General features: G+C 38.0%; 1 protein-coding gene, 1 long non-coding RNA gene, 1 other non-coding gene and 1 pseudogene across 3 annotated transcripts; all 4 read left to right on the top strand.

Moving 5' to 3' along the window:
• The first annotated feature begins 37,808 nt into the window (after positions 1-37,808).
• LOC113441413 (U6 spliceosomal RNA) lies at positions 37,809-37,914 on the top strand. The gene has a single exon (XR_003374846.1). It is a non-coding gene; the product is annotated as a U6 spliceosomal RNA (small nuclear RNA).
• A 54,580-nt stretch (positions 37,915-92,494) lies between these two features.
• Positions 92,495-361,146, top strand: LOC148125152 (uncharacterized; annotated as a pseudogene).
• Positions 361,147-430,634: 69,488 nt separating this feature from the next.
• SOX1 (SRY-box transcription factor 1) lies at positions 430,635-436,007 on the top strand. The gene is made up of 2 exons (XM_087938559.1): positions 430,635-434,511; positions 434,549-436,007. The coding sequence occupies exon 1, from the start codon at positions 431,557-431,559 to the stop codon at positions 432,742-432,744; it is 1,188 nt and encodes a 395-aa protein (XP_087794685.1). The 5' UTR covers positions 430,635-431,556; the 3' UTR covers positions 432,745-434,511; positions 434,549-436,007.
• Positions 436,008-467,204: 31,197 nt separating this feature from the next.
• Positions 467,205-481,005, top strand: LOC148125151 (uncharacterized). Its single transcript, XR_015744499.1, has 4 exons — positions 467,205-467,368; positions 468,359-468,552; positions 479,205-479,309; positions 479,865-481,005. It is a non-coding gene; the product is annotated as an uncharacterized LOC148125151 (long non-coding RNA).
• Positions 481,006-533,327: the final 52,322 nt, after the last annotated feature.

Raw genomic sequence — 533,327 nt, 5'->3', positions numbered from 1 at the left:
ATCCAATCTAAGTATAGTACATAAAATTATATATTGCAATGTCCTACCTGTCAATGAATACTTCAGCTTCAACCATAACAATACAAGAGCACACAATAGATACAAACTCAAGGTAAACCGCACTAAACTTGATTGCAGGAAATATGACTTCAGCAACAGAGTGGTCAATGTCTGGAATACTCTACCTGACTCTGGTTTCTTCCTCAAACCCCAAAACTTTAACCTTACACTGTCTACTATTGACCTCACCGCTTTCCTAAGAGGTCTGTAGGGGGTGTGCATAAGCGCACCAAGGTGCCTACCATCCCTGTCCTATTGTTTCTTTTTTTCTTATACGTATCCATTTCATGTATTCATAACTATGTTTATACTTACACCTGTTATCTTATAATCGCTTGACAAAATAAAATAAATAAAAATAAATAAGATCCTTTTTATCTGCTGTGCCACACTTAATAATCTTGAACTAAGAAAAGAATTTTATTTTGTCTACTTAGAACTACTCAATCGAAATCACCTCCCTCCCACTTTCTCAGGTTATGTGGCAGCGTGGAATATGGCTTCCAAAGCTGACACATGGGTTACTCCAAAAGAGAAGAGAATGATGGAAATGTACAAATAGTCCTCGACTTATGACCACAATTGGGACCAAAATTTCCATTGTTAAGCAAAGCAGCAGTTGTGAGTTGTGCCCAATTTTATGATCTTTTTTGCCACAGTTGTTAAATGGATCACTTCAGTTTTTGAATGAATCATGTGGTCATTAAGCGAATTTGACTTCTCCCATTGACCTTGTCAGAAAGCAAATGGTGATCACATGACTCTGGGACACTGCAACAGTCATAAATACATGTCAGTTGCTGAGTGCCCAAATTTTGATCATGTGACTGTGGGGATAGTTGTAAGTGCAAGGATTGGCTGTAACTCACTTTTTTCAGTGTCATTATCTTCAATAAATCTAAACAAACAGTTGCTAAATGAACACTTGTCAAGTCAAGGATTACCTGTATATAAATCTTCTTTTGCATGGTGAATCAAATAGTTATAAGGAAAGGTTATCATTCATATTTTGTTTTGATTTCATATCATCATCAGTAATCAAAACCCAACCTGTTTGACCAATAAAATACATGGTTTTAATTCTTAATTTCAAGTTTTTGATTAATCTAATTCAACTAAATCAATGTTGCCATCCTATCATTAGACAAACTTAAAATACACTGGTACACCACAGGGCTGCTTGTTGAGTCCCTTACTCTATAGTCTTTATGTGCATGACTGCATTTCCCACTCACGCTAGTAATACTATTGCTAAATTTGCAGATGATGCAACAGTGATGGGACTTGGGGCGGGGGGGGATGAGTCTGCCTACCAAGATGAGGTGAACCGGTTGCTTTCATAGTGTGGAGACAATAACTTGGTTCTCAACACCAATGAGACCAAGGAGCTTATAGTGGATTATACAAGGAACAGATCAGACATCCAGCCCTTGTTTATCAATGGAGACTGAGTGGAGCAAATTGCCAGTTTCAAGTTTCTGAGTGTTACCATAAAAGAGGACTGACCTGGGGTGCTCACATTGCAGCACTGGTCAAAAGGCCCCAGCAGAGATTATATTACCCGAGACTTCTCAGAAAACTACAACTGAATGAAAAACTGCTGGTGACCTTCTACTGCTGCACCATAGAGAGCATTTTAACTTACTAGACCTCTGTATGGTTTGCCAATTGCACAGTGGCAGATAGGACAGCACTCCAGAGGGTTAACGTCATCGCCCAGAAGATCATTGGTTGCCCTCTTTGAAAGAGCTTTATAGCTCCCGCTGCCTTAAGAAAGTTCAAAACATTCTCAAAGATTCATCTCATCCTGGGAACCCTTTTTTTGAACTATTACCATCTGCCAGAACAATAAAAACAAGGACAAATAGGCTGAAAAACAGCTTCTATCCCAGGGTAGTAGCTCTTTTGAATTCTGCTGCATAGTGCAGTGTTGGTGCGGTGTCGGGGGTTTCCGGTTCAATGTGTGGAGGGTGAAGGATGTGTGTTTGTGTTTATTTTCATGGTCATGATGTGCACTGAAGATGGTGTTTGGTTTTTTTGTATGAGGTGCAATGACAATAAAGTAAACTAATACCATTGTTCCTTCATAGTTGTTACCTTTTTGTACTGCATTGCCTTAGGTGTGTGATAGACCTGAATGCATCTTTGGGGTACTGTTAGATAGAATTGCCTTCTTCCTTTTCTACAATTAACTCAAGTCCTTTTTAAATGTGCTCTGGAATAGTTGCTCTCCTTTTCAGAGAATATATGTGTACAAATCAATTTCTTCCACAGAAGAAATTAGCTTCTAAGTTCATCTGGTAGGTAACTTGGATACTCCTTAAGAAATAATGAGAAATATATCCTTATTTAGATATATTTTATATACCTTTTATTATAGTTACCATTATCAAATCTTTTCCCAATTTGGGATTTTTCCATAGCAGGAGTTAGTGGGATGTGGAGAGGATACAGATAAGCTTAGTTTTAAGTGTAATGTTTAGACACATCTATAATAAAAGTCAGTTGGCAATTTTCTGCCTTGCATTTCTTTAAAAACTGAAAAAAGTTGGATCAAGCACTGTTTCAATGTGGTGACAAGTTTTAAATCTTAAGAAATAATTTCACAAATCAAAGATATTCACACCTGGCTTTATTAATATTTGTTAAAAAAAATTGCTTGGGAACCTACAAGGTAATTTCCAGAGATTCTTCTACAAGCCAAATTAGCCATTTGGCTCCTGGTAAGTTTACTGCTCCAAGGAGTTTTTTTTCTGTTACAACCTCTAGTCTTTAAAGCTAAAGTGACTTTTACTTAAACCAGTCCTTCTAAAGGACTGGAAAATTGGTTGTATGTAGGGCTTCCATCAGCTCCCAGTTGACAGTTGGAGATAGTTGAAGACAGTTGGAGACAGTTGGACCTTCTCCCTTCTACGGCCCCTCCCTCAGGAATTCAACTGACAGGAGGATCAAGGGCAGAGTTTCTCAACCTCAGCAAACTGTAGGCTGCATAGACTTCATCTCTCAGAATTTGCCAACCCATCTCTCTTACTGGTTATTATGCCTGACCTCTGCCACACCTGTTACCTCATCCCATACAGGGTCCTTTCTTCCTTGTTTCAGTTAGCCATCCTGTCTGCTTCTAATCCCTCTTCAACTTCAGAGCAAATGGCTCTCCTTGTCCTGTCTCTTAGGTTAGCAGCCAGTGTAGTCTGATAGGACTTCTTGTTTGTGACAGACAGTTGTTCACTCACTACAGTTTTAAGAAGAAAAAATGCCTCAGGTAAGAGGAAAAGAAAGTAGACATGATTTTTAAAAGACAGAACTTAACGTCTCTTTTACTAAATTTTTACGGTTTTCAAGATGACTGCGGCTGACCGCTCCTTTCAGTGTATGATGTGTATGATTCTGTGTGTGTTTTGGATCCTTTCCTTGATTGAAGCCTGTGGGGCAAGGAGTGTCATTGCCCAGAAGATCATTGGTTACCCTCTCCCCTCTTTGGAAGAGCTTTATAGCTCCCGCTGCCTTAAGAAGTTCAAAACATTCTCAAAGATCCATCTCATTCTGGGAACCCTTTTTTTTTAAATTATTACCATCTGGCAGATGGCACAGAATAATAAAAACAAGGACAAATAGGCTGAAAAACAGCTTCTATCCCAGGGCAGTCGCTCTTTTGAATTCTGCTGTATAGTGCAGTGTTGGTGTAGTGTCGGGGGTTTCTGGTTCAATGTGTGAAGGGTGAAGGATGTGTGTTTGATTTTCATGGTCATGATGTGCACTGAAGATGGTGTTTGATTTCATTGTACGAGGTGCAATGACAATAAAGTAATCTAAACTAAACTAATCTAAACTGAATAGAAACATAACAAAAGAGACAAAATAGGTTTAATTAATGCTTAAGAGAGAGTTTGATGCTTTTAGTTTGATATGTCGATTTGAGTCTGGTGTTATTGTAAATAATTTTTCACTCCATAACAACAAAAGTATCTGAGAATGATTCCTTAGGGAGCCCAAATAGTGTGGTGCTCCAAATGAATCCTTTTTTGTAACAAGAATTTATTGATTGACAGTCTTTTTGAAATTGTGGCAATATTTGATATGTAGTTTCACATGTTTTGCCACCAATTATGACATTATAGGTGCTGAAATTGTTCGTGAAAAGTTAAAAGCCAGTGCAGTGAGTCGCTAACATAGTGGATTAAGTAGCTCAGGTTCTATTCACAGATTAGCCGCAGAATCATACTGGATGATTTTGGTAAGTCCCCTTTCCCACAGGGCACCAGCGTTTTCTAGAAATGCAAATGATGAAATATGCATCATGACATTTTGATGCAAGTTTTGTGCCTGACTTCTAATATTGTATGCACACACATAAAAGACCAAGCTTGCAGTACAGTGCAAGTTTCTTCATTTTGATAAAACTTCCTGATGCTTCCAAGCATAGGGCTGGGATTGGGAAAACAGAGGGACAGAGCACAAACTCTGCTACCCTGCACTCTTGTACAAAAGGAAGAAAATATATATCAATAGCACTTAGACTTATATACCGCTTCACAGTACTTTCCAGTCTTTTCTAAGCAGTTTACAGAGTCAGCATATTGCCCCCAACGATCTGAGTCCTCATATACAGAGCTTCAGGAATCTGTATGGCATTGGTTGGCATCTAGGAGATCCATTTTGGAGAACAATAGCAATCAAATTTAAAATATTTCATTCTGCATATTTATCTGAAGGCAACCTGTTCTGAAAAGAATAGGAATTATCTCTGAATAGATAAATTCATGTATGTCTTCCTTTTCCTCCACATTGTTCTTAAAGATGAGGCAATTTGCAAAAAGAGTACAACTCATAGCTGTTAGAAACAGGCTGTTACAAATTCATAGTTAGCATTCTATGCTTTTAAATGTTGTAACTGGCTTTTATTTAAAAAGTATGAACATTCCTAAAGTAAATATAATTAAAATTTAAATATATCTTTTAGAGTAAAAAAGGCTTGGTTTCTTTCATTCTTTTACAAAAGTTGTGATAATGCAATGACTTTGAATTTGGAATGTAGGTTAGTTGTTTTAGCAATTTAGATTTCCTGTCACTAAGTACAAGCAGTTCAAGAATCAGCTTTAATTTTTTATAATATTATTACTACTACTACAACTGCTGTTCCCCATTACTCGTGAAAAAAGATGAAAAAATGTATTGAGTTCCACTTCTGGAAATTACATGAACACATGTGATTTGTGGTTTAATTTACAGTCCTGGATTTTCTGTTATTTTCCATTCAAGGACTAGCCATTTCTGATGATACTTTTTTTTTTTAAGGTCAGCTAAGCTTGGCTATTTCAGCAATACAGCAGTCTGAAACAAACCTCAAAATTATCCAGTAGGCATTGTTGGAAAAATTTCTTCCCAATGGTTTGTTCCTTACTTGTGTCAAACACCAGAGGCCATAATTTAGAGTTCAAATTATTTTTTTATTTAGCATACAAGGCAAGAGCATGCAAGGGGCAAAGCCTTCTTTTATAGTTAGATAGAAACAATGCCTAATTCTAAAATTTTCAAGTTTTACTTTCCAAATAAGCTATAACTTGATCTCTCTCTCTCTCTCTGTCCCCACCCCCATCTTATTTCTGTAGCTAGAAGTGTAACTTTTTCTCATTTCTGTCATGTGACTCTAGGTTTTCTAAAGGTGAGATAATAACTTCCCTTCTAAAATGGGGTTATTTTAGCTTCCTAACAACTATTTTTCCAATAGTACTTACAAAAAAAAGTAAGGGCTTTGGAATGGCCTTTATGGTCCCCGGTCCTGAACATTATTGAAATTCTGCAAAGAGACCTCTCACATTTCAAATTCTCAATGTTACCTAAAAATATTATTGATCTAGAAAGATTCTATGAGGAAAAGAAATCCAAAATTAATCAACTACAAGAAACATCTGGAATCTGTTACTTCTGCCAAAGGATGTGTTACCAAACATTTACTAAAAGCATGTGCAAAGTCCAAAGAATCTTCATAGTAACTGTTTCATTATTTTGAATCTGCATGCATTCAAACTTTCAGAAATATACGATTGTTTAATATGCAGAAAGATGTATAATCTGTAAGGTAGTGTTAGCTTATTTTCACTTAGACATTCATTGAAACGTACAATTTGACCTAAGGTGGGCCTGAACGTTAGAATAGAGCTGTAACTAGTTTAAGATCAAATCTGGGTCATTAGAAGGCAAGCAGTATATATTGTAAACATATGAAATATTTCCACTACAAAATTCTCTGCAACCAGATTTGGAAATTTCATTTCCTGAGGCATCCACTGCAGGATGAATAATAATCCAAGACAAAATTCAATTAGTATTTGTCTTCTTGTAAACATATCTTAAAGAGGTGCAGAGGGAACTCTTATTGGGTGAGGTAACTAAGTGCTCCCTTCCAGCTTTGTTTACTCTTTGAAAACCCCATGTACTTTAACAGATAATCAGAGTTGGAAGGGACCTTGTAGGTCATCTAGTCCAACCCCCTATACCATTTCTGACAAATGGCAGTCCAATTTCTTCTTGAAAGTCTCAAGGGATGATGCTCCAACAACTTCCGAGGGCAGTTTCTGTTCCATTGGTTGATAGTTCTCACTGTCAGAAAGTTTCTCCTTATTTCCAGGTTGAATCTCTCCTTGTTCAGTTTCCATCCATTATTCCATGTCTGGCCTACAGGCGCTTTAGAAAATAGCTTGACCCCTTCCTTCCTGTGGCAGCCCCTCAAATATTGGAAGACCACTATCATGTCTCCCCTGGTCCTTCTCTTCACTAGACTAGCCAAGCCCAGTTCCTGTAACCGTTCTTCATATGTTTAGTCTACAGTCCCCTAATCATCCTGGTTGCTCTTCTCTGCACTTTTTCTAGAGCCTCAACATCTTTTTTTGTAATGTGGTAGAACAAAACTGGATGCAGTACTCTAGGTGTGGTCTTACTAAGGTTTTATAGAGTGGTATTAGTACTGCCCTTGATCTTGATTGTATCTGTCTGTTAATGCAATTTAGGATTGCATTAGCTTTTTTGGCTGCTGATGCACACTTTAAAGAAGCAATGGGTGTCATCACATGATCATTCCAGAGAAACAAAGTTGCCTTTCAAGATATACTCTGGTGGATTTTCAGTGCATAATTTAAACAGCAGCAGCAGCAGCAGCAACAAAAACTAAGAGACTGTATGGTCCATCCAGGTTGCAATTTTTTGTTTCATTCTTTGCTTTATAACCTTTAAAAAAAAAAGCCAGACAAGAAAATTCTCCTGATAAAGGAGCAGTAGAATGGAACTGATTTTTGAGGATACACACATCTCTATTTTATTATTTTTGCGAGATGTATTCAGTGGTCCTAAAATCACTGGTCTCAAATTCTCATAACTTTACATTATTACAACACAGAGAATATGGAAACTCGGGACATAACAACATTATTTTACAGTTTAAAGATGTGCTAGTTAAATTCCAATTTAAAGTCACTATCCAGATTGCAAAATATTCAAGATAGAACTACTATTTTAATTGCTTAATGAAAAATAGTATGACAAAGTTAGCCTTTGCTAAGGAAAAGAAATGACATCAGTTTCAGATGTGGTAAGGTTCTTGTAATCATTTGTAGTTTATATTTATTTATTTACTTCCAGAAGAATATTGATAAAGCAAAACCTGAATAATGTCCCTGCTATGATTATGCTAGAAGACAAAGAATTCATTTAGGCACCCAGAGGCTAGTTTTTGACATGTGGAAGTCCAACAAAGTAGATTTTTCACATTGAAGGAAAATGTGTAATTCTTATTTTGTATCTTACATGAAAGCCATAATTTAGCAACATGATTCACTAATTTCTTATTAAATTTTTTAAAATACTGTGTATAGTGAAAATAGAAGCCGTCAATTTCTAAATGGAGCTTTAAAAGCTGGGGGGAAATTCAAGAAAAAATAATTTGCAACATAAGCATTTTGTATTTTGGATAAATATTAGCTCAATGAAAAACAAGTTTAAACCAAAACAATTAACTCACATTATGACAATTTGTTTTTATTTAACAGATGTAAACCCAAAATCCTATACAAACATTCTTAATGCAGAATGACAGTCAGAAGAAACTGTTAAATGCTGCACTGGGTTTCTTGTTAAAACCTTTATGTTTAGAAACAGATTAAATTAGTTAAAAGGATAAGCCTTGTATGTCAACTTTTAAAATCCAAATTTTACTGCTCAGTTTTTTAAAACATCAAGTCTCTCCTCCCACTCCTTGCTTGTTGCAGTGTAGAAACCTATCAGACCTTTAAGCACAGTAGCATGAACAGTCTTGTTATAATTCCTGGTTGAACTTTGTCATTGGATGCATGATTTTGGAGTGTGCCAGGGTAACATTCAGCCTCTACCTTCATTTTTATGATAATTCCTAGTAAATTGTGGTGCAATAAACTCTTCAAGCCTGTCTTTCTAGTGAAAGCCATGAATCAATCAGCTGCAGGCTCTTTTTGGGGGTCTTTTCAATGTATAGCGATCATTTAGATTTGACATGCATTGTGAGACCTTAGCTTGGCTCCTCTCTATAGTCTGTCATTAATTCCAGCCTTTGCTATTCTGAAGTACAGTGAAGGATGACTGAGAAATCATTGCCCCTCTTCAGCTCTGTTATTGCACAAAATAGCAGCGCAATAATTTTTTGTCAATGTTTTACTCTAAAAGCTTTCTACGTCAGTCTTGAAAGGGAAGCAATAAAGCCCATTCAGTGGCATGAATAAAAATCCTTTGAGGTTTAGGCATAGGGTTTCTTTTCTTCAGCTGGTAATCAAATTGGAGCTAAAATGAAATTGAGTTTTCTTATGAAAATAGCCTTTGTTGCTGGGAAGGCTGGTAATTCATAAACAATAACCTGCTCTTTTGTGTGGATAATAATATATTCATGTTCTTTCAATAGGGTAAAAGCCAGACCTAGTGCATTATGGTACTGTAAAAAAAAACATAGCAGAAGGAGCTTTGCTGGAATAATCTTCAAGACAAAATGTAGTGTTTGTGACTTGAACCTTTCAGCTTCTCTTGGAAATTATACTTTGCTCTTATATATAAGCTGAGTCTTGATTTCTTTTTTTCCTGCTTTTTAGTTGTTGATTTGTTGCTGCTGTACAATATTTGGTTAATTGTGGAATAGTATCAAGCTGTGCTCATCTGCTGCCGCAAAAGCTGCTGCCAGCTGCGGGGAAACAGAGCCTGCTGCTAGAGGATGTACATTATTCACAGAAGCAGCCTCTCATCCCTGATTATCACTGAAGAGTTTCTGATTCTTCATTACTGTATACCTACAGTACAGGCAATTGGACCACAAGATCACCCCAAGGTAGGCAGAATTCCTTCCTCCTCTTTATTTTATGTTGAGTCAAATAATCAGTGGGCATCAGAAACTGGGGAAAGTTCTATAGGTGAACTTGGAAAGAACCACATACTATTCACTAGAACTGGAGGAGATTTTTATGTTGATGGTCATGGTGTTGATTTTTAAAAGGTCATGTATGCTATAACATTATATTTATATCTGTGTGGGTGGATTTTCATACATATTTGCAATGTATTATGTAGTCTTGCCTTTGAAGAGTTGGTTTCAATGTGTTTCTATCAGGCAATTGGCAATAGTATATTCATTTTGATATATTTTGTATATAGCTTGTACTTTATGTTGTCCTAAAATGTGTTTAACCTGTTACTGTGATGACACACATTAATACATAATTTGGAAAAAAATAGGTAACACTGTCAAATACCACAAAGAAACCTTGTTGTCCAAAGTGAAAGCTGTTCTCTGCTTTAACATTGGGGGAAAAAGGAGATGAGAAGTTTTGATTGATTGAATATGGTTTTAATTGTCTCAGAGATTCTCATGTAAGAGAAATGTAAATCATTCAGTTGGAAATCTTAAGTTGATATGTTTATTAAAATGTACACAAGTTATTTTCAAGGCACTAATCCTTTCATCATTTGGATGGGCTATTACATCAAAGATTTAAATATAATTTAATTAACCTGTAGGCATTGGTGGAAAGCTGAATGAAATATTTCAATTGCTTGAAAACAAATCTAAAGCAACGGTTACCCAATAGGGATTATAAGCTTATAAAAAGACAAGAGATGATCAACTGATGTATTTCTTCTCTCCGCTCTAGTCACTAGCTTTTAAAATGAAGAGTTGTGCTATCCAAAGATTTGTAAGTTCACTTATGATGACATGGAAAAGAATGTGGATATTCACAATGATTTTTTAAAAAGTTTGCAAACTACACGTTAGTTTCAAATGCAGTTAAATACAATGTCTCTACAAAATATATTGTAGAATAGAGTTTGAAGTGTACTCAACAGTAGAACATTGGTTGTAAAGAATCAGAAATATCTATGTTCCACATTAAAAGTGCAATCCTATTTATCCGAAGTAATCTATTAAATTCAGTAATTACTTCTTAGTAGACCTTAGTATAAACTGTACAGTCATGTTGCTTAATTATTTATGGAATTCAGTGATGAAACTGTATGCTTTGCAAAATAACTTTTAGGCACTGTGGTAGTTGCCAGTCATGGTAATGTATGGCATTATCCAATTAGTATAAACCAGCATGGGAGTTTTGTGCATTTGTGATATTTAACATACTTCTCTTTTTAACTGTGGTGTGCATGAGATACTTTGTGAACATTTGTACTTGTTACTAATATAGATCAAAGTTTGGCAACTGGTGCCTTCCAGAGGTTATAGCCTATTATATCAATCAACCCCAGTTAGCATGGGAATTATAATCCAAATATGGAGAACAACAAATTAGCAATTCCTTGATCCCTCTTACTACTATTAATACAGAAAACACATGCTCTTTCACTTCATGTTGTATTCATTTGCCTTCTTGATATTAATGGAATGTTTTCTGAAATCTATTTGAAACCACTGAAACATTAGATGCACTACCCCCCACTTCCTATGTGCCTCCTATGTAGGCAATTTCACAAATTAGGCAGAATAAGTGGGTAGAGTTCTGATTAGATAATGTATTTTATGATGTTTCCATATAGCAAGATATTCCTTTCATATAGAAAGCTAGCACAAAAAGGAAGAAAATATAGCAGAGAAATCCAGTCCAGAATGCTACTATTTTCTATTTCTGCATTAAATAAAGAACATCTCTCAAATTGGAGGAGCATAATGTGACAGTGTAATTCAGAGATACAGCCTAATGGTGGTAATGTGGGTTATACCAGTTCACAGAGGAGCTCTATGCAGGGGAATCATCTTTTAGGGCTTCAGAACCAAAAAAGTTACATTGTGGACATGCCTTTAAAATATTTTATAAAGGCAAAATAAAAATATATGAAGCAATTAAAATAAATTATACCTGACATAGGGGGCAAGAGGTAAGCATAAAATATTTCTCTGAAAATCATTCCTCATATACATACAGATTGTATTTTTATAGGTATCATATAAATATTGTAATCCTAAAACAGTACAGTGTTTTACCAGCTTATATTGCCACTCATGTAAAATTAATATAAAACTAATTAACTTCAGTTTTATTCTGAATGATGCTGGACAGTTCAGTTTCAAATTATTTAGTTGTAATATTTTACAGCTGCTTAGTTCTTTCCAAATACTGCAACTATTCCTCAAAATTTAGTGAATTATGCTTTTGAATTGTAGTGAAATCTTTTAAAAAGAGATAAAGTTACTTAATGGCTTCAGCATGATACACATTTATTTAAACAAAAAGCTAAAATAAATATTTAGATTATATTGGAAAATGGAAAGAACTATAAGATTGATAAAATTAGTTGAAATCTTTCATTGGAGCAGCTTCTATTGGGATAAATTAATACAGAAATAATATAGAAATAGAAAAGGTATTTTTTAAATTAATCAATATGGCTTTGGGTAATAGTTTAGCTTGTTAAATGTTAAATGTAATATTTTAGTTTGGGATGAATGTATTAATTTGTTTGTATCTCATATTGTATAATATACCCATGATTATTATTTTGTAATCTGCTTTCCTCAGAAATATTGTAGAAGTAGCTAGAGAGAAGTAAAAAAAAGTCCAGATGTTGTACGACAATTATAATCCATTAAGATTTTAGTGATGGATATTTCAACAATCTTGAAACTAGTGGAGTTCTGAGATTAAGAAGTCTATCCAAATTCCTTTAATTTCAATAGGATGCTATTGGGTCATTTTTTCAGGAGGAAGGTCAGTAATTTCATGTTATTTGATTGAAATCTCAATTTTTTTTTTACTGCAAAAGCATTATTCTATTTGATAGGCTTTGTATTCTAAATCAAAAGAAGAAAACAAAATAATGTGTTTGATTTATATTTAAGTACATTACACAGCTTAATATTTATTGGTCTTTAATATTAAAACAGGACATATATTTTAAGGATTTTTGGAAAATTAGAATGCAGGAAAGGCTCTCATTCTTTTAAGATGATACAATGATACCTTTACAGCAATGCCTATACACTTACTGAAGGGTAAATTACTTGAACTAAATTAGACTTCTGAGCAGGTATATGTGAGGTATGTACGTGAAGTGTTGCAAAAATAAATAAATATATATATATAATCCTAGAAACTGAATTGTCTTCAGTGAGAGAGACTACTGTATCTATCCAAGTTATCCAGTCTCACCTAGCCCCTTCCCATTCCATCCTTTGAAAACTAGCCTCAAGCCTATATTATATCCATATGCAAAACATATGGCAAACTCTAAAACCTTGGTAGAAAACTATGAACAGTAGCTGAATAATATGTTTCGGCCACATGTTACACATGCTTATCTGATAATATCCCACTTAATTAAGTGGAATCAAGGTACATAAAACTTTGTTGTCTAAGAAAGGGAAAAGATTGGAAGCACCACTCCAATCCACATATGAAATAAATGCTTCCTAGGCTAGAAACTGAACTTTTCTACACTCTTCATGATTAGAAATACTTCTATCCTGCCAGAAGATTTTCCACAGGTTTGAATGCTGGGAAATAATGGAATCCGCTATCTTGCTTGGAAATAAAGTAGAGTCTTTTAAAGAACACTATGTTTGCAAATCTTATTTTCAAATTGCTTCCAGAAATTGCCTAGTAACCATCTTAAATCTATCAGAGAACTTTGAATGACAACTTTGTAAGTCTTTATTGGGTGATGTTTGTTCAACTTCGAACAAAAGAAAAAATAAATATATTAGCTTAAGAAGTTAAAAAAAATGAAACAAACAGCAAAAAGCTAAATAAGATTCTCATCTACAAAAGTTATAAATAGATTAAGGCAGAGGTGGGATGCTACAGGTTCTGCCTGGTTCTGCCAAGCCAGTAGCTCTGAAGATCAACTGAAACCAAACCAGTTCTCTCAGACGATCTGCTGTTGGGCCCACCTGCCCAGGGTCCCATATTAGCCTTCATTTCCTGCTTTTGAAGCCCAGCAGATTGCAGTGCGTCAGCTGTTGAAGACACAGGGAAACTGCAGGATTGCAGGAAGTGAGTAGGAAAGCCTCTGTGTGTGCGCAAAGCGCGTGTTTGGCATGTGTGCGCATGCAAAGTGTGTGCGCTTACACAAAGTGCACCCACCAAGCCAAGCCCACCGAACCAGTGGCAAACCACTTTGAAATCCACCACTGGATTAAGTATCTAAATAATATTGACTTGGAGTATTGACTATAACGTTTTGATATTAATTATAAAAAGTAGCTTCTTGTGGGAAATAGATTTATTGTGACTATCCTGGCTATTATAAGCCATAACAAAGATAAATATAGTTTTACTAGATATGCAAAATAACTGGCTGAAGTTTTAAAATGTAAAGGGAATACAAATGATGAACCAAGAGAATAACTTGAAAAATGTTTTCTTCTAGAGCCATGTTTAGAATTGAGTACTGTAAAGCTAACTCATTGCTCACTCCAGGAGTTCAATTCTGAGCAGTTCAAGGTTGACTCAACTCTCCATCCTTCCGAGGTCAGATAAATGAGGACCCAGATTGCTGTGGGCAATATGCTAACATTATAAACTGTTGAGAGGGCTGTAAAGCACTGTGAAGCAGTATATAAATCTAAGTGCTATTACTATTATATGATCCACAAAAAAGGTTTATTAAAGCCTTAAATCTATGTCATTGAATAAAGAAGAACTGAAGTAAAATCCCACAACAATAATTGATTAATCTTAATAAAGATTAAAGCAAAAAAGATTAAAGACTAGAGATTAAAAAATGAATATAAAGTTGTTTTATTTGATCAAGGTTAACATTTTTGCAAAATTTGGTAACCCTTTGATGGACTTTTTGCTTACAGTAAGATTGAAAAGTTGTTTTTATGGATTTGCTTATAGATAAGGGATGGGACAGAGGGTAAAGATATATCTGTTTGTGACCTTAAGGGGGTCAAGGGTTATTAATTTTTTATGCTTGTTGTGTGGTTAGAATAGCTATATAATAGCTGTATAGCTATATAATATACCAGTGGTGGCTTCTGGGGCTCCTGTGCCAAAAATTGTGTCACATGCCAATACTCAGAAGGCAATGCATGTACCCCCCACACACACCCTGTGCATGCACACACAATCCTGTTTTTGGCCTCCCAGAGGCTTGAGGAAACCTTCTGCAGGCTTTGCAGGCTAAAAAATGGACCCATTTCATCACTTCCAGTATTTCTGGAAATATAGGAAGTGACAAAATGGGCCTATTTTTTGGCCTGCAAAGGCTTTACTCAAGCCTCTGGGAGGCCGAAAAAGGCCTCAAACAGGCCAAAAATCAGCTGTGAGGCGTACGCATATGCAGTGAAGTAAGTCTGCCTGCAGCTCATGTGCCAGCACAAATGGCTCTGAATGCCACCTGTGGCACATGTGCCATAGGTTCACCATCACAGGTACATACTGTTCTTTTTATTTATTATAATCTTTTCTTTTTAATCTTTTTCTTTTTTCCTGCACTCCCCCCCTTCTGATTTTCTTCGTTTGTGTTAGTGTTTACTATTTTAATTAAAATTCTTGATAATTATATTAACAACAATGAAACCTCTTCAATAATCCATACAATTGTTTGTTTTTTTCCTGTTCAAATGTACATTATGTTGCTATCTGATACTTACTTGTGTTTCTTATCCTATGAATATATAAAATGCCAAATTGGTACTTTAAGTAGGACAGGAATGGGGAGAATGACTGTTCTGTAAAGTTTATGTTTCTTTAATTTGCCAATATGTAAATAAATGAAAAATATTTATTCAGTGAGTGGAGAAATATGTAGAGTAGGTCTCATGGCCAATGGTAAAAGATATTGGAAATTTTAGTTCAGCACTTCTGGAGGTTCTTATTGCTGTTCACTAGTAGTAGAAGTATGTTGTGCTAAAATGGACAACAGTTTCTCTCAAATGTTGTACTCTATATTGGTTGGAGAGATCCAAATGACTGCATTGCTAATGAAGGAGATAAAACTGTATTGATCTCTGGATAGGTTTGAACGAGGCCACAAAATTACAGTTATTTCATTTGGGAGAGGAAAATAAAATGAATATTTAGTGGTCAAATTAATAATAAGGTAATAAGTGTTTGCTTAGCAAGTCAGTTTTGAGAGGAATTAAGAATATTTGATTTAGGGTAGGTGAGTGGTAAGTACTAGTAGGAAAACTCATTGATGCTAGTGAATTACCTTGATTTTTAGAGCAAGTGTTAACCTTTGGTTTACAATCGATTATTGGCAAGTAACTTCTTTTTTTCTAATTGCATAACTAGCTAATCAAAAGGTTCTGTAAAAGTTAGGTTCATAGTTCTAAAAGTTGGGTCTACAAAGCGCAGGGAGACTGGGCTGCAAAATTTCCCTGATATATGCCTTGCTAGTCTTTCAGACTGAGAATTATTTATTTGGAAATTTATATGGTCGCCTACTCTCTAACAGTGACCCTAGAAGGCTCAGAAGCAGCAAAACTGATCAAATCTCTTACATTCAGCTAGCAAAGCTAAAGGACATTCTTCATACCCCATTCAGAGAGTGATTTTAGACTCTCCAATTGTTAGAATTATCTGCAGTTAAATGTTATCTATGTATCACACATATTGCTGACTTTATATGCTAATGAAAGCTTCAGGCTGCTTTTTTTCAAGTAACTGCTGCTGAAATTCATCTGGCTGAAATACACAGCTTATTAAATATAATTATTTAATATGACTTTGATTTAGTATTTACCATCTGCAGGGATACTTTAGCTGTCCTAGACAATGATGGTAAGGGCTATGGCCTATTGAGTTTTTTCCTTCAGTAGCACACTGAAAATGAATAATGAGCCCCTGTTTGACTAGCTCAAGTTCCTAAATCTTAGAAGGGCAGGGATGCAAAAAAAAAGAAGAAACCAACTAATTACAAGAGCTTAAAAAGAGTCCTAATCAGCTACACTGTGGGTTATAGATTTATAGCTTTCAAAAATAAGGCAGGTCTGTAGCTAATTTTTTTTAGCATGCTAAGCAGGAAAAAAAAAAAGAGACTTCTTCTCCAAAGTCAAAAAAGGTACCCATCTAGGCAGTGATGCTCTATAATCATTATAGTATCTTCAGTACTTACAGTTTTTCTACTTTAGCTAGAAATTCAGAAGGATTGATGGAAGCATCTCTGGACTTGACTGAAGAAAGCTACCTCCCTATTTAGGCCAGACTGGATGGAACTATGGTTGTGACATGTTGCATTTCTAGATATCCCTGGCAGGTAGACTTGCAGTAGCAGCAGCAGTTCTTTAAATCGTCAGTTTATAATGCAAGCCAAGTGGCAGCAATTGCTATCTTGAAAACTAGATTTTTAAGGACAAGAATTATTTGTAAATAATGTGTGTGTGCGTGTGTGTGCGTATGCTGTATGTATTGTATGCATGTATGTGACCCCTGTGGTGGCACAGTGGTTCTAATGCAGTGTTATAGGCTCTGCCAACACTCTGGAGTTCAATCCTGATAGGCTTAAGGTTGACTTGGCCTTTCATCCTTCTGAGGTTGGTAAAATGAGCACACAGTTTGTTGGCGGCAATACGCTGACATTTTATGACACCACTTTATGACCTTTTTGCCACAGTTGTTAAATGAATTACTGTAACTGTTAAGTGAATCATGCAGTCATTAAGCGAATCTGGATTCCCCTAACTGACTTTGTTGGAAATCAGCTGGGAAGATAATAAATGGTGGTCACCTGGGACAGTGCAATTGCCATAAAATATGCCATTTGCCAAAGACCCAAATTTTGATCATGTAACCATGGGGATGCGACAGTGGTCATAAATGTGAAAAACAGTCATAAATCACTTTTTTGAGTGCCATTGTAACTTCAAATGGTCACTGAACAAATGGTTGTAAGTCAAGGACTACTTATACTTCATTTACATGGAAAATCAGAACTGCAAACATAGACAATAGATTGTAGCAACTTCATTTCTGAATACAACAGTAGCATAATAATATTACAACCACAAAATATTTTAAGATGTTTTTTTTCAAAATAGTTATGACCAACTAATTTAAAAAATATCAAACATCAATCTTGACATGTTCTTAAGAAAAAGTATTAATCAGAATCAGTGGAGAAAGAAACCTGGGTGCTTCTAGATAAAGCTTTTAACATGTAACTACCTTGATCCATTAATGGAATCTTTCAAGAGATCCAGATGACATCATTTTATATCTGCAATTTTCCTATATCTTTCACTGCTGCTTCCATTGAGGAAATCTGATAAGGAAAAAAGAGCAGATTAGTTGCACTGATTACATGCATCAAGAGCACTCTATCTGGAAATACTTTGGAAAGGTTTTATTTAAAAAAAGGGTTGACCTGGTAGAGTGAAATAAGGCAATACAAGCAGTCCTTGACATATGACAATTGAGCCCAACACTTATTTTGTTAAGTGAGACATTTGTTAAGTGACCTTTTCCCCATTTTACAACCTTTTTTCCATAGTTGTTAAATGAATCAGTGCAGTTGTTAAGCTAATAATACAGTTGTAAGCAAATATCGCTTCCTCATTGACTTTGCTTGTCAGAATGGTGCAAAAAATGATCAGATGAATTTGGATACAGCCATGGCCTTAAAAACATTCAATGACCGAGCACCCACAACTTCTGCAGGGAAGCTGTTCTACTGGTTAATTGTTTTCACTGTCAGGAAATTTCTCCTTAGTTCTAGGTTGGCTCTCCCCTTGATTACTTTGCTTCTTGTCCTATCTTCAGTGCTTTGGAAAATAGGTTGACCCCCTTCCTCATGGCAGCACCTCAAATATTGGAACGCTGCTATTATGTCACCAATAGTCCTTTTTTTCAATAGACTAATCGTACCCAATTCCTGCAACCGTTCATGTTTTAGCCTCCAGCCTCCTAATCATCTTTGTTGCTCTTCTCTGCACTCTTTCTTCTCTCAATATCGTTTTATATTGTGATGACCAAAACTGAATGCAATATTCCAAGGGTGGTCTTACCAAGGCATTATAAAATGGTATTAAGACTTTACATGAACTTGATTCTATCTCTCTGTTAACGCAACCTAAGGACTGTATTTGTTTTTTTTTTGCAGCTGCAGCATACTGCTGGCTCATATTTAAGTGGTTGTCCACTAGGACTCCTAGATTCCTCTCACAGTTAATGGTATTGAGCCAGGTACCAGCTATACTATACTTGTGTATTAAGTTTTTCTTGCTTAAGTATAAAACTTTAAAGGCTGATAGGTCTGTAATTTCCTGGATCCATTTTCCCCTTTTTTTCCAGATACGAACCACATCAGCTATTTTGTTCTGATAGTTTCCCAGTACTGCAGGAACTTTGAAAGATATGGTTCAGTGGTTCTGAGATCATGTCTACCAGCTCCTGGGAGCTGGTTCTGGTGATTTGAACTTGTCTAGTGTGGACATGTGTTGTATTACCATTTTCTTGCCTATTTTCTTGCTTTCCTAATCTGTTTTATGGTTCTGCATTGGTATGTTGTGCTATTTTTTTCCTTTTGCATAAAAACAGATGTAAAGAATGAATTAAGCAGCTCCTTCTTTCTGCTGCCCATCACTTCCTTGCCATCTTCTCCCATTAATGGACCAATCGTTTCTTTGACTTTTTTCTTGCTTTTTACATGTGGAAACTTTTTTAATTATTATTTTTGACATTTCTTGCAAGTCTTAGTCCATTCTGAGCCTTAGCTTTCCTGACTTCATCTTTGCAAATTTGAGCTGTATGCTGGTATTCTGCCTTAGTAACAGGATAACAGAGTTGGAAGAGGCCTTGGAAGTCTTCTAGTCCAGTTATGGTGAACCTTTTTGTTGTGGTGTGTCAAAAGCATGTGCGTGCTGGCACCCACAATGCAATGTGCCCTGCCCCTGTGCAAGCATGCACAATACCCCCATCCCCCTTACCTGCACTGCGCATGCACGTGCCTCCCATCTGTTTTCTGGCCTGTTTGAGGCTGATTTCACACTCCCAAGGCTTGAAGAAAGCCTTGGCAGCCTTAGGAGGCCAAAAATCAGGCCTTCTAGAAATACCAAAAGTGCCTGTTTTCAGCCTCTGGAGGGCCTCTGGAGCTGGGAGGAGGTTATTTTCATCCTCCCAGAGGCTAAAGGGAAGCCTCTGCAGCCTTGGGAGGCCGAAAAACGGGCCTTCCAGAAATTCCCAGAAGTGTCCATTTTCAGCCTCTGGAGGGCCTCCCAGAGGCTCGAGGGAAGCCTCTGGAGCCTGGGAGGCTGAAAACAGGCCTGTTTCGGCACTTCCAGTATTTCCGGAAGTCCCATTTTTTGGCCTCCCAAGGCTGCAAGAGGCTTTCCTTGAGCCTCAGGAGGGCGAAAATGGCCTCAAACAGACTGAAAATCAGCTGGGAGTCACTTTACTTATAAAATTTATATCCCACTCAACTCAATAAACTCTACAGTGAATGATTGTTGTCTAATTTATATGCTTAGTATATTTCTGTACAGGATAGCTTAATGGAGGTGGTGTTGTGAGCCTTTCAAAAAGCCACGACTAATCTGAACACAAGGATTGGGTATATTAGCCTTAGCTTGCCAACTGTAATGACCACAAATTGATTATGACTTTCTCAGTTGACACGTTTGAAAGGAAGCAATTTTTCAAGATTCTTGGACATGTGCCTTCCAAGTTGTCAGAGATGAACAATTACATCTTAAATAAGGGTTAATGTCAGAGAGATTCTTGAAGCTTTCCAACTTTTTTATATGTGTATGATATAAATCTGGCAAGGAAAATATGTTGAATAAACAGTAATGTTTTCATTGTCTATGTGACCTTTTAAAATCTTATTGATAGAACTATATATTTTATTCATGAATCTTTTTGAAATAGAAAATATTTCATTAGGTTTATTACACATTTATGATGGAACAAGACTACAAAACTGTTACAACATGGACTAATAATTTATCCAAAATATTTTAAAGGTGATATAGGGACAGTACTGTCTCCCAGTCCTACAGTTCCCATTTAATTGTTTATCTTTCCTTTCAGGAACAGAAGTTACATGCTTAATTCTCCTTTTATTTTACCTGTACAAGAACTTTGGGAGATGATTTGCAAGATACTGACTTTCTCAAACATTATTATTAATTTACATGGCAGAAGATTTGGAGCTGTGGAATTGTCTAGCACCCACTCTTCTTAATACCTTCCTTATGCAGATTTTATACTTAGGGTTATTTCAGCCTATGGCACTGAGCTCTCCAAGCTCTGACGGTGTTTGTTTGTGCCAGAACCCAGATCTTTTTTGACATTCCTAACCCCCTGCTTAGGCAGGAAACTCTATACCACTTCAGATAAATGATTCTTAAACACTTCCAGTGTTGGAGCCTTTACAACCTCTGGAAGAAAGTTGTTCCACTGATTAATTGTTGTAACTGTCAGGAAATTTCTCCTTTGTGCTAAGCTGCTTCTCTCCTTGATTAGTTTCCACGCATTGCTTCTTGTTCTACTCTCAGGTGCTTTGAAGAATGATTTGACTCCGTCTATAGCATTGTGTACCCTCAAGTAAATCAGAGGTAAAATTCTATTACAGGAGAATACCACACCCAAATTTCATAAAGCACGCCATACTCAAAAAGATAGAAACTGAACTAGGTCAGATGCAAGCTGAAGATTTCCCCCCCCCCCAAAAAGTTGATTGGAGTCCATGAGCTAAATCTGTGTTTCCAATAGCTAAAAAACCCAGAAGTGTCAGGGTTTGTGATGATTTAAAGTTATTATTTATCCTTCATTATAGGCTGGACAATGCCTTGTGCCTAGAATTGAGGACATTTTTGCTAATTTTCGTTCAAACATTTTAGCAAAATAGACCACACGGACCTAAAAGTATTTATGGATGGAAATGGAACAAAATTCAAATACGTTTCTCATAAGTACATATAAAAGATTATATTATTTATACAAACTTGCTTTTGAAGTAGCATCTGCACTAGTGCTTTGGCAGAGAGCCATGGACCAAATGCCATACCATTGTTCAAGCATCCAGTGCTGTTTGGATGATATCACTATCATTAGCAAAATGATGCTGTGCCTTTGCAAGATATTAGTTATTGGTACAAAAGGGCTTCAATCATGATGCAATATGTATTCTTTGAAATTAATATTGCATATTGTGTTTACACCACTGATACAAGACTTTTGCAGAGAAAATTCATTCAGTTTTATACTCCATTCACAAAGAAGTGTCACAAGTATATCCTTTATGCATGTATTAATTAGTACAGCAGATATAGGAGTTGGGCTGTTGCTTTGTGGTAGATAGGGAAAGATGGTTTGGAGGCAGGGTGCTGGACATATTTGGTGACACCTGCGCTCATGTCAAAAGCCAGTGTTGAGTTCTAGCCCTCCCTGCACACAGCCATATTTTCTATTCAGTGAACCTCCAGACCCTTACTTTCTGCTGATGCTGTTAAATGCCAGGCCAGTCTGTAATAAGGTCTCCCTCATTGATGATCTTATCAACTTACTTTACAGAGGATCTGATGTAGATGAAATGAGAGAAGAAACACCAAGGGACAACAAGGAGTGAATCAGTGTCAGCATGTTAGAGCTGCTACTAAGGCCAATCTGGCGGTGGTAAGGGTAGTGAAATGTCATCATCTCTTTACTATTACTAGGCAAAGGCAAAAACTTTACTATTTACTATTGCAAAGGCAAAAACTGTTGCAATACATCATGTGACGCGATCGAGTTTGACACCCGTGATTTACAGGATTGCTGTGAGAAATATGCTAGGTATCTGTCAAAGTTACCTGGATTTGTTACAAGCTGGATTGGTAGGATGTTGTTTTGGCAGTCTCTACTGTGATTTCTGTTATTTTAGTTTCCAGTAGTTAAGTGCCAGCTTTCTTTAGACAAGAAATAACTTATCATTCCATACTGAAATATCTTCATAGATCTGATCTGGATATATTGTTTTTAATGTTGCAGCCATATTTTTACTATGGTAATTGAACTACAGGTACTCCTGCGTTTACAACCATAACTGAGCCCAGAATGTATGTTGCTAAGTGAGACATTTGTTAAGTGAGTTTTGGCCCTTTTTACGACCTTTCTTGCCATTGTTGTTTGTTAGGTGAATCTAGTTCCCCCATTGACATTGCTTGTCAGAAAAAGGGGATCACGTGACCCCACGACACTGCAACCATCATAAATATGAACCAATTGCCAAGCATCTGAATTTTGATCATGTGACCGTGGGGTTACTGCAACAGTTATTAAGTGTGTAAAATGGTTATAAGTCACTTTATTGCCTAACCCTTTGTCATTTAGAATGCATTTTAAAATATTTGCTGCAATATTAATAGGAGTAAATTATTTGTTTACCATGGCTTTGAGCATATAACACAATGGATTACTATTTCTCAGTCTAAATATCTTTACAGGATATTTTGTGGAAATGATCTATCAAACCTGTTTAAATAGTCCATCCTTATATAAAGGATAAGCTACAAGTACATACACATATTTTGTCAAAATTGCTTTTTGTATATTCAAGTTTGTACTACACCACAAAGGAGAACATCTGAGACATAATTAGGTAAGATCAAATCAAATCATCATCAAGTCTGATGATGTTAACATTTATCTGTGAAATAGTAGTCTGGGCAGTAAAAGCACAATTATTTGCAAGTGCCTGTAGGTTGTAGGAGATAATAGTACCTCCCTTCCTTTTCTTTCCTGGGCCCATCCTTCCCCTCCAGTCTGGTGTCCTATACACTATTGTGGAGTTTGAATTCCATTGATTCAGCAATTTGCATTGTCTTTTACAAATGTTGTATTTCTAAGGTGGTGTTTCTATTTCTGTTTGCCCGTTTAATGTAATGAGCATGGCTTCTGCATAGAATTGGATAGTTCTGTACTATTGCTGTCTCCCCTAAGTGCTGTAATAATACATGAATTATGAAAATTAACAAAACTGCAGAAGAAAATAAAAAGCTTTTGTTATTATTACTCTCATTGCTATTTTGGTTGCAATGAAATGCACAAAATTGCAGTGTTGTCTCAATGGACTGATTTTGTATCATAATGCAAAGCACATAATATGGTCTGAATAAACAATTATTTATTTCAAAAGACGGACTCCCTCTTGTGTATGAACATACGAATTGCTTAGAAAAAGGAAAAGTAATAATAGCAAGCTAGAGATTTGACACATCTGATTAAAAATATGTTTTGTTGTTGCTTCCACTATGAATGCTGAAGAAATGTTATGTCTGAGAAGTCAGTTTTATGTTCTAAGATTAAATCTATGAGAATCAGCTTCTTTGATTCCAGCATCTTACCACTACTCTGACCATTTTTGACGTCCTATACTTTCTAAATGTGTGCGATGAATTGTGCACAAAATATAGCTTGAAGTCAGTGCATCTATGAGCAATCTATCCTGTGTCACGATACGGTTTTACAGTCTAATTCCCCACCCACTCTCATCTCTCTCTCTTTCTCAACACCTCATTCAAACCTTGTTAAGTGATATTTTTTAAAATAGAATTTTATGAAGAATTTTAAATAAAAGATAAAGACTAACAAGAACTAATGTGAATAGCAATAGCAATAGCGCTTAGAGTTATATGCTTCACAGTGCTTTTCAGCCCTCTCTAAGTGGTTTACAGAGTCAGCATATTGCCCCCAACAATCTGGGTCTTCATTTTACTGACCTTGGAAGGATGGAAGGCTGAATCAACCTTGAGCTTAAACTGCCAAACTGCTGGCAATCAGCAATCAACAATCAGAAGAATTAACCTGCAATATTGCATTCTAATCATTGCACCACCAGGGGTACACAGCAACGTATTATTTTGTCTAAAAATATTTAAAAAACCCGTTCTTGTCATGTCTTGTATCTATAAACAAATCTTTAAAGTCTCATCATTCAAAATTAATCAGAAAAGATTCCATCAAGAGCTATCAGGAACAATAACAAGTGAAATTTAATCCCATCGAACAATGCCATCAAATTAATTTCCTATCTTCATTTCCTCCAAAAACTCCATTGTAAATTTAAGTTTTTTCTTCAATTTTAATAATACAGTTAGTCACATTCTCAAAAAATACAACAAAAAATCTTTCCCCCATATTTTATTTATGAACAAATCTTTAAAGCCTTGTCATTCAGACCTGGTCAAGAAAAATCCATAAAAAGTTTCTAGAAAAAAAAATCACGTACATTTTAACTTTGGTTGAATGTCAACTTTTATAAATATTTTTACTATCAAAAGTCATGAAGTTCATTCCTTTGAAATAGTGTCCAAAATCTGTGGGTTTTTTTTAAATTTCTCTCTATCATTTCTCAGGAACACTGTATAATACTTGGCTTTTTAACGTCCAAAATAAGAAAGTTGTTCAAGTCACTCTTCTGATTTATTATTTGTATTTCCCTTTTGCCTGTTGAAACCTCAACAAGTTTCATTTGTAAATCCTCCATAACATCCTTGTCAATATCCTGTCAGTTTTAAATCCATTTCCAAAATAGTTTGAATTGCAATTGTATCCTATTTTATCCTTTGAACCCATTTTTTATAGTTACAATCTAAAAAAAAGTTCTCAATTCATTGTTACCAAATATTCATGAATTCTTCCAGGGCTAAAAATATTTTGCAGTAATGAGTCTTCTCTTTTAATTAAATTTATTTAATTTATTGGTATACTGCATTTATTATTTTTACAAATAACTCAAAGTGGCAAACACATACTTCCAGCACACCTTCCTCCTATTCTCCCGAAAGCAACAACCCTCTAGATGAGTTGGACTGAGAAAGAGTGACTGGCCCAGTGGCCCAAGGTCATCCAGCTGGCCTTCATGGCTAAGACAGGACTTGAACTCATGGTCTCTTGCTTTCTAACCTGGTGCCTTAATCACTACACCAAACTGATGATAAAGAATTATAATGTTTAATTCTTTCTGATTGACTTGAGAAATCCGCCTTCAAAGTATCCTCTTATCGTATTTTTCTCTAATCCACAACATTTTCCCAGAGAAAGATTGCTTAGACTAAAATTCAAATCGTCATATATTTTAATAAGATTTTAAATAATTCACATGAAGTATTTTATCGTTATTTCATAAACTTCTTTATAGTCAATCTGGCTTTTTGGTCTGTTTGAAAACTTTTCAAAATTTTGCAGCTGATTTCCAAATAAAGTTTTTTTTTTAAGTTCTTAAATTTACATGAAACTTATTTTGCTGAGGATTGAAGGAAAACCAGAATAATAAAACTTGTCCTTCTGAAGGTTAATATCCAAAAACCAATTTACAAACCATATACAATGAAAGTGATTAAAAAAGGAAATAGCCTGTTACTGAACTGTTAGTTTGGTAGCAGCATAATCAACTTTCTAGGGGTAATGCAATGCCTAAGAAACTATGGCACTCCCATGCATACAACCCAAAGTATGGATCCAGCATTTAGTCGGCATCATCATAATAAAAACAACAACTGGAGAAACCACATGAAACTACACATCTTCAAAGGAATAAAATTATAAGAGAAGAAAACAACAATGTAGTACCCTTCATATCATACAAATCATTTATACATCTTCTCACAAAATGAATACCCACACAAAGTATCTTACCATTCAACCCACTACAAAAAACCAACACAAGCTATGAAAAGAATAATAGCCATACACCAAAAAATGTCAGAAACAATAGACTATTAAAACTACTTGTCATTACTGTAGCACAAATCAACTAAAGTCCTCCAAAACACCTTAAGTAAATAAAAAACCCAATAGCCCCAGAAGAAAAAAAAGCAGGTGTTATCTGCAACATACAAGATAAGGACAGTAGCAGTCACTATGTAAGACAAACAAGAATCAAGCAGACTGCATCCATGAACACAAAGTACAGCTGTGTGAAAAAGTCCTGCACGGTTTACAGTTTATGACATTTTTTAGATAGGCCGTTGATTTTATGATATTTTATGCTAGTTGCTATGCAAATATTGTTATATTTAAATAAATACTGGTGGCTTTTAAGTGAAAAGCATAAGCTTTTTGCAATTTGGTGCTGTTTGGATGGGGATTGTGAATTTTCTTGCATGCTTACAATGCATGCTTACAATGGCTATGAAAACAGATTAACCGATGCATCCCCAGTGTGGCATGCGTATTGCAATTGCTAAGGCCGATGCTAGTGTTTTGTTAACATTTTTATTGTTTGTGGCCCTGAAAAGGACCGTTCAGATAACCAAACATGGTTACTAATATGAAATTGGCCAGCCCTTATTGCTTATCACCAACATCTACACACCATCCATTAGAGACAGTCAGACACAAGCAAGCAGATCCACATGTATCAGATTCAAGCTAAATACTTTATTGTATTCTTCAATAATTTGGGATTCTCCCCAGGCTGCTTGCTTTCTCTTGGGAACAAACAGATAGGGTCCCATGTGCCTAGGGTGGAATCAGCCTTAGGTCTCTTGTGGTTGTGCAATGACCCAAGACTAATTCCCTACTTGATGCCTCTTCCTTGCCTGGCTGGTAGTTCTCCAATACAAACAAACAAACAAAAAAGCTAAAAGGTCACAACACCTGCCTGCCAGCAATCAAAACCCAGATAAGCAGAGATTAACACCAAGATTAACAATCATGCAGTACACAATACCCCAACCATGGAACTACAAACTCAGAATAACAGAGGTGGAAGAAATTTTGTAGGTCTTCTAGTCCAACATCCTGCTCAGACAGAAGGAATATATCCAGTGATGGAGCACCCGCAACTTCAGGAGGGTAATTGGTTCCACTGGGTAATTGTTCTCACTGTCAGGAATTTAGAATTTCTCGTAATTCTAGATTGGTTCTTTCCTTGATTAGTTCCCATTCATTGCTTCTTGTCAGCCTTCTGGTGCTTTTGAGTATAGGTTGACCCCCCCACTTCCTTGTGGCAGCCCCTCAAATACTGGATCATGTCACCCCTAGTCCTTCTTTTCCCTAGATAGGACATACCTACTTCCTGCAATTGTTCTTCAGCCCCCTAATCCTCTTTGTTTTCTGCACTGAGTAAAACTGGATGTAATATTCCAAATGTGGTCTTACCATGGCATTATAAAATGGTATTAATACTTGGTGTAATCTTGATTCTATCCCTCTGTTAATGCAGCCTAGGACTATGTTAGCTTTTTTGGTGGTTGAGTACACTGTTGGCTCAATATTTAGGTGGTTGTCCACTAGGAGTCATAGATTCCTCCCACAGTTATTGTTATGAGCCAGGTACCATGTATTCTGTACATGTGCATTTGGTTTTTCTTGTCTATATTTCATTTTGTTACATAGGCCCAGTATTCCTTCTGGATGTTGTCAAGGTGGAATACTGGGTCATATCTATATCCATGTATCTCTCTATCTCTGTCTCTATCTCTCTATCTCTATCCCTCTATCTCTATATCTTCCCTGTTTCCCGAAAATAAGACCTACTCAGAAAGTAAGTCCTAGCTTGATTTTACATGTGTGCCCAATATAAGCCCTACCCGCAAAATAAGCCCTACCTGCAAAATAAGCCCTAATTAAGATCTTGCTCATTCCAGGGTGCACAGGTGAAAAATTAAACTAGGGTGGGGAACTGAGTGTGGTGGAGCTGCCTTACTACTTGCTTTGGAAAGTTGCAGCCAGGCCTCACACCTCAGCCCATTTCTTCTGCAGCTGGCAAGCCTTTCCTGAAGGCCTCTGTAGCTGATAACAGAGCTTCAGATCAGTCCAGAGTTCTGTTATTGGCTACCAAGGCCTTCAGGAAAGCCTTGCTGGTCTTGTAAGTCAAAAAAGTTCCTGAAGGCCTCTGGCAGCAAAAAGGAGGCCAGGGGTGATGTGCACAAGTGAGGTGAGTCAGTGGACAACACCCCCCACCAAAAAATAAAACCTGGTGCCTTTTTTGATGGCAAAAAAATATAAAGCAGTCTCTTATTTTGGGGGAAACACAGTCTATCTCTAGCTCCATTTCCATCTCCCTATTTGGATCACTTTTGTTGATCACAGGCCAAGGCCTTGAGTCACTACACCTTTGGAAGCTGCCTCGATTCTTAACCAGAACTCTTTTTTCTTTCCAGCAATGGGGGGAAAGTATTTACTTGGCTGATGGAAAGACTTGAAAAAAACAATGCCTCAGCCATGAAAAAATCCGAGGTGAGCATAAGGGAGGCAAATGCATCATCTAATTTATCTAGCCAGGAAATCAAGAACACTTGGTACATTCAAGCAAAATCCATAGGAATAGAAAATCATATCTGTGTAAATCTATGTTCCTAAACCTTGATTATGATAATGTGCAATGAGAATTTTTAAGCTGTAGCCAGAGCAATTTCTTCACCTGGGAGTATAAAGGCTTTGCAGAAGTTGACGATCCCAGTTCAGCCCAGATCCCAGTTCAGTCAAACTTTGAAGCATTAGGAAAAAGTTGTCACTAGGAAGCATCCTGCTTGCTTCTGCCTGCTTCAAGTGTCCAAGTGTCAATAGAGCTGAAAGGGACCTTGGAGGTCTTCTAGTCCAGCCCCCTGCTCAAGCAGGAGAACCTATACCATCTCAGACTATCTAGTCTCTTCTTAAAAACCTTCAGTGATGGAGTGTCCACGGTTTCTGGAAGCAAGTTGTTCCATTGGTTAATTGTCCTCTATGTTAGGAAGTTTCTCCTTAATTACAGATTGCTTCTCTCTTTGATTAGTTTCCAACCACTATTTCTTGTCCTGCCTTCCGCTGCTTTGAAGAATAATTTGACCCCCTCTTCTTTGTGGCAGCCTCTCAAATACTGAAATATTGCTTTCATGTCACCCTAATTCTTCTTTTCTTTAGAGTAGTCAGACCCAAAACCTGCAGCCATTCTTCATATGATTTAGACTCCAGGCTTTTGATAACCTTAGTTGCTCTTCTCTGAACTTTTTCCAAAGTCTCAATATCTTTCAAGTAGTTGGTGATCAAAATTGGTTGCAGCACTTTCCATGCAGTGTGTCTTGACCAGTGGTGGGATTCCAATTATTTAACAACCAGTTCTCTGCCCTAATGATTCGGTCCAACAACCAGTTCACCAAACTGCTCAGAAAGTTAACAACCAGTTCTCCCGAAGTAGTGCGAACTGGCTGAATCCCACCACTGGTCTTGACCTTTGGCCATACTTATATACATGGCCAATCTAGATCACAAAGAGGGATAATTAATTGTTGCCAAAGTGTATATTGTAGGTTTTTTTGGTGGGGGGCCACTACTGGACCCCTACACCTGTCATGTTTGGATTTCCATGACCAGCACTCCCTCTTTCTAATCACACAGAAAGTTGAGCTCGTGGAACTTCTGTGCTTAGGAAACTCAAGAACCTGCATTGAATATGACTAGCATCATGTTAATGTGTGTAACCGATCAGTGGATTTCAGAACAGTTGAAATTTAGTTGTCGCATCTTTGCTATACACTCCTCAGTGCCCTTGGATCCCAGGTGTGTGGGGGCCATGATGGCTTTTTCTGCTCTTGGGGAGTCCCCGGCTTTATATATTTTCCATAGACTTCCCTGAATGGTGTCAGGAATAAGCCTCTCTTGCTGTTGGCCATTTAATCTGACATCTTCTCACATCTGCTAAGCAGAGAACTATGAATTCAGCATCTGAATAATCCGAGTCATTAAAAGACGGCACCAACAGGCATCCAGACCTTGATATCAGGAAAGATTTGAGGTTTCAGAGTTAGGGAGGGTATTGCAACTGAAAACCCAAATCTCACTCCTTGCAGTCTGGGAAAATGGAGAAAATTCTGCACTGTCCTGACCCTGGAAACTCATGGAGGTTCCCTGTCCCTTAAGCTTCCTTTGAGCTGCAAATTAGTCCTTGGAATCAGTTCTACTTTCAGGTTTCCTTGAGAAGGAAAGTCAGGCAAGGCTTTTTCTTTTTCTATTTAGAAAAAAATAATTCTATTTTATTTTTAAAGTAGATGTTAATTGTGTTGATTTTACAACTGGGTTTTGTGCATTGCCTTTTCAATCAGTGAAAGCCATGCTGAGGGTTTACAATTCAATTTTAACACCAAAACATTCTGATAGCTTGTTGGTACCACAGCCCTGCCCTCCAAGCGGCCAGGAGGCCAGGTAGGTGAGTGGCCAGGAGGTGAGGCAAGGGGCCAGTTGAGATGAAGCGAAGTTGGGCGTGACAAAGAGCGGCGAGGTGTGGTGGGACCAGGCGTGGTAAGAGGCCAGGCAAGGTGCCCCTCGATGTGAATGATATTGAGTCGGCCACACCCACCCAATCATATGATCACCCAGCCATGCCTACCCAGTCAGTCATTAGGGCAGAGAACTGGTTGTTAAGTTATTTGAGTCCTACCACTGTGTCCCTATCCCTATCCCTACCACCCCTCTGTCTCTCTTTATACACACACACACACACACACACACACACACACACACACGGTTCTGCTTTTAGTAAATTGGGCTATTTTTTTTCTTTTTATATGAAGACAGATGCAAATTAAGCAGCACTGCTTTCTCCTTGCTGTCCGTCACTTCCTTGCCATCATCTCCCATTATGGACCAATTGTTTCCTTGCCTTTTTCCTTGTTTCTTTACATGTTGAAACTTCCATGTTATTGCCAGAGAGATGAAATAAAAGCCATAAATTATCAGAAATCAGGTTCAACATAAAGCATGATTTCTTCCGATTTTATTTAGAAACTCAAATATAGACTATAGGTGGTCCTCATCTTATGACCACAATTGAGCCCAACATTTGTGTTGTTAAGTGAAAAATTTTTTAAGCAAGTTTTGCCCCATTTTACAATTCTCTTGTCACAATTGTTAAGTGAATCATTGCAGTTGATAAGTTAGTAACCCAGTTGTTAAATGAACCTGACTTCTCCATTGACTTTGCTTGTGAGGTCATAAAAAGTGATCACATGACCTTGGGACACAGCAATAGTCATAAGTATGGACCAGTTGCCAAGCACCTGAGTTTTGATACATGATCATGGGGATGCTGCAAAGACAATAATTGTGAAAAATGATCATAAGTCCCATTTTTCAGTGCCATTCTAACTTTGAACGGTTACTAAATGAACAGTTGTAAGTTGAGGACTACCTATATTTCCAAGAAACAACATTTTGTCACAGGATAATAAAATGAAAAGTGTTCTGGGAAGAAAATGTGGTCAGCTAATTTTAAACAAAGCATCCTATTCTTATTCTATTTAACTTATTCTAGCCTTCATTGTTATCATGTGATATCACATCTTGGATTTTTTTAAAAAAAATCATGATATGGTATCATATTTTTATTAAAGTCTTATCATACTAAAAGATAATACAATTGAAACTAGAAGGAAAAAGAATAGAAAAAGAAATATGAAGTACAGAAAAGAAAACAGAAAAGAGACATAGAAAAAAATTGACTCTTGATCTTCCTTGCAACAAATACAGGCAAATTAATAATTCCACCCTATTTATGAAATGATATACAGTGTACGTGGTTCACCCAGCCCCTCTTTGTCCTTTTCCAAATCCAAAAATTGTCATTTCTGTTCACATGTTGACAAAAAGTCCATGCGAGTTTCCAGAAAGTTATAAATTTATTACTTTAGCCCTGATCAAATAAATCAACTTTATGTTCCTTTCTTTTGTGTCTAACAATCTTAACCTTTAATAAATAAAGTTGCTGTTGTAAGGCTGAATCTTCATTCAGACTTACTTTCTCCCATCTTAATGTTATCCTCAATTTTTTAGAAACCCTGTTTCATAAATCCAAAACTAAATCCTTTCCCTGCTCTTTTTTCATTTCTTGAGTTGTCATTTGTATTTCCACTCTGTCATCTCTGATTTATAATCAGTTTGTGTCCCTATTTCCTCCTTTCTATTCATAAATTCTTCTGCATTATTGTTCTGACACATCTTTCAAAGCTTTCCTTCAAAAAAATCATTTGTAGGTACAGAGACTGTTGTTGTCAAATGTCAGGCACAAACAATCAGGCCCACATATGCATAGTATGCATAATAACTACTTTATTATGTCTGCCTATAATAGAGCAATCACCCCAGACTGGCAGCCTACTCCTGGGAACAATTAGATGAGCTTGCAAGGAACTTGGGATGGGTGGTCAACCTAACTCTTTTGCGATTGTGCAGTGATTCCAGGCTAAGTCTGCACTTAATCCTTCCTTCCTGCCAGGCTGCGTGTTCCCAAAACAACTTAATTATAGTTTCTTTCCTAATTCTTCAAAATTCCTTTGAAATGTCTCAAAAGAGTCATACCTTTGTCTATCATTTTGTAGACTTCCCATTTCTTTTCCCTGTCTGAAATTTTAGTGTCCTCTAGTGGCCATTTCTATATTGGCAAAGTATGTGGTTTCAACTTTCAACAAATAATCTTTTTCCTGATAGACAAAATCATTTGTGTTCCCATGGAAATGTTGTTTTACTTTCTCAATTTTTAATCTTAAGAAAACCTTGTAATATTCCAAATTCATCTGGTCCATGTAAAACTTCTCACATTAAATTATTATTTACCTTTTGCCATTTGTTTTATATTCTTTAAGTTCCTTAAGCTATCAATTAGCTTTTTAACTATAAAGTAAATCTAATGGTGATTAGAAAGTGAGGCAGTCACACCCAGTATCTTTAAAGTTACTGCCTGAGGTTGAAAGTTTGATGGTTCACTTTGTCTCCCATGCTCAGGCCTGTAGAATAACAGCTCTCTTGTAGTTTCCTTGTAGTTATCTTGGAGCAAAAGTAGGCAATTTCTCACTGTCCACTTGCCCAGAATGGTTCTGTTGGATCAAGTTTGCTACTGGTCTGTTAGTCACCACCACAGTGGTGTCTCTGCTCATTTGGGCATTATTCCTCATTGGAAGTTTTTCTCTTTCTTGGAATGTAGAACATGGAAGGATTGTAAAATAGAAAGGGACGACTAGAGCAAATATATTATAAAACCAGATCTTTGATGAATGAAAACAAACTCGGTACACAGATATTCTAGAATTGGAGTTATCATTTTATCTATGTAGATCTATCTCAGGAATATAAGTGTGTGTAAAATGCAGAAGATTTAACATACTATTTTAAAGTTTAGAACACAACTACCTGAAATTATTTGCTTGAACATGAGATATAAGATAACAAACATGAAATATTAATGATTAAAATTCCCAGGCAACACTGCCTTTACAGATTGTATTGCCTAGAAATTCTGGGTATTGAAGTGCTTTAGTGTTGAAAAGCTGGGATGTTTTATTTGGTTATTTTGTTATTATAGAAGTTTAACTAGTTTATTGCTTCTTTCTTTTTCTACTACCAGAGCTTTCCCAGGAGAGTGCACCGTGATGCTTTAGAAATCTTAGGGTATTTTCAGACACCCTTTTAAAAAGCCTATAATGACATTGGTTTTGTGAGTTAAGGTCATAAAGATATCTAATTAGTCTTGGGAGCTGGGCAATTCTCAGCCCAAACTACTCTATATATCACCTAGAACTCTCAGGAGAAAGGTAAGTTATCAGTAAAATGAACATAAAAAATAAAATGTCATGATGAGTGTGCAATTATAACCATAAGTCACTGCAAACATTAAACATACACTCTTGAGTATAATTAAAATTAAACTGAAAACGAAAAATGTTTAAACCTCCTCCACAATGAAGGTATAATATTAACCAGGGCATGATCTATGTAAGTCTGCCTCGTTGATTAGCTCTGATTCAGGATCTGAGACAGAAATCTGTTATTCTGCTACATTTGAAAATGTTAAACAAATCCCATCCAGTCTTATCCTAGCCGCCTTGGCCCCTTCTTGCTCTAAGAAACAGAGATATTAGCATATCACTTGATGTCAGGCTCTTGATAGCTAAGTCAATCAAAAGCAGGTGTCCAACTCAGTCTTTTAAAATAAGATTTGTTGAAAGAATAAGAGAAAGGTTAAAGACATATCAACAACTGATCATTTTCTTCAGAACCCAATTTTATTAGGACAACACTTACTCAGCCTTTCCTAATAACGTTTTCTGGGAGTAATCCCAAACAACTGAGGAAGATGTAAGTCACTGTTTATAAAACTAGTTCCTGATTGTTTTCTCAAACTCCTAACAAGCCATTAGTGTGGACTTGATCCACAGATTTATAATAAAACATTTGGTAGAATATTAGGTTACAGTTGTTTAAAAGCAGATTGGAAAAGTTGATCTGTGAATAGATTATGGAATATCACTAAGAATTTCTGTACAATAGTCCTGAACTTCTGTGATATTATCGTTTGTTTATATGCATTCTTCATATTATAAAAAACATGAGAGGGATTTGTAATAATGTAAACATTTCTAATGACATACTTTTGTGGACAGTTCACTTTATGTCATTCATAGTACTAATTACATAAATGTATTGTAGCTTTCAAGACTCTACTCCAAGACTCTGATTTTCCTGCATTAACAAATATAACAAATATGAATGCCTTTCTGGAAATCTTCAAAATGTGATAAATGTATAAGTAACTATGGAGCTAGCTTCAATTAATTCACATCAATCTCAACAACTATACAGTATTTAAACATTCTCCAGAGAGCTGTTCAGAGCATCCATTGTTTGGGGATGATTCTTCTGTCGCTCATTTGATAGGCTGGGCTTTAATTGAGAGGACGCTCCTCCTCCTCCATGGGACTCCTCCCTAGCGTCCCCAGTTTTTGCTCAGCCTTCTTGGATATAGGCAGCTTAATTTCCTTTCCCTTGGCCGGAATAGCAAAGGCTTCAAAAGGAGTCAACAAAAAGGTTTGCTTTTAAACTCTAAACAACTCCTTTAAGGCTTTTAGTTTCAATGAGTCAAGCAGCTCCCTATGATATATAACTCGAGCCAAGGGAGCTCACTGTAGCTTCAGATAATGATCTCTTGCCCCCAGGACGATAGGAAGTGATAACACCTCAGCTGCATGGCTAACAACTCACATCACGATCTTTTCAAGCCCAGCTGCTACGATCACCGCCGCCCACGCCCGACAGGAGAGGCTCCATTTTAAAAGGGTCCGAGGCTTTTTTCTCTCCCCTGGGAACACCATCTGGGGTGGGGGCATCAGAGCCCATCTCCTGCACCAAGCCTTTTTATTCAAGGGGAAACTCTGCAGTATTGACTCCCCACAAGGCGTGGAAGTGCTGCTGAGCCGATTTAACTCATTACACGCCTAAAGAGATAACGGCTGGTGCCCTTGCAGACTCACTAACCATGCGGTAGTGACCTGCATTTTATTTCTGGAACTGTGAGAGGCTTTTCTTTCCCCAAGCAGGGGTCTCCTTCCTGGAACCTGAGAGAAATCACCCTAATACATATGTGTGTGTATGTATGTATCGATAGATAAATAATAGATAGATAGATAGATAGATAGATAGATAGATAGATAGATAGATAGATAGATATTCAGATATAATTATTCTATTTTGGACCCTTATTCATTAAGGAGGAAACTGTTGGCTTATGCCCTCACAGAATTAAACAGCAGCACCACAGCGAGCACCAAGGCCTGTGTCCTCCTGTTCAGGAAGCCGTCGCAGGCCTACATCTTATTTCAACAATTCCTCCTTTCTAGGCCTAATTTGGCTAATTTGGAAATAATAATATTAATAACAAAATAATAATAACAATAATAATAGGAACAAGAATAAGAATTCAGTATTCTTACATAAGATTATACAAAACTGGGGAGCATTGTTTTACGGTTCCCTGGCTATTGCTGGTTCAGGCCCCTGGGTATGCCAACCGTCCAACATTTCAGCCTCCTTAACAGTAAAATTTAATAAGTGGTCACAATGGCAAGCGGCAGTAGCTCAAGATCCATGTCAAATTCTCAAAACAAATTGAAGCATTCTAAGTGTATCTCCTAAGCAGCAGAAAAAGACGCTAACAAGAGCCATAAGGTACTAGAAAAATACATGAAGAAGTTCATGTGGGAGGATGAAGAAAATTCTCAAACCTCATCTCCTCCAGGCCTACTTCGGCTCCAATCCCCCTCTGCAACCACCCCTGAATCTGTCTGTGTAATCCAGATGCAGCACAGCTGCACAAGATCAGGTAGCCCATCTAGATCAATACAAGGGACTCGAAATGCCTCTGTGGCCACATTGCTCCAACAGCAGCCAGATTCTGTCAAGATGATGACTTACCGGAAAAGATCCCCACAAAGTGGATGGAATTAGCAATACACCAATGTATCTCTGTGGAGGTGCAGCATACTGCTCTGAACAACAGAGTGCTCCTTCTGACTGGAATTCCCTATAACTCCGGTCACTAAGCAGAACAGAGCATCCTTACCCTCAGGTATCTCTCCACAGGAGATTCTGTAGTTTCAGATATACTCCTGCAAGGTATATAGAAGAAGCAAGGGCTATTGATCGGGTGGAGCCAGAGGACTCTGAGTTCTCCTGCTCAAATTCTAGTTAGATTCGCATCAGCTCACATTAAAAGGTGATGGTTGATGCTACATCTTGACGACTAAAACAACACCGGCATCATTTTGTTTATAAGAATTCCATGGCATTATCTGTTGAGAAGCCACTTCCCCTCACAAGGATCTCCATGAAGGTCCAGGGGACATTTATGCCGATTACAGACCTCTTTCTGAGGTTGACTATTGGGCTTTCTTTTTCAGTTGGCAGCCCTCACAGAATTCTAGCAGCACAGTAACAGCGAGCACCAAGGCCTGTGTCCGTCTGGGCAGGAAGCTGTTGAGCGCCAGTGACTGCAGGATCACCCAATTGCAATACAGGTCCTGAAAGGTGTTCTCTATTTGGCCTCACAATTTGATTCCATATTCAGTCATCTAATTATGTGTTTGGTAACAGCACAACAATTTATGTTAGTAGCTGTGCACAGATATAACAAAAATATTATCAATAATAACAATATTAATGATATCACTATTATTATGAATAATAACATAATAACAAATTGAATTTACCAAAAAACGGGGGGATGGGGAGAGCAAATATCAAGAGGATTCCCTGCCTCTGAACCAGTCAACAGACCATTAATATCTCATACACGTATAGATACATAGATATAGATATCTCACCTTGTGGGCTTTAGGTCAGAATCTTCAAGGGCAACCAAAAATACCCCCAGAGGACAATAAACCAACTCAAAGTAGGTAAAAACGTCCTAGAGAGACCTCTAAGGCAACAAAGGATGCCAAGAGACACCAAAATGCGTTAGATGAGCATATCTTAATTTTTTAAAAAAAAAAAATGCATGAGGGAGGTTGAACAGAAGTCTCAGTCCTCTTCCCCAGCCAGGCTGGTCCCAGTTCCAGAGTGCTCACTTCAGCAGCACATATACTAAAATTGGAATGATACAGAGAGGATTAGCATGGCCCCTGCGCAAGGATGACACGCAATTTGTGAAGTGTTCCATATTTCACCTTGCCTCCATCCCTGGATCTCTCAACGCCATCCAGGAGAGCCTCAGAGAGACCGGTTCAGCCCAGGCCTTCAGCAGCACTACTTGCCTGACAGACAGTTGTGGGACCACACCAGAATTCCTCCTCCCAGAGGATATCCCCGACAAATTGAAGGCCTGGAGGGACATGGCAATTTGAAGAGGCATCTCAGCCGGGGCACAGTAGAAGTTGAGGGCTAGGCAGCCTCCACAATCTGACCTCGATTCTCACTCATTTAGTTACTATGCAGAATAGACCTTCATTACCAGCAGGTACCTCCTTCAGGGGTGTATTATATAATCCAGTTACACATTCACATGATGCATAGGATGAGGGAGAACTAGAGACCAGATGGAACAGGTTGAAGAAGGGTCTACTCACAACAGTGACCAAAATCTGTCAGAGGCGGATCCCCTAAAAGGGGGGGGGGTGGCATGTCAAACATTGAAGGCATTAAGCCAGACCACCGACCTTCAGGTCTGTTTCACCCTCAGACTTTTTTCAAGTCTCTGTTGTTTAAAAAACAACAACAACTACTTCCTGCCTTGATATTCCATTTCCCCTTGGCCCAACAATCATTACTATAAGGGTGTGTGTCAGATGATTTAATCTTCTCCCAACCAATAATGTAAGAGGAAGTCATAACTGTCCTACAGAGGTTCTTGGACCTCGTCCAGAAACAAGGGGTCTCTTCAGTGGCGTATACCTCTCTTACAGGATATGATAGCAAATTTTTAATTTGGTTTTCTCATTCTGCTAAATTTCTCATCACCACGATAGTAGATAAAACAATAATGGCAATCATCCTCCTCCTCTGCAATTCCAACGGAAGCAGAAGAGGCTCTCAAGTCAAAGGATATACAGGGTCGAGTTGTCCCCATGTAGGGCATGTCGATCTGATGTGAGGGTCATAAGAGCGGAGTCGGCCTCATCCCCCCTTTTTTTTACTAGATCGTCTCTCATGTTGCTCCGCCATCTGAGGGAGATTATCTCAAATTCCAATATCAGGGCACACAAGGACACCGCAAAACTCTATTAAATTATCTGCTCAAGCCAGGGCATCTCAGGTTACTCCTCACCTACTGCTATGGCTCAGACATTTGCAAGCAGATATCACACAACTAATGGAAACTTGCTTCCTCCCCAATATAGGAAGATAATTTGGTTGGTGGTGCCCCGACTTATCTCTGATAGAGACTAGAAGCAGAAAATAAGTTCCTCTCTTTTCATAGACCCCAAAATAGTCCTTCCCAGCTTTTTAGAGGGTTCCTTCGTTCCCTCTACCAGGGACTTTTTCTCTCCAGACTCCAGGGACCGTCTGGACTCATGAATCACCAACAGTCAGATAGTTTCCAATCTGGAGATAGATACTGAAGGGGAGGGCAGAGCAAAAGAATCTCTTGAGGAACATGAAATAGAGGTCTCCGAGGCACAACATAGGCCTCACAACTGTGCCCCTATTGGTGGAAGGCTCAAGCCTTTCATGGGCAGATGGGATGCCTCTACCTCTGTTTCCTGGGTTAGAGGTATCAGAAGATTAGGCCTGGCTAAAGAATTTCCATCCTCTCCCTGGAACCTTTGCATTACTTGCCTTCTCTCTGGGGATCCTGTTAAAGGGAGCATGATGGAGACAGCTATTGTTCATTTATTGGAGATCCAGGCAACCAACCTGTGGCACCAGATCAGCAGGGGCAATTTTAGTTTTAAAATGACTTAATTGATCCATAGTTCATAGGAGGCTTAAGATGAGTATACTGAACTCCATACTTCTGAGTTTCAGAAGGGGCGATTTTCTACCCTCCATTGACTTAATAGAGGCCCATCCCCACATTCCAATGAGATCCTGACATAGCAAAACTCTTAGTTTTTGTTATAATACTCAACGTTTTGAATACATTGCACTGTCCTTTGGGTTGTCATCTGACCAAGTTTCTTACAAAGGTTCTGATGGCTCTGGCTGTTCATCTCAGGGGAACACCTGTTAGACGGCAGTGTTATTTATATGACATTTCATTATTATCTTGTTCACATAAACAGGCAAAGGGGAGGCCTTAGCATCGGTCATCACTAGGAGAGACTTGCAGTCCATCTCTCATCACCCATGCACAAGCCATTTTCTTGCACGGGGCGACAATCTTACAGCCTCCTGTAGTTCATTGATATCACACGTGGGACCTCAACAAGGGCCTTACTGCACTCAAGAAAACTCCCTTTGAGCCCATGTAGACCATGCGTCTCCATTCCTAATGTACAAGATGGTTTTCTTGGTTGCCATTACATCGGCCAGTTACATCTTGGATCTAGTAGTTTTGTCAGTTAGACAGGAGCTCTGTATTTTTCACACAGACAAAGTGGTCCTTAGTGCAGATCCATCTTTCACCCATAGATAATTTTGGGTTTCCACAGACCATAGGAACTGATACTCCCATACATTTGTCTGAAACTGACATAAAATCTGGCATGACAATGCCACAATCTAGATGTAAGGCAAGCTTTCTGCATATATTTCAACTGCACGATGTGTGTTAGGAAACAAAGGTTCTCTTTGTTTCTTTTCAACCACCCACCATTGGGTGCAAGACCCCTTCCTCAATGACCAGTAAGTGGCTGAGAGCACAATTCCCAAGGCCTATAAGACACAATCTCTTCCTGTACCCAGGGGCATCACTGCTCATTCGACCTGGAATGCTGTGATGTTGACAACATGGGCCACAAGCGCCAATAGCGAAAATTTACAAGGCAACAACATGGGCCTCACCATCGCCTTTTATTTAGAAACTATTAGAATGATGTCTTTGCCTCTATGGAGGCTGCCTTTGACAGGAGAGTGTTACAAAGGCTCCATAGGGACCAAGAAAAGGGGAATCCGAACCACACGGAAGCCCTCCCGTAGGACACGCCAAGCTTTGGTATGTCCCAAACAATGGATGCTCTGAACAGCTCATATGGAGAAGGGGCATTGGTACTTGCCTGACACGCCCTTTCTCTGTGAGCTGTGAAGAGTATCCATCCCCACCCTTATTCATCTGGTGGGATGCTATTCCGGCCAAGTATTAGAAAGAGTGAAGGAGAAGAAATATTTCATCAATTCGACTTTGCCAAAACTGGGGACGCTAGGGAGGAGTCCCGTGGAGGAGGAGGAGCGTCCTCTCAATTAAAGCCCAGCCTATCAAATGAGCGACCGAAGCATCATCCCAAACAATGGATGCTCTTCACAGCTCACAGAGAAAGGGCGTGTCAAGTAAGTACCAACGCCCCTTTTCTCAATTTGTTGCACAATTCTTTCTGAAACACAATATATGTTTTTTCAAGGTCTTCATGTTTTTTTTTCCTGAACATGTCCTTGAAAGCTTGCCTATTTAATTTCCTGACAATTCATTTGGTAATATTGTAAAGAATTTGAGTGAATGGTATCTAGAGGTGGAAATAAAACATTCACACTGGACATTAATCAGCTTTTAATATAAAAAATTCAAAAGGCTGCTTCACATATTAAGTATAAAGCTATTATTTTGTAGAACTTGGTGAAGGTCGCCGCCATCTAGTGATGAGATTTTGAAGATGTCAGGCTGCAATAGTGCAATCTATAAAAATCTCTTTTTTCTTATCTTTCCCAAGTGTGTTAATTAGACAAAGGAGAATTAAAATTGCATTTCACATTTCAAAACAGAAATGGCCATTGCCAGATACAGATTAAATGATTATTTTAAAGATCTATTTTCACAAAGCACAAACACGTTAAAATGAAATAGGAGTTTGTAACTGCAAATGCTTGAGGTATAGTACTTTAAACCATCTTTAAAGGTGGCTTTTAAATTTTTCATGCCTAAAATTTTTCATGACTAAAAAAAGAAAGTTGAGATTTCTTCCCTAAGTTTGCAGTATATAATCAGCACATAATGACGTTCCTATCCCATAGTTCTTACAATAGATGCTTCCTACCTTGCTGTCATAATGGTAAATGCATGTGCTATTTTTGCAGAAGTCCTAGAAACCAAAGAACCATTATGATATTTTCTTAAATCTTTGTCCATCTAATTCAGTCATTTCTGCTTTGACTAATACCTTTCAGGTTGTAATAATATACAATTTTAGTTGGAGATGCTAGGGATTGAAACTGACACCTTATAAGTAAGGTCCATGAAATAGAAAAACTAATATACAATCTCTTAGATATTTACAGCACTTATGTAGCAAAAAGGAACATGTAACAATCTTGAAGTGAAACAATTGTTTTGATATGTGTTTGTGTTCTTTCACCCCTCACAGATTGTGAGTTGTCTTTGCTCGGTTTCAGATCTGGTTTTGTAGCTCAGACAGACGACACATGAATGGTTGGATGCTCAATTGCCTAATTAAATGATTGAATGTTTGCACATGAATCCAGTCTGTTAACCAACAGTCAGCAGTCATTGGCATACCATACACTAAAACATGTGAGTGGGTCCTTGCTATTTAAAATAGAGGAATAGGGAAAAATGGCTTTAAAAAAATCTGTCACCATTTGGCAGGATTACATCTAAATGGGCTTAATCAAATAGTGGAATTATTATAAAATTTGTAAACCTTCCCAAGCCCCGCGAGATGAAGCAGGGAAAAATAGTTTCATGCAGGCCAAATTTTAAATATTCCTTGTTCATCCAATCACTGAATTTACAAATGAGCAGCTGACAAGTTTGCTGTCATTTAAAAATGATTAAATGCAAAATACATGGTTCATTGCAGATACGAGAGTTGCCCTATGATATCTTTGTAATGGGCAATCTGTTATATAAAAGGCTGTTGGAGAATTTCTGACAAAGGCTGCTTTAAAGATAAATGTGGAGTGAAGCTTGGCTCTTGCTGACTTAAATTCATAGATCCATGCTGGTTTTGTCACATTACATGGAAGTGGTTTGCTAATACAGTGTCTTCTTCTGAGATGGAATCTTGGACTTCCTGGATGGGTTCCCTTTATGTATTAGCCAAGGCTGATCCTGCTTAGCTTTGAAGATTATAAATAGTTTTAAAGATAATAAATCATTAAATGGGATGAGGAGGACTTGAAATTGTCCATTAATAACTGGCACTTGAATAGCAAATGGAAGAGGCTCACAAATAATTGGTCAGTGTTTATCATTATGGTGAGATGCTTCTGTTATATAAATGATTTATAAATTTTTATATAGATACATGTATTACTTGTAAATATTGTGCCCATTTAAAAAATATTTTTGTTAGTATGTTACATCATCATCCCAGCTGTCTGAAACCAATTCATGACCATCCTTCTTCCTTGCAGAATATTTACTTTCCATGATATGCTACACATCATTAACTTTGCTACACATGTTTATTAACCGAAACTTCTCCATTTATTCATTTATTTATTTGAAAATGTTAAGACTACCTGTCTGAATTAATAACTGAGGGGTTTACAAAACGTGAAATAAAAGTATGTCTATAAGACTAAGCCATAGAATCTGGCCTTAAAATAATTTGGCCATCAATATGTTCTGAAAGCATTAATTTACATTTAAGGAAAGGAGAAGAAAATATGGTGTAATGTAACCTTCCCAAACTTTATCTCAGTTTAAAGTAGTAGCTTTATACATGAGGTAAAGGATTTAGAGCAGGAGTGACAAACTGGTGGCCTATGGGCCATGCCCACTCAGGTGTCATCCACAGGCCACGCCCACCCCAGCTCTGCGAATGGGAAAAACATCGCAAAATGTCACGTGGTGGCAACGTGACACTACAAGTTTGATTTAGAGAGACAATGAATATGTCAAAAGTAAAGAAGTGACCTTGACAGACATGGCTCAACAGATACCTGCCTCAATAAAGTATGAGAAGGAGGTGGAGATACAACACAATTAGACTTGTAGAGTTTTTTATATTATAGTCCATCCCCATATAACATTGCTCTGGTCTTCCAGTACAGCAGATTTTTTTGCTTTCTACTGAATGCGGCTGACAGAAAAGTTCCCAAAGTCTGCGTTAACTGGAAGAAAATAGAATAAAGCTAGTGTGAATTGAGATGTTTGGTAGAACACAGAATCTTTACTGCAGGTATATGTTAAGTCAGGGGTGTCAAACTAGCGTCATCACGTGACGTGTCACAACTTTTTCCCCTTTGCTAAACTGGGTGTGGACATGGCTAGTGAGTGACTCATCTGGCCTGCAGGCAGTGAGTTTGATAGCCCTGTATTAAGTAATTTGAATTACCATTGCAAAGAGGAAAAAAATCTTGGATAATTGTGGACAGCTGAAAAGTAATGTTGACTCAGGGTACAGGTAAGGATCCTAGGAAAGAAATTAAACTTTCAATATAATAATTTCATTGCCATATCATAATAAATTATAATCCTATGGTGTTTTTGGTTTCTGTTTGATTTGTTTTAGAAGGAGAATGTAAACTATGGATAGCCATCTATTTTTATTTGCTGTATCTGTGGAAAGAATTATTGTGACTATAGGTATTTTAGGAAGAATGTGAGTGAGTATTAGAGTGAAAGATTATGTGTGAAAGATTATGTACAACATAAAGGAAATTCTGAGAATTTTTATAATACTTTCACAATACGATATGATACAATACTATAAGAATTGGAGAAGACAGCAAAATACAAAGACCTACAAATAGAAATAGAATGACTGGAAAGAAAGCCAAGGTAGCACCGATAATAATCGGTGCCTCAGGTGCAGTCCCAAAGCAGCACCACTTGAACATCATCAGCATAGACAAATTCACCACCAGTCAATTGCAAAAGGCAGATTTATTTGAAACAGCTTACATCCTGCGAAAAACATCCACATCTGCCTATCTCAGGGTCCTTGGGAAGTAAGTACTCAATAGTGGACAAAAGTGTCAAATCTAGTCTGAACATCTGGCTGACTCTGTGATGAATATAATATAATAATATGATATGATAATATGCCAGTTTGCCTCACTAGTTAAGGCATCAGGCTAGAGATCAGGAGACCATGATTTTTAATACTGCCTTAGGCATGAAAGCCACCTGGCTGTTTTTTGACCAGTTCCCCTCAGTCAACCCACCTTAGAAGGTGGTTGTTGTGGGGATAATAAGAGGAAGGGGGAGTATTAGGTATGTTTGCCTCCTTGAGTTATTTATAAACATTACTAGACAATCCATAACCCTTTTGGTTATCATTTTACAGATATTTCCTTACCAAATGCCTTAATGCTTTCAACAACATCACAGCTTCTAATTACTTTAAAAGTTCTTAAAAATTCAGGGAGTTATTCAGATATGTATCTGTCTCGAATGTAGCCTATGTTGAACTATATAGCACAATCAAACATCAGTGACTGACCCCAGGAAACATGTTATGACATTTGGTTTTATATCATACATGGTAACTTTTATGTCATAAAAAGGTTTTATAAAATTTGCCAAAATTCATTTCCAGGGAATTATGGATCACAGATTTTGGTCATATTCTATAAGTTAAGCCATTTGAAGTATCTTACTTCAAAAATTATTGCTTTGTGATGTGTTATTTCACCCTGCAGAGACACGAGTTTTATTAGTATATTAAGCAAACTATGCCCATTGGGTCATCCTTTTAGAGATATTTCCTTACCAACTTCCTCAATGCTGCCAACAATGACAGAACTTCTAATGTACTGCCTTCACTGGAAAACTTGGGATACATTCAGAGATTTATCTGCCTTGAAAATAAGCCATGTTGAACTGTATAGCAGTCATAGGAAATTTTATGAAATGTTTTATGACATTTTATTGATATTTTGTACCATAAACTGTTTAGTCCATGTTGAACTGTATAGTACAGTCTAACATCAGCACATGACATATTTTATGGCAATATAGCATTATAGAGTGGCACAGGATTTAATTTTATTCCACCTACAGTTTAACATTGGCTTTATCCCACTAGGAGAAATTGATCAGCACAGGATAAATACGATCATTAGCTGATGATAACAAATTGTATGTTGGGCAGAGACTGCTTACTTTAAATTTTGTTAAACACCCCCCACATAGTCACTTTTGTGAAATGAGTAGCTATATTAATTATTAACTAATCTCCACTCTATACTGGCAGTAGATGTAATAGGGATTCTTCCCTGGAGCTTGGAATCTGATAAAGTTTAGATGGGGAGAAACAGGTTTAGATTGAGTCCTCCAAAATATAGTTGATCTAGAAGCCAAGTCCAGACAAAGTTCATCTTTAACTCTGGATGATATAAAAATCATCTTCAAAGTAAAGAACAGACCTCCCAGGGGTTACGTAAAATCCAGTCTCAAAATTATGACGATTCTGCTGAAAACTAGAATTTGCTTCCAGTTTTCAGTAAAATTGGCCACAGCAAACCACTGATTTGCTTAATGATTGCAGCAGTTGCTTAATGACCACCTGAAAAAAGATAATAAAATTAAGTCAGTCATGTGGTTAATGACCATAACCAACATACTACTGTGATGGACAGGCTCCATTATGATTGTAAATTGAGGACTACCTATAATGCCACTCCAAGGAAAGCTGATCTACAAATCAAATGCTTTCTTGGACTCAACAATCTTGCTTTTACAGCAGGTGGAATCTGTGGCCCTTGCACAATTACATCTTGTACGTTAAATTTTCTGAGATCAGGGGAATTATTAATAATCACTCATGTCTTCTTGTCTAGATTATTGCAATGTGCTGTACATGGGGATGTTCTTGAAAAGAATAAGGATTTTGGTGCATCATATTACCATGTCTCTGAATATCTGTTTGTCCATTTTTTGTTTATTTTTGCAAAGAGAATGTGCTGTGCATTGCTATAATTTATGATGAAGCTTAGCTGAGGGTTCCAATGAAAGGGAATGGCTAGATTAAAAAAAAATGCTATCAATGCTGCTGTAACATATGCATCCACACTGTCTATTAGAGTTAGAGTTATTTGGATAGCTAGATATTCTTGAAAAGTAAAACAGTCTCATTACTATTGCAGATCAGGGGTGGGATTCAACTGGTGTTACTACCGTTTAGTGACTATGTTTTGCCCATGTGTAAAAAACCTTAAACTGTGCCGAACAGCTGAAAAGCACTGCGTGCAGGTGTGCAACGTTTGTAAGAGCCACTTTTTTTCCTGCTTTTTCAACCTCAGCTATGCAGCGCAAAGCAGCTGAGGTTGAAAAAGCAGGAAATAAAGGACAGGAAAGAGCCCAGGCGGGCTAAACTGCAGCAAACAGAGAACTGTTCGGTGTCTGCTGCTCTTCAGAGCTACCAGTTCTATAGAGCCAGGCAGAACTGGTAGCATCCCACCCCTGTTGCAGATGGATATTCATTTTGCTTCAAATTTTAATATGTAGTGTTGTGATAAAGGCTGAAGACTTGCTCGCAAATAGAGTTGCCAGCAATAGTTTTCCTAAATAGATGTTGCCAATAGAAAACTTTTGTCTTCTGGTTTAACAAATAACCATATTTGGCTATCTGATATCTGCACAGAAGCCATTCAGTCTCTGACTTGGCTTAATCTGGGATAGAATACCTCCAGGAAATACACCAGATGTGTAGGCTAGTTTGGGAAGTAACCAAAAAAATACAAACAAAATCCAAACCCAACTTGGAAAAACAACAACAGCAAACTATTTCCAAGAAAACTACAGGAAGTCTCAATTTATGACAACAATTGGGATAAGAATTTCTGTCATAAATCAAGTTGGATCTAAGTTTAAGACAATTTTTATGGCGGTTGTTAAGCAAACCACCAAGGTTGTTAAGAAAATCACATATTTTAAGATAGACAAAAGCACTTTTAATCGAAGAATCATCTTGATATCTAGGAATAATACCACAATTTCTTCTGTCTTGTATGAACCAAAACTCTCCATTATTGGGGCTTCCGGTGGCACTTCTTTTGAAGATGGACTGAAGACAGCGATCGTGTGTGGCTTCAATCTGTGCTTATCCTGTTGGAGGGTCCCATTGGGACCAGATCCATCTGACCCACCCCGAAGGGGTGGAGGAAGAGGGGGAGACCACTAGCCAGGTTGAGGGGAGCCACATCTCCCCTCCCTGTCTAGTTATACTCCCCTTGAAGATAGGAAATAGTGGCAGATATAATGGCTGCCCTGAAGACAGAAAGATTCTAGACTTAAGTGTGTGCTAGAGCGGTGAAATGGTGAGCGGTGTGTAACCAGGCAAAGGATTTTGGATTTTTCCTTTGATAACCCCGAGAAACAAACGGAAAGAACCCTTGTTTAAGAGTGTGGCAGTGGCGAATGGAAAATAAGAGGAATTTATAAGGTAAATAAAAAACTGAATTACAAAAGGACTATAATGGAATTAGAGACCAAATTTGGAATAAGATACAGGAATTGGCATTAATCAAGCATTGGACAGAATACTGGACTTGCCTGGAATTGACTATATTTGAAAGAGCTAATGGTTGAAAATTAGCGGAATTAATGCAATTGAAAAGAGAAAAAAGAACTTTGAAAAGTGGAAAGAGATGTAGAGCGCCATCTAATGGTTAAAGGCACTTTTCCCATCTGATTTTATGGAAAATTACTGCTCTTATAAATGTGTGAATGAGAAATGAAATAAAATAAAAGACTATATTGTAACAATAACCCCAGAAGTACTAAAAAAAAGATTGTAGCAAAGGGATAAGAAAAAATAATATCTTGGGACTATTTGGTGTTGATTGTGACAAGGAGACAGAAGGACTAACAAGAGGAATTGAGATAAACGGATATCTTTGGCAAGGACTAGAATAAAAGACTCTGATTTTTAATAAAAAGAATAACTCAACATTAAAAAAATGGAAGAAATAAGCAAAAAATTCAAGTTGGAACTGCAAACTGTGAGAGGAATGTTAAAAGAAAGAATGGAATTATTGAGCATATTGCAGAAAAATTAATGGCAATGCAGTTCACAGAAGAACAAAGAAAATTCAAGGAGGAGGAGTTAAAAGAAGAGGAAAGCAGCTTAGAAGAGAAAAGAACAAGGGACATTGCAAAAAGACATGAAAGGAATCAAAATCAAGACATTAATGACAGATGTAATAAATAAATGGGAAAACACACCCAAGACTAAACAAAAGAAGAAGAAGCAGTATAAGAAGAAACTTCAAAAGAGAGAACGGGAAAGGGAGGGGGAAAAATAAGGGATTGGCAGATGAAAATAAAAACAATACTAGAGGGAAAAAGAGGAGCCAAGAGGAAAGACTGAGAAAACTTAGAAAAGGGAAAGCTGGTTAGAATTATAAGTAACTATAAGGCAGAGAGATTTAGAAATAAGGGTTAATGATAATATAAAGGGGGGGATGCCACATGGAAATGTATTTTGGTATTTCTTTTAAAAGAAATATAGATTGGGGAGATTTTAATTTTAAAACTTATTGAGAATTTACCTTAAGATTATTATATAATTATACATGAGAAATATGATGATAGAGTAAAAGAAATTAAGATGGTTTTATTCTTTTTATATACATATAGATTAAAAATGTAATTGATTATTCAAATTATATTAGAAAAACAGAGAACATGGTAAACTAGAAAAAAATAATGCTATTATGACCGAAAAGGGTGGAATGAAAATTAAATAAAATTTTATAGATTAAATTTGGCTAAATGGAAACAAAAAGGAAACTTATTTTTTTCTTTTTTTCTTTTCTTTATTGTATATATTTTATATTACACATGAAATAGAAAATGTAATTGATTATATAAAGGATATGAGAAAATAGAGAATATGGTAAACTAGAAAGGATTACAGTGGAAAGTAAAGTATTTGTAATGAGAGTATTATGTTATGAAATGGTTATATGAATATATCTGGAATAAATATAAGATTTATTGTAGACTGTGGGATATACCATGTGGATCCTGAATATATTAGTTTTATTTCATTTTTACCCTTTTTTGTTTGTTTATTATATATTGGCTTTGAGAAAGTTAATGAAGATAATAATGAATAATGAAAAATAAAAAGGTAGTAAGCTGAAAATAGAAATAACAGGGGATAAAGACTGGAAAATATAGGTGAGGATGAAATGTTTTTGATATTGAATTAATGAATTGAAATATGAAATAAGAACTTATTTAAAGATCAGTGGAATAGATAATGGTTTGATATGAAATTGGATAAGAAAGTTGGAAATGTAATTATGACTGTGTATAAATGTTGTAACCTGGAATCATGTTGCTCACTTGAAGAGATGTGTAAAAAATAAAAAAACTTTTCATAACAAAACTATCCATTATTAATACTTTTTTCTTTGTATTTTTTCTTGCAGATGTTGAGTGAAAATCTCATTTCTTGAGTTTCTATAAAAGAAATATGTAGGCATGTGTCTTTCCAAGAAACTTCCTTGTTTTTCTTATTTTAGTATAGCAGACTATAAATTGTAGTCGTCTCTTCTAATTCTGACTGGATGATACTGATTCTTCTATGAAATTTTGTTCTTCTGTGGTAAAAATAAAAAAAGAATTATGCACCTGAAGTTTTCAGAGGCTTTGCACTTTCTAAATTTAATCTTGCTTCACAAATTCCTGATAATAGATCCAGTCATAAATTATGGTTCTCAATTTTATTCCCAGTAAATATGTCCTCTCTCTGTAGGACAGTAAATTAAATCAGCCTTCCCAATATACTGATACTGCATTTGCTAGAATTTGCAGCAAGCATGACATTTAAGAGGTCTTTTTGTATTAAGCTATATTGTACAAAGCTTGAGATGGTATCAAGCATTTTATTAACCTCATGACAGGATTTTGGCTTGTTTGAAATAACTTAGAAATATTTACATACCTACCAAAAAAACCAGGACTACTAAAAATATTGTTCTAATTTTTTCTAGGGTGAGAATTTTCTTACTGCCACCAGATGTCAGTAAAATCCATGTTTAAAATAAATGTGCAGCTGTGTGACATCCACAATAAATGCCACCAGGTAGAGAAATATCATGCCGATATACGCAAGAAACCTAGCAGAAGTGTAGGGAAGGTAGATGAAAAAGTGAGCATGGACAGAATAAAGAAAGGTACTAGCCACAGTACCTGCAATCTGGACTTGAAAAGTAGCTCTCCTTTGGATTAAAATTTCATGATATGCAACATTGAAATAGCTGCATCTTTCTGAAATATTTTTACTCAAAATATTGTCAAGTTTGTTTCTTTGAGCATGATAGTGGTGTATACAATAAAAATATAGGGAATAAACTTTTGTGTTTATTAAAATTTCATTTAAATTATGTGTGTGCTGAAGAATTCTTATATATAATTATATTGATATCATAGATGTAATATTGCTATAAGGCCACATGCAAACTGGAGGAGAAGGAAGTGGGGAGCAACTGCAGAGAGACAAAATGGCTTCCTGGGTTTGTTAGCAACAAAGTAACTAATTGAAGGAAGAAGACAGGATTAAATACAACAATCTATAAAATATACTGGATATTAAAATAATTTTGAATATCTTAGTCATTCCATATTATAAATATTTCTAAATATAATATAATGAAGAACATGCTCTTTTTTTATTTACCATTGGACTAACAATTGTTTTATGAAGCAGTATGGAATTTAATATGGTAAATCCATGCAAAATTCAAACTGTATTTTTTCAATCAGACTCCTAAATCTCAAACTAAAAATTAGTTTACTAAACACAAGTTTTTTACCTTGACTATTCTCTTTTCATTTTAGATAGGTCTTCTGTCATATATTTTATTCTCATTTATGTTAGAGTGTTAAAGGTTTTTTTAAAAAAATTTTGCATAGCTCACTTTTAAATGTTTACTATGGAAAGATATTCCAACCAGGAAATGGCTATCTTATGCAAATAAGTCTGGATGTTAAGAAGCAGCAGTTTTATTTAATATTAATATTAATTCATTGCCAAAGTGGGTGGAGAGAGGCTTTTTTGGGCTACTGTAGGGAGATGAGCATTTGCTATGATGTATTTGATGCCTTTATATTTGGGATTACTATGGTTAATACCATTTAGAAGGATTTTATTTTGAGGCATAATGAAGAAATCCTCAAGGGCGAAATGCCAATGCAAAAATTCTAAATACCCTGATTCAGAACCTGGTTGGACCTTGGATGGATATCCCAATTATCTATAGTACACAATTTCTGCTTTAAGCAGAATGGGATTGTTCGTGTCTGATGGATTTATTCCTACCAACCATAAATAATTTCTGTGAACAAAGTATTGACTGATTTATACATGTTCTTTAGAATTGATAACTGCAATATTTGTGTATTGGATTTTTACATCGGCAACTATTACAGTATTGTGGTGTTATACAATAGAATACGATGAAAGTGGTGCATGAGGCAAGAGACTATAACTTGAGAGTTGAACACATGCTTCTTATATATGAGACCTAGGTTTAATTTCCAGTGTGTTTATATAGAAAGGTATTGTGACTTTGGACATGCAATACATATAACAACTGTCTGGCTCAATATATGACAGAGTCCCATATAGCTTTAAATATTCATATCTCCTCAGATTGCCTCTAAAGTAGTATTTTCAGTAAAACTACTTCAGGTGCTCTGTTAGTATCAAAATGTGTAGAATTAAAGTGTAAAAAAACTAATGGTTGTATCAACTAAGCCAAAGACTATTGGAACAGTATTGTAATAAATGTTGTTATTTATTCAGCTTTGATGGCTCACAAAATAAAGAACAATGTAAAAACACATAACTAGGAAAACAATAAAATTAATCCAAAAAAGATTTACAAGATAGTTATGACAACACATCAATACATATACAAAATATAACAACATTACAACTAGGGAGGGCTCCATCTACTGTATCTCTAGCCCTGGAAGAAAACCCAGATTTTCAAGATCTTCCAGAATGCCAACACTTGACAATATTGCTACATGCCTTAGGTTACACGATGCCAGGTCCATTGATCCTGGTATGATCTGATGTTGAATTTGAAACTACGACCAATATTTTTCTTGATTTAAGAGCCCTTTAAGACATAAATATTTAGTTGTAGATAACACACAATAAGCAATATTTTCTTCTCTTCCTCTCTAAAAAATAAGGGATGTACTGGTCTCAAGGTTTGTTGTTCCTTTATTGTATTATGCTGCTATAACATGCTGTAAATTTCCTACTAAGGGCTACTATTTAAATGTACAAATAAAAAGGGGAAAAAATTAGATTACATCTGCTCTGAATCTTTTGAATATACAAGGCTGGTTTGTGAACAGAGACTAAACTATATAATTAGATAAATGACTTGTTCTTTAAGCATTAGAATTATGGCTTGTCTCCATATAATTCCTGCTAAAACAAAAGCCTGCACAGCAATGAGTGAATCTCAACTAGTTCTTACATTCAGCAGGTGGAAAGAAACATATGAATTGAATAAAGACAAATAATCTAAATGCATGCCTTTCCTATGGTACTATTTTTGTCTTCTTACACATGGGTACAAGGGATTTGGGGCTCACAAATACCACAGCAATGCAAAACTATTTAAACCCCCAAATGACTAAAATACAAGTACATAATATGGCCTAAATACTGTAATTAGGTCCTTATATCTTATAGAAATGTTTATGTACTTGTTAATTACATTTGATGGAATCATAAAGTTGCATCCCAAGAACACTTAATGGGAATAAATTTCATTGCTTGAGTGGGAACTGTCTAGTTCAGGGCTGTCAAACTCCTGGCCCACAGGCTGGATGCGTCATGTGCTGGCAACGTCCATGCCCATTTTAGCAAAGGGGAAAAAGTACATCACGATACATCACATGATGACATGAGCTTGACACCCTGGTCTAGTTGATATGCCTTCTTAATCTTACATTTCTATTCTTAGAAAATAAACTATAGTGACACTACAACGATTTGGAAAAACAAATCCCTATGTAAATATTATCAAGATTAAGACAAAGAGTACAATTTCCTCAGACTGCTGCCTCACAGGGGTTTATTCCTCTTCATGATGAATCCCTTAGCAAATATTCAAAGGAATGCCTCATTTCATTCAAGAGAAACTCTCCCTCAAAGCAGCTTCACAAAACATGTTTGTTTATTTTAATAGTTAAAACAGCTTTGGCAAGTATTGTTGGGGAAAAATGCTACAAAACTCTATCCCAGGTTTATCAAGCAACCATGAACCTGCCACTTATTTTCTCTGCAGTTGCTGCATGTAACAACAAGGGTAAGCCTTGAAGCAACCAGGCATACTTAACTGAAGTAAACTGCATTGTCCTGTTGGTTTGATGAGTAATATTGCCTCTTTAGTGCAAAACTCTTTATATACTGTAAATCTTAGTTATTCCACACAAGTCTGGTAGAGAAGCTTAGTGGTGTGGTGTCATTGAAAGACTTCACTCAATTATTTTCCTAACAAAAGTCTTTTGGAATGGCCAGGTTAAGATTTCTTTAGGCTACATGTCCTCAGCTCTCAATGTATTTACTACGGTTAGCCATGTCACTTGACTGTTTCCCAGTGGGAAATTCTTCCTCTATACTGGTCCTCCCAACACAATTGGGAATTTAATTCAGTTTTTAGCAATTTGGATAAAGATTCAAGCATAGCCACATTGGTGTGCACTTTTAAGTCTGGTCCTTTTTTGAATCCCCACATGATGGGGTATATAGTAGGGCAGTGGCCCCCAACCTTTTTTGTCCCATGGCCCGGTACTGGCATCACAAAATGATCCACGGACCAGTACCGGCATCAGCATGCATGACCAAGGCTAGGCGAGCCAAGTGACTGGCCAGCCAGCCATCCTCCGCTTCTCCCCACCACCTTCAACTCCTCTTTTTTACCTTTGTCGATGGGCTTTTCGGGCTTTTTCTTAATCTCCTCCTAACGTGAGACTCCACCGCCATCGGGACGGCTCTTCGTTCGAAGCCACCCCCCCTCGACAAAACTAAGGCGCAAGGATTCCTTCAGCACCCAAACACCGCTTTCCAACCAACAACTGACAATCTCACCCGGAAGCACTTTCTCAAGCGCCGTAGAAACAGATGGCGGTGCCCACTTCTTTGCAGCCTGGTAAACAATGATCCACGGACCGGTACCGGTCCGGGGCCTGGTGGTTGGGGACCACTGTAGTAGGGTGTAAAGCTAGAAATAGTAATTTCTTTGCCAGCCATTTTATTTCATTGTGCCAGCCTCCAAGACACAACTGAGTCTTTCCAGTGAAGGACAAATCTTTTCCAGAAAGCCTCTAGCCACCTAACTATGAGATTCCTTCTGGTGCAAAAATATTTCCAGTGATCAGAGGAAATAAAACTCATTTATCTGATATCCTGGCTAGAAGAAACAATTTGTCAATGTACCTCCAGAATCACATTCACCAGCATCAGTGTTGAGGGTGTCCTTCCTTGGAAGGCCAACTTTGGCAACCTTTCTGGAAGTGCAGAAAATCCAACAATGACAGAAAATCATAGACACAAAAATCAACTCAACTTTTATAGAGTGCAAATGACAGAGAGACAACAGAGAAAGCTACAAGAAAAAAAAACAAGAAAAGGCAGAAGAAAAATAGAAAAGAAAGAAAAATTAAAAAAAAACCACAATTCCAATCTTCTTTATAGCAGTCATAAATACAATTATACATTTACCTCTTTCTTTAAAACTGCATTGTGGCTCTCTTCTTTCTACAATCTATCCTATCATCAGAATTATAGATCAAAAGTTCATTTCCCCCCAATTTTTCCAATTTTATGCAACGAGTCCATCAGAGTTTCCTTGTTCGCAATAAACATAGGTATTTTCTGTAATCCAACAGATCAATTTGGCTATCACAGCAAATTTTATCTTCTTCCTCAATCATTCCTCCATTGTACATATTGCCAAATCTTTCCATCCTTATGTGTACATTAATCTTGCTCTAATTATCTCTCTATATAAAAATAAAGTTTCATGCCTTTTTTCAATGGTTTTACCTATCCAATATAAGACACAAACTTCTGGTTTCAGTTGTTTATTAATCTTTAAAATTTTCTGAATTAATGTATGTATATGAACCCAAAATCTTCTCATTTTTTTTTGCATGTCCGCCACATGTGAAAAATGACTCTTGTGTTTGTTCATATGTTCAACATAGCTTTGAAGTACCTTTGTATATTCTCGACAATTTTTCTGGCATTATATACAAAAAGTACATCATTTTACAAAAGTTCTCTTGACATTCTAACATAGTGTAAATTTCAGTCCTTCCAACTGCATATTTTCCCATTGTTCCATCTGTATCTTATAACCAAAAATTTTAGTCTTCTTAATCATACATCCTTTCATTTGTTCTTTTTCTGTTTCAAATTTCAACTAAAAATTTCACATTTTGGCAATTTTATCTTTATCATTTGTATATATTCCATTTCAAAGTCTGTTTTAGAATATTTAATATCACACATTGTATTGTCTACTTTGAATCTTTCTGATAACTGTAAATAGGAAAACCATTGACAATTATATCCCTCTGCCATTAGTTGATTTTATTTCATACTAGTCAACCCTGTCGCCTGGAAATATTTTCCAGATTTAGCAACTTTGTCAGTTACATTCTGGGCTCACTTCTTTGGGTTACCTACATTTACCAATGACATCCACCAGTGGACTATGCTGTGGTTGTCCTGTTGGACTACCAACATTTAGCAGCTGAACTTGTCTTCAACTTTAGGAACACCTCCTCCCAGGCATTCTGTATTTATTTCTTTTTCCCTTCTCATTCATCCACTGCATTTTCTCAAAATGAGCATTATGCTAAATACACTTCCAAGAGGTACTCCCCTTGTTTTTTTTGTAAGAACCAATTCCCCTTACAAGAGGGAGCCCCCTTGTGAATCTGTTACCATGGCAAACCACTGTGCTGTACAGTAGAAGCCATTTTAAGGCACCACCACCCCGCGGGGTGTTAGGGGTGTCTTACCCCCACAGTATTGTTTTCCAGAGGGTAAGTAATCTGTTTACTGCATTTGGTTGAAATTGCTTGAGGCGGTTGAGAGTTATGCTGAAACACACACACACACATTTATATATATATATTTTCCACCTGACAGAATTTTATCTCATAGTGCATTAACAATTTCTGTTTGCCTATTATTTCTCATCTGTAAATACTTTTTGTGTTTTGGGGAACAACCTGAATTTCATATTCTAAATATAGTATAGTATGTATCAGGGTTGTCAAACTCAATTTCATTGAGGGCTGCATCAAGGTTGTGGACCTCGGGGGGGGGGGGCAGGGGGTGTGTGGCAGGGTGGATGTGGCCAGCATGATGTCACTTGTTTCGGGGTGCTTGTGGTGGCTCGAGTGCTCTATAAGCAAAAACGGGCTCCTGAGTTCCATTCTTGTCTGTGATGGCCTCCTGCAATCCTCTTCCAGTGAAAATGGAGCTAGGAGGGCTATGCGTGGCTCTAGTGAGCTACATTTTTGCTGGTGAAAGCACCACAGGCCGATCCTTTGTTATTTCCAGGGCAACCTTGTGGGCCATGTCTGCCCCCCCCAGCCCATGAGTTTGACACCCCTGGTATATATCATAGTATATACAGTATTATAGTATGGCTAACTTTAAAAAAAATCTACATCAACTTTAACTTTATTATATCTCAAGTATTAATACAACTCAATACTTTTCCTTTCATGGATGAGTCTTGTAATGTTATTTCCATTGCTAGGTTTGATGCATTAGTGAGCCAATTAAGAAGGAAGACATTACCACAGTTTTATACTCTTTTTTCCTATGTTTTGGTCTAGAAGGGGAAAGTAGCAGGATACTTGTTAAGCTCCCTGATTTAAAAAGATTATGCAATTCCTGCTATTGCACATGGCAGCCAACTGGAGATGAAGTGTTGCCTACAATGAAGGAAATGTAGCAAATGAACCTGATAACTGTTTGCACCAGAACAAGTGGGAAAATAGTATTTTTGACATAAAGGACATTCCATGCAAATGCTGCTTTAGTGGTCAGGTTCAAGTAAGGCTAGATCAACTGTATGTGAGTGTAGATTGTGCTTTTTGAAAACAGAACAAGAAAGCAAGTATGTAACAAACAGCTCCTACCTTGCAAATTGCTCTAACAATGCCTGAACCAATTTTGACAATATAAAATGTGGCTCATCTAGTAGGATCTAATTTTACATGATATTTGTATGGAATTTACCACACTCCCTTGGTCTTCTTGCAGACTTCCAGAGTGTTATCCTTTGGCTGGTTAATAATATCTGTTCAATGGAATACTGGCGGAATTTTATAAGGAATTCCAAGATATATTAGGTGACCTGCTAGTGAAGCTTTACAATGAAGCCTTAAACCAAGCAAAATTACCCCAAACATGGATGGAAGCTTTGATAACTCTTATCCCATCAGATTAAAAATTACAGATCTATCTCACTCCTGAATGTTGATTATAAGATTTTAGCAGCAATAATGTCTGAAAGACTAAAAAGAATTCTAAATGATATTATTCATCCAGATCAGAATGGGTTTCTACCAAATAGACACATTAAAAAAAAATACAAGAATAATTATGGATGTGTTAGAGTATTATGAGACTAATTCTAACAAACAGACGGCATTAATGTTTTTGGACGCCCAAAAGGCATTCGATAATTTAAATTGGCAATTTCTCATTGAACAACTAATTAGGATGAAATTCAGCAAAAAAATTATAGGATTAATTAAAGCAATATATTCCACACAAAATGCAAAAGTAGTGATCAATGGAGAAACCACAAAAAAATAAAAAATTAATAAAGGAGTGAAACAGGGATGTCCTCTTGCCACATTACTATACATATTATCAGCGGAGCTATTGTTGACACAGATAAGGAAAAACCAAACCATTCAAGGATTGATTATAAAACAAGAAACATACAAAGTGCAAGCGTTCGCTGATGATATGGTCTTCATAATGGAAGACCCAAAAGAGTCAAATAAAAACCTAATGCAAGAGATAGAGGCATTCAGAAAAGTAGCGGGGCTTAAAATCAACAAAGAAAAGACCAAAATAATAACCAAAAATTGTACTAAAAAGCAAAATGAGGAATTGACAAAGGAATTAGGGATTCAGATAATGAAAAGAGTAAAATATTTGGGGATTTGGCTCACAGTGAAATGCTCCACAATAAAGATGGATAATTATGATAAACTGATAAATCAAATACAGAAATACCTAGATAGATGGGCAAATATACAGGTTTTGGGATGGGAAGGATAGCGACCATTAAAACAAATGTCTTACCAAAATTATTATATCTATTTCAAACTGTGCCAATCAAACTAGGGAAAAAAAATTCTTCGAAGACCTGAATAAAAGAATTGCAAAATTCATTTGACAAAAGAAAAAAGCCAGAATAAAATACAAATCAATGCAGGATAGTAGAAGTAAGAGAGGATTGGCCCTACTGGATTTTGAGTCATACTACCAAGCTGCAGTTAGTACCTGGATCAAAGATTGGGTTAATTTGGCAAATAAATACTGATGCTAGAAGACTTCGACCTACAGATTGGCTGGCACACGTTTCTCTGGGATGGAAAAAACAGATGTCATAACTATTTTCAAAGACACTGGGTTAGAAATGCTTTGTTACATGTATGGGAAAAAATCAAAACAAACCACTATGTGAAAATACCTCTCTGGCTATCCCCAATGGAGGCACTAATATAACCCAATGCTATGGACTTGAACAAAATAATAAAATATAAAGAACTGATAACGGATGAAGGTGAGCTAAAAACACAGATTAAATTAAAGCAACAAGGAATTGAAATAGGATGGTGGCCATACATCCAAAGCCAAACAAGATATAAAAAAGATAAGGAACAATTTGGGTTCTATAATACAGATCAGGAATTAGACAAAATATTACAAGGAGGTGAAAAAAAGATGATTACTAAAATGTACAATTACTTATTGGATTTTAAAATGGAAGAGTTAAAGAGAACATGAGAAAGAGAACATGATAACATGGGCTAAAAACTTTGGCCATAGTATTGATATAGGCCAATGGGAACGAATATGGCAAATTAATTATAAACTAATGTTATCAGTCTCCTATAAGGAAAACATATATAAAATGTTTTATTAGTGGCACCTTCCACCAGCGAGATTAGCTAGAATGTTCCAGAATCTGTCAGCCAAATGCTGGCAGTGCAATCACAGCCAGGGAATGTATTTTCACATTGGTGGACATGTCCCCAAACATGAAAGTATTTGCTTAAAATTTGAGCATGGCTAGAAGAACTAACAAAACAAAAGACTGACTTTAAACCAGAGATTTTTCTATTGGGAATGTTAGAACCAATATGGGACAAGAAGTATCAACATCTAATACTATACATTATAATAGCTGCAAGAATTGATTTTGTGAAAAATTGTAAATCGACCATGATACTCACAAACCTGGCAGTAATTAACAAAATTCATCAATGCGCAAAAATGATCAGATTAACTATGGTATTAAAAAATAAGGAAGAAAGTGATTTTTTTAAAATATTGAATATATGGTATAATTGGCTAAAAAAAATGGAACTAAAGATGTTTAGTGAAAACGACCAAAGAAACCCTAAAGAAGAATTGGATACATGACATGTGTGTATGTAAATGTGTATATATATAAAATACTGTAAATTTATAAATATGGTAATTCAATAATAACATAAATAAGTAAGGACTTAGGAAACAAGAGATAAATTTACTGGTAGTAAATGAATTGAATTTTCACTGAAGAATATGCATACTGTTATAACAATGCTGTAAAATGTGAGAACTTGTTTCTCTTTTTAATTTTTTTTGAAATCTTGAATAAACTTTATTAAAATTAAAAATAATAATAATATCTGTTCATGCTTCTTATTGCAGGTGGGGTAGTATTGACTGGCCTTGCTCTAGTCTCTGCAAAAACCACTTGTCTTTTTTATAAACATTTAAAGCTTTCATTCAATCTATGTTTTTTTGTTTTACTATAGTTGTAGTACTTATACATATTTCTGTTATTATGCAGCAGAAGAAATACAGGAGTTTTCAGAAATGCTGTGTGTTCATACCTCATTAGTATTACTTTAAAGACAAGGGAAGTATTCAAGAATAAATCAGGTCAATTGCTGAAGAAACTTTAGAAACATTAGCATTTTGGAGCAGCACTAAGTCTCCTTACTCATTCATCATTTAATTAAGCCTATTGTTTTCTATGGAAGTCAGGCCTGGGTAAGCAGGTTAGGCTGCAGCTCTGCACACAGTTGCAAGGTTCTTTAAAACTCACAGAAAACAAAGGAGTCTTTTCTTTGAATCAAAGTGAATGACCAAAGTGAATTGACCCAGTTCAGTGCTTTGATTTGAAATAGAGTGAATTGCTTTTTTGTATTGTAGAACTGCTTCAGATTGGGATATCTTTGATTATCTGAACTGAAGCAATGCTTAAAACCAAGCTATATGGTGATCTATATATTTCTTTGGGAAATTGTGAGAACATATGAATGGTTAGACTGGGAAAAGTTGTCAAATAGAACACATTAATGAATGCAACCTATATACATCTTCTTTTGGTCTATTGTTTCTCTTATGTGTGTTTGCATACACACTCTTGGCACATATACATGTATGGCATCTACTCATGAAGCATAGACTGCAGCAACCATCTGTGTAACAAGTGGCTGTTAATGTGCAATGTGCTACTCAGTCTTGGATGAATATTAGAAATTAGAATCCACAAATGGAAATTTAATATTAATTTATAAGGAAGAGGTATTACCTTATATAGCATAAACACAAGAGTTCTATGAGTGAGATGGGCAGGGTCAAAATTTGATAAATAAAACATAATGGATTTGTTTTCTAAAACTGCAGTGGAGCATGAACATAAAACTTTAAAGCAGATGTATCTTTTCCTTGTTTCATTGATCTAGGCAACCATGAACTTGCTTCAAAATTTCTAAGAAGTAGGAAAAGGTTTAGGACATTACACCCATCCTTCAGTTGCTGCTCTTGTTCAATTCAAGATGCTTAATGAATATAGATAAAGCAAATGGCCTACCATTTCAATACTAAGAATTGCCTCTTCTTCCCAGGTATATCTCAACCATGCATCCTAGGAGGGACTGTTTAGTATCCCTATTGTATATGTGATGAAAAGAGAAAGGAGAGCTGTAAGTTTGCCTTTTCAGTTGCAGCCTCCATATTGGAACACCCTTGAATCTGGAGGTCCTAACACAGCTTGTGTTCTTTTTTTAAAAGAATAGAATAGAATTCTTTATTACCCAAGTGTGGTTGGACACACAAGAAATTTGTCTTGGTGCAAATACTCTCAGTATACATAAAAGAAAAGATACATTCTTCAAGAGTCAAGAATCGTAAGGTACAACATTTAATGGTAGTCATAGGGTAGAATAATGAAAGCTACCTTAATAATAGTCATAGGGTACAATAAGCAATCAAATCATACTAGGAAACAGTCCATACAAATCGTGAGGATACAAGCGACAAAGTTACAGTCATACAGTCACAAGTGGGAGGAGATGGGAGATAAGGAATGATGAGAAGATTAACGGTAATAGTAGTGCAGACTTTGTAATAGTTGAAGAGTGTTAAGGGAATTATTTGTTTAGCAGAGTGATGGCTTTTGGGAAAAAACTGTCCTTGTGTCTAGTTGTTCTGGTATGCAATGCTCTATAGCATTGTTTTGAGAGTAGGAGTTGAAAGAGTTTATGTCCAGGATGTGAGGGGTCTGTAAATATTTTCACAGTCCTCTTTTTTGACTCGTGCAGTATACAAGTCCTTGACTGAAGGCAAGTTGGTAGTAATTGTTTTCCCCCAAAGCTTTGAAATCCACACCCCCCAAATAATCATTTGATACAGATAGTGCACATGGGTTGGTGCCTTTACAGGATTGGTGCTGTTAGAATGCACTCAAGTTTTATTTTTGTATAGTTTGTTACTGTATTTGTGGCTGTTATGTAAATAGTCCTGGAAATAGGTAGAATGTAAATTGTATAAATAAACATCAGTAATGTGAAGTCATGGTGTATGGGAATATTCAGAATGAGCCCTGCATGTTCCCAACATTTCCTTTCCTTGCTTAGTTCTATTTACATGTCTCAAGTAAACACTACGTAAACCGCTCTTGATGTAAAACTGGATAGGAAATAGTTTTTTAGGCTGTAGGAATATATTTCTTTAAAATATATTCACATATTGCAAATTTCGTATTAATCTGGCTTACAGTGCAAATTTACCATCATTGGACACATGATCAAAAAGATATCATTCATTTGCTTTTTAACAATGAGTCTGAGATGTCCAAACATTTATGTATTTAGCACTAGTATATCTGGACTGCTAGCTTATCTGGTAGAACAAAATATGTTAAGGGATATTTATGGGATCCATAAATGAAACGATGAAGTAGCCAGTGTTTTTAAAAATGCTTTCTTGGAGTAAATTATTATTACTAAATTTCTTTCTCTGGTGTAGTCTTTAATGTTGTTTGTCACACTGAGCTTAGCCTTTTGTCTCATCTGGGTCTCTTCCTTCTTTACTTGACACATGCTGCTAAATGTGACGGGCCTCTTGCTGTGCAGTGTATCTATTCGGGGTTTTATGAGTGGAAAAGGCTGTTTGCCTTGTGGACCCAAGCAGAGGTAATAGGATATTTTTTTTCCTGTCTTAGTTATTATCTCATTGGATTAGCACCTGTCTTTTTACTGTTCTACAGGCTCTTTACATGGTCAGCTGATAAGAGATAGATAAGCTTATTACTAACCAAGTTCTCTTTTAAAAAGGGTTCTACTTGGTTAGAGACCACACAGAAAGTCAGTAGAGCATTCTGCTTTGCTGAAGCAAGGGTCTTTTAATGCCGGAAACAAGGCTATCTTTTACAAGGTTTTACAGGAAAATTAAGGGTAGAGGTTGATGGAAGGAAAAATAATACAAGCTTGATAATGAATAAGAAGCTGTAATATTTCTATCTACAAAGAAGCAATATTATGATGGTGGGAAATTGCTGGGGATGGGTCATGGGTGCAAACTAAAGGTTATTAGTTCATGGACAATAGGCATAAGTGCTCATAAATTGCTCCTATAGAGCAGAGGTACTTGAAGGATTGTAACTTTTGCTAATAGTGATAGAGATTGACTGCTGTGGCCAGATGGATTGGAATATAATCATCTTCTCAGCTGAGAAATGATATTTTAAATGTGCATTGCAAAGGAAGATTTGTGAGCATTTTAAGATAAAAGACATTAACATTAATATATACTTAAGAGTGGATTAAATTAATTCACGTGGAGACAGGCGGATCTATAAGTGAATATTTATAGAGATAATAGATTCATATTTCCTTCATGTTGCAAAAAGAGGTGCTTGTCTTCATCAAGTTATATGTACATTTTTATTCCGCCTTCTGTCTCTCAAATCAAATCAAATATTTATTGCAGTCAAATACCAGTACAATTAAAAATACTCAAAGAGTGTGTAGTTAACAGTTCTAGAATAAAATAATGACAAATAGCAAATAAAAATTATATCAGAATCATAATTTAGCAGCCTATCAGTTGCATGTAAACAAGAGCAAGACCTAAGCTATAATGTAATATTAATCTTTAAATTGTGAAAGCCTATAGTTATTAAGTAGTAAAATACAATGGTGATAATATCAATAGATTTGGTGCATTAATTATATAAAATGGTTTTAATGAATTATTCATTAAGTTCCAGCAAATCTTTAGTGCTCCTGCGCAAAATCTAGCTAACAGCATTGTAACTACGATCCATTTGTCTTTAAGCAGCCACTGAAGACAAACAATATCAGAATGGCCAGGATACCTATTAATTATCGAGAAAATAAATTTTGTTCAAATGTCTCCATAAAAAGAGCAGCAAAGAACAGGTGTCCACCTGTCCCTTCAGAATCACAGGGACAGAGTCCTTCAGCCAATGGTATCCCTTTATATTTGCCATCCAGGACAACTGAGGGGAGCACATAACATCATGCAAGTGAAAAGGCTTTCTGATGATTCACTATCTCTAACTGGCTAATAGATATTCTGCTAGTATATTGAACAAAATCTGGAGCGAGAAGCAACAGAGCTTTCTCTAAGTCTGCTTGCCTCTCAATGTCCTCTCCCCTTTGTCTCAGGGTTTGTCCAGCTTAAGTATTGAGGATGGAAAGAAGCCCTATTTAGCAAGGCTGGACTCAATAGCCTTGATCCATGAAGAGGAGGATTTATCTTGGAGGATTAATGGTTCAAGGCCTTGAGAAAAGAAATTAAGTTTTAGCCAAAGATTTAAGCAAGCTATATTTTTATCAATCTTATCCCCAGGCATAGGGGTGCACCTGAAACACAACAAGGCATCTAATGAACAGACCAGACAGAATAACAGTGTTGTTCTGGAAGAGACCTTGGAGGTCTTCTTGCCCAATCCCCTGCTCAAGTAGGAGACCTATACCATTTTACATAAGAGGCTGTCCAATCTTTTCTTAAAAGCCTCCAGTGATAGAGCACCCACAATTTCTGAAGGCAAAAGGTTCCACTTGATTGTTCTTATTATCAGGAAATTTTCCCGGTTAGTGTCACTAAATTAGTCAACTTGTCAAAGAATGCAGTAAGATTTGTTTGTCATGATCTGTTTTTGACAAAACTGTGTTGGCTTCTAGTTATAACTTTGCTGGCTTTGAGGTATTCACAGATCTGTTGCTTGATTATCTTTTCCAGAATCTTCCCAGATATTGATGTCAAGCTGGTTCATAATTTCCTGGATCTGTTCCCCCCCTCCCCACTGTTTTAAGATGGGAACCACACCAGCTCTTTCCCAGTCTTCTGGTAGTTCCCTAGTACTCCAGGATCTTTGAAAGTTATAGTTCAATGGTTCTGGGATCACACTTTCATTGGAATTGTGATAGATTGGACTTTTATAATCTCACTTTTCAATGTTTCCTAGAGGTTGTTTTTCCTCTGAGGATTCTCATCCATGTAACCCTTCTCAAGCTCTCTTCAAGTTTATTGAAATAAGCTCTCTTAAAGTCCAAGTCTCTGGTTTGAGTTTGTTCTATTGCTTGAGCTGACATAATGGTGAATTCCAATAATGCAGGGTCACTCCCTCTTAAGGTTCATGGCACTTCAATGCCTTCCATCATATCATCTTTGTTAGTAAGAATTAAGTCCAGTATGGCTGACTCTCTTGTTTCTTCTCTACCTTTTGGGAAACAAAGTTGTCTGCTAGGTTTCTAAGGAATTTGTCTGATCTGCCAATAGGTGCAGAGTTTGTAGGGTAGTTAAAGTCCTCCATGACTATTGTGGTGTGCTTCCTGTGTACTTAATTAACTGACTAGTAAAAAGTTCATCTATTTCCTCTGTTGTGTTGAGTAGTCTGTAGGACAATTCATCACAGCCAATTCACCACATCCAACTCGCCACCCTCAACATGCCACAGTCAACTTGCCTGCTGCAAGTGAATTGTCCCATGGTGAGTTGGCCCATTCCAGCCTGTAGTATACACCTATGGCAATGTCATTCTTTTTTTCTTTTATAGTGATCCAAATACATTCAGGATGGTTTACATCATTGTTGTGCTGTAGCTCTGCAGAGATATAGTTATTTCTTATATATAGCTCCATCTCTTTTATTAGGTCTGTTTCTTTTAAACAATTTAAATCCCTCTAGCTGTATATTCAATTCGTTCATTTAAATGATATATAGACTGATATCTTTTCATCATTTATAGATTCAATATAATCCATATTATCCAAGACGCTTAGCACTATTATACTGTGTTATTATATTATTTGGTTTGTGTTTTTATTGATCTGGAGGCTTCTTGTATTACTTTCATATCTCACCGTAAATTGTTTGATTTTGGAATTGAACAAATAAAATAATTGAATATAATTCTGTATTAGAAATTTCAAATTGTAAAATGGTATACCCGGACAATACACTCAGAGGTGGTATTCAGCAGATTCTGACCAGTTCTGGAGAACCAGTAGCAGAAATTTTGAGTAGTTCAGAGAACTGGCAAATACCACCTCTGACTGGAGATTTTACAGTATCTTTCCCGACCAAGCCATGCCCACAGAACCAGTAGTAAAAAAAAATTTGAATCCCATTGAATACACTGTATTCAAAATGTTTATATATAAATTAAAAAAAACTTGACCCCCCCCAAAAAAGAAATTTCAAATTGTATCTAATCTAATTTTCTCCCACACAGGTACACACATAAACTGTGAATGCAAGTTTAAACATTTCTTACTTGAAAAGGTGGGTATTTTTCTTGTAGAATCTTAGACTTATGATAGATCATACTATCTTGCTTCCCCATCATAGATTCTTAGTGTAAATTCCAATAATCTTCCCTATCTATATCTTAGCTAGCTTGTTATTTTGACTGGGAATTCAGGGACCTGCAATCCCACAACAGACTACAATGTTGTTGCAATGTTGTAGTTCTAAGAGAAAACTTGTTTCAAGAGAAGAACAGTTCTAACATAATTCTCAGTAGTGTAAAAGGTACTTGAAGTGTTTGATAAAGTGGTGGGATTAAAAAAAATTTATTACTGGTTTTGTGGGCGTGGCTTGTTTGGTGGGCATGGCTTGGTGGTCATGTGACTGGATGGGCATGGTCAACTCAATGTCACTCACATCAAGGGGTGCCTCACTTGGCCCCCCCTCTCCTCTCCCAGCCATTCCTTGTCACACCCAGCCTCAACTTATCTATAGTTCTGTAAAAATGTTCATCTTTTTTTGACTTTATTATCTACATATTGTAGATGTACTTTCATGGAACACTGAAAGGAGGAAATGGCTCACATGCTTTGCCCAAGAGCATGATAGGCAACAGGCTTTTAAGGGGCTGCTAGAAAGAGGAGGGGGAAATGTATTTTCCAAAGCACCAGAAGGCAAACAAGAAGCAATGGATGGAAACTGAACAAAGAGAGAAGCAACCTAAAACTAAGGATAAACTTTCTGCACAGCCCCGCCTCCCCAGAAGAGCAGGAGCAGCAGCCACAACAGGGTGACAGACATGAGCAAAAACTGCTTCTCACCCTGTGCCTGCCCTTTTGGGGAGGCAGGTCAGCATGTGTGAACCACTGCTGCCCTCTCACCTCCAATGGAGGCAGGAGCAGCGGGCAGGGCAGCATTTGCTGGTTGGGGAGTCAACTATCTTGGCTGCCAGGGAAGGCTGAGCCATTGTTGTTGCTGGGCTCCCTGCCTTGTCACGAGATGCCTGCAGTGGCCCCTGTTTTTTTAGGTGCGGTTGGACTCCAGCTGCACTGAAAAAAGATGCGGTGGCTGTAGGCTTCTTGCAGCAAAAATTACTGACCTCCAGCTTTGCTCCGCTTCTCCAACGCACTGCTGACACATTGTAGGCACAAATTGTGCAGGATCATCCCATTGCCTGCTGCACCACTCTGTTCAGACTTGCTCGGGCAAGTCCCTCTGGTGTAGCAGGCTCAGTGGAGTGGACCTGCATGGGTTTTGCCACTTCTTTGCTGGCCAGAACCAAGCTGGGAGTGGTGGCTGGAGGATTCTCCTGCCAGCGAAAAGGTGGTAGCTGTAGGCTTCTTGGTGGAGGGATTGTGGCACAGAGAAACTCAGCCGGGAGTTGGAAGGCAGCTCCTGCACCCTGCCTGTCCCTTTCTGCTCCCCCTCTCTGCATCGAAGTACCTTAAAGGAACAGGCTGGGGTGGCTGCCTTCCAAGCAGCAGTGGAGCGAAGGAAAGGGGGGCAGAAAAGTTCACCCAAATCTTCTCTTCCCTCTTGGGCATACACAGAGAGTGTGTAATGCATCTCATGGTGCCAGATGGACTTGCCCACGCACTGTCTTCTCCCAGAAAGCTCCAGCCTCACATGTGTACATGTGAGGTCCTGGGCCAGGGCCTTTTGCTAGGAGAGGGTGCGTGGGCTACTGGCTTGGTTCCATCTGGCAAAGCAGCAGCAGCTGGGACTTGCTGCCCTATTCTTTGTGCTGGGGTGCATCTCATTGCCTGCTGCACCAGAGCGGAGATACTTGCCCAGGCAAGTCCCTCCAGTGCAACAGGCAATGAGGTGTGCGTGCACGGCTGGTGTGAAGAGCAGGGTGGCAATGGTGGCAAGACTGAAGCTCTTTTTTGGCACATTCAAAAAGCAGAGGCTGGTAGACTTCAGTGCAAGAAACCTGCAGCTGCTGCCTCTTTTTTTCATTGCAAGAAGCCTCCAGCCAGCTGGCTTGGTTCCCGGTGGCAAAGAAGCATCAACTGGGGAGGCTTCTTGCATGGACAAAAGAGGCAGCGGCTGCAGGCATCTTGCGACAAGGGGGGAAAGATGCAGGCTGGCAGGGAGTCCAGTGGCTCTCAGCCCTGGTTTGCCTTCCTTGGCAGCCAGCCGAGGGAGGAAGGTAAGGTCCTGGCCATAGACGATGAAAGAGGTGGTCGTAGGGGAGGAAGCGAGGAGATTAAGGGTTGGAGCCTCTGAAGGAAGGGAAACTGACCCAAGTGAATGAAGACTGAGTGGGTGGCATGCATTGCTAACCTTTGATGAGTTGAGCTGACTGAGCACTGGCAAGGCAACTGGTGAGGCAATTAGCTGGGCCATGTGGTGAAGGCAACATATCTAGGGTGGGGGCGGGCAGGGCGAGCACTGAGGAGCCAGGAAAGGTGAGTGAGCATTGAGCAGCCAGAAGGGGCAAGAGAGTGGTGACTGGGCGACCAGGTCAGGGGCGTGGCCAGCCAGAAGTTGCTATGGTTCGGCAACTCAGGCCAAATTGTTGCTACCGGTTCTCTTGAACCAGTTTGAACCGGCTGAATACCACCACTGGTTTGATATCTATATAGAAGAACCCTCAAAGATAACACTTGTTAGTGTTCTCTTGTTTTAACGTCAGATATCATTGAAATTCTGTGTTAGTAGGTAGATCAGTGCAATTATTAGTCAACCTGAATGCCATCTAGATGATCAATAAGAATTTGTAATCTAGTGGACTGAATAATTAGAGACTACGAGCATTATCTTACATACCACTCTGTGGTCCTCTCCTCTGGTGTCCTAGATTTGGCAGCAGAATGCAACAAAATATGGATTTGGTACCTATGCACTTTAGAAGGTACAACTTTTTTAACTTTTTGTTTTATTTATTTTATTTGTATCCCACCTTTATTATTTTTACAAAAACTTAAGACAGTGAATGTATCTACAATACATCTTCCTCCTCCTTTTCCCCACAACAACAATCCGGTGAGGTGAGTTGGGAGAGAGAGAGTGACTGGCCCAAAGTTACCCAGTTGACTTTCATGATTAAGACAGGATGAACTGAGGGCTCCTGATTTCTAGCCTTGTGCCTTAACCATTAGACCAAACTGGAACTTGCTCCAGAAAACACCATTCTGACATTATACTGGAACAGATGGTTGTTTTGTTATTTGCCAGTGGAAAAGAAGCATATTATATATTTAGATGGCAAGATAGAATATCTCTACTCATTTTCTGAACATAGGTTTGGATGACCCATGCATGGTGCTTACTGATGGTATAATGAGGCAATCCTGTAACAGCTCCATTACAAAATTAGAGGCTTGATTTCTTTAAGAGTATTTCCATTCAGTTGTCTGCAAAATCAAGACAATGAAATTTCCTCAGTATTTGAGGAAAACAACATAGGTACTGCATAAAATAGAAAGACTGAATAATAAAATGTACATCAGTGTCATTAGCAAGGTTACTTTTAGGATAGGAATAGTTTGCTATTTGCATTTTTTTATCTTGAGAAATACCAGATGACTGATTTTCTGCATTTGGGAGGATTTGGTGATTTTTTCATTTTTTAAACATTCTTTTTAAATTCTTTTCAAATTGAATATGTAACAATTTAATATTAGTGAGCTGAAAGAGTAATTAGTATCTGTCTTTAGTGTTATTAAAATGGTTTACAATACAGTTTCTATATGTGCATGTGCACACATGTGTCTCAACGCAAGAAAAAAATCTCAATGTTGATAACTATACAGGGATGATTACTTAGTCACTGGATTGTCATAACTCCATGTTTGTTTGTTTACTGTCATCAATGAAATAAGCTATATTGCAATTTGCAAAGCAGTCAAGTTTATGTTTGCATTTAGTAATACAGTTGCAAATTAAATGCAATACGTTTATTGCTCCTTTAGAGAATAAATGCACATAATTATATTAGCAAAGGAAAGAATCATAGGCTGCAAAGCATCTAGAGTATCACGCAATAATTTTATGATCAACTGGCAGATCTCTTATTGTAATATAGACCAGAATATCCTGACTGCAAAGCAACCTTCCTACTCGGAACTGCCTACATACTCAGATGCTACCTGAACAGCTGTTTGGTCCTTGGTTAGGACTTGAACTGTTAAAATTTTACCAGTCCCAGATTGTGAATTGAATTGAAGAAGAAGATGATGATAATGATTATTATTGTTTTTATTGTACAGTAATACACAAAGCTTTATTTAAAACATATTCAGGCTGCTAAAATAACAGATACAACTGAACAATTCTGGAATATTAAAATGGAAGATTTTCATAATGCAGTGATTCAGAATAATTTGTCATATTGTTTAATATGATTACAATATATAGTAGATATGGACCTTTGGTCACAGTTAGCCCTAGAGCTGATATTTTACAAGCAGCTAATCAAATATGACACTTGATGGTCTTACCATTCCATCCTCAGAGCCAACCATAGACAGTCCTAAAAGTATGGATTATGTAGATCCCTTCCAGTCAGGATACCAGCCCAGTTATGGGAAAGAAATGACACCAGCTTCTCTGATAACTAATCTGCAGGACCTAGAATGTATACCTCTCAATTTTAGTAGACTTCTCAATGATGTTTCATATATTAAGCAGTGTATCTTTTGCAAGGATTAAATGTTGGAATCTTCTTATTGCAATGTGACCCAAGTGACAATCCTTTCCCATGATAGCCTCTATGGTTTAGAGAAAACGTTTCCCGTGGAAATGTTTAGCTCTGTTTCTTCTTGCATTTCACAAACTTGTAAAATCTATTTTATTCTAATACTGTATATACATGGCTCCAGTTCACTATGTATATCCATCATAGTTATTTTTAAAAATTATATTGTACATATGCCATTCTGTGATGCTTTACAGATCCAATGAATTTTAAACCTTCTTGCAGCTCTCAGATCATAATACAAACATGTCATATATTTTTTCTAAGTTTAGGTCAGTAGTTTACAGCATATAAAAAGTTTATAAATAAAAAAAATGTACTAAAGTAAGAAAAGTTTTTGCAACCATCTATGGGAGGAAAGATGAATAAGTAAAATGGTAATTCTTGAGGATTACATAATTATGTATAATTTAATGAGCCAGTTTTATTTTCTTTCTTTCTTTTCATTTTAATATGTATTTCTTGTATTTAAACTGAGCTGCATATATTATACAATCTTTTTTGTTGTTTTTGTGTTTTGTTTTTGATGTGACTCCACAGACCATTTAATAGTACAAATTCCATCATTCTTTACCATTAACTGTTATGGCTAGCTAGAACTAATATGAATTCAAGTTTAACCAAGCCTGCAATACCCTTGCACAAATACCACAGTAAACATCCTTAATTTACAAAATAGCTAGATACGTGTAAAGCTGAATTGCGGAGCCTGCAGTTCAGTGATACAGTATATGTATTGTGTAGAAGTTCACAGATTCAATCCAGAATCTTCAGATTAGAAAAATACTTTATTTGAAACATGAATAGTTGCTTTTGGTGATCCAATATTGGATGGACTCATGCTTTCATTCAGTATGAAATAAAGTTCTGTGTTTCTCAATATTGTCTTGCAAGGAAACATTAAAACAGGTAATTGCTATTCACTTTGCAAAACCTCTCCCTCCCCTGGTTTGGGGAAAATAAATCTGAACGGTTGATTGTGCTTCGTTGTTTTTGGCTGTTTATTTAAAGAAAAGAACTTGAGTACTTTGGAAATAGTGGGAGTGATATTTTAAAATGCAAATCAGAATGGAGCAAGCTTTATAAAAAGGCCAATGAGTTAATTGAAAAGTGCTGCTTAGACTTTCATGTGCCAAGGTGGCATAAATCTAAACCAAAGGTGACAAGCATACAATGATTACATTTCTTCTCTATTGGTGTATCCTGCATCTGAACTATTTATTAACTGGAATGTGAATGGGCAATGAATGGCCAATTTATTTGTTACTCTGAGAGATGTATTACAACTGCCTTAAGCATTGATTTCTTTCTTTCTCCTATTCTTGGGTGGATATATATACACAGAGTAGCTATAATATGGTGCTTCCTTATCAGATCTTGGATATTTCCTGAGACTGTCTGCAACCATTAACCCAACATATTATCTGACTTTAGTGATTAGTACAGGGCATATCAAATTGTATTGATGGCCAGTCTTTGGTAAGAATAGTGAGCTAAATTATTGGAAGGTAGATCTTGCTGACTTTGTGATACAAATGATAATTTTATGCCCAGACTGGGAAATTACTAATTTGTCATTTCTTTCATGGGGTAGTCAATGATGTGATACTAATGAATGAGGCCCATAATTGCATCATATGGAATTGGAGTTTTCTGGGTATGTGTGGTTTGGGGGAAATTATCTACATTCCTTTTGTTCATGAAAACTACCTTTACAGAATGAGATAAAGAAACGGATTGCTGCATTGGCTATGCAGGGTCACTTGTACATGCGTCTCTATCTTAAAAACAAACAAACGAATGCCTGTATTTTGAGACAGGATTGAGGATTAGCAGATTAACAGAATTGAAAGGGATCTTGTAGGTCATCTAGTCCAACCCCCCGCCCAAGCAGGAGTCCCTACACCCTTTCTGACAGATGGCAGTCCAGTCTCTTCTTGAAAGCTTCCAGTGATGAAGTTCCTGTTACATAGGTGCCATTTAATCAAACTAAACTTCTGAATAAACTGACTTTGACTCATCCTAAGTAACATCTTGTAAATCTCAAAGTACATAGATGTCAAAACAAGTGACAGAATTCTGATCTTTAAAAAGCTGACTATGCTGAACTTTGGCAGGACCAGAAAGAAATCAGTGTTATAAATTAGTGCGGAAAAATAAAATATTAGTGTGAATAAAGCAGTTGGAATTCCATTTCTATGCTGTTGCTAAGAAAACTGTATGTAGTCAGAGTTGAGCTAAATACATATTTATCGTCATATTCTATCATTTGTAAGGGAGATTGTTGAGGTAATTCCCCGTTAGGAGAATGAGCACATACAGGGAGACGTAGTGAGAGTAGGGAAGAATAACACACACACAGCACACAGATACACTGTACAGTATTTGTAGGTTTTTACTTCCAATAAACGTTTAAGCACAGTCCAAGATAAGCAGTCCAAGTCATTCACAGGTAAAGCAGTCAGTTTTTCAGTTCAGGGATAATCCAAATATCTAAGTCCAATATCAAAAACAGTTCAGTAACAGACTTACATCAATGATCGGTAACAGTCATTAGGAGGAACAGCAACTCTCTCCAACAGAAGAAACAAAAAATCACTGAGACTCCTCTGAGACTAAACAACCCAGGTTTCTGGCTCCATCTTATGGCCGTTTGAGAAACCACACCCAATTACAGTTTTAGCATTCTCTTAAAGACATAGTATTAAAATGTCTATCCTAGTTTATATATTTCCAACCCAAATAACTTAAGTGACTTACATTCCTAACAGAGATTGATATACTACTACACATATATGGTATAATCTTTAACAGTGGCATCCTTGAGTTATTGCGTAAAATGGTGTTGTTTATTCAGCCATCTCAGGATTCTTTCGGCTTCCCTTTCTGCATATGAAATATAGAGTTAATGCATATTTTTAGGCAGGATTCACTTTTTTTTTCTTAAAAGTAGGTTCTAAGTTATAGAATTTATATAATATATGGGTATTATATATGTCTATATTTTATTTGGTGATGCATTCTTTTTGAGATGATTTTTGTTCTGATTCTCTCATTCCCTCTCCCTCTCCATCCCTCCCTCCCTCCTTCTCTCTGTCTCTGTCTCCAAATTACATAAAGCAGGGAAAGATAGCCATGTTGTTTTTTTAGCCACTGCATAGGTGAGATTCTAAGTTTCACATATAGTCATGCTGGTCACATGACCACAGAAATGTCTCTAAACAATGCTGGCTGCCTTGGCTAAGAAATGGGGATAAGCACAGAGGTGGTATTCAGCAGGTTCTGACCAGTTCTGGACAATTGGTAGCGGAAATTTTGAGTAGTTTGGAGAACTGACAAATACCATGCCTGAATAGAGATTTTACAGTATCTTTCCCCTGCCACGCTCACCAAGCCATGCCCACAGAAACAGTAGTAACAAAATTTGAATCCTACCACTGGATAAGCACCACCCCCTAGAATTGGAAATGACTGGACAGGGGAACTCTTTACCTTTATCTAATGGGAACAAAATATTTAGTGGAGTGAAAACAGTGATAAAGAAGAGAGATACCAAATATAACCTTTTCACTTGTTGTCCTGTGGGCTTCCTACATAAATCCCCAAAGCATTAGACCTTATCTTTTAGACAGTTTTATTTTTAAAAGGAATCTACAATCTTAAAAATGAACTAAAAATAATTAGAGTTGCATATATAGCCCCCAAAAATAAAAATAAAATTTGACCAATTGGCCTCATTTATTGTTGCTGCACAATAGGCAAATGATTAAAACATCAAATAAATTTTTCATAACACTGCAATCAGCCTTTCCACAAATAAACCAAGAAACAAAGAGCTCAACTAGCCAGCCTAAGAAATCAATTATTTGAGAATGTAAAATAAAAAGTAAGTACCTGCTTTTTATTTTAAAAGATTAGTTTAGAAGATAAAATACCGGTGAATAAAATTGGGACTGAAGTCTCATGGTCCCTTTGGAAATGTGCATGCTCTTTGACTTGATTGCTTTTAATACCTTAAAGGAGAACTGAACAGGGAAGGAAATATCCAGGTGAAATTTTCTTTTCACATCATCAGCTCTGTTTATTTGTTCATTAGCCTTTAGATAGTACCCCCATCCCCAGGGCAGAAGTGTATTGTTTAGATAGGTTCAATATTAGTCGTTAGAAATGTTACTGCAGGTTTTTGCTATGGGAGATAGTAGTAAGTGGATAGTAGTAGGTGATTGGGAGAAAGTATTAATAGAAGAAAAAAGATTATGATAAGACATTGGCTATCTGTGATTTTGAATGGAGATAAAGGTAATGAAAGAAAAAGGAACATTGAGTTGGAAAAAAGAGGAAGGGGGAAGACAGGAAGGCAGAAACAGATATCACTATTTAATCTTTTTAACCCCTATGGAACTCCACAAGAAAACAACCATAAGAATGACTTCCCCTTCCCATGACCACTGCTAACTGGAATCACTCACCAAAACCTGCAGGTAGTTCAGAAGGAGATCATAGTGAGAACATAAGGTATCTGTTTCTTCCTCTATGTTCCAACAAAGGTCATCCACTAGATCAACGAGTGCTATCCCAATCAGGGGTGATTTTCAAATTTTTTAACAACTGGTTCTGTGGGCGTGGCTAAGTTAGTGGGTGTAGCTTGGTGGTCATGTTATTGGCTGGGCATGGCCAACTCAATATCACTCACATCGAGGCATGCATCTCCTCGCCTGGCCTCTCCTGACTGTGGGGATGCTGCAACAGTCGTAAGTGTGGAAAATGGTCATGTCACTTTTTTTAGTGCCATTGTAACTTTAAATGGTCACTCCACACAAGCAAAGTACCAGCAAAGGAGGGAAAAATAACTCCAGAGAAGTTCCTGAGACAGGAAGTCTAGTCCTGCCAAGAATGTAATAAGGGTTAACGGAGAGGCAGTTTCTGTAAGCAACACCAGAATGTTTCCTTCCTGCCTTCCTTACAGGATTAGGCCAGTAATTTCTTCTAACAACCAGTTCTCCAAACTGCTTAGAATGTTAACAACCAGTTCCAGCAAATAGGTGCGAACTGGTACAATCCCACCCCTGATCCCAATGTAATGTCCAGGTCTGAAACCTGATTGAAAAGAATATAGATAATGGGTTTCATTTAGAGCACTTAAGCTTCTACCATAATTAGCATACTTAGAATGATTAAAGTGAAAATTGGACTTCAGAAAAAGTTATCATTTGTATTTTGTATTTTTGAAACACTACCTTATTTGAAGTGAACATCAGAAAGGATTCAGTGGACATAGTCGGTCATCAGCAATAATAGTCTTTCATAGGATTAAATTAATTCCATTTAGTCAGCTGTATTGTAGGGCATGAAAAAAATATCTTGTATTGAATACCTAGTCCAGAGGTGGTATTCAGCAGGTTCTGATAGGTTCTGGAGAACCGATAGTGGAAATTTTGAGTAGTTTGGAGAAACGGCAAATACCAGCTCTGACTGGAGATTTTACAGTATCCTTCCCTGCCACGTCTACCAAGCCACGCCCACAGAATTGGTCGTAAAAAAAATTGAATCCCACCATTGGGTACTGGCTATGATAAGTTTGAATTAATTAGAAAAAAAAATCAGTTGTATTTGATCTTGTTCAACAAAGAAGCAGCTTTGTGACTCAAGGGTTGTGTATTTGATTTATTTATTGGCCTAACAAAAATAAAACATTTGAGTCAAATTATCTGTTTTGTAGACATTAAAATATAAAACATCCATCCTAAATGAAGGTATGGTGACACAAATAATTAAATCCTTTCAATTGACCCCTTTTAATCAATTTTAGTCTGACCTTATATGCTGTTGGTCAGCCCTTTTCTTAAAACTACTGATTATTTGGGGAGATTAACTTGGCAATTACTCTAATGGTCTATTTATATGTTGTCCCTTTCTTGTTTTTACTGCTTTACTTTGAAAAAGAAATTGTGAATATGGTATGACATACTCCCATTATTAACAAGAAAAGACACCACAGTGATTTCTTTACCAGATTTTTTAAGATCTTCCAAATAATACAATCCTTATAGAAAAAAGTTGCTAAACAAAATAATTAAGAATGAACTTTTGAAGAAAATTACTTGTTAAAGCTGAACATTCCTCTCATTATTTTTCATATTCCTGAAATTGCATAAAAGTATTTTCTTTTTGCATCTCTCTGTTCCCAAAAGTGATACTTCAAAGTATTTATTAAATAACTTTATAAGGGGATTAATTATATTGTGTTGAACCATTTAATGCCGGCAAAGTGATATTTTTCTTTCACAGTTATTTCACGGAGACTATGCAGTTCTATATCTTTCACGTGTGCTTTATTTATTGAACCATGTTTAATTCAAGATCATCTGCTGCTTTTCATTGATGGGAATTTCGGCTAGTAGCATTTTAAATAAGTGGAAAATGCTCAGTTATCACCCAATGTGAACAGGATCAATAATGGGTTAGTAGTGGCTGATAATTGCAGTCGCTCTTATGTACAAGCGCTTGCATCTTCTTGAGTGACTCTTATCAATCCATTGTCCACCATCATCTGATAATTAGACCAAAAATATAGTGGAAAATTATCCCTTTTTGAATCAAGATTGTAAAAAACATTTGAAGTAACAATTTGAAAAAAATCTATTGTTCTACTTGGGCTAAAAAAAGCTTTGATAGCTGAGTAATAGTATAGGGGTCAATCTGTATACATACATATATATATATATATATATATATATATATATATATATATATATATATATATATATATATATATATATATATATATATATATATGGGGAGGGAGGGAGAGAGAGAGAGAAACATGCAAAATTTGAAAATGCCTCAGAAGTTTACAAATAAATGAAAAATATCAGGGATAACTATTTCTTTATGACTAGAAAAACAGTCTATGTTTGGCTTTCTTAACATGCTGTGTCAGGATAAGAATGAGAATTTTTCTCACCTAGATTGGTCCTTCAGTTTCATCATTAAGTTATACATTTCTCCTTGGCTCTCCTTGAACCCCATACCTTCCTCAGATATGACCAAGCAAGAGGTTTGATAGCTATTTTTTTTCAGTTTTTAATTTCAATTCCTCATGTGGTACAGGGGAATTGGACCCTAAATGATCCCTTCCAGCCCACTGATTCTGTGATTTACACTGCAGCATGACATTATCCTAGCATGAATTAATGGCCATTAAACTCAATGAAACTGATGTTCGAATATGATCATAGTATTTGTTAGATCTGGGAGGATGGTCCAAGAACGGAGGCAAGACTCAGATAACAACAACAGCTCTTTATTAGTGACTTCAGATCTGAGCGAGCTATCCCGGCCGCAACAGCCCCTTATATAGGGCTGGCTGTGGCTAGGCAGCCAATGAAGGCGATTTGAGTTTGCCGCTCTTGGCTGGGCCAATTGCGGCAGCCCGTTTACTAGCCAATCAGATCAGTCTGCGGTGACCAATCACAATCTGCTATTCGTGGGCCAATCAGAGTTGCAGGCTTTCGAGCCTGCTAGTCCGGAACACCCCTCCCCTCTCAGTTCCGTTTAAGGGGTGGAGTTATATAGTCTTGCAGGTAGGCAGGTCTTCGTACCTGTCTACCCGACTTACGTAATTCCAATTGTCCGTGTTCAAATTCAGGTTCAGATGGACTGCTTGCTGGATCTAGCTGGAACGGTGAACCGGTGCCATAGTTGGGGCTCTCCTCTGATGCCCTTGGGGTGATTGAGTCCTCAGCTTCGTTGCTACCGCTATGGCTCCCTGGGCTCGCTGAACCTGCTTGGTTGCTGCTTCTTGATGAAGTGTTCATCTGTCCAGGTTCAACTACAGCTGGTGAGTATTGCAAGCTATGGTGTGGTGATCTCGGGATTAGTTCTGAAGGAACAGGTGTTGGTTCTATTTCTGGGCTCACGGCTTCCCCTTCCCCCCTGGTGTCGAGGCTGAGGTTAGGGATGGAAGCTGTGGTCAGTCTGGAACGTAGCTGGTCAATGTGGCATTTCCAGGCTCTTCCATCAGCGGTCAGTAGACGGTAGGAGCGGGGGCCCGTGACTTGAGTTATTTGAGCAGGAATCCAGAGGGGATCCCCTGAAATTTTTTTTGCAAATACAAGGTCTCCTACCTTAAAGGCGCGATGCTTGCTGCTGGAACCCAGGGGCTTTTCTGGGGTGTAGGCAGGGTGTAACCGGTCTAGAGGTGATCTGAGTTTCCTGACCATCAGGAGTTCAGCTGGGCTCTTGTTAGTCGTGCTGTTAGGTGTGATGTGCTGGAGAAGAAGCATCCTAGTGACTTTATCGTGGATGTTACCTTGTTGCATTTTTTGTAGGGTTTTCTTTGTGAACTGAACCATTTGTTCAGCTCTACCATTCGCCACTGGATGAGCCGGCGATGTGAGTGCGTGTCGGATGCCCCGTTCAGCTAGGTATTGTTCGAAGGCTAAGGCAGTAAATTGGGGCCCATTGTCGGATACCAGGACATTGGGTAGGCCGTGTGTGGCAAAGAGTCTGTTTAATTTCTTGATGACTGCATCTGTAGTGGTTGTTTTCATTTTATTGACCTCGAGCCAGTTAGAGTATGCATCTACAGTTATTAGGAAAGTGCGTCCTTTAGTAGGTCCCACAAAGTCAATATGAATATGCGACCAGGGACCTCTGGGTGTTTCCCATTCTGCTGGTGGAGCTTTTGGCGGGGCTGAGTGGTTTTCCTGGCATCTGTTACAGGAGGCGACCCAGGTTTCAGTTTGTTTGTCCATACCTGGCCACCAAGCGTAGCTCCTTGCCAGAGCTTTCATACGCACGATGCCTGGGTGTCCATCGTGTAACATTTGAAGGACTTTTTTTTGTAGTTTAGTTGGTATGACGACTCGGTCTCCCCATAATACGTACCCTCTTTGTGAGAAAAGTTCTGTCTGTCTGTTTTGAATGGTTTAAAGGTTTCCTTGGGCTCGTTTTCTGGCCATCCCCTCTCCACCCAGCCAAGAACTCGTGCCAAACATGAGTCTTTTTTGGTTTCAAAGGCGATGTCCTGGGCCGTTAGTGGAGGTGAGGAAATTGTCTCGATTTGTAGTATTGGTAGCGTGGGAGCTGGGTCATCTTGCAGTTCGGGTAGTGGAGAGCGGCTCAAGGCATCAGCGTGAGGAATAGATTTTCCAGGGCGATGTCTTAGTTGATAGTCGTAAGCAGCTAGGAATTCCGACCACCACATCATTCTGGGGGATAGAATGTGTGGGGTAGGTTTGTCGCCCACCAGAATGCCAAGTAATGGCTTATGATCTGTGATAATGGAAAATGATCTCCCATATACATATTCATGAAACCTTTTGATCGCAGAAACAATTGCAAGGGCTTCCTTATCTAGGTGGCTATAGTTTCTTTCTGTCTTTGACAAAGTTATCAAAAAAAATGCAATTGGTGCTTCGGAACCATTTGGTAGGACGTGGCTCAGAATGGCCCCCACCCCAAAAGGTGAGGCATCACCCGTAACAGTCAATGGGAGTGTCTCGTTATATTGTATTAGCACTGCATCAGAAGTGAGAAGGTCCTTTACTTGCTGGAAAGCATGTTCCTCCCGTCGTCCCCAAATCCAGGAGGCCCTTTTATCGAGGAGTCTATGAAGGGGTTCAGCAACAGTCGCCTTCTGGGGTAGGAAAATGTTATAAAAGTTAATGAGTCCCAGGAAGGCTTGAAGGTCAGTTTTGTTTTTGGGTCTTGGGGCATTTTTGATGGCTGCCAATTTCTTTTCTGTAGGGTGGATTCCTTGTTTGTCAAGAAGGTAGCCAAGAAATTCTACCCTTTCTGTATATAACTGGCACTTTTCCTTTTTAACCTTGAGGCCAGCATCTTTGAACATTTGTAGGACTGTTCGGAGGCGTTTCTCTAATTGAGTTTTCGTTGGGGCTGCTATTAGTACGTCATCAAAATATGGCACGACCCCTTTTATGCCCTGCAATAGTCTCTCCATCAGGCTTTGAAAAATGCCTGGTGCTACGCTTACTCCAAACTGGAGCCTGTTACATTTGAATGCGCCACAATGTGTAATTATAGTTTGGGCTTCTGCAGTTTCGGTATCGACTGGCAGCTGTTGATACACTTGGGCCAGATCTAGTTTTGCGAATATTCTGCCACCCCCAAGTGAATGTAGGAGATGCTGAACGACTGGTACCGGATAGGCGCTCTGTTGCAGTGCGTAATTGAGGGCAGCCTTGTAGTCTCCACAGATTCTCAAGGACCCGTCAGGCTTTATGGGGGTGACAATTGGTGTCTCTCATCGGGCGTGGTCAATGGGCTCTAACACGCCTTGAGCAATTAATTTGTCCAGTTGCTCATCAATTTTCGGTTTGAGAGCAAAAGGAACTCGGCGTGGTTTTAGGCGAATGGGTGCAATGTCAGGGCGAAGATTAAACGAAATAAACGACCCTTTGTACTTGCCTAACTTTTCGCTGAAAACTTCTCAGAAATCGTGGACAAGGGCCGCTTCCCAGTCATTGTCCTCGGTATGATGGATACCAGCCATTCCGATTCCTAATGGCGCGAACCACTGAAGGCCCAATAGACTTGGCCGGTCTCTATCAACAATGGTGAGTGGTAGTATTGCAGTATGTCCTTTGAAAGAGACCTGGAAATGGCTGGTACCTGTGACTGGAATCCGGTTGCCTTGGTAATCTTTTAGTATAAGTCTCTGACTGCTGAGGTCTTGGCGTCGGATGTTGGGAATCAGCTGCTTGAGGGTTTTCCAGGATACCATGGATAGGGAAGACCCGGAGTCTACTTCCATGATGCACGGTTTATTTTCGATGGTGACTTCTACACGAATTTTCTTTGTATCAAGCGATGAAGCGTGGCCGATGGTGATGGTTTGATGGGCCTCTTCTCGTCTGGGCATACCATTAAACCGTTGGGATCTGTTGTACTGGTTCCATTGGTTGCTAGGGCAGTCCCTCTGTGTGATGGGGTTGCCATCGGTCCTTTTTGGACTGCTCCCTCTCCGTCTGGGGCTGGAACTTCTTTTGTTTCTGCTTACTTTAGCAATATGCCCACGTTTTTCGCAAAAACGACAAATGGCGTCTAGGAATCTGCACTTGGATCGTGGATGGTTCCCACCGCATCCGGCGCATTGGTAGTTCAATTTACGACCCCGCTGGTCCCGTTGCTCACGTTCTGACCGGAGTCTGTGGACTTCTTCCTCCTCGCTGTCTGAGGATGACTCGATATCTTCATGATGGGTGGCCGATGTGTACTTGTCTGAAGGTTTCCCAGCATCGTTGGAGGGTTGTCGGTTGGTCCCGCTGGTTCGGCGCATTTGTGCTGCTGATTTACGAGTGGCTTCAGCTGCAGTAGCGTCTGCTATGGAATCTGCAAGTGAGATGTCTCCTTTGGCCATGATCTTGCTTTGGACAGTTGGATCTCTAAGGCCAAGGACAATTCTGTCTCTCATGGCTTCTTCGAGATTAGCGAAGCCACATAAACTGCCCAGGTTTCTCAGGTCTGCCACGAAATCCCCGACGCTCTCACCTTCACGCTGGTCCCTCTGATAGAACTCGTGCCTGCGAATGAGAGTCGGTACTGCTGGGGCGTAATGGTTGCGAAGGATGGGAGCAAGGGTATCCCAGTCCATCGTTTTAACTTCAGCTGGTTTCGCTAGTGCTTTAGCCATTTTAAAAACGGCTGGTCCACAATGCGTAAGAAAAACAGCTCGTTTCTTGCTGGGCTTGGCATCCTTGAGGTTGTTGGACTCTAGGAACATTTGAAACCTGTCCATATATGAGTCCCAGTCCTCGCTAGCTGGATCGAATGGGGTGGGTGGTATAGTGCTGCTGGCCATGTCGCTGGTGTTGCGCTCTGTCAGCCACGTGCTCCTTCAGCTAGCTTGTGTTCAATAGACTTCGTTGCCTCCGCATCCCATCCTCGTCGCCAGTGTTAGATCTGGGAGGATGGTCCAAGAATGGAGGCAAGACTCAGATAACAACAACAGCTCTTTATTAGTGACTTCAGATCTGAGCGAGCTATCCCAGCCGCAGCAGCCCCTTATATAGGGCTGGCTGCAGCTAGGCAGCCAATGAAGGCGATTTGAGTTTGCCGCTCTTGGCTGGGCCAATCGTGGCAGCCCGTTTACTAGCCAATCAGATCAGTCTGCGGTGACAATCACGATCTGCTATTCGCGGGCCAATCAGAGTTGCAGGCTTTCGAGCCTGCTAGTCCGGAACAGTATTCACTTTCCACTTGCCACAAAAAAGTATATATTTTTTGTTTATATGAGATTTGGAAAATGTGAATAACATGAAACTTAGTTCAAAAGAAAATTGATACTCTTGGGTTATTTTTTAAAGTTATATTTATTTTAAATATTTTAACTTACTTTTTCAGGATCGTAGCTTTTCCTAGGAAGAATTGAAGTTAGTTTTTCAAATAATTCTACTACATCCAAACCACAAAAGATTATCATATAGGAATGTGGCTGGAATTAATGGAATTCTGGGAGATACTGTTCCAGAGGACATCACCAGTTTTTTTCCCCAGTTGCCACAACACTTGGCAGGAAATCCTTGATTGCTCAACTGTTCATGCAGATCTACTGAAGGCATGTAAATAATAAGAAAAACTTTTATTCTGACATGACATGTCAATTGCATATGAATCATAGCAAATCATAGTCTAGGGAACTCTTTTAGTCTGGTCTCCAGTGTTCTACTCTCCATGTGAACAGCAGCGGGGCCATATTGGCATTCTTCTTTGCACACTCAGGAAAGCTTTTACTCCCATTTAAAGAAACAAAAATAGAAGACCATTTCTGACATTGCCAGCCAACACGAGAATTGGGAACAACAGACTGATGTGTACTTTATTGAGGTGTAACATGTGATTATGGCTCTTTATTTATCCAGTTTTAATAATAGAAGCCTCTAGCCGGATAAAATTAAAGAAGAAGAAAACTTTCTATTTCACCTTTGACGTTATTTTTCAGGTCTTTAAACTACCTAGGACAGAAACAGAGCAGTTTTACGTGCAATAGCAGCTGATTAGCTGACAACTGAACCAATGGCAATTGGCCTTTCAGCTGCGTTTCAGGGTTAATTGTTTTTTCCTATGCAGTAATCTAATGAGATAGTCACTTTCTGGTCATATGCTGTTAAAGCATGTAATGCAAATTAGATCCAAAGTTCTAAACATGGTTTAATTCTTATAAAGATGTAAATGAAACTTTTAAAAATGGAAAATCCCATTGCACTGACATTAAGTGGGTTTAAAATTATTAATTATATTAGATGAGAATATTTAGTCTTTTGTTTGGATTGCTTAGGTAGCTTAGCTGGTTGTGCAGAATAATATAAACCTACTGTTTTTTGTACTCAAAATGATTCTGAATTTATGATAACACGGCCATAAGAGGTATACATATTCATTCAGCTGCTGTTTTGGGGACATTTTTAATAAAAGGAAGAAGTGTATTTTATTGTTTGCATATTTTATTTAAAATTCAAAACACAAGTTTTCATATCACTCTGAATTTGAAAGATGAAGAAGTAGTTTCATACCTGAAATTAAAAAATAGCTAGAGGAAGTGATTGGAGGTAATAAGCAAAGAATATTAAGTTTGCTAAAACTACATTTCCTTGATACTGAAATTTGGACCTGCTTGCTGAAATACAGTATTTTAAATATGTATCTTAAAACAATGAAAATATACTGCTTTTTATTAAAAAAAGTAAAATTTGTTTCTTTTTCCATATGTTAGCTATTACATTTAATATGCAGCTTTATCCACTGAATAATGAACAAATCAGTTTTATCTACAATCAGAAATAATTTATCCCTGCGGTACAGATCTCCACTACAGTTCCCTTGTTATTTATTTTACAGGAAAAAAAATGGTTAATTTCTGCTTTGCCATAACGAGTTTATGAAATATAAATAAATGTCCTTGCTTTGGTCCACAAGATAGGAAAAATCTGAGGGGGCCTTGATAAATTTCAGGAAAGCAGTTTTTACAACAATCTCACTTACCATGGAACTTGTACAGGTAGTCTTTGACTTACAACAGTTCATTTAGTGACTATCTGAAGTTACAATGGCACTGAAAAAAAATGACAGCTTGCCAGACAGGTATGAAAGATTAAGATCTTTTCTTACTCACTGGCAATATGTTCATGAACAACAGACTCACAGAGTTCCCAACTGACTGTCCCAGGGTGACTTTTTAAAATTAAGGGTGTTCAAAGGGCTTGGCAGCAAAATGGGCCATTCCATCAATAGAAACCAATGTCCTATTACTGGACAACTATGAAAACTTCTTTGGGAGACTAAGAGGCCATTTCATTGATCCCATTCAGAGGATCACAGCCAATCGGGAAACTTGTGAACTCAAATAGGGCAATAAAGGAGTGCAGTTATTCATCACAGATTTTAAATTGATGGTTGGAGACATTGGATGGAATGAGGTGGCCCTTACTGACCAATTTAGAGAAGGGCTGAGTGATGACTTTCAAGATAAGCTGGCATGTCAAGGAACCTCAGCCACGTTGAATGAACTATGTCAGCGCCGCATTGTAATTGACTCCCTACTGGAAGAATTTAAGCAGACTTGGGGTGTCAGAGGCAGAGGTGGCTATGGGTTGACACACATAGGTTTCTGTCCTCTTGCTGCCATGTCCCCAGATCCAGAAGAAGGGAAGCTGATGCAGATTGGAGCTGTCAGGAGATTAGTTGCTTCAGAAAAGAGGCAGAAGCAGCTCTTTGTCTTTCAACCCCTCCTCAATCACACTGATCTCTCCTGGCAGTTTGTGCACCAGACTGATGCTTCAGATGCCATTGTCAGAGCATATTACAAAAGTAGGAGTGACAGACCTACTACTGTGTTCCCTTTTCTCTTGCATGTTGTCACTTTTAACAAGAAGTTTCCAGCAATCATGGCAGTTTTTCAGGAATAAAGGCATTGCTTGGAAATTGTAGAATTTATTTTGCAAATTTGTGAAGACTACAAGTACTTGGAACTAATGTGAAGTACATAGTCTTTTAACCAGGCAAATCAGATGGAGTCAATTTTTCTTCAGTTTCTATATAACCTATGTACCTAGTTCTTGAAACCTGCTATAAGAGACACTTCCATGTAAACCAGTAGAGGTCATTATTCAGAAGCCTCCTCCATGTCTTGCAATTTTGCAGTCTCAGAGGTTTAGGTAGCACCTCTCGGATTATAAACCAGAAAGGTTGGGATGACAAGATGAAGATCTATTTGCAAGAATCAAGAAATAACAAGTATGGAGATGATGTGATTCTGCCATAATGGTCATTTTAGTGCCCCCTTTCCTTTATGGGAGGATATATTGCAGCTTTGCCATGCAATGAAACAGCTGTGTATGGGAGAGTTTTTAAAATGCTCTGTTTCAGAGCTCTCAGAGAATACTGGTGGTTGAAGATGACCATGGTCATAAAGGTATATGTTACATTTAGCCATGTTTACTACCATGCTAAATTATTTATGCAGAAACCAGCTGGACTCTTACCTTCAAGATAGATCAGCCTAGGATTCCAATGACATCGAGGTCAATGCTACTATTGTTGTAAAGTTATAGCAATAGAATCTTGGAAGTCTGAATGTGCTTCCCCCTCCATTTATCTTTGTGAAATCTAGGGAAAGTCTTGTCTGAAGTGTTTACTCAGATTACATTACTACCCCACATAATTCAGTCCTCTTTTATCTGATTGTAGTCTTAGTAGTGGCTCTTCTTCTTATCCCTCAAGAGTCAAGACCATTTCATCTGCCCTCCACATATGAACAGTTTTAAGACACCAAAGAAGAGAGTCCAAATGGCCCTGATAGTCTTCCATCTTGATAGGCCAGCAACTCTGAAAAAGACCCCTATAATTTTCTATGTAGTCTGCATTCCAGAAGTTGTTGTCCAGTTTTCTCTGTGCTGACTCAGTTTTCAGTGGTCTCAAGGAACCTGGATTTGAAACTCTGCACCTAAATTTAAAACCACTGCCATGTCGTAAACTTTCACCAACTTGTAAACTTTTGTCCCCTTGTTCACCTTTCCCACCAAAGTTATCATTGTAATGTCATTCTAAACAATCTCAGTAATCTCATGGAGAAAATGTTCACAAACATTTTGGGACTCAAATTCTATCTTGGTGTATTCAGGTAGGGATTTATCCAAATAGTATGCTGCAGTTATGCAGTCTGCCATTGGCACTTAGAGGTGCCCTTTGTTACTTTTGGACGTTTTATTGCAGTGTAAAAGTATGGATAATGAAGCCATGAATAGCGAGAATCTATACAATATAACAGGAAGTTACATTTCCAGAGGCTATGGTCATTCTTTTCATTCCATTGGCATTTTCTTTTCCTTCTTCCCATAGTGGTGGTTTCTATAATTAATCTATATTTTCTTTTCTTTCTCCTTGCTTGATAACAATGGAGTCTTAGCTTGGTCACAAGGCTTCAAGAACAGCTGACCATTTTCTTCTTCAGAGACACTTGCCTAACTGTTAATGATTGTGGTCATTGTATAAGAAGGTGGCCAATTACTGCAAGGTAGCTCTTTCACAATCTGGACGGAGGGGACTTTCAGTCATACAACTGCATGCTATAGCTATCTATGAATTGTTTCTACAGCTGCACCACACAATAGGAAAGGCAGGATAAGTGATATAAGGCAAATAGGGCAGTTCCCTCCATCATTAGTTGAATCAGTTTGTGGAAGCTGCAATGAGGAAGCCAAGTAGATCCTTGGGATCAGGTTGACCCAGCAAATGTACTGTGGTTGAGTCAGAAGAGTCAGAAGAAGAGAAATACAGGCAACCAAGCTCTAACATAGAGGTCTTCAAACTTGGCAACTTTAAGACTTGTGGTTTTCAACTCCCAGAATTCTGGGAGTTGAAGTTCACAAGTCTTAAAGTTACCAAGTTAGGAGACCTCTGCTCTAACATGTAGCAAATATACTTTCTACATGCTGAAACCCCATAATTTTATTCATTTGAAAAAAAAATAAACCCAGGGATATGCAATATATAGTATGTGTGCATGTATATGTGAGTGTGTGTATGTGTGTGTGTACACACACACAGAGTCACACACACACTGAGGTTTGCAGATGAAGGGCACTGCAGATAATGGGAATCCAGTAATGATGACCTCCTGTAACACACAACAGCACAAAACTGTTGTAAGCAAAGCAATTACTTTCATGTTTTCAACATTAAGCACCATTCTCTAAATTGCAGAGCTCGCTTACGTTTAGATATAATGTATCTACAGTAAAATATATTTCTTGGCTTCTGAAAGAAATGCAAAGATTTTAGATTTAAAAGGAAAAAAACTCACTGTTCTTGACTGTACATTTGTATGTGCTGTTTAAGGTCAGCAGTTGTTTAAAAAAACCCTCAAAAATTACACAAAGAACAGGACAAAAAATTACTTCAATATCTGACAAAAGGAAGGCCATCAGAGCCAAGAATAGCACTTTTTGCCTTTTTTATTTTAAGTACCTATATTTGACATGGGTACAATATTGATCCACACATTGGTGGCGTCGCTATCTTTCTGTTTGTAGTTTGCCCCCAATTGCATGTCAATTCGTCGAAATCAATTTGCTTTTGCTTTTTGCAACACAGAGATGGGTCAACTAACAAGCGACAGGGGTCCTATTCATGACAAAACAATTGTTGCATTGCAAGTATGGTTTTTGCAGGAATTTTAACTAGAAAATGAATCCTAAGAGCATATTTTTCTTGCATCATTTACAATCTCATATATAATTTATCAAAACTTGAGATACTCATGAAGGTCTTCATTTTGCTTTAAAATAGATAGGTTAGTCAACTCTTTGAGACAGGACAAGGTTGCTATTTTTTTAAAAAATCCTTTGAGAAAACTATACAAAATACTCATTGCCAACATAGTAAATGTTCTATTCAATCAATATGATCTATATTCAGAAATATATTTTCATGCATGAAATATTTCCATAATATATAATATCAATTGTAAGGGATTCGCGTAAAGAAAATACTGTTTCTTAATGTTTTTGCTGTTTGATGCCTGAAGGACATTAGGCAGTCATATGCCAGTTGTGATTTATCAGAATAGATCAAATATTTTAAACCAAGTTACTTACTTGACAAACTGCATGCATACTCATCAGGGTCTCCCACTTTAAAATCACATGCAAACAATTAGCATGATGACAATAAGTCTTGTCAGCAAAAACATGACAATAACAATATTATCAGCAGCTCCAAGTTCTAGATTGCATCACCAATAGGCCTGCATCAAGCCCTTCATCAAGAGCTTCTTGAAAGAAAATACATGGAAATGTATTATTATTACTCTTACAATAGCCTAGAGCAGGGCCAGAGGTGGTATTCAGCAGGTTCTAACTAGTTCTGGAGAACCTGTAGGGGAAATTTTGACTAGTTTGGAGAACCGGCAAATACCACCTCTGACTGGAGATTTTACAGTATCCTTCCCCTGCCATGCCCACCAAGCCACGCCCATAGAACTGGTAGTAAAAATTTTTGAATCCCACCACTGGGGAGGGGTGACAAACTGGATTTTTTCAAGGGCTGGATGTGCATTGTAGTTCTCCGCAGGCTTGCTGGGGAGAGGGAGACAGGACAGATGCCTCCTGCAGCATTCTGCCAGTCAAACAGGGTGTAGGGCCACTGCATGCAGGTCCTGCACCCCATTTTCAGCCTTGATGTCCACCTGCAGCACTCTGCCAGCCAAAATGGGGTGTGGTGGGCTGTACGCACCCCCCCACATCTCGTTTTGGCTGCCAGAGGCACCGCAGGCCATTCCTTTGCTATTTCCAGGCTGGCCCTGTGGGCCAGATTTAAAATACATACTCACCCTGTGAGCCAGATCCAGCCCGTGGGCTTTGAGTTTGACACCCCTGGCCTAAGGTAAAGTTCAGTTGTACTTGGTGCACTGCTGTTTTTGGCAATGCAGCCTGTCGCCATTGTCATCCCCACTCTCTTCCTATTGGGAGGGAAAAATTAAAACTTAAATTGGTCTCAATCCAGAAAAGAACGAAATAGCCATTGACACTTAAGACCAGGAGAAATAGTAATTTGAACCTTAAACACTGTTAAAAAGATATATAAGCAATCAAAGCCAGTTCTTCATTAACCACAATGAAGTTTATAGAATTTACAGTCTCACGAGTTTATTATAAAATCAGACAGTTTCTTTTTGTGTACTTCAACAGTACTATAGTATAGTTAGAACATTTCCAAATCTGCATGTTCCAGAAAGAGTATCCAGCTAATTGCGTTCAAACTACTTGAAATCTTGGAAGTTCATATGCTTCTCTAATCATCATTTATCTTGTGAACACACACTCATTTTTCTTTTGTCATGTCACAAGGACACTGCCATTTGTTTGCTCTGAGGTTTTGGCTGGGAAGGAATTCAGATTGTGTGAGGCAACAGTTTGTCCTGACTATAGTAGTTTTTACTCCATACAGAAATGTTCTCAAGGCAGTTATTAATGATACTTTTCATATGAGAATTAATTTGGAAACATTCTACTCCCTAAGATAGCTGATGAAGGGTGAGGGCTTTTCCCCACTTCTTCTCTTACTCACAACCTGCTGTTTCGGCTGCCAGAGCTGGTTCTTTGGTGGCCCTGCCCACTGGATTTTGATTTAGGAATGACTCAGCATGACTTTCAGATGGTTGTGGACCCACCTAGGAGAGGCACAAGTACAAGTAGCCAGAAAGTCAATGGTCTTTTTTACATCTCTTCCTACCAGCAGTACTGTGATGACCCAGGGCGTGGCACAAAGGCAACACAATCAGATAAGCAAGAAGAGTCCCTTTATTATCTCCAACTTTGCCCCCAATTTCCAGGTTACCTTTGGGCTGGAGAAAAGCTCTCCCAGGAGCAGCCTTTGACTGTAGAAAATTCAGTCCAAAACAAGGTACACACAAACTATAACTTAAAATCCAAACAGACATGCAACTCAGTCAACTGAACATTAAAAAATGTATCACAAATACCATTGACTGGCTCTGATGGTTGATACAGGTTGTTGCCAGCATCCTAGGTATCAACCAAGTATCTTCTTAAAATGTATGTTGTTCCGAGTAGCTCAGTCTTTTGCAACTCTGCTGGCGCTACAGCAGGAGGCTGCAACTCCTTGATGTATTTTGCAAAATTCTTGGTCATGGTACCAAGTGCTCCGATGATAATGGGTATCACTGTTATATGTTTCATCCATAATCGCGTAGTTTCAATGGCCAGGTTGACCATTTCATGATTTTTTTCAGTTCTTTTTCTTCAACTCTGGCATCTCTAATAATAATAATAATAATAATAATAATAATAATAATAATAATAATAACAACAACAACAACAACAACAACAACAACAACAATATAGTTATTATCTCTTTTATTCATTAAACATGAAACTTGGTCAACTGAACATTTAAAAATGTATCACAAATATCATTGAAGTCATCACACAGCCAGATGTTCAGACTGGGTTTGGCATTTTTGTCTACCTATCGAGTCCTTATCAAGGACCTGGGATAGGCAAATCTGAATGTTTGACAGTGTTACAGATATCATCGGAGGAAATACTATCAAGGCAATCAACATCTGGGCAATAGCAGTCTTTAGATACACAGCTGGAATAGGGAACTGGACTCAAACAGAATTAAAAGCAATGGATAGAAAGACCAGAAAAATAATGACAATGAATCATGCCCTTCATCATTGCAGAGACATTGACAGACTCTACCTACCAAGGCGAATAGGTGGGGATGGAATGTTGCAAGTACATCAGATAGTTGAAGAAGAAAAAAGAGCTTTGGAAGAATATCTGAGGAAAATGAAGAAGATGCACTAAAGTTAGTATGCCAGGAAGACTTGCTGACTACTGGGGAGACCAAACTGGCCTACAAAAACAGAATGGAGGTATGGGAAGACAAAGCACTACATGGCCAGTACATAAAAAAATAGCAGGGAAAGCAGATAATAATAAGACCTGGTAATGACTAAGAGCAGGAAAGTTGAAGAAAGAGATTGAGGGACTAATTCTGGCTGCATAAGACCTTAAGGACAAATGTATACAAAGCCAGACTTGAGAAGACAGCAACAGACAGTAAATGCCACCTCTGCAAAGAAGCTGAAGAAAAGTGGACAACCTGGTAAGCTGCTGCAAGAAGATTGCATGAACTGTCTACAAGCAGCAGCATGACAAAGTAGCAACAAAGGTACACTGGAAGATCTGCAAGAAATATCATTTGCCTGTAAGCAAGAACTGTTGGGACCATAACATAGAAAAAATTATAGACAATGAAGAAGTTAAATTGCTCTGGGACTTCAGAATTCAGACAGACAGGCACCTGCCACATAACACCCCAGAATTAATAGTTGTTGATAACAAAGACAAAAAAGTCTGGATAGTGCATGTAGCAGTGCCTGGAGACAGCAGAATAGAAGAGAAAGAGCTGGAGAAGACAGCAAAATACAAAGACCTACAAATAGAAATAGAACGAGTATGGCAATGACAAGCAAGGGTAGTACCAATAATAATAGGTGCCTTGGATACAGTCCCAAAACAACTGGAGCACCACTTGAACCCCATAGGCATTGACAAATTTGCCATCAGTCAATTGCAGAAGGCAGCTTTATTTAGAACTGCTTCCATCCTGTGATGATGATGATTTTATATAATATATTTATTATTGTTGTTTTTCCTGTTAACTATTTTGTTATTATAGTATTTAGATGGGCTAACAATTTGTAAACAGATTTGGTAGTTTAATAGCTTAAATTCTTTTGGCTAGTTTTGCATAGGGGGGGAAACTAACATTGTTATGTTAATCAGCATTCAGCTAGGGAGGATTCTATGTGTACATGTTAGTCATTTTTTTCCGAAGACACTTTCTTTTTAATGTTTTGTTTGCTGCATTTTTTTCTTTTTATATATATAGTTTGGTGCTTTGTATTTTAACCTTTGAATAAACTAAATATTATGTAGAAAAAAGCAATTAATTTGGGAACAAAATACTTGTGTGCATAGGGAAAGATTTCCTGTAACAGGACACATTGTTTGATTTTAGTCTCCTAAATAAGGAGTTAAAACTGCATTAGAGAAGAAGTCTCATCAAATTAATGAGGCTTAAATCTCAATACAAGAGGTTGCTAATAGAATTGCAGTCCAAAAGGGGAGAGTTACGAGTGGGACAGGCAGGCAGGCAAGTTCCAACTCTTTTTACATAATTTCTTTCCACAGTCTGTTGAGTTGAAGAAAAAAAAAATCTAACTTCCAAAATTTCAGCCACTTCATTTTGTTTCCACTCTACTAACCAACTGTCATTTTCTTTATATACCCCACAATTAGTCACCATTCTGTGGCTATTGATACATTGAATTAATATTGATTAGTTTGTTTTTTCTTCCCCTGTAGTGTGTATTATTTAGTTCAAATTTTTTTCTTTTTATATTTGGGCAGTCTAAGCTTGAGGATATTTTTTTCAGTTATGTAGATGGAAGAATGAGGGGTCCTTGGTGCTTTTTGAGCATGGTTCTTTTCTTGCAGAAGTTCCATTACCCAAACTAGGTAACATTATCATCAGTGGTAGTAAGGAGTGGGATTTGTTCTCAATTTATTTTTTAGTGGCTCACCCTCTCAGTGTTGGTGGGAGTGATGGCTGTTTGGTTGGGCTGTTTACTGTTAGCTTTTTGGCAGTTCATTGATTGGGGCATTGTTTACTTCTTGATTGTTGATCTGGTGTTAATCTTGGTGTTACTCTGCTCATCTGAGTGTTGATTTCTAAGTGTTTTGGTCTTTTTGTTCCCCTTTTGGCTTGTCTCTTTGGCATGGTTATAGATGTTGTTTATGTCTATGTGCCTATTGATGACTGACTTGTCAGAGTGCCAGGCTTCCAGGAATTCTCTAGTATTTTTGGAGTTGGCTTTTTATAGGTTGGTCACGGTTTCTCATTTGCAACTATGGTTAAGTCTGTCCCTGTGTTACGAAGTTAAAGAGCTTTCATCATGTCTTCTGATTGCTAATTGGTGTTCATAAATGGAGGAATTTTGCTTCAGGAGCAGCCTATTCAAACAGAATATTAGCTTCAGAAGGAATGATAGGTTTGCTTCTGTTCAAGCTACATATAATAGTACTTTGTTCTTATCACTGACCATCTAGACCAGGGTGTCAAACTTACAGTCCGTGGGCAGATGTGTCATGTGCTGGCCACGCCCACCCCAGTTTAGCGAAGGGGGGAAAAGTCACGATATATCGCGTGATGATGGCAACGTGATGTTGCTAGTTTGACACCTGTGATTTAGACCCATTGGATCCATTCACTGCCATGCTAAACATTACAAAAAGTCAGTAATGTCAAAACAGAGAAACATAAAACCAGTTTAAGGCACCAGGCTATAAACCATAAGACTGAGTTTTAGTTTCACCTTAGACAAGAATGTTGGATGACTTTGGGTCAGTTTCTCTCTCTGAACCCATGACATCAGGCTCTGGTGACAATTGGCTAATTCCTGTTCAACCAATGGATTAACATTTGATTGAGCCAAAAAGAAGAAAGAAAGAAGGAAAGAAGGAAAGAAAGAAAGCAGATCCTGCACATATGGAAAAACACTAGGAAGAACAAACAGAGAAACAGAGAAAGCACACAAAGGAAAACACTGCACCAGGGAAGAATTTGTGTGCATGGAAAAAAGTAGCAGAATGCATAAAGTGGGAATGAGAGGAGAAAGCCTATGAAGAACACAAGATTCCACAGTGTTGTTATCATCAGTACACTGAATAGTGGAAGTAGATGATATGGATGAAACTACATCGTTTTTATCCATTTGAAGTTTAATTATTATAAACTATAAAGTGGTGACCCTAATTTATTTGAACCAGATTTTTAAAAATTCATTTAATATTTTACAAATATATCTCTGAAGAAACAGTTCCATTAGAGCAGAGAATGCTGCTTCTACAAGGATGAAGGCAATGATTATGGATACATCCATTAAAGACAGAAACAATTTATTTTCTAGGACAATTGTATATTCAAATTTACGAACTTTTTCCATCTACAAGTAGTACTTGCTTGCTGATAGTAATTAGGACCGAAATTTCCATTGCTAAATAATGTGGTCATAAAGTGCAATATCACATGACTTGTGATTTATCATGAGATCACAACTTCTGACCTCCTCCCATCTCTTCTCCATTGATTTTGCTTACAGGAAGCTGGCAGGGAAGGTCAGAAACCCCAATCATGTGGCATGGGGATGTGGCAATGGTTGCAAATCTGACCAGTTCTGGATTATAATCATGTGACTCCAGGAGTTCTGCAATGGTTGTAACTTTAAGACTAGTCATGAGTACCACTCAGCACCATCTGTAGGAGAAGGAGTGGCTGGACCAGGATTCGACTCAAATGAGGAATCAGCCTAGAGCCTCTATATCAGGGGTGTCAAACTCACAATAACATGTTGTCACGTGACACATTGCAACTTTCAACCTCTTTTTCCCTGGGGGTTGGCGTTGTTAGTGCATGATGCATCTGGCCCATGGGCCACAAGTTTGTCATCCCTGCTCTATATAGATAGTCACAAAATGACTAAGTCCAATTCTTCTTGAATCCTATTGACTAATGTCAATATACTGCTAGCCATTAGTTGAGTACATTCAGTTGGTCCTGATTTTTTGCTTCTGACACATTGTAACTTCAAATGGTCACTAAATGAGTGTTCATTAAGTTTATTGCAAGGACTATATTTAAAAATATTTTTAAATATTTAAAAATTTAATAAAAATAAATAAAGAACTGCCTGTAGTAATACTATTGATTACAGACTTATTTAGTCTGTAATGAAAAGATAGGGAGATGAGGAAGACTCCAATTTCTGTGATAGTGCCATTTACGAACAGTATAGATAGTCTATATTGTGGATTTCTTTGCTTTATATTGCTAAATTTATCAGGAACTACTATTATACAAGCAAAAATATTCTTCATTCAAGTGGGTGATATGCAGGTGGAGGCCAAGTCCCAAGTCTCAAGTGTTATTTATTATTATGTTTTTAACCTCACCGTGATGTTCCCAATGTTTTTTGGTCTGCATAGGAGTGAATGTCTATTATTCACATATATGATACAAATAAAAGGCATGTTTTGGAGAAAAATATGCATTTTAGGTGGAAAGTAGATCTATCTGCAGTACTCTTTTGGTGACTTGAGAAAACAGTCCCTGGAAATACTTTGTTAAAAGCTTCATTTTGGCTTCTTGTTCATGTAAGTTATAATTTTGGGATTTCTCTAAAGAGAGGTAAATGATGATGCAATACCTGCATTAAAATATATATTGAAAAAAAAATTCAGTCTGGATTTGAATCTTGCATGCAATATCATGCTTTTGCTATTATTTTAAGACTCATCTTTAATAACTATATGGCAAGTGGGTATTCTTGAATTCGTGGAAACTGAAAAAGAGGTTCAGATTTCTTCATAAGGAGAGTGGGGTTTTTTAAGTGAATGATGGAACAAGCACAACGGACTGAATCAGTCCTTTCTTATTTTAGGTCTATACCCATAGATGCATTTTGGGAAGTCACTGTCTCTAAATCTCAGTCTCAGTCTATAGTATCGTCACAGAAATATTGTTTAACTTTTCCAAAGTGTTGTATAGGTTCCAGAAATAATGGATAGGAACGTTCTGACTGTTATATAAATCATAATAAAAATATTTAATGGATCAATTTTAGGAAGAATGTACTTCTGAATTTTCATTCTCCCATTGCTTTTAATGGTGCATTTTCTGTAAAAGTGGGAATATTATTATTGTCTCTTTTCATTACTTAAGTTTGATATATATATATATATATATTCCTAATTTGCCATCATGCTTGAGTAATCTGTGCATATCTGTATTAGTAAGACACGTATCTGTGTTCCTAAAATTTTCTGTAAGACGTTCCTTGCATTTCTACTTTGAACAAATAGGTGGCACTTTTGACTTATATGAGAACAAGTCCTTTGATAAGAAGGGATACACAATACCTGTAAAAACCTTGGCCATGTCTTTCTTTCTTTCTTTCTTTCTTTCTTTCTTTCTTTCTTTCTTTCTTTCTTTCTTTCTTTCTTTCTTTCTTTCTCTTTCTATGTAGGGAAAAATAAATGAAAGAGAGTAGCATATATCTCAGATACTCAAATAAAAATACGCTCATCTGCCCAGTAAAACAAGCAATTTTTAAACAAATCCCTTTTCCTGTAATTTGGAATACCAGCTGAGGTTTTTATTGCTGGATCCTCACAATATCCTAAAACAGGCTTCCAAGATCACATTTTAATACCTGTTCATTTCAAATGGAAGGAAGCAGTAACTACAGAGTTTCATTATATTCCTCCCCCCACTCTTGGCCGGGTTCACATGTGTCCACATGCAGATTTACACACAGAGGGAGAGAGAGAGAAAAAAATCAAGCTATTGTCTTGGAAGTGTTACTTATCATATTAATTAAAATCTGGTGACACGATAACACTAGCAGCTGTGTGGGAAAGCGAGGGAAATTAACAAACGTTTGATTTGTTGTGTTGCTAATGTGACACTTATTATACAGGTCACAGTAAAACAATACTTCAGCCAAAATATGCTAATGCTGGCAGAGAACTGTTGCAGTTGTAAAAACATTGCTGTTTATTATAATGAGGCAAAATAGAGCACTACCTTGGTGGGGGGGGGACAATTGGCAGTGGCTGTGATGGAGGAATTGTAAGAGAAGTATTTTGTAAGAGAAAAAAGTATATGTGAAGTACACTTTTTAATGGAATAATATGAAAAAAAGAAGTAAATATTTACTATATGAGCATGATGAAAAAAATAAAACAAAACATTTACTCCTCTTTTGAAGCACTAAAAAGATATTTTTTATCCGTGTATATGATACAAGTAAGCAAACATATCTGCTCAATATCAACGCATCCTAAATTGATGTCTTAATATGTTTAAAGCGTGTTTTAAGCTTGATATATTTAAATGTGTTTTTAACATTAAGTCACTACATTTATTAGAAGGGATTTTCCCCATTAAAATATTATGTATGTTATTACTATTTTATATTTGCAATTTCTACAGTTACTTTTTTATTTAGCATTGTTTTTAATTCACAAGTGAATATATCTTTTCATAGTCACTGGCATCTGTTTAGTCAAATGCATTGAAAGTAGTTTAAAAAAATGGTTTTTAGATTTAGTGATTTTCGAGTTCTATCCATGTGCACACTTTGGAAGTACTTTATTTTTAAAGTGTTTTTTTCTTTATGATACTAAGCTTAGCAGAATTATTCATATTATCACAATAAGGAGGTAAAGTAGAATTTTAAAGGGCTCCTTATATAAGACAAGTGTTTCCATATTCTCAAAGAAATAATTTGATTTTCAAAAACTTTTTTCCCAAAAAGCCTTAATTTTGTAGTTGTTTCCCCAATCCACAGTACTGTATTTCTTCTGTACATGAAATATAAGGTTCTTCTGCCTCCCTTTTCTCCCTGATACTTTGATACTTTACTGATATGGGGTGTATGAAGTCAACCATGGTTTGACAGTCTTTGACAGCAAATCATGTATCGTTTGTCTGACTGAACACTAGTCATTCAGAACTGAATTCTGAGTAAACTATCGAATAGATCAGAGGTTAGACTTCAGGGTATGAATTGGGAAGGAGATTTCACCTTGCCATGTGAAAGAACACTGAAATGACATATGAATCAAACAGTGGGGAGCAGCAAAGTTCAAGAGTGAAGTGATTCAGTTCCATGATATTTATGACCCAAGATTGGTCGGAAAGATTTTAGAACTCCATGTACTTAGCGCTCATAATGTTTCAGTTCCGTGGCATTTTTCTCTTTGGAACAAATCCATTCTTGTTCCAATGTGCTAATCATTGTACCTGTATAGTACATTTGTACTATATCTTTGATAGTAATGTAGATTAAGAGAAGTCCTAATTCTTTCACAAACACTTATCTCTTCACTCTTTTTTGAATCAAGTAAACTGTTGCACAGTAGAATCAATATACATTCTAAGGCAATCTTATTTTCAGTTTTATGCTGCTTATGTTATCTATTTTTTTAAATTAAAGTAATCAAATAACTCAAAAAATATAGGTAGACTGGATGACAACCTGAAAGTACTGTTTTCATTGGGTAATTGTACAATTTATATTAAAGTAAATAAGTTCCAAGACAGCATTTATCTATGAGTTCTCTAAGTTAGGTTTATGCAATTCAAGATTCACACAATTATTGAATATGTTTCATTCATATTTTTTTTTCATTTTTAAAAATTTCATGCTGAGCTGGAATTTTGAATTGCTGAGTTGTAGTATAACTGATTACACATAGATGATAATATATTAAAAACAAAGTCAGAAACATAATTTGTAAGTGAAATGGAAAAGGATAAGAATAATTTAAGTGTTATTGTATTTACGTATTTAAAACCCATATGGATAACATGCATATTGTGCTTCTGGAAAATAGGAGGAGGAAGGAGTATTGGTATGTTTGCTGCCTTGAATTATATATGAAAAAGGGCAAAATAAGAATAATATGTATCACATATACATATGTACATACAAATGCTCATACCATATATTATGTGTCATGTATCATATATTATTGGAATGAAATAGGAAAAGGTGTTCAGATCTGTACTTCTTTTAGAATTATGCAACTAGAAAAATTTAAAAGATATTTTTATTAATTTTATTTTATTTGTTAAATTTATCTACAGCCTATCTCTCCATGGAGCTATTCTAGCAGCTTACAATAATAAAAAAGAAGAAAATGAAGGAGTGTAAAAAGAATAGAAATAAAATAAGAATCATAAAATAAACAATGAAAAAATACATGATGAAAATACATCAAATACATCAGATATATTTCAAGTAGGGTAAAATTCACTGTTAAATTCCATGCCAGTTTTATTTCCCTGATCTGTTTTATAAGATAAATAAAGAAACTTGCTTACAATATAATGACTTTTTCTCCAAGTTATTTAAGTTACCATTTTATATCTTACCATGAACTTTCATTTTTCTTGCACAGCCTCCAATCTCTAGTGTTATTTTTAGATAAATTTGTGAACTTAAGCTTATGTATATCAGTGGGGAAATCTATGTGGAAGTATGTTCTTTAGCATTCATTGTATTCAGTTCCATGTAATTTCATACTAGATCAGTGTTTATTTAAATAAAACCTATCTGATTTAATGGATGGAATATCAAATTAAATTTGAATTGGGCCTTAATTTAAACTGATTACTTATTTTTTTACCTAAACTTCTTATGAAGCTATCACTTTAAAGCAGAATGAAACACCAGAGCTTTTTCAAGGAAAGACATACAATATTGTAATAGAAATGAGTTAAAGGAAGAACAACTGATGTTCATGTATTAGAGGGTCCCTCTGGAAATACAATATTTTATTAATATGAATATTTTCATGGTGATCAGTTTCACAATTTGTAATATTTATAAAGTTAAAATATTGAAGAATATTTATTGAGTAGTTGACATGTCAGTTAATGTTTGACATCCAGAAGTTTTGTTTATTACCAAAACATTCAATTACTGTACATAATTTATGCTTGGTAACTTTGCATCAATCTTCTTAGAGAACCACAGCGTATACATTTATGTTCCCTTTATTTGCATGATTTATGGAAGCAATCTTCAATATAAAGAACATCTTCGTTGATTCAATATGGTTGTGGGTGGGTGTTGGCAAGCAATACATACATATATATACACACACAGTGCAAACATACTCCCTTTTTTACATACATACATAGATATATACAATTACCCAGTTATACACACACACACACACACACCTCAATCAAGAATAAGCACATCTATTAAATATACTTTGCATACAGTTTATTCTAAATTAAAATTTACCATTATGTAGTAGGGTAGGAAGATTAATTCAAATAATGGGACTATTAATAATAATCAATTTATTAGGAAAAGGAAAACACCCCCCCCCCCATTCTCCAACAATTAGTCAGTGGAACAGTTTGCCATCAAAAGTTGTGGGTGCTTCACCTTTGGAGGTTTTTAAGAGATTAGAGCAGGGGTATCAAGGGAGGAATGAAGGAGAGGAGAGGAGAGGAGAGGAGAGGAGAGGAAAGGAAAGGAAAGGAAAGGAAAGGAAAGGAAAGGAAAGGAAAAGAGATTATAATGAGAGTGAATGAGGGTCTGAGGGATGTCCTGCCTTAGTACTTGGCCACCACAGGTACCCTCTACACGAGTGATTTTGAGCTGGCCAAACCCATCCCTACCACGCCCATCCCAGCCCCCCCCCGAGGTCAAACAACCCTGATGTGGCCCTCAATGAAATTGAGTTTGACACCCCTGGATTAGACAGTCACTTGTCTAAAATATATAGGGTCTCCTGCTTGAGCAGGGGGTTGGACTAGAAGACCTCAAAGGTCCCTTCCAGCTCTATTCTGATTGATTGGTACATGGTCTCCTGCTTCAGCAGGGGGTTGGACTAGATGACTTACTAGGTCCCTTCCAATTCTGTTATTCTAAGAAATTAGTGATTTGTGGGAATTATTTCCAATCTAGCGCTTATTAGAAATGATCAACAGCAGTTCCCAAGATCCCCAGTCATGGGACAATTGTCATCCAGGATCCATCTGGGAGGAATTGAGTTAGGGAAGACTGCTCTACAAAATAGGGAATTGTCTGTTTCTTTCTGAACCACACTATACTTGATTAAAAATATAAGGCCAATACATAGGCTACTTTTTTTTGTAAAAAAAAGTAGAGTCCATGTAGTCCAGGCAGAGGTGGTATTCAGCAGGTTCTGACCAGTTCTGGAGAACCAGTAGCGGAAATTTTGAGTAGTTCGGAGAACCGACAAGTACCACCTCTGACTGGCCCCATTCCCCATCTATTCTCTGCTTCCTGAGTCCCAGCTGATTGGCTGGGTCTTCTTTTGTTGCCCTGCACAGGAGAACGGAGCAGGAAAGCAGGTTAATGGGATGGGGAGGGAATGGGGATTTTTTTAAAAAATTTATTTATTTATTTATTTAATTTATATTGCTGCCTGTTCGCCCATGGTGACTCGAGGCGGCTTACACAATGTAAAAGCATATTTAAAACAAAAAATAAAAATAATAAAAACTAACAAAAAGAATCAAATACAATAGAACAAAATTTGGGAAAACAAAAAATCAAAAACCAAGTCCCAGCCCCCTGCCCCGACAACAGCAGATCGCACTAGCCAATTGATGGGCTTCATCCCACTCTGTGTTCCGCAGGCCCGCTGGCAAAACCAGGTCTTCAGTGCCTTTTGGAAGAGTATTAGTGAGGGGCCATTCTAATCTCTGGGGGAATGATGTTCCAGAGAGATGGAGCCACCACGGAGAAGGCCCTTCTCTATCCAACATTCCCTGCCTCCTCACCCTAATCATAATGGGTCGGATGGATGTGACTGGTAAGAGATGTTTCCTTAGATAAGCCAGACCCAAGCCATGAAGGACTTTAAAAGTGACAACCAGCAGCTTGATTTTGCAGTAAGCTTCCCTTGCCATGCCCACCAAGCCACACCCACCAAGCCATGCTATGCCATGCCCCCAAGCCATGCCACACCCACCAAACCAAACTCATAGAACTGGTAGTAAAAAAATTTGAATCCCACTACTGAGTCCAGGGCATGATCACATAAATAGCAGCATCGTGTTCACATGTGTAGGGATTTCAAGGGCTGCATGGGAATGCTGTATGTGCCAGGGCTTAACAAATGCTTAAGGCTGGGGGCTCAATTTAAATATTCAGTCAGGTGCATGGAATGTCAGACAAATAACTGAAAAAGAAAAAAGAAAAAGAAACAAGCAGTCTATTTGAGACTACCCGGATCTGCTCACCTACTAATATTTTCTGAGCTTTCTATCAAATGTAATGCATGCTTTGGATACTTAGGGTTAAGACCCTCACTTCATCTCTGTTAAATATTTCTTAAGCATATGGCTGTGTTCAAAGAGAAAAAATTTAAAAGAGACTAGCAGCAGCTGCTCAGTGATTTTTTATTTCAAGAATCTGCAGTAGGTTTTTAATTTCTGCTTAGTGCTGATATATTGAATGTTCTTAAATTATTGGGAGGAAATCCAATGTGTACATGATGAAAATATTCTGCTTTCTCCTTTCATAAGCCCATGATCGACTGACTGAAGAGTTTAGCTGCCTTATCTTTGAGCCTCTTAAGTCAGGATATGTGCACTTCAGCCAGCTGTATCCTGCATACAATAGGATGTAGGTGGCATCAGTCCAAATGTTGCCCCTGCATTTATAAGGCATGAGAAATTTTGCTAGGATTTTTTTGTTTCTTTCTTTTGCTAAGTGACACAAGAATGTTTGGAGATAATTATTTTAAAAACTTGTACATTAGATGTTTCTCATGTAGATTCATTCCACTGTACAAAAAGAATATCTTCTTATGAATGCGACCTGGAAATGTGGTAAAACTTACAGGAAAATCTTATAAAAAATAGAACTTCCTATATTTTGTATTGATTAAATTTGTCATTATTAACATATTAAATAATCAGCCATTGACTCTTTAGAGAAAATATATTTTCTTTAAATTATTATAATATAGTATTTTCTGTATTAAATGTTAGTATTCCAATAATGGAATAATACTTTTTTTTACAAAAATATCACCATTTCTCTGAACACGGCAGGTTGTGGTAAAAGGGAAAATAATAATAAGCAATTTGGATTTGGGGCATTGTTCTTTTTAAAATTCAATTTCCATATATTAATACTATTCAGGAAGTTCTAAGAAATATTTTATATGATTTGCCAAAAATAGTTGTAGCTTCAGGGATGTAATCTCCACTTTCTAAAAGTGGGAAATGGAATCATATTAGATATAAATGCAATGCAAAAAAAGTTAATGCAACATTGTGTGAGAAAAATTAAATGTACAATAGTCAAATATATTCAAACTTGCGGTTCCCACAGCAACTGTATCTGAAGCTTTCTTTGAACTAAGGTTCATGTATTTTAAGCGTTATGCCTGAAAAAGTACCATTCCTAATCCTCAATCAAAGAAAACAAAGTTTAGAAAGAAATAAAGACACTGATCTCTAAAATCAAGTAAAAATAATTTTCAGGTTTTTCATTTTGAACATGTTTCTTTAAGCAAATGACTGATTTTTATCAAATGTAATCAACATAGACTTGGACTCTCTAACACTATAATCTGCCAATTAATTGAAGGTTCCTTGGTGCAACATCTTCCTTGTAGTTAATTGGAGTGTATATGTTGTGTGTAAAAATATTTCCGGATATGTGAAATTCTTAGACTAACTTCTTGCTAGTGAAATAATACTTTAATTTAAACATTTAGTATTCTATATAATATTTATATTGTATATTAAGTTAACATACATATGTACATATATGTGTATATGTAGTGTGTGTGTGTTTGTCTGTATTTGTGTATAGCGTCAGTCGGTTAAAGAGAGAATAGGCACAATTTGGCCAAATCGAAAACCTGGTTAAGGGCCATACTTAAATGCATCCACGCTTGTACCACTCTAATCTATATTTTTAGCACAGGTTATTGTCAGTGAGTAGAGTTATGTCTGTATTAGATGGTTAGGAAGAGAGGGGAAGATTCTCTGCTTTCCTCTTCTAATCAACATATTTGCTATTAATCACCATTTTTTTCTTTCAGTTTGTCACGGGAAGAAATGTGAGGTTAATAAGGATTCTTTGCTCAGTCCACCTGATCACCTAGGCAGTAAGGAAAAGTGACTGAAACTTTGGCATCTTCTACAGATGATAAAAAGTCAATAAATAGTCATAGACTAAGATCAGATAAACCAATGGCTGGCAGGAGTTTACTTAAGGGCCACTGGTTAAAAAAAAAGCACAGAAATGGATTTTGAACATTTATTATGCAATCATTTTTCTGATGTTTTGTGTCATGATCAGAGTTAATTTAATCAAGGCTTTATGTCCAGTTCATACATCCCAGGATCAATTTATTCAGTATGTCAGCACTTCATATTTCAGAGAGTTAAACTCCCCATTAACACCTGCTCTGATCATGCTAATTTTTAACCCTGTTAGCAGGTGCTATTTTTATTGTTTAAAATATGCATATTAAAAGTAAAGATGACTTAATGACAGGTCTGCTTTGGCTACTCATTCAAGAGAAAATTTTAAAAATATGTCTAGGTCAACAGAATAAACGTTAGATTTAATGATCTTAAGAATTGTCCAAGTAGGGTACTACTATCTGTATGACAGTAATAATCTGTGTTCTTCTAATAGCTTTATTATTAAACATATCTCTATGCTGCTGCAATAAAAAAATGCTCAGAATGATTATTCTATTTGTCTCAAATATGTTTCCTTTTCTGAAAACAGCTGATGTTGCAAATCATATTTATATTATAGCATATTTTGTAAATGTTTTTATGTACAGTATATTGATATGCAAATGTTGAAAGAGTATTAAAACAAACCAAAATCAAGTATTTAGGATTTTTACACAGTATATTTTAACACATTTATTTATAACTTAGATTTTATGATTTGTAAAACTTATTCTTTTAATTCATTTTTAATATCCCACCTAATACTCAATCTTTTGATTTTAGAATATATTTGGATGGGATAGAAACATTTCTTTTAAAAGTAGTGGAGAGTGGGAGGAGAAGGAAGAACATTTTGAAAAACAAATCTGTAAATATGAAAACATGTTATTTACTTTCTGATCTAGACTTTTATGATGTTTAGAAGCTCTATGCAGCTCAGTTTCCTCTGAGACTCATTTTAAAGCAGTGATATATGTAATGAAAATGAATAAACAATTCATAAACTCGCTAAAATCTAAAATAAAATAAGTTACTGGGCATCACCTCTTTTATTTCCAGCTATAATAATAATATTAATATGGCTCTCCACTGAAAATTCATGAAGCATTTAAAACAAAAAACAAAAACAAATGCCAGATTTGTCTTTTCTTTTCTTTTTAAAATAAGTATATACCCAATTATTAGTGTATTTTAAACACGCACAACATTAATTCTGAAAAGTAAGGATTTCCTAGTCTGTGTAGATTATTCCTGGATTTTATCTTTCCAAAAATGGGGAAATGGTCCATAGCATCATGCAATACTCATAACCTGAAAATCTGTGTATCACTTTGTAAAACCTAAACTAATTAACTTCTTAGTATATTGTTCTTCAATGTGTTTGGTGTCCAAATAATATATTTGGTGTCCAGCTAAAACCAGAAGGATCGTCTATGCCTTTTAAAGGCTGTAGTTTATAAAACACTTCCAAAAGAAAAGCTACCTTGAAAAGGGTATAAAAAAACCAATTAGCTTTTGGTAATTAGATAGTTACAAAAAGATGTCAGATGAAATCTATTAAACAGAATTTTAGTGACACATACAGTTTTCTAAGAAAAAGAAAAAAGAAAAATCAAATGAGATATTCATGCCAACCCAAGACAAACCACAACATTATAGCAAATGATAGCATGCTTTTCAAATAACATATTTTAATGGAATAAAATGTAAACTTAATCTGTATAAATATAATTTTAGATATATTTTAGCCAGCTGGCTACCTTGAAAATATGCTATGGAACAGAGTGCTCTCAGGACTGCAGGGTGACCATGGGGGTTCAGCTGTGTGATCCTGAGAAAGGAAATGGCTGGTTTTACAATTTGGGGGCAGATCTGTGTTCCTGTACATACCATTTCAGTCAACTTCATCAACTTCTGCAACTATTCATCCATGGTAGGAATCGAAGTGTCTTTCCATTTTTGTGCATTCAATAGTCTTGCTGTTGTCAACATATATAGTAACAAAGTTCCATTTTTTTTCCCTCCAGGTCTTTTTCCATTATAAGCAAAAGGATATTGTTAGTAATGTTTATATGGAACACTATCAGACAAAAGCAGAATAAAAAAAAATTAGCAGCTCCATCCCAATTGCATTCTTATTTTTAATTCTGCTAGCCTATATATAGGATAAAGTGTAGAGATTTTGTGAAAGACTTCACTGTGTGTTTGTGGTGTTAGCAACATCTCTCACAAGAAAAAAAAAGTCTATTTCTGTTGGAGCCATTTTCTGATGAACATTTCCTAGATTGGTTAGAAAAGACACAATGACATGGGCTTTGCAAACAATGTCCTATCAAGAAAAGTAGAGGCAATTATAGGGAAAGTGCTAATTTATCCTTAACTTGTATACTTGGTCTATTTAATTTCTACTTTTCATATCATCTCCTATTTTGTGCAACAATACTGATTTTTTAAAAATATCTGTGCCATTAATTAAAAACAATGGTAAATTTTCTAATATTTATGCACCTTCAGTGGCAGGGATCAATGTTGTTAGTTTTTGTGTCTTTTCCTCTATTAAATACATACAATTTTGGTCATTATATACACCCTTTTGGAACTAAGAAAAGGGACCATTTGTCCAAAGGGAGCTTTTAAAAAAAGCTTTAAAATGTGTTGCAGTCTCTGAGGGAAGGCTTTTTCCCTTAGTGATTTGTATGGAAATGCTGGGTGAGACCTCCAAGATTACAATGCTTATTTTACATGGTCTTTAAATAGCAGTCTCAGAAGTGCCAAGCATTTTATTATCCATTAAGTTACTTAGCATCCACGGTGTTCTTTTGGTGAAAATTATTTTTCCTCCAGAAGTACCTAATATATAGGTATTCTACAAAAAAAAGAGAGTAAAGATAGAAGAATCTGCAGCACTAATAACCTCCCATAAATACCTGATAATTTGAGAGAAATTGTACATTATGTGCATGTGGTTTTTGGGAGGGATGGGTAGCCACACAATGCCAATGTGTTTAGGGCATTATATTCAACCAGGGCAAAAAACATGCAACTTGACTTTTAAAATATAGGATTGCAAATTTAGTGATTCCATGTCTGGCATTTGCAGTACCCTGAATCTCTCCTGGAAACAAAATGTAAAAGTTTTTTTTTTTAGATGATTCTCTTTGAATAATTTGAAAAACTCTGAAGAAAATTATACAATCTTTGTCGAAAACAGTGATATTTTTCCAGGTAAGTTGCAAATGTACATTTTTCACATATATTATCTCAATCATAATTAGAAATAAATTTGATGGCTTTCTTCCCAGTGAGTTCAGCTAGAGCAAGTTCTCAGTAGTTTGTGTCAGATGCAGTCGGTCCATTTCTTTTACCTGTATTAGCTGTATACACTGGTTCATGTGTTACTATAAAAGTGCCCGGAAGAAAAATCTCAAACAAGGATAAGAAAACCATAGATCCTTATAATAATCTTGTAGGGCTAGAGCCTTGTCTAAAGTTGTCATCCTGATTTGCTTCCAAAAGTTGATAGCACAATACTGGCTGTCTTTTTCAACATTAAATGCTTTGGGAAATGTAGGTTTCAATTAAACATCAGTTAAATCCTAAAACTAATACTTCCATTGGAATTAAAATGAGGAAGTTGTCTTGCCCCCATCCACTTCTTTGAAGATAACATTTCGCATAACATGCAAACTTCAGTGTTTAGTTACCAAAAATCTTTGCTTAGTCTATAAAACAGAGTAGTTCCTGATTGACTGGAGCTATCCCTGATGCTAATTCTTCTGCATTTCTGTTCTAGGTTAATTAGGGCAAGCTTTTGAATAGTCACCATACCAGTTAAACTTTTCCAGCAAAGGAGAATTGACAAGGAGAATAACTAATTTCTCACTGCATGTAAAAGATATTGCTGCTGAAGTTTATATTTTGTGCTGTAAATCTACTTCACTATCAGGGATTGTAAATGCACATTACTGTAATTTTAAAAACACCATATTAGAAAGGAAAGAGGTCTTCAAAATCAAACTGTATGTGTATATGCGTATAGATTATTTTCATTGGGGCTGAAGCTTTCTTCTTCGAAAAAGAATTCAGTGGGGCTAAGAATTCATTTAGAACTGTCAGCCAAAGTGTAAGAATGATAAACGGCTTTGGCCTTGATAATTTTTATTAAGCACTAAATGTCACATTTAACCTGCATTACTGAAAGCAATTACCCATGTATCAACAGTCAAGCAGCGCAGAGCTAGATGCCTGAAGCAGCCGTATTATGTTCCATCTGGGAATAAGGATTTTCAATTAGGAGGCAAATAGCTGGAGAGGGGATCAAGTCCTCCTGTGCCTCCCAAAGGAGGTCTATGAGAAGTAAAGTCTTCACATCCAAGTAATCGCTGGCAATGTCAACAGAGAATTCCAAACCATCTGCTGCCAGCACAGCATTTACTTTATCAAATCTCAATATTTACTGAATGATGATCAGCTCCTGGGACCAAGATGGCTCACTGCCAAGGTGTTCTGGGAAATTCATTTTAAGGTGTGTCTCAGTAGGCTAATTTATTTACAAGCACCTGTTTCATCCATGGGAGCTGTTAGTGTGCTAGATGACCTACAGCAGGAAATGGAGATAATCTGAGCTAAATTGATTTCAATTGATTTTCATTTGTTGATGACACAATTATATACTGAAAGCAGAAATTTCTAAGTTAAAAAGAAGCATGTTAACTGCATCAAAATGTACAAAAATAACTAGGTATTTATTTACTAATTAAATTTATATGTTGAATTGGAAGTTAATTTTGTAACTTTGTTTCCTTGGCTATAATAATTCTTACTGATTTTGGAAAAATGCATATAGAACGTTCAGTTCACCTGTTTGGCCTTGTATTTGAGGATGTGAATGGAAGTAGTTCTAAGCCATAGAAAGGCACCGAAATTAATGGTAGTGACTAACAAATTTCTCTACTGCTGTACAATGATTCTTGTTATATGTTTAGTATTTAGCATAGAAATGTATAATGGACACATTTGTTGGCTTGTAGTAATAGTTATTTGCAAAACTATTATATAAAAGAAATGCCATACTGTATGTGATTATTCTTCATTATGCTTTTCCTTCTACAGCATAAGTATAGTGATTCTTTATATTTTTTCAATGATGTTAATTACAGCTATTCTTTAACTGCCAGATTATAAAATTTGAAAGATAAGCTATTTTGAACTATAATATGAGAACAGAATTATTGGAAACGTTTGTAGTTCAAATCTATCAGTACCCCTTCAAAGAATCAACTTGTATAGCAAAGTGTTTGCAACATTAAAATTTAAATGAGCTTCTGAGAAGACTGCTGAAGGAGACTTTGCCTATGAGCATACTCCAAACTAGGATTATTTTTGTTGAGGTTATTATTTTTTTATTTATATTTTTTCCTGGTGCAATTTTAAGTATCTGTTGAAATACTGCAATGAAGTAGGGCCTGAAACAAAATATTGTCCAAGCTTAGGTGTTAGTGTAGTATCTGGGATTATCAGAGTTGACAACATACAGAAAATTAATTCTATGCTGCCATCTCCAGTGATCATTTGCAATTTTGCAGCCCAGATCCTACAAAAAGTAGTTTTCTCGTTATTCTACCCAACTTGGAACAGGACTCTGGCTAAAGTTTACAGGGAGAAGAAATCATTTCCTTTCATCACTTTTTTTTTTAGGTCCACACCTTCTTTAAACCTCTAATTTTGTATTTTTTTAAAGCACCAACAAGTTTCTATCAACAATGTCCAACATGAAACTAGTTACTTCATTATTTTAATTTTGTAAAGAGATCTATCAATTAACAATGCATGGGTTTGTGAAAATAAGGCTAAAAATAAATTTATTTGTAAATAAATTATTTGTAAAAAAATAGCGTAAATTACGGCAAATTAAAAGATATATTAAAAGATATGCAGTTTTCTATTTGTAGAAAACATTTTTTAAAAATAATACAAACACAATACATTTCCTCATGTAATAGTCACAAATACAGGAAACAGAAGTATCTGAATGGACAGATTGTTTCATTCATACCTACCTAACAGGGATAAACAGATTTTGTTATCTCACACTTATTCTAAGTCTGTAATATACCAGCCTATTTATTAATATGTTTTAGAAAATATTTATGTTACAAAACCCTAATGAATTCTTATCTACCAGCATGTGGCAAATGTAATAGCTACAGCTTCATTATATTTAAATGCTACGTAGTTAAATAAGCTGAGCTAAACACTGAGTCTTCTCATGTGTTTTAAAATTTCAGCTTCTTTCTATCTATCCCATTTATGACTAAATGGAATTATTTGCACATGAAACAAACCAAATAAATGTTTCAGTCATCCCATTTTTACAAGTCTGAAATCTGTTCATCCTTGCTATAAAAGCACCAAAATTGATTGAAGTTAAGAGCTAGACACAGGTCTTAAATCTGGTTTTTTTTATTGCTGCATTTGGACGGGAGCTCAAGACAAGAGGAACAAGGGAAAGGGAAAGTATATTATGTTCATTTCCACTTATTCTTCCACTTTACTAGGTGAAAGACTCTCTTCTGCAACTCAATAGCATGCTTTATCCTAATACCCACTCTGTACCAATACTATAAGAGGATATAGATGACTCTTCAAATTAGAGGTCTAGGGTCTAGATACCAGGAGGTTCAAGACAGACAGAAGGAAATATTTTAATGTGTCACAGAGTTGAAGCGTAATGTTTGATACTAGCATTTGTAGTAATGGTGGCTAAGTTGGATAGTTTTAAAAGGATTAGTAGGTTCATGGAGGGTTAGACTATTGATTACTAAAATTGTTTACTACCTCAAGAATCATAGGCAGCATACTTTATGTACTGTTTGCTGGGAAATGGCAGTGGATGGAAGATTTTGCCTTCCACACTTGTGCATTGTGAAAGACTGAATATTGATCTTAATGAGCTAGGATTTGAACTAGCAGGGCTCTTATTATTATTGTATAAGCCACATGATATGTAAATTCAGAAAACAGCCAACTCCTTTTTATCATTATTTCTCATATTTTTGATTTATATTGCATATATGTCAAGTTTAAAAGGTCTTTAAACTTTCTGTGTGCATCTAGTCATGTTAAAATGCATTGTTAGGGCTTTGTGAAGTTCCAGTTTAAAGATTTGATTCAAAGATGAATTGATTGAATCACTTGCACAGAATTTTTGAAATAAGTAGCCAGACTTAAAATAGCAAGAGGTTATGCTCAGGAGTAAAGCATTTGTGAAAGTAGACAAATTTTTAAATTAAGAATGGACATGAAGAATGGAAATGAGAAATAAGAGAGAGAAAAGCAATTGGAATGAAAAAATGTAACTGATATTTTTAACATTATCTTTCTGTTGCATTTAGAATGTTATCAAGATGCTATTGACCCACCATATAGCAAAACAGAATATAAAATTAAAAATTGCTCTCCTGCTTAATTTCATTTTATACTTTGGGTTCAGTTCAAGTATTGAATCAAACATGTATTCCTATTGATGATAGTTGCTGTGTTTATTTAATACAATTTTAGTTTTTGTAATATTTTAAGCTCTAATGTATTGTAGAATGGAGACATCATTATGACATCTACTTCTTTGTGAATTATGTGTCTTGGAGACTGTGATTTGAGATTTAATATAAATACTTTACAGAGCTAGTAACAGATTGAATAAGTGAAATCAGAAATGAAAACAAATATTAACCAAGTAGTTTTTAGAGCAAAAATCCCAAGCTCAAAAGAGTGTGTGCGATAAAAATAAATTATAGTATGCAGTTAAATTTAGAATATTGTACATCTGAAGAACCCATTGCAATTATACATTTCTTGTATATTTTCCACTCCCCAAAGCCACTATAATATTTGGAGGGAAGATTGTTGCCCCTAATGATGAAATGATAGAGATTTGTTTTCTAGCATGGATAAAAGCACCTTGGAGAAAAATATTGTTTTTTGGCTGAAAAATGACATAAGGGAAAGGATTATGGATAGGCTAGTCACACCCTTTTAGATGTTTTGAACTGCTACATCCATAGGCCTAAATTTGACTAATTACAAGTCTATTATTTTCAGTCTGGTAGTTCAAGAGCTGGATGATACCGAATTACCACTTCTGTTAACCTCTAGCTACAATAAAGTTTTCTCTGAGTCACAGAGAAGATGTTTTCCCACTCCTATCTTATTTAGCATAAGCTAAAATAGGAGAATGACAGTGTACCCAGTGTTCTTTAGAGGTAAAATTCAGTTTAATCTAGAGGTTAGAAAGCAGGAGACGGTGAGTTCTTCTTAACCATGAAAGCCAGCTGGATGGCTTTGGGTCAATCACTCTCTGTCAGTCCAGTTCAACTCACAGAGTTGTTGTTGTGGGCAAAATAGGGGGAGAAAAATGTGTTGGATATGTTTGCCACCTTGAGTGAATGAAGCATTAATTTAAATTCCCAGATTTAAGAATATTACTGAACGTATGCTGATAGAATCATTCTACAAATTGCAGTTCTTGTTGAAAAGCATATTTCACTGATTTTATTATAATTGTTATTCAATCAGTTTATTATCTTCGCTTAATATTTTTGGGGTTGGGGGGCAGGAGACAAATATTTTCCACTAATATTTTTGGCAGCAGTCCAAAGGCAGTCTTAAGGATTAATGAGAGTTGCTTTCAAATGGACTTTCATAGAATTCTGTTGCCAGTTAGTCGATTAGCCAATAAAACCTGGTTTGGGTGCACCTTAATGTTTTTAAAACAAAATTTAAACTATCTAAATTACTGTGGTGCTAACAGAGAGCAACATTAAATTCACTATCACAATTTCTCAGTATTCTTGGAAAATTGATTTGTAAATTGGAAGTTAGAGCTTTGCTGAAGGTAAAGAATTTCTATTCTGATTATAAATCCCCATGGCTTTCCACTCAGTATGCTTTTGACATACGATAGTAGTTTTTTTTTTAAACAGTAAGTTTCTCCTGCCAATTTAATATCTTTACTTTCTCCCTTTGTATAATTTGGATTTGAGAAATAATTTATATACTATTCATTTTGCATAAGCTCATGAGAAAGTGTATAGCTATTAGATATTTGCATGCATATTGAATTGATCCTAGGTATTTTAGTATCATAGATAAGAGGGGCGTGGTAAAAGATTAAGGACTCCATCTCTGGGCAGAAAGGCATGTGTGAATTCTCCATTGCCGTGGTGAGAAGAAGCGTTCAGGTAAGACAACGTTCTGTCTCTGATCTATTCAGTACTGTTTTTCTTGTATTCTAGTAGCTGGATCCAGAACTATTAAAATCAATGGAATATAAGTTAATTATGCTTTCCAAGGAATTATAATGTGGGCGGATCCAATTCACATTAACATGCTGGTTTGACATCTTTGGGCTTTCATATCTTGAAAGTACAAACAAGCATCTGAGAGAAAACTAAGGATCCAGCCAGTGTGGTGTGGTGGTTAAATCAGATCAAGATTGGGCAACTTGAATTCACATCAGTTGTCAGCTATGTTAACTCACTGAGCCGATCGTTTTCTATCCACTCAACTTATTTTACAAGATAGTTGCAATGACAATAGAGTTCTCTATTTAAACCATGTTGAGTTCCTAATCTAAAAAAAACATTAAATCCATCTATTTATACATATAGCCAAGGTTGTGTATGTCTCTATTTGGACATAAACACTAGGCATTTTGCATCTCTTTGGAAGTGGACGCATTAAGGAAGTAGAACAGAATGCAACAATTTTGTTGAACTTTATGATCTTCATTATATATTTATTTGGCACCATGATGGTCCCATTTTGAGCCCAGGAAAAAAGTGTAGCTTTTCCTAGCAGGTATCAGAAATGCAGTATAAACACCCAAGCACCTTTTCTCATTTGGATCCGAATAGTTTCACATTCCTAATCAGCAATAATATACATTTTATGAAGAGGGGAGGAGGGTAGATAAATACCATGATCTTCCAATCTAAAGAACTGGACAGCAGAATATCATCTGGTTGGTTCAGGATAAAGAATACAGTACACAGTTATGGGTACTTGGTCTTAAATTAATGCTGGGCTGGACTTCATGCCACATGATTCTTTTTGTAAGGTACAGCACTGCCTTTCCCTTATAGAAACAATGTAATCTAGAGCATAGCAGCAAACTCCAGAAAGAGTTTTGCCTCTCGTTTTAGATCCCTCTATGCCCATTCACTTTATCTTTTTTTTAAAAAAAAACAACCCAAGGATTGCATTTCTGCCAGTAGTAAAATAGCATTGTTGGTACTGTTCCTTGCTTCCCCTAGAATACAAACTGAGAACTACTATATGACTGCCTATATGGAAGAAGTGCCTTTTGTGTGCTGGTCTCTTTTGTTTAAACAAAAGAGGGGAATGAAATATGCTATAGAATACTCAAGCAGATGCTTGCCATTATATTAACACATGTATTATGGTGTATCATGTAATGGTATACTGTGGGGAATAGTAATGAATAGTTTGGCGCACAATAATGTGCATTGTTGATGTTTGTTAAAATAAAGATATTCAATTTATAATAAAAGGGATTAAAAGCTTAATTCATGACTATGTTAATATTTGTCTGCATGTACACAGATAAATGGTAATGTACCTTATCACATTAAGCACCTGCACGTACAAGTTGCTCTGCTGAGATCTCTCTGGGATTGTATATTTCACAGAGCTTAAACTTTCATTTTCCAAAATAATGATATCATTCATTTACAGATATAGATAGGATTTCCTTACCCTAATGCTATCCTGAAATGGGTATTGTTACTTTAACTACAAAAAAGGCTTCAATTACCACAGTGGTTTCCTTGTGCTTCCATCTGGTGATATTTGTGTATGGTATATATAAATTTATATACTTCTGCAACAAATCTGATTGCATGACAGATGAGAATTAAGACTTTTATGAAATTCATTTCTGATGCTAAAGAAAATGGATATTCTCACTGTGGAAGAAGTGAAGGTATGGGTGGCATGTGACACAGATCCCATCTTAATATCAACCTCCTAGTGTCTCAAATTCCCTACCAACCATTGCATAGGCTTAACAGAAAAAAACCCCTGCAATTCATGAAGAATATGCGTAATTAGGGAATGTGATTGATGTCTGAACTATTTCATTGTTTTGCTCTGCTGTGCAAGCATTTACAGAATGTTGGATGGCTGTGCAGACTCTATTTGGTATGTTCCAGAAGACACAATGCCAGCTGAAACACCCAGCATGTCCTTTTTATTACTAAATCAGATGGCAGCCAAGTTATTGTCAATAATTTTAATGGGGAGACCTTAAAAGCATGCTTGTAACTATGCACTGTAAATTTATAACAATTAATGCCCACAAGCTAGCATTAAAACTATTTTAGATGGTGCAAAATAACACATTGTTAAGTTTGTAGGAAAATACATTGGTTCCCTATATAAAAATGTCAATAATTATTATGACAGTGCAGTAGAGAGAAAATCCCTTATCTTTTAACCCAAATTTACTTTTGCTTGCTTTATACACATGTATGCAAAAACACATATGCACATAACTACAGAATATTCTGATATTTTAAAAGCATTTCATGTTAATTTATAGACTGCCTTTTTTGTATCAATAGTAAATCAGATTCTATTGTTATCAAAAATTTAATTTAAACTATATTAATTTAAAAGATTTTGATTTAAGATACTCTTCCCTCTCTGGCTCCCTGTGTTGAACTATCTTTCCTAGTTAATACATGCTGAAGTTTTTCTATTTTCCTGTCCAACTGTCATATCTCTTAAAATTAAATCCTGTTACCTTTGGCTGCAAGGGTTATGCTAGCAGCAAACACTGGAGAAAAATGAAAATCGGAACATTATAAAGAAGATGGGAAACAATCTTAGCAAGAAAAATCTTCCAAGCTGCAGGAATAAAATGTGTTGCTTTTGAATGGAAGAAACTTTAAAAGCTATGTTGGGCAAAACTTGTCCATGAAAAGAAAAGTGTACTCCAAGATAACCCTGGAACTGTACCACAAGATATGTATTAATAGGAATTTGCTTTATTGGGGTACCATGAATTTGTCAGCTACACATTCTACTGTTACGAATGCCCCCAATGTCCTTCTCATTCCACCTGGAAGATAAAATTATTATACTGCCTGCATATAGCAAGGCTAGACCTGCACAATCTGATAATGGATTAAAAGTGATGATTAAAAAATGAGAAAGTCTGAATTACTGAATTATTGTACAGACTGAAAAGTAAAATATCAGCACGAAAGACCAGTCCACCACATGTGAAAGTTGAATTAAACTGGTTTATTGATAAAAGCATGTGCATAAGAAACTTCTCAACTAATTGTCATTATCCTGGGATTGGCTTCAAAAATTGCAGCAATGGGTTCGCTGCCCGGTTGCTGGGTGGGTGTGGCCATAGTGGGCATGGCCTAGTCAGCCTCCTGCACCACCATGGCTGGGGGGTGGGGGCTGCTTTCAGCTTCTCCAGGCTCCGGAGGCTTTCTTTGGGTCTCTGGGACAGTGAAAATGGCTTCCTGGGTTCCAGAGGCTGGAAATAGGCCCATTTCAGGACTTTCGGAACTTCTGGGAGGCCATTTCCCCCCTCCCAGAGCCTCTGCATGCACCCTGCACATCTCGCATTCAAAACAGACCACATGGAGACTCCTGGGAGGGGCAGGGAGGTGGGGCAGGATGGGCGGGGCCAGCCAGGTGTGAGATTTGGTGGTTTGCCGAACCAGCCATAACATTAACAACAGATCCGCCTGAACCCAGGCAAACCCATAGTGGCCCACCTCTGTCAGTATCTGCTTAGAGTTAGAGAAGGAGCAATGGTGCGTTAGATTTAGTTCTCTTGTATCTACATAGGGATTCTAGATTGATCCCCTTTTTCATTCTACCCCAAGTTTCTGTCATCCCTTCTATTATATAAGGAGGCTTTAATGCACCTTTGTCTTGTCTCTGCTTTGGTGGATTCAACTCCAGAAACATAACCTTATAGATAAGGGTACACACAATCTCTGTAATGATATATGGGAATGCCCTTGGGAGACATGAGGAAGAGCTGCACACCAGACAACCAACATGCAAAAGATATTGCAGCCCAGAGAAGCCAAGGGGATGTGGGATACATTCAGAAGGGATCCTCATTAGTTTTATAGATATTAAAATAAAAGAGGACAGAAATGCTTTCAAACAAGATAGATTTATCATCCATAGTTGCATTTCTTCTCCGGACTACTTTGAAGGGCTAACACCTTCATCAGGCTAAGTCAGGTTACTCCTCCTTCCATTCGTTTTGGCTTCACATGGTCTTCCAAGAAATCCAATAACAAAGCCTCCGAAGAACTGCAAAACCTCTGCCCACCCATGAATAACCTAGCAGCTCTGACGCCACTGAATATGGAACAGATAAAATGGCCACATTCCCCCTCTTGCTTCAGAGTTGGTGATGAAACAAGATGATTCCCATAGACTGGGCATATTGTTGCAATCCTAGGACACTGGTTGGCTTCAACCCAAAAGTGCCAACGAGCTCTTCCTCACACTTCCATTGCAGCCTGAAATCTGGGGGCATATAAAGTCTTTCAAAAGGGCATTAGTAATTCTCAACTACCATTTGTAAATGTTTTTTAGTAAAACTAAAATGAAATGGAAAAGAGTCTTTTTACTCCACTTGTGAACAGACATCAGCAGGTCTTTGCTTCCATTCCACATTCTAATGAACTGTTTACACTTATAGTTCTTTCCCAGCTTCCCCCTGTTACACAGCAAACAACTTTTGAAATTTTTCCAAAGCTGACTGTATCAGAACATAGGATCCTATTGTAAAAATCCATAGGACATGGCCAATTTCCCTCAAAAGCCCATATGAATCACACCAAAGGCTTTCAGGTTCCTAGAATTTGTACAAATGACCAACAAAATAGTAAATAAGGGAGATATTCCCTATATCTAAGAATACTTGACTAGTCTGAAGTAAAATTTTATTGGTCTAAAAGTTACAATCCGCACATATTTGTAAGGCACCATGTTTTTTTAAAAAGCTAATACATGAGATTTCAGGTTTAAAGTTTCTTTTCTTTTTTGAAAAATATATATTTAGCTTTAGCACTTCCAAGCAATCTAGATGGCATATGGAGAAAATGTTTTATTCACTATTTAATATTATATGAAAGACATTCAGCATCACAGTCATTGTGGTATCACAATTAGCCCAAACTCTGAATACACTGAGGGGTATATTCTAACAGAATAACAGAATAAAAGAGTTGAAAGGAACCTTGGCAGTCTTCTAGTTTCCTGATCAAGCAGGAAATCATTTATCAACATCTTTAAATCTTCCAGTGTTGGAGCACCCACAACTTCTAGAGGCAAATTGTCTATGATGTATCGTTGTCCTTATTCGAAAGGTCTGAAATCATGTTGACTTAAATCCTATTCTAATGTAGGTTTACTTAATTATATGCCTCTTTCCCAACACATTTTTTTTTTTTAAAAGAACCTTCTCAGTGACAGGCTGCCTGTTTAATCCTCTTTCTATTGGCTTATAGTTTAAAAGCAAAGAAGGGCTTATTAATTGAATCTTCCTTTTAATGCCTCATTTACTTTTTTTAAAAAAATTCACCAGCTATATTTACAGCCAAAAGGCAGACTTTTATTGTCAAAGCTTATCTCTAGGGTGCAGTTTCATTGTTCTGTTCTGCACAAGCATGAAAAAAGATTTTGACCTTCCAAGATTTTTGTCAATTACTATCATTCTTTAGTGTGTGTGTGTGTGTGTGTGTGTGTGTATGATACACACACACACACACACACACACACACACATATGGTATTCAGCTTTGTTCGGGTATTTTCCCACGTCATTATAGTTGTGCTTTTAAACTATAATGAGGTGGGAAAATACCTGAACAAAGCTGAATACCATACATATAAATACCTGCGAAAACTTAAGAAAACACACACACACACACACACGTAGGTCTTGGCACGTTCGGGTCTTTTCCTGTGTAATATTGAGAGTATCTTGGTGACATTTCGATGAGGTCCCACTTGCCAACTTCAGGCTGGTGCTTTCGGCTTCGTGCGCTTTGCTCGCACATACCACAAGCCAGCCAAACACCTAGGCACAAACAGATTCCCCCGATACCCCCAGCTCAAACACACCCCAACCAGGCACCCAGATGAAACCTAGCTTCCTAATAAATGATAGCCGTCCATTTACATGGGGCCAAGCCTCACTAAAAGCCTCCAATACAGGAAACACAATGTTGCCAGCCAATCAAGACAAAAAAAGCTACAAAACAGACAGAAGATATTAGAAACACCAATCAAGCAACATAGCAAACTCCAAAACCAATAAACACAGACCAAGACTCCCAACCAATCAGGATGAAGAAAAAACCATTCTGGCACAGCATAGGCCAGCACCAAATTTAAAACAGAAACGGCTGTGAAAGTCTGACTCACAGATGAATACTATACAGAAGCCTGATGATGGCAGATGAGATTCTGCCGAAAAGTTGCTACAACTCTAAAAGCACAACTATAATGACATGGGAAAATACCCAAACTAAGCTGAATACCATACATATAAATACCCGCGTAACCTCAAGAAAATATATGTATGTATGTATGTATGTATGTATGTATGTATGTATGTATATAAAATGAGATTTTAAAGGCCAGCTTGTGAAAGAAAATTAGATGTATTTGAGCTAAACTAAATAAATATATATTTATGGACAGAGGGTGCACAATTTTATTATTTAGTAAACATTTTTTCAAGGCATTGCAAGCTGTCCATTTAAGCAATCACTATTTGCTATGAATGATCACTTTGAAATAATTTCAGTTTTTTTCATTCTCAATACCTCTGTTCAAAAAAGCATACTCAAACTACTCTAGTTTAATCCTCATACCAGCCAACTAAGAGATCAAAATCTTGATGTGAGGTTTTGTGTACAAACATTAAGGTTGGCCACTAATGATTTCAAACTCTAGACATTTTTCACTAGCAAAAGAAGAGATATAAGAAGCTACTAAAGGAGAAAAAGTGCTGGTTTAAACCTGAGACCTGGGCCAAAATCCACCAGGTGATGATAAACAAAAATCATTGTCTAATTTGGTACCTTCTGTCTTAATCTACAGGTAGTCCTTGACTTGCTACCAATCATCTACTGACCATTTGAAGTTATGACTACCCCAGAAAGTGCTTCATGGCCCACTTCCAGTTACTGTAAAACATCACACACACACCCGCATGGTCACATAATCACAATCTGGATACTTGGCAACCTGTTTATAACTGGTTGCCAAGAGCCTGCAATCATGTGATTGCCATTTGAAATCTTATCTGGCAGCCTCCCCTTTCTTGGGAAACTGGCAGGGAAGTTTGCAAGCTGCTGTCATCTGCCACAGGGCTGAAATTCCATACTGGCAGGCAGGTCTTTGAGAATGAAAGGTTTGCCTGCTGGAAAGGAATCTCAGATCACTGTGGAGCTGAGATTCTCACCCCTCCCTAGGTAGCCTTCTGAAAAATTGCCAGCTGAGTGGAGAGAAACACCTTTGGTGGGTTGCAAAAATGGAGGTCATATCCCGAAGACTCGAGCTCTGTTCTTGCAGCCCTCAAAGGAGTTCTCCATTCCTCTAGCAGGATAGAGAAATAAAGTTCAGATTCTGAAGTTCCAAGCTATGTTCCAGCAGCCTGCAGGAGCAGTTCCTTTCTGTGTAAAGTGGGGAGCAGGCAAGGTGGAGAGCCTGCAGAAGTCCCCTTTTATGCATGGAGGAGAGCTGAACTTGGCAGATGGGTCTTTCGCTCTGTCAATATCAGGCCTAGCCCAAGAATGATTTAAAGCCAGTTCTTTATTTTCATATATCATATACACAGAATCTTGCCACACTAAACCTATACTGTCATAACCCAATGAATAATCCTTGTGTCACAACCATAATGGAGCCTGCCCATCATGGTCATAACTCATGACAATCGCATAGCTTTTACTACATTTTTTTCTGGGGATTGTTAAGTGAATCTGTGGTTGTTAAGTGAATGGCACAGTTGTTGAAGGAACCAATGGTTCACTATATGTATGCAGTTCTACCCAAACTTGGAAGTTTACTATCATAAATGCCATAAAGAATGGTCATATGACTAGGGGAGACTGCAAATAGCCATACATATGGACTAGTTGCTGAGCACCTAGTAGGTGGGATGACCAGTGGATCTTTAAATCTGGGTCATAAATATCCCCCAGGTTGGTCTGTTGGAAGGTCAAATGGTTGCTAAGTAACTGGTCATAAGGACTACCTGTGCCCTGGGATATTCTGAGAGTCGCTAACCTAAATCTCTTCCTTTTCCCATGATCCAGCTCTGGACTTTATTGTTTCTTGTCTCACCCTTGTTGGAATGTGCTCCCTTCTTCCTGGGAACTTGCTATGTTATTGTAGTTCATTACATCATGTCCACCTTTGTAGACATATTCCGTCACAGTTTGCTAAATGACCCAGGTCACTTAATAACTACAACTAGGAGTGCCAGGATTTTGGTCACTGAGCAAAGCAAGACATGTGGGCATCTCCTTTATTCACTGCCTCACCCAGTGAAATTCCAGTCCCAATTATGACTGTAAGTTGTGGACTAGTTAGCAAAAATCCTGCTAATAATTTAATCTTTCTTGATGCTTGAGTGAGGCATTTTCAAGGTCTGTTACATCTGTTCATGGCAGAATCCCTTATATTGAGCTATTAGATTATACCATCCCACAATGGCCACAAGCATCTCCTTGACAACATTCAGAAGACATTTTTTCGGTATATTTATCTAAGATATTATAATGATTCAATGCAAACTAATTTATATGACTTATATTAGCCAAATCCAGAAATGTAATATTCACTGAGTTAGAAACATGAGGGCAGATTGTCTTCCCATCAAATCTTTATTAATGGCCTCATGTAGTAAGGATGTAGTTTTGATTATACAAAATTTAGGTCTCCATAAAAAAGTAAAAAATAATTTTAATATCTGTCTGTCTTTAAAAATCACTTGGAAGCATCAGATTGTCCAACCCATTTGCTGGTTGATTCTAATCACCATGAGTTCACTCAATGCTTCACTCTGTGCACAAGATTCTTGTTGACTTCTGGGTGAAATAATTTGAAATGATGGTTTTTATCTATAAAGTTCTATATGATCTGGTGCTGAGATACTATCAGGACTCTTTTCCAACTGGAATTAGTCTTCCTAACTGGTTTTTTCTGGAAAAAACTGCTTACAGTCACTTATTTCTCCAGAATCAGAAACTAGGATAGAGATCTGCAAACAAGCCTAAATAAGGTGTCACACCTTAATGTTTGTCGTTTGCTTCCTTACAGCCATATAATTATCATAGATTCCAATTTCAAAATTTTATAAGGCCTTCACTTTAACACAGTTGGATAACCAGGAGTCCTCCTTGGATGTTTTGAAAGTATTCCAGTGCATTTTCATTTATACAATTTGGTGATGGTTCAATAGAAACTCTAGGCCAAATGTTGTTATACACACCCTATATAAGGACTCTAGACCAGCAGCTCCCAATCTTTTGGGCATCTGGGACTGTGAACTGGGGGAGGCATGGTTTTGCATGCTGCCTGGATCCTGCACATGCATGGATAGGGCTTCATTTGTTTGTGTAGCCCGGTTCCTGGCAGGCCATAGCATAGACCAGTGGCGGTCCATGGCCTGGGGGTTGGGGGGACTCCTGCTCTAGACAGACCTTATATATCTTGTTTTAAAGAAAATTACAGGAAAGCAATTTCTACCTAATGTTACTACTTGCAGAAAAGGACTCAAAAATAGCTTTTCAAGTTATGCAGTTCTGTGCTATCATTTGTATGACAAGCCATACTATTATTTAGGATTGAAACTTATAATATTATTTTATTTGGATTTAGTTTAGTATCTACATCCTTAATTATTTTTAGATACTATTTTTATTGTTTTTCTGTAATATGCATACATAAATATTGAAGGATTTCATTTAATATTTTGTTTGTTATCTGGCCTCAGGGCTGTAATGTATAAATTTGGGTAAAGGAAGGGAGGGAGGGAGGAAATCTTTCATCTATAATTGTATTTTATTAATTTTACTCATGTTTTATGTAATTCTTTAAATAGGATTTCAAGGCATTAAATGTTTATCGACCTTTGTTGCCTTTGCCTTTTCTCCTAGTTTATTTGTAAATTACTAAATATGAACTTTTAAAATTCTACATATGGACATATTTACTTTTGTTCTTTCTTCAAAAATAGTCTAGGAGAAGAAAAGGAAATACGTTCACGTGTGAAAACACATGCAATGTGCCTATGATTTTAAATATATTCAGTTCTTCCTCTGAATATAAAAATTAGAAACACACACACACACACACACACACACACACAATGTGAAAAGGTAAACTACTGTGCATTTTCTTTTTTGGGAAGATCAGTTTCTTTTTTCATTTATATAGAATGACTTTTTCTTTAAACACTAAGACTTTTGTTATGTTAATCAGGCAGGGAACATTTCCAATTCAATTTTACCTGAGCGCTGGTCAGCTATAGCTTTCTTTGTTTGATGTCCCTTGGGCCCTCCCTTGTCTTTTAAACTGTAATTTAGTTGGAGCTGCTGTCAATTTACTCTGTCCATTACATTTGGAGTGATATTCCAGACATTGTATTCTATTCAGTCCTTGAGAAATTCCCTGACCCAATGAAATGTGCAGCTAAAAAAAACAAACCACATCTAGGGATCTATAAGTGCAAGCTGTGATAGAAGATAGATAGATAGATAGATAGATAGATAGATAGATAGATAGATAGATAGATAGATAGATAGATAGATAGATAGATAGAGACAGGAGAGACAGACAGACACAGACAGGTACACGTGTGTATACGCACACACATACACATACCCACACATATAGATTGTATACAGCTTGAACTTAGTCTATGTGTCTGTGTCTATGTGTGTACATGCACCTGTGTGTATGTGTCTGTTTTTGAAACACTTATATTTGCTCATATCCCAGATGTTTTTAAAAAAAACTAACAATGTATCCTTATATTCAGTAGAGGTTTTACTTAAGGTTATTTAATTGACATTTTTAATTAATTGAATAGATTCAATCTAGTTAAGCAAACAATGAAGTTTGTGATTTTATTGGGGATTTAAAAATTTTACTAGTCCGGTAACTATACACAACAATTCAGCTTTAGAAAAGTCCATCCTCTATAATTTTACCACAATTGCCATGAGTAGTAGACTTTGAAGAATAGCACAGTCTTCCCATGCTTGCCTAGGATTCAATGAATTCCTGAATCTCCACAGATGAGATATTGTTGCATTTGTAGGTCTCTTATGGCACATCTGTCAATATTTCAGTCAGAAATAGGTTGTGATCATTTTAATATACTTTTACATAGCACAATGCACATTTTTGGCTCTTTCCAGCATGTAGTCTTTCTCTCTCTCAAAGAATATAAGTAGTCATTGTTTAATGACTTGTTCCGAGTCATTAAGCTACTTGTTCCGAGACCAAGACACCAAAGAAGAATATTTTTCAACCATTCCTCATAGTTGTAATTGTTGCAGTGTCCCCACAATTATGATTCAGGTGCTTGGCACCTGGCTTGAAATTACAAGAGTTGCAGCATCCCACAGTCATGGGATTGCCATTTGCAACTCTCACTGCTGGCTTGTGACAAAGTCAATAAGGAAGCCAGTAGGAGGTTGCAAATGATTATGATGTGATTTTGCACCTAACAACTATATGAGATTCACCATATAACATCAGCTGGAATTTCTGCAATTGCCATTATAAGTTGGTATGCTAACATAACATCATGCTTTATTTATTTACTAAATTTATATGTCACCCATCTCTCCACTAAACAACTCTAGGTGCCTTACAACAAGATAAAATCAATATAAACATTAAAATGATACATATGCACTTTAAAGTTAACAAAGGTAGCTGAGGAATGAATCAATAAACAACAGGACAGAGGTGGAGTCTTCTTTTAATTCATTAACCCCACCCAGTATGGAACTTCCACATTGGCACCCCAGGCCAATTGGTGGAATTAGGTTTTAAGGCCTATCTTTATGGCCAAGAGGTTGGGGAATTTTTACCGCAAGGAGCAAAACACTCTTTTCCTGAACACTGCCAGGCCAGAATTCCTTGACTTGGGATGATTGACAGTCACCTGGGATGATTGTATCATTTAGCAATAGTTGCCAGGTCCAGTTATCGTTGTTTAGCCACAATGGCGCAGTGGTTAGAGTGCAGTACTGCAGGCTACTGCTGCTGCCTACCAGTTGCCTGCAATTTGGCAGTTCAAATCTCACCAGGCTCAAGGTTGACTCAGCCTTCCATGCTTCCGAGATGGGTAACATGAGGAACCAAAATGCTGACTCTGTAAACCGCTTAGAGAGGGCTGTAAAGCACTGTAAAGCTGTAGTTAAGTCTAAGTACTGTTGCTATTGCTATTCATATAGATCCAATCAAACAAAAATCAAAATAATTGTTCCGTTATATTTATTCTTTATCATTTATATCTGCATGAGGAAATGTTTTTAATTCAATGCAGGGAAAAAAATGTTTACAACAATGTTCCAATTTTAATGGAATCAAATATTAATAGGAGTGGTGATTATAGTAGATTATAGTTAGTATCTGAAAGCAGAAGGGAGATGTAGAATTGTCCTTTGTGCACAAAGTATTTATACAATAATGGTGAGATAAGAGTAGTACAGATGTCTTTGTAATAATGTACAGGTATTGGAAAAGTACATGTTCTGTTGTACAGAGTCACATAGGCACTGTTTCTCCCACTGGGGAATTTTCCTTTATTGGCCTTCTGTCTATCTGTCTATCTCTCTGGTGTTTAGATACTTCCAAACTAAAGTAGGGGAGGCAAAGTACCTCTTAGATTCACTGGCAATAAAGGCTGGGGATCTGGCTGTCCTTATATTGCCCAGTTTGGTTTGTTATCAGTAAGCTAGTTAATATAGTGTTCAAAAAAGATAGTTTAAGTGTTCTTCATATTTGTAGAATTTGCTGTTGCTTTCGTCCTAGGTTTGACAGATAGTGACTATTTCAAAGTCATCCAGCTAACTTTAAAGCAGGACTCATGGTATTGCTTGTGATAGTATTGTGAAATACCCAGGATTGTTACATAAGACTGGTGGTTATATAATTCTTTTAAATTAATAAATTGTAAAAATTGTTCCAAAATTACAAAAATCAAAATATTTGAACCTAAGAGCAGTCAGTCTCTCTAAAAAAAGCCCTTCAGTAAACAAGGAAATTTTCATTTAAATGACAAAATGGCATACCCGTAGATACTTTTATACAATTGTTTGCATAGTTATACTCTTGTTTCAGGCTGCACTCCATCATCACTTTAAAAATAAAGGATTTAATTCTGGTGATGCCACAAGTATTTTTCTTTAACATGATGACTCCAGAACAAATGCTAATATATTTGCCAATCTTTAGCAAAAATATGACTCGACATATAGACTTATCTGCTCACCTTATCCAGGATGCTATTATAACTGCTTTTAATAAGGAAATTAATTTTAGATAATCATTTGTCATCACTTTCAAACCACATATTTATAATGTAGGTTTAGAAGTAATGCATCCCTGATATTTATTTTCAGAAGTGAAGTGCAATGTGATACATTTTTGGAAAAAGAGAAACACAAAAGAAGCCCAAAAACTTTAACCTTAGACTGTCTACTATTGACCTCACCCCTTTCCTAAGAGGTCTGTAGGGGGCATGCATAAGCGCACCAACATGCCTACCGTCCTTGTCCTATTGTTTCTTTTTATTTCTCTTACATGTATCCATTTCATGTATTCATAACTATGTTTATACTTATACCTGTTATCTTACAATCACTTGATAAATAAATAAATAAATAAGTAAGTAAGTAAAAATAAACAACAGTCCTCTTTTCCAGCAATTTTGCTGGAAAACTAGTATAATTTATTTTGGGACTGCAAAGATAAAGCTGCAACTTTATCAAGGTGGTTTTACATTTCTATTATTTATTCCTTATTGATGTTTCAGTATAAATAAACCTTAAATGAGTTTTTCAATAATCAATTAGGGTCTCAGTAATAATAGCCACAGTTATAACAATAGCAGTAGCAATTCTGCCAAAGTTCTATTTCTTCATCTTTTATTTTATTGGGAGAATTAATTATAAAAACATCTGGAGAAAAATCCCTTTAAATGGTTGTTAAATGTTGACCATTGTCTCAATGGCACAAAAACACTCCCCTAATAATAAATTATAGAAACACTTTTATATACTTGGTCTAGCGCAGTGGTCCCCAAGCCTCAGTCTGTGGATCAGCACCAATCCATGGCATGCCAGATATGTGGGATGTAGGCAGCACATGAAACCATGTCCCCTCTGGTCTGTGGAAAAACCTCTTTCCACATAACTGCCCCCTACTGCTACGGTTAAGGCACCAGGCGAGAAACCAGGAGACTGTGAGCTAATTATGAAAGCCAGCTTGGTAATTTGGGGCCATTCACTTTTTTTCACCTCAACTCATCAACAGGGTTGCTGGTGTTTGGAAAATAGGAGAAGGAAGGGGTATTAGGGACATCCATTGTCTTGAAATATGTATAGAAATAGTAAAGGTGAAGTTAAAAAATTTAAAAAATACAACGAACTTGTAAGACAAAATTTTGCAGTGGGAATTAGAGAAAGATGGTAGGTGGAGAAAAGAGCTTTATGAATCAAGATGAAAAGAGGGAAACAGAAGGAAACAGAAAAGAATCAAGCTACAGAGAAATAAAAAAAATAATTTTATTAAAATTATACTGAGTTGGATAATTCTTTGCATATGCAGTCTTTGTATCACTTTGTGTCATTAAATTTAGTATCTTATAGGATTCGAATGAATGAATTGGAATCTCCAAATGTCAAATTGTATTATCAAGATAGCTATTTAACATAAATTACAGATTGAATCGTATTCCATTATGGCCTAACCATATTTATAGAAAGAACAGACTTTCCAGTTGCATCAGATCAATTTTTATAAAAGTCATAGAGACATAGACTAACATACACTTTTTCAAGGAAAGAATAATGTTAAACTCACCTAAACATCACAGTTAGAAAATACTGATTTAAGATGTGTTATTATTGATATGAGTGTTCCATGGTACTCTCTGGGGTTGCTTGTTTTCTTGAAGATGTTTCATTACTCAAACTAGGTAACATCATCAGGGCTAGTTATTTGTATTATTGGTATATTACACTAAATTTGATCTCAAAAATGGATAATTTTAGAGGTCGTATCTGTAATAATATAGAGTTAATTTTATTTTTTTCTAAAAATGATTGGGAATGTAACAATCAAGTTTGATCATTTTTTTATATTTAGTGGCAATGTTGTAAAGCTCAACAATTCTGGAAAATGATTTATATTAGAATGAAACATATTTTAAACCAATTTCTTTTTCAGTCTGCAAAATTATTAACTTTTACAAAAGTGTATATTTGTACAATATACTGTGCCAGCTTTGTATATGTGAATTCCTGCAACAATACCTTATGCTTCTTATTAGAACAATATTAGACCCCTATGAAAGTAGGTAAGTTGTGGGAGTGTGCTTTGATGTTTAAAATGAGTTTGTGTCATAAAAGTAAATCTGACACAGAATTTTATGGTGTTTGGAAATCATTTCTAGATTACTTTAAAATATGGATTTGTACTACTTCCCAAATTTAAATTTCTCTTTATCTAAAATCCTATTTTAGGTTTATTAGATTTCTGAACTCAAAGCACACTTCCAGGAGCATAGAAGTAATCTGATGTAGTTTATAATTTTACTTAATATAATCTTTATTTTATTATTTATAATAAATACTATACTATACTATATTATGCTATACTATACTATACTATACTGATATTTGACAACTAAACAATGTCTACGTAGGTTCTTACACTATTTATTGAAGCAAGTCCCTGAATTTAATAAATATTATAAAACTAAATAAATTAAGAGATGGAATTAAAAGAGAATCTTTGTAATATGAAAAATACGTTTCATTTTGCTCACTGATATTTATACCCCAAACTATCAATATGTTTTGGAGTTGTTTTTTTTAAACAATATTTTTTAAAAATTCAAATTACAGTTATGCTATCACAACATATTTTAAATTTGGCTATGAAAGCAATTTAAGTTTTTTCAGCGTGAGGGAAAGATATATTCAAGAAACAGGCTTTTCAGCCACTTCTGGACAAAATAATGATATTTATTATCATGATTAATGATCTAGGACTTCTGGTGGTAAGGCAAGGACGAACAGAGGTGCAGAAGCCCGTCCGTGGTTTCAGTTAATCTCTTTTTGTAGTTGGTGTGATCCTTTGAGGGTGCACGAGTCCTGGAGAGATTCGTGCCGGTGTGGGGGAGACTTGAGCTGCAGTGTGGGGAAGGCAGCCCCCCTGCAGTGAAGAGGAGCCCTCCAGAGCCCAACAAGCAAGAAACAGCCGCCTATCAATGGCGGCTCCAAAGTCTGGACTGCCACCAATGTAAAGAAGAGAGTGAGTGACAGTTTGTGGGATCATTGGTGAAAAGTGTGGCAGAGAAAATTAGCAGCGGAGAGGATGATTGGAATGCTATAGACTTTAATAGGGTGCTACAAGTGTCTGTCCGGAGCCCAAAAAGGAAGCGGCCAAAAAGCGGACGCAAGGCAAGTGAAAGTGAAGGGGCTTGGCAGACAGAAGAAAGATAGAGGACAATAACGAGTAAAAAGGGAAGCTTACGAGGTTGGGAGATATACCACACCGATATTAATAGAAGGGAATCTAGTAGCTGGAAGGTGACTGGAAGATGTGGGGGATTTGGACTATTTCATTCGATTTTTATGCTGAAAGACTTTATTAAATCAGAGATGGGAAGAAGATCAGAGCTGGCAGAATAGAGACAGTGTGGCGCCACAGGAGATACTTAGAAATCCTGAAGTTATTGTAACAATATAACTGATGTAAACCACTTAACTGCCCTTCAGGGAGTATACTGATTTAACTGAGATGGTGGTTCCATTTGAAGAAAATCAGGAAAATTGAACTTAGGAACGCTAAGACAAAAAGTAAAAGTGGAAGCTTCTGAACGTGTGGAGATACTGTGTAATTACAGTCACTACTCACCATTTCTTACCTCTCCACTTCCGGTGCGTTGGGAGTATAAGCTCTTAAAACTTAGAGACGGAAAGCTAAAAACTTACTTTAAAATTCCTTTTTCCCCTTCTTTACTCCCTTTTTCCTGTATACATCTGCTCATTTTTCATTATTCCCCTACCCTCCAGGGCTATGATGAACTATCTCTCCTTTTTCAATCTCTCTTTATAATGTTTATAAATATGTATACTGGGGAAAGGAAAATTGATTGTTGTAATTGGTTGTTAAAGAATTGAATTAACTGATTTAATTGATTTATTAATAATAGTGATAGTTATACTTTGATTAGATATATAGGAAAAATAGTAAGAACATTAAGTATTATTTAATTAATAAATATAAAGGATTTTATATATTAATATTACAATTCATTGTGCGATCACTCTAAATATTTAATTAATCCACTTAGGGACGAATGTAATACTGTTTGTGTTTAAGAATATTTAAAATAAGGTTAGATAATACATATATTTATTTATAATATTTAAATATAGTTGGATTTGGAAATAATATTTATATACTTTTTCTATTACGTGAAGTTATGTATAGAGGCTGAGCATTGAGGCCTTACAAAATTATATATGTGATTTAGAATTTGGATTTAAAATAATACAGTGATAATATTTTTATCCATAAGAACTTATACTCCAGTAATTGGTAAAGAGTACAGATATCCAGCAGATAGATAGATTAAGTAATTAGATACCAGTCAATCCTAATATAGAGATTCTATTACTGAATGTTAATTTGGGATAATATAATTAATATATTACAACAACAGAAACAAATCTTAAAAGAAATGACTTCCACAACAACTACAACTCTGAAAACTGGAAGAAAGGTCACCCTGACATTAACAACCACATCGGCAACAGCTTCACCCATGGCACAAAAAAACATTGAAGAAACATTATCAATGGATAAACAAGCTAACATCTCAAATGCCAATATCCAATCAATTCTGCTTACTTTACAGGAATTGATGATGAAGCTGCAAGAAACAATGATGAAAAACCATAATGAGACAATAGCAGATATAAATGAATTAAAAGAGGAGATGGGGAAATTAAAAGCAGAAATGAAAGCGGATATCTCCAAAGTAGAGGACAAAGTTGGATTACTGCAAGCCTTGGAGAAAAACGAAGCAACAATAAAAGAGAGAAACAGAACTAATTAAATGGAAGAAGAAAAGACACTACTATCAATTAATATAAATGGTTTAAACTCGACGATAAAACAGAAAAGGATAATAGCCAAATTAATCAAACAAAATGCTGATATAGTATGTCTACAAGAAACTCATATAAAGAAATCAGATGAAAAATACTTAGAATGTCCGAAATTAGGGAAGCTATTCACCACACCAGCAGACGCGGAGAAAAAGAAAGGGATTGCAGTATATGTTAAAGAGGATATGAAAGCAGATTTAATATGGTTGGATCATGAGGGAAGAACTCTGGTTTTGCAGATCTAGATTAATGCCATCCCAATTCTCTTAGTGGTAATCTACGCCCCGAATGGAGATCAAAAAGAGTTTTTAAAGCATCTTTATGGAAAAATAGTAGGATTGGAAAAAAGAAATATTTGTATTATAGGGAACTTTAATTCTATTGCTGATTATCAAAAAGACCACCGTAATGGGGGAAGGAACAAAGGGAAAAAAAGAGAGCTTCCCAAAATATGCATGGAAATGATGAAGGAGTTAAATTTGATTGATATATGGAGAAGATTACATCCTGAGAAAAAACAATTTACAATCTATTCAAATCCTCATCAAATATGGACACGAACTGATATAGCATGGATGAATGGGGAAATAGCAAATGAGATAAAAGGGATTGAAATCCTACCCAATGAATGGGCAGATCACAATCCAATTCAGATAATATGGAAGGGTAGGGAAAAACCCAAGAAAAGATGGATGTTAAATACTCAGTTAATAAGAGAAAAAGAATATACTAACAAACTTAAGGAGGAATTAAATTATTTTTTAAAGGAAAATGATAATGGAGCAACTACGAAACAAAACATTTGGGATACAATGAAGGCAGTAATAAGAGGTATAACAATCTCTTATAATGCCAAGAGGAATAAAGAAAAATATGCCCAGCAAAACAAATTACAACAAAAAATTAAGGAATTAGAAACTCAACTACAGAGTACCTCAAAAGATTCAAAGTTGCAAAATCAGATAACAATAACTAAACATAAATTGAATTTAATTGAACAAGAGAGAATGATTATAAATCTGAATACTAGACAAACTTATTTTGAGCATGCCAACAAGCCAGGGAGATGGCTATCATATAGACTTTAAAAAAGGAAAGAAAAAAGATTGATTTATCAGCTAATAGATGGGAAGGGGGATATACAACAAGGGATAGAACAGAAAAAAGAAATTGCCCATAAGTATTTTGAAGAGTTATATAAAAAGGAAGAAATTAACGAAGATAGGATAAGAAATGAAGGATAAAGCAATTGGGGAAGAAATGGAAGAATTATTAAACGAAGACATTACTTGGTTTGAATTGAAATCAGCAACAGAGAACCAGAAAAACAACAAATCCCCAGGACCAGATGGGATCCCAGGGGAGCTGTACAAGGCAATAGCAGAACAAATAGGACCTCTTATGGTGGAAGTTTTTAATGACATCTTATTCGCAGCCAGGATGCCGGATTCATGGAGGGGGGCATTGATTTCGCTGATCCGGAAGGAGGATTCAGATCCCTGATATATACAAAATTATAGGGCGATTTCTTTGCAAAATACTGATTACAAAATATTTACTTCTATTATAGCAAGTAGACTAAAAAGAATGTTAAATGAGCATATACATGAAGACCAAAATGGATTTCTCTTGACCAGACAAATCAAGAATAATTTAAGAATAGTATTAGATGTTTTAGAATTTTACGAAGCCCACCCTGAAAAACAAATTGCACTTATGCTCTTAGATGCAGAAAAGGCCTTTGATAATTTAAATTGGCAATTTTTAATCCAAAAAATTTATAATATGAATTTAGGCACCAAATTTGAAAATATTATAACAACCATTTATGATACACAACAGGCTAATATTATAATAAATGGGGAATATACCCGCCCACTAAAAATAGAAAAAGGAGTTAGACAGGGCTGCCTACTCTCACCCCTGCTCTTCATATTATCACGAGAAGCATTATTAACGTGAATTAGACAGAACCCAGACATAAAAGGATTAAAGGTTAAGAAAGAAGAATATAAGTTGCAAGTATTTGCGGATGATATGATTTTTTTCATTGAAGAACCAATAGAAAGAGGATAAAAATTGATGAATGAATTAGAACAATTTGGAGCAGTAGCAGGACTAAAAATTAATAGGAAGAAAATGAAATTAATGACCAAAAATTTAACAGAAAAACAGAAATTAGAACTAGAAGAAATTATGGGGCTACAAGTGATAAAGAAAGTTAAATATTTAGGAATATGGTTGACAGCACATTGTAAGACACTTAAGGAAAATAATTATGATAAATTAATGCAACAGGTAAAGAAGGATTTAGAAACATGGGGCAAGCTGCAATTTTCATTATTAGGCAGGATTGCTGCTATTAAACATGAATATTCTTCCAAAATTCCTCTATATATTTCAGATGATTCCAATTAAAGTACACAAAAAATTTTCTTAAGAACTTAATAAAATAACTGCAAAATTCATCTGGCAAGGGAAAAAAACCTAGAATAAACTTAAAGGCAATGCAGGATATGAAGAGCAGGGAAGGGATGGCACTTCCAAACTGGGAGTTGTATTATAGTGCAGCCTCTTTAGTATGGTTGAAGGAATGGGTGAATTTGACTAATAAGAGAATATTATTCTTAGAAGGCCATGACTTACAGAGGGGATGGCATGCTTTTTTATGGGATATTGGGAAAACTAGCCAGAAATATTTTCACAGACACCTAATCAGAGATTCATTATTGACTAATTGGAAGAAAATACGGAAAAAACACTACTTAAAGATACCAGTCTGGATCTCAACAATGGAGGCAATGATCCACCCAAATAATTTGGATATTACTAAAATGATTAAATATAAGGACTTATTGGCAAGGAAATCTGAAATCGTGGCAAGACCTTCAAGATCAGGGATTAAAAATTGATCGGTGGGCATATCTTCAAATTCAAAGTAGATACAAACAGGACAAGAAAGAATTTGGAATTAATAATAAACTCTAGCAATTAGATAAAATTTTATTAGGATCAGGCAAAAAAAATATAACAAAATTTTATAATTATTTATTAGAGGTAGAATTAAAGGAAGAAATTGTTAAAGGGAACATGATAGCCTGGAGTAGGGACATAGGATGTAGTATCACCTTAACAGAATGGGAAAAGGTCTGGGGTAGAAATAACAAAATCACAAAATTAGTAGCGTACAAAGAAAATGCCTATAAAATGTTTTACAGGTGGCACCTTCCTCCTTCAAGATCAGTGAAGATGCACCCAAATATGAGTCCGAACTGCTGGAAATGCAAAAGAAAAGAGGGAACTTTGTTCCATATGTGGTGGTCTTGTGCAGAAGCTCAAAAATATTGGCAGAAAATTAGAAATTGGCTGGAGGAAATGACAAGAGAACAAATCGAATTTAAACCACAGTCCTTTCTGTTAGGGATCTGTGATAAAGAACTACCAAAAAAAGTAAAATATATAATAATACATATTTTGACAGCGGCCAAATTGGCTTTTGCACAATGTTGGAAACAGCCTCATGTTCCATCAGAGGAGATGATTATTCAAAAAATTTCAAGTTGTGCAGAAATGGACAAATTAACCTTGGCATTAAAAGATAAAGACACTTCAATATATTACAACAGCTGGAACAGCTGGTATAAATGGATAGATCAAAGATAGGCTTCACACTAAAAGGCAAAAGAAGATATGATAGAATCATAGTAGTGATATACAGATATATGTAAGAATTAATTGTGTATATGGTATAAAATAAGGATAAAAAGGAGGTCTCACAAATTGTTGAAGATGAAAATGTTTGTAACTGTTTTCTATCTTTTTCTTTCTATTCTTTTTTCTCTCTCTCTTTCTTGTCTTCTTTTTCTCTCTTGCATTTATGTGTGTGTTGTTGGTCTATTTTAATGGTAAAATCAATAAAGTATATTTTTTAAAAAAATGATAATATATATCTAAATAATCACATTCAGAAATATCTGATCTAATTGGAAAGCAGGGGAGGGAAAAATGTCTTTGAGAATTATAGAAAACAACCTGAACCTGTTTATTAAAATTCATTCTCATCATTAATGGAATTATTTTTGCAAATTGTGTCCATACGAATACAGGTTTAGAATATATTGTGCCTATAAATGAGGACTGCATAGATTTATGATTTCTTGATACAGAATAGGTGTCATCAGGAAGTCAAAGAACCAAAGAAAAAAGGAGGCAATTTGTAAAATGTAGAATAATTAAAAGCAAATAATCCTTGTTTTTGTTTATAATTATTAAACTTTCTGCAGATGATAAACTAATTGAAGTAGACTATTTAGTTAGATATGTGAATTTAGGCCAACTTAAACTATGACAGTCAGCAAAATAAAGCATTAGTTATGAAAGCTGTATATATCTGTTATAATCTACTCTACTCAGTGCCATTTTGCCATTCAGCATATACTGTTCCTGCCTGTATCTTACTCTTTCCCACCATGCATTGGACTAAAGCCCTGCATTGCCTACAACTTGGATCCTGTATATAATGAGGTAGATGCTGATGGATTTCCCAGTGTCCACCACCTCAGCTTTCCATGGATAATACATTCCAGGTGGAGTCTTATCTTGTCTTGTCATGGCACTTCCTCTGCTTGGTCTTCCTTCCATGTCTTTTGCAGCTTCAGGCATTTTCTCAGCAGCCCATCTTTGGGTGCCATCTTACTGATGTACTAGTGGGTGTTCTGGGTTTCATCAAGGAGAGTGGCTTTGACACTCACCAGAACCACCCGCCCTCTTTATGACTGGTGTACAATCTCTCTGTGTTGGATTTGGTGTGGAAACTTCTGTATGTTATGAGGAACTTCCTGGTCTTGGCCAGCTCAATATATTGGCAGGGTATCAAATGACTGGCAGGTCATAGGCCTTGATGGTGAGGAGTTTGTTCTTGTCAATGAGTTGGGTCTTCAGACTTATTTTTTTTGGTATACTTAGAAGTTGTTGTCTTCTTTGCCTTCTGATTTTTCCATATCACTACGGGATAACAATATACTTGTAGCTGGTCTGTATGTCTGCATGTGACCTGCTGGTAGCTCCACCCCACCAATCTTAATCAGTGGTGGGATTCAATTTTTTTTACTACCAGTTCTATGGGCGTGGCTTGGTGGGCATGGCAGGGGAAGGATACTGTAAAATCTCCTGTCAAAGGTAGTATTTACCAGTTCTCTGAACTACTCAAAATTTCCACTACCGGTTCTCCAGAACTGGTGAGAACCTGCTGAATACCACCTCTGGTCTTAATGACCTTCTCTTTCTTGACTAACAGGATCTACACTTCTCCAGTCTGAATGACATTCTAATATCTTCACTGTAGATCCGTGTCAGGTGGATCAGCAAGTTGACGTCTCTTTTACACTGTGTGCACAATTATTAGGCATTTGTATTTTGGAGGATTAATTTTATTATTGAACAACTACAGTGCCCTTGGTCAATCCAAAATATTAATAAACCTCAAACCTGAATATTTAAGCAAGTAAAAGTGAGGTTATGACTTTGTTAGGAGAATATCTATGTGTGCACAATTATTGGGCAATCCCTCTGAAAGACTTTTCTACAATGTTTGAGTTTTCAGAGTCAGTTAAATTTCTTTTTTAGCCCATTTTGCCTGAGGAAATTTATGCACACCTTGATATAGGTGGTTGATCTCCTTAGGCCATGTCCTCCTTTATTACACAAATGCACATCACCTGATCTGCTTATATCCACTAACCATTTAAGTTTATACAGCTTGGAGGTGGAAAATATGCATACAAAGGATGATATGGCCAAAATACTCACTTGCCTAATAATTGTGCACACAGTGTAGTATACAGTTTGATGTCATCCATGTGAAGGAGTAGCTGATGATAGTTCCAGTCTTGAATGTGTATTCCTCTTCGGTCCTTGTGATTATCTAGCTAAGGGATTTCAAGCCTATGCAACATTGGGGATAGTGCATACACTAACCTTGCTTTATGCCACACTTGATCATTTGTGTGAGCCGTCTTAAACCCAGTCTTGTTTTTCACAGTCTCACTGAGTTCTTGAGGATAGTCCTGAGTTTTCTGTTTACTTTGCATAGTGCCAGACATTCACAGATCCATATATATGGCACTGATAATAGGTTCCTGTTCTGGGACATTTCTGTGGTCTGCTCTCAGACTCTGCAGTGATCTTGCACTGTTGTTATATTTCTTCTCTTTTTCCCATATATTCTTCCTGTATTGTTCAGTTTCTGCTGTTGGTGGCTCTGCAGTTGTCACTGCATTGCAGTTGAGAGTACACTGTGGTTGATTCATTGGGAACAGAACATTTATCTTGGCCTCTGCTTCTCTAGTATATCTCCTTAGCCTGGTAGCCAGTGCTATGAGCCCTTTTTAGCAGCATGTGAATTTGAGCCCTTATATCAGTGGTGGTATTTGACTGGTTTGGCCCAGTTCTGGCAAGCCGGTAGCAGCGATGAGCAGCGGAGACCGAACCAGTTCTCTACGCTACTCTGTGTTGGTCCCACCCACCCACCTGGGCTCCCATACCCACTTTTATCTGCTGAATTTGAAGCGCAGCTGCTTTGCATGGCACAGAATAGTGCCACACAGCAGCTGCTGAAGTGACCGGGATTGTGCAGGCTTGCAGGAGGAGAATTAGAATGCCTCTGCGCCTACGCAAACGCCTCTCACCTCTGCAAAATGCATGTTTGGCACGCGTGTGCATGCAAAGTGTGTGTATGGGTGGCGGCACCCACCCACCGCCTCTGAACGGTGGCAAAAAATTTTGATCCCACCATTGCCTTATATCTATATTTAATAGCCAAGCCTTATTCTTAATCTTCATATCTTTCTGTAATTCTACTGTAGCACCTGACTAACCTTTCTCTAGGTTTTGTTGATCATAGCCTCTATCCTCATTTTCTGGAGGTGATGGGGTATGTACTGCTGTTCTTGATTGTGTTCTTGATCTCCTAAGCATCAGAATTACAATAACTGTCAGGGGTGGGATTCTACCAGTTCTCACCTATTCGCTAGAACTGGTTGTTAACATTTTAAGCAGTTCAGAGAACCAGTTGTTAGAACTTACTGGCCTAATCCTGTAAGGAAGGCTGGAAGGAAACATTCTGGTGTTTAAACAAACTGCATCTCCGTTAACCCTTATTACATAAGACATAAGACATAAGAATTTTATTTGTCATTACACTCGCAAGCGGGTGCAACGAAATAAATGTAAATACCCTATTACTTGGCAGGACTAGACTTCCTGTCTCAGGAACATCTCTGGAGTTTTTCCTCTCCCTCCTTGCTGACTTGCTGTGTGTGTGAATGACCATAAAATTACAGTGGCACTTGACTTATGACCTCCTTTGTGATCCATTAATCACATACGACTTACGACTCTCACTTTGAACATTCTCTAGGTACTTTAGCTTGTGTGGAATGACCATTTAAAATTACAGTGGCACTGGAAAAAGTGACTTATGACCTTTTTCTCACTTACGACATCCGACTGTTGCAGCATCCACAACAGCCATGAGAGGCCAGGCGAGGAGATGCGTGCCTCGATGTGAATGATATTGAGTTGGCCACACCCAGCCAATACCATGACCACCAAGCCATGTCCACCCAGTCACATGACCACCAAGCCACACCCATTACCTAAGCCACGCCCACAGAATCAGTTGTTAAAAATTTTGAATCCCACCCCTGGTAATTGTACATATAGCAGTTTATTCATTTGAGTTATGTTGGTAGTAGGGATTGCCATTAGGGCTCTGATGGCATCTTCTAGCATACTATCTGATGGTACTTCTTCACTGAGCCTTAGTAACCAGTCGCAAAGGTTCACTCTAGCGAATTTATCCATGATGTTATGCCTCATATCACAGCTTTGCTCTGTAATGTAGGGGCTGGTAGTGATGTTCCAGCCCCAGGTGTTGGCTGCCATCCAGCCAATTCTTCTAGGACTTCTCGAATCTGGGATGTAATGTGCAGTTGGTCTGTCTCTAGTTGTGGGAATAGCTTCTTCATTATGTTGAAATGTTGGGTAACTAGCTGTTTTTCAGTTACATGGATGCATTAAAAGCCTTGCTGGCCCCAAACGAAGGGATCTGTGCATACATTGGTATTCACTCTAAAAAGCGTTTAAAGAAATAATCATGCCTACCAAGTTTGAACTAGAATTAAAGAAAAAAATAGGAAAAAAAGTGATTTTTTTTTGGAATATATAGTTGCATTATACTGGGAAATTCATTTCTTCATAATGCTATAATAGACAAATACCTTCTCCTTTTTTATTCTAATAAATATTGCAATGCAACTAGAGCTAACACTCAGTGTTTTTGTTGTTGTACTGTTGTTATATTTTCTGTTTAGAATGTGGAAATGAATTATAAAGTTTTGTAACTACTATTTCCAGTCTTCAAATCTTTCTCTAATTGTGCCCATTATGTGTGTGTGTGTGAGAGAGGGGGGGGGGAAGACGAGAGGGAGATGGGGCCATATGTATTCTGCTTAGAGACCTCATAAATAGCCTTTGATAAGTTAGCTTGCAGAATTTTAATAAAAGCCTTCCTTTGTCACAGTGCAAAACTAATTGTGTTGTGTGTTGGAGGTCAAATTTGCTGTAATAAAACATCCATCTTGGAGCTTTTTAGAGGAACCTGTTTAAAAAGGTTAAAGTGGGTAATTATCACCAACTACTTGGCAATAAGAGTTGCTTTTCAATGAACCATTTATTCATGATCTGCTGCTTCACACTGCGGGATTCTTCTTGACTAGGTTAGAAAACATAATTAATAAATGATAGGATTATTTATGGTTCATGGTGTTAGATTGGGAAATACAATGATATACAGAATGAGCTAAAATTGCTCTTGCAAGCAGCATCTCCATTTTTAATCCATGAGTTGGATTGTCACATTACTTGATATGGTATGATGAACTCTTGATGGTATTCATAAGAGATAATTTTGTTTCTCTTCCCTGTCTGATTTTCTATGTATAAATAGAAATGGACATGCTCCTTGGAAAACAGAGTTAATGACCTGGTTAACCTTTGTCTAAATTCTGCTAGGGCAGCATTTCCTGTATTTTGCATCTCATGTGACTATATTAGTTCATTATTACAGATAGAAATAAGATTATTTTTTTGGCAGATAAACAAATCAATGTTCAGTGATACTGTGGATACTTTATAAGCTTGTAGTTCTTTGGGACTTATGAAAAGAGCAAAATTGTGTAGTTCTTTTTTAATACATACTGTAACCACTACCACCAAGTATTTAAAAGAAGAAACATATTGCAACATTTTACTCCTTAAAAAGGTAGAAAACTAAAGAGTCTTGTAGCAGTAAAAATTCACATATTTACTAAGACCTATGGACTATATAAATCATCATAAATGTCTTCATTTTTAAAATGCCAATTCTTTGGAGCTTTAGCTTCAGTAGACTCAAATTGCTAATGCTGTAGAAATATAAAATGTTATCATTTGTCTTAATAACTATTATAAAATAAGTTGTTGAAAAATAGCCAACTCAAATTCTCTGCCTTTGGCTTTTGACTGTATTGTATTACTTCATTGCTTCCATTGTTTTTTGCATATCTTTTTGGGTTACAAGACAAGTATATGATAAATTGGAGACACGGTGTTGCATCACCTAGTTCCATCTCCTGATTCCACCATATAAAATTCATTTGTCTCCTGAGGTTTTCATCCTGGCTCAAAAAAAAAAAAAAAAAAAAAAAGGCCAGTGACTCCTGTTATATTGATTAGAATAGCTACCCTGAGTCAACATCTCAAAAGATCGTAGTACTATAGCATAGAATATATGCATTTTTAAACTCATGATTTATAACAGAAAATGTTCATGATCATCACATTTCAATGCCAGGAATTATATAGAACTGGCTGGTGGCTACTTGTCCCATGGAGCGAAAGGCCTGGGTCAAACAGTGCCTGGGGAATGGTCTGAGATGAAGAGGTGGGGGTGGAGGGCCATTGTGCCATTGATGGTGGACAATTGCAAGAGGAGGAGCATTGGAAGAGGAAAGGCAGTTGTGAATTGGCTGAGGTGGATGGCTGGGAGCGAAGTGGGAGTGATGAATAGTTAGTGCCTAAACTTCCCATTCCCATTCCTGGATACAATCCTCATAGTGAATCATACTTAGTCACCTCTAGTCTAGACTAATGCAGTGTTCTATATATGAGGCTATCCTTCATTATCCAATCAGAATTGCAATTGGTCCAGAATGTAGCAGTGAGAATACTTTTGAATACATCTTGGTGTGCCAATGTAACAACACTGACTTAGATTCTGAATTGACTCTCCATAAGTTTTCACGTGCAATTCAAGATACTGGTTATCTCCTATAAGGCCTTCCCTGGTACCAGTTTATCTATGGCAGTGGCCCCCAACCTTTTTTGTCCCATGGCCCGGTACCGGCATCACAAAATGATCCACGGACTGGTACCGGCATCAGCACGCATGACCAAGGCAAGGCGAGCTAAGCGACCGGCCAGCCAGCCGTCCCCCGCTTCTCTCCGCCACCTTCAACTCCTCCTTTGTACCTTTGTCGATGGGCTTTTTGGGCTCTTTCTTAATCTCCTCCTAACACGAGACTCCACCGCCATCGGGACGGCTCTTCGTTCGAAGCTGCCCCCCCTCGATGAAACTAAGGCACGAGGATTCCTTCAGCACCCAAACGCCGCTTTCCAACCGATGACCGACAAGCTCACCCGGAAGCACTTTCTCAAGCGCCGTCGAAACAAGATGGCAGCGCCCACTTCTTTGCAGCCCGGTAAAAAATGATCCACGGATCGGTACCGGTCCGGGGCCCGGTGGTTGGGGACCACTGATCTATGGGATATGGTGTATCCAATTATCTGTGATTCATGACACCTGGCAAGTATGCTTTGAGCCACCTCCATCTAGTGGGGCTTATCTTCTCTGTTGTACTTGCCCTCAAGATTGTCATTCCCACTAAATTTTGATGACTCTGAGCCTTCTGTCTTTCTCTAAGGCTCTAAAAAACTGGCTGTTCTATCAATCACCATTGGTTTTACTGCTTTAATTTCTGTAGCTTCTTTGTAAACCAGGATCAGCAAATAGTGAAAGGCTGCTCAGGAGCTTCATCTTTCCGTCACCAGTAGCTAATTAGACAACCAAATTCCCCAAATGCGGAATTCAGTTGTCTCCTTTTCTTCCTCCTCTTCTTCTCTCATAACAATTTGGTCAACCTCTGTTGGATTTTTGTATTTTTGTTGTGCTAATAGGCAGACTATTCATCCTCTATTGCAAGTCAAATGGCTCTGAGCACTTGGCAGAAGTGTTTAATTATCCCCAAATATTGTATGCCAACTAGATATAGTGTATAGTAGAAATCATATATATTGGAAGTATATGATTTCTACTGTACACTATAGTTAGTTGGCATAAAATATTGTCTTAATTAGTATTGGCATTAAAATCAGAGAGATGATGTATATGGTTTATCACAAATGACCAATATAATAGGTTTGAAAATATGTTTTTGAGACATTCTGTGGAAGTAACAACATCAATCAATCAATCAATCTAAAAACTACTTCATAGGCTGAACTAGCAATAACTAGTCTGACATGCCACAGATATTCTGGGACTAAAGTCCTCAGAATTCCCAAAACATGGTAACAAGGAGTTCTGTACTGTGAAACCTAACATACCCAAATTTGGATCCTTGTGGAATGTTTTTTTAAAAAATAATATACATTATAAAAAATGAAGTAAAAATAATAGCAGCTACAAATAATATCTTATATTGAAATATTTGTGAATGTTCCCTAAAAACAGTATTGTGGATTCTAATCAATGGTATGTGTTTAAATTTTAAATCTGAGGTGGTAATTTCAAACATAAGGACTACAACAAACAGTGTGCCTAGATTTGCCTACTTTTCTTAATCTGATTTTTTTCTTGAACTGAATTAAAGCTGCTTAAAAAATAGTTTATTTTGGGGAGACTATTTATTGGCCAATTCTTTAAAAAATGGTCATAATTGTGGTTTTAATCTTGAGCCATATCTTTTTACTATTCAGCCATAATTCTTGGTCCTTCCGTATCAGCAAATATACGTTATTTGGACTGTGATTTGAATTCCCTGGATTAGCATAAAAGCATTATAGTATGTTCAGCCATTTTGATATTGTTATTTGAGTTTTTTTTTAATTAAAAGTCTGCCTTGGAGTATGTCAAGTGCTCCTGTATTTTTGCCATTCTTCTTATCTCTATGGCAACGAAAATATTTCAGCATTTACATGGGCATCATATTCTTTGCTAATGTACTATCTGAACTGTTTGTATGCTGAGAAGCAGGAACAGCAGAGATTGGCTTCTGCTGTCTGGGATGCAAGAGTTGTCAAGACAACCAAGAGGCCTAGTGATGTCCTTACTAGTAGCATTAAATTGAAGCTTTAAATTAATTCTCCCTGATATGTTTTTGTAGCTTATATTGTTAATTGAAATAATAGGAATGACCTTCCCTGTACATTCAGAGCACCTGTCCTATTAAAATTGTATGTGCTATTTACTTAAGTACACTCATCTATCAGACAAATCTAGCGTGAAATAGGGGAAAATGGAAGACACTTATATTGTACTGCCATGTATTGACTTGTAGTAATAGATGAAGCAGCTTCTCCTATGTCAGACATGGAATAATTGATAAATTTTCTATTCTGAAACTTACATTTTCACTTTTATTTTTTTAGACCTAAACAATTCAGTGCAACATATTTTATTCTAAGTGAAGAAAATGATTGAGAAATATCAGGTTCATCGTATTTGTTAAATATGCTTAAAGAGTAAACATGCTACATATAGTACTGTGCATGCTTTCCTTTTGTGGGAATAAAACGAAACAGGAGCCCAGATCTCAAATAACTGTGAAAATCCAGACTTTCTTAATTAACATAAAATTTAATTCCATTTCTGTCCCTAAATATTTCAGCATGACTCTTCTAACATCTAATCATTACAGTTTGTCATTGAAAGCATATTTGTAAAGCCACTTACTTTGGAATAATTTCTGTAGAACTCCTTTTTGTCAGGTAAAATTGTAATAAATAGAAACAGCCAAGCCAAACAGAAAGACCTTTAAGTTCCATCATGAAACATAGAATAACAAGATTGGAAGGGCCCTTGGAGGTCTTTTAGTGCAACTTCCTGCTTGAGTAGGAGAACTTACAGTATTCTGAATAAACGGTTGTCCAATCTCTTCTTGAAAACCTGCAGTGACGGAGCACACACAATTTCTGGAGACAAGCCATGCTACTGATTAACTATTGTCACAATCAGGACATTTCTTCTTATTTCTAGATTGGATCTCTTTTTAATGATCTTCCACCTGTACTTCTTGTCCCACCATCAGGTGTTTTGGAGAGTTGGTTGACCCTCTCTTATGTCACTAGTGCATTATAAAGCCACATGATCTTGATACTACCCCTCTGTTGATGGAGTCTAGGACTGCATTGGCTTTGTTGTCAGTTGCAATACACTGCTGGCTCATATTTAAGTGGTTGTCCACTAGGATATCTAAATTCCTCTCACAGTTATTACTGTTGAGCCTGGTACAACTATTCTGTACCTGTGCATTTGTTTTTGTTTTTTGCCTAAGTGTAAAACTTTACTTTTCTTACCACTGAATTGGATTTTGTTGTATAGGACCCAGTGTTTAAGTTAGTCAAGAGCCTTCTGAAGCTTGAGTTTATTTCCAAAAGTTTTAGCTATTCTCCCTAGCTTTGTGTCATCTGCAAATTTAATGAGTTCCCTTTCTAAACTCTCATCTAGATCATTTATGAAAATGCTGAAGAATAAGTACTGGACCTAAGACAGAATCTTGAGGTACCTAATCCACTGCATGCTTCCCTCCATGTAAATATAGTTCCATTAAAGACTATACACTGAGTGAAGTCAGCCAATTGCAAATCCATCTGGTGGTGGTACTGTCTATCCTACATTATTCTATCTTACCAAGAAGTAAGCTGTGGTCTACTTTGTCAAATGCCTTACTGAAGTCTAAGAAAACTATGTTCACAACATTTCCTTGGTCCGCTAATTTAGTCACTTGTCAAAGAAGGCAACAAATTTTATCTGGCATGATCTGTTTTTAAGAAATCCATATTGGCTTCTAGTAACTGCCTTGCTCATTTCTAGGTGCTCACTAATTTGCAACTTGATTCTCTTTTCTGGGATTTTTTCAACTATTGATGTCAAGCTGATTGGTCTGTAGTTTCCTGGATCCACTTTTCCCTCCCTTTTGAAGACTGGAACCCCATCATCTCTTATCCTGTCTCCAGGAGTTCTGAAATATTTGGTTCATTGATTCTGAGATCACACCTGCCAGCTCCTTGAAATAAATAAATAGAAATAGTTCAGTCAAACTGAAAGACCTTTAAATTCCATCAGTTTTAAGAAAAGTGAGTATAAACTCACTTTGAACTACTGTTGAAAACTACTGGATTAAAAAAAACAAACGTTTGTTTTATTTTTTAAAGAAAGCTGTTTTTCTACATAATAAAATCATCTAGAAGTAATTATAGTGGAAAAACAACTAGCAAACAACTTTAAAATGAAATCCAAGACACTAGTGATCGCTGTTTAATGATTATTCAATGATAGTATAATTAAATACATCATCTCCTGCATGATTTCATCTTGGTAACTAAGCTATGGCACTTTTACTTACCTAAATTTTAGTTTTCATTCTAAATAAGAAAACAGCAGCAACTAGACACAATCCAACTAACATTCTATATTTTTGTAATACATTGGCCAAAATCATCTGGGATTGGAGTGGATTATGAATACCATTGAACAAAGAAATAAGACCAGTCTTGTAGAATCTTGGTATCTGCAGTTTTTCAGTGTTTTTAGATACTGTAGCATTTTCCTTTGGGCAAAAAAATATTATTTAATCCTACCTCTGGAAGCACAAATACACTAACGTAAGCAATATGTATAAAATTTTCATTTAAATGTATGTTTAATGTAATGGGATACATCCTGCTAACTATTCTACTCCTCGGCAATTTTACTTTATTCATGTTGGCAAACACAATATTGAAATAAGAGTATAGTAAAAATATTAAAAGGACAGTAATAGGGTGGATCATCCAAGTACATGATCTTTAATAACATAAAATTACTAATGGAGAGTAGAATTTTAGTTCATCCCTAAAACCAGCATTCAAATTTGCAATGAACTATATTACTGATGAAATATGTACTTCTATAAAATTATTTAGAAAAATATATTTTGTCAGATTATTCATGAACTGGTAGAGACATGGTACAAGGTCAGCCAATGAGAGCTGAATAAAAACTGAAACTGAAGGAGCCTGGGTGTGGCCCTGCAAGCTCAGAATGCTATGCTGAGAACTGTAACTAATCTGCTCTGAACTCTGAAGCTGCTGCTTGTGTTTTGCTTGTGTTACGTTGGAAGAATCTACTATTGGTATTGTACATTTTACTCATATATTATTATGTATATAAAGAAGTTAATGAATCCTGCTGAATCAGTCTGTGCTTTCTGAATTTGATTTCTGCAATAAACTCTAACATATTTCCTAATTATATTTGTGCTTGTTAACTAATCAGTTGCTTGATTTATAAGAAGCTTAGATTGGCTAAAATTTTAGAACCTTACACAGTGCAGTGTCCAGTAAAGTATAATAGAAGCTGGATCAATTTATTATATAGTTCAGCTTAGCTATGCAAAAAGTTCCTGATGTAGAGAGAGTCCTCTGCTCAGGCAATGGAATATTTGAAGATATTTGCACACATTGTGCTGAATGTATTGAAGTTGGGTGCTGGCCTAGGTTCTTTTTTAAAATAAAAGTAAGCATGTTATTCTTTCATGAGGCAGATGAAACCAGTTCAAGAACTTAGTTGCTTCAAAGTGCCACAATATGTGATATTAGTTATTTGTTTAGTGACGATTCAAAGTTACAATAGTACTGAAAAGTGACTTGTGACCATTTTTCACACTTCTGATGATTGCAACATCCTTGTAGTCACATGATCAAAATTCAGATGTTTGTCAACTGGCATGTATTTATGACGGTTGCAGTATCTTGGGGTCATGTGATCATCTTTTGTGACCATCTGATAAGCAAAGTCAATGGGGAAGCCAGATTCACTTAACAACCATGTTACTAACTTAACAATTGCACTGATTCATTTAACAATGGTGGCAAGAAAGGATGTAAAATGGGACAAAATTCACTTAACTGTCTTGCTTGGCAACATAAATTTTGGGTTCAACCGTGATCGTAAGTTGAAGATTACCTGTATTTTGATGTGAAAAGTTATCAGTGGGATTTTGGCGCACTGTTCATGCTGTGAAGCAAATTTAATTATGAGAATGGGAATTATTTGACTTTTAGAACCTTTTGCTCTCAGTGTTATGCTTAAAATCTCAAATGTAAAAAAAAGCACTAAATTGTCCCCACTCCTTATTGCACTACCATTACGTCTCTTACAATTGTGTGAAATATTGGAAAGTCACTTCTATGTTTGAACAAGAGGGTACAATTTCATGTAGACCAATTTTAGTAACACTGCACAGCCACATTGATGTAGTTGGGAAACCATGAGTTGTAATCCTGTCTTCGCTAGGAAACCATCAGTTGTAATATTGTCTTAGGGACAGAATCCAGTCACTCTCACTCATCCCTAGAAGTAAAGACAATGAGTAATTATTTCCAAAACTGTTATGAAGAAAACCTTATGGATATGTCCATGTAGTCACCTGAAATTTAAATTACTTGAAATCACACGAACACTCACACCAATGCACAATATGTTCAGTGTAATTGAATTTAAAGATTTGACAGGCCTGCATCATTCATTCTTTGTATTGCAATATGCAATATGCTGAAAGTTATGTTGTTCTGTTAACAAATTGCTTAGCACCATAGTTTGATTGCTTTTCTAGATTTGTCTTAGCTAGAGCTTTTTATCTGGATTGCAAAATTCCGTATGATCATTATGTGGCAGCAGAGAACTGCATAAACTTACCTCTTTACTGTCATCTAGTAACAAACTGGATTTTTGCAACCTGGATCTGGTGGTTCTGTCTAGAGATTAATTTGCTCAAATTGTACTTTGTACTTTAAAATCACAAACAGGCATCATAACATTGCTGGTACACAATAGCACCATTATTTGGAAAGTATTCTTTTGAAAATAAATTCAATAAATACTAGGGGCTAACTTCCAGATATCTGTCTATTGAACGTTTTACAAGTTCTTCAAGCACATGTGTATTAACAATGATGTATAATATATAACATTCTCATTTTTCTTTCCCAGTTCGCTATTTTTAAGGCATGAATATCTCCAGGCAGAGCTCCCCTGATAGAAAAGGACTCTGAAGGCTTTGTGCATCTTTAACTCAGTGGGATATTTCATTGACACTAAGGATCTCCTTCAATATTCTCTCTCTTTCTCGCTTGACATTTTTGCAAGAAGGGAGAAAGTGAAGGGAGGAAGGGGTATATAACGCTCCCACTGCTGAGCACTATGAATTAAGTCAGCTGGGGTAAGAGTGTGAAGTGGCAGGGATCCATTTTGATGAAGCTCATGCTGATCTATAGCCCCAAGTCTGACTGTTAGGTAACACCAAACACCTGTTTTGAATACCAGAAAAATAAAGTGCTCCATGAAACTGTTATGTGTGCTAACTGGTTGTGGGGTGGATTTTTTTGATGTCATGTGGTATTTAATATAAATTTGCATTTAAAAACATGCCAGAAAAAAGAAATTTCCTGCATGCATTTGTTCATTCCTTCCAGAAAGAGGGAGAGAAATCATACCGAGAGATTTAACGTTTCTTTATTTACCTTCTTATATTATTTTATCTTCAATATCCTATATATTATATAAAGTAGTACCACATTATGTATAGAAATATTCCTGTATATTATTTACCAAATGAAGTATAGAGATTTCTTTGAAAAATAAAGATTAGTACCAAGAAATCTATAATTTTTCAGGAATAAAATAAATACCTTGCATTTAAATATCAATTTTAGAGCATCAATTTTAGAGCATTTTATTCATGCAGTGTGGTCAAAATACAATGAAAATATACTGCCAGGCTAATATCACCTGTGTTAGTCGAGTCAGTTCAAAAATAACCTGGAGGAATTGAGTTATATTCCAGGTATGTTCTAGAGTCCCACCCAATTTGAGAGTTTTAAACTATAGCTTGGAACAACAAGAACATGTATATAGAACAGTATAGTGTTCAATTTTCTACTTGCCCAATGAATTGCATTTTTCCCAGGCTGAGATTTTTTAGACTATGAATAAAACAATTTCTGTCACTTTCATTTTTATGAGGCCTGCAGAGATCCTTCAAGGAGCTATTGTCTCATAATTGCTATATAGAGTGGAAGGATCATGTGAAATTGCTCTTATAACATAGAAACAGGTCCACGTTGTATTATTCTATAGTAGTTCTCTATCATGCTCTAACACAGTTTCATGGCATTATGATCTGGCAATAGAATTTCTTTGCAAAGAACTAAAAAATGGGGATATTGCTATTATATGCATGGACAGTAACATATCTGCAAGAAGAAAAATGAATATTAATAAATCAGACTGTGAAATAATATGTCAAAATGGTTTCCCAATATATTATGACTACATATCTAAACAATGGATCAAACTACAATCATTGTCTAAAATCATTGTTTAAAACATGCCTCCTAGTTTAATGAAACAATCAAGTGGACTAGAGCTATTAATTGCTTACAAATCAGTAAAGACAAATAAGGGAGAAAAATATACTATGTATAGTATCAGCAAACTTCTCATGGAACTATATTTACTTGACAGCCATGTGCATATTGAAAAGTTCCTTCTACTGAGGAAGGCATTTACATTAGTCACTCTGGGTGTCCAACAGTGACTGATATAAATATTTTATTAGGCAAACCTGCAGGTTTCTGAAGATTATATGTCTTATCAAGTTGACCCTTATAATTATGTTGTCTTCGGTAACTGTGGGATCTCTTTTAATTTTAAAGCTCTTTTGTAAATATTGAATCAGAGAGTATACAGTCATAAGGAAAATGGAACAGAGCATTAGAGCAGGTGTAAATAGGAAATCACCCAACTACTGGTGTGAAGATTCACAATTTGTTTGTTGTCATTGAGGATGCAAGGCAAACCCTCTAATTATAATGGCCGGGGGATATTTTGAGTTCCATTTTTGCTTGCTTTCTATCCAAGTATGCTTTCATTTCTTAGCTATGTTTCCTATTGACTTGGTTATATTTTTGGAGGAGAAAGATCTGATTAGAATAGCAGTAGGTGTTTATGATTGATGATCAGGGCAGAATATATACACAGGCTGCAAAATTTAGAATAATTGTGTTGAGTTTTTACTCTTTTATTTCCTTCCTCTCTTTCCCCTATGTACGTATACATATATTTATCCTTTATTTATTTGTTACATTTTTATGCTGGCCATCTCCCCTAGAAGGTGACTCTGGGCGGCTTACCAGTTATAAAATAAGTTAAAATGATTAAAATGTTAAAACAATACAGATTATGGATATGATTATAAAACTATACCAAAACCAGAACCAAAAGACAGACGGAACTGAGATGAGGTCTACTTACCCCATCAATTACCTCCAGCAGTGAGCACCCCTCTCAGAGTCCTAGGCCAACCAGCAAAGGCAAGTTTTGATACTTTCTGGAAGGCCAAAAAGATGGGAGCAGTTCTGTAGTGTGTTCCACAGAGATGGGGCCACAGCAGAAAAGGTCCTTCTTGAATTTGCCTGCTTCAATTACTTAGCAGATGAATCTCTATCTCTGGCACAAATGGAATAGGCTAGTTCTGTTGGGAAGAGATGGCTCCTCAGATCCCCTGGACCTATACCATATAGGGCTTTAAAGGTAACAATCAACACCTTGAATTGGATCCTGCAGAAAACTGGTAACCAATGCTACTTGTGCAGTAGCAGTGTTACATTTGAAGCTGTAGGAGCCTCTAGACAGCACACCACTGCATTCTATTTGCACCAGCTGCAGTTCCAGAATACTTTTCAAGGGTAGCCCCATGTAGAGTGTGTTGCAGTAATCCAGCTGAGAGTTAATGAGTGACCATGAACAGGGCCTCAGGATACAAATAATGGTGCAACTGGTGCACAACATAAATTTGTGCAAAGGCTCTCCTAGCCACAAGTGCCCTTTCTCTTTGAGCAGGATTAGTAAGTCCAGGGGAACCCCTAAATTGTACAGTGGATCTCTCTGGGATAATGCAATCCCATCCAGAGTTAACAATGATAAACAATCAGATCTTGAGATCCCTTGAACCTATAGTCATTCCATCTTGCCCGGGTTCAGTCTGTTGTCCCGCATCCAGACCCCTACAACCTCCAGATGCCGAGAAAGGGTGGCCACAGTATCACTTGGATCACCAGGGACAGAGATGTAAATATCAGTCTGATGATGTGTATCATCATCACACTGATATTTCATTCCATGGAGTCAAATGATCTCACCCAGTGATTTTATGTAGATGTTTAAAAAGAGCAGAGAAAGTACCAAGCCCTATGGCACCCCATTAATACCTATTGGGACTGCCCTTGAGAAAGGAGCTGACCCAGTGCAATACTTTGCTACCTAGCCCCAAACTCCATAGCCAGCCCAAAAGGATATATGGTTAATGGCATTGAGAGGTCAAGCCACTGAGAGGTCAGGGAGAGCAAGGATGGGTGCCCTACCCCATCCCACTTTCTCCAGAGATCATCCACAACCATGACCAATGCCATTTCGGTCTCATAACCTAGTCTGAAACCAGACCAAAAGGGGTTCAGCTAATCCATTTCATCCAGGACCATCTGGAGCTGCAAGGCAACCACTTTTTCCAAAAAATTTCTAAAAAGGGGAGGTGGGAAACTTGATAAAAATTGTCCAGACAGCTTGAGTCCAATGATGGTTTCTTGAAAAGGGAGTGCATTAGGGTCTCCTTAAATGGTGCTGGAAGCATCCCCTCCTGTAGTGATGCATTAATCACCACTTGGACCCAACTGCAGGTCACTGTCCTGAAAGGTTTCATCAACCAGGAGGGATATGGATCTAAGAAGCATGTAGTTGTCTTGACAACCCCAAGGATCAAGTCTACTTACTCAGGTCAAAGAGGATCAAATCATTCCCAAATAATCTGGCGAGTCCATTCTGAAGGCATCTTCAATAGATCAGCTTCATGCTTAGACTCAAATTGATAATGGATCCAAACAATTTTACTGTCAGGTGTTTAACAAATTTGTCTGCACAGCCCTTTAAATGATCATCTGATCCTCCTTTCCCAAGGTACACACTGTGTGATCTTGAATAGAGCCATTGAGTGACACTCTGTGAATGCAATAAGACAAGAAAAAGGAAGTTTCACCAATCTTACCACCATGAGGCTGCAGTTGTATCTGGTTTGATTCATTCTTAGTCTTCCTTCAGTGGTGCTCTAGCTATCTTTTGGCCCTTTTCAGCACTCTCAGCTCCTTCATAAACCATGGAGAGCTTTGGGACCAATGGACCAGGTGTGATCCTATCTAGGGCCTCAGTACTTTCTGATTCCAGATGATTGCCAATCCTCCACAGGACTATGCAGCAGAAATCCCTGAGATACCCCCCAGCTCCTTCTGAATTCTGAATGGGTCCAATAGTCACCATGGATGGACCATTCAAATAGGTTCTGCCTCTCTGAAGAGGGGAAGAGCATTGGAAAATCTCACAGCCATCAGGGTATGGTTTGGTTGTAACTGCAGTGGATAATAACAGATCCCTTGTCAGATCACGTTGCCACTGCTCCGACAGTAACATATATACAGGACATTCAGAAAGTTGTTGAAATTCATTTTTTATCATTAATCTACTCTCAGTGTCCCATAATGACAAAGTGAAAACAGAATTTTAGAAAAGTATGTGTGTATACACACACACACACCTATACTCACACACACACACAAAATTATAATGAGAAGAGTGTATAGCTAGATAGAGAGATATTCATTATTCTTGTTATAATGAAATAAGTATATTTTTATGCTTCTACTGAACAGCAGATAAATGTTTCAGAAAATTTTCACATTAATTTCATGAAAGCATTTCCATCAGAACCTTAACTCCATCCATCAAAAGTGCTTCTCCAGTCAATTAATTATGTCACTGGAGACCCTCCTATTAGTCATGAGCGGGAGCTCTCATATCTATGGCTGAGTAAAGTAGTCAGCTTTATTATGCTCATTGGCCAGCATTTTGTGCAATTATATAAGACATTATAAAGTACACATTAAAAAGCATAGATGTTTTCTTAAATTAATAGAAATAAATGAAACATGAAAATGAAAATGTTACCATCTTAATATTTAGATTTCTTAGTTCCTTATCTGTATTTATGGTGTATAAATACAGATAAGGAACTAAGAAATCTAAATATTAAGATGAATTAAAACTATAAATAAATATAAAGTGCTTATGTACTAAATACTAAGCTGCTAAGCAAATATATATGTACATAAATTTGAACGAATAGTTTTAAGTTGAGGGCTACACGTACAAGAGAGAACTAAAACAAAACCACTTAAAATATGTTTTTAAAAAAGAAGAAAAACATTAATTACTAGGATCCTAAAGGTAAAAGGGATATTTTCCTGGATTCAGCAATGGCAGCTCTAAGGAATTTTGCTGCTTTGCTAGAGATGTTAGGGTTTCTTGTCCAATAGTAAGAAGCAATGAAGTCATCCTCAGGCTATTATTAGTAAGTAGAATTATGTAAATAGGGCACACTTTTCTGTAGAAAGAACCTTAAAAAAATTCCCTTTAAGACAGGGGTCCCCAATCCCTGGTCTGCGGCCCAGTGCCAGGCCGTGGCCCATTCGTAACCAGGCTGCGCAAGTGGCAGGTGAGTACACGAGTGTGCAAAACTGCATTTGTGCAAGCAGCGCATGCATGTGTCAAACCATCCCTTCTCTTCCCCCACCCCCATCACCGGTCCACAGAGTTGGGAAGGTTGGAAACCACTGAGCTAGATCTGCAGGTTTCTCCAGGTCACAGGAGAATATTTCAGCACTTAGCTGTGAACACTGTCAGGTGTGTGTGTGTGTGTGTGTGTGTTGATTCTGAAGTACCTGACTGAATATTATTTATTACGTTTGCACACTAAGTTATTTCCAAGGATTCTTGGAGGTTTACAAGCAAAACACAGCTCCCATCCAACAAACAGTAGATTTACGACAGTGAAAACAAAAAACAAGAAAAAACACACCCAATCCTCAGAAAGGGCTACACCTATCGTAATCAAAGTCCCTGGGTGAAATACGATGTCTTCAAAGCTCTCTGCAACCAGGGAGGGACCACTCAGAACTCAGGGGGAACTTTATTGCAGTGGGCAATAAGGGGCTGCTACAGAGAAGGCACACTTTTGGTGTCCCAATAGGTGGCATTCTTTAATCAAATTAACTCAGAACATCAGTTCTGCACATTCAATTTGGCCAGGAAGTTGTTATGGTAGAGGACAGTCCCTGAAGTAACCAAGTAACCTGAGCCATATACAGTATATAGTAATTGCCAACTTCATGAATTGCACCTGGAAGCAACTATAATTAGATATTGAACTAAATTGTGTGTTGGTTTGAAATTGTTCTTTGTATCATACTTGTAGATTTCTAGAAATATATGCACTATGAATGGACTTGAAAATACTTTGCTTTTGACTAGATTTTAACCATGTTACTGTTTACTAAAAGTGCTATCTGCTGATTAGTATCTGTCTCTGTCTCTGCACTTGCTTTAGTATCTGAATGAGATATAGAGCATGAAGAGCAGATACATGAATGTGAGATCTATATTTACTTGCTACAGGAAACAGTGGTGTCAAATTATCTGAAAATAAAGGACAGAAGAGCAATTAAGAAAAAAAATGAACAGAAAAATATTAGATTTCTGCCTACCTACCTCCATATTTCCTTTTAATCTATCATTTTTTTCAGTTGAATAGGCTCTGTTCTCATCGCATCATGCCCATTACCTATAAAATTACAGGAAAATGTTAATTATCTAAAATGGTAAGATTAAAAAACAACTGTACTTGAACTGAAATCATTCTGGGCCAAGATATGAATATAAAAAATCAATCTGAAATGGCTAGCTTCAGGAGTTAATTGTCTTTTTTGTTTGTTTCTATCTGGTCAATAATATCCACTCTTAGATGAGATCTCATTATCAGTCAATAATGTCAGGTATTTAAAATGCTAGTAAGGATAGTATCAAAATTACTATCCTTGCTGAGAGTCAGGCATTAAAAGGAGTAGATATCCTAAATGTTCACAAACACTGGTTGGCATCCCAGAGTAAATGAGTTTGCTTATCTTGTAAAGGCAACTGAGCAGTCTTTACGCTGAGGTTGATATGATGATATCCTGATCTCATTATATGACAATAAGCAGGGTTCTGATTCCCTGAGGAGATCATGGAACTATTACAAGAATTCAGCTGGTTTAAAATTTATGAAAAATCAGTCTTGAAATAGCCATGAGCAAGTATAAATCATTATAAGTACCAATTTAAAGGAACAGTTTATTTTATCATTAGAGTTCAGATCCTTCTTTAATTGCTCCTTCATAGATATTCCATGGAATTTATTTTTGCTGCCTAAATAATACTGTGCAAACCAACCAACCAACCAAACAAACCATGGAGCATATCAGCATAAGAGAGTAATATTATTTTCTAGCCATTGCATAGTTATATAAAACTTAAAAGTAATATTGATAACTATAGTGATGGCTGAAAGGTGGGTAGAGTGGGTAGAAATTTGAGCTTTCAACCTAAATATATTAATCAAAAAGGCTAGATAACATGGGTAACAGTACCTAATGTAGGGGAGGTTTATTTTGAGCTTGAAGTTTTGATTATGACCTTGTGGGAAAATAGTATTTTTCATGACCAGTGAATATATGTTGGAAGGGGATTGCAGGGTTCCCTGAGAGTACAATCTGTCTCTATGTATTTAATTTAAAGAGACATATTTTCTCATAGCAAAGTCTCTCTCAGTAAGAACCATGTCATTTGCATTATGATGCAACTGATGCAAATTGAATATGTATCATGATGTATATTAGGGGGGATCAAACTGGCGGCCTGTGGGTGTATGCGTCATGCATAGGCCATGCCCACCCCAGCTCAACGAATGGGAAAAATGTCATGAAATATCACATAACAACAATGTGACATGACAAATTTGACACCCATGATGTATATCATTTTACATATGATGCTATTGTAGTTTCCTTTGGATTATGCCTGTTATCAGAGGTGGTATTCAGCAGGTTCTGACCAGTTCTGGAGAATCGGTAGTGGAAATTTTGAGTAGTTAGGAGAACCGGCAAATGCCACCTCTGATGGCCCCACTCCCATCTATTCTCTGCCTCCTGAGTCCCAGCTGATTGGCTGCGTCTTCTTTTGTTGCCCTGCACATGAGAACAGAGCTGGAAAGCAGGGTAGTACGGTGGGGAGGGAATGGGGATTTTCCAGTATCCTTCCTCTGCTCCCACCAAGCCATGCCACGCCCTCCAAGCCATGCCAAGCCCACCAAGCCATGCCCACAGAACCGGTAGTAAACAATTTTGAATCCCATCACTGCCTGGTATTCTTTATCTTTCTAGCTTTCAAGGTGGAAGTTCTCATGGTTTTTTGTGTCAAGATCAGGGTTCAGAGATGGAGAGTCCAGAGCAATGCAAGATGTTTCTGCTCTTATTAGTTCTTATTAGTTCTAGAGTCTTATTTTACTGGATCACACTCTCTACTCCCTCTTGCTGTCCTTTTCCTCGAGGATTTTAACACACAATTTGGCAGTTAAACCTTGGCCCCCAACCAAAGTTATATTCTGTTAATTTAAAAATGGGTTATTTTGAGTTTGTTTCCATCTTTGTACATCTTTGTAATCCATGTGACTGGGATAGCAAATTATCAGTCTGGTCGATTTGGATCCTTTTTGGTGAAGCTCAAATTTTATATATTGTTACTCCAGGTTCATCAAGTGTATTTGTATATCAGACACAAAGGCCACTTGATGAACCATACATGATGACTTTGTAACACGCAGGGCCAGAGATCACTCTCTTTTTTTAAATAAAGAAATGTTGCAATGTAAGTGTACCACAAGTATGACCAGATTATGACCATTCATTCAGTGACCATTCAAAATTATGCTGGCACTGAATTAATTTTACTTTCAGTCCCAGCTATTCTTGCAGTTCCATATTTCCAACTGTCACAGCAGATCATGGTCTTGTAATTGCAATTTCCAATATTCTTTGCTGGCTTCTCACAAGCAATGGGGAAGTCAGTGGGGAATCCAGCAGGAAGTTGGAAGTACCAGATACAGGTAATCAGAGTTGGAAGGTACCTTGTAGGTCATCTAGTCCAACCCCCTGCCCAAGCAGGAGACCCTACACCATTTCTGAGAGATGGCAGTCCAATCTCTTCTTGAAAGTCTCAAGTGATGGCACTCCCACAACTTCCGAGGGCAAGCTGTTCCATTGGTTGATGGTTCTCACTGTCAGAAAGTTTCTCCTTGTTTCCAGGTTAAATCTCTCCTTGTACAGTTTCCATCCATTATTCCTTGTCTGGCCTACAGGAGCTTTAGAAAGTCATGTGAGCAGTCATGTGAGGTCTTCATTTAATGATCCAAGTGGCCCTCACTTAATAACAATAATTGGGACTGCAATCGCTAAGTAACACATTCATGCAATATATTACACATTAAACCACACCCCTTAGCAACAGCAAATATGGTCCCAATTGTTATTGTAAGCCGAGTAAATGAATTATGTAAATAAATATGTAAATTTATTTTGGGTCATAGCACAAGTATCCTTTGACTTTCCATTAAGGTAGTTTGAAATGTAGTGAAATCATTTATTGATTGTGCTTTGGATCTCAATGTTTTGTAGTTAATATTTTGGCTGTTGTTATAAAGATTAGTATGTATATATTTTATGATAAGAAGAAGCTGAAATCATCTAACAACATAATAATGTTGGCATTCTGAAAACGATTCTACCAGTTATATTTGGGGGGAGATGCTGTGAATTATGTGATAGAAAATCCTTGCCATTTAATTCTAACACAAGTACAAATCCAAGATTCATTCAAAAGAGGGGTTTACTATTAAACAATGTCAACTTTGTGATGTACTTGATCTTATTTCAGTAGCTATACAACATAGAAGCTCATTGTTAAATTGTCCCTACATTAAGAATGCCTATGGATTTGTTTGGTTTGGTTTATATTTCAAAGAAAACTGACATGATTAGCAGCTCCTAGTTATTGCACAATGGCAACAATTAATGAACCTCTCCCCATCCCAATACCTCTTAAAGTCATCCACAGGCATGACTAATGCTGTATCAGAATTATAACCTAATCTGAAACTTGTCTGAAAAGAGTCCATATCTGCTTCTTCTAGGGCCCTTTGTATGCATTTCACTTCCTTAACAAGCTCCCCCCAAAGGGGAAATTTATCTAGTATTGTTGGGTCCAAGGATAGCACAATACGAACATTATCCAGTATTATTGCATCCAAGCATACTGCTCCGTCAAAGAAGCATTCATCACCACTTCACCCAATTGCATGACACTTCCTGGCAGGACTTGAGGGCAGATTGCAGGATTCGTAGCTCCAATGGCTATATCTAATTCATCAGACCTAACTCACTGAAAATCTTCCCAGATAACCAGACACTACCATTCCTCAGTCACTTCCATAAGACTTGCTTTGCTAGAGCCAAATTCCAGATGAACCTGAGCAACTTTACAGATACCTAGAATAGTTTACACATCAATCCAACAAGGGGTCCCAAGCTGCCTCTTACTAGGAAAGGATCTGGCAATTGGCTAGCTAAATACAGATAGGATATGAACAGAGAATTAGGGTCATTTTGATGCTCTTATCATCACCAGGTAATTCTTAATGAAGGCTCCTATCTGGTGTCAGTCTGATTTATTTAATGTCTTCCTCCAGTGGCATGCCAGACATCTCTTATGATGTTTCAACTCTAGTCTTCAATTTCAATATCTCTAAAAACCAGAGATTCTCAGTCACAGTGAGTCCTCATAGGCACTATCTGATCCATGGCTGCTGTAACCCCCTCATTCAAGGCTGTGTCTTAAAGCCTCAGTCAGACCATGCACCAGAAGTTTTGGGGATGCCCAGGTTCCCTCTGGAACCCCCATTAACTCCATCAATCATCTGGGACATACTGATTGACTAGTCCTCCCTTTAGTGAATGCCATTTGCAGACAGAAGCTAGGAGGGTGAGAAAGACTGTTGTCAACAACCCAAAACATCAGATGATGTCACAATTGCCCTGAGACAAACACCAGAATGTGACTCCTTTTGTAAGTTTGATCTCCAATAAATTGGATCAGGTCTATGATTGCTATGGTGACCGTGAACTCTTGAGCTACCTCTGATTGGAACAGCACTGCTGAAAGCCTCTAAAAATTCCCAAATAACAAGAGTGACACATTCACCCCTGCCCCTTGCTGCAGTCATGGTAGTGCTACAGTCAAAATCTGGTAATACATATTTCCAAGAGAGGAGCATCCTCCTCTGTGCGTGATCAGGTTTAGATAATGCAATATACATCAGCTCTCTCATCCAAGATTACAGCATGGATGAGGATAGGCTGATTGTCAACTTGCATTAAGTAGTGACAAAAAGGGACTGGAGTCATTGAAACTCTGAAGACTTGGTCTCAGGGCCAAGCTTGAATTACTGCAATGTGGTATATCAATATTAAACACTAACGTTGCCTTTCTTGTTTCCCTCCATATCTCCTCATACTCATCACCATCTTGAAGTCTCACCCAAAATATGCTAAAAGGAAGTATATAAATATGCATTTCAGTATGAATTTTGTTACAGTTTTGAAGCTCATATATAATTATGACAAGAGGACAAACAGATTTGAGGGAGAAAACTGAACTATGGAACTGTACCATAGTTTATCAGTACTTTTTTCTTCACAGTTCAGTTTATGTTTTCTCTTCATTCTCTCTCTTGCTGTGGTTTTAAAAACCATTTAATACAGTGTCTCTGTAAACATTTGCAAAGAATAATTTAAGAGACACCTTAATCTATCAATAGAAATAAAGATCAAAAAATATTCTGTAGAGATTGTACTATAATCTATGCAGTTTCTACAGGAACCTGCCTGTGTTGAATAAATGTATCCCAACTAGAAAAACACTCCATCTGTCAAGGCAAGAAAGATTTCATTGTTTGAAAATGACTAATGATTAGTTTATAGTTCTTATAATATAAGAACATAACAATGAATCTGAGGGACCAAAATTAGAAGGTAGTTTACTCCCAAGAGAGATGTGCTGGGACTGTACAAAAGTATTATTAGTTATGATGAACACTCTCATCAGGATAGACAGCAAAACCCCAGGATGTCTCATTGTTTAATTAGTTTGGGTAATATGTTGATTAATCAACTGTACTTTATTCTGAAAACACTGTTCATTTTCACAGTCATAATTTCATTTTTATTCTGTTGTACAGTTGTGGTGAACCAACCTGGTCAGTGAGGTTCAATACTGTTGAATTGGTTAAACTGGGATTGTTTTTGTAAAATGATTTTCAGATAAAATATGTTCAAGAGCTTATCTTGTGAGATGCTTATGCCCAAAGGCGGATAACTCAGCTTCTTTACCTAGATCTGCTTTGCTGCATGATGGTAAGTGGGCTTAAAACTGCATGAAATTTTATGAACTTTTCTAAACCAAGAATACAGTTTCTTTGAACTGATTCATGGATAACAAAGGCAAATGTAGACTACTCAACTAATTATTTGCTAGTCTTTTGTGACTACCAATATTAGTATTAATGCAACTACCTTGAACTTTTGGGGATCTCTTTTTTTTCAGCAGTCATAAATGATAGTAACCATAGTATATATAAAGGGTATGTGTTTCTCTAAACTAGTTGGTTCTTTTTTTTTTGAAATGGCTATATTTTGTTCATTCAAATTTTACAGAATGTCTTGATGACAGGCTTACACGGTAGTTCATTATAATCCTACTTCTTTCTTCCTTTGGGGGTGGGGTTTCATAAAAAAAATAATGGCATATCTAATACAAATAGTCTTCGACAGTAGTGTTTCTTAGTTTAATTCAATAGCTGGCTTTAGTAAATCATGCTTTCCATCTTACAAAAATCATGGATTTTAACAAATGCCATTCAGTTTAGCCAAGATCTGGTTCAGCCTTGCTGATTCTCTTACCACTTGATCCTCTAATACTTCACTCCAGTGCGTACTTTTACTTTGGCGAATCACAGTCACATGCTGTGCAATGTTGTACAATAGTGTGGGTAATCCTCGACTTATGACTACAATTGAGCCCAACATATCTGTTGTTAAGTGAGACATTTGGAAGTTTTACCTCTTTCTTGCCACAGTTGTTAAGTGAATAATTGAAGTTGTTAGGTTAATAACATAATTGTTAAGTGAAACAGGCCTCCCCTTTGACTTGGTCACATGACACCTGGATATTGCAACCATCAGAAATATGAATCAGTTGCCAAGCATCTGAATTTTGATCACATAGCCATAGAGATGCTGCATCAATAGTGTGAAAAAGGTCACTTTTTTTCAGAAGAATTATAACTTCAAATGCTCACTAAACAAACTGTTGTAAGATGAGGCCTACCCGTAGAGTCACCTCTGCTACTTAATCTTAGTTTGTCTGTAAATTGTCCCATATCAGTTTTATTTTATCTTAGATGTATGTATATTCAGTTTTCCCTCATTTTTTTCTATTCTTTTTGTAATCTGAGAAAGGTAGCATATACACACAAGAAAATCCAGTCATTAAAGCCTGTCTCTTGTGAGAAGCAAACTAACCTGAGGCAATTCACACAGAAGTTATTCAAGAGCAAAAATTTACTGCATATCTTTTAACTAAAATCACAGGAAACAAACCAACTAGATGAACCTGCAAACAGTAGTTTTATTGCAAATTGTCAGTGTGTATTTTGCTGGGTTTTTGCATGGCAATATCAAAGAGGAAACCCCTCTAAACAACCTTAAAAATCAGTAGTGTCTTGCCTACCTTGTTTGGACTTCACAACCTAGAAGGGTCTTGAATAGGAGACTATTATCAAGGATGAGAAATTTTTTAAAAATCCCACCTCTAAAAGAAAGATTGCAAAGATATGTTCACAATGTCACCAGGAGTTTAGCTCAAAATACAAGAGATTTAACTTTTTTGCCTGTTTGGAATCTATTCCTCTGATGAAGAATCACCTAGATGATTTGTACCAGGGATTTGCTAAATAAAACATATTTATGAGTCAGCAATATAAAATAATATTTACCTAGGGGAACAGCATTATTAAGCAATATAGTTCTGTATTAAATGCTATACTCAACAGTGCTTAAGTAGCCTTAGCGTAAGTGCTTTTGTAAGACAGCATCCTGAGATTGCTATTTTTAGAGCTACATAAAATTCATATGGAGCACTAGAAGTTTTCAGTCACAGATCTCACCTAAATAATGTTATTCAACCAACACCAACTATTTGAATGTCCTTGAGAAGACAGACAAATGATAGAAGTGTATTATAAGAGAAGGATAAATAAATACTCTGGGATACCATAGTGGGACAATGCATAGATTCTGAAGATTGGAAATGGGGATGCTAGAAAGGGCTTGCTAATTAATGTAAATTATACCATTTGTAATAAATATGTAATTTCCTCAGGCATTCTTCTCTGATATGACCAGAAATCTTGTGGCAAGACTGCACAGAGATAACACTTGTTTTCAGGAGCCAGATTCACAAGTGGCAGAAGCACCTTCTCTGCCTTCCAAATTACATCCTCAGCTGCATCCTTGTAATTTTATTTGTAAATGTTAATGGTTTTGTCATTCCATATTATGGAGAAAAATATACCACTGCTACATTGAGATGAGGGCAAAATTGTCTAGCAACAGTGGATGACATTTTACTGTCAAAAATTCTGAAGATATGACTTAATGTTTCTCCGTAGAATATAGAAAATATACTGTACCCAAATCTTCCCACAATAACATGCACAGGTGAAACTCGAAAAATTAGAATATCATGCAAAAGTTCATTTATTTCAGTAATGCAACTTAAAAGGTGAAACTAATATATGAGATAGACTCATTACATGCAAAGCAAGATAGTTCAAGCCGTGATTTGACATAATTGTGATGATTATGGCTTACAGCTCATGAAAACTCCAAATCCACAATCTCAGAAAATTAGAATATTGTGAAAAGGTTCAATATTCTAGGCTCAAAGTGTCTAATCAGCTAATTAAGCCATAACACCTGCAAAGGGTTCCTGAGCCTTTAAATAGTCTCTCAGTCTGGTTCAGTAGGAATCACAATCATGGGAAAAACTGCTGACCTGACAGTTGTGCAGAAAACCATCATTGACACCCTCCATAAGGAAGGACAGCCTCAAAAGGTAATTGCAAAAGAAGTTGGATGTTCCCAAAGTGCTGTATCAAAGCACATTAATAGAAAGTTATGTGGAAGGGAAAAGTGTGGAAGAAAATGGTGCACAAGCAGCAGGGATGGCCGCAGCCTGGAGAGGATTGTCAGGAAAAGGCCATTCAAAAGTGTTGGGGACTTTCACAAGGAGTGGACTGAGGCTGGAGTCAGTGCATCAAGAGCCACCACACAAGACTGATCCTGGACATGGGCTTCAAATGTTGTATTCCTCTTGTCAAGCCGCTCCTGAACAACAAACAATGTCAGAAGTATCTTACCTGGGCTAAAGAAAAACAGAACTGGTCTGTTGCTGAGTGGTCCAAAGTCCTCTTTTCTGATGAGAGCAACTTTTGCATCTCATTTGGAAACCAAGGACCCAGAGTCTGGAGGAAGAATGGAGAGGCACACACTGCAAGATGCTTGAAGTCCAGTGTGAAGTTTCCACAGTCTGTGTTGATTTGGGGAGCCATGTCATCTGCTGGTGTTGGTCCACTGTGCTTCATTAAGTCCAGCGTCAACGCAGCCATCTACTAGGAGATTTTGGAGCACTTCATGCTTCCTTCCACAGACGAGCTTTATGGGGATGCTGACTTCATTTTCCAGCAGGACTTGGCACCTGGTCACACTGCCAAAAGCACCAAAACCTAGTTCAATGACCGTGGGATTACTGTGCTTGATTGGCCAGCAAACTCGCCTGACCTGAACTCCATAGAGAATCTATGTGGCATTTTCAAGAGAAAGATGAGAGACATGAGACCGACCAATGCAGAAAAGCTGAAGGCCGCCATTGAAGCATCCTGGTCTTCCATAACACCTCAGCAGTGCCACAGGCTAATAGCTTCCATGCCACACCGCATTGAGGCAGTAATTGCTGCAAAAGGGGCCCAAACCAAGTACTGAGTACATATGCATGCTTATACTTTTCAGAGGTCTGATATTGGTCTACGTACAATCCTTGTTTTATTGATTGCATGTAATATTCTAATTTTCTGAGATTGTGGATTTGAGGTTTTCATGAGCTGTAAGCCATAATCATCTCAATTATGCCAAATCACGGCTTGAACTATCTTGCTTTGCATGTAATGAGTCTATCTCATATATTAGTTTCACCTTTTAAGTTGCATTGAACTTTTGCATGACATTCTAATTTTTTATTTCACCAGTACATATTCACTTTGCATTACCCAGCAATTATCATGATGGGCATTATTTATACAATCACTTAATCCATACTATTCTCTGTCTCTTCCCCAAGGATAAAATGTTACAATTTTGTACCAAAAGTAATCATAATTATTTGCATGCAACAATGTAATTTCTTTTAAATCAATCAAATGTTTTATTTTGATGCTGAAAATCCACAATATTTTGGTAGAAGCTTTTTAGAATATAATTCATACAATAAACAAAATGACTTTTATCAAGTCTTTATTTTTATATATAAGTTTATAAGTAATAAAATCCTCCATATAAAATTTTTAGCTATTTGAATTTATAATAAATATCTTAAATAATCGGAAGTTATCCCCTGCAGTGTTTTATTCAAGGCTTCTTTATCATCATGTCTTTCCTCCTCCCTGCCACAGTCCCGTTTTTGGCTAATTGCACAATAATCATAAAGTGGTAGTGTTTGCCTCTTGCCATTCTAAAGAAATGGTGACTAGAAGAACAAATGTATGTGCATTAGTACATGCTATTATCCCACTAGTGATGGAAAGAGAATTGTACCTTTGAATTGCAAAAAACCTTCTGTATCATTGTGTTTAAAATGGAATCAGTTGCTTAATGGTCAAAGACAAGAAGCTTTTTTTAAAAAAGTATCTTCCTCCTCCACATACACGCACACACCCCAAAAATAAAAAAGCTATAATAAAGTAGTGATAAAAAAAGTTTTAAAAGTAGATGAAAATATCAAAGCAAATATGAAAATATTTATTTAACTCTTATACTGATAGAAAAGAGGTCTTAGGTACTTTAAGGTGTGGAACGATTGATTTACCCTCTGAGCCGCTGTTGAAATAACAAACATCAAATTGAAAACTACAGTTTCTCACATTAATTAATGTACTAAGTCTATGCAGTTAAACTTTCCCTCATTGTCATCTCTTTTCTTTAAAAAAAAAGCTTTCTGAGATGACAATTTCCTAGATAATTTTGTTTTGCATTTATTCTAGATTTTTGGGATGGCGCACCTAGAAAAATGCTCAAGTTACCGGTATCTCTTTTTTGGGAGTTACCCCCTCTTTAATCCAGCCAAGCAGGAGGCATTAAAGTATAATTTCAAATTTGGTAGCCTAAGCCCAGGTCATCACTCATTGATTCTATCATGTCTTACAAAGTCTTTAGAATTCATGCCTCTTTGATCCTTTTTCAACAAGTCTGCAGTTTTCAAACCAGGTTCTTTCCCCTTCAAAGATGAGAGCCACAAATTAGATTCCATATGATTGTAAGTCTGGTTTTGCTGCTGTTCCTTTTATCTGAGTGTCATATTTGGGTTGATTTAAAACGGTTATTTTATCAGAATTTTAACATAAGTTTCCATCTGATTTTATAAGTTGAAAAGCATTTTTACCCAAAGCATTCCAAAGGACTTAAACATTTTTGATGCATTGTTTGAATTTTTAACATAGCCCAAAACTCTCCTGTAGCTGAACTTTCATTACCAAACATAAACTTAAGAATAAGGGAAGTAGATGTAGCATAATAGAATGACCACAGAAAATAATTGAGATAATATTTCCCACAATAAAAAGTGGAAAAAAGGGAAAATTTCCATCAGATATTAAAAAACAAAAACAGGGCTTTTAAAAATAGGCCAACATCTCATTGCTTATCCATGTCCATTTCTTGCATTGGTTTTAGAATTCGTTTATGATTAATCAAGAAATCTTTTCTATGGATTCAGTATAAATCATATCTTTATATGTAAATATAACTTCTTCAAGTTAGTACTAGTGGAAATTGAATCTTTCTTTTCTTTAGAATGTCTATTAGGCAGAGATAATCTTTCCTCTTGTCACGTTTCTAACAGAGATTTCCTTTATGGTGATTATATCCACATTGTCAATTTTAAGTTTAGTTTTAAAATGACAGTTGAAAACTTGTTCTCTTGTTGTTGTTTTTATTTCTTTATTTCTTTATTTCTTTTGTCAAGCAATTATAAGATAACAAGTATAAGTATAAACATAGTTATGAATACATGAAATAGATACATATAAGAAAAATAAAAAAGAAACAATAGGACGGGGATGGTAGGCACTTTGGTGCACTTATGCATGTTCCCTACAGACCTCTTAGGAAAGGGGTGAGGTCAATAGTAGACAGTCTAAGGCTAAAGTTTTTGGGGTTTGGGGAAGAAACCACAGAGTCGGGTAGAGTATTCCAGACATTGACCACTCTGTTGCTGAAGTTGTATTTCCTGCAATCAAGTTTGATGCGGTTTACTTTGAGTTTATATCTATTGTGTGCTCTTGTATTGTTATGGTTGAAGCTGAAGTATTCATTGACAGGTAGGACATTGCAATGTATAATTTTATATACTATACTTAGATCAGACTGAAGGCGGCATAGTTCTAGTTTTCTAGATCTAGAATTTCGAGCCTGGTGACATAAGGTATTTTGCAACGAGTAGAGGAGTGCAGAACTCTTTTGTGAAATATTTCTGGACGTTCTCAACTGTGTTAATATCAGATATGTAATGTGGGTTCCAGACTGATGAGCTGTGTTTAAGTATTGGTCTAGCAAATGTTTTGTATGCTCTAGTTAGTAGTGAGATATTACTAGAGAAAAAGCTACATAGGATTAGATTAGCAACTCTTAATGCCTTTTGGGCTATGTAGTTACAGTGCGGTCTAGCACTTAGATCGTTAGAGATGATCTTTTTCTTCTTACAAAATGAACTAAGATGCTCCTTGGTAGGTTTCTCATTGTGGTATATCATAAATTTATTCTATATATTGTGTCTATTTCTGTTTTGACTTTCTTCTTCTTCCCAACCAATTAATTAAGCCAAGGATTTAATCATTCTTGATCTGATGTCCTCTCCTGACATTTCAGGAATTACTCAAAATCTGAAGTTCCTTACCCTGTAATTCCAAGAGACCCCCTCATCCAAATCAAATAATACTGAAAGTTTTCTCTGATTTATGCTCCAAAAATCCATTCTACTCTTGATCTGTTTGACTTCTCCAGTTAGTTGATGAATCTCCTCATGAAGTTCCTGTGAGCCTATCAAACTTTAATTCAAGTTTTGCTTTCATTGCCTGGATTGCTTGAAGTGTTTTATTTAAATATTCCTGATTTTCCTGATCCTCTTGTTTCTTGCTTTCTTCTTGTTATCACATTGATAGTTATGGGATATTAATATGTGCTTAATTTTGTATGTAGATGGTACCATGCTATTGGTTGAGAACCTAAATGATTTACAAAAATTATTAAACTGATAGTATGATACAGTGAGAAAAATGGTTCTGAAAATTAATGTTTCAATGATTAATGTATTTCTATTCAACAAGGAAAATAAAATGAAAGATTCAAAATTATAGCCGAATTATGAAAAATTGGAAAAATAGATAAGCCTGTATACATTAATAGAATGTTAACATTCTATTATAGTGAAATGGATAAAAAAAAATCCTTAAAAATGAAAATGTTGATAGAAAGGAATAGGTAGGATATAGTCTGTTCAATAATGAAAGTTTGTTGAAAGAAGTGAAAATGACTGTACTTAGGTTTACATGAAATGCATATTTAATGCAGTAATAGTGGGCTACTTAAGTATTATGTATAAAAAAGGAGAAAGGATTAAAACAAGGAAGACTGAATTAATGTAGACTGAATACATATGTGAATGAGAAGTATGAGTATGATATGTGGAACATATAGAAAGAATGTGAAAATTGAATTTTAAAACACGCACACACATATAAGAAGAGCACATTTCTTGAGCTAAATGAGAGGCCTTAACGTGGATGGAATTGACAAGATCCTTCAAACAAAGAAGTGGGAAGTTTAAAAAACAAAGGATAATTTATAAAAAATATTTATATATGGTGGAAGCAAGAATGGTTTGCAAGGATAGAAAGAAGTGTTCATGTGAGCTAAATTAAATTGTACTATTTTTCTCTTATCATCCTATAGATCTAATTTCATTGGCTTATTATTTTTTAAATTATTTCATTAAGTTTATATAATTTTGATTGCCCTGAATGGAATAACAGAATGGCTATACATGTATGCATGTTATTTTGACTTCATATTAATATTTGTGTTTTTTTAAGTAAAAAAAAACAGTCTATTTTTTATTTTTATCATTTTAAATATCAAAACATAGGAAATAGAAATGTTGGCAATTACTGTTGTAAGTTGACCACATCCTATACTGCCTGGGGTACAATTATGAAAGAAAAAACAAAACAAAACCAATTTGTTTTTGAAATAATGGTATCATTTCCATGTTAGCTTTTGAAGGCAAAAGATTATGCCTAAAATATTTACAATATTATTTGGATCTTTTGAAAATTCAGGAGCACTATGATAATTTCAAACATGCAAAAAGAAAGATACTGTGTTTCTCCTTTTTTCTATATAGAAAAATGCTACTTAAGGAGAGTATGGAAGATTATAGAGTTATTGAGAAGGTATGCATTTATTATGTGGAGCTGTTTCCACAAAGCTCTACATAGCTTTTGGGGGGAAGTGGGTTGACACTTTTAATCTAATTTAAGTTGAAGATACATGCTATTACGAGTTACCAAGGTTTTTTGTTTTGTTATTCTTCCAGCCTACCCTTATTCTAGCTTCTTTCCATAAGTACTTTTTACACTCCAAACTATTCATAATCTTTATCCATTGTTTATAACAGCAATCCCTAATGTGGCATCTAAGAAACATGATTACACCAATGGACATCGGATGCCTGTTAGTCTTGACACTATATTGGACTTTAGAGAAATTATTTTATTTTTTTCAAATAGGAATGTTGTAGTTTACAGACAGACAGACAGACACAGGGAGGTCGGGGGAGAGGGAGACGGAGAGAACAACTACCAACACCATCCTTATCTCTAAGAATGTGTCTAAGATTGTAACGCAGGTAGGCTCCAATGGGGCATTATAAAAAAAAATTAAAATGATGGGAGGCTCTCGTGCCATGCTTTGTTCGCAGATATATTAATTGAAAAGGGGAAGAGAGGATTTATGGGAATTTTTGGAGAGTTAAACAAGATCAGAGACTCATGATTTAGCCTCTCCTTTCATGTACTGATTTTAGACAAAAGCTTCAGCATCAGTGAATGTGTATTTGTGTGTGTAGGAACAGAAAACAATTATACCAGCGGCTACATTTAGTGTACTTAAAATTATGTGAATTTTCATAACTTGAAATCATTAAGTACATTTTGCCCCTTTATAATCAGATGCAATCCCAGGTTATAAAAGAAAACTGGGACATGAAGCATATAGCAAATTTTGCAGATTTTTTTCCACTAATAAAGATACTCTCATCTAGCAGCAAATTTATTACTATTTCAACATTTATAAATCAATTTCATTGCAGAAGAAAATGGGGCAATAAGACACAGGATCTACACTGAATTTTGATTCAGATAAAATATTCTAGTGAGGCACATATATAATTTTATTTGACATTTAGTCAGATGTCGGAATCCAGCAGGAACAACAACCAATGAGTAATAGATTCAAGATCATGTCTTTTATGGTACAGGCAAGTCTCCCATAGAAAATACTCAGGGATTTTCTGTCTGCAGTTCAATAAATCTCCACATGAGGCAGCAGCACACAGATCACCAATTTCTAACATAAAATCAATATTTTCTACCCAGCTAATTTGGTTTGAACTATTTTATTTAAGGTTTAATCATTGATATATATTTAACCAAAGCAAATATGAATAGCAAGTCTCTAACAAACATTTACACAAATTTGTATATATCTAAAAGTGAGAAGAATCAAAGGAAAGCATTCAGAAGAGTCAAAAAGGACTTTCAAAAAAGTTTAAGCTTATTGTTCTATTTAAAAACAACAACTTGTCATGGTGCTAAGTATAAAGTACCTTTTCTATCTCCTACTTCTCCATCATCTTTGTATTTCAGCCAAATGAATGCAATGACATTGCTACCTGCTACAAAATAAAGTAATAAAATATATAATCTTAACTATGCTAACATAGCTAGAGAGGTGTTAGTATTAGTCTAGACCAGGGTTGTCAAACTTGCAGCCCATGGGCCAGCTGTGTCATGCACTGGCCATGCCCCCTCTCAGTTTAGCAAAGGGGAAAAAGTCCTGACATGTCAGGTGATGCTGCCATGACGAAGTGAGTTTGACACCCCTGGTCTAGAGACTAGAATGATATTCAAATCTTTTTAGTGCGACTTTCATTGCACTATTAGCAATAATGGGTTTTATGAGAACTAGTGGGGGGGAAAATCAGAGTAAACTGATATTTCTGAGGAGTGTGATTAAATAACAAAATCTACATCCCCTTCACTTAATTCCCTCTATTCTCCTTCTTCCAACCATCAACAATTCCCATCCCCAACTATCATTGTGTTCAATTGCTGATAACTGGGTAACCTTCTAAATCTCTAGGTTGCAGCTATCTCTTTTTACTTTCTAAAAATAATTCTGTGGTTTACACAAGCCTTTGCATCATTAGGGGAGAGGAAGTGCTGGAAACTTGCATTTTGCAGGCAGTCTGGTTTGATTTTTTTTTTACTTAAAAAATCAGGATACAAAAAGCTGGGTGAGTACCAAGTGAGCAGACTGCAGACTCGCTTGCTGCACTTCAACCATTTTAGGGACCCTTTCATTAAATTATTTTCTTTCAGCTTTTATCCCCTGTGCTGTTTTATTTTAATGTATGGAATGGAGACCTACTTTTCATGGATTGGGAAGCTTACCAAAGCATTAATTGTTTTTTCTGAAATAGTACCCCCTATGGGGTAAGAATGATTCTGTTGACACTCATAGAGGGTTTTTTTCTTCTAAATTATCATTTTATTTATTAAAAAAGTAGATATCTTAAATTAGAGAGGTAGATTGGTAGTTGTTAGGAGGATTTTTAGAACCAAGTTATGAAAGTTATAGAGGGGTAATTATCTACACAATAGTCCTTCCATTATAGAGGGGTAAGTATCTACACAATAGTCCTTCCATTATTCAATTGCATACAACAATACCAGGAATGTGTAAAGGAATTTTCATATAAAAACCATAAATAAGGTTGACTTGTAGATTTTTTTAAATCTTTATTAGTTTAAATGGGAAATTTCTTGTAGAATTTGAACTGAATCAATCTATAAATATAGAACAGATTATTTTTCAATAAAACACAATAAAACCAAATCAATTTTTATTATAAACATATGTTCATAACCAGAAATGCTGTTAATTTTATAAACTGGCCCAGAAAATTGTAAAGATATATGATGTTTCCCTGTGAAATAATAGCTCCCAAAATTCTCCTCAGGTTCAGCTAGTGGCATATGCATTTGACCTGATCTGAGAAATATTAGAAGGGAAAATAAAAAAATATGTGTATTATCCATTGTTTTGTTCCACATATCTTTGTCAATAAATGCAAAGTATCATTTGTTACAGGATTTAATCAGCAAGTCTCATTTTTGTCAAAGACTGAATTTAGCCAATTGCTTAGTCCAAGGAATGTTGACACCACTGCTGATCCTGAAATCGGGTGACTGAAAATCAACCACCATTATGCTTCTGTACCCTGGATATCAATTGAAAAAGTCACTATCAATCTATTCCTTTTTGCTATTTACACTGCCTTATTTTCCACCCTCCTATTTGTTCATTCATACATACAGTATATCCAAATCAGATAGCTGCTAGCATTCACACTAGAACACACAACAAAAGAGCAAGGGTGTTGTTTTGTTTTTTGTTTTAAAAAAGGCAATGACACTCAGAAAAAAAATCAAGTTCCTTATTCAATTACAATTGGGACATTGTGTTGCATGTGTCTATTTACTAGCAAAAGGATTTATTCACACAGTATTAAACTATATATAGAATTGCTGTCTGTATTGTGTTTGTTTGTTTTACTACAAGCCATGCTTATTTTACTTTTGTTACAAATGATATTTGAGCTTTTAAAGATAATACTTCCTACTAAAATTTCTGGTCCAATAGAGCACAAACCATACTTAAAATGTATGACTTTTACTTATGTATTACTAAGTTCAGATTAAGAATGTACTTTTTCCTTAGATGCAATCTTCTTGTCTAAGAACAGGTCTATTTCTTCCAATTTGCTTGATCTTTTGTTCTATATCTATATGTAAGGAAATAGGAAAGCCACTTGGAACTGTGCTTAATTGAAAAAAAGTTGCAAATGAAAAATCTTCTATTGTATTCCTGTCCACACTACATAGAACTAGGACATTTTGCTGCAGCTTCAATGGAATTAGAATATTATGCCGCATAATTATCTATACCTCTTATGCAGTGAATCTGCATTTTGGTCAATTATATTAATAATGGCTAATGTAACCATATAGCACTACTGTTACAGCTGAGTTTTCTGCCTTTACATTTTAGAAAAGGACAGAAGATCTGAAAGAATAGTTCCATCACATTTTCATCCATACATCTGAATGGCCATGGTTATACATATTTGAATAATTTTCTCCTTTGTGAGTTAACATTTGGAGGATGGTAATCCATACAGGGAGTGCTTTTATTGTCATTAAACAATACTATTTAGTTTTCATATAGTGTTTGAACTTTTCACATTTTGAAACTTACAGTCGCAATGATTCTGATGGTAATGAAGATAATGATGATAAATATTGTAGAAGTGATAGCACATATAGAATTATGACAATGTTGATACAGTGCTAATTTGTCCTTGTGTTAGACATCTTTTTTCCAGAGGGCATATTATTTTTCCTGTTTAGAAATAAGATGCAAATATTTAGGTTTTCTCTTATCATTTTTCACTGGTCATGATTTTAAATTTTGGAGCAACTTTTTTTTAAAAAAAATCTCTGATATCACATATCAGAAGGTAATATAGGCATCTCATGGTTTTGCCTTCTACTTTATCATGACCAAAAATCTCAGTTTGGCAAATCTCCTAAATATGTCATACTTCCTTCTACTTCTACATGTTTTTCCACATCTGCAATCTTATGTCCATTTTCTTGACAGAAGTGCAACTTATTTTTAGGTAAAGAAGCATAACTAAAATAACTGGGCTGTAATCATAGAGGATCACTGAATTCATTAAAATGTGTTATTGGGTAATCATTGCAGAGCTTCCTTGTCATACAAAATAAAGTTTAACGAGTAAAAATGAATAAAATTCAGTTTGATGGTTTTAAAAAATGAAGCCAACTGATTGAATTTTTTATTACTTTCGATTAATAAATGGGTGGGTAAGATAGTGGTTGTGGAAAGCAGAAATGAAGAAAATACCTAAAGGTAAAGGTTTTCCTGTCCAGCTGCGTACAACTCTAGGGCACAATGCTCATCTCTGTTTCTTGGTTGTGGGAGCCAGCGTTAACCATTTAACATTCATAATTATTTAAGTACTACAATCAATTCAGATTATTGAAAAACAACGCTAGAACATAGTGGCAGTATTAAAAATAGTATGTGAAAATTATATTTAAATTCACATAAAAGTTATCTTGTGGTTGATAATTTCATTCTACTAATTACCCTAGATTAATATCCCCAAAAATCTACAAGGATCAAATTGATGTTGCGGCAATATTGTCTGAAACTGAATTTTAGGAGGAAATCAAGACAACATTCTACAATGAAAACAGAGGTAGAGAAAGTAAAAAGCATAAAAAAGTAACAGAAGAAAGTAAAGTCCATTCTTTTCAACTTTCTTGCAGGATAGTAATATTTCATTTTATGTTTAAAATGTGAGTAGACAAAAATAAAATAAATGCCTCAGGATATAATAAAATGTAAAAGAAATGCAGGGTAATTGAATTTATTCTGAAGGAAGAATAAGATATGCAGACTTAATGTTTTTCCAACATAAATATTAATATTCACAATTTCTTATATATTTTGGGAAAAAAGAATAAGAATAATCTTGAGATTCTTTTTAATCTTGTTTATATGTGACACTCCTCAAAACAACTGCTAAGTTTCATTTATTTTTCTCCCTCATTTAGATAATTCACACTATAATTATAATTTGGAAATATGACTGTCATAACCAACCTTTTAAAACTGCATCTTAAGAAAACTAGAATTTCTTTCTGTTTTCCTTTAATTTCTTTCATTTTACATTCAGGAGTTACAGTGCAAGTGATGGGGGAGATAGAATGCTTTACTATTTTGTTGTTGTGTTTTGGGGGGGTGGGTTGCCTTAAAGTGTACAATGTTAACTAGGTGGCATATGGGTGGATGAAACATTACTGATTGTCCACTGCAGCCAGGAAGGCTGAGTTTCCATAGAGATATGAAGGAAAAAGTGCTCCATGCAACCTAATTGGTATGCATCTCCAGATCAGGTTCATTGTGCTTTTCCTAATGACAGGGTTGTCTCAGTAATAAGGATGGTGCACTGGAGAAATTTGCTGCCTTGGTATATTTTTCCCTGACGGAAAACTACTTAGAGACAGTAGTCAGTAAGAAGAGTGACTGGCAGGCTGAAGGGGCGGCTTAGCAGCATATGGGGGAAGGCTGGCGCTGTGTGCCACATGCATATGGCTGCCATTAAACTCCAGCTTTGCGCTTTGTGTATTTCTGGTCCCATGCCAGTAAGCCCACCTGCTGCAAGAATACTTGTAAAGCACAACTCAAAAGTGATTGAAAAGCTACTAGAATAAACTGTAATAACACAGTGCTTCACAGATGGGACATAATTGCAAGCTAAAGTGTACAGCCTCTGCAGTAATGAAAACACGAGCCATTAAATTAAAATCATAAGGGGGAAAATATAAAAGTCTGGTTATTCTACCTCCCCCCCCTCAATTTATTGCAAAAACTTCAATTTTCCTGCCCTCATTAATCAAATACCATAAAACTATAGTGTTACTTTGTTCTAATGGAGATTCAGATAATTAAAACAATGAATGTAGATTAGAATGATGTAACTTTCATTAGATACTTATTTGGGTGACCAAAGTTAGCAATAACGTTCAACATGGAAAGATGACGTGCATCTGCCAGTTTTACAGATCCAGGGACTAACATGGCTTTGTAAGGGATGAGGGAAGGGGGGATGGGGAGAGTAAGTTTTGGGGAAGAAAAATAAAGCCTGCCAGAGCATCATCATGAATATGGATTAATGTTTGGCAAGTCAATTTTTCTTCATTAGCACATTTCATAGATTTTAGAAAATCTTTCTTTCTTTCTTTCCTTCCTTCCTTCCTTCTTCCTTTCTTTCTTTCCTTTTGAAAAGAGTTTCTAAACCATGTAAACATATAAAATTACTTGAGAAATATCAATGCCATTTTAATTAGTGGTAGTGGGGTAATAATGAAATCACTAATCTGACATGTAATTAGTTGTATAGGGTGTGCAAGTGTTATGTGGGGCTGAATAGAACTCCGCAGGACTCTAACTCAATGTGACCTCTCAAGGCATTCTCTAGTAGCGAGAGGCTAACAGAGCCAACTTTGTTCAGTTCCTTTCCTGTGGGTGGGCAACTTCAGGAGAAAGGAACATTTGTTTCATAGGAGTCACAGAGGTAAACAAGCTTTAAAAGTGCTTTTAGTCTTCCATTTTTAATTATGCATTTCTGTAGTACTGATCATAGCAAAATATATGGCATGTATGTTAAACATGCTGAATAATGCCTGCCTGTTTAAAAGAAGCAAAGGTGGAAAGAACAGCCAGTGTGGTCCACTCAGTCACATGCTGGATTTTGACCTGGGTTCAAAAATCACTGAAGTTGGAAGCTCTGTGGGTGGTCTTTGACAAGCATTCTTTCTCAGTCTCAGTTCCCTATCTGAAAAATGGGAATAACAATACCCTACCTCATAGAATAGACATAGAAGAAGAAGGGAAAAAAAAACATTTGGCTTGTAAAAATCAAGAAGGTTATAGCCACTATTACAGAAAATATTTGTACATGAAAGCATCATTGAATAACATTTTGATATGTTATTTTTGTATAATTTATTAAGTTTCAAAAAATAATAAAAATAAGCAAAAAGAAAAAGAATTAAAAGGAAAGAAAAATTCAGAAAAAGCAAGGTAAAAGTACAGAAAGAAAAAGAATGAAAAAATAAAGAAAATAGAAAACAAATGACTTTCAACTTTCTTTGATACAGATATAGATAAAAGCATATCAAACTCTTACTCTAAAATTAACATTCCACATTATTTCTCTAATTCCCCATATCTCTACTCATCTAATCATCATCAAAATCACAATTTTATTTCTTTCATTTTTCTTTCATTTTCATAGCTGGCCATCAGAAATTTAAAAGATTTGGATTTTATCCTAGTACATATTATTCTCCTTTCCTTTCCTTAAGGAAAATTCTTCTTCTGCCCAATTGGAAGCTGGTATGAAGAGCCAGTATCATGAATTAGTCTTCCCATGCAATAAGGACAACTTCATCCCTGTTTACAAACAAACAAAAATTGTTTCATGAAATATGATTGAAGTGTCATGAATAGGCAATAATACAAGTCATAGGAATCATGTATGAGGCACTATGCTGTATTTTTTCTAGTAGAAATGCGTGGCAGCCAAAGTAAACCTACCCAAGGTTGAAAACCACAGTATTTATTAGGCTATCATGATCACTAAGAACCTCAGGCCTCCAAATTATTTCCTGATGCTTACTTTTCACAATTGTCAAAGAGTGATTATTATTAGAATTACCTGAGTGATAATTATATTTCACAATCATTCAAGGGATTACTATTAGAATTATTAGACAATATAATTCTCAGTTCTCACATACAAGCTTGCATTCTTTGGTTGATATATATGAAAAAACATCTAAGTAGGGTTCAGACCTACTTAACAGGGTAGTTTTGAATGCAAGACCACCAAACTAGAGATTTTAAAAAATAATAAAAACAAAGAATGAAAAGGAAATTACTTCTGTATTATTTTCAAGAATACTACAGTTTGTATATACATGACAAAGGAAACAGGAAACCAGTTTGACTCAAAGAAGTCTTTACTTTTTTGTCTTTCAGGACAATTTCCCCAGCTATTTTATCTTTGATTATCTGACTGAAAGGATACTGTATAATAAGTTTGGAACTTAATGAGTAAGGATCTTAATTTGTGGACCATGCAGATCTTCATGGTATTTTACCAGTATTAAAAAACATCCCTTAGGACTCATCCCCAAGATGGCTGCTTCATGGTAAGAGCCTTTCTTTTTTCTTACCGACGATCTGCTGTTTTCGTTAACAAAATGGTGTTCTCTGGAAGTTCTGTTGCCTGGATTTGAATGGGAACACTCATGAATGAACATAAAATGATTTTGCGATGACCATGGACATAGTTGGGAAGGGGAGTCTTGAACATTCCAATTCCTTCCGGAAGCAGTTGAAAAGTCACTGGGCGAATCCAATTTCCTGTTGTCAGTTTCATTTTCTTAAGGATACCTGGGATATTAACTTTCACTTTTAGAATTAATTTTTTAGATTGTTTTTTTGTTCATAAAAGTTGCATGCTGGTTTATTTCAAGCCCTTGCTGAACTTTTTTTTCCTTTTTCTTTCCTTTTGATATATGTTGTTCTGAATAACCTTTGTTCTCTCTGTATGGAAGCACAGCCATATTTCTGGGTGGTGAAGTGCTTTCATTTCGATTTACATTAATATTGGACTCTTACCACACGATTTCTGTACTTTCTGAATTTACAAAATATTTCTTTATCTCTTTTGAATTTTTTGTTTGACCATGAATTGAAATACCCAGAAAATATCTCTTGTTTCCTTCTGCTTTAATGTTTTTTTGTTCCCTGATCAAGTTTCACAGAGTAATAATGTATCAGATTACAAGCAAGAAACAGTGGCTGAAATCTAAGAAAGGACGGTTGGGCAGTATGCCGCTTTTAACTGAAAGGTTTTTTTAAAAGTTTGATGAGATGATAACGGTCATGGAAACTATGCACAGATATCTAATTTTGAATAAAGATACACAAAAGGATTTTGATCTGAATGCTACAGACCAAAGAGATATCCCCACAGATGGAGAACTAACTGAGTTGAGCCCATGTCTTTAAAGTTTAAGACTGTATATCCTTACCATACTAGGAGTATGACCAAATGGGAAAGTGACAAATTGGAGACTGAGGGAGATTGAAGAGTGGATTTTTACACCGAACAGAAAACAACTACTACTTAGACTTTATTGGGAAGATACTATGGAGGGGTAATCTATTATATTTGATTAGACAACAATTGATAAGAGATGTGGACATTTGATCCAGGGTGAATTATTTTTAACTTATGGGATGATTTGAGATAGATAAGATGCCATGGCAAACTTTCTATGAGTGAATTACTATAACAGTTTGTTAACAGATAGTTTTGAAACTTTAATCTTATCTTTGTTATCATTCTTCTTCCTGTTAACTATTTTATTATTAATATAATGTATAGAATACAGAATAATTATTTGCAAATATATTTACTAGTTTAAAAAATTGGAGGGTTGTTTTGCAAGGGGAATCAATATTGTAGTAATGTATTAATAGTATTCAATTAGAGAGGAGACAATCTGTGTATATGTGTTGTGGTTTTCTTTTTGATGCACTTTTTTAGTGTTTTGATTGTTTTGTGTTTTCTTTTTCTTTCTTTTTGTTCCTTTTAGGATTTTTTGAGTTTTGTATTTTAACCTTCTTTTGAATAAAATAAAAAGTAAAATGAAAAGTGTCCCTTAGGATTATACAATCATAAAATATGTCTGAAAACTCATATACTTTCATAGATTTTTAAAAAACCAACGTAGAGCTGATCCATATCCATTAGGCTGACCTAGTTTGAGTATGAACTTCTTCCCATCTTTTCTTGTTACCTATCAAAAATTGTACATTTCCAGCATTCTGGTAGAAGCAATGCTATCCTTATGTGTCTGTATGTTGGTATATGGGTAATCCTTGATATACAATCATAGTAGAGCCTCCCCATCATAATTAGAACTGTCATAAAGTGTGACCAACCTATTTTAGGACCTTTCATGTGGTGGTCATTAAGAAAACATATAGTTTGCTATGGGCTGGTTCTGCTGACATCTGGAAGTAAACCTTGGTTTTCAGCAAAACCATAATAAAACACAATTAACTATTAGTACCACTTTATAAAGTCTTACTAAGACAACACTTAGAATACTGCATCCAGTTTTGGTCACCATATTAAAAAAAGATGTACAAACTCTGGAAAGAATGCAGAAAGAGCAACTTAAATGATTGGGGGCTGGAAACTAAAACATATGAAAATGGTTGCAGGAATTGGGTTTGTCTAGTCTAGTGAAACAAGGATTAAGGGTGACATGATAGCTATGTTCCAATATTTGAGGTGCTGCCACAAAGAAGAGGGGGGTCAACCTTTTTTCCAAAGTATCTAAAGGCAGGAGAAGAAGCAATGGATGGAAACTAATCAAGGAGAGTAGCAACCTAGAACTAAAGAGAAATTTTCTGACAGTTAGAACAATTAATCAGTGGAACAACTTGCCTCCAAAAGTTGTGGGTGCTTTAACACTAGAAGATATTGGACAACCATTTGTCTGAAATGGTATAGGGTTTCCTGCTTGAGCAGAAGGTTGGAGTAGAAGACCTCCAAGGTCCCTTCCTACTCTGTTATTTTGTTAAATATGGTCTGGGACTGAGCGCCTGAAGTGTGGCCACATGATTGCAGGGAGAGACCCCACTGTCAAAATCCTGGGCATATTCCAATGGGTCCACCAGAAGTTCAAAATAGTTGCTAAATAACTGGTTGTGAGTTGAGGAACACTTATAATTCATCGTAGGCCACTTCTTCACTCGTGTTAGTTATTGTGTGCTATGATAGGAATGCACTTTTCCTCCAGTTATTATCTGACCTTTACAGTAATTTCATCCTGGACCATTGCATTAATGAAGCCTGTATGTATGTACGTATGTGTATGTCTATGTGCACAATGGGTGTTAGTCTATGTGTGTATGTATATACAAAATTCACTGATGGCAGGGTGAAAGAGTAGACCTATAAAGGAGAATATTTGTAACTCACAGTTGAAATGAGGGGTCCTTGGTGCTCTCTGAGCTTGCTTGTTTTCTTGCAGACATATTTCATTACCTAAACCAAGTAACATCATCAGTGCTAGTGATCTTCCTTCCTCCCTCCCTCCCTCCCTCCCTGACAAGATATATTCCAGCTTTCTCTTTTTGGTCAAGTACAATAATGGCAAAACTGTGATGTTTACTTTCATTTTTTTAGTGGTTGACTGATGGGCACATCAGGAAGGTGTGGGAGCTTATATAAAGATAAGACTTGGTCTTTTTTCCCCAGCTGAGATGAAAGTGATAGAGGAGCATAAGAATCCACCAATCAGTAACCATGGTAAGTGCAGGCCAGACAGAACAACAGGCCACTGCCGTGCCAAAGTAGAAGAAATTAAGATTGCAATGCAAAAAAAAAAAAAAAACACCCTAGAGACAGGATAGTTACTACAGTGCCATTTTAGCTTTCAGCGAGAAGGCATGTAGTTATTTGCTTTGTCATAATATATCATTGCTATAAAATTGATAGGTTTTCAGATTTATTTTGTTCCTCCTTCAATAACCAGAAGTGGTATGGCTTGCACAGAATAGAGAGTCTTGAGTTATTTTGTTAGTTAGCACTATCCATATACAGAGAACAGATTGTAAAGGCAAGACTTTATGATCTAGATATTATGATGACATATTGCAATTACATGACATAGTTTTAGCCCCAGATCAGTTAATTTCATCTTCATGTTCTCTCTGTTTCAATATTTCATGCTTATTGTGCATCTTTTAATAAATATTTGTGTTAACCTTTATATCACTGTTATTTCTGGTACAGATTTGTTCTATAACTAAGGAAACTGAGCAGCTAGAGGTTTGCTTTAGTTTTTGAACTGCATAATATTTTTATTCATGCATTTATTGGTGAGAAAATAGATTTGGCAGCAGGCTATTTAGAACTGTGAAATTGCCAGAAGAGCCTGATGACAGGAGGATACATTTTCAGTGACTGATTTTAGATAGGTAGCTGTATTAATACAGTATGATGCAGCAGTCCTATATTACATTAAAGTTACTACATTTACTGTGGTAAACATACTTCATTTGTGTATCCATATAATGAACATTTTTATCATGATTTAAGATTCTAGAACATTAAACCATTAAATCATAGGAAGGGTGGCTATTGCTAGAAGAAACACTTTGCTATATGCCCTCATTATCTACATACAGTGCAGAAAAATGTAATAGAGGGAACTGATGATTATCTATCTATCTATCTATCTATCTATCTATCTATCTATCTATCTATCTATCTATCTATCTATCATCTATCTATCTATCTATCTATTCACTTCACTGGATTTCATCAGCTAAATCCAGTTAAAACAATGATAATATCCCCAACAAAAATTAAAACCTATCATGCCTGAAACAGCTGGTATATCTCCATAAACAATGCCCTCTAATTATGGGAACTTTATTCCCCAATACCCAGGGGGGAAAGAGTCTTTAAGAACTTTACAAAAGACCACCAGGCTGAAGCTCATCTGAATCTCAAGGAGTATTCTGTTCTAGAGGGCAGGAGCAGTGCCACAAGCATTCTCACACTTGTGAGATGGTAGAAATACTTGGAGAAAGGCAGTCCTACCATTAAACTGGCCCTTTGCCATGGAACAGCTTTGCATGCGATGACTACCACCTTGAATTATACCCTGAGGCCTATTGGGAGCCAGCTTTCTGCACCAGCATTACTGGCTGCCAGCCACAAGATACTAAGTTGGTTGCCTGCCACAGTCCATTGATATACAAGCTCAGACAGAACTTTTAGAAGAAAATAGTCCTTTTTACCAATATCTTTGGATAGCAGCTAGAAACATAGTCACATGTTTGGCATAGATCAAGAATCCAATAAACAAGCATCAAATCTAAGGAACATAACAATGAAATGTTGAAGTGATGTCCAGAATTCTAAGCATGACATTTGCAAAGTAAATATGACAATGCTGAGATTGAAAAGATTTTCCTCATTGTCTGATCTCAGGGAATGAGGTCAATAAATCAGCCATACAAAATGTATATATATGGTAGTGACTATTTACTTCTTCAGTATTAACTGAAGCTTTTTCTTGGCAAGTCTGTCAGATCTACTATGTTCTCCTTTTGGTTGTTGAATCTCTGTTTAGGGTGGCTAGACTGATTGGGTGCAAACAAATCATCCTGATGGTTTCCTCAATTATCATCCCTAAATGCGCCTGACTCCAATCCCACCATATCTTCCTTATTAGAGGATGTGGCCAGCAGCACTGTAACAGTCAGTGCAGTTTGCAATGTATTGATGGCACAATGCCATATGGGTATACTGAACTGCACTTTTCACAACTTGTGCCATATTCTGGCTCAACCACAGCTTCCAAGTAGTCTTCAAGGGCAGCCTTATATAGAACACATTGCAATAATCCAGACAGGAAGTGAACAGAAAGATTCAAAGTAGACACAATAATTTACAAGATGGTTTTGAATGTTGTTGACTTTGAAAGGGAAATGTATACTAAGGATAAATACATAATTGTTAGAATGTATAAACTTCTAATTGACATTTGAAACAGGGCAAGTGGAAGAATGTATGGTAACATCAGCTAAAATGTTGGTTATAATATACAGATGGAACAACAGGAAAGTACCTGGATGAAAGATTTGAAATAGACAATATGTCATAATCTTAAAAATAACGTTTATAAAATGATTTACTATTGTTATATGACACTGGAAAAAATGTCTAGAATGTATAAAGCTACTTCAGATCTATGTTGGAAATGTGAATAACAAGAAAAGCAATTTCATTATGTTGGGTGGATATGCAAAAAAGCTAGAAGATTTGGAGTTCAGACGCAGTATGCTGATTCCAAGAATTTTTAAGATCAGCTGAAACCAGAATTTCTCCTCTTGGGACTGATGATTATACAAAAGTTGTGGAACTTTGTTATGTGAACACCTTCTGTGACCTTCTGATAAGCAAAGTCAATGGGGAAGCCAGATTCTCTTAACAATGGTGTTACTAACTCAACAACTATAGCGATCCATTTAATAACTGGGGCAGGAAAGGTCATAAAATGGGGCAAAATTCACTTAACAAATGTCTCAATTAGCAACATAAATTTTGGGCTCAATTGTGTTCATATGTTCAGGGCTACCTGCAGGGGTAGGATTCAAATTTTTTAACAACCAGTTCTGTGGGTGTGGTTTAGTTGGTGGATGTGGCTTGGTGGTCATGTTATTGGCTGGGCATGGCCAGCTCAATTGCACTCACATTGAGGCACGCATCTCTTTGCCTGACCTCTCATGACTGTGGGGATGCTACAACAGTCAGAATTGTGAAAAATCGTCATGAATCACTTTTTTCAGTGCCATTGTAACTTTGATTGGGCACTCCACACAAGCAAAGTACCAACAAAGGAGGGGAAAAAACTTCCAGAGAAATTCCTGAGACAGGAAGTCTTGTCCTGCCAAGAATGTAACAAGGGTAAACGGAGAGGCAGTTTCTGTAAGCAACACCAGAATGTTTCCTTCCTGCCTTCCTTACAGGATTAGGCCAGTAATTTCTTCTAACAACCGGTTCTCCAAACTGCTTAGAATGTTAACAACCGGTTCTAGCGAATAGGTGCGAACCTGTAGAATCCCACCCCTGGCTACCTGTATAGAAAGAAAAGAGTCTTTAAAAATAGAAGGGCAGTAAGGAAGATTGGAAGCCACATCTTTATATTTTTTTTCCTTTCCTTTCTATTTTTCTTTTTCTTCTTCTTTTACCTTCTTGTACTTTATCTTTTATTTTTTCATTTTTCTCTTCTTATTTTATTTTAGTTTGTATTAATGTTTACTTTTGCTTTTAAAACTTACAATAAAATTATATTTTAAAAAGTGAAACAGGTAGATGACCTTGGGCCAGTCACTCTCTCTTAGCTCTAAGGAGAGGGCAATGGAAAACCCATTTCAATGTCTTGCCAAGAAAGCTTCAGGGAATTGTCCAGGGAGTTGCCAGGAATCCACAATGATGTAAAGGTATACACACACACACACACACACACACACACAAACACCCACAAGGAGAGGTGAAGAGTACTTCAAACAGTGAGGAAAGGCCCAATATCCTACACTTTTACTTTTTTATTTTGCCAATCAGATTAATATAATATTCATTGAAACTATAAGACTACAAACTAAACGACTTAACACTTCTTAGCTCTTCATCATATTATAATTAATTTTGTTCAATTAATTGGACAAAACAATTAGGAGAATATCACAGTACTTTTTTTTCCCTGTTGCTTTTCTTTTCTTGTTCCACCGTGCTTTTTCTTTCTCCTTGATGCTTTCCTTTAATATTAAAACTAAATTAAAACATTTTCTGCATAATTATGTACTTACTCAGGAGATATTGAAACTGACTGTTGACCACTGTAGCCTATTACATCCATTGTGTGGGATTAACTATCTGACATCAACAGGAAGACAAACTCTGCAACTAGCGGACAACTTTGTGTCCCAAAAGGTAGAAAAAGGAACTAGCAGGTCAGTTTTACTGGTCTTTATTCTCACTATCAAAGATGAAATGATAGAAGGGATTGATATTACGGGAACTTTGGGGAAGAGTGACCATATGATATTGGAATTCAACATAATGCAGGCATAGGTAACAGAACAAAGTCAAACTAGCATCTTAGACTTTAAGGTAGTTGATTTCAACAAAAATCTTTAAGGGGAAAGCAATTCAAGAAGCTTGGGAAATTCTGAAAATTAGTTATAAAAGTCTAGTCCAGCACAATACCACGAAAAAAGAAAAATAAGAGATCCCAGAAGAAACCATCATGGTTTCATAAATAACTTTTTAATAAACTGAAAGGCAAAAAGGACAAGAATAAAAAGTGGAAAGTGGAAACAATGTTAGTCTTTTGGCTATATAACACAGACACACAGACAAACACCACAATTTGCAGAAAACAGTGGCTGCTGTAGCTTTGGAGGGAAAGTGGGGGGGCATAGCTAAAGATCATTTATTGATTCATTCATTCATTTTATATGTCCACCCAACTTAGATTAAAGATTTTGGATAGCAAACACTTACAAAGGTAAAAAACAGAAAAACAAAAACACACCTAAAAGAGCACCCTAGGTAAAAATAGGTGCATCTATAACAATTGATATAGCCAGTACAGTAGAACCTCTGGTCACAAACACTTCTGACCTCAACCAAATCAGGTTCCGACCAAAAAAGTTCCCCTTTTTTCTCCACAGCCAATTTCCCCTTCCATGCCATTTTTTTTTTTTTTGTAAGCACCAAATTTCTAAAATTAGGTTCAGGTCATGACCAAATCGGGTTGCGACCAAAGTTATGACCAGAGTTTCTACTGTATTTTGGCTCAAGCTGACCTTGGTATTAATTTGATTAGTATGTAACTATTGAAAAGAATATTAGCTGAGAAGCTGCGTTACCAGCACCATCCTGAGTATTTCTACAAGAAAAACATCTAGTAATCTAGGCATCTAGCAATCTAATATAAATAGTAACTTGCCTTTTTCTTTCTTCACAATAGATGTAACATTCCTTTCCCTGTTCTTTTGACCTAAGTTGCATCCCTAGGAATCAATAATATACTGGGTGATAGGACCTTAGCTAATTGAATACTTTCCATTGCTGAATACAATTATCATTTTGTTATTGTGCTTGCATTATTGTGCCTCTGTTCTTTTTCCCCTTTTGTTATTGCTGCTGTTCTTCAGTTTTGCTTGCTCAGCATTGCTGCCACTTCAATTTGCTATCATGGGGAATAAAGTTGCAAGTCATTGCTAATGGATGATTTGGAAGAATACTTAATCATTGCCCAAATGCAGGCAGAAGGATTTCAGATGAATATCCAATAAGAGGAGAAATGCAACTGAAGGGGACAAAAAAAAAAAGAGATATAATGTCTGTAAATCTGAATGGAAATGAGAAAGTAGCTTCCTATATATTTTAGTAAAGGCAGTGCTTCTTTTAGAAAAAAGAAAAAAATACTGCTTTTTAATATCCCTGCTGCTTAATGTAATGGATAGCTGGGTTGAGCCATGTCAGGGTCTTGCATCACTAGAATCTAAGTTATGGTTATCTATAAGTTTCTGAATTGCAATATATATAATTTCTCATCTGGTAATTTCCGTTTTGGCTCCTAAAATTGCCCTGCTATGGAACAAACAAAGCCAGTATGTTTCATTCTATTCGTCTGCCAGTCCTCAATAATAAATATGCCTGAAATAGCCCCACGAGAGTAACATTTTTATTTTGCGCATTTCTCTCAGTTAATTCTACTTGTGCTGTGAAGGAATTGAAAATCTATAATATTCCAAATGTTGCTAAGGAAGGGCATTTTGCAACCCCAGTTTCTTTTATTGTGTTGAAGTCTTAGCAAGCCAAAACATATTTTTTCCCTTTTCTTCTTCTGATATTTTTCATATTTTATGTCATCATGCCATCACCCAAGCCAATTATCAAAATAGAAACAAGAATGAAATGAAGCCACTTATTGAGTCTCTTCATTAAACTAACAAACCAGAAACAAAATCATAATGAATTAAAACCTGAGTGGATTAATCTGTTCACTTCCCTTAATCTAAAGATACTCTGATCTTAAACTAGTATTACAGTACTACTACAAGGTTACTTCATTCTCCCATGAGCTGTTCAGAGCATCCAGAAGTGGGAGGTGCTTCAGTCTCTTCTGGAAAGGCTTGGCTTAAAACTCCGGGATGCTCCTCCTCCTCCACAGGACACCTCCTCAGCATCCCCCAGTTTTAGCTCAGCCTTTGTGGTAAGAGGTTGTGCACTCCCTGACTGGAATGGTTTCTGATTCAGCTAGTCAAGATTCAGGTTTGCTCTTGGGTTAATTCGGCTTGCAAATTTTTCCCCCTATTAATCTAGCGATTTCAAGGCTTGTGGCTGTATTAGGTTATTCCCCCCGATTAGTTGAGAGCAGCTCTTTGTGACTGGCGGAGCCTGCCACTTCGCAGGCAGTCTGAGATGGCCGCTTCAGGCAATTAGCCTATCTAATTCCCCGATCGTCTTATCTTTGCGATCTTGCCGGAACGCTTGCAGCCGCGGCTCACTTCTCTTTACAGGATCATTTGTCTGACATTTTGGAGAGTCAGCAGCAGCGACTCATTAAACTGCTCAGGCATTTAACATCGGAGTTTCTGCCTTCCTGCCTTTTTAAATGGCTGGCTTCAAGTTCGTGCCTAAATATTACAGGTGCCATTCCCCACTGGTTTCCCTTCTTGGGGACCAGGGATCCTGAATATTTCTTGCTTGGAGTGCTTGGGGGGGTTTCCCTTTCTGGGGACCCTTAGATACTGTTTCCCATATATACGGGCTTACATATAGATATAGGCATATGTATATATATATATTTACACTCCTGGAGAAGCAGCCTACTTTCAACCACAGGGGTAGGCACCACCCCTAAGTAATAATAATAATAATAATAATAATAATAATAATAATAATAATAATAATAATAATAAAGTTAGAGACATGAGTTTCAGTCCTCCACAATGGAAGGTGACAACGTCTTCCGCTCCAAGACAAATAAGTCCTGAGATAAGTCAGTGGGCCCCCAAAAGGCCTCTAAGGCAGCGGATAAGGATGCCCATAGATGGCACCAAGCCTTGGAAAGGCAGTGGCAGAAACGGGCCAGGGAGGCGGACAAGATGGCTATGACACAACAATTGGATCAGGGCCCAAGTACATTGTTGGGGCTCTTGCACCCAGCCCAGATAGGCTATTTCTGGACAGCATAGGCATATCTCCTCCAATGAGCTCTGCCCGGTGAATCCCAGAGGCAACCCTCACCCCTATGGCCGCCGGTTTAAGAAAGGAGGAGGGATTACCTGAGACTCTTCCCATCGAAATGAGGCAATGGATGGAGATGGCCATACAAAAGGGCATTGAGGCTGGAGTTCAGCAGTCCATCCAGACCAGACACTTTTCAGCTACTTCGGAAGCGGGATCCCTGTCTGCTCGATCCTTTGTGCATATGGGACATCATCAAACTCAGGTATTCCCCAATGTCCCTGACATACCAGCCCAGGGTCTTCAGGAGGAGGTGGAATTAGATGACCAGGATGTCCCCATGGAGGTGGGGTCGATCCATCAGATGGACTTGGGGTTGTCAGAGGCTGACCCACTAGAATGAGGAATGTCATATGACGAAGGCCTTATTCTGGACCAGCCTACCTTTTCTGACTTTTTTCGTCTGCACCTCTTTAAATCTTTACTGTTTAAAGCAAAGAACACCGCTAAACTAGGCACATCAAGCCCTCATCCATTGTCAACAGGGTCTCAGGATGAATCCAAGGATCTAATATTCTCACAACTGGCTAATGAGGCAGAAACTATTCCTGTCCCTCGTATGTTTGCTGAATTAGTACAAAATCAATGAGCATCAGCAGCATCCTACCCATCCCCAACAGGGTACGATAAACAATATTATAATTTGGCACCAGAGTTTTCAAATTTTCTCAAAACACCGGAGGTGGATGAGCCCATTGTGGCACTGGCCTCTTTTTCAACCTTTCCCAATGAGGCCAAGGAAGCCCTGAGACTGGAGGAAAAGAAAGCAGAGTTGGCACTCTGTAAGGTGCATGTTTCTGACGCCTGGTCCATTAGGGCAGCTACAGCTGTGTCCTTTTTTACACGGTCCTCCCTACAATGGCTCTTCCACTTGAGGGATATATTGCCGGCGTCAAATGTCAGAGCCCACCAGGACATTGCTAAGATTACTGCAGCGGCAGAATTCTCCGCCAACGCCACATTTAATGCAGTCAAATTCTCATCTAGAGTCATAGCATCTCACATATCAGTATGGAGACTGCTATGGCTCAGACATTGGCAGGCGGGATACCAAGCATAAATGCAAGCTGGCATCAGCCCCAATATTGGGGGATAAATTATTTGGCAGTGTCTTGGAGCCTCTGCTTATTGAGAATAGAAACAAGAAAAAAGTGCTTTCACCTCTTTTTCGGAGATCTGAAAACAGAATGCCCCAGTCATTTTGAAGGGGTTCCTTTCGGACCTACTATCAAGGCCCATACGTTCCCAGATCGCAGAGAACATCAGGCTACAGACCCAGTTTTAGACAGGATAGGTCGGAATCTTCCGACAGAGGTCAGCGGGGAGGCCAGAACAGAAAAAACCCCAGAGGTACCGGAGGCCAATTTTTTTGTCACCCCAAGTGAGTCCTTGATAGCAGCTCCCATTGGAGGGTGGCTAAAATTGTTTGCTGATCAATGGGACAGCTCCATCTCTGATGCATGGGTCAGGGACTCTGTTAGGTTTGGTTTGGTGCTAGAGTTTCAATCCTCCCCTCCGAACTTTTTCATTAGGAGCCCTAGGTCCACGGACCCCATTAAGAGACCGTTGATGCAGGAGGCTATCAATCATCTTCTGCATATTCGGGCCGTTAGAGAGGTCCCATCTGAACAACGGGGTCAAGGCTGTTACTCTCTATTGTTTGTGGTCCCAAAGACTTCAGGAGGCTGGAGGGCAATTCTGGACCTCAAATGTCTGAACAGATCATTGGTTTATCGAAAATTCAAGATGACTACTCTCCAGTCCATTCTGCTCAGCATCAGAGAGAACGATGTCCTGACCTCTATAGATCTGACAGAGGCTTATCTACATATACCAATTAGACCTGCTCACTACAGATACTTTAGATTTTGCTATTGTGATCGGCACTACGAATATATCACCCTACCATTCGGTCTGGCTTCAGCCCCTAGGACTTTTACCAAGGTCCTAGTGGCTTTGGCTGCCTCCCTCAGGATCAAATCTATTCGTTTACAATGTTATCTGGATGATATTTTAATTTTGTCATCTTCCAGACATCAAGCAAATTTGGATACCAAGTTTACTCTGGAAACCCTTCAAGGTCATGGCTTTTCCATAAATAAAAGCCATTTGATCCCTTCAACTAGGTTCGTTCATTTAGGGGCAGTGATAGATACCGTGAAGGGCAAGGTTCTTCTCTCTCAGGACAGGTTGAATAGTATCCAGTCTTTGGCCAGAGAGATCAGAGCTTAAAGAGGGTTTCCCTGGCAGTTCTGTCTCAACTGTTACTGAAACTGATTTCTTGTATTTCCATTGTGCCTTGGGCTCGATTCCATTCTAGAGTTCTGCAATGGTTCCTGCTACCTTTCCAGTGATCCGGAAGAGCCACTTCCAACGTCCAGATAAAGGTACCGCACAATGTTCTCCGATCGCTCCGCTGGTGGTCGGAAAACACGATAAACAAGGGGTGTCCTTTCAAGGAACCTTGCAGGGCAACGATCACAACTGATGCCAGCCTGGTAGGATGGGGAGCTCATTTCCAATCCCACACTGCACAGGGAATTTGGACTATTTCCGAACAATCACAAAGCATCAACCTGTTGGAGCTGTGAGCAGTTCATCTGGCAATAAACAGTTTTCTACCCCCTTTCCAATCACACTACGTTCTGGTCTTGACAGACTTCACAACCAAGGCCCACGTAAACAGACAGGGGGGTACTCACTCCAAACTTCTAATGCGGCCAGGTTGTTCAAGTGGGCCAAGGCCAATCTGTTGTCACTCAAGGCAGAGCACATAGCAGGGGCCTTAAACACACAAGTGGACTGGCTCAGCAGGGCCTCGATAGATCAGGCAGAGTGGCGCCTACACCTGTCTCTCTTCCAGGAAGCAGTGCGGAGGTTTGGGCAACCGGTGATCGATCTATTTGCCTCTCCCTGCAATGCCCAATTGCCCCGGTATATTTTAAGGTACCCGACTCAGGGGGTGGAGGCTGTCAACGCTCTGCGATGTCAGTGGCCTCCCGGACTTCTATATGCGTTTTCTCCACTCCATGTAATACCAGGTTGATCCAGAAGTTATTGGAGGAATGAGCGGAACTGATATTGGTCACCCCTTACTGGCCCAGGCGAACGTGGTTCGCAGACTTACAGGACCTGTCGAGAGAACAACCTTGGAAAATTCCACCGTCGAGGGTTTCCCTTTCGCAAGGGCCGGTACTTCACCCGGACTCACAATGACTCAGCCTAGCTGTATGGAGGTTGAGAGGAACCGTTTAAGGACCCAACAGATTTCAGAGGATGCCATTGCCACCATACAAGCATCCAGACGGTCCTCTACAAATCGTATACACGAGGCCACGTGGTCCACTTTCTGTCGCTGGTGCCGGGGAACTAAGATCGACCCAACTGCCCCATCAATAGGACAATTATTAGACTTTTAACAGGAGGGGTTGACCAAGGGCCTATCTCCAAATACTTTATGCAGACAGGTGGCGGCCTTAGCTTCGGTGCTATCCTAGGGTGATCTTCATTCCATAGTGCACCATCCACATATCCGCAGCTTTCTTAAGGGTGCTGCAAACTTACAACCTCCTGTAATTCACCGCTATCCCACTTGGGAGCTCAACAAGGTGTTAACCGCACTTACAACTGGCCTGTTCGAGCCTTTAAGAACTGCTAGTCTCAAATTCCTGACATATAAGGTGGTCTTTTTAATTGCAATCACATCAGCAAGGAGGATTTCCGAGTTGGCAGCATTGTTGATGAGAAAGGACCTGTGCGTGTTTCATGCAGACAGAGTGGTTCTCAGATTGGATCCATCGTTCATCCCTAAAGTAAATTCAGCCTTCCACAGAGCGCAGGAGTTGGTGCTTCCAAATTTTTGTCTGAAACCATCTCATAGACTGGAGCATCAATGGCATCGACTTGACGTTCGAAGGGTGTTAAGCATCTATCTAGACCGCACGGCGGCATTTAGAAAATCTGAGGCTCTATTCCTCTCCTTCAACCCATCCACTTTAGGACACAGGGTGTCGTCGATGACCATTGGTAGATGGTTGAGAGCCACCATAGTTAAAAGTTACGAATGCCAGTCCATCTCAGTTCCTAAGGGCATTGCAGCCCACTCGAAAAGGAGTGCGGCAACATCAGTAGCATGGGCCACTTGGGCTTCCATAGACGAAATCTGCAGAGTGGCGACTTGGGCTTCACCATCTCCCTTTGTCAGAAATTATAAAATTGATGTCTACGCCTCAGTGGATGCTTCATTTGGCAGAAGAGTCCTGCAGAGGGTCCATAGAGTTTAGGAGTGGATTTAGATCCAGACGGAGACCCTCCCTAAGGATAGACCAAGCTTTGGTATGTCCCACTTCTGGATGCTCTGAACAGCTCATGGGAGAAAGGGTGTTGGTACTTACCTGATGCGCCCATTCTCTGTGAGCTGTGAAAAGCATCCAGCCCCACTCATTTCTTTCTGTCTGGTGGGGTCCCGTTCCAGTCAGGGATCTAAATTAGGTGATGAGTCCCGGACTTGGGCACTCAGTCTTCGCAAAACTGGGGAATGCTGAGGTGTCCAGTGGAGGAGGAGGAACGTCCCGGAGTTTTAAGCCTTTCCAGAAGAGATTGAAGCACCTCCCACTTCTGGATGCTCTTCACAGCTCACAGAGAACGGGCATATCAGGTAAGTACCAACGCCCTTTTTCATGCATAGTTGAATGGAAAAGCATCGAAATTTTCATTAATTTTTCTAACTTTACCAAATTTTTCTAACTGCCACCAAATCCAAATGTCTACACGATGTTAATTATTTAAAATTAAAATACTACAAATTTAAAATACTGTATTTCTAGTGTAGTAAATTATGTATAACTTTTAACCAAGAAATATTTACCAATACATGCACAAGGGATTTATGTATTTTCATACTCACATGCATATTACTTAGCTCCAAAACAGATTTGACAAATTTAATGAATTTTGCTGCATAACTTCAAGCTTTTACTTGTAATCACAGTTCCATGAACAGCACTTAACAGAAGTAATTGAAGAGGCATTTTACTAAGAGTATCAAACCATTAACTGCAGAACAGGAAACATACAATAGCTTTGGGAAAAAATATTTTATAGCATCAGGGTTTTCCTTTGGTGAGGAAAAAATAAATCGACAACAACAAATTATAATTGCTAGCTCCAAGCTGCTTGTGGTAATAATTAACCTAGATTCACTGAACTCTCCCTAATGACTCCATTGGCTCAAAAAAAATTTTTTTTTTTCCTGTGATCTCCCTTGATAGTATCATCAGGATGTTGTCACTGCAAACAATACCCTTATCTAGTTTCTTTTCAAGTCACCTGATTAACTGAGGGAGAAAAAAAAACAGAAAGGAGAAAATGTGTCCTTGTACTGAGTCTTCAGATGTCATATAAAGGCCAAGGGAGTAGTTCCATTTTTTTTTTCCTCTTAGTGTTTATCTTGCCAGGAAGGTTTATTCTAGGCTTAACAGTTACATAATGGATCTTTATTATTATAAATCCAGCATGTATCTTTGTCAATATGTGATCTGTCTAAATGACCAATGAAGAGATCTGAGAGCTTTTTTTTTTCCAGCTTAGAACTTTATTATAGGTAGTCCTTGAGGTACGAACCTAATGGAGGCTGCCCATTAGGTTCATAAGTCAAAAAAAATCATCAAATGAATCAGACTGAATTTTACACATGTTTAAAATCAAATTCATTAATTGAATCAAATGGCTCGTTAAATGAATGAAGATCTGACTTACTTCCAGTCCACCACCAATCAGCTGTTTCCATCTCTACCAATCAGCTGTTTCCGGTACAGCCAAAGGAAGAACTAAATGACCTCCAAGTAGCTCCCTTTCAGGTTTATAAAAAAAACCCATTTGCTGCTGATCAACTCAAGCGTCTTCAGATAGCTACCCAGAGGAGGTTGGGGCAGTAATTTACAGAACTCTGATTGCAGTTGCTTTAAAAAAAAAACACCACTTCCCACTTAGCTTAACAGTCTCCAGCCACCCACCCAGCAGGCAATGGGGGAGGGGTATTACAGAACTCTTGGTTTGCAATAATAACAGAGATGGAAGGGACCTTGAGGTCATCTAGTCCAACCCACTGCTCTCACAAGGGTATTTCTGATAAATGCCTTATCCAGTCTCTTCTTAAAAGCCTTCAGCGATGGGGTATCCACAAATTCTGGAGGCAATTTAGATTTAAAACCTTTTAAAAAAAACATTGCCTTGATCAGAACAAGTCTCTCTAGGTAAAAAACCAAAAACTCATATAAATAGCTTGCAAATTTGAAAATCAGCAGTTTAGAGAAGAGTGGTGGGTTTCAGCCAGTTTGCACCTATTCAGGAGAACCATTTTCTAACTTTCGGAGCAGTTCGGAGAACAGGTTGTTGAAAAAAATCTCCTTCCAACAGCCTTTTGTTTTTTTCCCCAATCTACAGGGCTAATTCTACAAGGCTGAAAGGAAAAGTTCTAGTGTTGTTTCTAGCCTAATCCTTATCTTTTTTGCCCTGCTTACAGAAACTGCCTCTTTGGTTAAACCTTATTACATTTTAACAGCTAAAGGTTCTTGCCAGTACGGCCAGACTTTCTGTTGCCTGAGCTTTTCCGGAGGGTTTTTTCCCTTCCTTTACTGGTACTTTTCTGTTCTTTGCTTTATTAGGGGGCTTGACTTTCTTAAAGGGGAAGTGTTGTTTTAAGCTTTTTACACTGCTTTCGTGGTTCCTGACACCATCCTTTTGGGGTGTACTTCCAAGAGGCAGGATGCAAGCTTGAGACTGGTTCTTTTACTGCCTTTCTGGGGGCATGTGATCTTTCCTTAAATCTGGATTATTTCCTAAGGATATTTTGTGAGGTGACTAAGACCAGCTGGTATTTTTAAGTGGTGCAAATGGATCTAAGGATTGCTTGTCCTGGTTGTGAAAGGGTGCTTTGTCAGTTAACTGAGCACAGGAGCATAGGAATGGGGATTCTTCAGTCATCCAGGTCAGGGCTGTCCCAAAGGTGCTTTTTTTCAAAAGACAACTGAACTTTCTTGGTTTCCAGAAAGACCAGTTGCCTCTTGAAAAAGCACCTTTGATTCTTTTGCATTGCTTTGGAGGGGCCAAGGCACATGATTGCTCACTGATAGTAAGAATTTTTTAAAAAGGAAGTAAGGGTGTGGATCCTCCAATTCATTTTAGTTTTCTCTCATTATAATAAGGCTTAGTAACATGACACCAGGCTTGAAGCTTATTTAGATATCTATGGCATGTACTAATTTTATTGTGATCCCGACAAGCTTGGGAGGCTTGAACCTGGGTCCTTTATATAATTTGTTAATTTGTCTCTTTAGCTTGGCCTTTTGTAGCCCAAATATGTCCACCCATTTTCTGTAGATCTTAAATGACCTCTCTGCTAAAGGGTTTCACTTTATGAGCAAGAGTTGGCTGCTGATAGTTATCATTGCATTTTAAATATTTTAATTCCTCAAGGTGCTGTGACACCCTGCTTGATTTGTAACTCCGGCTTGCAGGTATTTCTAATCTAATGATTGGTATTTAGGGAAGGTTTTTACAAGCAAAGAAGTTCTTTGTATTTTTGTCCAGGCAATCCTTAGCTTAAAACAGTTCATTTAGTGACCATTCAAAGTTACAATGGCACTGAGAAAAGTGACTTATGACTGTTTTTCACACTTATGATTGTTGCAACATCCCCATTGTCATGAGAGGCTGAGCAAGGCAAAGCACCCCTTGACATGAGTGATGTTGAGTTGGCCTTGCTTACCCATGCCTACTCAGCTGGTCATTAAGGCGGAGAACCAGTTATAAAATTGTTTGAATCCAACCACGGGATACAGCACACATTATAGAATGCTTTGTGTAGATGCTGGGTAGCATTTCTACAAGCAGTTTCAAAGCAAATGCAAACAAATTTTATCTTTGCAAAGAACTGTACTTACAAATACAATTCTGTAGCTTGCAAAGTATAGTACAGTATTTAAAAAGAAGCAGAGCAGTTCCCAGAGTGCTTACAAACAGTACTATACTATAGAGTAACAATTTCTTTAAAAACGAAAACTTACAGGAGCAATTCTAGCACACTACGAGTAGTTCTCAGCCAAGGCAGCAGCAAATCCTACATGCAGCACCAAAAAACAAACAAAAAACAAACCCATAACCCCACCTCTGAGCTGAGCCTCTTTGCTAGCTGCAAAGATGGCTGCACCATCTTGTTTGGCCATGTGATCAGGGACAAAAAAAACCCACCTGCTGGCTTCCAGAAATTGCCTCCTAAGCCTGAATGGCCCAGGCAAGACACAGTTAGAAATGGTGGCCACTGCAGCAGTGATTGAATCCAAGTCACATGGCTACAGCCTGTTTTTGATCACAGTTTTGAATTTTTAATGTAAGTACCCTTCCTGAATACATTCATTTTGGTGAAAATTCACTGGAGGAACCCTCATATCCGGGGAGGGGGGGATTACCTGTATTATTATTTCTTCAACAAGTGCCTACATTTTTCTTGGCAAGTTTTTCAGTTTTTGTTTCCCCCTCTTTATCTTCTTCCAAGGCTCAAGAAGGAGTGACTGGCTCAAAACCACTTTGTTGACTTTTGGCCTAAGACAAGACTAGAATTCATAATTGGTGCAGTTAATTTAACTTTCTATTGTGGGTATATTTCAGGTTTATGTTACAGGCAATTTGGCAAATTAAGACTTACAGTCAAGCCAAAATTATTATCCCTCCATACACCACATTTTCCCAAGAATCCCAAGTTAGCAACAACATTTAAACTTATATATCACTTCATAGTATTTTACAGCTCTCTTTGAGCAGTTTACAGAGTCAACATATTGCTCCCAACAATCTGGGTCCTCATTTTACCAACCTTGAAAAGATGGAAGACTAAGTCAACCTTGAGCCAGTGAGAATCGGCTTGCTGGCAGTCAGCAGAATTAGCTGGCAATACTGCATTCTAACCACTGTGCCACCACAGCTCTTCTAATTGCTATGAAATAAGTTGAAGCGAATGCAAGGAAATGGTATTTATTTCATAATTCAGATATTTTCCTTTTGATGTATGACTTAGCAATATTAGAAGAAAATTCTGAGTGCCAATTTGCGCCAGGACATGAATGAACACACAGAAAAATTGCTTGAAGAAGAGTGTGAAGAAGAGTGTGATTTATTCAGTAGCATAACATGCAAGATAGCTGTACCAATATTTGTAGATTTCTTTGAGAATAGATGCATCTTGTCCCGTTAGTTTTGTCAGTTACATATCATTGTAGGCTGAAAGGTTTCACCCAGTCTTTTTCAACAATGGTGTTTTTTTCCTATAGTGTCTTTGGTAGGTTCGCTAGAGGATCAAGGAAAGACTATGCCCATGTGTGGAGTGGATGGTAATAGATGGCATATATGCATTTTTGCCCCTCACCATATTTTTCTAAATAATAATAAGTGCAGAAATGGCAATACTCTTGGCTGTGTCTGTATGAAAGAAAGACCCATACTAGATTTCATGTAATACAGTGGTACCTTGGTACTTGTCGCTAATTGATTCTGGGAGATGTGACAAGTACTAAAAATAATGGGTAACAAATAAACCATGTGACTAGCATGTGCCCCTTTGTTTCTGCCATAAAGGGCAGGAACTGAGAGCAACAAGTTCTAGCTTGTGTGTCAAGTACCAAACAAATGACAAGTCTGGGGACAAAATTTTCATGTCAAAATGTGTTGAACACCTAATTCAATGACTTTCAAAGCAGTTGAGTACCACTGTAGTATAAAGTCTTTTACAAAAAATAAAACATAGTTTACTATACAAAATACTTGTAAGCCACAGGGTAGGAGCACAACTTTGTATGTAACACAACTTTGTATTTAGCTAAACATAGATTGTTTATGGATTGATCTATATTTCTGGGCAACTGCTGACTACAGTATGCACATTTGTTTAGTGACCATTCAAAGTTACACTGGCACTTTAAAAAGTGACATGACCATTTTTTTTTACATGACGGTGCAGTATGTGATCATGTGATCAAAATCCAGACACTTGGCAACTGTCATGTATTTATAATGTTTGAATGTTAATGATAAGCCCATAATTTTTATCAAGTCCCTAAAATGTATTCATTCTTTTTCTCTTTTCCCATGCTGTTAAAATTTAGATCACAAATTTAAATAGAAATTGGTTCTTATGCTTCTGCTGTCATTTAACCAATTTTGTATGTTACCAGTGATCTGTTAATTATGTGACTAGACCTTTACTCAAGGCATTAAACAAGGAGTTACTAAACAAATCTTGACCTAAATATAATAGGCAGATTACCTCAAATAACCTTGAGGAACACGAGCCAAAACCAAGAAAATAATCTGAGTTTAAAAAATCTGAGTATGGGACAAAAACATAGTTTAAGAAAAATCTCTGGCATCTTCCCTAGTTCTCATGAAGGTAAAAGGAGGGAGGGTGGAAGCACATTCAAGGTTGAAAGATTCTGTTACTGGGAGATCCGGTTTGAGCTTCTTCGGCGACAGATCGAAATCTGCAATTGTGCACAGTTTCGATCTGTGCTTGCCGCTGGAGTGCCCCGAGCTGGCTGGTTTTGGGGCTAAGCTACCCTGTAGAGGTGGTAAAGAGTGCGGAGACTGCCAGCAGGGTTGAGGAGAGCCGCATCTCTCCTCCCTAGCTGGCCATTACTCCCTTTCCCGAAGGCGGTTGTAGCAGGGGTCAGAAATGGCCACCTCAAAGAAGAACTCGACTGGAAAAGAATGTGCAGGAGGAAGATAAGAAGAGAAAGTTTTTGGCTGACCGGGTCGAACTGGAAAAACAACAATACAAGATACCCTGGAATTTGAATTATAAAGAACAACATTGTTCCCAAATAAGACTTTGAAGTTGCGAATGAGAGAGAAAAGGGACAGAATTTGGTTTTTTTTCCTTCCCTATATTGACAACTAAGAGATTTAAGCAAGAAATCGGCAAAAATCCACTTTGACTGTAACAGGTATTTAAGCTGAAAATAAAATGTCAAAGGGATAATAAAGATTTCTGGATTCTCAAAAACTTTTAAAAGAAGGAAAAAAAACAAAAGGGCGGGATCTGGAAAAAGGGAGGAGACCACCTGGAAGTGAAAGGAATTAACAGTGAAGCTAACAAGATTCCTAAAAGATACATTTTAACTGAAAAATTGTAACAAGATAAGAGAACCCCAGGAAGAGAAAGTGGAAAAAAGAAGCAAGAAGAAACAGCTTTGGATTATTTGGATTACTTGGTGATTTTTGGATTTTTGGCTATTGGATCTAAAGGACTAAAATTAATCGGGTGGTTGTTTAAAAGTTTTTAAAATGGTATCACTCTTGGAAGAATTGAGAATGGAACTTAAAAAACAGAAAGAAAATGCACAAGAAGGAAGAGGTTCCTTTGGCTTCATATTTCAATTTTTGGAAGTGGAGATCCTGAACTATGAAAAACAACAAGAAATGCCTGTAGAACAAGAAGGGCGGGGCAAAGAAGAAGCCATCTTCAATGACCAAGTATTTTTATGCAGGGGGTGGGGGGAGAAAGGAAAGGGGGAAAAGAGAGTGAAAAATTTAAGATCCGAAAAAACAACCCCAAAAAGAATAGTTTGAAAAGTAATTAAAACATTAGGAAGAAACAGAAGAGAGGATTACAGAAGAGAGAATCAGAATTAGAGAGAGAAGGGGTCAAAAAGGGAAGGGAGAAGAAGAGGGAGAAGAGGGAAAGGAAAAGAAATTATAAAGGACAGAACCAGGACATAGAGAAACAGGGAAAATGTACAAGTCACAGAGATAATGGGTGAAAACTTAATTGAAAGGGGGATTCTGCAAGGGTACATAAGATAGTATTGTTATATTAGAAATAGAAATGAACTTTGAAAATATGAAATAAGTGTGATTAAAATGATAGATAAAATACTCATTGTAATGTAATGTAATGTTTAATAAATAAATGAAATAAAGAGAATGAGAGAATGAAATTAGGAAAGGAGGGGAACATTTTAATTATTATAAATGTGTTATAAAAATTTAAGTGAAGAGGAATATGAAAGAAACATGAAAAAATTATGGAAATATTATAATTGTTCCTATAAGTATGATATCCTATTTAAAAGGAATGTTAAAGATGTCAAAGATTATAACTAACATTAATGATAGAGCTGAATTGGAATAGAATAAGTATTTTATTTATTATTGTTATATATATATTTTCTCTTTAAGAACTTAGTGCGTATTTTAAGAATGTACCAAGCAGAATTCAACTGGAAGTTATGTGTTATATTGAATGTTATAATTGTAAAGGCATAAACTGAAGTTTAAATAAGAGTTGAATGGATAAAAATTAAAAGATACAAAGGTGTCATATTCCAATTAGTAACTCCAGGGGAAAATTTTGTTTAATGAGAAAAGAAAATATGAAATTGAAACAGGACAGACAAAAGTATAAATATGATGACTAAAAAGGTATTGAAACTTAGAAAAAGATATATATAATTGACTTTAGAAAGGAATGAGATAATTAAAAGTATGATTGAGAAAACTAGGGGAAGGGAAAAATTATTGAGAAAATGTTAAAATAGTAATAAGATATGGAATAGAACACAAAGATGAATATGAAACTGAATTTGTGTCTGTATGGAGAAGTGATAACCCGGGACCATGCTATTCTCAAAAAAAGAAATTTTACTTGTATTATGTTTTGTGCAAACCCAAATAAACTTTTTATTTAAAAAAAAAGAAAGATTCTGTTACAATAAGCTTACAAAAAAAGTGGTATTTGCTTGAATGTCTTGAATTCACCAAGATCTTAAAACTGTTTCTAATTTAACAATCCAAAGAAATCCAATCTCTGGAATGTTGGCTGACTATTCTTGGACACTGCAGCGAGATGCATCAGACACAGAGTATAAACAAAAATCAGCAACACAACATTTTTAGCTCTGCTGAATTCATGCAGTGTGTTAGAAACATTATGTAATTTAGTACATTACATAATGTATATAAATACATTCATCATATTTCTCAAGACTCCTGCGTGATACAGTCATTCTGAAATTACATTTTTGTTCAGTTTTCAATGTGCTCTACATAGGGCTACCCTTGAAAAGTATCCGGAAGCTTCAGCTAGTACAGAATGCAATTGTGTGGTCAGTTCTTGTGCCCATAGGGTGACCCATGTTACATTGCTGTTTTGTAATCTGCACTGATTGCCCGTTTGCTTCTGGGTCCAGTTCAAGGTGTTTATTATTACCTTTAAAGCCCTTCATGGCACGGGTCCAGACTGTCTAAGAAAGTGGTTCACCCCAATGGGTCTAGCTGCCCCACCCACGCTGGCAGAAGGGGCCTGCTGCAGACTCAATCCATCAAGGATAGGGTGGTGGACTCCAGAAGAGCCTTTTCTGCCATGGCTCCCACTCTCTGGAACATTGTGTCCCCCAAGATGAGATCCGCACCTAGCCTTTTGGCCTTCCAAAGGGGCTTGAAGGCATGCTATGCCAACTGGCCTGGGGCCCCAATGGGAATGTGGCATTTTGAAGGTGGCTAGTGAATTAGATAACACTCAGCTCTTCCTCTTGTGCACATTGTTCATTCTCTCCCCATCCTGATCAATTTTATTATAACTGAATTTTAAATTAAAATTTAAAATTTAAGTTCCCTGTTCTTTTAATGTTGTATATTATATTTTAATTTAATTATTATAAGCCTCCTAGAGTCAGCTCTGGCAAGAAGGGCAGCGTGTAAGTTTAAATCTAAATAAAATAATAAAATGATGAAAAAAACAAAGCAATGCCTGGATTGGGTTTTGTTGTTGTGCAAGTCCAAATGTTCTCTTTGGATCACCAAACCATAGTGTACTTTAATGTTAACAAGCAAAGTACTAATAAAATCAAATATTAATGCTGCATTTATTGCACAAATATTTCATTTAACTTGAAATAAAGTTCAAACTAAATTAATGTTAATTGTCCCAAAAGATAAAATCCCCAATAGTGAATACATCTGTTTTTATACAGGGATTCCATATGCTTCTCTTACATAACATAGGTGATTTCCATCCCTCTGAACAATAAGTTGCTTCATTTTCTAATTAATTGTCATGACCGGCCATTCATCTGGCAGTTTTTATATGGAGGTTGTTATGTAATTTGTCTCTTGATTATCAGCTGATCCTAGGATGATTTCCTTGCTATCCGGGAGTTATTTACTATCCAGAATCTCCTCTTTTGCTTCAGTGTCTCCTGAGATCAACAAATAATTAAAGGAAGCTGAAGTTTTTGTTTTAGCAGATACTGTCTCTGAAATGAAAATGGAAAGAGAAAAAAATATATCATTGAAATGCAACTTAACATTTCATCTCTCTCAGATTATTCTTTTAGCCAAGATTTGTAATGCCACCTGGCATATGTTTTCTTTCTACATTAAAAAAATAGCTACTTTATATGTGTAAAGTAACATCCCCAAATATCAGCCAGTATAGCTTGAGGCAGAAGAGAGGAATAAGTGTAAATAGGGAAAGGTCCAGGGCCACATGTTCTGTGCTACTCTGGACCCAAACCAAAGTAGGATTTAGCATGTTGAGCACTATAGGAGCATGTAAGGGGTCAAAACGGGGAAGAAGAGAATTAAGATGATTACATACAGGACAGCTTGCCATACATTAGCAACTGCTTGAAATCCTCCAAGATATTTCATTAGAAATCTCTCCTATCTTAACCCCTTCTGTCATAAATATACTGGGGAAAAAATGCTTGAAGCAAACTCAGTAGATCTTTGTACAAAAGGTTTGTAAGCTTGGTTTTGATACTGATCACAAATTTTGGGTTCAGTTTGTTTCGAAACATCCTATTCTGTATTTGTTAGTCTGCATCAATTCAGCAGATTGCTATTCTGCATCTGGATCTGGTTGGTAGATCTCAGGGTACTAGGAACATTTAAAGTAAACCTTCCAAGCCTAATATTTGTCATTTTTAATGTGAGGTGGTTTGCTATGACTGTAGATCATTATTTTCTCAAAAGCTCGTACATAAGTTTTCCTCCACTTGGTGGTCCCTCACCTGGTGTCCCTAAGGTATATTAGGACCATATATCTGACTAGGGGTACTCTGACTTGACATCTGGCTAGCTAGATGAATTCCAGTATCATTGGGTTATCACTTCTGTTGAAATTTAAAAGGAGTTTAAACAATGAACATTTCTAAGGGATCATCTGTTTCATTATAAATCAGATCAGATGTTCAGATCTATAAGAGAAGGCCTTCTAAAGACAGATTATATTTTTGTAGAGGATAGTACTTTGTATAAACAGGAAGAATTTTTCTTATGTTATTCTTGAACTGTGGAACCCTAGTTCAAGTTTTTGAAGTTCTGGTTTGTTTCCTTTCCTGACTTTTTTTTAAATCACTTTTTCTATTTTTCAAAATTATATTTCTGTTGTTTCCAGTTCTGTGTTTGAAATTAACCATTATGTTAATTATGTTTAATAATAGCAATCTAATGTATATATTTGTGGGATTTTTATTGTTGATTGTTCCCCCCCCCTTTTAATATAAAATTTTGGTTCAAATCTAAATGGGGAACCTAAAATCATGGAAATTATATGGAATTTTCAATTTATACAGTGGTTCTATATTTTCCATCATAAACTCATTTTTAAATCATTTATATAAATGAAAAATGATGCCAAATATATCTACTGTTTTGTCACTCTGTATATGGGAATGAAAGGGACTCCTAAGGGATAACTAATCCACATTACATTATTGAGTAAATGCCTTGACAAAGGCTAAAAAGGCAGAGGCAAGTAAAAACTAGAGGTCAATAACCAGCAGCTGTATAGGGTGCAGATGAAATTAGAAGCACCTATCTTTCTATGATATGCATTATTTTGCATTCCTCTGGGAGTAGGAAAAATGAATTATATGATAATTGCACAGCATACAGAAAAGGATTCTGAGGAGTAAAAATGGTACTATAGAATGTCTGTTGTTAAATGACACCTTATGTAATGCCCAGATTATGATTAAACTGATTATTTTTTAGCATTTAGATCAGGAGTGTCAAACTCAATTTCATTGAAGGCCGCATCAGGGTTGTGTTTGACCTCGGGGCCCAGGGGGCATGGCCAGGCTGGGCATAGCCAGCTGGACATCACTTGTGTGATCAAATGCCACTTTTGCTAGTAGTTTGTTTTGCTAACACTCTGCCAGTGAAAACGGAGCTTGCGCATGGCCCACCTGAGCTCTGTTTTCGCTGGCAGAGGCACTGCGAGCTGGCCCTTAGCTGTTTCCAGGCTGGATCTAAGCACCCCACGGGCTTGAGTTTGACACCCCTGATATAGATCATCCAAATATGTGTTATGCAACTAATGTAAGTGCTGGTTAGAAATTTGGAAGGTATATATTAATTTGATCTGGAGATTTTTTATGTTCAGTCTGAGAACCTGTTTTAATTGACAATTGAAGTAAGGTGAATATTTAGAGTCAGAATATATTATTCTGAGCACTGACTAACCTCATCCTTGTTATCTAGAAGGGTAGAAGTGCTTCCAGATTTGAGGGACCCTTGGCATTGTTGCCTCCAATAAATACCTTTGGTGTATATCAGAGGTGTCAAACTCACACTGTCACAGTGACATCACGTGACTTTCCTCCTTTTGCCAAACTGGGCATGGGTGTGGCCAGCACATGATGCATTCCGGCACCTGGGCCAGGAGTTTGACAGCCCTGTTTTTTAGGGAAGGGTGCTGCAACTCTACTATAGGAATATCTGGAAAATGCCACTTAAATCTGTCTGCAACACTATAGTCTGCAAGTATTGGAACTTGTGTTGAACTCAAGAACTTGGCAGCTGCTTTGTAATAACAGTTGCTGATGCCATACTGTTCCAAGAACTGCATTTTGATATAGGAAATTCTTTTTATATAAATTAAAATGAAAATATAAAAACTGTATGCTTGTGAATTGGGACTTGGCAATGCAACCATTGCAACCATTCTTGTAATAGTAATAAATTATATAAGATTTTCATCCTAAGTGAAATGCTGAAGCCATATTCCCTATACCTCAAGAATAGTGACATAAATTACTCCATTATCATTATAATATATAAAATACTACTTTTTCTGTATTTCTACACCCCCACATCTTGTTTTCCATTTCAAACAAGAATGATTCTTTACAGCCTTCCTCAAGTTGGTGAAATTCAATTCTGTTTGACTACAACATTGCTGGCTGGAAATTCTACAGCTTTAGTCAAATGTATCTGAAAATATCACATTTGAAAGGCCATTTTATTAGAACTAGTTAATGAACTTTAATGTTGCTGTTAATTAAACTGTTATTATTTTATTCGTATGTACAATATATGATAGGTCAAATTTGGTTGCAAATAGATGTTGCAAATAGAAGTTATTGTAGCAGTGAGTGTTCAACTAAGGGGGATAATATGTGTTTGCTTTTTGTCCTTTTAATCCATTTATTTTAATGTTCTTGTCTAGTTATGTTTTGTCTTTTAAAAATTCTTTGTATTTTAATATTTTCAATAAAAATTTAAAAAGTACTAGTCTCAACGTTCACAGTCCTCAACACAATGCTGAACCGATCAAACTCAACTTTGAAGTTGTTTTGCACATAAAATTTCAGTAGGACTTTAGTGTTGTTAAGGTAGCAAAGACACATGATCATACAAAGAAGTGATAGTTTTCTTTGATTATATCAAAGGATTATATCTTAGTTAACTCAGTTTATAACACATTGAGGTCAGTGGTGGGATTCAAAAAATTTTTATTACCAGTCCTGTGGGTGTAGCTTGTGGGCATGGCTTGGTGGGTGTGGCAGGGGAAGGATACTGCAAAATCTCAATTCCCATCCCACTCTTAGGGGAAGATTATTGCAAAATCGCAGTCCCTCCTCACCCCACTAACCTGATTCCTAGCTCTGTTCTCTGTGCAGGGCAACAAAAGAAGAGCTAGCCAATCAGCTGGGACTCAGGAGGCAGAGAATAGATGGGGTGGTGCCAGTCAGAGGTGGTATTTTCCAGTTCTCCAAACTATTCAAAATTTCCACTACCAATTTTCCAGAACTGGTCAGAACCTGCTGAATACCACCTCTGACTGAGGTGCTCATATCATACAACATCAAAGTCTGCTTTTACACAATACAATTCATGTAATCTGCTGCTAGTTGGTGAGTTGTTCAGTCACCTCTGATTATTTGTACATCAGTTTGCCAAACCAATAAAATACTTAAACACAAAAAATAACCAATACCTTAAGTTTTCCTTTCCTTCACCCATCAAAATGGTATCATCAGCACAGCTGAGATTGTTTACATTTCTCCAAGTAATTTTAACTCAAATTTCTTCTAGGTCAGCATTTCTTGTCAAATGTCAGAGAATTCAGGAGATTCAGGCAGTTCAAATGAGTATAAAGATTTATTGCAAGCTAAACCTCTCTACAAGAATCTGAACTACTAATGGTCAAAGAAATAACTGGAGTTAAGAAGAATTGAAGGTGGGATGGATTTAGATCTCTTATGGGTGCACAGGAACTCATGACCGATAATGCATTTGAACCCGCTCTCAGGCTCAGCCTAGTCATTGCCTACATATTATGATATAAATGACAATATACAACATTAGTTCCTTTCCCACTTCTGAACCATTTAGCCGTTTCATGTTCTGTTGCTCTTGTTACCATACAGATTTTTAGTAGGCATGTATGGTGGTTTGAAACATCCATAATTTAAGGGATATCCAGTTTAAAGTTTTTACATAATAATAAAGCAAAAATAGACATCTTTTAAAAATTATCTTACTTTTTTCATTACCAATGGGTGTTAGCAATTTAATACCTTGTCTCTGTGCCTCTTATGAAATCAGCTTGTACATCTGGTAGTTCTCATTCCATGTATTGTTGAAGAATGAAAGAATGCACTTTTACAGTTTGAGCATTCTCTAGCAATGGCCTTGTTTGGCATTGCCATAAAAATGGATCTTTTTCAGTCCTTGACATTGTTGTGATTTCAACACCTGCTAACAGACCACACCAACATAAAACTTTTTCTATGGACTGCTATAGGACTTTTTTTTGGGGGGGTATATAAACAGAGGGCTAATCATTCTGATGACTGAACTAATTTGGGAAAAATAGGTTAACCTGGAACACATCAGGATCTGGATCTAAAACTATACCTCAATAACCTCAATGTGGATTGGATTATCCATCCATGACCCAATGAAGTGTGAAAACCAGAGTACTGGGAAAAACTGGGTTTAAAGGTAGGTAGAGGTAGAGTTATTTAAAGTAGCCCAATTTGCCCACACATATAGAACATGAGCTTAAATGGACTCCAGAGGATGGTAGAGGACAGGAAGGCCTGGAGGAACATTGTCCATGTGTCATGATACATCAGACATGACTTCTCAACTAATAACAACATAGAACTACATGACACAGTGGGGCTTACATTAGAGTAAGCATGTAGTTAATTGTAGTCATTGTACATATCCTGATTCACTGAAACATTATTTCTACATTGAGTGTGCTTCTCAAATACTATTGAGAAATATAAAATATTAATGTAGTTAAACAATTTTCATTCTAATTCAAGTAAATAAAATAATGTTTTCTTTGGTCCTCAAGGGAAACTATATACACTGATAAAAGGAAAATGAATATTGATTTAATTTTTAAAGATTTCCTGCTTTTTAAAGCTTTTTAAAGATTTCCTGCTTCTTCTTTTTCAATATCAAAATCCAAATGGAAAGGTTAATCTAACTATACATTTAAAGTTTTTAAAGACTCCATTACAAGAGTTATTATGCTAAAAGAAATATACTTGGCATGCTGTAGATTTCTAAATGTATCAGCGATGCATGTAATGATTCACTTAAACCATCATGGTCCGAATTCTTTTGCATTATTTCCATGTAAATTGGATGCTTTTACAATTGCTATAATATGTGTGAAATTCCACTTATTATTTCTTTTTACACAAAACTTTTATCACTTAACTTAAACTCACTGGACAGAATATTTGAACCATTTATAATCATTAGCACATCTTTTATTTGGCCAAAACTCTTCTGGGATTATTATTATTGGGAGGGTGAAAAATGGATTGAAGTGTAGGGAATAGAGTAAGTTACAGTGGAAAGGTAATTTTTGAAGAACTGAAAGGCCATTTGGTATCCTAGTTATTATATGGAGATCCAATATTACGTTTCATTGGTTCTGAGCTTACCCCATGTTTTCCTTCCTTCCTTCCTTCCTTCCTTCCTTCCTTCCTTCCTTCCTTCCTTCCCTCCCTCCATCCCTCCCTCCGTCCATCCATCCATCCATCCATCTTCTGCAGGACTACATTGAACAAGTAAAAAGTAAGCCAGTAGATGATCCTATAGGTTAGGGTTTAATATTTTTACTCAGATCAGTCTTTTATTCTGCAATACTGAATCAAGCATACATAAAGACCAAACCTGACATCTGAAAAAGTGGCACAGTCCTATTACTGTGATGGCAAAATTTGGGCCTGCAACCTAGAATATTAAAATTCAATTGGTACAATTGTATATGTATTCTAGCACAACTGTTTTCAAAGTTACTATTTTCAGGAGATTTTAGAAAACTCATGTCATTCTGATTTATCTCTTGAGGAACCCTAACATGACCTTTGGCACAGTATTCCTACAGTGTTGCATGGTGACCATGTAGGGCAAAACAAGATCATAGTATGGTTCAGCTGGAATAAAAAAAAACCACCTGCTTCACTATCCATAACTCAGTCCATTTACAAACTTCAAAGGAGTACCGATAGAGCGATGACTGCTCCAGGAAAGAACTGTCAGACTGCAGAGAAACACTGTACCAGATGCTTGAGACGCTGGGTCATAGGAGCAATCTGAACCAAAAGGACCATGAGAAGTCTTCTTCCTTTCATGCCAATGCAATGCAATGCTTGCTTTCCAAATCTCTTTGAAAAGAAGAGATGACTTGATGGGTTGTTGTTATTATTTCTGTTTAGGAAATAGCAGGAAAAGTTCATGGGGAAAAATGCAATTTTTATGGCAATCTATTGTACAGCAACAAAATGGTGTGAGCCTAAGCAAGTATTAAAATAAGATGCAACAGACAAGAGTTGACAACAAATGCCAAAGCCCTAGATTTCTGTTTTATTTCATAATTAAGTCACAAAGCAGTCCGTGGATGTATAGAACCTCCACGATGGGATAAGATAAGATACATAAGATAACCTGATGGCCTATTTACCCATCTTTAATCAAGAAAACCATAGCACTTAAAAAATTAGATTTAAGACAAGAAGAGATTTCATCACTTAAAGGTTTTCATAGAGGAAATTTTTCCTCAACAAATATTGGTAATAAATGGCAACCATAAATTATATAGTGGTATAAATATTGTATAAACTTCATTCCAATCTCATTTAAAATGTAATTGGCAGGTATTTTTCAAATATTGAAAACTAGGTTGAAAAAATAAATTCAGGTACCTATAAGGGTACACATTCAATAGAACTTTTAGACCTAATGATGAGTTGAAAAACAGTATTGCTAATATTTCACAGAATGCTTTACTTAGAATTTAAATAACCTATATTTATATTCAAATAAGAAGTTGAAATTAGTAAAATTTATGATCCATGGTATAGAGTTGGATATATGATAACAGAACTTCAGGGGATATAAGTCTTTAATAAATATTGTTTCTTTGAATATCAAGTTGAAATTAAATGATCAAAAATTTTATTCTGAGTTCTTTGGAAGCTCCTAAAGAATGCATCAGAAAGAATGGATTATAGTTTTTCGTTGTTGGCAGTATAAGAGATTTGAAGATAAGCACATATTATTCAGTCTTATCTTTTACTTATTTATGAATTCAATTTACAGTCTGTCCAACTCCCAACAAGTCTGAGTGTCCTATGGTCAAACAATAAAAGGCAAAAGATAAAGAGATCATGAACAGTAAAAAAAAAAAAAGATACAAAATCACCCAGGGCTCAATCTTCACCCAATCTTGGATAACAAGGTCTTTATTAGCTTCCTTACCTTCATCAAGACCAACTAAATCTCTAGAGGGACATCATTCCAAACGATAGTTTCTACAACAGGGATGGTATGTATCCTGAGTCATGTTAGATGATGTTACTTGATCAATGGGACCTGAAGTGTGTCAATTCTACCTGGTTTCACCAAACAGGCAGTCCCTCAAATAATCAATCCATATTCCCTGAAGGCTTGATAGGTGTTAACCAGAATCTTGAATTGCAGTGGGAAGTGGACTGGTAATGAGTACAGCTTGTGGAAGAATCAGAGTAATGAGTATAAGGTATGCCTATCACTTCCCACAATGCCACATTCTGGTCTATCTGTAGATGCTCATTTAGAGTGAATTACAATAATCCATTCATGAATTGACTAAGATGTGAATTGACCAAAGCACTTGCATTCCAGGAATTTGTGCAGGTTGAGCACTAGACATACCTATGCAAAGGTTACAGCTGTTATCTGCACTGTAAGAAGGAACTGTGAGTCAAAGACAATCCTCAAATTACATAACAGTGAGTAAGTACAATCCATCCAAGACCAAAGATGGAAGAACCCTATATTCAGGGAGAAATCATGTTTGTTACTCTTATAACCACAATGACATCTCAGATATGGGGGTATTACTTTTGTTTAGTTGGATTGGTTCTTTGCCTTCCTCCTTCAGGCATTTTTTTCTAGTGTTTCCTTTCCCAGAGCTTTGTGGAGAACCAATTACAGGATCAGTGTACAGGGACCAACTACATAGGAGCAATCTGATCCAGGACCACAGACACCTAACCATTTTTAAGCAAGTAAGGCTTCGACTGAACTGCCTGCCAAATTCTCAGACAAAACTCCAGTATGGGGTGGTTTGTAGTCTCATAAACAAATTGCAGGCAAAGTGATAGACAAAGATGGGACACAGTAAATTATTAACTCTATATAGTATATCCCATTATTCTTTGTATTTATTTTAAAAAGTTTATAAAAAAATAATCCACAAAACTGAAAAAGAAAAGAAAACCAACAACAAACCAAAAAAGGGAATGAAAAAAGAAAGAAATGGCAAAAAAGGATTACAAACTATATCAAATATAAATCAAATCTTAAACAATATTTTTAAATTTAACAATTTCTAAATTAAAAAATGAAGATACTCTACTCCTTTTGTTGGAAAGAGTCATGAAATCTGTAACAAAGGGATTTTTATTAGGTTTTTTATTATTAGGTAAATTTCCCTTTTCAATAACAGATAAATTACACATCTCTTGAATATACTATTTTAATAAATTTTAATATAAGTTTTAATATCAGTATTAAGTATGGGAAATAAGAGGCTGAACCAGGGCTTAGTGCAACAAGGTTTATTTACAAGGACTGAACGTGCTTGCTCAGCCTGGAACTGGCTCGCAGCGAACAGCGAGGGCTGGACCCAGCAGCCTGCTTTTATAGCAGGCTGCTGGGGAAACCCAGCCAATGAGAAGGGCAGCCGCCCTGCAGCGAGAACGGACCTGGGTGGGAACTTCTTCAAGGTCCAGGGACATAACACCCCTTCCCCCAGATGCGAACACGCATAGTCCTTGAGGTATACGGGAGGTTTGTGCTGACGTCCAGAGCGGCGCAACTCTGGTGTGCTGTTTGGTGGATCAGAGTCCGTCGGTGACTGTTGGCTCGATGATGAGTCCTGAGTACCACCCTCGGTCGGAGCAGGTCCGGGGCTAGAAGGGCTGGACGCTGGGAGTGTCCTCACGCCGTCTGGCTCGGATGGGTTGGACGCTAGGTCGCCGCAGTCAGCATTTGGATTCTCTGGTCCGGCTGAAGGTGTTAGCAGGTCATCGGGGTAGATGTTGCTGTGTGGTAGTTGCAGCGGACTCTCACCAGTCTGTGCCCACGAGTCGCGGCTGACGAGGGTGCCCTGGCGTCTCCGAAGCTGGTCCAGATGTCGTCTCCAGACCCGCCATCTTCCAGCTTAACCCGGTATGATCTGGGTCCTGTGATGGCTACGATTTCTCCCGGGATCCACAATGGGTCGCCAGCGAAGTTTCTCGCGAACACGGGTTCCTGCAAGACAAAATGCCTACTCCCGATGTGGAAGCGAGAGGAGAGTCAGGGCAGTAATGTGGGTGAAGCCTGTCCAATACAGTTCGCAGGCGTCTGCCCATCAGAAGCTCGGCCGGGGACTTGTTGGTTACCGTGCAAGGGGTTGAATGCTGGCTTAACAGGAAACAGGATAGTTTGTGGTGCCAGTCATCCTTGTTGAACCTGGCCAGGGCTTCTTTAGTGGTCCTAACGGCTCTCTCTGCCAGCCCGTTACTGGCAGGATGAAAGGGGCGGTGAAGATGTGACGAATGCCCAGGTTGGCCGTAAACGACTGAATTCGGTTGACGCGAATTGGGGACCATTGTCGGAAACAATGGAGTCTGGTAGACCGTCGCATGAACGAACAGGCGAGTCAATGCCTTGATGACTGCTTGTGAAGTGGTCGTGGATAGTTGTGCCACATCAATCCACTTTGAGTAAGAGTCTACGACCACGAGGAACATTTTGCCATGCAATGGGCCTGCGAGATCGATGTGAATCCTGGACCAGGGTGCGTTGGCACTTTCCCACTTGGTAGGGGTGGCAATTGGAGGATGGACGGAAACCTGGCAGGGATGGCAGGAGCTTACCCATTTGTTGATGTCCTCGTCGAGGCCGGGCCACCAAATGTAGCTTCGCGCCAACGCCTTCATTCTGACGATGCCCGGGTGGCCTCGTGCAACGCCTCAGCACTCGGGTGCAGCAGAGATGTCGGGATGACCACTCGAGTGCCCCACAGCAGGCAGCCCTGTAAGCTCGATAGTTCCTGTAAGCGGGTCTTAAATGGAGTGAATTTAGTTTCAATGTCACTGCCCGGCCACCCCTCCTCACCCAGTCCAGTACCTGGGCGATCGTTTTGTCCGCTTTGGATTTATTGGCAATATCAAGGGCAGTGATTGGGAGGTCCAGTTGGGTGACTTCAAAAATGGCGTTGACCGGGCAGGGTCTTCAGCTGGGGCAGGCAGGGGGCAGCGGCTGAGGGCGTCTGCGTGGGACAATGTTTTACCTGGGCGGTGCAGAGTCTATACTGAGTATGCTGCTAGGAAAAGGGTCCATCTGGTCATTCTGGGGACAGAATTTGAGGGGTCTGCTTGTCACCTGCTAGTAACCCTAAGAGCGGTTTGTGGTCCGTGACTAGCTCGAAAAAGTGGCCAAAGAGAAATTCGTGAAATTTCTTCACCGCTGCAACAGCTGCCAAGGCTTCTTTATCGATCTGACTGTAATTGCGCTCTGTTGCAGAGAGCGTCCTGGAAAAAAAAGCGATAGGGGCCTCGGAGCCGTTGGGGAGCCTGTGGCTTAAGACTGCCCCAATTCCGAAGGGAGATGCGTCTGCTGCCAGTACTAATGGAAGGTTGGGGTCAAACTGGATAAGCACTGCCTCTGATGTGAGTAGCGACTTGACTGTGCGGAAAGCGGAGTCTTCTTTGTGTCCCCAATGCCAAACCATTTTTATCCAGAAGTCTGTGGAGGGGTTCTGCCACAGAGGCTTTATGGGGCAGGAACGACGCGTAAAGTTCAAGAGCCCCAAAAAGGCCTGCAGTTCCGCTTTGGAGGTTGGAGTGGGTGCCTCGTGTATTGCCTTAACCTTGGACTCCAGGGGGTGAATGCCTGAGGCGTCAATTTTATAACCCAGAAAGTCCACCTGTCTAGTGGCAATGGCACATTTTTCTTTTTTAACTTGAGGCCATGCTGCCTGAACCTCTCTAGGACTGCTCGGAACTCTCTGGAAGAGTTGGGGTCTGTTCCTGGCCGAGACTAAGATGTCATCGAAGTAGGGTACTACTCCAGGAAGGCCCTGTAAAATCCGCTCCATGAGGGATTGAAAAATGCCTGGGGCAACACTTACGCCAAACTGGAGACGCTTGCACCGGAAGGCACCCCTGTGGGTGACAATGGTCTGAAGTTCTGCCGTTTGGTCATCAACAGGGAACTGTTGATATGCTTGAGACATGTCCAATTTGGCAAAGATGGTGCCAGGTTCAAAAGTATGTAATAAATGCTGAATGACAGGTACTGGATAAGCGCTAACTTGCAAGAATTTATTGATTGTGGTCTTGTAGTCTGAGCAAATTCTCAGGCTACCATCTTTTTGAGGGGTGTGACGATGGGCGTCTCCCATTTGGCGAAGTCTGTAGGCTCCAGGATCCCTTGTTTTAGTAATTTATCTAATTCAAGGTCTAATTTAGGCCGAATGGCGAATGGAACTCTGCGAGGTTTTAACCGAATTGGGACTGCCTGGGGATCGACTGAAAATGAGATAGGGGTGCCGTTATAACACCCTAACTCATCACTGAATACGTCTGAGTAATCAGCAAACAGGGAGTCCGTGTCAGAGGTTGAGGTAGCATGGACTCCTGTTAGCCCTAAACCGAGGTGGGAAACCAATCAAGTCCCAAAAGTGTAGGGAGGTTGCTGCTCACTACCACTAGAGGTAGGTGGCCCTTAAAGGTTTTAAAATTAACAAAAACTTGCCTCTGCCGATTACAGGAATGGTCTTCCCCTGGTAGTCCTTTAGGCTAAGCTGGCACTTCTGGAGTCGGTTTCTTGATAGGCTGGGTTGAAGCTCCTTGAGGTGTTCCAGGAAATAATGGAGAGCGCTGACCCCGTGTCAACCTCCATGTTGCAAGGTTTACCTTCTAATAAGACGGAAAGAGAGATTTTACTAATAGAATAGCAAGTGTGATTAGCGCAGAGGTGTGTGCGACAGTTTAATACTTGCCTTTGGGGCCCGGCATGTGCGAATGAAGATGCCCTTTGTGCTACGTTGTGTGAGGCTTGGCATACTCTTGCAATGTGCCCCTTCTTATGGCAGTTGTTGCAAGTGGCTCCTTTGAATTTGCATGTGGTCCTCAGGTGAGGTCCACCACAGGAAAGGCACAGGGTGATGTGCTTGGATGGCCCGGTGTTATCTTGTCTGGTTCCTGCCTGCGGGCGCCTGGCGTTTGTGAGGCGGTGAATGTCGGCCTCGTCACTTGGGTCTTCCTCGTTGACCACCTCTTCTGAGTGGACGGAACTGCTGTTTGCTTGGTGACAGGACCTTGGATCTCGGTGGCTGAATGAGATGCCATCTCCTCTGCCAGGGCTACCTCGATGGCTTGAGCGAGGTTAAGGTCTTTTTGGCGAGCAGCCGTCTTTGTAGGTGCAGGTCCTTGACCCCGCAGACCAGCTGGTCTAGGAGCATGTCATCAAGATAGCTGCCAAACCCACAATGGAGTGCTGCAGTCCTGAGAGCAGCCATGTACTGATTGATGCTCTCTTTGTCCCCCCTGCTTCCTCATTCTGAAGGTGAAGCGCCTGGCAATCTGTGAAGGTCTAGGAGAATAGTGGTTAGTAAGGATTTCTAACAGTTCTGTCCAGGGGACATTCTTTAACTCACGTGGAGCCACAAGAGCTGTGGCTGTATCGAAGACGATGGCTCCACAGTAGGTCAGGAAATATGCTTTCTTTCGGTGTTCCCCTGCATCAGCCAATCCGATGGCATCGATGTAATGATTAAACCGATTCTTGTATGATTCCCACTTCTCCTCATCTGGCTTGAACGCTGGGAAGGCTGGATTGGAGTTCATGTTGTGGGTCTACTGGTTAACCTGTTGGGGAAAATGCTTTCTCTCTGGGTAGCAGTAGAGGTTTAGTGCCTGTGCTAGGCAAGTGCTCTCTCTCTCTCTGGGGTAGCAGTAGAGGTTTAGTGCCTGTGCTAGGCAAGTGACTTCAGCTCTGGGGAAGTTTCGCAATTCCCTTCTCTCTCTCTGGGGATCAGAAGGTGTTTAGACTGCAACGGTCATTGGCAGCGTCTTTTGAAATTCGCGCCTGTGTGGGCGTTAGCGATTTCCTAATACAACGCTGTGTTGCATTTGAATGTGCTTCAGCTGACAGCTGTTTGAATTTCGCGCCTAAACGGCACGGCGGCTGCGGCTGCAGCGCTACACTTCCTCTGTAGCTTATGCTAACAAGCGGCTACAGGCGCTTCTCACTTTCACTAGCTTGTTTGCTGATCGCTTTCTCTCTGGGTTGCGATCAGCGTTTGCCCTTATTTTGGCTGATCGCTCTCTCTCTGGGCTGCGGATCAGCGTTTTAGTGATTCAGCGTTCGTTCTCATTTCGGGCTGATCGCTCTCTCTGGGTTGCGGTCAGCGTTTGCCCTTATTTTGGCTGATCGCTCTCTCTCTGGGCTGCGGATCAGCGTTTTAGTGATTCAGCGTTGCAGCTTGCCTCTGGTAGCCATCCCATCCTCGTCGCCAGTATTAAGTATGGGAAATAAGAGGCTGAACCAGGGCTTAGTGCAACAAGGTTTATTTACAAGGACTGAACGTGCTTGCTCAGCCTGGAACTGGCTCGCAGCGAACAGCGAAAGGGCTGGACCCAGCAGCCTGCTTTTATAGCAGGCTGCTGGGGAAACCCAGCCAATGAGAAGGGGCAGCCGCCCCTGCAGCGAGAACGGACCTGGGTGGGAACTTCTTCAAGGTCCAGGGACATAACAATCAGGATATTAAACACAGAAGAAGTTTCCAATCTCTTAGCATACCCTAATTCCTGATACAACCATAATTCCTCAAAAATAGTCAGCTTCCAAAGTTTTGGGATAGTATTTAATATAATATTAAATCTTTAATGTCATTCCCTAAATATAGCCAATAAAATAGAAGCAAAATTATATTTTTGAAAATCTGATAAAGTCAAACCACCATCCTCAAAAAATAATCTTATGCATGCACTGTTGAGGTAATTCCCCATTAGGAGAATGAGCGCATACAGGGAGACGTAGTGAGAGAAGTGAAGAATAACACACACACAGCACACAGATACACTGTACAGTTAATGTAGGTTTTTACTTCCAATAAATGTTTAAGCACAGTCCAAAATAAGCAGTCCAAGTCATTCACAGGTAAAGCAGTCAGTGTTCAGTTCAGGGATAATCCAAATATCAAAGTCCAGTATCAAAAAACAGTTCAATAATAGACTTAAATCAACGATCAGTAACAGTCATTTAGGAGGAACCACAACTCTCTCCAACAGAAGGGAACAGAAACTCACTGAGACTCTCTTCTGAGACTAAACAACCCAGGTTTCTGGCTCCATCTTATGGCCATTTGGGGAACCACACCCAATTACAGATTTAGTATTCTCTTAAAGGCATAGTATTAAAATGTCTATCCTAGTTTATATATTTCCAACCCAAATAATTGTTAGGTGACTTATATTCCTAACAAGCAATGCATCCAATAATACAATGCAATACTGGATGGCTTATTTTCCTATAAAAATTTCCTCAATAATTTGCCTGACCAAAGAAAATATTTATTTGGGATTAACTTTGGAATATTTCTTAAAATATATTTCTTTTCTGTGGAAAAAAAAATCATTTTAATATTAATTTTACCCCACCATCTTCCTAGTGTTTTAATCCACATATTAATATGTATGGCAATCTTCTGTGAAACTTTTAATGCATTTATTTCCATGTACTTGGAAATATTTGTAGGAATATACAGTCCAAGATACTTATTACACCCCATTGGGTTATAAAACATAGTTCTACTTGTTGCGATATGACACATCAGTAGGAAGTCACGTACACAGACAACCCAATACACATACAATACATATATAGGGTGACACTATAGGAACAGCTACGTGTAAAACCTGAGTCACTTAGGATTAACCATATATGGCAATGTTTCCTGTTCCTGTACAAAATCCTGAGTCAGCTATAGCATAAGGATTAACCATATATGGCAGTGTTTCCTGTTCCTGTCTAACCTCATGTAACCTAAACCCACCCCCTGCTTGCTGCACAATAAAAGAGAGGGGCAAAGTTTGCTCTGGGCTCTTTTCCTCTCACCAAAAGAAACCTTTGTGTCTGTCATCTTTGCCATCAAGAGGAGCCCACCCAGACAGTCTGTCTGGGTGCAGGTCGTCAGCTGATTCATCCCGGCACTGGGACCCGCAGCTCATCAACTGGTGACCCGACGTGATTTCACAACGTGCTCCTTTTCTAGGGAGACGTCGCCTGACTCCCGTACTACCCACTGGGCAACAGCAAGCGCATTCGTAAGTATGGGCTCCCACTTTCCAAAGTTCTGTCCAAGCATGTGGATGAACTTCATTTTTTAGTCAGGAAGGCCAATGCTCTGCAAAGAACTAATGGCATGACAGTCTTTCCTCTTTCAAGGAAAGCTATAATCTCTTTTCTGCTCTATCTTCAAAAACATTGCCCAGCCTATTCCGAGGATGGCACTCTTAAACGCTCCACATGGGAGAAAATTGGGAAATGGATCCATCAACCTCCTCGGGCAGCGCCACATATTCTCTGTACCTGGAGAGCGCTCATGGCTGCGATTGATATTTTTATCCTTCTCCTGATTCAACTTTGAATCAACAAGATTCCCTCCCTCCTTCTTCAAATCCCCCTGCTCTTTCAGCAGCTCCTTTGTCTAATTCCCCTGCTCTTTCAGCAGAAACTTTACCCATCTCCTCTTTGTCTTCAAACACCCCCGCTCCCCCTCCCTCCTCCCCTTCAACAAAAGCCTTACATTCCTCTTCTTCCTCCCCCTTAATCCCCCTCTCCTCTTCCAGCAGAAACTCCACCCACCTACTCTTTGTCTCCAAACGCCCCCGCTCCCCCTCCCTCCTCCCCTTCAACAAAAGCCTTACATTCCTCGCATTCCTCTCCCCCTTCCCCCCTCCCCTCCCTACAGCATTTCAGCCTCAAAATCTTCCTTTACAAAACCTGACTCCTTCCCCTCTAATACCCCTCCCCCCTTGCTTCGTAACACCTTTCAGGAAGCTTTAGCTAATGGGAAGATTAATGCAGAAGATCTTTCTTGCTTCCCCATGATCCTCCAAGCCCCAGTGGCAGGAGGCAATCCAGTTGCTCAGTATGCCCCCATGGAATGGAATCTTATGAAAGATCTTAAATCTGCCACCACCAACTACGGTCTAAAGTCACCCTATGTGCGTGCCATGCTGGAGAATATCTCTAACAACCATAATATTCTCTTTTCTGAATGGCAAACGATGGCTTCAATGCTTTTAACATCTCCCCAACTTGCAAACTCCTCTTTGATCATGGAAGGGGTGATCGCCGCCCCCTTTCTTTATGACTCATCCGCTCTTAACTGCCTCTCTCTTACAGCAGTAGGTGATAGACCTTTCTCATTACCTGCTAACACTATCGTAGCCACTCTTATCATTCTCCCCTCCTCCATCCCCACTTCCTCTTCCCCCTCCCTCATGGCTATTGACTGCTCTATAGAAGCTTCAAAACCTCTGCTAACAGTGTCTCTTAATGGTCGTCCTTTTACAGGACTGGTGGACACTGGAGCAGACGCCTCGGTAATTTCAACCACTGAATGGCCCCCAGAATGGCCCCTTGAACAATCACCTTCTGTCCAAGGTGTTGGTGGAGTTCAAAGCGCTCAGGTCAGCTCTAATTGGCTTACGGCCATTACCCCTAATGCTTCTGCTTCTGCTCTCATCAAACCTTATATCCTTCCCCTTGCTTACAATCTGTGGGGTCGGGATCTTTTAGAACAGCTTGGAGCTACCTTTCACATTCCTTGATTCTCATCATGTCTGTTTCTCTCCCTCTTACCCTTAAATCATCCATTCCTGTATGGGTAGATCAGTGGCCACTTCCCCAGAGAGAGCTGCTTGCTCTGACTGCTCTTGTCTCTGAACAATTAAGTGCTGGTCATCTTGAACCTTCTACCAGCCCCTACAATACCCCAGTTTTTGTTATAAAAAGAAATCTGGGAAATACCGTCTCCTTCAAGATTTAAAGGCCGTGAACTTTATCATTCAACCAATGGGTGCCCTGCAATGTGGACTTCCCAATCCAAACCTTATCCCACAGCATTTTGACCTTCTAGTTATTGACCTTAAGGATTGCTTCTTTTCCATCCCTCTTCAACCCCAAGATAGGCTTCTATTTGCTTTCACTGTCCCAGAACTGAATAACTCCAGACCCACCAAAAGGTATCAGTGGAAAGTCCTTCCTCAAGGGATGCTAAACTCTCCCACTATGTGTCAGCACTATGTTGACATGGCTCTCCAACCATATCGCAACCTATATCCCTCCTTTCTTGTATACCATTACATGGATGACATCTTGGTCGCAGCTGAAGGCCCTAAAGGCACAGTTGCAAAAACCCTTCCCATCCTCACTAAACTCTTGACCACAGCAGGCCTCCACATAGCCCCTGAAAAATACAATCTCACTATCCCTTTCAATATCTTGGTCACAAACTCCTGTCTTCTGCTGCCACTCCTGCCTTACCTTCTCTGACTCTCCCTTCCTCTCCAACCCTTGTACAACTTCAACAATATCTTGGCACGCTCAATTGGGCACGGCCTTATCTTTCTGTCACTACTGCAACCCTTTCCCTCTATTCCATGCCCTTACGGGCTTGAAACATCCTTCAGATGTGGTCCATCTTACAAGACAGCACTTGGAGGCACTAGCCCAAGTCAACAATACCTTAAAGCAAGTGTGGGTGGATCGCATCATCCCCAACTGTTTGCTATCTTTGGCTATCTTGCCCACACCTGCTCTCCTCACAGCTATTCTCTTCCAAACAGCCCCCAAAACAAAGAAGCTGTGCATCATTGAATGGCTTCACCTTCCCCATACTCCTAGGGCAACTATTACCTCCCGGGCCCTTCAGCTCGCCTTGCTCTGTACTAAGGGGCGTCACCGAGCTAAGGCCCTACTCGGCCATGATCTCCAGGCAATACATGTTCCTTTCAAACTGTCTCAATGGGACCCCCTTTTTCAGACATCTGATGTATTACAGGACGCTCTGGAAAATTGGATTGGTCCCATCTCTTGCCATCTTCCTTCTGACCCTCGTTTGCAGCTAATAAAACGGTACCTATTACCTTTTCCTCTCCAGTAGTTGCTTTTCCACTAACTCAAGCCATCACAATCTTCACTGATGGCTCTAAAACTCATGGTGCCTGTGTCTGGTATGATCAAGGCAACTGGCACAAGCAATTGACAAAGCCCCAATCTTCAGCACAACAAGCTGAATTGGCTGCCTTTAACTTGGCTTTGAAAACATTTCCTGAACAACCAATTAACATCATAACGGATAGTCTATATGTCTCCCAATTGGTCTTACATATTTTTGAGGCATATCTATCTCCTTCTATACAACCATCATTAATGACACTGTTGCTTCAGCTGCAAATGCTCATTCAATCTAGGACCCATTCTCTATTCAGTAGCCCACATACGTAGTCATCAACATCTCCCAGGTTTCCTTTCTGAAGGGAACCAGGTAGCTGATACTGCTTGTAAAATACTTCCAATCAGTATTAAGATGCCTCAACCTCCCCTCTATCAGCAGGGAAAGTCATAGTTATTTTCATCAAAACAAAAAGGCTTTGGTTAAACAATTTGGCATTTCTCTGGAAGAAGCAAAGGCAATCATCCAACAATGTCCCACTTGCAGTTTGCAAGCAAAAACTTTTCCTCAAGGGATTAATCCCAGGGGCATAGAGGCTTGTGAGACATGGCAAATGGATGTCACTCAATTCTCACCTTTTGCCCTTGGAAATACCTTCATGTGTCTGTTGACACCTATTCAGGGTTCATTATGGCCACCCTCAAAGGGGAGAGGCGTCAAAGCATGTTATTAATCATTGTATTCGGACCTTCGTAGTACTGGGACTGCCAAAAAATCTAAAAACAGATAATGCACCAGCCTATATCAGCTCTCAATTCTCTGAGTTCTGCTATCACTGGTCCATTATCCACAAGTTTGGGATTGCCTACAATAGCCAGGGGCAAGCTATTGTTGAAAGGGCTCATCAAACCTTAAAATTGGCATTGCAACGATACATGGGGTCAAATGGCCTTAAGGGCCCCCCTAGCCTCCCAGCATTACAAAATATTTTGAATGTTTGTCTGTATACGCTTAACTTCCTCAATCTCACTGGCACCCCTCCCCTGTCTGCTGCATCTCGACACTTTACTAAACCACCTGTTCCCACTTCGAGACCACTAGTCTATTATAGACAGTTACCTGATCCTGCGTGGAAAGGACCTGCCAAATTGATCACCTGGGGTCGAGGCTACGCAGCAGTCCAGCTTCCTGACAGAACTCTTTGGGTTCCTGCAAGGTGTGTCCGCCCATATCACCGCCCACAACCAGCGGAGCCATCATCCGAAAAAGATGACAGCACTCCTCTTCTTCCTGCTTGGCTGTTCGTTTCGCTGGACTGATGGGACATCCACCAGCCTTAACGCCCACAAACCACACAACATCACATGGGTCATCAAGGACGCTTATGGACAAATACTCAACTCTACAACTAATTACACCATGATTTCTTCCTATTTCCCCAAATTACATTTTGACTTTGCTGAAATGATTATGTATTATTGACAAAAAAATCATTTTGTATTCAGGTACAATTGTTTCCCAAAATTGATGTATATAACTCAGAAGATTTTGTTTCTTTACTAGAACCTAGACAATATAACCTTAGGGCAAAAAGAGAAGTAGTAACTGCTTTGATGCTAGCTGTACTGCTGGGAATGGGGGCTTCTGGGACGGCCACAGGTATAGCTGGCCTTGTTACTTCTGATCAGCATCTTCGCCAGTTAAGTGCCACCATAGATGAAGATCTTAGAAGGGTCGAAAAATCCATTCTTGCCTTTCAAACTTCTCTTACCTCTTTATCTGAGGTGGTCTTACAAAACCGCAGAGGCCTAGACCTCTTGTTTTTGAAACAAGGGGGACTATGTGCTGCTCTTAAAGAAGAGTGTTGTTTCTATGCTGATAGCTCAGGAGTTGTCCTAGATTCCATGAAAGAACTAGACACCAGATTAAAATTAAGAGAAAGGGAACGAACTTCACAACATACTTGGTATCAAGGACTATTTAACCTTTCCCCATGGTTAACAACATTGTTATCTGCTATAGCTGGTCCACTTATCCTTCTCTTGTTGGCATGTACCATTGGACCATGTGTGATAGGTAAATTCTTAGAAATCCTTAAAAGAAAATTTGGCCAAATTGATTTGGATTTATACTCAAAACAAAAACAAATTAATGCGCTAATAGAGAAAAAGGCCCTCTTGCAATTCTCCTCAGATTCCGATGACTCTGATAACGAGTTCACCAAAGATGCTGCCAAAGGGGAACCACGAATTCTCATGAACCTATGACAGGATGAGTCGGAGGACCTAGACTGGACATAACAGTGAGGATAGTGAGTAAATAGCCCTAAAAACAAGATAAAAACAGAGGAGATGTTGCGATATGACACATCAGTAGGAAGTCACGTACACAGACAACCCAATACACATACAATACATATATAGGGTGACACTATAGGAACAGCTACGTGTAAAACCTGAGTCACTTAGGATTAACCATATATGGCAATGTTTCCTGTTCCTGTACAAAATCCTGAGTCAGCTATAGCATAAGGATTAACCATATATGGCAGTGTTTCCTGTTCCTGTCTAACCTCATGTAACCTAAACCCACCCCCCTGCTTGCTGCACAATAAAAGAGAGGGGCAAAGTTTGCTCTGGGCTCTTTTCCTCTCACCAAAAGAAACCTTTGTGTCTGTCATCTTTGCCATCAAGAGGAGCCCACCCAGACAGTCTGTCTGGGTGCAGGTCGTCAGCTGATTCATCCCGGCACTGGGACCCGCAACTCATCACTACTGACATACAGGTAGTCCTTATGACAGATTGTTTAATGATTATTTAAAGGTACAATAGCTCAGAAAGGGTGTTTTATGGTCAGTAAAGCACTTCTGCCTGTCGTAAAACATTGCACTATCCCTCTGCATGATTGTGATCTGAGTATTTGGCAACCTGTTCGCACTAATGACCAGTTGCCAGGCAGCCTCTGATCATGTGATCGTCATTTGCAATCTTATTTGTTAGCCTCCCCAGAAAATCAATGGGGAAGCTGGCAGGGAAGGTTGCAAGCTGCTGCCACCTGCTGAAGGATTTTTCTTCCCCTCCATGCACCCAAGGAGTGGGGGATGGAAACCCTTTGCCAAACTGCAGAAAGAAAACAAGGACCTTACAGATCCCTGCTTCATTTATCTGGCCCAGTGCACAAATTCCCCTTTTGCACACAGAGGAGAAACTCCTGCACTGAGTTGAAGAAACAAAGCAAAGATCCTCACTTCAATTCTTCAGCTCAGAGCATGTGTTCTCTTCCATGCATGGAGGGGAGAGAAACGCATGCAGTGGAATGGATAAATGAAGCAGGGATCACAAAGTTACCTGTTTTGTTTTCCAGCCCAGCACACAAATTCCCTTCTGCACATAGAGTCTTCTGTCTACTCAGTGACCTATATATTCGCTTAATGGGCATAACTTAGAGAGTGGGGCCTACAGTCATTGGAGTGAAGTGGTCGAACAGGATTTTTGCTTAATAATCACTTCACTCAATGACTGAAAATCTGGTCCCAGTTGTGGTCATAAGTCAAGAACCACTTGTATCAGAGCACAAAGGAAGTAGAAAAGATTTGCCTCCAATTCATCTTATATCCCAAGTTCTTTCAGAAATTTGAACCACCCATATGAAATTTAATAATGAAAAAGTTGCCTAACACTGCAGTATCATGAGCAGAAATAAAGCGAAAATAATTTATATTCAATGCCAGTATTATCACTAGTAGCCTTGTTCTGCCTAACAGAAAACATTAACTATCACTGTTTCCTCTAGTCAAGGATTTGTAAGGTGTTGAAGAAACAGTGCCATTCATGAACATTATCAAGAATATTATTCTCTTTTATGAAACCCATCAAACAGATAGTAAAAGTTTTAGCAATTCTGTGACAAAATTCTAATTTAATGGGCATATTATGACTGATGCATTCTACTGGTATATGACATAGCACTTAAAGTACTGAACAGTGTTGTGTACCTTGTTATGTACTGTAAGTTTAATTTTGGCATGTTAATTTCCACTGCATCTCCTTTCTAATTCTATTGAAACACTAGTAACATAATTCTGCATGAGTCTTTTAACAAATAGCACCTGACTACAAGTAGCATATTTATCAGGGAAGCCCAAAAATATAAACATATACTTAAAAATATATCTGTACCAGGATGCAGCCTTAAATGTAAGCAGAACTGCAAAAAATGCAAGTAAATTGACATAAGACAAACTTCAAGCCAATTGAGCACCTTAATAAAGGCTGAATATTTAGCTAGAAGGAATAACTTCAATGTGCAGTGGAAATGTGAGCATGTACTTGTATTGTTTATTGCAAACTTTATATATGGTAATTAGAAGAAAAATGTGTTCTAAATTAAAGATATCTCATTCAAAACTCTATGAAGAGTCATTCAGGTACTTCAAGAATATTTCTACTACTAATACCATAATGCCACAGCTGCAAAATGTAAAGAATGCTATGTTTACAACATGTGGAATCTTACAATACATTATTCAATACATACTAACGAATGCTAGTTTAATGCATATAGGATTCACAGTAGCAGAGCTTTCTGTATGAACTATAAGAACAACAGTCATAAAAAATGCAGAAGACCTCCCTCAATTGGATTAGGCGAGTGAATTACGTTATGATTTTTAAATTGATAAATTCACTCTTAGGTAAACTGGTAAACATTTCTTTGCATGTATTTTGTTTCTTTTCTCCCTACCCGCCCAGTGCAATTTCAAAGCTCTCCTATCGTTAACATTATAATATAGTTAGTTGCTACAAATAATCTGCAGTGATTATAGGAAAACTGTCAGTGTCTGTTCAAGGTCTGAAAAGGCTGCAGCAAATAGCTTTTCCCTTTGCCATGGAGACTGGGGTCTGTTTTTACCGTTACTCTGGTAACGGAAGCTTTTCTGGTGCTGGTCCTTTTCAGTTACTTTAACTATTAAACCCTCTGATTGAGACAAAAGCAAGGTGGTGCACAGATATTTCCCTCTACAGCAAATCTCAGGGTTTATCAAAATTTGCGAAGGAAAAAAGAGTATAAAGAAGTATATCTTAAATGATTCGTTACATTTCTAGGATCACTTGTCATGAAGTCTGTTTAGAAAGGGACTATACTCTGATAGCTTTTGGGTTTGGTTTTGTTTTTTAAAAAACCTGACTTGAACAAGAATTGAGGTTGTCCTGTGTTGTTCCAAAAAGACAGGACCTCTTTTTCAAGAGAAGATTCCTTAGAAAGTAAGTTTATAAAATTTTAGTATTTTACATAAAGAGTTTCAGGCAAAACTTAATAGAAGTACAGGATGTTGGGTGGGCTTACTTCTAAGAATGTGTATGTATGATTCTGTTATTTTTAACAAACGTCATAATCTTTTCCATATCACTGAATAGATGTATTTGCTTTGTGATGTAGATCATTATAGGTTGAGAATGATTGAGATCTAACTAATTGTCATGGTACTGCTGATGTAACTCTTTGACCCAATTGGATATAGAGGATCATAAATAATGCAGAGAGAAAATAGACATAAGCTGGTACAGCAATACTAGGTGTCACTCTTGTTTGGAATCAGTAGGTATAGTAAGACTCCTGAATTATCTTGTTCTTCAAAATAGCAATGCTTTTCACCTCAGGTAAAGGTTTATTATTGCAAGCACTTACCTTCCTTACATTTTTTTTATTCTCTTGGCATGTGCTGTTCTGAGGGGTGGGGGTGGGAGAGGAATTTTCACAGGAAGAAGCAGAAAACTAAATAGACCACAAATAATATGCTTCACAACTGAACAATCCATTCTCACTTTAACATGGTCAAACTAAGTAATACTTAACACTGTAATACCCATGGTGATAAACTGTGCTGCAAAGTATTCAATTATTTCTCATTTGAACTATTAAATGTGTCACACGGAAATTCTTCAATGTTGTTTTCACCTACTTAGATTACCATTTTTTAAGGGAGGGGGGAACACCAAATCTTTTGTCCTATTAGAAGGCAATTCAGACAGGTTGGAAATATAGCAACTAAATTAACACCAGGTGACATTTGTTAACACTGGGGAAAACCCATGGACAGCATTTATACATCTAAAGCATCATTTTTGAAGAGAGTAATATATTTTTAAGTGACTTCATTTTAATAATATCTTGTGTATGAATGTGAATTACTTATTTATGTTAGACAGCTATGGCTTTAGTTTCACAATGAGTTTCTAGTGAAGTCTCATGCCTATAAACTAACTATGTTTTCAGATATTAACATATTGGAAATGATAAAAATGAGATTAGTAATTAGTAGAAGGATGGAGGGTATAAAGCATAAGGAGTAGGGAGATTATCCCTACTTTTGGTTCTTTTATTTCCTTTTTCTGGGTTGACAGCTGGCTAAAAGGAAAGCATCTTCTTAACTTCTTTTTTTTTCTTAAAATGTGGCAAGCATGAGAAATCAGGCTGAAGATCTTAAGCATGATAGCAAACATAACTGCCAGTTGCTAATGCGGAAGGTCAGCAAAGGTTCTTTGAAACAGGTGGAAAAGTTATCAATAGTGAATACTTATATTCTGACAAAACTATAAACCTTTAGCTAGAATTATACAACAATTTTATCTATGAGATCTCAATGTACTCTTCTCCAAACATGGGCATTACTGATATTGTAACAAAGGCAGGCAGTGGATTTAGGCATCTGTTCTGACACAACCCCCTTCAGGCACAGAAAAATATTAACCTAAGAACATCATCATAGGAAAATTTGTAAAGGAATGGTACGTAATTTTTCAAATGCACCTTTTTCTCAGATATACTTCCCATTAAATCAACAATTTTTTTTAACCATCAGAGATTCCTGGATTTGTCCCATTTATAGCTTGACTGATAAGCAAGTGGTGTTTGAAATATTATTATAGTTCATTGCACAGACATCCAGATGTTCAGACTGGATTTGGCATTTTTATCTACCTGTCGAGTTCTTGAAACTTGGAATAGGCAGATGTGGATGTTTGATGGTGTTACAGATATAATTGCAGGATGTAATCTGTTCTGAGTAAAGTGGCATTTTACAATTGCCTGGTGGCGAATTTGTCAATGCCCATGATCTTCAAGTGATGCTCTAATTGTTTTGGGAGTTCAACAAAGGTGCCTATTACTATTAGGACTACCTTTGCTTGCTTTTGCCACTGTTGTTCTATTTTTATTTGCAGGTATTTGTATTTTGTTGTCTTCTCAGGTTCTTTCTCTTGTATGCTGTTGTCTCCAGGCATTGCCATGTCTACAATCCAGGGATTTTTGTCTTTCTTATTGGCAATTGTTAAGTCTGTGTGTTATGTGGCAAGTGCCTGTCTGTTTGAATCCTAAAGTCTCAGAGTACTTTAGCTTCTTCAATTTCTATTACTTTCTCTATGTTATGGTCCCACCAGTTCTTGCTTGTGGGCAAATGATATTTCTTGCAGATCTCCCAGTGCATCACTGTTGCTACTTTTTCATGCTGCTGCTTGTAGACAGTTCATGCAATCTTCTTGCAGCAGCTAACCAGGTGATTCACTGTTTATTCAGTTAGAATAGAGTATGTATACCGTCTGGTTAGACTCCATTCTGATAAATGACACTTTCTTTATGCAACAGGTGCATAATTTCATCATAAATCTCTTAGAAATTACAAAACTTGGACATTTCAGGTCCAAAGTTCTGATGAGGTAAACCAAGTCTTTCTTCGGTAACACCATGCAGTTTCCATAATGGCCTGATAGCCAAATTACCTGCTGTATAGAGGAAGAAGCATCATCTGATTCCAAAGTTTATTTAAATTGCTTTGGAATATGGTATTCATATCAGATTTGACTGTTTGGGGGGCACTCATATTTCTTGATTATGGTGATGGCTGCAATCACAGAGAGTGGGGGCAATTATGTTATGACAACAAGCATTTGCAATAGACCTGCATTTTTTCAGATGTTTTATGTTCTACTATATGTGCATAAAACCAGTTGGGACACTGGTTTTATGCCCACCCCCTTTCTTTTCTTTTTCCTGTGGAAAAATTGTGGGAAATCATGCTTCCATGATTTGGCAGCTTAAAGCCAAATTTCAGCAATACAACTGGAACTGTGTTGATAATCTTGGGACATAAAATATGGTTTGTCAGTTGTGGATGACTAACTCCTGAATTAAACAGGCAAAGTGCAAATATTGGTCCTTGCTTTATCTATTGCATGGGATGTTGGTATATCAGACATAGGATGGTTTGCAGTAGTATTAATGCTGCCACATGAAATGTTTTTTAAAAGTTGCTTACTGTGCTGCATTTGTGTGTATTTTTATGGTTTAACTTTGTATATATAAATTCAATTTAACTTTGTGTGTGTGAATATATTGTATACACAAAGGTGGGAAGATATAGCAGCATAGAAATTGTTAAATATACTTTGTGATTACAGGACAGGTACAATGTGAACATGTACAGTATTATAAATCGCTAAAAATGTTCAAAGAATAAAATAGAAATAGGCAGTCTGGTATCTTCCAGATACTTCACATTTTTCCTGATTATGGGCCAAGTTGTAAAAGTTACTTCCCTCTAAAATAAAACTATTAATTTGTTTTTATTTTAATATTTCTGGTTGCCTCTAATTTTGTTTCCCTTGCACTGTTTTCTCTTACATAGCCTCTTTTTATTTTTCTGTCATTGGCAACTTTGACGTATGTTTTAAAAAAATAGCTCCCCATATATTTATCCAATTTATGCTTCTCTAGAACTTTAAAATTTAACTACAAGTCAAAAAACATTTTCATAAAATAACATTAATCTTATCTTGTTCATAGATTGACATAGTTTGCTTAAACTCAAGGGTTAAAAAGCTTCAGCTGCAGGGAGATTTAATCCATCTCTTCACAGTAACAACCTCCCCCAATTACTTGGTTCTTCAAGGAAACTTTTTCTATCTGGAATTACTTTGCAGCCAAGGAAGAAAGGTATAATCCACACCTAGTTAATAGGCTCCTCATCCTCCAGCCAAGCAGCTGAATGACTAGGTAGAGTACTTAGTTAAAATTTTCCTCTAGATGCCTTTGCATGATAGGTGAAAAAAAAACTTTCCAGATGTTTAATGTATCTGAATATTAAAATATTCTTCAAAAAGGAATGTCTCTTGAGAAAAAATATTCAATATATTGAGATGCATATGAATTGTATCTTCTCTGTATTTTGTTGCATTTCTAAATTCTACAGTTGAAAATTTAAAAATGAAGGGATGAATGAGATCACCTTGAAAGCAGCATAAGTTCTAGATTGATATTAACACGAAGAGTATTTTTTGCCAGTACTATAACCACTATTGCTACATGTTTGTTTATTAGATTTATCCCGTCTTTATTCTTTTTATGAACAAGGTGGCTAACATACCTGATACTCCTTCCTCTTCCTATTTTTCCCACAGCAAGCCTGTGAGATGAATGGAAGTGACTCGCCCCAAATCATCCCCCTGGCTTTCATGCCTGAAACAGGATTAGAATTTGATTAGAACTCTTAGTCCCTTGGTTTCTATCCTGGCACCTTAATCACTAGACCAAACTGGCTCTTAGTTATATATTTAGATATATCAACATGAGAAGGAACACTCCCTTTGCATAGAAAATCTATTTTGGTTAATGTTATCACTTATGAGATAAATGCAGTTTTTATTTTAAAGAAAAATAGATGAACATTTGCTTAAAAATCAGAACACAAAACACAATAATTTACCTATGCTAGGAAGGAAACTGGAAACAATAAATTAAACATGTACAATTCATTGTATGGCTTAAAGTCGACATCTTAATTTGTTTATTTGGTATTTAATTTAATTACCAATTGTGTCACCATGACTATAGCTTTCAATTATGTCTTATTGGTATGGTTTACCTTGAAAAGTTCCAAAAAAATCAGGTCCGAACTAAACTTTGGTCACTTTTATACTAGTCTATCACTTTTATACTAGTCTGTCGGGTAATACTCCAAAGAATCCTGGAAATTGAGGCTGCTGACAATTACTGGTACAATCCTCTAAACCCTTTCACCAAACTCACATTTACAGATATCAGCTTCTGTTGCCATATGATTTTAACATATGATATACTAGTATTCTCTATTAATATTGCACCAGGATATCTCAAAGCCTTGTGATTTGATATTGCTACTAGAAATAAATTAATCTTCTGACAACTTTATGTGTCAGCTCCCTAAGACCTTACATCCAAAACCTAAACTCAAATATAATGCTAGCTCAGCACAGGAAACTTAATACACAGTTTACTTGCATTTCCTCCATATTTCCTGGCAGGTGGCAGCTTCCAACCTGCTAAACTTCTGCCTGTGTTAGGAATGCAGCTCCCAGAAAACATTGTGATAGTGCTAAAATGTTCTTCACATTTCTCTATACTTTAAGAATGGTGAATTTCTTACTAAAATCATTTCCCCAAAGCAGCTTCTAGAACCACCCAACATTACACAGTCCATCCTCATTATTGTTATACGGGCATGAAGATAGTTGAATGGCTAGCAGATGCTGTCATTCTCTAAGGTGGGTTCCTGCTTGAGGCAATAAACTTTTGGATGAGTTGTGCCCTCTAGCTGTGCAGAAACAGAAGTTATGCAACTAAATGTAACACAAAGTATTTTATATATTTTATTAATAGTTAGAGAGGGTTCCTCTGTTAATGAAAATATTTTGTGTAAGAAGGCAAAAGATCTTCCCTGTTGTGGCCTTCTGCTTTAGAAACGCATCGTCCATTAAAGATTGAACTGAGGCTGCTTTCGTTTTAGTACTATTTATTTATCTATTTGATTTGTCAATTGCTTACAAGATAATAGGTATAAGTATAAACATAGCTATGAATACATGAAATGGTTACATATAAGAAAAATAAAAGAAACAATAGGACAGGGATGGTAGGCACGTTGGTGCGCTTATGCACGCCCCCCTACAGACCTCTTAGGAAAGGGGTGAGGTCAATAGTAGACAGTCTAAGGTTAAAGTTTTTGGGTTTGGGGAAGAAACCACAGAGTCAGGTAGAGTATTCCAGACATTGACCACTCTGTTGCTGAAGTCGTATTTCCTGCAATCAAGTTTGGTGCAGTTAACCTTGAGTTTGTATCTATTGTGTGCTCTTGTATTGTTATGGTTGAAGCTGAAGTATTCATTGACAGGTAGGCTAAAGAAGTAGTCTTTTTGTTTAGTTTTCCCCCCCATTTGCTTGTCTTTAGATTGCTTTCATTTCTTAATGGTATTATAGGATTATACTCCAGTTTGGTTTTAAAAAGAGGTGTTTAAAATATACATACAAAAATTCCAGAGGATGTCCTGAAAGGCACTGATGTTACTCTACACATTCTGTCAGAAATACATTGCATGTCATGTTTCACTATGAATTAGCTGACTTGCTCAATGTGAGAGATGATATGCCAGTTTTGCCTACACTGTTATCGCTGCAAACACAGGTTATTCTTCCCCATAAGAATGAAGTCAGCCATGTTTTGCACAGGAAAATGAACAATTCTGATTGTACTCAGGGATATTCTCATATAGACCAAACCTATTCCTTTGTAGCTTTAAATGACTGGGAAAAAGGATAGGTTTTAATTTCATTCAACTATGCCATTGAATTAATGGGAAACATTGCCTACTGAGTTGGAGCATACTGCCAGGTTGTCCTCCGTCTAGCACAATGGAAATGGATCCCCGTCCATGTTTCCCTGCTTCTAGTAGAGACAAATGTTTTTTTCGGTTTGTGCTGGCTCAAGTATTGCTGTCAGTTTGGCGAATGTGCAACCTCTGCATTTGGAATGGTTACTGTGTAGAGCCCTCACGTGAGTCACTTCACTGAAGCTCTGTAATCTCTGCTGCGGATATTGATGAGAAACAGGATGGCAGAGCTAACCAGGAAAAAAATAATGCAATGGTATACCAGGGTATTTATTTAAAAAACAAAAAGCAAAGTGGAAAGGGAGAATGCTTAGGGAAAGAAAAATAATGTTAAAGAAATCTTATTTTTCGTTCATATATATTTTTTGTTTCTATATATAGATATGCACAAGAATATATACTACATGTCTAATAAGACCTTTCACAGAAAAGAAAATAATTGGCAGTTGCTCTCCTGAAACAGAAAGGTTGGAAAACACAACAGGAGAACTGTCAGTGGGAATCCAAGGCAGAATTCTGGACTGAATCCCTGGAAGCCACTGCCAAAGAACTTCAGACCAGTTTTTGTTAAGCCAGCATCAGCAGAGAAACAGTTTAAGGGTACAACGTGGATAGCTTCTTAGTCTTAACAGCATGACCATATCCTGATTTATATCTATTACCAGGAGTGGGCTGCTATCCGTTCTCCCTGGTTTGGGTGAACCTGTAGCTAATTTTATGGCTGGTTCAGCAAATCCCACCCCTGGCCGGCCCTGTCCACCTCTCTCCTCCCCTCCCTTCCCAGGAGTTTCCATATGGCCTGTTTTGGATGCCAGGTAGGTGCAGGGCCATGCAGAGGCTCAGGGAAGGTGAAAAATGGGCCTCCCAGGGGGACATCTGGGAGGGTAAAAAAGGCCTCCCCCATTTCTGGCCTCCAGAGGGCCTCCGGAGCCTGGAGAAGTTGTTTTCACCCTCCCGGAGGCTCAAGGAAAACCTCCGGAGCCCAGGGAGGATGAAAAATGGTCCTCCTGGAAGAACCGGAAATGGGTTCCAGCCTGCAGAAAGCCTCCAGAGGCTGGGGAGGGTGAAAACGCGCTCCCCTGTGGTGCTGGGGGCTGACTAGGCCATGCCCACCATGACCATGCCCACTCAGCAACCAGGCAGAGAACTGGTTGCTAACATTTTTGAAGCCCACCTCTATTACTGAAGCTAGTATGTAAGTAAAGCTGATCTGCAACAAAATGTTAAACTTACACTATTATATCTCAAATGTAGTGCATATATTCAAGATTCCTAGCATCCCTTATAAATAAGTTCTTGTTTCTTGCCAGTCTTCATTCCCCTTCCCTCAACTATCTCTTCTATGTTTTCAAGTTTTTATTTTTTTTAAAAAGGACATTTTTTCAAGTGAAGTTATATTAATTTACAGTACTTCTACTAACTTTGAAGTGCAGTTTTACAATCCCATTGTATGTAGTGTATGCGAGAGAGGGAGAGGCTGAAACAAGAGTTTTCCTTCTGAGAAATTTCTTTTGCCATTCTTTGCTTGAATTACTTGTTTTTACCAAGAAGAAAAGCTATATTCTTTCTGGGAATATTTGCATTTCATTCATTTATTTGCATAAAACAACTTGTCCAATTTTGAATTTCAGGCTGCTATCTACATTTGCTGTAAAGATGTTTAAGCCATTTACACTCTTCTGTTATAGATGTCAAGTACAAAGTAGAGAATCTTCACCTGTGGAAAAAAGTCCTAAATGTCCGTCTCAAATGTTTGCACTTCTTTTTATTACTATACCTATATGTTACACAGAGGACAGAAAGTAATTTTATTTTACACAAATCAGCTACTTAAAGCAAATTGAGATATATAGAATTTGCCAATGAAGTGAATGATTTGATGTGAATAAAAGAGGTGGTGTGTTGTAAATCAGTACTGACAGCCAAATGGGAAAAATTGACAGAGTACTGTAATCACTCCCAACATCCACTGAACTTATTGATCCAGAACCTCTATAATCCCCTTCACATAACACAAGCAATTTCATATAATACCTGTAATAACAGCACATTCAAACTCAAGTAGCCATCAGAAGCTTTGTATCTAATGGTGAAGCAGGCCTCTGCTGAGTAAGTGTAACAACTAGAGCTTAAAAAAAAATCCACCACCAATGACGGCAGCTTTTCAGAGGTAACAGCCTATGATAAGAGGTGGTTCAGAAGATAAACAGTGCCTAATGCCAAAGAAAATGAGCTATTAATTGCTTGCTTGCTAAATATGTTGTAAAGGCCAAAAGCCTTAGGTGCAAAATTGAGAGAATGTAAACTGGATTTGAGGGACTGATAAACTCCTTGCTGTTATCCATATGGCAGCTATCTGATGTTAATTACAACAGAGGCAAGACAGCTGAGGGGCATTTAGTTGCCGGGTCATTACATCCTTCCCAGGTGTCTCTCTCATGAAATGTTCCACCAGTTTTTACAAGCTCCTTCTCTCACTGATGGATTATTCCAGAGTCTTATCAAAGCTTTGCCAGCTCCTCATTAATATATAGAGCAAGCTGCACTGTTCTATATATCATTGTCTTTTTCTTGGGGAGGGCTAATCAGTCAACCATTATCAGTCAGTCAGCAGAAGGTAGGCAATCAGACCTGACAGCAAAGAATCATGGGAGATCAGGGAAGGTTAAATGAGGCTGACAGTTGTGATAATGATGATTATACTATAAATTAAGATATGATGATAAAGAAGAATAAAAGACACAATCTGAAGCAATATTTGGTTTAACATGTCTCTCTCTTCCCCCCACCCCTTCTGTTAAATGGCCATAACATTTATCACGCTGAACAAGAACGGACATTTAACTACCATGATAAAATAGGATGGCATCAGATTGAAAACCCAACAAGTCGTGATTACTGTGTCAGGCACTTTTCCACTGGTTGAAAAACTAGAGATAGAGCATATGTTATAATCATTCATGCATTATTCGGTAAAATGAAAAGAAAATAGATCTATTTTAGCAGCTTCTTTCAGTTTCACAGATAAAGCAAAAGCAAAACAAAAGGAAATACTTAATATAGTCTTCTGTTTCAAAAATCATTTTCATTAATGAAACAATGGTAAGTTGAGCAATCATTCTTCCATGACATCCTTATACTATGTGTGAATATTTACTACTAGCGAGTCAAAGGTAGTATGAAAAGCAGGTGATTTCTTAGTGCTGTTTTCTCCTCATTATGTGAAAAGAAATTAAATAATCTTTATATTTTTATATAAATTGGAATTAAGAGCAAATATAAATGAAAAAAATGCATATAACACAAGAAATCCTGACCTCAATCTTTTCCTAAACTCACAGTATGATCCATTTTAATTATCAAATTTGCCTTTGATCTCTTTATAAAATATTAAAATAGGAATGTTTAGACTGGTCTTTGTTTTTGATGCCAGCATAGTACAGCAGCCAAACAAGACTGTTTTCTGATGAGGCTACGTATGTAAATAAAGAAAACAGAAGCTTTTTTCTTTTCCTCCCGCCCCCTTTTTTGGGGGGGTAAACAGAAACATAATACAGAGTAAGAAATCTGGAACACCTTATCATTCTAAAATGAGAGGTATCCTAAATAATATTTTATAATTAGAATGTGCAATTTATCACCAAAGAAAAATAGAAGTAGCAACAATAAATGAGATTTTCTCTTAGCATCAACTTACTTTACATAAAACAAATTACTGAATCACATGTTCATATATATGCCTAAATGACTGTTAAGCTATATTTCTCTGGTTGTTAGAAATTTAGATTATCGGGCCTGCCTAAGTACCTACATTAGATGGAGAGAAATCTTTGCTGTGGTTACAGTTACTTTATTCAGTGGTGATAAAATCTGAGCTATTTTGGAGTGTGTGCATGAGTGTATGCACATGACACAAAATTTTGATGACTTCTGAAGCATTGTTTCAAATGGGAGGACACATTATATGATGCACTTTAAAACAATATAGTTATTACTTGAATACTTCCATTTAGGGAAATGAATATTGGATATATTCCATTCATATAGATGCAAAAAGGAAAGTACATTAAATTAGCGCACAACTGTGTCAGCAGCACACTGCGTTTCTATGATTTGCTCTAGTATCATTATAGGACAGGAGAGAAAAGGGGGGAACTATATCAAAGCCTTGAAAACAATGAAATTAAGCCAAATTAGCTTAATATGTATTCACTCTTTTCTGAAATTTTATAAAAACAGTGGGTTCATATTGCATCTTTTGAATTAGATGGTTACTTTATTTTTAAAAAGCTGATTTTTCTCCTTAAAAGTAATTTAGTGTAGTTGTCATAAATATACTCACTCAAACTGTTTCGGTTCCAATGTATCAATCGCTAACTGATTTTTATTTGGAATATTTAACAACTTAGAGTAATAGAAACATGTGTTTGTATGTATGTGTTGTTTTGAGTGTATTTTAATATATTTGTTTTTCAAAATGAGAAATGGAGTAAAGATATTATTGAATAAGTACACTGGCTATACTTGTGAACTGATATATTCAGGCATATACAATTTGATGCCGTACTAATCAATTTGAATTGTTATTGTATTAAACTATTGTTTATAGAATAATGATATAAAGTTAAATGAAAATGATTTTATGATGTTTAAGTTGTAGTGGCTGTTTTACAAGTTCAAATCAGGTCATCACTAAAAAAATTGCAATGGAATGTATTGACTAAGAAGTGCTAAAAAACCATCCACTGTAGATCAAATATCATTGTACTGGGAAATTCTACCCCAGCCTTAGTAACATAAGTTTTGACTACTTTTAATCTCATTCTGTAGCATAGAAACATACATTTGCTTATAGAGAGGAATTATATCAAATGTCTTAAAAGTAAAAAAAAATATAATAATAGATCAAAAGATTTATTTTTTCTCTTTCAATGTATGTAAAGAGTCTAAGATTTAATTTCTGAATATCCATAAGAGCTTTAAAATTCAGCATTTGACAATCCGCTGAAAGCATCTGTTGGATTGTCATTATTTCTTAAATAGTGTCTGACAACTTTGTAGAAGAGGAGTAGAAATTGAAATAATTTCTCATAGCAAGAAAATCATAGGAAGGACCAATAGCAAGGAATCCATGGGAAAATGCAATCAAAGTAATTTGTTCATTCTTTATGGCTTGTGTGTCATGCCATCAATTAACTTATCATTACTTTATAGAATATTTTATGAAGCCAAATTGTGACATTTGTACTATCCCAGATACCAAGTCAGTGTTTCGGAATATTGTCTGAACACTCTCTGAATAACTATGAGTAATTAACCCACTAATATTTCAATAGTGATAAATTAAACACCTGTAGGCTTAATATTATTGTGAACAGTAAAGTGTTTTAGACATACACAATACTTGTACATTAATAAATTGTAATGCATATTTCTATTTTGATGTTCACAACTCTGTTGCCTTACCTCCTCTCTCTCTCTCTCTCTTCTTCCCCCACCCATTCCTAAAGCTCCAGTATTTGGAAAAATTTGAAAAAACTTTGAGAATGTGTAAGGTTCATCTAGCATTCACATAAGGTTTGTTATATTATTGAACCAAAAATCTAGTTATATTGTTGAGAAAACCCAGTTTCAAATCTACACTTTATAAGCGTGAGTGGATGATCTGTGGTACTTTATTTTTTCTAATTCTAAATTATCTTATGGTTATACAAGGATAAAGTTAGAACGGATATTCCCTTGAGCCATTTCCTTAATTCCTCTTTGCCTTCTTCCATTCTTAATGATTTCTTATTATCCTTCTTATAGTACAGTATTGCACTAAATGAAGGAATTCTAGGTTCGGGTCTGCTCTTACAGAAACCCAGTAGGCCAGTTACTATCTCTAAAAGTTGTTGTCTGTTGGTTATTGTGGGGAGGAGGGAAAGTTGAAGGACAAATGAAGGAACTGAGGTGGACATCAGCATCTGCAGGCGAGAGGGTTCAGCTTTGTATTGTGATTTCTTTTCCAGTGGTGTTGATGTTGCATAGATGGGCAAAAGGAGCAGGGTTTGCACTGCAGCACTTCTGCCATCTTGTTCATTTTGACACTTTTCCTGCTATATATACCACTAGCTATGCATCACAACTTGACTCCTGTGAGAAAGTCAAGATGAAAACTTAATGAATAGTGAAATAGTAAACTTCCTAACTTTGAAAAGGTGTTTTAAATTTGATTGTATGTTTGAAAAATAAATCTACTCTACAAAAATATCAAGCATTTTAAATGCTAGTAAATATTATTCCAAATATTATTAAAATATTTCAAAAATAAGCCTTCTTTGTTCAGAAAATGTAGACAGGAATTTTCCTCTGTGAATACTACTTTAATATGAACATATGCTCCTGTTTGTCCAAACTTTGTCAAATGGAATGTTAGTATTATCAAGAAAATGGTTCTTAGTTCATTTTTTTCTCTCTTTGATGTTGTAGCTTTGTGCTACATTGTAAATGCTTACATTGTCTTTTTAACAGATTTGTGGGATCAATAATAATCATTACACTGGCAAAAAACAGGATCAATAGATCTTTCTTTACATTCTGAATAAAGAAGCAGTTAGTAGAATCCACAGAATAATAATGCTAAGAGGTCAGTATGACAAGCCATACTGTGACATTGCAACATAAACCCTATCTTTTTTTTTGCCTGCATTACAAAATCAAATGCATGTTGCAAGGGAGCTGCAATGTGATACTGTGGTGCTTTTTTGTCACCCTGATGAAAGCAACAACAGCTTGCAGATGCTACTAGGCTGGTCAAGAACATGGAACAAATTCTGTTAGCTGCTTCCTATCCCACTATCAGGGATCTCTGATTTAACTTCTGTGACTGTCCAAATGTTGACCCATAATTCCCTGCAGTCTTACCCAAAATGTCTGATAATGCTGAATGCTCAAAGATATAGTTCAGTTATATACAGAGAGCTAGGGAACTTCACTTCTGTTTTCCTGAATCCATTACAGTATGAATTTGTATGCTAAAAACAGTCTTGTAATGTAAGAGAACTTCCACATTACTAAGGTACTAAGATTGCTGGCTATGCAGGTACAAAAATAGCCAGGGGAATGATTGAAGCCTGGAAACTGGCCCCTGGTCAGTCAACAGGAGTGCTGATTTACCACCAGCTTATCGTGTATTTAGGATCTGAGGTCTTGGCAGCACAAGGAAACAACAGTCAATCGCTGGCCATCAATACACCAATTAACCAATAGGAAGACACAATGTAAATACAATGCATAGAATAGCCCAAAGCACACAATTCTAGTAGAAAGAAGTTTCCTGAGAATGGGCTCCAACACAAGTCTGAAATTTTGGAAGAAAGCTCATCAGTCTGGAACCCACATTACGTATCTGATATTAGCACAGTTGAGAAAGTCCAGAAATATTTCACAAGAAGAGTTCTCCACTCCTCTACCCATTGTAGAATACCTTATGCCACCAGACTTGAAATTCTAGACCCAGAAAACCTTGAATTAAGCCATCTTCGGTCTGATCTAAGAATGGTATATAAAATCATACATTGCAATGTCCTACCTGTCAATGAATACTTCAGCTTCAACCATAACAACACAAGAGCACACAATAGATACAAACTCAAGGTTAACCACACCAAACTTGATTGCAGGAAATACAACTTCAGCAACAGAGTGGTCAATATCTGAAATACTCTACCTGACTCTGTGGTTTCTTCCCCAAACCCCAAAAACTTTAGCCTTATACTGTCTACTATTGACCTCACCCCTTTCCTAAGAGGTCTGTAGGGGACGTGCATAAGTGCACCAAAGTGCCTACCGTCCCTGTCCTATTGTTTGTTTTATTTTTCTTATATGTACCTGTTCTGTCTCACCTTTCTTCTTTCTCAAAAGATGAAAGAGTACAAACTCACACAAACACAGGCAGGCAAGCTGACTCGGACTTCACAGAGTTAATTCTTTGGAACTGATAATGTCCTCGGCATTCCAACACGCTCTGCCTGCCAAGTCTGAATTGATAACAAGTAAAAAGCTACTCACAGAGAAATTACAAGGCAACGAAAAACCTGAAGTTAGATTAAACTTTGTCCCGTACAAAGTTCCAGCCGACAACACACCCACTTTTATCCCCTGTGGGGTGTGGCTCAATGACTCAGCTCGCTCTCTGACCCTCCCACGCCTCCTACGTTGCTGCTCATGTTTCTCCCTACGATGCTGCTTAGGATCAAGCCAACATTCTTCCTCTTGACTCCCTGTCAGGGGCTGCTCCGATATGCCTTCCTCCTGATTAATCTCAGACTGTTCCTCTCAGTTGTCTGATGAAACCTGAGGCATTATCAGGGAGGAAGGCATTGCAAGAGAGGAAGGTCCTGGGGAGGAAGGCATCCCCAGTTCCTCCTCCTCATCTTCCGAGTCCTCTTCCTCTAAGAGCACAGGCTCGGGAATCGGAGCTACAACATGTACCCATTTCATGTATTCATAACTATGTATATACTTATACCTATTATCTTGTAAGCGATTGACATATCAAAATAAATAAATAAAAATGAAAACTTCTGGTCCCAATAACCAACCCAGATGGAATCGTGCTACATTATCCTGGGACACATATTTATCTTCATTCATGTAAGACAACTGTTGTGAAACAAAACATACAGTGTATGAAAGCACAGTAAGAATATGTTGTTTTCATCTCCTATTCTAAATATATTTCAACAATCATTGGAGCCCTAAGGAAACATTGGTGGTAATGATAGATAGGGCCATTGGTCACTGACTTCAATGTGATGAATATGTCCAGGCAATCAAAGCCTCGCCCTTTTCTATCTGTTTGCAATGCATACAATTCATACTGAAAAGAGGCAGAGAATTACTTTGCATTTTGAAACTGATCGCCTTTGAACATCCGTTAGTATCTGAAATTCGCAAACCAGAAGCTCAAATTCAAATTTTTAATTAACTTCAAGGAAGATCAAGTGCCTTAGCAAGTTATTTACCATAAATAATTCAATTCAGAGCCAAAATTGAATCAATTTGGTTGGCACCACAGAATTCCAATGTAATTATATAAATATTTGTCAATTTGGATGTCAAATACCTTGCTATTTATTAATTCAATTCAGTTGAAAGGATGCCTCAAATATAATTATACTGAGTTTCATAAAGAAGTATGGTATCAATCTATTATTGATTATATGGACTGTATAGGTATGAAGTAGAATTTCAATAGTACAAATCAACTTTTTGTGGGGAGAAAATACATTCTAGGAAGGTATGTTATCTAACTGTGCAAAATAGATGTCATGAATCTACTTCTGTCACCATAAATAAATCACCAATGCTTCACTGAGGTAATAAAGTCTAGTTTTCCAAATACAGAACTAGATACCTTAATAGATCAAGAAAGAATCAGGGTCTACCTCAAATATTCCAATAGTTTCAACAATAATGTAGTTTGTAGTTTTTAAAAATGATGTAATAATGAATGCTTTTACATATTCAAAAAGTCAGCAGTATTTCTGTAAGGTTTTTTAACTGAATATTTCTCCAGTCATTGGAAGAAGGACACTCAGCCATATTTGTGTCCATAAAGTCTACATTAAGGTAGTGAACTTGATTAAGTTGCTTGATTCCCAGCCACTCAAATTGCAAGTGAACCATAAAATAGTAATAGCAATCTTAGACTTTTATATAACTCCATAATACTTTACAGCACTCTTTGAGCAGTTTACAATGTCAGCATATTGTTTCCAACAATCTGGATCCTCATTTTACCAACCTCGGAAGGATAGAAGGCTGAGTCAACCTTGAACCAATCAGGATCGAACTCCTGGTAGTGGGCAAAGTCAGCCTGCAATACTGCATTCTAACAGCTGCACACCAGGGTTCCTGCAGTCTATTCATGAAGAGCAGTTGTCTGGAGTGCAAGTGCATAATCTCACAATCTCTCCTTTTTCTGGAGAGGCTTCGCCTGCCAAAATTTGTATGTGTTGGCAGATTTCTGCTGCAATGTGATCCCTGGTCCTTGAGGAATTTTGAAATTCATCATGAATCTTCATCAGAAGCCTTGTTGGGAAATTATGTTGGAGAATTGAAGTAAAATAGAAACCATTTCTGATTTAAATATACTCTACTCCTGGAAGTTTGAACCAAAATCTCTTCCCTTAAAATCATGAAGTGAAAAGTGAAAAAAAAAACACTTAGTAGAATCAAAAATTAAATTTGATCAAAACATTTGCAATAGAAGAATAATTGAACCAGTGGTTAAGATTAAGGCTCACGGGTGTCCTAAGCACTGACAAATCTTGCCCTCCCCTTCTTTGTACATACTGTATAAATGAAGCCAAACTTAGGCTACATAAAAGTTTTTGTGGTGCCCCATTTGGGCCTGGTGCTTAATTTTTAATACACCACTGAATTGAACCATTCAAAAGGTGGGGAAAATATATTGGGTGTTTATTATAGTAAGAATTTGTTTAATATGTACCTCTCAACCATTGCATGAAATGAAATATTTCTCTCAATTCTATCCTGCAGTTCATAATAATGCCTCCACAAATATATATTAATGAAAACTATGCATAAAGATGCCTGTAAAGAAGCATATTACATTAGAGGGAACTGCTCATAAATTATTGGAAATGGCATACAAAAATGTAGATGGACATACATTCAATAGTAGATACACTGTTCTGTTGCAAATCTTTAAAAAAAATACCAAAAAATGCAAAGGACAGACACTTGGTTAAATTAAAACTGACATATTTGCCCTTCCTCTGTCTTTTCATCACTCTGTTTGGCTGAAGACATTTCTTGCACTACACATTACCTAGGTACTTAAATAATGTAGGATTAACCTTGTGCTTCTCTTTGAATTCTTGGTTCCTACAGGTCTGCTACATTTGATTACTAATCTTATTAGTGTTCATGATTAGATTAGGAAATAAATTATACTATTAACTTTGATAAATTGAAAAATATCTGACTGAGATACATTTGTACAAATGCAGCTAGATGTTAGATGTATCATTTTGAGGCGAGACTCTGCTTTTGACACGTAAGAATCAGCTGCAAAGAAATATCTTGTTCCTTATTCCATTTATTAACTTCATTTTGTTCACTGAAGCTTTGGACTCTGTTAGGTCCTGAATAGCCCCTGCTGTACAGGTAACAGCAATGGGGTGAATGAGAGCCTTTTTTTTTTTCAAGGACTCTGCTCCCTGCAGAAATGATTTGTACCTCTGGCTGATTCTCACTAACAGAAAATGAAAAATAGGAACATTCAGTGCAAAGTAATGTGTTCTGTACAATTACTGGATTAATAATTTTATTCCATTACTATGTAGGAAGAGAGGACATCAGGTTGAAGATCTGCAATTCTAGTATATTTCTAAGCATCCTGTTAAGAGAGTGAGCAAGGGTCAGGAAACTTAATTATGCCATAACTAGATAGAAATTGCCAAGTGATAAAAAGAAACATCCAGCCAGATTCAGCAGGAAATTACAGCTTTAATAATATAGCATAATGCCTCTTCTATACAATTATTGGAGAGACTCTGAACGATTTTAAATAACAGGCTTGGGTTTCCAGTAACGCCGGGGGGGGGGGGAGCTGAAAATGACATTTTGAATTTTCCTGTAAATATTTTTCTGTTAAAAAGGCATTATTATATGATCACAACTTACATTTAATCTGGGACAGATGATGTAAACAGATTAACATTTTAAAAGGCAAGGTGGAAGGTAATTATTCATAATGTTATTTATCCTTGTCCAAACTTTACTCTGTACAATAGTATCCTTGTTCCTTCGTACTTGCAATTTTCCATACAATTTTGAATGTAGAAATAATGGACCAGATTATATGATATTAAAAGCTGAGTATCAAGTATACATATATGCTCTCACTTGCTGTCCACATTGAGGCTACATTGATGATCAGATTTATCCCTAAACATTAGAATGAATTATTTTTTAAAAAAGCTCAAATTCATGTGCAAGATAGTTTTCTGTTTCTCAGACTGTATATTTGTCTCTGGAAGAGATAAACCAGCAACTCACAGTAAGTGTTTAAATTGCTACATATCCTATATGTAAACGTGCCATGTGTGCTTTAAGGCTTTTTGCTATTTGAGCGGGTCTCTCTATATGTTTGTCCATTTATTTAATATGAAAGGAAAAACTCATTTCCAGGGCTAACCCAGGAGAGCTCCTGCATTTCATTTTGTATTCTGTGGATGCAGATTAATCAACCTGACTCCGTTACCCAGGGCTAGCCATTCCGCCTAGAAATCTGCATATCTGCATATTACTGTTCTTCCCTGAATTTAATTTCCTACAGGAGCTGATATTAATCACTCTGTTTAAACAGAGGGGATTTGGAGTCTATACAAATCTGATCATTTTTTGTGGAGCATTTTAATTTTTTTTTAATTTAAAGAGACAATTACTTAGTTATTTCTCACTATAGTTGGTTATTCTTACTTAATAGATCCAATGCCTACTTGATTACAGTTGAATAATTAAAACATAATTTTTTTTAAAAATCACTGGTTTTTAAAAATGTGGCCAAATGATATTTTTCTACTTAAATATCCATGCCTATGTCTATTACAAAAAATGCTTTCAGAAACACTTTGTGGCCTTCGACTTTCATTTATACAATAACACACATTTCATCATTATAATGGATGGCATTGTATATGTATGGAAACAAAGCTGACATTTTGGAAGGACTCAAAAGGGAGCAGAGTGGGTCAATGCAATGCACATTCTTCTTCAAACCCTTTCCCTGCAGGATTTCTGTAAATGAAGGTCAGGCCATCCAAAATGTTTTTATATGAAGCTAAGAAGAAAGTAAATGACTTTACTGAAGTGCCAACTAAAAGTGCCTAGGTGATCCTGATAATTCAAAACCAAGTTCTTTTTTAGCTGCACCTCTCACTCCAGGATTCTGGGGTTTGTTTGGTTTTTTTTTTTTTTTTGGAGGGGGGTCCTTCTAAAACACATTTTTGGAAACATCTAGGGTTTTGAGAATGTAATATAGGCATTAATAGCTGCAATCAATATAATATGACCAATTTACAGATAAGAGAGATGAATATCTAGCGATTTCCCAAACCGTATTTATACAAGACAGAGATGGAATGTGGCCCTCAAAACACAAACCTATTAATTCGCACTCATTATTCATTCAGTATCACGCTCACCAACTTTCCTTCATCCTACATAAAAAAACAACTATAAGAGTAACATATTTCACTTGTTGGATGCCTCTTCCAAAGTCGTATTTTCCCTAAAAAGCTACAAACCCAGAGTCCCCTCCCTATTTTTCTTATCGTATTCATTTACGCCTGTGTAAACTTTCCTGTTCCTGCCAATAGTTCAACTCCTTATATCCCTGTCTCTCCATTTTACCTTTTCTCCCACTTGAACAATTTTCTGCCTTTTCTTGACTTCCTGCTTTTTCTTATTATTTCTCATGAATGTCCCCTTTCTTCTTCTTTTTCATTATTTTCATTTTATTATTGAACATCACCTCAATCCTGGTGTGAGCCATTCTGTCTCCTCCATTCCTTCGCTGTTATTTTGCAACTTTCTTACCTGCACTTTAATCCTGCAGTTTATTTCCTAAGAATGTGTCTGGCTTATAGCAATAGCACTTAGATTTATATACTGCTTCACACAGCCCTCTCTTAGTGGTTTAGAGTGCCAGCATATTGCCCACAACAATCATCCTCCTCATTTTGCTGACCTCAGAAGAATGTAAGGATGAATCAACCTTGAGCCAGTGAGACTCAAACTTTTGGCAGTTTAGCAGTCAGCAGAATTTGCCTGCAATACTGCATTCCATCCACTGCATTACCATGGCTCCTTTGAGAGAAAATGGGGGATAGATGGCTGTTAAAGAAGGTAAGTGGTTCCATTCCAGTTTATTTCTTTTAAATGTTTCTAAATTTTATTTTTTATTGACCAAAAAATACCTACAGAAGACTACAGCTCTGTGTGCATGATGATTTCAAGTACTTTAGTTCCAAGTAGAGAACTACAGTAAATCACAGATATACTGCCTTTCATCTTTCTATCCCAAGCTCTACACATTCAGACAGGAGCTCTAGATTCAAGATGTGTTCATATCAGCTTAATTGAAACTATAGCTATCCATGCAATTCATGACACCAGTGAGATGGTCCCAGGTCACATAGACAGTAGGCTTACAGTCAAGCAGATTTACAGTTTTCCTCTAAATGTTGCTTTGAACATGCCTGTTGCCTGTAATTGAGCAGGCAGCAGACATAATCCTGATGGGCTCATGATAGACTCAGTCATCCATCCCTCAGAGGTTGAAAAAATGCGGACTCAGATTGTTGGGGGCAATATGCCGATGTTGTAAAACTTCCCAGAAAGTACTGTAAAGCACTAAGGAGTGGTATATACGTCTAAGTGTTATTGCTATAATTCATTTGCTAATTAGCTAGAAGCCTTTAATAGTTTCATCTTAAATATTGGAGAGGACTTATTTCTTATCTTAATATTAATTTAGAAAAATTGTATTTTCAGTTGTTTAGATAGCAAAACAGAAAAAAATATAGGCAAATAATAGAATAGAATAGAATAGAATAGAATAGAATAGAATAGAATAGAATAGAATAGAATAGAATAGAATAGAATTCTTTATTGGCCAAGCGTGATTGGACACACAAGGATTTTGTCTTGGTGCAAATGCTCTAAGTATACATAAAAGAAAAGATACATTTGTCAAAAATCCAGAATTATAAAGTACAACACTTAATGATAGTCATAGGGTACAATAAGCAATCAAATCATACTAGGAAACAGTCCATATAAATCGTAAGGATACAAGCAACAAAGTTACAGTCATACAGTCACAAGTGGGAGGGGATGGGTGATAAGGAATGATGAGAAGACTAACAGTAATAGTAGTGCAGACTTTGTAATAGTTGAACAGGGTTGAGGGAATTATTTGTTTAGCAGAGTAATGGCTTTTGGGGAAAAACTGTCCTTGTGTCTAGTTGTTCTGGTGCTCAGTGCTCTATAGCGTTACTTTGAGGGAAGGAGTTGAAACAGTTTATGTTCGGGATGTGAGAGGTCTGTAAATATTTTCACAGCCCTCTTTTTGACTCGTGCAGTATACAGGTCTTCGATTGAAGGCAGGTTGGTAGTAATTGTTTTTTCTGCAGTCCTAATTATCCTCTGAAGTCTGTTTCTGTCCTGTTGGGTTGCAGAACCAAACCAGACAGTTGCAGATGATAGACTCAATAATTCCTCTGTAGATCTGTATCAGCAACTCCTTGGGCAGTTTGAGCTTTCTGAGTTGGCGCAGAAAGAACATTCTTTGTTGTGCTTTTTTGATGATGTTTTTGATGCTGGGTGTCCATTTTAGGTCATGTGATATAATAGAACCTAGAAATTTGAAGGTCTCTACTGTTGATACTGAGTTGTCTAGTGTTGTAAGAGGTGGTGGTATGGGGGGGGGGGTTCTTCCAAAGTCTACCACCATTTCTATGGGTTTGAGTGTGTTCAGTTCCAGATTGTTCTGGTTACACCACGAGGCAAGTTGTACAACCTCCTGTCTGTATGCGGATTCATCATTTTCTTGAATGAGATCAATCACTGTTGTGTCATCTGCAAATTAACAAAATAACAAAAAAAGATAAAATCAGAACGTGAACTATGCTTTAAATGTAGGAAGAATGTAAAGAATGTAGGAAAACAATCAATCAGTGGGATAGCTAGATCTCTGTTTAACTCTTTTGAGGATATTAAAATGTATGGTTGTATGGTTTTTTTTCTATTTGTGTGAAAGTGGATGAGTACTAGAGATGCTGGAAATATGTATGTGTGGGTATGTGTATTCTACCCATGTAAAGGGAGAAAAAGTTAAAGATTTGTTTGATTCCTATAAAGAATATCATCTAAGCACAGCTTTGTTAGTAGAGGACAACAAGCAATGGTCAAATTCTGGTCAAATCTACTGCTTTAAAAGTGATTTCTTATAAGTCTTGGGATTATAAGTGTTTATATACAGTAAGTGCAGTAGAGGTTTCAACTGGTTGGCAAACAAAATCAACTTGATAGACATAATGACTAAGCAATTGGCTGGTATATGGGTGTTTGCATATAAAAGTTCTTTTCTTGTTATAAAATGAAATAACACACTGCCACTGTTCTTTACAATACTTTGTCTAGTGAAATTCAGATTTTTATAAGACATCGAAAATATTCATTTCATTTATTATCAGTTTATATATGTAACTTTTAATATAACAGTGATGTGCAAAACATATGAATCAAATTGCTTGAAATTCATAAAATTCAGAATGCAAAATAGATTGCTTTAAAGATTTTAGAAGTGTATTGAAATAGATCTGCTCTAGAACAGTCAGAAACACTGTTCTTTCAAAATACTTTCAACATGTGCACAATATACTCAAAGTAGAATGTTTTGAATTTGAAATGCATTGGTATGCTTGGCATATTCCTAAATAATAGTTATTTAGAAAAGTACAATAAACAGGTGAAAGAACAGAGAGGGAATTTGTAGGAGGTGAGCCCAATGGAGGGGTCAAACATACCATCAGTTATGAGTCCCTTTGTGCCTACAAGAGATCTAAGTCCAGCCCACCTTGAATTCCTTTCTCATCTTAACTCCCACTAATTCCCCTTGATCATTAGTGGTTCAGATTCTTGTAGAACAGGAGTCGCCAACCTTTTGGACCTCAGGGACCACCAAACATACTTTTAAATCCTGAGGATAACTAATATGATTTTTTTAAAGCTAATATATTTAATATAAAAATTATGTTAAATATAAATGTTATATATACAGTATATATTTGTGTGTGTGTGTGTGTGAGTGAGAGTGAGTATGGTATTCAGCTTTGTTTGGGTATTTTCCCACATCATTATAGTTGTGCTTTTAAAGTTGTAGCAACGTTTCGGCAGAATCTCATCTGCCATCATCAGGCTTCTGTATAGTGTTCGTCTGTGAGTCAGACTTTCACAGTCGTTTCTGTTTTAAATTTGGGGCTAGCCTACTGCTGTGCCAGAATGGTTTTTTCTTCATCCTGATTGGTTGGGAGTCTTGGTCTGTGTTTATTGGTCTTGGAGTTTGCTGTGTTCTGCTTGATTGGTGTTTCTAATATCTTCTGTCTGTTTTGTAGCTTTTTTTGTCTTGATTGGCTGGCAACATTGTGTTTCCTGTATTGGAGGCTTTTAGTGTGGCTTGGCTTTGAGTAAATGGACGGCTATCATTTATTAGGAAGCTAGGTTTCATCTGGGTGCCTGGTTGGGGTTGTTTGAGCTGGAGGTATCAGGGGGAGTCTGTTTGTGCCCAGGTGTTTGCCTGGCTTGTGGTGTGGAGATTTTTTTTGTTTGAGAGTGCAGGCTTCCAAATGATTGACAGTCTGGTGGAGTCACCTCTTCTATTCATGCTGTCAGGTCTTTTTAAAATCTTTATGGCTTCTCTGATAATTCTGTAGCTGGGGTTTTCTATAGTGGCTAGGGTTTTGGTTCCATTGAAGTTGATGCTATGACCTGTGGCTTTCATGTGTTGGACTAGTGAGGAAGTGTGTTCCAGCTTTTTTACTGAATTTTTGTGTTCATCCAGGTGGGTACTTATTCTTCTATTGGTCTGTCCAATGTATGTGGCAGGGCATGATGCACAGGGGACTTCATATATGCCTTGGTTTTCCAGGTCAATTTTATCTTCCAATCAGGATGAAGAAAAAACCATTCTGGCACAGCAGTAGGCTAGCACCAAATTTAAAACAGAAATGGCTGTGAAAGTCTGACTCACAGACGAACACTATACAGAAGCCTGATGATGGCAGATGAGATTCTGCCGAAACGCTGCTACAACTTTAAAAGCACAACTATAATGACATGGGAAAATACCCAAACAAAGCTGAATACCATACATATAGATACCTGCGAAAACTTAAGAAAACATATATTTAAAATATGTTTATATATATGTATATGTATAAGTATATGTATGTTTAGGTAGGTATATATAATGCAGGTTTTGGTGTGTTTGGGTCTTTTCCCATGTAAGATTGAGAGTATCTTGGCGATGTTTCGACAAGGTTCCACTCACCATCTTCAGGCTGGTGCTTTCGGCTTCATGCTTGTGTGAGCAAAGCGTGATCGGAGCTGCCGTCTCTCTATGAATACTGGTGGGGAGGTGTGGTGTGCTGGCTCTGTTGTAAGCGGGCTGGTTGGCTGTGTTGTTATTTCTTGATTGGTTGATGGAGTCGATGTTTGCAGATTGGTTGGCTTTTTCGTAAGAACCTGTGTGGCTGAGGTACCGGCTGTGTGTCTATCAGCCTCCTGTCACACAGCCAGTACCTCAGCCACACGGCAGCTCCAATCATGCTTTGCTCGGACAAGCACGAAGCCGAAAGCACCAGCCTGAAGATGGTGACTGGGACCTCGTTGAAACGTCGCCAAGATATGTCGCCAAGATACATGCACAAACACACTCTCACACACAGAGAGAGCTGAGGGGCCTCGGGGCAACTGCTGCTGGAAGAAGCAGAGGCAGAAAGGGGAATTTGCTCTCCTTGGGGAGCAGTGCCTCTCGTCCACCACTCCAGGGGCTTCTCAGGAGGCATCTGCCTACAGAAGGATTGCTGCCCTCAGTGATTAATTTGGGGAAGGGAAGGGGGAGAAAGTGGGAGCTCCTTTCAGATTCTGGGTGGAGGATTGAGAGAGCTCAGATCTGCAGCTGAGGAAAAGCTGAGGGAGGGGGGCTCTTCCAGCCACACCTGGAGACAGGCAAAGAAAGGTGTCCCTGGGGGCACTTCACTCGCTTTAGCACTTTGCTGCCAAACCCAGCCACAGCCAGTGATTATTTGGGAGTGGGGGACGGGGGAGAGAGAGAGGCAGCATCTCTCGTATTAGCAGGGGACTCCACCAGTCTGTTTTTAATAGTCAGAAGTCAGCCAGGACTAGCATTTGAATAAGCCTCGAAGCGGCGGGAGGAAATTTTTATTGGTGAATTGAAGGGAAATCACCTCGGTGGCTGGGCACCCTTCCAAATAGGCAGTGTTTGCCTTACCTTCTGAAGGAAGGGGGAGAGAGGAACCCCTCACTTGGGACCCCTGCCCACTTCTCTCACCCACTTGCTTAGCCAGGGGAGCCCCCCCCACTTGCTTCTCTTCTTACTTCCTGCTGCTTCTGGGCCTCTTTCCAGCTATCCTCATTACACGGCATCCCCTTGGCAATGTCCCTCGCTGGTAATCACTGGTGTTTGGTGGAGACGGGCTTTCTCCCAACTGCAAGGCGCCCGAGGGCCCGGGCTGGAATGGTGCCAGGCCCAGAAATCCTTTGGAGGAGGCTCCATTTCCTCCACTTTACTCTCCCCTGGAGTCACCTGGCCTTAAGTGCTCCCACACCTGTCACCAATTGGGAGGTGCGCAGAGCTTCTTTCTGGTGTTGGTGGCAGATGCTCTTTGGTGCCTTCACTCCCCTCACAGAGCCAGGCTGGGGCTGGACTCCTCCGCGCGCTTCTGCTCCCAGCGTGCCCCAGGATGACCAGCCTCTCCGCCTCCTCTCTCTCTCTCTCTCTCTCTCTCTTTCTCTCTCTCTCTCCGCTTTCTTTTGCTACAGTCATTCTATTTCTATTTTCAGGCCTTTGTATTTAGATATCTTCTCTACTTCCTTCTCTTCTCTTCTGCTGTCTCCAGTATTGCCATGTACACTATCCAAACTTTCTTGTCTTTCTTATAGACAATTGTTAAGCCTGGTATATTATGCAGCAGGTTTCTGTCTGTTTGAATTCTAAAGTCCCAGAGCAATTTGCATTTTTTATTTTCTATTACTTTCTCTATTTATGGGTCCCATCAGTTCTTGCTCACAAGCAAATGGTCTTGGAGAACTTCCAATGCACCATTGTTGCTACTTTGTCTCTTTGGGTGATTTCCTTTCTGTTGTTGGACTGCATCAGTTAACACCAATTAATAATTTGAAAGTTGTTGGTGAGCAAGTAATTGGCCTGAAGTTGCCTGATGCTTCCCCTTTTGCTGGATGTTTCATTATCAGGTAGATTTTGCTAGATGTTAGACACTCTTCAATTTCACCTCCTTGCAGTATGTTGTCCTTTAACCAACCTGCGTTCCTGTTTTATTTGTTTGGGTTATCCCATATCCTCACCCCAGACTGCACTGTCTCTTACTTATCAGGTGCTGACTGATTCACTGCAATCTCTCCATTAATGGAATGGGAGAAATGCTTCTGATTAGATTGAAATTGAAGATTCTGCCTATAATTTGCAATGGAGAGATTCACTGTAGTCTCTCCATTGATGGATTGGTAGAAATATTTCTGATGATTATTATTAAATTTATTTTCTGCCTACCTCCCCCATGGGGTTATTCCAGGAGGTTCACAATATTTATTTAGCATATGGTGATGTTACATTAACCAGGAGACTAGAGTGCTATTATAAAGTAGTTGTTTAGATGCCAATGTTTTGTTCACACTCATGCGTTATCCAGAGTGCACCACAGGAAATGAACTAGTTCCATACACATAAGACTTGATGGCTTTCTGCAGCAATCATCTGGAGCTTCCACCACCACCAATGTCATCTCACATTTGGGCATCACGTTCAAATGTCAGTATGTTTTTTTCCCACCAAAGTAGTATCTATTTATCTACTTACATATAACATTCTTTCAGACTGTTAGATTAGCAGTAGCTATGGCAAGTGATGGGAGTTCATTCTATCATAAAGTGCTAGAACTCAAACCACCAGAATATAGACCTTCTCCATCATTAAGTCACTGGTCCACCACGCTGTTTCACAACAATAAAAAACAAAGAAGAAACAAAGAAAAATTTAAAGTAAAATAATAGAATAATTGAAGATGTGACTTTCCCATTGGGTCCCCAGCTCAATTTGCAGAGCCAGATATGATACAGAGAAATTTATTTCTTTTCAGGGAATGCATCTCATATAAAATAGATAAAATACTCAGTTCCAAAAACTAGAAATTACTTTATTTAATACCAGGGCCTTAATGTTAATGAAATTCTACCTTAGTCCATTCACCCTCATCCATCCCACTACTATATTTAGGAACCAGTCTCAGTTTTGCTGTCACATCTAAAACAAATGTTACATATAACAAAATGACATATGTGTCATCGCCATATTGATATAAAGTGTTGATTCAAATTCCCTAATAACCTATTATGACAGTATTATTTAGATGTTAAAAAGTGCTGTTGGCCTAATAAAGCACAATGTACATAACGATTTATAGGTCACAGAGAGCTGCTGTATTCCTTGCCAACTTCTTGGTACAGCATACATAGAAATGAATGCCGTAACATAAGGTATGGCACAAAGGTGGTACTCAGCAGGTTCTGACCAGTTCTGGAGAACTGGTAGCAGAAATTTTGAGTAGTTCAGAGAACCGGCAAATACCCCTCTGACTGGAGATTTTACAGTATCCTTCCTCTGCCACACCCACTAAGCCACGCCCACAGAACCAGCAGTAAAAACATTTGAATCCCACCACTGGTATGGCACATAATTTGCTTCAAGATGATGTGCATCAACCTTGTATTAAAGGGATAGAAAATAGTGTTTTTATTTTAAATGTCGTAGCATTATAGTAGACTTCCAACAGTTCCAAATACTGAAATAGATAATAACAAACCTCATACTGCCTGAAAAGCTATGCTCATTTGGTACTTGAATGAACTCAATAAAGTAGAAGATCTACCAAAATCTTAGGGCATGTGTCAGATCCGTGTATCTGTCATTTCTTCAGTGGAAGAAGAAGGTGGGGGGGGCTGATAAAGAAATCCTTTCTTGATGTAACCTGAATATATTTAATCTTATATCGAATTTGTATAACCCACACATGATACGATGGAGGGAGAAAAGCCAGATGGCCAGAACTATCACCTCTGAGAGGCACAACCAGGAGATGAGAAAGTCATAAAAATTCCACAGTGAGATTGTACTTTGGGAATCTCTTGAATAGTTTGTTCTAAAAGGGGAGTGGGGGGGAAATTAGGTATGCCCTGGGAAACTGAGAAGATTGTTCCTTACAAGAGGGGTGGGGAGGAATTAACATACTGGCTTTTGTTTCACTAAATACACATCGAGATAAGGGGAGGGGTTCTAAACTCCCTTATGTATCCCTGTATGCCTGAGAGACCTCAGACGCTGCTTTGAACTCCTACATTGGAATTGTCTCATCTCAATAAAGGATTCCTTTGTGATACGTTTGGATACGTTTTCAGAAGTTCATTCTAGTTGAGTGAATGGGAAAAGTTCTGTAGCCTGACAGTATGTTTTGTTCCATAATGGAGAGAGTATTCTGAGATTATTGTGTCATTACCTGACTTTGCTTATAGAAATACCAAAATTTTGACAAGATTGTCAGGCTTAGCAGGCAGTTTTCAGAAAACAGTTATTTTAACTTATCCCCTACTCCTGCAGTAGTAATTGAAGCTGTGAAATTGAACTTCGTGAGAAATGGAACACTTTCAATTCTTCCTTTCTAAGAGATTCTCCCTTTTACACCTGGGAGCAAATATCAGATCAGAGTGGTGTCCTAAGCAATAGCAATAACATGTAGACATATATACCACTTCACAATGCTTTACAGCCCTCTCTGGGTGGTTTACACATGTCAGCATATTGCCCCAACAATCTGGGTCTTCATTTTATCAACCTCGGAAGGATAGAAGGCTGAATCAAGCTTGAGCCGTGGGCAGAGTATACTGATATTATGTCTCTGAACTGAACCATTGACCACATCATCGCTATGAATAATAAAGTCCTGCATTGAAGCTCTTGACTGTGTGTGTGTGTGTGTGTGTCTGTCTGTCTGTCTGTCTGTCTGTCTCTCTGTGTGTGTCTGTCTGTGTGTGTGTCTGTCTGTCTCTCTCTCTCTCTGTGTCTGTCTCTCTGTGTGTACATATTATAAATCAACAGAAATTGTCACTTGTGTCTGCGTCACATGCAGGCCATACTAACCCTGGCTCCGCAAAGGTTAAAAACGTCACAATATGTCACATGATGTGATTGAGTTTGACACTCCTGGTATAGAGTTTCCTGCCAAAAGAGGGATTTGGATTTGAAGACCTCCAAGGTCCTTCCAACTCTTTATTGTCAGCCTCCAAGAATCCTTCTTCTGCTTGTCTTTCTGGCTGCCATAGAAACGGGGGGGAGGGTAGATTAATTGGGCTTTGTGGGGGAGGGAGAAGAGTGGTGGAGGTTTGAAATAGTCAAATGTAAAAGTTGGGATGTTTTCTTCAGCACGCTAACTTGCTTACTGCGCAGATGTAGCCTTTTATCTATTCAGGCCAAGGTCAACCATCCTGGCGTGCCAGATGTCTGGAATACCACCTGAAGATGCCCCATATGACCATTATACACATCTCAGATTGGATGGCCAGTTTGAACAATTGGGGGTGGGAACATTGGCATAACTTTGTATATGTGATTTTTGCACCTATTGACTCAGGTCTTGTATTCTTCTGATGCTACCATGTGAATTTTCAGTAAAAGTCCTTTTCTCTAAAACAGGGGAGTCTTAAGGTTTTCTTTCTTGGATTTTGAATGGAGCCTCAACTGACAGTTATTCTATTTGTGATTCTATTCTGTTCTATTTGTACACATCCTCTCTGATGATGTATCATCCAATCTGCCCTATATCTTCTATTGTTTCCTGTGAATATGGTTTTCTCATTGATGTTAGTATTTATTAGAAAAGGCTGGTATAATACTGTGAGAGGATTAACTGTGTATTAATATAATTTGCTTTTGAACAGCAAAGCTGCTCTGTTTTTATTATGAGGGAAATAATGGATTAGTCTGTTTACTGTCTATGGTAAAAGCATTTCATTTGAAAATTTGAAACTTGCAAGTATCTTAAAAGAGCTTATTACATGATTTGGTGTTTTATTGCAAAATGACATAGTTCAGTCCCATTTGTTTTACTTCCAATCCTTAATGTTCCACATGGTCAATGTTTCTGGCATTTCCATTGAAATACTGAGCAGGATCCTTTTGAAACAAGAATGTTTTCTGCTGGAAGAGTCAGGGATTACTTAACATGCAACCTTGTTTTGAAAATTGTAAGTGTGGTTTTCACATAAGAAACATTTTCCAATCTTATTTGTAGCATTGCCAGTTTGCCTAAAAAGAAGATGATTTGGTTAAATTGCCTTTTTTTCTACTTCGAACAAACTAGTTTCTAGATTTGTACTGATGCTTCTGAATACTATATGAACAACTTAAGACATGACTACCTTTCTATAACAAAACTGTCCGCTTCTGTCTTCCAAATCCCTAATCTATTATTTTTTACATTGTCACTTATGAAATCTTCCTGCTGAAATGAGAATTTCCTTCTTTTACAGTGACAGATCTATAGTTTACTAGAGCTAATCAAGCCTAGATCTAGTTAATCATATGCCATGAATGCGAGATTGAGTTCTGTGACAGAAAGAAGGTGGGATAAATATACAAGTAAAACAAGAAAACCTAAAATCTTGTGGGTACAATTCAGGGGTGGGATTCAAATTTCTTAACAACCAGTTCTGTGGGTGTGGCCTAATTTGTGGATGTGGCTTGGTGGTCATGTGACTGGGGTGGGCGTGGCCATGTGGCGGGCAACCCAAATTTAAGTTGTACTCACTTAATGACCAGGTGCTCGCTTATTGGCCAATTGCTTAGCATGATATAAGGATTAATGCAAATTGGAAAGGAAAGACTGCAGAGATTGTGCACATGTGATTTATACCAACCAACACACTATGTAACTGAAGATGGTTTATGTTTTATGTTTTTGTTTATGTTTAAAAAAAACTCTTTTATTTAAAAAATTTCATTTATGTATGCATGCAACTTCTTGTTACATTGATGTTGCTATATATTGATTTAAGCAGAAACAGATAATGTATAATATCAATGTAACAAGAAGTTGCCTGTCTCCCTTTTGGTAAGTTGCTTTTTTATTTATGTATTTATTTATTTTTTTACTATCTGTTTTTGTTTTTATTAATCATAAAAACAAAACAGATACTAAACAAAGAAATAAACACATAAATAAAAATTATTTTACTATTCATCTTGATGTTTCTTCAAGCAAAGGAGAAAGAAACATCAAGATGAATAGTAAAATAATTTTTATTTATGTGTTTATTTCTTTAGTATATGTTTTGTTTTTATGATTAATAAAAACAAAAATAGATAGTGAAAAAATAAATAAATACATAAATATAAAGAAGCAACTTACCAAAAAGGAAACAGGCAAGTTGGCAGCCAACTATGCCGGGGTCCTCCTCAGTCTTCTAGCTTGCTGTGGCGAGGTTGGCCAGCCCAGGAGTCAGCTCTCAACTGGGCTGGCAGCGGAGGTGGCAGGAGGAAGTAGGCGACCAGCCCAGCAGGACTTGCTAGTTTGCCTCCTCACCACCAATTGGTGGTGGGAAGGCAAAGCAGCAACCTTTGGGCCGCGGTGGGCGAGGGAAGGTGGCAGGCTGGCGGCCTAGCCAAGATGGTGGCCACCATGTGGGCGAGGCAGGGGCGCCCGGCCCAGGAGTCGGCTCTTGAGTGTGCTTGGGGTGGTGGTGGCAGGAGGAGGTAGGGGACTGGGCCAACAGCAGGAGTTGCTGCTTTGCCTCCTCACTACCAATCGGTGGTGGGAAGGCAAGGCAGCAACAATGGAGGGCTGTGGGTGAGGGAAGATGGGGGCAGGCGACCGGGACTGGCAGTGGTAGGTAGGTGACCAGTTTGGAGGATCGTACTTACCAATCTGCATCTTCGAAGGCTGGCGGCAGAGAGGGCAGTCCGGGCAGGTGAGGCTGGCTAACAGCGGTGGCGGGAGGCAGGCAAGGCAAGGCAAGGCAAGGCAAGGCAAGGCAAGGCAAGGCAAGGCAAGGCAAGGCAAGGCAAGGCAAGGCAGGCCGGCCGGGCAAGGACGGTTAGCTGCAGTGGTGACCGGGGCTTGTGGCTTGCTCTCACCCAGCAGGGTGGCAGAAGGCAGGCAGGGACAGACAGCTGGCTGGCTGGCTATTGCTGCTGGTGCTGATGTGAGCGATGGTGCCGCACAGGTAAATTTTTGTAATTAGTGCACATGTGCTATAAGTAGGGGCAGGGAGGGCAGGGGAGAATGAGAAAGGGATTTTTGTATGTGCGCAGTAAAAAAATGTGTTTTTTTTTTTTATAAAAACTGGGTTTTTTAAACTTTGGAGCAGTGGATAGGGGCAGGGGCCAGGGCAGCAAAGGGAGGGGCGGGCAGGGGAGAATGCGGAAGGGATTTTCACACATGCGCAGTAATAAAAACTGGTTTTTGGCCCACAGGAGCAGCGGAGAAGGGTGGGGCCAAGCAGGGGTCGGTTTTACCAGTTCTTAGAACTACCGGTAACTTTAACAATCGGTTCTATAGAACCGGTAGGAACCAGTAGAAACCCACCCCTGGTACAATTATTTAAAGACTTCTTTTGCCAAATTTCTATTGAAATAAATGTAATGTCTATATAGTTGTATTTCTCCCCAAATTATTTAAAGGGGTTCAGTCAGAGCATTTGAAAAGTAGTTTATGCTAGGACATGACTTCAACAAGCATGCTAAAGGAGAGAGAAGTATCTTGGTGATATGATCAAGAAAGTTAAAGTATCTCAGGAGTTCTGGTTTGCAGCGCTTCGGGGCAGGCAGGAATCCGCGATCATGCGCGGTTTCTGCCTGCGCTCGCCACTGGAGTGCCCCGAGCCAGTCGGCTTCAGGGCTAAGCCGCCCCGTAGAGGTGGTGAAGATAGGGGAGACCTGGCAGGGTCGAGGGGAGTCGCACCTCTCCTCCTCAGCCAGCTAAACTCCCTTTTCCAAAGGCGGTAAGAGCGGCGGTCAGAAATGGCCGCCTCAAAGAAGCACTCAGCTGGAAAAGAAAGTGCAGGAGGAAGTTAAGAAGTGAACGTTTTTGGCTGATCGGGTCAAAAAGCAACAACTAATGTACCCTGGAATTTAAATTTTGCAAAAGATACATTGCTCCCAAAGAAGACTCGGAAGCGGCGAATGAAAGTGAAAAAGGAAAGGTTTTTTTTCACTCTCCTTCCTAACATTGACAGCAAACAGAAACGAATGAGAAATCAGAAAAACCCGCTTTGGCATCAATAGGTAATTAAACTGGATAATTAAATGTCGAGGAGATAATAAGGATTTCTGAACACTAAAAAAAATATTTTTTTTGCTGTAAGTGGGAAGGGAGAGGAAAAGAATAGGAGCAGGATTCGGAAGGAGGAGACTGCCTAGAACTTAAAAGAATCTGATTAAATTTGATTAAATACTAACAAGACGTCTAAAAGATACATTTTAACTGGAATTTTGTAACTAAACAGTAACCCTAGGAAGAGAAAGTGAAAAAAGAAGAAAGTGTCAAAAGAAACAGCTTGTGTCTATTTGGATTGTTTGGTGACTTTGGGACTTTTGGAAATTATATTTGAATGACTAAAAACACTTGGGTGGTTGTTTGAAAAAAAATTTTTTTACAATGGCATCACTTGTGGATGAACTGAAAATGGAATTTAAAAAATACAAAGAAGAGGAACAAGAAGGGAAGGGCTCTCTTGGCTCTCTTTCAATTCTTAGAAATGGCGATCTGAACCTATGAGAAACTACAAGAAAGGACTGTGCGACAAGAGGATTGGGACAAAGAAGAAGCCATCTTTAACAAACAAGTAACTTTACTCGGGGAAGAAAGGGGAAAGGAGGAAAAGAAAATGGAGATTTTAAGATCTAAGAAAACAACCCAAAAAGGGAAAAATAAGGTGAAAAGTGGATATAATGTTAGAAAGCAACAGAAAGAGGGAATACAGAAGAGGGAAATGGAGGTGGAGAGACAAGGGGGTAAAAGGGCAGAGAGAAGAAACAAGGGAGGAAGGAAGGGATGAGAAGCTTCAAAGGTATGGAGCAAGATGTAAAGAAACAGGACTTATTTAGAGATAATGGGTAAAAACTTAACTGAAAAAGAGATTCTGCAAAGGTACATAAGATTGTATTGTTATATTTGTATTAGAAATAATGTCAGAAAATTGGAAACAACGTGTGATTAAAAAGTGGGATAAAATACTCAGTGTAATTCAGTGAAACTTTTGTGAACCAAAGGAAGGAAAAGGAATAAATGAGAGAATTGAATTAGGAAGGAATGGGAACATTTTAATGACACAATGTTTTAAAATATAAGTGAAGTGGGGGGGAAATAATTATGGAAAGTTTATAAGTGTTCCCATAGAAGTATGATACTTAATTGAAAAGCTTGTGTAAAATGTTTAAGATTTAAATGAATATTAATATTAATGATAGATTTGAATTGGTATGGATTGTTGTTTTAATTATATTATATATTTATATATTTTTTTCTCTTTTTAAAATATAGTGTGTAACTTTAGAATGTACTAAGCAGAATCCAAATGGAAGTTATGTACTATACTAGGTGTTATAAATTTAGGGGAAAGAGATAAAGGCGTCATACTCCAATCAGTGATTACAGGAGAAATTTTGTTTAAAGAGAAAAGATAATAGACAGCTGGAAACAGGACAGACAAAGAATATAAGCATAATGATCTGAACTGAGATGAGATAAATAAAATAAAACTAAGAAAGTTAAAGGAGGGGAGAAGCTATATAGAAAACGGAGAATGGCAATAAGATATGGAATGGTATATAAAATGAGCATGAATCTGAATTTGTGTCTGTACGAAGAGATGTAACCCGGGTTCAAGCTGCTTTCAAAAAAGATGTTTTATGTTTTGTTTGTTTGTGTTTGTTTTTGAAAATCCATAAGATTTATTTTTTTAAAAAAAGAAAGTTAAAGTATCTCAAACAACTTTATCCAATCAGAACCTGATGACTTTTGCCATGTGAAACCTAGCTGGTGAGTGAGTAAAGACTACCTATAGGAGAAAGGATGAGATCGCCTGGGTGGAATCCTCCAGTTCAGCAACAGGATCTGGTTTTAGAAAAGCATATATATATGAACAGAACTAAGTGCATTAAAAAAAATTTTTTCCCAAGACAGATACTCTTTAAAAGAATTATATAAGTTTATTCAGAAAATTTAATATAATAATTAAAAGCTAGCATCTCTAAGCATGTTACTTTCATAGTGAAAGAGAATGAGAAGAAAATGTATTTCCTGTAAGAAATAGGCTGAAAGGGACTATCTAAAGTCATTTTCCTAGTGACTTATAGCATTTTCTAGAGTCATCCAACCATTAACAGTAATGAGTATACTCTTGATTTCATTTCAACAATTACTGGAGGTAAGAAAAATGGTCTATCAGCTTTTATTTCAGAGAAGACAGAATGGAAATGATAAGACGGAGTTCCTGGCTTGCCTTCTTAGATCAACAACCCCTGGTGTTTAATAGGATAAAACACTCACTTGGGTTGTTTCTCTCATATTCTTGCTGCTTAAATAGGATAAGGATAACATATTTGGTGAAGTCATCATCAAATGTGCCTAACTTGAGTAAAATCTAAAAATTGGCAAGTTGGCAAGTAAAAATATTGCCTGCACAAACACATTAACTTACAATTCTTCACTTTTATGATATATAATAACTTTGATTTCGTTATTGCTTAGTTAGCAGTTTATCCATAACAAAATATTTCAGCAGGAAAATGCTGAACAGCCAGGTTCAGTTCTTAGTATCTCAAGACAGGAGAAGAAAAACTCTGGCCTTCCATTCAGGAGAATACTGCCAGGCAGTATTGATAATAACTAACACTAATCATTATGCTATAATAAATTATACTTATTTATAGGATCCAATCTGGGTCAGCAACTGGGACCAGAAGTGTAGTCTTCCAAACTTTTGGACTCATACTGGAGTCCATCCTTAGTGAACCTCTCTCTACTGGAATGTGTGTTTTGAAGCTATTCTATATGTTGTGTTTATATGGTGCCTGTCTGGGTGTGGTTTCTTATTAGTTGATTGGGGTATTGATGGCCAGCTATTAAGTCATTGGCTGTTGCTTCCTTGTGCTGCCAAGACCTCGGCTCCTAAGTACCTAATCAGCTGATGGTAAATTAGCACTCCTATTCTCTGACAAGGGGCTTCAGTCATTTCTCTGGCTATCTGTGTACCTGCTCAGTCAAACAGTCTTAGGTAACTGTGAAATTGAATATATGTTCTTGTTCATTGCAATGTGAGGCTACCAATGAATTTGGGTCTCCTCATGTGTTCTTGCAATCTGGTGGTTAGCTTCCTTCCCATCTGTCCTATATAATCACAGGGCAATCCATGCAGGGAATCTGGTAGATTACGTTAGAAATATCTCCCACCTCCCAAAGATCTTGGCAATGCATGATTTGTCTTTATATGATAGCCTCTGAGTGGTGCACAATGCCCACTTGCAGATCTTGGAAACTGTATTCTACCACTTGCGAAATGTTTTTGATATATGACAGGCGTATCTACATTCTGGCAGATAGAAGTTCTCTGCAGGTGGACTGCAGCCTGAATCTTGGAAGAATAAACCTCTGGTGACCAACCAAGATTGTATCCTGCAACATTATCCTGGACAGAACATGTATATTTGCCTTTATTCATATACTAATTTAGTATACAATTGCTTCCTATATGCTATGTAAGTAACATTGAATAGTAGAATATATCTTTTCTGGCAAGATATGAGTTTTATAGAAGAGTTTGATTTGTTGTAGTATTTCAAATGCCATGAAATGTTGCAGTTAAAAATGGTATGAAAATTGGATTGTAGCCAATTATCTTAAATAAACATAAAGATGTATTGCTACGCCTCAGCAGGTGGCAGCACCTAGCTGACCATTGTCTGATCTCAGAAGTTGAGCAGCGTTGACACTTGTTAATGTACATGAAGATTGCTTACAAATCCTAGGGCTGTAACCTAGACAGGAATGGTCTGAGAAAATATCACACAGAAAGGCAATTTCAATAGTAACACTATTACATTAACATTGCTAGAAAAACTGTATGAATGCAAACACTAAAGACAAGTTTGATTGATGCTGGGTTTTTTAAAATGTGCTACCATACTAGATTTTTTTAAAAGGGGTCTGAGTTTGCACTTTTTAAAATGTATTATACTGCAAATCATGTGAAGTGCCTAACCTCTAGGAATCTCTGCATTAGAAATGTATATCAGAAGAAACTATAACTGATGGAAGAGTCAAATATTAAATCTTCATCCCGTGATTATCCAGCATATTAGCTATGTAAGAAGCTTAACAATTATAACTGTGATTGACTAGGTGGGCTCTAAATCCTAAATATCAACTGCCAGAAGGGATAATTATAACACATTAGCACCTGCATCCTTAGACAAGATTGACAACTACCATCTAACATCTGCTTAATATCACTTTCCTACTTTTTCTTTCTTTTGAAACAAATAACAAAGATGTTCTTGAAAGATAACAATAAGTCAGCATTTGTGTTATATATGTAGTTGATTACAGCTACAAGTTATATTTGGCAGTGCCCCACTGCTGAAATTAAATATTAAAGTGGAATTTTTAAAGGAGCTACAGTCATAGATGCATTTTAAATTTTTTCATTTCAATCCTCTGAAAATGAAAACAACACATAAGTGTACTTGACTGAATAATTCAGTGAACAGAATTTCAAAGAAATGGCTTCTTTATATTTTATTTATTTATTCATTTATTTATTTTCTTATTTATCAAATGTATGTATTGCCTATTTCACTCTCATTATCAAAACAGGAAAAAAAATATCTAACTAGAGATGAGCAAAGTTTAGGAACTGTTGTACTCAAGTATCAGAGAATGAAAAAAAATATATCTGCATGCTTATAAAAAAATACAACCCACACAGATCCCCACCCCCCCAAAAAAAGCAGACCCAAAGAAGGAGCTGTGACAGAATAGTTCTGTTTTCATTTCACTCTAGCCTTTAAGGTCAAGTATAATGTACCTGGAAAGCAAATGCTTAGGTAATACTGTGAATTATCAAAAAATCCTGTGTATTTGGGATTACAATGATTTGTATTTTATGACTGTATAACTAGCTTCAAAATAATACATCTGTTGACTGAATTACAATGTTGATTCCTCTTTCATATGAAAGCAGATCTTTAGCCTAACATCCGCTGCATTGTTGTATGATTTGGAAAGGGATTGACCAGCGCTTTGTTTATCTGAAGGTCTGAGTTCAAAGGTCAATTCTCACACACCAGTGCATATTATTGTGCTTTCATGCACATACTCTTATGTACCATTCAAAACATGATCCAAGTAGTTGCTAATTAATCTGGTCATTGTTATGGGAGCTAGAAGAAAAACTATTCTGACATTCCTTATTATTCATTGAAAAAGTGCACCTCACATCAAATGTTTTCTCATATATTTCTCTCTCCAAGACAATCATGGGCCTCTCGAATCCAGCAGCTCTTTGAGAAAAATGTGAGTTAGAGTTTGTCACAAATTGATAAATGTGAAAATAAAGTTGCATGACAACAATCCATGTAATGTTCTAAGAAAGGAAAATGTGATGACCCGGGGCTTGGCACAAAGACAACACAGTCACATAAGCAAGAAAAATCCCTTTAATACCTCCAACTTTGCCCCCAATGTCCAGTTACCTTCAGCTGGAGAAAAAACTCTCCCAAGAACTGTCTTTAAGTGGAGGAAATTCAGTCCGAAAACAAAGTACTATACATAAAAACTGTAAATAAAAATCCACACAAACCATGCTGCAGCAATTAACTGGACAGGGCAGGATAAGGAATTGCAGACTTCAAAGGCCAACAAAACACACACAGTTGGGAAGATGTCAGGAGTCCAGATAATCCTCGACAAAACAAGATAATACATAATTTGTTTCCAACAAGTTGCTGTGTGCAAATTCCCTTTTTAAACACTGTGTTCCCAGCTGTAGCTAATGAAGGGAATCAGGGCCCTTTTCTCCCCCATAAGCCACGCAACTCATGTTGCTTCCTTCTCTATTTCTCCCTGCATGCTCTAGGATGAAGACAGGGTGGGCCTGGATCTTCCTCAATCAGAACACGGCCAACTCCCCAACCAATCAGAACCCAGCCAAACCCCCAACCAATGAGAACACCCCCCCACCGAATCAGAACACAGCCAAGCCCCCACCCAATCAAGTCACACCCCCACTAGCAATTAAAAGGAAGAAGCAGCTGCAAGCTCACATCACTCTGAGAAGCACAAAGCTGAAGACACAAGCCTAAAGATGATGAATGAGACTTCATTGAAACATTGCCTAGATACTTCCAATCTTACATGGGAGAAAACCCGAATAACCAAAGATCCATATATACGTATATACATATGTGTGTGTGTGTGTGTGTGTGTGTGTATGAGGTTCTTCTCTATCAGCCTTATCCAGTTTGAGTGCCCTCAAATGTAGGCTTCCATTTCTAGAATCCCCAGCCATTATGGAAGCAGTCCAGAATTCTGGGAGTTGAAGTCCATGCATGTGAAAGGTGCTCAGATTAAACAAGGTGTAACTTCATATTATTCTATATTCATAATAGTTCCTGTAAGAGTACCTCTGTTCATAACTACGTAGACTTGGTATCAAAATAGCCATTCAATGGTTACATGAATCATGTTTGTCTGCCAATTCTAGGTATGCATTTCCATTAAGGAATAATAAAATAGTCGTATTAATGAAAATGCAGAGTGCTGATTATTTTATTAGGTCATAATGTACTGTATGCTTGATTATAGCTGGAAAGAATGTGAAAGAAGGAGCATTGCAGAGACATGCTCTAGTCTTCCATTGCTTCTTCTGTGAAGCTAGCCTGGTGCATACTTATCATGCCATTTCATTCTGTTAAAAAGATTTTAACATTTAAACCTCAATAATTTTTCATCATTAAAAGAAACTTACTTAGAAAGGCATGCTTGAATATGTGGTAATTTTAGGATAAGAGATCTAAGCAGTCATATGCTGTTTAAATGAATTAATGAGCTAGAATAACATAATCCTACCAAATACCCTTGAAGATAACTGCAGATGTATCACTTGAAACAATAATATTGAAATCACTGGAGAGGATATGTTCACACTTGGAATACTAAAACATTTTAAGAACATGTCATCAAGTGATAACTTCAATAAATATTCTACTATTGACCTCACCCCTTTCCTAAGAGGTCTGTAGGGGGCGTGCATAAGTGCACCAATGTGCCTACCATCCCTGTCCTATTGTTTCTTTTATTTTCTTATATGTATCCATGTGTTCATAACTATGTTTATCTTGTAAGCAATTGACAAACCAAATAAAATAAATAAAAATAAATTAATGAGCCTCACGTATCAGAGTACCTAAAGAGACAGGATGTTAACGTTATAACTTTCTTGGCTGAAAACTATTGTGGATAATTATTCACATGTTATGGTGCTTCAGGTTGCAAGGGGAAAGGTACGGCATATTGTATAGGGCACTCATGTGAACAACTCCTTGAAACAGCTGCATATTTTCCAGGGATCATGGTACTGCTCTTCTTAATTGCAATATCACCTATGTCAGTGGTGGCAAACCCTTTTCGGCTCCTGTGCCGATAATTGTGTAAACGCTCATTTGCTCGCGTGCCAGCACCCAGAAGGCAATGCGTGCTGGAGCCCCCCCCCCCATGCATGCATACATGATCCCCTTGCTGTGCACCATGTGTCTGTGCATGCACGTGCGATTCCCTTGTCACGCACCATGCATCTGCACATGCATTCGTGATCACCCCTGCACGCCATGCATCGGCACATGTGTGCGTGATTCCTCCATGTGCTGCAGAGCCATTTCCCCCAGCACACAAGAGCTCACCCGGAAGAGCCCCACTGTGCATGCACATGTGCTGGCACCGCCTGACAGCTGACTGTCGGGTATTGGGCGTGCATGCATGGGGGGGCAGGGGTGTGTGGGAGACACATGCGCATGCACAGAGACACGCGGCATTTTGAAACTTTTGAAAAAAAATGCTGAGTTTCAGCATAAGATAAAATACAAAAAGTAAAAAAAAAGGAGGGGATAAGGAAATAAAAGTTAAAGAAAAGACTAAAACAGGAGTGCAAAAAGAAAGAAAAAGAAGAGGAAAAGTGGAAAAGATTAACTTCCAACTTTCTTCAGTACAGATATAAAATATATTGACCTCATATTGTAATATTAATAATACACTGTATTTCTATCATCATAAACTGTCCTAATAGTCAAATCCCAAAATTAAATGTTCATTTCTTTCAGTTTCTAACAAGAAATCCAACAAATGGTTTCTAAGTAGAAACAAAGTTAGACAAAGTCTTTTCTTTAATCAGAGTAGTCAGTTTTGCCATTGCAGCCAATTCACCATCCATTCTTCAATTGTTGGAATTTATAAGCCTTCCATCTCTGTATGAACAAAAGTCTTGATGTTGTTGTTATATACAGAAAGTCATCTGTTTTCCTTCAATCTATTTGTTCAAAGGAAAGCCTCTGGTTTCAATTGGGCATTTAAGAATTCTCTGAATTAAAACACATACCTGATCGCAATATTTCCTAGCTTTCTTACATGTGGTGGTGGGGTTCAATTTTTTTTTACTACCGGTTCTGTGGGCATGGCTTGGTGGGTGTGGCAGGGGAAGAATACTGTAAAATTTCCAGTCAGAGATGGCATTTGCCAATTCTCCGAACTACTCAAAATTTCCGCTACTGGTTCTCCAGAACTGGTCAGAACCTGCTGAATACTACCTGTAGTATACCAAAATGATAGAAAGTACCTTCACATTAGTTACATTTCCAAAATATATTTGGTATTTCCTTATACATCTCTGACAATTTATCAGTACTAATGGTACATTATCTTATAAAAATTGTAAAACCACAATTTAATGTGAATATCTGTCTTTTACCCTAATCCCTATTCTCTCATTGATCAGGAATTATATTATATACAATTATTTTACCCATTTAATAATACAGTCTGACATATACATCTTCCATGTTCATTTTCAATAAATCTTATCATCCTAGCAACAACATGCTCATCATTAGTACACAAATCCAAATCAAAGTCAGTTAGCATTAATTTTGAAACCACTGCATTGCAAACAAAACCATGTTTTATTTCTCTGTTCCACTCTGAGCTGTTCTGAAATAATCCAATATTCTTGATCTCCAGGGTTCTCCATTTCAGCTAGTTTCCTGACAGTCACACACTAAATAATTTTAGCTGTTAGCCTTTCCTACCATATATCCGCACACTGGAATGTGATCTTGGTTTTCCTTTTTCCATTTGGCATTGGTTTTAAACTTGTAGAGAAAGATCTCAGCTTGGCAAAAGTTCTGTAGTCTTTCATCCAACATATTGGCCTAAATGTGAAGAGGCAGAGGAAAGGCTTTATTTATTTATTTATTTAATTTACAATGCCACCTATTCACCCATGGCGGCTTAAGGTGGCTTACAGATTTAAAATGGAAAACAATAAAAATGAACAAAAAGAATAAAATAAATTTAAAAAGTACAATAGAACAAAATCTGGGAAAATAAAATAAAAATAAAAAAATCACCCCCCAGCTCCCAACCCTCCACCCCGATGACAGCAGATCACATGAGCCATTTGATGGGCTTCATCCCGCTCTGGGTTCCTCAGGCCCTCTGGCAGAACCAGGTCTTCAGTGCCTTCTGGAAGAGTATTAGAGTAGAGGCTTGTTGTATTAGAGAGGCAGCCACCACAGAGAAGGCCCTTCTTTTGTGTCCCATCAGGTGTCTCCCTAGCAGATGGGACCTGCAGCATTCCCTGCCTCTCCTCTCTGATAGGTCAGGTAGATGTGACCGGCAAGAGATGGTCCCTCAGATAACCTGGTCCCAAGCCAAAGAGGCATCTTCTCAGAGAACCTTGTTTTATATTTATTCCAAACTCTTAGATTGGTATGTCTAGCAAAATGATTATTAATGTCAACATTTATTTTAACCTTGTCATACCATAAATAGCCATGCCATCCAAATCTTAATTCATGGCCCTCCAGTTCAAGCAACCTTTTATTCACCCACTCTTTTAGCCAGACCAAGCAACAAACAATGAAATACAATTTTCAAATCTGGTAAACCCAGGATTCTCTTTCCTTAGCATTTTGCAAAAGTTTGTATCGAATTCTTGGTTTTCCCCTTGCCATATAAACTTAAAAATATCTATTTGCCATTGTTTAAATGGAATATCAATTACAGGTATTGGTAAAGTCTGAAACAAAAAAGCATCTTTGGTAAAACATTCATCTTAATTACTTAGAGATTCTACCCAATAATGACAGCGCAATTTATCCCATCTTAGTAAATCCTTTTTTATATCATTCCAAAGAGGCACATAATTGTTTTGAGACAGTTTAGCATTTGCCCTAGATGACATCTTAAAGTGGCAATGAACCTTTAATGGAAGAATTGGGAATACATCCCATCATTTCTGGTTCTTTATGCCAAGAGTTTCTAGCAGTACATTCCTAGAACAATACCACATCACAAAAAATAGTGAGGTTTATAATATAACATGGACCTATAACTATTAGTATAACTATTTTTTTCAGTTTCTTCTTTACATAGCATAGCCTATGGACTTTTCACAACAGTAGTCATTGTGGATTATTATACTGACCTAAAAATTAATTTAAATATTCTTTTTTTAATTTTAGCCTCTGAAAGAGCTCTTTAATCTGCATGTTAACTATTAAATTACTTGATGGTTGAAAGCACTTGTCCCTCCTACATGTGAAGTGTGAACTTCCCAGCTGGTAATTATTAAATTTGTATTAATCATTTCAGGTCTAGAAAAGAGAAGAAAAAAATAACCTATAAAAATAGGTTATCACCTATTTATATGCATGATGTGAGAATTATTATATCTCTAACCATTATCATATGGTTAAATTATATTATAGAGAAACTCACAACACAATTTTATTCCGAAGAAAGTCTCAGTTCCCTATTCACTTGAACTGGAGGGGATTAAATTTAATAGAGATTACTTTTGTGTAGACCACTTGGGAGTATAGTGTAATACAGTAAAATATTACTTTTGACCATGCATCTGGATGATTACACAGCAACATAATATCTGAGTTATTAAGCTAAATGATTACACTGGTTTGAATCCTTTGGATCCATGTTATGAAGTGGTGATTCAATAAGGCAACATTAAATTTATCTTTTTTCCCACAAGAAAATGCTTCAATAAAGTATCCAATAAGGCTGGACTGCAATCTTACTATAACTGAGGGAAAGTGAATTGGCTCAACTATCTGTAAATACTGTATATATGGGATCTTTGGATTACAACTCAAGCCACTATTATGCTTTGTGTGAGGTTCTGTCTTACTCCTTCCTACTCATTGATTGCAGGGCGCAAAAGGCGATATCACAGCACTTCATATCTATCAGAAAATGATGGTGCCTCAGGGGCATAAAAATACAGCTGAGATTTAGGTCACAGAAGAGAAAACAAATAGGCAAATATGCAACAATTTTCACAATGTGCCAAACATGGGAAAACGAATCAAATTAGCCCTGCCAGAATTTTCAATAAAGCCTGTTATAGCTTCATGTCATTTTTTGATTGAAATCTGTTGGGTTTGCTGCCAAATATACTTAAAATCAGTGTGCTGCTTTGTCCAAAAGCAGTTATTTGTTTTAGATCATATGGCATGTCTGTTTAAAACACTGGTCTTTAATACTACAGATCAGCCTTGACTTACAGCAGTTCATTTAATGACCATTCAAAGGTACAATGGCATGGAAAAATGTGACTTACGACCATTTTTCACACGGCTGTTGCAGTATCCCCATGGTCACCTGATCAAAATTCAGAGACTTGGTAACTGATTTATATTCATGATCATTACAGGGCTCCAGGGTGAGGTAATCACCTTCTGCAACCTTCTGGCAAGCAAAGTCAACGGGGAAGCCAGATTCATTTAACAACCGTGTTACTAATTTAACAACCACTGTGATTCACTTAATGCGAATTAATCCAAAATGTAAATAAATGTCCTTTGATGCCTCCAACTTGGCCCCACTGTTTAATAATTCTCAGTTGGAGATAAAACGTATTCAAAAATAGTCTTCAAAAGAAAGCAATACAGTCCGAACTTAATGAGCAGATAGAGGTGAAATAAAAAATTAAAACAAACTACAATGAAGGAAATTCCACAACGGACCAGGATAAGTAATTACCAACTTCACAGAGATAACAAGGCACAGTATTTTGGAAGGATGCCAACCAAGATAATTTCAGCCCAAAATAACACACACTTTGCTTCTGGCAACGCTGTGTTTTAACTGCCTCTCTTATATACTATTCTCCCCAGCTGCAACCAATGAGGGGGATCATTCCTCTCTCATAAGCCAAGTTGTTGCCTTCTCCGTTCCTCCCTGCCTGTCCTAGGATGAAGAGGGGATGGGCCTGATTCTTCCTCTGACTGCCCAGCCGGCCTCTGCCCCTCCCCAGCCTCCTCCACAACCTCCGGAGCCACACCTCCACTCCCTGTCAGCTGTTCCTCCTCTCCCTCAGACAAGGGCATGACACTTAACAATTGTGCCAAGAAAGTCCATAAATTGGAGCAAAATTCACTTAACAAATATCTCACTTAGCAACATAAATTTTGGGCTCAATTTTGGTCATAAGTCGAGGACTACTTGTACTCTAGATTGATTTTTAAAGTAAAATGATTCAAAGTTTGATTTTCTCCCCTTCCTTGCTACGCTGATAGAGTTTTAGAATACTGTTTAGTTTTATGCCTCTCACTTCTTTGACATTGTTCTCTAAGTGCTGTCTTCCTAAGAATAATATTTCTTCTACCATGGGTATTCTGCTATAGTTGTTCCATCTCCAAATATGTTTTTTTTCCTATATCCACATGTCAATCAACACCTTCTTTTAAATGAGCAAATGACAGGCAGCAGAATTCAAATTAAGGATAACAGAGGGTTTTTTTTCCCCACTGAAACCTCATTGCTATGGTGTAAAAAGTATATCTGCATTAGAAATTGAAGTGATTTGCACAGCTGAAATCAATTGTAAGGTATTATTTTTACAGAAAACAAATATGCCCACTATCCCAAAGAAGATTTATTGGGGGGAAAATTGCTAACAAGAGCAAATATTTATTGTACCATAGTATTCCACAAAGCCCAGAGGCTTCTCTATTCAATTTTATGATAGAGGAAGCAATCCTGCAAATAGCAAAATCTATATTTTAACACGTATTCATTTCATGTTTTTTATTTATTTATTTATTACTAGAACACTTATTTATTTATTACATTTTACTTTGATAATTAAGACTAGCTTTCTGGAGTCTCTGAGCAGCTGATTCTGTTAAAATTACAAGATTTAAAAGAAAATCCAACTAATACAATCAACCTGAGGCCCACCATGTGGGGTTAGCATGAATTTACTTGTTTCCAAATAGCTTTTTTTATCTTACTCTTCTGGGAATCTGTTTTAGAACTAGTATTATTTCTCTTTATATTTTTTGGGTTCATCCCTTGCTCTTTGTAATATCTCTGTTTTTATTGCTTTTTGGTGAATCTCACACGTACCTTGTTGCATATCTAGTATGAACTCTAAATATTTCATCCATTTCGGAAAGCATCTATTTATTAATTTATTATAGTAAGTTGAGAGTTGCCTTGACTTTAGGAATTGAGAAATATTGATTAAACATATTTGATCATGGAAGAAGCTGGAGCTGGAGTTAAAAGCATTTAGGTCTTACTTTAAACCTCTTTCAACCCCAACCCCAAGCAGTAGGAAATATTTTCAGATCTAATTAGGTTCTTAAACTATTCTACTAAAACACATATACAGAGAAAGAGAGATATATACAGTAGTAAATATATCACATTTGTTTGGTACAAGTCTCATTTGATCATGTTTCCATGATATATTTGCTGATATCACTAGGAACACTAGCAAGAATACTATGATTCTGAAAATTAAAAACTTTTTTTAAAAATTGAAAGCAGTTATGATAGTTAATTTGGTAAATTCATTTTAGAAGTAAACAATTTACAAAAACATAAATAATAAAACACAAATTTAGGATAATCCTATATCAGTTGTTTATATTAAATACTGATAGAATAATGGTACTGTGGTGTTTATCTTAGGTTAAATACCATTTTGGAAGCTTGTTACTCAGTTCCTTATACTGAACATTAAAGCTATCCATCGATTGAATGTATACAAAAGAACTAGACAAACTTGTCATTTTGTGATGTACCAAAATTTGTTTCAATTCCTATGGCATTTGTGGATACATGTATCAATAGATTAAAAAATAAAGCACATCTTTCTATTATTTATTTTTGTACATCTCACATTAAATATTAAATTAAATATTACATCATTTTCTGGACTCCTTAATGCTTGAATTAACTTCATAACTTGTAAATAGTAGTATTATCTAGGCAAATTCCATTCCATTTTTAGCAAACTGCTAGTTTTATCAAATACTCTATAACTCATTAATATACTATATTATTCATAAAAATATACACCCTAATTTTAATAAGGTTATTAATGAGTAAGTCTACAACATTTTGCAGTAGTGATATACAACTTATTTGGGAACACAATGAGTTTTTGCTGCAAGTCAGGCCCGTCAGATTTGGGCTACAATAATAGCTCTAATAAGACCTTGTGAAACAAATCAAATAAGTTGCTTTCTGTGAGACATATTTCACAATGGCCACTTGTAATTGGATTGGAACTAATATTGCATTACCTTTAAAATGGGCCAATATTATGGAATAAAGAGTATAAGACAAAGGAAATAGGAAGTAATTTCTTTTTTCTTTAAATAATTTAGTACAAGCTATTAGGTTGCAACACAAGAAACCACTAAATTATTTTTTCCAAGGTGCTGTTTTAATGTTTGTATTGATGTGCAAAGCTTAAAAAGTGAAAAGTAAAGATGGCAATGTAGTGATATTAAAATATATTCAGCACCTGCTGTATCAAAACACATTTAAAAAAAACAGATAGGAACCATATGTTTCTTCTTTGGCTGTGAAAAATAAACAGATGCTCTGAAACATTCATATTGGAAACTTAAAAAAAAAACCAAAGAAATGATAATTCTGAAAAATGATATGTAAGAAAGAGTGGGAGGGAGAGTGGTAGTGGCAAGTTTCCAGGTTTTCTATTAAACAGTCACAAAGTATGGACTTGAGAGTTTCTCATTTATACTTTCTCATTCACACTCAGCAAGAAAATACTCTAGTTAAAAATTGTTTAATCAGGGCTACTATAACTGCGTTGCAGAATTCCAAATAACCTTGAGATGGCAATATCGATTTAGAGATTTATACATCTCTTGATGGAAGTCTGTACTTTTTCAGCTCAAATAAGGTAGCCCTTTCTTGGTCCTCATAAAAAGCTCAAGATCATAACTCCAAATAAGAGGCATATACTGCAGATGCCCATTCGTTTTTCAATGCCATGGTAAGCATATATATATATGAAATTAGATTAGAGGTGATTTCTTCAACTATGTGCTTTTTACAGGTAGAGCCAAGCTTTCTGTAGGCTGCTTCATACAGGCATGTATTTACCCTAGACTTCAAAATACAAGATAATTGTATGAAGAAATGACCCATCACACAGATGATTCATAGGGCTAATTTTCATTCACTTGTCTTTAGATCATCTATTCCTGTATTATTTAGGAATAGAAGGTTGGTGTAGAACCAAGGCTGCAGAGCCCATGGTGGGGAGGAACTGTGGCTACTAACACTCTACTGATGTTGCAATGGTAGGGAGAAGATGCCTGTGACATGTTGGTACAATATTAAAACATAATGGAATGATTGCACATGCTAGCCTACCTACTGATTTGTAAAACAGGATAGCGTACCTGGAGTCATGTTCTTATAATTTTTACTGAAGACAATTTATAAATCCAGGAGATAGTCACAAAATGTAAAATAATAACACAGAGAGAGGTGAATATGAATATACTCATTTCAGTGAATATGAAATATGCAGGGGTGGGATTCAAAATTTTTAACAACCAGTTTTTGAGTGTGGATTAGGTGGTAGGCGTGGCTTGGTGGTCATTTGACTGGGTGGATGTGGCTTAGTGGTCATGTTATTGGCTGGGCGTGGCCAACTCAATATCACTCACATAGAGGCATGCATCTCCTCACCTGGTCTATCGTGACTGTGGGGATGCTGCAATAGTCATAGGTGTGAAAAATGGTCATGTCACCTTTTCAGTGCCATTGTAACTTTGAATGGTCACTCCACACAAGCAAAGTACCAGCAAAGGAGGGGGAAAAAAAACTCCAGAGACGTTCCTGAGACAGGAAGTCTAGTCCTGCCAAGAATGTAATAAGGGTTAACAGAGAGGCAGTTTCTGTAAGCAACACCAGAATGTTTCCTTCCTGCCTTCCTTACAGGATTAGGCCAGTAATTTCTTCTAACAACCAGTTCTCCGAACTGCTTAGAATGTTAACAACCGGTGCTAGCGAATAGGTGCGAACCTGTACAATTCCATCCCTGGAATTATGCTTTTTAAAGAGATGCTTGCAAATTTGGCTAATTTGGGCAAAGATGCCACCTTGATTACTCCATGTTTCCATCTAGATTTTCTGTCCTCCTGCATATGACTATGGAAGCTAAATTCCACAACTCCACATACCCTGAATCAAATATTGTTGCTAGTTTTAATATGCTATTAGTGCTGAGCTATAAATTCTGAAGCACATATGGCTGCAGAAATCCAGAAAGAAATCCAGAAATACCGCTACTTACATAGACTGATAGTTTGGAGCTTAAATAGTAACCTTGACCAGCTTGCCAGCTTACATTAATAAGTTTCAGAAAAGCACAAATAACAGATCTTATTTATTATTTATTTTACTATTTGTTAGCTTTCAAGACAGCTTATAAAGCACTTGCTCTTCCAGTTCAATTCAAAAAACAATATTTTTTCCAGTCTGTGAGCAGTTTACAAAGAATACATAGAATTAACAGTGTAATATAAAAATATTTTATTTCTAGAAACTGTAAGGGTGGTTGACTACAGAATTAAAAGAACAAGAACTCTTGGTTAAGAGATAGTAACTGGCCCAAAATTACCTCAAGATTTCCATTCTAATGATGGCGTGAACTTTGGTTGAAAATGTAACCATTATACCACACTGGCTCTCAGATTTGTGATTTGAAAAATTACATTTTAAATAAGAGTTTGAGGGAGGAAATATGATAATTAATAATGGACTGGAGAATGGAGAGAGGACTGGATTTTTTTGCTCATATCTAGCTAGTCCTGGGTCTTCAATGGTACTTGTGTGGGTTTTTTGTACACTCACTGCATGAAGAATTACAGCTCACATTGGCGACATTTGTCTTCAGATGTTTCAGGATTTTGAATTCTTCATTGAGTAGAGGTCTCTTATTCTTTTTTTTTCAAAAGTCTCCAGATCATTCCCTTCTGTTCTCTGACATTTATGAATAATTAAGTTCCAATTTTCCCCCTTATTTTTTTCTTTTGCCCTTCTATAATAAAGTGTGCAAAGCTCCTCACCGTTAAGCTAAGACAGGCCACATTCATAAATCTCTTCTGTTTGGCAAGAATAACATAATATAGTTTCCCCCTGTGAATCAATGCTGCCATTTATATTATTTCTGTAGCCACTGTATAGGTTTCTATTTGATCTTTCCCTACAGTCTCTCTTTTGCTCACTGTTTTTTTTTATAAGAATTTAGGAAATAAATCCTTTCCTTGTTTAGCTTCCCTGATCTCATTACCTTGCATTTTTCTAAACTTAATTGCATAAAGCACTTGTATTCCTTTGAGCCTATTCTAATAGAATCATTTTGTCATTTTGCCCTTCTTTCTATTGATTTCTGTGTTCAAGTACAGAAAAGCAAAATGTTTCTTTATCTGAACACACTACTTCCAGCTCACAGCAGAAGTTATGATGCCTATCTAAGTGTTAGGGCAAAGCAATCTTTTAAACAAATATATCTCATTTGTTGATGTTAGAAATCATCCTTTGGTCATATCTAGATCAAAATCGAATGTTGCCGCAGAACATGTGATATACGGCTTTCTTTTTTCTTCTGAACACCTTGTTCAGTTTATAAACAATAGTTTGTATGCCATTATTTTTCTTTCGCAAGCGACACAAACTGGCTGAATAAGACAACCATGTCCATTTTATAACCATCTGTGCAAGCAAACTCCTACAATTTTATACAATCAGTCAATGGCAAGAAAAGTAATGTGCAACAACCTGCAGGGATAGCTCTTAAAATATATGTGATAATATTTTTGCTGATTTTTTTTTTTATGAATGGTGCAGTGCTCCTTTCACATGGTGATGTAAGGTTGGGGGCCATATGTGTTGCTGGGAAAGAGAACTACACAGGATCTGCCAAAACTCTCTCTTTGTAACTTCATCTTTAAATTTTCAAGAAGGGAAAACTCTAAACAGACTGTCTCTAGATGCCTGGACTAAACTGATCTGGGAAGACGCTGTCTGATATACCATGGTACCGCTCTGCGTAGGGTTTAAAGCTAATGACCAACTTTTGGAACTGGGCCTGCAAAGCTTCTGGTAACCAGTATATACAGTAGATTCTAATGTTGTTATTGTCTCCTGACAGATTGTCCTACACCAACTGCAGCTACTGCTGCAGCTTCTGAATCATTACCAAAGACAAATTCACTCTGATCACATTGAAGTAGAGTATGAGTTATTAATACCAGGGTCCACATGGGACCATAATTCTTATGCCATCCAGTACTCGGCTAAATCATTGGTTCCATCCACGTACTACTTAAAAAAGGAGATGGGAACTCAGAAAGATCCTGTTTTGGGGACACATGACTTTGCCTAGATTGACTACTGGGGACAGTAATGTTAGTGCCAAATTTAGGTTTTGCTCAATGAATACACAAAGTGGCATTACTTTAAATAACAATAAAATATATAAAATCTATTTATAAGTAAATTCTTATTAAATGTTAATAAGTCTACCATTTTTGTTCATGGTTTTTTTTCTGGTCTTACAATCTTCTTGTCATGACATGTTAAGCAGGCTTAGCCTTCAGTGGGGGCAATGTGTGATATGCCCCTTTTAAAACAATTATAAGTCTGAGAAATGTGTGATAACTTTATATACTGTAGTATAATGTATTGTGATATAAAGAAAATATATAATACATATTAACTTAGCTTTTTCCTTTGATAAAGAAAACAAATCAGAACCCCAAAACGGGGGGGGGGGATTTTTTCATTTTTGTTTTACATTTTGGAGAAGTAGTAGAGTGTGTGAAAGAAGTGGCAAAACAGCTGAATAACTGCCAAAAGTAAAGGTTTCCCTTTGCTGGGTTTCCCCTTCCAGTAAAGAATACCACTTTTGTGTGGCCTGATCTGTTTTTAAACTGTCCATTGTTTTTTCAACCATCAGATTGTTCTTTTCACTTTTTCTGCGATAATTACAAAAGACCAGATAAGGACTGAGAGTAATGTAAGGAAAAAAGGAATGAATGTTTTTTTCTTTCCTCCAGTTCAGTTGTGTCTGATTCTTGGAGACTACCTAACACAAGTCTCTGCGGTTTCTTTGACAATTTTTTCCAGAAAAGATTTGCCATTGCCTGCTTCTTAGAGTTGAGAAAAGTAACAGGGCCAAAGTCACCCAGCTGGCTTTGTGCCCCAAGTAGAACTAGAACTCATGGTCTCCTAGTTTTTTAACTGATGCCTTTAACCATACAGTAAACTGGCTTTCTAATTACACAGAGTTAGCTGAATAATTACACAGGCTAATAACATTTCTGGAACTCTATGGGAATGCATAGATAATTTTAAAGACGTTATAGCAATAGCAATACCACTTATATACCGCTTTATAGTCCTCTCTAAGCGGTTTAGAGAGCCAGCTTATTGTCCCCAACAATTTAGGTCCTCACTTTACCCAACTCAGAAAGATGGAAGGCTGTGTCAGCCTTGAGCTTGGTGGGATTTGAACTGCCAAATTGTAGGCAGCTGGCTGCAGCAGAAGTAGCTTGCAGTACTGCACTCTAACCACTGTGTCACAGAGGCTCCTATGCCGGAATGATTAATGAAAATGAGCAACAACTCAGTCCTGGGAAGGAGAAAGCATGAGAATGAAACTCAAGATAACCTTGCTTTGAGTTTGTTTGGTATAAGAGAAGAAACTTGGGCAGGCTTTCAAGATTCTGTTATTCCTATAACAATCAAGTTACATTCCTGTAACAGTTTTCTGACTGGCATACCTCTAAGGGCCGTCAGGAGCTTTTCTCATCCTTTCCCACAAAACTCATATTATTGAGAGGATTTTAAATAACATTTCTGCATAGTATTGGCCAAAGTCCTTCCAGTTCAGCAAATCCCTAGGGCATCAGAAATGGCCCCATTGGAGCACCTTTAACACCCACTAAGAGTCTTCAAGCTAGGAGAGTTTGACAAATACTACGGGATTGTTTGCATTGTGTTGAAGGTGCTCTTCTACCCAAAGTGCCACGTGTTGAAGGTCTGTCAAGCAAGGTATGTGTTTTAACCCACATTCAGCATCAATGGCCACCACTCTATCTTCATCCAGGCAAATTGGGATACCTCTTCACTCTGGTAAGTGGCATCCATAAGGAAAAATAAAAGCTAAACTAAGTAATTTTGCATGATTCTCTTGGAAACAAAAAGATAAATTCTTTAGTGACTTTTTCATATCATTATCAGAGAGCCCACCACCCTATTTTACTATTCCTCAACTTTGTTTATATACAAAAATAAACATAAATCGATCAGAATAGAGCCGGAAAAGACCTTGGATGTCTTATAATCCAACCCCTTGCTCAAGCAGGAGACCCTATATCATTTCTGACAGGTGGCTGTCCAGTCTTTTCTTAAAAACCTCCAATTATGAAGCAACCACAACTTCTGGTGGCAAGTTGTTCCACTGGTTAATTGTCCTCACTGTTTGGAAGTTTCTCCTTACTTCCAGGTTGCTTCTCTCCTTGCTTAGTTTCCATCCATTGTTTCTCATCTTGAACTTCTGATGCTTTGGAACATAAGTTGATCTTTGTGGTAGCCCCAAATACTGGAATACTGCTATCATGTCACCCCAATCCTTCTTTTCTCTTGCTTAGCCATACCCAATCCTGTTCTTCATATGGTTTTGTCTCCAGACATTTGATCATCTTAGTTGCTCTTCTTTGCACTTTTTTTTTTCAAAGTCTCAACATCTTTTTGTAATATGGTGATCAAAACTGGATGCAGTATTCCAGGTGTGGTCTTACTAAGGATTTGTAAAGCGGTACTAATATTTCATGTAATTTTGATTCTATGCCTCTGTTTATGCAACCAAGGATTGTATTAGCTTTTTTGGCTGCTGCCACATACTGCTGGCTCATAGTTTATAACAGTGTTTAAGGCTCTGCAAAACCAGAAATGTCAGTTGACTCTGTAGATCATCTTTGAATTCATGAAGCAATTCAAAAGTAACTGCCTCAATTTGGTGCCTTGGATCAAACTGAAGATTCAACACAAAAATTTGATTCAAAGGGATAAGTCAATCTAATGTCCTTTGAATTGAATAACTCATTTAAAGCTTTACCCAGGCCTACTATTAAACACAATACATTTCAGGACTAATATAGATTTTCTGACTGTACTCTTCCATGATTTCACGCAGAAGCTTTTCCAGCCCCATCTTGGGTGTTGAAATCTGGGTTCTTCTGAATTTTATTACCGAGCAACTACCCCTTTTCTACATTTATGCTTTGCATCTCATAATGCTATAATAAAGGAAATATATTAGCAAATTATACATATGTAATATATCTCTCTTCCAACAACATTTTCCTCCATTTCCAGTGAGTTTAAATCAGCAATGTAATTATACTAATAAGAGCAATATCTAATAATAACTCTTCAGGTGTTTGACATAAATGTGCAAGGTCATATAATGCCACGAGTTTGTTCAAATATTTTTATTACAAGCTTCAGTAGTGCAATTCATAAATGGAAATAAAAATTACAATACAAATTAAAATGCAGCTCCAGTGGTTACTCTACTTTTACTGAAAACATTCTTTGTTTAGCTAAGGACCTGTCGTGGTAATGTTTTTCCTACGTCTCTAATTTGCTCTTGGTGAAGTTTATTGCATGGAATAAACTATAAACAAATACATGTAAGATAAGAAAAGGCACTTTCCATTTGTATATCATGGAATGAGGGAACTTCCCGAAAAGCGTGAAATCTATTTGTAGCTGTAAAGATTTGAAGTATCTGGTGATCCTGTGTTTCCTAACCACTTTGGGTATGGTTGAATAAATTCTGAGACAGCACCCCTGAAATAGATAGCTTAATCTTTTAGAGGGGAAAAAGGCAGTGCTCTGCATTGAGTTAATAACTCTATATCCAGCATCTTCAGTGCTCCGGGCTTTATACAACTGAAGATTTTTCTTTATATAACAGTTTATTTCATAGAGAGAAAGCAACGTATGAATGCTAGAAGAACAGTCTTCTAGTTTCCTTATGTAGAAATAACTAAATAAAGAAAATCAGTCCATCGTTTGATTTGAAATTTAGCATCTGAAGCATAAAGCCCTTTTCTGATTTAAACCAGACAGCATGTCTGTGAGAACCAAACCTATTAAATTGTAACTGCACTTAGATTTGGGTTTTAATAGCAAATCTGAATTATTGTTTTCATTGTTTAATTGTTTTAATTTTAGTTTATTTGCTGATTTACCAAATGTTAGTGTTGAAAGATATCCATCCCCAGTTCAGATTAATGGTGTTTTCAGTGCAGTTTCTGAAGTCCTTTTTGGTCTGAGAGAAAAGAAAAAGGCAAATGAGAAATACATGAGAAATACTTTGAGAAGACCCTGATTGCTTTTTCAAGTTGGTGAAAAGTTGAGACATAGCTTGAACACTTGGTAACATGCCAGCTGCTATGAAAAATAGACATATCTCTGTCATGCCACATGGTATAGTGCAAACTACTGGAATTAGGATGGTCAGGCTGCCAGGGGTGAACTTGGGCAAGTAAGAATAGAAAGCCAGTGCCTGACCATGAAATATTTTATGTACATCTTTGTTGCCAAGGTGTCAAATGCCTTGTTATATTATTCTTCATGCAGCCGCCCTCAATCACGTTCTTTTTTTAAAAAAAAAAGTCATTGTCCACTATTTTATTAGTCCCACTGAAATGCTTGTCACTATAATGGGCAGGAAAAATAGAGGATTGGCATATTGTATGAAGTTCTGAAATGATATAGTCACCTTAAAGGCATAGAATGCAATAGGAGATCATCCGTGTCTGAAAAGGAAGGTAGATTAGCTTCCATCACATTTTTTTTGTCCATCAGATGCACTTATTCATATGGAAGGGAGCAAAAGGAAGATATTATTAATTTTAAAAACCCTGATTAGAAAATTCTTGAAGGGACATCTCAAGATTTGGAACACTTGCAACTCAACTCAACTTGTGTTTTGCCTTGGGGGTCACTAATATGACAACTGCAATGCAGATTCCAACCCCCCCCCCTTTATTCCTATGTCCCAATAGACACAAAGATAGAGATAAGCAGCAGCTGGACAGCAAACAGTGATGCTGAAAGAATGAGTATTTAAATATTCAGCTCCCATTTTTGAAAATTGCATTGCAATTTTGAAAGCACATTTTCACTTAGGGAAATTAGGCCTTAGAGTCCTGCTGCAGATGACTGACAGAGCCAGCTCCCTGTCAATCTCCTATGGCTCTGAATGCTGATTAATTCCCCATTTAAACTGCATGACTACATTTTGTATTGTATGCTCGCATCATGAGGAACAGTAATGTCTCTGCTGGATTTACCGAGATGCTAAAAGAACAAGGAAGGGGGAAAAAAATCCCAGCAAAATCTTTTGCTGCCGTACCTTCTAAGACACAGAAAGGGTTGGCTCAGCATCAGATGACAGTAAATGAAGGAAGGACTGGCATCTAAACCTCAGAATTTCTAGTCGTGTCATTAAGAATTTTAGAAGCTCATGGACTGATCTCTTGACATTTCTCTGATCCAAAGTTCTGTGAAATTGCATGTGAATGGGAAAAAAAACCATTAGAAAAACCAACTTTGTTTACTTTGTTTCTCTGTATAATAGTCACCATAGAAATTATTGCTGCTCTTCAATACCACAGGTGCTCTCCTGATATATTTTACCGTGCTTCATATGATTTCACAAGGCTCAGGTGTTTGAGTGAACAAGCAATGGCCTCTATTCAGTCTGCCTATATTTTTGCACTATGAAGAGATTTATAGTAACTACTAAACATTTGATCAAATATCCTGCACTAGTACAAGAGCAACAGTGAAAGAGGGAAAGAGAGAGGAGAAAGAGTTCCTCTTGTATCTTATCTTTTAAATCAGAGGTTCAAGCCCCCTTTTATATTTTTAAAAGCATTTGGTGCTTGAGTAATGGTCATAAGAATGACTTACTTTCTTTGATGTATCAATGCCTTACTAATTTTTAAACTGAGTTGTATTGTGCAATTGAATTTTGATTTCATACAAAAGCAATCTGTTCTGAAAATCTCTTCCTTCTCTCCCACATTACCATGATTTGCTGAAACTTAAAATTACTTCCATAGTGGTAGGTTTTCTCTTAATATAAGTGCTGTGAATGAACTTTTATTTGGCCTGAATATTCTAAAAATATATTACAAAATTTCTCAAAATTAAAAAGGAGCCCATATTTTTAGCACCTGGTCAGAAGTTCAGTTGAAGGATGGCCAATCATATCCATTTAGTTGTAGCATAAGTATCATTTGAACAGCTCAGGAGATTTAAGTTAAGAGAAAGCTAAGATGCTTTGTGGTTACCAGGGGTGAATGAGCAAGCAGACCTTGGTGACACACAAAATGAAAGCAAATATAAAAATCAGAAGCCCTTTCTAAACGGTGTAGAAGAGTCTTGCTCTTGTCTTCCAGTGAATTACCACACAAAGAATAATGCAGAATCTGTGTACTCTTGGTTTTCCCCATCTGTTTCTACCCTTTCTATTGTGATGCTTTTTTCTGTCTAAGTGAAAAGGAGAAGAGAGTGAGTGGAGTGGGCCTATCCAGTGCAAAATAAGAACATAATGCATTAGGAAAATAAACTAGGCATAATGGCAAACACAGTTTTGTTTAAATCCTTTCTTCTCCTTCTTTAGCTCCTTTTTGTTTCAGCTGCTGTGAACACTTGCTATAATTTATAGCCAATGTTATATTGAAAGGATCTTCCCTTTAAAAAATTATCTATCTATCTATCTATCTATCTATCTATCTATCTATCTATCTATCTATCTATTTATTTATTTATTTGTATTCCTCTCATTTTTATTTGAAACATGACATTCAAATTGGAAGTAGGAGCAGAGATCAGCAAACCCTGTCAGCTCTTGTCAACCCAGGTGTAACAGTGTGATCTTCTTAAATTGCTGCTAATCTGCCAAAAAACTCTTTTATCTGCTGTCTCCATCATGCTGTTTGCTCACATTTGGTTAACACTTTAAATTTCCCTTTTGGAGGTGTCACTGTTTGCCATTTAGTAACTAAGATGAACTGTGAGAGCAGCTTAAAGCACATGGATTTGGGAAGCTCAAAAAGCTGATTAGCTATTCAGGGAGAATAATCTTATTGAAAGTAGTAAGAGCTGTATAAAGAATGCTTTCCCCTTTCCCCATAACAATCTTCTAATTATGTTGTCAAGCTTGCTGTCGTGTTCTCTCCCTGTGCCATTAAGGAAACCATTTTCTATGTTAAAAAAGAGATTTCCAGATCGTGATGATGTTTGCTGATTTTTTTTATTGTTTAAAGAATCTGTGTGTATTAAACCAAACATTAAAAAATGATTCATGTGCAGCATAATTATTTGAGATGAAGAACTCAAGGCAAGGGTGGAGGGAGAAAGGCGGGATGTGTGCGGTCTGTACACACACACACACACAGAGACAGACAGACATGGCGGGGGGAGTAGGAAAAAGAGAGATTTCTGGTATTAATATTCCACATAACTGCATTAGGCTTTTACCTCTGTTAGATTCTGAATCTGACTTGGATCTTTGTGATTGAAGCACAATTCACACATCAATAGCAGAAGCAAGGGTCATAAATAAGGCCAGCAGATATCTACAGGAGTAGATTTCATAGTAATATGAAACAGTACCCAGTCAATTGTCTGATAACAAGTTCAGTGGTGTACAAACCTCCTAGGGTTCTTGGACTTGGTAAAGTTGGATGAATGATGGTGAGGGAAAAATTGAATATGTTGAGAGACAATAAAGCTTGGCTTTGTTGTTCACAAAACCCAATGGAAACAAAATAGAATTGATTAAATAATCTATTTGTATGAAAGCCAATTTCCAAACTTTTTCAGATTTGTGTTTTTATCACCAATAGCTAATGGGGCTACACATTCTAGAAGATGCATCCAAAATATATCTAAAGACTGGCAGAGTACGAAAAACCATACAGCTTTTTATTATTTTATTATCTATTTTGAAATACATACAAAATGGCAGATTTATTAAGCAGGTCTAAACATCATCCTGGCACTGGGGTCACTGAAAGATGTGCCTATTTCTTCAATATATGTATCTCTACATTTGGCTTACAGACTAAGCTAAATTTATGAATGTACTTATTCATTTTTTTATAGCCATCTTTATTTTGTCCAGTTCAAAGTAGCATACATAATTGCTCTCCCTATTATTTTCCTACAATCACTTTATAAAATGGATTAGGCTACAATTGTGAATGTGTTCTTTTTTGGAGAGGGAGGGGAGAAGCTTTCACTTGTTCTGAAAATAAAAACAGAACAAAGTGAAAAATGCTAAATTGTAACATTACAGAAAGCCTAAATATAGTGCTTCATCTTGATGAGAAAATGTAAGAAGAAAGAAAATGCAGTTTACCTTTAGATCATTTTTTAGGTAGTGCCATAAGTTTTATTTCACAATCTTATTTGAATTAATTAAAATATATGACTACTTGGTTTTTCTCTATCAAATATCATACTGTACATGCTGTGTGAAAAGGGCTATTTGCCATTATAAGTTGGTTGTTGTATTCAATACTAAAATAATATGAATAGGCCACTAGCGGATATTAACATCCAAATGCCTTTCTGTAAAACTGTTTTCACAGCCTTTCTGAAGTTCAAGAATGAGGTATTGTTTGGATCTCTGGTGGAAATCTGTTATGGGGAGGGAACCACAAGATACCCGTCCAGGATGAATGCATTGGATGGATAGAATCCATTTGAAATAATTGGATTCCAGTTGGCTAGATGCCAAACCATAGCACTGTTGATCCATACCATCACTTTGAATTATATCAGAAGTCAGGTAAAGGTAAAAGTTTCCCCTATCCAGTTGAGTTTGACTCTAGGGGGTGGTACTCATCTTGTCCTTAGCCAAGGGAGCCAGCATTGTCTGAAGACACTTCTGTGTCATGTGGCAGGCGTAACTATATGCCAAGGAGCATGGAATGCTGTTATCTTCTCACCAAAGTGATACCTATTTATCTACTTGCATTTGCATGCTTTTGAACTGCTAGGTTGGCAGGAGCTGTGGCAAGTAATGGGAGTTCCCCATCACACAGCGCTTAGATTTTGAACAAAAAAGTATCCTATAAATTGTAAGATGACATCTCTTAACATTTGTTTTCCGACTGGGTATAATAAAACCGTTCCCCAATCCCCTTCAATTTTCTTAGAAAAGTTGAGTTTATCACTGATCTGTTCTGTCAACTTTGAGTCTTTGAGTCTTTAGAATCCATACTTTCCTCAGAGTCCAGTTTGTATTTTCCCAGTCAGCCTCATCTTTCAGGGCTGCAAAGCAGTGAGTTGCATTTCAATCCATCTGGTTGTAAATCTTGTTGTAGTACTGTTACTTCTATCTGATTGCCATCTTTTAAAATCATCATTACTTTATCAAGCTTTTTATCCATATTTTCAAACTGAATTTGTAAGTTGAAAAATATTATTTCTGCCTAACTTTCCAAATAAATTTGTCTTGATATATTCCTTGCATTTTGACTATATTTTGATACAGCCCAAAATACTTCAGTAGCAAAACTTTTACAGCTGAAATCTTTACATTCAGTTATTAAACAGCTCCTCTCAAAGACAGGAAAAATTAAGCTCCAAATCAATGAGAAGAACTTTCAGCAAAAAAGCAGAAACTAAGAAAAATTAAGATCATATGGAGAATTCTTAATAAATACAATATATAAAGTACAACATCACTGTAGTGAAAATATGATAATGATGTAAATAAAACAGATTTCTTTCACTACACAGAGTGGCCTTGGCTTCCGTGCAGAAAAGACAGAATTGGTTTTACAGCAGCTAATAAAACAATAAAAAGAACATAAAAAAGAAGCCACATTAAGATCCAGCAAGGTATTAAATTATATCAGCATTCAACCAGTAGATTAACATTTGAAAGAAAAAAATATGCAGTTAAAATATAAGTGTTCTTAAAAAGCAGACAGTGAAAAGGAAAAGATGGAGACTTGACTCTCTTACCACCCCACCTAGCAGTTACCTTCTAGGACAGGGGTCCCCAAACTTGGCAACTTTAAGACTTGTGGACTACAACTCCACAAGTCTTAAAGTTGCCAAGTTTGGAGACCTCTGTCCTAGGTCCTCTTTTCAGGTAAGTCATGGTCGTCCAAGAGTCATCTTGAGTCACTCCTAGTAGCTCCCATTCATAACTGGAGAGTGTGTTGTCAGCTGAGGGGGAAAAAATCCTGCTGAGTCAGAACTTCATCTATATCATTCCACCAAATATCCTTTTTCATATTTCCACTTCATATATTCATCTTTGATGCACTCCATAATATACTTCTTTCAGAAAAAGATTATTAATATTTTAATTTTAATGTTATTTAAATTGCTAATTAATCAAAGTTTAATATTGAAACTACTATTAATTAGTATTCAGATTTAATAACATTCATAGATATTATGCTACACATTCAAGCTTCATTCCATGGCTTTCAACTGTATTTTGTTTATTCATATTATTTATATCACTACCCAACTTGCAAATGATGGTTTTGAGCAGTTTACATCAGGTTAAAAACATAAAGAAAAAAGCCACCAGTAATTAAAAAATACACCATAATGCACCAAGTCCCAAACATACCCCATTTGCAAAACCACTACAGGATGGCTAATTAATGTAAACAGATTTCCAAGGCCTTACAGAATTTGGCCAGCCAAATCTCAGGGAGCATGCCATTCCAAAGGGCATAATAAAATTACATGAATGAAGTATCTGCATAAACATATTGTAATACTTTCTGAGATGACTGGAACATCTGCCTACACAGAAAAGTTAAAGCTATTTCATTGTGCACTCTTCTAAATGGCCCTATCAAAGTAGTTTGCATAAAATATTTTTAATGGCTAACATAGACATTATATTTTAAAATGGAAAGCAAGGGATGTCCATGTTATATTCTGGAAATACATTTTTGTTTTTGCTTCTGAGCATTAAAATACACAATCTATTTTATGCATGCAACATGGCAGCATTTCAAAAAATTCATTCCGCCTAGTTACTGCAACCAAAATATTTGTATTTATATAAGTAATTCAATTAATCTTTAAGGAGGAAAGACTCTAGTTAGATACATGTAAACATACTGGTTAGGCAGTACATCTTCATTCCTTCCACTTCAGCGAATGGAATTGTAGAGAACAGACAACAACAAAAAATGCACCAAAGTGCTTTATTCTCTTTTTATAGCCTGTCAAATTATTGCAGTGACACCCATAGTTAGTTGTGAAACATTGGAAACCACTGCTAGTAATGAAACACATAGTTTAAGTTTTGTATTGAATTTAGGTAATGTACCATAAAACATTGCATGAAAACACTAATTTTCTCAATATATATTAGTAGGCACCATGTTTATCAAAGAGAAGGGAAGATGTTTTTAAACATAGTTTCTTCCTATGAAGTGTTGGCTAAGCTTTATTTATTCATTTATTCATTCAGTAATTATAATTGTGATGGCATGTGGGTCATCAAATTACTGAGGGGATGACAATGGTTGTCTTGTCTACTATATTAGACTACAATGTTATCTATGTGTAAAACAGTTCACATTTCTGATATGAAAATGCTCTAAGTATAGGTCTCTTTACTCTTTAAGTAATGGATAATATTTATCAAATGAACTGTGAGGGGAAACCTACATTTAGTCAGGTCATGGCTGCCCATATTACTGGAGCAAAGCAATTGTCTCACATGGGACTTATTTAGCAGGGAAAGAAAGTGGCTTCTTTGTCTTGGAGGATAATGTACAACCTGCCATTTCTTAAAAGATTAACCTGCTGCAATCAAGGGAAGGAAAAGTATTAAGGTGAGATTCAATTGCCAATTAGGTCAACTTTACTAACAGAAGAGAATGCTTGTAGTTCAGGATTGAACTATGGCAGGGATGTCAAACTGACTGCCTGTGAGCCAGATACTTCACGCACAGGCCATGGGTACCCCAGCTCCGCAAAGCAAAAAATATGATACATTTTCTTACCTAGGCTTCCTTATCATACTTGGAATGTGACCAGAGAACTAATTATCAGACACAGGACAAAGCCAAACTTGACACAAAGTCAAAAAGGATTTGTCAAAGCTTGTGTTCTGAGCAAACAAGCGAATTGCTTCCTGCAAAAGCTCACGTCCCGTTCACTTCTTTTTTATGTCCTATGGGAGAGGCCAATCATCTCCCAGGTGTGGCCTTACTCTGAGTCGACCCCGCTTTCTCAATTGTTCTTGTCTTTTGCTAGCTCTGCGCATATGCATGCTGGGAACTGGTTCCATAATCTCCCCCACATCACTGCTGTCTGAGTCTGAAGGCAGTTTCTGGCTGCCAGCCTGCCCTAGCCCCTCTCTGCCCCTGATGCAGTGCTCTCGTCCAGATCTCCCTCAGACTCCAGATCTGACCTAGGTTCCTCCCCAACCTCCTCGCTACTGCCTGACTCTGCTGCCATCTCTGTCAGCCCTGGCGGGCCACACCACGACGTCACAATACATCACATGGTGTAATCGAGTTTGATACCTGTAAACCATGGGGTTCTTGGTCCCTAGCACTGATGATGTTACCTACAGTAGTTCTATAATAAAATGTCTGCCGGAAAATAATGAAGCTCAGAGAGCACCAAGAACCCCACAGGTCAGCTGTGGTGTATGAAATGAAGGAAATACTTTCTTGCCCTCTATTTCAGACAGAAAAATACCTTGGATTTGTTCCCTTACTTAGGGTAACTTTTTCTGAGTACTACTAACAATTTTCAGAGACTTTTAAAATCATAGTAGGTTTTGGGACTATAAAGAAATCAGTAATAAATTCAAATGGTCACTTTTTCTGAACTTCAGATTGTTCTCACATTCATAGCATTTCCCAGACCAATGAATGTTTATAATTTCTGAACGGTTTTGAATTTGCTTTCAACATAATGACTTGTATCATTGCAGTTCTCCAACTTCTTCATATTTCTGGTTGTTAACACTGCAGCAATATTGCCAAGAGGTTTTTAGTATTGAGTCACAGAACAGTTGGATCTATCTATCTATTGTGGACAAAGGCTCACGTGGAAATAAATTGTAGGATATGCTGATTTTAAGATAGGAGTGAGCAACCTGTAACCCAATACAGATACAGCTACTTCTTCATTTCAGCAAAATTGAGATATGGTGGCAAATTGTCAAACTCATTGAAGCTATTTTTATGTTTCCTGAATAAAAAATGGGCATGTTAAGTATCTACTAATCCTAGTACATGTCTTTTTCCTCTTTCACCAATCCAAACAAAGAACAGAAATAGATGCTGTGACTTTTAATCTCTTCCCTGCAGTGATGTCATTATTTAGCCGCCTTTTCCTTGTAGCCCAGAGAAAGGCAGAAAAAAATATTTTAAGCCTACAGGTCCTTGCTGGAAAAAAAGAGGCCTGACAATTTTTTACCCTAGGCCTACTATCCAGGATGACAGAAATAGTACACACTCATGAGCTTAGCATCAGGAAATTCAAGGACAAGGCTATGATAAATAAGTTGTTTTACTGCAGATGGAAAAAAATCTTTTATGATTAAAAAAAAGTCAGAATCTTGGAATCTAATCATTTATATAAAGTATGCTAGTCCCAGAGTTTAAATATGCATTCTTTTTTTCTGCCTTTGCCTGCCCATCAATAATAACACCCTTTGTTGAAAGGAAAGCTATTTCCTTGACTTCTTTTTTTCAGATGTTTTATCCTACTTTTATTTTTTTTAAATAAATAATTGAAGCTGTAAACAAACATATTACACTTTTTTTCTATTCCCCCCCCCCAACAACAACCCTGTGAGTTGAGGTGAGCCATGAGAGAGTGACTGGCCCAAAATCACCCAGCCAATTTTTATGTTTAAGGCAGGTCTAGAACTCACAGTAACCAGCCTGGGTGCCTTGATCATCAATTATCAATTCACATCTAGCCTAGTGCCTTCCCTTCTTGTTATCTAATAAGATAAAGAAGATGTTTTTTCTCTGTACTTTTCTACCAATAATTGGTCAGTCAAGGGTTTTCCTTCTAGCCTTCATTCTACAACAAAGTCAACAACATACTGTTGTGCAGTCTGTTTAACTCTATTGCCAGCTTATTGTCAACACATGGGGAGATAGGGCTGAGGTGGTAAATAGGATCTGGTCTATGAATGTGGGGAGATTATTACTGATCTTGTAGTAGAATTCTGTGCTCCATCAGTGGTCCACAGCTTAAATCACTGCTTTAAACAATGATACTTTGCCATATTATATATATTCTAATTGTGATTAGTATTTATTATTTTAATAAAGTTATAAGGTTTTTATTATATTTTTTGTGGAAGGAAAATCAGCAAATATGTGGAACTGGATATGTGCTGAGATATGTTAAGTGATATTACTTTGATGTATCTGTTTTCATGTTTTATAAATTGTTATAGCTTATCAGCAGACGTTTTAAACCATATCATTATTATTATTATTATTATTATTATTATTATTATTATTATTATTATACACAAAAATATACACAGCAGACGAGATAACCATGCTGGGTTTCGTATCACAAATCACTAGTCGAACACTTCCCAAGTGTTTAGGACTGTGTGATGTATCAGTGGATTATGCGAGCAGATCCCAGTAAGGTGGCCTTCTACAGCTGACCAATGGTGATCTTGTCAGTGCCAATTGTTTTTAGGTGCTTGCCTAGGTCTTTAGGCACAACACCCAGTGTGCCGAGTACCACTGGAACCACCTACACTGGTTTATGCCAGAGTCTCTGCAGTTCGATTCTCAAGTCCTGATATCTGGTGACTTTTTCAAGTTGTTTCTCATCGATTCTGCTATCACCAGGTATGGAAATGTCGACGATCCACACTTTTTTCTTCTCCACAATTGTGATATCCGGGGTATTATGTTCCAGAACTTTGTCAGTCTATATTCGGAAGTCCCACAGTAGTTTTGCATGACCACTTTTTCAGGATTATGATCCCACCAGTTCTTTGCTACAGGCAGATGGTAGTTGTGACACAAGTTCCAGTGGACCATCTGAGCGACTGTGTTGTGATGTTGTTTGTAGTCAGTCTGAGCTATTGTCTTGCAACAGCTCAGTATGTGATCAATGGTTTCATCCGCTTTGTAGAGTCTGCATTTGGGGTCATCAACAGATTTTTCTATTCTGGCTTTGATTACATTCGTTCTGATGGCTTGTTCTTGGGCTGCAAGAATCAGGCCTTCTGTTTCTTTCTTCAGGGTTCCGTTGGTCAGCCATAACCAGGTCTTTTCCTTATCTACTTTTCCTTGGATCTGTTCAAGGAACTGTCCATGCAGTGCTTTGTTACACCAGCTGTCAGCCCGAGTTTGCATCGCTGTTTTTCTATATTGATTTTTGGTTCGCTGCACTTTGAGCAGCTTCCTCTTGTTGACCTCCATCAAAGCTGGTTCAACACTGTCACATAATCTGCCATAATAATAATAATAATAATAATAATAATAATAATAATAATAATAATAATGCATTTTTGTTGTTGTTGCTATTTATTACCCATGCAACAGGCTTAATGAGTGTAAATTTAAATTTGCCTCCCTAGGTGCTTGTAAGCATCACAGGGGGCAATGTTTGACTACCGCCATAATTTCTAATATTAAAGACACATACATGAGTCAGGCCTTGTATCTTTTACTAATGAATACTTTTACTCATATAAAAATAAACTTGGATAAAGTTAGATCTGTTGCTGGTAACTCCTTCAAGTGTTGTGACATTTGGTTACATTATTCCGTAACTGAATAATGTTTTCTGAAAGGTACAGTATAGTTGAATTTCAGAAGGTATTTGCAGCTGAAGGTCTTGTCAAGCTGTTATAATGTCAAAGTTGACACAGAGCTACATGGAGAATGGTATATTTCATGGACTTCTTCCATGCAGTAATGTGTAAGATTAATAAATTCTGCATTTATTTGAAATATATTCACTAAGTACTTAGAAAGAACCCTTTGATATATTGATAAAAATATTTTTAAATTAAATGTAAATAATAGGTTGGGGGTGTCTGGGAACAAATCTAAATTAAAGACACTAAAATGAATCTAAATTGTTCCAATAATTTGTGATCCCAGAGTGCATAGGGTTTTTACTGTAGATGCCTGCATTCTAAACAGTGGCTGTGTAGCATTTCTGATTTGAGGGCAGAAACATGTTTCATTGTATACAAGGTCATTCACATAACACTTGTTTGCAAATTCATAAAGCAAATATGTAGTTTCCCAATACTATCTCTGTCTCTACAACTGTCACTCAGTCCCAGGGAAAGAGGCATTTGGATTAAGGAGTGGCAGCAACTATGTTTGCCCCTGTACTCCAATTCACCTTGTTGCTTTCAAATCTGAAGACCTGGAAAGTCCTATTGCAAATGTTTCTGCTTCCACATATCAATTTTTCTCACTGCATTAGAGTTGCTATGAATAGGATGGACTATTTCTTTGCTGAGTCATAATGTTTCCATCATTTGAACTGCTGATTGCAATTTACAAAGGGTGTGAAATGACTTTCTCTATATTGTAGAATCATGGTGAGGTCAGCTGAGAATGCATTCCTTTCGTTTTGCCATCTGTGTGCTAAATTCAAATGATGAGAATTCATATCCTTTACAGTTTCACCAATTACATAGGAGGAAGGGGATGGTACTACTTCAACTTCATGAAATAATTCTATCTTCTAAGATGTTGTTTATATTTTCTTTTTTTTAAAGTCATTTCTGTATCTGATTTTTTTCATAGATTATTTGTTTTTATATTTGGATTCTCATATAAATTCCAAACAGAGGAAGATTTGGCTCCACTTGGTGATCTGTTGTAACTATCTACTTTCTTCACACACAAAAAAAGAAAAAAAAGATAATCTGGCATTCACAGAATCTTCCTTTTCCTTAAAAGGAAGCTTTGGGGAATGGAGAATTTCATATGGATGCTATATGACTGACCCAAAGGTGTAGTATCAATACTGTAGGAAGGGTCTCTGAAGGGAGTCAGAAAAAAAGAAGAGAAACCTCCACAGCAGCCTGCTCCAGCTGGTAACTTATTTCTTCACAGGTCCATTACCATTAGTAGAGAGAAAAGTATGGTAGGTAACAACCATCACCAAGGCCTGTAAAGCTGGTCTCTTTTCTCCCATAGTCCAACCAGTTCCTTGTGGAAAGGATTCTTGAGGGGAGATGGAGAAAAGGAAGGAAATCATCACAGAAATCTGTTCAATGGAATCTTCCTCCCTCCCTATAGGCCAATAATACCAATGCTTGAAGGGTAATAAAGTAAGCAGAAACTGCCTAGAAACCTACTTAGTATCATAGAGACATTATCAATTCTACAAATTATTGGAAGGGGAGAGGCTCTTTAAAAAGAAACATTAGCATTATGCTTTCAGATAATTTATGTTGATTATAAACTGTCTTAGATTTCAGTCCTGAAAAATGGAACATAAACTAATGGCACCAAGTACAATAACCACAACTGGCAACAAACAGCAAACTACTTGTTACAAGGAATGATCACACTGACGTCATGATTTCTTATAGAGGTCAGGAAGGTTGCAGCCACCCTCACTCCAGGAGCTAAGATATTCCAGAGGGCAGATGCAATGGCAGAGAAGGCACTTCTTTTGGACCCCACCAGCAGGAATAAACAGACTGCTGGATCCGCAGCATGCCTCTGTTGTGACCCGCCAGTGGCTAGCAGAGCTGGTGGCAGACTCAGACAGTGAGGAGATTGGGGAGGAACAATGGCCAATCCTGGAGTCTGGGGAAGGCTCTGATGAGGGCTCTGTGGCAGAGGCAAAGATGGGGCCAGGGCCATCCAATATTTATCAGTTGCCTTCAGAGTTGGAGATCAGTGGGGCAGAAGAACAGCTAGACCCTGTTCCTGATGTGCGTATGCGCAGAGCTGTCAGAAGAAGGGAACAGTTAAGGAACAAGGGTCGACTTGGATAAAGGCACAGGTGGATGGTGAATGGCTCCTCCCATAGGGAATAGAAGTGAAAGGGGAGTGGTTTGCAGGAGACAGTTCATTTAATTGGTGTGAAGATTTGGTTATCTGAGTTCGTGACTCACAGAAACTCCTTGCAAAGTATTTCCTTGTGCTTGGAAGCTATTGGCCTGGCAACTCTCCAAGCCTGATAAGGTCTGTGGTTGCAATTCATCCTTGAAAGACTGTTTGCCGGGACTTTGCTGGATGTGAATGATAGGAATTCACACTAGCCGAATAAAAAGGGGTTTTGTAGGGACAAGGAGTCTGTTTTGTGATTTAGTGAAGCCTAGATCAGAACAGCTTCCTCTGCTGGCATGGGTGGAGCAGGCCAGCTCCAGTGGGTTGAGACAATCCCTAAGCAGACTGGAAGGGCTTTAAAGGTGATTACCAACACCTCGAATTGCACCTGGAAGCAGACTGGCAGCCAATGCATCTGTCACTTCTTAAGGGGGGAAGCTAAATGAAATGGTAGTGATAATTCCCCTTGACTTGGAGGAAAGGGCCCAGCGGGATAAATGTTGAAAGGAGGCAGAGGACTAGAGAAAACATTAAGGTGGTGATAGGTTTGAGAATATATAGCAAAAGTCTAGGGAACTAGGGATATGACTTTGGAGACGGAATCCATAGGCTGTTAGGGAAACAACAGATGCAGAAGAAACATGTGTTAAATCTAGAGAGCGCGGGAGTGTAATAAGAGATTCAGATTAGCCACTGCTGCCACCCACTGTTGCCACCATCAACACCACCCCACAACTCTCTGGGCTATAGTGAAAAGAAAAGGCATTGGCAGACTTGCAAGCTTCTGTTTTTACAGCCTATCTCACGTCTAGTCTTTCTATGAAGTCTGTTTCCTGATCTAGTACACCTTGAAGGGCTGACAAGGTAAAATGGATAGACCACTATCAGGGAAGGCAGCTCTGATGAGAACAGCCTAGAATCCCACATAACCACAAGACAAGTAAGTCCACACATACCCCCTGAATGCCCTTGACCCTTGTCAGATTCCTGTGTGTAGGCTTTTAGCAATAAATGAGTTTTATTGAACCTTCATGTGTGGAGCTGATCTTTCATGCTTTACATTGACTTATCAAAACTTAGTTGGGCTGCATCATGATGGGATTCCACTCTGTGACATGGCCTTTCTGGGTTTCAGGACTCCAGGACAAGATGACATTATGGCAGTTATTCTGGAATATCTGGTAGCCTTTAGGGACATGGTTTTGGATATAGCCAAATGTAATAACCCTATTTATGAAGTTATTTTCACTGCAGAAGGTGAAGATTAGGTGCCTTTTATTTTTTGTCCCTTTCATGTGAAATTTGCATGATGTTCAAACAATAAAACAATACTAAATTCAACATTTTAAAAAGATATGCTAAAGTTAAAAACACAGCAGCATTTATTATAATGTAGATAATATAACCAGAAAATAAAGTAGTGAGCAAATGACACCAATTCAAATTTTAAGAGTGTACCATTGCAACCCTATTAAGGCCTATAAATTCAAGCAATGGAACATGATTGTAAGCATTGATCATGCATAAAATAGTATAAAATTAAAGAAAAAACATCTGGGACATAAGTACTATTTAAAATTTTATTTTGTTTTTTCAGGAGAGGGAAGGAAGGAAGGAAGGAAGGAAGGAAGGAAGGAAGGAAGGAAGGAAGGAAGGAAGGAAGGAAGGAAGGAAGGAGAAGCTAGCTTTTTTAATGAAAACTGTAAAATTAAAAAAACAACCACTAAAGTATGTTGAATTATATCTGTAAATTCTTGTTTACATATGGAGGATTATATTTAGGTATGTTCAGGATCAATTAATTCAAAACATTAAAATACAGATTTAGAAAACATATAATAACTGCTTTACTGGAAATGTCCCTTTCCCTTTTATTTATATTAAAAGAAAGACAGGATTATTTCAATTATTTTTCTTGTATTCATTTTTTCCTGACCTATTCCAACACTGATCCCCATTCCCACTTCGTCCATGAATCACAAATACATTCCCTTTAAAAGTACCTTTTTATGTTCTATTAGAATATCCCTGACTCATTCCCATCTCCTTAAAATGTCATTAACTGCAACTATCGCCTATAACACCTGGATCACACATCTAGTTTTTCCTTTTCTCTCAAAACAATCAGATTAGCATGAATAGGGAAAAAACAGGCAAAGTAAAAGGAAAGTGAAGGAATGGAATTGGAAAGAACTTTAATAAAATTTTGGTATCTTCATGGTTTACCTATCAAATCATTCCAATGCTAGGAAGATGAATTAACTGTTTAGATGCTTTTCACTTACCTCTGATTTATAATCCTCTATGATAGATTCTAAGCAAATTGTGTTCAATGTTTAGACTGAAAATGAAGAGAAGTGCAATATACTATAAATCCTGATAGATAGGCTCCCTTGCTTAGAAACTACATCCTTTCCACAAAGGTTGGTTTTTGTTTTTAAGATGACTTTGAAAAAAGACATTATTTTGAGCATGGAGGTGCATACACATTAGTATTAGCTAATGGCACTTCAAGGATACTGTATTGCGCCTTGAATAAGTGGCTCAATGCATTACTTTTACATTACGATTTTTTGTTTCTTTGTGAGGGAAACCATTTGCCATGAAAACTGAAACTGTCTCCAAACTTTCAGCTTTACATGGTAGATTCAGTTAATAACAGGGTGTGGTATAGTGGTTAAGGCATCAGGATGGAAAGTCAGACAGCATGTGTTCCAGTCCAGCCTTAAATACAAAGCCAACTGGGTGACCTTTGATCAATCTTTCTATTGTGTAGTGGGCTTCAGCAGACAAGAAGCAGACCAGCATAGCTGCAACAACATTTATTGACTCAAAACTAGAACAAAGGAATAATAGGCAAATGTCTGTAATTTATACCCTAGGGTCTTAACCAATCATAACACTTGAAAAAGCCATTATGAATGTTCTAAGTTTCCCTCCAAAACAGTTGGAGTTAACAGTTAGAGTCATCTAAAGGTTAGTTTCACTTTAGCAGGGCTAAACACAACTATCACACTTTCTATCTCTTAGCCCTAGGAAGAAGGCCATGGCAAACCAATTCTGAAATCTTGACAAGTCACTGAGGTGGGCAGCATAAAAAATTAATAAACAAACAAATAAATGGCAGGGATTGTCCAGGCAGTCACCAGAAGTCAACATTGTCTCAAAGGCACCATTTTTTTTAAAAAATGAGTTTTTTATTTAAAATGTGAATCTTGAACTCTTTAGCTTATTGTCTGCAATTATCAAGAAGCCGTTTCTTTCATATTTATTTTTAAATTAATAGTAATTCTGGCTGACAGTTGACTCATGAGATAGTGTACAGTATCAATATCAATCATTTATTTATTTATTGAATTTATATTGCCACCTACTCACCCACAGTGACTCAAGGCGGCTTATAGAATATAAAACCTCATTTAAAACAATAAAACTAATAAAAAGAATCAAATAAATTAATACAATATAATAAAATCATCCTCCAAGCCCCACCCTGGCTACAGCACACAAGCCATTTGATAGGCTCCATCCTGCTCTGGGTTCCCAGGCCCGCTGGCAGAACCAGGTCTTCAGTGCCTTCCTGGAAGAGTATTAGAGTAGAGGCTTGTTGTATTAGAGAGGCAGCCACCACAGAGAAGGCCCATCTTCTGAGTCCCACCAGGTGTCTCCCCCTTGGGGATGGGACTGCAGCATTCCCTGCCTCCCCGCTCTGCTGGGTTGGGTAGATGTGACCGGCAAGAGACAGTCCCTCAGATAACCTGGTCCCAAGCCATGAAGGGCTTTAAAGGTGACAACTAGCACCTTGAATTGCATCCAGAAGCAAATTGGCAGCCAATGCAGATCCTGCAGGAGAGGTGATACATGTACACACTGGGGGCTGCACAAAACCATGTGGGCCGCTGCATTTTGCACCAACTGGAGCTTCCAGATGCTCTTCAAGGACAGCCCCATGTAGAGCATATTGCAAGAGTCAAGACAGGAAGTGACTAGGGCATGAGTGACTGTAAGTAGGAAATGTTGGTCAGGAAAGGGCGTAACTGGTGCATAATCTGCAGTTGCGCAAAGGCCCTCCTGGCCATGACCACCACCTGCTCTTTAAGCAGGGGTCGTGAGTCCAGGAGAACCCCCAGATTACGCACAGGGTCTGTTTTCACTACCAATGATGATGTGTTAATCTTAATCCAAGGATTTGACCGTTCTGCTTACTCTGTGAAGAAGTTTCCATCTATCTGCTCAAGAGTATATCCCTGGAGTTACAGGATATTATGTCAGTGCTGTTCCTGAAGATGTTACAGTTTACCCATCAATAACACTGAAAGCCAGATAGGATAGCTATGTGCCCTACTTTAAGCAGACTCTTCTATATTTGAATGGTGCTTTTATTTCAGATATACTCAGGATTTAAGCTCCATTTTTGCAGCCCCTTTCAAACCTCTCTTCAGCTATGTTTCCAGAATTTGATGGCAAATCAAGTTTAAAGGAGTGCTTCCTGTTCTTTTTCATAGGAAAGCCTCAACAAATAAGTATATTAAGTCTCAGATACTCTTAACGGATTGATTAATCTTCATATCAAAAGCAGAAAGAAATGAAAAACCCATACCACTCCCTCCTTGCAACCTGGGGCAATTAAAAATTTTTGTTGTTGTTGTCCTTAGCCATAAAATATAATCTGTCGCTGTTTTAGTCAGAAGGTTATATAAATTGTGTTTAAAAATAAAGGACTTTAGGAAAGGGAATATCAATTTACTCCTATTTTCAATACAGAAACATATTGACCTGATACAGTGTAATACTGGGTGAGAATTTGGGACTAAAATATCCTTTGCCTGACATCGAAAGGTCAAATGGAATGGATTGAAAACTGAATATTTAACTGACACAAAAGAATGGGCATAAAGAATCATAGAATGTAGATTATCACAGCTGCCATATCTTAATGAAATGACCCAAGTATGATGTGTGAAAAAGTGGATTTATGCTAATCTTTTTATCAGCATGTATTTGTTGCCTCACACAGCCTGGAAGTCATTCCAACAAGTGTCACCATATTTAGAGGAACAATTGTTCTTGGAGGAACAATGCTTACACATCTAAAAATATAGTTTTCATTGTGGTTGCAGAGGCAATCTAGGTAAAGTTGAAATGGCTAGTTCATTCTGTAGTTTGTTGGTTTATTTCAATAATTTCTACGCTGCTCGGTCACCGCATTCTAGACTTGACATTACCACTTGGAATATATAAAGCAAGTCTTCCAGTACATTATGTGTTAACAAAAGCTTGATCAGTGAATATGCATACATCGACATCATGGACAAAGAAAATCGCCTGTATTCTAATCAGAATGCATGTATCATGTGTGCAATTTTTTTCATTAGATATTTCTTTAAAAGCTTCACTATATGTAAAGTGTAACTTGGCATTTCTATGACAGCTCCGTCCAATTTTCTCATCTCTTAACAGCTATAATAAATATAATTCTGTTTGCAAGAATAGTATCCTTCATCTACATTCGTGAAGTCACGTTGTAAGATTGCAAACAACAATGCAGGAAATTTGAACGTTGCATTCCACTACAGGAAGGAGTTGCAAAATAATGAGATTGATACAAGGAAAGAAAGTTTCCCGTCTCCTATATGTGGTTCCTTATCAAGGAAACAGAGTTTTGAAAGCACCATTTCAAGATCCACGGATGCACGATTATGAAACACAGAAAGCGGAGAACCTTAGCATTTCTACTGAGCTTCAAAGAAATGTAAAAAAAATGAGAAGCATTAATGTTTTAGAGCAAAGAAATAAGTGGATTAATCCTCTTCGTCTCAAATAAGGTTCACAGTTCACACACACTTTACTCCCCACTCTTCTTTACTATATAGGTGGGAATTGCTGGATGTGAACAGCAATAAAGAATAATGTGTTTGTTTGTTTGTTTGTTTATATTTCATACTTCTTAACTATACATCTCCCTTGGAGGGGGCTCTGGGTGGTGTACAATTTAATCAATAAAATTAAAAATTAAAATCCGGATAATTTAGGATTAAAAATGTTATCATTATAAAGCAGCATTATAAAAATGCTGGCTGTTGATGAAAAGGAGCATGATTTTAGTTCTTTACATTCAGAATTAAAAAATTATGCCTAGGCAACTCTAAAAGTTATAGCTTTAGACATATAAAAAGCCATTTTAGATTTTCAATATTTACATGGGAAACAATCTTATAGTCATGCACCCAGGTATCAAATGATAACCCTTTTTTCACTTATTGCGGATTCCTGTAGCTACAATCAGTCATTTGGTGGACTGCTGGCTTGATACAGTGGCGGTTAGAAATTGAATCATGTCATTTTCCCTGTTCGGGGGGGGACGAGAATAGGACCATAGATACACATGCCCCAGTCTGAAATGACCAATGAGCCGTGGTTTCATGCTGCTCCCCACCAGTCATCTGATGTTGCTCCTACCAACACAGATAAAGTGTGACAGATTTACACAGCCTGAAATGGCTGTTGGTTGCTATTCGTTTAAAAGAAAGATGCTACGTTCACACTGATATTGCTAACCATCATTTAAGGCTGTTCCATATGGGAGCCGAGAACAAAATGAAGACAAAATCAGAATATAAAGATACCAACCGTTGCACCGAAATAAAAACCTAGACTACAGGCCTTCTAGTTTCTTCCTTACCACTTCTCTTGGAAATGGCAGACTGTTTTGGGGATGATTTAAAGGACTCTAGATTTTCCTGTCACAATTTAACCCAATATTCTCAGAGCTGGTTTTTTTTATTTATTTATTTTTGTCAATCGATTATAAGATAACAGGTATAAGTATAAACATAGTTATGAATACATGAAATGGATACATATAAGAAAAATAAAAAGAAACAATAGGACAGGGACAGTAGGCACATTGGTGCGCTTATGCATGCCCCCTACAGACCTCTTAGGAAAGGGGTGAGGTCAATAGTAGACAGTCTAAGGTTAAAGTTTTTGGGGTATGGGGAAGAAGCTACAGAGTCAGGTAGAGTATTCCAGACATTGACCACTCTGTTGCTGAAGTCGTATTTCCTGCAATCAAGTTTGTTGCGGTTTACATTGAGTTTCTATCTATTGTTTGCTCATATTGTTATGTTTGAAGCTGAAATATTCATTGACAGGTAGGACATTGCAATGTATGATTTTATATACTATACTTAGATCAGACTGAAGACGGCGTAATTCAAGGTTTTCTAGGTCTAGAATTTCGAGTCTGGTGGCATAAGGTATTCTACAGCGAGTAGAGGAGTGGAGAACTCTTCTTGTGAAATATTTCTGGACTTTCTCAACTGTGCTAATATCAGATATGTAATGTGGGTTCCAGACTGATGAGCTGTATTCGAGTATTGGTCTAGCAAATGTTTTGTATGCTCTAGTTAGTAGTGTGATATTACCAGAGAAAAAGCTACGTAGGATTAGGTTAACAACTCTTAATGCCTTTTTGGCTATGTAGTTACAGTGGGCTCTAGCACTTAGATCATTAGAGATGAGTATTCCAAGGTCCTTTACAGAGCTTGGATCATCAACAAGATCTTGACTATTCAGCTTGTATTTTATTTTCTGATATTTTTTTGCCAATATGTAAGACAGAACATTTATTTGTTGAGATTTGAAGTTGCCATTTGTTTGACCATTCTGATACATAGTCAAGATCTTTTTGAAGGGTAGCAGTATTGACTGTGGTGTTGAACAGCTTTACATCATCAGCGAAAAGAACGCAGTTGGTCTTAATATGATCACAGAGGTCATTTACAATGAAACATGCTACAATGTTTGAAGCTGCTTTATATATAGTAGTGATAAAAAGTGAGGAAATGGTGTCCTGCCTTAGAAATCAGGACAGAACCAAAGAATGTTTGAAACAAATTCAGAAGCTGTTCTATAGGAGTTGTCTTGCTGTTGTCTCTTATCAAAAAGGGATTTCCTGGGGTGATGTCAAAATGGTAAGTATATATCTAGTTAAAAGGTCATAAAAGTGATTAATCTGTAAGTCTTCAGAAAATATATCTGCTCCAAGACTATCATCTGGGGCTTCAAAAAGCATAAAATGCTGTGATTAAAATACTGAGTGTATAAGGGTAGCATTTTTCAAATATTAGATAAAAAGCCATGATCCTACTTCTATTGAAGGCAGCTGGAACACACTCCTAAGGACTGATTAACTGATTTTTTTTATTGTTATGTATCCCGTTAACTGTATCTCCATCATAAACAATGAATAACAGACCTGTTAAATTAATAAAACTCCTGACATCAAAAGAAGTAAAGGAATCTCATGTTTTTAAACTATTAACAGTTTGTATTTCTGGAGAAATTGGCAAGACATAACAGACCCCAAAAAGACAATGTGCCACATCTCACAAAGCACATAATCATTCTGAATATTTTAATGAAGTTGTTAATATCAGGAAAAAAAATTGGAATCATTCTGGCAAGCTCATAGACTGGATTTCTAATACTGATGATCCAGATGACCCTGTATAGAGATGTATATCAATATTTTTCAGCATCCCTACAATATTTTCATAATCATAGCTATTTAATAACAATGACAGAATTGAAAAGGACCTTGGAGGTCTTCTAGTCCAACCCCCTGCTTAGGTAGGAAACCTTATACCATTTCAGGTAAATGGTTATCCAATCTCTTTAAAACCTCCAGTGTTGGAGCATTTACAACTTCTAGAGGCAAGTTGCCCCACTGATTCATTGTTCTAAGTGTGAGGAAATTTCTCCTTAGTTCTAGGTTGCTTCTCTCCTTGATTAGTTTGCATCCATTGCTTCTTGTCAATTGTTATTTTTGGAAACAAATACTGGTATGGGGCAGGACTTATGTGCTGCTTGTTTGAATGCCGTGCAAGAAAGTCCTGCAGTAATCTTTCTCCAGTAACATAACAATTTTAGCAACTAATAAGGATGTGATGGGTATTTTTTTCTAGAAGAAAGAGGATATGGCATTGCTGGAAGTGTGCAATATACAACATGATTGATTGATTGATAAATGCTATTGAACATACTGTTAAATTATCAGTAACAGATTGAATGCAGATGAAAATGGAATATCATAGTTGTAAGTGAGTAAACCTATTTATAATTGATCTACTGGACTTAGTTCAGTACAAAATAGTATCTCCAAAATTTCACTTATAATTAAAATATGACTGGAATTTAGGAAGAAGCTGAGAAGGGCCAGCCATTCACTTCATGTAATCTGTAATTCAGAAAAGACTGGCTTTGCACGAGGATTATCCTCTCTACATGTTGTGAGGATAATTTGCATTTCAGCATTTTATTTTCATACAGTTGACAAATCTTGGCCATTCATTGTGAGGTTCTTTATACGTATTTCACTACAAGGAATTAAATTTTAAAGAAATCTTGAAATGGTCAAATAATCGAATAGGATTATTAAAATAAATATTTCATCATGCTTTTCTCAAATTACACCAAGAAAGCTTCACAACATAGAAAGAGATTCAGAACAACCAGAAATATTGAATTGTCAGAGGTTTCTAATTAACTTTGCTTTGAAATTATGAAATTATGAAATGGCAATCAGAATGAATTAATTGATTAATTTCCCCAGTTTCCATTGGGAATTTCCCCCCTACAACATTAAACTTGTGATTTGAATCTGACCTTTTTCAGTATCTGTCCATTCATTAGCCTTAAAGCTTTGTAGCATTTAAGATAATCATTCATCTGCAGATTGAAAGAAAATATTTCATTTTTTGGTTCCTGATGAAGAAGGAAGACTTATTTTTTCCTCATGTTTTTTTTCTATAGTTTTCCTGTATTCTTACATTTCTTTCATTCTGCCTCTTATTTAGGTTTTTTTCTTCTTATATCTTCTTTGTTATAGGAAAAGATTATAAATTGCATTCTCTTTTATACCTGTTTTATCATCTTTTTTTCCCTGCATTTCTCCACTCTTCTTTCCTTTTTCCTTGCATCCATTTCTTACTTTCCCCCAAATCTTTTTTTATTTAAGATTAATGTACTTTAAAGTATTAATCAGCAACTCTTTCTTCCATCTCCATTCTTTCAAGTAATATTAACAAACTGAAAACTGAAACTGAAACTTCTCTCCTCTGCTTGTGTTTTGCATTTGAAACAGATTTCTTTTTAGGTGGGGAGTGGGAGTAGAACACCTTAGCATCAGAGCGTGTTAATAATAATATACAAAATACTAATGCTCTGGTGGTCATTTCGAAAAACCCTTTCTTAGTGAGCACCTAGAAACCAAGAGGAATATACGTGCCAAATTTCAAGTTTGTAAGCTTTACGGTTGTGGAGATGTTGTGATGATGCATGAGTGGTATTTCGCTTTTATATATATTGATTGGGCTGTTGGTCTGAGCTCTGAGCTTAGCAGTTTGGTTGCAAACATTTCATCACCATTCGAGAAGACATCATCAATGTACTTTGATTTGAATCAATTCAAAGCACACTGACAATATCTCCTTGAATGGCGATGAAACGTTTGCAATCAAATTACCAAGCTCGGGGCTCGGACCAGCAGCTCAACTACCAACCCGAGCTATTTATATTCAAATACATTTCATATTAGAAAATGATTCTTTTCTTCTCAAAGTTCTAAGCTTGCATATCGTTGGACTATGGCAGGCATCCAACTTTCTGTCTTCTTGGGTGGAAGCCAGCAGTGCTGCCCAGACAATTGGGTTTATTTATTTACTGCATTTCATAAAACAGTTGATTTTTTTCCACTTTGGGGAAATAGAATTGGGATTTCGATACAGTTCACATGTGGCATAAATGCATAAGGCATTTTATGCAATGCTTTAGATTCAACGTGCAAGTGGCCCTTTGGGACTACATATGCAGCATCTGTCTAGAGCTTGTGAGGGCAGTGCTATTAAGGCTGTCTTCAAGTTAACTATGGATATTTATGATGCCTGACTGGAAGATGCTCAGCCTTGCTGATATGTCACCTCTTAAAGCCTCATGTCTTCAGGGGGGGCAACATGGAAAAGTGAGTGATTTGGCTCTGGAGAAAATGGCCTCCCTTGACCAATTGCTTGCATATTTTATTAAGAGACACAAATGGTGCCTAAATGTAAAAATAAATGATTGTGTGTGTGTGTGAGAGAGAGAGACAGAATACAGGTAGTCCTCAATTTATGACCATAATCAAACCCAAACTTCCTGTTGTTGAGTGAGACATTTGTTAAGTGAGTTTTGCTCCATTTTATGACTCTTTCTTGCCACAGCTGTTAAGTGAATCACTGCAGGGATTAAGCCAGTAACCTAGTTGTTAAGTGAATTTGGCTTCCCCATTGATTTTGCTTGTCAGAAGGTCGCAAAAGGTGATCACAAGACCTCGGGACACAGCAACGGTCATAAATATGAACCAGTTGCCAAGTATCTGAATTTTGATCACATGATCATGGGGATGCTGCAAAGGTCATAACTGTGAAACACAGTCATAAGTCACATTTTAGTGGCACTGTAACTTTGAACATTGAATGAACTATTGTAAGTTGAGGACTACCTGTAGTCTTCTCCACTGATGTCATCTGCAGCAGATGTCTTGGGAATCCATCTATTTCTTAAAAATAAACATTGTAGCCACCCATCTTTCTATGGGTCTAATCAGATTATATTTCTCTGTCATGGAATAGGAGAATGGTGCCTCTTGTGAGTGGTAGACAAAATTCAGAACATGAGGAACCTACAGTAGCTTTGAAAATATTGGTGACAAGATAGTGGGCTGTTAAGGCAGCTGGATTAACCATCACTTGGTTTCAGACAAGGACCATTTGGTATAATAGCTTGGCTTCATACCTTTTTCCCTGCCTTTCTTATTCTTTTTGGCCCACAAGTCTTATGTTGGAGATAAACTTGATCTGTATTTTTCCCAGTTTTCACTGGAAGGCAAGAGGAACAACGTTTTAGCAGAAACTTGAATATCAGTAGGTAGACTTGAATACTATTATTGAATTATTGACACTTCTTTTCTCTTGCATATTCCTTGCATATTATCTCAAAGATTCTCTTCACCTTCTTCCATCCTTCTTCCTTATTTAATGAGCTATTGAGAGAAGGGAGGATTGAACTGATTGCTTGACAAACAGCATTTTTAGAAAAGCTCAATAATGTCATTTTACTAAGAAACACATGTCACCTATGGGCTACATGTTGACAATCTTTGTTTTTAGGAGAACTCATGGGTACAAAATACGACCATGAAAAATAAGAAAATTCATTTTTTCAAAATGGTACTTTTGGGTTAAGATCTAGGTGAGAATGATTGTTGGCAAGAGGAAATTGTGTGGAGGGTCCAAAGTGATTTTCTTAAAGGTCAAAGATGAAGGTTTAAAGATTTCACAAAGTACAGTATACTCACTAAAGTCACCAATCTTAAGAGTCAACAAGTCACCAAAAACTTATGTGAAAAAGAAGAAATAATTTAATTTTTTGGGGGGTGGGGGAGAGGAACTTTGTATAAACAGATGGACCCATACATTTTTGCCTAGATAAACAAATGATTAAAATTGGAGCATATTTTCAGATGGATGCTGGAAAAAATGGCATGATAATGGTATGATTTTAATAGCACACCTTATTGTAAGAATGTTTTCGGCAGACATCTAGGCTCAAGGTATAAAAACTGCCATATTAGATTTCAGTCTTCTGTGTAAATGTATGTATTTGAAACACACTAAAAGGACTGGTTGCATAATTTTCTTGGAAACCATATGGTAGGGGCTTGCCACTCCTTTCTCCCAGGGAGTTTTGTCAAGTTTCTAATCTAATTTACAATCTTGGATTTCGCTGATAGTCACTAACCATACTACACCTGAATCTGCTTAGATTCTTACTTAAATTATACTGTGTTATAATGATATAAATGTAATTTTAAATTTAATCAGATAGTTAAATTTGGGGTAGAATCTTAAAATTAGTTTATAAGACTGGAAACACTGCTCAACATGAACTTAACATATCAAAAATGCATAAAGAAATTCATTAACTAACTTTTACATTGTTCTAATTTCCTTAACAGTGTTTCAAAATAACTAGCTGTGATTAATAGACCATGATCAGAATTTTGATCAGTCAATTTTCCATTAGAAAGGAGGTATTTTTAATTGTACATTAACATTGTTTCAATTATTTAATTGTAGATTTCAATCTTGTCTGAAAAAGCAATCTTCAGCCTTCAATAGCATACAACGTTTTCATTTTGTGTGCAAACATTTACAAACATGCTCCCATTTCTTTTACTTCTAGCATTGATATTTAATGGGTTTCTTTAATGAATGATTGTTTTTAGCAGTTTCTGTGAGTTTCAGTCAGCTATATTTCATTCTGGAATAAAAACTAATGATCCATAAATTCTTAATGCCATATTTTTATAGCCAGTAAATTAGTCTTTAATGGGTTCAATAAGTTTGGTGATGTATGTCATTAATTGTTAAATGGTGTTTTAACTAGATAATTGTTGTGAAAGGTTGTTTATCATCTCCATTTGGGAATGACTGATCCTTCCAGTCTGTTCCGCCTCGTAATGTTGAACTGCTCTATCTACCATCGCATGCTGAAAGGAGTTCAAGAGCTTGGGTGGCACAGATCAAATACCAAATTCAAACATTTTCAGTGGATAATGAACCATCACATAGAGACTATCAGACTTAATGAGGCCAGATTAGTTTTGAGTTCCAGGCAGAAATATTTCTGTATTGCATCTCAGCACTCTCTATTCACTTTGCAGCCACTATTTAAATCAACCCTAATTAGTAAAAACAAATACTCCTCTATAGATCTAAGCCAAGGGATTCAATTGCAGGAAGATCTTCCAGCCGAGCTATACGTGAGTTTTGTTAATATTAATACTTTCATAAATGCATAATGGTAAACCAACATATAAGTGAGATTACAGATACTCTTCGACTTACAACAGTTCATTTAGTGACCATTCAAAGTTACAATAACACTGAAAAAAATAAACAACTGTTTTTCACAATTATGACCATTATAGCATCTCTATGGTCACGTGATCAAAATTCAGGCGCATTGCAATGGACTCATATTTATGATGGGTTCAGTGTCCCAGGGTCATGTGACTGAGTGTTGTGACCTTCTGACAAGCAAAGTCAATGGAAAGCTAAATTCACTTAATAACCCTGTTACTAATTTAACAAATATAACGATTCACTTAACAGCTGTCGCCAAAAAAAATTCTAAAATGGGGCAAAACCTCTTAACAACTGTCTCACCTAGCAACAAAAAAATTGGGCTCAGTTTTGCTCATAAGAACTCACTGTACTAGGTCTACTAGCTAGTATTTTTGAGTTCTCAGTTTCTTAACGACTGCAAATCTACATCTCACAACCAATGTAAGGTTAGGAGACAACAACCTGTACTTTCCATATATATCTTCATCGTCATCCCAGATCAATCCAGTGATTCCACACTATAGGTAAAACCTTCAATTTCAGTCAAATCAGAAACATTATTATCAAGCCATCAATGGAAAGACTGCAGTGAACCAATCAACTCCTGATAAAGAAGAAACTGCAGTTCTGCACGCAGCTATGTGACAGCCCCAAGAACTGCAACAAGAATGCAACAAGTATGACGTGGTCAGTACATTAAAAAAAAGAAAAAAAGGAGACCATGCAGATAACAAGATCTGGCAATGGCTAAGAGCAGGAAAATTCGTGTTGCACCAGATCCAGCCTTAAGAAGAAATGCAAACAAAGCCAGAATTGAAAAGACAGCAACATACAGCAAATGCTCCCTTTGCAAAGAAGTTGAAGAAACAGTGGACCATACACTTAGCTGCTGCAAGAAGATCACATAGATTGTGATCTTATGTGCAGCATGGAATATCTGTAAGAATAACTGTTTGCCTTCAAGCAAGGAGCGATTGCGGAGGGGGGGGGGCAAAAAAGGCGAGGGGAACAAAGTCATAGAAAACAAAGAAGGTAAAGTGCTCTGGGACTTTAGAATTTAAACACTTGCCACCTAACACCCCAGAAATAAGAAATAGAATAAAGATAGTGGACATGGCAGTACAACAGAATAGAAGAAAAAGAACCAGAAAAAAATCACAAAACATCAAGGACCTGCAAATAGAAGTAGGATGACTGTTAAAAAAAGAAAGCAAACACATTACCAATAGTAAGAGGCACGTTGGGAGCAATCCCAAAACATTTCATCCCCAAACAATCAACATCAAACCAAAACAAAATAATCAAATCCCAAAACAATCAACACCACCGACAATACTGCTACCCTTTAAAAAGATCTTGACTATGTATCAGAATGGTCAAACAAATGGCAACTTCAAATCTCAACAAATAAAATGTTATGTCTTGCATATTGGCAAAAAATAATAATCATAAAATAAAATATAGGCTGAATAGTCAAGACCTTGCTGATGATCCAAACTCTGTCAAGGATCTTGGAGTACTCATTTCGAATGATCTAAGTACTAGAGCCCACTGTAACTACATAGCCAAAAAGGCATTAAGAGTTGTTAACATAATCCTTCGTAGCTTTTTCTCCGGTAATATCACACTATTAACTAGAGCATACAAAACATTTGCTAGACCAATACTTGAATACAGCTCATCAGTCTGGAACCCACATTAGGTATCTGATATTAATACAGTTGAGAAAGTCCAGAAATATTTCACAAGAAGAGTTCTCCACTCCTCTACTCGCTGTAGAATACCTTATGCCACCAGACTTGAAATTCTAGACCTAGAAAATCTAGAACTATGTCACCTTTGGTCCAGTCTAAGTATAGTATATAAAATCATACATTGCAATGTCCTACCTGTCAATAAATATTTCAGCTTCAACCATAACAATACAAGAGCACACAATAGATATAAACTCAAGGTAAACTCCACCAAACTTGATTGCAGGAAATATGACTTCAGCAACAGAGTGGTCAATGTCTGGAATACTCTACCTGACTCTGTGGTTTCCTCCCCAAACCCCAAAAACTTTAACCTCAGACTGTCTACTATTGACCTCACCCCTTTCCTAAGAGGTCTGTAGGGGGCGTGCATAAGCACACCAACGTGCCTACCATCCCTGTCCTATTGTTTCTTTTCCTTTTTCTTATATGCATCCACTTCATGTATTCATAACTATGTTGATAATTATACCTGTTATCTTATAATTGCTTGACAAAATAAATAAAATAAATGAAAATAAATAAAATTTGGAGCACCACCTGAATGCCACTAACATTACAAAATCATCATCAGTCAATTGCAAAAGGCAGCTTTACTTGGAGCAACTTACATCCTCTGATAATAGCTCTAACCATTAAAAACAGCAACTATCTGTCTATCCCGATCCTTGGGAAGGTTTCATAGGTGGATAAAAATGCCAAATCCATCTAAACATCTGGCTGACTATGCGATGTACCATAATGATATAATTTGGTGCGCATATTTTTTGGCCATCATGGGTCAGACCTACAACTCCATTTAGAAATATGTGCAGATATTTTTCTGTTGCCAAGGCTATATGATCAGAGTAGCAATGCAAAGGGGTTATCAAATCCTATGAGGCATGATTTTTTTCATTTTTCTTCTTTCTTCTTCTTTTTCTTCTTTCACATAGAGAAACACACACACCGAAAGGGAAGATTTGTAACTATTAGATTTATTATGCTTCTTATTTGGATAATGAACCAATTTTTCCCCTTCAAATATCAGCAAGACGCTGCTGATTAATTTTAATATATTGTTTAGGTCTTCCTGAAGCCACAGTAAAAAGTTTCAAAGGTCATATGTAAACTTGCATCCTACATTAGGCAGGGGAAGGCATGTAATTAAGGAAGCTGATTTTAGGTGCTTTAAAGGAAAACATTGATTTATTATTTACCATTATATTATAATATTACTGTCAGATATGAGGAGATCTTTAAGGGATTTTCTTTGTTAACTGTAAATTTATTTATACCTAATTTTCTGTTACACTTATTTAAAAGATTTGTTTTTTAAATAGTATATTTAATAGTATATCTTGCAGAGAGACAGTCTTTTGGAGCAGACACTGAAGGCTTCAAATATACAGGTTTTGTATTTCTGCTATCCTTGTGTGCCCCTTAAGGAAATCAGATTTGAGTGGTTAAGGCAATAGAGTAAAACCGGGAAACTGTGAGTTCATCTCATACCTTAGGCATGAAAACCAGCAGGGTTACTTTGAGTAGTCACTCTCAACCCAACCCCTCACAATGTTGTGGGGAAAACAAGAGGAGAAAGGAGAATGGAATATTAGTTATGTTTACCACTTTGAGGTATTTGTTAAAAAAGGCAGGAAATAAAATAAAATAAAGGTCTCAATAGCAAAAGAAGAAATTGTTTCTAAGGTTGTTTTTATTTGGTAACATCTCATCTTTTCTGCAAATGTTCCTTGAGGCAAACATAGCAAACAACCTACAAAGAAAATCTTGAGTCAGACCTAGTTGTGCATTTCAATTTTGCCATGTTTTACAAATATAAATATATAGAGACATTAGATAGTACTGTGAGAATTAGGTGTTCAGCAGAGTGGTGGCAGAAGGTAGGGGGGAAACTACCCCTGTGTCTAGATATTTTGGTATGCAATGCCCTATAGTGATGTCCTGAGGAGTTGAAACAGTTTATGTCCAGGATGTGAGGGGTCTGTAGATACTCAGCCGTCCTTCTGACCCATGCAATATACAGGTCTTCAGGCTGGTTTCAGTTGTTCTTTCTGCAGTCCTAACTATCTGTTGGAGTCTGTACGTGTCCTGTACCAAACCAGACAGTTACAGAAGTACAAATGAGAGACTCAATAATTCCTCTGTAAAACTGTACCAAGAGCTCCTGGGGCAGTCTGAACTTCCTGAGTTGATGCAAGAAGAACATTCTTTGTTGTGCCTTTTTAATGATAGGTGTCTATTTCAAGTCCTGGGAGATTATAGAACCCCCAAACCTGGAGGAATCTATTGCTGATACTGGATGGTCGAATATACACTGCTCAAAAAAATAAAGGGAACACTTAAACAACACAATGTAACTCCAAGTCAATCACACTTCTGTGAAATCAAACTGTCCACTTAGGTAGCAACACTGATTGACAACCAATTTCACATGCTGTTGTGCAAATGGAATAGACAACAGATGGAAAGCATAGGCAGTTCGCAAGACATCCCCAATAAAGGAGTGGTTCTGCAGGTGGTGACCACAGACCACTTCTCAGTTCCTAAGCTTTCTGGTCACTTTTGAATGCTGGCGGTGCTTTCACTCTAGTGGTAGCATGAGACGGAGTCTACAACCCACACAAGTGGCTCAGGCAGTGCAGCTCATCCAGGATGACACATCAATGCGAGCTGTTGCAAGAAGGTTTGCTGTGTCTGTCAGCGTAGTGTCCAGAGCATGGAGGCACTACCAGGAGACAGGCCAGTACATCAGGAGACGTGGAGGAGGCCGTAGGAGGGCAACAACCCAGCATCAGGACCGCTACCTCTGCCTTTGTGCAAAGGGGGACAGGAGGAACACTGCCAGAGCCCTGCAAAATAACCTCCAGCGGGCCACAAATGTGCATGTGGCTGCTCAAACGGTCAGAAACAGACTCCATGAGGGTGGTATGAGGGCCCGACATCCATAGGTGGGGGTTGTGCTTACAGATCAACACCGTGCAGGACATTTGGCATTTGCCAGAGAACACCAAGATTGGCAAATTCGCCACTGGCGCCCTGTGCTCTTCACAGATGAAAGCAGGTTCACATTGAGCACATGTGACAGACGTGACAGGGTCTGGAGACACCGTGGAGAACTTTCTGCTGCCTGCAACATCCTCCAGTGTGAGCGGTTTGGCAGTGGGTCAGTAATGGTGTGGGGTGACGTTTCTTTAGGGGGCCGCACAGCCCTCCATGTGCTTGCCAGAGGTAGCCTGACTGCCATTAGGTACCGAGATGAGATCCTCAGACCCCTTGTGAGACTATATGCTGGTGTGGTTAGCCCTGGGTTCCTCCTAATGCAAGACAATACTAGACTTCATGTGGCTGGAGTGTGTCAGCAGTTCCGGCAAGATGAAGGCATTGATGATGCTATGGATTGGCCCGCCCATTCCCCAGACCTGAATCCAATTGAGCACATCTGGGACATCATGTCTCGCTCCATCTACCAATGCTATGTTGCACCACAGACTATCCAGGAGTTGGGGGATGCTTTAGTCCAGGTGTGGGAGGAGATCCCTCAGGAAACCATCTGCCACCTCATCAGGAGCATGCCCAGACGTTGTAGGGAGGTCATACAGGCATGTGGAGGCCACACACACTACTGCGCCTCATTTTGACTTGTTTTAAGGACATTACATCAAAGTTGGATCAGCCTGTAGTGTTTTTTTTTTCACTTTAATTTTGAGTGTAACTTCAAATCCAGACCTCCATGGGATGCTAAATTTGATTTCCATTGATAATTTTTGTGTGATTTTGTTGTCAGCACATTCAACAATGTAATGAACAAAGTATTTTATAAGAATATTTCATTCATTCAGATCTAGGATGTCTTATTTTTGTGTTCCCTTTATATTTTTTGAGCAGTGTATTTTCAAATATCTTTAATCTGTTCCCAAAATTTGAACGAGAGTGCTTGACTTAGCAATATTGTTTCTCTTTACGGTTCTTATGTATTGGCTTCTTAAAATGGATGGATGAACGGACAAATAGATGAGAAAGATGAAAATGCAAGCCTCCCCCCCCTCTTTTTTTTTTTCATGCTTTTGGCACTTAAATGAACTTTAGGATCTGTTAGGAAATAATTGTGCCCAAGCATTTTTACAAGACTTTGCAACAGTAAGTATACTGGATGTTATATGAGACAGGATAAACCCTGAAGTGCCCTGAGGCATTTAACATTTTAGTTCCATGATTAATTACAGAGGGTCTGGAGTTTATGCAGTAGGAAGACAGAGAAGGAAAAAAAAAGAAAAAAGAGAACTACCCCTTGTCATGATGGGGTTGCCCAAAAGAGAGGAAGCCATACTGAATGACAACTTTCCAATTCAGGCACTGAGAGTTTTATCCTGAGAAAGTTGACCTTTTAAACTAATACTGGAGCTTTTTTTTTTTTTGTATTACTTCTTGAGCGGAAACTGCTCTTTAATAGATTTTCTCTTTGCTGTTTATTACACATTGAGTGCAAGGTTTGGTTTCTAATAGTTCCTTTTCATCAAGCTGCCTGCTGCTGACTGTGGAAAATGTAGGTTTGGCTACACTGATGGCTCTCTGTAATGGCTGTGATTACACCCTCTGCATCTTCTTCACAGTGCCAGCCTTTCAGCAGAACAGTACATTATGCCTGGATAAGACTCAAAGAGCAGTTTAATATCAGGGTTCTTTCGAGCTGTAATAAATGGTTCAAGATCGAAGAGATAATGCCACAGCAATATGACTGGGTGGCCTATGAGGCAAAACACATCGATAGGGCATACATATACATTGGAGTGAAAAAAACGACTTATGCTTTACCAAGCAAAGGTCTGTATAGAAAAGGCCCATGAAAACATGTAGCATCTGGGAACACATGGACCAACTGGAAACAGATGTGAAACAAACTACCAGCCAGCTTATTAGCCATAGCTACCTTCTTATATTAAATAAGACTAGACAATGGATGATTTGTTGGGTCATCCTTTGAGAGAAAAGTAATGCAGTGTGATGGATGAATAATTGTAGTAGCAAATGAACTTCAATAATAAATCAAAATTTATTTACCAAAGAGATAAACAGAATGACCATGGGTGGGCAAAAAAGTGTGGGGAGCGGGAGCAATTTCCAATTTCTTGCCGGCTTCTCCATTGACTTTGCTTGTGGAAGTTGGCAAGGATAGTAAAAAAAACAAAAAACATCACAATCGTGTAACCATACCTAACCATGGAAACGCTGCAACAACCCAAATCCTTGAAATTTCAATTCCAGGAGTATAATGGGTCCCTGAGCTTTGTATGCAGTTTTAAGTGTCAGTCTTCCCCAGTAAATCAGACAGGAAACATGATAAGATGAATTAATTATACTTTATTGTAAAACTACATTAATAAAATCTTGCACGTCTGAAAGTGCTTTCCAACACCACTTTTAACTACTTGATCCGTTAGGATGGAGTCTTCCTAAGTTTTTTCTCTGTTAGACCACTGGTTCCCAACCTTTCCAGCTTTGCAGCTTGGTGAGGAGGGAGAGGGGACGGTTCCGCCTGAGCTGTGGACAAGCATGTGCACAGCTCCATTTGTGTGAACGGCGGGCACCTGCACCTGCCACTCACATGAATGCAGCTGCAACGTGTGCAGTCATCTGCTCCTCACAAAAGTGGAACTGTGCACGCACACTTGCACATTTCACAACCCAATACTGGGCCGCAACCAGAAGTTGAGAACCCCTCTATTCGACCACTAAGGCTCCCGACTCTCTTATCGGATTGTTTCCTAGGCAGCAACTTTTGCTCTCGTTCCTTAAGGTCATCTGCACATTCCATTTTAATCAGGTGTGGGATTCAAACTTTTAGCAACCGGTTCTGTGGGCGTGGCTTAGGTGGTGGGCGTGGCTTGGTGGTCATGTGACTGGGTGGATGTGGTTTAATGGTCATGTTATTGGCTGGGTGTGGCCAACTCAACATCACTCACATTGAGGCGTGCATCTCCTCGCCTGACCTCTCATGACTATAGGGATGCTGCAATAGTCGTAAGTGTGAAAAATGGTCATAAGTCACTTTTTTCAGTGCCATTGTAACTTTGAATGGTCACTCCACACAAGCAAAGTGCCAGCAAAGGAGGGGGGAAAAAATTCCAGAGACGTTCCTGAGACAAGAAGTTTAGTCCTGCCAAGAATGTAATAAGGGTTAACAGAGAGTCAGTTTCTGTAAGCAACACCAGAATGTTTCCTTCCTGCTTTTCTTACAGGATTAGGCCAGTAATTTCTTCTAACAACTGGTTCTCTGAACTGCTTAGAATGTTAACAACCGGTTCTAGTGAATAGGTGCGAACTGGAAGAATCCCACCCCTGATTTTAATATATTATGGAATCAAAGTAGCTTGACTCAAAAATTGTTGCACTATGATAAACTGCTTTGCCTCATTGAAGATTACAAACAAACACTTAGAGCAGTGATGGCTAACCTTTTCCACGTTGTGTGCCAAAAATGTGTGCGCTCGCGGGCCTGCACCCAGGATGCATTGTGCACATGGCTCTCCTGCCCCCCCTGCGCATGTGCATGTCACCCTCTGTGCACACATTGTGTACCTCTGCGCTTTTGCACATTACCCCCTCCGCATGCCACATGCCTCTCTGCGCATGCATGCACGTCTCCCCCACACATGTGCAGCGGATATCCGACAATCAGCTGGCTGGTGGGGAACATGCACCCATGTGCAATGGGGATCTTCCAGGCGACCTCTCGCATGCCAGCAGAAGTGGCTCTGCGTGCCATTTCTAGCACGTGTGCCTTAGGTTCGCCATCACTGACTTAGAGTTTAGTAGTATATAGATTCTTCTAAACTAAATTTCATGATTTATTTACTCTATTTTTAATCTGCCTAATAAATTATGTAGGACCATTAGCAGTGCTAAAGGGGTAAACTGCAAAATCCCCTAATTTGAAAGCTTTGCCAGGGGTGGGATTTGAGTTTCTTAACAACCGGTTCTGTGGGCTTGCCCTAATTTGTGGGTGTGGCTTGGTGGTCATGTGACTGGGCATGGCTTGCTGATTGGGCATGGCTTGGTGGTCATGTGACTGGCTGGGCATGGCTTGTATGTAAATATTGTAAATGTTTATGTAATTTTTTTATTATTATTATTTTAAAAAAGAACAACTTTTACCCCAAATGAGGCAAAGCAGGCAGGCAGATTGAGTTGCTTGCAGAATCACAGAGCTACTCGCAGATCTACCTTTCTGCAATCTGCTGCCAGAGTCTGCACTGAAAAATAGAAGCTTCCGTCCTAAGGGAGGTTCAACTCTGCTCTCAGGCCAGTGGTGCGAATTGCCAGTTCTCCGAACTGTGCAGAATCATAACAGTTGGTTCTATAGAACTGGTCCGAACCGGTAGAATCCCACCCCTGGGCTTTGCCCTTGTAAAGAGTAGAAAACTGAATCAGGAGATTGTGATCTGCTTTACTCTGACTTTTACCTAGACATTTGTAATGACTTACAACACAATGACCTCTTCCTACTCCATGTCCAGAATAATTTTATGTATAGCTTCTTTTAAGAGAAAGATTCCAAGGTAATGCTTGCTGTCACAAAGTGTGTATATGTAGTTTACAAAATGTGCAACATTGACAACAAAATAGACTAAGCACCATTACAAGCCTTTTTATCACATGTTTTATTTTGTACTATATACTGCATTTTCTTTAATGCAATCTGGATTTGTGACCCATAATAAAGTTAAGTAAGTTTTCAAAGTGGATTGCAATTTTAATCGTTTATTAAATTAAAAGTAGACTTTTTTCTGTCCAATCAAAAAAGTGGTGCATTTTTTTAATATTATTTCTGCTTTGGGCAAAATTTTACTGTTTGTTCCTCAAAAGCATCAATTTTTTTCACAGTGAAACTAGGTACAATATTAATCTTGGAATTCCTACCTCAAAAATCAACGACTCCAGTTTTTCTTTGTACATATAAAATGTTGATTAAAAGAAAATGGTGTAGTGGTTAATATGTTGGCCAAGAAAACAAGAGACTACATGAAAAACCTTCTGGATGATTTTGGGCCAATCACTCTCTCTCAGCTCAAATCACTTCACACAGTGGTTTTTGTGGGAAAATATGAGAGTGTTGATAAGTTCACCATATTTAGTTGTAAAAGAAAAATGTACGATAAAAATCTTTTAATAATACTTAATATACTCTTAATATACTGTCTTCAGATTTTCCATTTTTCCTGCACTTTGTAAAACAGTGATGGCTGCATCGGGGGTGAAAAAATTGAATTAAGATCATCCTCACATTAAGATTGATACAGAGATGGCAATTAGTACCTCAAGCAAGAAACCATTTTCCTGTTATACGTAAGCAATTATCTTCATTTGAGGGGAAATGATAACAAATGGCTGCTGCGTATTTGACATATTGAGGCTTGAGAGTCTACCTTGTTATCATTGCAGGACGTTCTTCCAGGTATTATGTTAACCAGTTCAGAGTAAGTCACAGAGCTAAAATGGATGTGCAATTAAGTGAAACTACTCTGAATTTGCTGCAAGACAGCCGCAGTGGATATAAAACTATGCCTCATTCTGCAAAATGGGTGCTTGGCATGTGAAAGAATGCTTTCAGATTCTGGAACTGGGCACATCTTCCTTTTAATTTTGTTTAATATAATTGTATTAAGAATTACTACTAATTGTATTACTAATTACAATAGTAAAGACTAATACAAACTAAACATTTAAAAAATAGTATAAAAAGAAAAATAGAAAGTGCAGGAAAAGAGAAAAAGAAATAAAAAGTAAACAAAGAATATAATAAGAAAAAGAAAAGAAATAAAGACTTTCAACTTTCTTCACAATAAGTATAAACAAAATTAATAACTCTTTATTCCCTGTAATGTTAAACTGATATCACTTCATCCCATATCTCACCTCATATCTTTTAGCAAATCCATACAATTCTTCCACCTTGGTCTCAACAAAAAGTCCATAAAAAGTTGCCAGAATGTTGCCAAAAAAGTCTTACTTTAATCATGGTCAACTAAACCTACTTTATATTCCCTTATTTTATTTCTAACCATCTTAATCTTTAATTCAGTCTGACTATATCCTCTTCACCTATAGTTTTGCTGAAGAGTAAATTTTCCATTAACTCCTGGGGAGTTAACTTTTACTCTAATGATTCAGTTCTTAGTTTGTCCAATATAAACATTTCAGGATATTCAGATTCAAGTTGAAAGAATCATTTTCTAAGAGCATTTTTAGTGCTAATTTTGTGGTCCTCAGATTCTACAACTTCTCACTAAAGCATGAGCGGTAGATTAAAGGGATGACAGTGTAAATAGTTTCAAAGTGTTTGAAAGGAAAAAAGACAAGGATATTTGGAAGATATATCCGCTATTCCTACTATGAAATAGATGGAGCTGTATTTGGACCATGCTGGAACCAGAAGCCGACAATGAGTTTTAGCTACAAATCAAGAATGCTCTAAATATTTTTGATACTTTATTGTTATTTGTTTTCTGTTTTTTATTTTAAAATCATAACTGATTTTCAATAGCATTTTGTTAAAATACAGAACATTTAGGTCTCCAAGGACACTTAACTGTTGACCTGAATAATTCTGTTCTCTACCAGTGGAATTTAAGAAGATTTCAGCATGGATCTAATATATTAGAAATAATGAGAAAGTTTGATTCTATCCATTTAGGCTTGAATATAAAAACAGTCATTTCCTATTATGCTAGAGTTGTTAATTAACACAGCAAAATTGGAATGATTGTGTTATCAGTGATGACTGCTGTTGTAAATGATCATATTGCTTATCTCATGCTCTTCACAGAATTGGCATAACTGCATTTTGTACTTTATTATCCTTTGCCAACATTTTTTTCTGTGTGTATGTGGGTGTGTGTATACATACCAACTAAGGAAAAAAAATCTTTGAGCACTGGCTAAAGAATGAACTCTAGTCCATGTGTTACAACAAATTCTTAGTATTTAAGGCCACAGTACTCCAGGCATATTAATGCTTATGGAATAGTTGTGACAGTGGAAATTAAACATGTGTCTTGATTGTGCTTTGGGTAAATAGAGGTGTTTTCTAATTATGAGTAGGTGTAGCCTCATCTTTACTAAGACAGCAATAACAACCTGAGATATCATACTACTACAGTGCCATCGGCATACAGGTAGTCCTCAACTAACGACCACAATTATGGCCAGCATTTCATTGCTAAGCAAGGTAGTTGTTAAAGAGTCTCACACAATTTCAGAACCTTTTTTTGCCATGTTAAGCTAATCCCTGCAGCTGTTAAGTGAATCATGCAGTCTCAGCAAATCTGATTTCCCCCACTGACTTTGCTTTTTGGAAGCTGGCTAGGAAGGTCCCAAATGGCGACCACATGATCTCAGGATGCTGCATCTATCATAAGTTCATGCCATTTGCCAAGAGCTGAATTTTTATCACATAACTCTGGGGATGCTGCGATGGTTGTGTGATGACCAGTCATAAGTCACTTTTTTTCAGTACTTCTAAACACCTGTCAATCTCCCTGCCCTAACTGACTTGCTTTTTAAAGATCAGTCGACTTTAGAACAAAAGAATGAACGGGCATCCAGTATGATGCAAAACAAACATATCCACCATTGCCTTTATTTATAAGAATAGCCCAGATAGCAGAGGTGGTATTCATCAGGTTCTGACCGAGTTCTGGAAAACCGGTAGTGGAAATTTGGAGTAGTTCAGAGAACCAGCAGATACCACCTCTGACTGGCCCTGCCCCCAGCTATTCTCTGCCTCCTGAGTCCCAGCTGATCGGCTGAGTCTTCTTTTGTTGCCCTGCACAGGAGAAAAGAGAACAGAGCTGGAAAGCAGGTTTTTGGGGAGGGAATGGGGATTTTACAGTATCCTTCCCCTGCCATGCCCACCAAGCCATGCCCACCAAGCCATGCCACATCCACCAAGCCACACCCGCAGAATTGGTAGTAAAAATGTTTTGAATCTCACCACTGCCAGATAGGTTAAAAAGTGCATCAAAGGATGCCCCAAAAGATCATTAATTTTGAAATATTCCCCCCATTTATAATTCTGTATTATTTATTGTTACTGCTATGGTGAATCAGATGTTTCAAAGGTTGCTAAAAGTTAAAGATGTCATTATTTGTTAAACTATATCTCCAAAATCTGGAATCTAAATTCTGGGAAGTTGCAGTCTAAGATATCTGAAAGTTATCAAGTTGCCTGGGAATATATGTTCCATAATAGTGGTATTTAATGTTAGATGTCATCTCTGGAAAGAAGTATCACTCCAAATAGTGACAATTGTACTTTCAGTTTTCAGGTACTAAAGTGGTGCCTGAAAACACAGAAGGTTCCCATACTTGTATTTACCAAAACACTGAAGAAACATTTTGTACTTGTGAGCATGATTACACTTTGTTATATGCATATATGGATGTTTATATCATGCTATGCAGGTGTGTGACTTATGTGAAGGCTAAAAATGCACTGGGAATGCCAATGCTAACCTGCATTTCTAGTAAAACAAAGGTCTTGGTTGCATAGAGATTTCATAAGCAATTGAAATAAAAACATATTCAAATATGTCCCTCAATGTGACATTGGGAACAATGGGATGTTGGACATACAACTTGTTCAGGCTAGATATCTGAATGGGTGGATAGTTCAAGTGTTTGGCACATGGTTGCTACATCATGAGCTAACTATTGCATTTAATATTACTGAATGTAGGAACACCTCACGCAACCCTGGCTGACTTTGAACAAGCAAATCATGGACCTGGTTAATATTTTGATGACAGCCCAAGGCATATTCGTCTGAAAACTTGATAAATTGCTATACCTGCTGCCTCAGCAGGTGGCAGCACCTGCCTTGTCTTCTCTATTCATAAATTCTGAACAGAGCTGAGACTACTTAGTATTTGGAAAGGAGAGTACCAATGAATATCAAGGATATAATATAGATTGGGAAATTTTTTAAAAAATCATTGGAACAAGCCAATGCAAACCACTTTCATATTGTTCCCAAGAAAATTACATAGTTGTATCAGTGAAGCCACCAGGAATGAAGTTCAGCTAAAAGGAATGTTGTCATTAAGTTCTATTAAGATCAGGAAGTTTCATGTCCAAATAATTAAATTCAAAACAGCAGTCTAGCACTGGCAAAGTTCACATTATCTGAGACTTTGCAGTCTCTTCAAATTGTAAAAAGGGAGTTATTTTCTTGTATAAGAGATGTGATATTAATATGTAGCATCCATGTAATCATTAGGAGTGGAGCGCAACTCAAATACATTTTTATTATACTATATCATGAACCAAAAAAGGAATTCGTGTATGGACTAGAATCATTTCATTAAGAACTGGGATCTATTGAGCAGGAAGAAATATTAAGTTGGGGCAAGGGGGACCCAATACTCAATTATGTCATTCTGTGGATTTGCAACACTGTATTTATTATCACAACCTTGGATTATATCATTTCTAACTCCTGTTAATATACATGCATCCACAAACCCATAAATATGCAGATACTGTACATTTTATGTGGACAAAAACACCAGTGGTGTTATGTATATTTTCTAGAGCACAGAGGCCTCTTTTTGCATCCATCATCAGCAACCCAATCATTCAAATAAGGTGAAATCAATCATACTATAATCTCTACCACATGATACTCATTTTTGTGAAGCATGAATAAATCATTGTGCCCCTGATAGGATATTTATGCCACAAATTGACCTAGGAAAGTGGCTTTGCAACAGTTTGATAGTTATGGCTATGATAGTGGTAAATGGGTGAGTGAATGAATGAATGCATCTTTGTATTTTGACTAGTTTAGATACTGGAACCTGTTGAAACTGAGGCTTTGAAGAGAGAAAAATCTTGCTGCAAGAATCAAAATGTACAGCTGTGAGAGGAACAAATCAACAGAAGACTGACTATCTTCCCCATGCATTTTGTGAAAAAGGCAGTAAACTGATAAGCAATTTTCTCCTTGGTGAAAGAGCAAAACTTCCAGGTTTCACCCCAGAGCAATCATTTCCATTTGTCTAGCATTACCAGATCCTGGGTCTGTAATGAGGTTGTTCAATATTACTATAGTGATATCATCACCTAAAATATACCAGACATTTGACAAAGGAATAAAATAAATAGGGTTGTTCACAAGTGATTCATAGATGATGACTAGAAGGGCGGTAAAAGAAATAGGAAATAATATGTTGCCCACAGTTAAGATAATAAAACCATAGGCTGAAGTGCAATACAGCTTTAAAGCTTTAAGAAGTCACACTGATTTAGACTGGAAAGAAATCCATCTTCTGCCCATTTGACCTCAAACTAGACTCTGCTCAATGTAACTTAATCCTGTCCATGCATAAAATTGCAGCCTAGGCATTTCCACCAAAAGACAGAATTTTCGTTCTTTTATAAAGTTTGTCTGCTTTAAAATTGAATTGTAGCAAAATGTGAATAGAAAAGAATAATTTTTGCAATGTCTTTTGAAAAGAGTTTAGATATGTTCGAGAAAATAATTCCTAAAATGCAAGTCATTCTTGCAGATCTATACTCTGGTAGAAGTCCTCCAATGACTTTACAAAGTGCTCGAGCTCAGAAAAACATAGTTTTAGAGAGATCGTGTCTACTTTTGGATAATACATAAAAACGGAATCTTTTCTCTTCCAACTCAAATTTTACCCTTGTCAGAAGAAAGTGGTAAGTTTATTGGAGCCACTTCTCTTTTGAAGTGGGTTTAAAAAAACCTCCCAGATTCAGTCTTGGAATCAAACCTGGAGAAACCTAATTTCTTGTTTCAGTTTGTAGCTACTACAGCTATCACTAAATATAGCTTCTGAGAGAACGAACATAAAATCAACGTGAGTAAAAATTGGTGTACACGACTCTTTAATGTTTCAATAAATCCTTTGCATCCAATTCCAGAGCTTACATATTTGTTTTCCTATACATGAGCCAGCTGAAGCTCACTGTAACAGCATTGCCAAAAAGGCATTAAGAGTTGTAAATCTAATCTTACGAAGCTTCTCCTCTGGAAATATCGAATTGCTAATTAGAGCATACAAAACCTTTGCCAGACCAATACTCAAATACAGCTCATCAGTCTGGAATCCGCACTGCATATCAGACATTAATACAATCGAGCGAGTCCAGAAGTATTTCATGAGAAGAGTACTACACTCCTCTGCTTGCAAAATTATATTATATTATATTATATTATATTATATTATATTATATTATATTATATTATATTATATTATATTATATTATATTATATTATATTATATTATATTATAATAATATAATATTATATTATATTACCAGGCTTGAGATTTTGGGCTTGGACAACCTTGAACTACGCTGCCTACAGTTCGACTCAAGCATAGCACACAAAATTATCTACTACAATGTTCTACCAGTCAATGACTACTTCAGCTTCAACCACAACAATATAAGAACACACAACAGATACAAACTCAGTGTAAACTGCCTCAAACTTTATTGCAGAAAGTATGACTTCAGCAACAGAGTGGTCAATGCCTGGAATGCACTACCTGACTCTGTTGTTACATCCTCTAACCCCCACTCCTTTAACCTCAAACTATCCACTATTGACCTCACCCCATTCTTAAGAGGTCTGTAAGGGGCATGCATAAGTGTACCATCATGCCTATCATCCCTGTTCTATTGTCCCCATTTATTCGCACCTATTTCCTGTATTCTTACTCATGTTTATACTTATATCTATTACCTTGTAAGCGATTGACAAATCAAATAAATAAATAAATAAAAAGAAGCAAAATAAAAGAAAATGTAATAATTGAGTAGAAAGATCTAGTCACTATGTATGTTTGGGAGGGTTGGAAAGGATTTTCAACTGTGCTTTGAGGGCTATGTGTCAAGGCAGGCTATTATATGAAGACTGAATGTCCTGAAATAACAAACATATATCTCAGATATGGTATTAGAGCAAGGAAAATAAAAGCCTTGCTCAGAATTTTGATAAGAAAATATGACATCATTTCAAGTTGTAAATAAAATTACTCATTTTATTGATCTGATTATTTTCATTTGCACTAAGTCTGTAATTAGATGTAATTTCATACTTCCAAGTTGTCGTTGTGATAGTGATAGTTAAATGTAATTGTGGTAATGCTCTGATGAGTTCAGATGTGAACTATGGGCTGTTGTATGCCAGGAAGATCCGAAATAATTGCTCACTGAGCATTTCCAGTTTTATCAAGTGTGATGAATAGGTCTGTGCAAGGTGACACCCACCTTTGCTTCACTTCATTTGTTATTCTTGAGTGAAATAAATTTAAGAATTGAAAAGACGTTTACTGTTTGAGCTACAATCATGAGAAAAGCTGTTGTAGAACAAGAAAGATACAGAACTTGGGCTGCAACATTTTTCTCAGTTCTCCATGTGTATCATTATAAATATAAAATGTGCACAAAGATGCATAGAGTTTGGATTGAGCCATGTAGCCCCATCAATGAAGACAAAGCCCATAATCGGATTCAAAATTTTTAACAACCGGTTCTGTGGGCATGGCTTAGGTGGTGGATGTGGCTTGATGGTCATGTGACTGGGTGCACATGGCTTGGTGGTCATGTTATTGGCTGGGTGTGGCCAATTCAATATAACTCACATCAAAGCATGCATCTCCTCGCCTGGCTTCGAATGACTGTGGGGATACTGCAAGAGCTGAAAGTGTGAAAAATGGTCATAAGTCACTTTTTTCAGTGCCATTGTAACTTTGAATGTTACTCCACACAACCAAAGTACCAGCAAAGGAGGGGAAAAAACTCCAGAGACGTTCCTGAGACAGGAAGTCTAGTCCTTCCAAGAATGTAATAAGGGTTAACAGAGAGGCAGTTTCTGTAAGCAACACCAGAATGTTTCCTTCCTGCCTTCCTTACAGGATTAGGCCAGTAATTTCTTCTAACTGGTTCTCTGAACTGCTTAGAATGTTAACAACTGGTTCTAGCGAATAGGTGTGAACTGGTAGAATCCCACCCCTGCCCATAATGTCTAAACAATAAATACCAGAAATAATAGATCATTATATAAATGCACATGTAGAAAAGAATTAGGTTTACTAAGATGGGAAAGGAATAAACTGACAGTTCACTTTGGAACCACATGAATTGAGTATGTAGTATAAGGACAGAGTCTGTTACAACTGATTGTAATATTTATCTATGTTGATCACCAGTAAAGCCTGGAAAATGTCATAAAAAGCAGATGAATGCTTCTGTCAGAGGTATACAATGCAATTAAAATTCATTTTCTTTCTATAATTGCTATATTCTTACATTTTTTGTGTCACTATCAATAGACTGTCCCGAATAGACCACATGATCATAGGCAAATAGATCTGCATATCTGTCAAAGTATCTTCTATTCCAGATTTTCTCTAAAGTATGGATTTCACAGAAAAATCCCATGGAGTTTAATTTTGGAATATCTGCTCCTCTCCACAGATATGGCTCTCTCTTCTGTAAACCTTTGCTCATATTTCAGTTCATATCTTTCCCTCAGTTCTTCTCAAAAGCTAAAGTGAACGCTTTAACTGGAAGAAGGAAATATTAAAGAGATCCCATTGCAAATTATGAATGAGATGACCAGACATTAATTTCAGTGTTTCATCCCTCTCATTCATATCTTAAGATATTATGAATAGGGAAGAAACAGATTGAAAGTGAATCCTAACAAGATTGGGTGACTGGGGACTTTTCATTCTTGATTTTGGATGGTGGGGCAGACCTTGCCTCTAATGTCTACATTTAATTTAATTTAAATGAAAGAGTGAATGAATGAATGAATGAAATGCATAGAATGCCCTTCAAAAGTAATTCCTACTATCCTGTATGTTTGTTTTCAGACCACATACATCATTCAATACAATCAGGAATACAAAGGAGAATAAATATCGGGAGTGCTTGAGAGCATTTGTATCAGCATTAAAGTTGGAGAAAATGTTCATGGAGGAGCAATTTCTTTAACAATCTCTCATTGATTCTTGCTATGTAATTAGAGTAATATAAAACTTAACTTTTCCAGGAAGAAGCCAAGTGTTTTGTTTGGGATTGCCCTGAATCAAGCAACTGACAGACAGGAAATGAGTTATATTTTTTTTTCAAAAATGGATGCAGTTATGCACACAGATATACTTATTCAAAATACTTATATTCTTTTTGCAAAAACAAAGCAACCAGCAATTCGAGCCTGCAGATAAAGTGCTATACGGCTTGTAAAAAAATGAGTTCTCCTCCTTCTCCGATGCTCATTTTTTAAATGCAGAAAATCTTATCCTGCACCGAGCAGCCGTTGTGCTTCAAAGAAGTGCCACAACTGTATAACAAAGAGCTTCAGTGCAAAGCCTGCATGTTGGAGTGGGGACTGGCAACATTAAAGATATGAACTTTAATGGGCAATTCCACACTACAGCCTAAATTACTGGTCTCCTGTGCTGCTCTCCGCTGTTTATAAAGCCAACTTGAGAAATTCTAGTCTGGATTGCAGCAGGCTGGCAATGAGCCAGGCTAGTGCTCAACCCAGGCTATGGCCACCGCATGGCCTGATTGGTCATTTCCCTGCTTCTTTCACTTCTAATCTCTGCAGGGGAAAAAGCCTTATTGACTGACTCTGTCTAAGCCAGTCCAATATATTGGTTCCTGCCTTTTTCTTTTAGGGATCGTTCCCTCCTCATTAAGTCTTTGTGCCTTGCCTTTGCTTTCCCAGATAGTTATACACACGGACACTTTCAGATGTTGCTTCCACAAATGCAAACCTTTTTTTAGCCTAACCACCCCATTATGGTTCTATTGTAGGTCTGATGTTTCAGTAAACAAAACTTTCTTCTTTCATTCCTACTTCCTGCATGTAGGACCATGAAAGCTCAATAGCAAGGAAGACATTAAGAGGCGGAGGGGAAGGGAAGGGAGAGAAAGGGAAAAGAACTACCATGGACAGGGTATGTGGAAGCTTGCAGTATGCTTCACCTAGCCTGAGCGGAAGCTAAAAGGGTCACACTGGGAGATGTAATGATTGGATGTAGCATGAACTTCTAAGGGTTAATGGCCACCATTAGTTCAATTAGAAGCTTATTAACAAACAAGAATGGCCAATCAGCAGACCATACAGTCCCGTAGCACCCCAGTATAAAATGGCTGTCCAGTGTAGCAACCTGCTTCATAGGGCAGGAGGTACAGCGGGCAATGCAGCTGATCAGAGGTGGGGCTACTATTAGAATGGAACATAGCAGTGATGGTTCCCTGTGCCTGTTTTTGCTGCCAGGAGGCTTCCCTGAGGCCCACTAGACCAAAAACCTGCCACAGGGGGTGGGGTGCTGCAAAAGGAAAAAAAAGAAAGAAAGGGGAAAAAAAGAAAGAAAGGGGGATAGAAGAAAGAAAGGGAGGGAGAGGAGAAAGAAAGAGAAAGAAAAAAAGAAAGAAAGGGAGGGAGGGAGGGAGGGAGGGAGGGAGGGAGGGAGAGAAAAAGGAGAGGGAGGAAGGAAGGACCACAAACCTTGCTATTAGATCAAGGGTCTTCAAACTTGGCAAGTTTAAGACTTGTGGAGTTCAACTTCCAGAATTACTATGCTAACATGACTGGAGGAGGAATTCCACAAGTCTTAAAGCTGTCAAGTTTGAAGACCCCTGCAGTAGATGCCCACCTAGACACATGACCACATAGCCTTGCTCAACCAGTCACGTGACCACATAGCCACGCCCGCCAAGCTATGCCCACAGAACCGGTAGTAAAATAATTTGAATCCCGCCTCTGGAACATAGTACTGGAGTCCGTCTACTTTGAAGGTCTTAAGATAGCTCAGATCAGACAACAGCACTGTTGAATCAAAGTCAAAAAACTGAGGGAAAGAGTACATTTGCAATGGCTGAGACAACTTCTGTTTCTGTACTTAGGAAGTAGTGAGTGTGTACGCTGGTGATGAGCCAAGCAGGAAGTGTAGCATCACCCTATATCTGCTCTGATTCTTTTCTAGGTTCTCTGTTCAGTTTGTCGTAGCTCCATTGCTACTTATAGGTCATAAATAACATTCTCAGGAACGTTTTCTATGTTACAGCATAATATGCACTCCAGCAGTTCCTATGTCATCCTAACATTTCAGCTTCATTTTTTATATTCTATGCCTTATCATGCACAGAATATACAAAATGAAGTTGAAAGGTTAGGATAGCTTAGGAATTGCTGGAGTGCAGGTAGCCTGGGGAATATATGAAATTCCATTAAACTATGCAGTTCCACAATGCTTTTAAAAATACAGAATGTAAGGGACATGCTAATCCACAAACCTGATTATGTCAGTAAATTTGGAAAAATACATTAATTTCTTTTTCATACCGAGATGATGTCCATGGGCATATAACCTATGACCCATGATTTTCCATAGGTCATAGGTTATATTCAGATGACCAGATGTTATTACCTAGCCATTCACTTACTATAATATTATTGGTAAATATCCTGAGATGGTCTTCAATTATATGCATTCATTATATGCCCTCTGATTTATTTATAAAGCTACAAATGTAAAGAAATCAAATATCTGTATCAAAAACTTTCCCATGATTTTTTATTGCCCTTCTAGTTGTTATTAGACACTGTATCAACTATGTCCGGTTACCTTCTAAGCTAATTAGGGATTGCATTAGCCAATACGAAAATGTTATAATATTGTATAGTCACGAGTCACAGTTGCTGGTAGCATCTAGCAATCTTATCTGGCCTTGAAAAAAAGAAAATCAGATTCGGACACAGGGCTAGCACAAGGCATTTTGACACCCTAGGCAAAGACATATTTTGTTGCCCCCAGTGGTATGGCTTATCTTCCAATTTTATTAGGAATTTCAGAAAGGCATCTTCTTGTTTATTTTTTCAAACTTTTTTTTTAAATTTTACCTTACACTCTGTAATTATATTTAACCCTTGAATGGGTGCACTGGGTCACAGAGTACACTGTTATTGCCTTTTGCTTTCTTATTGCATTTTTCAGAAGTCTTTTCAATTTTAGTGCCCCCTAAAATTTGGTGGCTTGAGGCCAGTGCCTTATTCAGTCTTTGTCTTAACCCAATCCTACAAGGATAGGAGATAGCAGAAATTCAAGACCAAAGAGCAGCATCCTAGGAGAAAGCAATTGATACCATTTATTTGATTTAGGCACTGCCCAACTCCAAATGTTGGTATTGTTACAAAAGAAAGTGAGATCAATGTGTCCCTGTAATCACTAGAAACTAAGATATAGTTGAGGGAAAGTTTATCATTGATCAGGGCAATGGAAGTGAATTCAGGTAGTTGAAACTAATAACAATGCCCTGTCCTTATTTCATATGTTCCTTCTCCTTTCACATTCCCTTCACAAAAAATCTTTGAAGGAGTAAGAAGCAGTTTTTGCCCACCTCTGTGCCCCAAAATGTTTGCTTCATTCCTAAATATTTGTGGTAGTGGGAGCCTCTATTCAGATTTCCTCCTGCTGCAAAATTATATATTTTAACTAGTTTTCAAATGAGCTTTTTTTTTTTCTTTTCATCCAATATTACCCTATATTTCTTTGCTCTTGTCAGCCAAAGGCAGCATTCACATCAGAGTAGAGAGAACAAGTCCAAGATTTACACTCGGTAATATTTCTGAAGCAGAGCAGGTGCAGCTGAGGGGAGGGGGGGGGGAAGGAATAGCATTTTTTTTAAAGGAGTCAGATGGCATTGTGTAGCAAACAGAAGGCAAAAGACTAGTTTCTAAGCGCAAAATCAGGTTCTTTTATTGATTCAGAATACATTAATTTGTGATGCAAGATTTAAAATGCCTGGTTATAGAAATATAGCCATCTGATTGTGGTTTAATTTTCCATAGGCTGCAATATCTATCACAGAGGAACTGTACGTATCATCTGCAGGTTTCATCTTTTGGGAATGAACACCTGCAATTTCACACGTGCAGAGAGGGAGAGAGAGAGAGAGAGATTATATAAGGACAAGTTATCATGTGGCCATACAATGCGATCTCCAACTTAATATCTATTGAATTGCAGTATCCTTGAGCAAAATATTTTGCATGGATGTTCAAGGGGGAATATTCTAAGCACCGTTTCTTTACAGCTTTCTAATATGTTCAAGGTCAAATTAAAGTAAAATTAACTATACTTTTCACCCTCCGATGTACTTCTGCTCCCACTCACCATAGAAAGGTATCTGGAGTGCCACATATACTAGGAACAATGCTGATAGTTTTCAAAGAGTATGGATTTGATATGCTATGAATTTCTGTGATGTGCTAAATACATATTAAGCATATGGAACCACCCGGTTCTAATTACATTTTTTTGTGTGAAACTGAAAGTATGCACTAGGACTATGGCTGAGAATATATATTCTTTTTATTAATATGGCATATCTGTACATTGATCCTTTCCTCGTTATGTATTCAGGTCATGGTCCACAATGCACATAGAAACTGTAATAAAACAGAATCAAGTGAATACATCATTATAACAAAATGAAAATAAAGTACATTTTATATAAAATCAGAAAACAATCTGATGTACTTTGGATGCAGACTGTATCACTTTTTCAGAGCAACAAGGTTATTTAGAAAGATTACATTATATTCAATCCATGTAAATATTCTGGCTCTAAAATATTTAGTTATTTATATAACATTTTTAACAGAAAATGATTGTGCAGAGTTGATGACTAGTTCTTATCATGCCATCAAGAAACTTCTTCCCAAACTCTGAAGAGTTCTTTTTAAAAAAAAAAATAGCAACATCTTTAAAAATATATTCATGGACAAATAGAAAAATAAATTACTGGTTTATATTACCAGTATAAACTTCAATATCCATCAGGGTGCTAATCATAACAACAAACCATCATCTTGATAGGAAACCCTACTAATTGCAGAGGCTGCTGAAAAGTGGACTGATCCCGTGTGTGTGTGTGTGTGTGTGTGTGTGTGTGTGTGTGTGTTTGACAGAGAGAGAAAGGGAGGGAGGGAGGGAAGTGCCATGAACTACCTGGAGTCTTGGGACTTACCATCAGAAAAACATATAAAAGGCTTACTGTAAGCTAAAAACCTAAAATATAAAAAAAAGAGAAAATAATAATATTTGTGCTGTCCAGCCAGTGTATGGGAATTGGATAGTTAGGTAGCAATTGTGAGCTGTCCCCTTAAGGGAATGCATCATGGTAAATGTAGTTAAGGTATCCTGGGAAATGTAGTCCATATCACGTGTCCACATCTGTAATCCTGATTGGTCACTAAATTGACCCTCGATGGGTTGGAGGAGGTTTCCTCACTCTTGGCTGAACTCACAGACTGTTCTACTTCTATTGCTATGATATGAGGGTAAAAGGATAGCAGATAATTATCTTTTTACCTACAAGACAGATATGCAAAGGATTGGTCATTAAAGAAAAACTTCGTTACAAATGTGAGTTATGAGAATACCTGATGAACCAATAAAAGTACTTTGTTATGGATGTTTTGTGGAGTTTATCTATCTGCATCTGTACAGAAGACAAATCTACCACTGTACAGAATTCAGAATATTAAATATTGACCTTCTATAGACTTGTCCAATTCATCAGTATATAACCTAATTACTATTACTATTGACTTTGTATAATCTTTTGTAATTGTGATAAACAGGCTTGTTAAATATAGATCCCTGACTTCGATTCTGTTATATACTATAATTGCAAAGGTACTATTCTTTGAGGGAAAAGACCAGGCAATGGTTTTCTAATAAAAGAGAAAATTCAGAATATTTTTAACACTTTCCTAATAAAGATGAAACATTATGAGAGAGCTCTGTTTAAGAGAAGAAAGCAAACATGGCACTTTCTCTGATGCATCTGGCTGGAGCAACTTTTTTGCCCTGGAGAAAGCTTTGAAATGTTTTTAGATTTCAGGAAAAATCTATATAAATATTGACAAAAAATATAAACACTTCACAGTTACTTCTGACTCACACAATCCGTCTTTTACAACATTTGCAACAAGAGCAGAGCAATTGTGGTACCAAGAATCCCCACCACTACAATTTTGCATGGTGCGGATGTGCAAAGTTCAAAAAAATATTTTTCAATCATAATCTAGCAAGTTCTTACAGAACCTTAGATTTCATCAAACCACAGTTGAGAAATTTCCCAAAATTCCAACTAAAATAGAATATTGCTTTGCTAGGAACCATGTGGCACAACGATTAGAATGTAGTATTGTAAAGTAACTATGCCCACAATCAGGAGTTTGATCCTGACCAACTTAAAGTTGACACAGCCTTCTACCCTTCTGAGTTTGGTAAAATGAGGATCTGATTTGTTGAGGGCAATGTGCTGACATTGTAAACCAACTCACCGAGTGCTGTAAAACACTATGGAGTGGTATATAAGTCTAAGTGCTATTGCTATATTGATTTGAAAATCAATATTCCATTTTTAAGTTAACTTACAGAGTTTTCTGTAGAAAACTTGTTTGCTTTGAAGTCATTTTCATTAGCATCATTTTATTTTATCTGAAAAACACTAAATATATCCAAACAAATCAGGTCTTCTGAGTAATGCTAAACAAACAAATCCAGTTTTCCTTCTCTCCTAAGAATCAAAGTAGCTTAGAATGAATATTAATGTAAACATAATATTGATTTGCATGGAAGAAAATGTGAAAGTAGAATAAATACAGGGATAAATTTCTTTAAAAATGCACGACTTAAGATCAAAAAGATTATTGATTTTAAAATGGCTGGTTACCAGAATGTTTATGAGGAATGCTTGAACTTTTCATGTTAATCTACATCCTTTGCTTTCTGTGCAAGCATTGATGGCCTTATTCTAGTTTAGAGTTGTGCTTAAGAGTTAAACTCAAATTGCCAACTTTCTCCCACCCAAGTTAAGCTTTTGTGAGCTACATCAAAAAATTTTATACAGGTTTGAAAATATTTTGTGTTGTGATAAGCCTAGAGAGACGGCCAATTTTCTTTTATTGTTAGCGATTCCTCTGAGAATAGCTTTCTGCTGTCTGCTAACTGTTAATGCCCATAAACTTTGGCAGCTGAAGCCATTTTCTTGCCAGTTTTCCCTCTTCCGGATTAAGAAGAATACTTTGTATCAGAACAGCATTCCAGATTCAGAACAAATGGCGAGGAATTCAGCAAGGTGACTTGTTAGGTCAATTCCATCTGCCAAACCTCTGCGCCAGTTGGCAACCAGAATCCTTGTCAGAAAAGGTGATGACTACCTCTATAGGAGAATGCCTCTGACCCTCACATTCGCAGGACTATTTGCTTTGCTAACTAAAATTGCAAAACTGGCGGAGAGCCCTTTAATTCCATGAATAGTTCCAGAAGTATTTGAAGATTTAAATATTGGCAGGCCTGAAAAGATTAAAAATAATGGGCATGCATATGGGATATTTTCACATGATACTTTTAAAAACTGCTTATAAATCTCTAAATTTCCTTTAGCAAGCTAGGCGATATTCTACTATATAATCAACCATCTTTCAGGGAGTGGTTAAAATCCACTTTACAGGAAGAAAAGGAGTATAATCATAGATTCCATTGAATGCATGATAGAACTGAAATAAATATTTGGAAATATTTCAGATTCATCCCAATTCATTCACTCTATGGCTTCAGTTTAAAATTTGTAACATTTAGGTGTTGTCATGTTATGGACATCTCTTCTTCATGGGTTGCTTTTTGGTGTGCTAAATACTAAATTCTATTGCATGTCAGTAATCAAATATTAATTACATGGTAGCTATTATTCATCTCTGCTTAAGTCAACAATGTGGATCTATCATTGTCATTTACAGCCATGCCCCTGCCTTTTTCATCCCCTGCACTGTATGTTTACTAACACAAGGTGCAGTTATAGATGAAGAAAAGCCATATTCCAAAACCATTTAAGTACTGTATATGAATTCCCAAATGGATTAGTAATTAGGTTAGCTTTCAACAGTGCTTTTAATGAGAAAGGGAAAAACAGGAATGAGATACTAATCAATGTGTGACATTTAGTATGCATATGAAGATGGGACTGAATCCTGATCCTTAAGTTTGGAAAGAAAATCATTTATTAGAGACAACCAAATAGTAAATATCAATCTCTCCTTTCCTATGCCACGCTCATTTCCCATTAGGTGGAATGAGCAATAAAGCATATTCTGGTTGCGGTATTGTTACTTATCTATATTGTTAGATTTACCTTTTAATTGTGAGGCCAGAAATTAAGAGGGCAAAATTGCCGAGGAAATAATGTTTAAGTCCTGAGTGCTCTTTCTCTCTGGTCAGCAGCAATAAAAGGAACGGACACAAATCTTTTCTTCTACTTACTTGTAAGGAATTTCATTAAGCAATACACTATTCTTCCTGGTTCTGAGATGTTTTAGTTTTAACTTTGGATCTTTGACTCCTTATTTCAGTTCCAGGTTTTAAGCTGCTGGTTCCGCTCTGACAGCCTGGCTGCAGCAAGGTAACTTTGACACTTTCATTGGGAGCCAGTAAAAAGAAGAGAGAAAAGAAGGGAGTAATTCAGTAGGAATTCTGTAACCCACTCGTCTATGATAGATTCAGGGAGGGGGTGCTGTAGGACAAATAATATTACTTCATATCTGCATGCGCACCCCTCTAGACATCTCTGGGTGTATCAAGGCATAAAATACAGTACAGTATTTGTGGTGCAGTTATATCCAGCTCAGGATATTTTCTTTTTGTGTTATCAAAATTCAAAATTCTTGATTGGCTTTCAGTAATATTACAGATTCCAAAATGATTTGTCTAAAGGTAAGTAGTACTGCTTGATATGGAATACACAACTCAAGAAACAGTCAAGATGATGATGATGGTGGTGGAGGAGGAGGAGGACATGTTTGTATCAATTATTCTATTAAAATGACTTCTTTGCCAGGTAGAATGGCTCATTTATTTTTGTTAGATAATAGAGTGTAAACAACTGTAATTATGTCAATTTTTTATTTTCTTGGAAAGGAGAGTCCTGCCACAGACATAAAGTGAGAAAGGTATAGAGTGTCACCACACCTTTTGGAGGAAGCAGTGTCAGGTTACCTGTTGTGGGGTATAGTCAAACTGTCTCTCAGACATGTGCGAAGGACTGACAGTGCAATATGCTAATCATAACATTGATTAGACAACTGTCCATTTCTGGCCTAAAAACGTTGGCACGCAACCTAGTAAGAGGAAGTATTTGGTTAGCATTAACATGGTCTAAAAACATTATGATGGGAGTTCTTTTTATTCAACAAAGTGAAAAATTGGTGTCATATTTTGTTTGTTTGTTTGACCTGCTTATAAAGTCACCCAACTCACTAACAACTGAAACATTCATGAGCAAAGACTCTGCGTACATACTTTGTGCTGACTCTTGAAAGCACATCATAGGCTAGCTATATTTATTCAGCATGTGGAAATTAAATAGCAGTTGTACTTTCAAGAAATATTGCTGCTGTGATATTTGAGATAGGAAAGCAATTTTACTATGAATCTTGTCCTAAATAAAGGGAGGCAAGGAAAGCTTCCCTTCATTATTTTGAGTTAAAATATGCTAAATCCTCAAAATTAATACAACTCTAGTAGCACCTTTTCTGACTAATATTTTATTAAAAGGCATAAATTCATTGTATCTGATGGGGAGAACTGCAGCTCACAAAAACTCGTACCTTTAATGAAATGTGTTACTCAGAAAAGGTGTTCTCAGACGACTCCTGATTTTTTGCTGTCATACACTAAGACAGCTGTTCTCCTATAATAAGCTAAATCCAAGCAGCAATACTTTGTTGATTGTTAATGTTTTGGACCAATATTGCTGAATGCTGTAACTAAAGGAGGCATACACACCTGGAGTTCTCTGCAAAAATTAAGACTGGGAAAAAAAAAATCATGCTTTTAAAACGAAAGAAAATTGCAAGCCTTTTACCCTAATAACAGGGAAAAGGTTTTGTAAAAGCTCCTCAGTGCTCCTACCTCCTAGTCCCAAATTTTTGCCTAACTGTGTCACTGAATGCAATGCCATTAATTTTAATGATATGTCAAGAATGGCTAAAAGAACTGAACACAGCAGATCAAAAGATACACTCTTTGAATTCCACTACACTTTCTGAAGGTCCTCAAAGGGTTAAAATAGCAACCAATTGATCAAGTTCATATTTTTTGCCCATTTTCTTTAATGCTGTATTTTTTTTTATCCCAAAATTTTAATTTGCGGATGAGATATAAAATAGATTGTTTCTTACAATTAAGATTTTAGGGGTGGGGACTCTTTGATTAATGTAGCACAAAAACAGACTAATTGCAACATATTTACAAAATGGCCCTAGCTACAAAATCTTACAGTAATTTGCTAAAATTCAGTTTAATGGTTAACAATATACCTCACACTTCCTTTATCCCTTCCTCCACACACATATATACAACTTGTCCAATTATTTGTTTTCCTGACATACATAAGGTCAAATTGTTCTTTTCCTCCCTCCTTTTTTCTAGCTCTTATACCTACTTGCATGAGCAATGGCCTATTGTGGCACACTCGGACCATGACCTGACAGTCATTATTTTGCCTTTTATCTTTTTAAAATTATTATTAGACTAATCAGGCTTGACACCAACCTTTCCAAAGATACTATCCATTACATTGTCAGAAGAGCAGACTGGAGACTAAGTGTCAACAGAAGGTGAGACAGAAAATCAGCCACAATCTAAAAGCTAATTAACCTGCCTAGGAGTTAATTAAATACGTGTTAGGAGCAGCAGGGTAGATCCTAATTAAACTTGTCTAATAACAGTACATTGACATACCCTGACACTGAGAATTCCTTCAGGATTTAAATAATTGTGTAAAGGGCAATAATACCTGCCACATGGATGCAAGCAAACCCTGAAGATGCACATATTTCTCAAGTATTTCTATACTAATTGGGCATGCCACATGTATTTTAATTTACATTTTTTAAATGTTGATTTCCACAATTTTTCCATATGATATTGCTTTTCCTCTCCCTACCCATTTTACCTGAAATTTATCAGAAAGAATTCAAGCTGAATTTGTTTAACAGTAGGAAATACTGAGTATGATGAGTTGCAATGATGGTGGTTAAATTAATTTGCTGATTTTAGTGTTGACATATTTAGATGATCCACGGGTCTTTCTAACTTCACATTAGTGAATAATGAATGTACTTACACATAACCTCACTTTCATTAAAATAAGTAGAAATCTATTTGGGGTTAGACATTATTATTTTTATATAATCCAGAAATGATATAGCTTGATAAATTAAGCACTTGAACAGTAATTGTTTGAAAATGGCCACTTTCAAGATGTAGGATAATGGGAACTGAGAAATTAAAACCTTTATGAATTGCCTTTTCGGGTACCAAATTTATATCTATGCATTTGGTTGCAGAAATGCCTTGCTGGCTAATCCTAGCATCTGTGATCCTGAAAGATAAGCAAAGTAGTAAAGGATTAAATGCTTAATTTTCTTGCTGATATGTTCAAAACCTGTGATTTTACTGATTTTCCAATTGAAACTTCTGTAAGACATGTTCTCTGTATGTGCCTTTGAGTCAATGTTGACTCCTAGTGACTGCCTAGATTAGTCCCTGTAATATTCCTGACAAGATTTTTCATAAGTGGCTTGCTTGTTTGTTTGTTTTACACAATATATAAAACTTTTTAAACTATCCATCTCCCTCATAGAGGGGCTTGCCATTGTTTTCCTAAAGCTGAGAGTGAGTGACTGGCCAAAGTCACCCAGCTGGCTTTTAATCTGGTAGGACTGGTAGGATTAACAGATTAACAGTGTTAGAAGGGACCTTGTAAAACATCTAGTCCAACTCAAACAGGAGATCCTACATCATTTGTGACAGGTGGTAGTCCAGTCTCTTCTTGAAAGCTTCCAGTGATGAAGCTTTGTGATGAAGTGATGAAGACAAGAACATATAGTCTCTCAGTTTCTAGCATGATACCTCACTACACCAAACTGGCTCTCTGCAAGAGATGCTGGAGCAGATAATTTTTTACATTGTTAGAAGATTGGATTAGGAGAAGTCTTCCAATTTATTTATCAGAATAGCTATTGGGAAAGAACTGCAATATGATCTGCTCTAAGCATTGGATTCCATACTGTTGCATGTTTTGATTCATTGCTATTTTAGAGGAGCAGGTTGTTTAAGCAAAGTTATGTTAATCAAGATTTACTGTTAGCAGGATAAATAGCTATATGCTGTTCACCAACTTTTTTGTTTTTACATCACTTCATAAGGGATAGCTACACTACAAGCTTTGTCCTCCGTCTTGGATTCAATATTTAATCACATTTTTCAATTCTGACAGTGTGGTATAGTGGCTAACATGCTGTGAAAACATGTTGCTCTACTAGGAAGCTCTGAGAGGACATAATTATTCTACTCTTTGTGGTTGCTTTCTGGGTGAATGAGTGGAAAAGCCAATCAGTACAGAGCTGACAGCACGGAGAAAGTCATCGAGGCATAGTTGTGGAGAACAGCATGGAGAATAAATGTGCAACTTGAACAGTGTTGCCATTCCAGTAACAATCCACTGTTCCTGATAATTATTCTACTGCTGGGTAGCTTTTGGACAAATTCCTAAATTACTTTGAGGCACCGTGCTTTGGAGAAATATAGGTTACAATTATAACAATACGAGATGAAAAAGAGGAACAAAGATTGACATTTTTAAAAAATTAACAGAAATTTTCACATGAGAACCAATAGACTGAAAGAGAAGAAAAAGTAGAATCATATTACTTATTTTGTTTCATGAAAAAAAAAATCAGTTGCTACAGAGCCTGAGGAAAAAAACACCATGGACAATCGCTTAAAAATAAATAGGTTTTGAGCAATTACAGTATATGTTTCTCTGTAAGAACAGCTGTCAAGCAAATACACACACATACAAATAAAACAAACCCTGACATTTGACCAGGTTCTGTTTTTCAACTGAGTTGTCTTCCTAACTTGCATGCACATTAATCCCCTATTGTGCCATCTAGGCCACTGAAAAGAATGATGTCAATAACAAATATGCAATTGCTGATAAAGCTCATCTCTGCTAGAACACCCCTGAGCGGCATTGTTGAATGCTGACGGGCTTTTGGTGCGGGGAAAAAAAGCTAAATGTCAGCTTTAAGAAAAAGCTGGAATTCTGATTCATTACTGGGTTTTCCTTTTCAAATTTAGACTGGGTTTGGGGCTGTTGTGTTTTTTACAATGTTCTTTTTCATGGTCTTGATGTGTTCACTTTTATTTCAGTTTAGTCCTTTAAATCATAAGCATTTTTGGTATCAGTGAGAAGCCTTATCATTATAAGGAAAAGGGGGTGGGGAAACTAGACCTAGAAACAGTTAAATGCAAAGTAACAGTAGCTTTATATCTTCTCACTAAGCAGCAAAGGATTAATGAGAATATGTAAGCACTCTGATCTTTTCAGGCAGTATGGTGGTAACAATAATCAATTAACCTTGAAAGATCTAACTGGCAGGGTTTAAGTATGAAGTTGTTTGAAATGCCAGATTATCTGTGTAGATGATGCATTTGTTGTAAGAAGCGGAGGGTTAAGACTACTTTGTAGTATAGGATCATAGGATTGCTGAGTTCCACTGAACTCAATAGGAATGTTTCTTTGTCATGGATTTAAGAGTGGAATATTATTCTGATGCAACAAAAAATGTAATTGGAAATAACACATTTCCAGCAATATAAGCTCATATTACTCATCAGCTAGATATTACTTTGTCAGGCCCAAAGAGTAGCCTTGTACTGTACAAGGGGAACTTTACACATGATGTCTCTGAACTGGGAAGCTGAACAGAGTAAAATTGAATCATGCTGGATTCCAAGTGATAATATAGTCATGACCAGGGGTGGGTTTCTACCGGTTCTGTCTACCTCTGTAGAACCGGTAGCTCTGAAGAACAGCAGACATAGAACCGGTTCTATGTCTGCTGATGTTTTGGCCCACCTGCCCACCTGGGTTCTTACCTGACCTTTACTTCCTACCTTTTCAACTTCAGCTGCCGAACAAGGCACAGCTGCAGTTAAAAAAGCAGGAAAAGAGGGCTGTTTCAAAGGCTGCTTCTCTGCACACAGCATGCTGATGATGATTTACAGGCGCACGGCTCACAGTGTGCAGGGAAGCTCATAAATCCCGAACCGGTAGTTAACCCTGTTGTATCCCACCCCTGGTCATAACCATGCAATATTGGCAGAAAAATTGTTTTCTATTACCTTCTTCTGACACATTTTTGAGTTGTCAGTTTAGTTACAACCCTAAAATTCCCTGGTTGTCTTCCATTCAACAATAACCAAGGCTGACCCTGTTTAACTATCATGTTCCTAGCTAACTACTAACCAGACCAGCCATGCTGAAATTCTAACCACCAACTACTCAACTGAATGTTGCTGCATTACTGCATGTAAATAAACACACCCAATTCACCAACTAAACAGTTTTGCACTATGAAAATATATATAGCAATTAATGTCTTCATTTATAAGGTGCTAAATGAACCTTTATTTCAAGAATAAAAGCTGTGCAGCCACACTGGGATGTTTAAATAGATTTTGCTGACTGCAGCAATACTATTCATTCCTTACTTAGGAATTGATAATTATATCTTATTGTAGCATTGCAGTGAGATAATATCTCTACTACACCTGTAACAAGTAATTTACAAAGTTTATCTTAGGTCACAATGTAATCCTATTTTCACAATGTAATCCTATTTGAAAGAAATTTACTGGGATATAAAGCTGGAGAGGGGGTGATTCTGCCACTTCCACCAGGATTTTGGGAAAAGTCATCTGAGCATTAAAAAAAAGTCTGCCTAATGCTAAAGCCCACTGTTCCCAAAATCTCTTCTACAAAAAGACATTGCTGATTTCTGATAGAAATTTTCTTCTTAAGTCAGACATTCAAATGACACAATAGTATACAGAAAGAATAATACCATAACTTTTTCAACATTTCTCTCTGATGGATCATTTACAATGAGTTATTTGTTGGTATAATGCTTATTGAAATATTTATCTTTTAATATTTTAAAATGATTCTTATTCAAATGAGATCCACCACCAACCATATGCAGACATACAATACAAAACCAGAAATTAAAATAGGTGAGATACAGTAGCCAGTTTTGTTTAATCGAAACCAAAATTTAAATTTGGGGAGGGGATTATGTATAAAATTCAGGCAGGATGTCCAGAAGAATATTAGGACATTACAAATAAACATTCTGGATCAGGCCAAACAATCCATATGAACAATGTATTCGGTTAGTATGGTACTATGAACACAGCTAAAAACTAAACAATCTCATTTATGATTGCAGTTCTTTTTATCTTCCACAATGAGGGGTAGTTGATATATTAAAGTATTAATGAGAAAAGGCCTTGTGTTTTATTTTTATGTTTAATTACTTCTTTTTAGGAGGTTGTGGCTAGAGATATATTTTGGTCATGGAGTTATCACTATCACTTAACCAATGAGCATAACCTCTTTGCTTAGGAAGATGCTACAAATGCAGGATAGAGGCTACAACCTAGAGAATCCAATTTCATAAGGCAAGGACTTTTATCAATGCAGTGAAGACTGAATGAAAACTAGTACCGATTCCATTTTTAAGCTGTCACAGAGTCACTGTGGAGGGGGCAGAGGATTAAGACATCTTCCAGAGAATGATGAGGTGGCCATACAAATTTTCTGAATGAATAATTAAATATCCAGTTATAATTTTTAAAGTACATATGCTATATTCATTGCATGCTCAATTTTTTTTAAATAATTAAGAATTTAGCAGTTCTTATAATTTACTATTTTTAATCTTCATATATTAATTTGCATGGTGCCCATGTTACAATTTTGTTGATGTAACTGCTATTAAGACATTAGATCAGAAAAATTACTATCAATATCCAAAAGTCATAGTACAATGTAGATACCTGCATTAAATTCAGAGTATTCAGATACAGGTAGTCATCAACTTGCAACCACAACTGAGCCCAAAATTTCCACTGCTAAGCAAGATAGTTGTTAAGTGAGATCTGCCTCATTTTACAACCTTTTTGCCATATTTGTTAAGTGAATCACTGCTGTTGTTAAATCAGTAACATGGTTGTGAAGTGAATCTGGCTTTCTCTTTGACTTTGCTTGTTAGAAGGTCGCAAAAGGGGATCACCTGAGCCCAGGACACTGAAACTGTCATAAATACAGGCCAGTTCCCAAGCATCCAAATTCTGATCATGTGAATATGGGGATGCAGCAATGGTTGTAAATGTCATTAGTCACTTTTTTCAGTGTCATTGTAACTTTGAACAGTCACTAAACTAATAGTTGTAAGTCAAGGACTACCTGTTTGTTTCTTGAAGTCATATTTTCTAATATTTTATTACTCTCACAATGTGGTATAATTTCTTACTGTGTTTCTCATATAATAAGGCTGGGTCTTATTATTTTTTGAGCCCTGAAAAAATGGCTAGGCTGTCTTTTCAGGCGTGACTTAATTCCCCCCCCCTTGCATCTTCAGGTGGGTGGGCAGCAACGGCTTGGATGTTGACCTCGGCGTTGGTGGGGCACTTCGTATCGGGGTCAACGCAGGCAGCACCATATCCGGGTGTGCAACAAAAGTACTTCCTAACGGCAAGCCCCCCCCCACCATTTTGCATGTTTTAATATAGGCCTTAATTTGGGGGGAGGGGCTTAATTTCATTTCATGCCTATAAAACATGCTGGGACTTCCTATTGGGGGAGGCCGTATTGTTGGAGAAACAGGGTAGTTTATTTCAGATTTCCATTAAGACATTTTCCTAGCATTACATTAATTACTTCTAGGTCACATGATCTTCATGGGATCATGTACAATGAAATGCATACAGTGAATGCATGATTAATAACACATAATTTCTGGGCTTTTCATAGAACTTTCTCTACGTAAGTATGAATTTTGTATAAATTTCAGCCATGCAGTCCAGTGGTAGTAATGTTTACCTGATAGAAATTATGCTCAGTAAAACATATTTGTGGCTAAAAGTTGCACTTAAATGATGTCTTGATCACATGTGGCTTTTAAATATTATCGTAACCTTAAATGTTTTTTTTTTTTTAAATACCTTGTCAAACTTAATTGACACAGGCTTTGGGGATTCAAATGATTATTCTATCCAAAAATTCCTCTCAACTTGTTCTTATCACTTCTGCTTCCTGCATTAAATCATCATGAAACAATTGATCTGAGTTAATTACTTTATTTCACTATTAAGAGTTCTAGCAGTCAGATTGTGATTCATTTAAGAAATAATATCTAGATCATATATAGAAGAACAACCTTCAAAGAAAAAACCTCTAAATATAAAAACCAATTAGCCATTATACTATTCATAACAAAAGTGAAATATGCACTGTTACCTGACCTATTTCCAGATAAAGAGATAAATAGGTTCCAACAATATAAAAATCATCATGATGAGAAAGTGATGTAGCATCCCCTTCAGCTGGTGCACTTTCAGAAAACAAAGGCTACCAAAGTGTGGCAGCAAATCTATACAACTCTTTGCAGTTGTCTATTGGTGATCTGGATTTTTACAGACCAGATCTAGTTCCGGGAACCCTAAAAAACATTCCAGAAGAAACTAACGGTAAATAGTCAGAGTCTAAAAATAATCACATTAATTTTCAGGATTATATATAAATCTTTGCATATGTAAAATATAAACACTATTGTGCCTGTATATAATTCATTATTCAGTCTATATATGGGACAACATTATCCCTTTATCTCCCTTTATCTCTTTCTTGACTCCTATAATGTGTGAAATAACAAGTTGTGTGTTATGTCCCTGGGACTCTCCACAGTCCCCACTCAGGTCCGCTCAAGTTGTGGGGGGCGTTACTGCCTCCCCATTGGCTGACCACCCCAGCAGCCGGCTATATAAGCAGGCTGCGGGGTTCGGTTAGCCGCTGGTTGTTGCGAGCCCGTTCCAGGCTGGCGAGCTCAATCAGCCCTTTATTTCTAATAATAAAGTATTTGTTGCTTGCAATGCCCTGGCTAAGTCTCTCATTCCTCCGAACTTAACACTGGCGACGAGGGTGGGATTCTTTCCAGAGGCATAACGCGACCGCTGAGTCACTAGCCGCTGATCCCAGCTAGAGAGAGAAAGCGATCAGCCGGCAACGAAAGCGAACCAGGGAAAGTGAGAAAAACGCTGTAGCCGTTTTGCTAGCCTGCAGCGAACGCTGAGCCGCAGCCAGAGAGAAAGCGGTCAGCAAACTAATGAAAGTGAGAGAAACGCCTGTAGCCGTTTTGCTAGCCTGCTACAGAAGGAAGTGTAGCGCTGCGAGCCGCAGTCGCTCATTCTAAAAGGCGCGAAATTCAAACGGCTGTCAGTTGAATTTCCCGTCTAGTAACAGCACGGTGCTGTAAGCTGAAGTCAGGCGCGAAATTCAAAAAACGCTGCCAACGGCCGTTGCAGCCAAAACACCAGCAGTCCCAGAGAGAGAATTGAGAGTTGTAAAAACACCTCTCCAGAGCTGAAGTCACTAGCCTTTTGCTGGCACAAAAAAACCTTTCCTGCTGCTACCCAGAGAGATTTTCTCAACAGGTCATCTAACGAGGATTTCGTCATGAACTCCCACCCAGCCTTCCCATCGTTCAAACCGGATGAGGAGAAGTGGGAGTCATATAAGAATCGTTTCAATCATTACATCGATGCCATAGGGCTGGCTGATGCAGGGGAGCACCGGAAGAAATCATTTTTTCTGAGCTATTGCGGGGCCATCGTCTTCGACACCGCCACAGCCCTGGTAGCTCCACGTGAGTTAAGAAACGTCCCCTGGACCGAACTATTAGAAATCCTCACTAACCATTATTCTCCTAGACCCTCACAGATTGCCAGGAGGTTCACCTTCCGCATGAGGAAGCAGACTGAAAAGGAGTCTATCAACCAATACATGGCTGCCTTGAGGACTGCAGCACTCCATTGCGGGTTCGGGAGCTACCTTGATGACATGCTCCTCGACCAGCTCGTATGCGGGGTCAAAGACCTCCATCTCCAAAGACGTCTATTGGCCAAGAAGGACCTCAACCTCGCCCAAGCCGTCGAGGAAGCCTTGGCATCAGAGTTGGCTACCCAATCAGCCACGGAAATCCAAGGCCCAGTGCACAAACAACCCGCTGCCACCATCCATTCAGAAGAGGTGGTCAACACAGAGGAGTCCAGCGACCAGGCTGACATCCACCGCCTTGCTCAGACCAGACAACCACAGGTAGGAGCCAGGCAAGAAAGCAGCTATCCGCCTAAGCACATCACCCTGTGCCTGTCCTGTGGCGGATCTCATCCGAGGGCCACCTGCAAGTTCAAGGGAGCCACCTGCAACAATTGCCTCAAAAAGGGGCACATAGCCAGAGTCTGCCAAGCTGCTCGCTGTCCCATGCACGGGGGCCCCTCCTCCTTTTCACGATCGGGTCCACAAAGGCAAGTACTAAACTGTCGCACTCGCCATTTTGCTAAACATACCTGCAATGCCATTAGTAAAATCTCGCTCTCTGTCCTATTAGAAGGTAAACCATGCCTTATGGAGATTGACACGGGGTCAGCGCTCTCAATTATTTCGTGGAACACCCTCAAGAAGCTGCAGCCCAAGCTATCCAGGAACCAACTCCAGAAGTGCCAGCTCTCCTTGAGGGACTACCAGGGGAAGGACATTCCGGTACTTGGCAAAGGCAAGTTCCATGTTAATTTTAAAGCTTTCAAAGGTTACCTGCCTCTAGTGGTAGTTAGCGGCAACCTCCCCTCTCTATTGGGGCTTGATTGGTTTCCCCATCTCGGCCTAGGGTTAACAGGAGTCCATGCTGTCTCCACCTCTGACACTGACTCCTTATTCGCTGACTACTCAGACGTATTCAGAAATGAGCTGGGATGCTATAACGGTACCCCCATCTCATTCACAGTAGACCCCCAGGCAGTTCCAATTAGACTAAAACCCCGCAGAGTCCCATTCGCCATCCGGCCTAAACTGGATGCGGAGCTAGACAAGTTATTGAAGCAAGGGGTCATTGAACCAACAGACTTCGCCAAGTGGGAGACGCCAATCGTCACCCCCCTTAAGAAGGATGGCAGTCTGAGAATTTGCTCGGACTATAAAACCACAATCAACAAATTTTTACAAGTTAGCGCTTACCCAGTCCCTGTCATACAACTTCTATTGCACACTTTTGAACCCGGCAACATTTTCGCCAAGTTGGACATGTCTCAAGCGTATCAGCAGTTCCCTGTTGACAATCAAACAGCCGAACTGCAAACCATCGTCACCCACAGGGGTGCCTTCCGCTGCAAGCGTCTCCAATTTGGCGTAAGCGTTGCCCTGGGCATTTTCCAATCCCTCATGGAGCGCATACTCCAGGGTCTCCCTGGCGTAGTACCCTACTTCGATGATATATTGGTCTTGGCCAGGGACAGACCCCAACTCTTCCAGAGAGTCAGAGCAGTGTTAGACAGGTTCAGACAGCATGGGCTCAAATTAAAAAGGGAGAAATGTGCCATTGCCACTAGACAGGTGGACTTTCTGGGCTATAAAATTGACGCCTCAGGTATTCACCCCCTGGAGTCCAAGGTTAAGGCAATCCATGAAGCACCCACACCAACAACCAAAGCAGAGTTACAAGCCTTCTTGGGGTTATTGAACTTTTACGCATCATTCCTGCCCCATAAAGCTTCAGTAGCTGAGCCTCTCCACAGGCTCTTAGATAAAAACTCTCCTTGGCACTGGGGTCACAAGGAAGACACTGCTTTTCACGCAGTCAAATCGTTACTCACTTCTAACGCAGTACTTATTCAGTTTGACCCCCATCTTCCACTAGTGTTGGCAGCTGACGCATCCCCTTTCGGGATTGGAGCTGTTTTAAGCCACAGACTACCAAATGGCTCCGAGGCACCAATCGCCTTCTTTTCTAGAACCCTCTCGTCAACAGAGAGAAACTATAGCCAGATAGACAAGGAGGCTTTAGCTGCCGTAGCAGCAGTTAAGAAATTTCACGAATTCCTGTTCGGCCACTCTTTCGAACTAGTCACGGATCATAAGCCTCTCCTGGGTCTCCTGGCCGGCGACAAACAAACCCCACAGGTGTTGTCCCCTAGAATGACGAGGTGGACCCTATTCTTGGCAGCCTATTCGTATAAACTCATACACCGCCCAGGAAAAACCTTAAGCCACGCAGACGCTCTCAGCCGCTGCCCCCTGCCTGCTCCAGCTGAAGACCCGGCCCCGGTCCACGCTATCTTTGAGGTCACCCAGCTCGACCTTCCTGTCACTGCCCTCGATATCACCACCAAATCCAAAAAGGACAAAACGGTTGCCCAGGTACTGGACTGGGTGAGGAGGGGGTGGCCGGGCACGAGTATTTCTAACGAATTCACACCCTTTAAAATACGCCAACAAGAATTATCTAGTTTGCAGGGCTGTTTGCTGTGGGGCACCAGAGTGGTCATCCCGGCCCAACTGCGCACCCGAGTCTTGGAAGCACTACACGAGGGCCACCCTGGCATTGTCAGGATGAAGGCGTTGGCACGCAGCTACGTGTGGTGGCCTGGCCTCGACGACGACATCAGCAAATGGGTAAGCTCGTGTCAACCCTGCCAGGAGTCTAGACCATCCCCTCCAATCACCACCCCCACAAAGTGGGAAAGCGCCAACGCACCCTGGTCCAGACTGCACATTGACTTAGCGGGTCCAGTTCACGGCAGAATGTTCTTGGTGGTGGTGGACTCATACTCTAAGTGGATTGATGTGGCCCAACTATCCACCACCACCACTCAAGCCGTCACCAAGGTATTGACCCGCCTGTTCGTGACCCACGGGCTTCCAGACTCCATAGTTTCTGACAACGGCCCCCAGTTTGCCTCAACAGAGTTCAGCCGTTTTGCCGCAAATCTGGGCATCCGTCACATCTTCACGGCTCCCTTTCACCCCGCCAGCAACGGGTTGGCAGAGAGAGCCGTTAGAACCACGAAGGAAGCATTGGCCAGATTCGCAATGAAGACTGGCACCATAGACTATCCCGTTTCTTGCTGGGTCAACACGCAACTCCGTGCACAGTCACTAATAAATCCCGGCCAAACTACTGATGGGCAGACGCCTAAGAACCGTGTTAGATAGACTTCACCCTAATTACTGCCCTGACTCACCCCTCGCTTCTTCAGCGGGGAGCAGAGGTTTTGTTTTGCAGGAGAGCATCTTCGCGAGGAACTATGCGGGAGACCCACTGTGGATCCCTGGAGTGGTCATTGCCATCACCGGTCCCAGGTCATACAAAGTCCAATTAGATGACGGTCGCATCTGGAGGAGACACCTGGACCAGCTTCGTAAGCGCCTAGTCACTACGCCCTGCGCAGAACCATGGGCACAACCCAACACACAGGCACCAAGCCAGACTCCCTTCAACTTCAGCCCGGGAGATACTCCACCACCTCCACGTGAGTCACTGAGCGAGGAGCCAGACAGAGACCACACAGAGGGTATGTCGCCCGAACCAACGTACGAGGACACACCATTGCCAGTCGGCTGTTCTACCCCCGTACCAACGCAGTCCGCTGAGCATGCCCGCGTTTCCTCATCAGTTCAACCACCTCCCTCGGGCTCTGGGCCAGTGGTCAACGCACCCGAGCTACGACGCTCAGAGCGCCAGCACAGACCTCCGGCTTATTTGAACGATTACTCATGTTCACATCTGGGGGGAAGGGGTGTTATGTCCCTGGGACTCTCCACAGTCCCCACTCAGGTCCGCTCAAGTTGTGGGGGGCGTTACTGCCTCCCCATTGGCTGACCACCCCAGCAGCCGGCTATATAAGCAGGCTGTGGGGTTCGGTTAGCCGCTGGTTGTTGCGAGCCCGTTCCAGGCTGGCGAGCTCAATCAGCCCTTTATTTCTAATAATAAAGTATTTGTTGCTTGCAATGCCCTGGCTAAGTCTCTCATTCCTCCGAACTTAACATTGTGAATACAAATACTAGGTGAAAAATCTAAGGCTTAATACTGTATGTGAATGATCAAGAAATCGAAATCCTGTCAATGACTTAAGCCAGAAGACTTGATAATTATGCTCAAAATAATACAACCTGAAACAATACCTTTAATATTATTAAACAACAACATCTGCTATGCCAAATCTTTGGGAAGAACAAGATAGATGGACAAAAATGCCAAATCCACTCTAAATATCTGCCTGTCTGTACAACCAGTTATTGTTGTTGTTATATCCTCGCACAGTCAGCCAGAAGTTCAGACTGGATTTGGCATTTTTGTCTATCTATTGAACCAAGGACCTGGGATAGGCAGATCTGGATGTTTGTTAGTGTTACAGATATCGTCACAGGATGGAGGTTGTCCCCAGTAAAGCCACCTTTTGTAATTGATGGTGAATTTGTCAATGCCAATAGTGTCTAAGTGGTGCTTCAGTTGTTTAAGATTGCACGCAAGGTACCTATTACTGTTTGTGCTACCCAGTGGTGGGATTCAATTTTTTTTTACTAACGGTTCTGTGGGCGTGGCTTGGTGGGCGTGGAAGGGGAAGGATACTGTAAAATCTCCAGTCAGAGGCACTGTTGGCCGGTTCTCCAAACTACTCAAAATTTCCACTACCGGTTCTCCAGAACCGGTCAGAACCTGCTGAATACCACCTCTGGTGCTACCCTTGTTTGCCTTTGCCACAGTTGTTCTATTTTTATTTGTAGGTCTTTGTGTATTTTGTTATCTTATCCAGTTCTTTCTCTTCTCTTCTGCTGTCTCCAGGACAGCCACATCCACTATCTAGACTTTTTTGTCTTTCTTACTGACAATTGTTAAGTAATTCAGGTGTTATGTGGCAGGTGCCTGTCTTTGAATTCTAAAGTCCCAGAACAATTTAATTTCTTCATTTCCTATGGTTGTTGCTATTTTATGGCCCCACCAGTTCTTTCCTGAAGGCAAATGATATTTTTTGTAGATCTTCCAATGCACCGTTATTGCTACTTTGTTGTGCCGCTGCTTGTAGTCAATCTGTGTGATCTTCTTGCAGCAGCTTAGCAGGTGGTCCACTGTTTCTTCACCTTCTTTGCATAGGCAGCACTTGCTTTCTGTTGTTGTTTTCTCAGTTCTGGCTTTGTATGCATTTGTCCTTAAGGCTTGATCTTGTGTAGCCCGAATTAGTCCCTCGCTGTCTTTTTTTCAACTTTTCTGCTCTTAGCCATTGCCAGGTCTTGTTATTGTCTGCTTTCCCTGCTATTTTTTTTTTAATATACTGGCCATGTAGTGCCTTGTCTTCCCATACCTCCGTTCTGTTTTTCATTTGGTCTTTCTTGTAGACCAGTTTTATCTCTCCAGTAGTCAGTAAGCCTTCCTTCAGTGCATCTTCTTCATTGTCCTTCAGCTATTCTTCCAAAGCCCTTTTTTCTTCTTCAACCATCTGATGTACTTGCAACATTTCACACTCACCTATTTACCTTGGTAGATAGAGTCTGTCAATGTTACTGTGAGGATGAAGGATATTATTCATTGTCATTATTTTTCTGGTCTTCCTATGCATTGCTTTTAGTTCTGCTTAAGTCCAGTCCACTATTCCTGCTGTGTATCTAATGACTGGAATAGCCCAGATGTTGATTGCCTTTATGGTATTTCCTTCATTGAGTTTGGTCTTTAAAATTTTAAGATAAACAAGTCAAGATCCTGTGGAACTTTTGGATTCAAACAGACAGACATCTTTTTTTACCAGTCCCAGACTGTGAATTGAATTGAAGGTTAACAACAACAACAATAATAATAAACTGTAGAAGAAGAAAAACGAAGTTTGAATGACTATGTGAATCAAAGTACAGAAAAATTGCTGCAGGCTATGAAAACGGAGAACATTATAAAATCAACAGAAAAAAAGGCAGATTATAAGGAAAAACAACTGGATGACAGATTAAATGGATGGAGAACCAAAGCTTTGCATGGACAGCACTTGAAGGAAAATGTGATAACAACTTGACATGGGCATGGTTCAAGATGGGAACCATCAAGAACAAAATGGAAGGTTTAATACTTGCTGCTGAAGAACAAGCACCTCAAACTAATGCCATGAAAGCAAAGATACAAAAAATCCATTCACAATCCAAACTGCTGACTTTGCAATGACAAAGTTGAAACTGTTTCACATTTAATATGTGAGTGCAGCAAAATTGTGCAAACTGATTACAAAACTAGACATGACCAAATTGCTAAATTAATCCACTGGCCATTATGTAAAAATACGATTTCCAAAAAGTCATGGGAATATAAAGTACAAAAAGTTGTCAAAAATGAGAAGGTGAAGGTCTTGTGAGACTTTCAGATACAGACAGATCGTCATTTGTAACACAACATCAGATATCACAGTTGCCGAAAACCAAAGTATACAATTTATTGATATCACTGTGTTGTGGCTCTGATTCCTGAGCCTGCGTTGTTAGAGGAAGAGGTCTCGGAAGATCAGGAGGAGAAATTGGGAATGCCTTCCTCCCCAGGACCTTCCTCTTTGGCAATGACTTCCTCCCTGATAATACCTCAGGTTTCAGCAGATAACCGAGAGGAACAGCCTGAGATTAATCAGGAGGAGGAGGGCATATCGGAGCAGCCTCTGACGGGGAATCAAGTAGACGAATGTTGGCTTGATCCTAGGCAGCGTTGTAGGAAGAAGTGTGAGCTGCAACGTAGGAGGCGTGGGCGAATCAGAGAGTGAGCTGAGTCATTGAGACACACCCCACAGGGGATAAAAGTGGGTGTGTTTGCTCTGGAGACTTTGTACGGGACAAAGTTTTACTTTTCTTTCAGGCTTCAGTGTGATTGTTTCTTGTGGTCTGCGTTGGAAGCTTTAGTGATTAATTCTTCTTGTTATCATTTCGGACTTGGCAGGCAGCATGTGTTAGAATGCCAAGGACATTATCTGTATAAAGGAATTAACTCTGTAAAGACCGAGTCTTCTTGCCTGCCTGTATTTGTTTGAGTTTGGACTCTTCATCTTTTTTGGAAAGGAGAAAGGTGAGACATAACATCGCTGTATCAGGAGACACCAATCGAGGAAAAAGAACTGGAAAAAAATCATGAAATATTGCGACCTGATCATCCAAACTATGCAATTATGGATGAAACATGCAACAGTGATACCACAAGTGGTATTCAACCAGTTCGCACTGGTTCGGGCAAACTGGTAGCAGTTATTTGGTGTGGGTGGATGAATCAGTGGTGACCCCTGGCTGGCCATGCCCCCAAACTGAGTCGCCCGTCGCTTACTTGCCCCAGTCACTCTCCTAGCTTTCCCTACCACATGGCGGCAGTGCGCATGTGCACAGCCCCAGGACATCTGCCTGCCCGCCTGCCCTCTTGGAGCACGTTTTCTTCCTTGTCCCAGTGGATGTGCCTATTTTAGCCTGGCCCGGCCCAGCCAGAAGGTGGGTGAGTGGATATTCTGGGGGTGCTCGACCCCTTTGTCGTGAGATGCCTGCAACTGCTGCATGATTTTTTCGGTGTGGCTGCAGTCCAGCAGCCACACTGAAAAAAGCATGCCCTGTTCTATTTGCTGGGCCCAGCAAGTCTGAGCAGCCAGTGCATAAAACAGGGCGGTGCCTGACCGTTGGAGTAGCAGAGCAAAGCCGGAGATCAGAGTAGCTGCCTCTTTCGCAGCACGGAAATCCTCCCCGAATCGGCCGGCTGATCATCTCTTTCCGTGCCATACAAACAAATAGACAGAGAAGGAGACAACCAGACAGCCAATTTGGGGAGGATTTCTGTGGTTAAAAGGCAACTGGAGACCGAAAAAGAGTCGCCTTCAGCAGCCACCCCTTTGGCCAGCTGATCTCTTCCTTGGCCATACAGAACAAATAGGTGGAGAAAGAGAAAACTAGCTGACCGATTTCTTCCTTTTGTCCCCTGGGACCACCGCCACTTGCATCCTCTTTCTCCTGGGAGGAAAGGAAGAAAGGCACGGGTGCAACATGCTTGGGCCTCTGTTGCCACGTCCTCCTTTCTGGGGGGAAGGAAGAAAGGCATGGGTGCAGTATCCCTCTGTTCCCCGTGTCCTCCTTCTCCCCAGAGGAAAGGAAGAAAGGCATGGGCATTGTATGCTCTGGCATCCCAGTTGCCTCTCATAGCAGCGCCCTCTGCAGCAGTGCCTCCTCTGCCTTCCTGACCAGGTGTGTGTGTGTGTGTGTGTGTGTGAGAGAGAGAGAGAGAGAGAGAGTGCAAGAAAAAAAGAGAAAGGGAGAGAAAGAGCAAGCAAGCAAGCAAGAAAGAAATAGAGAAAAGAGAAAGAAAGAAAGAAAAATAAATACGAAGGAAGGTGGGGAGAGAGAAAAAACTATGTGCTATTATTTTTAATTGATAAGGAATGGCTGAGAGGGAAGGGGCCAGGTGAGGCACCCCTTGATGTGAGTGACATTGAGTTGGCCACACCCACCCAGTCAAATGGCCATCAAGCACGCCCACCCCAGTCACATGACCACAAAGCCATGCCCACCAAATAAGCCACGCCCACAGAACCAGTAGTAAAAAAATTTGAATCCCACCACTGAGTGATACCCATTGTCATTGGGGCACTTATAAAATGCATCAAGAAATTGCAGCTGCCTGCAATAACACCACTGCAAAAAAACTGCGCTACTCGGAACATCGTACATCTGTTTAAAATACTTGGCTGATACCTAGGATGCTGGCAGCAACCCATATCAACCATTCGCGCCAGTCAATTATAATAATAATAATAATTATTATTATTATTATTATTCTGGCAGATTATGTGACAGTGTTGAACCAGCTTTGATGGAGGTCAACAAGAGGAAGCTGCTCAAAGTGCAGTGAACCAAGAATCAATATAGAAAAACAGCGATGCAAACTCGGAATGACAGCTGCTGTAACAAAGCACTGCACAGACAGTGCCTTGAACAGATCCAAGGAAAAATAGATAAGGAAAAGACCTGGTTATGACTGACCAATGGAACACTGAAGAAAGAAACAGAAGGCCTGATTCTTGCAGCCCAAAAACAAGCCATCAGAACGAATGTAATCAAAGCCAGAATAGAAAAATCTGCTGATGACCCCAAATGCAGACTCTACAAAGAAGGGGATGAAACCATTGATCACATACTGAGCTGTTGCAAGATAATAGCTCAGACTGACTACAAACAACATCACAACACAGTCACTCAGATGGTCCACTGGAACTTGTGTCACAACTACCATCTGCCTGTAGCAAGGAACTGGTGGGATCATAAGCCTGAAAAAGTGGTTGAAAATGAGCATGCAAAACTACTGTGGGACTTCCGAATACAGACTGACAAAGTTTTGGAACACAATACCCCAGATATCACAATTGTGGAGAAGAAAAAAGTGTGGATCGTTGACATTGCCGTACCTGGTGACAGCAGAATTGACGAGAAACTACTTGAAAAAGTCACCTTTTCTGCCTTCTGCACAGATTTGGATTTGAAGCTGTACAAATGCAGATAGATAACTCAACAAGACGTCCATAACAAATTACATTTATTGGTTCATCAGGTATCCTCATAACTCATGTGTGTGACGAAGTTCTTCTTTAATGACCAATCCTTTGCATATCTGCCTTGTAGTAAAAGATAGTTATCTCCTAACCCATCTTGTAGCGATAGAAAGAAGCTGCCATGAATTAGAGAGTTCAGACAGAGAATGAGGAAAACCTCCCCCACCCTTTGAGGGTCAATTTAGTGACCAATCAGGATTACAGATGTGGCACGTAACATGAACTACATTTCCCAGGATATCTTTAACTACATTTACCATGATGCATTACCTTAAGGAGACAGCTCATAATTCCTAAGTAACCATCCAATTCCCATAGACTGGCTGGGACACCACATCACCAGATATCAGGACTTGAGAATCGAACTGCAGAGACTCTGGCATAAACCAGTGCAGGTGGTTCCAGTGGTACTCGACACACTGGGTGCTGTGCCTAAAGACCTAGGCAAGCACTTAAAAACAATTCACGCTGACAAAATCATGATTGGTCAGCTGCAGAAGGCCACTTTACTGGGATCTGCTCACATAATCCACCGATACATCACGCAGTCCTAAACACTTGGGAAGTGTTCGACTAGTGATTTGTGATACGAAACCCAGCATGGTTATCTTGTCTGCTGTGTATACTGTCATTTTTGTGTATAATAACAATAACAATAATAATAATAAAGCATTAAGTTTCTAACTGGATAAAAGGAAAATGAAACCTAATTTATCTCAATACTATTCACTATGCCTCTCCATAGCTTTATATCCTTGAAAGCCATTCTTGCTTCCATCACGTCCATACATTAATTTGTTCTTTAAACTTGTTATTTCTGGGTTTTTTTTCAGAAATTCATGAATTCCATATAATTACTTTCTTGGTTTTCCTTTCCTTAAATCCATTTTTCTTTCTTTTTTTCTGCATATATTTGTTCTTAATTTGGGTCCTCATTCATTTCTTTGCTAAGCCCTCTCAACAGTTGTTTTTTTTTGCATGAGTCACTCATTTTTATATTCACATTCATTCATCACCCAGGCATTCTTGATCCTCTCTCTTCTTGTTTTACCACACACACATTTCTTAAGCAACTCATTGTCACATCGAGCTTGCCTTTATCTTTCTCCTGACATACCAAACTCTCACTTCCATATAAGAAAGTGGACAGAGGCACATTTTTATATACAGTCATTCTCAATTCTTTTGACAAACAGAATAAATGCGAGTTTTTAAACCTTGACTAATGCAGAGAGTGCAACAAATAATGGAGCACTTGGATATCATCCATTAATTGAAAAAGGCAAAATCAGTTCTCTATGATGTGAAATTATAAGTGCTGTACATATAAAAAGCTTTTCTCCAAGTATCTGGTCCTGATGGCTTAATGTCCCTGATTCACTTGGAAGCTCAACTAGTTTCAATCACAACCTTGAATGACTATTAGGTATTTAGGGTTACATTTAAGCCTGTTGCTACTTTTTATCCCATTTCCTTTATCATCCAAGTCCCATTATTAATTGTCAAACATTTCTCAGGCTAATTAGCAGGGATTCGGTACTTTCAGGGAAGTACTTAAAGGCAAACTCAATTTATACTAATATTAATAGAATGTACCATTTCAACAAGTCTCAAGTGGAGAAAATCTCATTGGTTGGTGTCCCTGTTTCATATTTTTCTGCTACCATTAATCATATTCAGGTTACAAAAATCTAGCTGACCACTAGATGGCAACAAAGAGATGCCATTAGATTGTTACAACTCAGTTATGGTAGTAATATTTGCCTGCATCTACAGGTCTGTCTGTATCTATTGTTTAAAGCAACCACATATGGAAGAAAAGTTTTCAATTGGCAGGCTGAAAACCACATGCCAGTACAGTAAGCCATTCAGTGTTTGCTACATATAGAGGACTGACTACAAGTTTATCCCAGCACCTGAATGTCAGCTCAGCAGAATTTCCTTTTGAGTAGATACACAAAAGAATGTGCAATTCATTATTTTCCTCTAACAGCACAACTACCATTTCCCTGAAGATAAGCCCTATCCAAAAAATAAGCCCTAGCATGTTTTTATGTGTGCATCTAATATAAGCATTACCTCCCAAAATAAGCCCTACTTAAGAGCCTGCCAATCCATTCTGTCTGGTTGCTCGCAGATGGCCTGACTGCAGGGGCCTGAGGTAAGCCAGTGTGGGGTGTGTGGGGCAGCTCCACCCAAACACCTCACCTTGTGATCGCAACACCAGCATGTCACTTGGCCTCCTCTGTTGCGGTCAAAGTGGTCCGGCAGACAAGGGGGGTCCTGCTGTATGAGGCTGCTGGAGACACTGCCATGAGGCAAAGCAGGTGTTGGGGAATGGGTGGCCCAGCTATGCGGGGGTCCTGAGGTAAGCCAGTGCAGGGCACTTGAGGCAGCTCCATCCCTCCACCTCATGTAGTGGCACTGGCACATTATGCAGCTTCCTGCCCTGTCACAAGCAAGCAAAAGTGGGCTTTCTGTAAATGGGGAAACAAGAAGACACCGAAAATAAGCCCTAATGTTTATTTTGGGGCCCAAAAGAAAATAAGACCTGGTCTTATTTTGGGGGAAACAGGGTAGTTTTACAACTGTATCTTCTTGAAAGTCACTTGATTAAGGTACAAATGTTTGATTCTAAAGGAGATTTATAGTGTGTGATCTTTGGGTGTCAAATTTTCAACCCATTATACTTTATTTATAAGCATAGCAACGTTTAAACAATCTATATATGAAATGCCAGGGCGGAAAAATCAGAATTCACAATTCCAACCCCCCAAATCTGTATGTATAAACAGAGATTTTTAGGGGATTTCTTTAAAAAGAACATTTTGTTTACAATTTAGGATTGAAATTTTTAATTATTTGAAATTTGGGCATTTTTAAAGTAAGGAACACAAGTTTCACCTGAAAAAAGGCATCAGAAAGATGTAATTTGATTCCATCAGACACAACCAACAATAAACATGTTGTTTGTGGGATCAGATATGAGAAGCTGCTTCCAGCAAAACTCATACTGGTAGCAATGATGACTGTGCATTTCATTAAGATGGGGACAGTTATCTATGTTTGATCCAACTATAGATCTATCTTCCAACAAAAAATCCAGGGTTTAAGTATAGAAAGTGTCTAGGACATTTTGGCTAGCTGGGGATTTCTGGGAGTTAAAGTTGCCAAGATTGAAGAATATTGCTCTAGAATAAAACAAGTATTCAAATGTCTATTGGTTCCCAGGAACCTATTCCTGAGACTCAATCATTACAGAGCACTAACAATCAATCTCTTGAGACCCTTCCTCTTGTAGGATAGAGCTATTGTAATTTTCAATTCTTCCACCTTTTTGAAAGATCCTCCCATGGATTGTAAATTGCATGTGTGTAGAGATTCTATGTAACTTGAAAATAATAAAGAAATTAAGCAAACTTTTATTTAGGAGACTGATTTTCCCCATTTTTGGAGCTGGGAGGGAAGCATTACATTTTACCTTCACAATACTTTTGGAATGACTGAATAAACTGCAGCCTCATTGCCCATATGCCACTCAGCTTCTGTCTGTCTTTTTGTTTACACTGGGAACACAATGGAAACCATAGTCCTTCCAATGCATCATTTATAAGTGTATTCTACCTCTGAATGTGGGGACAGAATCGGCTGTATGAATGAGCCCTGTGAATATTGCCAAGACACTGTGCTTTGTTCAGCATTATTCTTCACAATAGATACCACACTTTGTAAGTAATTTTTAAAAGGGAATCAAAATAGTGGTACTTTTTGCCTTTGTTTCTTTTTTTACCACACTGCATTCTCTGTCTCTCATTCAGCCGCTTCTATTATACTGGCAAATTAAATAAACCACTCCATTGCTAAAGAGGCTTGGGCAGGCTGGGGAAGTTATGGCACTGGAGAAGTTGCACTAAACATTTACTATGTGTGTGTTTTTTATTTTTGTTTTTTAACCTCAGGAAAAAGGTGTTGATCAACTGACATTAAAGCTTCTTTTTCTTTTTTTCCTTTCTCTTTTGGGCAAAATTAAAAAGGAATACTTGAAAAAAAAATGTGTTTATCTTCAAACTCGAGAGGTCTCGCATCTGGAGTCCTGAGAAGCTGCGCGGTGTGCAGGTAATGAGCTCGAGTTTTGCTTTTGATCTCTCCGTCTCCAGGCCTTCCTTTGCCGCCTCCCCCGCTTTCGCCCTTCCCGAGCGTTCAGCCGGCTAGAAATTCTAAAGGGGAAAAAAAAAGTTTCTTCTTTTAGCGTGAGAATCCAAACACCGCGTTTTATCCGGTGCAAAGCGGCGCTTGCTTTAAATTGCGGACGCTCCTGCTTAAAAGAAAACTCAGCCGATGTTCATCCAGTTCCTTTCGTACTTTTCTATTTTCCAGAAAAGGTCGTTGGCTAAACAGCTTGCCTCTTCCCGAGCCCCGTTATAAGGTTGCCAGCATGCAAAAAGTGGGAGATACGGAAAGAGGGCGAATTATTCGTCTTCCGAGGCTTTTCGTGCAGGCTGATCCTGGAGCTGGAGCCCTGGCATCAAAATGGACCGGGCGGCAAAGAATTTAACTACCCACCCCACCCCCATCAATCGTTTGTGGAGATTGGGCTTGGATTCAAGCCTTGCGCGTTTGGGCAAGGAACAGTCGCAGTTGTGGGCAGTTGGAGGAGGGAAGAGGCCTTTTTTTTTTTTTTTTCAAGGGCGAGTTTGAGTTTGTACAAATCGTAGGTTGTGGTGGGGCAAAATGGGACGGCTCGGCCGAGCGAAAGCAGAACGGATCGGCCTTGTTAGCGCGGGCTGCGTGTGCTCGACTGGAGGAAGCGCGATTCGCGTGCGGGGAGTGAGAAATGTTCCTGAGGGGGCACTCCCAAAGCCGCGCCAAAACCGAGAAGCGCCGCAAGCCCCCTTTCCCTTCGAGGCGAAGCGTGTGGAAGGAAGGCCGAACTGGGAGGGAGGGAGGGCGGCCGGTGAGGGGAGAGAATTGCCTTGCTGGGGAGAGCGGTCCGGTTCCTCCGGGCGACCGATTCCAGCAACGGGTTGAAAGTGGGGAGAAGGAAAAACAAAATCAAGTCTCCCCTGGAAGATTTTGAAAAAGCCTGGAGAGGAATGGCAGCCATTTCCTTGGAAAGGCCAGGAACCGAAAAGCGAGCGAAGGGGCGCAACCATTTAGGTATCCCACAGCAATCCCCGCGGGCGCAAAGCGCTGAACCAAAGCAGTAGGAAGAAGCCCCCAGGCGGGAGTCCCCTTTTCTTATGAAAAGAGGCCGGGAGGGAGTGGGGGAGCAGCCCTGCTGAAATATGCGGGTATTCGTCCTCTGTCCTCGCCCGCCCCACGCACGCGCGCACATAAGTGTGTAATTTGTCTCTGGGGAATTTCAACTCTTTCGACTAATAACTTTCTCTCAGACTCTCTCTCTCTCTCTCTCTCTCTCTGGGTTTCCCCGTTCAAATGTTTCTGAGATCCGTGGAGAATAGAGCGGGGCTGAGACCAACGCGAAGGTCAGGATTGCCCACTGTGGCGTGACTTTTCAACCAAAGGAGGTTTTAATGCCTTCGTTTGCCCTGTCGAGTCTCATTCGGCCCGCATTGTGCTGGAAGGGTTGGGCCCGCTCGTGACAGGACGGGGGTTAAATGAGATTACAAGCTTTAGAGGTTGTCAGCAACCGCCGCTGCCTGGGGGATGTTAAATCGTGATTTAATGGTCAGCTTGCTCTAGATCGTACCAGAGGGAATCTGTTGTTTTCAGCAACTTAATTGGTCCCGGGTTTTCAGGCGATTTCCACCCCCCCCCCTTCCCTTGGTTAAGGGGGTGGCAGAGCTGACTATCAGCTTTTGAGGGTGAATTATTTAAAGCGGTGCATACACACAATGGAAATTGGGAGGCTGCGCGGGCGAAGTGAGGGCGGTCTGGAAAGCTGCGCGGGGACGACGGTGGGTGGCTAATCGTTCCTCTTTGCTCGGTGAAAGGAACCTTAACGGCAAACCTCGTAAAGGGAAGACGAGCTGGAAGAACTGCCCCAGCGATCCTGCATGGCAGTCAGAATAATGACCCTTTCCCTATATGTAAAGTGCAACTCCCCCCCCCTCCTTTCTTGTTTCAGATTAGGGCATTCGGATTGTTGCTCTTTTAAAATAACCATTAAAAAGTTTCAGCCCAAAGAGAAACTACAAATTACACAATATAATTTGGGAAGGTAGGATTTTTCTTCTTCTTTTAACCCCCCTCACCCCCACCCTTCCCCACCAATGGGTTTCCTAATATGAATGATGTGTCTTGCCATATCTTGTGTAAGAATGGACATGTTCAGAGACTTTCTCTGTTATGACTTCATATGGTCCCTGGGCCATGGAAAATATCAATTTTCTACTGACAATAATCCACAAAAAGATCTGTCCCACTTCTATGCATATTTTATGCTGTGACAAGAAAATATCCTGATTGTCAAGAAAAAGAGAGAGACTAGGTTTAAGGAAATAACATTTATCAGATTGTGGTGAAGAATACTGGTTGATGGCAGTCCTTTTACAGTACTCATTTTACAGGTTTTAAAGACAGCCATATTAGTTCCCTTGTCTCAGTGTTGCAGGCTTATGCACATTAAAAGGCTCTTGGAGATTACTAAACATCACCTGGCAATGTTAAGAATTCTCAATGGCTTATATTCTCTTTTTTCCATTTCCCAATTATGAATAGCTACTCAAAAGGATATAATTTTGAGAAGAGGAACACCAAGGAAAGTGAATGTGTGATCCTTTCCTCTAAATTGTTTAGAACTTAAATTCTTCAACATGTAAACACATTTATAAAACAGTGGCTTAGTGGCTTTCACCTTATTTGGTTTTAATAGTGGATCTTTAATAGTGTTGCCAACTAACAAGTTTCTCCCAAATATGACACCACTGTCCCATATGGTGAAATTGAGACAGGGAGTTGTGGATTCCTGTCAAGGTGTTTTAAGCATATAATTTATATGTGTGTCGCACTTTTAACAGTGTTTTGAATGTAAGCATAGGATAGAATGCAAGCATGGAATTGGCTAGCAAATGTAGTGCCTTAATACCTATCTTTCCAAGTATGAATTAAGAAGGGAAAGGGGGATACATAAATAATAAATCTTCAGCACTTTATGTTAGGATATATATGCATTCATAAGCAGACTAGAACTGTGTTATGAAAAAAAGCACAATTTAAAATTCTTGCAAAATTTCCAGTCAAAGAAATAGAAATAATGACGAAGAGAAAGGGAAAATGAAAAAAATACCAATTCAAAGAACAAATAAAGAGAGAATATGCTTTGTAACAAGCCAGGCAATGTTAGTACCAGTTATGCATGAGGTAAGGGTCAGTCCAGAAAGTTCAGGATTAGTAAATTTAATATCCTGTCAAATTTTTCATGATAATGAACCCTGGCTGGCCTTTCTGGCTTAGCTGGCTCAGCCACTTTGATGCTGCAGCTTAAGAGATAGAGCTGCTCATTTGTGGGCAAGAAATTGCACAGTGTTGGCATGTGCTGAGCTGGTCAGTTTGGAAGCATGTGAACGCCTATTTAATTTGTTTAAAGTTTGAATATGAAATGGAAATATGAAAAGGAGGAAGATTCACATATATTTTTGTTTTAAAAGTGTTTAGCTCTTTTTAAAATAAGCAACATCAAAATGCCAAGATTCCCTTCACTATATAAAATTAATATTATCTGGAACAGTCAGTCACTTGGGGCTGCATCATAGTTATCTTAAGAACATTGTGGATTTATACTTATAAAAACTATGGTGATTTCATATATTTTTTACTTTTTGTTTTTCATTCCTCTCAAAAATAAAATAATTAGCAGGATAATTTATTGCTGTTGTTTTAAATTTGTAATTATTTGTACTTTTCTAACAGTTGAATATAGTACTCATTTTTAACAGTTTGGCTACAGTATTCAGTATTTTATGAACTTGATAATGAAGATTTTTAAATATATTTTCCTTCTATAGTCTATCTCAAAGTTGGATCTAAGTTGGAAATGCTTAATTCCTGTAGGAATGATGAGCATGTGAGATGTCTTCTATCATATATTAGTTTAGTTTAATTCTTAGCATTTGTATAATGCTTTAAACTGTTTGGTGCCCTGCTAACCTCACTATAATTCTTACAACAATACTGTTAGGTCAATATTTTTAGTCCCAAATAATAGAGCAGGGATATGCTAATAGGATGTGTTGCATAAAGTCATATGCTGACTTCCAAGAGTTAAGTCTCATCATTGTTTTTAAAAAGGCAAGTCATTTCATCAGGACTATACAGTATTTATTTTGGAATCATTTGCTTGGATTTCTCGATAAATACTCTTTGAATGAAGTTGTTTGGCATTGTATGGATAGTCTTATTAAGTTTCCTGGGATTATTTTTAAATAAATGTGAAGGAAATAGAGCAGAATGTCCTGTAAGTAATGTAGATCCAGGGGATTTCCTCATAGCCACAGCTTTGGGTTCCCAGTCCTTTGCTGTGATATTCACATGATCACGTGGGTGTCCTTACAATTTGCTGCTGAAGAACTTCATATTTTCCCTCACCAGAGAAGCAATGCCCCAAAAGAGAGCAAAGCTGGTGCTTCAGTGCTTGCCCTTCTTGTTTATCTTCCCATACCTGTACTCACAGTGAAGAAAAAATGTGCTATTGTGCAGGGCAGCAACAAAACCACCTCAGAAATGGTGGGGGGAGGTCAGTTAGCAAGGCACCTAAGCTAGAGGTGAATTGGTTCAGATGCAGAACACCTAGGGAATCTTGTGGCATCTTGGAGTGCTGAAGTAGAGTTCTTGTGCGGAAGCAGCTTTATCTTAAATGAGCCCATTGAAGAATAATTCTGAGTAAATGGGATTTGTTTCCCACAAAAATGTGCATAGGACAAAATCATAATGATGGTAAGGATGCTTCATGCAGTTGAAAAAGGTGAAATGAACATGATGTTTGTAATAATCCATACTGGCAATAAGAAAAAGAGTGCAACAGTATTGCCATGTACAATCAGTGCATTTAAAATGTAAGTCAAAGAGGTGGGGAAAGCAATCTATGTTAATAAATAAGGCTGTTATCAATTACAGTGGTTCCTACTATCCTGATTTAGGAGTTTCTGAAGCTGTAGGCATGCAGTTAAAAATATACAGTTCCTAACTGGAAATAAAATGACAAAATGAAAAGAAGAGAAGGAAAGTTCCTGTGCACTTTGTTCAAGGTTCTGCACCTCTCTAAGCAGCTGTCACATCCGTACATTATGGTACATTGAATCTGAATGAGGCTCTCCACATCAAAACCTTGCATCCATTATGATATCATCTCCTGCTCTAAGCTGTAATGCTTATTAATTCTGCACCCATACTCTCCAAGCTTCAGCAAATGTATTCCATCAGCCTAGCATTTAATTTAATTAGTACAGCTGGGCTCTCATTCTCCTTTCTGTGTCAGAGGTATTGTCAGCACGTTCTGCTATAACACAATTACTGATTGCTTTTAGATAGGCTGAAATATGATTAGGGTATTGGGTGACTGTATCATAAGCCTTATTAGATTCATTTGAAATCTGGAGATAAATAGGAAACTTTTATTTGCAGTGTAATGAGATTATGCTTATTAGGCCAAGGCCTCACAACCTTTTGCAAAGAACATAGTGTATTTGCTAGGATTATACTCTGGAACCACACTTTTTGCTCACAACCTCCATCCAATTTCTCTGTGGCTTTGAGATTTAACTGTTGTGGCTCTGTACGTATTTGAAGATTGTTCTCTCTCTTAGTAGTTATCCCTCTTAAGGCAGATAATCTGCAATTTTTGTTATGAAATAGATTTTATTTATTCACTTCCCCTCCCCTCCTCCAAAAAAATCAAAGAGCCCTAAGGAGCTATTTTGCTTCGATCTAATGGGAAAAAATATTAATATCTTGCACAGGATAGTATTCCCTCTCCCACATCCCGCTATTTTACTATCATAATGGGGGGGGGGGGCGTTACCTTGGATAATACAGCACTTAATATTTAAATTTCATTGTGTAGATCTCTATGAAAAAACATTCAGGAAAAGTTTAATTTATTGAATGTTTATGATATATTCCATTTGCTATTTCATATGAATGTTAAAAAATAGAATTTCTTAAATGGGCTCATATTTTGTAATTTTACTTTATAAATTTTATATAATGAGGAAATAATTTTGAAGCAAAGAATTTTATCCATATTTTTTCAGGATTCAGCATTGTAAGTCTTGATACAAACTAATGAACATTACATCACTAGGGGAAGCGACTCATTTGAGTTGGTTTCTGAAGTCCATCAGCCTCAATATTGACCAGCATATACTTTGATTTAACTTTGATTAATAAAAAAATAATTAAGGAGTGTCCTATGATTCCCCAGTTAGGTGGCAGCACTTAACTGACAGCTAATCTAGACAAGACATCAGGGTTGGACCTGGTTAGCACTAAAATGGAATATTATCCATAAATATTAAGCTAGGCTGAGAAGTTGAAAAAACTTCCTAGAAGACAATGGGGAGACAAATATTGCTAAGAAAGTCTCCTGGATGCCACGATGCCATCTGGAAATAAAATTTCATTGCATACAGCTCTCAAAGGGTTACCACCTCCAATAATAACTACATTAACATGACTAAATAAATACAAAACTATGCATGTACCCACATATATTACGGTAGAACCTCTGGTCACGACCATAATTCATTCCATAACTGGTGATTTCTTCATCTTTAGTGTTTTGCCTTCTGGTCAGGGGTCATGTTTGATCACCACCCAAATAGGTGTTTGTGACCAGATTCAAACATTTTGTGAATTTTTGGTTGGAATCCAATTTGGTCGTGGTCAGAAGCATTCATGACCAGAGGTTCTACTGTATATGACACAGAAAAACAACACAGTCTAGTTCAGATGTATACATGTACATGGAGATAAAAATGAATCTTGCAAGTTTACCAGACGGATGGCAGAGGGAATAAAGCTGTTAGATAACCTGATAGTCCTCCTATAGATACTTCGAAACCTCCTTCCAGAGGAGAGCAACAGAAACAGACTGAAGTGGATGTGTAGGGTCTCTAACAATGTTTAGAGCTCTAAGCACATAGTGTATATAAGCAGTATGCTGAATGACGGGAAGCAAACTTCCTATAATCTCGGCTTTCCTTACCACTCTGTATGGACCTTCTATCTAAAGCTCACAGAAATACATAGCATTATGTGTCAGAAACTTCCAAGAATTGTTATACTGAGTCAGAAATATATATGTACACTTGAATAAATCTCCCTTGCTTTAGGAAGCAAGATTTGTTTTCCATCCTTTTTGTTCTGGTTTCAGATTAAAATTTAATACACACCTACCATTATACTGCTCAGCAAAAATAAATTTCTTGAAAGCTTTCACAAGAAATAACAGATTTTAAAAGTATATGCCAAAGTTGTATTGGTTAAAAAAAATAAGATACAGGTAGGCCCTGGTGGCTATTCAAGACTACAATGGCACTGAAAAAGGTGATTTGTGACTGTTTTTCACAAAACCTCTGCAGTATCCCCATGGTCATGTGATCAAAATTCAGATGCTTGAAAACTGGTTAATATGACAGTTGTAGTGTCCTGGGTCATGTGATCAGCTTTTGCAACTTTCTGACAAAGTCAGTGGGGAAGCCAGATTCACTTAACAACTGTGTTACTAACTTCAGTGATTCACTTAACATTTGTGGCAAGAAAGGTTGTTAAACGGGACAGATTCACTTAACTGTCTTGTTTAGCAATAGAAATTTGGACTCAAATTTTGGTCATAAGCCAAAGAAGAGCAGCAGACATCGAACCGGTTCAGTGTCTGCTGCTCTGTTTGGCCCAGCCACCTGCCCAGGGTCTTAGCTGTCCTTTATTTCCTGCTTTTTCAACCTCAGCTGTTTTGCGTGGCACAGCTGAGGTTGAAAAAGCAGGAAAGAAGAGGAGTTTGAAATGCTGTGCACCTGTGCACAGTGCTTGTCAGCTGTTTGGGAGGCACAGCTGAGGTTTTTGGAAATGGTCTACACACGTGCGCAAAATGCATTCTTACCAGGGGTGAGATTCTACCTGCTGGAGAACAAGCAAATCATGCCACTGGCTGGCCCCATTCCCGCCCACTCCTTACCTGGCTTGCGCACCATCAAACTTGCCAGCTATGTTGCTATACCCCCACCCCCAACCATCATCTGTTCTGCTGTGCCGGGAGATTTAAGATTAGCTAGAAAGCAGGAAATTGTTGCATTTCTTGCTTTCTAGCTAATCTAAAAGCAGAGCTGAACCTTCCTTAGGACCAACGCTTCCATTTTTCAGTGAAGACTCAGGTAGCCAATGGCAGAAAGATAGATCTCTGAATGAATCTGTGATTCTGTGAGCAACTCATCTGCCTGCCTGCTTTGCCTGATTTTGGGTAAAAGTTGCTCTTTTTTAATAAAAAAATCAATATTTACATAAATATTTAGAATATTTACATACAAGCCATGCCCAGCCAGTCACATGACCACCAAGCCACACCCACAAATTAGGCCACACCCACAGAACAGGTTGTTAAGAAATTTGAATCCCATCTCTGCCTATTTTGCACCTATTTTGGGGGGACCTAGCCTTTCAAAGTGATATTTGTTTTTTAAAAATCAGACAGTATATAGGACTTAAATTATTATAGAAATACAGCTGTTCACGCAATCCTTTTACATTTTAAAGGAAAGGCTGCAGTCAAAGTATCATTTTTGAAGTCCTTTTGCCTCTTTGTCCATATTGATTTAGAAGTAATTCCCAAGGAATGCAAAGTGGCTTATGCCCAGGATTAATAGGCATGTATAAACAAAGTCAAGTGTAGGTTATCTGGAAGAGAGATCCATAATTTGAGATTATAACATGCATGTTTGTGTGATTGCCAGTTTAACCAATTTTACTAGCATGGCACAAGTTAGACATAACAAAATATGGATGCAAGTGGAAATGGTAGCCTAGTTAATTCCATATAATTTTTCTTCAGATATAAATACTTTTTGCAGAGCCAAGCATGCTTAAGGCCACTAACAAAATTAACTGTATACCAGCTAAATCAGGAATTTAATCAGGTTTTTCAATTTATTATTCCTGTAATCTCCTTTTTTCTCTCTCCTTTTTACGACCCTGTAATCCCCTAATTCGGGGTAGAGTTGGGGTGACTGGATGGAACTGAGCATTTACTAGTCAGATGCCCTTCCTGATGCCTACACAGAGTTTGCAGCAGATTTTTTTTTCTTTGCTCCCTAGGATAGAAACATCTGCTGCTACCTAGGATTGAACTCTCAACCTTCTGAGTGGGAGGCAATCATCTTTAGGTCACCATGCCACTCCATTACTTTAATAAGCTTTATCACATTAATTTTAAAAATCTTTAAGTTAATTATTTAACTTAATTGTTAATTTTTATGTGTGTCTATATTTGGTATTTTTAGAAAACAAGAGAAAAATTGTTGGGTGGCTACAGCCTACATGTGCTCACATCTCTTATCAATAACAGGGATTAGGAGTGAGTGTCAGAGGAAGGAACTTTACAAGGATGCCTTTTCAGAAATGGGTATTGTTTTATTGGCTATGTTGCTAATTGTTGAATAGGCAACTCCCTCATGATACCCATTTTCTGAGACTTCAGAACATGATGTCAACATTCAAAAAAGTTATACATCCCAGTTTTAAACTGTTAAAAAGAAATGGATGGATGGAAAGTATAACTTTCCATAATGTTCCTTTCTTACTGAAATTATTTTGGTTGCTGCCTCCTAATATACAGCTCAGTTTCAGCTGCTAATCCTATAAGTTACAGAAAATAAGGACAGGATGTTTACTAATAAGAAAATGAGAAAAATGAAATGAAATTACAAGATTCTTCTGTTACATTGTGTGTATTAGAATCAGTATGAGACTGAGTTGAAGACACAAAAACAAACAAGAACGAGAAGTGGTCTTCTGGTACTGTATTCAGGGTTGATCTTCTACCAAAAGTTCATGTTTTAGAAGGAGTGGAATTTAACTGTTTTTACAATGCAAGTGCTTGATTTTCAAGACTCCCTATATTTCTAGTCAACTTGCCAGTTTGTTACATGTAAGTAAATGCAATTACTCAGACAAGGATGCCCAGGTACGTCCATGTGTTTCCCCATTTGCTTAACCTACTATTTATATGGAATTGTCCATATTTTCTATTTAGAACATTAGCATTTGTCCAGATCTCAACATTGGAGATGCATCCATTTTGCACACCTTGGTGAAGGGACTCACAAGAATGTTGTGGAGAACAACAGCTGACTCTGAAACTACCCCCTTGCTTAAAACTCCTTGTGATTCTGTTGACAAAATTGCTATAGCTATGACTTATAAATAAGAACCAGTGTCATCCTGCAGTTTAATTCTCAGTATAAGCAAGAACAGGCCTTGAAACTTGGTGACCCTTTGTCCTGAGATGGAAAATATAACAAGGGAGCTTTCTAGAGAAAAAAATCTGTTTTTTAAATGGCAATGGCAAACTATACAGTACAGTGCATGTAGGTACATTAGAGACTGGATAACATGTTAGATTCCAATATGATTGGACTGACGGTACAGTGATAGCACCACTATATTTCATTTAAAAGAAAAGCAGTAAATAAATATTTTATATCTTAAATATTTTCTTTCTTCTCCTTTCTTCTTTTTCCTAGATCTATTATAATTTTGAAAAATCTACTTTAACTACCATATGTTGGAAACATTTTACTCAAATTAAAAATCTGTTGCATTAATATCTTAGCAGCCAGTGAAGGAATAAGGCTGTTTTCCTTGCCACAAGTCAAAAGGTTATCATTCAGTCGAAGAATGCCAGCAGTGTTGTGGAATAGAAATATGGAGAACAAAGCTTCCTCACCTTTTTCTGAGCAGGAATAATGAACATCAGTTGCCAGAGAATCCCCAAGTACATAGAAGTTGCATATCCTGTGTTTTATTAAATAGGTTAGTATGAGATAGTGTGCTTCATGAATGAATAAAGATATGGACCTGTCACTTCCATGCATATATATCAGCACAACCACTGAATTAAGGAGGTTTTGCTTAAGGATATGACTACGGACTTTATCTCAAGTTTTGAAAATCTCATGATGACCTCATTCACATGGGTTTTTGTGACATGTTACTGGCATGGAAAAGGGGCCAGGTTAATTTGATGTATAGCAGCTGAGAAACATTTTGGAAATCTGGGGAGCTCTTGGTAGAATGATCTGATTTAATATACAATATATTTTCAAATAGACATGACGTACAATTGATTCCAGAATCCATCAAAGTATGTACAAGACTTAAGGAAATCAAAGTCTGAACTAAAGTCCAGGAAAAAGAGGCTCAGGCTCAGAGTCCAGAAAAACTAGGCAAACAAACACTTGCTGCTGATCCTGTGTTTCTTATTCTATGAATAAAGATAACTTTAGTCTCTGGGGGGATCAAATAAATATGGTGTTGCCTAATGCCCATGACATGTTTATTGTCAAATTAAAACAAACAATTTTATCTTTGGCCTATTCTAAATGAATTAGAATGCAACTGAAATAATAGCTGGCTCTCCTAAAGCTCATTAATTAAATGAAAGTGTAACTAATTGTTATATGTTTGTTTCATGTAGACTGAAAGGTAGAATCACAACAGACATAATTAGAGTAATTATTACAGTCTGCATTTAATTCTGAACCCCCAGGGAATATTGAATTTTCATTCATGGAAACTATATTCCTTTCTATAAGAAATACAGCATCTCCCACTTAACAGATATGTTTTTCATAATGCCATCTCAGGTGAGATCATCCTATTCTATTCTTTGTTACAACAGGATTGTTATTCAGAATGACAGCAGTCAAAAGATAAATGCTAACATGTATGTTCTGGTTTTGCATTTCTCCTCTTAAAATATATGTGGCATATCTGACAAAATATTCTATGCCTGAAAATTTCTAAATCTTCTGAAAGAGAATATGAATCCACTTTGTCCTCAGTGTTCAGTGGTGCTTAAAGTTCAGCTTGTTTCCTCAACAATACATGAATAAGTATAATACTTTGACTTATTTGTTTAATTGGGTTCTGTTTATCTAGACACTCTGATGAAACAGTCTCACTGTTTAAAAAAGTTGGAAGCTCCAATGGTTTAAAGTTATTAGTATAATATCAAAAGGAAAACTAACCCTTCTAATGAATGAGTAATTTTTGTTTAATGAATTCTAGCACCTTATTCTTCCATCAAGGTGTCAAAAACATTAATATTTTCTAAATAAGTGTAATTAATTAACAGTGCAAATGTTTATTTCAGAGTCCAGCAAACAAAATATTTCATTTCCAAAGTAAATTGGAACTCCAATATATTTTCCAATCTAAACAGAACGTAAATATGGAGCTTTAGTAACTTATTTTTCCAGGTTAAAAGCAAATGGACAAAGTTTGAGAAACAATGTTTGGTGCAAAATGTTCTAAAACGATATTGAAGGTATATGTAGGGCAGAGAAGGTTACATTTGAGCCCCATTTGCTTGTTTGCATATCCAGGCATTTTCAGTGAGATATACTGATAAATATTCATATGGAAAGCAACAGCCATATGTGAACAAATACTGTTACTGAAGATAACATATTTGTCATTTAAATTAAAAGAATGTAAAGCTAGCTACATATATCTTCTGTGTATAAGGTCCAATTATATTTTGATATGCTTTACTTAAAAAAGAAAATCAGTCTTCAGTTTTCTTTTTCAGAAAAATTTAAATGGTAAAAATTAGTTAATACAAGAATTTGGAAATAGAATCCTCAAAGAATATGGGGAAACTTGTATTCATATTCCATTAAACTTCTAGAATATTGTCGATATATAGCTACAATGCTTTTATAGAAGACTTTTAAATTGTGAATATATGCAAATTCCAATACACTATTAATATAAGTATCATTTATTTCCAAAATGTCATCACAATTTAGAACAATGAGAAAAGAAATATAAATATCTATACTTACTTAGAAATAACACATGTATCTTCTCCCATTTGCTAGTTATTTACTTTCAAAATACAAAAATTGTCTCTAATTTGCTGGAGTTCTGGTATTATACAAAGATTAGGCATTTTATTCTTATTGTTGTTTGATGTCAGTGACAGTGGTCTTAAATTCAGATCTCTCTCTCTCTCCCCCCCCCTCAAAATTATTTTTAAATTATCCTCAAAAAATTCATCCACTGTTTGCAGATGCTGTAAAGACTGAGCTTAACAGCATAAGAAGAGAATCTTGTGAGGAAGCCAGGAGCTTAACAGCATCAGAAAAATTAACAGCGGTTTTTCTAAAATAGTAGAATAAAGATGGTATCAGATTAAATATATTGGGGGAGGGGATCCATAAAATGATGCCACTAAAATAGTGAGTCTATTGACTGAATGCATTAAATAGATTCTTTCTCATAAATTTTATTTGGACTTATCCTCAGTAATTATAATAATACTTTTCATTATGGGCACAGACCAATAATAATAATAATAATAATAATAATAATAACAACAAAAACAATAATATCAGCAACAACAATAATAATAATACTAATATCAATAACAACAACAACAACAACAACAACAAGATAATGTAATAGAATTAGTACTGGATTGTCAGTGGGGAGTCAGAGTCTGCCTAATTTTACAGGTAGTATAATTAAAGTTAGTAGCATGCAACTATCTATTATTCCTATTGGTTCACACATAAATGCATTCATGCTAATTCCTTCTAAAACATTTAGGTATTCAAATATTAAAAGTTAAATCTATATGTATATAAACCTGGTATTATATACAGCAGTTTCTTTCTAAATATATGTGGATATGAGGTTAAAGTTGTCATATGCATGCTTTAAAAACTTTATGCCAGTTATAGACAAAATAAAATACATTTGCAAGCTGAGAAGGACATTTTGTTCTTATAATGTATATCTAAATAGCTCCTGTCTTATAATGGTGACTTTCTAACAGCATATACTTGCACATAAAACACATTATAGCTCTTTACTGATATTATCAGCAAAGTCCTGGAGGTAATTCATAAGGCTTGATAAATTACTTTCAGCATGATTTCTTAGTAGTGAATTAGTATTATCTGATTTTATTAATTTAATATTAGCTGCCTCCAATAAAAAAGAATGTGTTGACTTTTATGGGTCATATTTGTGCTCAGATTTTTCATAACAAAATATACAGTTAGAAATATACAGCTTTTTTTCTCCTGGAGCTTCCTTTAAATGATACTTATGTTCAATAAGAAAAGGAAATAAGTTCTACAGCAGTAACAGAAAAAAAGATTAGAAAGTACTCCAGCAATTTTATGAGTTTGATTTAAATAATAAAATGGGCATTAGTAATATTGGTATCGGACTATCAAAAGTAAAAAGTGATTTCAGCAGTGCTAAGACAATGCTATACAGAGTGCTGTGTGTTAGACCAGATTCTGATATATAATACATTATATACCAGAGTCTCAGCTGAAACTGTTAACCTGGGAGTTTTGAGTACTGAAAATAGAAAAAATGGAAAATTTGAATGAAAACAATCTAGCAGTTAGTAGATTGTCAGTTACCTTTAATCGCTGAAGTTAAGGAGTTAGGTGAGTGTGTTCGTCCCTCTCTTCTGGGTGAGAGCCGGGGGGGGGACTCCCTGCTGGTAGGTGAAAGTGACTGGGCGGGGTACTGTTTGTGCATTAAGTGAATATATTGTGAGTGTGTTGGGGGATAAGCGGGTGTTGGATGTGAACCCTCTGCTGCACCGAAGAAGGGAGTGCTGTGAGCTCAAGGGCAGTGGGAGCAACTACTATAGTGGCTATCAGGCTCGCCTTGCTGGTTGTTTGTCAGGGGAAGGCAGTTTATTTTGTGGTGTCAGGAAATGAAAGATACGGGAGGCAAGGGGGAAACCGTTCACAGGGAACGCTACCTTGATATTTAGTACAGGCTTCAAGTTCTGGCTCCTGTGCACATTCATTTACCTGGTCAGCAGATCTGTGGAGCCCTGGTTTTAGGATGCTGCTTCTAAATGTTCAATATCTAATTGCCAGATCTAATATCTGTAATGAGGCTTGCCTTGTTGCTGATTTGATTCTTGAAGAAAAGGCTGGTCTGGCTTGCATCACTGAGACCTGGCTGGACCTAGAGGGAGGTGTTCTCTCAGAAATGCGCCCAGTGAGTTATCAAGTATGGCACTAGTCTAGATCAGGGGTCTCCAAACTTGACAACTTTAAGACTTGTGGACTTCAACTCCCAGAATTCCTCAGCCAGCAAAGTCCACAAGTCTTAAAAGTTGCCAAGGTTGGAGACTCCTGGTCTAGATCTCAGGGCTGGGGGTAGAGGAGAGTGGCTGTTGTTAATCAAAAATCTCTGGCTGCCTTCAGGTCCATGGCTCCACACGTGCCCGGCTATGAGACCCTTTTTTTAAAAGTTGGGCTGAAGACTGCTGCTGCTGTACCAGTCTCCCTGCTGTGTGGTAGCTCCACTCACTTCAGAGCTGGCAGTGGAGTTCCCAAACTTACAGTTTTGGGAGACTTCAACCTGCCATCCCTAGAGGTAGAGGTCGGAGGTTGCCCAGGATTTCATAGAAATCATGATTTCCTGTTCCAGTTTATCTAGGTCCCAACTAGGAATAATGGTCACATACCTGATTTGGTGTTCTTATTGGAGCAGTGGAATTGGTGGACCTCTCTTTGATCCTCCTGTCATGGTTAGATCACAGTCTGGTGGCAATGAACTTCTTGAGAGCTGCTATTAGATTGGTCCACCCCCTGGGTGACTAATGGACCTGGTTGGGTTCCAGAAGGATCTGGGGATTATAACTGTGAATCTGCTGCACAATCCTGCCGAGTTCTTAATCACTGCTTGGAATAGGAAGGTGACTGAGGGTCTGGATAGGATAGAGCCCATGTGACATCTCCTCACCCACAGTTCTTTTTGTAGACTTCATTATCCTATTTTTTCATGGATAATATAGTCCATGGTATATGGAAGAACTGAGAGGAATGAAATGGATGAAAAGATGTCTAGGGAGCCACTGATGGAAGACAAGGAATGAACTCGATTGAATGGTTAATAGCTGCTATTAAGGCCTGTCTCAATATGAGGGTAGTATATCTATCCTTGTTCTGCTTGCTTTTGACCTCTCGGCAGCCTTCGATACCATCTAACATGGTCTCTTCCTGAAAGCAGCTTCGGTGGTTGGGAGTGAGATGGCTTGATACTTTCCTAGTTTGTTTCCTTCTTTTGTGACTAGTCTCTTTTGGTGTAGATAGGTGGCAAGAAATAAAGTCCTCGTCTACTGCTTTGTGGAGCCCACAGGGGATGGATGGGGAGCAACAGGCTGAAACTGAATTCTGGCAAGACCAAGTGGCTCTGGTTTGGTCCGTGGAGAATTGCCACTTCTGGTCTTGGATGGGGTAGCACTGCCACAAATAGACCCAATGTGTAATCTAGGGATTCTCCTGGACTGAGGACTCCTGCTTGAGGAGCAGGTGACAGTTGTGGCCAGTAGGACCTTTGCACAATTGTGGGTTGTGCGCCAGTTATGCCCTTTCCATGATAAACAATCCCTACTCCTGGTCACTCATCCCCTAGTTATCTCCTGTCTTGACTAGTGCAGTGTGCTCTACAGCTGACATGGTTTTATGCAGCACATGTCACCTCTCCTACAAGAGCTGCTGCATAGACTGCCAATTTGCTTTTGGGTGCAATTCATGGTGCTGGTTATCAACTTTAAACTCTCTATGGCTAACTCACCACTGACAACTCACCACCGCCAACTTATCGGGAGACAATTCACCACAGCTAACTTACTGCAGGACAATTGAACAATTCAATTTAATAATATAAAATAAATAAAAAGTTATTTTAATTTTTGTCATTCGCATTTCATTTTGTCCCTCCTTTTGCATCCCTTCTTTAATGATTATATTCCACCATTTCTTTAATATTACCATAACTCTTGTCCCACAATGAGTTGGCCATGGCTATTTGTCCCATAGTGAGTTAGCCACAGCAGGTTGGCTGTGGTGATTTGGCTGTGGCAAATTGTCATAGACCCACCTTTAAAGCCCTTCATGACTTGAGACCAGATTATCTGGTTTCTTGCTGGTCACATCCATGTGACCCATTAAACCGAGGAGGCAAGAAATGTTGTGCGTACTGTCCCTAAAGAGGTACAGCTGGTGAGACCCAGAAAAAGGGCCTTCTCAGTGGTGGCTCCTTCCCTTTGGAGTATCATCCCTTCAGTAATTACACTGGTCCCCACTTCGACACTCACTTGTAAGGCCCTGAATACTTGGTTTTGCCAGTGGTCCTGGGGAACCCAGAATGGAATGGAGCCCATCAAATGGTTTGTTGGTAGCGGGGGGGAAGGGTCATTAATTTTTTATGTATTTATTTTTTGTTTTTACTGTGTGTTATTGCTTATAAGCTATCAGGAATCACTGTGAGCGAGTAGGTGGCTATATGTATGTATGCAGGCATGCATGCATGTGTATGTGTATATGTGTATGTATGTATGTGTATATGTATGTATGTATATATAAAAATAAGGGTCAGGAAGGGAATATGAATATATTCTGTTCAACCAAATCAGAATCTTTGTTGTCAGATTTTATAAGGATATCTTACAAAAATGAAGAAATACTGTGGCCTATAGGTGGGAAAGCATGGATACAGGATGGCAAATAATAAAAAGGTGTTATGATGCAAATTCACTCCTTTTGTTCTTGCATTATTTTTATACTTGCATTTATGTATAAAAATAAATGTACTTGTATTATGACACTAAATGCAAATCTACCTCCCGTTCTTGTGGGTGCTTATATGGAGAAAGACTGTACTCAAGTTTGCAATATGATTTTTATCTACTGTATGTGCTTCACATCAATAATTCAAGATTAATTGTGGGCTGGATTCCTAACAGTGCTCCTATGGAAAGACTCTAGTAGGATCTGGTGGGTACAGAACTTCATAATCATCTTTTAGAAACATTTGGTTATTTAGGCATTTTTCTCAAAAAAGCATGTATTATTCTGTAGTCTTCATTATCCTATTTTTTCATGAATAATATGTTCCCATCCTGTGTTGTTTAGAATGTGTTTGCTGCCAAGATCAAATTATTATTTGCATCTGGAGGATGCCATATTACTTAAGACAAACACACAATGGAAAAACACTTAGTAAAATTATTTACTCATTTTGACACCTCCGTTCCCTAATGTGACAAAATCCTTTAAATCCAAACTTGTCTCAAATAATTTACAACCGGGAGACTAATATTTATGCAAGAGAAAAATATGAGACTTAGTGACCTTAGCCTAGCCTCCCCCTTTGGGTAGAATGAATGCTGGCTGGATTGATCCAGTGAAGGGGAAGTTGAATGCTGAGCCTAACAGAAAAAATATTTTGAGTCCTGAGATAGTAGAAAGCATGAGAAAGAAATTCAAAATAACTTTGCCTTGATTGTGTTAGGTATATGTTGAAATAGAGAGGGCCAATGACAGATTTTCAAAATTCTGTTGTAATACTCTTAAGTTCATTAAAGTACATCCCAAGATATCTAGTAAACCTATTCATTGGACTTACCTATCTTGAACAACTAACATTAATTCACTATTAATCCAGATGACATCTTTAGCAAATTGCTCTTTTTGTATTTTCAATTGTTCTCCTTTTAAGCAAAATTTCAGCTCTAGTCCTAGTGTTATCAGGCAATGTTCCATTGAGGCATTCAATAGTTGGTTGTTTTTTTCCTTACTATTGCAGCTTCTACATCTGTTGATACTTTCTGTCTAATATAGTTTAATGTGAGTGATAAATCTGTTATTACTTCCTATCCAGTTTCATTGAGTAAAATTAATGAAATGTCTCTTAACTATTAAGGTTCTGTTTTATTCAGACATAGGCCTTTAATCACTGCTTTCCATTTATTATTTGCAGTATTTCTTTTATAGCAAATTAATATTATTCCAATATAATTTTTAAAAAAGGAAAGGCATTGAATCATTATATTTAGTCCCATGGAGACTAGAAAATACCTTACTTAAAGACAGAAAGCTGCTACTTGAGGTTACAAAGAATCTTTGATGAATTGTACTGACTGAAATTCTATATTTGTTTACTTTGAAATAACTACTATCTATTTTATTGGAATCTAGTGCCAGTTATCTATCTTATCTATCATCTATCCATCCATCCATCCATCATTTTGCCTATTTCTTGCTCTGGATATTCTAAGACTATCAGTACTATTGTGGAAATACCAGGAGTATTGCAATATATATTTACCTTATAGGAAAGCATATAATTTTGCTTGTTTTTCTGTAAATACTGTGGCAAACCAGGCTTTCAATTAGAAATAGGACTTCCTCTCCCTAACTTAACCCCCCTATGTAGTGATAGCTAGTGAAATCAGATTGAATCAGTTGACAGAAAAGTATTCTTCAGTCGAATGTATTTCTTTTCCTTGCAGTTCACGAAAGAAGTTGATGATTTTCTGTAGCAGATTTCAGGGTACAAGGAATTTCAGGGAGGACAACAAAAGTCCACAATATTTTTATTGTCTTCAAAGCTCTTTAGAGCACAAATCGCCTGATTCAATTTAATACCTTGAATTGCCCTGGAGAATTGATCAGATTTTATTCTTTCTGAATAATGTTATATTATATTTTCTTTATTAGTTTATTTTAATGTATTTGAAAAAAGTATAACCATTCAGGGGATTTTCTCTTTCCTTCTTTCAAAACATATGGCAACCTTCCTCTAAGCTGCCTGAGACATAAAGTGTAAAAGTGTTCTTAACTGAGTTAAATCTTGGTAATTGTATGAATACAGCTTGATAATGGTATGGTAGAATTTGCCACTGCCCTTTCTGATTTTTTCCTTCAAATTCTATTTTACAACCCTGAAATTTCTTGAAGGGTTTCCATCCAAGTGTTAACCTGGCCCAAATAAAGTATACTACAACTTCATTAAACCATAAATAAATTGTGTGTGGCTTCTGATTCAAATTTGGCAATTTCCAAAAATAGCAACACTATATGACTAACTTTTCTTTCTCCTTCAAAAATGGTAGCTTTAATGGTAGTTTGAAAAAAGTGGCATCTGTAGAGAGTACTAAAAAAGATCAAGATGACATTTGTGGCAATATGATGGGAGCCCTGTTCCTTTTGTATATGTGACGCTCTATTAGGGGTAGAACTTCTATCATGCTGCCATGGTCACCATCTTGACTTTTGGGGTGCTCTATATGGATGCCGCTGACAGAAAATAACATAATCACAAACATTTGAAAATTCTTAATCTGAATGTTTTACTTTTAATGCATTTTGACATAAGCGATACAAGTGTGGATTTGATATTTTTAACAGTGGTCACATTTGCCAAACTGTATTTAGTATGGTACAAAACAAATTATTGATATTGTAATTCCCAGAATTCCTAGATAGGATAGCGCCCCCAAAATTACAAGGCTTCTGAAGAATGACAAGCTTGGAGATATTGCAGTTGCACTAAGCAACATGTTTTCATTTATTGAAATATATTCAGTGCTTTGATCTAGTGACCTTCAAAATCTGAAATAATCTCATTTGCATCCATACTGCTTATCACAGAACATAGCTTGATTGCTAAGGCTTTTGACTTTACTGCTAAAGTCTATCAATCCAAACTCCCCACTCCATGTGTTTATATTCAATTACAAAATACATCAAAATAAAATACCCTTTTCACCTTTTATGTTAACACAGACAGCTAGTTATAAGCATTTTGCTCTCTCTTGTTTTACCTGAATGTTACACTTCTACACCGAGTCTACCAGCATAATTTGGGAATTCAGCTCCACATTCTGAATAGGAGCTCATTGCTGATAATTCAGCATGCTTTCTTAGGCTAAAACAGTATAGACAGTTCAAAACGTACTTTCAATTGGTTTGAGAAGAATTAAGTCATGATAATAAGCAAACGGCTTATTATAGGCTAATACTTACAGGGACTGGTCTGATGTTTACTGTTTTTAAGAACAGAGATGGCACAGTTACACATATTATCTATTGTTTCTACACATATTCTACGGCTAGTTCCTGTGTCTGTTCTGGTAACTGGTTTAACAAGCAACAGCTACTGTTGTGATTTAATTATTTGTACTGTATTTGAATTTTTTTCCTGCCTCATGGTTTCTTTTTCTATCTGGGGAGGGGGTCTTCCTTCACTGATTCAGTGGTATCTGGCACTGTTCTTTTGGGGTGTACTTCCAAGAGGCAGGATGCAAGCTCGACACTGATTTTTTTGCTGCCTTTCTGGGGACATGTGACCTTTCCTTAAATCTGGATGATTTCCTTAGGATATCTTGTGAGGTGAGTGAGACCAGCTGGTATCTTTAAGTGGTGCAAATGGATCTAAGGATTGCTTCTCCTGGATGTGCTCTTTCTGGAGAGCTTAAATGACCTCTCTGCTAAAGGGTTTCACTTTATGAGCAAGAGTTAGTTGCTGATAGTTATCATTGCATTTTAACTATTTTAATTCCTCAAGGTAACTCTGGCTTGCAGGTATTTTTAATCTAATGATTGGTATTTAGGGCAGTTTTTTGCAAGCAGAGAAGCTTTTTGTATTTTTGTACTGGTAATCCTTGATGTACAACAGTTCATTTATTCACTTAGACCATTCAAAGTTACAATGGCACTGAAAAAGTGACTTATGATCGTTTTTCACACTTTCAACCGTTGTAGCATCCCCTCTGTCATGAGAGGCCAGGCAAGGAGAAGCATCCCTTGATGTGAGTGATGTCGAATTGGCCACCCCCACCCAGTCACATGACCACCAAGCCATGCCCACTAGCTAAGCCATGCCCACAGAACCGGTTGTTAAAAAATTTGCATCCCACCCCTGTATAAAACCCTATAAAGGTAGTGCTGGCCCACCTGAAAAATCATCATGGATACGCTGTTATATTCCTTGCAATTTGCCTACCAAGCAAATAGATCGACAGATGATGCTGTTAATATGGCTCTGCACTACATCCTATAACATCTTGAATCTCCAAAGATCTATGCAAGGGTCCTCTTTTTTTAAAAAAAACAACAACAAATTTTATTAACTTTACAGAACATACAGACAATCAAGGCATAATAACATAAAAGATCTTTCTGGAAAAACCAGTAGGACATACCAAATGTAGTATATATATTTATGTTATCTGCTCAGCTTCATATCTTATCCCAATTTCTCATTCTATTGTCCAGATTATATTTCTTACTAATCAAAATTTTTGCCTTTCAAAAAACAATACACAAACATACATGACATAAAACATAAAAAACATCATTTATGAAAGCTGCTTAATCCCGGGTTAAAACTCTTCGCACAGACACAAATTCAAAAATCATATTTACTTTATATATCATTCCATATCTTATTACCATTTTCAGTTTTCTATATAGCTTTCCTCTTTTATCTTTCTTAGTTTTATTTTGTTTATCTTCTCTCAATACAGTTCATAATACTTATCATTCTTTGTCTGTTCTTTTCCAGTTATCCATTCATCTTTTCTCTTTAAATATATTTCTCCTGTACACTAATTGGAGTAACGCCTTTGACTCTTTTCCCTAACTTAATAATGCTTAATATAACACTTACATTATATTGGGATTCTGGTTAGTACATTCTAAAATTACACAATAAACTTTATGAAAAAAGCAAGTACACTACGATTACAAAATAAAAGCATATAGCCCACCATAGATACCATTAAAAAGATAATCATATATACTAATACACATTTTGCTCTAAATACACATAGAAAAACACACTTTTATGTACCTTCCAGGATCCCTTTTTCAATTAAGTTTACCCATTGTCTCTAAATAGATTTTGTTTCTTTAAGTCTTGCTTCCCACCATTAAGGTTTTTCATCCCCTCCTTTCTCTCTTGTTTATTTTTCTCCTTGCCTTTTTTACCCCATTGTCTCTCCTCCTCCCTTTTCTTCTTCTGCTTACCCCCTTTCTGTTGTTTTCTAAACTTATATCCACCTTTCAGCTCATTTTTCTCTTTTTGGGTTGTTTTCTCAGACCTTAAAATCCCCTTTTTCTTTTCCTCTTCCTCCTCCTCCCCAAAGAGAACCCATTGTTCATCCAAGATGGCTTCTTCTTCTTCTTTATTCCAGTCATCCTGCTGTGTAGTCGATTTTTCATAAGTACATACCGCCATTTCTAAAAATTGAAAAAGAGTGCCCAAAGTATCTTTTCCATCTTGCTCTTCTTTCTTATATTTTTGATATTGAGTTTTTAGTTCATCCAAAAGCAATGCCATCATGAAGAGAAAAACTTCTTCAAAAACAACCACCCAAGTATTTTTAATCAAGAATAATTCCAAAAAAATTCCAAAGTCACTAAAAAATCCAAATAAACTATTTCTTTCAATACTTTTTTTTTCCTTCTTCCATTTCTCTTTCTGGGGTTACTGATTAATCAAAAAGTTCCCATTAAAATGTATCTTTCTTTGAAATTCTAGGCAATCTCCTCCTTTTTCAAGCTCTGCTCCAAAGAATTTTTTTTCCTCTCCCCCCACTTACAACAGCAATTTCCCTTTAAACGCTCAGAAATCCATACCTCAAATACGGGTTTTCCAATTTCTGAAGTTATTAAATCCAAAGTCCAAAATCCTTTCTCTCGTAACTTTCAAGTTAAAATACCTTCAGTGCCCAAATATATTTTCCAGTTCTACATCTGCTATTTCAATGGGGTGGGAGAGTGAATAATAAAAAAAAAGTTTTCCCTTGACAGCTTTCTCCGCCGCTTTTCTCTTCTTAGGGATACAATGTATCTTTCAGGCAATAAGCAATTCCATTCCAGCGTTTTAAAGGTTGTTATTTTCCCGGCTCAGCCAACACTTTCACTTCTGAATCTTCTTTCTCCTTCTTCCTCCAGCACAATCTTTTCCAGCTGCCGGCTTTTTTGTGGCGGCCATTGCTGACCGCCGCTCCACCACCTTGAGAAAAGGAGGTTAAGCTGGGTGAGGAGGGGGTCTGTGACACTCCCAAACCCCTTCCCAGATCCTCCCTGTCTTCAGCTGCCTCTACAGGGCAGCCTTATCCTCCAGATCCGTCAGGATCAGAGGCACCAAGACGGCTGGCACAGCAGGGATCGCGGAGAGACGCGAATCCCTGCTGTCACCGAAGCCCGGCAACCCGGAAGTTCCGCAAGGGTCCTCTTTGTAAACTTCAGCTCAGCATTCAATGCCATCGTTCCAGATATTCTTCTAACTAAACTAAATCAGCTAGCTGTACCTGACCATACTTGTAACTGGATCATAAGCTTCCTATCAAACAGGAAGCAGCAGGTGAAGCTAGGCAGAATCACATCTGATACCTGTACAATTAGCACAGGGCCCCCCCAGGGCTGTGTGCTCTCTCCACTTCTCTATGTATACCAATGGTTACATCGCAAATGATCCCTCTGTTAAACTACTGAAGTTTTCAGATGATACAACATTGATTGTTCATTCGAGACAACAATGAATCCTCCTACAGACGGGAGGTTGAACAACTAGCCTTGTGGTGTGACCAGAACAATCTTGAACTAAACACACTCAAAACCATAGAAATTGTGGTAGATTTCAGGAGAAACCCTCCCCTACTATCACCTCTTACAATACTAGACAACACAGTATCAACCATAGAGATCTTCAAGTTTCTAGATTCTATCATATCTCAAGACTTAAAATGGACACCTAACATCAAAAACGTCATTAAAAAGACACAACAAAAAATGTTCTTTCTGCACCAACTCAGAAAGCTCAGATTGCCCAAGGAGCTGTTGATTCAGTTCTACAGAGGAATTATTGAGTCTGTCATCTGCACCTCTAACTGTTTGGTTTGGCTCTGCAACCAAACAAGACAGACACAGACTTCTATGGATAATGAGAACTGCAGAAAAAACAGTTGCTACCAACCTGCCTTCCACTGAGAATCTGTATACTGCACAAGTCAAAAAGAGGGCTGTGAAAATATCTACAGACCCCTCACATCCTGGACATAAATTGTCTCAACTTCTACCCTCAAAGCAATGTTATAGAGCATTGCAAACCAGAACTAGACCCAAGGACAGTTTTTTCCTATGCCATCACTCTGCTAAACAACTAATTCCCATAACACTGTCAAACTATTTACTGAGACTGTTATTACTATTCTTCTTCTCATCCTTCCTATTACCCATCTCTTCCTACTTATGATTATAACCTTGTTGCTTACATTGTTTTATTTAATTTCCTAATATGATTTGATTGCTTATTTAGTATCCTATGACTATCACTAAGTGTTGCATCTTATGATTCTTGATGAATGTATTTTTATGTATACTGAGAGCTTATGCACTGAAGACAAATTCCTTGTGTGTCCAATCACACTTGAACCAATGAAGATTTCTAAATTCTAAAATAAGCACAAGCGCAACTGCTTATTCTTCAATTTCATGTTAAGGTTACACACACACACATACACCCCTTCTGGAAAAACAAATAAGAGCTTATCTACCCATAATATCTATGCATGTGACAGCTTTATTTATAGTCAGCCCACTATAAAGGTAGTCTATATTTTGTTAAGTAGTTTTACAGTAGTGATTTCAATCTTCTCCTCACACATATTAATGAATTAGGAACTAACGTCCAGCCTGTTAAGACACCAGGCTGCTGTGAGTTCCCTGCCTTAGTCATGAAAACCATTTGAATGACTGGGCCAGTCAACTTTCTCTCAGCCCAACTGACATCATAGTGCTATTGTGGGAAAATTAAGAGGAGGAAGATAAGATGTATATGTTCACCGCCTTGAGTTATTTGTTAAAATAATAAAGGTGGGATATAAATAAATGAATGAATAATTAATGTGTCATTCATGATATGGTGATAACATAATCAGGGGACAGCGTCTGTTTGGCTTCTATTAGCTAATCAAGATTGCTCATGAAATACTTTTGGGTGTTGCTAATTGAAGACATCACAGCTACCCCCATCCTCTATTTTTGGGGTGTTTGGGGGCTGGGATGACATTTACAAGAGTTATGACAGTTTATTTCTACTCCAGTAATAGAAAGAAGGTGACTTCCTGTGATTTTGCAGGCCTATTTTCAGAAATAGTCCAAGTGGGTGCAAACCAGAGGTGGTATTCAGCAGGTTCTGACCAATTCTAGAGAACCAGTAGCGGAACCAGCAAATACCACCTCTGACTGGAGATTTTACAGTATCCTTCCCCTGCCATGCCCACCAAGCCACACCCACAGAACCAGCAGTAAAAAACTTTGAATCCCACCATTGGTGCAAACCTGTTCTGCACCAGTAATCTCTGCTTTGGGCAGCTTGAAAGAGGCCAAATCTTTGGTCCATGATGTGTATGTCCAATTACAAAATCTTGCCTGTCACATATTGGGAGTGTTTGGTGATGTGTTTTTTTTTCCTGCCAGGGCTGACCGAGGGTTTGGCAGGAAGAAAAGCCAGGAGAATCTACCAATCGTTGCCTTAAATTGTTCTGCAATAAAGCTGTATGAACAGGACCACTCATATGCTTCATTACCAATGAAAATTAGAGTTCAGCCATCAAGGCAGTACAAATTACGATGGTGTATTTTCTGTTGTTTCAAGGACTGGAAGAATGCAGCTGCTAAGAGTTAATTTTTAAACAGTTAAAAAAAAAATCTGATGTTTACATTGGAGTGGGTAACTTTCTGCATTTGTTTAGCACTGCTTACAAATGATTTAGGCCAGGGGTCCCCAACTACTGGGCCATGGCCACGGCCATTTTGAAACTGGTCCACAAGAGAAATGGGCAAGCAAGCGTACATGAAGCTCTACTTGCGTGAGTGGAGGGTGCTTGCATTTGTGAGTGGTGGGATTCAAAAATTTTTACTACCGGTTCTGTGGGTGTGCTTGTTGAGCATGGCAGAGGAAGGATACTGTAAAATCTCCAGTCAAAGGTGGCATTTGCCAGTTCTCCGAACTACTCAAAATTTCCGCTATCGGTTCTCCAGAACTGGTCAGAACCTGCTGAGTACCACCTCCGGCATTTGTGTGTGAAGCTCCGCTCACGTGAACAGAGGGTGCTTGAGTTCACACGCAAGCACAAGCACTCTCGAACGAGTGGAGCTTTGCACAAAAGTGCAAGCACCCTCCACTTATGCACGAAGCTCCATATGCACAAGTAGAGGGTGTACACATGCCACTCGCACAAATGTAGCTGTGCATGCGTGTGTGCCTAATGGTCACATTTCCTCCCCAGGCTGGGCCACCCAGCTGGAAAGGTTGGGGACCACTGATTTAGACAAGGAGATAGAAGGGGGACTCATCAAATTTGCAGACACCGAGCTGGCAGGAAAGAGGCTGAAGACACAAAAGGATCCCAGCAGACTTGAATACTGAGCCAGCATTGTGCTGTAGCTGCCAAAAAAGCCAATGCCTAGGCTGCATTAACAGAAGGATAGAATCATGAAGTGTTAGTATCACTTTATAATGTCTTGATAAGATCACACTTGGAATATTGCATCCAGTTTTCATTGCCACAATACAAAAGCATGTTGAGACTTTAGAAAGAATCTCAGAAAAGAGCAACAAAATGACTAGGCTAAAACATATGAAGAACAGTTGCAATAATTGGGTATGTCTAGTAGTTTAACTAAAGGAAGGACTGGGGTGACATGATAGCAGTGTTCCAATATCTCAGGGCTTGCTACAGAGAGAAAGGAATTAAGCTACTCTCTGAAGCACCTGAAGGCAGAACAAGAAGCAGTGGATGGAAATCAATCAAGGAGAGATCCAACCTAGAACTAAGGAGAAATTTCCTGATAGTTAGAACAATTCATTGGTGGAATGACTTGCCCCCAGAAGTTGTGGATGCTCCAACACTGAAGGTTTTTAATAAGAGATTGGACAACAATTTATCTGAAATTATGTAGAGTTTCCTGCTTGAGGAGGACACCTTCAAGATCTTTTCCAAGTCTGTTATTTTGTTATTCTGCTGAGGTTCAAGTTGAATCATTCTGTCCTCAAATCTGAATCTGCAAGCTTAAACTGCATGATGCTCTCTTCAGATGTCCAGATCATACTAAATTTTGGCTGGTCTGCACGTGCTTATTAATACAGCACTGACTTGTTGGTATAGTGTTTAAAAAGACCAGTGTAGAAAGAGTTGCATATTTCATGGTTCTCTTTAACAATAAATACTTGACTCTCTAGAAAATGGCACATTAAAAGTTCTTACGATACTCTTTCTCCATTCTGCAGATATATGGAGTTATGTTATAAACTGACTGCCCTGAGAGAATTACTACACTGTAATATTCGTATGAATTAGCTCCGAGAATCAATCAGGCAGTAAGTGTAGATGACATAGAGCAGACGTGGCAAATACTGAACAGAAAGACTAATTAATGTAGTTTTATTTGTTACAGTCAAAGGGGAAAGACTGATTAATCATGGGATAAATGCCATCACAATATGATTTGTATGTTGTCCCTTCAGACTTGCAGATTTCTAAGTATATCTATATTGCTATGCCACAAGCTTGTACAAGGCAGAGTAATGAAAATTCCCCTCAAAAACAAAACAAAGGAAATAAAACTTCACTTTGGAACCATGGGTCGATTCTTTTGAAGCTAGTCCCTGCTTCATTATGCCCCCTCCAGTTTCAAAACAATAAAAGAAGTTTAAAGCAAAATTTTATGCTAAATCTTAAAATTCCACACATTTTTATTAATACGTGTCAAGATGTAATGCTACATAAAAAGGGATTTTGCCTATTGATTTCTTTCAATGCCAAGCAGGCTTGACATCTTGGTTTACACTGTTATTTGCAGCAATTTAAGTTCAGCAAATTTCAGCCATAGGGACCACATTTGCATTTCATGAACAGCTTTTGGTGAATACATTTTATACAATCACACTGTTCCATGAAAACAGCAGTGGTACTGGCAGCATTAAAGTGGCTGGTAAGGATGCCTCTTCCCAGGCCACCACATAGCAACCACTATGTTTCTAAGGACAAATAGCTCCTTTCTAAGCCTAAGCAACTGGATGAGAACATCAAAACATGTCTTGTTCAAGCCCTCTAATACCCATTAGTGTTAGAAACTGTTACCTCAATCATAGCCCTAATTATTAAGGTAATTAGAAGTTATAACACTGGCAATATTAAAGGGAGAACTCCTAAAGCCCATTAACAATGTTATTTTAAGTGATCTGGCTGTGAACTGTTCAAATCTCTAATTACATTATATGTCTATCTTAAAGGGTGATGCAATTAAGTGATGGGAGAGGGAATTAATGTATAGTGACTACTGTGCAACACTTGTAAGTACTATTTTCACAGAAAATCAGCTACAGTAATGTCATTAATGTCATTTAAAGCCTTTCTCATACTTAACGGTATACAGTATGGCATGAAAAAGAATTTAGTTCTTAATACATTTATACTTGTGTATATATCAGCATAAATATTTCATATACAAATGAAATATGTTTACTACAATCAAGCCTTGCCTCCTGGACCAGTATTCCCTACACTATGGATTTATAAGCTAGCCTACTTGGAGGAAACAAGCCTATCCACAGGAAATATTTAACAATAAAGTTATCTGCATTATCTATAACTTATACATATTATATTACAGTACGCACAATGATAAAAGTGGCTACAATTTCCATAGCGTTATGGATTTGTGTTGATCATTGGAGTAAGCTACTCACTTTATCAGTCTGACATAGAATACAAGGTAAAAAATTCTTATATCTTCTATTTTGTATTTCTAAACTATATACCTTCAGGTACTGGCAATTTTTAAAAAAATCTTGCACATATAAATTAGCAAAAAATAGTAAAATTAAAGTTGTCAGAAACACAACAATTATCAAGAATAATAATGAATAAAGTCCTAACCTGAGCTATGTCCATAACATGATACTTTCTAAAACAAGATGCTCCTGAATATTTTTTCTTTTCATACAGCTGAATTGGCTATTTATTTTCTTAGAGTATTGGACAACATTAAAATTGCCAAAATTCTTTAGGGACAATAAGTGAGGCACTACCTTGATGTGGGTTGTGGGACTTATGTGCTCTGAGGAAGAGAAGAGGTTCAACCCAGGTCTGAGGAGAGTGTCTCTCCTATAAAACACATGGTGAAATATATCAGGTCAGTCATCATCTGGGTCAACAAGGAGCACACTAGGCATTGGAGTTCCTGGGCATCTAGCAAAAAATGAACTACAGGGCTCAGGACTGTTGACTGGCCCGCAGCTATAGAACTATTGGAAGGGGAAAGGTGGTTTACCTACCGCAAATATGCAGAGATTGAAAACAAATAAATAATGATCTGTTCTATATTACAAATCAAGCCCAACAAAAAGGGAAAAAATGTGGCAATTCTGGAAAGAACAGCATCTAGAATAAGAAATAACAGAACAAATTAATATTGATTTATAAGATAAGTATTCACAGAAACAGAATTGGAAGGAATTCAAAGATCTATGCAGGGAAAAGAAAGCAAAGCCTTGCCAGAAATAATGCAGATTGTAGAGGCAAACTAAAGAAAGTTGGCACTAGAGCAAATCAGCATAGCTATTGAATTGTTTTCATTTGGAAATTAGGCACCCCCTCCTCTGCCTCGGAAAGAACAAAGTCCTCTAACTAAAGAAGTAGAAGAATTGAAACAAAGAATAAATGAGTATCTAAAACAGTATAGAAACAACAGAATAAGGTTGCCTGAATTGAAACTTGATTCAAGGAAACCGTTAGGACATACATTAAAAGATGCCAATGCTGTAATATCAAATATAAGCACCAGCTTACTCAAGAAAAAATAACCCAACTAAGGTACAGCACAGCTGCAGTTATAACTGCAGTTGGGATGCAAAATCAACAAAGTAAAAAAGCCTATGGTGCACCAATCAAATGAAAAGATCAGGCTGGAAAATAAGATCAGCAAGCTGAGATCAGATGCAACCAAGCTAGAACATATGAAAGAAAAGAAGCTGAAGGACAAGAAAATCAAGGAATACCAAGTCAAGAAATATCACTTAGAAATAAGAAATAAGGAAGAACAAAGAAGCACTGGAAATAATAAAGCACCAAATAAAAGCTATAACCCAGCAAATACTAGCCTGAACGGCAAATTATAGGCAGAATTGCCAATTTCAATCCAATCAGAAGCATGTCAGCCAATCCATAAATGGTGAGCTGCAGTGAATCAGACAAGGAAAAACAGTGCAGTTCTGGATACAGATATGACATAACCAAAAAAAATATAAAAATACAACAAGAACACAGCTTGGTTAAAGGAAGTAGCAAAGAATAAAAAAGAAGTTCAAATGAAAGAGCTTGTAATAACAGCAGAAGTAGTGAAGAAAAGAACAAGGAAAATCCAGAATTGCTCAGCACTAGGTAGATGAATTGTCTGAGTTTTGGTTGAAACATCTGACTGGTCTATGTACACTTGTTTCCAAGCAGTTTAATAACATACTACAAGGAAATGAAATTGAAGAGTGACTAACATCTGGCAAAGTCTACCTGCAAAAGATGCTGCACCAGGCAACTACAGGCCTATTACCTGCTCACCAACAAATTTCTAATTGCTAAATGATGAGACAATTGATGTAAATCAGCAGATCAGCTCCTAATTGGCAATATGATTTTGAAAAACTGCAAGAGAAGGAACATCAACTTCAACATAGAATTGATTCATTACAAGAAATCATTTGACTCCTTGCCACATGATTCAATAATCAAGTGCTTAGAAATAACAGTAGAAACATCAGAAGCTTTGTGCAAAGATCAGTGGTACAATGAAAGACACAGTTGCTGGTCCATGGTGATAGAATGGGAAAAGTTAATATCCAGAGAGGAATAGTTCAAGAAGTTTTGTTATCACCATTATTGTCATTGCACTGATTCCACTGTCAACAAAACTGAATAACTCAGGCCGTGGCTGTCAAACATCAAAAATTATAGCCAGGCTATAACATCTCCTTCATATGGACAATCTGAAGCTATGTAGAAAAACACCATCTGAAATAGCACCACAGCTCAACACTGTCCAACCGTATATGCAACCAAGATATTACAATGGAGTTTAGCCTAGACAAATGTGCCATGCTCATCATCTAACATGGGAAAATAGTGAGAACTGAAGGAATCAAGATGCCGTATGGAAATAACATCAAAAGTCTTGATGAAGATGATCACTACAATTACCCTGGGCAGCTTTCAGGCTGACAAGATCAAGCACATTGAAGTCAAGAAAAAGGATAGAAATAAATGCATCAAGAAAGTGAAGATCTTAAAGTCCAAACTCAGTGGAGGAAAATACCATCAAAGCAATTAACATCTGGGCAATTCCAGTCACTAAATATATAGTGCTGTGATGGCGAACCTATGGCACATGTGCCAGAAGTGGCATGCCATTTCTGCTGGTATGTGAGTCGTCACCCAGATCAGGTGCACTGCGCATGCACGCGCACCTCCCACCAATCAGCTGATTGTCGGGTATCTGCCACGCATGCGCAGGGAGTGGGGGCATGGGGGAGATGTACAAGCATGCACAAAGGCATGCGGCGCAGGGGGGTCGTGCGCAGGGGTGGGATTCAAATTTTTTAACAACTGGTTCTGTGGGTGTGGCTTAGTTGGTGGGCGTGTCTTGGTGGTCATGTGACCAGGTGGACGTGGCTTGATGGTCATGTCATTGGCTGGACATGGCCAATTCAATATCACTCACATCGAGGCACACATCTCCTTGCCTGGTCTCTCATGACTGTGGGGATGCTGAATAGTCGTAAGTATGACGGTCATAAGTCATTTTTTTCAGTGCCATTGTAACTTTGAATGGTCACTCCACACAAGCAGAGTACCAGCAAAGGAGGAAAAAAAACTTCCAGAGAAATTCCAGAGACAGGAAGTCTAGTCCTGCCAAGAATGTAATAAGAGTTAAGAGAGGCAGTTTCTTTAGCAACACCAGAATGTTTCCTTCCTGCCTTCCTTACAGGATTAGGCCAGTAATTTCTTCTAACAACCGTTTCTCCAAACTGCTTAGAATGTTAACAACCGGTTCTAGTGAATAGGTGCAAACTGGTAGAATCCCACCCCTGGTTGTGCGCACATGCCTAAAGGTGTGTGGCATGCAGGGGGGTCACATGTGCAGGGGGTCGCATGCACAGTGCATTATGGATGCAGACATGCACACACTTTTGGCACGTGAGGTTAGCCGTCACTGACATAGTGGAATAGTTGACTGGACCAGAAGTTGACTGGACCAGAAAAAATGACAGTGAATTATGCCTTTCATCCATGCAACAATGTTGACAGACTCTACCTATCAAGGAAAATAGGTGGGCATGGAAAGTCGCAAGTATATCAGATGATTGAAGAAATAGAAAGGGCATTGGAAGAATATGTGAAGGACAGTGAAGAAGATGCATTGAACTTACATACCAGGAAGGCTTACTGACTACTGGAAAGACAAAACTGACCTACAGGAAAAACCAATGAAGAACAGAAAGGAAATATGGGAAGGCAAAGTATTACATGGCCAGTAGATTAAAAAAATAGCAAACAAAGCAGATAATAACAAAATTTGGCAATGGCTAAGAGCAAGAAAGTTGAAGAAAGACACAGAGGGGCAAATTCTGGTTGCACAAGACCAAGCCTTAAGAATAAAAAAATGCATGCAAAACCAGAATTGAGAAGAGAAAAAAGACAGCAAGTTCTGCCTCTGCAAAGCAGCTGAAAAAACAATGGAGCACTTGGTTATTTGCCACAAAAGGATCACACAGTTGGACTACAAAAAATGGCATAACAAAGTAGCAGCAATGGTACAGAAGAAGTTCTTGCCTGCAAGCAAGAACTGGTGGGGCAAGAAAAGTAATATAAAAATAAAATAATAGAAAATGAAGAAGCTAAAGTGCTCTAGAACTTTAGAATTCAAGCTGACAGGCACCTGCCACATAGCACCCCAGACTTAACAACTGGTGATAAAAAAGACAAAAATGTCTGGATAGCGATAGCTGGAAACAGCAGAAGAGAAGAGAAAGAGCTGGAGAAGGTTACAAAATACAAAGACCTGTAAATAGAATGACTGTGGCAAAAGACAGCAAAGGTAGTACCAATAGTAATTGGCACTTTGGGTTTAATGGTGGGATTAAATTTTTTTTACTACAGGTTCTGTGGGCGTGGCTTGGTGGGTGTGGCTTGGTGGGCGTGGCAGAGGAAGGATACTGTAAACGCTCCATTCCCTCCCCACCCCACTAACCTGATTTCCAGCTCCATTCTCCTTTGCAGTGCAACTAAAGAAGACCCAGCCGATCATCTGGGACTCGGGAGGCAGAGAATAGATGGGGGCAGGGCCAGTCGAAGGTGGTGTTCCAAATTACTCAAAATTTCTGCTACCAGCTCTCCAGAACTGGTCAGAGCTGGCTGAATACCACCTCTGCTTGGGTGCAATCCCAAAACAACTGGAGCACCACTTGAACACCATCAGCATTGACAAAACCATCATGAGTCAATTGCAAAAGGCAGCTTTATTGAGAACATCTTAAATCCTATGACAATTTCTTTAACAATTTCTCTATCAAATTTCTCTATCAAACATTCACATCTGCCTCTCTCAGGTTCTTGGGAAGGACTCAATAGAATAAAAGTGCCAAATCCAGTCTGAACATCTGGCTGACTGTGCAACAAACCATAAAGACAAAAAAGTTTGGATAGAGGACCTAGTACTACCTAGAGACAGCAGAACAGAAAAAAAAAGAATGGAAAAAAGTAACCAAATACACTACAAATTTATTGGACTCCATTATGCCTGTATAGAAAAGGATTGCCTAAGACAGCATTTAGCTGAAGGTGTAAGAAATAAAAGACAATGCTTCCTTAAAACATGTGTTTTTATAATGTCATATGCTTAGTAAATTTTGGGATAAAGTAGTGGTCTATATAAATATAACCGCAACAAAAGTTAACATTTTCAGAGAATAATATTCAATATTATTCTTGTGAATATTCAATATTATTGAATGACAAGACAATATTCATAGAATATTCATTCATAGAATAATTCATATTCATAGAATATGACAACTGGACAAGATAAATCTCCATGCTCTAAGCCTACATAAAAAACTTACATTGCAATATTGGAAAGATAAATCTATGGCTTCCATTTACTCAATGGATTAAAGATTTAATTACACATATTTTGTAGATTGCACGTAGATGTAAACTTTCTATGGATAAATACAGTATAATAAAATATGGGAATCACACAAAAAACAGGTTAAAAATCATAATAGCTATATGTGTATTAGAAAAGTATATGTGTCTGAATAATTATTACATTAGATTATTATAGAGAGAGAGCTATAATAGTTTTTACAATATATATTCATTGTTTTTTTCTGTTGGATTTTTCCCCTCATTTTTAAAGTACTACATATGTATATTTTCTATGTATGTATTTTTGTGTCTTGTTTCTTCTGTTTTTCTTTTTTTGTCACTGTCCAAAAAAGCAATAAAATTATTTTTAAAAATTTCAATAAATTAGAGAGATACTGGTATTGACGGAGAAATCTAAGACGGAGAGATCAGAGTGATAACAAAAGATATCCTGCAGCTATGCCATCTTTCTCTGTTAATGGAGTTTAAATTTTTTGGTAAGAAAAAAAATAGAAAAAGCATACAGGAAGTATTTCTGGGGTTGCCTAGACTCTCTTTAAAAATCTGAAAATGGCAGAACACTTGCATAATTCAAATTTCATTGAAAGGTCAAAAGAAGTATTTAGGGACACATTTGAATTCTAGAATTAATCAGAAACCATTATCCTAATGTAAAATTGGAAGTATATTTATGGATTATTTCTCAAATTCATCAAAAACATAACATACATGCATGTATACATATGAATGCAATCTTCAGTTATATCTATTTTAAGCATCTATATTATTAGTCAGCCCACTAGGTAAAAATACTAGTACATGTTCTTAATATATTATAAAATGAGCATATTATTATATGTATATCTTAAATTCATAAATTAATTTCCTTTGATAATAGAAAGAATAACAGTATGGCCAACAGTACTTCACCAATACAATTTTTAAAATATGTTCTCATCTTTTTAAAAGTCTGCCAGATTGATGTGAATGGGCTGTGAATTGATTACAATTATATTTTTGTCCATTTTTGTACCTACTTTATATTATTAGACAACCCCAAAGAAAATCAGTATGAATGAAAAATAGATACTTGGAAATCAAAACTTGGAAAACAGCCAAAGCTATAAATCTGAAGGAAAAATGTGTTGTCATTTATCATATTTAATTTAATTTTAAGCAGGCAGACTTGAATATTTACATAGTTATGAATAGTTATATCACACCCTTTTATTGACGTATTGAACAGATAGAAGAAAGTCATTTGCTTTTCAGATGGTTAAGTTGGTTAACTAATAATCATTCATGCCTTTCTTCAGATTTTTTCTCTAGATTTTAGGATTTGGCTGAAAAACAGGGATGTTAAATACCTATCTCACCAGATTGTTACAGTAGGGTCTCTTAGTAATTCATTCTACCTTTTTCTTTCACCTTCTGGTTTTAAAAATAGAGATAATAATATCTTGCCCACAAGACTTTTGGGGGAACAAAATAAAAAGTAAATCTACTATACATGAATACATTCCAGATAAATAACGTGTAATTGCCAGTCTAAATGTTATCATTGTAGCACTGCTTACCAACTGATATTTTTTACTAGAAACAGTTCTGTAAACCCAGTAAATGTATTGCCCTCTTATATTACTGTTATAATATAACAGTATTATATTAACAGCCCAATCATCTGATTATTCAAAGATAAGCTACCTTGAGTTCAATACAAATTATAAGAAATGAATGTGAATAAAATGCAGACCAAAATTACTGAAAATAATTATAGTAGCTGCTGCTAAAATAGCAGGCACATATTTCTTTTTCTTCACACACACACAAACACACACACACACACACACACACAAAGAGAGAGAGAGAGAGAGAGAATATGGAAGGAAACAAAACATTGCCATGTGACATTGTCATTAGTAACAAAAAATAAACATGCTAAGATGTATATTTTTACAAAAAAATATGAAGCATTACCTTCCACATTTTTCCATCCCCACTTCATTTTATTAAAACACCTTATAGTTGTGGAGAAAATCAACATGATGACATCATTTTTCATTTCACTACCTGTTCCAGAAAAGAAAGGGGGAAAGAGCTGCTATCTCTCATAACAGCCAGTTCCAGCCTATGTCTTTGTATGACAAATGATATTGATGACTATGTTGGTAGAGGAGGAAGAGAAACAAGAAGCTTCCCCTCACTAATAGAATCCAGCCTATGCAATGTTGATTCGCTGTCTTTTTAGAATAGCAATTGAGTTTCCTGACATTTGTTGTGGTACTGTCTGGCGGACCGAAGGCATTGTCTGGACAAGTAAATTTGGTGATGAATTAGCCAAAAGCATGGAATTTTGCTGAGATTTATCTTTTTGACTTACGCTCAACAAGTCTAAAGTTCTTCATGAATTGATAAATTCCAAGCTTTTATATAGTTTAGCATCACATTAACATATTTCAACTTTTCCCCCTCTTCCCATAATTATATTAATAGTAACTTGAATATTAGATCAGAATGAGACAGTTCTAGAACAAATCCAAATAATGCATGTAAAAATCCTCTCAAAATACATCTCCAGCATAAAAGAGCTGTTTTTGTTCAATGTTTACTGTGGTGTTAGATGAATATGCAAAATAAGATTTTAATAAATAACTTGTTTGAGATGCTGAAGCATATTTAAACCTTCTTTTAAATACAGCCATTTATTTGTCATACAGAATATTCCACTTTAATATTTTATTAGTTCATGTAGATTATCAATATCAATTTTTATAAAATTCTTCAGATTTCTACCATAATTCATTTGACATTCAAAATACTTTCTGCCATAATTCATTTGACATTTTCAAAGCTTAAAAGTTTTGCATTATATTAGAGGTTTAAAATAAGTCATAAAAAGAAGCTGGTCTAGAGTATGGATAACTTATTTGGCCTTATATTCCAATAATAAGAAGAAGAATAAAAACCAACATGTTTAGATTGTGATTATCCCAAAGAAGAATTAATTTAAACATTCCCTTAAACTGCATATTAATCTGAATAATATTCAACCTAAAACATTCTTCCATATAAATTAATGGAAATGTATAGTCATCTATTTATATCAATATGAACCTGCATTAAACAATTTGAAATATTTAATCAATCAGTGATGTTCAATTTTATTATGGCCCTTAGCCAGCAAAGTAAGTGATATTTTCCTAGGAATTGTTATTGCAAGATATATACATGAATCCATGGTTTACAGATTTTTAGACATCTTAGAATAGATCAGAGTTCCCCAACTTTTCCAGCTTTGTGGACCAGTGGTGGGGGGTGGGATGCTTCCACACAGCAGTAGAATTTGCATGAGTGATGGGCAAGCACGCCTGCTGCTCATACAAATGGAGTGCACATGCACACGCTCGCTCACTGCTCGTGCAAGTGGGGATGCAAGCACATGCTCACCCACTGCTTCTGTGGCGCGGTTCCGAAAGGCTCAATGCCCAATTGTGGGCCTCAGCGTGTGGGTTGGGGACCCCTGCCTTAGACCATATTGCAAATATATTAAACTTATTCCACTTAATTGAATAACCTGACACTTTATCAAACTATTGCATTAGATCCATAAATGTAGCTAAAGAAACTTGAGAATTATTAAGTCCCAAAATATGATTTGCATAGCGTATCAGAGCAATTTGTGTTCATTTCCAGCCTTCTTTAAACTCCATATACCATTTGATGGTTTGATAAAGTAAGCCAGTGCTTCCAAAATGAAGTTAAATAAAAAAGGACATAAAATATACATTTCATTAGTTTGTTTTGCAAGGCATCTTATTGGATTTAGAAATTAATTTGCTTATAATTTAAAATGTGTAGTGCAAATACCATATTTTAAATCTCGTAATAAAAACATAGGGAGAAAAAATTATTCTGAAAATATTCCAAAATTACATTTTCAAATTTAACTTTCCAAAAATTTAAGGTGAACTATATCAAAAGCTTTTCCCAAGGCTACCATGGGAAATCAAAGTTTTTTCCACTGTGTTTTAAAATATTATTGAACACTATATTTTTATACATCCTGGTATGAGATATCTGGAGATTTATATATAAGGACAAAAAGAAAGCAGTGAGATAAAGCTGATAGAAGATGACATCTGTAATCATGTGAATAGAGTATAAATTTCGGGCATTCAGCCCATTAAGTGTCATTGTAAGTTGAAGAATAATAAAGACACTCCCAAACAGTCTACAAAAGCACTGAGTGTTGACTTGTTTTCTCTGTCATGGTGACTTTTTTGAGCATTATGCAATAGCACGACTGCTTGTATGGGTGCTGAATTGTTGAGGTTTAAGCAAAAATACCGAATTCACCAACATTCATTTATTCATGTGTAAATGCTAGGGTGCCTGGTTTATATTTTTCACATAAAAGCTTCACAACTTTATTAGCTGCAAAAAGGTAGCTATTAAGGTCAAAGACTAGAATTTATCATAATAACTATAGTTATTTTCTTCAGATATTCATGTGGTACCTCAGCAAGCAGCACTGACAGCTCTATGCAATTTATTTATATTAAGACAAATCTTTGAATTGTATTCACACCTACCCTGAAAGCAGCTCTCTAAGGGATACCTCTTGGCCGAAATCATCAATGACATTAATGGAAGGATGTGAAGATATATATTGTTCAGGAAACATGCTGCAGCACTGGGCATGTAAAGAGACTAAAGGAAGGTAAAATGAGAGGCTGTTTAAAAGCTGGTAAGTTATAGCAGAAACTCTGAGCCTCTATCTCTAGATATGTCAAAAATAAATATAATCAATTATCTAGAATAGCACTGAAAATTGAACCTTTGTGTGATGTTCAAATTCAGATGTAATATCATAATATCCAATCCACTCATGGAGGACCTCAGTAGGTGGCAGTAGTGGATTATTGGTTTATGTTTGCAAGCTAAGCAAGGTCATATTTGCTTAATACCTGGAAAAGAAATGACCAAGGTTTTCCTTTACTTTTACAAAGGTTTTTTTTAAAAAACACCACACAACCTAGAAGAACACAGTGACAAAACTCTTCTGTACTATTAAGAAAGAAACTACCGGAATATGTCCATGAGGTCACTAAGATTTGAGTTCAAGGAGATTTTACCTTTATATTAGACACTCTTGCTGCAATTGCACTCAAGTAAGCAAATGCTATACTGTATGCCAGAGGTCTTCAAACTTGACATCTTTAAGACTTGTGGACTTCAACTCCCAGAATTCCTCTTCCAGTCATGTTAGCTCAGGAATTCTGGGAGTTGAAGTCCACAAATCTTAAACTTGCCGAGTTTGAAGACCCTTGCTGTGTGCCTAAATAAAGTGAGTCATTTGGGAGCCAGATGTTTCTTGTCTTGCTGATTAGTGTTTGTCCTCAAGCTGAAGAATTCAGTTGTCTGTGCCTTTTTAATTATGTTTATACTTTGATTGAGAAGGGAAAAGGTGCTTCAGCACATTCATGGACATGGACATGACCCTGTTGGACAACTTATTAAAGAAATTAAATCTGTTTCCAGGATCTTGCAGCTGTTTTCTGCAGCTGCACTGTAATCACAGGAAAAGACATAATTGGTTGGAGAAGTTGCCATTAAGGGCTTCCTGTATTGCCATGTAGTCTAAAGCACCTTTTCCTTTCTGATCTGAACTGTCTGGTCTCATTTTCTTGAGTTCCTGTAGGACTACTTTACACTAGAAGTCAGTTCAGATGTATGAACTCTGGTTATCCAATAGAAAATGCATTTTTCCCTCAAAATAATTACATGTGAATTGGGCATACAGGACAGTCTCTCATTTTTGATAAAAAATGAAAGTTGGTGTTGCCTGAATGTAGAAAAAGGCAGGGATGTATGTAATCATGTTCTTGCCTGCAACCATTGACTTTTTTGATACACACACCAATCTGTGGATTTTATTGAATGAAAGTAACACCTACTCAGCATAATGGACTTACTTGTGTGCAGATATGATGTTTATCTAGAGATCAGTTTCAGTATGTTAATAAACTAAAACTGTTACCCGATTCACTAATAAAGATTATAAGGAAACAAGAGCATATGCATTTATCAATTCTTTAGGTTACTTTTTAAGGTGGGGAATGAAAAAGAAAATAATAAAGATAGCTTCTTTCTAGCAGTGAAAATAATAATTGCAAGAATATGACACTTAATTATCTCAAAAGTTAGTTGGTTTTGAAAGTATAAATATGTACATTAATCAATTCAAATTAAATGGTTAATGAATTTAAAATACTTTAATTGGTTGAATTGAATTATCCACTAATTGGTTAATTAGAAATTAGAAAATATTTATGTATTTATCTTGCATCCATTGACAACTTTTATTATGGTACCACAACAAGAAACAATATAACCATGTCTAATACTCAGCTCATATTCACGGCACATGCTATTAATATAACATCTGCACCTTTTAAGGTATACACTGCAAAATAGAAAGGGTATGATTTACACGGTTTGCAGTCCTCTTTATGGCATAGTAATGTTGCTCGTGTAGAAAACACAGAAGCTATTATATAAACATGTTTCGGAGACTTTTATCTTACATTTTCCCAATTTGTTCATTAGGCTTACAATTTAGGAAATGCGAATATTTTTGAACATTTAAGTGCTATATCAAGTAACGCTTATACTTTAAATCCTTCTGAAAAATATTGCCTCCTAACCTGTTGAAGAGATTTTGAAGCATATATCACCAGGGAAAGAAATCTCAACAATGTTCAGCTGCTTACATTGTTTCCCTTTTTCCCCTAGCATCATTTAACCGAATCTAAGTAATCATCTTGCAATTTACTTCTTACTGATCATTACCTTTTCTTCATTGCTTCATATAGTTTTAGCTCAAAACCGATGATTGTATCTCAGCAAAAGAAAATGACATTTGGAATCTGCCCACTTTCACTAAATGACTTGCCACGTCTTAGATCCGAATGATGAAAGGCTCTTCCCTGTGTGCCTGCTTAAAGGTTTTCTCGGTAAGGCTGAAAGACACCCCACAGGAACCTGAGGAATACCCACTAATCGCATCCAAGTGGGAGTAAATGACCTGAGCAAGGGTCAATAGAATCAAAATTGACTTCAGGGTCCCCAAAAGAAACATGAAACAGGAATCGACATAGATCATTCTCCTGGGGAATCTTCAAGTCCCAGTGTAAATGTCAAGTTAAAATCAAGTTTATTTGCTTAGGTTTAAACCACAGTTTGAAAGGCTCTTCTTTAAAAGCCATCAGGGACTTGAACATTTAATTAAATTTCCAAAAGCATAGAGCAATGGTTTCTTCCTATCTGTACTACAAATAGCTTTAAAAAGTATAACATTAGCAACATTAGCAAATTAATTTTGATTTATGAAAAATAACAGTCTTATTTCTCAGTGCTCATAAGTGAAAAAACTAACATGATCCTAATAACGATTTTCAAGTATTGGTAAGTGTTAATTCCTCGGTAGATTCCCATTTATGCTCTAATGTTTTGTATTTGATGCACATGTATAAAAATACACTTTTCTATGGCAACTCCATTTCTGCCTCTGTACTTACTGGTTGACAAGGCTGATCTCAATGCTGAAAAGCATCTGAGAATATTTGTCCAGTGGCAGGCACTTGATCTTTAAGATGCTCTGTGCTATATTTTTCTCTGGAAATATCACACTACTAACTGGAGCATACAAAACATTTGCTAGACTAATACTTGAATACAGCTCATCAGTCTGGAACCCTTATTACGTATCTGATATTAATACCGTTGAGAAAGTCCAGAAATATTTCACAAGAAGAGTTCTTCACTCCTCTACTCATTGCAGAATACCTTATGACACCAGACTTGAAATTCTAGACCTAGAAAATCTAGAACTACGACGCCTTTGGTCCGATCTAAATATAGTACATAAAATTATATATTGCAATGTCCTACCAGTTAATGAATACTTTAGCTTCAACCATAACAATACAAGAGCAAACAATCGATGCAAACTCAAGGTAAACTGCACCAAACTTGATTGCAGGAAATACGACTTCAGCAACAGAGGAGTCAATGTCTAGAATACTCTACCTGACTCTGTGGTTTCTTCCCCAACCCCAAAAACTTTAACCTTTGGCTGTCTACTATTGACCTCACCCCTTTCCTAAGAGGTCTGTAGGGGGCATGCATAGGCCCACCAACATGCCTATTGTCCCTGTCCTGTTGTTTCATTTTTCTTATATGTATCCATTTCATGTATTCATAACTATGTTTATACTTATACCTGTTATCTTATAATTGCTTGACAAAATAAAAAATAAATAAATAAATATGTAGCCTCAAACTCTCAAGTGCATGAAGCTTAACCTGGATTTTTGGAAGGTTAAGTCAGTTTAGTTTGGTCTGTGGAAAATGAGAGGATATAATGATGATTCTGTGACAAAATCTCAGGGTGGCTCTGACGCTATAGAAGAAAATTTGGAAACTGCATGTGGTCCCCCAGGTTGCAAACTGTCCATCCTTATCATGGACTGGCAGAGATATTCCAGAGCAGTTGGGCTTCTATGTTAATGGATATTTGATGGCTTACAGTATAGGACCAGTAACATGGAAACTGCTGATGTTCCAATTCCAACACAATTATAAATGGTACCAGGTGTCATGCCTCATCATCTAACTGGTCAGATATATTTCTCATTTTATCATTGGTGTCTCCTGGAATTAATTTTATGCCATACAATTAGTAAAAGTAGAACTAAATATGTGAATAACCACTGTCAATAATTATAGATTTCTGTGCAGATGTAAAGTGAGCAAGATGCAAATTTGTACTCTGCTCTCAAATAAGATTTGTCAGGGATCTTATTTCATTCTGTCCTAAAGAGGAAAAAAGAGTGACGGGAGATAAGGCCTGTTTCATTATTTTGATCTGTAGACTTGACTTTACCTAGCTTTTCAGGAAAAGCTATTACACATACCCTGTATTGTTGTTAAAACTGTATAGTTATGTTCTAGTCCTTGTGAGCCAATAAATGCAAGTAAACCATTGCTGATCAGAGGAAAGAAAAGGAAAAATCAGAGCAGATAAATAGAATGAAAAACAGTGGGCATCTTTTTGTGTTATCACTACATGAAGATAAAAATCCCACAGTGTTAGAATCAACAGTGTATTCGGAGGAATTCCTGCTGGTAATTAAACTGAAGTAGTATGAAATTGCTGGTACTTTTAATTTTTAAACTTTCTCATTGCTATTCAATGACATGGGGGGGAAAATCTTTTGCTTCAGTAAATGAAATCTGCCTCAATGGGCAAGGATGAACGTTATGCAAATGTCCACAGATGTTTCCTTGGGACATTACAGAATTGCACTTAAACATTTCTTGGTCTTTAATTACATTTACCAATTTTATCCTAAGTGTTTACAACAGCATGTATCTTCTACTCCCATTCTATCATTTCAACAATACTGTGAAAGAAAATGATCCAAAATCATGCTTATTTTGTAGCTGATTGGCGATCTGAGTCTAGTTTCTACTAAATAAATGTAATGCTATACCATACTGTTCTAATTTTTCTTATTAAATGAGATTGCTCTGATCAAGATAAATAGATTCATTTAACCATATGTTGTATTGATATGGAATACGAGTGTGAAACCTCACTCCAGACATGGAAGCATTATTTGCTTCTATCTGGCAAGGGACATGAGTGATAGAAATGGTAGAGTTCATATGAGCAACGTGAGTTAACTGAAGAGAAAATCTGGGAAATGGTGGGACAAAGAGCTATAAAAAGGCACTGGAATTTGGTTCTGGGATATTTTTAATTTCTGTAACGCACTGTAAACAATAGTCTAAGGATTTCTATGAAACTGAAGAAGAGTCCAGCTCCGCCACAGATTTTAAAAGCTTCATCTGCATGTTCCATCATCACAATACCACATTTGAAGCATCCAGACTCTGATTTGAGGCATGCTACATTTCAGTTGTCCATATCAGTTTTAAATGGATCAAATGTTGTTAACCAATTTAAGTTGCTTTCCAATGATAATCTGGTGTTTTCATTTAGATATTTTCAAGCACTGCTTAAAAGACTTTTCATACCTACAATGTCATAGATGCACAGATCAGGCAAAGCCCCACAAACCATCTTCTTAGGCAGGTAACAATGCTTGCTCCCTTCTAAAAACTCTGAACAAACTCCCCATAAGGAGTAGCAATTGTTGACACAACCGTGCCTGTGTGCAAATACTATAACTCTAATGTATCAAGCTTGATATTTGCCCATATTACTGAATATACTTTTTCTTACTTATGGGAAGGCTTCTGTTGAGTTTTTTTCTTGCTTTATTATTTTCTTAGGATCAGGTATAGAGTCATTACTAGCCTGCAGGTATTTCATATTACAACATAGTAAATAATTGCATCATATTTTCAAAATGCTTGGGATAGTACATTGTCTGCAAATATGCTGTGAGAAATGACTGAAAATGACTCATTTGCATGTGTTCATTTGTACATGGAGGGCCTAGGAAAATCCAATGACTTTGGCGTGGTAAATAAATACATGAATGCACTCCAACAAATATATTGTTATATGTTGTTCCATATACAATTCATATATGAAGATGAAAGTATGATTAAAAGTGGATGAGTTTATAAATCTTGATTGCTTCATAATTTTAACTTTGAGCAACATTTTTATCATAATTATAGGCTTTCTTTAAGCATTTATGCAGATTGTTTTATTCAAAAGAGGTCTTGTTTCATTTCTGCGTAAACTGTACTCTTATGTCTTCATAAAATAAGAGCCTGTATTTATACAAGGGCAGTTTCATCATGTTCTGTTCCTCCCCAGTAGTATAACAGCAGTAAGCATTCACAGTTGCTGTTTTGGGGAGAGGAATGTAGGATTTTTTAAAAAGACATTATCTGAAGTTCTTGAGAATATTAGAAGTAACATGTAATGCTACTAGCTTTGCCTACGTCAGACAAATAGGACAAAAATAAACTCTCAATAGCCTTCCCTTAACCTTGTACACTCCAAAGTATAAGGATTGCAGTTCCAAGAAGCTGCATTTTGGGTTGATCGAGACATCAAACTGGGATAACTTGTCAAGGAATTAATTGCACAGCAATATATATATTGCATATATAAATATAAATATATATAAAAACATTCAAATTTGCAGCAGCCTTTGTCATCATCCAGAAAGAAACACAAGATAGTCAGGAACATAGGAACATCATGAGGTAAATTAAACAGTATACAGAACACATATAAGAAAAAGGAGAGGGGAAAGGGAAACTCCCCCTTTATAGTTACAGCAGCCAATCATAGCATAGATTGCATCATGCATGAGTCAGCACTCCCTAACTAATCAACTACAGCTACATATTCTGGCCTATTGTGTATTTTACTGTTCCAGCTACTAAATTCAGTATCATACCATATTGAATTTGTGTGATTTTGTTAACTTGACAACTCTTGTTAACTCTGGAGTGGTATAGGTAGCTAGTAACATAAGCTACTTTATATAACTAAGAGAGAGAAATCCTTGAATCCCGATAAATTAATTTGGAATAACCAGTTTTGAAACTGGTTATTTTAAGTAATGATCTTCATATTCTGTGAAGTTCCTTATCCAGGGAATTTATAGGGAATAAATTTATTTAAGTTTATTGCTTAATTCATAGACATCACATGGAATAAACAGTCAAGCTGTCACTTTGGGATCATCCATGCCAAAGCTGAGAGCAAAATACACAAGTTTAACAAATCTATCCATTTCTGATACAGCTCTTCTCTAGTTTTTTACCTTGAAAAATGCTCAAGTATCTGACTTGAGATCACTTCCTAATACACACTAAGGGAACTATAAACAATAGCTAAAGGTATACCTTAATGTATTGCAGTCAATTATTTGGAAGCTAAGCAGAACAAGCCTGGTATTAGAGTCTCCAAAAATATATGGGTTATGGGCTAGACTGAGATTTTTTTTTTAAATGGAAAAAGCAGAGCAAATAACATCTATATTGCTGCCAAAAAAAACCAACATTTATGAAAGCACCAGTAGTTAAGTTTGACTTGAGGGAGATTTTACTAGGCTACATAAATAAACAGTCTCTTTAATAAGCACATGTGAAGTATGTCATCAAAATATTCAAGTGATTTCTCAGGGGAATAACAAAACTACAATGAATTATTACATTAGTTAAAGAATTAGCAATCCAGTAGAATAAACCAGTTAAATGAAGAGTAAAATGTAAGTTAAACAAAGTAGCATGCAAAATATAGCTTAATAATTAATATTTTAGAATGGAGTTGACCAGGTGAGCTTGATCTGGTGGGTTTCAAAGCTATTTGTAGCCTTAGATTCTTGATTAATGTTTCTGAAACCTAGAGCAACAAGGAGCAAATTGAGACATAATTCCAGAGTGGTCTAGAATAAAGGAAATGGTGCTTAGGAGAAAAAAAAATTGGACACTCAACATTTTTAAAAATTAAATAAATTAACTGAAGAAATAGACTTACAATATTGATAAATATAATATTTCAAAGGATTTTTAAAAGAAAAAGCATAGGAAGTATACAGTATTGTAAACAGAACAACTTTTAAAAATGAATATTTTGCTTAGAATATTATTATATTGACTAATATAATAATGATTAATATATTTTTGCAAACAAGACATGACCGAAATCCATTACTGCATATCAAATGTAGATTTCTTCTTCCAATGTTACATTATTCCTTTAGCCTATCCAATGCCAAAAAAAAAAAACCACAATACTTGAAACATTCCAAACACAAGGCCATGTTCAAGAAGAATATGTGCATTTTAACATATGCCATATAATATAATATTTGTACATTATACAGAGTTGAGAATCATTAAATCGTGGAAGGATGTAAATTGATAAATGAATATATTTTAACATGTAGAGAGTGAGCCAATCAACCAATCATATTAACATTCTACTGATTTCAATTCAAACTGGAAATATCAAGGTAAATTCAAGGCAAGTAATTCAATCAAAGTCAATATTCTTGAACAATCAAGGATATCTTCAGGTTGGGGGAAGCATGCCTTCAAAACACCAGTTGCAGGGAAATGGCAAGAGAGGGACTTCATCATATCGTCCTTATGAGACCAGAAACATCTGAATGTATCCTAAGAGAAAGAAAATGTTACATTACAATGAAAAAAATGACTTCTAACTGGTCTTGGTGCTTGTGATTGTGGCAACATCCCCACAATTACATGATCAAAATTTGGCTGCTTGGTAACTGGCATGTGTTTACCATGGTTGCAACATCACATGGTCATGTAACCACCATTTGCAACCTTCCCAGCTAGCTTTTGACAAGCAAAGTCAATGGGAAAGTTGGGTTTGCTTAATGGCCATGTGATTGACATAAACAGCTACAATGATTTGCTTAACAACTGTGGCAAAAAAAATCACAAAATCGAGCATGACTCACTTAACAACTGCCTTGTTTAGCAATGGCAACTCTGGTCCTGACTGTGATTGTGAGTCAGGGACTACCTGTAATAATCCTGTACCAGCAGAGAAAGATAAAGATAAGATGAAAAATTGAAACTAAGCAGTAGGGAACACTGCCTTCAGGATTAGATTATAGCCCCTCACCCTTTGAATTGTCTTAAAACCAAAAACTATATTCAGTCTAACGAACTAAGCCGGCTGAATATATGACAAATTGTCCTTGGTATATCCATAGAAGTTCAGAAGGTCATTTATAATGCTTTAATTTGATTCTCATATTTTAGGATTATTTCCCGACGAATAAATTCAAGAGGACCTAATTATGAGTTATCATGTCCAGATGTCATTACAATTTTATATATACCTGACATGGGTTTTTGTTGTAATTAAAAAACACATGGAAATATTGATAGCACCTGGCAACCTAGCTACCTATTACCTGATAACTACATGATCAGAGTGAGAGCCCTACCATTAAAATTAAGCCCCCACCCCTTAAACTTCAAACCCCATGAGTTACTTTCATTTTCAATTTTATTTCTCAGATAATATTCTGATATATTTTTACTTTTCTATAGCCATAATGATTCAAGAGCAACATTACTCCTATTAGATTTAGATTGAGTTTCATTTTATTTATTTCCCCTTTAGGTTCTTTTATGACACTGAATTTGAAGAAATTTAGTCTATATTATCAGGCGTTTTTAAAAATTAGATTGCTATGGAATTTGCTCCTTAACTATTTAAAACCAATAAAAATTTCATAGCTTAGGCCACATTCATTTTAAATCAAATTATTCAGATTGCATACATCCACAGTGAAAATTTCCCTCATAACAGAACTCATTTAAACATCTCCACAGATATCCTGTCAATAAGAACTAGTCTTAGTGCACTCGCTTTCCACATATAATATACTTAGTAATCTCGCCAAATTCAGTTCTTTGGGGGGTGGATTTCTTTATATAATATATGTATGAAAAGAATAAAATTAGTAAGAAATAACTTGTTTGTAGATAGCTTGCTATCCTTCTTCTAAAAATAATGGCCTCAGATATAGCCAGAAAATGGTTTTAGTTCCTCATCACATTTCACCTGGAAATAAATATCAATTGAGTAAAACTAACCACATATCTAAATATCAAATAAAATGCCTACATTTAGACCAACTGTTGAATTAATGGACATAACTATACGGTTCTCTTGACAACAATACAAAAATGCATTGGCCTTTTCCAGGACTTTTAAAAAACTTCCCTATGTTTTGATTGGACACAGGTTGACTTGGATTTCATAAAAGAACATTTACCTTCAACAATATTCTTGAAAGATTCATCTCTATCCTCTCAAATAAATATTATATTAAGATAGGGCCACTGTAACTATTCTCAAAAATTGTTTCTATGATGTTTTTTTAAATTCCTCTTCAGGATTTGTTCTTCTTTTGGGTCTCAAAAAATATTCAATGTTTCCTTGGAAGTAACGCCCTCTGCTTTAAATGGACTTACTCCATGCATGTTAGAATGCAGTCTCTGGAAATGTCATGGTTAATCTTGCCTGTCTTTCATGCTAAATGGAGGTTAAATGTTTTGCCATTAGGACATTGCTTTCTTCATCAATGAAAGTAGTTGTCTACATTCTGGAGGTTTTTAAAAATACACAATGAATTCCTTAAGATCCCTGCCACTTCTACCATTTATCTAAAAAGTGGCAAGGCATTTATGAAATCAGTTTCCCCGCCAAGAGATAATATTCAAAATCATTTCAGTTGCACTTCATTTCCCAAGTTTTCTGTTCTTTTGAACATGACAATATATTCTGAAAATAATTGACTCAAAACTATGCATTTCCAATCATGTTTTCTGATCTTTTTTTAAAGTGGGGAAATGGCACAGATAAGAATTCCTTTAATCTGGATCAATATCCTTTCCTTCCAGTCCACCACCCAAGCCACAAGGATTAAAAGGACTCATTTTTAAAATGCATACACAAATGTATGCACATGCTCAGAGGTTCAAAATGCACATGTTTAAAACCATGCTGAGGAACTAGAAAATGCTAGAATGGGACAGACAATACCAAGGAGTCAAACTGATGACATGTTTTGGTTTTTTTTTAAAGTTAACAGTGGGAAAATGTGTGGCTCTTGTTCTCTCCTCCTGACAGCTGGGATATATGCAAATATCTGAAGAAACAAAAAATGCACAGTGTAATTCTAACATTAAATTTGATTTGTAGTTTCTGCTGTAGACATTCCAATAAAATCATGTACAAGTCTTCTCTGTATCATCCTTTCATTATATTGAGTTTGTAAAAGAACATGAGTGCAGAAATACCTAGAGCAGTTCTCAGATGAGATAAGAATTATTTTGGATCAGTGATAAATTGGCAAATTTTCCCACCATATTTCCCATCCAATGCCTGTATCTTAATGTTACTCTCTTCCCCATCCTTCCACAATAAAAGAGGAAATAAAAGGCTACACCCAGGACAAGATTGAACTTTGCAGCTGCAAAAGAATGGATGCATATACCTCTGCTTAAATTGATCCTGCTTCTTCTCTTTTGCTGCTCCTGTAAGCAGTTGATTTTCGTGCCATTTTTGAACCGTTCTCCCAAAGAATCGTCACATACATCATCCTTGGGTTATTTTGAGCATAATGAAATGCTCAGGTTGTTGGCATATGGATGAGCAGAAAAATCCAAGGAGCACTCTCTCATTCTTATCTCTATAGGAACAACTAAAACAAAAAGAGGAGTCAAAAGCTTGCTCGTGGAGGACAATTTTACCAAGTGCCTCATCGGCAGACGAGCCACGCTTCCCTCGACAGCATCGCCTTCCTTGGATCAGGGCGGTCAATTTCAAAAATTCTACCAGACTGAGATATGCGGTGAATTTTTCTTTTTTCTCTCTCTCGTAAGAAGAGCGCAAGAAAACAAGGTCTTGAACCCCCAATTTTACCCTCCCTCTTCCCACCGCTCCAACTCCCACACCATGTATCTCGAAGGCGCTTTAATGTGTGCGACACTGGACAATCTTTCCCCGTCTCCCCCTCCCCAAATATTTCTCTGGTAGGTCCCCTAAGCTGCGGACTTTTGTTTTGAGCACACATACACACTCTCCAGTACCGTTCTCTTATTTCCCTGTCTGAAATGTGAGAAGGAGCTGCTATAATTTGGAGGTTAGCTTGCTAAAGACGCCGCTTTTCAATAACAAACACGGCCAGCAGAGATGGTCAGGGTGCTGCTTTTGTGTACAGTTGACACACTGGCACCTTTTTTTTAAAAAAAAATAATAATGCCTGAGCTCAAACTCAATTTCACAACCCACGTTTGTGTGAAATGCAGGTTTGACATCTGTTTGCCAGAATGTTTTGCACTTAGCCTAACACCCACTATTAAGTGACAAAAATTGTGGCAGGTTGTCAAAGCCAGCTGACTGACAGGTGCTCCGCTTAACAAAAAGAGAGACAGCCGCGGGGGTGGAGGTGGGGAAGAGGGACACCATTCAACTCCTTGCAAAGCCGAGAAGCTCGCTCCAGTGCTATCCCCCTGTTCAGTATTTCCCTGCTTTTAAGCGGGGAAATGTAAGTGGCAGGCTTGGAATTGTCGCACCCAATTCATTTGGGGAATTGCAACATAAACAAGACTGGAGGCGATTCCAAAGCAAATGGAGCTGCAGTGCAGACGGTTGTAGCAGGAACTAAATCTGGATCATTTCAGCGGGATCTACTTCCCAAGTGTAGGTTTGGCTGCGATGAAGCGGAGTTTAAATAATTCCCTTCTTCTGAAGCGCCGGGGAAGGTGTACCACGCGGTCCCATACATCCAGAACTTCCCCGCAAGATTCCTGCGCCGAATTTTTCCAATGAAAACTTGGCCTTATTGGCGATTTATTCCCCCAAAAAAAAATCTGTTTGGTATCAGTTTTGTATCAGACTGCTTTTTTCCCTTTTTCGTTTTGAGAGAAAAATGTTAGGTTTTGACCTCTGGACGAGATGTTTAGATGAGTGCCGCTTTGGATCCAAAAGAAGGAGAAGGAGAAGAAGAAAAAAAAGAGAAGGAGAGGGAGGAGGAGGAGAGAGAGAGAGGTTCATAGCTTTAAAGTGCAGCTACTCTCAAGGGCCCACTTTGGTTTTTTTTTTTTTAAAGAGTTTGCGGGGAAACGATTTGACTCGGGATGTCGGAAGGGCGTCCAACAGCAGCGGCTTCCACTTAGAAATTTTGCTGGCGGCGGAGGGAGAAATGGAGGAGTCTCCGCTGCGCCGCCGCTCAGGATGGCTTGCAGCGATGGCCGCGCCCTTTTCTATCCCCCCCCCCCCCCAGTTCAAAGTAGCCCTTCAGCAAGCGCGGAGTTAGCCCGAGGGGGTCCGCTTTGTCCCACCAGGTTCTGGGTTCAGGCAGGGCCGTTCCCGGAGTCGTGCTAATGCGTGTGCGCACCTGGAGAAGCTCACGCCCATCCAGGTACCCTGTTAGACAGCCCGCCCCCCCACGGGGAGCCCCTTAGTGCCCCCTCCCGAGGCGAGGCTTTCCGCAATAGGCGCAGGCTTGTGGGAGTCCCGGCGAACGCCCCCTCCTCCTCCAGCAGGGAATTGCTGGAGGCAAGGAAAAAGCCGGCGAAGGGAAGCAGAGCGCGCGCTCTTCTCGGAGAAGGGAAGCCGGAGCCCCTCGCTGCAGGACTTTGGCCACGCCAAAGTATTCCGGTGTTGGGGGGGGGACACGGGACGGGTGGAGAGAGGGATCCTAACTTGCCAGCCCCAACAAAATAGGACAGGAACAACCCGGGAGGTAAAGGAAACCCCGCCGGGGAGGCGGCCCAAGAAGGAACCCCAGAGAAAAGGCGGGAGAGCCCCCAGATTCAAGGAAAAACGGGAGGAGGGCGAGGGAAGGGCTGGGTTCCCCTTTCTTCCTTCCTGCGGCGGGGTCCCCATCTGCTTTCCAACCAACTGCTCGGTCCTATTCGCCGAGACTGAAGGAGAAAAAGAGGGGGGGAGAAGCGACAAGAGTGGAAGTGGCTATTTATTAGACTCCTTGTTTGGTATTGTTCAGTGACACACAAAAGCGCTTCATTATATTCCAGAATTGGAGAGGGGGGGGGGAGTAGGAGGGAGGGAAGCCCTGCTCAGTCGCTGTTGTAGCCTTTGTTTTGTTGTGGTTTTTTTGCAAGAGAGAAACAATAACTTGAAATTGTCTAGAAAAGTCTTTCTCCGGGTTTTTTTTTTTTAAATCAATAATAAATTTCATTTCCGAGCTTCTCTCTCTTTCTCTCCCCCACCCCCGCAGCGCGAGAGTATGTGAGAGGGAGAGAAAGTGAAAGGGGAGAGAAAGCGAGCAAGGAAGAGGGTGTGTGGACGAGGGTGTGCGCCGCTTGCCCGGGCACTCTCGCCCGTGGCACTACGGTGGCGCAGCCAGCGCTGGCTGGGCGAGCAGGAGAGCGACCCTGGGCAGAGGGAGAGAGAGAGAGAGAGAGAGAGGTGGCGGCCGGCCAGGCGCGGGGGAAGGTGGCTGAGGCAGCCGGCCCTGCCCTGCCCTGCGGGAGAGGCTGCGCTCCGGAAGGCTCGCGGCGCGGGGAGCGGAGGAAACGGGAACTGTAAGTGGGCCGCGAACTTTTGAAGGGGGCGGGTGGGTGGGTCATTCTGGAGGGGGGAGGGGGGAGGGACGGGCACCACCCGGAGTTTGCAAGGGAGGCGGGCTTCCAACTTTCCACAAGTGGAAAGAAAGACCTCTTCCTAAAGCCGCCGCATCGATTGGAATGCCTGTGGAGAAGTGTGACGAATGAGAGGAGGAGGAGGAGGGGGTCTTCCCCTTTTTTATGATAGGGTTTTCTCCTTTGTATTCTTCCTTTTTTTTTTTTTTTTTGAGGCTGACCCTCCCTCCCACCCTCCTTATCCCCAAAGGCAGCACCACTTCCCCATTTCCCGCTCAGCAGGACAATGGGACCCTGGGCGATCAGCTCCTCCAGCCCGCTCCCCTTTTTTCCTTTTTTTTCCATCGACCCGCCCCGCATCCTCTCCTCCCGCAGCAGAGGGAAGGCGAAGGGGGCAGAGGCCAACACACCTTCCCGGGTTAGGGTTTTTTTTGTGCTTTCTCGGTTAAAGTGTTGGCGTGAGTGTCCCAGGAGCCGGTATTCTCTCTCTCTCTCTCTCTCTCTCTCTCTCTCTCTCTCTCTCTCTGAACTAAAAACAAACCCACGCAAGAACGCAGAGGAAGAGACGCTCAGCGAAGCAACCGGTTTCGAACCGAGACAGCCTCGCCTCCCCCCCCGGCCTACCAGGCTCGCGGGGAAAGTAGCACCGGGACCCCGAACCTCCCTCCTTGCCTGTTCGAGGGCGGGCTAAGGAGATTCTGCGACTATTTGAGGAAGGCTGAGGGGGCCGGTTTCCCAGGCGCTCAAGACGGCCTCGGCCATGGAGAGTAAGAGTCAGGCCCCGGCCTCTCTCTCTCTCTCTTTCTCTCTCCCCTCCTGCCAAACCACAGCCGGGGAATCTCTGACTCCGAGCTAAAGCCAGGTGAGCTTTGCTCTCCAACGGAGCGGAGCGCATCGCTCGAGCTTTCTTGGGCTTGCAGAGCTCTGGCGACGTGGCGCGATTCTTCCCACCCTACCCGCGTCTTCCTCTTCCTCCTTTCCCGGCGAGAAGAGGAAGACGCGCGGGAAGGCTGTGCCTGGCTTGGAGCTGCGCCCCCTTTTCCCCATTCCGGACGCGGACGGCTCAGATCCCTGGCCGGAAGAAGTAAGCCACTTCGTAAACTGGCTTCCACTCCTTCGAGGGCCTGGGTCTCCCAAGAAAGGGCTTGGGAGAAAGCGGGAAGCCTCTTTGTTTCAGGGGCAAAAGACGGGTCTGGGTGGGTGTTCGTTGAGGAAGGGCTGCAAAAGAGACTAAAAGGAAGAGAGCCGTTTAAGATGCGTCTGCTCTAAGGCGGAACAAAGCCTGCGGTTATCAAACGGGTCGGAATCACCCGTTTGACTGTGGCAAGACGCTTCGATTTCTGTTTGTAGCTACATGAAGTCCTTCAAAAAAATAAAAAGAAGAGAAAGAAACAGGAAGGCGGGGGAGAGGAAGGAAGGAAGGAAGGAAGGAAGGAAGGAAGGAAGGAAGGAAGGAAGGAAGGAAGGAAGTTGGAATTCACACAGGGGGACTTTAAATTATTAATGTTTCAATACAGCACGTTAGCAAACAACCAAAATAAACATCCCAGGAGGCTTGCAACTCTCTTGGTGTAAATTTCTTGGAAAGGCAAGCTGGATTGGGCCTACAGTCGCAGATGTTTTAGGAACTGCCCTCTCAAAAATTGGGTGACAAATTGGGCGGGAGCCTTGCTTCACATGAAAATGCTTTCCTACTTTTAACAGTGAAGTGGCTGGGGGGTCCAGACCACCGAATCATTTCAGGTGTTAGGAATGAGGAATCCCCAGGACAAAACCAGCAGAAATAATTTGAGTAGATAGAAGATTTCTCTGCCAGCTCAAGTATACTTGGAAAATATGTGCAGAACAAGGAGGAGAGGGAAGGAGAGGCACAGAATCACACAAATACAGGCACTCCAACTCTCTTCCCCACTTCCTTTTCTTTCAAAAGCCCAGAAACCTTTTACAAGCTTCAAATACTTTTTTTTTTTTGCAAAATGACGCCAGTAGGAATAAATGGATGAGACTCCTCTGTACAGGTCCCAATTAAACTTTGCATTAATATCATATTTCATTCCTTATTTAAATGCATAAACTGGCAGCCACCTGGGTTCAAGTAGTATAGAAGCAGAAGGTGCTAACCTTGTGATAAATAAGTTTAGAAAGAAGTCGTGATTCCTGAGGTAGCAAATAAATACCTCTGAGTGGTGGAACACACAGAGAAAACTACCCTGCTCTTAAATAGGATTGTTGTAGGAAGGGAAGAGAGCAACTACTTGTAGCTAGCTACCTATATAGTTTTTCCTGTATGCTTTTAGAAGTTGTTTACCTGTTATTTTACAAAGATATAAAGAATTCTGAAGTCAGCCTTGATAGCACAGTTTCGATGTTCCCTCCTGGAACACAGGATTTTGGCTCCTGTGCTAAGCAGATAAATGAACACGGTTGTCTATGGGATTCCTTCCAACACTGGGATTGTATGGTTCTAAAGGTCTAGAAACAATGCCTAAATCTTGGAGAGGCATTTCTATAAGGTGCTTGAAGAAAGAAAGAAGTTCAGATTGGGCCCGGACCTCTTCCTCCTCCCACATCCTTTCAAACTATTTGGAGGGGAGGGAAGAAACAGAAATGGCACACGAATAGTTGCATATGACACACTTTGTCAACCCATCGATGTCCTCTAACTACTTGGACTTCAGCTCCTATGAGACCCTGGCTTCATAGCGAAGGACCAACTTTTGGAAGTTTAGGAATGTTGTTTCCAATAAAGTTCTTACACTCATATTTAAAACCATTGACATTGCAATAGTGATATCATTAACAGCAATACCTGACCTAATCAATAACCTAGCTCAGGAAGATGAACATTGTTATTTCACACCCAGCTTTTTAAAAAATGGTATTTTGGGGGGAACTGGACTCCACCTTGTAGACTAGAGGAAGAGATTACTAAAGCATTACATGGAGCGAAGGAACGCTCCCGTTCACCGCACCGCGCCTTAAATGCGCAGGAACTCCACCTGCAGGGTTATATTTAGATGTCTTGCCTTGTTGCCTGTTTTCCCCGAGCAACTATAGGATGCGGCTGCCCAGCTCTAAATTGGGTCAAAGTGATGTTTTAATCTCATAGGAAAAGTGTATGAAAAGACAAGATGTAATTTATGGGAGATGCTCCGATGAAAAGAGAGATTGGAGTGGATGATCCCGCGCTCTCTCGTGAACCTCGTGTCATGCCTATATTGAAGCCTGGGTGGTTAATCTAATTTGCAATAACAGGGGGACGCTTGGAAGCGGGAACGCGGCGGGCGGGCGAGGAGGAGACTGGAGGAAAAAAAGAGAAACGGGGGTTGGCTTACTTCATCCCTTCTGTTGATGTTCCCTTTATCGAATGCCTCCTGGCTCGTCTCTGGAAGTCGAGGGGTGTCTTTTTATTTGGGAGGTTAGAGAACAGCTTTTTGGTTGCTTCTAACACCACACGTCACTCATCCGACTTGCCCTGGCCTTGGCTTCCAAAGCGACTCCCTTAATTCCGTCTCATTACAGTGTAAACGGGAGGCGTTAATCAAAGCAAAGCAACCCTGTACATACTTGCATTCCGTTTCCTAAACTTACCTAACCCAGCACTTCATCCCTTCAGCATTTGTTGTTTTCCAACCTCACATCTTGAAATAACCGCAGCAATGACAAACCCCGGAGGCTGCAGGGCGTATCATTCGCCTCAAAACAACAACAACAACAACACACCTTTAACTTGCGTTGCATTTTCCCTGTCAGAACTGAGCAACCCTCACCCTCAACCCCCCCCTCCCCCATCCCTACCCGCTCAGTATGGAAGTGGAAACGAACAAGCCGCCTTGGGGAACCGCGGTGGATTTGTTTGTGTGTGTGTGTGTGTTTTAAAGGCTTTCTGGTGATTTCGTCTTATACGCGTATTCCTTTAGCAACACAAAGACGCAAAAATTACAACTCTTGAGTAATGTCTTTTTAAAGGTGCATTCAGACTGTTAATTACAGGGTGGGGGGGAGGTTGTGTCAATGGAACTTTATCAATGAGCCGTTTGATTCTGCTGTAATTACCGACAAAATAAGACAAGGATGGATCACAATAAAGAATATTCCTTTCACAAAACAATATTGTGCAGGGAGCCTCGTGAAGGCACAATGCAAACAAACCGTTTGTAAAAGGCTCTCCCCGACAAAGCAGGACTCGGGGCAGCTTCCAGCCTTCCTTAGGGGAGCCGACTTCCCAAATGCCCACGAGAAGATCCGAATCCGGGACCAACTCCGGCGGGGAAAAAAAGCCCACCTGAGCCCGCCCATTTCCCTCTGGGGCTTCCACGAGCAGGACAGGGCGAGTGCGCTTAACTCCTGCGTAGGAATGCGCCTCTCGAATAGCGCATCCTAAGCGCATCTTCAGCAGGGCTTCCGTGGAGCGCCTGTGTTCCTAAGGGGGGAAAAGGGAATTGGGGAGACAAGGAGAGCCAGGCGCTCTGGCCAAAAGGAACCGCAAATAGATTTTATCTGGTAGGTGCGTAGGCTGGCCGGACTGCCTGCCTGCCTGCCTGCCCTACATCTATTTGGCTCCAAATTGGAACATCTGGGGACGTTATGTATAATAGGGCAGAAAGCATTACGGTGGAGAAATAAGTGTTCCAACGAGTAAGGTGGATTTATTTCTGGAAATCTGTCAGCCGATTAGCGGGCTCCTCTGCAACTATTCTCTCATTAATTCTGCATCAGTCCAGCCCCAAGTCTTTATAATTTTAATAATTGGTTTAACCGTCAGCATGGACACTCCCCTTATCTGGTTTTGTCTGATAAAATAGATGAGTGTCAAGAACGTGGTCTCCAGGAATAGAAAACTGAGCCGTACGTAACAGTAGGACAGTACGTTATAATGGCATTAATCTGTTTTCTTTCCCTTACTCGTCTCTGCTTTGTTCCATTCCTTATTTCTTTCGAGATGCGTGTGTGTGTATGCACACACTATAGGTGTATGTGTGTATGTGTGTGTATGTTGGTCTTAGCCGTTTTCTTTTCACTTTGCTTTCCGCCTTTTTTTAAAAAAAAAGGACAAAAGAAAACGAAGTGTTTTCCTCGGTGCCTTTTGGGTGGCGGGAAAAAAGATCAGGTTAGGAAAGTCCCTCTGCATTTCAGCTGCGAGACAAAATCCCTCAACTGTTTTTTTTTTTTTTTTTGCGAGGGAATAAGGAAACAGGCCGGTGGTAATACATTTTCGGGGCTCGAACAGGTAACCTGGATGGATTCCCAGGACCACAGGAAAAAACAAGGCTAACTTTCAGGGACCTTAGGAGCCGTGAAAAGAGGCACCGGTTGTGGGGTAGGGCTGGTTAGAGCTAAATCAGACCATTCTTTATTTCAGTATACCTCTTTCGTCCCAAGAGAGAGCGCACCGGAGAAGCCCGTAATATGGCGTGAAGTGGGTGGGTGGAGAAGTTGAAAACGAAAGCGTTTTGTGAGTGAAGTTTTAGTTCTTGTCTCTGGCGGGTCTTTCCCATTACCCCGCCCCACTCTTTCATTCATAAACCTGGTGGTAACTCTAGACGCGGTTTGAATATTATTGGCGTCTCTTCCCTCAACTGCTCCCTCCGTTCCGTTAACCCAATTACAGAATTCATCAAGAACTGTGTTGAATTATCTCTTTTCCATACAGTATCAGCATTAGCCTAATTAAAAGCTATAATGTCTGATATAATGATTAAATCGTTAGCTCGGCTGTAGGGAAGCAATATTTTGTTTTCCCTTCAATTAGAAGCTGATTGAGGTTTTTCAGAACAGGTCAGCTGTGAAATTTGAATTATATGTGTGAGCACTGTTCACAGGGGTGAGCCCCCATTCGGAAGCTCCAGAGATTCTCCAAACGCTTTCAGCCAGTGGGCTGGAAATCGCAACACACACGCACACGCACACGCACACGCACACGCACACACACACACACACACACACACACAGAGGCGTGTGCGCGCGCACACACAACTCACATATGCCGCGGGGTGGAGTAGAGGTTAGGATCTCTGGAGGAACCTACGGGAGGCATCGGGCTTGGTTGGTGGAGGACATAGAACGGGCTTTGCAGCCTAAAAAGAGTCGCAAGTCGCAAGTCGGCCAAGCCGCCTTCGCGCCTCTTCAGAGAATGAAAAAAGCGGTGGGCTTGGCCCGGTTTCAGGCTGAGTCCTCCATGCCGGTCTCCATCTCCCGACTTTTCCTAAATATTTTAGAGGAACCCTTTCCCTTTCCCAATGGGGCATTGGGATGCCTTCGGGCAACAGGGAAAGGCCGGGAAGCAGCTCTGGGGAATCGCTGCAGAACAGCCGAGGGGGACCGGGATGGGGGGGACGCGGGGACTGGTCGCCCAATTGCATGTCCTCGGGCTATTCCCGGCTCCAGGAATCCCGAACTGAAGAGCAGCCACCAGACGGCGATCGCCCTCTGCGCTGGGGAGACCCTCGACGCACCGCACTTGCAGGAGCTTCGGGGTCGGTCGGATATTCCGAGGGGCTCTCCCGCTCCCTTCCCTCCACTCGCCTTTTCCTGGTGGGAAACTTGCGGGGATTTGCCAGAATCAGCAAAGCGGACCTTGGTTGTTCAATGAAGAGTTGGGGAGCAGCACAGGTTCCAGAGTCAGAAGTAAAGGCATGAGGGAGGGAGGGAGGGAGGGAGGGAGGGAAGAAGGAAGGAAGGAAGGAAGGAAGGAAGGAAGGAAGGAAGGAAGGAAGGAAGGAAGGAAGGAAGGAAGAGATTGTGCTCCCCATTTGGTGAAGAAATTGAAAGCAACTTTGTTGGGATGGCTGTGAAGCTCCCTTTCTGGATTTTCAGAGAACAAAAGTTTTAGTATAGAGCCAAGTTTGCTTTCTCGAATACTGTACTACTCTTCCCTTGTAGTCCCTTTGCCCCTCCCCTCTTTGCTTTCTGGGCAAAGAGATTTGGCTGCATCTTTTTATGTACAGTGGCAGATTTTTCCTTGAACTGCGCTTCTTGTAACGGCTCCAGGTGGAAATTTCTAAAACTTCCTGACTCTCTGTAGGAACATATGTGGAGTTCTTTGGCCTACTGATAAGGCAAGAGATACAGGCATCCTGATTTTTCCAACTCATTTTGTAGGTATAATACCAACCCCTGGATCTTCAAAGCAAAACAATTTCTAGCTTGTCTTGTGACAAAATCAACCCATTTCAGAGAGGCCTCTATCCAGTTACCCTGGGAGAATAATCTCGAATTTGGCAACCTGGCTGAATTGATGACTCAGGAGGGTATTCCCTATTCCCATTCTCACCCCTCCCCAACACCCCCTCTGCTCAGAGGCAGACCCTACTTCTCTTTGGAACTGAGATAGACGTCCTCCCTCCGTCTGTTTGAAAAGAGTAATTTTCTCCCGTTCGTTCACTGGTTTCTATATAAGCACAACACATTACTTTGAATATTTATTTTGCAACAGCAATGGGTTTCATGGATTTGAGGTACCTTAGGGGGTTGCAATTTATGTTTTTTTCTTACCACCCTTTTATAATAATTAGAAGAATAAACACACAAGCTTATGAACCCAACTTGTTTGGACACTCACTTAGGCCCTTTAGTTGCCATTTTTCTAGTTGCCATTAGAAGATTTTTTGAGGGGAGTATAAGAAATTAGTCCCTCTGAAGAAAAGCAACTCCTGAACGTTTTTGTATGCATCAAAATCTCTAAAAGAACTTGCAGGATTTGCAGATCTTTCCACCTTAGCAACATCTGTGGCCTGGCCAGATCCTAAGCTCCCTGCCCTAATCTCACTTTGAGGCATATCCACACAGGATCAACTCAGCATCAGAATAATACAGATATGGTTTCCCATCCACCCACCCTATCCAGAACAGTTGTGTTTCTTGGCTAGGGATAAAAACTGGAGAATAATGCATTAGCCTCAAGAGATTGCTTTCCCCACTTTGTCCAGTGAAGGCATCTTGGGACCAAGCACCATGTTTACCATTGGATCGACAAGAAGAACAGCTGTCATTCACCTGTCACTTAGCAACAACATATATCTGCAGGTGTAGATTGTTCATATAGACTTAGTCCCATTTTAGTATAAACTACATTAAAGCATGCTAACCCACCATCAGTTCAGAATATGACAAAGTCATATTCATAATAATTTCAAAGATTGAACTGAGTTTTCTCACTTAAAACTGAACCATACATACCAGAGAGTTATTAAATAAATAACTCAAACCAAAAAAAAAAACGATATAGCAATGGGTTTTCATATTGCACAACTAAACAGCACAGCTCAGGTTTATGGATGTCCACTCAGGAATATACCCTATATATATTCATACAGTTTTTCTGAATAAATGCTCACAAAATTGCCTCTTTAAATAGATCAGGATAAACCTCTATATTGTATTCTGTTTCATTTTTAATAGGATTGTTTAATAACTGATCAACTGAGAACATACAAAAAATTCATATTCTGTAAAAATGGAAAGAAATGCAATAGTTTGTTCATGTATTTTCTTATTTACTTACTGGAGTTAATAAGTCACTCCAATCCAATAAGACTCTGACCATGAATAGTATAAGTAACTATTTGTGTTAAATAAACTGGGCTTTCCTAAGTAATATGTCTGGAAGTTCAGTTCAATGTTCCCCACCTTCTCTTTCTTTCTTTTTCTCTTTCTCTCTCCCTCCCTCCCTCCCTCTCTCCTACCTGCAGAATAAGATAAACAGTGTCTTTTACAGCTTATTTTCTATAATTTTTAGTTTTGATATTCCACACTGAATAAGTGAGATAATTATTCCATATTGAATGCTAAGCACTTTCACCTATCAAGTAAGGATCTTGAATGAATGGATTTTTTGCTTAGTCCTTCTGAAAGGGCTACTGTCCATCCTAGCTGACAATGATAAAGGTTGAAATTTGACAATTTACTAAGACATTACAAAGGGGAAGATTATTTAGATCTTGTTCCATGAAATGGTATGGGCTCTCCTTTATATTATTTCCATCTGGATCCCTAAATCCTTGAAGATTTCTTCCTTCAGGCTCTCAACTATATACTCAGCAGAACTTTCTCTGAGGGTGCCACAGTTGAATCAAAGAGAAACCTATCTAGAAACCTGCCAGAAATTTCCAGAGTAGTTTGGTTTTAGTGCTAACTGCCACGATGTCCTTAGCTTCTATTCTAAATATTTTATGATCATGCTAACCTTGGACTTCTGGAAGCTGTACACATCTGGAAGGTATCAGGTCAGGGTGATCTGCCTCTCTACAGATGCTCTTTTCCAATGAAATAATTTCCAGAGCAGCTAACAGAGAAACTTTGTGGTTCTTCAGAGGTTTTTCATCTGGTGCAAAAGACAACTGCCCAGGAAATATACCCTATTTTCTCTTTGTGTTCAGCCTTCGAAAGTGGAGATAATGTAACAGATGGGCAACATTATACAAGGCTGTGTACATTAAGAAAAGAACTGCACCATAGAAACGTTGCAGAAGAAAATTGATGGATTGGGCACTGGATAGGCAACCTTCAAGGCTATGCAATGAGAGGTTCTGAGGGAAGCCATCTTCTGTGTATGTTTCATGATATGAAAATTCCCGTCACTGTGTATATTGCTCACAGATGGAACCATGTATGTAGGTATATAAAGCAATATAGTAGTACTATTCATTTAGTTACAATTGTAAATTCACTTGAAAACCATAAAATATACTTCTAACTTATTGCATCAACCATAATCATAATAATCTCCATTGTATTTTAACTACAATACTAGCAAATGAGTTACCAATTTAATGGGGTGAAAAAGTTGATAGCAGCAACTTTTTGAAAACAGTAATGGAATGCAAAAGGAATTATTTGACACTCTCTAGTTATATTTTTCTATTAAACCATTACTTATTATACATTTAGATTATGCCAAACGCTCTCAAAAGTCAATAATTGAAGAAAACATGGAAAATATTTTCAGGTAGCAAATAACCAGTGAAATGCAAACACACAGATACAACTTTCATACCTACTGAAGTGAAATCCTAATAGTGCCATCTTATATTAGCACACCTTGTTTAGTGTGCAGGCCTGGAGGGTTATAACTGAGTTTCTCAAAACCATAACGTTTTTATAAATTATTTCATTAACTGCAGAAAATGGAATGACTATCAACTATAACTAAAACATTGCAAGAAGGCATGTGCTATCTTGGGGATGTATATCTCTAAATATTGAGTAAGGATATGAGTGCTAGTTTTTTATTATTAAAAATGCTTCTTCTTCAACAAGTGTTTCCTATGAACAGGAACCAAAGAGAGACAGTAGGACAACACAAGTTTAACATGATCATCCAGTGGGAAAAAAATCCATTACTGCAACCAGGACATAAATCAGAGAAAGATAGTTTATTTAGGACTTCAGTTTGATTTGTTTGGGCAATACAAGACTTACTACCAATAAAATATACAAATGATCCCTCTAATTCTTAAATGCTAGATTTCAAAAAGAGTTCCTATAACTCAATTTTAACTAGTTTACCTGAGAATTATTTATAATACCATTATGCACCTCTCATTCATAATGTTCATAAAAGATTGTGCAGCACATATTTAGTTGACAGTGCCCTTCTCATTACTTCAAATAATCAAGTTCAATGAGCCCTCTTCTTCCATAAAACATGTGCAAAGTTGTCCCAACAGGTTAATCTAAAAGTTTACTTTATCTTTCTCAGTGCCTTTTTATTTTTAACGACTGGCCCACGTGCATGCACACACACACACCCAAATACCCCACTGCCTTAAGAAGGGAATGGATAAAAAGAGGAAAAAGAACCTTTCTGATATTAGATACAAAGTCCACTTTAGGAGCAAAATTATATTTGCAAGTTGCAAACTTTCTACCAATCCACTTGTGAACGCTCTCCTCTCCCCGTTGAGATACACGCTGTGTAACTCTATGCTAAACTCTATGCACCACCGCCTGTGGGTTTGTGTGTCTGTGTGCGCGCGCATTTCAAATTTTGAACAGTTCGATCGGGAGGGGGTGGGGGGGATAAAACGCTGCCAGAATCCTGATTCCAATGAGAATCGCTTGGTCCTTTGTGGCATATGACCTCCAAAAGGTTATTGTGGCAATTGGTGCCGTTATTGATGCCGCTATGGTAGCAATTGGTGGCTATTACCGCTTACTTCAGTTGGTTCTGCTGCTGCTGCTGCTGCTGCTGCTGCTGCTGCTGCTGCTGCTGCTGCTGCTGCTGCTGTTGTTGTTGTTGTTGTTGTTGTTGTCGCCGCTGCTCCTGCTTGGGTCGAGTTTTAATGGTGGCTCTGGCCCCTTCCGTGGTCCCTCCCAGAGATTCACACCCTCTCCGCCCCCGCCCTTCCCTGCCAGCTCCCGAAGAGTTTGTACTTCTCACCTCCGGACGTCACTCCTCAATTGCGCCATGCAAATCAACCCCCGCCGGCGCCCTCCCATTGGCCAAGGCAAACTCATTTAATCCCAGTTCGGTGCGCCTTGTATGGCTGCTGGGCTCGCCTCTCGCCGAATCTCTCGGCTGCTCCTCCTTTCCTGCTTCCTCCGGGCGCGAGGAGGGAAACCACCGAGAACAAATTATTGTGCAAGTTCTGCTCCCTGGCTGGAGGCTCTTTCTTTTCTCCTCCCCTTCTCTTCTTCCTATATTCTCCTCTTTCTTTCTTTCTTTCTTTTTCTTTCTTTCTTTCTTTCTTTCTTTCTTTCTTTCTTTCTTTCTTTCTTTCTTTCTTTCCTTTCTTTTCTTTCTTTTTCTTTTCTTTCTCTTTCTTTCTTTCTCTTTTTCTTTTTTCTTTCTTTCTTTCTTTCTTTCTTTCTTTCTTTCTTTCTTTCTTTCTTTCTTTCTTTCTTTCTTTCTTTCTTTCTTTCTTTCTTTCTTTCTTTTTCTTTCTCCCCCCTCCTCCTTTCCCTCTTATGCTTATCGTTTAATTACGTCTCTTTTCTCCCCCCCCCGCCTCCTTTTAATTTTGCGGGGAGCCGAGGTGATAGAGGGGGAGGGGGGTTTCCTGTCTCTTTCCCTCCGTTCACTTGGGACCGGCGGATGCGAGTCACACACGCTCCCTCCCTCCCTCCCTCCCTCCCTCCCTCCCCTCTGCCTCTCTGCCGGTGGAAGTTAGCAGAGAAGGGGGGGGGGGCATTAGATCACTTCGGCAGCGGCGAGAAGGAGGGGAGTCCTGCCTTTGAAGCGCGCGTGTACCAGGCGGCAGAACGAAAAGAAGCGTCGAGAGTTGGGCTCCCATTTTCTCCGTTCTCCTCGGCTCAGCGGAGCTGCGGGACTGTCGCTGTTCTTTACCCAGCTCTCCTCCGCCTTGCACCTGTTCGAGTCGCCTTCGCCGCCGCCGCCGCCGTTCGCCTCGGGCCAAGGCGGTCCCCGGAGGAAGAAAGTTTTGCTGCCGCCTGAGGAGATTCCCGCGCGCGCGCTCCCGCTCTTTCTTCAAGCTCCCAGGGACCAGGCGAAGTGCCCCCGCAGGCAGACCCTCGGGGGCTCCCCTCCTCCTCCTCCTCCTCCTCCTCCTTACCTTTGATCGTCGTAGTGCACTCTTATCTCATTTCTTGCGCCTCGGCACCTCGCCTTCTCTCTCGGACTCCTTCGTCTGGGTTTCGCTTCGCCCGTCCGCTCGGCAGACGCCCGGCTCCTCTGCTCTATGTTCTGACATTGTGGAGCCTGGTGGCCCCTAGCAAACTGCGTGAATGTATAGCATGATGATGGAGGCGGACATGCACTCGCCCGGTGGAGCCCAGGTCACCACCAACCTGTCGGGCCAAACCGGTGCGGGAGGAGGAGGAGGCGGTGGCGGCGGCGGCGGCGGCGGCGGCCCCAAGGCCAACCAAGACCGAGTCAAGAGGCCCATGAACGCCTTCATGGTTTGGTCGCGGGGCCAGCGGCGGAAGATGGCCCAAGAGAACCCCAAGATGCACAACTCCGAGATCTCCAAGCGCCTGGGCGCTGAGTGGAAAGTCATGTCCGAAGCGGAGAAGAGACCCTTCATCGACGAGGCCAAGCGCCTGCGGGCGCTGCACATGAAGGAGCACCCGGATTATAAATACCGGCCGAGGAGAAAGACCAAGACTTTGCTAAAGAAAGACAAATATTCGCTGGCCGGAGGGCTGCTCGGCGCCGGTGGTCCCGGGGGCGGCCCTCCGGTAGCTATGGGCGTAGGAGTGAGCCCCGCCGGCGTCCAACGCTTGGAGAGTCCCGGCGGAGGTGGCCCCGGGGGTGGCGGGAGCGCCGGCGGAGGTGGCGGAGGCTCAGGCGGTGGCTATCCGCACATGAACGGCTGGGCTAACGGCGCCTACCCGGGCTCGGTGGCGGCGGCGGCGGCGGCGGCGGCGATGATGCAAGAGGCACAGCTCGCTTACAGCCAGCACCCAGGCAGCGGTGGACATCCGCACGCCCACGCTCACCACCCGCACCCGCACAATCCCCAGCCAATGCACCGCTACGATATGGGCGCCCTCCAGTACAGCCCCATCTCCAACTCGCAGGGCTACATGAGCGCCTCGCCGTCGGCCTACGGCGGCATCTCCTACGGCGCCCAGCCACATCAGAACTCGGCCGCGGCGGCCGCTGCCGCCGCGGCCGCCGCTGCCGCCGCCGCCTCGTCAGGAGCTCTGGGCGCGCTGGGGTCCTTGGTCAAATCCGAGCCTAGCGTCAGCCCACCCGTCACCTCAGCGCACTCGCGGGCCCCTTGTCCCGGGGATCTACGCGAAATGATCAGTATGTACTTGCCCGGCAGCGAAGGCGGGGACCCAGCGGCCGCAGCCGCCGCCGCCGCTGCCGCCGCCGCCGCTGCCCAAAGCCGGCTCCACTCTTTACCCCAGCACTATCAGGGCACCAGCACAGGGGTGAACGGCACCGTGCCCTTGACGCACATCTGAGACGGACCGAAGGATGGATGCCGCCGCCGCCGCCGCCGCCGCTGCAGCCAAAGGGGATTGTGGTCCTTGGAGCGGGCTGGCTCCCTCTGCGCCATCCCTTTCCCCCAATTCTTCCCTTTTTGTACAGAACCAGGGCGATGCTTTGAAGTCCTTATAATTATTGTTATGATAACAAACATTCATAGTACAAAGGATAATGAAGAGAAAAGGTAACAGGTTGCTGTAATGCTAACTCCTTCTCGTGTCTCCCTCAGCCCAAAGAACTAGGTTTTGAAACCAGTGGGGGTTATTATTATTATTGTTGTTGTTATTATTATTATTATTCCTTCTGTTGTTGTTTTAGACGAACTGTGTTTTAACTGAGATTTTTTTCCCTCCTTTTGTACAGTATTTATCATTCACCCACAAACCACATAGCCTTTTTATTTACTAAGCAGTACGGGAATCGGGAGAGAAACTGAGAGAAGAAAATGCTAATTATTATTAATAATTCAAAGGTTTAGGAGATGCCAACTTCTTTGCCATATAGAAACATTAACTGGTCGCTATTGGGGCAACTTCTTGTGAAGATTTTAAAGCCTAATTAAAGAAAAAATAAAGTCAAGAACCATCTTAAAACTTTTTTGGGGTGCTTCTTATAAAGCAGGGTTCTTTTGGTTTTGTTTATTTATAAGGGTTTCTGTTTCATGATCAAGAACAATATTCTGAATTTTGTAAATGTTTCTTATGTCTGCATTTTTCTTTTGGTAACTTTTTATATTTTTTCTTGTAAATGCATTGTGGAATAATTTTAATTAATTTTAGGCATTAAAAGGGAATTCATAAATGTGTATATAGTTTACTAAAAAGCATTTTCGCTGAAGAAGAACAAATAAAAATCTAAAGATAAGTTTGATTCTGAGTTAAATCAATTTCAAAATAAGATTGGAACCAGGTGATCCAAAATATACTAATTCATGACATACCTTTAAACTGGACACTTTGTATGTATAAATATAACCGGAAAAGATTGGTAACCACAAAAATGTAACATGGGGTAGACTTTCACGGTTTTTATTTTAAAGCAATTAGATCTAATGATTTAAAGGCACCAGGCTACAAAAAGGAGGCTTAATTTAGTCCCAAACCGACTGGGTGACTTTGGGCCATCCACACTCTCTCAGCCCAACTTATTTCACAGGGTTGTTGTTGTGGAAAAAATAGGAGGAAGGAGTATTAAATAAGCTTGCCACCATGAATTATTTTTTTAAAATATTAACAGTAGATTTTTTTAAAAAAGCAAAGAAAGGAAAGTGGGTTTTTTATTTGTTTTTAAGTGGTGTAGGTTTGGGATATTATTTTAATAGCTGTGCAGTATGGTTAAAAGGCAATGAAGTAAATCATTTCTACGCTATATTTCATTTATTTTGTTAAATTATGAAACTGCTTGGTAAACGTAAATAAGTTTTTGTTTCTTTGGTTAGCACCAGAGTTTTAAAAAGTTTGGACTATGCCTCTCCCTCCCCCAGCTCCCAATTTCTTTCATTCCACACTGTGTTTGTGGTATTTAGATGAAAAACAATTTATTGTATGAATATTGATCAAGTTTAGGCACAATGAAGGATAGCTAACTTTTTAAAAACGGTTGCTATATTGCCCCAGTAAAATGATCTTTTGGGGCAGGATAAATGCTGTTACATTCGAATAATATATTTGTTTGCAGAAATGTCTGTGGTTCAATGTTTCAAATTTTACTTTAAAAGTGATTACCTCCATGGCTAAAATGAAGTTAGATATTAAACTTGACAGAATACTAAAGTCAAAGGTTAGGTTGCAGATTATAATTATTGCTTCAGCTTGGGAAAAAAGAAAGAAAGCAAACATATAAGGAAACTCATGCCTGTTAATAGCCTGGGTGGGGGATGGCAATGGAGCCAAGAGGAGAAATGTTGGGTAAAGCAAATGTTTAATATTTTATTTGTGTCCGTTGCCTGCAGTTCCTGAAACAACTTACTCTGAAGTAACCTCTACTGAATCTCTATGAAATCCTTGGGTGGGTGCCAGTTTATTCCAGAGTAAAACCTTTGACAGATGAGAAGCCACACACATTTTCTAGAAGTAAGCTCCTCTGGTTTCAGGGACATTTATTTTGAAGTGATGTGGTTAACAACCACAAGAGCTGACTATTGGATTTCTTTTAGAAACTGCTTACGTTATATTGCTTTGCGGTCTAAGCAATAGGCATCTTTATTTAAATGATTAGTTTTCTTTATAGATTGGGGGTTTTGTTTGTTTTTTTAATAAGGAAATAAAATATATTTCCATTTTGCTTGCTTATTTTATTCAGTACAATTTTGATTTTTGGTTAATTCTACTTCTTCCCTGCACACACACACACTTTTCTCTGATGCCCCCTAGTACTGCAGATGAATGTTTTGAAGTGGTGCTCTTGTGACATCAGTGAATCTATGTATCATTTCCCAACCGAGATTCTGCCAAGGAAAGACTGTTTCTTCTGGATAAACCAATTGGTGCTTGATCTGTGCTTTCTCTCTCCCTGTCACATTTCACTTTGTTGGTTGAGAAGACAGAGAAAGGCAGAAACATTCCAAAATTGCACCTTTACTTCAATACACCTGTTCACAAAGTATAGAGGCTTGCAATCTGTGCAAATAATCGGTGAGCTAGTTTGTTAAATTGGCAGCTGTCAGATCCAGAGCTGATTTTGTAGAGAAATGTAACAAACCTCTTAGTGTTTGAGAAAGTAATCTGCATTTCCCTTTGCATGCAAATCACCCCAGGAACTGGGGTGAGGTTGGGTGAGGGAAGAAGTGGATGGGGAAAGGTTAAATACCAAATGTACTACCTCCACATTATGGCATCGGGTTTGGTATTTCTATTCTCTTGTTCTGAGCATTAGCCCGCTGGATGTTATACCATAATAACATCTGTGGCACTATTAATGTATTCTAATTAACCTCCTAATTCAAATATACCTGCAACCCTTAAAACATTTCACTTTACTGGTATTAGAGAAACAATTAGGACCAAAGTATAGTACGTTAAAGATCCATTGGGAAATAATGAAGTATGTGCTTGTTGATTGTCCAACTATAATCAGTTGGACTAGAAAATACTTAACTTTGGTTGCCCGGTGTCCCTGTATTGCTAGTGGTCATAATACGAGGGGAAAATACTACCTTTATTACATTTGTTCAGTTTGTTTCTGAACCATTGGTGTCTGTTTCTATTTTATTTTTCTTTATTTTGACATCTTTCTAATCCTCATAGAATAAATCCTAATAATAATAAAGTTAGGTTTTTTTTTTTAATGAAATTGCCTGTTACTGAGTAATTGAATAGAGACAACTAAACTAAACGGTAAACAATTGTTTTATTTTAAATATTTCTCCTTTGGAAATGCAGAATTGTTCTCCCTACAATTTGACTGGCAAAGCTATTAAAACCACCTGTGTGGGTTTCTTTCTGCTGAAGGCTGCTTCTTCAGTGCTACGGAGAGGTTGTTCCAGATCAACGTAGAGGCAACGAAGCGTGAGGAACAGTGGCTTTGAGAAGTTCGGATACCCATGCTTCGGGACTGTAGTGGGGAACGAGAACAATATCCCCCTCAGCCCAAGGATAAAACGCAGCACCTTAGCCCGCAAACAAATCTAGCGTTCCCAGGTAGACTTGAGCCCCTTTGCTATTTTGGAGGACGCAGGGCGTTTCGGGGCACTGGTGAGAACTTGCAACGCTGCTCCAAGGACAACCTCAAGTCGAATTTCAAGCAGCCCCCTTCCCCTGCTCTCTCCACCAGGCAGCCTTCTTTCTGGCCCGTTCAGATCTTATCTTAGCCAAGTGGGAGGTGGGAACACTCTGAGATCTGCTTAGAGACCCGTGAAAAACGCACAATGAAGCCCTCGCTGGAGCGCTTGGGGCAAGGGGGAGGGAAGGGGTAGGGAGGGGAAATCTGCCCTTTCCCAGCCTTTCTTGCCGACCACAGGAGACCGCCAAGAAGAAAAGAAGAGCCGAATTCGGCGCGCAGTAAACGTTGGTGGTGTATCCCATCATTAGCAGTTAGGAAATCCTCTCTGGCCTTTCTCGAGACAACTTTCTGCGCCTGAAAGTTGTTCTATCTATTCTAACAGCCACATTTCCTGCCAGGTTGCGATACAGTAGATCTGGTGTGGGCTGAATTTCTTAACACCCCAAACCATCACCCCCTTTGCAACTTGGCTAAAAACCTCCGGAGTCTTTTTAGTCTTCCCTCGGGGGTGCCTGATCTGTTTATTCCTTCCAGATTCTCATTCTCGGCGTTCACTTGGGAGCCCTGGGAGTTTTCTGACCCTCGCATTCCCCCTTCTGCGGTCTCTCTCAACTTCAGCGTTTGCTTTTCTTCTACTGTCCCTGATCTCCGAGGGCCTCTTTCCCACTCCAAACCATTCGCTACACCCTGCCCCCGTTAGTAAGCCCATCTCCTTTCCCAGAAGCGCCTGGTGGGGAAGAGGCTAGTGCCGTGGAGAAGCTTTGCCTAAAGCGGGTTGACGGCCAGGAAAACAAGGGAGACGCTCTTGGGGCTGCCTACAACCAGGGTTGATCAATTCCTTCGCCATTTTTGAAGGCCGCGTTTCCAACTTCATCAGGGCTTTTCCCTGACCCGCCTCTTCTCCGCCAGAGCAGCCCTCATTATCCTCTCATTTTTAGGATTCTCCTGATTTGCCGTCGACTTTTTAGTACCCTTCCCCAAATTCCGGAGGCGACCTGCCACACCAACCGAGAGAGTCGCGGGGATGTTGCTGTTGACTATCCCCTTCCCTAATCCGCAGATTAATCAGAGCCAAGAAAAGCCCCGAGGGAAATCTGTCAGAAGTCTTCCATGCTGGCCTCGACTTCCCCTGGGAGTGAAACACCTCGCCACAGCAACTACGCCTTGCGGCTGTTTCTTGATACCGAACTCTCCGGTCGCCTCAGCCTACCGAATGGCTGGGCCGGGAATCGCGTGGAAAAGAATCATTCCCAGGGCCGTCGCGGCTGAGTCTCGACCAATTTTGGAATGTTTTCCCCTCGTAACTCAGATCTCGGCCTGCCTTCGTTGGCCATCCCCGCAGTCTGGCTGCGCTCGCTTCCCTCCAGGGTCTCCCCCCGCCTCCCTCCGTTCCTCTCTTGGGACGCTCCTCCGTGGCTTTTCGGAAGCCCACCTCCTTTCCCTGAACCGGCCCTCCCCAGAGGTAAGCGGCGAGCCTCCCAGCTCTCCGCGGATGGATAGCGGGGCTCCTTCTTTTGAGCGCCTCAGGCCTGGGGGCGGGAGCGCAAGGGCGGGAGGCAGAACAGGACTGGGCGGCGGTGCGAAAAGTGGAGGGAGAGCGGAGCGGGGTGGGGGGGCGGGGGTTGAGAGTGTTTGCAGAGCGTGGGATTAAGCAAACCGGAGAGATCTGACCCCGGGATCAGCGGCTAGTCAAACCTATTTACGATCACCCGGCCGCCAAAACCGCTGATGGCTCCCACTGCTGTAAGCGGCTTGCCGGGCAAGAAGTGAAACCGGAGCCTCCTCCTGCGCGGGCAGGGGGACCGAGTCTGGGCCAGGCGTTTGGTCACGGCGCTCCGGCGCGGGCCCAAAAAAACCGCCGGTTTTGGCGCGAAAGAAGAAGCTGAGCGGCTCGGGTGGCCATTTTGGGAGACAATCATTGGCGGTTGCGGCGCAGGGCCCGGCCCAATCTTTAAGCGGCGGGATTCTGGTTTTCTCGGGCAGAGCCGGGTCAGTACTGCCAATACCCTTGTCAAAACAATTCCTCCCTAAGGGACTGGGCTCCTTCCCGAATACTGTTCACTATTGACATCCTTGGCAGGACAACCAAGGTTTCAGTAGTTGGATATCTTTATAGACTACCGTTTACTGGGCTATTGATTTCAAAGGGAGAAGAAAGGATGGGTGTATTGGGGATGTCAGGTAAACTTTCTGCCTGCAGGCCTTTCTGAATGTGCTTGCCAGCGTGAGCAGTCTTGACACAGGCCCCTGAAGTTTTCCTGGCAGGTTTTCAGAAGTGGCTAGAACTGAGAGAGAATGACTGGCCCAGATCACTCAGTAACTTCCATGCTTGGTGAGAACTTAGTCCTCACAGTCTTCCACTTGTATCTTTAACCACACCATTGGAGCCATCAAAAAAACCCTCACACTTTCTGAAAGACTTGTTGTTGTTTTTTACAGTATCTTCTTCAGCTTTTAGAACCAAAAGACTGGTAAAAATGAAGAAACTAGCAGGGATTTGGATGGGAGGTTCCTGTATCCCTTGTCCATGTCTTTGCTCCTAAATCTATCCCCAGATCTCTCTGAAAGCTTGCCATATAAGAAGCTGTTTTGTCTGACAAAACATCCAGAGATAAATAATCTCTTATGAAATTCTGCCATATAATGTTTCCAGGGATATGGGCAAGGTTGGAGAACTTGTGGCCTCAAGATGCTGGTGAAGTCCTAACTCCCTTCATTCTTAACGAGTGTCAAGTCTAAAATAAGTAAAAGTTGGGGGCTGGAGTTGCAATTCCTTCTTCCTACAGTAGGAAGATGCATCTGACAAATGGGAACAAAACAAGCAACACCTACAGTGTGGAACAGCCTTCCACAACCTGGCATCCTCCAAGAAGCACTTAATTACAACTCCTTTTGTTCTAATTCACACTGCCTGGGGATGGTGGGCTTTGTAGTTCAGTACATTTGTATTTCAGAGTGCCAAGTTGGGAAAGATTGCCTTAAGATTGATTGGTGCTGATATAATTGAGGAATAGCATTTTGCAGGCCAGTTATTTATACTCAAACTTTTTTCCACCCTGCTTTCTGGAAGTTTTCCCTACTGTTAACCTTATTTAAAATAGCTAATTTTTTAAAAAAGGGGGGAGATTACCACAAGTAGCTCCATAGATCTGTGGAAAAGTAATTGATGTACTTGCTTGCACTTTGCATTGCTTTCTTGTCTGGGAAAAATCAAAACTAAAAAAAACCTCCAGCAAACACTCAGCTCTCTGGATTTAATAACCACCACATGAAAAATAAATACCACAACTGAAATTAGGCTGAACAAACTCACAGATCATGATAATGCAGGTAATTTCATTGAAGAAGTAAACATATTAGACAAATGAAACTCCAGCCATGGCAACTTTTTACATGGTACCAAAGGCCTCCACCATCTACAGCAAAAGCACAGTCTGGAGACTTGCTGAGGCAATTAAGTGTTTGCCAAAGGATGTGCAAAGGAGGAAGGCCTTTTGGGCCCTTTCCCCCTTTTCAAACCAAGCAAACACCATCATTGTTCTTGCTGCCATGTAGGATATGCTATGTCGGCTCTCAGTTGTAGGCCTTGCTGGATAGGGGCTGGTGTTGGCAGCTGTTCTTGTAACCCCTTTCCAAGCTTATGCAACACTAGTTGCTTTTTTTTTAAAAAAAAACCACCATTTCACCATAGCAAAACTGGGAAAATACAGAATGTGCCCCAACACTTTTCAAAACTTTCTGCTTTTTTATGGTGGAACTAAGAAATCAGAAATAGAACATATTCCAATGATATGAATATTAATAACAACACCTCATATTTCATAATTTTTCCTATGGAAAAAAATGGTGCTGAGGAACTTCTTTTTTCCTTTCCCATCAATGGCCTGTGGTCAAGAGAAGGAATTGCAATCATGGTGTTGGTTGTTCAAATATTACATATATAAATAATGTCCTCGAGTTTCATTGCAAGAAAAGGGGCAATTGTAATAGAAGAAAGGTGGGAATAGATTATTAGAGGTGCTAATTTTATATTGTAAGAAGACCTAGCCAACTCCTGCAAAAAAATCAGATGGCGGACTCTTGAGAAGTAACAGTGGAGTGGAGTAGACTACTTCAGATGTCTGTGGGGGAGTTTGGAACACCAGGGAGAAACCTTGCAATCTCCTATGCTATTTACAGATAGGGTTCTTTTTTTGTCGTTTTGTTTTATTTTGCTTTGCTTTGCTTTGCTTTCTTTTGTTTTCCACATAGCCAAGTATTTAACAACAGCAACAGTGTGACACCAGAACACCCACCTGAAATATAAAAGTGGCACAGTCTATTCTTCCACCTTAGGAAATCTGCCAGCTCATTACAATCTCTCTCTCTATTGTATTTGTTCCAAGTACTTTGAAGTTCTTGTTTACTAGAGTAATTAAATTTAAAGGAAAAATTCCCATTTTAAAGAATGTCTGGAAATAGAAGTGTAGACATATCACATGGGACCAGAAAATGAATTTTTAATTAAAGTAGAGATGAATTTAGTTAAGTCAATCATTATCTGTTTAATTCTCATTCTTTAATTCTCTCATCTCTTTTTAAGAGATACTTGGCAAATAAGGCAACTTAGGCAAATAAGGCAATTATTATCCATCAAAATAACTAGAAGTTATTTCGCATATGTTTATTTAATATTGGAAGTTTGCAAAATTAAAATATAATGTGAATGTATCTTCACAAGTAAAAATCCTTTTACCAAAATATGACTTTCATAGCAATTTTTCATCTAATAGAAATAGAAACTCAGGAGAGACCTGGTTATACATAAGTAAAGGAAACTGATGTACAAAACTTTTATCAAGTGATTTAAAGATTAATATACATAAATCCAGGAAAAGGAACCAAAACAAGCAGCTCTAACGCATTTTTGATTTTTATAATACTGAGTGCACAGACATTCTGTGGTTCCTTTGAGAGCTGACCAATATAGGTATGAAAGTAAAATACAGAACTGTGAAGGACAGTGATAGTTGTGATGGGGAGCCTGGGAAGAAAGGTGTGTTGCCTTTAATTACATACAAACATCTTTCCTAAAGCAGCCTAGCAGGACCATTAAGTCTCTTTTCTTCCCTTATCCAAATCCTCACAGCCTCAGGATAAATCCCTTTCTGAAAAAAAATGGGAAAGGGGACAAAGCACAACAATGAACAGCCAAAGTTGTTCCCAAGACCTTGAGAAGAGGAGGAGATTGGTTGATATAATGCCAAAGCCACAGGTGAGTAATTATTGTCTTGTACCAGAGGTATCTCATTAACTAGGCTAAATAAAACAGGAATATAAAGGATTACTAAATACAGTTTGGAAGCTGTTACTAAAATCACTTAATGCTCAGAGGCATTTTGATCCTTATTTGATGTTTATTTATTCATTAAATCAATTTATTGCTTTCCATTCAGTCTATCAGCTAAATCAAGAATTGCTGCTAAAAGAAAATATGCATATATAGATATATCATAGCTCATCCCTGGATGAATTATTACAGATAGTAATTAGTATAAAAAGTTCTTTGATTAGATTTGGTGGTTACTAACCTCAAAAACTCAAATACTAGGCCTTTCTGTAATAATTGATATTTCCAAATTTGGTCTTAATATTAAAGTAAACAATGGTACAATTTAAGAAGGCTATTATCTTTAGAGTTATCGCCCCTATTATACTGTAGAGCAAACTATAATCCACCTTCGGGCCTCAGGAATTTTAGGAGAAATTTAGTCCATTCTTCCTGTTATTGTACAATACAGTGTACAAAGAAATTTCTAACAAGTCAGCCTTATTATTAGAACTTGAGATGGTAGAAGGAGAATATAAGGTTGTTACATATTTGCAGAGTTTGTAGCAGTATCTCATTTAATTCAAACACCAAAAAATAACTTGTATATGCAATTAGTCATCAACATTCTAATCACCTTAAAAGGAACTTTAACTTTATTAACTATATCAACACAAACTACACAGCAACTTTTAGTCCAAACAGTGCTTATACTTGATGGAAGTTATATGGTGAATAGAAGTAGCTCTTTGTGATTGGCACTAAATGCATGAATATCAAAAATTATGTTTCTTATGTGACCTTAAAATTGTTCCTTTCAAAGGCGGCTTTAATTACCTTATTGATTTCAATGGGATTTCAGGGCTTGATAACCCCATGAATTGAGAAATCTTTTAAACTATGAAAAAATACAAATTCAGATTATTCAGCACCTCATATTTCGAAGTACCTGAAGATTTAACAATGGCTGGGGAGGAGACTGTATCTATTACATTATTAAATCAGTGATAGCTTAATGTTTATTATCCTGATATAGTTTTCAAATGATTGTGAACTTCCCCCCTTTTATTACAAGATAGAAGTGCACAATTTAGTACATCTGAGTTCAATGGGAAGATGCAGTTACACTTGATTAAAGAACAAAAATCTGCTGCATGCTGACTCATACCATTAATCCACTGAGCACTGTAGAGTCTGTGTTTAAAATAAAAATATAATTTGATTCTATGTACAAATGCCAAAATTGAAATGTGATTTTGATATATATATATAATTTGTTCTTCAGGTGAAAAGACAAGAGTATGTCCGATAGATTTAGACCGTTTTTTTTTAATTATTTGGGAGCTGATGTATAAGCCTATATGAATACTTTGATTTAAAGAGAACTATAATTATTTTAATGGGAGTATTCAGTATAGACATAATTGACTTTAAGCTGATTTGAGATACTAGTTTATGATTAGGTTACAAAACTCGCACGTGGAAGCCCCAGTTTCAAATCTACAGTTAACCGTGAAAATCATTGGACCAATTGATCATTATCTCTTCATCTAATCTGGCTAATAGGAGTGTTGTTAGTATAAAATGGAGAAAAACCAACCTGACTTTGAAAGAGTAGTCACAAGTCTATTAAATAAGACAATAGCTCTTCATTTCAAGAAAGTATAATGGCAACTATGATTCAGAACTTCTATACTGTAACATCATCTAAACAAATAATAAGGTTTAGTATAAAATTTATTCTTTTATCAAATACTATCTAGGACTTAACCATTAAGACTATTAACAGCATGTATAAAGGAATGTCATCAGTATGGCATACAATTCTTATAGTAAGCATGAATATACAGTATGTATGTGTGTGTGTGTATGTGTGTGTGTGTGTATATATATATCTCTGGAAAGATATTGTGGGATGAATCTTATTGGATCTCTTTATTACACAGAATTTCTTTTGAACCCATTTTAACAAATCAACAAGAATTAACCATGACTATCATTTGCAGGAAACATTAAATTCTGTTGAAATTAAGATAGAATAGAATTTTTTATTGGCCAAGTGTGATTGGAATTTGTCTCTGATGCATAAGCTCTTAGTGTACATACAAACAAGCGATAAATCCTATTCATAATCATAATACAATCATCATTAGTCATAAAATAGAATACTCAATGATAATCATAAGATCCTAAATAAAAGCAATCAACATAAATAATAAGATACAAACAACAAAATAAGATGCTAAAGGAGCGGTAATAGGAAAGATGAGAAGGGTAATAGTAATATAGCTTTACTACATAGTTTGATATCTTAGGGCAGTGATGGTGAACCTTTTGGGCCCAGAATGCCCAAAGCACAAGTGCATGCGTGCATACCCAAAATTCAAGGTGTGTCCCATTTATGCACCCCTGCACATGTGTGCATGCCCTACACATGTGCCCCTCCCCCTTGCATGAACTTCACCTCCCATACATGCATGGCAGAGTCCCAAAGGCCAGCTGGCCAGTGGGAGGCACATGTGCATGTACGATGGAGCTGATCTGGGGCAACAGTGCATGCGCTCACAGAGAGGGCTCTGTGTGCCATCTGTGGCACACATGCCATAGGTTCATCACCGCTGTCCTAGGTCATAAGACAAGGTTTTGCGAATTAGTTGTTTAGCAGAATGATGGCATGGGGGAAAAACAGTCTTTGTGTCTAGTTGATTTGGTATGCAGGGAAGAAGTTGATGGGGAGGAAGTTGAAACAGTTTATGTCCAGCATGTGAGGTCTGCAGATATTTTCACAGCCCTCTTTCTGGCTCATGCAGTATTTAGGTTCTGGATTGAAGGCAGTAATTGGTTTTTTTTTTTTTTTTGCAGCCCTAGTTATCCTCTGAAGTCTGTTTCTGTCCTGTTGGGTTGCAGAACCAAACCAGACCGATATAGAGGTGCAGATGATAGACTCAATAATTCCTCTGTAGAACTGTATCAGCAGCTTCTTGGGCAGTCTGAACTTTCTGAGACAGTGCAGGAAGAACATTCTTTATTGTGCTTTTTTAATGATGTTTTTGATGTTAGGTGTCCATTTCAAGTCCTGGGAGATTATAGAATGCAGAAACTTGAAGGTTTCTACTCTCTGATACTGTGTTGTCTAATATTGTAAGAGGTGGTAGAAAAGGAAGTCCTCTCCTAAAACCTACTATCATCTCTACAGTTTTGAGCATGTTCCATTAAAGATTTTCATGGCCACAACACAAGGCCAGTTGTTACAAGTTCCTGTCTGTATCAGTGGTGAGCTGCAAATTTTTAACAACCGTTTCTCTGGCTGGGTAGGCGTGGCCGGTTGGTCATGTGACTGGATGGGTGATGTCACTCATCATACCTAGCCCCACTTCCCAGCCACTCACCTCAAAGGAGCAGTTGGGATTCAGCCAGTTGTTGCTAATCCCACTACTGGCTGACCCTCGCCCAGCCTATTTTTGGTCTGTTTTTAAGCCATATTCAGTCTGTTTTTTGGGCTGTTTTCAGTCTATTTTCAGGATGTTTTTGGCCATCTTCAGGCTGTTTTGGCCCCCAAAATCCTTTGAGGTGCAGTCATTGGTTTAGAGAGAAAAGAGTAATGGAGAGAACACATAGCCCTGGCTGGGCTAATTGTACAAGCATCCCATGTGATTTTGCCTACCTTCACCTTCTGTTCCTATCTATTAGAACAGGGGTCACCAACCTTTTGGACCTGAGGGACCACCAAACTCATAATTTTAAATCCCGTGGACTACAATATGAATTTTGACTGATGGTGGCTTGCTGACGTTGGTGGGAAAGTCAGTCCCATATTCCAGAGCTGCAGTAGTCACAGGACTGGCCCTTTGGTCATCCCGGAGCAGCTACTCCTCCACCCAGGTGCATCAGCCTGCCATGGACTGGAGGAGCTGCTCCGGGGTGACCAAAGGGCCAGTCTTGTGACTACTGCAGCTCTGGAATATGGGACCGACTTTCCCACCAACGTCAGCAAGCCACCCCCAGGGTGGATTTCCCTCCCCTGCTGTTGGTCTTACCTTCCAGTTCCAGCTCACATGGCTCTACTCAAGGTTTACGCTCGGCCGAAGGGCGGACCATGTGGGCGGCACAATCTTGTGTTCCCATATAGCCTGGATTAATTGCTTTGGGCGGAGTGTTTGAGAGGGGGACATTTCTCTGCGAACCACCAAAATTTTCTCGCAGACCACCAGTAGTCCCCGGCCCATTGGTTGGCAACCTCTGTGTTAGAAAGCTTATAATCCACTTACAAGTGTGGTCAGGCACAGTTAGTTGAGTCAATTTAGTGAGAAGAATTTCTGGAATGATGGTATTGAATGCATAGCTGAAATCTACAAAAAGGACCCTTGCATAAATTATTGGAGATTTAGGATATTGAGATGTAGTTCAGTGCCCTATTAACAGCATCATCTGTTGATCTATTTATTTGGTAGGAAAATTAGAAGGGGTATAACAGTGGATGTGTGGCTTATATGCCATATAAATTATAACACATGCTGATTCTATCAGCATGATTGTAAACAAAATAGTCCAATACTCTATGCTTCCCCACATAGACTTTTTCATGAAGTGAACAGGTACTTTTATTGGTGAGATTAATAATGCTATTTTATAGGTATCTTCTTAAAAGTCAGTATTATATTTACTCTCAGGTGAGTAAGGTGAATATATGATCAGGTGAATATATGATCCCACTTTTATAATTTTAATTAAGCAATTTTCAGATTGTACACACATAAGAATGAGCGTGCCATGGAATTAAGTGAGACTTCCTACCTTTCTAACACAAAGGTATCATAATGAAGGTGATTTGCAGAGCTGAAGTTATGCTCCCACTTTCTCACTGCCCAGGAATGCTAGAGGTTGTGATCTCCACACCAAGGATGGCACCAGAAATGAAATACATGTAGAGTTAGTGGGTTTTTATTTGTAATTAATTTGTTCAGATTAAAGTTCCTAATTATATAAGTAATTCACATCACCTCCCTCACATACAACTTTTAGGAAGGGCAAAACTGAATGATTGATCAAACAAGTGAAAGCAATTCATTTATTTTCACTCATGGTTGCTGTCCTGTTTTCAGCCTTTGGAAACTTTGGAACTTCCAAAGAACTTCCTCTCCCAATAAGCCTTCCCCAACCTGTTGCTACCAGAAATACTGCAGTGCAAGGTCAGAAAATGAGCAGAAACTACATTTTTCAGAACACAGTAATGAATGAAATGTGAGAGAATCTGAATTAGAGAAATCATGTGATGGTGAAGTTTGATGTTCTGATTATGCTTGGATGTTTCCTATTTGTTAAAATGAAGGAATGTCAGTACCATCCCTTTCTATTATCTCTTTCATGATTCCAGAGAGAGTGAACATAGTTTTCTGTGGTCAGGATGAGCACAGGTTACCACACACAGAGAGTAGGTGGAGCAGAATGCTGTGTGAATGAAACAAGTATGGCTCTGGGCATCGTGTTGCACAATGTGATGAAAGCAACTGAATGTAACAGAAGTAACAAAACCCAGCTCTCTCAAGATATCCTAGATCAAAATTCTAGGCATTTTGAAAGATGCCAGTTCCTCCTTACTTCTTCAAATTCTTTGGTATTTACCCCAAATCCTTCTTTGGTCTTTGAGTAAAAAAGATATTTCTTTTCTCTTCTGCTTAATCCAGAATATCAGAAGTCAACACTGCTTCCACTACATTGCATTCTGCACTCACACATGCAGAAAAGTTATCTCCACTTAAAAAGATACTATCATTTTTTTTATTCCTAAGATTCCAGGAGCCACATTTTGAGTGCCTATCTAAAGCAGGGGTCAAACTCAAGGCCTGGGGGCTAGATCTGCCCCACGGGGTGCTTAGATCAGGCCCATGGAGCCACTCTGGAAACATTAAAGGACCAGCCTATGGTGCCTCTGCCAGTGAAAATGGAGCTTGGGACAGCCCGTTTTCGCTGTCAGAGGTTGCAGAGGCAAACATGAGCTTGGGAGCCCATTTTTGTTGGCAGAGTACTCAGGTCACCACTGGTGCCACCCTCCACTTGACACGTGAGTTGGCCATGCCCACCCCGGCCATACCCACCCCTGCTCCCCAAGGTCAAACACAACCCTGATGCATCCCTCAATGAAATCGAGTTTGACACCCCCGATCTAAAGTAAAGCTAGTCACCAGGATGCACTGCCATAAAAATAACCTTGATAATTGTACAGGTCTTTGGCAGAGCCTCCTGTTCTCTAAATTTCAAAAGTTTGGGGCTCCAACTGCCATAACTCTCATTCATTTTGGCTACAACCCCAGGAAATGAAAAACCTTTGAAGAATACTTCCTAATAATCCTATCTTTTAGATCTTATAATTTAGATCTTAAATAATTTTCTGGTCATTGATTGCATAATTAATACAGTTAGTAATAGATCTCAAGTACCATCCAGAATTTAATGTTAAGATGTTGGTTCTGAGCATCATTTCTTTCTTCATTAGGGCAAAAATGAGAGACTCATAATTTCTCAATTAGACTTCCAATATTGCTATGATGCATTTGAGAACCCTTCCCCCTCCCCCCAAAACAATCAATTTAGGATAATGGTGTAGTTTGCATAAGAAAATGGAGTGGCTGACCAGAAACCATAAAGGCCTGATTGAAACAAACATTCCTTTCCTATTACCTTCATACCAATGGAAATACAAATAAACACATACCATTTAAAATTAAACAGTATTGCAGCCTGAACAGTGAGAATTCTTCTTGAGAATTCTACAAAGATCTAAAATTTCCTAAATTGAAATGTTTCTCAAGAAGACTTTCCAAATCCCCCAGTGTTGGGGCAGGTATTCCTGATACATAATGCTCCACTCATCTTTCAAAAAATTGCCTTGGGTAAACATACACAAATAGCTCATGTTATTAAATCGTATCAACACTGAGGTTGCAGTCTAAGCTCAAAATCTTTTGGAGAGCCCCACCGCTGTTGTTTAACTGCAGGCTCCAAAATGGTTTGGAGATGATGCCAACTTCTTAACTCCCTTGCTGCTCTCTGTCTTCCAAATTAACTGATATAAATTTCCTATGTATGAGTTGAATCTATTTGTAGGCTTTTATCATTGAGTCAGTGGCCAAGGGCATATTGCTTATATGTAATAAACTTAAAGATTTTAACAGGAATTTCAAATACAAGCAGTGGTGTGAAAATCAAAAGCTATAGAAATTAAGTATTTAGGGGGAAAAGAAAGGAAAAAAATTAAAACGAATGCCTCATAAATATGTGAAAAAATGTTACTGTTTGGGGAAGAAGTAATTTTACCCTACCCAATCCCATAAACCATTCCGAACCAGCCCTCTTCTCTAGTTGCCAAAACATTTGGCAGGAAAAGTATGACACAATTATTGCAAAGTACTAAGATCTCTACTCCTCGTAAGCCCACAATCATGCAATAGAAATGTTGAAAAACTGAATCTTCCAAATTTAAATGTGTACCTATTTTCTTCTACATGGATGTGAAAAAACACTTAAGTTTTAAAAACTGAAAAGTCACACAAAAATGGTTTCACATAGCCAAGCCACATCTTTTTCTTCTTAGATATTGCTGGCACCAAGTTGGCTGAATAGCCAAGTTTGGCCATTTTATCCATCCTCAGCTCTCCCTGTTCTTCCCTTCAGACTCAACCCCTCCCTCCAATTAGATTATGATTGCTGTACTATCTTAAATGCACAATTTAAAGGGAATTCCCCATTACTTCAATTATTTGTTTCTTATCAACTGATGTTACACTACAAGGATTTGCATTGAAAGGACACAAAGAAGGAGCAAGTCATGGCGCATTGCCAAATAAAAGAGTAATGTTCTGGTGAATTTAGCCTAAATAATTTACTGTTATATAAAAGTGGAAAAGTGGAAGGTGAACCCTTTGACCAATAAATCTCTTTTGCATGTGAAGGCCTTATCTTGTCCCCTACAATATATTCCACACGAGGAAGTCATCATCATTGGCTCTAGTTTGTTATTTGTAAACCTTGATCTTCTGCACTCGGTGTCCTAAATATGGATAATTAGCATCAGTTTATCACGCCTCTGCATATTTTCTCTTCTCTCCAAACATGCATGCTTCTATTGGCTGCCATGCTGTCACAGAAGATTATGGAGACAGATTGCAGAGAATGAATGTGCTAAACGAGATTAGGAGGGAATAGAAATAGCAACTTGGCCAATAAATTCCTCGTGAGAGCCTTATCATACAATTACACGTTGACTTGTTTCACACTCTCCCAGCCTCTTAATCCAATGCGCCCACCAAGAATAAAATTTCACTAATTTCTGAATTACTGCATGTCCTCCTGCCTTGTCACTGAGAATAGTTGGAAGAAGCAAACCAACAGAAAATAGAGCATCCAAGTTCCAAGGGATGCAAGATGAGTTGTGGTGATGTTGGGGGGGGGGGAGGCGGTGGTGGAAGTAGCAGGGAAAACGCATTCGTTAGAGGAGGGTGAGGGAAAATGAAATCGTTCCTTTGCAGGTTGAACTAAATGGGAGGGCAAGATTTGGCTACTAGAGTTTCAGGTGGCCAGATTCATAGCTGGAATGCTCCTTAGCTTCAAAGTAAAGCTCATCCCTTTGCATCCAAACTTCAACGCAACATTTCCTTCGCTGCTTTTGGATTACACCTACCAACTCGTTATATCTCATAGCGGGATTTTTACCCCCACCCCCACCCCCCTCCCCGCGTGGAATCAGCGTTAAAAGTGCAAAGCGTCGCCCTTCACTAGCCAAATTTGGGGCGCGAGCCCTCCGTTGGCCAGGCGTTAAACAGAACGCGTCTGAACGGGGCAGGCTTACTCGGGGGTAGTTTCTCCCAGCTTTTAACAACTTAGACGAATGGGGGTGGGGTGGAGGGGTGCGGAGTTGTCTCTTTCAGTCCCGTCAGCGGTCGGAAGCCAAGCACAGTGGGAACCGGGCGGGGGGAGCTTCTGCCGGGGGAAGAGGCAGGTGCGGCCGGAGGATGGAGGCTGAGTCAGGTACGGAAGACGCCTTCGCTCGTGGCCTCATTAAGAAGTAGGAACAAAAGGAAACTTTGCCGAGCGGCTGTGTGGTCCTGGCCACTGCCGAGTTCGGTCCCAGGGATCAGATTTAGACGACCAAGCGCTAACTGGGACAACTGGCTGGTGCGACTAACCACCGTTTTGAGGATGAAAAGAAAACGCGGGTTTTTTATTTAACGCTTTTTTTTAAAAAAATACGGGGAGATCAATTCTAAAGCTCCTCTGAACTTTGCGAAAGTAGATTTTTTTTTTAATCCGCGCAATAAAGAGCGTGGGATAGGGACCAGCGCGCTTCTCCGCCCTGCACGACCCAAGAGGCGGACTCTAACGGTAGAAGAAGCTCGTGAAACCGGACTGGGCCTGCTCACTTGTTTCTAGACCAACCTCACGAAGTTGTAGCAGGGCCTTCTGCACGAGGCCCAGAAAATAATTCTTCCACTTGCTTGGGGTTACAGCTCCCCGAATTCCTGCGTTGAGGGGCTGGGGATTTCGAAAGGTGTAAGTCTCCGCACATCTAAAAGGAGGTCGCGGAAAAATAGGTGGGGAAAAGGGGACGTTGAAAAAGGCCGGGCCAAAGCGCCAGCGCTCACTCTTTATCCCGGCCAAGGGAGCCCGCTGGGCCTCAACTCCCTTGGGCCGCACCTGCCCTATCCTGGGGGCACCCAAAGGCTTCAACTCAGCTGCCCCGTGACCCGCCGCCGCCACCCAGTCGGGCCCCAAATCCTAGCAGCCACGCTTAAACGTCCAGTCTCAGAACTGGCTCTCCAGCAACCCGGCTTGCCTGCAGCACAAGGCTGCCGGGTACATGCAATACCTCACCCCATAAGGAGCGACCGCGCGAGTTCTTTTCGGCGCCATAAAGTTTCTAGGATGAGTTAAGTTTTCCAAGTAAATAAGAGATTCGGGCTGAAAGGCAGGTTGGTGTTACAGCCTTAAACTTTATTGGCCTCGTGTCATTTCCTAGAAGGTACATTAATCCTTTCCCAGAGGCCTGGCCATGTCGAGCCTAAGAACTCTTGGCATAAAACCCGAGTCTAAATGCCGTCCTTAGGAATCAATCTGGGCGCCATTAAGTCAAGCTGTCTCGAGATGTGCCACGGTCCCGCCTAGTTTTCTGTTGAATCGGCGGGTAAGTAAATCACAGGCGGCGGACACCTTTCGGTCTGGCGTCCTGCAAACCAAATGCAAATCAAAACCAAACTCCTCGGATTTTCGCAGAGCGTTGGGACAGCATTTCACCAGGCATTTCCAGGGCCTGGTGATGAAAAAGGAGAGGAAGAACCAATCCCTCATGGCCGTACCGTTGCTTCCTGTGCCACAGTTACATCTTTCCCAGGTCTTTATCCTCTCCGGTGGCCGCTTTTCTCATGCAACTCGGCTCTAACAAAAAGGGGGACTTTGGGAACCCCTCCCCATTCTCACTGAGCTTGGGGGCATCTCGCTTACACCGAACCCCGGTGGGATAAAAGGAAAAAACGATGTTGGGTGGCAAATATGGCCAAGTTTTATCCAGGGTTGAGGTTGCTCTCCCCTCTCTGCCTGTTTTCTCCCCCTTCCTTTCCGGTGCAATTTCCAAACACAATTTTGAAACCTTGTAGTACCTTCGGTCCTAATCAGATACTCTGCAAAGATAAATTGGTCGCAAGTCATATTTCTGCTGTTCATAGGGAGCAAGCTCTTTTTCTTCAGAGTTGCTTAATAATATTAAGGCTACCTTTCTTAAGCACAACAGGCGCTCTCTCTCTCTCTCTTCTCTGCCCAGCCGACACTCAAAGAGGAGCCTCCGCTGCTTGCTGGATGGGCAGATGAGAAATAGATAGCTGGATGTTTAATCCGGCCGAGCAGCCTCCCGAGTTTCGCCCCTAATCTGGGAACAAATGGCCAACCTCCGCGACTGGCATTTTCGCTTTTCTTTTCTCAGGGCGGGGGACGCGTCCCCGCTTGTGTGGAGCGATTGTGCGGGGCTCTGTTGGAATTTGGCAGCGCCGGGCCTTGGAGAGGCGCCCCATGCTGACTCTCATTCAACCGGCCGCTCCTCCGCGAGCCTTGGAAGTTTCCCTCGGCCGGGCGCTCAATGGCTTCACAAAGCTGATTACAAGCTTCAGCGCATTCCTGAAGGAGCCAGAAGCGACGCAGGTGCAAACGAGCCGAGAGAGAGCCCCCTTTCGCCCGACCGCCGAGAGGGGCGAGCTGGGAAAAGGAAGGCCTGAGACCACACAGAGCCGAGGCCCGCCTGCCTGCCTGCCTGCCTTGGGAACGGTGGGGGGGGGGGTCATTAGCCGCTCCTTTCAGCGGGGATCCAGAAAGCGCCGCAGCGCACGGAGAGGCCCTGGGAGAGAGCCCAGCAAGAGGTTTGCGCGCGCGGGGGGAGGCAGCTCGCTTAGCAAGCGGGAAAGGAGCGGCGTCCCCCCACACCGGATGGGCCCCCTTGGAAGGAGCCCAAGGCCCAGCGGCTGACTCTCGCCAGCTCCTGGGCGGCAGCCAATTCGCATCTCCAGCAGCAACGCCCGCCAAAGCACTTTCCCTCCACCGTCACTGGAGTGGTTCGATTCCCCCCCTTCTGTTTTGAACTTCCACGGCAGCAGTTTAAAAACAGGAGGAGGGTTTGAGGGGGCAAGAGAGAGAACTGCTTGACGCCCCCCATCCCCTCCCGCACTCCCTGGAAGCCCCACGAGCTTCCAAGACTTGGGTTCAACCTCCGCGGAGGAATAAAGGCCGGACAATGGTTTTGGCCGCCCAGTGGGGGATGCTCCCCAACTGGGTTTGTCCTCCCCGTCTTTCTCGGCGGGGGGGGAACCGAGGAGGGGGCGGTGAGTGGAAGCCCTAAGAATTCCTCGGGGTCGAGCGCGCCTCCTCCCCCCCCAATCCCCTCCCAAAAGGACACTTTCGCTCCTACTTAACGGCTGCCTTCCTCCGAACTGTAAGGGGGGAGGGGAGGCTGATTCTTTCCCGTCAGGAACAGCGCAGGGGAAGCAGCCGAGCTCTACTCAGGATCGCCTGGGGCGGGGGAGTCATCTAAAAGTTCCTCCTTCCTTCCCTGAATGAGAGATTCGACAATTCCACGGCCTTGGGCCGCCCCTCTTTGCCTTTTGCCCCGGGGGAAAGCTTGGAGTGCCCCCCCTCCCTCCCCCCCTCCAGCATCCCTCCCGCTCGGTCAAGCCACCTTTGCTGCCTCAAACGTCTGGCAAGATCTGTCCCCAAAAACGGTCGCCTGGAAGGCAAGGTGCAGCTTTCGGATGTTCCTTTGTCTGATAACTAATTCAAGTTAATGCGATCTTTATATAAAGCTAACAGCGGATAATTGTCTATTTTCTCGCCAACAATCTCCATCACAATCACTTATCTGGAAACCTGCGGTTGCATTAATCGTTAGATATTCATCGAGAATAAGCGCCTCTCCACCAACGAGCAGTAAACACTGGAAGAGAAATTAAGCCCGTTCTAGAGTGGTTCGGGTCTCTCTCTCCGTATTCCTAACCTCGGAGTAGGGAGCAACAAAGGCCGAGAGGGCAAGGAACGGGTGAGGGCGGTGGGGGTGTCTAACCAACGGCAGCCTGGAAAGGGAGAGCCAGCTTATATCCCCCATCGCAGGCAGGTGCTACCAGTTGGGACTCCGCGCCTCTCCAAAGCGGCCTATGGTTGCAACCAGGCCCAGGCTATCTGGGGGCGACGCCTTTGGAGTTGGGGGGGGGTGTGAGTAGTCTCAACGGAAGCAGCTATGGGATACTCCAGAAAATGCCAGCCCCAGGCAACTTCAGGGCCAGAGTGCCTATTTTAATTTTCAGCGTCCCTCACTCCCCAAAGTAGGGAGGGAGGGGGGCTGTTTTGCGGGATTGCGCAATCCAGGCCGCTCTTTCAAAAAGCGATCCTATAGATCTCCACGTTGCTCTCCCCTGGAGGGAGAACGAGGTCCGCTTCTGAAGGAGCGCGGAGTGCGGTCTAATGGAAGCCACAGTCTGGCTATAATCTAAACTCGGCTGCTTTTTTTTGCGAGCTCAACAGGTTCATCCGACAGCGGTACCTCGGCAACCTCCAGTAAATGCCGGCAGGAGACCGTTGGAAGCCAAGCCAAAGGTTCTGGGCCATTCTGCCTCGAAGCGGAGATTCAGCAGTAGGCAGAATTTAGCCTTTAAGTATTAATAAATACTTGTAACTCTTTCTCCCTCCCTTCTTATTGTCAGACTACAACATGTGTACAATGAGATTGGCTGAGCCTCCCTTCACGCACCCCTCCCCAAACACAACTCACAGTGGGGACAGAAGTCCCTAACACAGTCCCAATCTTATTGCACTATTCCTTCCTTCCTTCCTCCATTCTTTCCTTCCTTCCTTCTTCCTCCCTCCCTTCTTATTGTCAGACTACAACATGTGTACAATGAGATTGGTTGAGCCTCCCTTCTGCACGCTCCCCAGCACAACTCACAGACAGAAGTCCCTAACCCAGTCCCAATCTTATTGCACTATTCCTTCCTTCCTTCCTTCCTTCCTTCCTTCCTTCCTTCCTTCCTTCCTTCCTTCCTTCCTTCCTTCCGCTGAGTGGGATTTAGGCACTTGCATTTGGGCCTAGCATCGCTGGAGTCCTGCCACACATTTATTTCCTTTTTCCGGGCTAAGCAGATGTTAGGAGGGGAGGACTGGGGAGGCGCCGGGTGGAGGAGATCTTTGCACTTTAAGTAGACGTGAAATTGCCTCGGAATGATTCCAGTTGCTTAGGCCAATCCCTTTCAAGAAATGTATGTATGTATGTATGTATGTATGTATGTATGTATGTATGTATGTACGTACGTACGTACGTACTTGGGAGGGAAGGAAAGGGCAGGCAGGGAAAAAAATACAATAAGCTCAGGTTGAAGTCAAAGCAAAAATGCCAAATCAACTCCATCTTGGGCGTGTGCCTGTTGAGCCTCTGCCTCTTCTAAAGAGCCAGCTCTCGGAAGAGCAGCTGGGAATCTCGAAAATTTCCCCGGAGGAGGGAAGAGAGTGGAGGATTCCTCCCCTGAGATAAATAACTCCCTTCTTGTTTTCTTTTACATTTTTAAAATAAAAAAAGTATATTTAACAAAATAATGTAGGGCAACCTCCATTGCAAACTTCTCAGAAAAAATCAGTGAAAATGGAACAATTTTAAAAACTTCAAATTCTCACTGTTTTTCCATATTCACCTATTCAATCTGCTCCAGTGTTTAACCACCTAAATGTCATCTTTCAAAGTTTAGTCTCCTAAGAATCAAGCAGGAGAAAGAGTCTGTCTCCAGCCTTTCTAAGGAATTAATGCAAGCTTGCTTTCTCAGACTCCAGAAGGTGAAGGGCTTTTGGGATGAGGGTTATTATCTGAATATTATCGGAATAATAGACACTTTTCTCTAGGGGAACATAGCCAGTCACAATTTCTTCCTAAGATCCCGTCTACTCTTCCAAGCATCCATTTTCTTCTTGGTCTGTTGTAAGTTTGGTGAGAAATTATGAATTTAAAAATATTTGTAGTGCTCTGTACTATCATCTAGATGGAGTTAAACATTCATTTTACTCTGACTTTGGGACAGAGAAGACAGAACCTTGGATCCGGAGTATTCCCATTTAAAAATCTAGGATAGACCAGTGTTCCTTCCGTCCTTCCTTTCTTTTTCCCTGGCCATGCTCTCCTTTGCCCAGCCTGCCTCCTGAGAGAGTCTGGCTTGGGCTGGATGTTTGAGCAAATCACCCACATCATCTCTCACCTGAATCATGTCATCTCTGCCATCTCTAAATGATCTGGAAACAATGGGGGGGCGGGGTCCCTTGGACGGCCCAAGCTGCTCAATCAGGCAGAACAGTCTATGCAAATAGAAGGGAATGGCAAAGAGGGGAGAACAGTGGTCCCCATTGTCTTGCACAGTGCAAAGCCAAGGCAACTGCTGCAGGCACAGACCACCAGTTGCTACTCTACGGTCAGCAATGCAAGCAGTCCAGGAGCTACAATGACAAGTGAGGTGAGCCAGGGTGGGGGTGGGGTGGCGGGGTGGTAGTAGCCCTCTGGATCGTAATGAGCAACAGAAACAAGCAGGCTAATCATCTGACACACCATCAGCCAAAGCTGCTATTAGGAAGCATCTTTAAACCTCTTGCAAGTAATCTTCAAAATTTACTTCCTGAACCTTCTCTTCCCCCCACCCCACCCCGCCACTCCCCCAAATGCACTCGTAAATCTTGTCTTCTCATATCTAGATTGACATCCGCATTAGCTGGTATTTCCTGATGGCATGTGTATCTGGCAGAATCATGTACTGTGAATGTATCCTTGAAAACCCAGGGAAGGTTGGGAAATAGCTTTATACCACTAAACCTGGGGTTCTCAATTCTGAAACCCAGTTCTAAACAATATGAAATCTCCCCAGCAAGTTCTGTAATAAAATGAAACCAACAAAGTGCTTAGTAACAACTCCTTACACCAATTAATAATCCATCCCTTGTGAAAGCAACCAAGAATTTTGCATTAGTGTAGCCAATTATACATTTTTTGTGGATCACAGGTCATTGGATGACTGGAACATCTTTCAGTGAGAGAAGAATAAGATATATTCTTGGGCTAAAGCTCTGAGGAAGTGGATTATAGTCCATTCTATTGTAAATATCTTTAAGGGGCCAATAAAAAAAACCCTGTTGATGCCAAAAGTCAAGAATGACTCAAGGGCACACACAAAACAAAACATTCCACCTTTCAAAGGCTAAGTTTTTTGCATCAGAATCATCAAGGTATTCTTCCTTGCAGAGAGTAGGAGAAAGAGAGAGAGGGGAAGTGTGACAGGAAAGGCTCAGCATTACAAAAGTTATTCTAAAGCATGTTAAATGGGAGTTCTGGGGTATGAGGAATACTTTGCTTGATAGTTTTTAAATCCTTAAATTGCATTCCTATAAATACTTTGGAATACAGGTGAAACTCAAAAAATTAAAATATCGTGCAAAAGTTCATTTATTTCAGTAATGCAACTTGAAAGGTGAAACTAATATATGAGATAGACTCATTACATGCAAAACAAGATAGTTCAAGCCGTGATGTGTCATAATTGAGATGATTATGGCTTATAGCTCATGAAAACCTCAAATCCACAATCTCAGAAAATTAGAATATTGTGAAAAGGTTCAATATTCTAGGCTCAAAGTGTCTAATCGGCTAATTAAGCCATAACACCTGCAAAGGGTTCCTGAGCCTTTAAATGGTCTCTCAGTCAGGTTCAGTAGGAATCACAATCATGGGAAAGACTGCTGACCTGACAGTTGTGTAGAGAACCATCACTGACACCCTCCACAAGGAGGGAAAGCCTCAAAAGGTAATTGCAAAAGAAGTTGGATGTTCCCAAAGTGCTGAATCAAAGCACATTAATAGAAAGTTATGTGGAAGGAAAGAGAGTGGAAGAAAAAGGTGCACAAGCAGCAGGGATGACTGCAGCCTGGAGAGGATTGTCAGGAAAAGGCCATTCAAAAGTGTTGGGGACTTTCACAAGGAGTGGACTGAGGCTGGAGTCAGTGCATCAAGAGCCACCACACAAGACTGATCCTGGACATGGGCTTCAAATGTCGTATTCCTCTTGTCAAGCCGCTCCTGAACAACAAACAACGTCAGAACCGTCTTACCTGGGCTAAAGAATAACAGAACTGGTCTGTTGCTCAGTGGTCCAAAGTCCTCTTTTCTGATGAGAGCAACTTTTACATCTCATTTGGAAACCAAGGACCCAGAGTCTGGAGGAAGAATTGAGAGGCACACACTGCAAGATGCTTGAAGTCCAGTGTGAAGTTTCCACAGTCTGTTGATTTGGGGAGCCATGTCATCTGCTGATGTTGGTCCACTGTGCTTCATTAAGTCCAGGGTCAACGCAGCCGTCTACCAGGAGATTTTGGAGTACTTCATGCTTCCTTCCGCAGACGAGCTTTATGGGGATGCTGACTTTATTTTCCAGCAGGACTTGGCATCTGCTTACACTGCCAAAAGCACCAAAACCTGGTTCAATGACCATGGGATTACTGTGCTTGATTGGCCAGGAAATTCACCTGACTTGAACCCCATAGGGAATCTATGAGGCATTGCCAAGAGAAAGATGAGAGACATGAGACTGAACAATGCAGAAGAGCTGAAGGCCACTAGTGAAGCATCCTGGTCTTCCATAACACCTCAGCAGTGCCACAGGCTGATAGCTTCCATGCCACGCCGCATTGAGGCAGTAATTGCTGCAAACCAAGTACTGAGTACATATGCATGCTTATACTTTTCAGAGGTCCGATATTGGTCTATGTACAATCCTTGTTTTATTGATTGCATGTAATATTCTAATTTTCTGAGATTATGGATTTGGGGTTTTCATGAGCTGTAAGCCATAATCATCACAATTATGACAAATCATGGCTTGAACTATCTTGCTTTGCATGTAATTAGTCTATCTCATATATTAGTTTCACCTTTTAAGTTGCATTACTGAAATAAATGAACTTTTGCACGATATTCTAATTTTTTGAGTTTCACCTGTAAATTCATTCCATGTCCAAGATTGCACTGCTAAGCTGAGATACAAACACAGCTCAAGTTTGCTTACCTTTCTTTCCCTTCTTTTAGACAGCCATTGTGATTATCCTTCCTGTTTTGGTTTTCAAAACTAGGCCTTGCAGATAGAAATGACTCTTCTTTTCCAGGGCAAGTCTCATTAACTGAAGTCAGGACTATAAAGGACTTCAAATAGGCATCTGACTGATACTTTGCAAGAATGAAATTAGTATTGCACTAAATAGATTGACTTACTAAGGCAGTTACTGAACTGAGCACTTGGTATTTCTCTTGTCACAAAATCCACTAGATAGATCAGCACCTAATACCGTTTCCCTCCTCTCAATTACTATTTGCTTCTGTAAGCATTTAGTCTGTATATTTTCTCAGAGTTCAAGGAAAACTTTTTCCTGCTGTTCTCAAATTAATCACAGTTTTTTAAAATAAAAAAAATAGATAAGGAAAATAACCTTGCCTTAACACAGGTTACAAGCTGAGACTATCATCATATAATATTTAAACATCTTATTAAAATTACTTAGGTTGGTAAAATTTAATTTCACCATTTTTCCCCAGGACAAGGCAGCTGCACATGTAAGAGAAAAAAAACCTTTAAAACCTGTAAAAAGCAAAACATGACAACTTATTTAAATACAAATAAGATGGCATGCTATATCCAAGCTTCCAGTTCTAGAATGTACAGTAAAATGCCTTGGCATCGAGATCCGTATGCCACGTCATTTAACCCTAGGTCTCTGTGAGTGTACACAATAACAAGGAAACAATGGTTCTATAGAACCCTATAAAGCCTATAGAACCTTGTCTCAACCAACAACTTCCCTTCCTTAATACCACCCAATGTGGCAATTAGTGATTTTTCTAAAGGTCCTATTAATATAAATGAGCCTTTTTTTTTCTTAACCCTAATTGCTGTGCAAATTGGATTTTCAGGGTAATGGAAGGAGGGGATGAAAGCGTTCAGCATCTGTCCAGCACTGACTCCAGACTCCAGACTTCTCCATCCCTGGAATGTGGGGCTGCAAAAATAGGAATGCAACTACCCATCATCACTTCACATTTCAATAGAGGCACAGATTTGGGCACATCAAAAGATGTTTAAGAAACTAGTTCCTTAAGGCCTTTTATTTTGGTTATAGAGTAATATTTAATATGTAGGGTTACACAACCAATAGCTTTGATTTGGTGTTGAGCCTAGAAATCTCCAAGTGGTGAACTGTGTTCTTCATTAAGTTGTTGATTATTTAATTTCAGTCAGATCCATTTTAGTTTTTATCCTGACTCCAGGCACTACTTTGCTTTGGCCTGACTACTTTTTGAAGCATAGACTCATTCAAAGGCCACATGTGAAATTACCCTCTTAGCTTGAACAATAAGACTACTTTTGTATTTCTTCCGAGACAGTCCAGTGTAAAAACTGTGTTTACATATTGCACAGAATCATATTTAACTATCTTTTCCTTCTTCTTAAGACTGCACATTAGTCAACACTTGAAGCATTCCTAAAGCTAAATTATTATTTATTCATATGATTTATAATATGGCTGTCCAACAAGCAAAGTGTCACTCCAAAAATTATAAACAGAATTATAAATTAACAATAATAACACCTGAAGGGATGAGCCTCTTTAAAATTTCACTCCAATGCCTAAAGAAATAGCCTTATTCTCAAGGCCTTCCTGAAGGGTCAGGACAGTCAAATCCCAGGGAAGAGAACATTCATACCTAATAGCAGCTACTTTTTCTAGTTGCCGTGAACCAGAATTTGAAACCAAACTTTATAATTGGTTTCCATTATAGTAAGCCTTGAGCCATGATTAAAGGACCCTAAAAGAAGAGGAGTAAGCTGTATATCTATTCTTACAAATCAGAGTAACTTACTGAGTGATGCAGGAAATTCAAAATTGGCCATATTCTGGGATGTCTGATAGGGAACAAAAAGCCATTCCTGCAGAACACTGACCTGTGTGCCTCATATTTCAAAGGAAACACAGTCCCATTCAGAATATGGGACATGGCCTTTTTATATTAGTTTTCCTAAAGAAACAATAAAATATTCTTTTTAAAGCAAAGTAATTGTTATGGATATAATTCTGTCAACTGCAGTAATGAAAAGTTCTTCTAGGAAATGTGAAATATAAAAATTGGACAGAAGGACCCTGCTTTTCCTATCTACATGGTTCCTCCCTGTTGTATATATTTAATTTCCTTATTTTAAAATATGTTTTATATCTAAAGAGTCTGTAAAGATGACATCCTTTAACCCAGCACAACTGGCTCTTAAATATGTTTAAACACCTTTAACATTTTCTGCTTTATTGAATGCCTCTGTTCTTAGGTGTTCCACCTTTTTAAGCCAATATGTTCCTTTAAGCCAATTTTCCTCTGTAAAAGATTTGCTTTCCGACAAAGCAATACTTAAGACAAATTCAAAAAACTGTAGTCACAAAAATCAGGCCATCTTAACTCTGGAATATTAGGGAAATATTAGACAAGGATGGAACAGGCATTGGCCTGAGTTTCTAGGGCCCCTCCATCCATCACCTCTTACCTTAATTATATCGTATATGTTATTATGTAAAGCTGCCTGGTGGTAGTCTCTTCTCATCTGTTATATTGTAATGTTTTCCAGGACTGCAATGCAGCTCAATCCGCCGACAAACCTAAGTTTAGCTGAAGAAAATCAGATTCTCTTCATGACTTCATTATTGTTCCCTTCTCCAGATTCCAGTGAGACTTTGACCCAAGCTCTGGAACTGCATATTTTGCACATCTATAGGGTGGAGAGATAAAAAAAAAAAGTTAGACCATTTGATTTTGGCATTTTCCTGAGCAACTTTTTTCTTCTCCTAATAATGAGTAAAAAGAGTAAAAGAACGAATATTCTCCTATTTTCAATTTCCACGTGGTTTAACTTATTGTAAAATGAGTGCCTATAATAAAAACACTTAGCAAAGGCTATGCTGAGTTGACTGCAGTAATGTTTTTAAAGAATTAGCTCTATTTTTCCTTGCCCCTGACTTCTCTGGATTTTTAAATGCTGATTGTGTGTGTATGTGTCTCTGTGTGTTTACTATTTCAACAGAAAATACATTTTTATATAGAAATTCTTTGAATCTTTTAAATCACTCAGACTAAGTGTAAAGGCATGGGCTCTTCAGAAGGAGGTTGGAAAAAGGATGGGCTATCAGTAGCTTTAATTATCTTAAAAGGGTTTTTAGGTTGCTACAGTCTTATATCATGTTATAAATCTTTATAAGCCTTATTCTAATTAGCCTTAAGAATATGTAATTGACTGTGGGTTGCAATTATAGGTTATCCCCTCCCCTCAAATCCTTATTTTAAAGACAGAGTAAAGTGGGAGGCTGGCATCTATCATGTATCATTTTCAGGTTTAACTGATTTGAACTTTGGGTGTGCAAATATAAGCAGAAATCAATTGTCTCTGTTGCCAAAAAATAAATGGGAAAATAGTCAGACAGAAGTATCTATTTATTGCTTTTGGCCCATGCTTCCTTGTTGAAAGAATAAATACTAAATATAAGACATATTTAAGAGTTTTATCTCTTTGCCCCACTATTCAAACCAGGAAGGAGCTTTCTTAAAAATATAAAAATCAACAAAAAGAAGCTGAGAACCAGTTCAGGGCATTCCCTTTAAAACATTCATTCATTTTGTGTAAAACTGAAATGAAAGGTTTATCGAGGGGAACAATTACAGACAATTATCGAACTATTTTCTTTCAGTTTATTTGCCATATTAGGCTTGTGGTTTTTTTCATTCATTTATGGTTCAAGAGTGCTCAAGAAAATAAGGGAAGGCAACCAGGCCCCTTCTTAACGCTTTGGAGTACATCTTCCACAAACCCTGATCATGGTTCATTTTGTCCAAGGCTTATGGAAGATATGCAACGGATTGCCAGGCAAGATGTCTACCTACCTTATGCACTTTAGTGTTCATCAGCCAGCGCTAATACATCATGAATAAATATAAAGGGTTACAGGATATGAGTTGAAATGCTCAAATGATTGTTTAATTGAGCTACAGTTTACTGCTCACTGATAATTACACTGAAATTAGATTGGTAATTTATCCAGACGCTTTTTAATATGTGTAATGCTAAAATGTGTGCATATATGTGTACAGAAAGAAAAAGAAACTAACTAGCACAGAATCAAAATTTCACATACTGTACTTGAACAAAAATATATCTGATTAATTCATTCATAGAAAGAGAAGATGCTCTATGGTCCACAAGTGTTATACAATTGATCAAATTGCTTATACTACTCAAATCAAACCCTCTAAATAAATCTATTCCCTTCCACTTTTTAACCATTTTCTAACATACTTTAAGCCAAACATGAAGGTTTAGTCTAAAATACAAAATCTTTCCTCTGATTTCTTTCTTATAATTTAAAAATAATACAACAAAATATTTTCAATTCATGTTTAGCCTCCTACTACCAAATACTGTACATCTAAAGTTAGGATGGAGTGGTATTACCTTGAGATATGAATTATATTAACAAATTTACAAAAATTGACAAATTTTTGTATAATGTCTTCTATTGGAAGGTAGCTTTAAGCAACTGCATAAATGTTTTTGGGTAGAATTATTACTGATTTGTCTATTGCATTTTTTTTTCAAAATATTGTTAAAAATTTCCATGATTTACTTGCTCTCTTTTCTGTGTAAACAATTCCACTTATTACTAATCAAGATCATCAACAGAATATAATTCTTTGTAACATGCCGGGTGTCTGTGATCAGCATTTAAATCTGCCACTAAAATCCTTCCAAAGTGTCATTGTGAACATTCCAAGGTTGCACTCAGTTAGTGAGCCATGCTCCCAAATTTCAAAAATTTATGCTTCCAAATACTATCAAGATTTAGTTTCCCAGTAACAACCAGTGTTAGTTATTCATATACGTATCATGTTTTTGTTACTGCACTGTTTAATTGCTCTCTGTGTTTTTTTTAATTGTGAACCTGTCCTGAGTTCCTGGGAGTTGGATGGTATAAAAATTTATAAACGAAGAAACCAACCTTGAAGGGATACTATAGATGTGCACCTTCTAACCAGTTTTTAACTCCAGGCAACTGCCAGGACTAGTCTGCAACTTTTTTGGCAAGAATTTTTAGAAGTGACTTGCCATTACTTGCTAATTTCTAGAGCTGAGAGAGAAGGACTGGCCTAAGACCACCCAGCTGGCTTTGTGCCTAAGGTTTCCAGCTTGGTGCCTTAACTACTACTACAAATGGCCTCTGCCCTACTACTTCTATTAATTGCATAGTGGATCTGTGTAACCCTTCCCCAATCCCTACACACACACACTTACATGGTCCAAGCCATTTAGTTATCTTTTTCCATTTCTGGCAGATAAGATCAGGAACTAACCTGGATTCTATATATGCCAATCTGAATATTACTTTCCAAAGCTGATAAAGCCAGCAATGTTGCCACTACTTCCCAACAACTCACTCTATGGATGTCCTTTGGCCAAATACTTTACTTCACCCTTGGTGTGCCGTGCGTAAAACAGGAATGTCAAATCTGACGTGCTACATAATCTATTGTGCATACTAAAAACCCACAAGCAGCAAAGAATAATTAAAATGCTCACCCTTTGACCAATAGCCATGGCTGCAATTTCGTGTGCCATCACACGAGGGAAAAATATATATCACAAAATTCAGTGGGACTTGTTTCTGGCTAAACCTGCACATAAATAATAATAAAAAAACTCAATCAATATCACTTTATAGCACCCAGATACCCTTTGCTAGAATATCTAGAAATAACCAACTTTTCATGTATTCCCATACTGATTTGATCACCATTTATCAACAATTGGAAAAAGGACCTAAACTTGAATCTTGAAAAATGGAAGCTAATTCTCATTCTCTTACAATCTTTGCTATCTCCAGCAAGAATATGTTTTTCAGTCCCAGCTATCTCTGCTCATGCACTGCCTGTATTTATCATCTTTATTATCATTTGATTTTGTATATTTCCATCTCGTGCATACTTACAAGGAAAGGGAGAGAAAATCACAGGTTTAGTGAATGGAATGTATATTGCTTCCCGTAGTTTTCTTCTCTTCATTCCATCAGAGTTTATAAATATACAGAACAGATAATTGATTCCTGGGTGTATTGATGGAAAATCCCAATAGTGATAACTCCTGTAATTACAAATGATTTTGAAAGTAAAAAATGTATTTCTAGTTATATATCTAGATTTTTCTTTCCCTCTTTCTTTGCTATAAAGTTCCTTCCTGCTCCATTTTAAAACAATTTCTTTTAAGAATTGGAGAATAACTTTTAATGTCTGTAGATAGAACTGAGCACACCCTCAAGACAGTGAATAAATGAAGAAGAATAAACCTGCTTGGTCTCACCAAATGAAGGGAACAGATTTTTATTTTGTTTCAGTTCGTTTTGCTTTTCCCTCCACAACAAAAACTGTCCTTATCCCTTTACCACATCATCATTCCATTCAATGTATTTATCCAGTCATGGTAAAGAGTTATTCCAGCCCTATAACTGGTTCTTCCTTATTTTATGTTGTTATGAAATAGGCTGTCATTATTCTCACTGCTTACTGGGAAAATTGAGGCTGAGATAGTTGGGAGGAGAAAAAAACCATGCAGTGAAAAGCAGGGATTTGAAATAAACATTCTGACCTGGAACTTAGCACAGTAGCTGGTAGGCAAGGCCAGAATATAATTTTCTTAAAGACTGGAAGATTTACTGTTCTGCTTCTTGTACAATAAATGCAGTGAAACACATTGCAACGGGTGCAGTAAGCTGGAAGCCAAAGCTAACCAACGTATTCCAAAAGTACTTTCCAAACAGAAGTATTTATAATCAAAATGTCGTTCGAATACAAACACTGTAACACCGCCACAAAGGACTGTGTGGGAAAAATACTATGCATTGTATTATGTGATTCATTTTCTTTCTATTTTTACTTTAATTTGTCTAATTACTGTATTGTGATCAAAGTCTGCAATCTTAAATTAACTATCAACCAAACTTTTGAAGTACCCTACAAATGCAAGATAATGGTGAAATTTAAATTACTACAAGTTATTGTGTAATGTCTACACAGTGGCAAAGCAAACCTTTAGGTTTTCTATTCACATATCATTAAGGCTTTGTTTCTCTCTTTGAAACCTGAAGAGGAACACAATTCTAAAGGATCAGAATGATACAGAAAACATAAAGCACTTTTTGGCTGAAATCTGACATATGCAGAATACCCACAGCATATGGGTATGGACCCTAGATTACCTAAAAATGCTGTAAAGAATTAAAAACATGAGCAATCTTAAAATCACGTATGAATAGAATAACATTTCATTTTTGTCCTGGGCTAACTGACTTTTGGCCTAGCTTTTCTTAATTTGGGAGTGTGCTCCTAGCAGAGCACCCAAAATTGAATATAAAGACCCTAAAAATTGCACATGTCTGGTCTAAGTGGAATGCAAGTGGTTCTGGCATCAAATGATTGTTCCAGAAAAAGTTAACTAAACAGGAATAAGGGAAGGAATATTTCTTTTCATTTGGAAAAAGAGAACTAAGAAGGTGGCAAAAACAGTATAGCATATGATTTATCAAAAGTTTCTCATATTTAGTTGATAAATATTTTGGAAAAAAAATTGTGATTTGCACTGCTACTGCTGTGGGTGTGTTTAAATTTTGACTTTTTGTATAAAACATAGAGGAATGTTATCACAACAAGCAAATGAATACCAAATATGGAATCTTTATCACTTACCTTGTCCTTCTTTCACATTTTTTTCTTCTGTTCAGTTGTGTCTGATTCTTGGTGATTGCCTGGACAAGTCCCTGCTGTTTTCTTGGCAAAGTTTTTCAGAAAGGTTTTGGCAATGCATCCTCCCTGGGGCTGAGAGAAAGTGAATGGCTCAAGGTCACCCAGCTGGCTTTGTGCATAAGTTGGGATTAGAACAGAGAGTCTCCAGGTTTGTAGCCTGATGCCTTAACCATTACACCAATGTTAATTACAGTTAATTAAATACAGGAAGTTAAGGGGAAACAGACTGGGAAAAGTGTTATTCGTCTTCATCAGTGTTTTTTTAGTCTTCACCACTTTAAGATGTGGAGACTTAAGCTTCCAGAATTCTGGCAGTTGAAGCCCACTCGTCTTAAAGAGGCAAAGGTTGAGAAACACCAATTTACCTCAAGGACTGATTTTGTTCTTAAAATCATGCCTCCATGTATTCTTTGTATTTGGAGATAAAATCCCAGTTTAAAATACGTGGATTTATTGGTCAGCCTCAAAATTTAAACATCCGCCACAATCCCCTTCATTAACTACAACTTTGTATCTTGAGGCAGATTGTTCCATCACAAATGTGAGTGGAAAGGTAGGTATGTTTAGGATCAAATTTCCTGCTAAACATATTTCCTCTCAGTGTGATTAAACACTGCTTTTTAATTGGATTAATAAATAGCAATATCACATAGAAACAATTTTCTGACTGTTTATTGTAACTAAAGAGTATGAAGTAGTTTGCAGACCCATACAAAAGCATTTGGGGTATCACATTCATGTGCATCTCCAAGGGGACCAAGATGAGTATCACAAACAAAAGGGTTGTGGTGGAATTAAGGGCTGTTAGTGAACTCGTCTCTCCAGACACATGTTATCAGAGATCCAGGGAGCACATGAGAGGTTGCACACAGGTAGGGTGTGCAGGATCTCCCTGCATCATCTTGGCATCTTTCAAACATTCCTAGCTATGGCCAGAAGGGACTTCTTCTTAAATAAAACCAAGTTCCTATATCCTTACTTGTACATAGACACATACATCTCTCTCCAGGTGTTAATTAATTTAGACAGGATGTTGACCTTCAGTTACTGCTATGCTTCTTTTGCGCACGTCACATTAAGGTTGCTACTATTTGCCTTTAATTTCTTCACTGTTTATTTTTCTGTCTCTCTTACAAAGCATCCATCCATTTTATCTGCCATCCAAGGATCTCGTTTCATGCAGCTGATGAATTGGATTCTAGCCAGCAGAATTAGGTTACAATAAATTTATGCGTCTCAACAGTGTCCCCTATTCTTGTTGCCACCGATGAACATGGAACTGTTTCTTAAGGTCTGTCCCTGTTCACTCTGGTGCGACCACATCAGCTCCAGGTAAGACTGAGCTCGCAGGGACCCTTGTTGAATCTGATGGGTCAAGCTATACTGAGGGATCTGGATGAGAGCCATCAGTGTCACCCACAGTGTCATCAGTGCCTTGATCATATTCAGTGCGGTTGCTTCATTCCGACTGAATCAGGAGACATTGTGCAGGTGCCAGGCAGTTGCCTGGATGCAGAAAGGGGGTGGATGAAGAGCAATCAGCTCAGGCTGAATTTCAACAAGAGCGACATTCAAGTTGCCAGTTTCAGCAAGATTTCATCTGATACCTTATGGGTTTTTAACACTATGCCAGGAGTGAGCAATAAATAATATTGATTGATTGACTGATTTCCCTTCCAAAAGATGCAGGAAGCATGACAGGGATCCAGTGTTGTCAGCGAAGCTTCTTTTGATTTTTTTTTTCATTGGAGAAGCAGGGAAGGAGGAGGTAGTGAAAAATAGTTGCTTGAAATCTAGCGGAAGCTCGAGTCGACATAATTTTGTGCCTATTTCCATGAAATGTGCCAATCTGTCTTCAATTTGCTCAGAGATGATGAGGATGCTAATAATAACATCAACAATAATAACAATAATAAAATATTGCAAAAATATTGCTTATGCCCATTGAAGAATGCATACTTGTCATAGTGGAATCAAAGATTACACATTTGTTTATTTGTACTTCCACACAAACCTATGTTGTATTTCATCCTATTCATTCATCCTGTTTTCTTTTTCAGTATGGGCAAACTATATCCCATGGTCTAGACTCTAGGCTCCTCTCAATGCACCCCAAATTGCATTTGCCTTTTTAGCAGCCGCTGCATATTGCAGTCTCATATTTAACTTGATATTTAAAGACACACAAACTCCCTTTTATAGGTGCTACTGCCAGGCTTGTTCTCTCCCATCATGTACCTAATCCTTAAATTTTTCCTATTTAGATGTAGAACTTGACATTTTTCACATTTTCTGCCCACTGCTAAAGCCTGTCTTCCTGTCTTTTTTTAAAATCTTCCCTCTTTTTGGGGGATGTCATAATTCAGCTAACTGCAAATTTATCTTTTTTGAAGTTGAGTATAATGAGTTGTCCTGAAGGCTTTTTTCAGATAGTGTATTTGCCTGATCTTTTAGGCAAGGAACTGTTGGTAAAGGAGGTCAGTAAAAGTAGCTTTTTGCAAAAAACCCTACTTCAGGTTAATGGTGGCATGTCTGTCCAGGTGCTCACTGACGGGCTCCGTAGCGAACTCAGAGTTCGACAACTCTGTAGGAGCTGGAGTTTGTATTCATTTCAGGACAAATCTTCAATATTCAAGGACCGGCTGAGACTCGCTTTATTCATTGTTGCTATGTATGAAGAAAACCATGCCAGTGCAGACCTCAGATTGACAGATCTTGGTTTTCTTGGCCAACTCCCTATGCCAGGCTTCCAGGAAACCTACCTTGTTTGTTTGCTCTGGTTGCCAGGCCCCAGAACTAGCCTGGACTCAAGAAGAAGAAGGCAAGCAATAGCCAAGCAAGTGCCCTCATTCTATACCTGTCCATTTGACCGCTTTTACTCAGAAGGAAAACCTTTGCATTTCTCCTTATACTAAGTTTTGACCTGTTATTTTCAAACTTTCTATCTTAATGTATCAGACTATTTTAAATTTGATCTCTTGAGTATTAGTTATCCCACACCACACCATTGGCAAATTTAATTAAGCATTCCCTCCGCTTCATCATGTAAGATATTAATCAAAATGCTGAGTACAGGGCCCAGGACTGAGCCTTATATAGCACTTGATACTTCCCTCTAATTTGGTAAGGAACCACTGATGAAGGCTCTTTTCTTCAATGTTCAAGCTAGCTATTTCGCCACCTAATTGCCAGGCCATCCAGCTCAAACTAAACTACTTTGCTAATCACAATGTTTGTCTCACATAAAGGGTGATTTTAGTGGGGACTTGCTACATGTGAGGAAAGCATTCATAGAGGTCCTATTCATATGAATTAGAACATTTTTTTTTTCTTCTGTAAACTTAATTGCCGCACTACAGTGAGCATGAGAAAGGAGAGGACAAGTGTGTATGTCTGGTGGTGATGGGGAGGAACAAGACTCTAAAACAATGTGAGCTGCATCTGGCTCACACACCAATAACTCCCCTGGCACAGTTGCCTTTTCTTTGAAAGACCCAGCTGTTTTTGGTGTGTATACGTGTGTGCATTCATGTGTATGGTGTGTTTTCTTGGTTTTGTTCTGTTTTCACTGTTGTATCATGAGGGTTACAAAAGGTTACATACCTCGCAAAGCTATTGTGAAGGTAAGCCAAGTTAAGGCTATCAAGGCACTTGCATTCTGAAAGTACCACTGGTGTGAAAGAATAAAGCACATTTATGACACATTGTATATATAGGATGTTTTATGTACTGAAAGTTTATGTTACTATATTATTTTCTGATTGTTAGTGAATATAGAATACAGAAAAAAGAATACAGAATACAGGGGGGAAAGTTGGAAGGGTCCTTGAAGATCTTCTACACCAACCCCTTGCCCAGTCAGGAGATCCTATACTCTGCTGGACAAAAGGCTGTCTACTCTATTTAAAAACCTCCAGTGCTGGAGCGCCCACAACTTCTGAGGAAACAGCCGTTCTACTGATTATTGCTAGATGGTTTTTTTAAACTCACTGCCCTCTGCAGAACATGAAGGACTAAATTGCATGATGTTTTTCCTTGAATTTCTCTGTAGGTGTAGTGCGAAATCAATAATATTTTGAAAAGAAAAACTGTAGATTGGAACAATAAAATAAAACATTTGCTACCAAAAAACAACCTTGATCTGCAATAATAAGCAGGCTATAGAAATAAAAAGTTGGACTCTTGCTCTTTCCCACTGCTTCCTCATTGGCATCCACTTGACCATTCCTACATCCTGCCTGTTTTCCAGTATAGTTTCATTACAACACTCAAGCATCACTTGATCACTTTTCAGGAAGTCAGGATGCCCTTTTTTCTACAAGTCCGCCATTCCCTCACCCACAAAGGTTTTATATGCTCAATAATACAAAAATTTGGAGTGTCTCTTTTGGACTTAAAGTAGAAGTCTAAAAAACACTGAAATGGCATGCTTCTGTTTCTATCCCCTAAAACACCCTGGAAGAAGAGATGGGTGGTTTCTTGACAGAAACTCTTCATTCCCAGTAGGATAGACAGGCAAGTTTTTTGTTTTTTCCTAATCTGGGGAGTTGCATAAATTTAGGGATGATAAGAAAGTAGTGTGTAGGTTTGCTTTCACTTTTAAATAAAAAGAAATGCAGTTAACACGATTATATTCTGGGCATAATTTTAATCATCTATTTGGGTTGGAGTGGGGGGCTTAGAGTCAGTTTTGACTCCTGGAGAAATCCATGCAGTTTTCTTAGCAATATTTTTGAAAATAGCTTACCATTGACTGATTCTTCTGGCTAAGAGAAAGTGATCGGTCCAAAGTCACCCAGCTGATTTCATGCCTCAAGTGAGATTAGAATTTAGCATCTTCTGGCTTCCAGCCTGGTGCCTTTAACCATTACAGCAAACTTGTTCTCCTCAGTAGGTTACTTTTAACATTTTTGCTTTATTAATTAGAGTAATCTCAAGGCAGAACAACAGCCTTGGGAATGACTGGCCCAAAGTCTCTCAGCTAGATTTAATGTTCCTGGGCAGATTTGAACCCAGGGCTTCCTTGCCCTTCTACAATACCATATACTAGTCTGGCTCTTGGAGCTATACTAGCCCACTCCTTCTACGAGCTGCACCTGCATGTTTGAGTAAATGGCTTAGGAGACCTCCAAACATGTACCCCAAGCTAGGAAAGGAGGATTGATCACTGGAACAGCTGACGTTTGACCCCAAACATTTTTCTTGTATCCTCAGAGAAAACATCCCACATTTATCTTAAAAGTGCAAAATTGTCGTCTTTGGGATTTTTTTTTTAAAGTTTCCAATGACAACAGGAACACTTTTATAGCATTTTTCCCCCCATTTCATTTCTTGGCTCCTTCTTGCTATAGCAGTCTCTATCAGAATGCATGACCCCATATTAACCATAAAGTTTGCTTGTTTCTGTAAAATGCTTGTTCAGTTTAATCCAAAGGCAAAGCATGCTGTTGAAATTTATTGATGAGTAAGTGTGCGACCCAGTTTCTGGATTTTTATATTTGTTCTTTATTTTCTGCTTTTCCTGTTGTTTTCTATATTTGCTCAAACTGTTGTGAGCTGTGATAAAATCCGCCACAATGTCCAAAGCCCTCTGAGGGTTGGCTTCAAAGGAGGGAGCTGAATGGAACACAAAGAATGGCGTGGTGGGAGGGAAGTTGTGATTCACCAGAGCAGCCAGTAATGGGAGATTTATTTTCACTAGGCCTTCCTAACTACTGAATCAGTTGCTTCTCTAATGAGCAAATGATCCCACAACTCTCATATGTGGGAACTTAACAGCATAACCCTCTTTTCAGTGAAAATGAACTCCAATCAATGTTCATTGGATTGTGATTTTTGTCTTAATTTAGTAATCTGAAACGAAATTGTGGGTGAGTTGTTGAGAAGTCCAGATCTTCCATTAAAACAATAGAAAAAGCAGCCTGGGACTAGAAGGAAGTTTTGTATTGCTTTGTTGTTGTTTTTTAAACCAATCAACCAACCCCAACTATCTTAATGTTGAGGCTGCAAAATTTCCGCAGCAAAGAAAGAATACAACTAGCTCTCTTTATTCCCGGCAAAATAGGAAAAAGGGAGAGGAAATGCCAGCAGTAGTTCAGCAATATCTGGAAGGTTACCAGTTCATGGTGGGGATCCTTTGCAGGGCACGAAACCTGTGGCCCTCCAGATACTGCTGAGCTTCTCAACTTCACTCATGATTGGTCCTGCAAGGTCTGGCTATTGTGATCGCAGTTCAACACCATTCGGAAAAAAGTTCAGCTCTGCTCTGGCTGTATAAGCATCAGGCAGATTGTAGGGAACTTTTATGATAACTGAGATAAAGTCTGAATGGCAATAGCTGAAAAAAAAACCATACCATCCAATAATTAGGCAGTTTTCCAGCTTAAAGCAATGTTCCTTTTCTACTGTTGTATAATTTCTAGGCAGATTTTGCTACGATTCTTGTAAGCAACAGCCTCACCAGGAACAAATATCAACCCGATATTTTTAGGAGCACCGTTGTGCGATTTCCTTACTTCCCCTTAGAGTAGAGCTGGTCTTATTTATCTGGGCTTCCTTTACAGTCAGGAGGCTGGCACACCCCCCCCCCCAGTGGTTCTCATCTAATTGCATTTGCCATGCACATACATACATAGAATTGAAGGCAGGCGGGAGATTAGAGACAGCGCTGCAACGTGCTCCGCGCAGAAGTAGTCCCACCTTTCCCACATTCAGGATGGTTTGGCTACCACCCAGATCTTTCAATCCCTTCCAATTAGCACAGCCAGGCATTCTTTCCCAGCCCCGAAAACACCAAGGCGTATTTTTAACTCGACACTTTCCCTCCGCTGAGTTTCTGGTACCCCGCTGAGCCTATGGAGTTCCAATCAGTGGGCTCCTTCTGATGCTGCCCTTCACAAGATTGCCCATGAAGTTAGAGGAGAAATCTTCTAATGAGCACAGAAAACCTTCCTGTCTGAAATGGCATATTTTGATTCATCGGTGGCTTATTGATGGCTGGTTTAACATGCCAACCGAAAGCACATTAAACAGATTCCCAGGCAAAGTAGATCATCAATGGATAATCATTCATCTTGAGACCTTCTTTTTTAGCAAATGTTTTAGGTTAAGAGATTTTTAACCTTGCTGTGCTTTGTTTCAAGGCAAGTCTGTACCTCCTTCCCCCCCCGCCCCGGCTTTCTCTTCCTAGTAGTACAAATGTGAAATGCTGCAGAGATTTTAACATTTCTGATCCCTTAGTCCTTTTTTTTCCTCAACAAGGATTCAAGTTTCTAAATACTTTCCTAATATTATTCAACCTGAAAATGGGTATTGATCTTTTTTGTTTATTTTTTTATTTATTTGTTACCTATATTATAAAACCCTAAATTGAATTATCTCGGTGGTTCTCATTCATGCAGCATTATAGTATTTAGATGATTAACATGCATACTGACATTTTTTTCATCTTTTAATATTGGTATCTAGGAATTATTAAGCAAGTTATTTCTAACTTTGCTGTCAGAAACAGAAAAGGTTCTTCCTTTGTTTATTTGCACAGATAACACACACTGGGAAGGACATCAAACTCAGAGAGGAACCATAAACTAGAGATATTTCCACACTTTGTTTCCAGCGTTCGCCCGTATGCATGTCCATACTCTTATTCAGTTGTCACAGCTGCAGCCCATGAAGAGGATCAAGGCCCTCTCCTCCCAAGTTGACCACGTCTCTCCCTTATCCTTTCCTCCCATATGCCCCAGGATGGATAGGGGATGGGCCTGGGTCCTCCTCTGACTGCTCAGCTGGCCTTTGCCCTTCCCCAGCCTCCTCCACAACCTCCGGAGCCACATTTCCACTCCCTGGCAGCTGTTCCTCCTCTCCCTCAGAGTCAGTCTCCACCAGGGGCATGACACCCCTCTTTTAAAAAGGGTGATGTGGGGATTTTCATTTATTGAAACTGGAGCAGTATACAGGGTAAAACTGTTGTCAGATTTGAAACTCTACCTAGCTGATCTTAATAAATCATTCAATTGCATGCTGAATAAATGTGACACCATATTATGATATATTACTACCTGATATCAGTATAAATTGTTACAGTCTGCTGCTGTTTTTTTCAAGGAGTATAATTAGTCCTCAACTTACACCAATTTGTTTAATGACCATTTGAAATTACAATGGCACTGGGAAAAGTAACTTATGACCATTTTTCACAATTACAACTATTGCAGCATCCTCATGATCATGTGATCAAAGCCCAGTTGTTTGGCAACTGGCATATATTTATGACAGTTGCACTGTCCCAGGGTCATGTGATCATCTTTTGCAGACTTTCTGACAAGCAGAGTCAGTGGGGAAGCCATATTCACTTAACAACCGTGCTTCTAACTTAACAATTGCAGTGATTCACTTAACAATTGTGGCAGGAAAAGTCATAAAATGGGACAAAATTCACTTAACAACTGTCTTGCTTAGCAATGGAAATTTTGGGCTCAGCTGTGATTGTAACTTGAGAACTACCCATATTCATCTGCTTCAAATCTGAAGTTATAGCTCCCAAGAAGTTGCTGCTTCTTCAGAATTTGCCCCTTCTCTCTGACTCCCTCCCTCTCTCCCTCTCTCGCTCCCTCCTCTCTCCCTCTCCCTCTCCCTCCTTCCCTCTCTCTCTCTCTCTCTTTCCCTCCCCCCCTCTCTCTTGCTCTCATTCGTTCTGTCATTCTCTCTTCTCTCTCTATATATAAAAGAACTCCAACTAGCAAGGTCTTGGAAGACAGGCTTCTCTGTCATTGCACCCACCCTGGGAATATTGTCCCCCCAAAGGTGAAACAGGTCCCTCCTCCTCCTCTCCTCCTCCTCCTCCTCCTCCTCCTCCTCCTCCTCCTCCTCCTCCTCCTCCTCCTCCTCCTCCTCCTCTTCTTCTTCTTCTTCTTCTTCTTCTTCTTCTTCTTCTTCTTCTTCTTCTTCTTCTTCTTCTTCTTCTTCTTCTTCCTCTTCCTCTTCCTCTTCCTCTTCCTCTTCCTCCTCCTCTTCTTCTTCTTCTTCTTCCATATCCATCATTGGATGTTGGCAATCATATTGGCAATCCTATTTTTATCAACAGCTGCACAAAAGTGCTGCTAAGTTTTGTCTAAACTAATCCTTAGATTTTGAAGCCATGATGTTGTTCTTCTTCTGCCTGGACCTCATTTGCCTTCAATCTTTCCCTGGAGGATTAAGTGAAGTCCTGCTCTTCTGGCCTTCTGAAATGGAAATAAAACGTAGCTCTGTGGTCTCACATGGGGACCCCAGAGGAAAAAACAGCCACGGGGCTGGCTGGTGCCCTGAGAGTCCTCCCTTCACCTTTATCTAATTTTAACAGTTTAATCATCATTGCCTCCTTGTAAACTTTTAATTTTCATATACACCATTTTTATATTTTAACATGTTATTGTACACTGCCCAGACACCCTCTCTGAAGAGGATGGGCAGTTCAAAAATGTGAAATAAATAAGTTTATTAATAATCTTAAAATATTTAATGAGCTTACAGTTGATGGCAGAGAAGCAAAAATGGTGACTTTTTTCTTCAGCTCATGAAAAGCAGAGACGAACAATGTACTGAAGAAGTAAAGAGAATTTTAATCCTATGGAAAGCGGCAATATGAAATTAAGATCACACCATGAAAAAATAAGAAAAAATACTCACAACAAATAACAAAATGGTGAAAGTGATGGCTTTTTCCAGCTATGAAAGATGGATATTAAGAAAAAAAGAGAAACCTGTATGGCCTTAAATTATGGATTTGGAGATGGTTACTAAAAGCAGCATGGACTATAAGAGAAATTAATCATCAGTCGTTGTCTGATAAAGGTTGTCCACTCTTTTGAGACAATGAATAGCATACTAAAATTCACATACTCAGGGTAGGTCAATGGACTAGAAAAATATCCTTAGAAAACCAATAAAATATCCTTAGAAAAACAATAAATTTATTGATAGGCAAAGGTCAGCATAGTACATGCCACATTTATTCATGAAATCAGCAGAAACTGAACCTTACAGGTATTAAAGGAAAAGGAGTAACTGTTGGTAACTTCTTTGCTGAATGAATGTTCCTTTGGGACTATCTCCCTCAACAAAAAGGAGATGTGCTGTTAAAATTGAGACTGCAAGTGTCAAGACCCCTTAGGAGACTTCACCAAATAATCTAATAATCACCTTTATGGTAATTTGCACCTAGAGATAAGTGGAATTCTGTTGAGTATTGAACTCTGCCAAGCAAGTTGGTGTATTACTTTAGCTTTGCACAATCTTGGAAAATCCAAACCCATTATGTCCCCAGAGACATACAGTTTAATAAGAATAAAATTTCAACTTTATTCAGCTATCTGCTCAGGTTTTGAAAGAAGATATTTTTAACCTTTTGACAATAGGAGAAGACGTTTGTATCTGGCAGAAGCTTGCCTTTAAAGAGTTTGTTTTGCTTTTTTACAAAATGAACCCTTTGGTTTTACTTCGTGAGCTGCTTTGCATTGTGCAGTCAGGAAAACAGTAGGACAGAAATTTCTCCCTGCATAAAAATAAGGTAATATTATTATTGCTGAAAGATATTCAAATCATAGCACTTTACATAAAGTTTTATTTCTATTTCACAGTCCCAGAGCTAACCTTTGACAATTATCATGACATAATTATTCAGAACATTTATCCAGGAACAAAGTATTGAGTTTTTATACACTATTAAAATGCAAGCTGAATCCTTTGCTGTTTTAGTCCATTTATTGTAATGTTATTTCCTTCTTTTATTTAACTAAGTTAATTTTTTATATTCGCCAATATAAATATTACCTTTTCAAACAGTTTATAAACAGTTTTTTAACAAATAAAGAAATACCACCACATCAGTACTGATGCTTCAAACAACTTCAAAGCTGTTGAGATTCTAGCTATCAAAAAGAAGAACTTGGTGGCAGAAGTAAAGGTTTTGTAGCTTTATCTGTGACACCCATATGATTTATCTAAAATGTCCCTGATGTGCCAAACCAATATAATAGGTAATTATAATAGTAGCTAACACACACACACACACACACACACACAAAAGCAGCCATAGTAATCCCTCATTTCCCCACAGTAATCTAGAATAACACATTTCAGACATTGTGAGCAACATTTAATGGGAAATTTACAGAAGTGATCTAGTATATTACTAGGCAATATATAGGAAGACAATAATGTAATTCCTAATAAAATGTATTTTTAAACTCTCAGCTTTTCAACTGGCTTTGGTCACTTTAGGGGCAAGATCAAACAGTATTGTTTGCTTCCTTTGTTTTCTTTTTACTTTTTTGTTTTCTTTTTAGATAATATTGCCTAGTTTTAAGGTGTACCTTTAAAAAAAAAACTAGTATAAAATGAAAAAATACAAGTTTGGTTCTTAGGTGTTCTTTTGTATTATTTAAACTCAGTATAAATATTTAAAAATAATAAAATAAATCAAGTAAAACTAAAATAATTTAACCAATGAAAGATGGGGGAAATCATACATATTCTGGAGTGTTTATAATTTTTTTATTTGTCTTTATAATACTTTAGTTCATTAATAACAGAGATATTACTGCTAGAAACCATTTTCTCCATTATCATCACATTTTTGAACTCTCTAAAAAACAAAACTACCGTAGTAGAATCAATAATGGCCTTATAAATCCAAGTTCAGACTGAAATAAATGTGTACATAGGACAAAAGACATTCAGTACAAATGTATTTTGGCTTGGCATATTGTTCGAATCTCTTAATTTGTCCTTCCATAATCAGTATTAAAATACAGGGCAGCAATTTTTAACTTTGTGTTCTAGTAGCATGGGCTTCTCTGCTGTGAAGTAGGCAACCGAGTGAGTAAAGTCTATTGGGCCTCTTTTCAATTGAGCTTATCTACAGTCAGAGTCAGGTGATGATGAACCTAACCCCAAAGAAGATTTCACTACTTACTGTCTAGTTTTAGAATATGGTATCTCTACAGGGCAGATATTCCAGAAACTTTGGAGGTAAAAACAGAAAACATTTTATTCTGCCAGCATACTGCCAGCACCTGAAACAGATGAGTAGAACAACCAATATGTTTTTGGTGAGTTCTATTAATTTCACTTGAATTAACCTTCTTATAAATTCGCATAGGAAAAAAAAACCCTTGGCCAAATAATTATACAGCAATATAAAATTTGGATTGAAGTTTATTTATTAGGGCTGCGTAAAGTAATTGAAAGAGGTGCTTCACAAATGCACAGGAGCGAACAAAGCGCCTCTTTTCTAAGTGTTGAAGCTCTCATGTCCTTTGCGAAGCTTGTGCGGGCGCTTTGAAGTCTGTTTGCAGCTGTCTTCGTGTGCATGCCTAGCCCACACTTCTCCTAAGCCTGCCCGGGAAGTGAAGTAGTCGCACAGCAAACACACATGGAAAAAGTCCTGTTTGGGTTTTGAAGCAGCCTTAAAAGTCTCACAAAGGGCACAGTTCCTTTTATCCTTCAAGAAGAGGTGCTTCGCTCAATCTAATGCATTTGGCAAAGCCTCTTTCAAACGCTTTGCTTAGCCCTTTTACTTAGTCTCACCAGGTTGAATCAATATTGGTGGTCTGCTAGTGGAATCAAAACTGCTGATGGAACTGAGTCTCTTTTTCCCCCTGCAGATCCTGTGGGCCCCAAATATTTTCAGAAACGATGGATGACCCCTTCTAAAGCAGAGTCAAAGTCCACTCTACATGTTTTCTCCTGGACCATGGCACACAACTCACCAGCAGAGTGAGGCATCTAGTTTACACCAAGGCTATATGAATTCATGTTAAATGGTTTGGAGATGTATTCAGTTCTTGATAGTGTGAGGGACCTCTCTCTCTCTCTTCCTCCCTCCCCCTCTCTCTCTCTCTCTCTCTCTCTCTCTCGGTGTAGTGTGTGTGTGTGTGTGTGTGTGTGTGTGTGTGAGAGAGAGAGAGAGAGAGAGAGAGAGAGAGCATCACAGCCAGCCTTCCAAGGTTAGATCTGATCTTTCTCTTTCCCACCAACATCAGCAAGCCACCATCAGTCAAAATTCGTATTAGTGGTCCACGGGATTTAAAATTATGAGTTTGGTGGTCCCTGAGGTCCAAAGGGTTGGCAACCCCTGTGTTAGTAGAATTAATGATGAAAACTGCTGTGAGATTAAGTATGATTATCTAAAATTAAAAAGAAATAAAAATATTACACTATCTTTATATTAAAATAATTACCAATTAAAATATCCAGAAAAACTGAATAATTTAGATATTCAGCATGGATTTTACAACCTTTAATCCTGATTCCAACCCTGAAGATTCAAACTATAACTTCAAAAAGTTCCAATTTATGTGAGAGCTGTATTTCAAGGCATCTAGTGGCTACAAGGCTTCAGAAAACAGATTTAATAGGTTTATCCCTTAATTGTTCGGTGCAGATTAATACATACCAACGTTACACCAATACATGGTGTAACATAGGAAAATGAATGATGAAATTTTAAGCAATTAATTTAAAAGAGTGACTGTGAGTTGATAACTGCCTCTTTGGTTGTGTTTAAAGGCACTACAGAGAAGATAAAGGGATTGAGGGATCTATTTGTAAGTTGAAAATGTGGCTAGAAAAAAAGTGCTAGATATACTAGATCATTTCATCAAATGTCAAACGGAAAAAATCATAACTATGTACATGGTATCAATCTTGTATGTATTTCCTAAAACAATTCAATAAAATATATTTTTAAAAAAACAGTAGACCTGAATAAAAGTGATGCAAGCAACTAAATGGAATAAACAGAGAAGCAACTTTAATAAACTATTATTCATGATTAAATAGTCAATCAATGGTCTTTGACTATGTGAGAAACTTGTGAATTTATATGTACTTTGAATTCCTATTTCCTGTTGTTTAAATTGTAATAGTATTTATTATATTTTAGCAATACATTTTGTTCTGACCCAAACCTTGCTCCAAGTAAACAAACACCAAACAGAGATAAAAGCAAAACCTTTTAATGCTTCTCTGTGAATTCCGTTAATTCATGGTTAAAAGGCTATTAAAACTAATTGTCTCTGATACGAACGAGCCTTGCCAAGGTTGTGCAAGGCTGCCAAAAGCACTAGATTAAGTTGCCAAGAAATATTCCAAACAAAAAGTCTTCAAACACAAACCAAGATAGTCCGAATTTCCACAAGGCTTGACGTGCAAGAACGTCTTTGCTTCCTGCAAAGAACTCCGGTTTCTCAGCTGGCTTTTATCTCTTAAGGGAGGGTCCATTACCTTGCAGCCTTACTCCCGAGTCACCCATGCTTCTGCAGCTGCTCTTTCCTACGAACACGCGCAGTGGGCACAGGCTCCTCAGGGTCCTCTGCATCACTGCTGACAACCTCCACAATCTCCAAAGGCAGCATTCCACTCCCTGATGGTCCTGGCCCCATCCTTGCATCCCACACAGGCCCCTCATCTGAGTCCTCGCTCTCTGAGACCTGAGTCATTAGCACCTGCTGCCGGTGAACTACAACACATCTGTCCTCTATATGAGAATACAGGATGATTGCTTTTCTTCAGAGGGGCTGGACAGTTTTCTACCATGAAAAACAAGAGAAGGCATACATGCCACCGTCCCTTCCAAATTAAATCAGGAAAGAAAAAGAATTTCTGTAACTCCCATAGGATATTTTTAGAACACCTTCTCCAAGTAGAGGAGAGACACAGCCGTGCTCTATAGTATACATCAATCTATGACCACATATAGATGACAAGAGTGATCCCAAAGTGCTGATCACGACTTGCTGCTGTGATAAAAGCTGTTTCTGTTTGCTTTTGCATTCATGCATTGCAGTAAATGCCACTAGGGATGTAGCAAAGGTAAGTATAACTTCTTTTGTGTCAGTCAAAGATAATTTAAGGTGAAAGTTATACTTGCTTTTATGAAACTCCTATTACTTCTTCTAACGATTTTGGTTAATTTACCCTTGCCTCTTACGTAAAAGAAAGCAATAACGTTCAAGATACAACATTATGAGTATAATTGTTCTTGTTCTTTTTTAAATGCATACAATACATTTAAATGAGTTAAATGAATATTTAGGGAAGGTGCCCCATGATGTAGCCGTGTGTAACAATATATAGCTTTTGTTGTTTGGGTTATCATCTGAGTTACATGTTATTTCTAAAACAAAGGAGCCACAGCTCACTTACTCCTAAAAAAATCCTCACTATTTAGCCAATTCCCGTAATTGGTAACAGTTAAGTTCCAGTCAGAATCAGGCCCCTTTTCTAAAAACAGGAGAGGATGAGATGAAGAGCAGACAAAAGAAAAAATATATAGAAAAGAAAGCAAAAGAATATTCAGAAAATGTTCTGAGAGTAACCTACAATAATCCTGGAAAACCTATCTAGGGTTGATTCCTTGCCGCGCCCCCCCGTTTAACTTCCCCTTCCTCAGTCATAGGAAAATCCATTTTTTAAATAGCATTTCCAAAGACATCCCTAGTGTATTTCAATTTTGGAACATGTAACAGCAGTTAATAAGGAAGTGTGTCTCACACAATACAAAACATACGCTTTTATTTTAATGGAATGAATACTGATGCTGTAGAGATGTGTTAAACACCTGCAACATTGTTAAGCACTACACATGTTTATGATGGGAAATGTAGATGAAATTCAGAAATCTCATTCTTAACTAAGAACTTTAATACAATCCAAATAATGTTATTTTTTACTAAAATGTGGAAAAATTACTTTCTGCCATTCATTAATACAAAGTTGTGAACAAATTAGATCATTTGCTTGATTTCTCCTCTGTGCCAGATAGAAATCTCAGAGCAGAATCTGAGTGACCCGTTCCCTTGGGCACCAGCATTATATTGTACTAAGCACAAATGACTGTGTCTTTTACATGGTTGATAGATCTAACATTAATAAAGACCTATTGGCCAAACCTGAAGCAATTTATGTAATTACGCATGTAATGTACTTCCACCAAGTACACAAAGAAGGTTTTAATAATGTCACTTAGGATGTAGATTTAACTTATACCACTATTTAGTTTCTCTTCCTTAATAGGATACTAAAAAGGAATTTTATGACAACATTATCAGTAGCATTTTGTGATAATTATAATAACAATAATAATACTGAGGTATTTTTCAGTAATAATGGTGTTATTAATGAGATTTTTATGAAAGACAGACTTCTTTGGTATAATTATGAAAATTGATCTTTTGCATTTTAGTTATTCACTGAAATCAGATAAGTGGCTTAACTACATGTATTATTTCTAATAAATATTCAGAAGAATGCATTTAAACAAGGCTCTTCATTCTATTCTTGCTCATATTCCTTGCATTTAAATAAAAGTGTAATTGCTCTGCTTTTTTTTTTAACTGCTAGTTTGGATTAGCTGTCTAACCTGTACAGTGTAGCTGTTTGCTGTTTGCATTTTTAATAGCTTTATTACCATTTGGTGAAGCCTTAATTTCTGACTCCCTTGAAGAGTCCTGCCGTTAAGTCAGCTCTACAATTTAATCAGCAATAATCTGTCAAGATAAGATAAAGACCTAAACCAGATGAAATGCAGTATTTTTGTGTAGCGTCCTGTCATTGTTAAGTAAAGATCAGAGTATGCCAAAATGGAACACTTAAAAGTTTAATAAATTTTGCAGCATAATTTTACAGTTTACCATTGAAATCATTGGTTCAGGAATACAATCATTTGTTCACGATTGGAATATATACATATACATATACATATATTCATACATATACATATATACAGGTGAAACTCAAAAAATTAGAATATCGTGCAAAAGTTCATTTATTTCAGTAATGCAACTTAAAAGGTGAAACTAATCTATGAAATAAACTAATTACATGCAAAGCAAGATAGTTCAAGCCATGATTTGTCATAATTGTGATGATTATGAGCTTACAGCTCATAAAAACCCCAAATCCACAATCTCAGAAAACTAGAATATTACATGCAATCAATAAAACAAGGATTGTACATAGAACAATATCGGACCTCTGAAAACTATAAGTATGCATATGTACTCAGTACTTGGTTTGGGCCTCTTTTGCAGCAATTACTGCCTCAATGCGGCATGACATGGAAGCTGTCAGCCTGTGGCACTGCTGAGGTGTTATGGAAGACCAGGATGCTTCAACAGCGGCCTTCAGCTCTTCTGCATTGTTCGGTCTCATGCCTCTCATCTTTCTCTTGGTGATGCCCCATAGATTCTCTATGGGGTTCAGATCAGACGAGTTTGCTGGCCAATCAAGCATAGTAATCCCATGGTCATTGAACCAGGTTTTGGTGCTTTTGGCAGTGTGAGAAGGTGCCAAGTCCTGCTGGAGAATGAAGTCAGCATCCCCATAAAGCTCATCTGCAGAAGGAAGCATGAAGTGCTCCAAAATCTCCTGGTAGATGGCTGCGTTGACCCTGGACTCAATGAAGCACAGTGGACCAACATCAGCAGATGACATGGCTCCCCAAATCAACACAGACTGTGGACTTCAAGCATCTTGCAATGTGTGCCTCTCCATTCTTCCTCCAGACTCTGGGTCTTTGGTTTCCAAATGAGATGCAAAAGTTGCTCTCATCAGAAAAGAGGACTTTGGACCACTGAGCAACAGACCAGTTCTGTTATTCTTTAGCCCAGGTAAGATGGTTCTGACGTTGTTTGTTGTTCAGGAGCGGCTTGACAAGAGGAATGCAACATTTGAAGCCCATGTCAGGATCCGTCTTGTGTGGTGGCTCTTGATGCACTGACTCCAGCCTCGGCCCACTCCTTGTGAAAGTCCCCAACAATTTTGAATGGCCTTTTCCTGACAATCCTTTCCAGGCTGCAGTCATCCCTGCTGCTTGTGCACCTTTTTCTTCCATACTTTTGCCTTCCACGTAACTTTCTATTAATATGCTTTGATACAGCACTTTGGGAACATCCAACTTCTTTTGCAATTATCTTTTGAGGCTTTCCCTCCTTATAGAGGGTGTCAATGATGGTTTTCTACACAACTGTCAGGTCAGCAGTCTTTCCCATGATTGTGATTCCTACTGAACCTGACCGAGAGACCATTTAAAGGCTCAGGAACCCTTTGCAGGTGTTATGGCTTAATTAGCTGATTCGAGTGGGACACTTTGAGCCTAGAATATTGAACTTTTTCACAATATTCTAATTTTCTGAGATTGTGGATTTGGGGTTTTCATGAGCTGTATGCCATTATTATTGCAATTATGACAAATCACTGTTTGAACTATCTTGCTTTGCATGTGATGCGTCTATCTCATATATTAGTTTCACCTTTTAAGTTGCATTACTGAAATAAATGAACTTTTGCATGATATTCTGATTTTTCGAGTTACACACACACACACACACACACACACACACACACACGGTATTCAGCTTTGTTCAGATATTTTCCCATGTCATTATAGTTGTGTTTTTAAAGTTGTAGCGACATTTCGGCAGAATCTCATCTGCCATCATCAGGCTTCTATATTGTGTTCAACTGTGAATCAGGCTTTCACAGCCGTTTCTGTTTTAAATTTGGTGCTAGCCTATTGCTGTGTTAGAATGGTTTTTTTTTTCATCCTGATTGGTTGGGAGTCTTGGTCTGTGTTTATTGGTCTTGGAGTTTGCTATGTTCTGCTTGATTGGTGTTTCTAATATCAGAAATAGTTATTAGTTATTTATTATTAGTTATAATGTAAATAAATAGTTATTTACATTATAATGTAAATTTCTCCTTTCCATCAAAGAAGAATGATGGGACAAATGACTATACTGAAAGTTGTCCTTTGTACACATATAACATATTACAGAGAGAATTACATGAGGCTAAGCAAGGATCACCTCAGAACTGTTCCACCTGCACTTTCCTTAGTTCCTAGGACCATTGCAAACAACCTACTTGTGGGCAATGACCGGTGGTGGGATTTTTTACTACCAGTTCTATGGACATGGCTTGGTGAGCGTGGCAGGGAAAGGATACTGTAAAATCTCCAGTCAGAATGGTATTTGCTGGTTCTCTAAACTACTCAAAATTTCCACTACCAGTTCTCCAGAACTGGTCAGAACCTGCTGAATACCACCTCTGACAATGACATATTTTTTAAAACATAGGATTTACTCTTTTCTTATTTAATGCTGCTTATAAGCTAGCTCAGTTGGGTTTGTAGCCTAAAAGATAGGCTATAAATAATGACAGAATGATAAAGGTGAGGGTTATAGGAATATGGAAGAAAAGAATTATCAAGAGGGGAAAGAACTGAACACCTCCATTTTGCCATTAAGAAGTTTTATTCCTTATCCAGAAGTATTACTTGACTACTGAAAATGTAAGACTGGAGCTCCGTGGGGCAAGATATATACCTAAGAATACTGCTGGCATTACCTATCACAGGCCATTGGTGACTTTCCGCACACTACTACTATGCCTCAGTGTTCCTCAATAGTAGGTATCAATTAGAACCTATGATGAAATCCTGTGCACTATCATGTTATATTGCAAACAGCAGGGGGTCTGTCTGTTCAGCAAGGAATCTGTCCATTTTGCAAATGCAATAGATCCGGGGTCTTCAACCTTAGCAACGTTAAGCCTGGAGGACTTCAATTCCCAGAATTCCCCAGCCAACTTCCCCAACGGGCTGGGGAATTCTGGGAGTTGAAGTCCTCCAGGCTTAAAGTTGCCAAGGTTGTAGACCCCTGAAATAGATTACACAATCTGCATTATTTGCATAACGATGTCACAAAGCTTGTGATATCATTTGGCCTCTTTTGACCATTTACTGCGAAAGCTCATAATACCCCCTCTTTTCTTCCTTTCAAACAACACTCTTGTGCCAGTCTCTTACTGATTTTTGTCCTCTCTGCCCCCACAACCATTTGTTCCTTAAGGTCTCCCTATGTCAGCCCATGTTCCAAATGATAGTTGTTTCTAAAATCATGGTTTAGTAATGAACAATAATATTCAAAAGGTTACAATTTTCAGCTACATACTGTGTTAACTATAGGATATCAATTAGTTATAATACCTTCACTTAACAGCACTTTCTTAATACATTTATGCTGTCTTACCATAGAAGCACTTGAATTCTTAAGATGACTTTTTAGAGGCTAATGACAATACTAATGTTTGGTATAAAAAATGCTTTGTCACTGTATCTTTTGTCTGATTCTAAAGACTTTCAGGAGAACTGTTTTTCCCCATCTCTATATCTCCAAGTAAATATCTTTCAGGACTGCAGTTGTTATATAGGTTTCTGGGTGGGTGCACATGTATATCTATATATTTACACTTGAATTCTTAAGATGACTTTTTAGGGGCTAATGACAATACTAATGTTTGGTATAAAAATGCTTTGTCACTACGTCTTTTGTCTGATTCTAAAGATTTTCAGGAGAACTGTTTTCCCCCATCTCTATATCTCCAAGTAAATATCTTTCAGGACTGCAGTTGTTATATAGGTTTCTGGGTGGGTGCACATGTATATCTATATATTTACAAACACAGACATAAATATATCTGTCTATTGTAAGCCTTCTTGCTTGGACAAGCAAAAGACCAAATGCCTAGATCAATAGCAGAGTCAGTCCCTACCTGTGACAGAAGCAGTGTAAAAATATGTGTGGTAGGATATACTTATAGAGTGATATTTCTTAACATGGGCTGGTGGGACAAATAAGAAGAATTAACAAGGGTTTCCACATCATTAACAATGGTACATTGGTCATAAGCCAAAATCTGACAATAACTCACATTTGAAAAAAGTTTCTTTCAGTGTGCCTTCCTGCCATAATTATTGCAGGTTCAGAGGGGAACCAGATCTGTAGTGATGTAAAACTCAGCACAATGAACTTGACAGACAGCCAGATTTCTGTTTTCAGTCAGTTTAGGGTTACTATAATCTCATTATTATGCTTGAAAGACGACAAGTAATAGAATCTCAGGTAGCTATTCTGCCTTTACTCAGCCGCATCTTCTCTTTTATGCGGATTTCCCTTGATTACCTGAACTAGTGAAGCTCAGTTTTCAACCACTTATCTCCCAGAAATAATCATCTGATCAGCCTGTAAGGTTCTCACTGCACTCAGTGGTTTTAATGGGTCAAGCGTTAAATTAACCCTTTAACCATACCCTTGTAGAATACAAAACTTATTAAGAAGCCATTTACTTCCTAGTCATTGTGAATTTCACAAAGGAGAAGGAGCTTGTGAGACGGGCTCTGCTCCCTGTCTTCTCAAGGATTCCACCATTGTTTTTAAACAAAATTATTATAGCAAGCAATTCTGGAAAAGAAAAGGCAGCTTAAAAAATTGCCTGGCTTTGAGAAGCCCATTTAACTTGCTAGGATAAGAATAAAGTTTTTTTTAAAAAGGTACATTTCTATTGCTATACACAATAGTACAGTGCACATATATTTTAATGAAGATGCAGTTATTCATCCCACCTTTAAGAAGAATGCACATTTGTTTTAAACATTTACATAAATGAGGCTGCTGATAATACTTTTGAGAAGTAAATGTGAAAATTTGTTATTTTTTCCATAACTGATGTAAATTGCTCTTACTGTGACATTTTAGAACCCAACATGATGCAGTCTTTCTCAGCCTCCTAACTTGAAGATACTTAGTTAGATATTTATCAGTTCATGTAGCTCAATATTGCCACTTCAGCAGACATTTTCCAACACTTTGGAGAGTAGATTGTTTCCCAATCTGTTTAGGGCAGAATTTGAACATGGGTCTTTTGCAATGAAAATATGTGCTGTATCAGTGTGTTATAGCTTCAGAGTGCAGAGTTAGTCTGGAGTCAGGCAGTATTAAAACTGAATTAAACAACGATAATGATGCCAGATAGTGTTAATCAGTAGCAGCAAAATTAGATTATAGATGATTAGAGCATCTCTTATGTCAATTGAATCTAAGTACAATAAGCCTTTAATGCTACCTTCAAAGTACCATAAGATTTTTTAGTGCTCACGGATAGATGAAGAAGCTATGCAACCTCTAGACCTGAGGGGTTCTTGGTGCTCTCTGAGCTTGGTTATTTTCTTGCAGATGATTTATTACCCAAATTAAGGTATTGTCAGCGCTAGTCTTGATGATGTTACCTACTTGTGGTAATGAAATTTTTGCAAGAAAACAACGACCAAATAGGACCCCTCATTTCAACCCTGGGATACAAATCACAGAATAATAGAATAACAAAGTTGGAAGGGACCTTGGAGATCTTCTAGTCCAACCCCGTACTCAGCAGGAACTATTTCAGACAAATATTCTCCTTTATTGCAACTTCTACACCCGTGATGGCGAACCTATGGCACACAGAGCCATCTCTGCTGGCACGCAAGCTGTTGCCCTAGAGCAGATCCACTGTGCAGGCATGAGTGCTGCCCGCCCACCTACCAGCTGATCGTCGGTGTAGCTGCCGCATATGTGGGGGGGTGGGGCACATGCAGGAAATGCACACGCACATGCAGAAATGTGCAGCACATGTGGAGGGGGTCATGCGTCCATGCGTAGAGACACATGGCATGTGGGGAGTCATGCATGCATGTGCAGGGGGCGTGGGGAGCCCTGCGTGCTTTGCCTTATGGTTGCTGGCACACATGTGCATGCACGCACTTTTGGCACGCGAGGACGGAAAGGTTAGCCATCACTGATATAGAGATATGTAGATAGATGAACAATTAGATTCAAAGGTTGTATGCCTAGATGCTTTGTATGTGAGATTGCATCACCTTCCACTTCATATTTTGTAGACTATAGTCCTAAAACATACAGGACTAGTTCTGTAAACTCAATCAGGAGAAGGATAGAGGAACAATTTTAAAACTGAGAGTCACATTCATTCTTGTTCTGTATTCTGTACAGTGGTAGATTTTGTCTTCTGTACAGATGCAGATAGATAAACTCAACAAAACATTCATGCAAAATCTTTATTATTGGTTCATCAGGTATCCTCATAACTCACATTTGTGATGAAGTTCTTCTTTAATGACCAATCCTTTGCATATCTGTCTTGTAGGTAAAAAGGTGGTTATCTCCTTATCCTTTTAATCCCATCTCGTAGCAGTAGAACAGTTACCATGAGTCCGTGAGTTCAGCCAAGAGTGAGGAAACCTCCCCCAACCCATCAAGGGTCAATTTAGTGACCAATCAGGATTACAGATATGGTCATGTGACATGGACTACATTTCCCAGGATACCTTAACTACATTTATCATGATGCATTCCCTTAAGGGGACAGCTCACAATTGCTAACTAACTATCCAACTCCCATACACTGGCTGGACAACACAATTCTTGTGTGTTATACTAAAGGCTATAGCTAACAAAGAGTCCACACTGGAACAGAATTGGGTGAGCCATAAGGAGAGAGTTGCAGATCCATAAGGAAAGCTGGATATACCTCAATATTTAATGCATTCAGTATATATATATATAATATATTTAATATATATTTAATATATATATATATTAAACATTTTCTTCCAGAAACACCCAGACAGTCCAAATAACTTTAGCAAGTAGGTTGAATTTTGCAGGGGTTGATTGTAACAGCTTTGCTTGTGCTAAGAGAAAGATAAGAAATGTGGGGCTTCAATCGCATGATTGTGGTTACTGCCTTGACTTTTGTGTGATTCCCCTCTCCCCATCTTCATGGATTTTTCCACTAAAACTTTTCTGCACATTAGAATGCCTTTAAAACAAAGATTGGCCATTATGTGATAATTTCCTTATTGAAAGTTTTAATTTAAAGTTTATTGTCAGAGACTATTTTAGCAGTATAGCAATATTTATAACATTAATGAATAATATTTATGTTACTTGATGTGTAGCATAAAATAAAACTTGAAACCCAGGCTTTCTTGGTATGTTTTCCAAAATAAAATTCATTTGGCTTAACATTCTATTTTCTTATTCTTAAAAAACAATGTCAAACTATACAAATACATGCTAATTCCTCAAAACATAATATAGATAATCATGTTTGATTGCTCAAATTGAAGAAATTACAAGATTGGTAATCACATGATTTCAGCATTTTACCCTTGCAATCACATGAGGTTTGAGCCTAAAACATTCAAATTCATGAGACTTCAACCATGACACTGTTTAGAAGCATCATAGGCATACTGTATTAATTTTACTACCTGCATTTTAAGACTGCTCCCTTATGCCCTCTTAAAAATTCTGTGGCACAAGTAATTAAAGCTAATACATTCTCAAATTTGGTAATCTAGAAAGCTTTCTAACAGGTGGCTTTTAAAATGTCATCTATCAATTTTTATGATTTTATAAGAAAGTACGCAGGTTCTTATCTAGGCTGCCTGTGACATTTATTTGAAGAACCACAATAAATCAGACTATAAGAGGAGATGCAAGTGATCCCTTGAGTTTAGCACATAAATTGTGAAGCTACCCTGTGCTGCTTTCTTTACTTGACTAAGATACTGATGTGTAAAATCTACCCCAAGAGAACTTCAAACAGTGGTGTAAGGTTGTGAACAACAGCAGGTTCAGGACAAAATTGTTATTTTGTCTATTAAAACAAGAAAATGAAATATGAAACAATTCACATTTTCTATATCGCTGCATAATATTCACCAACTATCCCCAAACTAACATCTTTCAGATCTGTTGGGGCCAGAATTCTAGCCTATCCTGCTGGATAATAAGAGCAGCAATAAGAGGATACATTCTTATATAATTCAAAAATAGGAAATTTCTCACAACTAGTATGCTTTGATATACAGTATATTGCAACTCCTGCAATAAACTCTCAAAGTTAGAGTCTAGAAGTGGCATTGAGGCCATCTGGGACAGGCCAGAATTACATTGGACATTTTAGGACATTACTACACAAATAATAAGAATATTGTAATTGGTGATACTTGTTCAATGATACTGTAACATGATACTCATCCTGCCCATCTGCCCTGGAGAGTATACAGCTATTTTCTTCCATGGCAGGAAAATAGTCTTTCTTTTGAATATTTTAAATGATTATTTGCACTTATTCATCTGGCCTTCCCAAGCTGGCAGAGCTTGCCTTCTCTTAGATGTTTCACTGCATGACTTAATGGTTGTATTTTAAAAAATTCCTCAGGAAAGAGTGGACCTGTTTTGTGATGCTTTACTATGTAACCTTTGAGTCCTATTACCATCACAAATTTTGATTCTGGGCACATGACGTTCCTATAGGTAGCCAAGTTGATTCTTGGCTAGATACTTTCCTAATAATGTATCTTACCAACAAATAACTATTCTTTACCTAATTGTTATATTATTGTTTTATGAAATGAGGTCACTTCATTACTTCTGAATGCCTGCTGCAAAATGAGGCTAAATTTTTATCTGAGGGCTAATCTGAACCATATTTAACCATGTTCAATATACTGAACCATGTTCAATATCCATATTGAACTAGAATGGTAAGAGACATGTAAATAGCAGAAGGGAAAATTGGGGAAAAAAATGCTAAATATTTCATTCTCCCCTCCAACTAAACGGTTGTCCAATTCTTGGCTTGCCTGGGTCCTCTTGTGGAATTGACTCTTTTAAATATTTTTTATGATCTTGTAGGACTGCAATACTAGCTGTCCAGGGCCACAGGCAGTGAGCAAGAACTTTCATAACTCCCATTGCAACCAAGAAAAATGTCCCGTGAAGCAGTTAAACTGGGAAATCTTCTTTCTACTACTCAGCATTCAATGAACGGCTGGACTTTACATCCCCAGTCTATTTAAATTTTGCCAAAACTTTGGAATGCTTCTGCTGTAGAAGCAATGCTGGACAAAAAACAGAAATGTGACCTTGTTTTTTCTTTATTCACATATCTAATGACAGAATCAGATTTATCTTTCACTGATTTCAGTAATAATTTCAGTAATTTCAGCAAAGGGGAAAATGTAACACCCACTTCCTACCTAACTGGGCTTCTGGGACAAGCCACAATGACATTGTAGTCTTTATATGACATTGCCATTCAATGATAAGAATATTATAATTGACAACAGTTGTGCAATGATAGTATAACACAGTTGACACCACTCACCCCATCTGTCCAGGGGGGTATACAGCTCTGTTGTACACAGGGAAAGTCCTGCACTTAAAATTAATGATCGCCCCACCTCCCTGCCCTAGGAATCTCAGGAGTAGTTGCAAAGCAGCATCTCTGTGTTAGAAACATCAAACACTCCTCTCCTGGATTAAACATTTTATTTTTTTATTTTTCTTCTACAGGTGCAAAAAGACATACCTGTTTTTATGTCACACCAGTTTTTGCTTGGAAATATGGCTTCCACCAGCTGCTTACTACACCTCTGTCTTCCTGTGTGCCCCAGAAAATCTTTTTTTTCAAGCTATTTTGGATTAGATTTCTGGGCTATAAAAACAGGACATGATTGTGTTCCATTGATGATATTTTGTAGAATCTTAGGAGAATTCAGTGTTTAGCTAATACAGTCAGTAAATAGCCACAGAAATCTACAATGACATTAAAATGACAGTACGTATGACTATGGTATGTATATCCTGCTGTCCGATGCAAGTACATACTTTCCAGGAGCATAACTCAATTTTTTTAATTTAATTTTTTGAATCATCAGTGGTAAGATGTTTTACGAACTGACCGGTGGAGTCTGTATGAAGACGACTAAAGTCAAGATGGCAGCTTTGATTCCACACGACTGTGATTGCCATCTTGCCTTTTTTTATTCCTTCTCTTGTGGAATGCCTTCAGATTTAATTCATAAGGAAAAAGAAATAGATGGGAGAAGATAAAAAACAAGGTCTGGCATATATACCTAAAAGGTTACAAGACGAACATATTTTATAGCTTCTCTTCTTCAGTGTTGCTATGTAATCCTGTAAGTGCTCTTTCTGTTTACCTGAGTCAGAGGTTTATAATTGTATTGGTAGAGGAAATGTTAGTCTAACTAACCTTGAATTTTTGTTCTATTCATTGAAGTCCTTTTTCATATTTCCATGTAACTTTAAAAAAAACTTTGACTTACAAAAGCAACTCTTAAAACAGCTGCATTCCCCGCCCCCCACAAGCTAGTGTGGAAATCTGTAGAAGATGAGTTGTTTCAATAAATGAGGTTCTTTGCTGTGTCCAAAGCACCTCTTTCAAAGACTTCTGAGGCATGCATAGTTCTAGAATTGCCACTGACAGGAAAATATAAGAAATATAAAATGGACACAGATTAAGCTAAAAGCAGGATGTCCCAGTTATCCCACTTTCTGAAATGATAAATCTGGTCAGATAGAGATGAGTTGGAGGTTACCGATGAGTATACATGTGCCTCTCAACCTCTGCTATATCAAACTGGGAATTCTATAAGCACAATATATTGCACCAGTCACTTGTGTTCATATGACTCATCCCAGATGCTTATGGAATTATATATTCTGGTAGGTGAGAAAAACTCCTGTGGTACATCTGGAGTTATCTGGGCTAAGTGCTCCATAATAGATACAGTAGGGCTGTGCGGAGCTTCAAATATGGTTCCATTAGGAGGCTTCATAATGGCCAGGAAACTGAATGGAGCACCTACCTGAAACTTTTTAAAGCAGCTACATCTCCAAGATTGCCCAGCTGCCTTTCATAATTGCCATGGATTCCTGGATGAAAACATTGCTGCTTTAAAGAATTTCAGACCAGGGCTACATATCTGCTCCTATACTTTCTGAAGTATCCTTTGGGAACAAAATGCAAAGGCCTTCACACTTCTACTGCACATTCTCACTATAAGGACTGATGTAGCTTTCTCCCTTCAGCCATCACAAGCTTGAAATGGCACCAGAAAGCATCAGGAGAGAAGTTTTTTCTTTAGTACATTGTTTTGGGGACCCTTTTTTAAAAACTTAATGCAGGTATTTACACCAGTAGCCCTCAAGATATTGTTCCCACCTCAGTGTTTTTCAAAGTTGATAACTTTAAGCTTGCTGATTGAGGAATTTTTACAGTTCTGAGTAAAGCTGCCTTTTGCAATTGATGGTGAATTTGTCAATGCTGATGATGTTCAAAGGGTGCTCCAGTTGTTTTGGGATTACACCCAAAGCACCTAATACTATTGGTACATCATCATTATTTTATCCCACCTTTATTACTTTATAAATAACTCAAGGCAGTGAACATACATAATACTCTTTCCTCCTCCTATTTTCACCTCAACAACAACCCTATCTAATGGATTGGACTGAGTGTCCCCAAATCTCCCAGCTGGCTTTCATGCCTATAGTAGAACTAAAACTCCAGGTTTTCTGGTTTCTATGCCAGCACCTTAACCACTAGGTCAAACTGGCTTTTTATCACATGGAAAATGATACCAAATTTCAGTATTCCATTCACTTGAAGAGCCTAATAGCTTTTCTTTTAATATTATTTTAATTGTGTCAAATATATAATTTTATTTTTTGTCAGCTAAAGAAGACTTCTTTTCCTGTTTATTTGATTGAACTTGTCCAATTTTTTACCAGTTGAATAAGGTCCATCAGAGAAAGATATCATTCTGAACATGACTTGTGACATTCAGTAGCCAACCTGTATCTCCTAAAATTTCCTATGGATCTTCACTGGCTTCACAAGTCTAGGATATGAAGTGCCTCCAAAAAGATCGTAGGGCTCTATGGCTGGGTCAGCGACCTTTCACCTTTAAAACTTAGGTTGCTATGACAGCTAAAATCAGCCTCATTAACTGGATAAACTAGTGACAAATATAAGCTGTTGTCCTACAGCTAATTAATCTTCTGAATTGTCAACACAATCCATTTTATATCCACATATATAGGACACCAAGCAGGCAATACTTTCTTAAAGCAAGAGTTGATTGCCAAGCCCTACATGATAGGTAGTTTGGCTCTGAATTTATTTTTTAAAATAAGAGTAAACATTGATTTGCATTGCTCAGAATTCTGGTAAGGAATGTCCTTCTGCAAGTCTCTCAGCATGGTAATTACACAGACGGGATGGAAGGGTGGGGAGTGTATGCATTTTTGTGTAGCGTTTGTTTTGTTTCAAAGGATAAATAATAATGAGATGAATCCTCTTTTTGTCTGAAGAATTTCATTTCCTTGCTGGGAGGACCAAAATGAAAGATTTATGGATGCTTGTTTCTCATAGGGAAGAAGGAAAGCGATCTGTTTCCAGGAGTTATATTTTCAGGCACTTTACTGAGGCACCCCAACCCCCCTCGGTTCCTGACTGTAAAATAAGAAAACTATTACCCAGCTGGGGTAACAATAGGCTCCCACAGTGCTTTTCTGCTCAGACCGCAGCTGCCAGTGAAAGTGGAAACTACAACAGCAGGATAACATTCTTTTCTTACAGCCTGTTTCTATGGACAAGGAGCCCTCCCACTGACTTGGTGTATTTTCTATGCAAAACTGCAGAAGAAATGACATTTTAAAAGTTTTGACCTTTGTTTTGTGTGTGTGTGTGTTTTAAAAAGGGGGTTCTAGGGGTTGCTTTTTTTTCCATGAACCAACCTATACATTTTGAAACCCGAGTGTGTGTGTGTGTGTGTGTGTGTGTGTGTTTTTAAAGAAGAATGGCAATAGCCATTATAGTAATAATCAAATGTTTCAAAAATTGAAAATTTTATACTGAGTCAACATACACTTCACCTTTATCGAGAAAATAGTTGCAGTGTAATGTGTGGCAGCAATTTGGAGTTTGTGGCAGAAGAATAGGGATCATCAGAGGGCCTTGGAGATAAACATTGCTTTTATTATTTATCTTTAAGGTAACCATAGTACAAAGCAAAATTTTAAAGTTTGTCATTTATAAGTATTTTTTAAGAAATGCAAGTAAACTGATTAGCTACTCAGAATACAAATCAACCCTCTATGTTATTCCCTGTTGTTCCCCCATTTCTGTGTGGAGAGCACAGCCTGGATGCTCCAGTTTATACAGTATAAATTAAAATTTTCCCACCCATTCAAAGCATCTTGCATATATAATCAAAGACTATTTTGCCATATTCTTTTATAAAATTTAAATTCCAAATACTGGATTTTTAAAATGGCATACCTATCAGTAACATTTGCTAGAAATGTTCAGGCAAATGCTTCTGTTGTGTTATTTGATTCTGTTCTGAAAAAAGCACTAGTCTGTATGACAGAACAAAAAATAGTTTTATAGGAAGAAGAAAGCTGGGAGAATGGACAGTCAGATGTGGCAGTACATCCTTTCTTTACTTAGATGTGTCTTTTAACAGACAACAAGGCTATAGATTGTAAAAAGTTCGTACCTCATGCATGACAAAAAGAGACAGAGTGATTCAATTTCACGTGCAGGAACCACGTGAAATGTAATTTGTGTAATCACATCACAGCTCTAGTAGTTGCAGCATAACCTTGATATCAATCTCTGCCATTGCTCTAGTCTCAAAACCTAATGCCAATCACAATTGTATTGCCAGAAACTCTTGTCATTACTGAAGGCCACATAGTTACATTGAACCAAGCTTATTTGCAAGCCACAAATGTAGTCTTGAGCAAAACAGGCCAGCCTCTCAGAGAATCTACCCATTTGTCATCCGAAGACTGCTCTCATAGGCAATGATATCAATATGAATCTACAGAAGAGCCACCTGATGACACAAGCAGCAGAATTTAGGCATCTAGTTGAGGCAGAAAAGGATGTCTGAGAGTTTAGCAAGACTTTCAACACGGTGACTGGAGCAGCACAGAAGGGAGACCACTTCGGGCAAGTCTACCTGGCAGCCAAACTGCTGATCTCTCATGGGGTTCCTAGCTATTCCCAAAGCAATTTTGGAAATGCCAATCTATGTGGCAGTGGAGTTGGGTAAGTGCTTTGTCTCTAGATCATCTCCCTGGTTCTTATCCTTCCCCTCTATGCCAGGAAGACAAGTCTTGAGAGTTTTCCTTTCGTGTGCCACTCTTCCAAAGTCCACATTTTCCTTTCAGAGTTTGTTCCCTTTTGACTAGTCCCTGATTTTTCTTTTCTTTTCCTATGTTTGCCTTCTCACTCTGTTTCCAAGTTTTATCTTTTGGTACTAACACATAACCTTTCTTTTGTTCTTTCCACTGTTGATGTAATGCTACACTCCTCATCTGGTATAGGTATTTTATTCCTATACCGTGCTGAAGACCATAGAAACTTTAAAGTAAGGAAGAATGATAGTTCAGCACCATAGAAACAAAGCAGCATCCACTGGAAGTTTGCAGCCTTGGTGCTATGTACCTATTGTGCAATTTAAAGTTTTTAGGGAAGAATAAGAAGAGAGAACCTTTGCAAGTAGAAAAGCAAGCTGGGCGTGCTTCATCCAGCCTGGGAAAAATCTGAAAGATATAGGGGGTTGCATGAAGCAATAAGCTTAAGAAAATTCATTGATTTAATTGATTTAATGCAATGTTTTTTTAGGACAGCTACCAACCAGTGGAGGACACAGAAGCTTTGCAGTTCAGGATAATATGGCTCTACAGGGTAGTGATTGGCCACTCAGGGGAGGGGACATGGCTAGCATTGTAGCCTATTATACCTGGGGGTGTCATTAGATTGGGAAAAAAATCCTGAAGATCATCTAGTTGGAAATGCTTAGAGCGGCTTATGATGGAAAACAGAACAGTATTCGCTGTTTACTTAGGCAGTTATATGTTTTGAAGCAGCCCCTGAATCTCTGTAGCCAGTACTAGAAAGGAATCAGTTAAATGGGATGCCTTTAGTTTAATCAGTGTTTTTTTTACTAGCTGTTTTTCATGCCATCTCATTTTCAGTCAGATAAGATTCCCCCGTGGAGAATATCAAGTAAACATTTTACCCTCAGCTCCATCGCTTTCTTCTGGCAATCTTCATTGCTAGAAGAAATATTCAATAACCTCCTTCAGCAAGAGAATTTGTACCCTGCCTGCTGGAAGAAATAGAAGTGTTCTTCTATAAGACATGGTGAGGCAACCTAATCATATCTTTCTTAGTCTTTTCTCATAATGTTTCGAAGAAGAGTAGTCACCTCCTCTAAGGTGAAAAATGACCAGATATCTTTCAAAGAGTCACTGTATTTATTGCAGTTGCCAATGCTATTAGACATCTAACTGTTCAACATCTCTGGTACCATTGATACCTTTCTGTGTACTTTCATCTATAACTTTCAATAATCAATAATATGCATATTTCTTCTTTCTTCTGACTTTTGTTTTTCTGGCAACAAATGACACCCCTTGATTAACACTGTGCACTCTGACACGTATTCAATCCACAGATACCTTGGGATACTGATTGATCTTATCTGTCTAACAAAAACATTTGTTAGACAACAAGTGTTTGGTGTCTAACAAATGGCAACATTTTTCATTTGTTATTTTTCCAAGCCATGTTTGGATATCACTTTTTACCTATTACTTTCACTATTATTCTTTCTGAAACTGCCTGTACCATTACATTAGTAAATCACAATTCTCAAAAATCTCTAATTCTTCATTCCATTGTTAATGTTGCTTTTGCTGATTTTTATAAACACAGGACCTATCAAGTGCATTGGGCTAGAGATAGATAACAAGAACAGAGCCTTAGGTGCACAAACAATGGCATCCTTCGTTGTTCTTGCAGGCAGGAACTGCTGAGAATTCCAGTTTTAAAATATCAGGAAGGTTACAACTTGTTTATAATGAAAGTGTGCAATGAGATGAAACTTTAGAATAAAAGTTATTTTCAGGAAGGAAACATTCAAAATATCATTTATCAGACCTAGAGATCAGGGAATTACACATTTCATCACTCAAAGGCACATCTGCATACATATGCTCAAATCTTGCATGCATTCCCGCAATCTCCAAAATACTGAGAAGTGCTGCTGGGAAGGTGGCTTTATTATGATGCCGTATGGAGACCCTGAGTTTCAGTTAACATGTTCAATTACATACACTGCAGTGCTAAAGGTTGCAGGTTTCTAGTTTGATTGTGGCAGAATGTATATTACAAATGCTATTTGCTAGAATTTGGGTATGCTGGCCAAGAATTCTTGTGTCTGTATTTCAATAGTGGAAAACAGGGAACACTTGGTATTACCATGGGGACATTCTGAATTCATGATATTTGTACAAATATAATCATAACTAAGAGGCACAGACTCTCTGACAGAGTTATCTAATTAAGAACAAGAAACTTACAAATGATCAGGATAAAAATAGCATCTCAATTATCAGAGTGGAATGCATTGATTTGCATTTTATTGTCAGCAGTCTTAAAACACTTTTTCCCAGTAACAAGGGCAAATGTAATATATAGATAAATACCATGTGTATACATACTATCTGGGCAAGCCACAAATGGATTGTGGGAAACTAATGGGAAACACATTTTTAATGATTGTTGAGTAAAACATATGCAGAAATCTTAAGAAAGAAAACATAAAGAAATTTAATATAAATAAAACTGAAATGCATCCACTCTTGGAGAATACAAGTCATGAACTGTTCTTCAGTATTGTGTATGGTGTAGGCAGAAGTCTAAATTTAACTTGACCACCTACTCAGGTCTCATAGCAACAATCCCCTTGACTTTCTTTTACAATATTTTAGATGGACTTGAAAATAATGATTTGCTTCTTTTGCACCTTTACAAATAGAGATCTAATATTCTTTCACTTTGGAGAAAATATATATAATTAATAATATTATATATGGGTCATATTGTTTATTGAAGATTTTCGCAGTGCCAAAATATAAAAACTGAATTCTTGACAGCTGCTGTACATCTGACAGTCTGATCTCTCTTCAACACAAAGTCCCTTAACATCAGACATATCGGGGACAATTGGTGAATCAAAAATCAACAAATAGGTCTCCTACTTGCAACTGGATCAAACATGAGGAATGAATGAAAATAGTACACCTAGCAGTTGTTCACCGTATCGGCGCATTGAGAAGAGAAGGGAAGCGGGCAAGAAGGTGGCACGGTGCTTAAGAAATACACCCATATATGTATAATTAAAACCAGCAACATGTTCCCAATATAGCAAAGCTAGTTATGTAAGTTCTTATAAAAGCCTCAATTGTTTTCTTTCTTTGTTACTGCTGTTTCTTCAGCTCAAAAGTTCATCCAAGGTTAGTCAGGATAACATTCATTGGGTATGATAGGCCTAGTTCACTTAGCTATTTGGAAGGATTATTCTAGCTCTATTTCAGAATATCATGATGGAAAACATGAGGAGAACCCATTCCTATAGTTAATATACAACAATATATCAATATTTAGAATTTGTAATTGATATTTATCTAAAGCCAAGCATAACACATATATATGTACAATATGGCAGGTTTAACAATTCATTGGGTTATCTAGCTAGCTAGCTAGCTATCATCTAGCTAGCTAGCTATCTGTCATCTATCTATCCTCTTCTTGAATCACTGTTGCTATCACTACCAGATGAAACATGTAAGGTTCATCATAACAGGTATTTTATATTTGCAGGTTTGCCAAGCGTATTGACATTATTCTCTTGCATATATCTAAGAATAGATATTCTCTGAATATTCTCTGAATAATTCTCTGAATTAAGTTAACTATTAGTGAATCTGATGTACTCAAAGGAGCAAATAACTACTGGTTCAGTTTGAAAGGAAAGTCCGAGGACTGAAGCTCTGCAGTTTACCTTGCCCCTACTGAGGAAGTCTTCCAACTAATTTCTAGTTTGCAAATTCTTCTGCATTGTCCTCAAAAAAGTGACAAAAAAGTAACAAAAATAAGAGAGGCAATTCCTCCCTCAGGTTAGCAGTGAATCAAAAATTCATGATATTAAGGATTTCACAGGAGAAATTCCTCTCGAAATCAATAAGCTTGTTTTACTTTGCACTAAATAGTATTAACAATTTAGACTAGAGGATCAAATCCTGCCACTTTACACTATCAATAGTCCTCTACCACTCCATTGGGGCATGACCAATATCCAGTTTATGAACCTAAAGTTTACAATTCTCACTGCCATTTCTCATAGTTGTATTTCAATAAAGTGATCGACAGACTAAGAAGAGAATATGAAACCATTTAGATTACTTATCCTTATATTTGGAAAATTGGCATTAAATATCCATTTTACCAATGATCATTTTTGAAGTAATTATATATCGGTAACCAAAATTACTAGGGGTAGTAAAATTAAATTTACACATTTCTGTACAGTTAAATGGCCAATCCAAGGACAAAATGATATCACTTTGAAATTGTGATTTATTTTGTGATTTTTCTATAAAATTAAAGCACCTGAATATACATTAAAACACAGTCATCTTCATCACAAGACTGGCAATTAAGTGTACATGAAAGCAAGCTATATTGTGGCAATCTGCACACTGCCCAATTACAGAAATTATACCATGATTACCCTACAAAGCTGAAACTTACCTTGCTGAACTGTACAATTAAATCTCTCCGAGTATTCAGCCTATTACAGACTGTTGTTGTATATTCTTCCTTCCTCTCAGATGGGACGATATATTGCCTTAACAAAACATTTGCCATTTAAAGATTCGTGCATGAACAGAAAGCATTTATAGAAGAAAACTGAGTGAGTAAAAGGTGAGTGAAGTTCTTAATCTTTTCCTCACATGTGAATTATTTATCACTAGCCTTCTTACTCATTCCTAATCCCTGCCGATCTTATTTCTCGTAAGCAGAAATGGTTTGGTTGTGTGAGTGGTATGTAGTGTGGGGGTGGAATGGTCACTGGAAAGAAATGTTACAGTTACACAAGCTGAATATCTTTGGCAAGTTCATCCATATCAGTATTAAAAGGTACAGACAGGGTTGTATGTATATTTATGTAGCTAAACTCAACTGAATTCAATGGCAGTTGCTTTGAACAAATATGATTGAATGAGCCACAGTTAATGAAACAGTTAAGCCCTGGGGACTTACCTAACCAATAGCAGTTAGAGATTTGGTCCCAGGATCCATGGGCAGTAGCCGCCAGCCAATCACTGTTATCAATTGGCCAATGGGAGCAACTAATACTAGATACAAGGGCATTTTTTCCCCAAATGCCATCACTCTGTGGAACAAATAATTCCCTCAACACTGTCCAACTATCCAATTACTATTACTGCACTACTATTACTATTAATCTTCTCATCACCCCTTATCACCCATCCACTCCCACTTGATTGTAACTTTGTCGCTTGTATCCTTAGGATTTACATTGACTGTTTCCTAGTATGATTTGATTGCTTATTGTACCCTATGACTATTAAGTGTTGTACCTTATGATTCTTGATTCTTGACGAATGTATCTTTTCTTTTATGTACACTGAGAGCATTTGCACCAAGACAAATTCTTTGTGTGTCCAATTACACTTGGCCAATAAAGAATTCTAATCTAATTCTATTCTAATCTAATAGGTTCCCAGATCCTAATGACAGTGGGAAAGTACCAATATTGAGCGATGCTTCTGAAATTTTGAATTGTTCGACATGAAGGGAAGGGAAGAGAAAATCTCCTTGCTCTGAAGTATACTTTCCTCCTTCCAGTAAATATGCTTGCAATTTCTCAGTAGGAAAGTAGTGATCTGCAAAGATTGTTGGATGGAGATGGATTTATCTTGCTTTCCACAAGTGCCCCTGTTAAAACTTTTTGGGGAAGGAAAAGATAAAAGGTGTGAGTGTGTGTTTCAGTATATTCATAACATGACTGTGCATGTCCAAGCCCATTTATATAACCTTTGGAACTGAAAAAGATTATCCAGTCTTGTCTCACTACCTCCCTTCACTTAATACTTTTATTTTCTAGGAAACTTTTGGATAATTCCAGCGCAGGATATCCAAGCATCCAAAATTGCTTATATGAAAACATCATGATACATGAAATTGCCCACAAGTGCATCAAATATGTTATAGCCATCTGTATACATCTACTGATTTACTGTTTCTTTTTCTGTTTACGCTGTTTCCATTACACTCTGGAATCAAGATGATAAAGCAGATCATTTATCTACAGTAGGGGCTCCAGTATAAATGTATCCATTTTGCCATTGTAACTAAAAATTTAATTTTAGCTCAGGTGAGCAAAGGACAGCTACTATACTCTTTTAAGAAAGAGCTGTGCAAACATCAAAAGATATAATGAGCCTGATGTTTTATTCATCTTGAGTGTTATTGGTCCTAATCCTATGAACCCTTGCTCCTGTGAACATTATGCAAGACTTCAAAAAAGTCTGTTTTGCCTTTTTAAGAGATTTTCTTTACAATGGAACCCTGAGTTTGCCTGTATAGTGCAGCCAATTAAAAAGGGGGTTTGATTAAAATTCCAAGCATATTTAAAGACAGTTAAGGAGAAAAGATTGTATAGCAGTGGGATAAACAGCAATTGGATGAGAAGACTAAATTAGAAAATATGTTAACTGAGCCTTTAGTTTAATTAATCTACTTGCTGTGCATATTCAAAAATGTGAACAGTTTTCAGTTCTATTCTGTATGGTCTTTCAAAGGATTTAGGAAAGGAATAAAAGACAATATATTGTATAAATACTGAGACATTATTGTGGAAAATTGAGATTCACTGAACCTACTGCTTAGTTTTTCTACATATAAGCTCCTGCACTATATGTCTGCATTAATTTGATTAATAGTTCCTAGAGATGGGATCTTTCTGTAATAATCTCAGATTACAGAACTTCCTTTATAGTAAAATGTTCTTAATCCTGACATTAAATTTTTTTTAAAAAATATTTATTTCAACTACCTTTCCCTTAGTTTTTATATAGTTGGTTTCTTCACTATGTTCAAATATTAAATTGTGTTTATTGATGTTTGGATTGTTGTATCAGATTCTACTTTTTATGCACTTCAGTTGTAACCGATTGTAATTATTTAATTTTTAGTATATTTTATATGTATCACATTGTAATCCATTGTTATTGGACTATTATTGTAGTCAACCCTCATTTCATCCCACTTGTCATCTTTTATCTTTATTTAATATGTTTAATTTCATTGTAATGTCTTTGATTGTTGTGTGCTGCCCAGAGTCACTGAGAATCAGGCAGCATACATGTTTAATAAATTCTTATTATATGCACAAAAATGTTAAGTCACAGGTGCCAGTTCATTAGCTTGAGTTTGCCTACATATGCATCAAGTTTTTCTAAAGAACCTAGGATATCATACTGTATCAATGTAATATATGTGTGGATCCAAGAATGTGGTCTTTTGTAATCGACCAATGGAAATTTTGTCAATGTGCACATTTTCTAAGTGCCATCTAAGGTTTTTTTGTTAGGGCAGCCAGTATGCTGATAACACTGGTGTGGGGCCACCACTCTCACTCTTTGCTATTATTATTGTGGTTAGTTGCACAATCAGTCAGATGTTAAGACTGTATTTTTATCCACCTATCGAGTCTTCCTGAGATGAACAGATGTTGTTGTTTGATGGTGTTAAAGGTATCTTTGCAGCATGTAAGCTGTTCCAAATAAATCTGTCTTTTGCAATTGACTGATGATTTTTGTCAATGTTGATGGTGTTCAAGTGGTGCTCCATATGCTTTGGGATTATAGCCAAGACACCTGTTATTATAGTTATTATCTTTGCTTATGAGGTAGCACCATAGTCTTTCTAATTCTATTTGCAGGTATTTGTATTTTATGATTTTTCTCCAGTTCTTTCTCTTCTGTTCTGCTGTCTCCAGGTACTGCAACATCCAACATCCATACTTGTTTTCTCCTCCTCCTCCTCCTCCTCCTCCTCTTTGTATGTTCATTCGTAAGAATATGATTGATTCTTATGCACGTACACCACAGTGATCTCAATGTAGCTGTCACAGCTGTAAATCAAAGTTTCATCACTCAGATCTCTTAGCTGACTTCTATTACTTACCAGGACCTGTAGTAGCTTCAGGACTCAGATGACTCAAACATTGAGAAAGAGGCTCATGTACAACCTGTGGAATGTCAGACTCAGGAGACAGAAAGCCAAGAATCATCTCAGACTGATCAAACACAGGAGCAACAAGAGCAGTCTGTTGATTTTGGTGACATCAGGCTTCCCAGCCTCCACACCAAATAAAAAGAGCGATGAGTAGAGCAAGTTGTTCTATTAGACTTCTCACCAAGAAAGGGAGTAAATTGTCTGATTGTCTTCTGATTGATGACAACTGGCTGCAGCTTGATTTAAGAAGTAGCTCTGACCCAAATTTTGGTGAACATGGTATAAAGCAAGCATTGATAAAGCTGAATAAGTCATGATTAGTCAAGCCAAATGCAGTCCATTAAGAACAGATAGCTAGTCATAAAAAATTCTGCCTTTTTGCTACTTTACCTACAGAGAAGTTGGGAGAGGAAGAGAGACAGAGTACCCATCAGGAACATATATACTACTTATCAACTACAATTAGCTACGTTAGTGATGTGCCTTAATTTATGGTATTATATCAGATACCCAGGCTATTTGCTATTAATGGAATGGCAGGAACTCATATTCTTACACTAATATTGGTTTCCCAACAGTACAGTATTTTTATGCTGGATCAAAGCAAATTCCCACCAGAAACCCACAAATAGAGTATGGTAATCATGTCCTTTAGTATATATCAATGCATTTTGAGCTTTTTTCCCCTAGCAATTTAAAATACCTTAATATTTACATTCAATGATATTATTTCACTCTACAATTGTCATTTGAGCTATTTTTCTCGAATTCTGTATGAATATTATTGTGAATATATTTCAATCCATGTTCATATGCTGAAAAACTACTTTACTGCAACATGTAACCAATAAGAATTATTGTTATTACAAAAGTGTGATAAATTAAATTGTTAAGGCTTGGGCAGCTAATCCTAACCCCAAAAACATATGTACTTTGGCTTCAAAGTTTTACAGTAGCACTTACATGAGTCAGAAATCTGTTTTGTAAATATTTTAGAGCAGATGTTATATCTAATAAATAGATGCAGGAGCCCTTCCAATCTCTAACATATACGTAGAACCTCCCTAACAGTAACTTCTCTGGCCAATACCCCAAACGAAAGCAAGAGCCACTCTTTATTTCCTGCATCTGGCTTAAGAGAACCACATATTGTATTTTAGTTGTGATCCCTGCAGTGTTGCCACAAGTTTTATAAAAAGGGTTTTTTTTTAATGTGCTTATTCAAGAATGTATTTGAGTATTTTGTGGCCTTTCACAAAACAGTTATTCACAGGACTTCATTATACTGTGTGCATACCTGATTTTGACTTATTTACCCAGGTCTATTATGTGCCATAATGAAGCATCTTCTTTCACTCCTCTCAGACCCTTCTTTTGATAGTAGGATTAGAAGATGGCTGCTTCCTGTTTAAGGACTTGAAGATAGCACGCTCTATTATGGTAAAGTCAAAAAGTAAACATCATGATAAAGAAGAGGCAAATAAAAGAATTATTTTAAAGATTGCTGACAACTTTCAGACTTGATGAATTTAACCTTAAGAATCTGCTGCACATTTTCTTCCCTTTTGTGTCACAGCGAGAATTGGTTAATGTGAAAGAAAAAAAAGACAAAACAACATTTGGAACAAACATGTAGAGGTGGACATATATTTTTGAACAGGTGTTACTATCAGACTTCAAGCCAATAGCAATTTGGAAAGCAAAGATTGATTTTGTGGGGAGTGCGAAGACCCATTATTTCTAAATTTCCTTTCTCTATTTCAGGAATTGCACTGATTGACAGAGTTTCTCCTTCCTTTAAGAGAAATTTTGCTCCTCTTATCCTTCCCTCCCTACTAGGCCCTCATCTTTACTACTTTATGCCTAATCGCTCCCATTCAGAACCTCTTTTCTTTGCACCAATGGTTTTTTGCCCCCTTCCCCCTCAGGCTGTACACAACTTCCTACAAGTAAAACTTTCTAATATTGGAATCCTTCAAGCATACCCTGCACTGCAATAGGAATAACTAAAACACTTCTCTCTTTTTTTCCCCCTGAAAAAGCCTGAGGACTTTTTCTAGTTTGAAATACTCTGTATTGGTTTGGCTAACAGACTTCTGAGATGGAAACATTAATGAATGGTATGTTCTAGATTTCCTCTCAAGGGGAGAAAAAAAAGCTTGTGAAAACTTTTCAGGCACTTTCATCTTTATGAAACCTCACAACGTTAGTTGCACTTTTATTTTACACAATGCATTATAACAAATAAAGTAATTGATTCAATCCTGAGTATGATATATTTACCTGTCTGGGTTGTTAATGTTATACAGTACGTTCTTTTTCTCTCTCTCTCTCTCTCTCTCTCACACACACACACACACACACACACACACACACAAACTTACATGAATATTCAAGGACCAATCTGATTTACAATAACTCCAGGCACTATGATCTTTTTTACACAGAAATAGCTTATATTCATGAACATTTTCTTTTAAAAAAAAAAAATACAAGGAGATATTATGTTGACCACTGAAGAGAGTCTGGAGGTAGAAAAAAGTATTTTAGTAGATAGCTGAATGCAAATTAACAGATCAATAAAAAATATACACCTAATTATTCAAACAAATGAAATCTGAAGTTACCCCTGCACAACCATCCTTGATACTTCCATAGAACACAGAGCCCATATTCTATGAGCATTAGGAAATCTCTGTTATTTCTCTGGAAAGAGTATATAGTACATAGAGAAATCTCATGAAGAGTTAAAAGAGATTATTTTAAGATCCCTTCCTCAAATCTCTCCTATTTTGGAACCTAGGGGTAAATACAGTCAAAGGGAAACATTTTGCTAAGTCACCAAAAGCTCATCATCAACTCAACTACAAAAAAAAAAAAAAGGCTGGCAGCAGGTTTCCAAGATGACAACTGCTTTGAGAAGATGTCTTGTTGCCAAATGCTGGGTTGGAAATGCCTGCTTGACAGTGTGGCAGATGATGGGTATTCAGTGAAACTCTAAAGGAGATGAAATATTACATCAGGAGCAAACTTATCTAGAGGACAAACATGTCATAGAAATGCATATCTCCAGAACAATGGATCTATTCACTGACCCAAGTAATTATGTGTGCAAACCTTTGCTCAATTTTCTAGAATTCAACCATTTATAACACTTTTTGATGCACGTATATTGTGTTTCATTAAAAATCTTGTATTGTGCATGTCAGTTTGTGGAGGATATTATAGGATGTCACCAAGGAAAAATATTCTCAAAACAACGTGACGTATTCTTTAAAAAAACAAGTATGAAAGAACATGTACTTTGTAGTCTCAAAGGTGCTTTTTCAAGAAGCAGCTGGACTTTCTGGTTTTTCTTCTTTGAAGACATTTCACTTGTCATCCAAAAAGCTTCTTCAACTCTGACTGGATGGTAGGGAATGGAAGGAAGGCTTTGGGACAATCATGGGGAAAAGCACCGTTGGAGTTTCTGTAAATAATTCCTTTTTTCAGCAAATTAGAAAAGAGAATATGTTGGAGCAAATGTAAATATAAGAGATGGAATTTCAGTTAGTTATTATTGTAAACTGCTCTTTGGTCCCTGTACATGTTTTGGAACTAGAGATCTTTAAAGATTACTTGTATTCTAATCATGTAAAAAGATGTGGAATTATACTAGAAGGCTCTTTAAAGATTGTAATTATTAAACACAGTGCATATCTATGCTATCAACTTATTCTGGTTTTACTTCAATTGTTTATTTTTCTTTCATATTTAAAAAGAACATTTTTTAAATAATGGGTTGATACATAGCAAGGCATGCTTAGAATGAATCCAATGAAATCAATAGGAATAAATTGTCATAACAAATTGTTCCATTAGTTTCAATTTAACTCTTTTAATCACAAATAATTTGGAGCCAATCTATAAAAAATATAAATTTTAGAGAAGTATATAAAATTGCCAATGAGTAGAACTTTGAAGATTAATTTTTCATTAGAAAAAAAGAAGTATGTTTTATGTACTTTCTATATATAACTTATATATATATAACTTTCATGGAATATGCCCTAGCACTAACTCAGCTGAATTAAAGGGAACAGGAAAAGGTTGAAGAAAATAATTTAAAAATAGGCATGTATTCAGCCCAAACTACACTTGAATTGGTACAGTTAATATATTTGAATTAATAAATAAAATAAAATGTTTCCCAAAGATACATCTGCCTCCCTATGAAGTGACAGCATACAATTACAGGAAGAGTGGGGGATTATATTATGCAAAATACTTACTGGGCAATTAACGTGAGGCATTAGGAATTCATAATTTGCCAATTTCTCTTGGAAGCATATGTTGAAATATATCTTTAAACATTATTCTAGATACAGCCATTCAGATAAATAAACAACTGATGAAATTTACTGTCAGGTGGCGCTCCATTCAAATTCCAAGAAAGAAACACTTAGACTCAATTAATTAGAGAAAAGATATCTTTTACTAGAAATCAAGTGGTAGCATTGAAGGAATTCTGAATCTGAGGAATTGCACAAGTAAACCACATACACAAAGTCATGACAACATTCCCACCCACGATAGTTCAAACGGTCCATCCAATTAAAATTGCATATAATGTCATGTCGGGCATCTTCAGGTGGTGATGCAGGCATCTGCCCGTCGACCTTGGCCTATTTTTATAAAGAGTTGCGCCTGCGCATAGCACAGCAAAGAAGCATAAACCAGAAACTTTCCCCCCAATGTATACAGTTTATTCTCAAAGACTCCAGCCCATTTCCCACACCCTCAAAGCCCAATTATTTCACCCCTCCCCCGTTACTATGAAAGCCGAAAGATGCAAAGCAGAGGAAAGGAATCTTGAAGGCTGATATTTACTATTCTTAATATTAAAAGAAGTAAGGAAGGAAGTAAATATGTAAGTTGATCTTTATAGGCTGTGGTTTTCCTTATTACTTAGTTTTTCATATTGTACTGTATTCTGTAAACATTTTTTTCAAAGTTTGTCAACTTAGTTTGAATCATTTTAAACTCACTTTAAACAAAATAAAGCATAACAGATAAATGGCTACTTGACATCTATCTATCTATCTATCTATCTATCTGTCTGTCTGTCTGTCTGTCTGTCTGTCTGTCTATCTAGGATACAGCCACCCAGAGTAGTCCCACAGTGAGATGGGCATCAAATACATTTAATAATATGTAAATTTAATAATAAAATACAATTATCAACGTTTCTCTGAATTATACAATGTTTAAATTACAGAAATTAATCCTATAGAAAATTTAAAGTAGACAAAAGCGTTTATGGTTTTGAACAGAATGTGTTCTTCAGAAAGGCATATGATAGAATAAAATGGAATTTTATATGCTACTACCGTACCTGGGCAAGAGTAAGTGAAGGAAAAATGGCTTTGTTAATTACATTTTAAAGTAGATCATAGTATTAAGTCTAATACTTATGGCTTTTTTAAAAGCAAGACATGTTCTTAAGAATAAAAGCTGTATTGAAACCACTTACTTTGAAGAAATGAATCTGTCTACGGTTTGCAGAGGAACAGCAATCTCCTCCATAAACTGTATATGTATATGTGAAATAAAATCAGTGCAGTCCATGATAATCACATCACAGCCAGATTCAGGTAAATGCATTGTATTTACCTGAATCCATAAAAAAGAAAAGCAAAAATGGATGAAAAATACAATCCTATTTGTTTCTTGAAGAACTATATAAAGAAAAGACAGCTGCAGATACTCATTTGAATTTTATTTATTTATATATCTCCTTTATTATTTTTACAAATAATTCAAGGCTGTGATCATATCCAAAACATCTTCCTCCTCCTAGTCTCACTACCACAAGAACCCGGTGAAGTAAGATTGGCTGAAGGTCACCCAGCTTGCTTTCATGGATAAGGTAGGACCCCTAGACCAAATTGTCTTTTCTAGAATGGTTCCAACGTGAGTACAATATTGGAGCTATAAATATCCAGAATTTTTTTAAAAAAATTAATAAAAAATATTTCTTGTTATCTCATTGTCGCCTGAATTTTTGCAAACCAATATGGTAAACATCAATACAGTTACCTTCAGGCCCAATAGTATAGGAAAGAAGTTGAATAGAAGTGGCATGATACTGAAATATCATTTTCCAAAGCATGACGCAACTCCTTATTAACAAATAAAGCACTCTCCCACTATACACTCCTCTAAAATGTACCATTTGAGAGATTGATACCAGTAGATCAATATAGGTCAGAATTAAGGCCTTCCGGAAGCCAACATCATTAAGGCTTTAGTACAGATGTCAGAAATAGTTCAGTAGGAAGGAATACTCTACTCTCAAAGCTTTAGAGGTCTAGTGTGCCAATTATGACATAATATGATGAACTATTATCTCTCAGGACTTGTCCCAAATTTGCTTTATATGGCCAGCACCAATCTTAGGTCATTCACAGCAATAATATGAGCCCCATCCAAAAAAAATGCAATAAAACTAGAATCTGGCACCTCAATGAACAGTCTCCAGTACAATACCAGTTATAATCTACAGGCTCCACCTTTACTCAATGTAGGAGCCAGCTTTTTACCACTTTCCAGAAGGCTACAAAAGGGAAGGGGAGCTGCTGGATCTAAAAAGAGAGGCTGTCCTACATAGCAGAGTCTGCTTTACAGAAGGCATTTCCATGTCAGTTCTTATCCCAGCCTGGATGATCATTGAGTTATTTGATCTGATGGAAAAATTGATCCTACTGGGTAGCAAAATGGAAGACCCGAACCATAAGTAGAAGCTCAGGACAAGACTGTAGAAAACATGGCCAAATTTTGAATGGGGTCAGGGGACAGGATGGGCCTTGTAAATTAAGATTCTGTTGGAAGAAATATCCTTCTGGGTTCAGTTCCAAGTGGGGAAAAAGACACTGAAAATGTTCGGAAGTTTTAATGGACAGGACCACATGGCCTGGAGCTCCAGAGTGAAAAGGAAGGATGATCACATGCTTCAAGCTGAAGGAAGAGATCAAAAAAGGGCTGAGGTTCTGAAAGTGCCTGGATTTTATACCCTCTGTTGGGATTTGAATTGGAGCTTGTATTCTAATTGGTTGTCAGACCCCCATGGGGCCATGCAGAGGCAACTCTGTAGGCTGTCTTGAGTTCCAGGCTTCCTTGAGCCTTGCTGGATGATTATGCCCTTAAAAGGGCTTTTGGCAATTGCTATAGCTTGACCTGCAGATCTTTGTTATGTAAAGTATTCTGGCCCAGGCCTTAATGGCCCACCCATTAATAAAGGTGGGGGTGAGTTTCTGCTTCTGAGTTTCTACTCTTTTTAGAGGAAATATTCTGCCTTTTTAATATTTCCTAGGCTATTTCAAATTTCTAGGAGAGGGGTGGGTGCTAACTTCCTACAATTCCCATTTCATTTTAACCTTGAAACTCCTAAGTCCCTTCCCAAAACCAATTATGGCCTTGCCTCCTTCCGGAATGCAGCCTTTGGCATGCATCCAAAGCCGAGCCTTTAGACCAAGAAAAGTTGCACATCCTTACTGTAGGACACTACTTATTGCAGGGATCCATTTGGGAGACAGACAGGCAGCAAGCAGAGCTTGATGTGTGTTGGAAATCATGGAGAAAGCTTGGAGGAAGGTTAATTTAATTAATAAATTGGATTTATATTTTGACTTTTGTTCAAGAGCTCAAGGCAACAAACATAGTGCTTTTTCCTTACACTTTTGCCCTCGCAAGGGCAAATCTGGAAGGGCTTTATAGATCACCTTCTTCCCAGAGGTCCAACTGTCTCCTATTAATGCAGTCAAGGTTGGATGCCTTATTTTTTAATGGATCCATCCTTGGTTTATCTATATACTACTAACAACTCTTGTGTCTATAACCTCTAACAGGGTGAAATGGTGTATAATAGGGCACACAGTTTTAAACCAAGGTCCCTCAAATGGGTAACTTAAAGAATGTGTCCCTTCCCTTCCCTTCCCTTGAAGGACCCATCCAGGGGAGGCGAGGGGAGGGGAGGGGAGGGGAGGGGAGGGAAGGGAGAGCTAATCTTTACTTTCCAACAATGGAAGAAAGAGAATTTAACTGAAAATAATAGAGACTAATCCTTAATCTTACATGAATCTTTTAAAAATTATTTTTTGATTTCCAACACATAAGCTTAATTTCTATATGGTACTGATTTCAGTACTTTATCTTGGACTTTTTAAAAAATTGTGTGACTTTACTCATAATCACTGACTATTTAAAATTAAATAAATGCTATCAATAATGAAGTATGATTCTAATCCTGTTTCTTCAAATAATTTGTGCAAAACTAGTATAATATAATTATTTAAAAGCTGCACTAGTGCAAGGAATTATTACATATATACACGTACATATACATACATATATATATATGTGGGTGAAAGAGAGAGAAAGTGTGTGTGTGTGTGTGTGTGTGTGTGTGTGTGTGTAGGATCAATGTATGCTCAGCTCCTGAGATGAATAGGTACAGTGTGTGAAGTATCAGCTGCACTGAATTATTTGCTTCTTTTTCTTTTGCTCTTTTTTCCTTCCACAAATATCATTTCTTCTACTGTTTAACACTATAAAGTATCTTTTGGTTCACTTAAAGCAGTTTTACAAAAACCTTTAGTAAATACATATTTGAAATGATTGCCCTATTAACAAAAATAATTGTAAAGGTAGAATTATATTTAAAGACACCGTCCATCAACCACCACAAAGAATGCCTAATTATTTCTTAGAACATATTCCGTATTTCTGAGGCAGACAAAAAAATTAGGCATAATTAGGAATTTTAAAAAAGGAATAGAAAAGATCTGACATTATGAATGTTTTTAAAAATAAATAGCCATATTGCTACATTTATTCTCATGCACACAGAGAGAGAGAGAGAAATTGGGTATAAAAGTGTTTTATTGCTCTGCTTTTATCATATAGATTCAATTAATGAACACTTGACTTGATACAAGTGTTTTAAACTTAAAATTAATCTTAATGTTATCTCCCGATAATGATCTGGCTTAAGACTACAAATCCTTGATGGGGAAGAATTTAAAGTTCTTTTTGACATCCTCCCCGTATCTCTTTATTCTTTTAATGTTTTGCTCTACCAAAATATCCATTAGATTTGGAACCAGAAAACCACCACCCCAAAGAAGAAAGTTTACGTTTAACAGGTGGCTGCAATTATGTACACTTGATGAAGATTTTCTCTTCCACACACACCCCCCATCTTTTTTTTCTTTTTGGTCCCTGGCCTGTGCACCCTTCAATCTTGTCAGCTGTAAAATGGGTCTCTTTTTAACCCATAATGGATCTGCAAGATTAAAGGTGAAGTCATGAATTAGTCAAAGTGACAGCCCAGCACGATGGTCTGGCAGCAGGGGGTGTCTTTTGTATTCATCCACTCTGACCTCTAATGCCACTCCATGTCTGTGGGAACTGGACAAGAAGAATGTTGGGGCGGAGTTAAAAAGCATTTAAGTGGCAGCTCCAGTTACTGGTCAGAGAGGAGTTGACATTCTTTGGCTGGAAATAGTCTGACATCATCCCACTCATACCTCCTCAACAGTCCATTCGCTAGCTCTTTTATGCTTGGTAAGGGAAAAACAATAGACCTTAGGGCATGGCAGAGATGTAAAAGGAGAACAGGGAAATCTTTCACCCAACTTGCTGTTTTCAGCAGAACGTAGACATTTTCAGCTCTGAAGTTTAGTTTTTACTAGTAAGGAACTGCTGGTTTTGTCAACTCATCTGCTTTTCAAACCACCTAACATTAACTAATTTGTTTTCTTGGGGTATATTTTATTTGACACACATTTGGCTTGAATAGTTAACAGTTATTAGTTAATAATTATTACATTAATAACTAGAGCATACAAAACATTTGCTAGACCAACACTTGAATACAGCTCATCAGTCTGGAACCCACATTATGTATCTGATATTAACACAGTTGAGAAAGTCCAGAAATATTTCACAAGAAGAGTTCTACACTCCTCTACTCGTTGCAGAATACCTTATGCCACCAGACTTGAAATTCTAGACCTAGAAAACCTACAACTACGCCGCCTTCTAAGGGTTACATTGCAATGTCCTACCTACAAAAGGAAAGTACATTCAGCTTCAACCATAACAACACAAGAGCAAACAATAGATACACACTCAAGGTTAATCGCACCAAACTTGATTGCAGGAAATACGACTTCAGCAACAGAGTGGTCAATGTCTGGAATACTCTACCTGACTCTGTGGCTTCTTCCCCAAACCCCAAAAACTTTAACCTTAGACTGTCTACTATTGACCTCACCCCTTTCCTAAGAGGTCTGTAGGGGGCGTGCACAAGCACACCAACTGCCTACCATCCCTGTCCTATTGTTTCTTTTCTTTTATTTTAATTTTTCTTATATGTATCCATGTATTCACAACTATGTTTTTATTTATACCTATTATCTTGTAAGCAACTGTAATAAATAAATAAATAAATAAAACTCTTCTTTGGAAAAAAAAATTTAAACAAGGAAGAAATTGATCCACATGAAAAAGTCCTGGTTAAAAAACACCATATTTTGGTGTAGATCAAATCTATGTCTGGTGTGTTCTGCCATAAATGTACAATAGCTAAGAAGCCTGCCATATCATCAATTGTGAAAGATAATGAAAGGCGAAGTTCAACAAACTTGGAAGACCAAACATTCTATATAGACCTGAAAGAATCCACCACCCAGAATCACTGGCACTCTGGTGGGATAGAAATTTAATGAATAATGATGTGCAAATCACCCTCCCTCTGTCCTGAGAAGTCCTATGTGTAATAATGACCACTAACATGCTGATAAATTATTGAATCTGACAAAATAAAATGCCTGTTATATACACCCTCATGATCTCTCCTCCTCTGATATCAAACATAACAGAAAGAAAAGAGATGCCATATGAGCAGCTCCTTTACCCTGAAACTGTCTCTCTCCAGAGGCTGATCAAGCTACTGTATGATCATTTTTAGGCAATACCAAATCTTTTATACTGAGTTATATGCAATAATTAAGATTTAGTTTAGGAACATATTTCAATGGAGATCAACAGCTGAACAGAAAGGACCAAACTGAGGACTATGCTAAAAGGTCATTAAAGATGGCAAATCGTTGGCCCAAAGCAAGTAAAACACATGATGGCATAGTAGAATTTGTGGTGTTTGTGTATTTAATCCAGTATTTCTTAACCTAGCTTAGCTGGCTAGGAAATTCTGGGAGTTGAAGTCCAACTAACATAAACTTGCCAAGATAGTTTAGTCCTTTTTCAAAGTCAAGTCCATTTGCAAGAAAAGCCAGGGAAGGGAGAGGAAGAAATTGTGAAAACAACCTTGCACTTTGCAATGCAAGCTCCACTTCATTGTACATGTTGTGTAACATAATATATGTATATGTACAATATGGGTAGAACTTCTATTGAAAATACCACTTTGACCATGAAGCACAACATTTGAAATTGCTCAAATGTGCTTGTGTCTTGACTCCATACTGCCTGGGCTTAGACTGAGGTGTCATTCGCAATTCTGGGATTCATGTCAGCCTAAGACATCTTATGGAATGGTAAGAGTTTTGTGCAGGATGTCCTCTATCATCTTTGGACTGGATCTTTGCCTCTATCAACTCTTTTGGGTAATCAGAGGTGGGAGCAGTTTTCTGAATATGGGGAGATTATTAATGCTTCAGTGCAAGAGAAGCTCAAACAGATCATGGTACATCTACTAAGTGGCACCACCTGGATCCAGAATTGTTGGTTAACAATCTAGAAAGAGGAGATTATTGTGATGGTGGTAACTGATCAACTACTAAGCATCCCAGAGGAAACAGATTATCCAAACTCTTGCCAGTCAAGATTCACAGCTGGCCACGGAAGGGAAACACTGGTCGTAATGGGAGGAGAGTGCCTGTTCATTTAGACTTCTCAGTGGTTTTCAGTATCATCAAGCATGGTATCATTCTGGGCTATCTTCATGGATTGAGTATTTCAGGTAATGGCTCCTTTCTCATTAGATGGTGCCAACTGGGGGGAGAGAAAAGGAAAAAGTCAACTCAATGGATGCTTCCTTGTGGGATATCACAGGGGTCAGTTTTCTCTTCTCTAATGCTTAATATCTACTGGGAATTAGTGGGAGAACTTATCTAACAGTTTGAGGCTTACTACCATCAGTATTCTGATGTTAGATAGCTTTACATTGTCACTCCAGAGTATGCTGTTGATGCTGTTGAAGTCTAATGTTTGGAGAGTCTGGAGGGGAGAGGACAGGCTATTATTGAATCCTAGCAAGGCAGAGTGATTGTTCATCCATCAAGCTTCTCTATGTGCTCCTATGGTGTCTCTTGATAATAATAATAATAAAAAGAACTCCTCCCAAAAAGCAGTTCCACAACTTGGAGTCCTCCTGGACTTGTCACTTTGGTCTATCAGTTGTGGTCCTATCTGGGTGAGAGCAGGGATGGGATCCGACTGGTATAACTACCGGTTCTGTCTATTAGTGTCTCACGAGTGCAATTTACAACCTGCTGAGCTGCCCGGACAGCTGAGCAGCGCTATGTGCAAGTGCGCAGCGGTTGGAAAAGCCCCAATTTCCTGCTTTTTCAAAGCTGCTGCAGTTGAAAAAGCAGGAAATAAAGGTCAGGTAAGAGCCCAGGTGGGCAGGTGGGCCAAAACAGCAGCAGACATAGAACTGGTATATAGAACCAGTTGGTTCTGGTATATAGAACCATAGAACTATATCAGAGGTCTGCAACCTTGGCAACTTTAAGACTTGTGGACTTTGTGGACTTTGCAAAGCTGGCTGAGGAATTCTGGGAGTTGAAGTCCACAAGTCTTAAAGTTGCCAAGGCTGAAGACCCCTGCTCTATATAGAAGAATAACAAATGTTTGCTCCATACAGAACAGTAAGAGTTTAAACTATATTTGGTTATACATGAAGGACTTACTTTCTATGTACGGTATATAGTGTTTTTCCCCCAGCAACAATTTTTACAGTGAGAGATGAAACTATGTGGGCTGGCAGCTTCTTAAAAATAAAAATAGTATTTTGCTATTTCATAGCTAATAATATCCATATTTTAAGATATTCCTACCACCTGTTAATAAAAACATCAAGACTAAAACCAGCATTGTCATGATTACAAACCATGTAAATCAAAAGACTCAGCCATGACAATACGTGGTACAGATTCTTGTCCTCATTCCCTGCCCCAATTTAACCTTGACATAGAAGAATTTTTGACCAGTGCCTGCAATTTATATGATGCAGGACTTATACACATTTCCCATTATTTTGCTCCAGCCAGGTCTGACACCTTTAAAGCTTCAAATGATAATGCCACATTGTGAAGAGAAAAGGAAAGTACATTGAAGATGTACCTGAATAGCAGGAGGAAAAAGAATCACATTGCCAAGTGTCGCTTAGCAACATGATATATGAAGAATATCTATAAGAAGAACCTACCACAAGACTGGACACTTCTGAATTTTCATTTTAATATTGCACTATAATTCTTTCCTGCTCAGTTACACTTTAGCAGGTTTATAACAGTGGCTTACTATCATTGTTTATTTAGGATCCTTGGATCAGATTTGCATAATACAAAATTTAATACAGATTTACACATATAAAATTTATTGGTATTTCCTATCATATCACCTTAGACCCCCAAACTGTATATATTTTAAGGTACCATTATGTAATTCTGTATTTCAGGTAACAGATAATCAGAGTTGGAAGGGACCTTGTAGGTAATCTAGTCCAACTCCCATTAGAAATCTAATCTCTGCAATAGATTAGAACTTCTAAGGCAGATGATGCTAGGCAGAAAAAAGCTATGACATAAAGTTTAGACATTATTATAGCATAGAAATGCTTATGATTCTGGTGATTTTGTCTATAAACAACAGGAGATTTAAAAAATGACATTTGGCAAGTTTATAAAGACTAAATATATATATATTTAAACAGGAAGGAAGAAGAATGAAAGAGAAGGTCAGAAAAACAGAGCAACCAGTTATCAAATGTATTTCAAGGATGTTTCCTATTCAGATACTACTATATTTGTTCCTTAATGCCCTTTGATTGCATGTTTCTAGTAGACTAGAGAAATGGGCATATGAAGTGGTTGGCAAACTGGTTACAATGGTTTTCATGAAGGCCCTCATTAACTTTCTTCACCAAATAATTCAAGCATTGGGGTCATCTTGTGTTTAGTTAGCAATTCACCTCCACCAAGCGATTCCAGCAGGACCAATTATTGAAAGCAGAGAATAGAGTTGTAAATATACATTTATAACCACAGTACATTTGAAACTAAGTGCAAAACCCTTAAACTGATGATTGGTAGACATTTAATGAACAATGTGGAATAAAGGAAAAATATGATCTTACCCAAGGCCAGGTGGTAGCTAGCCATTGGGAAATTCCAGGATTGTAAGCTTGAGTAGAAAAGAAAAAAGTCTTCAGAAGAAATCAAGCCATTCTCTATTTGAGCCACTTTTATGTTAAGCCAAAAAAGATCAAGAATCAAAGAAAAATTAACTGATTCAGTTGATATTACTGGCTATTATGTAAGTTCCTGCGTAGAGTTGGGCAATTTCTAAAATTAATTAAGGTTTCTTTTCAAAAAACCAATATCATTTTTTTAATCATATGTTTTTGGAAAGGGGTTTTGAGCCTCAGACCACTGTTTCAGATTAAATTAATTGCTATAGGTAGTATGTTTTTAATCTTACTTCCCAAGACCATTAGCAAAGGGGTTATTGAGCACTATGTAATAAAACCTATAGCTTTCAAACATAAATTAAGATAAAAATATTTTTGAATGATAGTTTATTTCAAGATTTCAAGATTCTTAAGCAAGAACTCTGAGACATGACACAAGAACATTAAAATCTCTCAAGTGGTTATCCAAAACCTGAGTCTTCCAAGAACTGGATGTTAATTGTTGAAATCTTGCATTATTATTATTTTTTAAAAAAAATATGTTTTTTAAATATGCTCGGGGTCTGAAAAACTGCCTTATAGTGTCTGTCTGATAACATTGAGGAATGATGTTTTCAAATTTGTTACTCCTTTAGTATGTATTAGTTAAATGTCATATTTCGCTCCATTCTTAATACTATGTACTTAAGTTAGGCACTCTATAACTTTAACCAATTATTCTTTAACTGACCTTAACAGTTTATCTACTTTGGCTGCACTATAGGCTTCTGCGAGGTAGACAAATAATACAAAAAGGTGATATACCAGTTATATTGTGCACATACTGAATTTCAAACTAGAGTAAGGTCATTAGTGACCTGAGGCCCAAAATTTACCAATAAATGTGTTGTTAGAGAACTTGTTCACTGGTCATTCTATCGTCACTGCTTATCTCAATTTAAAGCAAAGCTTCTTTCTATTGTGCTTGAGAAATTATATACTGTAGTAGTAATGTGTAGTAATGTACAATGTTAAGGAAGATTGCAAACAGATAATCCAAGAAGATCCAAGATCTTCGATTCCAGGAGCCTACAAATAAATATTCTTCCCATCAGTTGCAAGGCCTGGCAAAGAAATATCCAAGATAAAGTTCTGGATGAGAATCACAATGTGAAGCTGTGAACTCTGCTGCTGATCCAGCACTGCAGGTTTCCTCTAGGAACTTGCCTGGACTTCCCCTACAAGCGGTCTCCAGAAATTCTACATTTTGGAAGGCTTGGTGATTAAAGACCATGCAATGTGATAACTTCTTTATGTGGAACTCTCAAGGCAATTCAGGTTGCAGAGAACTTACCATTTGGCAGGACCCTATGACCAAGTTTTGGTAGTAAAAAATAATATTGTAAATGTTTCAACAAACATAAAGTATATTAAAACATCTATTCTCTTTCCGTTCTAGCCTCCCATAGGAGTTTAATGAAAATATTCTGTGCATGAACATTAACACCAATTGTTTGGTGCTTGAAGCTGGAGGGAAGAGAGAGACAGAGAATGACTTTGTTTAATGTGTGTGTGTGTGTGTGTGTGTGTGTGTATTTCATGTATGATTTAGGCAGTTCTATTGCAAACAAAAGAGGGCAGGGAAGGAGAAGCTGTTAGCTGAAACCTGATATTGCCCAATTAATATAACATCCAAAGTGTATCTTGTAAGGCCAGCACCAGACATCTATCTCCATTCCCTAAGCTGGCTAAGAAATTCTGGGAATTGAAGTCCACACCTCTTAAAGTAGCCAAAGTTGAGAAACACTGCTTATGCAAAACCCATAGAGGGATCCAACCTCTGGATTCTCTTCCATTCCTGAAGGGAGCAATGACAAGGATAGGCTGGTGATGGAAGTATGTTTCCCAACATAGAAAAACAACTACCGGTAACTTGAGAGAGTTGAATCATGGCTTTTATTGATAAAGGCAGTCTCCATGACCTCATATCTGTTTATGCATAGGATCATTTTACCATGAAAGTGGTTTAAATACGAGTAGTTCTTTTAAGAAGGTTGAAACCCGGGTTCTTAATGTGGAATACAGTTAAGAAGTTTGCCAAACAATGAACACTTTAAGTAATGGGAAGGAAGAGCAAATGTTCATTTAATTAGATTGAGATTTGTTCATTGACAAAGACTATTCATGCATAAAAACCAAGCAGAGAAAAACTGAGAAATAATATCAGGTCTATATGCAGGTAAATGGTGATGATAGACACATTTTTCTCCCAAGGCTGAAGCCAGCTGTAAATAGAGCACAAAGGAGGTTTAAAAGACAAACTTTCAGTGTTATCTATAATCACTGTTCATGCCAAGGACTACTTTCTCAAAGATGCTTCTCAAGTCTTGCGATTTAGAGCAGCGCACTTCTTATTACGGGATACATTATGCAGAAACTCTCTGCTATATGATGGGACATGGCAACCCTGCTGTGAGAATGCCAATCAGCACTTCTTTTAAGGCCTTTTCTCATTTGTCAGCAAAGTATTTTTTTTAAGGTTAAAAGGTGTAAAATTATTCTGAAATGCTTTTCTGACCTGTCGTCTTTCACACTTTAAAAAGCCAGAGTTCCTTTTTCTTCTACCTAATTTTTTTTGTTGTTATTGATAATGGAGATATAAGAATAAGTCTTGGAAGCAGCAATAAATGGCATTAGAAAAATGAATTCACCTTCTGTTTCATTACATATCCATAAATGTCTGCATAAAATGTCTACAGATAGGTCTATCTGATGGACCCAAGACTAATTTTAAGTGCGGGCATATTTCAACTTTTTTGCTCTTTTATTCTGTTTTCAAATGCAATTAATAGCAAACGACTACTTTATAAACATTCATCCATATTTCATTATATGATCTAATGACACACTACGCAAAGTAGTAATCAAATTATTTTTTTAAAAAAACTACTGTACCACCATGGAGGTATAATTTTCACATAAAGTATTATTCTAAAGACATCGTCTGCAGTTTGATAGGGGTGCAATGTCTCAGTGGTTAAGACCCTGAGCTTGTCAGCTGGAAAGCTGACAGCATGGGTTTGAGGCCCGAGTGCTGTGCGATGGGTTGTGCTGTGCCACTTCAGTGGGAAATAATAGTGTTTGGGCATTTCAATGTACAGACGTGCTGACCACATGACCACAGAAATATCCACAGACTCCAAATGTCTCCCTTAGCTAAGAAAGAGATAAGCATCACCTTCCAGAGTTGCACACGGCTAGACAGGGAAAACTTTTATCTTTAGATATCCAAAGGATAAAGGATAGATAATATTTTTCTCTAAACCTATTTTTTCAAGTTGCTTAACTTTAATTATCCAAGCTGCATAATAATTGGAAGTGAATAATTCTAAAATTTTAGTTCTAAATCCAAGAAGTAAAATTGTCTGTGGTTTAAGATTTCCATTTGTGATTATTTATATTCTAGTACCAGGCCAAAAGTTTTTGAAAGTCCTTTCAGGTTATGTTTCACAGGATATTTTGTGTGGCTGGGCAGAACTTTTTGATTCCATAAAGATGTTTCAGAGTCATGAAGGTTACATCAAATTGCAAGATTTAAAGCAGCCACATTTTCCCCCAAGAGAATAATCCCAGGAAAAGATGCAGCTGCTTTAAAGAGTTGTAGACAGTTGCTGTATACTTGTTCTTGTACAGCCTGAAGCACCTTGAAATAAATAAATTTGAAGTACTCCGTGGTACCAGTATTTTAGGGAGTTGCATAATCAGACTTAAATAAATCAAATCAATATTGTAATAATGGCAGATAACTATTTATTATAAAGATATCTGTCAGGAATTAGAGTCCTATCACTACACTAAGTACCTAGCCTGTGCAAGAAAGGAAAACTGGGGTGGGGGGATGGGGGGAAATAATATTGAAATAAAAAAATCACATAAATAGCCAAACCAATGTCTTGATAGGCAGTTTCCTTATGTTTTGAAAAATCAAAAGGGAAAATTAAAAAAAAAAATCAAACCAGCTATTTGTCTGATGTGCATAGTTTCAGAAAAGATGGTCTGCAGGAGAAAACAAAGCCATGTTACTGCTCATTTCCCAGAGAGTACAAAAAGGAAGATGCTAATTATCCAGTACTATAATCCAGTCTGAAATCGCAAGACACACTGTGCACATTTGACACTTCCAGGGATAAGTGGAGTAGATTTGCTCTCCTCTCCTGGTTCCAACAGCTTCTTGCATATCTCTAAAATCTACTCTGGGCAACTAAAGAGATTCTCTAGGGGAGATTTTGATAGTCCCAATTTTGCTGACAGGAACAGTTTTATCATCTGTAACGTTTCTGAACGTCAGTCTATGAAAGCAGGAGCTCTCTACTTAACTAGCCTACTGTTTAAATTATTTAATTTGCATGGTTTTAATATGTTAATTGCTTTTCTATTCATCTTTTTATAATCTGTAAGCCATCCAGAGTTACTTTATAGAGGAGATGGGCAGCATAAAAAATTAATAAAACAAACAAATAAAATTCTATAAGCACTTGTAAGGAGAAAGTTCTGTAGATATCAGAAAGGGCTATTTAATACTATAAACAGTTTTCAGTACTACCTTCTACAAATCTTTTTATACCACTTCTGAAAGATATCCTTTATAGTAATAACGTGATATATTTTCAAATTGCCCTGAAAAATCTGTTGTTCTCTTCTTATTGTTTTCTAGCAATCTTAGTGTAAAATCTCCAGCTTCTTCTGTGGTTTTCCTTGTTCCCAATTTTAATAAAATCTACGACACCTTACTGCGTCTTCTACCTGTATTTTTGTATAATGCTTAAACTGTGTCAAACAAAAAACTACAAATGAAGGGTCTTAAGCTTTCCACATCAAATAGTGTATTTGAGTTTTACAATTCAGTCATATATGCATATTTGGAAACAAGCTCCATAACAGGCTATAAAGACTTACCAAGTAGATTTAGGGTAGCAACCTCTAGTAAATTAATAGAATGAACTGATTATGAAAGGATTTTTAGAAACACAAATGTATTTATATCAGTGGTGGGATTTAATTTTTTTTACTACTGGTTCTGTGGGCGTGGCTTGGTGGGCATGGCAGGGGAAGGAGACTGTAAAATTTTCAGTCAGAGATGGTATTTGTCGTTTCTCTGAACTACTCAAAATTTCCGCTACCGGTTCTCCAGAACTGGTCAGAACCTGCTGAATACCACCTCTGATTTATATTCAAATGTAATCCTACAAATGAATATCAATTTGTTGTAACAGAAAAAGATATTTTTTATGTGTGCAGTATGCATACTCCTATTGTAACAGAAGTAGCTTTAATAAGTTTATAATCATGCAATAATTATTATACAATACGATGCAATATATAAATATTATTATTATATTTCAATGTCTCTCATTGCTTATAAAGTATTCTGAGTTCACTATATTTTTTCATCGATAGATTTCAGCTAAATGGTGGAATTGCTGAAGGAAAAGATATACTCCAGTCTAAAAACAAAAGAACAATTGTCACACTCTTAGGCAAACTTACTTAGAATCAAGAATCAGTGAATTCAATGGGATCTTTTTCTCAGTAAATCTGAATTATATTGAGCTCTAAGTGATTCAAGTTAAACACCAGAGCATAAAAACTAATAAAGAAAAAATTAGATTTCCAAATAATTTAACATACCACATACAGAAAATTAAATGAGGTAACAGCACCCCCTTCTGAGAACAAATACTGAATTCTTGAACAACCCTCACTTTACAGCCTAGTTGAGACTTTTTTGTTTTGGTCACTTCACTTTCTTAACTGAGTTCATTATTTCAGTCCACTTTTCTTCATGTGCAGGATATGAAGAAAACATGACTATAAACAGAACTGAAACCAATACATATATGTTATATATTTAATGCATGCTTGTTAATTATGAATATAACATTCAAATCACAGTTTGAAGTAAACTTACTTCAGTTCAATCCTGTTCAGTTGAAAAGGCCAAATTATTTAGATGAGCAGATGAAAAATAATAATTCATTTCTTGATTAAAATTAGTTTTTTCTTGCCAATATCTGTTAAAATAATATTTTACCAGGTACTTTTATTTACTGGCTTATTTTGTCTTTTTCTTCCTAAATGTTCAAAGGGGTTTAAAATATCTTCAAGAATTTTTTTAAAACAGTAAATAAAACTTGATATGTCTCCCTTTCTGGCCTAAGTTTAAGGAAATACATAGCATTCCTACCTCCAACTTTTCTTCACAACTACCACCCTGGTTGGCTGAGAGATGATGACTCACCCGGGAGCTTTGATGACTAAAATAAGACTTGAACTTGAGTTTCCCAAACCTCAACTGAATACTGTAAACATTCCACCACATTGATTCATGAATTTATTGGCTTCCTCAGGCATGGATCCACAGATATCTTAAACCAAAGAGCTCCAAAAACCCTTGTGTATCCACTTGACCTTTCCACATCTAAATCCCCCTGGATTATGGTATAAAGCTGCAGAGGCTTCTGAAAGAATGGAAGGTTGCTTTGACTGCCATTAATCAGTTTTGGAAATTCCTCTCTCTTCCTTCATCTCCTATTTTACTTTATTCAAGATGTACTGACAAATCCTCCAGCTGTTTGGGTTTTTTTTCCAGGAGAATATAGGTAGCTTCAGAAGAGAAATGGATCCTTTTATGCCTTTCTATTCTTAAGAACCTACGCCTAATTCCAATGTTGCCTACACTTCATAAAATGAGTTCAGAAAGAGTTATATCAAAAATAATCAATATGAATATAGGAAAAAACAGTAGTCAAAAATTCAAGCACTAGTCCTATAGAAAAGCATGTAATTGAGTTTAATTATTGGCTAATGTTAACATCTTTGCCAGAATGGTCTGGTTCAGACATAAACCAAAACCAATGAAATAGTTTTGAATAATAATCTTATAAATAGCTTCATACTATACTGAATGTTTGGCTATCCATTAACCTAAGATTATAATATTCCTTTTTAAAGACAATCTGTTAAATTTGCCAAATTTCCAAGATTAAGCAGAAATTCTTGCAAATTCTTTACTTTGCTTTAAAACTTTGAGTTAAATTGATTAAAGTCGTAAATGATTGCACCATATCTGATTTAAATTCTAACATATTAGTATTGAGACTTTGAAATTGATATAAAACATGCTAATATACAGAGTTTATTAATCTCACTTGAAAGCTTTTGTGTTACATTTATAATACAAATTTATTTTCTCTCTCCTTTTTATATGTTTATATGTTCTTTGTTTTTCTTTAATTGTACTTGTATAATTAATAAATTAATACATTTGTTTAGGCAATATGAAGGAAACCACAAAGCAATGATTTATGACTCATTGCATAAAAGGTCCACCTTGATAAACAAAGGAACCATCAACAACACAAAGTTACTGTAACAATAATAGCAGCAGGAGATCAGAGTGCACAAAGTGCAAGTAATGGTTGACCTGTGACCAAAATTGAACCCAAACTTTATGTTGTTCAGTGAGACATTTGTTCGTGAGTTTTGCCCTATTTTACAACCTTTCTTGCCACAATTGTTAAGTGAATCACTGCAGTTGATAAGTTAGTAACCTGGGGTTGTTAAGTGAATATGGCTGCCCCATTGACTTTGCTTATCAGAAGATCACACAACGTGACCACATGACCCTGGGACACAGTAACGGTTATAACTATGAACCAGTTGTCAAAACATCTGAATTTTGATCACATGATCATTGGGAGGTTACAAAGATTGTAACTGAAAAACAGCCATAGGTCCCAATTTTTCAGTGCCATTGTAACTTTGAACAGTCACTAAATGAACTATTGTAAGTCAAGAACTACCTCCATACAAAACTTATTTTGTTCTAACTTCATCAGTGATTTCTTCAGGGTTTCACAGTTTCCTAGTGTTTTTATTACTAACATTATATCCCTTTCTGAAAAGATAATTCAAAATACATTCCTAACAATCAAATTGCAAGGTTGTTTCCACCTGTTTCCACCTATCTTCATTAAGGGACCTTAGAATTATTTTGTACAACTTAATTTTTTAATTTTTTTCCTCTTGATGTTGAAAATAAATGCAAACATGGAGCTCTTTAGTGTTTCAAGTGGCAACAGTTGTAAGCAATTCACATTAAAGTTGTGTATCACAGAGATGACAGAAGAACATTCAGCTAGCCTCCTTTTGTTGATGAGTGATATTATTTTTTTTTTGCACTGGGATGTGATAAGGGTTCTCCAAAAAAAAACAAGAAAAAAAAGAAGCATGTAAGGAATCAACCTAACAAATCTGTTAAATATAATGGGACAAAAAGACTGGAAGCCACATAAATCTCAGAGAAAATTGCACAGATGAAATCTGTGTTGAACATTGGAACTATCTGGCACATTTGAGTCCTGGCCCCCTGAAGATAAGACTTGAAAAGAGGATATATTGCCTATCGATAGCTCCACAGAGCATGTCCTTTTGAGCTTCAGAAATGTATTCTCTTTGCCCTTCTGTGTGCACACACCCACCCACACTCAAACACACACACACAGACAAAAGATGCATATACATACAGATATCACTTATTAGTGTCATTTCTAAGCATATTAGCATTTTCCCATTCATTATTTAAGCAATATTTTGCCAAATAGGCTTTTTAATAAAGAAGAACACAAATACTAACAACCTTTGCTGCCTTTGTTGAATTATTCAGGCAAGATTGTTAACAAAAGACATTGTTGGTTAAGGTATTGATTGACTATCTCATGCTATATTTCCTGCTATAAATTTCAAGCACAATTCTTTGACTCAGGAATGCAGAAACACCTGGAGGATACTAGCATAGGCTCTCTTCCTCCATTTCCCAGCTTGCTTTCTGTAGGTGAGTCATGGCTTCCACAATTCCTTTCAATAGGAGATATAATTATATAGCTCTGTCTTACATATTGGCAAAAAAAAAAATCAGAAAATAAAATACAAGCTGAATAGTCAAGACCTTGATGATGATCCAAACTCTGTCAAGGACATTGGAGTACTCATCTCTAATGATCTAAGTGCTAGAGCCCACTACATAGCCAAAAAGGCATTAAGAGTTGTTAACATAATCCTGCGTAGCTTTTTCTCTGGTAATATCACACCACTAACTAGAGCATACAAAACATTTGCTAGACCAAGACTTGAATACAGCTCATCAGTCTGGAACCCGCATTACGTATCTGATATTAATACAGTTGAGAAAGTCCAGAAATATTTCACAAGAAGAGTTCTCCATTCCTCTACTCATTGCAGAATGCCTTATGCCACCAGACTTGAAATTCTAAACCTAGACAATCTAGAACTACAACGCCTTTGGTCCGATCTAAGTATAGTACATAAAATTATATATTGCAATGTCCTACCTGTCAACGAATACTTCAGTTTCAACCATAACAATACAAGAGCACACAATAGATACAAACTCAAGGTAAACCGCACCAAACTTGATTGCAGGAAATACGACTTCAGCAACAGAGTGGTCAATGTCTGGAATACTCTAATTGATTCTGTGGTTTCTTCCCCAAACCCCAAAAACTTTAACCTCAGACTGTCTACTGTTGACCTCACTCCTTTCCTCCTACTGTCCCTGTCCTATTGTTTCTTTTTATTTTTCTTATATGTATCCATTTCATGTATTCATAACTATGTTTATACTTACATCTGTTATCTTATAATCACTTGACAAAATTATATATATATGTATATGTATATGTATATATATATATATATATATATATATATATATATATACACACACACACACACACACACACACACACACACACACAGAAGCCTGATGATGGCAGATGAGATTCTGCTGAAATGTTGCTACAACTTTTAAAGCATAACTACAATGACGTGGGAAAATACCGAAAAGCTGAATGCCATACATGTAAGTACCATAAAAACTTAAGAATATATATATATATATATATATATATGTTTTCTGAGGTCTCATGGTATTTATATGTGGATCTTTGGTTGTTCGGGTTTTCTCCCGCGTAAGATTCAAGTATCTAGGCACGCGTTTCGATGAAGTCTCATTCATCATCTTCAGGCTTCTGTCTCCGGCTCTGTGCTTTTCAGAGTAATGTGAGATTGCAGCTGCTTCCTCCTTTTAACTGCCAGTGGGGTGGGACTTGATTGGGTGGGGGCTTGGCTGTGTTCTGATTGGGTGGGGGTGTGTTCTCATTGGTAGGGGTTTGGTTGTGTTCTGATTGGTTGGGGGTTAGCCGTGTTCTGATTGGTTGGAGCGTGTTCTGTTCAGGTGGGGGCTTGGCTGTGCTCCGGTTAGTCTTAGTTGCTGGGGATTTGAGCTGGTGAGTTGTGATCTTGCTGTTTGGCTTCTAGTTCGTGGTCCTGTTGCATCTTCATAGTGGGTGTCGGTTTGCTTCATGTATGGCTCGGAGGGGTTTGAAGTGGGTAGTGATGCAGCTGTAGTGCAGCTTCTGGTCCATGGTCGTGTCTCATCTTCTGAGTGGGTGAGAGTCTGTTTTCTACATGGAAGTGTGGTGGTGGCATCTTGTGTGGCTCTCATGGGTGTGGTTCTGGTGTCCTTCTTCATGTTGGGTACTCGTCTGTTCATGAGGCGGGTTTCCAAATGGCTGGAAGGCGGGAAGTGTCATCTCGTTTGTTCATGCTGTGTGGGCGTTTTTCTATCTCTATGGCTTCTCTGATTATTCTGCTGTTGAAGTGTTCGGTTTTGGCGATAGTTCTGGTGTTTTTAAAATCAATTTCATGTCCTGTGGCTTTGAGGTGTTGGACCAGGGAAGAGGTCGTTTCTTCTTTTTGATTGAGTTCTTATGTTCTTCAATGCGTGCATTTATTCTTCTGTTAGTTTGTCCAATGTATGTGGTAGGGCAGGCAGTGCAGGGGATTTCGTATACTCCTTGGTTTTCTAATTCGATTTTGTCTTTGGGGTTTCTTAGGATGGTGGATATTTTTCTGTTTGTGCAGAATGCTGTTTTGATGTTGTGTTTTTGGAGGATCTTGCTGATTTTGTCTGTAGTGCCTTTTATATATGGGAGGAGGGCTTTGCCGTTTTCTTGTTCTCTGTCTTGGATTTTGGTTGGGGTTTCTTTTTGGATTAGGTGGGTAATCTTCTTTCTTTGGAATCCATTGGCTGTAAGTACGTTGGTGAGAGTGTGTAGTTCGGTTTTTGGTGTTGTTCATCGGCTAAGCATTTTGTTCTGGAGATGAGTGTCTTGGCTACGGAATTGATCTGTGCTGGGTGGTGGTGTGAGAGTGCATGTAGATAGCGGTTAGTGTGTGTTTTCTTCTGGTAGATGGTGTGTCCTAGGGAGCCATTGGATCTTTTGTATACCAAGACATCTAGGAAGGAAGTTGGTTGTTGGCTTCTGTTTCCATGGTGAATTGTATTTTGGGGTGTAGGCTGTTGAGGTGTGTGAGGAAGTTGTTCAGTTTTCTTTCCCATGTGGCCAGATTATGAAGGTGTCATCTACGTATCTGAGCCAGAGTTTGGGTTTGTGGTCGTATTTTCTAGAGCTTGTGTTTCAAAGTGTTCCATGTAGAGGTTAGCGATGACAGGTGAGAGGGGTGATCCCATGGGTGCTCCTTCTATTTGTTTGTATTTTTGTCCATTGTAGGTGAAGTATGTATTGGATAGGCAGTGGTTGGTTAGATCTAGGATGTGCTTGGGGGTTGTATTTGTTTTGGATGGCTGTCAAGGCTTCTTTTATTGCACTTGGGTGAAGAGGGATATGACATGAAGCTTACTAGTAGGTCGCTAGGTTGTAAGTTTTGTTTCTTTATGATCTCGATGAACTGGAATGAGTTTCTTACGTGTGAGTTGATGGATTCTGCATAAGGTTGTAGTTGTTTGGCGAGAAATTTGGCTAGGTTTTGTAGAGGTGAGCCTATGGAGCTGACTATTGGTCTGAGTGGGGTTCCTTCTTTGTGTATTTTGGGAGACCATAAAGCTTGGGGCATCTGGATGATTTTTCTCTGGGTATGATTCGTTGCTGGATTTCTTCACTGATGGGGAGGCTTTTATTTTGGATTTGGTAGTTTTTCTAGGTAGGTGGTGGGGTCTGTCTTTAGGAGTTTGTATGTGGGGTCTTGGAGTAGGTTGGTTAGCTTGGTTTGGTAGTCAGATGTGTTCATAACCACTGTCGCATTGCCCTTGTCTGCTGGTAGGATTATTATGCTGGTGTCTTCTTTCAGGTTAAGTAGTGCAGTTCGGGAGAAAACCCGAACAACCAAAGATCCACATATATATATATATATATATATATATATATATATATATATATATATATATATATATATATATATATATATATATTTGTTTTCTGAGGTTCTCGGGGTATTTGTATGTGGATCTTTGGTTGTTCGGGTTTTCTCCGCGTAAGATTCGAAGTATCTAGGCAACGTTTCGATGAAGTCTCATTCATCATCTTCAGGCTTCTGTCTCCGGCTCTGTGCTTCTCAGAGTAATGGAGAGTGCAGCTGCTTCCTCCTTTAACTGCCAGTGGGGTGGGACTTGATTGGGTGGGGGCTTGGCTGTGTTCTGATTGGGTGGGGTGTGTTCTCATTGGTAGGGGTTTGGCTGTGTTCTGATTGGTTGGGGGTTAGCCGTGTTCTGATTGGTTGGAGGCGTGTTCTGTTCAGGTGGGGGCTTGGTTGGCCAAACAGCAAGATCACAGCTCACCGGCTCAAATCCCCCAGCAACTAAGACTAACCTGAGCACAACCAAGCC

The sequence above is a fragment of the Pseudonaja textilis genome, chromosome 8 (assembly GCF_049901715.1).
Source record: "Pseudonaja textilis isolate UNSWEBS1 chromosome 8, rPseTex1.2, whole genome shotgun sequence".
NCBI lineage: Eukaryota > Metazoa > Chordata > Lepidosauria > Squamata > Elapidae > Pseudonaja > Pseudonaja textilis.
Note: the sequence above shows the minus strand (reverse complement) of the source record. Positions and strands in the feature narration are given on the sequence as shown.

Coding starts and splice junctions, on each gene's coding strand:
- SOX1 (XM_087938559.1), top strand. CDS start 431,557: ATGTATAGCATGATGATGGAGGCGGACATGCACTCGCCCGGTGGAGCC.